The sequence below is a fragment of the Drosophila albomicans genome, chromosome 3 (genome assembly GCF_009650485.2).
Source record: "Drosophila albomicans strain 15112-1751.03 chromosome 3, ASM965048v2, whole genome shotgun sequence".
Classification (NCBI taxonomy): Eukaryota; Metazoa; Arthropoda; class Insecta; order Diptera; family Drosophilidae; genus Drosophila; species Drosophila albomicans.
In genome coordinates, this window is record NC_047629.2 from 52,368,147 (window position 1) to 52,897,080 (window position 528,934).

A 528,934-nucleotide genomic window follows, 5' to 3' on the forward strand; every position below is an offset into this window, starting at 1 on the left:
AAGCACACGCCTAGAATATGCAAGTGCCAAAAATAAACACAAACAAAGCTTAAGCTAGGGCAAGGTTAAGTAAGCTCAAACAGCGTGCGTAGCAATGAGCTTGCATATGAGTTGCACTTTCATAGCAGCCAGCTATGTATATTGATAATGAGACTTGAAATGAATTGCAAGAAATTTCATGCTTGTCACAGGACATGCAACTAAATAGCTGTTAAATTAACATAGCCATTAGTCAACAGCTTCCACGGCGCACAAAACACAAATAATAACAACGCCAAACAGCAGCAGAAAAAAAGAGAAAACAAAACAAACGCAGCCACAAATGAAACAGAATAAAAGTCGACACATTGAAGGCGAAGGATACGGCAGCCGCAGGATCAATAGGCAGTCTGACAAATGTCAACGGCAGAAGGCAAATGAACTGCTGTCAAAATAACCCCAGCCTATTAAAAGTATGAGGCAGGACAAAAGGACGCGTCGCGCTATTTGTAAAGCTGCCAAAGGATATCGATAAAAATGTGCAGCCGGCAATAGAGAGAGAGAGAGAGAAAGGAAGAGTGGAGAGAGTGTGTGGCAACCAGGTGAACAGATCAGATGCGATTAGGGATTATTATGCTATTACGCAGGATACGATTAACAATGGCAACAGCAACAGCAAGGATAACAACACAACTGCGCCGCACGCCGCGACATATGCTACAACATTTTCGTCCTTTTCGGTTGCTGTTGTTGTTGTCAGTCTGCTACTGGGACAAAAGCGGACAGCTGAAGGGGGAATGTTTTAGGCAAATGTGCGCAGCCGCCTCGATTCTCACTATAATTTTTGCTACCCTAATTGAGTGGGAAAACATCGCCAGCCAGCGAGTCCTGCCAGCGAGTCCTACCAGCGAGCATTGACATTGCATCTGCACTTTTGGCCGGCTGCCGTTATTTGTGTTATGCATTTTTACCGTTCGTTGCAGCCGCTTGCTTCACTTTGTGTCTCGAGTGCAATCGAATTGCGACCAGCGGACAAAGCGAGAAAGCGAGGAAACAAGAAAGCAACAAAGCGAGAATGCGCTAAGCGGCCACCGGGCTTTTTAATGCCCTCTAAATAAATATTGCAACTGGGTATATTAACAGCTTCACACGCTTGCAAGCACTCAAATAATATTTTGTTTCCCTGGGAATTTTAGCTTAATAAACACAACTGTTTTTATGGGGTGCCCATTATTTACACCCTTTCAAATTTGAATGTCGGAAATTTCAATTATTTAAAACAAATTATTTCATCATTAATCACAGATAACTTTTTAATTTTAAAAATGTCTTGAAACAAAAATGCAAGAAAATAAAATGTGATAAATTAAAATAGTTTTATAGGATTTTCAATACAAAAATCTTCATTTTGATAAATTTTCGATTTAAATTCCTTTTTAAATTCGAACTATTGAAATTTCAATTATTAAAAACAAATTACTCCACTATCAAACACAGAGAAAACAATTTTTTTTACAACTTTTCGACTTAAAAAATCTTCAAGCAAGAACTCCATAAGATAAAATGACACAAATTAATAAAGATTTTGAGGATTTTTAATGTAACAACCTTAATTTTGATAATTTTTAGAAATCCCTTGAAATTTGAACTTTCGAAATTTAAATTATAAAAACAAATTTTTTCCATATCACAGAAAAAATCTTTACTTTGAAAAAACCTTCAGACAAATATTTTAGAAAATAAAAAATGATACAATTGTTTTATAACTTTTGATAACTTTTGACTTAAAAAAAAACTTTAGAAAAATCTTTTCAGTTAAAAAATGTCACAAATTAAAATAGGAGTATATGATTTAAACAATCTTAAAACAAAAAATCAAGAAAATAAAATTGAAATTGAAATAAAATAAGATATATAATAAGAAAAGTAATTAAATTTGAATAACTTACATTAAATTTTAAACAGTTTAACAATGAATTAATATAATAAAAGTTTTTTAAATCTTTTCTTACTAATAATTTTATAGATTTAAATATACATATGTATGTGGAATAACTATTCGATAACTCTTCTTTTTTTAAAGATATTTTTTTTGCTCCTTATATATAGAGAATATTTGTAGTTGTTAACTTTTCATTTTGTTTGCTTTGCTAATATTGTATAACAATATACCAATAATTTAAGATTATATTTATATTTTCTATATTCAAAAATAAATTAAGGATTTTTTGTTTTTCACAATATTTATATTACAAGATATTCTTTATATGCCAGCAATAATTTTATTACAGTATATTTTCTAGTCAATATAAAATAAACAAAGTAAAATTAAATTAAAGATTTAATTCATATTTTCTATATACGCTATACATATATATAAAAATACGCAAGCAATATTTCTATTACAGGATATTTTGTAGTCGCTCATTCTACGCTTTTCGCTGCATTTTTTGTGCATTCCAAAACTGCTGGCGTATTAATTGGGAGCAGCTGAGTTGAGCTGCGATGAATGTGTCGGATGTGGTGCAACTGTTGGCCGACTAACAGCACACATTGCGGGGCATGCAACGTGGCAAAGTGGCTGGCAACGTGGGCTCGACAGTTGCCGCAGTTTAGAGATCAGCTTGAGCTCATTAGCCAGACGACGCCGTCTGCTGCGACTGTCTAGACAGCACTAACGATAAGAGTAGGAGAAAGATAGATCCAGAAATAGACGCAGATTTTGGCGAAAAATGCAACCGAATTGAGTCATTTCGCAGTTGCAAGTTCATTAGGCGAGGCGACACAGGACACAGGACAACAGGTAGAAGGTCCTTTTCTCTCTGACAGCCTTGCATAAATATTATTGCCACAATGCCAACCAATCCACAACAGCAACAACAACAACAACAACTTCTACTTCCACTTTTTTTTCGCACAAAACTCTCAGCAGGTGGTCAACAGGCTGAAGATCCTTGTTGTTGTCCTGTTGCTGTTGTTGTTGTCGCATTGTCCTGCTCGTCAATTTGTCGCCAGTTGCTAATTGCTGGCCAAAGATAAACACAACACAACACAACAGCACTTAGCCAACATCATCATAATATATCCCACTTCTTCTTCTGTCTGTCATATTTGGCTTGATGGATGAGCTGCTATTTTTCTGTTCTCTGTCTCTCTCTCTCTCTGCACCTTCTCTCTAAGCTGACATCTGATCTACGAATGCGATTGAAATGTAATCCGAGCTGTTCTTTACTTTGCCTACGAGTTAATCACATAATTTGTTCAACTTTTTCAGGTGATCAATCCAGCTGATACCTTTTAAAGGATGTGACTCAACTTATCTAATATTGCGATGAACTATTTTTGCTTCTATTTAGGGTAACAAATGCTAGCAGCTGATAAAATTACGAGAAAAATAGACTGGAAAATCGAATTGATAGATTAAATGAAAGAGAGAAAGATATAATAAAATGAGAAATATATAATTTGATTTTAGTATTTTTAGAGAATTAGAAAAATAAAAAAAACATATATAATAAAATGTGTAATATTGTTATTTTGCTGATACTTCGAGAAAATTATACTGAAAAATAGATTAAATGAAAGAGAGAAAGATATAATAAAATGAGAAATATATAATATGTTTTTCGTATTTTTAGAGAATTTTGTAAAATGAGAAAAAGAAATAATAAAATGTGTAATATTCTTATATTATTTTTAGTATTTTAAGAGAATTAAATTAATTTCAATATTATTTTGTAATATAGATTGAAATGCCAACATAACATATAACATATTATGAATCTTTCTTTAAAGTACATAGAAAGAAAAAATGTGCTAAAATCAAGACTAAAATCTTAAATTAAGATTGTTTGTATATTAAAATTGAACCAAGAAGGTTGAGTCTTAAATCAAGATCGAAAAATCTGCAAAAAATCTAAATTGCCAAATCTTGAAATTCTTGAATATATTCTTGTATACAACTATAGCATTTGGTATATTTTTGTACATTTACACTCTATGGAATATTTTAAATGTAATACTATATCAATATACCTAAAATAACCTTTGATATACATTCAGTATTTTTGCGGTATATTTTATTTTGGTATATTTAAATATAAATACTGAACTATTTTGCAGATTTATAATAAAATTTAATATTTCTTGTTTAAGTATTTGTATATTCAGTATTTTTGCGGTACATTTTATTTCGGTATATTTAAAAATAAATACTGAATTATTTTGCAGATTTATAGTTAAATTGCATATTTCTTGTTTAAGGTTTGATATTTCTTTAATGATTGAACAACAAAAACAGAGTTTAAAACATTATTATTTTAATTCAATTTTTTTTACGATTTTATACTTCAGATTTATACTAAATATAAAAAGTAGATTCGATTATAATAAAATAAGCCAAGTATTTCAAAGTCATTCGTTTAAGATAAACGTAAACTTTTTTGAATTAGAAATAACTTAAACATTAAAAATAAATTTCAATATTATAATTTAAAAATAAACAGAGTTAATCTGTATTATTAAAGTATAACATTTTTGTAAGAACATCCGTAATATAAAAATATAACTATAATTTTATTATATTTGTGTTCTTAAGGTAAAAACTTCCGCTGTTCGAATTCTTTACTTGAAAAAATGGTAAAAATATTATAATATTAATAAATTTTCTAGCGATTCATACAGCCAAACAATTTGAAATTACTTAAACAATAAAAAACTAAAGTTTCATAATTATAATTTTGTTTTTTAGGGTAACAACTTTCGGTATTTAAATGGTTTACTTAAAAAAATAATAAAATTATTAGAATATAATAATATGTCTATAATTTGATTATAATAGTGTTCTTAATTTCATTATATTTGTGTTTTTAAGATAAAAACTTTCGCAGTTCCAATTCTTTACTTGAAAAAATAACAAAAATATAATGTAACTAAAATTTCCTTGCGATTCATACAGTTAAACAATTATTAATTACTTAAACATTAAAAAACTCAAATTTCATAAATTCATTTGGGATAATTATTTATGTCAATTTCAAAGCAAATACTAAACTTAGTTGCGAACTGAAATTTGTAAGATATCATTTGAAATAGTTAATAAATTTATGAGCAAGGCAATAACTCAAGGGTAAATAAGAGGTGGAGAGGAGTCTGACAACTTTTCCCATAGTTATCGGATGGAAGGAAAGCATTTCTCAAACATCGTCAAGAAGCCCACATAAATCTGTCGAAGGCTCAACTCAGATCGAGATTGAGATGGGAGACTGAGACTGAGACTGAGTTGGGAGGATGCGGGCTATTGGAAATTTGTTTGCTTGTTGCGTGTTTATCAGCTGCAAAACTTGCAACTTGCAAAGAGTGACACATGAGGCAAGCAGCAGATAAGTCACAACAGCAGCAGCAACAGCAGCTGCTGGCGGCATTCCACGCATATGTCCGCCATATATTCAAAAGATTCAAGACTCTGCGTTTCCCATTTCCTCCAATACGGATTTCAGTTGCATATTTGGGGTTAAAAATATCAACACAGAGATGATGAGAGTCGAGAAGTTGAAGTTGGCCATGTGCGTTGCTCTTCCATAAAATTGCCTCAAACTGAACTGGTTGCCTGCTGCTGTCGATCGGGATCGACTTTTGCCGGCTGTGTGGCATGTGTGGCAGCAACAGCAACAGCAACAATGCTGAAACAAAAGGCCGCACTCAAGGGGGAAGCGAAAGCGGGCTGCAAGAGGCCGAAGGGTAGGCAGGCAAAAAAAAAAACCAAACGTCCTTGCCCAGAACACCGCAAGCTGCTGACAGCAATTGTTGTTGTTGTTGCTGCTGTTGCTGCTGTGGCAGGAACAAGCGCCGCCTGTGCCAATCATAAAAACTTGAAAGAGCCACGTGTGCTGAATTTCCGCGCAAAAAGGAAAAACGCAATGCGACGACGACGACGTCGGAAAACATTTCAATGATGTTCATAATGACGATCAGCAGCAGCAGCGTCGCATATGTCGCAGTTGCAAGCAATGTTGCCGCTTGTGGCAAGGCAGCTGCTGCTGCTGCTGCTTCCAAACGGTAGCTGGCTGGCAACTTTCTATGCCCATGCAATCAAATTGCAACGCACCAACAACAACAACAGTAACAGCAACAACAACAGCTGCCAATGGCTGAGATCGAGTCGGGATCTGGACGTCGCTTGACTTTCATTAGCATTTCTAACGGCCACGCAGCTGTTGGTTGCAACTTGCAACTTGCAACGCGCACTGCACTTGGCTGCTCTACTGCCACACACAGACAAACACACACACACTCATAAACACACAACACAGCCACTCACACAATCAATCAGTCGCTAACTGGATCGATGGACGAAGCACAGTGAGGCAAAGCTTATTAAATATTTTTAATTTGTATCCTCTTTTTTTATTTTATTCTTTATTGTTTCTTTATAATGACTTAGATTGAAAACAAAAGTATATCTAAGCATAATATTTCTATATGTAATAGAGACAATTATTGCTACATCTGTTTTTTTTTAACATTCCTACATAATATTATATTTGGTATACCATGAGTAGACAATAATGTATTATCTATAGATGGAAATATCCGTAAAAAGGCATGTCATATAATTCTAGACTATTTAGACGTCATTAAATTAAAAGTATACAAATCAAGGCTTATTATATAGGTTATCAGCAAATTATTTTACCTACACAATATTAAATTAAATAGAATTAATACTACAAATTCATTTTTTTAAGTATTATAATTATAGAAATTAGTTTCTTTACTTTCTATATCAAATTTGCGTAAATATGGTAGCAACATTAAATATTTAGATTTTTTGTTGTAATATTTGTAAAGAATTTGAATAAATTTAAAATCCAATTTTTTAATCATTAAAAATTAAATCATAATCTTGAATGTCTAAAAATTAAAATTTATTTTTAAATAGTCCATCAGTTCATAAATGACCATCGTAGCAAGTTAAAATAAAAATCAAGAGAATATACTTCTTTATCTAAGTCATATTTCATATATACATTTATACGTATAATACATTATATATGAGATATATTGCAAATATCATATTACTAAAATCATATTTCACTCGAAATCTTAAATAGTTTAAGTTTAACATTTAAAATACGAATACCCTATCATTATAATCATATTCTACTTCCCTCAAATGCAAATTTATCATAAATGTCTTGATTTAAGATTGCTTCAACCCAAAAATCTTATTTCAAGATTGTTCTTTGAAGATCGAAAAAATCTTAAATCAAGATTTTTTCAATTTAGATTTTTTCTCTCTGCGAAAAAGGAATGCGACATGAATTTCTTTTTCGATTTTTTAAAAATTAATTTTATTTAGTAAATATGTAAAAAATGATATTAAAGGAAAAGTTAAGTATTGCAAAAGTTGAAAATTTGAACATTTATCATAAAACAAAAAAAATAATGAAGTTAGGATTTATTAAAGAAAAAAGTACCGTAAAAAAATGAAAAATTTACCCAATTTGAATTAACGACTTTATGAGTTTTTAAAGCACTGTGCGTGCACTTTGGAGGTTGCTGCAGTTGCAGTTGCAATTGTTGTTGTTGCTGTTGCAGTTGCTGTTTGCTTTAGGTGAAATGCGCAATGTGTGAGCTGCAATCGAGACTGAGAAGCAGCTGCGACGATCTGTCGAATCCGTCGAAGCCGTCGAATATCCGTCGAACTGTCGATTGGCGTTGCTCCGTTGCATTTGCGTTGTAAATATTTTTAATTGCTATTGGAATCTCTTCTCGTGTGCGCTTCATGGACATCTTTCAATTGCAGTTGCACGTTGCCAGTTGCAGTTGCAGATTGCAATTAGAGTCGTGTGGGTCGGCAAACTGTAACAGCAGCAACATCATTGGTTGCCGATCGGTCCGGTTGATCGGCCTCAAAGCCAGCATTTGGCATTGGCTACATGTTGCTGTTGCTCCTCTTGTTGTTGCTGCTGCTCCCGTTGTTGGTGTTGTTGTTGTTGTTGCTGTTGCATGACAAGTCATTGGAAAATGTTGCTGCCTGACCGTTTGACATAATAACTGGCCACATTAGCAGCAATTGGCATTAGCCAATTAACTTTTTTTCTACTATGGTTGCTGCTTTCCTCAGTCACGCTTTTCCTTATTCGCAGCATTCATTGACACCTGCAATTGTTGTTGCTGTTGCTGTTGCTGGCCGCGTTGCTGTCGTGTTCATGTTGTTGATTGGCAATCAATTTGTTGTCAGTTTTTATGATTCGCAGTGCGTCAACGTCAACTGCAACTAACTGTTTTTCATCTCAACTCTTTCGATTTATTATGTTGTTGTTGTCACTGTTGTGGTTGCTGTTGTTGCTGTTGCTGTGGCTGACAATTAACAAATAGCAGTTGCTGCCTTTTGCATAGCTCAAGTTCGGTTTAAGAAGCAGCAACATGTGGGTGCCGCTGTCGATTGCTGGCGCGTGTTGCTAAGCCAACCGACAACAACTTGAACAACGGCAACAGCTGCTCACAATGTCAAAGTTGTCGCTTGGCTTTGCTGTCTGCCATTGGCTAGACATATGGCCAAGATAAGCGGCATAATTATGCAAATTTGTTATAACAATCAACAGCGGCAGCAACTGCGACAACAACAGCAACACCAGCAACAACAGCAACAACAACTGTGACGACAACAGCAACATTATATGGTCGACTTAAGTTGACGCTTATGGAGCGTTAGAATTACCGATTACTACAATAAGATAAACAATCATATTATATTTATTTATTTTATGCAAATCCAAAATACAAATTCCACATTTAACTTGAAATTGAGACTTAAAAATTAAACTGAAATTGATACTATAGCAATCTGTAAATGTAAATAGATTTGCCTGGATTTTTATGGGTTTACAGCTAGTCTTAAAAGATTATTGCACTGGTTCTCGCTGAGTTTTATGTTTCCATAAAGATTAATAATGATTAAACACGCTCAAGGCGTGTGAACATAACCTCGAAATGAAATCCAGGAAAACAGCAAAACATTAATTAAGCAACATTGTATTATGCACAAGTTATTACTACAACTTATTGAATAACATTTAGTTTAAAAGAACATTTTTACAGTATGTTTACATCAACGTATTGCTGTTACAGCAGCAACAGTTGCTGATTTTTACAGTGTACGTTAAGTCTTTGATAAAAACTTAAGTTATATGAAATTTAAATGGTTTTAAAATAATTAATTGCTGTGTCATTTTCATGTAATGATTTTGCAGTTAATGTGTGAGCAATTATTGCTACTGCAGCAGCAACAGTTGCTGACTTTTTAAGTGCACCTAAAGTTTTTTTTCAAAAAAATACATTAGCTAATTTTGATATAGTTTTAAATGAAATAAAAAATCAAACATTTTCACTTATAAAGACTTTACTCCTTTTATGTGGGCAAGTATTGCTGCTGCAACAACAACAGTTGCTGGTTTTTGAATTGAACTAAAAATTGTATTATATTTGAATGGTTTTAAAATAATTAATTGCTGAGTCGCTTTTACTTTTATTGATATTGCTACTTATGTGCTCACAATTATAGCTGTTGCAACAGCAACAGTTGCTGATTTTTAGAGTGCAAGTAAAGTTTTTGCCAAAAACTTAAATTACACTTTATTTAAATGGTTTTAAAATAAGTAATAACCGTGTCATTTTCACTTTTAATGAGTTTACAGCAAATGTGACGACAGGTATTGCTGATGCAGCTGCAACCGTTGCTGGTTTCAATAAAAATTTTGCATAAAATTAAATTAATTTATATTTAAATGGCTTTAAAATAATTAATTGCTATGTCGTTTTTACTTTTATTGATATTCCAACTTATGAGCGAGCAAGTATTGCTGCTGCAACAACAACAGTTGCTGGTATTTATCAGTTTAAATAAAGATTTTGCAAAATATTAAATAAACTAATATTTGCATAGGTTTAAATAAAATAATTGCAATGTCATTTATAGTTTTAATGATTTTACAGCTTATGTGAGGGCAAATATTGCTGCTGCAACAACAACAGTTGCTGGTATTTATCAGTTTAAATAAAAATTTTGCTAAAAATGAAATTAACTTATATTTGCATAGTTTAAAATAAAATAATTGCAATGTCATTTATAGTTTTAATGATTTTACAGCTCATGTGAGGGCAAATATTGCTGCTGCAACAGCAACCATTGCTGTTGTGCCAAGCAAATGCAAAGCAACTGCCAAGAATTATCTTTAATAATAATTATACAATTGAGATTAAGTAATTGACATGCCATTTACAATAAAATCACAACTCTATAGGGCAAAAAATTACATGTATTGCTGTTGTGCGAGCAACAATCGCAGCAACTGCAATGGGTTTAATTAATTAATAATGCTACAATTTTAGATAAAATTGTTGGCATGCTATACTTGGGTTTAAAACAAGATTGTTGACAACAAATTACTTTTAATTAAGTCTTTTTAATTTTAGATAACATTTGCAGCATGCCAACTAAAGTAAAAAACGACTTTACAGGGTATCTGCAACAGTTGGTGACTAAACAAAGCGATCATAAATAAGTGAAAACTTAGAGCTACAAGTTGACGCAACTGATTTGAATACAAACATTGACTAGAGTCGGATTTGGAATTTGTGGCAGCTACAAATCAATTGCGGCAGTCACAGTCAGAGTCAGTGTCCAAGGGGCAAGATCCACAAGATCGATGGTACGCATGCATAAATGCCTCCATAATCATTTCGTTGTACGAAATTTAGATGTCACTTTGCTGTCAGTCTCAAGTTCCTGACGAACTGACGGACGACAAACAACGATCAACAGAGAGAGAGAGAGAGAGACAGAGAGAGAAGACAACGACAACGCGAAGATCGCGAAAGACGTTGCCAGATCATGTCCATATTTGCATTTTTGAAATGACACATGGAAATTTTTGAAAGCGGAGCACAAAAACGGCCAACAGATTGACAGCAGCTGCAACCAAAAACAAAACAGAAGAAAAAAAACCGACAGAGTTCCACATACAAAAGACGTTGACGGAATGCTAAACGAAAGTCGTGCACATATGGATATGGATATATATTATATGCTAGATGTCTGTTTGCCAAAGATAATTGCTGTCGCATATTTTCCAGCTTGTCCACTTGTTGCAGCAGCAACCGGCAACTGGCAACCGGCTGCTTGCCAGCAACATGTGTTGCCAAGCTGCCGATTTTGGGCAACATTTTCGCAATCCGGCAATCGCAAACGATTTGCCAGCCACTGCAGCAAAATATTTGCAGTAAATGCGATTTTCAACTATCGCCCCACGTAATCGACAGTCGCAATCGTAATCGTAATCGTAATCGCTATCGAATTGGTAATTTGCATGTTTATGCAAGCTGCGAGACACTGTGCGCTTAGGCGTGATGACGTTGCCGGTGTGTGCGCCAAGTTCAATGTCTGGAACGAGACGAGAGCGTGAGCGAGAGCGAACGAGCATGAAAAAAACATTGGCAACGCCAACGTCAATGAACGGCAGCAAAGCGCATACAACAACAACAACACAGTGAGAGCGAGAACGAAAACCAAGAATGAAAACAAACAAACAGAGAAATAATAATAGAGATAACGGTACCACTTCAACGACACCCTGTACTTAATTTCAGTGCGAAATGGAAACGAGGTTGAAATACATACGCAATGCTAAATAGCAAAATTAAACACCACACCAAAGCAAAACAACGAAGCTGAAATACACTAACAAGCATTGAAGTAGATCTGGAAAACAATCGATGTTTGGGATCATGGATGTTTTTGAAAGTAAAAATCGATGAAAAATCAATGTTTTCAGTTAAAACATAAAAATAACAATTAGGAATTTGATTTTATTAGAGATCATAATCATAGAGGCCGAAGAACCATCGATGTTTAGATAATTTAAGAAACATCGATTGTATCTACAATGAAGACTCTCACAACTACTCCAAAACTAGTTGCAAATTGTAGACAACCTATTAATTGAATACTAAATAAAGAATTTAGTTGCGTGCCACTCACATTGTTAAACAAATTTAAAATTACTCTACGGATGCGCATCACGTCGCCAAACACATTACATATTCACACTATCCTTTCCAAATAAGCATAGACAAAAACAGAACAACAACAACACTGCCCACGTTTATTATTTTTGCCATCTTCGTAGAGAGAGAGTTTCACAGACAGTGAGCGCACGCGAGAGACGCCGGCGTTGCTGTTGTTGCTACGCTCTTTTTGTTGAGTTCTTACTCTCCGGTTTGGACAGAGTGCATTGTTGGTGTTGTTTACGTTTCGTTTGCGTTTTCAGTTTCGTGATAAAGTCGCAGGCAAATGGACATACGCAGGCTGATCAACGAGGTTAAGCAGCGTCCCGCTCTCTGGGATGCCAACCATTCGGAGCACGCTAACCGCGTGGAGACACAGCGTCAATGGCTCAGCGTAGCGGAGGCAATGGATGCCAATGGTGAGTCAGCCCTAAAAAATCAAGCTAACCTCAACTGAAACTCTTTCGTTTGTTCTCTCTCCTTCTCTCTCTTGCACAGTGGAACTGTGCCGCAGCAAATGGAAAAACTTGCGTTGCAGTTATCGCAGGCTACAGAATCGACAAAAGAGCAGTCAACAACAACAAGCGTCGCCAGCACCTCAATGGACCTATGCCGAAGCCATGAGCTTTTTGGACAACTGTTGGCATCGCGAAGACGACGACGATTGCGCGTCGAACGTCAACGACACAGCGATACAATTCAAAGCGGAACCCGATGAAATGGAGACGGACAACGATGCACTCATGCAAGAATTCCAAAGTGCGGTAACACCGCAAGCAATGCGTCGTCTCTCGCACAACATTTCACTGGCCAGCGCTGCAGCCGAGGAGCAGCAATCGGAGGCGCCCGTAATGAGTTCCTCTTGCCCCCTGCCAGCGGGCACGGCGATTGCGGCGGCAGCGGCGAGCAGTTGTCAGTGTGCCAAGCGTGTGGATGAGCAGGTTAATTTCCTCGAGGATTTAAAGCGGGAGGAGCAGCAGCTGATGCAGTCGACGAGCCAGGATTTGGCGCGTTGCAAGAACGTGTTGCACGTGGGCGACGCGGATTACAATTTCCTAGTGAGTATTCTGCCCATGATGAAGCAGATGTCGCCACTGCAAAACGTCAGCTTTCGCGCCAAGGTGGGCGAAGTGTTGTTGCATACGATGCAACAGCCTCCCATGCAACTGCAACAACAACAGCAGCAGCAACAAGCGGCACAGGAGTCGCCGCAGCCATCACAAATGTTGTTGAACCAACAGCAGATGGCCTTGGACCAGGCTGAACAAGTCGACTCCAGCTCGAGCTCCGCCACAAATTGGAATTGAGTCGCCGATTCCACGATTCCAATTCCAGCTGAGCCAGCTTCCCATTCAATTGAGAGAGCAACCTTCAGAGAGAACTAGAGAGAGAGAGAGAGAGATTGACACGAGTTATTAACCCAATAAATGCGCATGCTTACGACTGTACAGTGGTGTGAGGTCTATTGAAATCTGGACAATACTCATATGCTTATGTTTACATCGTATTAATTGTATTTGTAATGTACATTTAAATTTTTATTGAAACTGTCCAGTTTGGCGTTAATAAACTTTAGTTTAAAAATAATAATAAAAATAAAATTAATACTTTGAGTTGGTCAAAATAGTTCTTAGTATTTAAAGAGTTTTAATGCTTATAAAAAATGGAAAGATTGATTATTATATTTTCAAAAATAAAAAAAATCAAATTAAAAATCAGATTAAGTTCTTAATTTCGAAAGATGACAATTGTGTACTGGGGATATAATCTTTCTCTTTGCAGATTTTGAACCTTGTTTACAAGTTATTTTAAATTACTAAAACGAGGGTAATCAAGTTGTCCGAAGTAATCTGTTATGATTGGTTGAAACTATTTTTCCAAAGTAATTTACAATTACTAAAACTTTTCTAAAGTCAGATCGTATGACGAATGAGCTCCTTCTAAATTGATCTGATTCTCATTAAGTACTATGAACTTAGAAACAATTTATACTTTTTTAAATAAATGATTTCTGTACAGATGTAAAGATTAATTGTAACTTAGAAACTTTATTTCAAAATGCAAAGTAATTTTTACAATTATTGAAACTTTATTCCAAAATCAGATAAATTCCTAAAGGTAATCAAATGAGCACTCAGTGTCTTAAGGGCTGTTTACGAGCAGTTGATGTTTCACTTGCCTGTTGATCCGCAGTTTGACTCATCAACCCTTCAAGATAGAAATCAACTTACCTTTTGTAGTTGTAATCCCTTGACCCTAAAATGACTGAAGGGAATGGGTTAATTGTTAATTTGAACATCCGAAAACTTGTTTAACAAGTGTATGATCTAGATTTAAGAATATGTAGCATCTGTTAGAGATTCAGATGTAAAACTAGCAAATGTTTCACTTTTATCTCGAATCTTAGGAATTGATAATTATGTTAAGACAGGTTTAAAAAGATTTTTTATTTTGGGAACTTTTTTAAATTCAACTATGTATTTAAATTTATAGGAATTTAATTTAATTTAAAATTGGTGTCTTCATATTAATAGAATATAGTGATGGAGTTCTAGTAAAAGTTCATGTTAATAATAATTATTGATAAAATACACACATGTATGAAATAGTATTACTAAATACCCACGTTTATAGGGTAGAAAAGTATTATAACTTTGTGCCGGAAGGAAATGTATGTAACAGGTAGAAGGAGACATCTCCGACCCTATAAAGTATATATATTCTTGATCAGCAAATTTAAAAAATTTAATTTGTTTTTAAATGTCATACATTACAACAATATCAATATGGGAGATGAGATTACTCTTTCGTTGGTACATTCTAATGTAAATCTGTTTATCAAATATATAATACTTAGTACGATTTAAATCGTAAAAATGGATTCTGATTTCGAATTTTCTGTTGTTCACTTATTTTATTCATCTTTGGGACGAATAAGCATCTTAGCTTCTTTGAGATAATTTGCTGTTTCACTCCACCAAACTAGATCCTTGCCGTATAATCCATTTAAGTTACTGCATAGCAAAAAATTATTTAACATGTATACTAATACATAAAAAATAACAATTTTAAATACGAGTATTTACCATTTAAAACAGTTGTTGTACCACCAACCACTATTAAACCAAACTGCACAATTATCAGAAGAAGCGTCATTATCCCGATCGAATGTTGTGAATTTCATCTTATCGCTGTCTCTCATCGTATTCTCAATATTTCCCCTGAATGTACCCAAGCTTAGTGCATATCCATTGTCTTCATCAGATATTTTGAAGTCATCGTATCGAGCGTAGAAGATGCTGCCACTTAAGGTAACCAAATGTATGTAGAGTTCGTATTGCTGCAAGCTCGTTAGTCGATACATCTTTTCTAATCCTAGGAAAAAGTCACTATCCATTGAACCGAAACCTTTGCGATATGTGGCCCAATCCCTGGTAAAGTTTTCTTTTCCACCAATTCGCTGCTGTATTACTATCCAACCAGGCCCAGCTAACTGACTATCGCATAGAACATCAAAGGAACCAACACCAGAAACTTTAATTTCATGCACACCAGGATATTCTTCGAAAGGGAGACAACTTGAAGAATTCATTTTATTAAGATATGACCTATTTAATTTAATAATTTCTGCATGACATATTTCAATGTCTTTATCTTTTTTAAATAACATGGTTTGTCTTTCTTCTAATTTCAAACTAATTGTTTTCTGATGTTCTGTGATGTTTTGAATTGTTGCAGAGTATCCTGAAATTTTCTCATCTTTTTCAATAACACTAGAATTCAGCTTTTTTAATTGATCCTCACATATTTCCAATTTGTTAGATTTATCTGATAAATGTAAACAATGAAACCAATTAAGGTTTATAGTTGTTTGTTGTGAATTAATCTCAGATTCTAATTTATCAACTTTACTTTGACACAATTGCAAATCGTTTTCTTTTCTTATTATTTGGTTTTTATACTCATCTAATTGAAATGCCTCCTTCATGAGCTTTTCATGAATTCCTACAATTTCATGATACTTGATCATAAGATCAGCATTTATTTCACTTGTATGCTTTTCCTTAATTTCACTTTGGTCTAACTCATTCCGAACTTGCCTAAAGTAGTCTAGCAAAGGCTTCACACTTTTATAGGTATAACTGCTGCACAGTTCATCTATTTGTCGGTCGTTCTCGTACGTCTGATAGGAAGAAAATAACAAACATTAAGCACTTTCTTAACTGTATACACATATGTCAATATTCACCTCTTCTCCTGTTGTTGTGCCCACCAAGAATAGTTTGAGGATCATTAATAAAATTACGTTTATTTTTATTCTACCCATTTCGAATGTCTCGATCGGATTAAAACAAAGATGAAACTGAAATTAAATTTTTCGTTTGAATCGATGAAGAGCTCAGCTCTGAATTGCATTATGTATATATAAAACAAATACGTACTGCAAACTATTTAGATTAAGCTCCAACGTTCTTAACGTAAGAGAGGTCGAAAGATGAGATTGTGTAACAGTGATAAGGAACAATATTACATTATACGTTTATATTGTTCTTGATATTATTTAAGTCGACAGAATGAATACAAAATTAATAATAAATATACCAGATTATTGATCACCTAAAGATGAAACGACATACATACAATAGAATCTCACCTCTTTCCTTCAGGCATTCCAAATATATTCAAATCTCTCTTAAAAGTAGCTATTCATATATTTATTGGAAAAGCATATAGTGCACTATATCAATTATACCCAAATCTTATAATTACATTTTGGATTTGAGTTTCTCAGTTGATCACTAGATAATTTTTATACCCGCTACCCATAGGGTAGAAGGGTATTATAAATTTGTGCCAGCAGGAAATGTATGTATAAAGTATATATACATATACTTGATCCGCATCAACGTCGAGACAATCTAGCCATGTCCGTCTGTCCGTCTGCTGGTCTGCCTGTCTGTCCATCTGTCAGTCCGTATGAAACATTGGATCTCAGAGACTATAAGAGATAGAGCTATAATTTTTCGACAGCATTTGTTATGTTTGCACGCAGATCAAGTTTGTTTCAAATTTTTGCCACGCCCACTTCCGCCCCGCAAATCAAAAAAATCGAATAACAAGCGTAATTTTAAGGCTAGAGCTATATTGTATACAATAATAACTATAACATACTAATTATGAGTCATGAAAAATTGATTGCGATCAAATAAAATTGTGGAAGATATTAAAAGAAATACTTTTATATGGGCAAAAACGCCTACTTAGTAGGGGTCTCAGTTGCTTTGGCCAACAATCTGGTATATTGTGTCGTCTATGGTATATTTTGAATGTGGTACTATATCGATCTAACAAATGAACCGTTCGGTATGTTTTTAGAATTTTTGTAGTATTTTCGGTATATTTTGAAAAAAAAACCGCAATATTTTGCATTTATTCAAAATGGGTAGCGGGTATCTGTAGCTTTCTTACTTGTTGCTATTTTTATCCACAAATTTGTTAAACTTTTGCTTTCTAATTGTAACGAATGATATTGAACTATGTTAAAATGAAAAAGAATATGTTGATTTTTAAGATATTATTTTTTAATTAAAGAAAAGCATTTGAAGAATCGTTTTTTTTTTTTGATATTATTTGTACATTAAAGTAAAGAAATTGAAGAATGTCAGCACTTTTAAAGCCAACTTAAGATTTAAACTTTTGATATATTTTGAAGAATTATATGAAACAGAATAATTATAAAGCATTCTTATCTTCGACTTTAGTAAATAAAAAATTGGGAAATAAAAGTGATTTACTCTTTTTTAAGGTTAATTTGTAAAGCGAGAAATTTGTAAATTGCAACTCTGCCGAAAGTAAAGAGTAGAAGAGTATCAGAAGATGTAATGCTTACTTAACTACAATTGAAATTGTTTTGAAATGTCTTACATTACAACAATATCAATATAATCTTATCTCTTTTGTTAGTATATTCTAATGTAAATCTGTATATCAAATATATTTAGTGCGATTTAAATCGTAAAAAAAGGATTCCGATTTCCAATTTTCAGTTTTTCACTTATTTTTGTCTTCTTTGGGACGAATAAGCATCTTAGCTTCTTTGAGTAAATTGTTTGTTTCAGCATACCAATATAGATTCCTGCCGTATAATCCATTTAAGATACTGCATAGGAAAAAATTATTTAACATGTATACTAATACATCAAAAATAACAATTTGAAATATTTACCAATGACAACAATCCTTGTACCACCAGCCACTATTAAACCAAACAGCACAATTATCATAAGAAAGGTCATCATTATCCCGATCGAATGTTGTGAATTTCATGTTTTCGTGGATTCTCATCGCATCCCTGATATTTCCCTTGAATTTACCCAAGCTTAGTGCGTATCCATTGTCTTCATCAGATATTTTGAAGTCATCATATCGAGCGTAGAAGATGCTGCCATCTTCGACAACCAAATGTATGTAGAGTTCGTATTGCTGCTGACTCGTTAGTCGATACATCTTTTCTAATCCTAGGAAAAAGTCACTATCCAAAGAACCGAAACCTTTGCGATATGTGGCCCAATCCCTGCGAAAGTTCTCTTTTCCACCAATTCGTTGTTGTATTACTATCCAACCAGGCCCAGCTAACTGACTATCGCATAGAACATCAAAGGAACCAACACCAGAAACTTCAATTTCATGCACACCAGGATGTTCTCCGAAAGGGAGACAACTTGAAGGAATATTATTACAATCTGATGTCCTATTTAATTTAATAATTTCTGCATGGCATATTTCAATGTCTTTATCTTTCTTTTCTAATTTCAAACTAATTGTTTTCTGATTTTCTGTGATGTTTTGAATTGTTGCAGAGTATTCAGAAATTTTCTCATCTTTTTTAATAACACTAGAATTCAGTTTTTTTAATTGAACCTCACATATTTCCAAATTGTTAGATTTATCTAATAAATGTAGTGTTAATTGGTTTATAGTTGTTTGTTGTGAATTAATCTCAGATTCTAATTTATCAACTTTACTTTGACACAATTGCAGATTGTTTTCTTTTCTTATTATTTTGTTTTTATACTCATCTAATTGAAATGCCTCCTTCATGAGCTTTTCATGAATTGCTACAATTTCATGATACTTGATCATAAGATCAACATTTATTTCACTTATATGCTTTTCCTTACTTTCACTTTGGTCTAACTCATTACGAACTTGCTTAAAGTAGTCTAGCAAAGGCTTCACACTTTTATAGGTATGACCGCCGCACAGTTTTTCCATTTCTCGGTCGTTCTCGCATGTCTGATAGGAAGAAAATACAAAACATTAAACACTTTTTTAACTGTATACACATATGTAAATATTCACCTCTTCTCCTGTTGTTGTGCCCACCAAGAATAGTTTGAGGATTATTAATAAAACTACGTTTATTTTTATTCTACCCATTTCGAATGTCTCGATCGGATTAAAACAAAGATGAATCTGAAACTAAATATTTCGTTTGAGTCGATGAAGAGCTTAGCTCTGAAATTCGGATCTATGTATGCAAGCAATTTAGATTACGCTCCAACGTTCTTAACGGAAGAGAGGTCGAAAGATGAAATTATGAAATAGTGATAAAGAACAATACTACATTATATGTTTATATTGTTGTTGATATTATTTAAGTCGCCAGAATGAATAATAAATTAATTATAAATATACCAAATTGTTGACAATCTCTTGTTGATACAATCTCACCTCTTTCCTTCAGGCATTCCAAATATAATACGAGTATATTCAAATCTCTCTTAAAAGTAGCTTTACATATATTTATTGGAAAAGCATATATGCTTTTAGAGCTCTAATTTTTTTTCGACAGCATTTATGTTTGCACGCAGATCAAGTTTGTTTCAAATTTTTGCCACGCCCACTTCCGCCCCGTAATTTTAGAGCTGGCTAGAACTGTATATTGTTTACAATAATAACTATAACATACTTTTTATGAGTCCTGAAAATTTGATTGCGATCAGAAGAAATTGTGGAAGGTATTAAATAAATACTTTTATATGGGCAAAAACGCCTACTTACTGGGGGTCTGAGTTGCTTTGGCAGACAATCCGGTATATTCTGTCGTCTATGGTTTAGTATATTTTTAGAATTTTTGTAGTATTTTCGGTATATTTTGAATATAATACCGGAATATTTTGCTTTTATTCAAAATGGGTAGCGGGTATCTCACAGTCGAGCACACTCGACTGTAGCTTTCTTACTTGTTTTTTATGATAATCTAGTATATTTTGCACTCTATCGTATATTTTGAATGTAGTACTGTACTGTAAAATAACATTTGGTGTATTTTTAGTAATTTTGTGGTATATTTATTTGGTATTCCGAATAATACCGTTTTGCTTTTATTTAAAATGAATAGCAGCCATTTCACGCTTCGCGTTTTCTTACTTGTTTTGTTATGTATTTATAAATATTCTTATAATAACCATAAAAGCAATGATGAATGTTATAATGATTTTAAATTAGTATATTAATTAAATTTAAAGAAATTTCGGTACCAAATTTGAAGCATTTAAACCCAAATTTGAAAGTGTTAATCGTAAATTGTAAATTTCTGTTGTTTTACATAAACTGAAAATAAAATTAAGTTTACAACCCGTAACAGGTGTTTGGTAAACCTACTCGAAATGTTTTTTATACTCTAACCATATGCTACACACACAATAGTTAGTGCAACAGGTGTGTTAACTAACTGTTCTACAAGCTTAGCTATTTGCATACGTCTCCGCCCCAGGCGGAATATCAGCTGCAAGTTGTGGCAAGAATAAACCTGGAAGATTACTCTCAGTGGTGAGTCTTTATGGCGTGTGTGGGCGTTCAATGATGCCATTGCCAGACGCAATCGCAGTCGCTGTCGCAGCAGCAGCTGCACAGTGGAGCTAGGCGGCCCACACACTCACACTCACACACACACACAGACAGACATTGGAGCATATCAATAAATTACAGTAGAATGAACTCAGATGCAGGCAGAGTCAGGGGCGGGACGGTGAGCAAGGGGAGATCAAGGCAATGGTCAACGACGGTGGTCCTGTGTTAAAAGCCAAGTCCAAAGTTAACATGACCATAAAAGCGGCTACAAAGAAAACAAAAAACAACAAAAAAACGTACAGAAAAAAAAATGGACAACAACAAAACAAACAAGAAGCAGAGAGTGGAACTCGAGCTGGGGATTGGAGAGGTCGCTTGAGAAATCAACGCAGCTGCGGATGACGAATCGAAATTGACATTGAACTGGAAGCAAAGGCGACAACTGGATGCTGGGACATTATGAGCTGAACTTGTTGCTGCCAGCTTGCCAGCTTGCCAGTTGGCCTGGCTTTTAGAAATCCAATTACAATAACAACAACAACCACAACAACAATGACAGCAACCACAACAACAACGACAACTCCAATCAGCAGCCAACTTAAAAGGTAAACAATACACAAAAGCGGGCCAAAAAAGTTTAAGGTGTGTTCTTGAGCTTGAACGTAGATCTAGCTGTTTGCTAGCTGTTTGCAGTGATTGTAGCCAGGCCAAGTGGAGGTTCCAGCTCCAGAGCTGAAGCCAAAGCCAAAGCAATTGCAATTAACAAGCAGCCAAATTGAAAGAACCAAATCGCTGCCAATCGAAACCAATCGAAATGAATGCAAATTGACATTTTGTCACTCGAACGTGCCCCCTTCCAATCTAGACTGGAAGCAAATTCCAGCGCAGGCACTGGAACATTCCACATTCCATTAGCATTTCCAGGCGGCATGTTTCCATGGCCACTTTCAACTGTTGCCGCAGTTGATGTTGATGTTGATGGATTTCCTTTTTCGCATCATTTTGCCAATCCTCCGTCTGGAAGATGGCCAAAAACCGCCGATAATAAATGTTTTAATCTATTAATTGCAATTAACAATCAGCCAAATTGAAAGAAACAAATTAAAACCAATCGAATCGAATGCAAATTGACATTTTGTCCGCTTCCAATCTAGACTGGAAGCAAATTCCAGCGGAGGCACTGGAACATTCCACATTCCATTAGCATTTCCAGGCAGCATTTTTCCATGACCACTTTCAATTCTTTGATGAATTTTCTTTTTCACGCCACTTTGCTAATCCTCCGTCTGGAAGATGGCCAAAAACCGCCGATAATAAATGTTTTAATCTATTAATTGCAATTAACAATCAGCCAAATTGAAAGAACCAAATTAAAACCAATCGAATCGAATGCAAATTGACATTTTGTCCGCTTCCAATCTAGACTGGAAGCAAATTCCAGTGCAAGCACTGGAACATTCCACATTCCATTAGCATTTCCAAGAGTCATTTTTCCATGGCCACTTTCAACTCTTTGATGAATTTTCTTTTTCCCGCCATTTTGCTAATCTTCCGACTAGAAGATGGCCAAAAACCGCCGATAAAAAATGTTTTAATCTATTAATTGCAATTAACAAACAGCCAAGTTGAAAGAAACCAATCGAATCGAATGCAAATTGACATTTTGTCCCCTTCCAATCTAGACTGGAAGCAAATTCCAGAGCAAGCACTGGAACATTCCACATTCCATTAGCATTTCCAGGCGGCATTTTTCCATGGCCACTTTCAACTGTTGCCGCACATTTTTGTTGCTGTTGATGTTGATGGATTTTCTTTTTCGCACCATTTTGCTAATCCGTCGTCTAGAAGATGGCCAAAAACCGCCGAGCATAAATGTGTTAATGATCTTGCCGCTGCAACAACAACAACTGCATTTACCTGTTCTGTTGTTTTGTTCTTTTGCCGACACAAAATGCAAATTTCGTTCTATTCACCTCACGTCAAATATTTGTATAGATTTTTACCTCATCCTCCTGGGTGCAAGTGCATTCTGGCACACAGGTGTTAAAACTCGCAGCTCATTGTTAATGCGTTTCGGTTGTTGTTATTGTTGCTGCATTGTTTTGAGTACCTGTTGCACTTGCGTCTCATCTGCTTCTGAGACGTTTTGCATATTGCGGAATTTCCAGAATCTGCTTAATTCATCGAAAGGGTTTTCTCTTGACGCCTCGCCTAACACCTCAAACAATTTTGCATATGCCCAACAACAGGTGCTATCCACATGTTTCCCACCCAAAAAATAAGAAGAATAAAGAAAATTACACATTCACATCTGGTTGTCGTAATACCCTAAATTAGCTACGCTGCAGCTTCAATTGCTACCGACATTGCAAAAAGCGACGACTGGAACGTGAGATCATACAAGAACATTTATTTATTTAAATCGATTCTAATGCTGACAGCTATTCAAGTCATGCATTGGGTATTCCCAATTGTTTTACGGCGCACATTTCGAAGAAATGATCGTATAAAAATGTACGAGAAAAGCATAACAAATATTCCAGCAGTTAGCGTTCCAGCACTTCCAAGATTATATTCGATTTCCATTAGATCAGAAATTTTAGATTGTTGTCTTTTACTTGACATTCAATTTTAATTGCGATTAGATTTTCGAATATTTCTAAAAGTGCTCATATCAGAAACAGAGATTAGTAAAAAATTAATGCACTTCCAGCGAATTATGGAGCATTCCAGGATATTCCAGTATATGCAAGGAATGTTTTACCATAAAATATATAGGAAATGTATGTATATGTTTCTTTAATTAATATCTTTAATTAGCATTCAATTTCAAGCAGACGTTTGGAAAGTTGATTTCCATTAACATGGTGAAATTATTTTTTACTTTCCAGCCCAATCCCTATCAAATATTTCCAGTAGGTTTGTCAATACTTCTAACACTTTCTTGACATATTTTAGTAGATCAAAGTTATTGTATATTTACTTCTCTAAATAATTTTAGGCAACATTCAGCTGGAACACAATGTTTGGGGAATAGAATTATTCTATTTCCAGTACATTGTTGTTCCATTGGAACTAACGTATTATATCAACACATTTTTATTTAACTCTTTTCAGTAGCACATTACGTAGTATTCCAGTCTATTCCAGTAAATCCAACCCAAGCCTATTCCAGAAAAAATGAAAAATTATACTTTGAGCAATCATTTTATTCAGTAGAAAAGTTAGTGATAAACTTTTGAAAGTCTCAATTGGTTATTAAGTAAATTCTTTATTAAACTCAATGCAACTTCTGCAATTATTGCGTGTTACTTTTAACGGTTTAAGCCCTTTTTCAGAAATCGTGCTTAATAATATTTAATCAGCTGCATATTTAGCATACACTTAAGCAACATTCAATACACAATGCAGACACCTATCAAAAGACAGAAGTAAAGAAATTCTCAGCAGCAGACAGCAGCAGCAGCAGCAATAATGATCAGTTTCTCTTTAGAGTCATTTGCTAATGTTGTGGCCCCTCAATCATTGACCATAATCTCGGCCCAAAAACCAATCAAAACAGGCACTTAACATTTGGCTATAGACCCGAAAATCAAGCAGTCGACGTCGAAGCAGAACACAAAACGTTACTCTGACTCTCTCAGGCATCGTTAACAGTCAAAGGATGGGGTAAGAATAGCGCTGAGTCATGCAGAGTTGGCCCAAACACAGTCTCGTTATTGTGAGTGTGTGTGTTTGTGTGTGTGTGTGTACCGCCCTCGCCATTGCACCGCCCTTGCTCTTGGGCACACACAACAAGCAATCAACCCAACACATTCCACATGCTGCTTGCCCCCTTCCCCCTTGCCCCTCTTGGCAATCAATGCTGTATGACAGCTAGGTTAACAGTCGGATCCTACGCGCTTCCTCTTGATTTCGTTAAGTAAATCTCCACACAACGTTCGTTCGTTCGTTGGTTCATTCGTTGTTTGTGGCAACCTTCACGTAGCGCGTCTGTCTGTCCCATTTTCATGGCTTGCCACGGCAAAACTGTCGAGATCATGATCATGGCTTTAACTGGCTCTTGGCAAAAGGCAAAGTTAAAGGCAAAAAGTATGAAAGCTACTGTCGAGTGTGCTCGACTTTGAAATACCTGCTACACATTTTGATTAAAAGCAAAATAGTGCGGTATTTCTTTTAAAATATACCAAATTAATATACCGCAAAAATATATAAATGGTTAATTTTTGTAATATTTATGTACTATATTGTGAATAAATGCAAAATAGTACGGTATTCATTTTAAAATATACCAAATTAATATACCACAAAAATATATAAATGGTTATAATTGTAATATTTATATACATTGTGAATAAAGGCAAAATAGTGCGGTATTAATTTTAAAATATACCAAAATATTATACCGCAAAAATACTAAAAATATACCAACTTGTATATAAATACAACATGAATATACTAGATATATAAAAATAAACTAAATTAATATAGTGCCAAAATACCGAAAATATACCAAATATTACATTTTGTATATTTGTATAGTATTACATTCAAAATATGACATAGAGGGCAAAATATACTATATTGTCAGCCAAAGCTACTAAGACCCGTAGAAAGTAAGCGTTTTCTCCATACAAAATAATTTCTCAAATAACTTCTACATTTTTTATGTGATCGCAACCAAATTTTCAAGAATCTTAAACAGTATAGTTTTTATTATGTGTACCAAAATTCGCAACTCCAGCTTCAAAATTACGCTTGTTATTCGATTTTTGTCGATTTGCGGAGGCGGAAGTGGGCGTGGCAAAAATTTAAAACAAACTTGAACTGCGTGAAAACATAAGAAATGCTGTCATAAAAAAAGTATATCGTTAGCTATTATAGTATCTAAGATAAAGAGGTTTATACAGACGGACAGACAGACAGACGGACAGACAGACAGACGGACATGGCAAGATCGTCTCGTCTGTTGACGCTGATCAAAAATATATATACTTTATACCTTCTGCCTATTACATGCATGCCAGCACAAAGTTATAATACCCTTTCTACCCTATAAGTAACGGGTATAAAAAGTACGTGTATTTTTAACTTGGCTGCGACGCCAACTGCGTTTATTGTTGTGTTGCGACTGCGTCGGTTTTCTTTTTAAACGCTTTTAAACACCTGAGAAACTTGCTTTTTAATGTCTGTCTGTCTGTGTGTGTGTGAGTTTGAAATGATCATTTCGATCAGCATGATCATGATGATAATGATGATCTTGTGGCTTGTAGTCTAGGCTGCGACTGCGACTTCGACTGTGGCTCGTTTGTGGCATGATGAAGCAAATATAACAAATCTCAAAGTTATCAACCCGACACGTTGCATGCGTCTCGGTTGCCTGCGCCACGGTTGCCACGCAGCTGAGTAAATCAATTGACGCGCACAATTCTAGGAATTTTTCAGCTCTTCAGCGAGCTTAGGCTCCTCTCTCTCTTCCTCTTCTTTTCCTCTCTCTCAGAGGAGGAGATGCTGCAAAGCGGCAGCTCATTTGAATGCGATCGCGTTGGGCTCGTTAATGTGTTTGGTTGCCCCCACGGGGCATTTGTCGGAGGCAGCAGCAGTTGAGATTTATACCTAAATGATTAACCATTTCTTTTCTCTAGGCTTCTACCTAGACTCCAGACTGCAGACTTCAGACTGTGGGTGCCACTTGGTGTGAATTTGTAATGCGGCTGCTTTACTTGCCATTGACTTTGGATATGGTTTTTTTTTTCTTCTTCTTTACTTCTCTCTCAGTTTGGATTTGGGTTTGTCTTGGTCTTGTTGTTGTTGTTGTTGGTATGCTGCGAGCTGTTTCCTCTACTTCTGCTGACCATTCTTCGACTGCCTGGCGATTGACACCTGCATGCATTTCTTGTTTCTCAGGTGTGCGACGGTCTCAACTCAAACTCAGCTCAGGTGTCTTTTGCCTCTCCCCGCATCGTTTCTTTATTTCATTTCTTCATTTTTTTTTACCTCTCCGCTTTTCAGTTTTTTTTTTCTTTCAAGTTGAGTCATCGACCATTAACAATATTGTTGTTGCTGCTATTCGAAAGGATTTCATTGCTCATCTGTTTCCCCATATTGTTGTTGTTGTTGTTTTGCCTCTCAGGTAGTTTGTTTGCCGTTTATTGTAGTCATGTTGTGATTGTGCCACAGTCGCAGTCACAATCACATTCACAATTTACGCATTTCTGTGACCTCAACGAAACTCGCTTAATGCATTTGCCCTGCGTTTTTAATTAGTCGAAAGTGCAAGCGCTGCCCCTCTTCTATATTGTCCTATATACCCTGTAAACAAACAATAGAATTCATGTTTGTTCTAGCCGCCCAAATAGCCCAAAATATTGCCAACGGAAACAATGGCTTAACGTTGGGTTTGTTATTCTCAGATTATTAAATACAATAAAATTCACTTGAAAGTGAAATTGCAACGAAATAAGAATGAAAACTCCAAGAGGTTTTACTTAAGGGCTCGAAACTTGAGAACATGTTATTTTATAATTGGAAAATCATTATGAAATTTCTGCTATTTTTTAATGTGATTTTTTTGTTTTTTTTTCTTTCCTTGGCAGGAAAATTAAGAACATATTGTTTTGCATTATGTAGTATATTATTTTGTTAAGTTTGTGCTCGATTTTTTCTTTGCTTTGCAGAAAACTTTCTAAAACCAAAATACATACATAGATAGAACCACATTTTTCATAAATATCGTAAGCACTAATCAAATTTAACAATAAAATGCTTTTAATAGTTAAACGTTAATTGCCGATAATACGCAATATTAAATGTTACTGGAATTATAAAAAATTTCTGGTATAGATGCTATTAATAATTATCAAGATAATGTAACGCTATTTTAATAGAAAGGGTTTAGTGTAATATATAATTTTCGAAAAAGGATTACAAAAATATCACATAAATGAAGACTGAGTAAGAATGGAATCAAAAAGTATTTTTTATGAACTGATAATCATGTTGTTGCCTGTTACAATTCGCTTTAAGATTTGAAGTATTCCTTCAAAAAGTTAATATTTCTTATATGTTGTTTAGACAAAATAAAATGTACTTTAATGTAGGTTTAATTTAAAATGTAAAAAAAAACACTACAATTAAATATAATCATAAATTTTGCTTATTAAATATTACTCTTCTTTAAGGATAAATTAACAAAACAAAATAATATAACCTTTTTGCTTATTTATTTCATCAACTTCGCTTATGAACAACACAGAATAATTAGAGATTGATTTATTTATTCAGTTGAAAAAAATAACAATTAAATATTACCCCAATTTTGATTTCAAGAATAACTAACAAAAAAATGTTAGCCTTTAATTCATCATTCTTTTAAGAACAACTCAGCATAGTTAGAGATTGAGTGATTGTAATATAATATTATAATTAATACTAAAATATACTGAAGTCTGTGTTCGATAAATTTACATACTATTATATTCAAAATATACCATAGGTTATGTCAAATCTAAAACATTCTCAAAATATATCAAATTAATATACCAAAAAAATTATAAAAATATACTGAATGATATATTAATATATCATTATATCGAACATTACCAAATTAATATACCAAAATATAAATTTCAACAGTTTTTTGGTATATTAATATACTATAATATATATAACTGAACCAAAGACTATATTTGGTATATTCATTAATACATCGAATTAATATACCGAAAAAAACTAAGAGAAGAATACATTTAGAATATTGATAAACTATTATCGTCAAAATATACCTAAGAGTATATATATATATATATAAAATCTAAGACAAACATTATCTGCTTGCTGAACTATATGTTTTTATACCCTCTACCCATAGGTTAGAACGGTATCTCCGACCCTATAAAGTATATATATTCTTGATCAGCGTCAACAGCCGAGACGATCTAGCTATGTCCGTCTGTGTGTCTGTCCGTATGAACACCTAGATCTCAGAGACTATAAGAGACAGCATTTGTTATGTTTGCACGCAGATCAAGTTTGTTTCAAATTTTTGCCACGCCCACTTCCGCCCCGCAAATCAAAAAAATCGAATTACAAGCGTAAGTTGCGTAGAGTTGCGAGTTTTGGTATATACAATAATAACTATTGTAGTTATGATTCCTGAAAACTTGGTTGCGATCAGATAAAAATTGTGGAAGTTATTAAAGAAATACTTTTGTATGGGCAAAATCGCCCACTTACAAGGGGTCTTAGTTGCTTTGGCTGACAATCTGGTATATTGTGCCGTCTATGGTATATTTTGAATGCGGTACTATATCGTACTATATATATACCAAATAGTAGATTTTTAGTATTTTTGTAGTATTTTGGCATATTTTGAAAAAAAAATACCGCAATATTTTGCTATTATTCAAAATGGGTAGCGGGTATCTCACAGTCGAGCACACTCGACTGTAGCTTTCTTATTTGTTTTTATTTTGAATTTTTAATAATGCAAAAATCAGCTGTATTTCAAAAAAAAATAAAATGTCATGAAATTGTTGAAACATTCAAGAAAAAAATTGAATATAATAAATACTATAGAATTTTTTGATTAAATTAATAAACGTTGTTATTTTTATCCACAATTTTATTAACAGAAATAGAATAATTGTAAATCATTCTTATCTTCGACTTCAGTAAGTAAAAAATTAGAAAATAAAGGGTATTTACTCTTTTTTAAGGTTAACTTGTAAAGCGAGAACAAGAATCAAATTAATAATGACATTAAATTAGTAAACTGTAGCTTTAGCAGCTCTGCCGAAAGTTAAGAATAGGACAGTATCTGAAGATGTAAAGCTTACTTAACTAAAATTGAATTTGTTTCTAAATGTCATACATTACAACAATATCAATATAATCTCATCTCTTTTGTTAGTATATTCTAATGTAAATCTGTTCATCAAATATATTTAGTGCGATTTAAATCGTAAAAAAAGGATAACGATTTCCAATTTTCAGTTTTTCACTTATTTTTGTCTTCTTTGGGGCGAATAAGCATCTTAGTTTCTTTGAGATAATTTGCTGATTCAGAACAATATAGTCCCTCGTCGTATAATCCATTTAAGTTACTGCATAGGAAAAAATTATTTAACATGTATACTAATACATAAAAAATAACAATTTGAAATATTTACCATGCAAAACAATCGTTATACCACCAGCCACTATTATTCCAAACTGCACAATTATCATAAAAAAGATCATTATCCCGATCGAATGTTGTGAATTTCATGTTTTCGTGGATTCTCATCGCATCCCAAACATTTCCCTTGAATTTACCCAAGCTTAGTGCGTATCCATGGTCCTCATCGGATATTTTGAAATCATCATATCGAGCGTAGAAGATGTTGCCATCTTCGGCAAGCAAATGTATGTAGAGTTCGTATTGCTGCTGACTCGTTAGTCGATACATCTTTTCTAATCCTAGGAAAAAGTCACTATCCAATGAACCGAAACCTTTGCGATATGTGGCCCAATCCCTGGTAAAGTTCTCTTCTCCACCAATTCGCTGCTGTATTACTATCCAACCAGGCCCAGCTAACTGACTATCGCATAGAACATCGAAGGAACCAACACCAGAAACTTCAATTTCATGCACACCAGGATGTTCTCCGAAAGGGAGACAATTTGAAGGAATATTATTATGTGATGTCCTATTTAATTTAATAATTTCTGCATGGCATATTTCAATGTCTTTATCTTTCTTAAATAACATGGTTAGCCTTTCTTCTAATTTCAAACTAATTGTTTTCTGATATTCTGTGATGTTTTGAATTGTTGCAGAGTATCCAGAAATTTTCTCATCTTTTTCAATAACACTAGAATTCAGTTTTTTTAATTGATTCTCACATATTTCCAATTTGTTAGATTTATCTGATAAATGTAGTGTTAATTGGTTTATAGTTGTTTGTTGTGAATTAATCTCAGATTCTAATTTATCAACTTTACTTTGACACAATTGCAAATTGTTTTCTTTTCTTATTATTTTGTTTTTATACTCATCTAATTGAAATGCCTCCTTCATGAGCTTTTCATGAATTCCTACAATTTCATGATACTTGATCATAAGATCAGCATTTATTTCACTTATATGCTTTTCTTTAATTTCACTTTGGTCTAACTCATTACGAACTTGCTTAAAGTAGTCTAGCAAAGGCTTCACACTTTTATAGGTATGACCCCCGCACAGTTTGTCCATTTCTCGGTCGTTCTCGCATGTCTGATAGGAAGAAAATAACAAATATTAAGCACTTTCTTAACTGTATACATATATGTCAATATTCACCTCTTCTCCTGTTGTTGTGTCCACTAAGAATAGTTTGAGGATTATTAATAAAATTACGTTTATTTTTGTTCTACCCATTTCGAATGTCTCGATCGGATTAAAACAAAGATGAATCTGAAACTAAATATTTCGTTTGAGTCGATGAAGAGCTTAGCTCTGAATTGCTGATTTATATATATATAAAACAAATACGTATTGCAAACAATTTAGATTAAGCTCCAACGTTCTTAACGTAAGAGAGGTCGAAAGATGAGATTGTGTAATGGTGATAAAGAACAATATTACATTATACGTTTATATTGTTATTGATATTATTTAAATCGACAGAATGAATACAAAATTAAAAATAAATATATCAGATTGTTGACCACCTAAAGAAGAAACGACATACATACAATACAATCTAATCTCTTTCCTTCAGGCATTCCAAATATAATACGAGTATATTCAAATCTCTCTTAAAAGTTGATTTTCATATATTTAATTGGGAAAGAATATAGTGCACTATTACAGTTATACCCAAATCTTTTAATTACATTTTGAATTTGAGTTTTTCACTAGATAATTTTGTTCTTTGGGGCGAAGATGCTCATCTTCATCAGAATACTAATTTAAATGCCACCCGTTAATGCATTCAAGTTACTTCACACGAAGAAAAATATTTTATATATGTTATATAGTACTAACACATCAAAAATAAGAATTTGAAATATTTACAAACTATGACAATTTGTATTAGCGGCGGAAGTGGGTGTTGCAAAAATTTGAAACAAACTTGATCTGCGTGCAAACATAACAAATGCTGTCTCTTATAGTCTCTGAGATCTAGGTGTTCATACGGACATACGGACAGACACACAGACGGACAGACGGACATAGCTAGATCGTCTCGGCTGTTGACGCTGATCAAGAATATATATACTTTATAGGATCGGAGATGCCTCCTTCTACCTGTTACATACATTTCCTGCCGGCACAAAGTTATAATACCCTTCTACCCTATGGGTAGCGGGTATAAAAATCGAATAACAAGCGTAAATTTAAAGCTAGAGTTGCGAATTTTGGTATATACTATAACTACTATAGTAGTTATGGTTGCGATCAGATAACAATTTTGGAAGTTATTAAAGAAATATTTTTGTATTGGCAAAAACCTTCTTACTGGGGGTTTGAGTTGCTTTATCCGCCAATGTGGTATATTGTGCCGTCTATGGTATATTTTCAATGTGGTACCATATCGATATACCAAATATACCGCTCGGTATATTTAAAAAATAATACCGCAATATTTTGCTTTTATTCAAAATGGGTAGCGGGTATCTCTCAGTCGAGCACACTCGACTGTAACTTTCTTACTTGTTTTTTTTTTTTATTCAAAAATGCATTAGCTAACAAAATCAACTGTGAAATACCCGGTAACAAGCTTTTCAGATTTTCAGATAAATATATTGTGACGCCGATTGTTAGAATAAAGTATGATTATTTAAACGAATTAATAAAAATATTAATATTAATTACTGTTATTAGTATTAATTATTTTCATTTCAAAGTAAGAAGTAAGGACGGGTATTCGGCACACGAAAATGCTTTGAAATTCAAAATTTGTGAGAAATATATATATTGACCTGACCTTTGATGACCCTTAAATTTGTAGCGACTTTAGCATTGTTTCAGTTTCGCTTTATTTGCTTGTGGTGACAGTTCTCTTGTTAAGTATTAAGAGTCAAATATAAATAATAATTGCGTGCGATGCAGTTTCCCCAGTTGCTGGTCACACTGCTAATCTTCATAGAGACCAGTCAATCAACTGCGATCCAAGACCCGAATGATATTGACTTGGAGTTTATATAGTACATGCAGCTAAAGAATTGGTTTCATTTGTGCGCTTGGACATTAGGAGATTGAACATTATTATGCTATTACAGGGTATCGTTGCATCACCCAACCTTTCCCGCATTGCTGAATGTCATTATTGTTTTCGTTTGTTAGTTGCACTTTTATCTGTTGTTTTCCAGCCTTTTTCTGTTTCGCTGATTATGTGACAAGAGGGCAAAAGAAAGAGAGAAAGAAAGGGAGAGAGAGAAGAGCATTACATAAAAATCAACTCCAATTAGTCGCAGACTGCGTATTTATGTGAGTGTAAACGTTGTCTGTTTGTGTTCGTTTGTGTTTGTTGTTGTGTGTTGTTGTTGGTGTGTTTATGTGTCAACATTTCGCCAGCGCGAGAGCAGAAAGCTTGAACGAAAAACTTTTTAGTTGTCAGCCCAAAAACGAGGGTACTTTACCGTTTTACCGTTGTGTGTGCAGGTGTGCGAAAGCATTAAAATTCCACTCGAAAAAAAGAGCTGGAAATTTCACAAAAGCGGCGGCAACGACAAGCTCAAGCACGTTAAAATGCTTTTGCCAATGGCGCTGGATGGCGTCTTCCAGCAACAACAACAACAAGCTTACAGTTAACAGCTGAAAGCCAAAATTAAATGACTGCACAAAGTTCAGGCGTAAGTACGAGTGCAACAACAACAACAACAGGAACGGGAGTGGATAAAAAAAAGTCGCACGACACTCAAATCACGACTAGAAACTTGAAAAAGGTTTTGGAGCAGCAAGCAAAATCGAATAAGGAGGCGAAAAAAAAACACAACGCTAAACTTCCAAGTTGCAAGTTCAGTGAAGTTCAACGCGAAAAACGTGCGGGAGCAAAAGCATCACAAGATGTTTCCACCAACAACAGCAACAACAACTGCAGCTGCAATAACAATTTTAAAACCTCCCCGCACTCAAATTTCCACTTCCAGTCGGCAATCATAATCACAAGCAGGCAATCAAATTTGAAGTTTCTGCTGCCTCTCAGTCGCAGTCGCAGTCGAAGTCGCAGTCGCTGCGCGCTTAATGAGCGCCTCAATGAGCTTTATCTTGCGGAAGCTTCGCCTTCAGTTTCGTCCAGGGCCAGCTGCGCAGTCGCTGTCGCTGCCGCAGTCGCAGTCGCAGTCGCAATGTTCGCAGGTGTTCGGGCATCAAAAAGCTGCGTCATTGATTAGCACGCAGAACAACAAAAGCTAAAACTAGACTGAAGTTCCAACTTGAAGTTGAGATTGTGGCTGAGCCTGCGCCTGAAATTGCGCGTATGTGTGAGAGCGAGAGAGATAGAGTGCACACAACACAATGGAAATCTACATTTGTGTTTACAACAACAACAAATGGAAGTGGAATATTCCCATGCTCTGCACAGTGCGTGAAAAGATTAAATGCATACAAATGAAGCTCATTAAGAAAGAGCATTTCATCAAAAGTAAAAGTCATTTAATGAATATTGAACAAAGTAAAACTAATAATGTGATAACAAGATTGAAAGTGAGAACTCCAATATTATAAATAAGTGTAAATAGTATTTATTTTTTTATTCAATTCAACTAATAATCTGATAACAAGATTGGAAATAATAATTGCAATATAATATTATCGAATATACAATTTCAAATAATATTTCGCAAATTTATTTTGCCTCTAAGAATTTAATTTTTATTTCAATTTTATATAATAAATGTTAACAATCAGTTTGTATCAAATATTTCACTTATATTGGAAATACAATTTAAAATAATATTTCGCAACTTAAATCTTTATTTTGCCTTTGAGTATTTTATTTTTATTTCAATTTAATATGATAAAAGTTAAAAAATTAATTGTTTCAAATATTTCACTTTATTCGTATACGTTACTAAAAAATAATTCGACATTTGAATAAAAATTGTAGTTAAAATTTACTCTTGTATTAAAACTTGAATATTTATTATACCATATTGTTGTTATTAAAGCTCGAATTTTAAAATTTTCACAATTAAAATGAATTTCAAAATTATTACAGAGTGTTTTTAATCTCTTATATTGCAATATTATTGGGATTGTAAAAAAAAAAATTATTAATTTTATTAAAACTTAAATATTTATATTTACACAATTTCAAAAATACTATAAAGAATTATTAATCTCATGCTTACTATCAACAAAATAAGAACAATTTCATAGAATGATAGTTTCAAAAGTAATAATTTTTGTAGACTTTGTTAATTTAAAGGGGGATTCAATTTAAATCAATAATTCATTTCACCAAATTAATAAACAGTTTGAACAGTTTTCAGTATATATAGTATAAAATATCGTATAAAATAGCTTACATAAAACAGTATTCAGTATATACAGTAAAATACCTTTTTTAAAATTCCTTACAGAATTTTTTCAGTATATACAGTATAAAATATCGTATAAAATACTTTACATACGACAGTATTCAGTATATACAGTAAAAAATACCTTTATTAAAATTCCTTACAGAATTTTTTCAGTATATACAGTATAAAATATCGTATAAAATATACGACAGTATTCAGTATATACAGTAAAAAATACCTTTATTAAAATTCCTTACAGAATACAGTAGGCAGAAAGATAACACCTAATTGATTGTAGAATTAATTTTGTAAGATAAAAAATATAAAAAAATTTGCAGAATATTATTTGTACTTATTATATTTTCTTATTCATTACGATTTTGTTAGGCAAAAAAAGTCTAACAAATTCCAATTTCATATAATTTTCAATATTTTAGACAAATGCATTGCATTGAAAGCAGACTTTTCATTCCAATTTTATATTATTGTCAACATTTTAGGCAAACGATTTTTGAAACTAGATTTTTTATGCTTTTGATTTGTATTTTCAATTGATTAAATTATGATTTAAGTAATATTTTCCTGTAAAAAGGCAAGCAAGAGCATGTTCGTAATTAGTTGCAATAGGTTAAAGTTGTCTACCAATTTAAATTGACCGAATTTGTCATAAATCACACGCTTCAATAACACCTTCTTGACAATGTATTTTCACTTCCGCTTTTGAGTGCAACATACCCAACTGTCTCTGTTGCAACATTGGGTATTGCAGTCGTAACAATTGCAGTGGACAATCTGTGGTTCGTTTGCTGACTGTTGGTTGCTGGTTGTTGGTTGCTGACTGTTGGTTGTTGGTTGCTGCTTGCGTCGCGTTGCGACAGGCAGCTGCCAAAAACATAAGTCACGATTTTCGCTTTTGTTAATTCATCAGCGAACAATTTGCATTTTTTGTGGTTCGCCGCTGTTCATTTCTTTACGATTTCTTTGGCTCGTTAATCTTTCTGGTGCGACCCTTTTTTTTGTTGTTGTTGTGTGCAATGGCCGCCGCCTGTTGCTGTTGCAGTTGCAGTTGCAAATGGACAACGGACAAACCGACAACAAGCAACTTTAATTAGCATTTTTACGCCAACAACAACAACAACGACAAGCTGCAGAGAGCTGCAATTATCGAGCAGAGAGCTTTGAAGGTGCTGTGGCTGTTGCTGTTGCTGTGGTTGTTGCTGTGGTTGCGGGTGGCTTTTAACTTGCCAATTGCCAGCTGCAACTCGAAGCCAAGCCAAGCTCCATTTCCATTTCCCATTCTCATTCCCAGGCCGCCTTCTTTTACTTTTTCAATTAAATGCGAAGACGCGGCAGCGAAGTGGCAGCAACAGTTGCAACTTGCAACTTGCAGTGACAGCAATGTGTTAACAATTTTCGCGCCACAGCTGCTGAGATCGAGAGTCAGAGAAGTAGCCTAATTACGGCTCAGACTCACATAGATGCCAGACGGTAGCCAACTTGTGGCAGCTTCTGCTTCTGCAACTAGAAGAGAACTTCGTCCAGCTGTTGTTGTTGTTGCCACTTTGGCAGTTACAGTTACACAGTTGAGATTGCTGCCGTGTTTTGTGCTTAATCCTCATCAGCACAAATCAAATTAAACGCTTGTTACCGCAGTCGCAGTGGCAAGCAGCCGCCTTCTCAGCTTGCCACCTTGCCGCAAGCATTAAAAATTTCACCAGCACACATTGTGGCACCCTTTAAAAGGAGGCGTTGCATGCCCCTTCCATCATTCCGTTGCCAATTTCGCGCTACGTTTTATGTCCTGAAGAAAGCAATGCGCATATCGATGACCACTTGGGCTGTGTTGTTGCAACAACATGCTGCATGCTGCATGCCGCATGCCTCTTCAGCTGCTCTCCCATCAAAGTTCACATTGCAACGAGGTCGAGGCCTGGCGACGCGTCGTGGCATCGCGTAATTACACTTAAGTACCGGACAACGTGCCCCAAACCAACTGACAACCCACTGTGGCAACAACAACGGCAACGGCAACAACATGAACCTGCAAATTAAATGCCGCAGCCTGTGGCAGACAAAAGGCGCTTGAGTCCTGTTGAATCTCAACGTTTGCAACGTTCGCGCAAAGTGAATTGTAATTGGAAACACGGAGTCGCAGCCAAGTTGCAACAGCAACAGCAGCGGCAGCTGTGGCGGCAAACACTCGAAGCGCGACTAAATGCGCAAAAATGTTGCAAAGACGGTAATTTACAATTGCAACAAAAGGCTCGAAAACAAAACAAAAAAAAAACAACCACGCAAAGGTTTCTTCATGCAACAACGACAACTTGCCCCGACTTGCTTCGCTACCCTGCCTCAAGGGCAGTGATTTCGGTTGTTGCACGCTCGTCGTTCAATGCGCCATCGTCGCCCCATTGGCGCTACATTTGCCGCACTTGCAAGCTGCAACATTTGCCTCGCAGCCAATTCGAAATTGGTTGTAAGTGTCCACAAATGATTCGACCAAGAATCGATCTAAAGTGCTATTGACTGATCATCAAATTATGCACCAAGTTGCAAGTGCCACAAAACCAGAAGAAGAAGAAGAAGTATGGCTAATGCGGCACGTTAAGCGGCAATATTGTTTAAGTGCAACATAATGGGGCAGCAGCTGCAACTGTCCTCAAGTAAAAGAGTTTAATTTCAAATTAACTTGGAAGAATAAGACGGAAGCGAAGAATAGATAAGCTTAATTATTGCAATCACAGAGAAATTAGCAACTTGATTTTCTATTGTTAGTAAATAATACCTTAAAAGAACATTAAGATAATTATACACTAACTTAGTTTAACTTATAAGTAACTTATAACAATTGGAGTTCAAGTGGCAAAAATGTAGTGCAAAAAAAACACTAAAATAACATGAATGATTACATTTTTTATTTTTGAAAAAAACTTAAAGCAATGTTTTTTGAAATGCAAAAATTGAATGAAGAATTACATTTTTCATAAGTATTTTTTGTTTTAAATATTATAATATATTTTTCATAAGGAGTTTAATTTCAAATTAACTTGAGAGAATAAGACGGAAGCGAAGAATAGATAAGCCTAATTATTGCAATCAAAGAGAAATAAGCAACTTGATTTTTCATTGTCAGTAAAGAATACCAATTTACAACAATTACAATTTAAGTGGCAAAAATGAAAATAAATGATTACATTTTTCAAAAGGTTTTAAATTTTTTTTAAACATCTTAAAACAATTATATTTGTCTATCTCCTATTTATATAAGAAATTTATTATGAAATTCTAGATTAAGAGAACCTTTAATGAAGATATTATATTAATTGTTTCAGGAAACGAAAAAAATTCAGATTTTGATACACGATTATTTTGAAATAAACACTCATCGTTATCTACAAAAATGAATATCTATACTACACAGATAAAGCTCTAAAATCAAGATTTTAGTCTTAACACTAAGATTCTTGGTCTATAAAGAGCGCGATGAATCTTATTATAAGATCAATCAAAAAATATTATATTATATTTATTATTTTTTTTTTTTTGACTACTTATTTGTTATTAAACTATTTTATGATTTAATTAGTGTATTCAGTTGACGATCAAGAATTTTTGGTCCTATTATGAAATTAAACTACAAATTAGAGTAATTGTGAACATTTATGTTATGTATGTAAATTTATGTTACCCATAGATGAATTTAATGTATTTAAATTTGTCTGAATTGCATTTTTATTTTTATTTATATCAAGTCAATTATAGCTGTAGAGGCAAAAGTATGAAATTCATATTTCAAAATATATGTTTATTCTCATTATTTAACACCATCTTTGTTGCTTTAGTATTAAGAGTATTCGTCTTTTATTCTTATGAATTTCAAATTAATGTATCAACGTATTATAAAAATAGTAGAAAATTGTCTGTGACAAGAAAGAAAGCTACAGTCGACTGTATCCATTATCCATTTTCACAAAATAAACATTTTCTAAAAATATACCGAGCGCTATATGGTATTTGGTATATCGATGTAGTACAACATTCAACATTCTACGGATGGCGTATATAAAAAGTATCTAGTAAATAAGAGTAGTCGATTAGTAAGTAGTTCATTTAATAGTCGTCATGACCCATTTTGCCATTTGATGCGTTAGTGTAAAAAATATTATACTTATATTCTTATCAATGTAAACAAATTATAAAAATAGTAGAAAATAGTCTTTACCAAGTTAAGAGAGCTACAGTCAATTGTGAGATACCCGCTACACATTTTCAATAAAACCATATTCTAAAAATATACCGAAGTCTATATTTGGTATATCGATATAATACTATGTGTACATACGGATAACTGGTATAAAAAGTAAGTAGTAGTAAATAAGAGTAGTCGATCAGTAAGTAGTTCATTTAATAGTCGTCATGGCCCAAATTGCCATTTGATGCGTTAGTGTAAAAATTATTATTCTTATATTCTTATCAATGTAAAACAAACGTATTATAAAAATAGTAGAAAACAGTCTTTAACAAGTTAAGAGAGTTACAGTCAAAATAACTGCCTATTTTCAATAGAATCATATTCTATTTGGTATATCGATAAGTACTACATTCAACATTCTGCAGATAGCTGGTATAAAAAGTAAGTAGTAGTAAATAAGAGTAGTCGATCAGTAAGTAGTTCATTTAATAGTCGTCATGGCCCAAATTGCCCTTCGTCTAAGCAATTTTCAATTCGTAAAAGGTTAACAAAGCGCAGTCGCAACTCAGCGAATCGCATTGAATCACATTCATTTGCCCCAATGGACAATGTGGCTACTGTGAAGAGATGTTGCTGCTGTTGATGTTGCTGCTGTGTGTTGCATGGTGAAATCGAAAAGTGTTCTGGACAGGAAATGTGGCTGCCACCAGCGACACCAAAAGCAAAGACAAAGCCAAATACAAAAAGGACAGTGAGATAGTGAGAGGAGAGGAGGAGCAACAGAAGCCGCAAACGAGAAGCTGCTGCTGGAAGAAAGAATGCAAACATGAAACACGATAATTGAGCAGCGTGGAAAAATTGCCAAAGACGCGAAATGGACAAATACGAATTACAGTATCCAAATCAGTGTCTGTCCCCCAGTTGTTGCTGCTACTTCTGCTGCTTTTGTTGCTGCCCCCAAGGCAGATCGCAGCAATTTTGTATGCGCGGCAGCTGCAAAATTCATTTGACAAAAGCAACAGCGCCAAAAGTGAAACAAAAACAGAAAGAAGCAGAGAGCAGAGAGAGAGGAGGCAAGGAGAACGCTCATTCTCTCATCCTGAACAGGAATTCAAATAACTTGGCGTTTAATTTATGAGAATGCGCGGTAGCTGCCGCATGTTGCAAGCACTCCTGCTGCTACAGATGCTGCTGCACATGCGCAAAAGCGGCGATAAAAATATTTTGGCCCAAATTGAAGTCTACCTTCTTCTCTGCTGCTGCTCGCTTCGACGTCTTGGCGGCATCGTCTGCTCTTGCATTTTATTAATCATGTGCGTAATTTATTTGGGCAGCCGCGCACAATTTCACCCAAATGGAAATTGCCACGGTTGATTATTTAGCAGGTTCTCGAGAGATGCCCAAAGATTGCTTCGCTTCTCGATTTTGCGCTTTTTATATCCGCTATCTATTTGGTAGAAGGGTATTATAAGTTTGTGCCGGCAGGAAATGTATGTAACAGGTAGAAGGAGGCATCTTCACCCCATAAAGTATAATATATATATTATTGATCAGCATCATTAGCCGAGACGGACAGACAGACAGACGGACATTTAGCCATGTCCGTCTGCCTGTCTGTCCGTCTGTCCGTATGAACACCTAGATCTCAGAGACTATAATAGATAGAGCTTTAAGTTATTTTCGACAGCATTTCTTATGTTTGCACGCAGATCTAGTTTGTTTTAAATGTTTGACACGCCCACTTCCGCCCTCGCAAATTGACAAAAATCGAATAATAAGCTTAATTTTAAAGCTAGAGCTCCGATGTGTGCTACATACAATAATAACAATAGTATTTAAGATTCCTGAAAATTTGATTGCAATTAGATAAAAAGTTTAGAAGTTATTTCAGAAAATCCTTTGGTGGAGGAAAAAACATCTACTTACTAGGAGTATTAATTGCTTCAATCTGGTATATTTTGAATAGTAGTGCATTCGAAATATACTAGATTGCCAGCCAAATTTACTTAGACGCGTAGAAAGTATGTGTTTCCCCCAATATATCAATATACCAAATGCAACATTTGGTATATTTTTGTATTTTTGTGGCATATTAATTTGGTATATTTTAAAATGTATATATAATATGCAGTATATTTTGCTCTCTATAATATATTTTGAATGTAGTTATAAATGAACATCAAAAATAGCATTTGGTATATTTCTAGTATTTTTGTGGTATATTAATTTGGTATATTTTAAAATGTATATATCTAGTATATTTTGCTCTCTATGATATATTTTGAATGTAGTTCTAAATGAACATATCAAAAATAGCATTTGGTATATTGTTAGTATTTTTTAGTAGAGTATTTCGGTATATTTTAAATTAAGTACCCCACTTTTTTGCTTTTATTCAAAATGGATATCGGGTATCTCACAGTCGAGCACACTCGGCTGTAGCTTTCTCACTCGCTTTATTTTGGGGGCTCTTCTTCTCCTGGGGCGGTCATCAGGCTGCACATAATTTACATATTTTTACTGCGCAGCAGTGCAAAAATTGTCACAGGTGAAAGATGCGCGCAATCATCGCAGCAGCCACGCCCCTCTATTTCCGCCTTCTCTTTCTCTTTCTCGTTTCTTTGTGGTTCGTTGTCATTACTCGTTTATCATCTCATGATTTCTCGTTAACCAAACTGGCGTGTAATTTGTCTGGCATCTTGTCTTATCAGTCGCTCGTCTCGCAATCAAATGCCATGCAAACAAACATTTGTCTTTCGCCCGATCGGCAGCAGGAGCAACAGAGTTCTACTCTTTATAGAGGGAAAGAGAGAGGGAGCTACATCAGGACCACCATTGCGTTGCTATCTTATCGCCTACACTCGCTGATGAGTCGACAATTTACTATAATTCTTTCGGGCACTTGTTCCCAGGCCCACGTTCAAGACGTGACACAGCGCTAGGCTGCCGTTGGTTAATTATCTAACACCCCTAGCGAGGGCAACTCGAGCAAATAGGGGAAGAACAGCACAGCAAGGAAATCAGTAATTTTCAAATCCATTTAAATTCTTAACACAATTTGTAACGCTCCAAATGTAATGTCATTTGATTATGTGTAACTAAGCCACAGACTGTTGCTATAAAATATTGTAAATATATCAAGAAGATTAAAAGTTATACAAGTGAGCAACCTCAAAATAAATAAGGTAATATATATATATATATGATAAAAAAGAAAAAATAATAATAATCTGTAATACGGCCTACAAGTAAGCCTAATGAAAATAAAAATTCAATAAATCCCAAATGACTATGAAACTTAAGCTTCAAGTTCCAAAATAAAAGAGAACGAGTAAGAAAGTCGAGTGTGTTCGACCATGAGATACCCCATAAATACTCAAATATACCAAAGGTCAAATTTAGTATCAATGAATCATTACATTTGAAATATACTATAGAGGTCCAAATATACCAGATTGTTAGCCAAAGTAGATAGAATTCGATTTCAGTAGGCGTTTATACATATATTTCCTACCGGCACAAAGTTATAATACTCTTCTACCCTATGGTTTGTGGGTATAAACATGAAACATAAAATTAATACAAAAAGTAATAGAAAAGTAGGAGTAACGAAAATATTCATATATTCTCGCTTAGCTAAAAAAAATAAAGACAGTTCTATTAGATTCAAATATATACATATATAGATAACAATATGTAAAAAGTAATAAAATTATGTAAACAAAATAAAAATAATTAGCTTATATATTATATAAAATGAAAATAAACCAATATCAATAATTATGATTATAATCAATAGAAATCAATAATCAATAGAATGTTGAAAGTATATTATGATTACAATTTGAAATTTCTATAGCTTTAGATTTATGATAGCAATAAAAATTATTTACAAGTGAATGAGTTAGCCTCTATTGCACTTGAATAAATAATGAAATAAATTCAAGACTATATTCTTAATAATTTTACTGCTATATATAAAATTTTAACAAAAATACTCCTACTTGAAAATATCATTATTTTTAGTATACTAATCCTAAATCTAGTCTGTGTGGATTTTGAAATTCAGACTTATTTTTCAGTTTCAGCTGATACGTTTACAAATAACTTAATCTAGTAAGTAAACTTCTGAAGCTGCCCTCGCTGTCTCTATCGCTCGCCTTGTGTGTTTCTAACGCACACACACACACACACAAACACGCACGTTTCCCACTCCGCGTTGTCCTGTTTGTTTTGGTGTGAAAGAACCGCCTGAGACAAGCGCAGGTACCCGATGTTGACAACTGCGACGACTCCAGTAAGGGGTCTGCTTACTATATGCTTACTATATAGTCAGTCAGCTATCTGTGAGCCTCTGTTTGTGCCTTTGTCTCCCTTTTGTGTGACTCCCTTTTTCGGTTGCTATCTCTGCTCAAGGTCTGTCTATGTGTGTGTGTGTGTGTTTGTCTCTGTGTTGTTTGAGGCCTCCACTTGAGCAATGCGCGTTGCACGTGTGCATCGTGTGGTAATCTCTGTTGACATTCCTGGAACTCTGACCTTTTGATATTGGCCGCCAAAGGGAATTCAACTTGGTTTCACATTACGCACGTACAGCAGCAGCTCCATGTGGCAACTATCTTTCTTCTCCTCTCCCGCTCTCTCTCTCTCTCTCTCTCTCTCTCTCTCTCTCTCTCTCTCTCTCTTGATGTCTCTGTGTTGTTGTTTTGGCTTTAATAAGCGTTAAGTTGCCAGGATTCAGCGACAAATTGTTAAGGAAAAGGACTCAATTTGTGACTCACTCAAAAGCAAAGGGAAAGGCAAGTGTTCAAATTAGAGGTGGGCACGGGCCGGGCTTTTTTTCGTGGCCCGCGGGCTTACACAGGCCCGGAGCGGGTTCGGGCGGGCCCGGGCCTTAAAATTAAGATTCGTACGGGCTTCGTGCGGGCCCGGGCTTTAGAAAAAAGGCCCGGCCCGTAAAAAACCCGAAATAGGCCCGTAAAAGCCCGAAATAGGCCCGAAAAAAATTTTGATTTGATCGAATTAGAACCGTCATTTAACGCATTTTAATTGCTTATCGATGCTACTATCGATTTGCTAATACAATATTTTACTTGTTTGCACACCACTAATTAAAAAATTGGCGGTGAAATTACAATTGTGGTGAAATTACAAAATCTGTGAAAATTAAAATATGTCGCGACAAACAATTCAGGACGCTGTAAATAAAAAAAGTGAATGTGTAAAGCTTATTCAAAATGAAAAGGGCAGGAGTGAAGTGTGGAAGCTTTTCTATTGCATTAATTATAATGGCAATTATAACACATTTTGTGTTATAGATATAAATTACATGTCTTTTGAATTTCCTTATATGTGTAAATAAGTTTCGTGCCGGGCCGGGCCGGGCCGGGCCTTAGTGAAAAAGTTTCGTGTTCGGCCGGGCCGGGCCTCTCAAAAAAGAGTTTGTTTTCGTGCGGGCCCGGGCCTCAAAATACAGGCCCGCGCCCACCTCTAGTTCAAATTAATGAGCCACAGATTTGTTAAATTTCGTGGTTCATTTGTGTAAAATATATATGCGGTGTATTATGGGCGTGGCATGCACGCAGTCAAACGATTAATCGTCGATCGAAATGGAACCAAACCCAAAAACAAGAAAACCAGAAAACCTGCCACCGCAGATCACTAAAGTCTCTGTTCGCCTCTGGGCATATTAATGAGTTAAGAGAGCTGAGGAATTTTGTTCATCAACAAACTGAAGAAAAAGGGCATAAAATATTTTATTTCGTAGAATGCCAGAGAACAAGTGCAGCTGAGACATTTGTCGGGGTCGTTGCCTGCTGAGGTTAAGAATGAGGTTGCAACTGAGATTGAAGTCTCTCCCTCCCTCTCACTCTCGCTCTCTCTCTCGTTTGTCGCACAGGATGGGGTCGATTATCTCGCTGGCCACGCATTTAATTATTCCAATTTCCCCAATCCAAGCACTTGCACGATTCACGCGTTTCCTGGAATTTCCAGTTCGTCTTCTCTCTTAACTTCTGTATGTGTGTGGGCGTGCTTATAGAATAATTCTATTGGGACTGCACTGAAAGAAATCAGGCATAAATTGAACGAATTTCATTCTAAACGACTTTTCTTAATTGACGTTTAAAAAATTGTTGAAATAGACAAGAAGGTTTATTATTGGAGGTCAACTATGTTAAAACTCGGAATAAAACATTTCTTAATTCTAGTATGAAATACTTAAATTTTTCTAACCCGATATTCTTAAATTTTGAATTGAAGTGTATTATCAAGTTGTTTCTTTCTTTCTTATTTTGCTAATTTAATATTATATTATAATTTCTTCAATTTTAAATTGAATTGTATTACTAAGTTGTTTCTTTCATTCTTATTTTGCTAATTTATTCTTATGAGTTTGCTTTTAATAACTAACGTAAGTAAGTAAACAAACTACAGTCGAGTATGCTCGACTGCGAGATACCTGCTAATCATTCTCAATAAAAGTAAAGATAAGCGGTATTATTCTTAAAATATACCAAATGAAATATATACAAATATCAAATAAGAATATTAAATATACCATATACTGAATATAATACTAAAGTATTACGAAGATTATATTTGAAATATCAATATACTATCACGTTCAAAATATACCGTAGACCAAAGACACAATATACCAGATTGTCAACAAAAGCAGCAAAGAATCTTTTTCGATATAAACTTATTTCTTAAGCATCTTATAAATTTTGTATATTTCGATTATATCTTTCTTACTTATTTTTAGTGAAGGAATAAAGGTTGAAGCATTTGTTGTTTAAGCTATGCGTTGCTGTTTAATCAGTGAATAAAATAAATTTGTATGATGAATTTAAATTTATTTTTTCTAATACTGTAATTTCTTTCATTTTATTGAAGTTTATCGAAGCAAGAACTTTGAGCATTTACATTAATTGTTCATTTTATTTTATAGAATGAGTTTGCAGCTTACTGCTGATATCCAAATGACATGTGATCTACACAAGAATTGTCACCGATTAGGTCTTCTCTACCTTCTAGCCTCTTAGTAGTAGTTAATACGGACGGATCACCTCTACTTTCAATTAATTCAATCCCTTCAAAAACACTTGTTTGGCCTCGCTTCTCAAAAGTTTTCCATTTGTGTTCATTGGCAATGTGTCCACGAACTTTACGCCCGAATGTAATTGCTTGTACTCGACCACCAGACGATTGGCCACATGATCAATTATGTGCTGCTCGGTGATCGCAGTTCCAGGTTTCTTGATAACCAATGCGCCAGCAGCATCTCCGTATCTGGGATCGTCAATTCCCACAACGCAGGCATTTAATACCTCTGGCAATTCGGCAATGATCAGCTCGATCTCAGTCGGCCAATAATGATTTGATTTGTATTTGAGCAAATCCTTCTTACGATCAACAAGTATAAGATTATTGTCATCGTTGATGTAGCCCAGATCTCCGAGATTAATCCAACCATCTTTCAATGTCTCTTCAGTATCGGCAGCAAGGCCAACGTATCCCTTCCATTTCGAACCGATGTCTATGAGAACTTCACCGACTTTATTGTGGGGTAGAGCGTTGCCTTCATCATCGATAATCTTAAGGCGCATGCCAGGAAAGATGCGACCCACATTATTAACGGTATCATTGTGGCTGTGATCAATGTTTGCGGTAATTGCTCCAGTCTCTGTGGTTCCATATGAAGAAACAATCAAGCATTGCTTCATTAAACTCTGACCGTATTGCAGAATTTTAGTGGAGATCCATCCACCGGTTATGAAGATCACCCTGAGCTTGGCGAAAGCTTCTTCGGTGGCCAAGGGATGATTGAAAAGCTCATAAGTCTGCCACGGTGACAACACAAGAATTGTAGCATTATATTGTTTGATCATACTTATAAATTCTTCCGCATTAAATGGACCGTCGAATATAACTTTTTGTACGCCATAAATTAAGCTGATTGCAATAGTAATGAACCCAGTTGCCCAAGCAAGCGTAGCGCTGGTCAAAATCACATCTGAGCTATTGCAAAATCTAAAAGGAATAACTTTTGAATGAAGTAAAATTATAATACTTAAATCTTAGTTCTTACGGAGCTATTCTAGTCACATGTTTGTGGGATAAAGCGACAGCTTTGGGCGGACCTGAGGTGCCCGAAGAGCACAATATCAAAGCTGTCTGATCTCCATTCACGGCCAAGGGTAAGGGTCTAAGCAGGGAGAATGATGAATTGTAAGAATTTACTATTCTCTTCACTCACTGATAGAAATGCTCCTCAACTGTGGGCTTCAGCAGATCCTCAATGCTTGTCACTCCTTCGACACGTCCTGTGAGGATAACAAATTTGGGTGTCCATTCTTTGGTCACTTCCTTGATGAATTCATAGTCAGCAGCATCACAAAACATAATCTTCGGTTTGGTCAGCGTGTAGAGTGCTTTAATAGTGCTCGCTTCTTTATTTAATGCCACCGAATGAAATGGTGTCGTATTGAAGAAACAAGCTGTTATTAGAGGTGCTAAATATGTGCTTGTAACTCCAATAATGCCAACGACATCATTGTGTGTCAATTTCTCCTTCTTCAAATACAAAGCCAAACGTGTGGCCAATTGTCGCATTTCAGCATTCGTCACTTTTCGCCCATCGTTGTGATTGATCTAAGCCAAAGCACTTCTTAATGGCTTTCAACAAAGTTGAGACTTTATATTTACCAAAACTGTTTGACTTGGCCAATTCTTCATGGCATTGAAGAAGACTGCACCAACGGAACAATCAGGATCGTAGAAGGGAGCTTTGCTCATGCCACTCCAAATTCTCGACTCCTCGTCGTAGGATGTGGGATACAAAGCTCTCGTTGCCATTATGATTACTCGAATGCAAATCATATATTGATTTTTGCGCGAACCGTTTTGCTGCTTTATATATCTAAAGCAAAATTTCGTTATCGAGTTTCGTGACAAACATTATTCTACGTATCTTTTGATAGTAGAAAAATCCCCTCTGACCATAATGTATTTTAAGGTTGTATCAATCTTAAATTAAGATTTCTGAGATTTTAGATTAAACATCTTATTTTAAGATTAAAATCTTGATTCAAGTATATTTGATTCATATAAGATTAAGTAAATACAATATTTACTATTAACATTTAATACTTAAAGAACTGAAAGTCTTACCTATAGAACTAACATATGTTTTGCGCCACAAGCTTCCTCCGGAAACGGATAAGAATTATAATAAAAAGGTTGTGGAATATTTTTGTTTACCTCTTTAGCGGATATTGCTTATATTAGTCATGAATATTACTGCAGTGTCTGGAATAAAGTGTGATTAGATTACATTAAATTGATTCTAAAAATCTTGAATCTATAATTATGTTAATTTCCTTTAACTTCTTATTATATTTAAGATTACAATCGTAATCGGTCGTACGTTAGACTTTCTAAAATGTTGTATTATTGATGTTACAGGATATAAACAATATAGTCAAAATTCTTTGTAGTCTTTTTATACAATATATGTATGCATAAACTCTCCAGCTTTTTGGCATCTTTCCTGGAGATGAAGATGTTGGTAATCTTCATGCCAAGTCTTCATAAAAAGTCTTTAGTTACTTTTATCATAACGATATTTCTGATAATAAGACTTTAATTGCTGTTATCGACATGGGTCAGAGACGTGAGAACGTTTAGTAAATTATCTATTTTGAGTAAATATCTATAGATGACGTACTATGATTTCTTGGATTGACTGTCTGGCTTTTCAAACATTCCACTAATAAGAACTGCGATTGCATTTCATTATCACCTGATTTTAACAACACAAATAAAAGTTGGTTAGAATGGGAATTTTAGCGTCACAGTCTAAAATTTCCGAATAGACCTTATTGGACGTATTTGCCCGCCTTGTCTTTTGATATAACATATTTACGTAAATATGTGTATAAATATTTCATTCTTAAGCCTTTTACAATTTCTTAAAATTAAAAAAATATAAAAAATGCATAATAATTTAATAATAATAATTTTGTGCGTCTTTAATAAGCGTTAATTGTTATGTGAAAGTTTAATTTTCATTTAACAACTAAATTGTAAATGCTTACTACCAATTTTACCAATACCAATTTTTTAATAAAAGCAAATTAGTGCATTATTAATTTAAAAATATATGAAATAATAATCATACCAAAGGCTATTTATAGCATATTTATATATGCAAATCAGTGCTTTATTGTAAAACAAGTAAGAAAGTTACAGTCGAGTGTGCTCGACTGTGAGATACCCGCTACCCATTTTTAATAAGGGCAAAATATTGGTATTATTTTCAAAATATACCGAAAATACTAAAAAACACTAAAAATATACCAAATGGTATGTTTGGTATATCGATACAGCACACCATTCAAAATATACCATAGACGGCACAATATACCAGATTGTCGGCCAAAGCAACTCAGACCCCTAGTAAGTAGGCGTTTTGCCCATACAAAAGTATTTCTTTAATATCTTCCACAATTTTTATCTGATCGCAACCAAATTTTCAGGAATCATAACTACTATAGTAATTATAGTATATACCAAAATTCGCAAGCTTTAAATTTACGCTTGTTATTCGTTTTTTTTGATTTAGGGGGGCGGATGTGGGCGTGGCAAAAATTTGAAACAAACTTGAACTGCGTGCAAACATAACAAATGCTGTCGAAAAAAAATTATAGCTCTATCTCTTATAGTCTCTGAGATCTAGGTGTTCATACGGACAGACACACAGACGGACAGACGGACATGGCTATATCGTCTCGGCTGTTGACGCTGATCAAGAATATATATACTTTATAGGGTCGGAGATGCCTCGTTCTACCTGTTACATACATTTCCTGCCGGCACAAAGTTATAATACCCTTCTACCCTATGGGTAGCGAGTATAAAAATCGCGTAAAAATGGTTAGATTTCCAGCATGCGTTTAACGTATGTTGACTTATTTCAGAAATTGCTTTTGACGCGTATAAGATGCAATCCTTGATAGAATAACTTTTCCAAGCATCGGTGAAGTCCAATTCAGGATTTTTCTCCAGTTTTTCCATAATGCACTGATAAGCAATCGCGTTAAAGTGCAAAATCCGCGTAAAAAAAGGAATTTGCGCTGCAAAAATAACCGCGTTAAAGTGAAATCGCGTAAAAAAAGGACTGGGTGTATATGTAATACATATTATGTATATATTAGAAATTATTTTTAAATCTATCAATAGCAGCTACAAAATAGAAAATGGTAAAATAGCGAAGCTTGTATTATAAAAAAATATTATATTGATCCTCAATTCGTGATATTATCAAGGATGCTATAAGCTATGTAATATTGTAAATAATGTTTATTTTTAATTTTGAATAATGCAAAAAATCGGCTGTATTTCAAAAAAGAAGAAAATGTCATGAAATTGTTGAAACATTCAAGAAAAAAATTGAATTTAATAAATACTATAGATTTTTTTGATGAAATTGATAAACGTTGCTATTTTTATTGACAATTTTATTAACAGAAAGATTCTTATCTTCAACTTCATTAAGTAAAAAATTTGGAAATAAAAGTGATTTACTCTTTTTTAAGGTTAACTTGTAAAGCGAGAACAACAATCAAAATAATAATGACATTAAATTAGTAAACTGTAGCTTTAGCAGCTCTGCCGAAAGTTAAGAATAGGACAGTATCTGAAGATGTAAAGCTTACTTAACTAAAATTGAATTTGTTTCTAAATGTCATACATTACAACAATATCAATATAATCTCATCTCTTTCGTTGGTACATTCTAATGTCAATCTGTTAACCACATATATTTAGTGCGATTTAAATCGTAAAAAAAGGATTCCGATTTCGAATTTTCAGTTTTTCACTTATTTTTGTCTTCTTTGGGACGAATAAGCATCTTAGCTTCTTTGAGTAAATATTCTGTTTCAGTATTCCAATATAGATTATTGCCGTATAATCCATTTAAGTCACTGCATAGGAAAAAATTATTTAACATGTATACTAATACATCAAAAATAACAATTTGAAATATTTACCAATGAGAACATTGTTTGTACCACCAGCCACTTTTATACAAAACTGCACAGTTAGCATCATCAAGGTCATTATCCCGATCGAATGTTGTGAATTTCATGTTTTCGTGGTTACTCATCGCATCCCAAACATTTCCCTTGAATTTACCCAAACTTAGTGCGTATCCATGGTCTTCATCAGATATTTTGAAGTCATCATATCGAGCGTAGAAGATGCTGCCACTTAAGGCAACCAAATGTATGTAGAGTTCGTATTGCTGCTGACTCGTTAGTCGATACATCTTTTCTAATCCTAGGAAAAAGTCACTATCCAATGAACCGAAACCTTTGCGATATGTGGCCCAATCCCTGGTAAAGTTTTCTTTTCCACCAATTCGCTGCTGTATTACTATCCAACCAGGCCCAGCTAACTGACTATCGCATAGAACATCAAAGGAACCAACACCACAAACTTCAATTTCATGCACACCACGATGTTCTCCGAAAGGGAGACAACTCGAAGGATTATTATTATTATGTGATGTCCTATTTAATTTAATAATTTCTGCATGGCATATTTCAATGTCTTTATCTTTTATCTCTTCTAATGTCTTCATCTCTTCTAATTTCAAACTAATTGTTTTCTGATGTTCTGTGATGTTTTGAATTGTTGCAGAGTATCCAGAAATTTTCTCATCTTTTTCAATAACACTAGAATTCAGCTTTTTTAATTGATCCTCACATACTTCCAAATTGTTGGATTTATCTGATAAATGTATTGTTAATTTGTTTATAGTTGTTTGTTGTGAATTAATCTCAGATTCTAATTTATCAACTTTACTTTGACACAATTGCAAATCGTTTTCTTTTCTTATTATTTTGTTTTTATACTCATCTAATTGAAATGCCTCCTTCATGAGCTTTTCATGAATTCCTACAATTTCATGATACTTTATCATAAGATCAGCATTTATTTCACTTATATGCTTTTCCTTAATTTCACTTTGGTCTAACTCATTACGAACTTGTTTAAAGTAGTCTAGCAAAGGCTTCACACTTTTATAGGTATGACCCCCGCACAGTTTGTCCATTTCTCGGTCGTTCTCGCATGTCTGATAGGAAGAAAATAACAAATATTAAGCACTTTCTTAACTGTATACACATATGTCAATATTCACCTCTTCTCCTGTTGTTGTGCCCACCAAGAATAGTTTGAGGATTATTAATAAAACTACGTTTATTTTTGTTCTACCCATTTCGAATGCCTCGATCGGATTAAAACAAAGATGAATCTGAAATTAAATATTTCGTTTGAGTCGGTGAAGAGCTTAGCTCTGAATTTCGGATGTATGCAAGCAATTGAGATTAAGCTCCAACATTCTTAACGGAAGAGAGGTCGAAAGATGAAATTGTGAAATAGTGATAAAGTACAATACTACATAATACGTTTATATTCTTGTTGATATTATATATATTATAATGCACTATAGCAGCTATACCCAAATGTTTTAATTACATTTTGGATTTGAGATTCTCAGTTGATCACTAGATCATTTTTTCTTTGGGGCGAATGAGCATCTTCATCAGAATACTAATTTAAATGCCGGCCGTTAATGCAGTCAATTTACTACACACGAAGAAAAATATTTTATATGTATAGTACTAACACAAAAACAAAAAATAAGAATTTGAAATATTTACCAACTATGACATTTCTTCTCTCATACACAACTGCACAATTTGTATTAGCTGATGGTCATTATCCCAATCGAATGATGTGAATTTTTAATCAAGTTGTTATGATGTCAAAATTGAACCAAAAGGTTTAATTCTTAAATCAAGATCGAAATTCTACAAAGAAATGTAGAATGAAATTCAAGATTAAACTTTTGATTCGAGTATGTTTTATTCTAGATTAATAAGATTATAATTATTATATTATTTCAAGATTGATGATGATGAATTTTGATGATTTTTTTAAGATCGGAAAAGTCATTATTCAAGTCTTGTAATCAATCAAGATTTTTTATACCCGCTACCCATAGGGTAGAAGGGTATTATAACTTTGTGCCAACAGGAAATGTATGTAACAGGTAGAAGGAGGCATCTCCGACCCTATAAAGTATAAAATATATTCTTGATCAGCGTCAACAGCCGAGACGATATAGACATGTCCATCTGTCCGTCCGTCCGTCAGTGTGTCTGTCCGTCTGTGTGTCTGTCCGTCTGTCCGTATGAAACACTGGATCTCAGAGACTATAAGATATAGAGCTATATTTTTTTTTCGACAGCATTTGTTATGTTTGCACGAAGATAAAGTTTGTTTCAAATTTTTTCCACGCCCACTTCAGCCCCCGCAAATCAAAAAAATCGAAAAATACTTGTTTATGGTGCACTCCTTTAAAGTAACTTTGATTTTTCATGGAACTCTTTCGAATGATGTTACGTAACGCGATTCCCATTAAACCTTATCAGAGAGCAGCTCCCTTTTTATTTATGTTTTCTTTGGGTTCACTTGAGGGCAGTTTATGGGCGGCTTATCAGGCTGAGAAGAGAAGTTGAAGAAGTTTTGGGCTCATTAATCAGAGCAAATATTGGCGCTGCATTAGGTCAACGGCGTGCGATAGAGAGAAAGGTCTTTAAACAGGAAATGCATTCACATTTTTGTGGGCACAGCACAACATCATATTTCACTTGATAAGAAACTGTGTGTGCTCGTAATTCATTGCGTTGCGACGCGTCGCAAGTGCAACACGGGCAACAAGTGCCCCAAAGCGACGATGCAAGACGCACGACGCACTCTGGACGTTGTTGCATATACGTATATATAAACATATACAGCGCATATTTGGAGTGTCATGTTTGTCCATAACCAAAAGCAAATATCGTGTTACCAACCGAGGCTTGAGGATTGCTTTTCCCAGGCGCAGAACTTTCAAAAGAAAAAGAAAGAGAGAGAGAGTAAACGAAAGAGTGCGAGAATATTCTTTCTTGTTGAGTGAATTGTGACCCCGGTCCACAAAAATCGAATCCATGACCATTATGTTTTATGATCTGGTTGCCTCTTTTATACTCTCTCACTCTCTCTCTCTGTTTCATTTCTTTTGCTGGATTTTTGTGACAGTTTTATGGTGCATTTGGTTGCATTGATTTGGGTTCCATTTTTAACACTTTTTTTCTCGTTTCGTTCTTGCTCGAAATTTAATACAAGCCGCAAAGCAACGCATTCATATGCATAATGTAATACGAGATTTATTATAAGTATTATCGAAGTCGGGGGAATTTGAAGCCCACATCATTTTCGATGCGATTAACGCTCGCTCCCATAAATATGGGAATTGTTCGAGTTCGAGCTCGAGTTTGAGAATCTAACAGAGAAAATTGCCTACAACAGAGCTTAATTGGATCCGCATTGTATAATAGAGAATGAGTGCGAGTGTGGATAATAGGCTGGAAATTATGTTTTTATTGAAATAAATTAAGTGCACGTGCGCTCATGTGGGCCAAACTATAATCAACAGTCCACAGTCTCTCTCCATCATCATGAACCACAAATTCCAACCTCGAGAGTCTCGAGAGACAATTGTTTGTCGACCGTAGGTTGAGGGCAGCCCCTATGACAATGCGAAATACGTTAATCTAATCTAATTCTAATAATACAACTCATTAGGGGCAAACGAATCGAAACGAATCGAGTTTATGCAGACCACACAAAATTCTAATTATAAACACGAGAACCTTGGAGGCCAAAGAACATATGTCCAAAAACGGGGCTTGATCTGCATTAAATGCTGTCGACTTGTATTAACTGCAATTTGTGGCAAGTCAGCCTGAGGCTTAAGAAATCATATTTAATCAGCACAATTAAGCTAGAATTCCTAAAAGCAAAAAGGTTCTAAATTCCATTCTAAGTGGAAATAAAACTGAACTCAACAAATAATTAAGAATGCTACAATTCATCGGAATTAAGAATTAAGACTAAAATCATTTTTTAAAAAAGATCTAAAGCGATGTCACAAATCTTTAATAATAATATAATGTCATTCACTAAATGTGCCAGAAATTTATCTTATTATCAAATGTAGGAATTCTGAAAGTAAACTTATATTATTATTGAAAAAATAAGGAAAATACTATAGTAATAATAGTTAAATATTAAAATATGATCATTCCCTTATTATGCCAGAAGTTTGTCATACTAACAAATAAAGGAATTCCGTTCAGTAAAATATATTGTATATTAGAGGTGGAGAACTATCGATAGTCTGCGCCATCGATAGTGATTGTGATAGTGACAGGTTTCATAAACTATCGACTATCTGCGATAGCAAGGAAAATCTTTCGTCGATAGTTCTCGATAGTACAGTAAAAGAAAATAATTTTATTTGTTTTTAAAATAATCCATATTTGTTTAATGTATGAGAGTACGAAAGTATGAATTTGTGAAAATGCTAAGACCTCACAAATTAAATTCTTAAATTAAGATCATCATTTTTCAATATTTCCAGATTTAAATTCTATTAAAAGAAAATTGTTCTTAGGATCAGAAACAATCTCAATTAAAACTCTATGCATGTTAGATTCATAATCCATCAGAAAACTGCCTAACGATAAAGCCTGCACCAATGATAGATATTGAAAAATGGTCAAACATATGTTATTTTAACGCTTTAATTGCCTAAAGTTAGAAAATACTAAGTCACGTTTCAGTAACTAACAAGTAAGAAAGTTACAGTCGAGTGTGCTCGACTGTGAGATACCCGCTACCCATTTTTAATAAAGGCAAAATATTGCGGTATCATTTTCAAAATATACCAAAAATACTATAAAAAATACTAAAAATATACCAAATGGCATGTTTGGTATATCGATACAGTACACCATTCAAAATATACCATAGACGGCACAATGTGCCAGATTGTCGGCCAAAGCAACTCAGACCCCTAGTAAGTAGGCGTTTTTGCCCATACAAAAGTATTTCTTTAATAACTTCCACAATTTTTATCTGATCGCAACCAAATCAGGAATCATAACTACTACAGTAATTATTGTATATACCAAAATTCGTAGCTCTAGCTTTAAAATTACACTTGTTATTCGATTTTTTTGATTTGCGGGGGCGGAAGTGGGCGTGGCAAAAATTTGAAACAAACTTGATCTGCGTGCAAACATAACAAATGCTGTCGAAAAAAAAATATAGCTCTATCTCTTATAGTCTCTGAGATCTAGGTGTTCATACGGACGGACGGACGGACGGACGGACAGACGGACAAACGCACATGGCTAGATTGTCTCGGCGTTGATGCTGATCAAGTATATATATACTTCTTAGTGTCGGAGATGCCTCCTTCTACCTGTTACATACATTTCCTGCCGGCACAAAGTTATAATACCCTTCTACCCTATGGGTGCGGGTATAAAATTGACAAACTCATCTTATATAAAATTGTGTATCAATTTACTAAATCTAACAAATGTTATCCCAGAAAATCCTCTACTGATTTGCTATAATATCTAACTCCTCCACAAAATACGACATAATGAATTTCTCAACTCATCGGTCTTCCCACAACTTGAACAATAAAACTCTTTAACCATATTGAAAGAGAAGCTTTTTCGCACAAAAAGAGGCTGTAACTAGCAAAATGGATCATTAAATCAAATATGAATCGCATAATTTGGCAAACTGAAAAGCTGTTAAAACGAATCGTTTGGAGTTGTTGTCTATTTTTGGGCACAACCAAGCAAAAAAAAAAAAAAAAACGAAAAAACAAAAATACAAAATAAAATGACTGGACAACAATTTATTTAGCACAGTGGCTGCTGCCGGCAGCGTCACAACACACACAACACACACACACACTCGGTAAATGTATGAGGCCATAAACATAACATGAAATTTATTTAATAATATAAACAAAATGTGCGCCAAATTGCGTATCAACAGCGGCAAAAAACAGACACGAGTCGCACGAGTCGTGGCAACCAAAACACAAATGGCCAAAAAAAAAAATCTATCCGGCTGTCCAGCTGTCCGTCCGTCTGTCTGTCTGTCCGTTTGTCCGTCTGTTTGCCTAGCTGGGACATTAACAGGTCGTAAACCTTTTGGCGCGGCCAAACAAAAGACAAGACGCTGAAACGAATCTCTGACTGGGCAATGGGCAACTGCCAACTGCCACTGGGCACTGCCTGCATCCAATCTGCATATATGTTTGTATGTACATATATAGCCAGCTCTTTCTTTGCTCACTTGCCCTCTTCACACTCGTCCCTCCTCATCCCTCTGTGGAAATCTGAGCCAGCTACAAAACGGCGCTCTGTCAAATAAGTCCCAAAATAGCGGCGCAAATTTGACCAGAGACATAAATAAGTTTTATTGTTGTTAGCCCAAAGTGTATGTGTGATTGTTGTTGCTGTGTTTGTTGTGGTTGTTGTTGTTAGCAGTTGGGTGCGGGTGGCTGCCACACACATGGCCAGCGGGGGCGGACTGAGCTGAACTGAGCTGAGCTGAGACGGAGCGCATGCGCAGCCAGCCAAATGGACAAAGCGCATTTTGTTGCCCAGTCTTCATTGTTGTTTTTGCTCTTACAGAGGGCATAACGCTTACGTTAAGAATTTTGTAATGCAATAAGAGAGGAACAAAGATACAAAGCATAGTAGGACAATTATATTAGTTTTATATACTACTACTACATATTTTCCATCTCGATGAAATTTGGTATATTATTTGGTATTTTATTTACCGTAATTATAAACGAGTGTTTTTTTTTTGCTAACTTTAACATACTGTGAACATGCGATTAGTCTAGCATCATCGATGAAATGTTGTATAATTTTTGGTATTTTATTTATACTACTTATACTATATACGAGTGTTTACGCTAAGCTTTACATACTACTCTAACCGTCTAACCAAAAAATTAGTATGATAGACTAATAAAATGTTATATTATTTTTTAGTATTTTATTATGCTGCTTATATACGAATGTTTTATGTTAAGTTTAATATGCTACCACTTCTACTATTTTCTGTCTTTTCAAGCCATTAGTCTATCAACTCGATGAAATTAGGTATAATTTTATTTTAATAATTTGTGGTATTTTATTTATACTGCTTAAATACATGCGAGTGTTTTATAGTAAGTTTAACATTTTATGACCAGGAGATTAGTCTAGCATCATCGATTAAATTTGGTATATTTTTTTTGGTATATCTTTATGGCATATTTTTTGATATTTTATCACATATTGTTTATTTATTTTTTATATTATATAATTTTTCAAAGAAAATCGAAAACTTCCCTATCTTAGCGACTTTAAATAATTCATTAGGCAAAAAATATGTTCTTTCTTTCTAAAAATTCAAACTTCTAGAGTTTTGATAATTAACCACTAACATTTTAGAATTACTTACTTATTTTTTTTTAATTTAGTCAAATATTCGTTAGTCAATTTTACATAGTAGTTATTTATTTATTTTCATATTATTTTGAGCTTCATATATTTTCTATTTATTCACGTAAAATTGCAAGAGTATTTCAGCTTCCATTTGCTGCACTTACCATTTCTTACTTATTTATTTTTTGTTCGTATTATTGCTGTTATTGTTGTTGTTGTCTGAGTGTGGCTTTATTATTAAATATTACGTACGTTTGTTGTCCGTACATTTGTTTATTGCCTCGCAGCGGCATTCAGCGCGGCTCGGCGCCCAGTCGTCGTCATAATTGAATTCCAGCAGCGGGCGTTACGTTTGCCCAGTTACCGCTGCAATCGCTGATAGACAAACCCCACCTCCTTACCCCTCCCCTCCCCCCACCCACTCCCTCATAGCTGCTGCACTTGCGTGCTCCGCTGAGAATTTGATCGATTCGTTCGATTAGTTTGCGGCACATGCAATCGACACGCAGCATTCTCTTTCAATTGCTTTGCATCTGCAGCATTCGTGCCACGCCACAAAGTAGCATAGAGAGAGAGAGGGGGGGAGGGAAGCTGTTGATTCAATTTAGTCGCCGTTTGCCGCCAAAACGCTGCTGGGCACCGTCCGACACTCCTGCAATTGGCAATTGGGAAATTGTCTCATTGCAATGCCAGACAGCTGACTTTGGCTCAAATGACAACTCGTAATACGTGCTATTAATATCGTTCCAACATATGTCCATGTTGTGTTTTTCTCTCTTTTTTTCTTCGTTTTTGGGGTCGAGGTGCAGAGGCGTATTACCACCATACTATACATACTCGTACAATATTTATCCATGTAGGTGTGGCCTATCTAACCATTGGGGTTCACCTCGCTATCGACCCAGGAAACGTGTGGAAAAACTAGTGCTTGGCATGTTTAATGCTGACTCCGCTCGATTCATATTCAAATTACATTCAACTGCTTTCCACACCAGCGTCTATCACATAATTCAGCACACTAATGTATTCCAAGCAAATTAACAACTTTTGGGGGTTCTCCAATAAACTATAGAAATGGCAAAAAGCATTTAGAAGCTGATTTTTAACAAATGTGGAACTTTGCATAATTCAATAAGGTGTGTCTTAAGATATACTACTAGGCATAAGATTTCATGTTGTGACTAATAATAAAAGGTAGAAATGTAAACTATTCTTATATATTCTTGAATATACCAAAGGCTATATTTAGTATATCGATATACCACCACATTTAAAAAATACCATAGAGTAAAAAATACACTGAAGGCTATTTTTGGTATATCGATATACTACTACATTCAAAATATACTCAAGGCAATACTTGGTATATCGATATACTACATAGAGTACAAAATATACCGAAGGCTATATTTATTATATAGATATACTACTACATTTAAAAAATACTATAGAGAAAAACATGTACTACTACTACATTTAAAATATACCATAGAGTAAAAAAATACTGAAGATTATATTAGGTATACCAATATACTACTACATTCAAAATATACCATACAGTTCAAAATATAACATCGATATGCTACCACATTTAAAATAAACCATTGATTAAAAACTATACTGATGGCTATTTTTGGTATATCGACATACTACAACATCCAAAATATACCATAGAGGTCAAAATATAACATCGATATACTACTACATTTAAAATATACCATTGAGTAAAAAATATACTAATGGCTATATTTGGTATATCGACGTACTACAACATTAAAATATACCATAGAGCACAAAATATACTGAAGGTTATATTTGGTATACCAATATATTAATACATTCAAAATATACCATAGAGTGTACAATATACCAAATTGATAGGCAAAGCAACTTAAACCAGATAGCCATTATTTAACATACAATTATTTATTTAATGACTTCTACAACTTCTTTTAAAAGCTAAACAAACCATCAAAAAAATAGTTAAAAATTATTTTTCAGATCAACCTGTTTTTTAAAATAAGCCTAAACTTAACTAAAAGCGTTAAGCTGAAGATGGTATATATTATATTAAAAAGAGAATATCGTACTTTTTATAATAAATGTATTGTAGTTAGTATATGATTTGTTTTAGTGTTAACTATCTAAAATTTCAAATAAAAAAGTTCGAGTTGCAAAATAAAACATTTTAAACATGTAAATCCTTGAATCTCCTTTATTTGATGCTGCAAATTGCTCAATGCAATTATGCCAAATAACTTAAGCATAATTACAGCTGACTACAAGATTTAACAACCAAAATGATGCACTTAATAAGTAGATGCCACCGATTTGACTGAGAGTTGTTACTCAACCTGTTCGCTGCCTTGCAACATGAGACTCGCGTCTCTTGCATTCCCACAGCCCATTTACGAAGTAGAGCTCAAATTATAAACGACTCTTTGTCAAAAGACGGTCCGTTGGCTCAATTGTTTGGGCCAAAAGCTAAGCTGAAATTACGAGCCCACACAGACAGGCAGACAGAGAGAGAGAGAGAGAGAGGGAGACAAGCAGTCAGTGAATGGGATACACAAAAAGGGAAATGAATGTGAGCGCTGCCCAAAACGGGCAGCAGCCCAGCTGACAACTGGAGCAAGTGCAGCACAGCAGCAGAGCAGATGGCAGCATGCGGCATGCGGCAACATGCTGAGGTAGCTGACTGACCAAAAGAGACGCACTGGGGGTCAGTGCTTCGTTTACAAGATATTCAAAGAGCTTTGCATATTTTAGGCGCGCTCCAAAGACATTTGAATGGGGCAAGTGCTTGTTGCACGCAGCCACAGCCAAAGCCAAATCCAAAGACGAAGCCAGCAGCGACGACAAATGTTTGCCAGTCGATGTCTCCATGGTCCACTCTATACCATAGATCGGCTTTTTTTTTTCTTCTACTTCTTCTTCTGGGAGATCTGCAGGTGGTCGTCGTACAACTCTATTTTTTATTTTGTCGCGTTCGTTGAAGTCTTTGGCAACGGTGGTCGCAACTTTGTCGGTGTTTGCCCGCTTTTCCAGCGCACACACAAAATGTTTCCATGCGGCGAGTGAAAAGCCCGGCAGGCAAAAGCAGGTCTCCCATAAGAGTGTAGAATGAATGCATTCGCATACTTGCAGATAGCACTGTTGTTTTGCCATTGTATCTGCATCTGCATCTGCATCTCGATCGTCGCTGTTGTTGTCGTGGGGCGTGTGGCATGCGTCGTTTAAAAGGAGGGCGGGGGGAAGCGAGTCTCTTTTGCATTTTATGCGGCTTTTTGGTATGTTCATTGTGAATTTATTGAAGGTGATTTTATCGCTCAAACAAATGTTGCATTTTACAAGTGCTTCAAGTGCTTGTTGCCAACGTTTGCTAAAGACGGCGCTTATTAATGAGCTGCAGCCACAGAGCTCAACTCCAACTCCAACTCCAGCTTAGATCTGGATCTCTCTCTCTCTCTCTCTTCAGTTGCTGGCGCTTGCAGCACGCAGCGGGAGCTTGGCAACTGCCAACTGGGACGTTCGTTGCACGTTGCAAGCTGAACGTTGCAAGCTTGCAAGCTGCTTTGAATGTTGGGGGTGCGCCCCAGCTAATCGCTATGCATTCGAGTGGGTTGGCTTGTCGATAAGCCAGCTGGCGCTATTGGCCAATTTCAGCTCTCTAATTTTTTCGTTCGATTTTTTGGCCAAACAAATTGGAGTAATCATTCGTTTGCACTCATTGCAGTCAAGACACAGACTTTGACTATCCGTCAACCCAAAAACAAAACAAAACCAAAACCAAAACCGACTTTGAATACATTTTCGGCACAATTAATTTCAAATTAAGCCTCAAGCTCTTTTGGTGTCGAAATTTATGAAAATTGCCTCAGCAAATTACGATCACGTGGCGTTCAACAGGAAATTGTACTAAAGGCAAATGTCTTTAACGGTCTTGAGAACGCAAAGAAAATCAATTAATGGCATTAAAAAGTAGTTGCAGGAAATGGCTAACAATAAGCCTAGATATCGCGGTATCAAACTAATTTCAGTCGAGGGAATTGAGCAGACTTTAAAAAAAATTAATTTGAAATTTTCAAATACTTCTTTGCATAGAAAATTCGTTTATATTTCCTATTATAAACGTGATTACATTAAAATTTTTTACGCAGTCTTTTTATACCCGCTACCCATAGGGTAGAAGGGTATTATAACTTTGTGCCGGCAGGAAATGTATGTAACAGGTAGAAGAAGGCATCTCCGACCCTATAAAGTATATATATTCTTGATCAGCGTCAACAGCCGAGACGATATAGCCATGTCCGTCTGTCCGTCCGTCCGTCTGTCCGTCTGTCCGTATGAACACCTAGATCTCAGAGACTATAAGAGATAGAGCTATAATTTTTTTTCGACAGCATTTGTTATGTTTGCACGCAGATCAAGTTTGTTTCAAATTTTTGCCACGCCCACTTCCGCCCATGCAAATCAAAAAAATCGAATAACAAGCGTAATTTTAAAGCTAGAGTTACGAATTTTGGTATATACAGGAATACCTATAGTAGTTATGATCCCTGAAAATTTGGTTGCGATCAGAAGGAAATTGTGGAAGTAATTAAAGAAATACTTTTGTATGGGCAAAAACGCCCACTTACAAGGGGTCTTAGTTGCTTTGGCTGACAATCTGGTATATTGTGCCGTCTATGGTATATTTTGAATGCGGTACTATATCGATATACCACATATACCATTTGGTATATTTTTAGTATTTTTGCAGTATATTTGGTATATTTTGAGAATAATACCGCAAAATATATTGTTTTTATTCAAAATGGGTAGCGGGTATCTCACAGTCGAGTACACTCGACTGTAGCTTTCTTACTTGTTTAGTATAAAATTTGTACTTTCCAAAGATATTTAAATATCACAAGCATTTGGCAATAATGTACTCCATTTTTTTCAAACTTATTATAAACTTCAGATTTCATTTATCGAAAGAACAATATTGTATGTTTAAAATAAAGTAATTGCACTATTATAAATACATCATAAAATTTACATTACTGTGTCATTGATAAAAAGAGCAGATAAATATGCTTAAAATGAAGTAGTCTTTAAATTTTAATACTTATTAAGCATAGACTTATTTCATAAAAAGAAAAAAAGAAAAAAATATTATAGTTTACTTATCAATTAAAAAGCTACAGTCGAGATACAAATTGTAAAAGCAAAACAACGTGAGTATGCTGTAATCATTTAAAATCGAAATAAGCATAATATACTGACCTATACAAAAGATATATTTGGTATAATGATATACTATTAGATTCAAAATATACCAGATTAACTAAAGCATAAAACACACGACAGCTTCAACAGAGTTTTGTTAAAAAAATGATTTCTACAATAATTTAAAAGTTTTGTAGCTAATCATAACCAAATATCTTTTGCTATAGATATTTGAATTTATTGTAAATTCAAGATTTCATTGATGAAAATAGCAGCAAAGTCTGCTTAAAGTATCATCGCTCATCTCCCTCAAATTTTGTTATAAGACAAAGATTTCATTCATCAAAGATATCCAGTATTTTCTGCAAACCTTTCCTTTCATTTTGAAAAAATAGTTTATTAATTTATTTGATTAGATACGTTTTTCATTCAACTAACAATTATTAATGGACTTTTTCTTGACCTCCATGGTCACTGAATGCTTTTTCAAGTCTACTAAATTTTTGGAAAGCAACACTCACTTGGCTCACTCTTGGCTTCAATTGCTGTTGCTGTTGTTGTGGCTGTGGCTGTTGAACTCTTGACCTCGCCGTGCACTCATATACAATATTCCGATTGCTTTCCAATTACGATCCATCAATCACTTTGGACACGAATCAATAGCAAATGTTAAAGGCAAAGGGCCAAAGGACTCCGCCTAGCGTCAGGATAACAAACACACACCTGTGTCCAACTTCAATTTTCCATTGTCTATTGAGGCTAATCAATGTTTAACACGAGGGGGTAAACATCAATCAGTCAATCGATTGGCCAGCAATGGGTCAAATAACAATTGCGGTGATTATAGACGATCCCCAAAATGAACTCTGTCCGTGTCGAAGGGAGGTGTGTGCAACATCGAGTGTGGGGCATGGGAAGTTCGTTTTGGGGGACGGCAAATTGCTGTCACAAGCGCCAAATTATGCGCTCGCCTCGAATGGTTGGAGACTTAATCGAAGACAAACATCTAATTGACATAAAGCCGACATGCTAAACGATGCAACGTTGCAGACACAAACGCAGACATCGAGTTTGGCCACCTAATGACGTCTCTGTCTGTCGCTGTGGCATGCAACAGCAACAACAGCAACAGCAGAAAAGTCGCCTCGACTTTGGCCAACTCCCGACGCGTATCTCACATCTTTTGCCGATATTTATGGGCAACAGTTCAAAAGTTCAATGCACAACGGCTGCCAGTTGCAAGTTGCCAGTTGCAAGTTGCAAGTTGCAAGTTTGCAGTTGCAGCTTTAATCAAGGCTTAGGCGATGCCCATTAATTAGCGGCTTACAAGTCTCTGCTTTCCTGGCGTCTTCATCTAAACAGCGAGACGTTTAAGCAGGCTCTTGTGTGCGGGAGTGTGCGTGTTTGTGCTTGTCTGTGCGTGTTTGTGCGTGTGTGAACCTGTTGCAACTGGCTTCTAAGTGCAATTGCTGCACTTGTGGCCAGCTGCTGAATTCTTCGCCTTAGTGAAAGGTGCTGCGGCCTTTGAACTCGCTCAGTTCTTGTCAAAATGATAAACAGCGAGCTAGGCTAACGATCTCAACGACTTTGTTGTACTCTAACTTTAAGAGCTTCTTTCTTTCGTATTATTTAAGGATTCGTATAGAATTTTTTGACACAAAGGTTTCTTTTGTTACAACTTGAAAGAAAGGTATTTATAATATTTTTAAATACAAACACGAAAAATATCAAATATATTTATAATACCTGTTCTAGTAATAGCAATAACTATACGTAAACTAAAATCTATTGTTGCGGAACGAATGATCCTTAATTTATGGCTTGACTCTTGCCTAGAATATGGTGCAAACCTTCAACTGTTTAATAATTACTGTGCTCTCTTATAAAGAACAAGTAAGAAAGTTACTGTCGAGTCTGCTTGACTGTGAGATACCCGCTACCCATTTAAAATAATACAAAATAGACCATATTAATATACCTAAACATACTAAAAATATACTAAAAGGTATTTTAGTTATATTAATACAGTCCTACATTCAAAATTTACCAAAATTTAAAAGCTATCTGACTAAAATCGGTTTAATCTACGGAAAGATTAATTCTCCGATGATTGTGAAAATACTTATTTCATTTTCTTAAGTGAATGGCTGTTTGATGATCTATGGAAAGCATAGCCGACATTCACTCAGAAATGAGATAAGAATGAATAAAACACTAATCATATAGCGACTGAATGACCTAAGACGAGTAAGAAATCTACAGTCGAGTGTGCACCACAGCGAGATTGCTATGATTCATTTTTAACAAAAGCTAAACAATGCGGTATTATACTTAAAATATACCTAATTATAATACTGAAAAAATACTTAAATATACCGAGGGCTGTATTTGGTATACATATAAATATACTATTACATCGAAAATATATCATGGAGTATTAAATATATCAGATAAATAAACGTAAAAAAGGGTGGTAGTATTCTTTAATTATACCAATTTATTAATATTACAAATTACTGAATTAGCCTTCGCTATATTTAGTATAATATGCTATCATTACTGAAAAAATGTTGTATAGCAATATACTATTACACAGAAAATATATACCATAGGTGTATAAAAAATACTAGATTGTTATTGTTAATATATACTTAATTATGATACTATTACTTTAAAAATATATCATATCAACTTAAAAATACTTAAATATACTGACTGCTACATTTTGTATAACAATATAACACAGAAAATATATACATACCATAGGCGTATAAATAATACAAGATTGTTATTCTTAAGATATACTTAATTATGATACTATTCCTTAAAAAATATATCTTATAAACCATTCACAAGAAGAATGTTATCAAGATTGGTTTAGTTAGTTGAGATCACAATTCTGTAATGCAAATGTTAGATGACTTGCCCGACAAAGTTACCGAACCCTGATCTAAATAGCGTATAAACTACAAGCCACCTGACGTGGCTGGCAAATAAGAAAGAGCAACAACAATAAACGCTTGAAAGAGGTCGACATTTGCCAACACTCGCGGTCATAAAGCAAGCAATTTAAGGTGAAAGGTGCTCAGCTGGAGGAGTCTTCAAGACTTTTTGAAGACTTTGAAGATATTTTGAAGACACGCAGACAGCAACAGCAGCAGAAGAAGTCAAAAGAAAAATGTCTGAAAATGGCTTTGGCTATAATTAATTTAGTGTTGTTGTTGTTGTTGTTGTCGCTGTCGTTGCTGCTGGCAGTCGAAAAAATCGAAAAGTCACTTATGACTGACACTTTGCATATGAGGCGGCAACACTGCTGCCAGCTGACCAGCTGCCACCACGGCAGTTGCAAAGTTGCAACTTGCAACTCGCAACTTGCCAAGATGAAGATGACGACCCAGACATGCAGTGACTTATGATTTACCTTCTTAACTCAACTTCTCAACTTCAACTGCAGCTCACGTTGATTTCGCGTGATTTGAGCAACAGAAAAAGTTATGAGCATTTGATTTACGATGTGCTGCCGCCGCCTGGCCATGGTGCCACATGCTGCTGCATGTGGCATGCCTCTAGAGGAGCACACTGGGCGTGCGCTGATGGATTTGTCAAGTTTGTGGGTCAAGCAGCGCAATAGAGGCGCTCAGCTTGCCATTCTCCTCTCAGTCCCCGCTCAGTCACTCTCTCTCTCTCTCTTTTTCTTTCACTCTTTCTCCATCTCCCTCGCTCGCTCGCTGTTGTTCTGTTGAGTTTCCGCCAGGCGATGATTACTCAAAATCACAGCTATAGCTTTGTTCACTCGCATGTCCGCATTGCAAGTTGACTCGTGTGAACGTTGCACAGCCGGCGACTAATTGCGGCAACTAAGCAACAGCAGCAACATACCAACAACAACAACAACCACAGCAACAACAACAACAATTGTTAGACGCATACATTGTATACCTGTTAGCAAAAGTCTAAGAAGGTTATTATAGCTTCAGGCTGAGGTAAAGCTAGCAAAACTCTAAAAAGCTTAGTTGAAGTAAAGTCGAAATAAAATGCATCCGTCTGTCTGTCTGTCCGTTACTCTAAACCCTTAGATCTCGAAGACTATAAGAGCTATATATACCAAATTTACTGTCAGTGTTCCTTTGGGATTTAGGTATGTATATTACTCTTAGCTCAGAACTTGACCACGCCCTTTTTTCCAAAATATAAATCAATTTAAGATAAAGTTAATTGCCAGCATTTTCTCATATTTTCAATTCATAACTCACATTAATATTATAAAAACAAATAAAACTCAGCGAAAATCAAATTATTTGTCTCAAATATAATATTTATCATCTTCTCTTCATTATTTTTCAACAAATTTTCAAAGCATATCAAACTCCAAGGTTACCAAAACAAATTTTATTCAGCGATAATCAAATTATTTGCCTCAAGTATAATAATATTATCCACACAAAGATTACTACAAATTTTCAAATCTAACTTCAATGTTATCAAAACAAATTTTATTCAATGAAACCCAAATATTATATTATTCATCTTCAGAAAATTTACTGTACATTTTAAATGAATAAAATTTCCGAGAAATCGTAATAATAATAATATATACATATATTTTAATATTTATATCGTATATATTATATATGTATAATCTTCTTAACGATTACTGCAAATTTTAAATGAATAATTTACTTCCAAGTTTTTAAAACCAAAATCTGACATCGGTAATCAGCATTAGTTATCTCAAATAGAATACTTTTCAACTTTAGAAAAGATTTCAGCTAATTTTAAAGGAATAATGACTTTCTTTAAAGTTAGCACAAATTAATTATATTCAGCACAAATCCAATTTAATTTAAACTTCTAGTTCGATGGGAATCTCAGAATGGATCTCACTTATTCAATTTATTCGAAACTTTTAGTTTGTTGGGTATCTCAGCGTCGATCTCACTAAGCAATTGCTTCCTTAGATGTTTATTATTTATTTAGTTTTCTTTTCATTGCTGGGGTTACATTGTTGGTTGCTGCCAGTTTACGACGCTCTTCTACTCGCTGAAACCAGTTGCCACAACTCAGCCATGACAGGGCAATGTGGCAAGTTGAGGGGGCAACCGAGGGGGGGTTCAGAGGGGTCACTCACAGTGTGGGAGCGGAGCTCAAGTGTAGCATTTACTCCGCGAGCAACGCGACTTTAGAATTTATTACTTAAAACTTATTAGAAAATATAAAAACTAGTCTGGATTCCATGGCAGCGACAACTCTTTCTGTCTCTGCGGAGCTTTGACATTCTTTAGTAAACATTTGTTGACTAATCTAGAGACTAATTCAAAGATTCCACTTAAGAATGCTCTTCTTGAATTAATCATAATTAAGCTGAGATTTCTAGCGGGTTTTTGTGTAAAATTTCTCTTGGAGATTTCTTACAAATTTCGCACTTTGATTACAAATCACTTAAGCTAGCTTTTATATATTTAAGAGACAGTTAAATCGGTTTGTATTTTACAAATTTACATGATCTCATAAAAAAATCGAATAATTAAATTGATTTCCATTTTAAAAGATTTCTTTACGAAATCTTTTCATTTAAAAACAAATTTTAAAAATATGAATACTTCAAAATAATAATTAAATCAATTTCTGTTTTATAAAAATTCTTATAAATTTAAAAAATCTGAATACTCGAGTAATTCCTTACTTTTAAAAAGATTTCAGAACAGATTATCATTTAATAAAATGTCTTAAAAAATTGTTTATCAAATTGAAGAAATCGGAATATATAAATAATTCCAAACTTTTAGAAAATTCTTATCAATTCCACAAATTTATTTTACGTAATTGTTAAAATTTGAATAGCCAATTAAATCACTTTACAAACATAAGTTCTTTTTGAAATCGAAATACTTTAAAGATTAAGATTTTAAAGACGATTAAATTGATTTCCATTTTTTTAAATTCCTATAAAATCAATAATTTTATAAAGTAGCTGTTAAGATTTAAAAATCAATAACAGTTTTGAATATAATTCTTCTTTAATACAAAGAACCAGCTGCAAAAAAAATATTTTTGTACTTAAAAAATATTATATAGTAATTTTTATGACTCCTTTGATTTTTATGTCTGTAATTAAGTTTGACCAAGTTAATTTAATTGTTTTTTAAATGTGCCATATGCTTGTGAATATTTCATAAACACTCGACAGTTGATTAGCATTTGTTTTGAAGTTCCAAAGCATGTTAACAGTGCCTTACAAAGTTGTTTTGTCAAGGCATCTTTATATTCAAATTCAAAATTTTTGTTTTTTGGCCAAGCAGCAATTAATTTATATTAACTTGAACAGCTTTGAGCAGCACTTGAACTTTTCGCAAATAACCAGTTTTTAGACAGAGATTCTAATGAATCTTAATTACGCAAAATAAATGTAATTGAAAGTCAGTTCTTTAAGTTGACACGATGATAAATCGCTTTAATTTTACATCGTTACTAACTGTAATAATACCCTGCGATACCCAAAAAAAAAAAAAAACAAAACATTTATCAATCTATAATCACAGAAATGCGGGACAAACAATTCGAGGCGTGGCAACGGCGATCAAAAAGTCTTTTGTGGCTAGTCAAGAAAAGGCGTTGAGTTGTTGCCCTCATCATCATCATCATCATCATCGAAAGCAATGCAAATATTTGTGAATGACGTCACAATGTCGCAGCGTGTCATCGATGCAGCCAGCAAAACACTCAACCCCTAATTGTGGCAACCCCCGGCGCCAAGGACGCAAAAACAAAAAAAAACTGCGCGAAAAACTGCAGCTGATTTTTTTTTTTTTTGAGTTGAGTTTCATCGTGGGAAAAGGCGAGGCGACAACCCTTCGCAACTCGCGACTTGGCCACAGCTGCACATCCACATCCAAATCCAAGTCCAAGTCTCTGGTCAACAGCTGCCAAACAAAAACGAAGTAAAACCAAACCGAAGCAAAGCAAAGCGAAGTGAAGCAAAGTTGCAGTACAGTCGAACTGGGATTGATGATGGCCTAGGATGATTGGCTGGACAGGCTGCATATGTCACTCTCTAGCCAAGAGACAAAGAGAGAGAGATACAAATGTATCTTTAGCGGGAAATCAGTCCAATTAAAAACAAGTAGGAAAGCTACAGTCGAGTGTGCTCGACTTTGAGATACCCGCTACCCATTTTGAAGAAAAGCAAAATAATGCGGTATTATTTTCAAAATATACCAAAATACTACAAATATACTAAAAATATACTAAGTGATATATTTGGTATATCGATATAGTACCACATACAAAATATAGCATAGACGCAAATATACTGAAAATATACTGAGCGGTATATTTGGTATATCGATATAGTACCGCATTCAAAATATACCATATACGGCACAATATACCAGATTGTCAGCCAAAGCAACTAAGATCACTAGTAAGTAGGCGTTTTTGCCCATACAAAAGTATTTCCTTAATAACTTGGACAATTTTTGTTCTGATCGCAACCAAATTTCAGGAATCACAATTACTATAGTTATTATTGTATATACCAAAATTCGCGACTCTAGCTTTAAAATTACACTTCTTATTCGATTTTTGTTGATTTGTAGGGGCGGAAGTGGGCGTGGCAAAAATTTAAAACAAACTTGATCTGCGTGCAAACATAAAAAATGCTGTGGAAAATAAATTCTAGCTCTTTTTCTTATAGTCTCTGAGATTTAGGTCTTCATACGGATGGACGGACAGACAGACAGACGGACATGGCTAGATCGTCTCGGCCTTGACGCTGATCATGAAGATACTTACTTTATATGCCTGTTACGTACATTTCCTATCGGCACAAAGTTATAAATACCCTTCTACCTTATGGGTAGCGGGTATAATAATAAAGGTGAACGCAACAAGCGAAGTTGCAGTTGCAGTCGCAGCTTGTTAGCCAAGCAAAGATGGCAGATTGCACCCAAAACAATAGGACTCCACACTCTCTAAAGCGCGTGGGAAACCTATCGCATCTTCCACTCCATTTTGGGTCAGTTTTTTGGGGGAGTGAAAGAGGAGAAGGAGAAGTGAAGGAGGCAAATACTGGCACCTGCCGCGCCCCAGAATCGTGATCAGAAATCAATGCGCAGCCATATAAAAATTGTGGAATTGGAATTCCAAACGACAGCAATTTGAGTGGAACACGAACACATGCAATCTATGCCACACAACTGACTTTGTAGCAACAACAGCAGCAGCAGCAGCAGCAGCCACTGTTGCACTGACAATTCTATTTGGCACGAGCTCATTAAGCACCATTTATATGCAACATGAGCCATGACTGGACCAAAAACTCAACTTCTCAACTCAACTATCGACTACCGTCCAAGCAACCAAGCAAGCAAGCAAGCAACCAAGACACTCTCCATCGTCTCTCGATGCCTGTTGACAAGTTGTTGACGCTGGCAAATGATTTACTGGCCTCCAGTTTCCCCCAAGCTTCCACCAACAACAAACTCAAACTACAGTTACTCGCTTTGGGTCGCAAGCCAAAATCGAAATCAGTTAACAACGCACAACAAGTGGCAACACGTGGGCAAAGCACCTCGTTATTAAGTATGAGAGTGTGTGTGTTGTGATTATTGGATTAGTTCGATTAGAATATCACACGCTGTTTGTGCTAACACCACACCACTGGGAATTAGAATAACTCAAATGCCTGCTATGAGATCATATTCTCCGATTACCGATTCGGTTTCTTCTCTCTATCTGCTAATGATTTATTTCACGCTGAAGCTTTCAACTATTAAATTTCATTGGAATATCAAACGGGAATATATTAATAGACGAACAAATTTCATATTATAGATTAAGTCATTTCTTCAAATTACATCATTTTTGAAAAGCTAAATAAAATGTTATTTTTGTCAGAATCAAAAAATTAATCCTTTAAATTGACAGCTTTAAATTAATACAAGTCTTAAATTTCAATTAGTTTATCAGAGCATATAATCTGAGTATTTGTATGTAGTAAGTATTTGTGTAAAAATAAAAAATCTATTTAGAATATATGAAACGATTTTATATTATTAATTTAAATATTTATATTTAAAACTAAACCAATATTTATTATGGTTAATTATGGCAAGCTCTGAAAAATTTGATAGATGTTTTTTGTTGTCCATATTTTTTGTCTACTCAAAGTTTATATATAGAAAAAAATCTTGATTGATTACAAAACTTGATTAAAGACTTTTCCGATCTTAAAAAAAATCATCAAAAATCATCATCATCAATCTTGAAATAATATAATAATTATAATCTTATTAATCTAGAATAAAACATACTCGAATCAAAAGTTTAATCTTGAATTTCAAAATTGTGCACACTTCATTTTTTTTGTAGAATTTCGATCTTGTTTTAAGAATTAAACCTTTTGGTTCAATTTTGACATCATAAAAACTTGATTATAGATTCACAACATTCGATTGGGATAACGACCATCATGCTAATACAAATTGTGCAGTTGTGTATGAAAGAAGAAATGTCATAGTTGGTAAATATTTCAAATTCTTATTTTTTATATGTTAGTACTATACATATAAAATATTTTTCTTCGTGTGTAGTAACTTGAATGCATTAACGGGCGGCATCTAAATTAGTATTCTGATGAAGATGCTCATTCGCCCCAAAGAACAAATTATCTAGTGAAAAACTCAAATTCAAAATGTAATTAAGAGATTTGGGTATAACTTTTATAGTGTATACGTTTTCCCAATATATATATAAATCAACTTTTAAGAGAGATTTGAATATATAATATTTGGAATGCCTGAAGAAAAGAGGTGAGATTGTATTGTATGTATGTCGTTTCTTCTTTAGGTGGTCAACAATCTGGTTATTTATTATTAATGTTTTATTTATTCTGTCGACTTAAATAATCAACAACAATATAAACACATAATGTAGTATTGTTCTTTATCACTATTTCACAATTTCATCTTTTGACCTCTCTTCCGTTAAGAATGTTGGAGCTTAATCTCAATTGCTTGCATACATAGAACCGAAATTCAGAGCTAAGCTCTTCATCGATTCAAACGAAATATTTAGTTTCAGTTTCATCTTTGTTTTAATCCGATCGAGACATTCGAAATGGGTAGAACAAAAATAAACGTAATTTTATTAATAATCCTCAAACTATTCTTAGTGGGCACAACAACAGGAGAAGAGGTGAATATTGACATATGTGTATACAGTTAAGAAAGTGCTTAATGTTTGTTATTTTCTTCCTATCAGACGAACGAGAACAACCGAAAAATAGATGAACTGTGCAGCAGTTATACCTATAAAAGTGTGAAGCCTTTGCTAAACTACTTTAAGCAAGTTCGTAATGAGTTAGACCAAAGTGACATTAAGGAAAAGCATATAAGTGAAATAAATGCTGATCTTATGATAAAGTATCATGAAATTGTAGCAATTCATGAAAAGCTCATGAAGGAGGCATTTCAATTAGATGAGTATAAAAACCAAATAATAAGAAAAGAAAACGATTTGCAATTGTGTCAAAGTAAAGTTGATAAATTAGAATCTGAGATTAATTCACAACAAACAACTATAAACCAATTAACACTACATTTATTAGATAAATCTAACAAATTGGAAATATGTGAGGATCAATTAAAAAAGCTTAATTCTAGTGTTATTGAAAAAGATGAGAAAATTTCTGAATACTCTGCAACAATTCAAAACATTACAGAAAATCAGAAAACAATTAGTTTGAAATTAGAAGGGAGTCAAGCCATGTTATTAAAGAAAGATAAAGACATTGAAATATGCCATGCAGAAATTATTAAATTAAATAGGACATCACATAATAATAATAATCCTTCAAGTTGTCTCCCTTTCGGAGATCATCCTGGTGTGCATGAAATTGAAGTTTCTGGTGTTGGTTCCTTCGATGTTCTATGCGATAGTCAGTTAGCTGGGCCTGGTTGGATAGTAATACAACAGCGAATTGGTGGAGAAGAGAACTTTACCAGGGATTGGGCCACATATCGAGAAGGTTTCGGTTCATTGGATAGTGACTTTTTCCTTGGATTAGAAAAGATGTATCGACTAACGAGTCTGCAGCAATACGAACTCTACATACATTTGGTTACCTTAAATGGCAGCATCTTCTACGCTCGATACGATGACTTCAAAATATCTGATGAAGACCATGGATACGCACTAAGCTTGGGTAAATTCAAGGGAAATATTAGGGATTCGATGAGAGACCACGAAAACATGGAATTCACAACATTCGATCGGGATAATGACGCTTCTTATGATAATTGTGCAGCTCGGCATAAATGTGGCTGGTGGTACAAGGATTGTTGTCATTGGTAAATATTTCAAATTGTTATTTTTGATGTAAAAGTATACATGTTAAATAATTTTTTCCTATGCAGTAACTTAAATGGATTATACGGCAATAATCTATATTGGTATTCTGGAACAGTAAATATACTCAAAGAAGCTAAGATGCTTATTCGTCCCAAAGAAGACAAAAATAAGTGACAAACTGAAAATTCGAAATCGTTATCCTTTTTTTACGATTTAAATCGCACAAAATATATTTGATATACAGATTTACATTAGAATATACTAACGAAAGAGATGAGATTATATTGATATTGTTGTAATGTAAGACATTTCAAAACAAATTCAATTTTAGTTAAGTAAGCATTGCATCTTCTGATACTCTTCTACTCTTTACTTTCGGCAGAGTTGCAATTTACAAATTTAATATCATTATTATTTTGATTCGTGTTCTCGCTTTACAAGTTAACCTTAAAAAAAAGTAAATCACTTTTATTTCCCAATTTTTTATTTACTAAAGTCGAAGATAAGAATGTTTTATTATTATTCTGTTTCATATAATTCTTCAAAATGTACCAAAAGTATAAATCTTAAGTTGGCTATAAAAGTGCTGACATTCTTCAAATTCTTTTCTTTAATGTACAAATAATATCTAAAAAAAAAGACGATTTTTCAAATGCTCTTTTTTAATTAAAAAATAATATCTTAAAATACAAAATATTCTTTTTCATTTTAACATAGTTCAATATCATTCGTTACAATTAGAAAGCAAAGTTTAACAAAATTGTGGATAAAAATATTTTTGAATGTCATCAAAACATGTAAGAAAGCTACAGATACCCGCTACCCATTTTGAATAAAAGCAAAATATTGCGGTTTTTTTTTCAAAATTTACCGAAATTACTTCAAAAATACTAAAAATGTGCCAAATGATATATTTGGTATATAGGCATAGTACCACATTTAAAATATACCATAGACGGCACAATATACCAGATTGTCAGCCAAAGCAACTAAGATTCCTAGTAAGTAGGCGTTTTTGCCCATACAAAAGTATTTCCTTAATAACTTCCACAATTTTTATCTGATCGCAATCAAATTTTCAGAAATCATAAATACTATAGTTATTATTGTATACATCAAAATTACGCTTGTTATTCGATTTTATTGATTTTTGCTGTCGAAAAAAAAAAATATAGCTCTTTCTCTTATAGTCTCTGAGATCCAGATCCAGTGTTTCATACGGACAGACAGACATGGCTAGATCGTCTCGGCTATTGAAGCTGATCAAGAATATATATCGGAGATGCCTCCGTCTACCCTTTAGGTAGCGGGTATAAAAAATCTTAATTGAAAAGTTGATTAGAAATCATGATTAAACACTTTTCCGATCTTAACAAAAAAAAAAACAAATACAATAATATTTTTAGCTTGGGAAAATCTTAAATCAATAATTTTATGCTACATTTGCATTTTAAGATTCAAAAGTTCTTAAATCAATATTTTTAATATAAAATATTTTTTTCATGTGCAGTAACTTGAATGCATTATATGGGCGGCATCTAAATTAGTACTCTGATGAAGATGCTCATTCGCCTTAAAGAAAAAATGATCTAGTGATCAACTGAGAAACTCAAATCCAAAATGTAATTAAAAGATTTGGGTATAACAGTAATAGTGCACTATATGCTTTTCCAATAAATGTATGAAAATCAACTTTTAAGAGAGATTTGAATATACATATTTGGAATGCCTCTTCAGGCATTTCATTCTTTCCTTCGAAAGAGGCGAGATTGTATTAAACTGGTATATTTATTATTAATTTTTTATTCATTCTGTCGACTTAAATAATATCAACAACAATATAAACATATAATGTAGTATTGTACTTTATCACTATTTCACAATTTCATCTTTCGACCTCTCTTCCGTTAAGAACGTTGGAGCTTAATCTCAATTGCTTGCATACATAGAACCGAAATTCAGAGCTAAGCTCTTCACCGACTCAAACGAAATATTTAATTTCAGTTTCATCTTTGTTTTAATCCGATCGAGACATTCGAAATGGGTAGAATAAAAATAAACGTAATTTTATTAATAATCCTCAAACTATTCTTGGTGGGCACAACAACAGGAGAAGAGGTGAATATTGACATATGTGTATACAGTTAAAAAAGTGTTTAATGTTTAGTATTTTCTTTCTATCAGACATGCGAGAACGACCGAGAAATGGACAAACTGTGCGGGGGTCATACCTATAAAAGTGTGAAGCCTTTGCTAGACTACTTTAAGCAAGTTCGTAATGAGTTAGACCAAAGTGAAATTAAAGAAAAGCATATAAGTGAAATAAATGCTGATCTTATGATAAAGTATCATGAAATTGTAGCAATTCATGAAAAGCTCATGAAGGAGGCATTTCAATTAGATGAGTATAAAAACCAAATAATAAGAAAAGAAAACGATTTGCAATTGTGTCAAAGTAAAGTTGATAAATTAGAATCTGAGATTAATTCACAACAAACAACTATAAACAAATTAACCCTACATGCAAATTTTCTTGCGAGTTATGATGAGTGTAAAAAAGAATTATCAGATAAATCGAACAATTTAGAAATATGTGAGGTTCAATTAAAAAAACTGAATTCTAGTGTTATTGAAAAAGATGAGAAAATTTCTGAATACTCTGCAACAATTCAAAACATCACAGAAAATCAGAAAACAATTAGTTTGAAATTAGAAGAGAAGCAAACCGTGTTATTTAAGAAAGATAAAGACATTGAAATATGCCATGAAGAAATTGTTAAATTAAATAGGACATTACATAATAATAATATTCCTTCGAGTTGTCTCCCTTTCGGAGAACATCCTAGTGTGCATGAAATTGAAGTTTGTAGTTCCTTTGATGTTCTATGCGATAGTCAGTTAGCTGGGCTTGATTGGATAGTAATACAGCAGCGAATTAATGGAAAAGAAAACTTTACCAGGGATTGGGCCACTTATAGAAAAGGTTTCGGTTCATTGGATGGTGACTTTTTCCTTGGATTAGAAAAGATGTCTGAACTAACGAGCTTACAGCAATACGAACTCTACATACATTTGGTTGCCAAAAATGGCAGCATCTTCTACGCTCGATACGATGACTTCAAAATATCTGATGAAGACCATGGATACGCACTAAGCTTGGGTAAATTCAAGGGAAATATTAAGGATGCGATGAGAAACCACGAAAACATGAAATTCACAACATTCGATCGGGATAATGACCCTTCTTATGATAATTGTGCAGTTTGGTATAATGGTGGTTGGTGGTACAAATCTTGTAGTCATTGGTAAATATTTCAAATTGTTATTTTTGATGTATTAGTATACATGTTAAATAATTTTTTCCTATGCAGTAACTTAAATGGATTATACGGTCAGTATCTATATTGGTATGCTGAAAAAGCAAATACACTCAAAGAAGCTAAGATGCTTATTCGTCCCAAAGAAGACAAAAATAAGTGAAAAACTGAAAATTCGAAATCGGAATCCTTTTTTTACGATTTAAATCGCACTAAATATATGTGGTTAACAGATTGACATTAGAATGTACCAACGAAAGAGATGAGATTATATTGATATTGTTGTAATGTATGACATTTAGAAATAAATTCAATTTTAGTTAAGTAAGCTTTACATCTTCAGATACTGTCCTATTCTTAACTTTCGGCAGAGCTGCTAAAGCTACAGTTTACTAATTTAATGTCATTATTATTTTGATTCTTGTTCTCGCTTTACAAGTTAACCTTAAAAAAGAGTAAATCACTTTTATTTCCTAATTTTTTACTTACTGAAGTTGAAGATAAGAATGTTTTATTATTACTCCGTTTCTGTTAATAAAATTGTCAATAAAAATAACAACGTTTGTTAAATTCATCAAAAAAATCTATAGTATTTATTAAATTCAATTTTTTTCTTTCTTTTGAAATACAGCCGATTTTTGCATTATTCAAAATTAAAAATAAACATTATTTACAATATTACATAGCTTATAGCATCCTTGATAATATCACGTATTATGAAAAATTTTTAAATTGAGGATCAATATAATATTTTTTATACAAGCTTCGCTATTTTACCATTTTCTATTTTGTAGCTGCTATTGATAGATTTAAAAATAATTTCTTTTCTAATATATAAATAATATGTCTTACATATATGTGCATATATCATTCTAAAGAATTCTTCAAATAAATATTGTTAAATTTTAGAATTGGATTGAACTGTATACTTTGTTAGCTTTTTTCTATCTATTATTTTTTTTTGTTAAATTCAAGTTAAGCTCGATTGGTGACGACTTTCGTGTATTCTCCGCTACTTTTTCATGGCAATTAATGGATTTAAAAAGACTTTCTTCTAGCCAAAATCGATTAAATAGATTCATTAAATGCTAATCAAGTGATTTATACGCCTAGCCATGTTTGTACATGGAATTAATGCATTTTTCTTGGCTTTCAAAATGTCAACTGATAAGTTTTCACAACGCTGCCAGAGCAGAGCGCATTTTGCGATTAGCAAAACTCATCGACGAGCGGTTGACAAAACTGTCAACGACTTTAATCAGCTGGCAAGCAGAGTTGTTGTAAGCCAAAGTGTGCCAACCATTTGGCAATTGAAGTTTCGTTCTCGTCTCAAGGATTTGTGACAGCTAAGCTGACATGGCACAAAAACAAAGAGACAAAAAACAAAAAACAGCGAAATGAAGTCAGAAATGGATACATGACATATGTATGTCTAATGTCTAAGTATGGATGGATGGAGGCAAAGCTCAAATGCAATGAAACAATCAATCAAAAAAGAGGGAGCGAGAAGGGAGAACTGAGAGCTAGGAGCGCGTAACGGTAACTCACAAAGGCACAAAATCAAATTACCAGCAATGATTAATCAATCAACACGGCGTTGCAACTTGGCAACACGATCGTGCCGTTGGCCTCGTCTCAAACTTGTTGTGGGTGTGTGTGTGTGTGTGTGTGAGTATGGGATCGGATCGTAGTATGTGTGTGTGTTGGCCAAGTGGGTGCGTTCTCACAGCTGGATGCCGCGATATACTGACAATCACGATCGAACCGAACCGAGCCAAGCAAAAACACACTAACACACCTGCAAATATTTGCACAGGCAAAGAGTCCACGTGTGCGTTCCATTGACTTGGCCAATTTGAAATCAATGCGCCTTGGCCAAAAGCTGTGCACAGCTCCTCTTCCCTAAATGGCGTGGCCTGCTGTCTGCTGTGTGTTGTGTGTTGACTAGGCCTGCTCTTCTGGTCTTCTGGTCTCCTGCTCTGAGATCGTGCCAAAAATGGGTTTGCAACTGGAATTCGCTTTTAGTTGCGCTACAACCAAAAGCGGCAAACTCGCGTCTCCATCTCTCAAGCTCAAGCTCTGTTGCCATCTGCGTCTTTGATTGTGGCGCAGGTGGCAATTGCCAATTGCTGTAGTTGTTGTTGTTGTTGCTGTGGCAGCTGCACGCGCTGGTGTGAACAACTAGAAAGTTTTAATGCCACTAAAAACAGAAAACTTGAAGCGCTTTTTTTTTGCCCATTTTCCAGCTGGTCGTGAGAATCAGTGCGACGGCTGGCAAATTTATTAGTTTGCAATATATTTATTTATGGCCACGTAATGAAAATTTGACAAATAGCAAATGGGCTTAAACCATTTCGTTTTGTGCCCATCAGTTTTTGGCCTAAACATTTCCTAGATCTCAGTTGATTGACAAGTCGCTTTGACTTTACTTTAGTTCTCTATCTCCCTCTCTCTCTTTCTATCTCTCTCAGTACGTCAAGTTCAGGCCAACTTCAGATCTACAACAACTACTTGTTAGCTACCAAAGTCGTGACCCGCGTGCATTGAACTCCGTCTTGTCGATCTTTGTCTGCAGCCGATTGGCGATTGTGTCTCTCTATCTCTCTCACTCTATCTCTCTCTCTCTCTGTTGTCTGCTGCCATCACGAATTGCAATTTCCGACCTCGATTGTGGGAGCTGAATTGGCCAACGAATAATGAAGCTGTTTGAGGCCCACTAAACACTGTTGGCCCAAAGGGTTTTCAGCGCTGTCAATCATAAATTGTACACAGTGAGAAAAGATCAATCGCTTACAATGTAAACTATTGATAGTCTGCGCCATCGATAGTGATTGATAGTTTCCATAAACTATCGACTATCGATGTTAGCAAGGAAATGTAAACTTTACATATTTAACTGAACTAACTAACGCGGGTAAAATCGTACCTTACATCTTCAGAAATGGCTAAAAACATCGGAAACATCGATGTCACCAAAATTAGCAAATTTTTTTTGTTTTTAAAGATCTGTTATAGCATACTTCTTTCCGATGATTGGATTATTTCGATCTAAGCTTTGCTGGGATACAGATTTAAGCGACTCGATTTGATATCTAAAACTGTGGTGCGCAATATTATATTGAATATGAAAATGTTAATTATAGCATAGAGCCTTGACACACATTTAAGTTTCTGTACACTTTTTGAAGCGTTCACTGAAAAAAGTATTATTTAATAGTGTAAATATTGTAAATACTAGATTTAAATATAGCATAAGGTAACATTAAGAATTAATTGATTAAATATCTATCGAGTTAGAAGCTCGATCGATAGATGTATCGGTCGAGCACGAGACGAAAGTGCGATCACTATGTAGAGAACGATGAGAAAAAGAACAAGTTGTGAAATAAAACCGAAATAAAAAATATAAAAAATCTAATAATTACAATAGATTAATTTTTGGTTACTTATTATATTCAAAAATTACTAGGCGCAACTGAAATTTGGTTGCGATCAGATCAAAATTATAGAAGTTATTTTATATTTTCGCAATCTATATTTTGAATGCGGTACTATATCAATATACCAAATATAACTGTCGGTATATTTTTAATATATTTGTGGTATATTGAAAAAACTAAACGCAACTGAAATTTGGTTGCGTTCAGATAAAATTTGTAGAAGTTATATAGTATGAATATTATGAATGTACATAGTACTGTATCAATCTACCAAATATAATTTTAGGTATATTTTTAGTATGTTTGTCGTATTTGGTATATTTTAAAATTTAATTAATTAGCCCTTGGTATGAATATTATGAATGTAGTACTGTATCAATATACCAAATATAATTTTAGGTATATTTTTAGTATGTTTGTGATATTGGGTATATTATAAAATTTAATTAATTAATTAGCCCTTGATATGTTTTTTTTTAGTATTTTTGTAATTTTAATACCGCACTCTTTTTTATTATTTATACAAATGTAGAAATTTAAAAAAAATATTGTTTTTTATGTCTATTGTTTTTTTTTTTTTGTAATTTCATGAAATAGGTTTGCATAATTTTTATAGTATTCTATCTTTACTTATTTCCATTTATTATTTAGTAATATCAAAAATGTAAAAAAAAATTAAGTTGCATTTCTAATTAATTTTATATTTTCGTTTATCTTTAATTACTTATATTTTTTCTAATTAATTGTCAAGTCAAATAAGTTCTTTCTGTTGGTATTTTATACTCTTTATTTATCTTTCCGCCTTGTAATTTCTAACATTGTTATTTGTGTTGCAATTACTTGTTTGTGGTTGAAGAACACTAACCGAAATCTCTACTTGTAAAATAAAGTAATTTTAATTGTCTTGAATTTGTATCTCTTCTTTTCTTGCTGTGTGTGTGTGTGTGTGTGTGCTGCTCTCATTTTCCCACATTTTATGCCTCGCTGACCCGCTCCCTTTCCCGCCCCTCTTCTCACCATCCCTCGTTGGTCATCTATGGGAAAATCACTGGCGTAACTGGAGGTGACTCTCTCAGTAGCTTGTTGCGCAACAATTATTCGCTTTTGGTTTTCCCTTTTTAATATTCGGTCTGTCAACATCCGCACGACATTTATTGCTAGTTGTTGTTGCAACGTTGCAACTCTGCAAGTTGCAACCCCCACGCATCGGCAACACCTTCATTCATCAACATCGCTGCGCTCTGCTGCACTTGCGCCTTTCCTCCCTCGCTCCCTTTTTCGGTCTGGTTAAAGGGTGTGCGGTCTTTGTTTGGATGTTTCACGCTTGTTTTCGAGACTCGAGACTTTGCAGCGGAACTGCGCAAGATTGGCCAAAAGAGTTCGCTTCTTCTTTTTGACCAATTTTCACACATTGTTTACGCAGGTGCTTAATATATTCATGCATTTTTCCGGCAATATGTTAATTTTTATTTCCGCAAAACGGAAATTAAATTTCATAGCCAAAGTCAATGCTGACACGCTTCATTGCACTGAGGGTATCGATAGTGCACATTGTTGTAACAAAAATAAATTATTCCTAAAGTTATTTTTCCCAAAAATTTTATTATTCAATCACAAAATTTAAAAGTTTTTTAAATTAAATTACGATTTAAATCGTAAATAGCAATTGGCTATGAGACCGAAGTTTTTCTCAGCTATTGCTTTTAGTTCTCAGTTAATTGCGCTAGGTGGCTCCAAAAGCGACATGCAGTGCGTTAACAGCGTTGAAATTCGTAACTAACTTATCGAAATAACGAATTTAACGAAAGTGATTCGTATTCACTCATTACAACTACATTCATAGCATACTTTTTGTTGCTTCAGAAATTCTAATACTTCAAAGACAAGCATTCTTAACATTTTAAGAAACGTTATTTTTATAAAAATGTGATACACAATTGTTTCCTTTCAAAAAAAAGCGTTATTAATTTTTATAATAGTACGTACTTGATACGACTATATAGCAAACACTTTTGTAATATGTAATACAACCACGGTTTTGTACCAAAATTTTGAAAAAATTTACCAATTTTAGCAAAAAAGTACCACCAATTTTTTTACGAAAGATATTTTGTATTTCACAAATTGTGATTCACAATATATAACTGTTTACGTAGTGATAGACCTTAGATTGGCGCATACATATTTTCTCAATTAACACAATACGTCGCAAATCGACTGTATGCGATATTTTTCAGTGTTAGCCATGGTTCAATTGCTAACTGATACAAAATTTGTGTCTGGTGGAACAGAGCCATTTGTTAAAATAATATGTGTGAACATAAAATTTGATGAAAAATTTAAATTCTAGACCAGGCGTATTGAAAATGTACCAAAATGAAATAAAGTGATCCAATGTACCAACGCATAAAAAATGTACCAGTTTTGGTACATTTGTACCAAAAGTGGCAACCGTGAATAAAACATAATACAATAATAAAATAGATACACCTCAAAATTGAAATTTTGTAATGTAAATTAAATTCACCTAATAACTTTATCGATAAATATTCTCTTAAAAAATGATTACAATCTGTATAGAAATGTGTTACTGTATTATTATTTTTAAAAGTTCTTATGCAAAATGTTTATAAAATTGATCATTTCGACAAGCGCAAAATCAGTATCCTTATTGCCAGTAGTTTAAGTTTAAGTTTTGTATTGGGAATAAATTATAATCAATTAACAACTCAGTAATTGATTTTATCGATAAGTTTATGACCGATGTAATCGTGATTGTATCGTTGCAAACATTTCATTGTTTGTTTATGTCACATCTAGCAAGATTTAATCGCAAGATATAATATGATTTTTATTGACAATAACAACTCCGTTTGACATTGCTCCAAGCAACTCAGTAAACGACCTTATCGTTAAATAATTGTAATCGATTTGCGATTTCAGTGCAACGATTTCATTACCACGATAATTTGTCTGTACGGCAACGTCAAATATAGACATCGATAACACTATCGTTTAGTCAGTCTGGTAGCACCAATATAATCGAAGTCACTTAATATCGACAATTGACAAAGATACATAAAAAACAGGAAACAATCAAATTGCATTCAATAAAGTAAAAAGCTTATTGATCAAATGTCTTCGCCGGATCTGAAATTGATGTTACAATCGCATCAAGGCGGCGATTTGAGTCAATTAAGAAATACTGTTGCACTGCTCGCTAAGCACTTGAAGTCGCTAAATGAAAGACTTGCAACTTTACGACATTCCATTAGAATTGTATCGAGTAGCAAGATAAAGGAAAGATACTTAAAGAGGACACATTCATTGGTTTGGGAACAACAGACAATACAACGAATTGTAGACGAGTACAGAAAAAAGTTAAATGATTTGCTAGCACACGAAGAAGCAAAGGCAAGTTAAATAATAAGATAATAATAAATCCCTTTATATGTATTAACTTTATAAGTGCTATTCAAATGTTAGAGAGCGGCTGAGGAGAAACAACGACAAATACCACCGAAAAATCTTAAACTCTTTGAACTGCTTGATGTGGACACAAAGGTGATCGAATTGTGTAGCAATATTTTAAATACAAAACCCTTATTATTATTATTATTTTTAATTTCAGACATTTACTACAGAGGATAAATTATCTACTATAACAGAAACAGTATGTTCGATCATTTTTTGACAAAGCTTTGCACTACAGCAATTTAATTTTATTGTATTACAGAAACAAAATGATTTGACGAAAGTTGGTGAAAATAAAACGACCTCAAACAATGAGACAATAAAGCGCAAAATAGTGGGAGAGCATGCAAAAGGCGTAACTCCAACTCAGGTTATTATACACACAAATGCATATTAATTTTTTATAACTAAGGTTTTCTACATTCTTAAGCTAAATATTGCAAAAACACTACTAATAGAGTTTAAACCTCTTTCACAGCAGGATGTCATAAAAAAGCGGAGGACGTCAGAGGAGGAGAAGCAATGCACAGATGATATTGTGATAAATAGTCAAGATGAGGCATTAAAATATGTGACAGCGTTGCAGGAATATGCTTTAATGAATGAAAACTTTCGAGCAACGGGACTTTTGGTAGAAGTTGAAAAGTCATTAAAAAATCCAGCCATTAGTTCCGACTTCGAGGTATAGAATAAGTTATTTGAATAAATATTATTTTCATTGAAAACTGTAAATCTAAATGCAGATAATAGCTTTGTTTTTGTTTACATGCACTCTCAGTGTGCGCAAGAGAGACAACTATATGATGGTTTGTTTTGTTGTGAGGCGGCATCGCTGCCAGCTGATTGCACACGAGACAGCAGCTGTAACGCCTTTCGGTATTTTTTGGTACATTTTTGAAAACGACGAAATGGCCACCGGGAAGCAACTGTAAACAACCAAAAATTATACGGAACCTTGAGCTTGCCGCAAAGAAATGCCAAAAATGTGCACACTGCATAAAAACGTTTAGTGCGAAAGTGAAAAAGTAAGTTTTCAATTGCAAATAATGCGCAAACTAAAATAATTTATACTTTTAGATTAACTTGCGAGTGCACGTAGTGTAATTACGAATTTGCGAGCTATGGAGAATTTCATAGCCGATGCGGCTGAAAAAATGGAGGCGCCGCGCAAACGACTCGGAAGACCACCGAAAAACAATAGCAGCAATCAATTAGCTGGAGCTGAGACACCAAGCAATGATGAAATCGATGCCGCTGCCACGGCAGCAGACACATCATGCAGACGCAGCACACGAAAGAAAATTGCCAAATTCGATGTGCTCGATGTGCTGAACAAAAGCCGCAAAACGCACAAAATACAAATCGAGGCACGCATCGATTCCAATACGCCAACCACCAGCCAGAATGTGGCAACTCCAACCTCCACACAAGGCCTCAGCTCGCCAATCAATCGCTTCATTGCCGCTCGAGCTGCACCGCAACCAACGCCAACGCCTTCTGTGCCCGCCCTGGAGCTGTTCACGAAGCCTAAGCCAACGCCCAGCTTGATTGTGTTGCAGGTGAGCAGCGATAAGTCGCAAGATTTGCCACAACGCAAACGTGGTCGTCCACGCAAGCAGCTGTCCATGGACAACACTTCTAACAGCAGCAGTCCACAAGTGGAAATAAATGCGGAAATTGTGACCAGTTTAAGTGGTGAATCTTCCGACTCGGATCTGGGAGTTGTAACATCGAATGTGCCCGCAAATCTGGAGTTGCAAGATGACAATGCCTTGGAGTCGTCTCAAGCCTCCAACGACGATGCGGAGACAGAGATCATAACTGTGCTGCAGTCCGATGAAGAAGATTCCGATTCGCAGATTATTTTTGTGGAGATTGAAACGGCAACTTCAGCGACTGGCGAGGAGCAAGAAGATAGCAACAATCCAGCTGAACAGCACAGCTTCAAATTGATATTCCCCAAGGGCGAGAATGCGGAGGAGGAAGTGGAGGCAACACCTAACGATTCAAATCCCTCAGATCAAGAGTTTATTGCGGCTGTTGAGGAACAGCTAGCCAAGGATGAAGAAGAGGAACAGCCAGCCACTGAGCTGGAACTGATAACTGAAGAGCTTAGCGAACAGGCAAGTGTCTGCGAGATTGATGAGGAAGTGCTGCTGTTGGAGCAAGCAGAACAGCTGATAGAGGAGACGCAGGGTGAGGAGGACGTAAATATGGACACAGTAGAGGATGCTAAACTGAAGAGCGTTGAAGATGTAAGGATGGAGACGGAAGACGAAACAAAACAGGAGATTGTGGAAGAAGAAAAGAAGGAGAAAGTTAATGAGGATATGGAGACTGCAGATGAAGCAAAGCAGGAGACAGTAAATGTGAAACTGGAGAAAGTAGATGAAGCAAAGCAGGAGACAGCAGATGAAAAACAGGAGACTGTAGATGATGTAAATCAGAAGGCCACAGATAAAACAAAGCCGGAGACTACGTTTTATGTAGATGAACCAAAACAAGACTTAATAGTTGCTGCCAAGTTGGAGACTGTAGATGATGTAAAGTTGATTGCTGATGTTATCAACGAAACAACAAAAGATTGCCCTAAGGAAGAAGTTGAAGAAAAGCAGCAGCCACAGGAGAAGAAGACACAGCCGTCAACAGCAGAAAAAGTAATCCCGATAGAATTGGGGACCAAGATCTCAGAAGAAATCCTAGAGCAGCCTGAACAAAAGCCAACGACTGAGACCAGCAAACTAATAGCTGCCGAACAACCAAAGAAAGATCACGTTAAAGTCACTTCAGAATCTGCGCAAACTGAGGTGGCAGCTGAGTTGCCTGCCACAGCAATTGAAATGAAACTGTCAACTGAAGTGACAGACAAAGAAATCAAAATGAAAGCTACAACAAAAGAGCCTGAAGTCAAGCAGGCTAAGAAGGAGCCGCCTGCAAGTGAAGATGCTGCAATTGAGACGCCTCCAATGAGGACAGAGCCAAGCAGCGGCAGCAAAGTCGAAGTCATGGAAAGTCGCACCACCGACAAGAAGAAACCAACTGAAAGCCCAGGGCCAAGTCCGAAACGGGAGAAATCTTCCACGCCTGCCAAGCTGCCGATTGTGGAATGCGATGCGCTGTTCAAGGTGCTGGACGAGGCCAACGCACAGATGCGTCAGGAGGAGAAGACTAAAAAGAAGCTCAAGCAATCGGCCAAGAAGCAGAAGCAGGAGACCATCAAGCAGAGTTCACCCACACCGCCAACGGCAGCCACATCGCGTGGCAAGAAGTCGCAGAGCAAGAAGGCTTCGCGACGCAATACAATCAGCAGCGAGGAACAGCAACAGCAGCAGGAGAAGGAAACCCCTTCAGTGGCCACCAATAAACGTCGCAATTCGCTGCATCCCTTCAAGGCGTCGCCAAGTCCCGAGCGTCGCCCCGAGTCGAGCGGCAAGAAAGCCAAGGAAAAGAAGCCGACACGCAAGTCAGCGACAGCGAAGGAAACAACAGAGACAACGGTTACAAAGGCAGAGCCAAGTCGTCGCATTTCCACGCCCACCTCTGAGGCGGAGGAATCCTTTTTGCTGGGCGACATAGCCAAGTTCATTGAGGATGGCGTCAAGCTGCTCGAACGGGATTACAGAGTAGAGGATGAGCAACAGCAGCAACAACAACAACAACCGGAAGAGCCGGAGCAACAAAAGCAGGAAGAGCAGCAAGAAGATGAGTTTGCCACGCGCGTGGCAAATCTAGAGACGCCAGCCACCACACCGACACCCTCGCCCGCTGTAAGCACAGAGGATTTGTCATCGGGCGTGCGACGTTCGCATCGCATCAAGCAGAAGCCACAGAGCAGCAAATCGTCGCAGGGACGCGGGAGCAGCGCGCACACGCCGTCGATTAGCATGGAGCAGCAGCTGTCGGAGTTGGCGCACATCGAGGCCATCAACGAGCAGTTTCTACGCCACGAGGGACTGAACACATTCCAAACGCTCCGGGACAATTACTATCGCTGTGCTCGCCAGGTGAGCAAGGAGAACGCGGAGATGCAATGCGATTGCTTTGTCACCGGCGATGAGGAGGGCTTGGGACAGTTGCCTTGTGGCGATGGCTGCATCAATCGCATGCTGATGATAGAGTGCGGTCCGCTGTGCACGAATGCGGATCGCTGCACCAACAAGCGCTTCCAGCAGCATCAGGGCTGGCCTTGTCGTGTCTTTCGCACCGAGAAGAAGGGTTGCGGCATCACCGCCGAGTTGCAAATACCGCCCGGGGAGTTCATCATGGAGTACGTGGGCGAAGTGATTGACAGCGAGGAGTTTGAGCGACGTCAGCACTTGTATTCCGAGGATCGCAATCGTCACTATTACTTCATGGCGTTGCGCGGCGAAGCCATTATCGATGCCACATCCAAGGGCAACATTTCGCGCTACATTAATCACAGCTGTGATCCGAATGCCGAGACCCAAAAGTGGACAGTCAACGGCGAATTGCGCATCGGTTTCTTCAGTGTGAAGACCATTTTGCCAGGTGAGGAGATTACATTCGATTATCAATATCAACGCTATGGACGCGATGCTCAGCGCTGCTATTGCGAGTCGGCGAATTGTCGTGGCTGGATTGGCAACGAACCAGAGTCGGATGAGGGCGAGCAACTGGACACGGATAGCGAAAGCGAACAGGAGTCACTCAACGAGGAGCCACGCCTCGAGCAGGAACAAAACAAAACCAAACCCAGCAAGGGAGCGAAGACCAAGGCACAATCCAAGTTGCCCGCAGCAGCGCGCAAGAAGCGCAAGGAGCAGCCCAAGGCCAAGGATCGCGAGTACAAAGCCGGACGTTGGCTCCGTCCATCGGGCGGCAGCAGTGAGAAGTCTGCAAGCGGTAAACACGATCACGTCGAAGATCCGGATGTGCTGGAGCAGCTCACGTTGCTCACACGCAGCGGGCTCAAGAATCAGCTGGACACATTGCGTTTCTCGCGTTGCATGGTGCGCGCCAAGCTGCTAGAGAGTCGCCTCCAATTGCTGGGTGTGCTCACACGCGGCGAGTTGCCCTGTCGCCGTCTCTTCCTCGACTACCATGGTTTGCGGTTGCTGCAGGCGTGGATTAGCGAGAGCGGCAGCGATCAGCAGCTGCGTTTGGCGCTGCTTGATGCCCTCGAATCGCTGCCCATACCCAACAAGACCATGTTGAACGACAGTCGCGTGTACCAGAGCGTGCAGCTCTGGAGCAACCAGTCTGGAGAGCCGGCCCAACCGGACATGGAACGCATCTTGGCGCTGCTACAAAAATGGAATGGTCTGCCGGAGATCTTTCGCATACCGAAACGTGAGCGCATCGAGCAGATGAAGGAGCACGAACGTGAAGCGGATCGTCAGCAACAAGACAAACCGGCACTGGAGGAGAGCAACAGCGCCTCGTCGGTGCTAAGCAGCGATCGTTATCGTCAGGATCGCTTCAGGCGCGACACGAGCAGTCGCTACGAGAAGTCAAAGCCGCCATCGCGTATGAGCGGCAACAATACCATCTGCACCATCACCAGTACTGCCAACTCCGAGGGCGCCAACGGCGGAGGCGGCGGCAAGTCCGAAAGTCGTCGACGCTCCGAGTTTGATCCACGTCGCGCCATCACCAAGGAAATGCGTCGATCGCTATTTGAGCGCAAGGTAAGTTGGGTTTCATTCTTGTCCATTCTTGTGATCCGGTTCTTTTGTTTACTCAGTAGATTGTTCAATGAATTTTGAATTCCTTTTACAGGTCGCCCAGGACGAAGCAGAGAAGCGTGTAGGAAGCGAGGACTTCCGTGAGCACGAGCTACGCTGCGAATACTTTGGCGCCGATCTCAACACTGATCCTAAACAGCTGCCCTTCTATCAGAACACCGAGACCAACGAGTGGTTCAACAGCGATGATCAGCCGGTAGCAGCTCCATTGCGTTGTGGCGACATTACTGAGCCACCCTCGCCTGAAAGTCCCGCCGATGTGGAGTACAAGTTGCCGCCCAACATCGAACCGCTGCCGCTCTCTTGGACCTGGGCACGTACCCCAGAGGGTGACATCTACTATTATCATTTGCGTGATCGCGAGCCACAGTGGGAGCCACCAACCGCCGAGCAGCGTCTGCAGAAGCTGGTGGAGGATGAGCCGGAGCCGGTGCCAGCAACGGAAACGGACGACGAAGCTAACGCTGATCATCTTATCAAAGTGGACATTGATTTTGGAGCACAACTCAGTGCAGCGGCCATGGATCACTTGGTGGAGATCAAGGTACGCGAACGACGCGAGAAGCGACGCAATCGTCTGGTCTCAGTGCGTGTTATAAGTCCACGACGTGAGGAGGATCGTCTCTACAATCAGCAGGAGTCCCGCAAGTACAAGGAGAACAAGGAGAAGATACGACGCCGCAAGGAAGTCTATCGTCGCACACGTATCGAGACTAGTGCCACAGAGGCCGACGATGAGGATCAGCCTGCTGATGCGTTGCCCATACATCGCTATCTCTATTCATCGGACGAGGAGGCCACCACCGATGGCGATTGTCTGCCCGAAGCCGAGGCGGAGCAAGAGCCGGGACGTTCTAGCGAAACTGAATCGATGGGCAGCTCTAAGCGCAAGCTACCCATTCCGGAGGGTCTAAAGAAGCACCGCAGCGAACGCGACAAGAAGCGCAAGACGTAAGCTACACAAATTTTCATTATATAGAACGCATCTTCTAAAAAACTTACTTTACATTTTCAGCGCTAGCATTGCCCGCGAGGCCAGCGATAAATTCCACTTTGAGATCAGCGCTCATGTGGCCGAATTTTTGCGTCCTTATCGCCAAGAGACTTGCCAGTTGGGTCGCATCACAAGCGACGAGGACTACAAGTTCCTCATAAAGCGGGTAAGTAATGCAACGTTTTCAGTTTTCTAAATCTAAGTAATCATCCATCTAACTTAACTACAGCTGAGCCATCACATTACCACCAAGGAGACGCGCTATTGTGAGGCGACCAGCAACCCTTTGGCTTGCACCGAGTCAGTAAAGCACAAGTCCTATGACTTTATCAAGCAATACATGCGCAAGAAGGGACCCATCTATAAGAAACCTTCGGATAAAATGGACTAAACTCAACTTCCAGTTAATTTCCTTCAAGGGAAAATACGTACTATTAACGAAATATCGAAATATTGAAAATTGTTTCTTTATCATTTATTTTAAGTTATTTTTAAGATCTATACCCTAAGGAAGGGTAAAATGTGAAGTACTCTCTTTTTGTTATAACCATAATAAATAATCAAACTAGACAACAAATAATTGCTTATAATTAATATATCTTAGTGTGTTCATTAAAATATGTGTACTTACGATAGTAAGTGAAGTTGGAAATGAAGGATTATCCTGAAATTATAAAAAAGAGAAAAAAATAAGAGATGGTAATATTCATTGACTTGAATAAGATAAAAATACAAACAAAACATTTTAAAAAATAAATTTAAAAACAATATGTACTGAAAATATCATAAATCACTTTTATCACATAAAATTCTGAGTAATACAAAGTTCGGGTGAAACTCTAAAAACTATTTTAACTACTTTTAACTTCTCTTGAGGTATAATTTGAATGGTGTGATAGAAAACGTAGAAGCTATACCAGATATTTCAAGATTTGTTTACAAATTGTAAACTATTCCAGATCTTATTTCTCAATTACATACATTCATACATATGCGAATTAACTAAACCTCTTTAGCACGTGAAAGCAGCTAAATGACGCCGTCAAACCCCTATAGACTAACTTATTGACCTACTTACGTGCTTAATCAAATGTAATCAGAATCATTATATGTACATTATCTAGCGGGTCTGAAAGTAATTAAAATCCATTTCCCATTTAAGTAAATTTGTACCTTCCCCCCACGACACACGCCCACAGAGAACGTAGTGCAGCTCTCACGATATTCGCTTTGCTCTCCCACAGCACTAAAAATAGCAACAGCGCACACACACACACACACAGACGCAAACGCACGGCATATGATCGTAAGCAAGAGAATGAGAGAACGCGAATGGAGAGCGCAAACTCTCGCGCTCAGTAAACAAGTTTGAACAACTCGCCAAACCTGATTTTCCACCCGTCTCAGAGAGATTGGGAGGTCGAGTCAGTTTCACCAAATGACTGCAACGCTCCACACGTTCCGTGCGCAACGATCGATTTTTTGTTGTCGACGCTTTTTAGGTGTTTGTGTGCCTAAAAACCTGCTGCATATTTGTCAAAAATACAAGGTAATATGTCGGTTAGCTTTATCTAAGTTTATTATCTGCATTGCAATGCAATTGCATTATTTATACAATTATTTTGTTCGACTTTTTTCTTTAGGCATTGCCATATCAACGAACAGCAGAGCGCAAGCTGGAGAGCGGTTAAAAAAGAGTGAGAGAACGTGCGAGCGTCGAAGAGAGAGACGCGTTTAAAAAGAGAGAACAAAAGTGAGAGCGACCGTTAGCTGTTGTTGTGCTCTATTGCTTTTTGGATGTGTTGCTCGTGTTGTTGTTGTTGTTTGCTGTGCTGATTGTGGGGTATGTGCGAGCGCCTGGAAATAAGCCTGCCAATGTCTGACGTAAGTAAATCAGTTCATCAACTTGTCGCGATACTGTCGAAAAAAAGAGAGCTTTGCAGAGTTATTTCGATTATCTGATCTGGTCTAACTGGAACACTAAGCGCTAGAGCCATTAACTATGTACTGTTCGATGCATAAAATGTAACACATTCCGGAACCAGTTTCTGTTTCGGTGCTAAGTCACGCATACTACAATTTAGATATGAACTCGTAAATCTATCATATCGATTAATTTAGTTGTAGTTGCATAGTATGTTTATGAGTACGGATATGATATTTAAAGAAGAACTTGCTAATTTATTTATCTCATCTGATCAAATTCTCCTAACACTGGAACTATTATGTGACATTTATCTTAAATTTGAAATGCAAATTCAAACTTAGACAAATAATTTGAAATTTTTGCAAATCAAAGAAGTAGAAAGTAAGATGCAGAATTGATTTCAGTATAGAAAAATATATTCAAAACTATTATTAAAAAATTAACAATACCATCTAATTTATACTATATATATTTTATTATTTTTAGTTCCTTAAAAAATCTGTTATACGTTTTTCTTTTAAAAATTTTGTCTTCATGGTCAGCTTGTAAATAATTTGTTGGCTCAAAAATATCATCAATTCGTTAGGTAATTGTTTGTTGAGGTTTTGTATTTAATGTACAGAAACAAGTTTTTTTTTTTAAATATGTATTTATCTAAATTGAGCGTTGACCTTATGGAGCATAAAAAATTAAAAAAAAATAATTGCATTACCAATTACCAAAATTCCAAAATAAAATGATTACTTTAAATAAGCTTCTCAAATAATAAATATTCATAAAACTATGTTATCTTTGAGATGTCAACTTGTAGCTAACCAATAGGGTAACAAATATTTATACACCATTTATTTATGCAAGGAAAAGTAAATAAAGTTCCATTACAAAAGCAACTAATCAAAGTATTTTAATGTGTTCATTTGATGATCGTAAAGTGCAATTTTTGTTGGATTTGCTAATATTTCATTTTTGTATATTAATATGTATTTTTTTATATTCTTTCAGGATGATGGCAGCCAATATGGCGGCAGTGGAAGTGGCTCACTGCGTATACGTAATGTGCTCACGCTAGAGGAGCGTGTGGAGGCCATCAGGCAATACGATATTGTGCCCATGTACAGCAAAATTGCGAAGAATTTCAACTGCAGCTGGGAGCAGATCAAGAGCATTGTGTCCAATCGCGAACCCATTTTAGAGTTCTACGAGGCAACACGGCACAACAGCAAGCAACCAAATTCCAAATTCGAGGAGCTGCGACGCCGCAAACTTAACTTTCTGGGTCATTGCTTGTACGAATATATACAGCGTGCGCAGTATTATTTGCATTCCGATATCAATGAGGAGCTGATACGCACCAAGGCGCTGGAGTTTCAATCCCTCATGGGCATTGACAACTTTACGCCCAACAAGGTGAGAGATTAAATAAGCTGCATTTTTATTCCCGTTGCCTGAAGGGTAGAAGGTTATAGAAGGAGGCATCTCTGACCCCATAAATCCATATATGTATGTGCGTATATATATATGTGACTATATGTACATATATATTCTTGATCAGCTTATATCCGATTGTTTGTCCGAACACGTAAATCTCAGAAACTATAAGAGCCATGTCAATATACCAATTATACATTTCGGCATATTTCAGTATTTTGTCGGTATATCATTTCGGTATATTTTGTCGGTATATTGCACTCCTTAGATGTAGCTTTCTTACTTATTTCAATTTTACTTGTTTTACCAATATGCCAAATATACATTTTGGCATGTTTTAGTATTATGTCGGTATATTTAAATGATAATAACCTCCTGTTAACGTTTAAATCTCAGCGATAATAAGAGATAGAGATATAATTTTGTTTATCAATACTCCATTCCATGAAATATATGTACATCTTGGTACATTTCAGTACTTTGTCGATATATTTATTTGATGTAGTTAAATAAAAATACCCCACTGTTTAGCTTTTACTGATAATGTGTAAAGGGTAGATATAGCTTTCTTACTTATTTGAACTTTACTTGTTTTAGCAATATACTAAATATGCATTTCAGTATATTTCAGTATTTTTTATGATAATACCGCATTGATTAACTTTTTTTTTAAGAACCGGTAAAGGGTAAATGCAGCTTTTTTCCTTATTTGAACTTTAATTGAAATTGAAATTGTTTTTTACAGTCGTGGATCAATCACTTCAAAGCTGCCTACAACATAACGCTGTCGAATCGCCAGATTATGATGACACGCAAGCCGCCACGTTCGCTGGATCTGCGTGACATAATGTCCTACTGTGGTCGCAACACATCCGCCACATCGGAGGCAAGTTCACAGGCAGCGAGGCAACAGCAACCGCAGCAGACAGCTGCCACAAGACCAACAGCGGCAACAAGTCCGAGTGCCGGGCTAGTCAAGCCAGCGAATGCGACGACACGGGCAACGACGCTGTTGTCGCCACGCAAACCCGTCGATATACGCTCTTTGTATCGCACCAAGACGCTGGTGGCTGCCTCCAGTCAGAATCAGGCCACATTGGATGAGGTGCAACTGCGACGCAAGCGGAAGATTACGTTCTTGGAGAAGGCGCTGTACGAATACATTTCACGCTCGCAATTCCATCACAAGAACAAGGGACGACTCGATGTGGATCATTTGCGTGAGGTGGCCATCAATTTGCGTGACATACTCAAGATCGAGAACTTCTTTCCGGATCGCACCTGGTTCAATCATTTCAAGAGTCACTACAACTTTAGCTTCTCCCAGGGCGTCCCTTTAACCGGACGTCGTGTGCCGTTGTCCTTGGATCTGCGTGACATTGTCAGCTACTGTGGACGACACGAGCAGCGAGAGCAACCCTTGGGCAGCATTACGCTGACGCCCAAGGAGACGGAACCAGCGCGTTTTGTGCATCTGCCCATGGTGGAGTCGAAGTCAGAGACAGAAGCTGTCTCTGTTGTCGATGATGATGATGATTGCGTTGCCATTGAAGTGCCCACAGAACTCATAGAGATTAAAGACGAGGATGACGAAGAGGAGGAGGAGACGATAGCGGAGTCAACTGAAGTACATAAGCACAGAGAACGCAAACGTGAGTTGACCACAACAGAACCGCCCGCATCGCCACTCAAGATCAAAAAGATTGAATCACTCAATGCGAGAGCACAACAGAGAGAACAGAGTCCGGGACACTTTTCGGAGACCAGCAACGATGCAGAGTTGCCGCGATATGTGCAGAGCTATGCGGATGCACTTCGTCTGCTGAAGCCAATCGAGGATTTCGCTTTGCTTGAGGAGAATTATCGTGCCATCGGGTTGCTCACACAGCTGGAGAAGATCTTTGAAAGCAGCGCCAGGTCAGCGGAGAATGGCAATGCAGCCAACTAATGCGAGAGCAGAGAACAAAGCTAACAATATACGCCAAAAATTAATTCAGCTATTGGTCAGCAGCTTAGTCTGGACTGGATCGATAAGCACAAACAGTGTACATATAGCATCAATATGTTTTTAAGCGGTTACAACGAAGTTGCGAGAATTGCTCGATGTAAATCTGGCATGAAGCAAACATATCCTTTAATTAGATAGATGTTGTTATAAACTTGGAGAGGACTAACTGAATATAACTATAGAATATAAATGTGAATAAAAATGTTTTTTTTTTTTACTTTATGTGTATTACAAGTTTCGGTGAAATACTTTAGCTGCAACAACTATGAATTGTGTATATGCTTTTTATACCCGCAACCCTTAAAGTAGAAAGGAATTATAACTTTATGCCTGCAGGAAATGTGGCCAGGAAGAGGAAGAAGCCATCTCCGACCCCATAAATATATACTATATTGTTGATCAACGTCAACAGACGAGCCATATAGCCATTTCTGTCCGTCTATGGGTTCATGAACACCTACATCTCAGAGAGTATAAAAGATAAAGCTATAATTTTTTTCGACAGCACTTCTAACTTTTACACGCAGATCAAATTTGTTTTAGATAAGATTTACATTGAGTAAAACCTTATTGAGATAATCGTGATAAAAAATATTGGTTCAAATATTACTGACTCCAAATTTAAATTGAAATTGGAAAGAAACTTTAATGCTACACATTAGTTTTTCGTGATGGAAAAGTTTTGAAAATTCATTAATGAAAACAGATAAATATAAAAGATACCATATCCATCTACATATAGTAGTCTACAAAGAGACTTAAAGTTATTCCTTTTTTCCACATCATTAATTTAGCAAACTGCACATCCCCGATGATCAAGCTGAATACAAAATAATTTCTCATTATTTTCACGCTTCTATTCCTTTTGATTGTGGGGTATGTGCGAGCGCCTGGAAATAAGCCTGCCAATGTCTGACGTAAGTAAATCAGTTCATCAACTTGTCGTACTGTAAAAAAAAAGAGAGCTTTGCAGAGTTATTTCGTTTATCTGATCTGGTCTAACTGGAACACAGAGCGCTAGAGCCATTAACTATGTACTGTTCGATGCATAAAATGTAACACATTCCGGAACCAGTTTCTGTTTCGGTGCTAAATCACGCATACTACAATTTAGATATGAACTCGTAAATCTATCATATCGATTAATTTAGTTGTAGTTGCATAGTATTTTTATGAGTACGGATTTGATATTTAAAGAAGAACTTGCTAATTTATTTATCTCATCTGATCAAATTCCCCTAATACTGGAACTATTATGTGACATTTATCTTAAATTTGAAATGCAAATTCAAACTTAGACAAATAATTTGAAATTTTTGCAAATTAAAGTAGTAGAAAGTAAGATGCAGAAAAGTGATTTCAGTATAGAAAAAATATATTCAAAACTATTATTAAAAAATTAACGATTCAATCTAATTTATATATTTTTTATTATTTTTAGTTCCTTAAATCTATTATACGTTTTTCTTTTAAAAATGTTGTCTTCATGGTCAGCTTGTAAATAATTTGTTGGCTCAAAAATATCATCAATTCGTAATTGTTTGTTGAGGTTTTGTATTTAATGTACAGAAAACTAGTTTTTTTTTATATGTATTTATCTAAATTTAGCGCGTTGGCCTTATGGACCATAAAAAATTAAAAAAATAATTGCATTACCAATTACCGAAACTCCAAAATAAAATGATTACTTTAAATAAGCTTTTCAAATAATTAATATTATCTTTGAGAAGTCAACTTGTAGATAACCAATAGGGTAACAAATATTTATACACCATTTATTTATGCAAGGAAAAGTAAATAAAATTCCATTACAAAAGCAACTAATCAAAATATTTTAATGTGTTTATTTGATGACCGTAAAGTGCAATTTGTAATTTCCTAATATTTCATTTGTATATATTAATATGTATTTTTTATATTCTTTCAGGATGACGGCAGCCAATATGGCGGCAGTGGAAGTAGCTCACTGCGTATACGTAATGTGCTCACGCTAGAGGAGCGTGTGGAGGCCATCAGGCAATACGATATTGTGCCCATGTACAGCAAGATTGCGAAGAATTTCAACTGCAGCTGGGAGCAGATCAAGAGTATTGTGTCCAATCGCGAACCCATTTTAGAGTTCTACGAGGCAACACGGCACAACAGCAAGCAACCAAATTCCAAATTCGAGGAGCTGCGACGCCGCAAACTTAACTTTCTGGGTCATTGCTTGTACGAATATATACAGCGTGCGCAGTATTATTTGCATTCCGATATCAATGAGGAGCTGATACGCACCAAGGCGCTGGAGTTTCAATCCCTCATGGGCATTGACAACTTTACGCCCAACAAGGTGAGACATTAAATAAGCTCGTTGCCCGAGGGGTTATAGCTTTCCATGTAGAAGGAGGCATCTCTGACCCCATAAATCTATATATGTATGTGATTATATGTACATATATATTCTTGATCAGCTTATATCCGATTGTTCGTATGAACACGTAAATCTCAGAGACTATAAGAGCCATGTCAATATACCAATTATACATTTCGGCATTTTTCAGTATTTTGTCGGTATATCATTTCGGTATATTTTGTCGGTATTCATTTGGTATAATTAAATTTTACACTCCTTAGATGTAGCTTTCTTACTTATATGAATTTTACTTGTTTTACCAATATACCAAATATACATTCCGGTATACTTACATATATACATACATTAGAATCCGGTTATAACGACTCCGCTTATAGTGTCCGTCCGGTTATTGTGACGAAAAGTCGATGGTTTGGTTGGTCCCCATACAAACTTACATATATGAAAGGGCCTCCGCTTAGTATGTCTCCGCTTTTAGCGACAAACCGCTTATACCGACGAAATTTTTCACAATACAACTGGATATTGCGACGAACAAAAAAAAAATACATCGAAATAATGCCAACAAATTGAAGTATCAAACGACGCTGTCATAAATGTATGCATTTATCAATGATTGGCACTCTTGCTTGTGTGCGTAGGAGCGACACGAAGGTTCTAATATTCTCACTACTCTCTGTTAGTTTTAGCTGACGCCTTAGCTTATACTAAGGAACATGCAGGTATACGATTTATTATGGAAAAACCATGCTATTAAATTAAATTTATAAATTTTTTGTTATGTTCAAAAATTAATTTGTTTTATCTTAAAAACCTATTACGAACATGGCAACCATAAAAAAAAAACAAAACAAAAATTAATTTTGCTCCTTTCGGTTAGTGCGTCTTCCGGGTATAACGACGTCGGTCCCTTGAAAGTCGCTATAATCGGAATCTACTGTATTATTATAATAGAATTTTATACAAAGTTATGGCATATGCTAATTAGTTCTACTTTATAGAATCTCGTATCTATGTCAAAGTCTAATGGAAGCAGTTGTTAACAAATTTTTTACTTAAGCGAGGGCCAACAGAAACTTACGCTAGTTACTCTTTCTTCTCATTACCACTCTAATATAAGGATCATCTCTTTCGCATTGATCAGATTTCTCGATATAAAAAGAGCATTGCTAGAAAAAGAGTAATTAAACAATCATAGAAATAACTGTCAAAGTCTAACGGAACAAGTTGCTAGTAAAAATAGTACCTTAGCAAAGTCTAACACAAGCAATCAAAAGTTTTTTTTCGATAAAACCGTACGGATTGACTTTTTTAAGAACCGGTAAAGGGTCAACGTACCTTTCTTCCTTATTTGAACTTTAATTTAAATTGGAATCGTTTTTTACAGTCGTGAATCAATCACTTTAAAGCTGCCTACAACATAACGCTCTCGAATCGGGAAATTAAGATGGCATACCAGACACTATGGTTGCTTCTCGACGGTCAGTTCGAGTTAATCTACACGCCACTTGGAACGATACACTTGATGTCCTTGGATCTGCGATGCGAACAGCGTGAGCAACCTTTGGGCAGCATTACGCCGACGTTCAAAGAGACGGAACCGACGCGTTTTGTGCATGCGCCCATGGGGAGTCGAACCCAGAGACAGAAGTGGTCACTGTTGGGGATGATGATGATGATGATGATGATTGCGTTATCATTGAAGAAAAAATAGAAATCATAGAAATTAAAGACGAGGATGACTAGGAGGTGGACCCCCTCGCTATATGATATAGAAGGGTTCGAATCCCGATCGGTGGTGCTCGAGTTAAAATCCCAATCGACAATACATGCATATTTTTGTTTTTTTTTAATATTTTGAGATTATTTCCGCAATATTTTGCTTTTATTCAAAATGGGTAGCGGATATCTCACAGTCGAGCACACTCGACTGTAGCTTTTTAACTTGTTTATTACTGTTCCATTACTTTATAATTGTTATTCATTTATTTTATGTTTACATCTGAAATACATTTCTGTTTTTATATTATAATTCAAAATCTTAGGAATAACATTGTATGTTATATAGTTTATTCTGAACAGAATAAATGTACATTGAGCAAAACCTTATTGAGATAATCGTGATAAAAAAATCTTGGTTCAAACATTACTGACTCCAAATTTAAATTGAAATTGGAAAGAAACTTTTATGTTACACATTAGTTTTTCGTGAAGGAAAAGTGTTGAAAATCCTTTAATGAAAACATATAAATATAAAAGATACTATATCCATCTTCATATACCATATAATATAGTCTACAAAGAGACTACAAGTTATCCCTTTTTTCCACAGCATTAATTTAGCAAACTGCGCATCCCCGAAGATCAAGCTGAATACAAAATAATTTCTCATTATTTTCACGCTTCATTTATTGAGTATCTGAGGGTTAACGGTTCTAAAAATATATTTCCAATATTAATGGACATGCTCTGTTGCACATGTGTCTAATGAACATTTTCTTACCATAATTAAAGCTTGTACTCCAATGCTGGCCATTTATATACACACTTAAATCAGATTATTATGGCCAACTCAATCCTAGTTACCCTTGAAATGTCTTTTAATAGAATTGCCACACCTTACACCGTATTAATATCTCTCTCCACCCCAGTTGTGGATAAAAGCTTCCATGCATATTGTGTTAGAAACCAAATGAAGAGTTAAAAACACAAAACAAGTAAAGGAAATAATCAAAGAGAACTGTCATTAGCCGTTAGATATAGCCAAAAGCGGATTATAACTGCCATGTCACGTGACCATGTGTGGCACATATGAGTTGATGTCGATGTCGATGTCGATGTGGATGGTGATGGGTTTGAAGTACGAGTGCAAGGATACGCGGTATATGAAGGTGTAGTGCAGTGTATATGCTCAGCTTATATAATCCTCAGCTGACTGTCCCCGCTCCCCAAAAACATAGCGTACAATCAGCGCTTAAACTTTACGTTCGCCCTGTAAAACTTTACGCGTTCGTCCTGATGTCCTAGAAGTTGGGAGAAGAGATGAAATGACCTGCAGCAATGATGAGGCAAAAGGAGAAACAAATGTGAGCGAGAGATGTGGGGGGAGCAGGGGGGAGAAAGTCGAATCGAAGGGCGAACGCGAGTCGAAGCACTGGAAGCTGAGAGCGCTGCGAGCTGGGAGCTGCAAGCTGGGCAGCTTCCTATTGAACGTGCGTGGAGCTGAGCGCTGTAGGTGCTACATCAATTTCAGATGGCCAGAATCACCCGGCAGGCAAGCGGTGCGGGTATAAGCGGGAATAGCAGCAGCAGCATCCCAGCGAGGGACCTTGCCACACACACACACACACACACACACACTTGGACACAGTCGTTCAGTCACCTAGTACACATTTAGATGGAGCTACGATTACACAACGTCCATATAGCTGGGAGCATTGCACAGACATCGTCAGCGTCAGCTTCAGCGTTGAGGCAAAGTTTCGTTTTACGCTTTTGCCACCATCAACCATTCCCCTTACTTCCCTCTTGCTCCCGTTGCTGTTGCTAGGTGGCAGGACTTTCATTTCAAGGATTTCCGACCGACGTCAGACGTCGCACAAAAGCCCAACGTCCGACATCCGACTGACGACCTCAACTATATTCGTCGTTGTCGACGTCTACGTCGGTGGTTATAGAATACCTACGAGTGTTTTAGGGCTTAAGCCTAATGGAGAAAAGGAACCCAAAGGAACTGCAGGAACAACTCGGGAGGGAACTCGAACAGAACCAAAACTAAACGAAACTGGAAAACGGAGCCGAGTTGAAGAAGCAACATCAGTGCACACCAAAGCGGCGACAACATTCAAGTTTGGTCTCTTGAGTTTGCCACGACTCAGGTTACTGTTCCAAGCACGCACACACATACACACACACACAGACACACACACACAGACACACACACACACGCACAAACACACACACACATATCCACATAAAACGGAAGCCTCAGCACATTTCAGAGTTCTGAAATAAAAAACCCCGAGTGCCAAAAAAAATGAAAAGGACTTGAAGGACTTGAAGTACAGACAAGTATTTATGTAACTCGAGCTACCTGAGTGAGCATATATATATAGCAGCCACTGTATGTGTGTGTTTCCGAGTGGAAGCCCAACTTTTAATGTGAAGCTATAGCAACGGACAAACAGCTAAATGATCAACTCGTATAGTAAGCTACATACCAATCTTTTGTGTAAGAAAGGTACACTGCAATTTTTTTGGGGCAAGTGATCTCACAGAACAATGACATATTTTATTTATTTAGGAGAACGCAATATTCATTATACATAAAGTACGTTATTTACGGACAAAAACTATAGTTACTATCATGTAAATCAACAGCAACTAACGTATTTATACAAAAACAACTACGAAAGCTCCAGTCGAGTGTGCTCAACTGTGAGACACTCGCTACCCATTTTGAATAAAAGCTAAATAGGTCGGTATTATTCTTAAAATATATCAAATCAATATACCGAAAAGATATCATAATATATCAAACGCTGTATTTGGTATATTGTAGTTCAATATGATACTATAAGTCTTTGGAATGTTGCAGTATTTTTTATACCGTATACCATAGAGTACAAAATATTTATACAAAAACAACTATGAAAGCTCCAGTCGAGTGTGCTCGACTGTGCGATACTCGCCACTCATTTTGAATAAAAGCTAAATAGGTCGGTATTATTCTTAAAATATATCAAATCAATATACCAAAAAAATAACAAAAACTGTATTTGGTATATTGATATAGTACTTCAATGTGATACTGTAGTCTTTGGAATGTTTCAGTATTTTTTATACCGTATACCATAAAGTACACAATATACCAATTGACAGCCAAAGCTACTATAACCCGCAGTAAGTAGAAGTTTTTTCTCATACAAAAGAAATTCATAAATAAATTCTACATTTTTTATCTGATCGCAACCATATTTTAAGGAATTATAAAGAATCATAAGTCTTTACTGTTATTATTATATCTATCTTCGCGACTCTAGCTTAAAATTTGCTTCTGTTTTTCTATTTTAGTCGACTTGCGGGAATGTATCTAAAATAATACTAAAATAGTAATTATTGAAATATAAAATAGTTGTAATATACCGAAAATATATTATATTTGGTATATCAATATATTTTACATATATTTTATTTTATTTTATTTTAATTATTTTAAGAATACATTGTTAATTTAAAAATATATGAATCCCATAAAAAATGATCATACATATTTTGTATATCTATTTTCTTTTATATTAATAACATTTATTTAATAAGTTCAAAGATATACTTCTTTTTTGTGAGGGCAAGTGATCGTAAAGAACTATGACATAATAAAAATGCCAATTGTTAATTAATCACTCAAAAAAAAAAAATTGTGAACTCGTTTCGAGCGATTTCAAGTTCTTATCTGATTTACTTGTTCAATAGATACTTGTCTATAGTATTTATTCTCTATATTTAGTTCAGTTCAATTGTGTGTGTGTGTGTGTATGTGTACTCGACTGTCTATAGCAAATTGATTCTTTCAAAGGCCATCCATCCATAAACATAAATCTCGTCACGCTGCGAACCGAGCGACCCCTGGCCCCGAAAAAGAAAAATCAAATACTACGAATAATATCAGCATGCCATAATCGATGCCATTGTATACCAAAAATGAATGGATTGCTCTCGCATAGAGCCAAAAACAGTAAAACCCGATTGCGACTACGACTACGACTGTGAATCAGAGAATCCGAAAAACGAACCTGAACCCGAACCCGAACCCGACCCGAAACTCAAATCGATTTCCCCCGCAACCAAAGACTGAGCGATGGCATTGAGGTTATCGTGGGCAAAGACGACTATACGAACTACTTGAAGCGTATAGTAGATATAGATGCGATTGACGATGCTCTCAGATACATACAGCACAGTTTCTGGCCTGTCTCTGTCTCTGCTTCCAGCTGAAACGAGTCTGAGACTGTCTCAGAGAATCTCTCTATACCTTCGACACCAACATCGACATCGACAGCTGCCTCACTCAAGTATTTGGGTTGTCGGGCCCAGCATAAGCCTCTTGGGTTTTGAGTAAAGCAACTACAGCAGCAGCAACAACAACAACAGCAACAAGCAATTCCTCTGTGTGCTGTGAACACGACTTGGCATTGCTTCAATTCCATAGGCAACCCAGACGATGATGGCCACTTGAGCAGCCAGTTTGCCAGCTCTTAACTGGCTTAGACGCTCTAGGGAGGCGAAGGGTCGCTCCTCTCCTACCTACATAACATGCAACTATACTATATATATATATATGTTATATTTGATACCTTCCCTCAACCAACCTCGTCTCCTGTGGCATCATAATGATGATGCTTTCAGCATCAGCATCAGCATCGGCATCAGCTTCACCATCAGCATTCAACTTTCAGTCATGCGCTGGTCTCTTCATCGATGACGAGCAAAGCGAACCCGCACATTCGGATTCAGATTCAGATTCGGATTCGTTCGGTTTGTGTGCTCTGTGTGTTTTCTGCTGGCACAGCTTTCGATAGATGCTAATCTATCTTTATTGTACAGAAAGATGTCGAGAGGATGTGCATGCGAACTGGGTTTGGGATTGGGATTGGGTTTTGGGTTTGGCTATGGAACCGTTTTGCAGAACGTGCAGGAGAATGTGGCTGGCCGCAAAAGACGGTAAGTATCACCGTCGTCGTCGTCGTCGTCATCGTTGTCGTTGTTCTTAAGGGGCGGGAGAGATGAAAGCACTGCTATAAATATAAATGGTCTTTGGGCATTCGTATGTATTGGATTTCATTTGGTTTCGATTTGGGTTTGAGTCTAGGAAAAGCCCACATACAAGTACATGAATATACTAAATACGTTATATATATAGATACACATACACACCTTTCCAAAGGTATTATTACGTGCATATGTTATGCATGCATGTTTTGATTTCATTTTTTGCCCAAGGTACAGTTGTGTTGCTGTTGAATTAGTTAACGATTTTTGTGCAGGCAGCATAGAATTATATTATTTTATTAGCCGTATTATTCATCAATTCGAGCGCTCATTTCCCTAGTTTAATTTCCGTTATTCCCCCTAAAAACCTCAATTCTGTACAAATTTCCCATTCAGGGAATTATTATAGATAATAAGCTACATTGTATTGTCATTTAATCAGCAACTATAATGAACTCATGACCACAAGACTTTCATTCGAATCAACTCATTTAGTATTGTTTTGATCACTTACAACTGACATCACTGACACTAAGAGAACCCCAAAGATTGTACTGCTGCTATATAAGAGATCATGTTACACTGTAAAAAACTTGTTTTTATAATAATAAATGGACTCATTTTATAGCAAATTGTCGTTGTTTTATATTTAGTTGGGATGTACTCGTATGTATTTAAAGTTTTCCACTTTGCACCTTTCAAAAGCTGCAAACCCTCAAAAATAATAATATAAATAAATTGAACTTAGAAATTTTGAACTATAGTTTCTATTTTAATATTTTCTACCCCAAAGGATAGAAGGGTATAATGAATTTGTGAGGAAATGTGTGTAACAGGCAAAAGGTAGCATCTCCAATCCTATAAAGTATATATAATATATTCTTGATCAGCGTCAACAGCCGAGACGATCTAGTCATGTCCGTCTGTGTGTCTGTGTGTCTGTCCGTCTGTCCGTATGAAACACTGGATCTCAGAGACTATAAGAGATAGAGCTATAATTTTTTTTTCGGCAGAACTTGGTTTGTTTGCACGCAGATCAAGTTTGTTTCAAATTTTAGCCACGCCCACTTCCGCTCCCACAAATCGTCAAAAATTGAATAAGAGGCATAATTTTTAAGCTAGAGTTGTGAATTTTGGTACATACAATTTTATTGATTCCTGAAAATTTTGTTGATATCAGATAAAAAATGTAAAATTTATTTAAGATATTCTTACTGCGAGCCTTACTACTTTCAGCTATGTACTTTATGGTATATTTTGAATGTAGTACTATATAAATATATCAATTATATATTTTGGTATTTTTGTGGTATATTAATTTGGGATGATCAAAGCATACTACCAAACTATTCTACTTTTATTCAAAATGACTTGTTAATTTAATAAAACAAATGCAAACTATTATAAATAAATATATTTAATTAAGCCCATAGGCTATTTTAATGATTTTATTCCATCTATTTTCGTCCCCATTCAATGTATTATTCTGAAATGTCTTAAGATTGTAGCTATTTTAAATCTTTGTACGTAGTATAGAAAATTTGATATAAATGGAGGTATCCTCGAAGTTTCGATATTGAACTTCAAAATCGTAACAGGACAGTAATGTCGTTATACTAAATAAACTTATTGCTTATATAAACCATTTCTGAAAATAGCGACTATACTTTTAAGGTTAAGTTTCCACTTAATACGACGCAAATTACAGATACTACGAATACAATATGTATATCTTTCATATATAAAGATTCCAAGCAATTGCCGAGTCCAAGTTAATCTCTAAATTCATCTCTATTATTATTCACAATACAAATTGCTTTGTCATGAAGGTTGATCAACATTCGCTGAGTATTATGGAAGAAAAGAAGTGTACATAATCAAAGAATCGATAGGATCGACAGCAATTACAAAAGACTTCAACCGAAATCCCATAATTGCTACGTCATAAGGTGATCAACCCTTATTCCAGGAATATGATTGAAGAGTGTTCGGTAGTCAACATTAGCACCAAACGAAGGATCAACAGCAATTACGAAAAGACTACAACTCAAAGTCTATAATCTGTCGATCGGGTTTTCCAACGATCTGCTGTCACTTATACAGAATTCGTGTCTGCAGTTCCAGTTCCAGTTTCCAGTTCCAGCTTTCCAACATAGTCAGAACTGTGTGAGTATTTTGGAATTGAAACTGCGCACACGACCCGACAAGATGGGCAACAAAATCGAATGGCAAAAGACAGCCCAGAATACTGAATACAGAATACAGTTTAACTAGCAACAGCTAGCTACGGAGCACGAGAGAGAGATATAAAGCCCAGATATGGAAATGGCAATAAACTCGTAGCAGCATTGAACATACATAGGAGACGAGGGAATTGGGATTACGAACCCGACGCCGACAGCGACGCCGACGGCGCAGTTAGCTGTGCAGTCAACGAGGGCATCGCCACCATCGTCGTCGTCATCGTCGTCATCGACCATAGATGAGGATGAGAATGAGGTTGAGTTAGAGGTTGAGGCGCAAAAAGCAAAAAGCGGAGCACAAAGGAAATTACGAGGAAAAATTCAGGTCCCTATGGTGCTTTTGGGTGCGACAGTCAGCGCATAGAAATATCAACACACACCTAGATATAGAAATATATATATATATATTCTATACAAACATACAGATAGAGAAAAGTATGCGTGTGTGTGTGTGAGCTGCAGGCATAACATATAGATTATAGGGACGCACAAAAGCGAGAGCAAAGATGCCGAGAGAGATACGAGAGTCGAGATACCTTCAACTTCAACCGTAGTGGAGGGACTCTATGGGACCGGGGCAAGGAATCCGGAACATAATCACAAAAAAAAAACAGGAAAAAAGAAAAGGTAATGGAAAAATACTATCGTCTCTGAGTTTGCCGTTGGCTCCTCGCTCGCTGTCAGGGATATGGCATCATGAAAAGGGACAACGTCGAGGACATTCACAACTTTTAGTTGATGCAAAGTGCGAGGCGGAGGCGGGTGGGTGAGAGGGTGGATATGCGGGATTTGTTCAACAGGGTTTTCTGTTCAATATAATACATGACCATAATAAATTCTATGGCTAAATCCCCGCTCTGTAGAAAAAGGTCATAATAGATGAGCTTTTATCAAGGAGTCTCACTTGTCAGTGTGTGTGTGTGTGTGTGTGTGAGTGTACAATCATTTATAAATGTATGTGTGTGTGTGTGTGTGTGAGTGCGATTGTGTTTCATGCTCTCGTCGTAATCATTCGGTTTTTCGTGTAAAACGCAAAGGGAAAGGTCATTTTCTTCGCTCGTTTGCCTCAGCTCGTTTTCCAAAGGTTGCCAAAGGGCTTAAAGCTTCCCCCACCTCCCTTCCACCCACACACATCTCCCTCGAAAAAACCGGACAACCGAAAAGCATTTGAAAACTTTTGCTGGTCAGTCGATAGCACAGCACACAAAATATAATATAATGTATATTAATGTCGAGTCATCGTCATCGTCATCTTGAAGCGGAGGAAACTGAAAACACCTCACCACCCACACAGCTCTGGGATGCTGTGTGCGTGTGTGGTTTTTCCTACCTTTGTTTATAATGCGTGTTATACGAGTATATATACAATTCATATCGCATACTTTTTGCAACCACCAAAACCAATAACATAACATAAAGCATACACAAAAACACAACAAACCCATCCATCCAATTCCAATTCCAATTTCAAACCCAATCTCAATTTCATCGAATCCGAATCCGAAAAACCCGAAACGAACCGAACCGAATTCAACCGAAGCGAACACCCAAAAAATGGGTGAGCGTTACCCATTTCTATGATGTTGTTTTGCTACAGCTACAGTTCAGCTTCAGCTCAGAGCTCTTGAGAGTCTCGCATTAAAACTAATCCATCAAATTGCTTCGAGGCGACCCACAACTACAACTATAATGGGTTTAACTACAACACGTTTATAGTTTACTTTGTGCTCTGCTGGCTGCTGTTGGCGTTCTTGTTATTCGTGCGAACGAAACCCAAACCCAAACTCAAACTCAAACCCAAAAGCCGAACTGCTGGCAACTCAAACCCAGCAATACTTCAACTTACAGATATACACACATCGCAATGCTATCAACTTCCCAGCATCTTTTAGATAGCTCCAAGTATATAGCTAGCTGTATAAGTGTGTGTGTGTGTGTGTGTGTTTGCTTGTGTATTAAGAAAAGATGTTGGCGTAGAATGGATTGAAATTGTGTTGTGTGCTCTGTTTATACACATATCTTGAAGTATTCCGCATTGGCATTTCGCTCAACGGATATGTACAAAATATAATAATGACCTGGGAACTGAGCAAAAGATAATAACGTGGGCCGAAAAATGAACAAAAAAACTCGTTTTGTTTGCCATATATAATGTAGTTGTAGTTGCTCTGATATTTGTACAATATGAGAGACGGTGCTAATTATCTGAGATCTAAGATCGTAAAGTATTACGCAAAACCGTCAGCTGGCAATCGAATTCTATAGCCTAAGGTGCAGATCGTTTTTCATTTTCATCTAGTTCAACGGCGAGTCGAGTTACCTGAGTCGAGTCGAGAAAGGTAAGGATGAGTTTTCAACGGCCCAGTGCAAAATCAATAAGGGTTCAATCCACACATATGACGCATGGCGATAAAAAAGTGTAAATAATACCCTAAAATGGTATGAGAGTGTGTGTGTCGGTTTATGTACACGGCTATAAAGCCGTATATAAAATATATTTACGATATATAAGCAGTATTATCACACACACACACATACAGATTTATACGCTCACACACAGGCATGTAGCATTAAAATAGAGAAAAGTACTTTTTGTCTGGCGGGCGTTACGTCTCCCTAGTCCTCAAATCAGAGCAACACACGCTACTACGCTATACGATATATATATTATATATATATACACGAACCCGAAGCACAACGAGCAGAGAATGAAAGGCAGTAGCGCTGCCTGGAATTTGGTTTGGGGGCCACAACAGCTGAAGGGCCCCCAAAACACGACGACGACGATGACGATGTCGATGTGAAAAACACCCCAAACATCGGTTGAACTTCGGGTTTTTTGTTCGTGCCTCGTGAAGCTGACTGACTGACTGTCGAAGTGACTGCCTGACTGCCTGACAGTCTGTTCAGTTCCGTTCAGTTCAGTTCAGTTGAGTTCGGTTCGGTTTTTTGTGCGCTTTGTTATTGTCTCAGTAGCGTATTTACTTTACACGTCTGACGCTGGCGGCGACGCTCGCTGCGACGTTGACGTTGACGTCGACGTCAAGAGGTATTCTGCCCGTCCTTGCCGCATGCCTTGCCTGCCTGCTTGCCACACATCCATCCGCATTCACATTCACATTCGCCTTGGCTGGTCTCTTGTGCTGCTTGCTCGGTTGGTTTTAGGTTTTGGTTTGGTTTGGCTTGGCTTGTTTGGGATTAAATATTTCCTATAGATGGGAAAAACGAGTCGGTCGGGTCGGTTGGTTGGTCGCGTCGGTCGCTCGATGCTTGCTTGGCTCTACGCTGTTGTCGCTGTTGTCGCTAGTTTCGTATATTTCACTTTGTGCTGAACGTTCGTTCGAAGCGGTTCTCGCAGCGCAGACTTCTCTTTTTTTCCATATCTCTAATCGCATTCGATTCGTGCATTTTGGTGAACAGCAAACATTTCGATACGTTTCGATTTGATTTCAATCAAGACAACTTATATAGACATTTAAATATAATAACAACAACAACAACAAAGAGTGCTGGATACGGCTTACACTCTGCCAAAAAAAATAAAAATAAAACAAAGTGAGTACCACGCTGCGTATGTGTGATGTAAACAAAACGGGGTCTTGAGACGTTAGTTGTTGTGTTTGTTTTGCTTGCAATTAAAAAAGCGCCGCTTCGTTGTCGCCTTCGCAGCTTCGGCTTCGGCTTCATTATTTGCATGCGCCACACGCGGTGGCAAGCAGCAAGTGTTTGTTTGTTTGTTTGTTTGTTGGTTTCTTGGTGTGTCTCTCTTCGGTCTGTCCGCTATTTAAAAAATGTTTGCAGGCACCGCGTGCTTTTGTTTTTGTTTTGAATGTGCCAGACAGCACGTCGACTGCGACTGAGACAGCGACTGAGACTGAGGCAGCGAACGTCGACGTCGACTGCCTTTTTGTTTTGGCTGCGGCCTTTGTGTATTGTTTTTATTTTGCTTTTTCTGGTCCCCCCATTTTCTGTGACTGTGTTACTGTGTTTTTGGGCTGAATGCCTGACTGCCTGTGACAACAGGACATTGACATTGTCCCGAGTGCAAAACTGTTTTCCAATATACTACACAATCGAAGGAGAACTAAACAAGTGGCAAGAGTGTCAAGTGAATCCTTGGGGAATTCAAATTGTTGGGATGAACAACAAAGATGCATTATTCAGCAGAATTACAGATTGATAAATGACTATAACATTCTACAGCATTGATTGACTAGGGTGGTTTGATAACTTCATTAAATTAAGTAAGCAATCTCTAGAGAGCTTAACTTCTGGAGTTCTGAGTTCTGGATAAACATTTCGGGTAAAAATTATTAGAACTTTAATTTGAATTATTTTACCGAAACACATTCATTAATAAATATACAAACTCATTCATTTTAAATGCTTAAACTTGTTTGCAAAATTTTCCTAGGTTTAATGCCAAAATGTCAAGCTCATTCATTAATAATTTAGCCATTTTTTATAGCTTTTTGATATACAATACAATCGTATAAATAAAACTGTAGACAAAGTTGCTTTTAGAGCAGAAAAAGCAATATATTGAATATTAAATAATGTACGTTAAAAAAAGTATTTGTTTTTTAGACCCTTTCTTAAAAAAAAAGGAAAAAATAGTTTATTAAGTTTATCGAAATCAAAATGTACTTCACAGAAACCATAATTTAGCTAGTTTTTAGCACTTTGATATACAATACAATCGCATAATCTTTCAATAAATAAAATTTTAGAAAAAGTGAGTCTTTTAGATGTAAGAAAGCTAAATATATTGAATATTAAATAATATTATGAGTATAAACTTTTTAAGACCCTTTCTTCAAATGTAAAAAAGGGTCTATTAAATATGTATAAATTAAAAAGTACTTAACAGGAAACATATCAGACTACTTAAAGTGTATTTATTCTGAATTAGCAACATTATTCATAGAACAACAACCTGAAAAAAAATTATTTTAAATATTTGATATATTTGTCACAATTCCAAAATATCCGCCAAGTTCTAAAAATGGCAAAGAACACTCAAATATTCAGGGACACAGAATTTTTATTTCATAGGTATTAAAATTAAAACTTTTAAAAAATACAATAAACATTTTAAGACTTAAAGACAAAGGGTCTATTACAGTCAAGAAGACTGCAGCTTGCTTGTTAAAATTTAAAATTTGAAAGAAAATAAAAAAACGATTTTAGACAGCTATTTGATCATCCCTTAGTTAAATAATAATATAAACATCAAAGAATAAGGTAAATTTTAAATTTATGGATAACTAAACGCATCTAAAGCAACCCCCAAAAGAATGTCTAAGAACCAATCAATTATGTCTGTTCATCATAAATCATACAGAAATATATCTTAAGCCACCCTCGTCTCCATAGACATAAAGATAAATAGCTGTCGTCAATCCACCACCGCAAATTGCAGAAAAGACTAACGTTTGATTAGTGTATTAAAAAAAATAGAAATGCCAAGAAAATCCTATTTACTGCACGATTCACCCTCGTTTAATAATAGAAAATTCAACGAAAATCCAACTGGATGTCCAAACAAACCTAAAACATGGACGGCAAAGGTCAAAACGAATACACGATTAACGGATGCGACATAAATAACTTGAGCTATAGAGGAAAATCAATCTTGAAAGATAATAAAGACTGCCTGAGAATCGCGAAAGATGCCAGAAGAGTGGAAGAGGCACACAGCAGATAAAATAGAGAGGAAACTGGAACTGGAATTGAAATTGGAACAGAAATTGAAACTGGGGAATGTTAATGCATGTCATACTTGAATTCGAATCGAGACAAAGTTGTACGAATTGTAGGTAAAAAACCAGAAACAAGAACTAGTTAAACAATAGGCATAGACACATGGAAGATATATGTGCCGAGATAGGGAGATATCAAGATACTATACACAAATAAAAAGGGGGAACCTCAACGACAAAGACTAAGGCGCCTAAGACTGTGGTTGGGACTGAGACTGAGGCTGAGGCTGAGACTGAGACTGGAGGCAAGATGAAGATAACGATGATGATGATGATGATGATGACGATGCACGAAAATTTCACGAAGTCGCAATCCCAAGGCAACCAAAAGCAGCAGCAGCCGCCAAGTAGGGTGACTCTATATAAATATCTATATATATATATATGGTATATGTTTATTGGAGGGAAGGGCAGACTTCGAGGGAGACGCCTGACGACTGACGACGACTCGAGGCGATTAAGATAAAGTGCCAATCGATATTAGGGAAAGAAAGGCAATGGCAAAAGAAGGCAAAAGCAAAAATAAAGCAGAGCAGAGCAGAGCAGAGCAAGACAGAGCATAGCCAGCGTAAACGCTCAACTGTGAGCTGAACTGAGATGAACTGAACTCAACTGAACTGAGCTGTGCTGAGCTGAGCTGAACTGAACTGAAAGATGTGTATATTCCTCATACTAAAATACAACCCAACAACATTTCCGAGACAGAGACCGAGATGGAGACCGAGACTCGGGAGCCCGAGCTACGATTGCCATCCCAATGTATATAGAGATAGAGCTGAGCGACGACATAAAAGGAAATATAAAACCATTTATAAAGCAAGTCAGTCAGGGGAGATTTGAATTGGAATTGATGGTGTAGTGCACTCGACTACAAGTTTCTCCGTCTGTCTGTCTGTCCGTCCCTCTAAATGTCTCTGTGTGTGTGTGTGTGCGTGTGGATGAACACGAAGCATAGACGAAGTTGAAATGCTTCGTTTCGTTTTATGTCAAGGTGCGCGCTGGGCTGCGAGTATCTTCAAGATGCGTTGTGTGTTGGAAGGGTTTTTTGGGCTATGAAACTTTTGCTGCCAAGCAAGTTTCCGACACACACACACACACACACACAGAGAGAGAAAGACAAAGTTTTATGCCAAAAGTAAAATGAAACAGCTGGGAGGAGAAGCAACCCCTAAGCTCGGCTGACATGCCAAACTGAAAGATAAAACCCAATTCCGTAAATCCATGCCAACACACAGCCAAGAGATAGCAGCTAATGACCTACTGTGTAAAACGGAGGAAGCGGGGGCAGAAGGGATTGGTAACACGACTCGATTCGATTCCAGTTTGTACGTAAAGTCGCAATCTTGCAACCGATTTTTCAAGAGAAAACGGACATTGCTTTAGGTATTAAGTCATCTTACACCGCGTTTTTATTTTATTTGATTTTGTTTCTGTATTTTTGCTAAATTAATCCAAAAGACCGGCTGGCGCTCTCTGAGGTGAGTCAGTCAAGTTAGTCAGTCAGGTGGGTTGCTCGATACCATCCATCGGCCAGACTCCGAGCAATGACTCAGCAGAGTATTACCCTCAATCTGGAGGAGGCAAAGGCGGAGGCGGAGGCGGCGAAGGCATGGCCAAGTCGTTCACTTTAGTCAAGTGCTGATGCTGCTGCTAGCAACAACCGAAGCAGCATCGGAGCTATCTGTATATAACATATTTGTATCTTTAGCTGTATCGCTCTGTCGCTCTTGCTCTCGCTGTCTCCTATCTCTTTTGCTCTTTCGATTTCTTTATTGTCTGTGTATGTGTGCGTCACAGATATGGGTATGGGAGCTTGGGTGCTCCCATAATGGAGCGTTCGACATCCGACTGGTTCTGGTTTTGGGGGGCTGTGGACTGGGACTGGAAAACGTATCGATTTCTGAAGGCGTACGCATCGTTGGCTCAGCTCGAGCGCTTCGAAATTTATCAACAGTTTTATAAGTATATAATTGTGTGAGTCTTCGCTGTATGTGTATGTGTGTGTGTGTTTGATTCATTTGTAGCTCTGTATCTTATAGCGAGCATATGACGCTCGCTCGCTATAATTCCAACTTTCTGAAGTACCCATCATATAAATGTGTATCTCTTCCGTGCGTGCGTGTGTGTGTATGTGTATGTGTGTGATGGTATTTTTCCAAAGACCGAGGTCAAAGCTATTATAAACACAGATGCAATACATTGAGGTATATAATCTATAATCGAAATACTCGTTCAATATTATGCGTCATTTATTTGGTCGGGGCCCTAAAAAAACGCTGACTCTCGAAATGCTTGCTCATAGATTTCTATATAATTTCATCATTGATTTTTGTCCTGATGGGGAAGTTTGATCTTAGTCATCTAGATATTGAAAAACAAGATTTTTAATTACACGTGTTTCTCGTGAGTCCCCCGTATAAGTATAGAACTTGTAATTTATACCTTGTATGGTTTATAATTATTAAAGTTGTTTGTTACTCATAGCTTGACTTATTTGTTACTTTCGAACAGTTTTGCATAGTTTGATTTCGATGCACGAAAAGTTTTTGAAACAAACAAGTTTCTTTTTTTTTCTTTATATTCAAAACTTTTACATTTTCGCAAAGAGATTATTGAAATTCTTAAACTTAAAGTTCACTCTAAAATTCTTAAATAGTCTTATGCTTGCGTTCTCTCTTACACACAACCTTTCAAGTGGCGGCAGCTTTAAAGCATCAATTAGATTTACAAATTACGCCTTTAAAGCAATACTTATTTATGCTCATACATATTTGATTAAAACCCCCATTTTTTTCGTTCAAGTCGCGCATTGCATTTTGATTAAATTTGTGCGTTTGAGAAAAATCTTCAGCGAAATTGTAAACACTTGTTGCCAATAGCAAAGGCAGCGGCAAAGTTCAAAGCAAAAGACGAAAGACAGAATATTAAAGATCGTTATCGATAGACGCCATTTTGAATGCGCTGCCTAAAGGCTGCTTTGCACTTCAAATTAATATATGTACACATTGCGATAGGCAATTTTGTTCAATTTTTTAAATGTACACACTGATCTATGTATTACCTACATACTTACATACATGTAGATATGTACATGTATATGTGTAAATCACAGGGTGTTTATGGAACGACAAATGGAAAAATGTCCTTTCAACACGACACGTAATTAACAAATTAATAGTAAATCTTAACTTAAAACATAGGGTAATACTGCAAATCGTACATATATATTATAAATTTAGATCCAAGTGCCGGCAATTTATTAACCTAATTGGTGTTCTGAGCAAAACACTTGTTGCTATTAGCATGAGAGTTGCCGGACTGCAGAAAATTGTAATGCAACTAAATTCACAAGTAACGGACAATGAACAAATTTTAAAACTTATCTACATTTGACTAGCTCTATAACTTAACCTTTTATAAACATTAACGACATTAATCAATTAGCAACTTACCTTTTACTATTGGACATAGACTTCTTTGCATTCCAAATAAGGAATACTCATTTACATATATGAAGCGCCACTTTTTACACACACACTAACACACACAAAGAATTGGAGTACCAAGCACTAATTTTTGCTATATTCAATAGCTTAACAATTTTGAACACAAATCACATCACAAATATAACACATTTGTGCCAACATAAATAAACTTAAAAAAAAAAACAACAAAAAACATGCACAGGACGACGCGTTCATTTAAAAATGGAGCATTACATTTTACACACACAAGCTATAAAAAAATAGAGCAACACGCACTAATTTTTGCTATATTCAATAGCTTAGCAATTTTGAGCACAAATCACAGCACAAACACAGGCTATATATGCCAATATAAATTAACTAAAACAAAACCAAAAAAAAAAGACGCGCGGGACACGTTAATTTTAATTCGAAATTGCAAGTGAAAATTGCAACGCAACCGCCAAAATTGTACTGAGCACTTGTTGCGCTAGCCTGAGTTGCCAGACATTAGGCTGAAAAATGCGGCGGAATTCGAAGGAAAGCCAAGGACAACGACAGTGAAAGCAAACATAAAAAGAAGAAGACTATTTTGTATACATATGTACATATATAAAATAGTGTTCTCTCCACCACGTTAATTAAACTTTTCTAATAATTGTTATTAATTTAAACAACAATAAATACGCACAAATCACTTTTATTTAAATTATGCATTTATCTATGCATTCGTTAGAATGACACTCATCACTTGTTGCGTAAAGCGTTGCCAGATGGCCACCTGTTAAACGTAGCGAAATTCAAAGCAAAAACAAACAAAGAAGAAACAGTCAATTCGGCAACTTGGCCAAGCATGATACGCAAATACAAGTATTGGGCTCCTTTTTTAAATTTAAATTTTAAATTTGTCCAATAACTCTAACTAATAATCCATTTTTTATGTTCTCTACTTGCAGTTGTCTTTATTTTATTGTTTATGTTCTAAACGGTTTTGGCGTTCGCTTTGCAACGCCAACAGGACTTGAGCTACAATTCGGGGCGTTAATAATTCAGTTGTGATGCCGACCATACGGCGCTGCTGCATCATTGGATGCCTCTCAAACTCGCGGCAACACCCCAGCATGCAGTTCTTCGCCTTCCCTCGCCCCGACAATCCGTTTCACAAACTCTGGAAGGAGGCGTGCCACGCCTCGCTGCGTCGCATCATTCCCTTCAAGAAGCCAGTCGTCTGTGCGTTGCACTTTGATCCCAGTGTGCTGGGAGGCCGCCGTCTACAGTCGAATGCGTTGCCCACGTTGCGTCTGGAAGTGCCCTCGAATCTGGAGGCTGTGGAGCAACAGGCAATGGTGGAGGAGATCGAACGGAGTCGCAAATGTGCGTACATCAATGCCGTCGTCTATGAGTGGCTGGTGCGTGCCAACATCAATCCTCAGCTGCGTGGAAGCATCACGCACGGCATGATCAAGGATAAGGCGGAGAATACACGCCAAGTGATCGGCAGCACATCGTTTATAGCGGACAATCGTTGGCTGAATCGCTTTCGGGAGACGCATCTGCAGGGATTCGCTCAGAAGCTGGCCACCAATCAGTTGAAGCCGATGGGCACATCGCTCTGGATACCGGATATTGTGCAGGACTTGCAGCATTTATTCCCACCAGCGAGCGCAGAGCGTGTGGCAAAGCTGGAGGAGATGCCGGAGCAATACATGAACTATATGCAGCAGTATGGCGAATACGAGGAGGATGACGACAGCATGGACATTAAAGAGCAGAGCTATCAGGAGCAGCAGCAGCAGCAACATTACGCGTTGCAGCAGCAACACTTGCAACAGCAGCAGCAACAACAACAGCATCCAATGAATGCCGCCTGGCCGCCTTTTCCAGGACATGGGCTGCCTCATCCACATCCTCATCCGCATCCTCACGCTGGCTTCAGCAGCCTCAACGATTTCTACTTCGAGCGTCAGCTGCAGCAGCAGATGCAACAACAGCAGCAACAGTTGCAGGCGCAATTCCCGGTGCCCGGTTCACAACCCCGCGAACCCTTCCAACCTCAGCTGCCGCCCAATGCGTTGCAACAGCCCGTCAGTCCCTTCCGACCTGTGCAGCTGGCCAAGCGACCCAAGCTAGAATCACCAGCAGCTGCCGTCGACGATGAAGTGCAGGAAATCAACAATGTGCGCGAATCGCCGCCGCCGTTGGCCGAATCCACGCAACTGGAACATCAGCAACAACAACGCACGCCGAGTCCCAAGGAGCAGAATAATAATAGCAATGGAGGTGTGAGTGGACGTGACAGCGCCAGCAGCAAGGAGAATGCTCCCAAGACAACAATCGATTGCACCAGCAGCGGCAAATCAACGCCAGTGCTCTCCATTAAAGCCATAAGTCCGCCCGCAACAGTCACATCGCCAGCATCTGTGCCAGCATCGCCCAAGAAGATTAGCAGTCAAACAAATGGACACACATCGTCACCGGAACCAGATGCAGGAGGAGCAAATGCATTGGCCCATGTTCTCAAAGAGCTGGACAGCTACACTCAGGCTTTGGAGTACTTGAAGCCACTGGAGGATTTTGTGCTCTTCAAGGAGAACTTCCGTGCCATTGGCTTGCTGTCGCAGCTGGAGTGGTGCTGCGCAAGGGCGACAAGTCCACGCTTATTGAGGGTTAAATTTAAATAATATATCTACAAAATAAAACAAAACACAAATGTGATGAACAGTGTACATATGAAATTAGCCAATTACTGAACTAGTATTATTAATTTGTCTTTCCATTAATTTAAGTAACTGTGGCCATTTCGTTTTCAACTATGAGATTAAAATAAAAATTATAATTTATTTGAAAATAACGGTTTTTTACTTGGGAAGGGAAACAACGGAAATGGGAATTATTCTTTGTTCTCCATAATCCCAGCTCTTAAAACTGTTGCCTTATTAACTATATTTGTTAAGCAGTTAAGTATTCATTTAAAAGGCAGTGAACTAATAAACTTATTTCATATATTTTAATGGACAACGAAAATAAGTAACGTATTTTCAGTAAAAAAAAACAGAACCACAACGGTAACTATTTAATGCATGCGCCAATCTGGCAACGCCATTGCTGCGCTTATTACACAACACTGTTGCTGTGGGCTGTGAATGGCAAATTGCTGACTGTGAAAAGATAAACAAAACAGCTGCAACCAAAAACTAAGCACAAATTACACAAAAGAAATAAAAGTATTTATAGTAAAATAAATAAATAAATAATGTCGCTGCTAGAGCAATACGAACAGCAGTATGCAGCGCTGATTGCTGAAATAACGGCACACATTGGTCGACTGCAACAACAAAGTGCAAGTGAGTTAACTGAAAATTTTTGCAAATTAAGTTTGAGTTGAAATTAATCCAGGTGAACGCAATGAGCTGTGTAACAAAATCGATGGCAGTCTATCGGAGGCGCAGGAGCTGCTGGAGCAAATGGGTCTGGAGGTGCGGGAACTGAATCCCGCTCAACGCAGCAGCTTCAATGGCAAACTGCAAGTGGCCCAAGCCGAATTGAAGCGCCTGCAAACGGAATACAAGCAAACCAAGGACAAGGCGCGCTCTCAGCAGTCGAATGCCGCCTACACTACATTGGATTTAGGTGGCAGTGACTATTATGAGGATGTGTCCATTAGCAACGATCAGCGACAACGGCTGCTCGACAATTCCGAGCGCATTGAGCGCACCGGCAATCGGCTCACTGAAGGATATCGCGTCGCACTGGAAACTGAGGCTTTGGGTGCCCAGGTGCTCAATGGTAAGACTTACGAGTGATTCTTAGACACGCTAGATAAGTGGTAAAGCCAAGGGAAAGCAGCTGTGAAGCTGTAAAGCTCTTTTATTTCATTGACGAGTTAAGTTTGGCGCATCCGTCCGTCTGTCTGTCCGCTTGTGTTACTGAATCTAAATCTCTGAGACTTGTGATTAGAGTCACGACTTTTAGTGACAATACTTCTACTTAGAGACTCATTTACAACAAAAATCTGACTTCAAATATTGAAGTAATATAATAGCTAGTTTACTTAATATTCCATAACATTGTTCAGAATGTTTTGAGTTTGTAAAAAAAGCTACATGAAGTTTTTTTTACTAAGAAAATGTTTTGCTCAATTTTGTGGGTTCAAAAATTCTCTGTACTGACAGAATCATTAACTCACAGCTGAAAGCTATGCTTTAATTTGGAGAAGATTTAATGCAGTACTGCTCAAAATCCTTAAATTATAATTACTATTTAAAACAAGTATGTAAAGCCTTTACAAAACAGTTCAGTTCTTTTGCTCTTAGGCCCTAATTTAAAAGTCTTAACTCCTCATAAATGGCTAGCGGGTGTTTTCCAGTCGAGTACACTCACTTGCAGCTTTTCTGGCCTACGTTTTATTATAATAATTTTATTGCTTCTGCACTTGTCAGATTTGCATCATCAACGCGAGACGCTGCAAGGCGCACGCGCTCGTCTGAGGGAAACGAATGCGGAACTGGGACGCGCCTCCCGCACCCTCAACACAATGATGCTGCGCGCACTGCGCGAAAAGGTCGTCCTCTATGGCGTGGGCGTTTGCTTTGTGGTTGCTGTCGGAGTCAGCCTCTACTTAACATTTGCACCCAGCACATCGGCGGCCACGTCATAGTCTGGATTAGATTACATTATATAAGTTGTAAATTTTGCAAATGTCGCGTTGCCCACATTCCTGGATTTAGCAAATTGTTTATTTATTTTTCGTTTTAGCATTTAGTTTTGTCCATTTGCGAGTTGTCTAAACATTATTATGTATGTATGTACTTGTATATTGAAAATGTTTGTAGCATCCTACATATAAAGTAACTACTATACTTAAATTTAAACTATGACTTACGCCCTATTCGATTAATATTATAAATGTTGATGTTAATGAATGTTTATATCAAATCATTGTTCGTTGGCGCATAAATATTAACAATATCAATAATGACGTATTTTGGACGTATTTTAGTTATAAATTCGACAGAAAAATCATATTATACAATATAATAAATACAACTTAAAGCAAAACAAAATATACAAATTTGTGAAAGTACATTGAGTTCAGCTGGGGATGAAAAACGCCAGTTTAGCCAAACTCAATGTTCCCCAACTGCTAGCAACTGCAAGAGCCGGCTTCCTCATGGTGCTCCGCTTCCAGGGCCTTATCAATTTGGAAGCTTTGCTGCTCCAGAGCTTGCAATTCCATTTTGGAGCGATTCGCAGTGACCAGCTGGCGTGCAATGTCCTGGAACATGTCCTCGATACCCTCGCCACTTCGACACGATGTCTTGTATGTGGCACTGATTAACGAATGACACTGCTCACAAAATGCTTCCATATCCTCGTCGCTGACTTCGGGTTCCCTTCCCTCCAGATCGCTCTTATTGCCACAGATAAATATCTTGGCATTCTCGGCGAATGTGACAATGTCCAGCAAGTGCTGCGACAGCGAGTGAAAGGAAGCAGCATTGTCCAGGGCAAAGACCAGTATGGCAGCCTCGGCAAATTTATAATACGACGAAGTCACAGATGCCACACGCTCCATGCCGCCAGTGTCCCACAATTGCAGCTGTCAAATGTATATATATAAATTATGTTTCTACTTCTAATAATCACCATAATACACACCTTCAGTTGCTTGTCGCCCACGTTGTATTCGCGATCAATGTGATCCAATCCCAGCGTGGATTTGCGGTCGGTTTCAGTCACAAAAGTGTTGTTCGTAAAGCGGCGGAACAAGGAGCTCTTGCCCACACCATAGTCACCGCAGAGAATGACTTTTTGCTTGGGTGTTCGCACCGTTGCCATGGCTGTGATTTGTTCTAATAATGTAATTAAATTAATTCGCAACTACGCAGCTGCTGCTGCTCCAGACACAAAGAAATAACACCACAACACTCAATATGCAAAACAGCTGTTTGCCGCGAGGTTGCCACTGCTAAGGTTTCGATAACACGATTAGCGATAACACGGCGCTGTCAAGTGCGTGCTATCGATTTTGAACACTATCAACAGCTGATAAGCTTTGCCGTTAAATTAGAGTTGAACATTGCGTCAGCAGCCAAAGCACAATCGACTGTTGGCTTAGACGGAAGATGGCAGCTGCAATTCGTTCGTTGGCCATAATTCTAACGCTATGTGCGGCCTTAACACAAGGCAAGTGAAAAGTGGAAATTGTTGGTTAACCAGTGTAATTTCAAATTATTATCGATAATAGGCAAACCGGGCTATGGACCAGGTGAACAGGATTGGGGCTACATAGATGTGCGTCCAGGTGCTCACATGTTCTATTGGCTATACTACACCACAGCGAATGTGACCAACTACGTTGAACGTCCTCTTGCCATTTGGCTTCAAGGTGGACCTGGAGCCTCCTCCATCCGCTATGGAAACTTTGATGAGTTTGGTCCCGTTGATTTGTACGGCAACTATCGCAACTGGACTTGGGTCAAGGACATGAACGTGCTGTTCATTGACAATCCCGTGGGCGCTGGCTACAGCTATGTGGATAACAATGCTTATTTGACGGCTACCAATCAGGAAATCGCCAGTGATTTGGTGGAACTAATGAAGGGTTTCTATGCTAAGCATCCGGAATTCGAAACAGTTCCGCTGCACATCTTTAGCGAAAGCTATGGTGGCAAAATGGCACCCGAATTTGCTCTGGAACTCTACTATGCCATACAACGCAAGGAGATCAAGAGCAATTTGACCTCCGTATCTTTGGGTGATCCTTGGACGTCGCCCATTGATTCGGTGCTGTCGTGGGCACCATTCCTGCTGCAATTGGGCATAATCGATCACGATGGCCATGATCAAATAATGAAGGCAGCCAATTTTACAGCCGAACTGGTGGAAAACGAACGCTGGGCTCAGGCTACAACTCAGTGGGGCAACACCCAATGGGAGGTGCTGAAGGCCAGCAAAGGTGTGGATTTCTACAATGTGCTGAAATTGACCAGGGGAGATGCTTACCAGAGGCGCTCGCTTTATCCTGCTGCGGGTAAGTCTATTTATCTATAAGCAATTCATCAAACATTATAATTATTTAACCGACTTAATGTTATATTTAGAAAAAGAGATAAATTTTAGCAGATTTTATAATAGTTTATTTCTTCCATTTTGACCAAATCAAAAAAAATATCATTCGAAAACAGTAAATATTCTTGAGGTTTCAAAAGTTATTTATTTCAAATTACATATTTTTTGCGTAAAAATAATAATTAGATCTATGAAATTACAAAAACATCGTAATTTTATTTAAAAATTCAAAATTTAAATCACTAAGATTTAATAATGTTATTAAAATATCTAAATTTTAACTTTCCTTTATTCCAAAATTGTAAAGATTTCTAATTTATAGTGTCTGATTTAATCATGTTATAAACATTTCACAGATCGCATGTATCGCACCTTGGTGAAGTTGGACTTTGATGAGGATCTCGATCAGATTGCCGAGGATCTATTGCGTGGTCCAGTGGCCGAAACCTTGGGCATTCCCGATCACGTCAAGTGGGATTCGCAGAGCGGAGCTGTCTTTGATATTCATCGCACTGACTTTATGAAGCCCGTGATCCACATTGGTATGTTAATTATTCAACGGTATTTTTCTTTATTGCTTTGTGTAATAAACTGAATAATTTGATTGTAGTTAACGAGCTGCTGGACAAGACACCGTTGCAAGTGGCCGTCTTCTCGGGTGGCTTGGATCTGATCTGTTCCACTCCCGGCACCGTCAACTGGATAGACAAGCTCAACTGGACCAGAAGAAACGAGTACTTGGCTGCCCCGCGTACAGGAATCAATGTGGATCGTGTGCTGGAAGGTTATGAGAAGACCGGAGGCAACTTTACCATGTTCTGGATCAATAGATCCGGTCACATGGCTCCAGCTGATAATCCAGCTGGTATGAGCCATGTTTTGCGCAGTCTAACCAACTTTGGTTAAAGCGACCAGTAATAAAGCCAATAAAATCTGAACAATTACATCGAATTTCTCGTTTTACAACTGAAAGCAAAATGAAGGTCGTCGTGATAAGAAGCAAACGTAACCGCATAAAGTTAATTATCAAGTGTCTTAGTTGAAATTTATGAAAGTGATAAGTATTGGTGGAAAGTGACAGAAATAAATACTAAACAAACTTATCATCTCAACTCTGTCACGCGTCGAATTCGAAATCGAAGGATCGTAAATAATTATGTGGATTAACAGAGAGTCTTTTCATTTTCTAGACACACAGTTTGACAACTGATAGTTGAGGAATATTTCCCATTACGAATTTGCACAATCATTGCCATAAAATAATTTAAGACTGTCTAAGAAAAGACTTCTAAAGCTATAGCGAAACTTAAAATACAATGTCTTAAATACATAATTATACTTTTAATGGCAAGTGGGAGCTTAACACTATCTATATTTTAACACAAGTTCGTAAATGTGGTTTTAATGTATTCGCAATTTTAGTTTCCGGCATATGCTGTAATAATAAATAAACTGTATAGTTCCATAATGAACAAAATAAAGAAAACATAGAACATAGAATAACCTTTTTAAGACACTTAAATTTTGAGGCAGGGGCTTGCTAAAAACTCAGCTAATACTTCATAAATTTGTATTAGAAATTTAAAACATCAATTATGAAAAAATACAAATAATTGTATAAGCAAGAATTTGCATTATATTCAGCCGAACCCGATAAGAAATATTTTAAAAATATTGATATTATGAAGTTAGTTTTTAAATTTGAATTTTTCTATTTTTGTTTTATATGAATAATCCCATATAGTTAAAGTAAATTTTGGCTTTTAATCATATTAAATTTAATATAATATTATTATATTTAGAAGTGTGTAATATTTTTGTTTATCATAACAAAGAAATCAATGCCAATTATAACTGACAAATTAAACCAAACTATTATCGAATCATTATGAAAATACTTTCTGTGACGAAAGTATTAAGTAATATTAAATGATAAGTACTAATCGAAAATCGAAAATGACATCGAACTTATGACTTAAGATTGTCACGCGTCGACGCCATCAAAGATTGTAAACACCCGAAGACAAGAGCGATCAATGGGGATCGTCCCACATCATAAGCACTTACTTACTTACTATATTATTAGATTAGAAATTCTTTGTCGAGCAACCACTTTGCTTACCTCTTCAATAGTAACTCGATCACTGCTCAGACGTTCGCCAAACTCGAAGGTGTGCAGACGACCTGGGTGAACACACAAATAGTGCAAAATGAGTCGTCTTTTAACCGTGTTTCTGGCGCTCTTCGCGATCGCGATCGCTGGCGGCTTTGGTGCTGTGAATGGTGAGTGAAGTGTTTGAAGCTGACCTCAATTTGACAGCCAGACAACATGCTGGGCTTGAGCGAAGAAAGAAGAACCACTTGAGTATGCCAAACAGGTGTTAATGAACGTAAAGTCTAAATTGAAATCATTTCCAAGTAAAGCAAAGTTACATTAGCCGCTGAGATTGTTATCTTATCGGCACTATTGATAGCCCTTCTGCTTCTGAATTCATCAGAAAGCGAATCTATTAATTAGATCTGAAGAGGCTCATTATACCTGTTAGTCGTAGGGCATTATAAATTAGTGGTAAACTTAAATGTATAAGCAATCTAAAGTGAAGGAAATATCTCCTTATGAAGAGTAACATATTGTATTGTTATTGGGTTATTAGTTCCTCTTGCTATCCGACTATGTAAACATCTATATATCAGAGGCGAGTGATATCAAACTTTGTAACTTTACTAATAAACGAATTTAGAATTCCATTTTAACTACGCTCTTTAAGAAGACCAACAATTTATACACAAATCCAACGCTCAATATAATTTTTAAGTTATGAATATGAGGGTAACCTCATTTTAAACTGTTTCTGAAAATTTCATGACGATCGTAAGTTGTTCTAGAAGTAATTCCTTATCTTAAAATGAGTATCAGCGAGTTGACTGAACTGCAGCTTTTCAAATTGTTCCCATTTCTTCCAACGATTTGTTCTAAATCTCTTTCTCCCTCACAGCTCGTGAAGGTTACGGTCCTGGTGATCAGGATTGGGGCTTTGTGGATGTGCGCACCGGAGCTCACATGTTCTATTGGCTGTACTACACCACCGCCAATGTGACCAGCTACACACAACGTCCACTTGCCATTTGGCTGCAGGGAGGACCAGGAGCTTCGTCCACCGGCTATGGCAACTTTGAGGAATTGGGTCCCTTGACACTGGAGGGCGTTCCTCGGGAATGGACCTGGGTGAAGGACATGAATGTCCTTTTTATTGACAATCCCGTTGGTTCAGGCTTCAGCTATGTGGATAGCTCTGCCTATTATACGACAACAAACAAGGAAATCGCCTTGGACTTGGTTGAGTTCATGAAGGGTTTCTATGCTCTGCATCCGGAATTCAAAACCGTTCCTCTGCACATCTTTTGCGAAAGCTATGGCGGAAAAATGTCTCCAGAATTTGCTCTAGAGCTTTACTATGCCATAGAACGCAAGGAGATTGAGAGCAATCTGAAATCTGTGGCTTTGGGTGATCCCTGGACATCTCCCATTGATTCGGTGCTCGCCTGGGCACCTTTCCTGCTGCAGATGGGCATTGTGGATCAAAATGGACACGATAGCATCGAGTCGGCTGCCTTGAGGACCAAGAATTACGTGGACAGGGGCCTTTGGACTTTGGCGACGATGCAATGGAGTTTGACGCAATCGGTTGTGTTGCGTGAATCGAAGGGTGTGGATTTCTACAATGTGGAGACTCCTACACGCGGCGATGCCTACTCGAGGCAGATGGCTTTGTTGACGCCCGAAGGTAAGTCTGTGTGCTGATCGATTAATGACATATCGATAACTGTGAATTATGTTTTGTAGAACGCATGATTCGCACTTTGGTGCACTTCGACATCGATGAGAATCGCGATCAGATGCTGTCGGATCTGATGACGGGTCCAGTCACCGCAGCCTTGAACATCACCACTGGCGTTGGTTGGGGAGCGCAGAGTGGCGCCACCTTCTCAGCGCAGATGGGCGACTTCATGAAGCCAGTTGTGCACATTGGTAAGGTTATCGAAAATGTTATCGAAATCGAATATGCAAATTAACTGTGCTTTGGCTGTTTAGTTGAGGAACTTTTGAACAACACTACACTGAAAGTGGGCGTATTTTCGGGTGGCTTGGATCTGATTTGCGCCACGCCCGGCACCGTCAATTTTATTGCTGACATGCAGTGGATCAATAGGACCGAATATTTGGCTACTCCACGTGTGGGCATCAATGTGGATGGTGTGCTCGAGGGATACGAGAAGACTGCAGGCAACTTCAGCATGTTCTGGATTAATCGCTCTGGTCACATGGTTCCAGCTGATAATCCTCAAGCCATGTCCCACATTCTGCGCTATTACACCAACTACGGCTAAATAATATTTATGTACACATAAATATGTAATGCAAATAAATATATGTATGTACATACATATGTAAATATACTCAACAGTTGTACGTTGCAATTTCATCTTTTGACTTTTCCAAAAATGGCGATCGAACGAAAGCAAATCGCAGTTTCGTTCCAATAACTGTAAAGTTCTCGCATGCGCAGTGGGGTGGAGAGAGCGAGAGAGCGCAAGTGAGACCACACAACGAAATCGAACTACCCTGTCTCCGTGTAACGGCCTTGCAAAATGTTCAACTTTGTTTGTGTTTGTGTGTGTGTGTGTCGCCGTCATCTGCTATTATCTGCTAAAGCAGCACAAGCACTCACTCACATACACACACACACACACACTCAGAGTCATAGACTGAGACACACACATGTTAAAGTTGCGCGCTGCTTGCGCTTATCACAAGCTCTCCGCCGGCGCAGAAAAGTGCTCTCAGTGCGCATTCGCGCTCACAGAAAACTGAAAACAAAAAAAGCAACGAAAAAAAAAACAGAATGAAAACAGCAGCCGCTGGCAGCGGGTGGGACAGCTATTTTTATATTGTACGTCGTTCGGTGCGCTAGTCGGTGGAATCAAAAACATTTTGAAAAAATCGCACACGTGTATGTACGTGTGAATGCGTGTCTAATTGTGCAGTGTAATTATTATAAATATGCATTAACAAATCAGCAACAGCCATAACAACAACAAGGTAAAGTGCATGCAAAAGCGAATGAAAAATAAAAACAGAATAGAAAAAAGTCAGCAACTGGGCGACGTTTAGTTGCTGTCAACGCGCATAATCGTAGCACATCGCACACGGACACACACACACACACACGCATACATACGTAGGCAGGCCAAAAATACATGTGTATGCACGCGACTATGCGGTGTGTGTGAGAGCGAGCGAGAGAGAACGAGTGCAGCAGCAACAAGAACACAGGGTGAGTGAGCGCAACAGAAAAACAACAATAAGAACAATGCATGAATTTGATGTTGATGTATTTTTTTAAACTTTCAGGTGCATTTTTTAAACACACACACAAACAGTTATTAAAAAGCAATGCGTGTGCGCGACAAACGCAAGCAACAGAAGGAGCAAAAGGCTCAAAAGGCGAACGATAAGCAAAAGGTAAATAAGAGAATTGTATTTAAATAGCTCTCGTATTTAATCAACACTTAATCACAGCAGCAGCAGCAGCAGCAACAGACAGAAGCAGAGGCGAAAGCAGCAAGCAAAGCAGCGACGCCAACTGCGACGACGACTGCGACGCCAACGTTGCCAGCGACAGAGAAAGTGGCATTTGATAATCGCATCAAACGCAAGAATGTCTTGGCCTTGAATGAAAAAGTGGCCGCATTGCGTGAATACGATCGTCAACCCGTCTACAAACATGTGGGACGCATGTTCAACTGCAGTCCGGATCAGATCAAACGGATTGTGCAGCAAAAGGAGGAGATCCTGAGGGCGTGGGAGCAACGCACACGACGCAGTCAGGATGCCAAGACGCAGGAGTTGAAAGTGGTCCGAGTATCGATGCTGGGTAAAGCTGTCTACGATTGGATACGTCGCATGATGTACTACAAGGATTTCATCATCTCTGACGGTCTCATTCAGAAGATGGCGCTGCAATTTAAGAGCTTTATGGGTCTGAACAACTTCTTTCCGCATCAGGAATGGTGCGACAAGTTTCGTGCCACATACAACATACAGCACAATGACACCAAGCTCCTCAAGATTGGCTACACGCAATCGCATTCGGTGCAGATCAATGACATAGCCAAGGATGTGATGTCCGAGTGCACGCCGGCTGCAGCGCAGCAGGAGCACGAGGATCAGGATGACGAGGAGGAAGATGGCGACTTGAGTCTGGCCACCATAAGTGGCAGCAGTCACAACGACGACGACGATGATGATGAGCAGGATGTGGATGTGGATGGGGGCGGTGATCTGACCGATGAGGAAGAACAAGATGTTAAACCCACGATCAGTGAACTGCAACAGACGCGTGTGCTCCAACCGCTGCCGCAGCTGATGCGGTTGCCACAAGTTCCCCCCGGCACATCGCAGAAGGTGCTGCTGGCCACGCCCATTCTGCCACCGGGAGCAGCCGCCGCTGCTGGCGGAGCACAGACCATGACCATCATACCGCTGGCAACTTTGGCCCAGAGCATCACACAACGTCCGTTGACGGCGCCGACAACATCGACGACGGCGACGCCCAAGGCGGGAATGCCGCCGCCCATGCTGGACATTAAGCAGGAGATCAAAACGGAGCCCAAGGATGAAGAGGAGCAACCACAACAACAACCACAACAGCAACAGCAGGAGGAGAAGCCAGTCGAGGAGGAAGCGGAGCAGGAACCTTTGGTGCGCATCAAGCAGGAGCTGGACAGCGATGGTGAGCTGCTCGATGGGGAGGAGGATGAGGAGGGCGACAACGGGGGGCGATCGAGTGTCAATTCATTGGTCGAAATTCTCGCTGGCAATGCGGATGTGGAACAGCAATACATTGAGCAAACGCGTGCATTGCGCAGCTTGGAATATGCCACGCCCCCGATGACAATACTTCCGCCCATGCCGACGCTAACCAAAGCCCCAAGGCAATCGCCACTTCCGACAGCAACAGCGACGCCGCCAGCGAAGCGGCAACGACACGATGACAACAACAACGGAGAGCAATCATCATCGACAATCATCAGCTGTTCAGAGGCACGCAAGTACCTGAAGCGACTGGAGGAGTTCGCACTCTCCAGGGAGAACTATCGCCTCATTGGGCTCATCACGCGAGCCGATGAAGTCATGCGAGAGCTGGCAGATGAATAGAAAGAGTCAAAGATACAAAAGTATCTGACGGATACGGAAAGTATCTAGAATGAGATACTTATCCATTGAAAGCAGATAGTATCTTGAGATAAACAGGACATGGAGAAAGAGTTGAAGACACAAAAGTAGCTGGTGGATATAGTAAGAATCTGCAATGAATAGAAAGAGTTGAAGATACAAAAGTATCTGTTGGATGTAGAAAGTATCTAGAATGAGATACTTATCTATTGAAAGCAGATAGTATCTTAAGAAAAACAATATGTAAAAAGAGTTGAAGATACACAGGACATGGAGAAAGAGTTGAAGATACAAAAGTATCTGACGGATATGGAAAGTATCTAGAATGAGATACTTTTCTATTAAAAGCAGATAGTATCTTAGAACATGTAAAAAGAGTCGAAGATACAAAAATATCTGGTGGATATAGAAATAATCTGCAATGAATAGAAAGAGTTGAAGATACAAAAGAATCTGCATCTTAAGATAATCACAAGATGGAGAAGAGTTGAAGATACAAAAGTAACATAACTGTGGGATATAGAAAGTATCTAGAATGAGATACTTATGCAAATAGTATCTTAATTTAAACAGAGAAACAATTGAACATAGAAATGTATCTATTAGATACAAAAACATATTTTATATATATAAATTAGCAACTAAACTATCTAAGCACATCTTGAAGATGAAATCAATCATTAGCAATAACGTGAATATTTTAATTGTTTTTTGTTTTTACTTTGTACACGTACCAAATACATTTAAACCAAAAATATAGCAACTAAATCACATAAAAACATACACACACACACACACGTGTCATTCAATTGCTAATGTATGCGGAAAGTGTTGTCATTGTTGTTGTTGTTGTTGTTATTACAATTGTGGCGAGATAACCGGAGTCAGCTACTCATATGCATATGTGTACCTTGGCCCAACAACAATTACACACACACACACTCACATACTCTACATGCGATGTTGGCGTCGTCGTCGCAGTGCGCATGTCTGCCCTTAGCTGGTGGCCGTTTTGTCGACAACGCCGCCGCCGCCTCTCTTTTTCTCTCTCACTCTCGGAAAGTACTTTTTGTGCTCTCACATGTTCTTGCGCTCTCTGTGCTCACCAACACTGGCAAAGGTCGCTAAACTCATGGCATGTGTCTGTGTGTGTGCGGTGGGTGGTGATGCACGTAACTGGCGCACAGGGTGACTGCAGCGAATTATTCAAAACAAATGTTAGATTACAGAGCTGTGCATGCCATTAACAGAATTACAAGAATGCTGCTCAAGCAATTAACAGAGTTGTATAAAAGTGAACTTTGTATGCACACTTCTTATGATACAAATACTTCTTATGATAGAAATATAAGCTTGTACGCTCAATTACACGCATGATGGATTGTGACATAATTAGGCAAGGCATAATTTGACTTTATATAGTCATGTAAATCAGTCGGTTTGTTGGTTGTTTTGATGCGCATGTCTGCCCTTAGCGCAAAACTTAGCCTGTTCGCTCTCCGCATCGCATATAAACAGCTGTTCACCAACACATGATTCACTTGCAGTGTGTGTTTGTATGTGTGTGCGTATATAAAAACGCGACTGTCATTAAGCAGGCGACTGACCAAACGTCCACAGGGTGGCTATGCAGCAAAGGCATGGTTAAGTCCTCCCAGTTGTCATAAAAAATGTGTTTATAAAAAAAAAACAATTTTAAAATTTGCATTAAATTTTTTATTTGCTATAATAATTAGGTTCTTCTATAAGTGCGAACAAAAGCATATGTACATATATACACAGGCACACACACACACACACTTACTCTTGTTCACGCACGCAATTAAAGAATGAGCGCATGTTGATTGATGGCAAGAATTTACCCAAAACGCAAACAAAAACTATATACATACACAAACACACATACATAGAAGTAAACTCGAAAGTATGCCTGTACATACACACACATACAGCTAAGCGCATCGACATGAGCTAATCAATCAATCAATCGACAACAAGCAACGCTCTCAGCGTCGCACATCCAACGTCACCGTCAGTCTGTGATTGGCGCTGCCCCGGGAAGGTCGTTCAAGCATACGTACGTATGTACGCGTTATTTCAAGGAAAACATCGTTATCTGTAAGCCATTAACATTACCAATCAAATATTTAAATATTGCATGAAAGAGACTTTGTTTATTCCCAAAATAAAAGAGCTTTCCTAAAGCTGTTTTATTTAACACACAAGTGGTCACAAATGTCATTTCTGAAATATACGTGAAATATACTAATATAGAGAATGCCAAAAGTCGTCAGCTGGTCACACTTCTATGATATTCCAAAACATGAGTAAAATGGCGCGATATTTTAAACATCTTCTCATTCCTGTTTTTTCACAAGTCTAAAAACACATTTTTGGTTACATTGGAAATATGATTTATGTATTAAATTTGTTTATACTTTGTATGTAATATTAAAATCATCTTTTTGTTTATAGTTTGGGCACAGTCTGAGTGAATTGGAAGCTAACAGAGCACTGTTATTTTCAACAGATTTTCTGGCTGTGGGTGAAATGGCGGCGTTGCCGGATCGCTTCAATGCCGGTAAGCGGTTATTTTGGTGCGAATTTTTGAAACTCTACGAACAGATGCCCGAGCTGTGGAATGTGCACAATTTGGACTATAGAAACAAGGAATTAAGGAATGAATCATATGAGATTCTTCAGACAAAGCTCAAAGAAATTGAACCAAATGCCACAAAAGCCGATGTCGGTCGACGGATCAACATTTTTCGCACAAATTACAGACGAGAACAGATGCGGATTTGGAAACAGCAAGAACTGGGATTGCATCCGAATCTGTGCAAGCCCACATTGTGGTTCTACGAGAACATGAGTTTCCTGCAGACCCAAGAGTCTTTTCAGCACAGATCTAAAAGGTCGAGACTGTGGAATAAGCAGGATACACCTCACGATTTAAAGGCAGACGTTGGTTCACATTCATCTTCAGAGGTTCCCGAGTCGAGCTTATCCTTCCTCCAGCACCTGCAGAGTAATTTGGATCCACTGGACACAACGCCAACGGCATTCTTAGCACCTGCCACCACCAATCGCGACACAATGCCAACAGCTTTCGATGAGAGCATGCTAATCAGCCCAAAGATTGAAATATTTGATAGTGATCCGTCGATGGAAGTGAATAGGCAAGGTCACAACGATGATGTTAAGATGGATAACGTCAATTCGAGTATCCCAGATATTGGCGAGCCAAATGGCTCAACTACACCGGCAACGACTGCAATGAAGGGTCTTCAAACAGACGGGACGTCTCCCATTCTCAGTGAAGCCTCCGAAGCATTAGCGAAGTCCTGGGCCATTCAATATGAGGAGATGGCGCCGACGCAACGAATTCTGGCGAGGAAAGCTATTGCCGATATTCTCTTTGAAGGCTGTATGGGCAACTTGCGGGTTAATCGTGGCGATCGCACTACTGTGGTTAATAATGTTTAAGACTTGTTGTACTCTATGAACTACAAATGTAAATAACTAATAAATATAACGACAAATTAAATACAAGACTGACAGTGTGACCAAAACTATGGATATGGATGGCCATTGAAAAATATACCGAAATATGCTAACATAACTGCCAACTGGTTACACTTTCTGTTCATTGGCTGTGTGGCGGTCGGTCGATTAATTGTGTACTCTCACAGCTGATATCGCAATTTGAATTTGTTGTACGTTACTAAATAATTCAAAATTCAATTTGTATTTTGCTGCAGTGGCAATTTTAGTACTTACACTCCAAGAAAATTGCTTGAATGAAAATAAAAGTAGACTCAAATTTAGATTTTATTTTAAAAATAAGTGCATGAAAATAAATCCACTCTAAAAATTGAAATTTATTTCAAAAATAAGTGCACAATGTGAATGTTTGCTGTAAATATGAGTCGAATTATAATGTGCTTAATCATAAGAAGGCTTTACATGAAAATTTCGATTTTCCAAATAAATTTTTAATTCATTAATTAGTTTGCTTTCTTTCTTCCATACACTTATTAATTATTTATTTTAGTTTATTTTATTTGCCATCGCTCGCTTAACACAAATCTAAACAGCTTGTTTAATAACTAGTATTTAGCAGCGACAATTACTTTCAAATTTGTTTCACCTCTTGAAAGCAGCGAAAAACTTTACGCCAACATCTAATAAAAAGCGAAATGAAAAATCTTAATTAGCGACATGTGCATGTGATTTGTGCTATGTATAATGCTCTGGCAACGACAACGGAGCAGCAGCAGCAGCAGCTGTGTTTGACCACCGCCCATCCGGTGATGCACTTAACGCGTTTGCAAATGATTTGAGCAGCTGTTGCCACTGCACCTGTGAAGCTATAGTTAAAACTTGAAGCTTGGGGCCGGGACAACGCCTGTCTTAATGCCGCTGCTGAGTCGCGCCGCCTGTTTTGCCATTTTACGTGTAATTTTTGCCTAGCCCAACCGCATGGAAAAATTCAAATCACTGTGAATGGGGAGACGAAGCGATGCTGACTGTTGTTGCTGTTGCTGTGGTTGCTGCTGACTGGCCTAAGTCGCTGTAGCATTTTGCACCTGTCGTCCTACGCATGTGAAAATCAAGCGCAACTTTAATTGATACAACAACACGGCCAGGCTGAAGAAGGGGCCTAAAACAGGGCTGAGTTGTTGCACGTGTTGCAACTGCAACCTCAGAGTGCTTGCAAATAGTCGCGGCAAAAATGTTGTAAAAAATGCGTGGAGCCTGCACACAGCTGCTGCTGAGGTTGAGGCTGAGACTATGCTTGGGGGAAAAGTGAGCCCTTGACACAACAACAGCAACAACAACAACAGCTACGATTCGAACAACAACAATTCGAGGCACAACTGATCACTGCAAAGTTTTGCAGCCTTAAATGGGCATTGAAATTAAATGCAGCTGCTTTAATGACGCTGCTGCTTGCACTTGGAGAGGAGAGAGGGGAGTGAAGAGAGAAGAGGAGTGAGGAAAGGGGAGCGGAAAGAGGCGTTCAGCGGTGGGATGCGTATCAAAATGGCCTAAACAAATCTGTGAATATGGCACACAAAAGGCTGTGTGGCAGTTGTTCGCTTTGGTGGGCGTTGCATGTGGCAGTTGTTCGCCTGGGCGTGGCGCCACAAAAAAAAAAATGAAATGCAAGCGACTGCGCCGGTGGCCGATGTTGCGATGCCTCGCTGCTTCGATGCCGCCTCGCACACTCAACGTGGTGGGCGCCAGTTAACAAAGAAAACAACAGCAAACAGCAACTGCAACAACAACAACTGCAACAACAACAGCAGCAACAACAACAACAACATCGACAGCAATGTTTTGCCTTTTTGGGCCGTTTAATGGGAGTTGCCGTTGCCTTTTTTGGTTCAACGAAATCAAGAAACAAAAATCAGTTTATCGCAAGTTGTTGCCGTTGGAGTTGTTCTTTGTTGTTGTTGTTGTTGCTGTGGTTGCTGATGTTGCACTGATGATGATGTTGTTTGCTCAAGTTTAACGTATACATATAAAAATAAATTCGTTTTGTGCGCAATTTGAAATGCAATTCAAGTCCTAAAACGAAAGACTTAGGCAACAAACTCGCCGGAACTACAACTACGTCGCATCGCCTCCTTTTTTTTTTCTTTTTTGTTTTTTGATTGCAATTCGAAGCGGCGCATAACCCTTGTGGCACGACTCGCCCGCTGCCGTTCATAAGGTGCTCATCAAGCGCCATAAAGCTGACCAATCGAGGTCTACATTTTCCACTCCCAATGACCAAAGTACAGAGAACAAAATTTCACTTTTTTGTAATATCAAAAATTTGAAATTTTATCTTAGTGTAATAACTTTTGACCTAATTTATATTAGAATTAAAAAATTTTGTTTTTCTTTGTTTTTTTTATTTTATTCCTTATATGTAAGGATGTGCATTTTACTTATAGCTGTGCTCGTTGAAATAGCAGTGCGTTCTACGCGCTTAAATTAAAAAAAATACTAATATAAACGCAACTTCGGGATAAAATTTAGTTATATACGCTTAAAGTGCTTATTTTAAAATAATATGTTTAAGCAGTTTTTCATTTTGGGTAACTTAATATTTCAGTATTTAGCATTCAAGTATTTTTGAATACAAAAAATAAAATTTGCGTAATACATATTTTTTTTATTGTTTACTTATTTTATTTATTTATGTAATAATTTTCAATATAGGTACATTGAAAATTTACTATGTAGTTGGCTTTTTTATGTACTATATAATTTTTAAGTTACTGTCATAAAGTTAAGGTCGTATTATATGTAAATTATGTCAGCTTTGTAAATTATTAATTCATCTTTGGTATATTGTTCATCTCTTAGAGTACTATAGACTAAATATAAAATTTGTGTATCTTACTTACTATTTATTTAAATTTCTCATTAGAACTAGTTATCAAAAAAAATTAGTATTGTTTAGAATACTTAGCTTTGCATAAATCAGATTTTATTTGATGTATCTCAAATGAAAGAATTGTTATACTCGCTACCCATAGGTTAAAGAGTATTATAACTTTGTGAATTGTACTTCATTGATTTACCAAATATGGCATCAAGTATATTTTTGGTATTTTGTGGTATATTTTACGAATAATATCGCATTGTTTTGCATTTATTGAAAATAGATACCTGGAATCGCACAGCCGAGCACACTCGACTGAATCTTTCTTAATATACTTTGAAATGAGTATTATTTTTAACTTAGAAATTTTAAAAATGAGCTCTTCAAAATAAAATTTCCTTAATATTATAGTTCATAAATTAGAAATAAAATTAGTATAACTCTTTTTAATTTTAATAGCTTTGCAATTTGATCTTATATCATTGCATTTCTCTCAGTGCATTAAGTTGCCCGTTGCTGACCATCCTCGGTCGAGGTCAATTGCTGAAGAGTTGTACAAGCTTTGCTTGGCTGCAATTGATTGCAAACTTAATGAGAAATTTCCAATTTGTATTGGCCGATAAAATAGCTCATCGTCAGCTGCAGTTCAGTTGTTGTAGCTGTTGTTGTTGTTTGCTGTGCTGCGTTGTTTGTGCACGCTGTGTAAACATGCGAGAAATAAACAGTAACCAATTGCATTTCTCAAACGCTGCTGCGGGGCACGCGACAACAGCGGAAAAAGCAACCCTCAAAAATTGAAGATTCAGGTGCAGACCACGCGTCTGTTTAGTTTTTTTTCTACTTATTTTAGGGGTGGGTTTCGGTGGAAAAGCTGTTGCTTCACAAAAATCACACGAGAACTCAAGCAGTTGCTGCCAAATGCGCCTGGGAACGAGAAATCCAAAAATCGGAATGAGAATCAGAATAGGGATTCGGATATGGGAATGGTCAGGGTGAGAGAGTGAGAGCGTGAGCGTGAGCGTATCATGTGAACTGTCCCTTTGCTGCTCGTCCGCTAATGAGACTGCGATGGGAAGCGAGTGCTTGAAATGTGGAATGTGGGCGCGCAGACGCAACAGCAAAAGCAACAGCAAACAACAACAACAACAGCAAAAGCAACAACGGCGTGACGAATAATGTGAGAGTGAGAACTTTATTAAAACGTTCTTTGGCCTGGCTTGGATTTGTTTGGCTGCCCTCGAAGTGTGGGCAACAAAGGGTGTATTAGACTGAGAGAAGCGCAAGTGACTTTTGAATAGAATAGCTGAAGGAGAAGATTGAGTTGAATAGCGACAGATCATGGAGATAAAACTCAAGCGAGGGTTTTTTAATTTGGCGTGTGCATTGTGCGAATATTAAGTACTATATGAACGAACTGATATTCTTTCAATAATTGTGTATAAATATGGAAATTGTATACTAGAAATTATAATGTTAAACTATATATTGGCATTTATTGACTCAGACAGTATATATTGTATATAAATTTGATATACTGTAACAATTTATACTGCAAAATTGATAAACAAAATATAGGCTTGGTATATTTCAGTATTTCTTTGGTACCACATTAATTTGATATATTTAAAGTAAAATTATATCTATATAACATAAAATCTATATAAGTAAGAATTTTATTAAGACGCTCAACTTTTTCTTTTACTTAAGATACTATAATTTTACATTGATCTGCTTATTGTTTGTTTTATGACATATTTTAAAAACAAAGAATATTTGCAATAGAAAAATAATATTATAATATAAATAAATTTGTGTAATTTCTTATGACAAATTTTAAATAAAGAAAAAACATAAATGGTCTGTTTTCTTATGAAGGTATTGCACACTTATCCTTTAGATTTAGCTCAGCTGAAGTTTTACTATATGTATCTGTAATGTAGTTATCTTAAAAATGTGACTATTGTCTTCAGACAAATTGTAATTAAAATAAAATTAATAAGAATTTCAGCTTTGCTTCAATATTTAGCTTTTTTCTTACATTTTTATCACACCTAAAATTAATCCGATTATTGTCTTAAAGCAGATAAAAAATTTTATTTAGTTACAATGCAATTGTAACATTTCTTAGTTTAGAACCTTACTTTGGATTTACTATTCTATTCTTCTAACATATAAAAATTTTGGGAAAAAATTTGTTTGATTGTCTTAAGACAACTGACAAATAGGCTAATGTTACACATTATATAATCATATAAAATAATGTGATTTTAGTAAATGAATTACCCTATTTTAGAGACTCTTTATTAAGACGCTGAAGTTTTAGTTTTACTTAAGATTTACATCGATCTGCTTATTGTCTTAGGACAGATTTTAAAACAATAATATATCATAATATCTCTTTGTATTTATAGCTATAACTTTACTACTATGTATGTACTTCTAAACTACTTTTGTTCACTTACCTTTAATGTGATTACAGGGTATGTTGAAAGTGTGTGCGGTCAAGCAAACAAATTGAGTTAGTTGTGGGCACATTACATTGTCGAAAAATATTCTCTTTGAGTTTGTTGCACATTTGGAGTATTCTGAAATTGTTGAAATGCTTTTCACACGGACTCAGACACGGAGGCGGTGAGAAAGCGAAAGAAACGTGGGACTGTGAAAATTGTGAATTGTGAAGCGAAGATTTCAGACGAAGAACAGAGAACAGAGAAAACAGAGCAGAAAAGTGAGAACGGAAACTTTTTTCGTTTCGCACACACACACCTGTAAATGGGTCAAGCTGTGTGTGTTAATGAATTGGCAGCTCATTTTGATTCGGGATCAGGCGTTGTGGCTAAATGCGGGCATTACAATTAAAATTAAAGCATAAGCCGCATAAAAAATTGACATGCTGATCGCTGCTGCACAATTTGGCAGCAGCTGAAAAAAAAACTTTCGTTTGTGGATATGGAAACTTGTGCGTTAATTAACCAAAAAGGATACGGCGCCTTTTGATTTCCGAAACTTTTATGGTCAATTCATTTAGGTAACCCAAAAAATACAAAAAAAAAGCATAAGGAAAGAACGTCAAAAAATTGAAACCGAAAATGTTGGGCTCATTTTATGGGCCGGCGACACCTTTTAAGAGCGCCAATCGAATCAATGTTTTAACACGAGAATACCATTTCCAAAACGGGCTCATTAAGCACTCCCGAATAACCCGAAAAAAAAAACACAAAAAACACAAAATTAAAAGCCATAAAAAATTATCAAAAAAAACCTAAAATATATATAAAGGATGCGAATTCTACGAATGCGCAGCAGCTGCAAAAAGTAGAAGGAGAATCGTTCGTGAATTCGAATTGGAATTGGAATTCATATTCATTTGATTTCACAATGCTGCGAAAGTGAAACTGACTCTGAAACTGAAGGCAGGTGAATGGAGCAAAAGCAGCAAACAAAATGCGCCATTGCCCAAAACTGACACACATCTTTTTCTTGTTTGTTTATACCCGCTATCTATAGGTTAGAAGGGTATTATAACATTCAACGTAATAGTATAAATATATACTATCTTAAGTGTTTCTTAAGTATGTTCATTTGATATACTGTAAGAATAATATCGCAATATCCATATACCAAATATAGTCTACGGTCAATTATAGTATTTCTTTGGTATATTAATGTGGTATATTTTTAAAGTGATAGTATATCTGTATATCAAATGCAGCTTTTGGTAACCTGTAGTATTTCTTTGATCTATTAATTTGGTATATTGTAAGAATAATACTGCAATATTTATAAATAATAGTCTTTTAAGTATTTCTGCGGTATATAAATACGCTAAGTAATAGTATCATTGTACCATATATAGCCTTTGGTAAATGTTAGTATTTATTTGGTATATTTTAAGTAATAGTATATACCAACAATAATCTTTGGTAAATTTATTAATTTCTTCGGTATATTAGTTTAGTATATTTTTAGAAATAGTAAATCAATATACCAAATAATTGCTTCTGGTGCATTAAGTTATTCTCGGGTATATGAATGTATGGTATGTTTTAAGTAATAGTATATCGATGTACCAAATATAGCCTTTGGTAAATGTTAGTATTTCTTCGGCAGTATCAGCAACAGCTTGTGGCAATTTTAAGTATTTGTGCGTCATTAATTTGGCATATTTTAAGTTATAGTATATTGATATACCAAATATAATCCATGGTAAATTTTAGTATTTCTTTGTATATCGATGAACAAAATATAGACTTTGGAAAGTTTTAGTATTTCTTTAGTATATTTGTATTTATATTAAATAATGTTATATCGATAAACCAAATATAGCCTTGGCATATTTTAGTATGTTTTAGGTATAATAATTTTGTATATTTTGGGTAATAGCTTATTGAATTAAAAAACATAATCTGTATAGCATTATATTGTACTCCGATACCAAAAATAGTATATCCATATACCAAATATAGACTTTGCTAACGTTTAGTATTTCTCGGTATAGTATATTTTTAGAAAAAGTGTAACGGATATCTCAGAGTGAAGCACTGTTTTATAAGTGAGCTTAATAGAATATCGTCATACTAAAAACAGTATATTCATATACGAATTATAAGCTTTAGTATTTTATCGGTCTATTAATTTGGTATATTTTAAGAAAAAGCGGAGCGGCTATCAGTCAGTCGAGCACTGTTTTATAATTGAGCGAAATAGTATATCGTTATACCAAATATAGTATTTTCGTATACCAAATAAAGGCTTTGGTATTTCTTTGGTATATTAATTGGGTATATTTTAAGAAAACGCGGATCGGATATCTATCAGTCGAGCACTGTCACTTTCTTACTTGAGCTTTTTTGAGAGTTTGACAAGATCGCGCTCAACAAGTTTTGGCAATTTGAAAATCTCTGCGCTAATTACTGCAGAGAAGAGCAACAACAGCAGCAGAAGAAGAAGAAGCAGCAGCTGCTGCTGTCTTCAGCTTGGTCTTTGGTCTTGGCTAATTGAACTCATCAATTTGGTAGCTAATGAAGTGGCAGTCGGAGTCGCAGTCGCCAGCAGACGCAGTGGACCAGTTACCATTTTACCAAAAACTGTCGCCTTGCATTTTCAGCTCCAGCGAAATTGCAATGCATGAGACCAAACAGAAAGAGATTGACGGGAAGAGAGAGAGAGGCTTGCTTCTGCCTTGATTGTCGTGGTCCGATAACGGCGAATAAAACACAAAATGCCAAGTGCTTCCTGCTGAAGCTACCGCTGGCTGCTGGCTGCTGACTGCTTTCTGGCCATTTAATTAGCAGGTTAATTGCCCATGAGGCAGGCGGCAAGCAGCCAAAAAAAAAAAAAGTTTGCATCTTGCCAAACGCCGCCACTCAGCAACTTCATTAATAATTTTGTGTGTGTGTTTGTTGTCTGAAGACAACTGCATCTTCGACTACGATTGCGACTTCGACTGCATCGCTGTCTGCATCTCTGGCTGCATTTGTCATAGACAAGCGACAAGCGACTCGTTTGGTTAGTTTTGCCTGCTATCGACGTGGCCAATGACAAATGATATGTTGACAGCAACGCAACGTCAGCAGTTGCTAAATTTTGACACTGTCTTATCGAAGCTCAACTCCGATTGCCCAGACTTCGACTTCGACGCATCTGCGCAAATATTGTGAAACTCCAACACAAACTGCATTTGCAGGGGGAGGAGGGAAGGAGATGGAGAATTGAATGGCAGTCAGAGAAGAGAGACAGTCGAGACAAGTCAGAAATCAGTAGCCATAATTCATTGTTATCTGCAAAACGGATTGAAGGTCTTTAAGTGCCCCCAAGTTAGCTGCTGACTCTTAAGACTGCTCCACATCGATCATCATTTCATTGGCATTTCTCTTATCGCAAGAGATGCGCATTTCGCATTTAAGCGCAACAGTTGTCCAGTTAAATCCCTTTTGCAGTTAAATAACTGACTGTCACTTGCTGATAAGTCACTTTTGCATTGTGGAACTCTGAGTAGCAATCAGAAATATATGAGAAAGTAACTACAATAAAATTACTAAATTATTTTTGTACAACTTAATAAATAAATCCAACCAACTAAAAAGAAGTTGTAAAATATGTCTCATTGGAAAATTGGAATTATACAATTTACTTATAGTTTAAACCGACAGATTGTAAATAAAAGAAGAAAGAAACAAAAATATTAAATCTAGAATTAAATACTAAATTTAATTTAAAGAAAAGAGAATGCTGGCTGCTGGGATTTCGACTTAAAGTATTAAATATTTTATATATAATATAATGTAATATACAATAATATATAAATATATTTATTCACTTGATTCTCTACGAAAGTAAAGAAAGTCTTAAAAGGACTAAAAATGGTTTATGAACTAAATTATATATTATTTATTTATTTACGTGTTAAATTATTATACAAAAATAATAATTTAGTATTATTTATATTAAATTACTAGTATCCGCCCGAGCAGGGACTTGAACCCTGGACCCTTGGATTAAAAGTCCAATGCTCTACCGACTGAGCTACCCGGGCACTTGACAAAATTATATAGAACTGGAAAAATATTAAAAAATTCAAACTAATTAGAAATTTTGTTTTTGCATTGTTTATTGTGTAAACAATAATTTAATAAATTAGAAGGTAATAAGGCGCAATAACTTTTCTAAATCTCTCATTGATATTTCATTTTCTTTGCTGTACAAATATTGTTACAAAACATACAAAATATCAACTCTAATTATGTTAAGCAGACAGTTTTTTATATGGTTTTCATCCTATTTATCAATTAACATTTTCAATTTGTCTTTTATAAGACCATAACAAAAAAACTTAAAAGCAATTTAAATCTGTATTCTTTTAAATCTGTCTTGAGATAACAATCATAGATACTTATTTAAACAATGTTGTTTTGCACCCATCATTTGACTTAAGTGGTTGTTAATAATGACAGTATAACAAAGAGTGTGAACCAATCATGAGAAAAATCAATTGAAAGCGTTTGAGGTAAATTTCTTTACTGAGCACAAATATAAGCCAACACTTTTTAGTTCTAACTGCTTTTAAAATGTGTTTGCTTCCCTCTCCTGAATATTGTATTTCACCTCCTGTTTTCATGCCATGATTGCTTAATCCACTTAAGAGTTTAGCATTCAAATAGAATTGAAAATTCAAATTGAATTAAAGAGTCCAATAAATTCTTTAATGAAATCAAAGTTGAGCCAAGTTTTTTTGCTCTGACTGTTCGAAAATCTCTTTCTTCTGTCTCCTGAATTTTGTATTTTGACTGCCACAATTTCACACCTCCTTAATAGCAAGGAAACTCTTCAGTGATCGTAATTTATATTAAGAATTTAGTGCTAGTATATAATTTAATATAGGTAATAATTTAAATTTTCAATCAATCAATCAATTTTCTTCCAGATCTCAAAGTGAAGCCAAAACTTGGCGATCAAACTTTTCGTAATTTTCTTCCTTCCCTTTCCAGAATTTTATTTTTTAAATTGCGTCAATTTCACTTCCTGTTTTAACTCCTTCACTAAAATATAATTGAAAATTCCAATAAAATTACAAATTTCAATACCTTTTTGTTAATGAAGTCAAAGTTAAGCCAAGATTTTGTACTCTAACTATTCGGAATTCTCCTGCTTCTCTCTCCTGAATTTTATAATTTAACTTCCACAAATTCTCCTCCCCCATCTCCTGCTTAAACTTCTCCTCATCAATCGTAGGGGTATTATATGGTAATCACCCCTCTGTAGAGTTGGCTTTAACCCCTCTGCAACTAATCCACCACCACATGCGCTCTCCTCAATAGCTTCCACACGCAAAGTCTACCATAAAACACCCCTCAATTCTCCTGCATTTCCCCTTCGACACCCCTGCGGATTGCCCCTCAAAACGCAGCTATTGCCCCTGCTCAGAAATCGTGTGGAGAGTTGCTCAAGAGAGCGAGAACGAGAGCGAGAACGAGAGCGAGCGCAAGTGAGCGCCAAAGAAACGAAAGACTTAAGACACAAACGCGAAGCTTCGGCTGGCAAAGAACGAAACGAAGCGCGGCGTTGACTTGACTCTTTGCTTGGGTGACTCAAGTGGCATGCCTAGCTGCAATACGTTGTGGCCGCGCAACGCGAGCTGCGAACATTGCCACAAGCAACGAATTGCATTTGTAATCATGCGGAAATGATCGCGTTGACCTTTCAGCAAGTTGCAAACAGACTTTGCCTGCATTCTCGGTCTGTCTGTCTGTCTGTTTGTGTCTGCGCATTCCGCGGTTGCAATCTGCGCCAAAGTTATGATGGCTGCAACTTCATCTCGTTGCTCATCTTCAGCATCTGAGCGCTCTGGTCGCGTTATTTGCATGTTGTTGGCGACCTTTTGATCTGCTTTCGGCTTTCAAGTCAATACAATTATTGATTTGCTCGCTGCCTTTCTCCCTTTTCTGTTGACTGTTCTGATCCGCAATTTGCGATCTCTGACGTCTCGGCAATTTCGACGTTGCAATCAACTTGAACTGCGCTGAAAGATTGGCCTTCCAGCTACGTGCCAGGTGTCAGGATCAGCATTCAGCATTCAGCATTGCGTGTCTCCTCAAGCTCAAGTTCCAAGACCCATCTCGATCACAATTAGTCACTCATCCAAGGGATTAACACACACACACACACACACACATTCAGAGCTCAGCACAGATCACTTTATTAAGGAGAAAAAGAGTTGAGGCTGCTTTTATAAATGGCATTTTAATCAAAATTGTCGCCTGCGGTTGTGTATTAATATTGGGCATTATGAAAACAAATTGCATGGACAGCCGCGTTGATGGCCAACAACAGCGCACACAGCGCCAGCCACAGCCACAGCAAACGACCAACAACAAATTAAAGCTGCCTAAATGTTAAACAATTTACACCGGGCGCAGACATCATCACGTTGCGTTTTTATACCCGCTATCCATAGGGTAGAAGGGTATTACTACTTTGTGCCGGAAGGAGATGTGTATAGCATATAGAAGAAGGAGTCTTTGATCCTATCAAGAATATTCCTGTCCGTCCGTCCATATGAACACCCAGATCTCAGAGATTATAAAAGATAGAGATATAAACCTTTTTCGACAGTTCTTGTCATGTTTGCACGCAGATCAAGTTTGTTTCAATTTTGTGCCATGCCCACTTCCACCCCGAAAATCAATAAAAATCGAATAACAAGCGTAATACATATACAATAATAACTATAGTATTTTAGATTCCTGAAATATAGGTTGCGATCAGATAAAAGTTGTAGAAGCTATTTAGGGAATTCTTTTGTATGGAAAATCTGGTATATTTTGTATTCTATGGTGTAGTTTAACTGTAGTACTATATTAATATACCAAATAAAGCATTCGGTATATTTTAAGTATTTTTATTGTATAATAATTTGGTATACTCTAAATATATGTATATATGATTTTTTGTGTACTCTATGGTATATTTGGTATGTAGTACTATATAATTATACCAAATATAAAAGTTGGTATATTTGTAGTATTTTTGCGGTATATTATTAGGTATATTTTAAAATTATATATGCTATATTGTGTACTATATGTTATAATTTGCATGTATTGTTATACCAATAACCGAAGTTTTGGTATATTTGTAGTATTTTATCGATATATTAATTTGGCATATTTTAAAATTATATATGACAGCATATAGTACTATATATAAATACCGAATATAGTTATTGATATATTTTAGTATTTTTACAGTATACTTTTTAGTATATTTTTGTTCGCAATGGGTAGCGAGTATCTGACAGTCGAGCACACTCGATTCATTGCTCTTTTGCGTTGTTGTGCATTAGTCAGCCAGGGTTAACTCCAAGCTCAAGCTCGGGCTCAAACTCGTCTCCATTTTGGTCAAGTGGTCTGGCTAACTGGCCAACTAGCTGCCTGACTACCTGGTCTGTGCTGTGCTGTTATGTTCTGTTCTGGCCTGGTCATCGTCTCGTCTGATCAGGTCTGGTCTGGGCCGGCTCTTCTCTAGTCTAGTTGATTTAATTTCAACGTCACGTCGTCAGCGTCTGATTTGAATGCATTTTTCTTTTGGAGAACGTCTGAAATTACATGAGCTGCCTACCCAAAAACCAGACTCTGACTCTCGACTCTTCAACTGGGATTTGCCTTTCGAGGTCATGGGAAAATCACTTTTCAGTTGCCGCAGCATATTATTTATTTTCATTTTGCATGTAAGTTTAAGACTGAAATTGTACTAAAAGAGCTTTAAAAATATATAAATTAAAATATTGCTAAATTCATGCATTTATTAACGAAGTATTTCTATAATTTTTTTAGAGTATTTAATTATGCAATAAAATAATTCCAGAACCAAAATAAAATAAAATGTTTTGGGTGGTAAAATTACGTTGAACTTTTATATATTTTATATCTAACAGTGAAACTTCTTTTATGAAAAATTTTTAAACTCCATCAAAAATGAAGTTTTCGATTCAATATTTTAACGCAATATTTCCAAGACTTTTGCTTAATTCCTTCTTGCACAATATTTTAAAATCATTTGCAAATATTTTTCTTGTACTTTTATCTAATCTCAAAAACCACAAAATCAATTAACCTTTCGCACTCATCAATTTTGAAACCTTATTCAAAAAGAAGCTAAATTTAATTTGAAAATAATTTCAACAATTTTTCTACTCTCTATGGAATTTTTTTGCATTATTATTATTTCAAGCGAAACTTTTGCCAAAGTCTAAGACAATTTGTTGCTGGCATGCAAAAAAAAAAAAACCAATTGCTCAAACTCTAATCGCTGGCAATTGAAGGCAAATTGAAATGCATTGAACCTTTCGAAAGCGATTGGCGAAGCGCCCACAGCGAAAACACAAGACAAATTTGGAGCTGTTAGTCGCAATTAGGAGGACTTGAGTCTATGTTAACAGACTGAGATCCAGTTGTGTGCGACGAAGCTGTCGCCAACGCCATTGAATTGGCCATCGAGAGTTCCCACACAATTATCTTGGAGCTTGGACAACAATGCGTTTCCTGTATTCAAAAGAATTCCCAAATGAACAACAATTTTTGAAAATTAGCTAAACAAATGCGCAAACGAACGTGAGAACAAATGAAAAAAAAAGAGCTTTGCTTCGAAGTGTTAGCTAGATCACATCCACATCGATCGAAGGATAAGACAGCTAGGATAACATAGCCGTGATAGGAACAATAGATAATAAACCAGCGACCATCTGCGCCATCAAGAGTTTGTTCTCTTTGTCTGCTCGACAGCAGCTGTCTTTTGATTTTCTTGTGTGGAGCTTTAATAATATTTTTATGTTCAGCTTTGAATGCGTGGTTGATCGTTAAATTGGCATTAAAATTATTCGATACGGTTTTAAATATTTGCTGTAAAGGTTTGTAAAACTGTGCTAAAAGTCAAATTAATAAATGCGGGCAATATTTGCAGCTGCGTAAGTTGAAATTGAGTTAAAAATCAATAAAAAATAAACTAGTTGGCGGAGATCTAGAGATTGAGTGAAAAAGCGATACCCTATACATAAATTAATTAAGTAATGTTAAGTAATATTCAACATTAAAAGCTAATGAATTAATAACATGAACTCTTTGCGAAGAATTAAATAAATTTTACTGCACAGAGAGAAAGAACCAGCTAAGATGAAAAAATAAATGTTGAGTACAGATTTTATGATGTCACACTTGAACCAAGACGGTTTAATCTTAAGTTAAGATCATATATACGAACCTATTTAAGTATGAATCTAAGACCAACGACCACAAGGCATCTTTACTTACTGAGCTAACATCAAGAATAGTAGAAATTAGGTTCTAATTTTAAAGGAAGGGAATTCCAACATTTTAAGAAAAAGGAATACAATTCTTTAAGTTCTTAAATCAAGACTAAAATATTCTTGAACCAAGATTTTATTTTAAGATTAAAGATGTTCTTAATATGCAATTGTTCTTAAATGCAAATTAGGCATAACATTTATTTTATAATCTATCTTTCAGTCTACATTATTTTCTCTTTGTGTATATAATTCTTTTGTTTCAAATAATTTTTTATTTATTAATTTAATTTTTATAATTTATAAAAATTACCATTTTTAGTTAGTTTTTGATTTAATATTTTAATACAATTATCTTATCTTTTGTCCTTCTACATATTATTCGGTTTAGATTGAATCAGCTTTGTTTTATTTATAAGTATTAATATATAATCTTTTATTTAAAAACTTTTGTAACATTTATTGCAACTTCTTCATTGTTTTCAAAGCTTGCACAACTTAATCAAACCCTTTTTGTAGCACTCAATAATTATAGAGTGCGGTGAGCAAGCGAAATATGCATATGCATATGCATATGCATGCTCATAAATATATTCCGAAACACTTGGCGTTATGGAACTACATCAAGAATTATTGCCAGCTACGCATGTCTGTGTGTGTGTTGTGTGTGCCACGGCTGCAATTAAATATCAATTAAAAAATTGCAATGCAAATGCGCACGCACCCCAAAAGAGTAGGAAAAAAAAACGAATGACTTAAGACACAAACTTGGTTGCTCGACTGCGTGCTGTTTACCTTCAGAGACCCCTCGCGGCGTGTCTGTGTGTATGCAAATGTGTATGTGTGTGTGTTTGCAAATTGTACACACATGAGTGTGCACATACAAGCACATACTTAAGTGCAGAATTTACGAGTTGGCCCACAGACAAAACGACAAACTTTATTAAAAAATTGCGATTTCATTTCAGCATTTTTTCCATTTTTTTATTTCGGGGCCCGACAGTCGCAAGTTCAAGTCGTTTGTCATTTGCACACCCCGCTGAACGCTGACTTCGACTTCGACTGCAACAGCGACTCCGATTTGTTGTGGCATTTGCATAAATGAATGCACCTTTAAATGGCTTCTGGCACAGATCAACTGCACTCGCTGCTGCAATGAAGTGCAGCGCAGCTTGTGCGGTAATTAGAATCTATCGGATCGCATAGACGCTTAATTATGTTGGCCAAGTCAAGGAGTTGCCGGACTACGGACTGCGGTCTGCGGGGCACATTAAATGTGCTAAATGGCTTATGTAATTACCAGTTTAATGTTTAATTAAATGAAATTGAGTCATTAAAAGCATTCTCCATCTATCTCTCTATTTGTGTGAGTATGTTGTAGCACTCAGCATTACTCAACAATCAATCAGCAAATTTTTGTAGTTGCCTCTAAAAACAACAGTTCAAGAAACAAGGTCACGAATTAGGCAATTAATAGGAAATATATTTGTTTGAGAATAAATATTTTAATAACATTTTTGTAAGCTGAATAGCTAATAAATATTTTAATCTATTATTTTTGTAGTACTTTTTTTTTAAATATGTTATATCTACTATATTTATTAATAATAAATTTGTATTAAAGTAGGTCAACAGTAGGCATTTAATATTAAAGATTTTACTATGAATATGTTGTTAAAATCGCTAACAAATATAAATGTGGTAAATATGAAATATTATATAAATTCATAAGTGTGATTCACACAGTATATTTTTGAGTATTCAATTTTTTACTATACTATTTTTAGCTGCCACTTAATACAACACTTAAGAAACAAGGTCAGGAATTATGCAATTAATAGACAATATATTTGTTAGCTAATAAATATTTATTTATTAACATTTGTGTATGGTTCAATGCTAATAAATATTTTATGGGTTATATTCATTCTATTATATTCATAGTTTTTTTTATGAAAAAATATATTTTTGTTAATTCATTTTGTTGTACAATAAAATTGCCTTAATGTAGGTCAATAGTATATTTTTAATTAAATATTCTACAATAAATATTTAGCTGAAACTGTTAATAAATACAAGATAATAATATGACAACAATAAATAAATTAAATTAATTAAGTGTGTGACACTTAATACTTAATACACAGAGAAGGTCAGTATATTTTAAAGTATACAATATTTTACTTTAGCATGTTTATGAAATAAATTAATACATGTATAAATTGGTCGCTAGTATTAAATATCAATTCTTAATTGAGACCCACTTAACACTCCGACAAAGTCAGTATATTTTTCAGTATTCAGTATATAGCATGAAATGTCAATTTTAAATTGTGTAGAGATATGAATTTTATATAGTAACTAAGAAAAGTACGTATAAAAATTATGACTGTTACTTAATAATGGTAACCTATATTTGCTTCCTTCACATATTTGTATTTAATTTAAGTTAGTTATAAATAAAAGAAATAAAATGAAATCATAGCTTCTCTAAGCTCTAATGATAGGAAAATAATTATTTTAAAATATTTTATTTTCATTTAATTTTACAAATGTTAAACATTGTTTTTATACAATGGTAAAGGTACCTTTTGTACCTTTTTCTAAACCTGTTGTAAAATAGTATTTTCAAGGCAAGGCCAATGGTAGTGTTTATTTATGGTGAGTAAAATATTATTATTTGCAAACATAACTACATATTTCGTTTATTTATATTTCGCTGCACACTTTATCGCAGTATCTCTGGACAACATTTCCACTTCCTTCAACAGCAACTCGCAGATCGCGAACGTTGAACAAAGCCTGGAGTCAGAAGTCAAGTCACGGCTGCGCATGGCCAAATGGTAGTCGAACTATTTTGCTTATCTGGTTGTCTATAACTCGTATCTGGGGCTGCCAGCCTGTGGCCTAAATGGCTGGCAACATTTTCAACAAGCAAAGCCAAGGATATTGTCTACAAGCTGCAACAGAGCAACTCAGCAAACTGCGTCTGCGTTTGCGTCTGTGTCTCAGTCTCAGTCTGAGTCTGCAACTTGCGTCCCACGGCAAAGATTTGGCGCCATTGAAATTGAACAGTATGCAAAAACAGAATTGGAGCTGCAACTGCAACAACACGAGGCAACAACAACAAAGTTGCTTGTAGTTTTGTCTTACACGATCCACGCAACTGAGAGCTGAGATCTGTTTTGTCGACGATTTCGTTTTGCTTTTGTGTTTGGGGTTTGGAGTCTCTCTCTCTCTATTTGGTAGTGAAAACGATTTGCCAGTTTGGTGCCAAGTTATGCGTCGCCTGTGGTGCTGTGCAGGCGCCACACAGCTGCAACCAAAACGTGGCCAAAAAGAAATGTCAGCAGCATGCAACCACAGCTAACAGCCAAGAGGGGCAGACTCATCAGCAGCTATGTAAATGTTGCAATGTTCCAATGTTATTGCAGCTGGCTTCACTGTCAATGCCAATGCGTTTGTCATGCCCCAGACATTGGCAGCAACTAACAGCAACAACAGCAACAACAACGTCAACATTTTGGACAAGCAACAGCAACAGGCAACAGGACACATTATCAAAAGGCGCCGCATTTGCTTCCGCCATCATTAATAATATGTATAGTTGCTGCTGCTTGGGATGTGGATGTTGCTGTTGCTGCTGCTGCAATTGCTGATGTTGCTCTTGTTCTGAATTGACATTGGCTGCAGCACATCTGCAGCAGCAACAGCAACAGCATCGCATCGGCAGCAACATGTTGCCCAACTGCTCTCTCAGTTGCTGCTGTTGCTGTCATTTTGCAGTGGACTTTTAATTTATTTATGGCCGCACGACAACAACGATGACTTGCATTGAAATGCCGACAATCTGACTGCAAGTCTCTCACTGTCTGTGCTCCTCTTCTCTATCTATCTCACTCTTGCGTGTCCTGGCAGGAACTGCAGTGGCCTAAATGGCAATTAAGCAAACAATTTATAGCTTAAATGTTGAATTTAATTAATGTTCGAATTGCACGCAGAAATTAGCAAACACATGTGCAACTTACAAAAACCGAAAACTTTACACTGCACTGCAGTACAATTAAATACTGTTGGTAAGTGTGCCCGTTTCAAGATGCATCAAAGTTACCAAAGTGACCTCATTCTAGCATGCAATCGAGAATAATTTCGATCGTGTTGTGTGGTCACACTTTTTTTTTCTATTTACATTTTCGCTAGGTGCGCAGCATAAAACGTAAAGTAAATATGTATTTGCAATTGTGATAATACTAATAGTAAGAATATATTAATTAAAATAAATAAATACACTACACTACATTTTACAACATTGCAGCACACTTTCCACTCCCTTCTTTTGCCTGCCATTAAAAGCAAAGGCAAAGGCAGGCAGCGCCAGCAATTTAAATAAAACTTTTGCTTAATTGCATTGCATCTGGAGCTGAAAACGGTTGCATGTTGCATGCGGCAGCATGTTGCTGCCGCTGCTGCTGCTCTCTCAATCACGTTGCCCAATCCCAGCAATCCCCCAAAAGCCGTGCCGAAACTCTCGACTGCCGTTTGTGATTTTGCGCTGATCGTTAATTTAAATTGAACACATTTCGGACATGGAATCGGCCTCAGCCTCTTGGCGCTTTAATTGCAACAACACACACACACTAACACACACACAGACAGACACACATCGAGTTGTCTGCCCCTTTTGTACATGCCACATGAGTTTAGCTGCAGCTAAACGATTTCGTTTAATGCAAGTGCCCATCATTTTTGGCCTTTGCACGTGCTCTCCTCGCAAGTTGTTGATCCAACTTGGCCGTGCATACCCCACGGACATTTTGGTCATGGCGAACCGGCAATTAAATCCAGCCAGCATCTGAATATGCTCCTTCCTCCCTTCTCCCCTTTCCTTTCCCTTTTCCTTGCCTGACTTGCCGCCTAATGAGTTTTTAATTGGCATTCATCCTGCGCTTTTGCTAATTTGTCGATCGTAGCTAAAGACTCTGTTTTTTTTTTATTCACTTCTCTTGTTGTTTTCTTGATATCAACGCTGACTTTCTTTCCTTAACGATTTTACGAGTTTGAAGGCAAAGACAAAGATTGGCTGTGTGTAATTGGAGCTGATTGAGCCATCAAGCAGCTGCCATTGGCTCGTAATTTGAGCTACTCCTTTCTAAGCTTCAATTCGCACCTTGTGTGCACCTGTACTTTACTGCTTTCCTGCTTTCCTTTCCTTTCCTTTCCTCTACCTGTGGCAGCTGGATTTATGCTAAAGAGCTGCCACGTAAAGCACAACGGTAGCTCTTTTAATTGCAGCCACTCGAATTACTAAAAAACGTTCTCAATTAACATTCGCAATTGAATTGCTTTTTTTTTTTTAGACTTCATTGAACACATGATCGTTTTTTTTTTTTTGTGTGTTTAAATGAGGAATGTGAATGAGGCTATTTTATAGTGCAAGTAATTTATTGCGAATTAATTGATTGACAATATCGTAATTTATTTTGTGATTACTTTTTGTGATTCGCATTTAAATAACTAGGAATCACTTTACAATTACATCTTTTATAGCTAAGCAAAATGTTCTACTATTATTAAAATTGTGAATAAGTGCAGAATTCTTTTAGCACTTGATCGTTTTTTATACCCACTTCCCTTTGGGTAGAAGACTATTAGTGAGTGAAGGCAGGAAATATATAATATATATGTGAAAGGCAGAAGAAGGCATTTCCGATCCTATTAAGTATAAATATTCTTGATAAGAATGGAATCTTAGATGTTTTGGCTGACAATTTTTATATGTTTGTATATAAAATTGCATATTTTGACCTCTATGGTATATTACGAATGTAGTACTTCACTGATATACCAAATGTGGTCTTCGGTATATTTTCGCGGTATATATTTTAGGAATAATAAAGCACTTTTTTGCTTTTATTTAAATTGGGTAGCGCAGGAATCTCACAGTCGAGCTCACTCGAGTTCTTACTTTTATTTTTTTGGCTTCGATAAAATCTGTGTATAACAGCAATTAATTTAACGGTTTTTTTTACCAATTAAATTAGGCTTAAATGAGCGTTAGGTGAGTTAAGAGTGCTAAATTATTCGACAACTTGAATATAGTTTATCGTTTAATTTCTAGTCAATCAATTCAATTGAAATTATTCTTAGTAATTATATGTTACATTATTATTACACAGTTATTTTTATTAAGCACCTTTTACAATTACTATTATTTCTTTAAAATTACATTGTAATATTTATTTTTCTGAAAACAGTAAACTACTAAACTACATAATAATAATTCATAAATAATAACTTTAGCTCTCCACTATTTTCCTAAAAATAGTTTTCTACATAATTCATAAAGCATAATTTCATTGCTGTACTTTTATGATCAATTTTAGAACTAGAAAATAAGCTTATGATTTTATATTTTATTTTATTATATTTATTTTATAATTACATAAACTATTTTAATGTATTTGTAATATTTATATTATAAATTTGGTTATAAATAAATTTGTAATCTATGCTTTTATAAAAGTATATAAATAAGTTAGTTTATCCTATCAGGAAAAATATAATTTATTTAAAACTTTTTTACTTGTGGCTTAAGCTCAGTTCATACACATCCAGTTTATTTATTGCAACTTGTAATTCGAATATTTAATTTAACGATTATATTATTTCCAAGCCGTTACGATCTGTAGCGCATTTGTACCTTAACAAGCAATTTCCACTTGTAATATAAATTTTAATTACACCCAACTTAATTAAAGTGATAATGTTCTAGCTACTCTATAAGTAAGTTTTTTTTTATTACTCGTTTACTTTAATGTATAAATATTAAATAATAATAAACATGTATATTTGCTTATGCAGTTCTTTAGCCTTCCATTTAAGTAGAAGCTACTTCAGTTTTTAAGCTGTTCCCTTTCGCAATTTGAGCTCATAAAATGAATTTCGTTTTCCACCTAAAAATCAGCCATAATTTTTGCTAAATTTTTTATTTTACTGGCAATTTAATGTTGTGTCGTTCTCCGTTGTCTGTCGTTTGTCGACTGTCGATCGCCCTGTGGCTTTATACAACTTATTGTGATTTCAATTTCAACCCAAGCTCTTCTGTCTGTCCGTCCGTCTGTCCGTCCGTCCGTTTGGCAGCCTACAGATTGCCTGTGTCTGAGTGCGTTTGCGTGTTCCTCATCATTTGTTTGCAATGAAAATAACACCAACATAAACAACGATCGACAGGCTGCGCCAGTTGCTGGGTCTCAAGAGGTCTCCACTTCGGATCCAGGGTCCAGGGCAACACCAAAATGTCGATGGCGATGTCGAAGCGGCATTAAAATGCATAAAACCCGCTGCGCATGCGCTTGACCACTTGCGTCTTGGTCAATGGCAAAATGGTAAATGGCAAACTGCAAACTGAAAACAGCAAACAGCAAACGGCCCATGGTCATGTCCTGCTCTGTTCCAGGCGCCACACCCTGCTGTGGTCCAGACTCAGTCATTGACTGCCATCACAGCCGAAAGTCCAAGCTCAAGCCTGCGTCTGAATCTGAATCTGATTCCGATGCCAGCTCGTAGGCGGCAGCCGCGTTGATTTGTTGCGACCCCAAAGGTAAATGGCCTCAAAGTTATGTCAAATGCTGAGACAGTTCTTTAATTGAATTTCTTTCGGAAGGGAAAAGCTTTACTGAAGTGTAAACTTAAAAGCCAAGTTTATGGTGAGGAGCTTTCAGCAGCTTTATTAGGGAAGTGAAGAATGAACGCTTTTGAGTCATTTTAGTAACATGAATGTAAATGGTTTCAAAGTTTTGTCAAATGCAGAGACAGTTCTTTAATTGAATATCTTTCAGAAGGCAAAAGCTCCACTGAAGTGTAAACTTAAAAGTCAAGTTTATGACGAGGAGCTTTCAGCAGCTTTATTAGGGAAGTGAAATATGCAAGCTTCTATGTCATTTTAGTAACTTGAAACAGTTACTTAAGATATTTGAAGTTTGATATTTCAGTAAGAAATCACCTTATAATAAATACAGATTTATGTTCACTTTATTTTAATTCAAATAAAGAATTTACGTAATCTGTTCTAAGGTTTTGACATAATTAATATATAGATATTTTATAATAAGATTTGATCACCAACTTTTGATAAACTTAAAAGTCAAGTTTATCGAGATGAGCTTTCAGCAGCTTTATTAGGTGAATGAAGAATGAAAGATAATGTGTCATTTTAGTAACATGATGAAGTATGCTGCCTACTTAGGTAGAAAATACCTTATAATACCGACTATTAAAGGGAACTTTTTATGCATCTTAAGGTTAAAATAAGTTAAGACTAAATGAAATTTTCAAAACAAAACAAATCAAAAAAACAATTTTATACAACATTTTTATTTTATTCATTCACAAATAACTATTAAAATCTATAAAAAAGCTAATATGTTTAGCTTGTTGGCTTATGAGGCTTTAACTACATTAATGCATTAACATTTTATAAAATGATTTCCTCAGCAAATTTTTATGAGGCAGGTGGCATGATTGTAATGCTGTATTATAAATATATTAAATTTCTAAAACATAAAAAACATACCTATGTAGAATATAACATTAGTTTAAGTAGAAATAAAATAAACGTACATCAAGACTAATCCAATTTGAATTAATAGACATTTCAAGTATGAAATTGCCACTAACTTTGCTTAAAGCTTCAATCAACTTAATGTGCACTCAAAGTCACTTTGGAATCACATTAAAATGCTGCTGCTAACTAACTTAACCATAACTCTGTTAGTAGTCTGAGCTCTGCTACTAACAGTTAAATTTTATGTTAACTTTCAGAACATTCTCTTATGATTTACATCAATTATACGTTGCATTCATTTTAAACGCTTGCTTAAAATTCTTAAAATATGCAGCTCGAAAAGATTATAAATCGTAAATTAAAATATCTCATTTCATGCTTCACTTTAATCCTTCAACTTTTTGTACACTCAAGTCACTTTGGAATCACATTAAAATGCTGCTGTTAACTAACTTAACCATAACTCTGTTAATTGTCTGAGCTCTGCTACTAACAGTTAAATTTTATGTTAACTTTCAGAACATTCTCTTATGATTTACATCAATTATACGTTGCATTCATTTTAAACGCTTGCTTAAAATTATTAAAATATGCAGCTTGAAAAGATTATAAATCGTATTTAAAATTTCTCATTTAATCCTTCACCTAAAAAAAAATCGAAGCACTTTTCGAAGTGTTCCCCCTCGCGATATTGGCCAAAAAACACTTTACAGTTTATTACGGCTGATTGAAATTTGTGGAGCCCCGTCGTGCCCCAAAAAAAAACAAAAAGATACAGAACAGAAAAATTCATGAAGAGTGCAAATGTGTGTTTGATGCGGTTCGCAGGTGTTGAAGCAACTGCATTTTTATGATAAGATAACGCCCCAAATAAGGCGAAACTTTAATGAGCAAAGGGCAGCAACCTGTGGCCGCTGCATCAACAGCAGCAGCAGCATGTGGCAAGAGTCGTTGCAACAGCAGGGGGCAGACAGTCAGCAGAATTTTTTGGAGTTCGACTGCAGCCCGTGGCGAGGCCATAAAGCTTAAAACATAAAACATAAAACGTAAAACATAAAACGTGAAACGTTTAAGTGCCGTTGGAAGAGCAGAAGAATTATATAATCCAAGAAACTCTCAGACTTGAGATTAAAGAGAAATGCAGTTGCGCCTGTGGTATTGCAATTTGAGTTGTGGGCAACCAACTGGGAGCAATGCAACGCCCACACAGCCAACATTGTTGCAGCAGCCAGTATTGGTTGCCGATTGTCTGTGTGTGTTTGTGTGTTGCCAATGCCTAGACAAGTGCGTGGGCCAAGTTCCTGCCACATACAAGGGTCGCCAGACAGTTGCCCGGCGACATCTGCGCCAGCAATCTCTCCACGAGTCCACGACACAAGCAACAAGCAACCACAACGTCAACAACGTTGTTGTCTCTCGCTTTATAAGGCAAACGAGCCGACAGCAACTCTTTGTGTCTAGAGTTGCAGCTGCGCTTACTCTTGTTCGAATGTTCTATACAAAATCTGGAGAGGATCAGACCGAGCAGGGCAGGGCGTTGGCTGCGTGGGCAAACCTATGCAGGTGTTCCATAGACTGATGAGCGCCATTAGCAATTGCAATTGTCCATAGATATTGCTGCAGTTCTTGGCTGGCTGGCCACGCCTCGTGAAGTTAATTTAAAGGCGCCAACTGACAACAAATTCAAATTAAATGCGTGGCGCGTCACATAAATGTCGCCTTGTGTTTAGCATGTATGCAAATTATGCACAGCCAGCACAACAACAATCACGACAACAACAACCAGCAGCAGCAGCAGCCAACAACAATGGTGACACATAAAATGCAAGCAAAGGTTGCTGCTGGTCAGCAACAGCTTCAGCTTCAGCTTCGACTAGTTGACCACGTTGTCATCGCAGTCGTTGTTGTTGCTGTGGTTGCTGCTGCTGGAGTTACTGTTGCCGTTGCTGCTGGCCGTTTATAAAGTCAAAGGGGGCAACATGGCGAGTCTTAACTGACAGACAATTACGCTAATGGGACACAAATGGCAAATTAATTAGCTGCGGGGCCACAACCAGCAGGCATTGTGCTGCTGCTGCTGCTGCTGTTGCTGCTGTTGCATGCCACCACTCGTTGCAGTTGCAACGTTTGTTTGAGCACATAAATCACCGATGATGGCTGCAGACCCAACACAGCGATAATAGCCAAAAGACTCCTTTCCGCTTTTTGGCCAAAGTCAAGTCGAGTCAACTCGAAGTCAAGTCAAGGATCTGCCCATAAACAATATTTCATTCAGGCCTCGTCGCACTTGCCACAACTATTTGAAGAATGTTGGCAAAGTTTGCACACAGTACGAGTAACTCAGCTGCAAAGCTTATCTATATTAAATCTCAGTCGCTAATTATAAACAATTTGTATAATTCCTGTTTATAATTGTTACACGATTGCAATGAAACTAACTAAATTGCTAGATAATCAACTGCTTGTTATGCAAACTGGAATTTTGCAAGTAAATCAATTACATGAAAACTGTAACAAATGAATGAACATAGCTTTTTAAACAATGATATGTTTATTTGAAAATTGTTGTCTATTTTTAACATATTTATTTGGCGACGCATTGTCAAAGACAATAATCATAAATAATAAAACAATAACAATATAAAATAATTTTTAAAAAGAAAACTTCATATCTGAGAGCTCAATCTCTACTCTTTGTTAAGTTGATATAAATAATTTAAAATAATAATAAACAAGTAAGAAAGCTACAACCAACTATGCTCAACTATGAAATACTCGCTACCTATTTTTAATGAAACTAGATTCTACAAATTTACCAAAAATATACTAAAATATACTAAATGCTATATTTGGTATAACTATAGTACTACAGTAGTACTACATTCAAAATATACTAAAAAGTACAAAATATACCAAATTGTCAGCTAGTATATTTTATAGTCGCTTTTTGCCATGTAAAAATATTTCTTAAATAACTTCGGCAATTATTATCGGATCACAATTTACTATTAAGGATTCTTATGGTAAATACTATAATTCTTATTAAATGTACTAAAACTTCAAGAATATATATACTTTATGTGGTCGAAGATAGTAGAACTGTAAGAGCTAATAATTGAATTTCACAATTTCTTTTAATGTAATGTATTCATAAATATTAATAAGAATTTTTTCCTAGAATTAAAATTATGCACCCAACCTTTTGTCTATTAAAATGAAAAGCCTATAATTATAACAATCCTGATCACAATGTTTGGTTTACTTAATAGCAAAAGTCTCATGTAATTACTTCTTTAGTTAGGTACAAACTCTCACCTTACATTAGTTTATATAGTATGACAAACCAAACCTCATGATACTTGTAGCGTGAACTCATTTTCATCCTTCACTAAACTACTTTAAAAATATTACAAAATCATTGCAATATATTATGAAAATAACAGCAAAAGTAAGCAGTTTATTATATGGAAATCTTACTTAATAAAAGTAATACACCAAAGAAATCTTTCCCACCAAAAAGTGAAAACAGTTTCTGTACAAAAATATGAAGAAATAAAATCTCATTACTTTATTACTACTTTCGGTAACCACAACGTATTAAAAGCCACTTAAAAATATGATAAATTTAAATGCGAAAATAATGCTGTAATGAAGTCAGCTCATTATAGACTAAATATAGTTGCTGCTGCTGCTGTTGCTGGTGGTATGATTACCATCGGCAACCAGAGTAATGACAGAGTCTGCAATTGCGGCAACATTAAAAGTGATGTCCTTTGGCGAAATGACTTTCAAATCATGTTGACAATTGCAATCGCCACAATGATGGCCAACAAGCTGAGATGATGATGAACCAGTTAGCCATTGCCAATTGTCTGTAATTTCAGCTGTGGTTGCTGTTGTTGCTGATGTGGTTGCTGCTGCTGTTGTTGCACAGGTGTCGAACTGACGAACTGTTGAGATCAGGTAATCAATGCACTCAGCTGCACACGTAAAATGTAATACATCTTGTTTATTATTGTTGCCAGTTGTTGCAGCAGCAGCCACAGCAGGTTGTTGCTAATTTTTTTGTGGTTGCAGGTTGCTGCTTGCTGTTTTCGGTAGCTGTGTGTGAATATGGTGCCGCCTCTTTGATTATTAAGCGAGCTGCAGGCGCAACAGCATGTAAATTGTATGCAACAGCAACAACAATAACAGCAACAACAACAATAATCTCCATAATTATAAAGCGCAGCGACGACAACAATGCTAACAACAGCAGCAGCAACTATAGCAACAACAACAGCAATGTGAACAATGGCAACGTTCTTATCGCTTACAACTTGTTTCGATTCCATTGACCAACTATGGACAGGCGGCGATTCAATGCTTAATTTGGCCAAAAGGCGCATTGTTGCTGACTGGTTGCTGGCTGGTCAAGCGAATTGTTTAATTGTCGGCGTATGCGGCGCCATAAATGCGCCACAATGCCCAGACATGGCCAACAAAACGCGACAACGCGACGTCGCAGACAGACAGACAGCAGAGAACCTTCCATAATTGCCCAGCCAGAGACAGAGACTAAAAGTCAAAGACTTATTGATGCACTGCCTCGCCAAAGTCTAATGATAGGTGCTGCCACATAAAAGTGAAAAGCAACCACAGCGAGCAAAGCAATTGGTGTGAAATTGGCCTTCGTGGAACAAAAGAGAACGAAACAAGTAAGAAAGTCAAGTGTGCTCGACTATGAGATACCCGCTACCCATTTTTAATAAAGGCAAAATATTGCGGTATTATTTTCAAAATATATCGAAAATACTAAAAATATACCAAATGGTATGTTTGGTATATCGATATAGTACACCATTCAAAATATACCATAGTCGGCACAATATACCAGATTGTCAGCCAAAGCAACTCAGACCCCTAGTAAGTAGGCGTTTTTACCCATACAAAAGTATTTCTTTAATAACTTCCACAATTATTATCTGATCGCAACCAAAGTCTCAGAAATCATAACCACTAAAGTTGTTATTGTATATACCAAAATTCGCAACTCTAGCTTTAAAATTAGGCTTGTTATTCGATTTTTTGATTTGCGGGAGCGGAAGTGGGCGTGGCAAAAATTTGAAACAAACTTGATCTGCATGCAAACACATAACAAATGCTGTCGAAAAGAAATTATAGCTCTATTTCTTATAGTCTCTGAGATCTAGGTGTTCATACGGACAGACGGACAGACAGACAGACGGACATGGCTAGATCGTCTTTATAGGGTCGGAGATGCCTCCTTCTATCTGTTACATACATTTCCTGCCGGCACAAAGTTATAATACCCTTCTACCCTATGGGTAGCAGGTATAAACACAACTTTTGGCCGTGCATTGCAATTAGATGCGAGAGGTTCAAAAGGTGTTGCCACAGCGCTGAGCATTTATCAGTGCAAACAAGCGTTAAGCGCTAAGCGAAATCCTGGCTAAAAGCGAAAAAAGCGAAAAAGCGAAACCCTTTGGCGGCCAACGGGCAACATGTTCAGCGAGCTAATAAGGATAATTGCATCGCCCCAAACTGGGGCGTTAAGTGAGCTTCGGAAAATTTGACAAATTGCCATCAGACTGAACTGGAGTCGACGTGTAAACGGTTGCAGGTGTTTTGAATGGGCGTGGCACAACACCGAACACAGCGAAAGAGCGACCCAAAGGCCAGTCAAGAGTCTGAGTCTGAGTCCTAAATCCAGCGCCCAGCGCGATTTGTATCGCTGTCCAATTAAGGCAGCAACATGCGGTGGCAGCAACATGTTGCCAACCAAAAAGTATGAAACTTTTTTAAAGCGATATTGCTAACGAAGCACTGACAATGAGCGCATATTGCCGTCACTTTGACACTCCCGCGAAAAGCGTGTAAACTCAGAGAATGAAACGAAATGTGAACAAAATTCATTACGATTTCGATTTAAGTTGAATAATTATTTATCTAGATAATGCTCTCCCTCTCTTCACCTCCTCCTCCTCCTCCTCCTGCTCTCATTCATTCATTTGCTGCAGCTTTTGCTGTGATTCATATCAGCGCAATTGCAGGCGTGTCAACGACAACCAGCAACGATTGCTGCCGTGGCTGCAGTTGTTGTTGCTACCACTAAGCTGTTGGCTGTTGGCTGTTGGCTGCTTGGCTGGCCATATGCATTCGGCTGAGCCCCAAACTGAAGCTCAGGCTTGACATAAAACAAATAGACTGTCAGTTTATGTAGCATTTGGAATGACTAAATGTTTCCCCTGATTGCCTTTTTTCTTGTTGCTTGTTGCTGCCACGAGTTGTATTCGATAGGAAATTAACCAAGCAACGCCAACCAGCAACAGTTGCTGCCAGTGAAAAGTGACAGCCAGCTGGATTTACTTATTACGCTTAATAATATCGCTTATCTTTGCCATCGATTATATGAGCAATTTATTGCCGCCAGCTCATATCCTGTACTGATACATTTTTATTTGATTAAATGCTTAATATTTCACTTTATCTTGTTATCATTTGGTTATTAAATATAATAAATAGATTTATCAACTCAATTGTGGTTAAATCTTAAATTTATTGTTATTACATTATTATACAATTCTTCTTACTAAATTTTGTTTCTTTATTTTCACTGAACTTAGAATTAAGAAATTTACTCTTTTGCTTAAAAAATTTTCTTTTTTATTTATGTTTGTAAACTATCTCTTTAGAATAATAATTTGTATATTCTAAAGTGTTATTTATAATTAACACTCGTAAAAGGCGATAAACAAACTTTAACAAAAAAAGCAAGTGAGAAAGCTTCAATCGAGTGAGCTCGACTGTGAGATACCCTCTTCACATTTTAAAGGAAAGCAAAACAGTGTGACAAAAAATATACCAAACAATTATACCAACAATTACTAAAACATACAAAAGAATTTATTTAGTATATTGGCATACTATAATTTTCTTCAAATATACCTAGCCAATACACCAAAAATATGAAAATGTAGTGCGACATTATTCTTAGTATATACCAGAATAGTATACTAAAAATACTAAAGTATACCAAAACTTTTATTTGGCATATTTGTATCCTATAATGTGACATATCATAGTGCGACATTATTTTTAAAATGTACCATGGTAATATACTGAAAATACTAAAATATACCGAAATCTTTATTTAGTATAATGATACACTGTATATACATACATACATACATACACATGTATTATTATTCATTTAAGTGGCGAATGGAATATAATACTATTCAATATAAAAGCTAAACTAAACACTTCAAGAAGTTCACAATATACCATAGAATTTAATATTCAAACAATAAATAAATAGATTTCAATTTGTGATAAATTTTGAATTTTTTTTGATTATATTAATTATATTTAAATGTGTTTCAGAGAAATAGAAGATATCTGTGCCACCTTTTCCTCTATAATTTTTCATATGATATTTTGCTTGTGCGATTTTTAGTATTTGCAGTCTTTTATGTCATTTATCCCTTAATAACTTTTTGGTTTATTTTGTTCTAATTATTTCAATAATAGTTTCAAATGGATTTTTAAATACTTCAAAGTAAAAATATGCTCTTCTTACATTATAAAAATTTCATTTCTAAATCTACCGATTGCGCTTACTTTCACTTACTCCCCATCTATATACTTATTTACTTATCTGTATATGGCTAATTCCATGACGGAATTTGTCCCGTGCGAGACTTTTTACAGCCAAAATAACATAAGATAACATAAACTGAAACCATTTTAATAATAAGTGACTGTTATTCTTAAAGATTTAGATAAGCACTATAATTAGGGCTCAGATTGATTTTAGGAACTTATTCCGTTTTCCGATAAAATATATAAATTCGTTAATTTTTTTGGTTTGCGTACGAATTTGTTCATTTTTTAACTTATCTTAAAGCAGAAATGAATTCGAAAACCATTTTTAGCTCTAATTAAAGTACTGATTTAGATCTAAAAGAATAACCTTTTCTTATTTTTAAAATTGTTTCAGTTTATGTTATTTTCACTGCAAAGAGCGTCGTTCGTGACAAATACGTCATGAAATTACCCATATTATATTTCTAACTCAACACTTCCTCATTTGAAAATTTCACACTAGACTAGATTTATATGTTCTCTTTATATTTAAATTTGCTAATCAATTTGCATAGCCATTTTAGCTCAAAGAATGCGAATAACTCCTCCAAGTTCAATTACATTTTGAATTATGTGCATCGCTGCTTTCCTGCCTCATCTGGTCCACCATCTGTCCTCCTCACTTCTCTCTCCCCCTCTCGCCTTGGCCAACATTCTTGTTGCTGTAATGAGCCTTAATAAATTGCCGCGGCTGATGTAATGGCAATGTGTGTGTATGTCATTATATCTTGATCTGATTAACATAACTCTGCGCTGACTAATCAAAGTAACTCCCCTGCACCTGTTGTCAGCTGTCAGCCGCCGCCCACTGCGACAATTGTGGGCGTGTCTCTGCTGCGGTTGCATACTTAGCATATTTCATGCGATCAATTCAATTACAAGACCCCAAGACAGAGAAAGAGATACTTCTCGTATCTGCTGTTGATTGTACTCGATACCAATTTTGCTTAGCTCCGCAGCGGAAGCAACGAGGCGATGGGGGCGGGGGAATTAAAAATGCGTGAAAGCGTCGATGCTATGTTATCGCCCAGACTTGTTGGTTGGTTGGAGAGCAGCAGCGGCAGCTCCATAAATAAATCAAAGCCTGGGGAGCATTTCAACTGTGGACCAGTTTCACTTTAAGAGCGGCTCAATTGATAAAAATGCAAAAGCTGCAAGCAACAAAATCAACTCAGCAGCAACAACAACAACAACAGCAACAACAAGTGGCGGCAACGACAACTTTGTTAGGCAACGGCAAATTTTAGCCAAGATTTATGTGGCCATAAATGCGATTACAGAGTTCCAGCGAAACGTCAAAAAAAGGAAAAAAAATAGAAAGAGAAAAAAATAATAAAAATAAAAAAGGAGAAACAAAACTGCGAGTCCAGTTTGCACTTTACATGGTTTTGTAATTTATTTCTGACGCTTCGATTGCATTCTAATGACAAGTGCAGCAACGTCGACGCCGCTGTCGACGCCAACGTCAACGCCAACGCAGCAGCTAATGCCAATTCTTTGGCATAATTCACAGAAAGTTGCCGTTGCCTTTGCAGTTACGGTTGCTGTTGTTGTTGCTGTTGTCGTGTCTGCTGCTGCTGTTGTTGGTTGTTGCTGGTTATTGCTTGTTTGCTTGTTGCTGTTTGCTTTTGGCTGCTTGCTGTTTGCTGCTTGCCACTGGCGGCGTTCACACTTCAAATTGCCAATTTGCATATTTTTGGCATACGTAATGCAACAGCAAACAGCTAAACTAAATACAAGACTAAGACATACCCTCGAAATGTGTGCAATAACAAGTACTCAACTTTAACTGTGAAATTGATGAAGTTAAATACTAAAAATTCAGTCTGAAGGCCTAAGGTGCTGAGGCTTGACTTTAAACTTATTCCTAAGCTGATCATTTTTTATAATTGTCCTTTGTTCATTTCTAATAAACTGAGATTGAAAGAGTATTTAATTTTAAATTTAAGTTATAATAAATTGAAATTAAATACTCATTCAATCTTAGTTTACTAGAAATGAACAAACAAGGACAATTAAAGTTGAGATTAATACAAGATATGGTAATTCCACTCTAATGAAAGTTAAGGTTTTTCAACATCATATTATTAAGTTGTCAAAATTATAATATTTCATTCACGATATTATTTAGTGCCAAAAACTGATTGCATTAAATATAAGTGCTATGATCGATATTTAATTTGTATAGTATATACGCTTTACTACAACGAATTTTAAATATTTAGGCAACAGAATTCCTGACTTATATTGTACATAGTAAAATATATAGTCATATACAGTAGAATCCGGTTATAGCGACTTTCAAGGGACCGTCGTTATATCCTGAGCACCTACAAACCAAAAGTTGAAAAATAAAATTTTGTTTATTTTATGGTTGCCATTGGTTTTTAAAATGCAACTAATTAGTGTTTTAATCAATTTAATTTGTATGGGGACCCTCCAAGTCATCGAATTTTCGTCTCAAAAACCGGACGGACGCTATAAGCGGCGTCGTTATAGCCGGATTCTACTGTATTTAGAAAGTCAGTTTTAGTTTCTAGAAACTTTTTTTTTAGTTTTAGTAGTACGTAGTCTGTTTTATTTTACCATTTAATTATTTTATTTAAAAGTATGATATATAAAATGTAATGATACATCAAATTGTTGCTTACTCGTTTTGCTAAGCAGCTAAAAAAAAGTGTGTTACTTGTGTGACTGATTTAAAAATTGACAATTCGCTTTAAATTCATTTAGTTTAACTAAGAATTCAATTTAAATAACAATACAATTTCTTACAAATATTGCAAAGCATGAAAAGTGAAAATATATTTTAATCCCTACCTAATACAATAATAATATACGTAGCTTTTACTTTTTTTGTTGAACAGCAATAATTTTGTCTGAAAATTGTGTTTATAATAGTATTTTTCAATTTCAAACGCGCAGATCGCTAGCACTGCTATTTCAAAGTTTACAGCTGTAGATATATACGTATACTTTTTTTTTTTAAACAGCTATAAGAATAATTTGCTGTGATTGATTTTTAGATAGACAATTCGCTACAAAGAATAAACTTCAAGTTGAAGTAAACAATTAAACACATAATAAGCAGCAATTAATTATTACTAAGCTAAGTAAATGAAGTGTTTGTAAGCAATCTAAAGCTGATGTAGAACCTATTAACTTTATGATTTAAATAGCAATCATGCCGCATCGAGACTGCACTACAGAGTATGTGCCACAAAACGTTTGTTGCATAAATCAAGTGTCTGCGCGTTTTCGGCGCGTTTATTATCGCTCGCCTGCATCTTTTGCTGGCAATTCATCTCATTCTCATGCACACACTCAGATTTCGGATGTGGATTTCGATTTGGTTATAAAAAAAAAACAAATATAAATGCATTTGCCATAATTAATTCCATTTGCACATGCAAACGTTGCGCATACGCCTCGTAGACCAAACCAACAAAAAAAAGAAAAAAAAACAAAAAAGCTGTTAAAATTGAAGTGTGCAGCTGACTTATCGTTTGGGGCGCATTAGACACGCCCACTGGCAAGTGTTGTTGTTGTTGCTGTTGTCTAGCCTGGGAAGCTGTTGATGGCTTTGCTTTCGATGTTGCTGCGACTTCGACTTCGAGTTCGACTTTGGCTGCTGCTGTCGATGCTGATGTTGATGTGTTTTGACTTGTGCGCTGATTTACGGCCCAGCGCCTGCCGCGCAGCAATTTGTTTGACTGCCACAAAGCAAGCAGCAAGCAAGCAGAGGAGATGTTGCCAAGGCCAACAGTTGCTGGCTGCAACAGGCTCAAATTAACGCGCCAGTCGCCACATAACTTGCCGTACGCATAAAACATGTTAAGTAATCAATTGCTGGACGGTACAATGCAATGGAAGCCAAGTGTTCATTGCCAATGCCAAAGGCAATGTGCGGCCACAGTTGCCACATTTTTAAGGGCTACCAAACACGTGCAACAACTGCTGTTGCTGTTGCCTGCCTTTGTTGCTGCTGCTGCTGCAACTTCAAAGTATCCTGCGGCATAATGCGCTTAATAAACCATGAATCACTGTCCAAGAGCCTGTCAGGCTGTCTCGACTGCGCCGTCTGTTGCCTGCTTGCCTGCCTGCCTGCTTGTTGCTGTTGTGTCTGGGGGCAGCAACATTGATTTTGTCACGACGCAAACACTTTAAAGCAACAGCCAACAATTGCTAAAGTGCGCGCGCTGCGTCCACGTCCAAGTAAATGATGTGCGCATGTGATAAAGGGCTCCGCAAACGAGCTGAGCGCAGACTCCAAACTCGACTTTGACTTTAACCCTAGTTGCTGTTGTCGTCGTCGTCGTTGTTGTCGCTTGAGTGGCATAAAAAACGACTTGCACTTGGACTTCAGAGAGAGAGCGAGAGAGTGAGCTCCATGGGGGCTATCAACATTCTCAGGTGCGCCAGGTCTCTTTTGTTTCTTTGCCCATGGCCAATGGCTCTGCTTTGCACACACACACAGCTTCTTCTTCTTCTTCAGCTGCAGCCAAAAATTGTTGTTGCCAGTTGCGACCTAAAGCCCACCATCCGTGCCTAGTTAAGTTGTTAGCTGCCCTCGGGGAGCAAAGCCAGCGAAATACTCCCAATTGCAGTTGCAATCCCAGTTGCTGCTGCTGTTGCATGCAACTTATGCAAGTTCCCTTTCGGATCCAAGCCATCCGCCATCCAGGCATCATTAATCAGCTCGGGTTCATCAGCGGCAACATGGTTCATTAGCTTTGGTTAGTTGTTGTTGCTGTTGTGGCTGTTGTTGCTGGCGTGCCCATTTGGCGGCCTGCTGTCGACGATTCTAATCATAAGGCACCAGCAGCGACAACAACAGCAGCAGCAGCAACAGTTGTTGCGGTTTTCCTACAGCAGCAACAGCAGCAACCACAACCGCATTGCTCTCTCGTCTGCCGCAAGTTAATTGGCTAGAAGTTTTACATACATACTAGATGCAACTCCCCAAAAACTTTGGCGGCAAAGCAGCGTCTGTTGTTGTCGTTGCTGCTGTTGTTGTTGTTGCTGCTTCGGCTTATTTGGTAGCAACGTCAGCGAGGCATTATCAAATCCCGCTGCTCATTGTTGTTGTTGTTGCTGCTTGTGGTTGTCGCTGTGCCTTATGCATATTTACTCGTTCGTATGTTGCCCAAGCCCAAAGACTTTGGCAGTGATCTTGTCGTCGCGAGTGCCACGTCTGATTACGCTGACAGTTTCCCGCAGCTTTAAGCAGCTACTGTTAGTTGCAACAGCGTGGGAAACTTTGCCAACTTGGCCCAAAAACTCAACATGTAAGAACGCTACTGTTCTGTGTCTGATTCACTGAGAGATACTGGGTGGACAATTTAAGGGGAATACACAAACAATTGCTTATCATTCATACTTAAAATATAAATACATATATATGAATACTTTTTCCCCATCAAAACTTATATTCTTCTTTAATTTAACGTTTAAAAAAAAACAACATTGACCAACAATATTTTCTTTAAACACATTCACTTGTAAATGTTTTTGTTTTATTATTTGAATAAAATGTTATAATTATCAATATTGAAATGATCTCTATGTTTTAGATTACATTTAACTTTTTATGGAGCGGTTAGAGACTGTGATTTTATTCATAATAAAGAAATTAAGTTACATTGAACAAAAAAAAGTATTGTCAACAAATTTGTTGTCTTAAGCTCTTTTAGTCGCTGAAATCTTGGAGTTTTATGCGGCGGACAGACAGGCAGACGGATAAAGCGAAATCCCTTTGACTGATGCTGATTCTAATAAAGTATTCTATTAATTTCACTATCAATTAGATCAATTTAGTTGGAATTCATAAAAAGAAGTATTCTCGCTCTAGTATGGTGGCTCTAGTTTTTATAATCTCTGAGAAATTAGATTTTAAATGGGCGGACAGACAGACAGACGAATAAAGCCAAATCGATTTAACTAATGATGATTCTAGTAAAGTATCCTGATTATCAATATCAAAATGATGGTATTTGGCGTTAACATTACATTAACCATTTTATCGAGCCGCCAAAATAAATTTAGTAGCTTTTGATACAAAGAATTGTCAACAAATTTGGAGTCCTTATGAATTTTTTGTCCCTAAGATCTAGAAGTTTAAATGGGCGGAGAGACACAGACTGATAACACAAAATCACCTGAACTTATGCTGATTCTAATAAAATATTTTGATTATCTATACCAATTAGATTAATTTGGTTGCATTTAATACAAAATAGTATTCTCCACATATTTGGGGTCCTTAACTTCCTATAATCTCCGAGATTTAGGGTGGCGGTCATACAGACAGACGGATAGAGTAAAATTATGGTGATTATAAGTATGCTAATTATATACTATTAATTGAGTTGCATTTAATATAAATAAGTATACTCCAACCAAAGGCAGTCTTCAACTTCTTATAATCTCTGAGATATGGGTTTTAACTAGGCGGACAGACAGACAGACCAGATATACCCTACCGGGTATAGAAAAATGTTATCAATGTCATGGCAAAATGCTTAAGGGAGTGCTAAGCTAAAAGACTAATTAAAAGAGCTCGCATCAGTGGAGCATGCAACACTCAGCAGCAAGCATCGCGACCAGCGTTGACAAATCATGCCAACAAGTCTATCAAAACCTGACAACAATTTGCATCTTGCCGGTCGAGTTCATCATATACTCGTATGTTATTTATGTTAAACCAGACAGACGACTAGCAGCAACAACTGCTCCTGTTTTCATAAAAGTTGAAGCTACTGTGCGCAACAAACAACAGGATGCATAAAATTTATGAAACAACGACGCCTTTTGCTCACATAATTAAATCAGACAAAGCGCAGCTCATGTAAATCCAAAAAGTGAGGAGGAAAAAAGGCAGAGCTGCAAAGTTGAGAGCTGAGATTCGAGACTAGTCTCGAATAGTTGACCGGATGCGGCAGACCAGAAATGCAGCTTGACTATTTTTAATTACCATTGCGAGCTAAAAGCTAAAGCTAAAGGCAACAGCTGCTGTGTCTGGCACTGTAATTGTTATAGTTTGTCAAGTGGGGAGTGGGGAGGGATGAGAAGCTGCAACTTGCGAGGCATGCGAATCAATTACACACAGAGACTCTGCTTCAAGCCCGGCAATCGACGTCGCCGGCGATTAACTGCAGTGACTTTACCTGTTCTCTCTTTCTCTCAAGTCTCACAGTCTCAGACTCGCAGTCTCAATCTGTGTGTGAGCGCTTTCATTAAAGTGCAAATTATGACTTGCCAGTTCCGCCAGGTGTTGGCCTGTCCTATTTGTCTTTAGTCGCCGCCGCTGTTCACTGTTCACTGTTCTCCATCCATCGCCGCCCTTTTCTTCTCTCGATATAAAGTTATCAACGCCGATCGTCGTCATCCGCTGCAACATTAATTAGCGCTCTTTGCACAATTTATAAATAAATTTATGGCGCCAAGCGCTGAGCTTCGATTGCCACAACAACTTCGTTGTATTTCAAATCAAACATAAACACAAAAACTAAAAACATGCAAAACTTAAATAAAAACATTTGTACCATCGTTCCGTAATGATTACAACTAATCTCCAATTAACTGCTCTGCAGTTTCTTCCTTTTAAGAGCACTTGCAACAGCCGATGACCTCCGTGAAGTAGATGTGATAATCGAGTACCTCGTAAACCTTTTCCTGCACATTCGACTCGATCTCATTGTAGGCCATGTGCCAGCGACAGTTGTTGCCACGTTTCGATTTAATCAAACGACACAGAAACTTCATCAGCTCGTAGACTTCGTCTATTTTGTTGTCATCCACCAAATAGCAGAAGCTCATAAACATCAAGTTCACATCCGCTGGCTGCGGCGTATCCTCCGTCTTCACCCAGGTGATTATCATTTTCTTGAATTCAGGATCAACTCCGTCGTTCTGCCCCACCAATTGTGTTGGTGATGCTACTTTGGCTACTTCCTTGGCAGCCGGCTCAGCTGGCTCTATTATCCCTTCTGGAATTGTTTTGGTATTCTTCAAATACTGCAGGATTTGGGGATGCATGTGATTTGGCAATTTCTTCACATAATCCACCACAATTTGATCGGAGCGACAAGCGGCGCGTTTCAGCTGCCGCTCAAGCGCCACTTTCGAAGTCGATGGCTGCAGATCGCTCACACTCAAAGGACTTGTGCTGGGGGACAACGAACGTCGCCATCCTGGCAACGGTGGCGAATTTGGAGGCGTCGATGGGAGGAACTCCTGAGGCGAAGGCGATCGACTGATCGATCGCATTCGTCGCGTCTTTAAAGGTGATTTTCGACGGCTTACGTGACTGCTCAGTTCAGTATTAACTTTGGCTGATGGCAAATACTCATCCGGAAAGCTGAGAATTTCGCGACGTAAATCCTCGGGCAGTTGAGCCAACACTTCCGGATCGAACTGCTCAATTTTTGCTTGCATTGACGTCCTTGCGGGTTTAAACTGCAAGTCGATTGCCTTCTTTGGACTGTCGTCAAGTTGTTGTTTCTTCTCCTCCTCGATATTTTCCTCAAACAAATCATTGCGCATGGATATGCGTGTGTTTCCCGTTGGTAGTTGCTCAAAGCCTTTGCGCTGTCGATTTGCTGCCGCAGTCATTAACATGGTAAGCACATTGACCTTTCCTGAATTCTTAGGTATCTCAACTTCCGGCTCCTTTACCTTGGCTATGGACACATCTACTGGTTTAGCTACAAATTGAAATCAAGAAAGTAAAAAATTGAAGTTTCAACGTAAAATTTTGAATTTGTACTTACTCTTTTGTTTTTCTGACATTTTCACAAACATATTCTTGATGACATTCTCCTTCTTCGACTCGACAACATCGTCCAACTTGCTTAGATGTATGCCAATGCCGCGCAGCTCATGCGGCGGATATCCCGACTCCTTCATCATGCGTAGCACATTCGATGTAATGACCTGAACATCATTGGTGCTCTGCTTTAGCAGCACAGACTTTGTCTGATTGTCGCAGACGCCGTGACCCATAAACTTGGAGGTTTCCACGGGCGCCTCGGCAGCGCGCACCATCAGCTTCAGTGTAATCGATTTGGCTTTGCGCTTAATCTCAGTGAGTCGAGTATGAACCTCTACGCTCAGCTGCTGTAGAAATGTCTCCAGATCTTCGTTTTTCGTAAAGCGTATGCCATAATTCACCTCAGCTGAGACAGATTTGCGTTGCTACAAGTGAACATACATTAATTTTATACAACTTCAATGATAATTGAGCGAGTGACTCACCTGCTCATAGATCAAGGGACGCGGATCGAGGCCACGACAATTTTGATACAGTGTTTGCGCCATCTTCTTGCCCAGCAGCATCTCTAGACTCACCAGCGAAGCTTGCTGCACATCGCCACATGTCTTCATGCCCGCTTGGTTGAGTCTATAGGTCGTGCTGCTGCCCACACCGGGCAGCACGTCAATGTCCAGAGAGGCCATATAATTGGCTGCATCTTCAGTCTCCAGCAAATGCTGGCCATTTGGTTTGGCCACCTTGGTGGCCAGACGAGCCATTAATCTTGGAAAAAATAAACGTTACTTGATGTTTACTATTTAAATACAATTAAAGTACTCACTTGTTGTCGCCAACTCCGGCGGAGCAGGGACATTTGGTAGCTTCGCGCACTTCTTGACGCAAGAGGGATACAAAGGTCATGGCATCCACCTGCAAGTCCTGTAGCAGATCTGTGAGATCAACAAACATTTCGTCACAGCTAACAGCCTCAATGTTGAGTGTATAACTTGCCACAATATCGTACAAAGCGAACGCGACCTGCAATTCATTAATGTTGTAGTGATTTCTAAATCCTTACAATTGAATTGATTCATTTTGTAAAATATGAATTATTTATATTTACAAATTTTTATGTATTTAATTAGCGTTTTATTTTGCATTTGCATCCAGCCTTATTGCACTATTTAACTCTGAATAAGTCTGTCATACAATAAGGCTGGATTTTGATTCATTAAATTAGCGTTTCATTATTGCATTTGCATTTAAAGATTGTCAGAATAGACACATTATCCAGCCTTATTATACGACAAACTCTGCATAAGTTAATCGTGCAATAAGGCTGGATTTTTCTCTCCTTCTCTTTTCGTTTCCGTCTGTCAATTATTAGTAAGAGCAACTGGATTTAGATACATCGATTAAAAGCACTCACCTGACGATAGTGCTCAAAGTCGTATGGAATAGTCTTGAGATCGGGACACAGTTTCAGAGCTTGGCCCACAAACATGCCATTGCGAATGCCTTTAGCTCGAGCCTCATAACTGCAGGATGCAATCTCTGAGAGCGACATCTTCTTATCAAAACCGCCGCGTACTTTGTCCGCCAGCACATTGTTGTGCAAATGCTGCTCAAAGCGTTGGGCGAACAGTTCCTGCTCCACCTGACGATTGGCTTGCGGATGGACTGGCACATCGCTGGCTCCGCTGCCGCCCTTGGAGTGTGTCACCGCGACGGGCAGGCCACGCAACTCTGGGTGATTGACCAAACCCACCGATACGAAGAAACAATCCATATCAATGTGCATCACACGACGTTTGACAGTTGTGGGCATCAGCGGCTTGGGCTTTTTCATCAGGAACGAACGCATCGCTTCACGCTTCTCAAAGGATTTGTTAGCATGTGACTGACGCAAGTCGCAGACATATTGTTTGAAGCCAGCACCAAGTGTGGCAATGTGATGTAGTCGCGAATTCTTATAGAACTCACCAAGGAATGCCGGATCGACAGCAGTGAGAGCACGTCCTGGATTTGTGGTAGCAGATATATTGGTGATGCTGTTGTTGTTGCTGATGTTGGTAGTGTTCTTGTCGGGCGATGTGGCTACAGCCTGCTGCAGCTCCTTGAGTACGCCACCCAATTCCTTAGACAACCTTTCAGTCTCATCCATATCCATATCCGTGGCAGTGGAATTGTTGTTCTTGCCTTTGGAAAAGTTAATTCGCGGCTGTGTCGTCTTTTGATTGGTATACAGTAGATATGGCTTATAGTCGAGCACACGTGACTCACTCACACAGTCCACAACCCATTGGGCACTTATAATCTTACTGGTGTCCATTTTACGCACCTTCACATCCGGCAAATTGGATGCAATGATGAAATTCGTGTGCGAACGTTCATAGTGATGAAAGATGCCGCCGTGCACCATCATAATGCGCTTCAGCTCGTCAGCTGATGGATTTGTGCGTCCGTTGACAAATATGGAAATTCCATCAAATATATTCGACTTGCGAAACGGATCGCTGGCGGCGGCAAATTGTTCCTCGAGCTTGGATTTCTTGGCTTCAAAGTAACCGCCCTGTAGAATACACACCAATTGAATAACTACGTTGCTCTTGAAGAGTTAGATATAGGGTCCACTTACCCAATCGCCAAATCCATTGTCATCGTCGCGACCCATCGCTTTTATTCTTAATCTTCACTTATTCCGCCAACTATTTATTTGACGTTTCTTAAAAGAGCTTGATTTATTTGTGGAGGTGTGACCATAGCAGTGCTTCGAAAATAAACGTTTTGGCGCCGATGGAATAGACCAACCAAAATTCAAATATGCTGAGAACTCCCCCTGGTTATACTTCTATAGAGATTTCACAAATTTATCAAAACTTCTTTTTAATCAAGCAAGAGTATACAACATTTATTATCGCACTATATGAGTAACTTCATTAATTAATCCTTAAATTTTTATATAAAAATAAAAATAGCAAGAACATCGATCGTTTCTTCCACAATAGTCGATGTTTTCAAGAGTGGCTGAAACATCGAATTGTCGGTATATTTATAATGTATATTTCTAAATGTTGCATGCGGTCACGCTGTACTGCTTGTGCAGTGTTGGTAAATCTCATTTGTAATATTGTTTTGGTGCTTGCGGCATTTCATAAATATTTGTAGTTTGTAAAATGTGGAAATATGGACAAAATCAAATGAACCAAGGCCCACAGGGAGGCCAAGGCGGAGGCGGTGGCCCCAACATGATGCCAATGAGCGGCTTCATGCAAGGTGGAGCCGGCATGCATATGTCACCACAACAACAACAGCAGCAACACCAAATGAATATGATGGGCCCCGGCGGAGGACCAGGAGGTGGCCCGGGCGGTATGCAAATGAATCCCAATGTGGGAGGTGGACCACCAGGTCTCATGCAAGGCATGGGCATGTCGCCGCAGCATCAAATGCAACAACAGCAGCAAATGATGCAAGGTGGAGTTGGGATGCCAATGTCGAATATGCCGCAACAACAAATGATGGGACCACAAGGAGTAGGCGTCGGCGGCGTAGGCATGGTGCAACAGCAACAGTCCAACTTAGTTCAGCAACAACAACAACAACAGCAGCAGCAGCAACAACACAATCCAGTCACAGGTGCAGCCGGCGTCGGCGGTGGTGGAAATAATATTATGGCAATTTCGCAGCCCAATCCACACAAGGAGATTAACATTGTCCAGTTGTCGCGCTTGGGCCAGGAGACAGTGCAGGACATTGCTTCGCGCTTCCAAGAGGTCTTCTCGGCCCTCAAGAACATACAACCAACCTCACATCGGGACAATAACACGGAGAAAAAGGTGCAGGAATACTTTCGCACTATTCGATTGCTGTTCAAGCGTGTGCGTATCATCTATGAGAAGTGCAATGATGCTGGCATGGACTATATGAATGCCGAAACCTTGATACCCTATCGTGATGAGCCCGATCCACGCATTGAGCCTTCGCAATGCGACGAATATCGCAAAGTGCTGCAAGAGAATCAGGAACTCATCGAAACGGTTAAGCTGAAAAACCGACAATTGCGTGAAATAATTGATAGAACACGCATTATTATATGGGAAATTAATACGATGCTCGCAATGCGACGCTCTTAGATTTATAAGCTTATCGATTCCAATTAATTCCAAACTCTTGTTTATTTATGTAAATTGTAATAAAAGAGCAAAACACTCGAAATACACTGGTTTTTCTGCGCTGTACAACACTGCTCGCATTTGTGATGCAGTAAGAGAGCGAGAGTGAGAGAGCAGAAGCAAGCCAGCAGTTTGTGTTTGTAAGCGGACGGCAGCAAAAGCATCTTTCTCATTTCTTCGTCTAGTGAAAAACTGATTTGTATTTTCTAATTGAAAAGAGATTTGAATAAAAAAATAAAACAGCAACATCATGGCGAAAATGGCATTTCAGCATCAGGCCGGCACGGCAATGGAATGTTTAAGCGTAAGTTGTAAATTTCACAAACACACACGCACACAAACACAGGTGCAACAGCTAGCGTTCTTCCTGTTGGCTGCCTATATGTAGGTGTGTATGCTTAAATGTATGTGTGTGAATGAGTCGTGTTTGTGAAAATGGGTCGACGACAGTCATAGAAATTGGGCATAAACAAAACTTTCACGCTACCATTTTTTGTTACTCATATTCTTATTGCTCTCTCTCTCTCTGTCTATCGCTCTTTAGATTCCCATTACGCTGCACAAGGAGCAGGATTATGATCAGGAGGGCAGAGAGATACTCAAGTGTGGCTTTAAAATTGGCGGTGGCATCGATCAGGATTATAAGAAAAGTCCGCAGGGTTACACCGATTACGTGAGTAGTTCGTTGGTATTAGGGTGTCATTATCTTGGATCGATTGATTAGGAATGATTACACTCGAAATATGCTTAAATTAATGAAATTAATTAAGGTGGTATCAATATTATTAAGATTCAAAATTTCATAGCAGTTTATATCGATTTTAAATGATATGGATCATAACCTAATGTTTATATTCTCTGCTCTAGGGCATCTATGTGACGGAGGTGCATGAGGGCAGTCCAGCTGCTCGTGCTGGACTTCGCATCCACGACAAGATACTCCAATGCAATGGCTATGATTTTACAATGGTCACCCACAAAAAGGCTGTGAGCTACATCAGGAAAAACCCCATACTCAATATGCTTGTGGCACGCAAGGGTGTCACATCCACATAATTCATAATTCGAATCTGGAGCATTCATGCGGTATAGAACTCAACTATCTATAAACTGTATCCACACATAACTAAGGATCTCTTTCGCTCTATCGATCTATCTCCTACCAGCGCTTTTGGCAACTCTGCGAATATATATATATACTGATTATTTACTTACTATATAAGCATTTACACCTAATACTTTTTACCCTAAAACATTATGCATATCGCGCACTCATAAGATAAAAGAAACCGAAATATTAGATATGTGAATGTAGTATGTAGTGAAAGCTTCTTGTTAGATTGAATAATTTACTTTGAAATTGGTTCAAGTTCTAGGTTGTTATACAAAAAAAAATTACAAATACTCTTCAAATTGCCAAACCGAACAAAAACCACAAAAAAGTGAAGCATTTCAAAGTGTATAAATAAGATTTCTCATTGTACATTCTCAAAAATCAATTAAATATAGAGACTACAAATCAGTGTATTCAGCTCCCCATGACTTTTGTAAACAATTTTGTACTTTTATACACTTGTCAGATACAAACACACAGATACAGATGCAGATACATGCCCTATATACAATCTACAATCAGCAGCATTCCAAAAACAAAACGCAAAGTTGTTGAAAACTAAATAGTACATAATTGTGATAAAATGCCGTTAATTGTGCAGATGTGTTTATTTTTTTTTATAAATATGTATAAATACACTTTTTTAAGTAATTTTAAAATCAGTTTTTAAATGTTAAATTGCATTGAATAAATGTTTGCCTCTAGAAAAGCAGAGAATTGTTTTCAAATAATATATAATTTACAATTGACAATTCAGAAGTGATTCCGACAAAGTTTTACGTTTGCCTCTTTGTTGTTTAAGGTGAAAAAATCTATATAAAATTGTTCGTGACTATAATTTATAAGTCAACAAACTTGCATTATAATTTATGAATACGAATGTGTCTCGAATATTTTATTGCAATTGCATAATAAATGAGGAAGTTCATCTATTTACCGAGTATCTCGTAGTCGACTACATCTGATCATTTGTAGGTTGTTGATCGACTCGATTCGACCTTGACCTTGTGACCGCATTCCAATTGAAGACACAACTCGATGACGAGTGCAGCTTGTTGTTGCATTTTAATTACAAAGTACTTTTTGGGTTTTGACATACACATACAGTTATCAATAACATACATACATATATATCGACAATACATTAATTAATTTTGTAACACTTTGCACTTTCAAATTGACACAAAAAATCAAAGAGCTGAGAAATTTACATAACTAGTTACATACGCAAGCATTTAGCTAATTAGAATAATTAAATACATAATATGATATTTCGGAGTTTGGTAGAGGAACTTGCAGAAAGTTTTTGCAGGAATAAAGTTGTGGGGGGAGGTGGAGACGAAGACGGAGTTTGGGGTGGGCAAGATGACACCAAAGAGTGGAGAAAGAGGCGACTATTATTTGTTGGCATATCCGTTGGGATTTTGACTCTGCCAGCGCCACGTGTCCTCACACATCTTGTCAATGCCACGCGTTGCCTTCCAGCCCAAGGCACGTTCTGCCAGTTGGGCGTCCGCAAAGCAGGTGGCCACATCACCAGCACGTCGATCGACCAGCTGATAGTTGACCTTCTTGCCAGAGGCACGCTCAAAGGCATGCACCAGTTCCAACACGGAGCAGCCGGAGCCACTGCCCAAGTTGTAGGCAAAGAAACCAGTCTCTGCAATGTTGCGCAACTTGTCCAAGGCCTTCACATGACCCTCGGCCAAGTCCACGATATGAATGTAGTCTCGCACTCCAGTTCCGTCCTTTGTGGGGAAATCACTGCCATAAACACTGAGGCATGGACGACGTCCGACCGCCACCTGGGCAATGTAGGGCATCAGATTGTTTGGCTCGCCGTTGGGATCCTCGCCAATGCGTCCGCTGATGTGTGCGCCAACTGGATTGAAGTAACGCAGCGAGACAACAGCCCAACGCTAAGAAAAGAGAAGTGATTAGTGGTTTTAGTCTTTGCTTTTCATTTCACATTCAATGTGAAGGGTCTAACACTCACCTTGTCCGACTTGCACAGATCCTTGAGAATCTCCTCTGTGAAATATTTGGTCTTGCCGTACGGCGATGTGCAATTGCCCGTGGGATGCTCTTCGGTGACGGGCAGAAACTTGGGCTCACCATAGACGGTGGCACTGGAGCTGTAGACAAACTTGAAGACATTATTGTCGGCCATGGCCTCCAGCAGGACATTGGTGCCCGTCATGTTGTTGTGATAGTATTGCAAGGGAATGCGACACGATTCTCCGACAGCCTTCAAGGCGGCAAAGTGAGCGACCATGTCGATTTTGTGCTGCAGCAAATGACAAAAGTGCAAGGGCACATTCAAGATTAGTAAACAATCATAAAAATAAAAATAAAAAAAAACGGTAGAGATTATTGTGAGTGCAACGTTGTCGATGTGTTTGTCGCATTGCCAGCACAACAAGTTATGTGACTGAGGTCACGTTGAACAGTTGAGTAAACAATCGAGTTGCTGCTGTTGGTTGCTGTTTGCTGCTGATAGCGCCAACAATGCCGATAAGCAAGATGTGACAAATGTGCCACGCAGTGGAAAATATATATCCAATTGGGCCACGACACTTGATTGATTTGATTACCTCCTGGAAGACGGAGCGCACTTGCTCGCGATCCGTGATGTCCACGCGATAGAAGTTGACCTTCTTGCCGGTTATCTCCTGGACTCGGCTCAGCGCCTCCGGTAACTTGGCAGCGCCACCGCTGTAAGCATTGCATAGATTGTCCACACAGATGACATTGTAGCCAGCGTTTAACATTTCCAGCACGGTGTGTGAGCCAATGTAGCCGGCGCCGCCAGTGACCAAGACAGTGGGTGGTGCCATCGTTAAAAGAATTGTGTTCTGCTCAAGCTTCGACTTGATACTGTTTTGGAAACGGTCTGGAAAGTGAAAATTGGGTTAACTCGAGCGAAATTCTAATTGACGTCACCAAAAATTCGCTTCACACACACACGCCACACTTGTGCAAGCGGGAAGAATTCTTGTTAACGGTGCTTGCCAACGTGTGTGTAAATTTACGAATGTGTGTGTGTGTTTATGTGTTGTGTACTCACCTCAGTAACCAATAATTACTTGGCTATCTAGCTGACTGTCTGTCCAACTGCGCGTATCTGCTGAATGAGCCGTTGTTGGTGTCGTCGTCTACCCTTGAAATTGAATTGTTTTTAATACACACGCTTTTTTTAGCTGGTGTCTCGTCATTAGCTTAAAAAGATCGCTGACCTCTCTCTCTCGCTCTCTCTCTATCGGTCTGTCTTTCTCTTACTGCGGGCGCTTCTTCAGTTAAGTGTGTTATTAACGTAACTCGTTTCTTGCACTTTGTGTGTTTGTTCATTCATTCATTTGCCGATTTTTTGTTGTTATTTTCTACGTCTGTTTGGCTGGGCAGTTTGCTCGCAACTGATTGCTGTCGTTGTGCTCAACGCTTTTAACTTGTGTTTCCGCTCCGCTCCACGCAATCAAGCATACATACATGCAGCATGTAAGTATGCGAGGCTCTTATCAATTTGTGTTTAAGTGCTATGTTTTATCACTGCTCGCTAGCTGATGCTGCTGCACTCACTTTGCCTTGTTGCATGCTTATCAACTGTTCTCATTTCTGCCACCAAAGCAAAGTTAGGCAAGTTCTTCTGCGCTCTTCCGCTGTCTTCGCTACTCTCTTCCAGCTTGCTATTATCAGCAAAAAAGTAAACAATTATGATGTTGGTGTTGCCAGACCGTCGCACTTGCAACAATCGATGCATAATGGGTGTCTGCTATCGATATCGTATATGCGATAGTGCGATAGACAGCTACGCAAGCAGCAAGCAAAGAAAATATGTGTTAAAATTAATATTTATTTTTCAATTCGAGCAACTTGTACATTAGTGAAATAGTTAGTCACAGCCAGCACATAAATCATGGCGTCCGCAACGGTAAGAAATGTATGTATGCCACACGTATTACTAAAAACAACGCACAGCAAGCTGCCGTCACCAAATATCAAAACAACGTTGCAAGTTTAACACAAATAGTTTGCATGCAATGAATTGACGTCAAGTCTGCCACATTATTAATATGCTTAAATGGTTTGAAACAGGTGCCATTATTGGACGATGATACGATACCCTTTGGCGAGGAGGATGACATGCGTGATCCCAGCCAAGCTGGTCAGAAATACACGTAAGCAAACCCTGTGAGATAGTATAAAGTGTCTTTAACTCAAGTATTTTCTATTGCTAGGCACCCTTATGTCACCTTCTTTCATTTATTCTTTCGCGGTGCATCCATTGTGATTTACATGTTCTGCGGCTGGTTCAGCGATTCCTTCATTACCAGTTTTGTTTTCGTTGTGCTCTTTTTATCCGCCGATTTCTGGACTGTGAAGAATATCTCTGGCCGACTTTTAGTTGGATTACGGTGGTGGAATTACGTCGATGACGATGGCAAATCACATTGGGTGTTCGAGTCGAAGAACGTGAGTCACTCGAATGTTTACATATGATTTAAACTATATGATAAATGTTACAAATGTAGTCTTCTCATCAGGGTCGTGTCAACAAACATGAACAGCGTATTTTCTGGCTTGGACTCATACTATGCCCACTGTTCTGGGGTCTCTTCTTTCTGATGGCACTCTTTGGACTCAAGTTCAAATGGCTGCTGCTAGTCATGATTGCCATAGCCCTGAATGCGGCCAATCTCTACGGTTATATCAAGTGCAACTATGGCGCAGGCAAGGACTTGAATAGCGCCGCCACAGATTTTGTGAAGACGCAACTCTTCAAGAATGCCGTTGACATGATGACCAAACCCAGTGCAGGCGCCCCACCGACCAATGTCCGGCCAACGGGAGTTGTGTGAATATTGAATGCCCAGCCAACTTGCCAACACTATTTCTGCATCAGCGGCGCATTCCAAAGAGTATTTAGTCCTTATGCTAATAATGTAACTGTGGCCGATGTCTCTGTGTATCTGTATCATATGTAATTCTTAATTTAGCATTAACTTTTCTTACATTTACGCAGCTTTGTATTGATTTAAAATATACATATGTACTGGTAAACTGTAGTTTCAATTGTCATAAATTAAGATAGATGAAATTTCATCAACTTTAGTATACAACAAAAATGTTTTAATTGAAAATCGCTTTGTTAAAGTTGCATAAATTTATTTGCATTATTTTCGTATTAATAACTTTGCTTAATATCTCTTGCTCTTCAAGTGTTGTCGTATGCCATTTTCGTATTGCATTTATTGTTAAAATTACGTTTGTTTTCCACTGGGTTTCTTTTTTCTATACACTATTTAAAAGTGCGGGATATTAAATCGATAGCTGTATACCAAAATACAATAATCTGAACAGAGTTGGTATTTTTCATTCCAAACCAGTATATTTCGAGAAGGAGAGTGTCGGTCACACTGTTGGTACACAACCATTGTCAAAAATTTTCTTCAGAGGCGGCAGTCGGTTTTAGAACTTGTGAGATAAAATAAGAACGTTATTCAACGATAGCATAAAATAAACTTAAAAACTTTATTGTGGAACGTATAGTGAATATAATAAAATAGATAAAAGGTTTGTGCTGTGCAAATAAACTGTGATTTTTGAAACAGACTACGTTGGCAAAACTGTATTGATTTTTGGCCTCTTCGTCGCCGGCACCTTGCGGCCTAACCGAACACAGGGTGTTCCGTGCAAACCCCCCGTGATGAAAATATAATAGCTAATTTGTGTTTACGTGACTTATTTTTCTTAGCAAAATGCGAGGACGCGGCGGATATATTCCACGTGGAGGTGGCTACGGAACTATGCGTGGCGGTGGCGGAGGCGGTAACTACTACAACAATCGCAACTCTAGCAATTACGTGAATACGCGTACTCAGGGCAATTATCGTCCCAACAATGGACGCTACGAGAACAACTATAACAACAATCGGTACAGTGGAGGTGGTGGTGGAGGAGGAGGCAGCGGTAACTCCAATAATGAACACTATGATAATCGCAATCGCGACAAGTTCAATCATCATAATTCAAGCACTGGTGGACGTTATGACTCCGGCTCTAGCCACAAGCGTAGCTATGTGAGTGTAAACTGTTATTTATATATATATTTATTGTTTGAACTCTTTAATAATATTCACCATGCCCCTTATAGGATACATCTAGGGATCGCAATGATGACCGCAAACGGCCTCGTCAAGACGTAAGTTCTGTTTTAGAGTGATTTATGTGTATATTATTCGCTTTTTATACGATTTAAAGGATCGCGGTCAATGTCTGTGTGATTTTAATGAGTTTCCAAATATTTATAGCACTATTTTGTGAAGGTTTAACGCCGGATTCTAAAAATTAATATGGAATTTGCCCTCAAAGTTGCCAGATAAGAGCAATTTGAGAATCTTTATATATATATATATAAAGCACATATTATATATAACAGCAATAACGCATATAGCAAAGATTTTGCCTCTGCGATCGATTTTGATATTCCAAAAGAGACAGGGAGATTAATCCCAGACAGAGAGAAAGAGAAATTGAAGAGCGGCCTCATGAGGGCTGCGATCAATCTTGAATCTTGAAATGGTGAACACCATTAATGTTATATCGCTCATAAATGCATATATGTGACAACAGACACAGTTTCTTCCTTCCGACAACAGCAGATATCGCATCAGATATCGCTATATATAAGCCCATGAATAAACGTCTAGATGCGTAGAGAATATGTCAATTTATATCAAATCTAATCTATCTAAATAGCTCAAAAGTCGTAAGGTTTGTTCATCATGCTATAACTACTACTACTACACACACTTGCTGCAGGATAACGATTGTATTGCATTTGAGATAACCCCATACAAATATATATATAAACATTTATAAAGCAATTCTTTATCATCCAACAAAATAATGCAAATTGTATACACCATATATCCATGGTGTGTATCTTTATGTATATCTAACTACCTATGTATATTCGAATATGAAATCAAAATCCAAAAATTTCAAAACAAAAACAACAAAAACAATGCTCCTCTACACTCCTTCCTACTCATCAATCGTCATAGGATTATCGTCGCACGTCCTCGTCAAATGATCATAACGATCGCCCATCGTCATCATCGCAGAATATGGGCTCATCATCGTCCAGTTACCATCCACGCAGCAGCACTGGTGGCGGCGGTGGTGGCAGTGGCAGCGGCGGTGGCGGCAGCTCAAGTTCGTATAGGCCACGTGAAGAATCGGGCAGTCAGCGACATCAACGCGACTCCTCGATGGGTCCGCCAAAGCGCCCGCTGTTGCGAAGCGTTGCTGGCAGCAATTATATATCGAGACCGCGAGGCTCAATGACCATACGCGGCGGCATAATACGCAACAACATGCGGGGCATGGGCACCATGAGGATTGTGCGTCCACGCATCAATGAATCCAACGATTTGCGCACCATGCGCCGCCAGCTGCTCTATGCCCAGCAAAAAGATCGGGCACGCTTGCTCAAGATACAACAGCTGAAAAGGTAAATAGACAAACAAGTAAAAGTAAACCAAACAATCTTAAAACAAACATTCCTTAAACAAAAGTATAAAATCCAAATTCAATCAGATCAAATCAGAATAAGAGTAAAGTCAAATTCTGTGTACTGTAAAATGATCAGCAGAAAATGAAAAGGTGCTGCGATAGATCGTCAGATACTAGACACTATAATACAACTATGTGTGCGTGATATGAACACTATAAATATTTATATTATATGCCATCGAGTGCTATGAACAATTATTGGCTAAATTCACAAACTGGTGTGAGATGTTTTTTGTAAAACCCAATAGATTGAGAGAGAAACTTCGATATATAATTATTATGTATAATGTAATCTAATAGATCATGTCAATCAAAGAAAACGAAACCACGACACTAAGACAAAAACAAATATTTATTAGCTTCCATCTTAATATTATACACTGTGTACTTATCACAAACTCCCTCCTTTCAACTCAATTCACACAATTCAAAAACAAATCGAAATCGAAAACTATAACGGTAACGATAACGATATCGATAACGTTACCGATTATTAGCTCGTTGCGACGTCAACGCCAGGGAGGGAACAGCAGCGGTCGCTCTAGCGATGACAACGATGACTCTGATAACAAGGATGGCGATACTGAGAAAAGCAAGAAGAAGAAAGCTAATGACGATGATGAAGGCGAGGATGACAATGAGGATGAGGATGACGACAATGATGTCAACGACGAGAAAGATGCAGCCGATGGAGATGGAGAGAAGAAGAGCGAGACGACTAAAAAGTCGTCGCCAAGCAAGAAACGCAGCACCAAAACATCGTCCCATGATGATGCCGAGGGAAAGTCCAATGAGGCCAAGATCAAGAAAGAAGAGGTCGATGACGATGAGCACGATGCTGGCAATGAGACGGAGAAAAAGAAGTCCGACGATGAGGAAGATGATGAGGGAGGCAAGACCGATGATGCTGGCGATGCTGCTGATAAGCCCAAAGAGAAGAGCAAATCGTCGAGTACAGCCGAAAAGTCGTCAAGTAAAAAGAAGAGGGACAAAGATGGCGATGACAAAGAGTCCAAGTCAAAGAAGTCCAGCAAAAAGGATCGTTCATCGCGCAAGGAGAAGGACGACAGCGATGAGGAGCGCAAAGAGCGTCGCACTAGTTCTCGTCATCGCGACGAGGATCACAACAATCTGCGCAAGCGCACGTTCATCAAGCTCACCTGCGTCCACTGCCGCATCAAGTGTGTGACCTTTAAGGTAAGTTGTATAAGTTAATCAATAGTTTCTTCAGGATACTAATTATATTATTCTATTACAACAGGAATATCATTATCATCTCAACTCGCGCACACACAAGAATTCGATGCGCACAGTGGCGTTGAGGCAACGTGCCGACTTGCAACGGATGCGCGCCCGTCAACGGACCACACAGCGTGAGATTGAGGAGAACAGCAAGGAGGAGTACGAGTCGCGCTATTGCCGCCTTTGTCGTTTGGCCTATCGCCAACCTAAGAATCTGCATCAGGCATCGGAGCACCACAAGACCATTAAGAAGTTCTTGATGCCCTACTGTGGCTCCTGTCATTTGGCCTTTAAGAATGCCATGCTGTACGAGAACCATCGCTGCTCATTGGAGCACATTCGAGTAAGTCTCTCTTAGGAAAGAAACTAGCTTTGTCAAAAAATTGATATTTACGATTTGTCTTTCACAGAATAAGGCACGCAATGATGAGTCTGGATCAGAGGATAGCGTGGATGAGCGTGAGATAGATTTGAACAAATTCCTCACCGTTGATTCGGTGGGTGAGATCGATGATGACATCATGGATGCCGACGTGGATGCCATGCTGCTGGAGGCTGAAACTGCTCAAAAGAGCGAGGATGAGGAGACACGCAAACGCGGCCTCATTGGCATGGACTTTATTAAGTCTGTGGAAACATTTTTCTGTGAATTGTGCAATCATTACTCCCAAAAGCAGGGCGATGCGACCTTGGAGGAGTACATCAAGAAGCATTCTCTGCAACACTCGCACGTTAAGAACTATTTGCGACACAAAGAAGAGACTGAGAAAAAGAGTAAATCCGAAGCGGGCGATGATGAAATGGAAGGCGATGAAGATTTGCATGAACCGAAAGATATAGACGAGGCTGAGGCCGATGAAGATATTGAAATGGACATGAAGGAAGATGATGAAGATTACGAGGCTGAAGAGGATGTAGACGAAACTCATAATGATGCGCTTTGGGAGGATGTGGATAAAGATCTCGGTGACCTCTTGGCAGAAGTGGAACCACTAGGTCAGGAACACGAGGAGGATGAAGATGAGTCCGTCCTGAATATTGACATTGAGAGGTCAGTAGTAAACATTTAATCATTTAATGAGCTATACCTTAACTAATTGTGATATTGGGACTATTTGCAGTGAGAAGAACAAGGCTAACAAGGATGAAGCCAATGGCAATGCTGATGAGGGAAAAATAGAGACTAAGGCATCAGCCAACAAATCAAGCGAGAAGAAAGCCAGCTCAACAACTGCTACACCAACCAAGGCAGCCAGCAAACAAGAGTCGCCAGTGGCCGCCAAGAAAGCAACTCCCAAGGCAACCAGCAATGCGGCCAAGGCCACTCGACCCGGACCAGCATCAACAAAACGCACCGTACTGAAACGTACTTCGGCGGCGGCGATCAAGGGGGCCACCAAGTCGGCAGCTGAGACAAAATGATTTTGATCAGTAGCAGGAGCTAACAGCAACAGTCTAGAGAAGCATACATACATCGTAAACATAGAGTTAACCAAGGATTTGGTTGCGATAAACCAACGAAAATAACATATTTGAAATTCAACTTTTACATTGTAATATGTATATCTAAAAAATGCATAATACATGCAAGACTACTAAAACAAAAATTCTACAAAATTCTCCGACTCGACTTATTCAATTATTCAATTGCACGTCTTTACTAAGCATTAAATATAAGTCGTAGCTCCAAGTTTTACCTTAGGGTAATAGAATAATGGGATCGCGAAGTTCGCAGACTAAATCTTTTGCTGACATAACCCAAATTTTAATTTTTTATTTAGAAATAAATTATCAAGGAAAAATAAATATATTCAATAATACAATTTGAAGGAAAAGGTACGTATGCCTACATATATGTGTATATGAAAATATGATATGAGACTTCGAAATAAGCTGCAACTTTCACGCAACAATTTGTATGACAAAAGGAAATACAGTTTTAAAACAATTCGAAAAAAAAAAAATTCCATTAAAATGGGTGCAAGCAATTTTGAAAATTGAAAATTATGCTGAACATAATATATCGCACGTTTTTTAGTATTTTCGGTATATTAATGGGCACACAACTAGATTTACATTTGCAAAGTTTCGGTCACTCTCTCCCTCCCAGCCTTTGTTACAAATTTTCATTTGTCGACGGGAACAGCAGTCAGTTCCGAAAGTTGTGTGATAAAATAAGCAGATAATCCCGACAACAAGACAAAGTAAACCTAAAAACTTTATTGTGAAACGTTTAGTGATTGTAATAAAATAGATAAAAGGTATTTGCAGTGTAGATACGGTGTGATTTTTTCAACAGACTACGGTGGCAAAACAGTATTGATTTTTGCCACTTCGTCGCCGGCACCTTGCGGCCTAACGAACACAGGGTGCTTCGGGCAAACTACCCGCTGTATGTATACATATGTAATAGGTTGTCTATATTTGTGTTTTGTTTTGCTTAGCAAAATGCGAGGACGCGGCGGATATGTTCCACGTGGAGGTGGCTACGGAACTATGCGTGGCGGTGGTGGTAACTACTACAACAATCGCAACTCCAGCAATTACGTGAATACGCGTACTCAGGGCAATTACCGTCCCAACAATGGACGCTACGAGAACAACTATAACAACAATCGGTACAGTGGAGGTGGTGGTGGAGGAGGAGGCAGCGGTAACTCCAATAATGAACACTATGATAATCGGAATCGCGACAAGTTCAATCATCATAATTCAAGCACTGGTGGACGTTATGACTCCGGCTCTAGCCACAAGCGTAGCTATGTGAGTGTATAATGCTTTTTATATATATTTATCGTTTGAACTCTTTGATAATGTTCACCATGCCCCTTATAGGATACATCTAGGGATCGCAATGATGACCGCAAACGGCCTCGTCAAGACGTAAGTTCTGTTTTAGAGTGATTTATGTGTATATTATTCGCTTTTTATACGATTTAAAGGATCGCGGTCAATGTCTGTGTGATTTTAATGAGTTTCCAAATATTTATAGCACTATTTTGTGAAGGTTTAACGCCGGATTCTAAAAATTAATATGGAATTTGCCCTCAAAGTTGCCAGATAAGAGCAATTTGAGAATCTTTATATATATATATATAAAGCACATATTATATATAACAGCAATAACGCATATAGCAAAGATTTTGCCTCTGCGATCGATTTTGATATTCCAAAAGAGACAGGGAGATTAATCCCAGACAGAGAGAAAGAGAAATTGAAGAGCGGCCTCATGAGGGCTGCGATCAATCTTGAATCTTGAAATGGTGAACACCATTAATGTTATATCGCTCATAAATGCATATATGTGACAACAGACAGACAGTTTCTTCCTTCCGACAACAGCAGATATCGCATCAGATATCGCTATATATAAGCCCATGAATAAACGTCTAGATGCGTAGAGAATATGTCAATTTATATCAAATCTAATCTATCTAAATAGCTCAAAAGTCGTAAGGTTTGTTCATCATGCTATAACTACTACAACTACACACACTTGCTGCAGGATAACGATTGTATTGCATTTGAGATAACCCCATACAAATATATATATAAACATTTATAAAGCAATTCTTTATCATCCAACAAAATAATGCAAATTGTATACACCATATATCCATGGTGTGTATGTTTATGTATATCTAACGACCTATGTATATTCGAATATGAAATCAAAATCCAAAAATTTCAAAACAAAAACAACAAAAACAATGCTCCTCTACACTCCTTCCTACTCATCAATCGTCATAGGATTATCGTCGCACGTCCTCGTCAAATGATCACAACGATCGCCCATCGTCATCATCGCAGAATATGGGCTCATCATCGTCCAGTTACCATCCACGCAGCAGCACTGGTGGCGGCGGTGGTGGCAGTGGCAGCGGCGGTGGCGGCAGCTCAAGTTCGTATAGGCCACGTGAAGAATCGGGCAGTCAGCGACATCAACGCGACTCCTCGATGGGTCCGCCAAAGCGCCCGCTGTTGCGAAGCGTTGCTGGCAGCAATTATATATCGAGACCGCGAGGCTCAATGACCATACGCGGCGGCATAATACGCAACAACATGCGGGGCATGGGCACCATGAGGATTGTGCGTCCACGCATCAATGAATCCAACGATTTGCGCACCATGCGCCGCCAGCTGCTCTATGCCCAGCAAAAAGATCGGGCACGCTTGCTCAAGATACAACAGCTGAAAAGGTAAATAGACAAACAAGTAAAAGTAAACCAAACAATCTTAAAACAAACATTCCTTAAACAAAAGTATAAAATCCAAATTCAATCAGATCAAATCAGAATAAGAGTAAAGTCAAATTCTGTGTACTGTAAAATGATCAGCAGAAAATGAAAAAGTGCTGCGATAGATCGTCAGATACTAGACACTATAATACAACTATGTGTGCGTGATATGAACACTATAAATATTTATATTATATGCCATCGAGTGTTATGAACAATTATTGGCTAAATTCACAAACTGATGTGAGATGTTTTTTGTAAAACCCAATAGATTGAAAAAGAAACTTCGATATATAATTATTATGTATAATGTAATCTAATAGATCATGTCAATCAAAGAAAACGAAACCACGACACTAAGACAAAAACAAATATTTATTAGCTTCCATCTTAATATTATACAATGTGTACTTATCACAAACTCCCTCCTTTCAACTCAATTCACACAATTCAAAAACAAATCGAAAACTATAACGGTAACGACATCGATATCGATATCGATAACGTTGCCGATTGTTAGCTCGTTGCGTCGTCAACGCCAGGGAGGGAACAGCAGCGGTCGCTCTAGCGATGACAACGATGACTCTGATAACAAGGATGGCGATACTGAGAAAAGCAAGAAGAAGAAAGCTAATGACGATGATGAAGGCGAGGATGACAATGAGGATGAGGATGACGACAATGATGGTAACGACGAGAAAGATGCAGCCGATGGAGATGGAGAGAAGAAGAGCGAGACGACTAAAAAGTCGTCGCCAAGCAAGAAACGCAGCACCAAAACATCGTCCCATGATGATGCCGAGGGAAAGTCCAATGAGGCCAAGATCAAGAAAGAAGAGGTCGATGACGATGAGCACGATGCTGGCAATGAGACGGAGAAAAAGAAGTCCGACGATGAGGAAGATGATGAGGGAGGCAAGACCGATGATGCTGGCGATGCTGCTGATAAGCCCAAAGAGAAGAGCAAATCGTCGAGTACAGCCGAAAAGTCGTCAAGTAAAAAGAAGAGGGACAAAGATGGCGATGACAAAGAGTCCAAGTCAAAGAAGTCCAGCAAAAAGGATCGTTCATCGCGCAAGGAGAAGGACGACAGCGATGAGGAGCGTAAAGAGCGTCGCACTAGTTCTCGTCATCGCGACGAGGATCACAACAATCTGCGCAAGCGCACGTTCATCAAGCTCACCTGCGTCCACTGCCGCATCAAGTGTGTGACCTTTAAGGTGAGTTGTATAAGTTAATAATTGGTTCAGGATACTAATTATATTATTTTATTACATCAGGAATATCATTATCATCTCAACTCGCGCACACACAAGAACTCGATGCGCACAGTGGCGTTGAGGCAACGTGCCGACTTGCAACGCATGCGCGCCCGTCAACGGACCACACAGCGTGAGATTGAGGAGAACAGCAAGGAGGAGTACGAGTCGCGCTATTGCCGCCTTTGTCGTTTGGCCTATCGCCAACCTAAGAATCTGCATCAGGCATCGGAGCACCACAAGACCATTAAGAAGTTCTTGATGCCCTACTGTGGCTCCTGTCATTTGGCCTTTAAGAATGCCATGCTGTACGAGAACCATCGCTGCTCATTGGAGCACATTCGAGTAAGTCTCTCTTAGGAAAGAAACTAGCTTTGTCAAAAAATTGATATTTACGATTTGTCTTTCACAGAATAAGGCACGCAATGATGAGTCTGGATCAGAGGATAGCGTGGATGAGCGTGAGATAGATTTGAACAAATTCCTCACCGTTGATTCGGTGGGTGAGATCGATGATGACATCATGGATGCCGACGTGGATGCCATGCTGCTGGAGGCTGAAACTGCTCAAAAGAGCGAGGATGAGGAGACACGCAAACGCGGCCTCATTGGCATGGACTTTATTAAGTCTGTGGAAACATTCTTCTGTGAATTGTGCAATCATTACTCCCAAAAGCAGGGCGATGTGACCTTGGAGGAGTACATCAAGAAGCATTCTCTGCAACACTCGCATGTTAAGAACTATTTGCGGCATAAGGAAGAGACTGAGAAAAAGAGTAAATCCGAAGCGGGCGATGATGAAATGGAGGGCGATGAAGATTTGCATGAACCGAAAGATATAGACGAGGCTGAGGCCGATGAAGATATTGAAATGGACATGAAGGAAGATGATGAAGATTACGAGGCTGAAGAGGATGTAGACGAAACTCATAATGATGCACTTTGGGAGGATGTGGATAAGGATCTCGGTGACCTCTTGGCAGAAGTGGAACCACTAGGTCAGGAACACGAGGAGGATGAAGATGAGTCCGTCCTGAATATTGACATTGAAAGGTCAGTAGTAAACATTTAATCGTTTAATGAGCAATACCTTAACTAATTGTGACTATTTGCAGTGAGAAGAACAAGGCTAACAAGGATGAAGCCAATGGCAATGCTGATGAGGGAAAAATAGAGACTAAGGCATCAGCCAACAAATCAAGCGAGAAGAAAGCCAGCTCAACAACTGCTACACCAACCAAGGCAGCCAGCAAACAAGAGTCGCCAGTGGCCGCCAAGAAAGCAACTCCCAAGGCAACCAGCAATGCGGCCAAGGCCACTCGACCCGGACCAGCATCAACAAAACGCAACGTTATGGTCAGCTTGAAACGCACCTCGGCGGCGGCGATCAAGGGGGCCACCAAGTCGGCAGCTGAGACAAAATGATCCCGAGCAACAGCAGAAATAGCAAGTCTTTAGTCCATACACATGTAGTTAACTGCAACCAATGATTTGGTTGCAATAAACAAACAAAAAAAATGAACAATTGAAATTCAACTTTTACATCGTAATATGTATGGCTGAAAGCTGCACAATGTGTGCGAGTCATGTTTAATAAATTTAAACTTAAATCAACTAAACAAACCGAAGCAAAGCAACCAGCCAGCCACCTGTGCGGCATGTGGCACACTCGGAGCTAGAGATGGGCGCGTGTCTAAAATTTTCAACACGACACAACACGAACACGAAAAATTTTTTTTTGTGTAACACGAACACGCACGGTCGATTTTGGTCCAACACGAACACGCACGAAACACGCACGAACAACACGAAATTTTTTTTTCATATTTATTTCAATTTTGTATCATATTACATTACAATGTAATGATTATTTTGAGTCAGTGAGCTTTTATTAACAATAACCTTTGTTGGAGCCCGGATAAATAAAAAGACGCGCTAAATTTCTTATTAAAAGTAATGGTACTTTATTCACTTTTTATTACATTAAAGGTAAATGCGCATGGCGAAAGTTAACATAAAAAACATTAAAATTAATTCATATTTTTGTATAAAAATACCAGTTTATCCAAATTGCTGCTGAGCAATCTTGTTCTGCGCTCGCACAGAACCATGCCAGACGTTGAGAACACTCTTTCGCTCGTAGCTGAGCTGATTGGTATATTTAAAATTTGCTTTGCCAGTTTTTGAAGACACTTAAGGTTATTAGCGTTTCTCCAAAACTCTAAAACATTGTTTTCATTTTCTTTGCCGCATTTGTAATAGTTATCTATTTCAATGTCGACAGCGCTGCGCACTAATTTAACCTTTTTAGCATTGGTTTCATCTCTAAATTCAAAAAAAATCCTGGCTTCATTAGCCGATGTGCTTTTCTCAGGACTGGTATTTTCAATTGAATATTCAGATAATTTGCCTTTGATCGTAGCAAAAGTGTCATTTCTTTCCGTTTCTGTTAAAAAATTAAGCTGCCTAAACGGCGGGTTTAAAAAAAGACCGACGTAATGCAGGTTGGTTGGCTTAAGACGCTTATCAAGTTGTAAGAGAGTATTAGTTTTAAGTTGAGATATAACAAATGAATCTAACATTTTTTGATTACAGTGTGATTTTAATTTGTTGTACCAAAGAACATAAATATGTATGGTGGGTTCTTTTTCGGAACTAAATTTTTCAGAACATTCTTTAAAAGGTTTTAAGAATTCTAGAACTTGATTTATAATTTCAAAGTCAATATCAGCAATTCGATTCGATTGATTTTTTTTCACTTAAAAGATATTTTATTTCATCCTTAACGTCAAATATACTTTGAAGCATAATATACACCGAGTTCCATCTAGTTTGTACATCTTGTTTTAGTGACTTGCTTAATTTATTGTTCAACTCTGAATGCTTGAAATATTTAACCAATTTCTTCGACGCATCAATAAGCTGCCTAATTTCATAAATTGGATCCTTTTCGAGGACATCGGTCATTAAAAGATTCAAATTGTGGCATGCGCACGATAGTCTCTTAAAATTATTAAAAGCCGAAACAACATTTGCTCCGTTGTCGGTGACAATTACAGAGTTTATCAACTTATTATCGATGTTAAATTGTTTTAAAATGTCGGTTACATGCAATAAAATATTAGCTCCGGTTTTTTTCTCTGCCTCGAATTCTTTAACACCCAATATTTTAACATTTAACTTAAATTCAGCACATATATAATGAGCGCTTAAGCTTACAAAACTCCGCTGCGTGTACGAGTCGGTCCACATATCCGTTGTGAAGGCTAATTGTTGTTCTATAAGCGCTGTGCTTAGCTCCTTATGTATACGCTCGTATTCCTTTATCATGACGGAGTAAGTAAGAGTTTTTCTCGATACGGATACATCCTTATATTTTTGAACGCCATATGCAGCTCCTAGATTTATAAGGGCTTGAGCATACTCCTGGAATCCTTCGCCTAAACAAAATAAAAAGTAATTACATATATATACATATTAATTAATATTTAATCCACAGGTGCCCAAGCTCAGTAGCTCTTTTCCACAATACACACAAATAAAAAAACATTGATCCGATGATACAAAAACAGCGAGTTATGAGCTTGGGTACCACTAATTTAACACTCATATTCACACAAATAAACTCGGCACTGTACATATGAATGTGTGTAAATGTATATGTGTACATATATTGCATATATTTTAACTCACCTTCGGTGACGCTGAGAGGCTGTAAATCCTTAGCCACGAAAGCCAACTGTTTGATGGCCAGGTTATTTATGACATTTTGCGGAACTTTTTTATGCACAAAAGACGGCAAAGTAGGTTGGCGTGCGTCCGCTTGAACGGCACATTTGTGACGATTTAATACGCCGGTTCCGGTCTTCGGCGTGTATGCGAATACAACTTTGCACTTTTTGCAGCACACAAAGTTTAGGATCTCACCACAGCATTCAATTAAATTAAACGTCTGCCAAATAAGACTTTTGGCTTTCGAATTGTTAATTAATTTGTATTTTTCGTCCCCTTGGCAATCGCTTCTTGAATTTGAATGCGCCTCTCCATTTTTATCTTTCTAGCATCCAGCTCAAAGAAACAATGTGATCGTATGTGGTCTACAGTGTGGCCAATTCTTGCTGAGGAAATATACTAAAAAATAGTGCAGTCGAGCAATATTGCCAATAAGGCAAAAAAAATCAAATTTTTTGCTTCGTGTTGTCGTGTTGTTTCGTGTTGTCGTGTTGGAGTGCGCAGCACGAGCACGCACGAACACGCGAAATTTGATTGCGTGCAACACGAACACGCGTGTTGAGTCGTGTCACGATGTGACACGAGAATTAACACGACACGCGCGCAACTCTACTCGGAGCGTTGTCGCGTGGCCTTTCTAAACTAGACGATAACAATGGGAATTGCTGGGCCAGACAGGGCATGGACAGTCAACTGGAGATAGAGATAGAGAGGGAGAAAGAAATGGCAGTTGTTTAATTTGATTAAGTGGATTTTTCTGGTGCGCCACCATCTTATCGGATGTATTTATTAACCTTGGACAAAACTATGTTGCTGTTGCTACTGTTACCGCAATTGGGAGTTGGAGCCACAGTTGGCATTGCCTGTTTATTTCCGCTCCAAGAAGACAATGTGCTGGCAACTGGCAGCTGAAAGGAAAACATTTCATTTGGATTTCATAATTTTTCGCCAAATTAACTTTCACTGGCATGTCACGTAGGATTGTGGATTTTTAAATGAATGAGCCGCCAATGTGGCGAGATGTGTTGGATCTTTTGTAGTTGTTGTCGATGGTGTTGGAGTTGTTGTTGTTTATGTTGTAGTTGCTTTGCATGTGCCACAGCATTGCACAATATGCCACTTAATATGCGTTAATATATAGGGGCGCCTTTCTCACCAGCAGCAACAGCAGCAGCAACATTGCCACCTCGATTGCTGTTGCAGTTGCTTCCTTTTTTTGTTGTATCGAATGACTGAGAGACAATCACAATGTCAAGTTTTGATTTGGTTATTTGCAGACTGTCTGTCCGTCTGTCTGTCTACCTGGTTTTTATGATATGCCAAGTCTGTCTGTCCACTTGGTTGTTGGGTGCTGGTTGCCAGCAACAAAAGTTAATCCCTGGCAATCGCTCATTCGGCGCTTTGGTTAAATTGCATTCAAGCTGCCTCAAGATTTATGCGCGCATTGTTCTGTGCCTCAAAAAATCCGGTTTCCAGCTTGCCGCTTGCCGGCTTCAACTTTGACTTGAGGGGCCTCCGTTACCATTAGCATTTAATCTGCGGTTTGTGTGTTTACTTTGTTGTAAAGTTTTATTTTTTGTTTACTGGTTGCTGCTTTTGGCGCTTCTATTAAGAAATTTTCAACGGGTGTTTTGTTTTATACATATTTATTTTTGTCATCTTCCTGTTGTGCAGCTTTTTTTCTGTTGTGCACTTTGCCACATTTTCAAATGCCAAGGTGGGAGCTGGTGTTGTGCTTTTTGCTGGCCAAAATCAAGTTTTTTAGACGAAAAATAGTTGGTGTCTCGATGTGTTTTTAATGCCAGGCAACAGGCAACGCACTTTAAAGTGTATTGAATGGCTGCCTAGTTACGCATTTACCGCTCTGGGCATTGACATTTCTCATCTTGTATCTTAAATAGTTGTTAAATTAAATCATTTGGCCACTTCATTGAAATGCCAGTGAATGGATGGATGGATGGATGGATTGTTCCATGTGTGTTGCCAGAGATGTCGTGATTATTTCTTTTGTGTGTGTGTGTGTTTTGTGCGGGTGCGTGCCTAATTGCTGGTATTTAAAAATAAGCTTTTGTTTAACTCACACACACATTTTCACATCGTTAAGTTGAGTTTTATTTTTATTTCCATTTGTGGGTAATTCTTGTAAAAAGCCTTGACACTCAAAAGATGTGGAATTTGCATACATTTTGTATCTATACAAAATGCTTTTGATAATCAACGGTTTTGTAACGCAAGGTCTCTCTTTTAACTTTTTCTCTCATTGTTTTCATTTCTAAGCAAAAATTCAAATTTAGACATTGCAAAAGCACGCTGTTAACACAATGTTAAGAGCTTATGTTAAAAGCTTAATCGATGATGATCAATACACTAATCCTTCTTCATTGACAATACTTATCAGTGCGAAAAGTAAAATTTATGTAATTGCGCTTTTTCTCTCATTGTTTTCATTTCTTAGAGGTTGCAAAAGTGATCTGTTAACACATTGTAAAAAGCTGAACAGAGATCGATGATGATCGGCTACTTCACTAATCCTTGTTCATTCCCAATAGATTTGTCAATGCGAATGCGAAAAATAAAATTTATGTAATTGATTTTTTTTCTCTCATTGTTTTCATTTCTAAGCAAAATTTGACATAATGTTAAAAGCCTAAGATAGATCGATGACGATCGGCTAAAATACTAATCCTTGATCATTCACAATAGCCAAGACTTATAAATTCGAATAGCGAAATGTAAAATTTTAGTATATGCGCTTTTTTCTCTCATTGTTTTCATTTCTTAGAGGTTGCAAAAGTGATCTGGTAACACATTGTAAAAAGCTTAACAGTGATCGATGATGCTCGGCTACTTCACTAATCCTTGTTCATTCACAATAACCAAGATTTGTCAATGCGAATGCGAAAAATAAAATTTATGTAATTGCTTATTGTTTTCATTTCTAAACAAAAATTTAAAATTGGACACAATGTTAAAAGCTTAAGATAGATCGATGATGATCGGCTAATGCATTCATCCTTCTCCATTCACAATAGCCAAGACTTATCAAGAGATAAAATTTATGTAATTGCGCATTTTTAGCTGGCCATTCTTCTTTTTATTTTTTTTGCAATGCTCAATGCTTAAGTGTAATGTGTGAATATTTCACACGCGACTCTTTGGCAGCCTTGTGGCTTTGCCTGATCACCGGGCATTTAAGCCATCTTAATGGAGGAGAGAATTTAATTGTTGTGCTGCTGCCACAGAGACCACAGAGAAACAAACCATGGCCAGGCAAATAGCTGTCTTTTGGGAAAACTCCGCATGCTAATTGATACGTAGTTCATACAGCAAAAAAATTCCTCAACAAAGTTCCGCGAAAACCCCGAAGAAATAAAAACAAAAAAAAAAACTATTACATCAGCTGGCAATTTTTAGCATGCAATTGAAAATGAGACATGGATGTGTGTTGATCTTTGCATAGATACAGCAAGGGCGGTGCTCGGTGCGCTAAATAAACGTATGCAGATCTAATTAAAGCAGACCAGGTGTATCTAGCTGCATCTGGGAAAGATGCACATAGCGTCTATTTTGGCCTGTCATATATATTATATTTTTTTGGTTTGTTTTTGCAAGCTTCATTCATTCTTCTCACGCCCAATATGTAAATGAAGGCACTTTGGGGACAGCTAAGTGAAGAGGGGAGAAAGGGAACAAGACAGCTTATTGCTAATGCTAAGCCAAAGACGAGTTTACATGCTTCGCTAGCGACTCGCTGTTTGTAGTGTGAAAATCTTTTTATACCCGCTAACCATAGATTAGGAGGGTATTATAACTTTGGATATGTATGTAAGAGGCAGAGAACATGCTACCTCCGACCTCATAAAGTAAATATAAATATTGTTGATCAGCATTAACAGCTGAGATAATCTAGCCATCTGTCCGTATGAACTATATGAGATGAAGGTATAATTTTTTTGACAACACTTGTTATTTTCTGGTTAATACTCTATAAGGTATGTTTAAAGGAATACTTAATTGATATACCAATTACGGCTTTTGGTATATTTTAACATTTTTCGGTACATTATATACCAAATACACACTATTTTAGTATTTTCGATATACCGTGTTGAACTAATATACCGAAAAAATATTAAAAGTTTTATTTGACATTTGACTAATATTTCAAATACAGCTTTCGGTATATTTTAGTATTTTTCGGTATATTATTTTGGTTTAATACCAAATCTATATACCAAATGCAGCTTTCGGTATATTTCAATATTATTTTATCATAATACCATGAAAACTACTAGAATAGTATATACGATTTCGATATAATATACCAAAAATACTAATATACCATAATTATTCTGGTATTATTATAAAAACTACTAGAAAACTATACTGAAAATGTAGCTTTCTGCACGCTTTGGTATTTTTCGGTATAATATACCAAAAATACTAACATACCATACATTATTCTGGTATATTATACCGAAAAATACTAAAGTGTGCAGAAAGCTAAATTGTCAATATACTATTTTGGTAAAAATTTACAACAAATACCAATAAATACCCAAATCTGTATTTGGTATATCGATTTAGTATTTTAAGAATATTACCGCACTGTTGTGCTTTTATTAAAAATGTGTAGCGGGTATTTCACAGTTGAGCACACTTTCTTACTTATTTTTTTCGATTTCTTATTTTTTGTGTCTTTGCTGTGTTGTTTATCTTCTATGATTATGATATTTTATTTTTTCTTTTCGAGCTGGAGTTGGAGTTGGAGTCGTGGTCGTCGTCATTCATAACTGCCATTGTGCATGTGCATTGTTTTGTGTGCCCTGATGATGGCGTTTTTGGGTCTATATTGGAATTTGGGTATTTGGGTGTTGAGGTGCCTGGTGCAACGCTTTTCTTGATTTCTTTCATCAAGTCAGCAAGAGTTGCATTGTGCAATGCGGCGTATGCGTAATAGTCATAACTCTCTTCGCAATGCGATCTATTCAACCTGTGCTTTTCCTTTTTGCCCTCTTGACATTTAACGAGCTTGATGCTTGATGCCTGATGCCGTTTGCCAGCGGCAATAAATTTTCACAAGGTCGCACATTGGCCACATGCTGAGCTGTGCATCAAGCATTGAGCATCGATATCAATTGTCTGGCAGCGGCTCATTATCGAACGCATTAGTTTGTTTGAATCGTGGCGTGAATAAAAAGCATTAACTCGGTAAGCTGATTGTCTCAGCGTTTTGTTTTTCTATGCTACGGGTTATGGGTTACGGATTACGTCGACCGACCGACCGGCGAGCAGGTGAAAATTCAAGCTGCCACCAAGCGTGCAGCACTTAAACGGATCATTAAATCGACGCTCCACTCGCACCAGCCTCTGTGATTATGCGTCGAAGAAATGGCGAGAAGCCAAATAAAGCAATACCAGGAAAACGCAAATCATATAACCACTCACGAACTGAGTCAAAGAAGTCAGACCCAAAAAAAATGATCATGCCCCCGACCCACACAGCACACAAAACATAACACAACACAAACATAGCACACATTCATGTAATGCCAATCGAAATTGTCTACAGTTGACTGGACGCGAGGCTCATTAGCAAATTATGCACATACTCGTACTCTGGCACAGACATGCTTCAAAAAACCCGGATCCCCGGACAAAGTTATAGATACATATTAGAGCTAAAGATTTGTGTGATTGTGATTGCAAAGAGGAGATAAACTTGTGTACTAAGCAAATTGCGAACTCCTCTTTTGGGTGTCTGTTGCTTTGTCTTCAACTTGCCCGCAGGCTGCAATTGTATGAATCACGAGTTAAAGTTAATGTTTATGGCGGTTTTACGCCCGACTGGTTCTCATGGGGTCCAATAAAAGACAAACAAACAAATCGTTTATGTTTAAGCCATATTAATTGTATTTGCGACCCAATGAGGCAAGCAACTAACTTCCACATAAATTAGAATGCGCCTTTTTGTTTTATGTTTCGCTGCTTCGCTTCATTTTTAATTAATGCAAACTGATATTTTGACAGTTTTGATTTATGGCGGCAGATAGGCAAAATAGGGAAGCGAACAAACGAAATCGGAACGTGGAAGTGAAACAGTGGGAAACAGAACAATTCTTTTACAGCTGCGCTCGAAAGTATGCAATGAAATTTTGTGCTGTAGAATGCAATGTCCGCATTGCAATTGCTTTGAAGTATTTATAGCATTTTAATAGTTTATTTACTTGCGCAAGCAGTTTGAGCTTCTTTTGCAAGCAAAGTGCTAAAGTGCGTTTCAGTTAACTACGTCAATATTCCAACTGGCAATCGCCGTAAATTAGCCTAAAATTGTACGTCATTTAATAAGCCGCTTGTCGCACTTAAATTATAGTCTCGCATGAGCCATAATTATTAGCAGCAGAGAGCGATCCAAATAACAACTACAATTTACGAGACACATTTGACATATGCACACTGCCATTATGCAATCCCCATTGTCCAGTACATTTCATTAACAAGAGCAGCAACAACACAAGCAACAACAACTTTGAAATAGTTTCGCTTAGCGTTTGGCCAATTAAGATCTCATGTAAGTTCGTTTTTCGTTTCGATGATTGTTGTTGTTGTTGTTGGTGTATCAGATGGTATAGTGTGTATATCAAAAAGCATCAACTAAATGCTAAGGTTGACTACTGTCCAACAGAGCCTGAGCCTGACTGTCGCGATATAAAAAATGCATACACATAAAATTTAGAGCATTAAACTGTCGAGTGCAAAATGCATCAGCAGACAGCAACCAGCCGGCAGTTGGAAGTTGGAAGACATCGCCAGACAACATTCTACCAATAAAACTGAATGCAAATGCCAAACAGCGAAGTGCAATTGTCGTCTCTCGAGCATCAACATCATTATTGTTATGATCATTATGAGCATGATTATCATTGATTTAAGTGAAGTCAAACTGCAAAAGTATTGCAGCAAAACAACATGAAAAAAGTGTTTAAGAAAAACGAGAAGGAAAAATGCGGCAAGAAAAAAAACAAAACTATAATACAATAACAATAATAATAAATAACAGTAAAAGAAAAGAAGATGTTGCCACTGTTGTTGTTGTTGTCGTAGCTAGTTGCAGCAGCAGCAGCTGTTGCAGCACTTGTGGTTGTTGTTGTTGTTGTTGTTGTTGCTGCTGTCGTCTTCGTCTCGCATGCAATGCAACAATTTCACAAGCAGCACGCAGACAACTAAATGACAATGTGAGCAAACTAACAGCAACAACAACAGCAACAACAAGGTGAATTTATAATAAGCTTGGCTGCAATTGATCGATGTCTAAATGTTGCGCAAATGCTGCTCTCTGGCTGCCATGAACAAATCTTCAGCCATAATTATCAACTTATTTATTTGGACTGTCTTAATCAATTTGTTAAGGATGAGGAAATGCAGCACCAAAAAGAGTAAAAGAGACAGCAAGAAGGAGACTGGAGTTGACTCTATAATTTGTCAAGCCACTTTAAGCGGATTTCCTCAGCGCCAGATTTCACAGCTACCGTGTTAACTTTGACACCACCAACAACAGCCGTCAACTGCCAACTAACCAAAATCCCAAAGAAACGAAAACGAAGACGAAGACAGGCAATTAACGTTGGGTAAGAGACTTTTTTTTGTTGTTGTTGTTGTTGGAATTAAATCGCATTTGCAATTGGGCAAATTGGAGCTGGAATCGAAGTTGCAGTCGCAGTTTGCCCCACGCATGCGATGAAAAAACGTTTTGCCCGGTGGCAGTTGCAAATGTCAAACGAAACGAAAGACTTAGGCAGCGAACTTGCGAAGGCGGAGTGTTATTAAATATGCAATGTAAATGCAAATTTGTACGCTTGTTAAATATAATGCACACCATTTGCCAAAGCCAACTAAAACAGCAACTCTGCCCTTTAGCCTCGACCAGGCCCAAGCCCAAGCAGCAACTGTTGCTCGTTGTTTTTGGCTGGTGGCTTGAACTGGGCAATTTAGCGTCACGTTAGCATTTTGTGGAGCAGACAGGCGATGCTGCTGCTGAGGCTGCTGCTGTCAGGCGGCGGGTGGCCATTAAACGAGCGCCTAACTAGCGGTTTCGCTTTTCTTGGACGTCAACGTTGAATTAACCAAAGTAGCCCCCTGGAAGACAACCAATAGAGAAGCTTTAGCTGTAACTGTTGCTGCTTCAGTAGATGTTGTTGCTGCTGAAGCGGCTGCTGCCTCGAACCTTTCTCTTTGTTGCCCGCCGCAAAGGTCGGCAACGGTTCGTGGCTTTAGCTCTCGGTCTCTAGTCTCGGTCTCTCGGCTCCGTCTCTGTGTGTGTGTCTCTGGGCCACAGCTTTTTATAAATACAAGTGTTGGCCGCACAATGGCAAAGATTCGTTTGTCGAACGTGCAACGCGCGCGATCAAAACTAACCAAGCTGCCTAGCTTGGAGATATACAAAACTTAAATCGGTATAACGTCGTCGCTAAACTCAACTCTTGATCATCATCTATTTTCGCAAATTTAAAGCGTTACAAATTTTCAACTGAAATTTGAGACGCGTGCGCAACGAAAAGGATTAAAAAATAATAATAAGAGATAATATAAGAAATGCAAATGCGTTGCACAAATCTTGTGTCGAATCTTGAACAATATTATATAACTAAGACGAGTTGATTTTGTGTGAGATCCTCAAAAATGTTTCTGTGTCTTCTTCCGCAGAAAGCAGCAATGCGCCATGCTGTTGTAATCCGATTTGCGAGCAGTTTTTGAAGCCAAGGCAGGCGAATTACAAAAGAGGAAACACATCCAAAGTGACTGTGAAAGTAATACAACAACAACAACACCAACAGCAACAACAACAACAACAATCGAACGAACGAGCAACGAACTGAAGAAAGATATTCAATTACTAGTCTCCGTTGTCTTTTGCATCCCATTCAACACATCACAATGAGAATTCAAATATTGGCCTTAACACTTTTGCTGGGTGAGTTCGAGAGACTTCAACAGAGACTTCGTGCATGCATATTTGTCTGCTGTTTATTTATTTTTATTTACCATACTCCTATGTACATATTTTCCACTTTAATTGCCTGATTGAGATCTGACTTAAACAATGAGCCATAGTAAACATCTTATTTTTGCCTGGCCAACAATAAGTTGACCCAAGTCAACTGCAGTCAATTCATAATATTTCGCTTCTTATTTAAAAGAAATATCTCTTCATTAACTGTTTTTCTCAGTGCAGCTGAATAAACATTGTTTTTATGGCAACACCAAGTCGTAAATTTGGTTTAAACGTATTTAAAGTCAGCTTTACTTTGATTGGTAATAACATAAAGTAATAAATGCAGATTGTAATTACTGCTTGTTTTTTGCTTTAATTGAGTTTCATTTACAATTTAATTAAAACCAAGCTAATATTTTGAGATTTATTTTCGCTGAATGTTGAATTGATTAAGCTTGTTACGATAAAGAAAATAATGATATTAATAATGAATAGATTTAACGAATTTTAATTGATTGATTTTAAATACCTAATATTTGTTATCGATGAATTTTGTATTGCAAATTGTTTGTGAAAACATAAACTAAAAAGATTTAACAAATTTGAATTGAAATTTATTTAATTTTAAAGGCTTAATCTCGTTGATTCTTTATTTGTATCTTACTTGATACCACAATATTACGAACTCTATTGTTTATTATTATATCAGCTAATGACTAATAGCAATAAAAGCAAAGCATAAAAACTTTATTGGGCCAAACAAAATATCCATTTAGAAATTGCTTCAACAATTTGGAATAAAAATGAACTAGTCCTTTAATTCATTTAATTATTACTTAAATATTTTATTAATGCATTCAATATATTTATATATTAATAAAATATAAAATACGAGATTTTAGAGTTATCAAACAGCCAAAAAGTGTTTCGACATAAATTTAGTTCTTTTAGAGCTATGAACAGATGAAGATATAATTATGTATCATGACAATTTACATTAATTGGAATATTTATTTAGATTCCAGACTTTATAATGTCCAGCAATAATATTATTATTACTATTTTATTGTAATAATCAATACAAGTCATTATGACAATGAAATGAGCCAGTTCGACTAAGGCCTTCTAATGGCTGCTATTTTTTTGTGCAACGCTATATATTATTTGAAAATATGAAAATATACCAATATCATAAAATGAATATTAAGATTTTATTATTAAAATTCATGAGTAAATATTATCAGCTTAATTAGTCTTCAGACTAAACTTTCTATACATGTTACTTGTTTGCTAATTTTTTAACAAACATTTCTTTAATAAAACAAAATTATAAATTTTATATATATAAGTTTCTAAATGTGTTTTCACATTTGTAATTGTATTTTTCATATAATATTTTATTACAAATCTCATGACAGTCAATTCAAATTAAATTTAAAGTGCTTAAGAAGGAAACTTTATTTTTACATTTTTGATAAAACTAATTTTTTGCAAATGTTAACAATTTTTGCTAAAAAGAAACGTTAATTATTTATTAAATCATTAATTTTTAACAAACTAATGATGCTTTAATGTAGATGAGTATTAAATTACATTTAAAACAAGTAAGAAAGTTACAGTCGAGTGTGCTCGACTGTGAGATACCCGCTACCCATTTTTAATAAAGGCAAAATATTGCGGTATCATTTTGAAAATATACCGAAAATACTTAAAAAATACTAAAATATGGTATGTTTGGTATATCAATATAGTACTGCATTCAAAATATACCATAGACGGCTCAATATACCAGATTGTCAGCCAAAGTAACTAAGACCCTTATAAGTAGGCGTTTTTGCCCATACAAAAGTATTTATTTTATAACTTCGACAATTTTCATCTGATCGCAACCAAATTTTCAGGAATCATAACTACTATAGTTATTATTATATATACCAAAATTTGCAACTCTAGCTTTAAAATTACGCTTGTTATTCGATTTTTTTGATTTGCGGGGGCGGAAGTGGGCGTGGCAAAAATTTGAAACAAACTTGATCTGCGTGCAAACATAACAAATGCTGTCGAAAAAAAGTTATAGCTCTATCTCTCGTAGTCTCTGAGATCTAGGTGTTCATACGGACAGACGGACGGACACACAGACACACAGACACACAGACGGACAGACGGACATGGCTAGGTCGTCTCGGCTGTTGACGCTGATCATGAATATATATACTTTATAGGGTCGGAGATGCCTCCTTTTACCTGTTACATACATTTCCTGTCGGCACAAAGTTATAATACCCTTCTACCCTATGGGTAGCGGGTATAAACAATCATTTTGGCAAGAAATATGAAAAAGTGTTTAATTTAAATTTAAAGTTATTTTTGCATCTCATTTAATATCTCATTTTTCATGCAGTCGTCACATCAATAAAAGTCTTTATTGATGGTTTATTGCAAGAGTTGGACCTGAAATTAGAATGAACTCTTGGATTATGCAATGTTTGCTTTCCTTTCCAATTTGCCAATGTTATGTGTTGTCGATTTTATTGTCATTGTCCCTGCTGTGTTGCTCCTTTCTATTTAACGCCAATCCTCTTAAGCTGCCTTAAACTGTCACTGCTACGTTTTGTTGTCATTTCTTTTACTTACTTTCGACACTCAGGCCACCTCGGTGTTCAAGCGCTGGAAGCCAAAGCCAAGAGCGAAAGCGAGAGCAGCGACAGCAGCGTTGCCGCCTCCGCTTCCGCCTCCGTCTCTGGATCGGAGGGAACGAAAGACAAGCGACAGGTGGGCAGCAAGGAGACATCGCTGTATCCCAATCATAGGAGCAGCGAGGCAGCAGCTCCATTGGAACGCTCTGATGATCCCGAGGATGGACAGGAGACGATCTATGGCACGAAACCGAATCAATTCATCATACGCCCCATTGCACCGCATCAGCATGCGCAGCATGAATCGCATCAGGAGCCGCAACTGCGCAACTTTGCCGCAGCCAATTCGCGTCCACATGCCGCACAATTGCTGGAGCAAAGTCAGGAGGTAAGTCAGAAGGGAGGAGAAGGAAGGAGAAGGGTCAATTTTTGTGGCCTGCGGTCACAGAAGCGTTGCATAAACGTGACTCAACTGAATTACACGACTATTTGCGAAAAAAATACAGTACAGGATGTCAAGCTATGACAGCAACATCAACAACAACAAAACAACAACTTGAACAACAACAACTGAACTCTAAATAATCCCAATCACAATTGAAATATTGTCAAATTGCGCCTTTCGCTGGCCCCCAGCGTAGAAACCTTGACCAATATTTTAGCTCGAAGTTGATTTCAGATTTGTGTGCACAATTTTGGGAACAAATTGCTACTAAAACAATTGCAATTACCCGCAATCAACAACACACACAATGTTTATAAATATTACAAAATATAAAATAATAGAAATAGGCAAAAGAAAAACAAAAAAAATTAAGATTGCTTTATAACAAAATTAAAAGCGACAAGCGAATAAAATAAATGCCATTTGCAAGCACTCGAAATGTAAGTCACGAGCACCCACAACAACAACAACAACTACTGCATAATTGCAAAATTATTGTTGTTGTTGACGCGTTAGACCACAGCAGCAACAATAACAACAACAACAACATGCTACATGCCACATCCAAGTCAATTTGCAGCAAGCGGCAACTTCTTCTTGCCTGCCTGCAACAATGGGCGTGTGTTGTTGTCGCTGCTGTTGTTGCTGTTGTCGCTGTTGTTGCTGTTATTGTCGTTGCTTGTCTCGTGGGAAGAAAGTTGACATAATCGTTATAATCACTAGACTTCTGTCTGCCTGTCCGTCTGTTTTGCCGCTGGGAGCCGCCACCGTTGCTGATGGCGCCTTGACTTGACAGCGTCTCATTTCTTATAATAATGTGAATATTGCGAAGGCAACACTGTGCAACAGGGTTAAGCTAATGTTTTGACTCGAACGCAACCATTCAAATTGCATGGGAAACAAAGAGCAAGCTTGCATAAATTGCTGACCAAACGGAATCTCTTTTAAATGGAGCAGATCGTAGATAGACAACTTCAAAGCTGTTTTTAATTCTACAATAATAGCACAAATATATTAACAATATATGCAATCTACTATTTTAAATACCACAAAGGCTTTCAGTAAAGGAAATGAAAAATTGTAAAGAATGAAAACAAAAAAATTAAAAATCAATTTAAATGAATAGTGTAAAAAGAAGGAATATATTACATATAATACAAAAGGGCTTTAGACTTCTTGACATTATTAGAATTTTTACAAAATTTAAAGAATATATAACTAATTATTTCAAATTACCTATAGTAATTTTGAAAGGTAATTTCGGCTTTCCAATTACAATTTTATGACAGTGAGCTGTAAACATTTTTTTAATTATTTAAAATTAAATGAAGAGTAGAAAGATATACAAAAGTGTTTTTTGAAAATATATGTATGTAAAATTAGAAAAGCCATAAACTATACCTGTAGATAATATAATCTTTAAAAGGTGCGTTCCATTTACACTTAACTTATTTGGTTTATAACTAATATTTGAATAATTGTTCTATTGAACTATGTTGTTTCTAATAATTAGAAAAAAGATTAGTTGAGGTTAGTAAAAAGAAGTTTTTTTTGATATTATACGAATTAAATAGTTCAATACAACACAGAAAGGAAAAACGAGCTAAAATCTAGAATATAATCTTGAATCAAGATTTTTGTGATGTCAAAATAAGAAGAACAAGGTTTATTATGCCCAATCTTGAAATACAAGATTATAATCTTGTTTCAAGAAGAAAATCTCAAAATTGAACCAAGGAGGCAAAATCTTAAATCACGATGTGCAATCTACTTTTTAATCTACAATAAGAGATTCTTAAAACAAGATTTTATTATTGATTTTAGCATATAGTATTGAATTTTATTGTAGATTATGTCAACGTTTTGGGAAGATCGCTTATATTTCTGTAATATGCAGATTTTGTTTTTGATATTCATAGTTTTTGTTCAAATTTTTGCATTCAAATATCAAACTTGAGATTGTCATTAAAAACAGCCTTTAAAAATAGTATTTAAAATGCATGGCAGCAAATAAAGTCCATGGAAGATTTTATCTACAGCTTGCGCCACATTTTGATGGACAGTGTAGCCGTAATATAAATAATTTTGTTTGCTGCCAACGCCGATGTTGTTGCTGTTGCTGTTGTTGTGGTTGTTGCCACCGACATGCGCATCGATTGCAACATTAGAGCAAGTGAAGTGAAGTGAAGTCAGGCCAGGCCTAGCTTAGGGCGAGGGAGGTGATCTGCGGTTGTTTGCCACAGCCACAGCCAAAAGACAACGTCAACGTCAGCTGTGTGGCTGCCACACACACACACACAGACACACACACGCAAGTGTTATATAAAGAGTGCTCGTAGATGCCACGCGATTCTCACAGCAGACACCTGACACGGTTTTTTTGGGTCTTCTTAGATGCTGGTTGCTGAGGTAGTTACGGTTGATGTTGTTGGTGTGATTAATGTTGTTGTTCAAATTGTTGCCGTTTGAGAAGTGGGCTCCACTTTTAACAGCTGCCATTTGTTGTGCTGGCATTGGCCGTTGATCTTTGCTGTGCTTTGCCACTTAGTAACCACGCCCCCACACTGAAACACTTGATCTCGCCCCCTTCTTTTTTTTTTCTTATGCGCAGTTGCAACACTATGTTTATCTGCAAGATATACAGCGGCATCAGCCCAAGGCTTTGACAGCAGCCAGCAGCAGCAGCCAAGGCAAAGCAGCAGCCGTCAATCGCGAAGCACAGACAAAGAAATCGACACCCGTGGCGGAGGAGGAGCAGGAACAGGAGGCCGAGCAACGCTACGCTGTGACCATTCAGCAACCACAGCCACAGCAGCTTGGACTACGCGGTGGTCCCTATGCGCCTTATCAGCTGCCACTGCCATTGTCTGCGCCACAGCATCAACATCAACATCAGCAACAGTCGCAACCACCTCCAAATGCACAGCAGCAACCACAAGCAGCGGCTCAGCAACCTTATCAAATCATACCCGAGGAACAGTTTCTGAAGCTGCTCGAAGAGGAGTTGCAAGTGCGCGCCTATCACGAGCAGCTGCGTCAACAGCAACAGCAGCAGCAACCACAGCAACAGCACCAACCATCGCCACGCGGACAACCTCAACCTTTGGCCAAACCTATTGCCATACACAGCACAGCAGCCACGCACAAAGTTCTGCAACAGGCGGATCCTTCCTTGGGTCTAGGTGGCTACAGGGAACGCGAACGTTATGTGGCCGAGCAGCAGCTGGTGCAGCCAACTTACTCCAGAGGTGGACCCAAGTATTTGCCACACACGCAGCAGCAACCACAGCAACAAGAAGAGGATGAAGCACCTGCTCTCGCTCCTCAACATCAGCGTCAACTCATCGCTGGCTTGCCACCGCAGATTGCTTATTATCAGCCGCAGATTAGCTACAAGACGTTGCCCAATCATCCGCTGGCCAAATCCTCGCTCGAGAGTGAAATCGAAAAGCTACTGGCTGCCAATAAACCTGGACCCGGACAAACCTTGAGCTACGTGGACAGCAGCAATGAACCGACGCTGGTCAATCATCAGCATCAGCATGTGACACGTCTGCCACCGTCACCGCCACAGCATCCAGCAGCACCCACGTCGCATCCAGCGCTGCGTCAACCCAAAGCCTATTTGGCCAGCACGCCCAACTCTCTCTTGGATGCCAACAATCAACCTTTTGTGCCGTCGCTCTTCAAGTTCAGCAACTTTCAGCAGCCGACGCCGATTTATCCCCAACAGCAACCGCAGCAGCAACAATTGGAGGGTGGCAAGCGACTAGGACCCGTTGTTTATCCAACGGCACCACCTGCTCAGCCGCAGCCCTCGCAGTACTACTACCAGGAGACGGCACCCACGGTGGCCACCAAGCCAGCCAAACACTATCGCACCAAGCACTACAAACTGCCCACGCCAAGTTCGACGAAATCCTACGAGAAGGCTTTGCTCTATGCTGACTATGCGGAACGTGCTCAACCACCAGCTCCAGCGCCCACTGCCGCTCACTTCTATCCCAGTCCACCGGATCCCATCAAGCATCGTCCCGTGGTTGCTCCCACTTCGCTGCCCATTGATTATCCTGCCCAGCCAGCTCCCTCGCAGTCCAGCATCTATATCTCGCAGGGCACAGGCATTGCCACGCCCTCTCGTGTTACGCCCACTGCGGCTGCAGGGCATCACAAGCTGCGCACCCTGGACGAGGTCAAGCAATTGAATCTCCCCCCACCCAATGGCAAACCCTTGACCCAAGCCGAGTTCCAAGCCCTCGTCGAAGCGGGTTATCCCGTCAAAGCGGTCCCTGTTCCCGTGCCCGTGCCCTATGAGCAGTACGTCAAGGAGCATCCCGAGTATCGCAATCATCCTCCAGTAGATTATGCTCACATCATGCGTCTGGCTTCGCGTCAACTGGCCGCCCATCAGCATCAACATCAGCACCAACATCAGCTGCCGCATCAACGTTCGCTCGCCTCGCCCTCGGAGCCATCGGTGAAGATCATCTCGTCGCCCACAGCTGCGGAGGCACAACAGACCGCTGTTGGCATTGGCGGCGGCAGCGTCACCTACTTGCAACGCCGCCCGAGGGACGAGCAAGACACGGCTGTCGCTGGCAGCGAGACGAAGGGAACGGAACCGAAGCCCACGAAAGCGCAATGAGTTGCATTCCTTTAGTTAATCTCACTCTTTGCCCTTTGCCTAGTTATTGTATAACATAAGTATTGTAAAAATGTTTCTGTATGTTCAGCACTTGTCTAACGTTAAATTATAAACTAAATAAAACTATTAAAAAACACACATACTCATAACTCATAAAACTATGCGACGGACAAGGTAAGTAGGAAGTATGTATAGAAAATAATTCGCTTACTCATAGGGAAATTTAAGAAGGCATCTCCGATCCCATTAAGCATATATATATTCTTGATCAGCTTAAACAACCGAGACGCTATGTCCGTCTGTCTGTCCGTCCATCTGTATAAACACCTACATCTCAGGGATCTCAGTAAGAGATAAAGACCATCACTTGTTGTGTGGACAAGCAAATTAAGATTTATGATTCCTGAAAAGTTCATTGCGATCTGATAACAATTCGATATCTTTTTTAAGAAATTGTTTTGTATGGACAAAAATGTCTTCTTCCTACGGATCTTGGTTGCTTTGGGTGACATTCTGGTAGATTTTGCACTCCTTGGTATATTAACCAATGTATACCAATATACTTAGTATAGCATTTGGTATACCGCACTGTTTAGCTTTCATTATAAATACATACGTAGCGCGTGTCTCACAGTAGAGCACACTCGAGAGTACTTTTCTTTTTTACAATGACAAATAATTGAAGTTGTGATCTTTGTATTCTAAAATTCATGACTGAATAAGAATTATCCAAGAATTATAAGCAAGTTGACTTTAAAACTATTTAACTTTAAAGGATATCCGGATTTTCTTAGAGAATAAAGCTATCTCAAAGTCTGCGAGAAAAAAAACTAACATATGAAGCATGCCGCAAGACAACCTAAATAAGAAATTACAAACTTAGGAATTAATTAGAAATTCGACTGCTTTGCTTTTTAGGCTTTAGCATACATAAAATTATGTTATTTGTTGTAAAATAAATTAATATGAATACTTAGAAAATCTCATTTTTCTGCCAACTTTTTTCGATACCAAGTTTCTTAAATCAATCTAAATATTGAAGAGACTTCTGCCATCATAAAACTCCTTTTAGTACAGATTTTATACGTGTGTATATATTTTAAGGTTTTCTTTGAAATCTTTTTCATTGACACGAGACACTTAAGGCTTCTATGTAGAACGAACTTTTCATGGAACTCATTTCCACTGCGACTTTCGTTCACTTTGCTTAAATCTAGTTTTGCAAGATTTTACAATTATTAACTGACATTCGCTTAGTTTAAGCCAAGTGGCGGATTGCTGTTGCTATTGCTGCTGTCAGCTGAACTGAGCGTTTCGGGCGTGGCCGCCTCTCTTGCCTGCAATCGCGATATCTGCGGATCCTTGCGGTCTTTATCCTTGCGCTCGCGATCCTTCTCCTTGTCTTTGTCCTTGTTGTGTTTATGCTTGTGCTTGTGTTTATGCTTCTTTTTGTCCTTCTTTTTCTTCTTCTTCACACTGCCATCCGCCTTAAACTTGGCCTCATCGTAGCTACTCTCATAGCGCGTCGATTCGCCCACATCCAACGCCATCGTTGTGTTATCATCTTCGGCATAAAGCTCGGTTTTCACACGCTTCGACATGTGTTGCGATTCGCCGGGAATGTCATCCATCGTGTTGATTCTCGTTTCACTGTCGTAGGACTGCACATTGATGGGTTCATCCATCACTTGGATCTCCTCGCTGCGCTCTAGCTGAATGATTTCATCGCCCACCTCAAAGGCTTCTGTGGCTGTGCGTTTAATGGTAACCATGGCAGGCTTATGCCGCTCCTTTGACTCGCTGCCCGCTCTGTCCAGCTTGTCGATCTTCTTGAAACTGTTGCTCGAATTGCTGTTCTCCTTCATGAGATCCTGGTAGAAGTGTTGATTCTCATGCGCCTGCATGCAACTTGGTCGCTTCTTGCCATACAATGCGTAGTACAAATCGACAATGTCGCAACGCAACTTTGTGTCGCCGGACAACGTGTTGATGGTCTTCCACAGGCGTTCCACCAGATTCGGTTTGTCCAACACAAAGCGTCGCGACTCACGCGTAAATGGCGGATTATCAATGAGCAGCTGAGCCAGTCCGTGTCTGGCCGCTGGATCCGGATCGGTTTCCAGCAATGTTATCAGATGTTCCAAGTCCTCGCTGCGGCCATCAACCTTGACGAAATCCACCAGACACTCCATGGCAGCTAAGCGCAAATCGAGAAATATGCCATACTCCGCATAGCTGCGATAAATGTGTGGCAACGAGGGCAGATGACCGAACTTCTGCAGTTTGCGTATAACTTTCAGGCAGGAGACAGAGACCATGCATCTGTAGGAGGGCAAATGCTTCTCCATGTTCAGCAGTCGCGTCACTTCATCCAGCACGAGTCTGTAAAGCAAGATTGATAGTTAGTTAAGCGCATAATGAAGTAAAGTACATTAGAGTGTCGACTATGTGCTAATTGCGTTGAATAGGAAAGCTTATAAGAAGTTACATACACACTGATTAATAAGATATTATAATGAATACAATAGAATTGCATTCGTAATTAAAAAATATATGCATATGTTATTGAACAATTGAAAGACATATAGCAAACTTAACAGCAGTATTAAGTAGCTTGATTAATTCAAAATTATTTAAAACAACGTCTTTTTGATTAATTGGTTGACTGCAATGATATGCAATAAATTGCACACAATTTGTTCATCATTCGTATTGCCTATTCGAAAATATTTGCTGTACATAAAAGTATTTAAGTTCTATCACTCATTGCATATTTTTCTATATTTTCTATACATAAAAGTATTTCAGTTCTGTCACTCTTTGCACATAATCACCACATTTGTTGGTCCCTAAACTCACTTGGCATCCGTGGAAAGGCTGTCCGTAGTGATCTGAGTACCGTGCATAGCTACCGAGACCACAGGCGTGAGTGTTTCTCCTAGCGCTTCCACCAATGCAGCTCTATAATAAGCATCCGTGTAATGATTGCGCGAGTTCTCGTTGTACTTGAAGAGATCGAAAAGGAAACGCATCACCTCCGGCGGACAAATGCCATGCGAAGTGCGCAAACCTAACAAACAAATTAATATTAAGTTTAACAACAAACAAAACTTTACACAATCATTAACAACTCACCGGCCATGGCCACTGGAATGGCTTTCTGCAGAAAGTACAATTGAAAGTTGGAAAAGTTGTTTAGCTTGATGATGTGCGGCGCACTGAACGAGCCAAAGAACTTGCGAAAGATGTTGAGCATGGCTGGCGGACCACTCCAAGAGGCGACCATTTGATTGGCCACCTTGGTGAGACTGTGCGCCGCCTGGCAGCGCACCTTGTAGAAGCACGATTCGCTTTCGATGGTGTCGGTTAGCGCCAAGCGTGTGGCGTTCGTTGGATACTTTTGTAGCGCTTGAATTGCCTGAAACTGGGCGGTGACATCGCGCTCATGGCGCAGCTGATATTGCCACTGAAAATCGGGTTGCTCAATGATCAGATCGCGCAGTAATATCATCTCGGGATCGAGACGAATCCACAACACAGGCGAGTCACTAGAAATAAGTAAGGCAAGCATGAGTAAAAGAAACTTTTAAAAATTCCAGAAAACTTACTCCATAGCAGACAAATCCATGTCGACTTCTTCGCCCGTGCAGAGTGGAATCTTTTTCTTCTTGTTGCGTCTGCTCTTCGAGTGGCAAGTGATGTCCGACTTGACCAACGTGTTCTCGATCTGCAGCGTATGCTTAAACGTGCCATCCAACTCCTGCAACTGCACCAACAACGGTCCATTATATTTGCGCACACCGAGCTGATTGACAAAGTCCTGGCGTATCTCCAACTCGATGGTGTTGCGCTTGCGATTGAACACCGAGGTAAGCGAGAACTTGGCATGGCCTCCGGTGCGCACCCATTGATCCATGAACACAGACATATTCTTGCCCGTCACCGTAAAGATGGCCTTGATAAATATATTCGTCGAGATGAGTAGCTGTGACCACAGGCCAGCGCCAATCTTAGTGCCCGCTGCATTCGTAGCCAGCGCCAGCTGCTTGTTAAACACTTGTATGAGCAGCTCCTGGCCAATTCGATGCTCCAGCATGCGTATCACCAGATGCGCCTTGCGACGCATCGCCTCCACATACTTGGGCGACAGTGTGTGCAAACTTTTGATGGGAAAATAGTGCACAATCTCCTCCTGCTTGCTGGCCGCAGCAGCTGGATTGGTGCTGGACACGGGCAGCGGAGCTGGCGGCTGACTGCAATCCAATATGATGCCACCATACTGCTCCTCGTATTTCACCACGCGCGCTAACTCGGATTGCACCCATTCGCGATACTCGTTGTTGCCAAAGCATTTGCGCGAATAAAGACCACACAGGTACTCAGCTATGCCCTTGGCCAGCCAGGTGTCCGACCAGTGATGCGATGTGATGAAGCAGCCAAAGAACTGTTCGGCTACAGCGCGTGACATAAAAGTGCGAGAGACATAAGTCTGATCGATGATCGCGATGGAGTGCAACAGGTTCACAGAGGCTATTGTCATTGTGGCATAGGCGCTGATGTCCGTGTCCAGTTCGTCTACAAACACCTGTTTGTAGCACGAGAACGGATAGCGTGTGGACAGCGTCTCCTCGAAGAACTCGAAAGCCTCGTGCAAATATCGCACTGTATTCTTCAAGAGCGGCAGCATTCCGGGCAGACAGAAGTGCGTCACCTCGTGCATATGCGGATCCACGTAGATCTCAAAGGGTCCCACGGCGAGCGCAATGTTGGGTGCACAAACCGGCGTCGAGACCGTGTAATGAAAAGTTTTCCTTCGCAGATCGGGTGTCATTATAACTTCAACCAACTCTCCGCACGAAACTGCGGTGAGATTTTTGTCCACGGTGAATTCCAGACGCCAGGTGCAAGGATCCGCAAAGCTGTCGACACAGGGAAACCACAATCGCGACGAATTCTCATAGCAATTGGTGTACATATGAGCAGAACTAACTTGACCATTCTCATCATCCGGTGACGTGGCCGGGATGACAAAGTGCATGCCACTCTTCGGGTTTTCTGCAGAGAATTCAATGCGTATGCGTAGGCCGCGTCCCTCTTGTATCAAGGAGTAACCATCGGGCGGCACCTCGATGACCAATTCACCGTTGTTCTCATCCGGATCGGTAATAGTTGCCGCATTCAAATGACATTTTGAAAAAACATCCATGGATCGACTATAAAGAGTTTGCTTTAAATGTGATGAAAAGGAGACAGCTCATATGGCACTCACCTGTGTGGCTCACTGTTGCAAATGTTCTGGAAGGGATCGAAGTAATGAAATTCCGCCTGGCAAACATCGTTGAGTACGACGCTGTAAATGCGAAGTTGTTTCGCATTGAGGCGAATCAAACGTAAATTCTCATTGTTTGGCACTATCGTCAGCTCCACCATGCCCTGTCAAACATTAAATACAGATTAAATATCGCACTGCTCAACATAAATAAAGCGATTTGCTTACAATTACGGTACGACGATCAAAACTTATGCCGGTCAAACTCACAACCTGATGCGCCGTGCTGTCAAATAAATAGAGAACATTAACTTAAGACCTTAGCACACACATTGTTAAATACTTATAATTTAAATGGACGCAACGGTGCCTCGGGCACCTCGGGTAGTGTTTCCATCGTTTTATTTGCACAGTTTTCAATTAATTTCAATGCTGTTATCAAAAATTTCACCGCATTGTTTATTTTTTCTCATCTACTCTGCTTCTTCTTTTTAGATGTGACACTATCGATGCAAAATTATCTTAAAAATGCCAGCAACACAAAATACTTAAACATTGACGATGTGGCAACGCTTTCACTAGCAGCCCATCCCTGAAAACGACATTTAACCTTAAGCATGCCACCTGTAGCATAATTTAACACGGAAAAACAAAATAAATAAAATAGGCTACGTCTTGAAAAATATTTAAAATGATAAAATTATTCAATAATACAACAAAATCAATCACATTACAGTTTATATGCAAAATTTATGAGAGGCTGTCATGGAAAATGTGTAATTAATTTACATAGATAGATCTATGTACAGACACACTCAAGGGTTAAAGTAGTGATTCATCTGGTGCCAAGAAAAGTTAAATTTGGATATTTCTCCCATTTAAAACGTAAATTCTCTCAGCCGAGTCAGCAGTTTTCACACAACTGCGTCTGGTTGCGTTTCGTAAAATATTTGTTTATACTTTCAAGTGCTATACAAATCGATAAAGCGGAAATAAAATAGAAAACAACAAGAAAATAAGAAAAGTTTTAATTTAATCTAAGAAATACGTAGCAATAGCAGTGAAAGCGATGTACGGCATTGATAATTATCCAAAAAATTATCATGCCAGCGGCATTGGCCTTGTCAATTTGGCAGCCCTGGGCTACAGCAAAAATGAAGTCAGCGATAACTCTGCGCATAACAACAAAGCGCCGCCGCAATCGGGTCTGTATCCCTCGTTGCCATATCCTTCATCAGAGTCTGCGGGCGGAATGCCGTATGTGGTGAAGCAAACAGCACAGGCACAAAACGCCTCGTATCCGGGTGCAAGTTTCGGCATGCCTCCACCGCCTTCGTCCGGGGGAGCGCCCTATCCAGGTGCAGGTGGCGGACTCTATCCGCATTTGCCGTCAGGTGGCGGCATGCCTTTGCCGTATCCGTCGACACCGTTGGCGCCCATGCCAAGTGCTTATCCGAGTGCTACGCCATATCCAAGCTCTACACCGTATCCAAGTGCAACACCTTATCCGAGTTCTACACCATATCCAAGTGCGACACCTTATCCAAGTGCAACACCCTATCCGAGTGCAACACCTTACCCTAGTGCTGGTTATCCATCGTTGCCATATCCCGGTGGTGCCATGGGAATGCCCAGCATGCCCATGCCATATGCACCCTTGCCCAACACGCCAACAACGCCATCCATTTATCCATCTATTCCGTCACCTTCGGCACCGCCCACACAGGAGGAGGAGCCATCGGTGGGCATCACCGAGCTGCAGTTCACCAGTGTCAAGGTGCCAGAGAATCAGAACATGTTCTGGATGGGACGTAAAGCGACAAGCGCTCGCCAGAAGAGCGTTCAAGGCGATGACTTTGCATCGTTGCGTGATTCATGCGTGGGCAACGGAACATTGTTTGAGGATCCCGACTTCCCGGCCGACAATTCGTCGTTGATGTATTCGCGTCGTCCGGATCGTTACATCGAGTGGCTGCGTCCCAGCGACATTGTCGATGATCCGCAGTTCTTTGTCGAGGGTTATTCCCGTTTCGATGTGCAACAAGGCGAGCTGGGTGATTGTTGGTTGCTGGCTGCAGCTGCGAATCTGACGCAGGACTCGAAGCTGTTCTTCCGCGTGATACCGCCGGATCAGGACTTCCAGGAGAACTATGCGGGCATCTTTCATTTCCGCTTCTGGCAGTACGGCAAGTGGGTGGAGGTCGTCATCGATGATCGTCTGCCCACCTACAATGGTGAACTCATCTACATGCACTCGACGGAGAAGAACGAGTTCTGGAGCGCGCTGCTGGAGAAGGCGTACGCTAAGCTACATGGCTCCTATGAAGCTCTCAAAGGTAAGAATAGAAAGGCTGTAAATTTAAGAGTGTTCAAGCTCTTTGTGTGACCGGATTTCTGTCTGTCCGCTTGTTTACAGAGCTATAACTCGAAGACTATAAAAGTTAGAGCTATGAAATTTGGGGACAATAATCTTGTAAGAGCTACGTACAAAAGTGCTCTTTCTTTATATTAAAATTCTTAATGATTTCTGAGAAATTTATTTATTACTCAGCTGCATCATTTTACTTCCTTTGGTCACAATATGTTCTTTGGCATTCATCCAAAATGAAATGTGCATTTTCATAACCTATGGCTAATCTTTATTGCTTGCTACTTTTTTAGGTGGCACCACCTGCGAGGCCATGGAGGACTTCACTGGCGGCGTTACCGAGTGGTACGACATCAAGGATGCACCTCCGAATCTCTTCAGCATCATGACCAAGGCAGCAGAACGCGGCTCCATGATGGGCTGCTCCCTGGAACCCGATCCACATGTGCTTGAGGCTGAAACACGCGAGGGTTTGATTCGTGGACATGCTTACTCCATAACCAAGGTGTGTCTGCTGGATATTTCCACACCTAATCGTCAGGGCAAGTTGCCCATGATACGCATGCGGAATCCCTGGGGTAACGATGCCGAATGGAGCGGACCCTGGAGCGACAGTTCGCCTGAATGGCGTTTTATACCTGAGCATCAGAAGGAGGAGATTGGCTTGAACTTTGATCGCGATGGCGAGTTCTGGATGTCCTTCCAGGACTTCCTTAATCATTTCGATCGCGTGGAGATTTGCAATCTTTCGCCCGATTCCCTGACCGAGGAACAAGAGCACAATTCACGTCGCAAGTGGGAAATGTCCATGTTTGAGGGTGAATGGACATCGGGCGTCACTGCCGGCGGTTGCCGTAACTTCTTGGAGACCTTCTGGCACAATCCACAGTACATCATCTCGCTGGAGGATCCCGACGAGGAGGATGACGATGGCAAGTGCACCGTGATTGTGGCGCTGATGCAAAAGAATCGTCGTAGCAAACGCAACGTGGGCATCGATTGCTTGACCATTGGCTTTGCCATTTACCATCTCACGGATCGCGATATGCAGGTGAAGCCGCAAGGATTGAACTTCTTTAAGTACCGTGCATCGGTGGCACGTTCACCGCACTTTATCAACACGCGTGAGGTTTGTGCTCGCTTCAAGTTGCCGCCCGGCAATTATTTGATTGTGCCATCGACCTTTGATCCCAATGAGGAGGGCGAGTTCATCATACGCGTCTTCTCCGAGACAATGAACAACATGGAGGAGAACGACGATGAGGTGGGCTTCGGTGACACAGACGATCGCATTGCACCCGCCTTGCCACCGCCCACACCCAAGGAGGAGGACGATCCACAGCGCATTGCCCTCCAGCGTCTGTTCGACAGCGTTGCTGGTGACGATCAGGAGGTGGATTGGCAGGAGCTGAAGCGCATTTTGGATCACTCGATGCGCGATGTTATGATTGGTACCGATGGCTTCTCCAAGGATGCAGTGCGTTCGATGGTCGCCATGCTGGACAAGGATCGCTCGGGACGCTTGGGCTTCGAGGAGTTCGAGGCGCTGTTGACGGACATCGCCAAGTGGCGTGCGGTGTTCAAATTGTATGACACTCGTCGCTCGGGCAGCATTGATGGCTTCCATTTGCGTGGCGCCCTCAACTCGGCTGGTTATCATCTGAACAATCGCCTGCTCAATGCGTTGGCACATCGCTATGGTTCGAGGGAGGGCAAGGTGCCCTTCGATGATTTCCTGATGTGCGCCATCAAGGTGAAGACATTCATTGAGATGTTCCGCGAGCGGGACACTGATAATTCCGATACGGCATTCTTCAATCTGGACGATTGGCTGGAGCGAACCATTTACTCCTAAATTGGATGAGCAACTGTTTCATCTTTAATCGAACATTTTAAACTAATCTTATACTAAGTGCCACATTTACTTACGATGCAGTCAGCAGAGTCAACACGGCGTTATCAACTATATACCACGATACGGAACGGAAATACAAATTCATGTGCACAATAATTGAATCAACCTTGGAGCACGCTCTACGATAAACGATAAAAGCGATGAGCGAATGGCAAAGAGAGAAGAGCGAGCGTGAATAAAAACCAGAAAATCAACAACAGAATTTGCCGGCAAGCGCCAGACAGTTGTATATATCTTATATACTATTACTATATATACTGACTGTCAAAATGACTAATGGCTAAATTGCTTTGAGCCCATTATAAACACACAGACACACACATTCTAACATTCTATGCTTTTGACAATAGCCAAAAAGCCCGCAAGTACAAAACGAAATGAAACTGAAATGTGCATTATAAAATAAAGAAATAAACTATACGAAACTCAGTGCTATATATATACAGCAACCATATGGAGATCATAATATAGTCATATACACATTTACATATATATTTATTGGCAATCTCTCTATTCATATATCGAACAATTTGCGGCTATTATGAAATATTTTACAACTAAATCAGTTGGGGAAACAAAGCACGTCATAAGCAAGTTCTCTACACCGTAATAACTAGTATATCTATAAATAATATTTATCGTTAAACTCTATCGAAGTAAGGTGCGTTTCGTATTTATATGACACAAAGTTTATTGATCTGTTAACAAATATCAGAGCTTTTTAAAGAAGTAACAATCTTAAGAAATAAGTGACTAAAATCAACGAACATTTCATATTTAATATGAATCAACAAATACTTAAAAAAGATATATTAAACAAAATTCTAAAGAAATTCAAGAATCTCAAGAAATATTTATATACCTCCTATTTTCATATAATAAGAATGATAAATCAAAAATATTTCTAAAGAAATTCCTGCTTACTATATTTATAAGAATTATTATTGCTTTCCTTAATAACTTCTTGTTTTTTCCCCCAGTGTCGTATAAATAAGAAATGCACCTTTATAGCAACTGATTTAATATGGGGAAAAATCACATCACAAGCGGGTTTTGTTTAGTTTATAGTTTTACTTTATGCTAATACTCATTAGTCACTGCGAAACCTGCTCTAGAAGTGAAACTATGTTGTGTGATATTTCCCCGCTCTTAACTCGAATCTTTTTTCTTTACGTCTTTGTTATAATTGTTATAAACTTTGTAAACTAAACTTTTTTGTAATTTGTATTATGTATTTGTTAATTAAATGGCAAGAGTACAACACAACACATTAACAACGTATAAAGATTACTTGACAACGACGATATCGGTGCCTCCGGTTGGGGGACCAGCTGCAACCATGGTCTCTTTGAACTCGTCATAGTTGAGATCGGTATCGCTGCACAGCTGCTGCAGCACCTCGAGAAAATCTTCATATTCCAGTCGCCACTTTCTGAGAGAGAAATGTTGACTCACAAGTTCTAATAAAATCTAAATGATGTGGTTGCTGATGACTTACTTGTAACGCATGTAGATAAGTCCAGTTTGGGTTCGCGTGATCGGATGTGGCATTAACTTGGCTTGCTGCAACCAGCTGTCCAGCTGTGAGAGCAGTATGCTGTTGAACTCCTCGTTCTCCAGTTCAGCGGCATTGAGTACCTAGGAGAACATAATACTCTTCTATATATATATATAGTTTTATTTATTTGGATATGCGCTCACCTTGTGATTGCAATAAACGTGAAAGAGCGAATCGAGCGTATGCCTCTTGGGTTTATCATCATCGTCAGCCATTGCCTAGAACTATGTGTGTGTGGGTGGTGAGTATATATATATATAATTCAGCGATAAATAATCAAAACAAAAAAGCAAAGGTAAAGTGTGTTTGTATTTGTATTTATCGTAATGTTTTTGTTGACAAACAAAGCGCCAGGCAACAGTTGTGAACGTGTGTGGGCTGTGAATCAAGTACTATATAGTATATATAGCATTATGCAGTCGCTAGTTGCTGTTCGCCTGCTTATCCAGCTGCTCGATGAGACGTTGCACGTAGTGCAACAGCTTCGAGTTGCGCTTGGCCCCGAGTATGTGGCACATACGATATGGTGGCACGATGGTCAACTGTTGCAACACCACAATCTTGCTCTGCCTCCAAACCAGCTCGTTGGGTCCAAATTGTTGTGAGAGCAGCCTGAAGAGTTGCCTGCCACGTGGTGTGGCATATTCATTGCGTGTCTGCAACATTAGTTTACGCTGCTCCATTGTCTCCTCCAGGCGATGATCCAACTGAAGTGACAACAAAATAAAGAATTCATAAATATGAAATAAGTAAATAATCAAAAATAACCCACTCGCTGTAAATTGAGTCGAGCTGGTGGCTCCGCCTCTATCTTTGCCTCCTGTAGGATGGTCAAGTCCTTGCAGAAATCCAAATTGATTAAGCACTGATTGTAGCTTGCAACTGCGTCGTCGTCATCTTTGCTGCGGCAGCGCAGCATCAGCATTTTCACGCTGTGCTCGTAGGTGACGACTTCACCTGTGAAGTGATCTCCAAAGCAGGTCACCACATGCAAGTGCATGCCAATGGGAAAAGGATTAAACGACATTTTCAATATTCCTTTTCAATTTAAACTGCAGCAAATTTTCTTTTCGTACTCAGCTTTTTGACACATGCTCAAAAACTACGTTAGTGTTGCGATCCTGCTCTAACGCTATTCGCATTTCAACAAAAGTCCCTTTTGACAGTTACATTTCTGGCAGGTCATTTTGAAATTTTCAAATGTCCCTTTGCTGCTGGAAGGAACTTTTTTGCCATTCTGCTGTTTAAATACAAATTGAAGTGTGGTGTTTAAAATATAAGATTTTTAAATACTGCAAATAAATTATTTGTAAGTAAACAAATTATAAATTTCCAAATACCAAATCTCTTAGAATTGCATTTCAAAAGCAAACTTTGGCAGAAGCGCTGTACATAAATTACCCTTTCCAATTGGGAAATTCTTGTAGGTCAAATCTCCCTCTAATTTCCTTTTCAAAAAGAAATCCAGTTAGATCTTAACTATTGAAAGAAAAATGCATTTGGTTTTTTTTTATTTCATTTTATTTACAGTGTATGTGTATGTATGCTAAATATATAACTAAATATAAATGTTTGTTGTATATATATATATATTTCAAAAGTAAACCTTTCCTTTTTTGTTTATATAATTTATACGATGTTTTTGACCGCTTGTTTTGTTGTTGTTAATTTTTGTTGTTTGCTGTCTAAATTGCATGAGCGTTACTTCTTTTAGTTGTTTATTTTGTTCAATATTTAGTTAATCGTATTTATGTATATGTGTGTATATATATGCAAGTATGTGTACCTTCATTAGCACTATTAGAATTCGCTTTTCGATTATAACTAACGCGTCCCAATTACGAACGAACGAACAAACAAATATTTGTTCCACTTTTGATCTGGTTTTTTGTTGTTTTCTTGTTAATTGAGAGAAACGTGCAAAATATTAAATTCTTAGTACAAATATTGTTTAAAAAAGGCGAAAAAATATATGTTTAAACGATCAAATCGATGCGCATTCTTTCACAGAATAAATACCGAAAAACAATGAGGGACAAGCACAAACAGAAAACAGATTATTTCTTTTTTTTACATATCATTTAAGAACACAAACGTATAAAAAACGAGAAGTGTATGAAAAAATAGCGCTTATTTATTTATAAAAAATTTGCTTTATATATATTATATATGCTATATAGAAGATGTTATCCGCCTGTCTGTTGTGTCTGTCGGTCAATTAATTGGTCTAATCACTGACTACAGTTTTTAGTTTCCATTTTAGCACTTTTTTTTACTTTTTAATGTAATCCCTTTTTTTGTTTTTGTTTTGTTGTAAGCATTTGCTATTTTATACTCAATTTTCTGTTATTCTGCATTTGCTTCTTAAAGAGTTAATTCTTTTTTTTTGCTTGTAATTAGGTTTTAATGCGCTTGGCTTAAAGTCTTAATTATGCTTTTCAAAAATGTTGCTTTTGGGATGGGACGATTTAGCTAAAGTTTACTGTGATTTTAAACTACATTTTTAAATTGTTTGCATTAATATTTGTTGAGAAAAGGAGCTGAGGGCTCTGCAGATGATGTAGAATGAGAATGGTGAATGGCTTTCAAAAATGTTTCGTTTTTTTTGTGTGTTCTCTTTGCTATTTTTTCATGGTTTTTTCGATTTGCTTTTGCTTTATGATTTACGGTTTTCGTTTAATATCAAAAGGAATGATATATATGAATAATATATATATGCATATATATATATATATTTATAAAAATAAAACAATGCCTTTGCATATTAATCGACACACCGCGAATCTTACATGGGCCCATCGATGGCGCTCACTTTAAGCCGGAAATAATAAACGGAACGCGCCAACATGCTAGCCGCAATGATGAAGAGTGCAATATAGAGAATATACATGCCGCCATGATCCTATAAAGAGGAAGGTAGAATCAGTAATTGATTGTAATAGTTGTATATGGGTAATTCTTTGACTGCTACAGTGAAAAAAAATATAAACTAAAACAATTTTTAAAAATAAGTGAGGATTATTCTTAAAGCTATGGTTCAGCACTATCTTTAGAGGTAAGATTGATTTTAGGAACTTGTTCTGTTTTACGATAAAATGTATAAATTCGTTCATTTTTCGGTTTTGCGTACGTATTTGTTAATTTTTGCAATTATCAGAACAGAAAACAAAACATTCTTAGCTCTAATTAAAGTACTAATCTAGAGCTATAAGAAAAACCTTTTCTTATTTTTAAAATTGTTTCAGTTTATGTTTTTTTTTTTTTCACTGTAAAGATGGACGCACGCGACATCTGTCAGAGAATTAGCCATATGCTATATTCAAATACTCACCGATGCGTATGAGATGGTGCCAACGGTCAGGCCAATGCTGCCAAGAAGGAAGAGAAATGCGACAATAGCAAACAGAATGCCGCGACTGTTGGCGAAACGTGCGCCCACCGAGGACACTCTCCTGCAGTGTGGACAGCGAGCCAGGGCATTGTGATAGGTGTTAAACTAAGTAAAGTAAAGTACTGATTAATATCTTATACATTTGGAAAGTATTCTCAGGTGTGTTTCATACCAAAAACGTGTCGGAACAGTGGCCACAGGTGACGCGACACATGCCCGGCATGGTGGGCACTGGCGGTGTCACTGGACTGGGAGCCAGATTGATGATGCGCTTGCAATTGGGTCGGGGACAAGCGATGCGCTGCGACGAGCTCTTGCAGATTAAGAGACAATTGCAAGGACAACGCACATACTTCTTGCCAGGAGGCGCATTCCGAATGGGCTGCCATAAAGAAGAGATTTTAAATAACAATTCCTTTTTGAATATCGTTAATTCATAATACTTACAGTTGCCTCGTTGCAGTGGGTGCATTTGACCACATGCTGCTCACGCTTGCTGGTGATGTCAATCATGTTCTGACACACCCGACAGGTAACCATGGGCACTCCGCTGGTGCTGCTGCTCTGATAAGGCGGTGGCACCTCATCGGGTCCAATGAACGGCACCTGTGCATTGCTGCCTGCAATTATGAAGGAGGAATATCTTTAAATTTTGGAACTTTTCTCTGACGTTTCGATGCAACCTTTGGTGTAGAATAAATACATCTGGCTGCAGTTGCAACTGCTGTGGCACTAAGATGCAATTGTTGCTGCAGCACATCGCTGCAGATGATACCGTGTGGGCGGGGTAACAGGCAACGCGACATTCAACAACGATGCAGATAAGTGGCAAGTGGGTCAAAAACTAAATAAACGCAGCAAACCGGCATTTGTCGGCCACACTTTGTGGTCTGCAAACAAGTTAACGCTTTGTGCGCATTGACTGAGAACCAAGACTTAAACGACCAATTCACTATAAATAACTTGGATGCTCGATGGCTGCAAATCCGAAGTGATCAGGTTCTGGACAAAAGCAAAAACAAAGACCCTAAAGCGGTGTATGTGTGTGTGTGTGTGGAAGGGAAGGCCACGGCTGTTGTCAGCCTGACGATAATGGAAAGTATTCCGATGACTCATATGACGCCTTTCGACTGCTGCCAACCATCGCATCGCTGCTGCTGATTAAACACGACGACGACGCTGCTGTTGCTGTTGACTGCGCAACTCTGCGGTGATATGGAAGCATAAACAAAACAATAAGGGAATCACAAAACTCTGCGTAACTGTCGAAGTTTGCATACTCTTTGATTGTTTAAAAAATATATTTCTAATCGCATTGCTTGGCAGATTTCTAGGAAATTGCAAAAGTTGTCGAAGTATTTGGAGAAATGCAATTAATCATAAGTACTTCTAATCAAAGCAATTGAAATATTGATTGCATTATAATAATATTATAAAGGGAATTGCCAAATTCAAATCAGAACAAGTTTATAAACATTTCTAAGCGTAAGACTGTAGAAAGTGTATAGAAAAATAAAAAAATTGATAGAAAATAGAAAACATATATAGTTACTACCTTTCATTGTTCAATTACTTTGCTAATTTGTACTTGTAGAAAGCGAGCATGCTCTTGAAAAACAGTTACTTTAGTATTCTATAATATACCAAAATTATGGGAAATTTGGGAAATTAAAAAATACTTTGCGTCATCAGATCAATCAGATTTACCAATTTTGAAAGGAATATTATAAAAATTTAACATAACTGGTAAAATTTCAAAGCGGCAACAATTCGTTTGAGTTAATTTAAATCTAAAATATACTCTATTAATGAATTTTAAATTTACTAGATTTGTTGAAGTTCAAAGAACTTACAAAAAACTTTACACAATTCTCAAAATTGCGTTCTTTTCTAAGCAGCAACAATTATTTACGAAGAATTCTAATCGCAATACTAGATAAGTTTGTTTGAAATTACAGAAAAAATGAAATAAACTTGGACGCTGATAATGAAAAAGATGCACAGCAAAAAAACGTAAATAATCGATTGTTATACAAAAATGTAATATGCATAAAATTGGCAAATCGGAATTTAATCGTTACGCGTTGATCCAATTGGAGTTCCAACTAGATAAACAACTTTATCACATACATAGCTGCAGTTGTTGCCATATGAAAACTGATTGGCTCGGCGAGTATGATTGCGATTCGGCATCAAGTTACGAACTTTCTGCGAATGTCGCGCTACAGTCCAAAACCCAACCCACTCCCCCTAAAATACCACCTACCCTCCCGTACTCTGCACGAACGAAGTGTATTATGAGTCAGTTTAATGCGGGGGAAGTGTGAAAATCTAGGCATGAAATGCAAGACTACTTAGGCTAGTTGGAAATCACAACAAACTAGAGCGAGCCGCACACTTGTTGGGTTTCCAAGCGGCAGCGGCAGCGGAGACAATGAATGGTTTTGGACCCGCATAAGATCCCAAAGTCCGGGCGGGGGTGACGCACTATTGGGGCGGGGATAGGGGCAGGGACAGAGTGCAGAGCGTAGAGTTGAACGCACTTAACGATTATTATTTAACGAGTGGGGGAGTTGGATCAACACATACCATCCTCGTTGTTGGCCACTGCACTGCTTACGGGATTTTCGGCGCCATCGTCTTGATAGGATGAGTAGGAGGTCGGTGCGCGGGGCTGATCCGCAGGTATCAAGCTTTGCCTCTCGGGATCGGCCATATTGTTGTTGTTGTTGTTTTTGTTGCTGCTGCTTGTTCTTCTCTTTGCACACTAAAGCAACTCCCGTTAGTAATGCAGCCAAATTGCAATTAGCTTTGTTGTTGTTGTTGTCTCTCTTTCTGCACCGCAACGCAAATGCTTCAACTGCAAATAAACGAAAAGCAAAAAGCACACCGTTTATTACTAGCTTGCTTATTGTGCATATTTATAGTAGAGAGCCCCTAAACAGCAGCAGCAATTTCTTTCTTTGTTTGATGTGTTTTTTCCTACAATGATGTTTTTTCTTATTCGTTTTACACTTTTCTTTTATTGTGCTGCCTTGTTGAATCCTCCCTTTTCGGCATGCGCCGCAATAATCAATTTTATGGCCGCTGCAGCTTCAGCACCTTTAACGGGTCACCACACAAATTCCATTTTACTCACGGATGCAGTTTTTGCAAACAACTTTGCTAATTGTTTAATGTTTGTATGTCTTTTTTGTGCTATATTTTACCTTATTTTGTTGAAATTGCACTGCTGCTGCCGTCGACGCACATTTGAGTCAATTGGTCACACTATGGTCGTGTTTGCCTTGCACAGCTGCTGGTCACACTCTGTTGGTCCAACTGCATTGCAATAGTCTGCAGCTGTTTATGTAGCCCTGTGACAGAGTTGTAGCTGAGCGCAACAGCTGATTTGTGTGTGTTATTGTTTAACATGTTTTGCGGGACAAAAGTGAAATGTCTCAAAATAATACATCCATTGTAAGCAACTCGGATAATCAAAATACCAGCGACAGTGATGCTGAGACACAACAGATAAATCTGAGTCTATGTCGCAAAACACGATTGCGAAAATTCACACAAAGCTTCGCTTATGCTGCGCTGCCAATTCGAATTGTTGGTGGCGAGGAAAACAACGATCTAATTATGGGAACAAGTTCAAGTTCAACGCGTGAAGTAACATTGAACGCTACACAAATTATTGACAACAGCTCCGATGACGATGTGGACACGGATTTTTATATCTCCAATGAAAGCAGCAACGATGGCGAGATCCTAAAACAACAAGTCTCATTCCCAGCGAGGTCATTACAAAAATCAGATTTAAGTGTCAAACGAAAAATAAGTAGACGCAAAACGCCACGTAAATTAATGCCATATAAAACAATGTAGGCTTAATAAGTAGAAATAAGATTAGTTTAAGAAAATATAAATAAATTAAGAATTCTGACTTTAAATTGAATTGCAACGAATATATTATCAGCGAATTGCATACAGGGCTGGCGACGTTGCAATACTTTACAACACTACACCAGGGCTACAGGTTGGCTTGTGTATTTTGGAGTAGTGGTAAATTTTTACAAGCACAACTATTTTTATGCGGTTTTTAATGTAAATAAACCAAAGTAAATTTAGTCAAAGAATTTGTAAAGTGTAAGTAATGCATGACAGTGTTAAATGCAAATGTTGCAATGAAAATTACATATTGCAAGATGCTTAAAAGAGGCGTGTGAAAATGTGCGATGATTTCATTTTGCTGTGCTTGCGCTGCGCGTTGTTGTATTGGAAACTTCGTCGTATCTTTGCATGACGCTGATGTTGTTGTTCGCGTAGTAGTTGTTGTTGTTGTTAGCTTAGGTAAGGGAAACGCAGAGTCAGCGACGCGCAGCTGAAATGTTTACTTAGTTGGCACCGCACGCTGTGGTGATGTAGGGCGGCAACAACAACAATAATAAAAATCGGTGACGACAACGAAAACAAAAACAAGAAGCAAGAACACCTGTTCCTAATTGATTTTTCACATTTTCACCATTCACCATTTTCAGATCACTCGACGTTTTTTCAAACTGCACTAAACAACTGTGTTTGGGAAAATCGGAAAATCGGAAAATACATTAACAAACAGGCCAATCAAACGAATTTCAATTTTTAGTATAGAGTAGGAAAGTTACACAAAATTGAATTAGCAACGAACGAACGAACATTTTATTTATCAAACCCAGTTTGACCACCGACAAATAAAGAACACATACATATATTTAAAAAAAAAATATGGAGGCCCCACCAATGTTCAACAGCGTCGAGGATGAGTGCAGATATTGGAAAGAGCGTTCCAAACAGTATCACAAAGAGTAAGTTGCTCAAATAAAGCAAAGAAGTTTATCTATCATCTGTTATCTCTGACGATTCTTTACAGATGGACAGATGTGAAACAGGAATACGATGAATATGTTGAACAGTCTAGGGAAATGGAAGCCGAAATGGACGCAACTCTGGAGCAAAAACAGAGTCTAATCAAAGATCTCAGAGCCAAGCTTAATATGTTAGAACAAGAAAATGATTCACTCAAGGTTGAGCAAAGATTTATATTCAGAAAAGTCTAGTCAACTAATTTGTCTTCTTTATTAGCTCAAGTTGGATACACAAGGCATCGAAATGTCCAATCTGGATAAACAGCTGGAGACGGTGAAGAAAGAGCGCGACTCCATGAAAGATTATCTGCGACAATTGGAGCAGAAGAACGATGATCTGGAGCGTGCACATCGCATACTCAACGAGAGCATAGTAGACTTTGAGAAGATGTTGGACAAAGCCTATGAAAAGAATGCGCTCCTTGAGATGGAGGTGGACGAAAAGGAAATGCTGCAGGAGAAGCTGCAGCGATTAATGGACGAGACCCGCGGTAAGTTATGAGAGGTATATACCAGGTCTATATAAATTATATTTCCAATTAATTACAGATCTAAAGCAGGAACTCAATGTCAAGTCACGCTATACGCCAGCGAATGGTACAAACACAACAACAGCATCGGCTGGCAATAGCTCAATGAACTCCTCGACATCGCTGCCCAATGGGATTGTGGCCAATGGTGATATAATGCTGCAACATGACAACAATGTCACAAATGCCACAGCGAAGGCGACAAGCATTAGCGTCAGTGCGCTGAATGGCAGTTTAGCAAATCGAAACGAATATAATCAACAGCAGCATTCGCTTAAAAGTAAGCTAATGCGTGTCCTTAAACTAACGAAAGCATGTCGCCATTCCAAGAAACACATTCCCACCGATTGCTATTAGTATTAATATTTTTAAGCTATGCGATAACGAGAACACAACACACTTCGTGCTCACACAAATCATTGCAAAATTCACATCGTTGTAGATTTTAAGTTGTACCTTTTTTTATTGTCTCATCTTTTTTTTATTTGTATATTTGTTAAGACAAAATTATTAAATGTAAGCGAAATTCTCAAAAGTTTGCAACCATTCTTCGTAGGCAGCAATATTTGTGTGTGTTCGTAATTTGTGTGTTTTGTACTTGTTGTTAATTTGTTAAATGTAATTAACCATCATCCATTCACTAACTGTGAGCTAGTCTCTGAGTAACTAACTAACCAGACTGTGTTGTGTTGCTTCCTTTTGCAGATCCCGAGAACCTTATCAATGGCAATGCCATGAATGCCAGCTCCCGCACCACGGCGCTCAACATTGTGGCCGACATGTTAAGAAAACTGAACGTAAGTCCCCCTCCAGCCTCAGCTTCAGCTCCAGCAGCTAAAAGCAGTCCCCAGCATGTTCTTACCTTCTACTGTATGTTACTTGGTGTGTTGTATTTGATATATCTGCAATCCTGAGATTAGAAAATATGCTTAGTTGTCTTTCTGTTTGTATAAATAACTACGTATCATATATTCTGATAACTAGACCCACCAAAATGGTCATAATCCTTGTCTAAGTTGTACGTAATTATAGTTTGTCTCAGATATTGGGTATAAAGCTTTTTAAGTTCTCAAATTAACCTTAAATTAAATTGTCAAGGTTAGAGACTAGAATTTTGGTGGTCTTTATAATTATCACATCAAGCTCCTAAAAGCTAAAAATCAAATTTGATAAGACAATCTTTTTAAGAGTACTTCAGCAGTATTGATTACTTGCAGTTAGGCCGATAAATCAGTTATTATGCTGAATAGAGATTTTGGTTCTAGTTACGTTCGGTAATTTGATAGCAAAAGCAAAGCGAAGAATAATAATAGTTAACAATTCATGACCTTCGAAATACAAACTGAATTTTCTTGATAATACTATTTTAAGCTTTTGGCATTGACATTCATTTCTTAATTTTTCAGAACTATTCAGTATATTTTTATTTTGTTAATTAATTAAAATTTAGTGTATTATATTTGTAGACTACTGTTACTGTTAGGCACCAAATTATATTGAAGCAATTTACTTTAAATGGAAATCGACTAAAAAATAGACTGCCAAGGTTAGAGACTAATGTTGGTGTCTTCTATAAAAGCCAAAAATTACATTTATAAGAAAATGTTTTTAATAGTTGGTCATCAATATTGTTAGGCCGATCAATCAGAAACTTTAAATTCAAACTGAATTGCCTTGATGATACTTTTCTAAACGTTAGATAGTAATTTATACTTTATTTTTCATTTCTGTTTAGTATATATTTATTATATAGTATTTAGTATATGTTATCTTGTAAAGTAAAATGTTTCAGTATAGTTCTTAACGTTAGTAAAAGGAGTCTAACGTATAGTATTATTATTTTATTTAGTATTCAGTATAATGTGATAAGTATAGTATTTTTATATTATTTAGTATAACATCTTATTTATGGTATTATTATTTTATTTGGTATTTCGTATATGTTAATTATACTTAATGCTAAATAATAAATAAAATAATACTAGAATTAACATATACTAAATACTATATAAAATATTCATACTATACGTTAAACTCCTTATCCTTTAAATGGATTGCGGATATATCAAACAGTCGTAATCATGATCGACTGTAGCTTTCTTTTTTTTTTTGGTTTAATTTTGGTTTTGTTGTTTGTTGTACAAAATTGTTTTGTTCGTATTGTTTTAGTGGGACAAGGCCTTGTTATGTCCTGAGTGTCAAAAGTTTCGTTGCATTTGCGAGCGTCCCGCGTTGTTGCCGGGCAGCAGCGAGTCAAGTTTGTTTCGTCGCGCCTTTGGTGGCAGTGTCACTAGCTCCACTTGCAACACTAGCAGCACTTGCAACACAGAGGCAACAACGCCAAGCGGCGAAGGCAGCTGGACACCAGACTGCAATAATGCTGCGGCACAATCGCGTCGCATCAGCTTGACTAGCACAAATATTTTCAAGCGCTTTGCGGAACGCATGCGCAGCATTCACGACATTTCCGAGCCTCAGCCTGAGCCGCCGGCGCTGTGACACCCTGTGACACACACCCTGTGACACCCACACACACACATTTCCACCCACACACACACAAATATGTTTAACGATATTTGTAATTTGCTTTTGGCTTTTGTTTTAAATTTGACGCTTGCATTTCAAACAAATTGCTTTCGTTAATAAAAAAATTATAATTTTTTAACTCCATGTTTGTTTTGTTTTGTTATCTGTATTGTATATTTTTAATTGTTCTTAAATAGTTGCTAATTAAGTTGTCTCGTTGTTTTGCAGGCGATGGAGACGAAACTGAAGACTTATCGGGAACACGCGCCTCCGATGCAGCCACGTCAATGACCCGACGCAACAACAGCTCTTCGACTATCGTTGGAGGCGGAGTAGTAACAACAATAACAACAACAACAACAGCTTGCCACATGTGGCACAAACACAACACAACACAACAAAACACATACCACATACAGTTTGCTGTGGCAATTTGTTCAAGTTTTATGTTTAAAAGTAGTTACCAAGTTCTCTGCTCTTCTTCTGCCCTTCGTTTATTTATTTCAATTTATTCATTTAAATGTCTCGTGTATAAATTAACGATATTACGATAATATTACTTATAAATAACACTGCAATTATTTATAAAAGTATGTTTGACGTCTGAAGCCGCCCCGCCCAGCATGTAACGCCTTATTAAGTACTTGTATGTTAACTTCTAAGCATAAGAGTCGAGTTTTTTTTTTCTCTCTTCTTGATTTTCCTGTTAAGAATGGCATGCGAAAAATTTGTTCTCGAAGTAAGTTTTGGACTTCAGCCACTCATTGAAAATCGTTTTGTATATTTAGCTTCAGTCATGTCCCTGGTTATTGTTCCGTTACTCACACATACACACACACATAGCACACACGGACACAGACGCTTGGTAAGCTCAAAGCACAAGCGTAGTGTAAAGTATAGTCGAGCTTTTGAATAAATTGAAAGTGCACTAATACATGTACATTGCCACCCACACACACACACACACATTTAGGACATGACTGAATTAGAGCGTAAGTTGAAAGGCCACACAGCTTGTGTAGTAGTAATAATAATGATATGATGATGATGTTTTGATGGATAGATAAGTGCAGCTGAGTCGAAAGTATTACAGCCCCCTTAAGAACAGCTTAACAAGCAAACAAATACTCGTAGTGTTAGAAAGAGAAAGATCTATATATAGTAGTCGTGTGTGACAATTAACACTTATCACTACAATAACAATTACAATTACAATTACTGTTTAAGCAAAAGACAATTTCTGACTAGAGACGACGATGACAGTCGTTGCCCCATTGCCCCCATTTTAGTTAAATTTACACCGTTCTACAAAATAATGATCTATAGCAAAACACAATTTATTCAATTATATATTTTAAATGCGAATACAAATTATGTAAAAAGTGCAACAAAATTATAATTATATTAAATGATTAATTGTACATGTATAAACCAACAGAATGAAGATGAATATAAAGAGAAGGAGACAAAACACACGCTATATCTATATTATATACATAAAATTAAAACGTTTGTTTAATTTTGTTATGGAAAGGGAGGAAAGAGAGGTATTTATCAGCCACTCACAAAGTGGATTCTATTCTTGATAACAGCAACTCAACTTGACTCACATCCAGTGTTGCCAGGTTTTGAGCACCCGTATAAGCTAGATTTTTGAAAAAACAAGCTAGAATAAGCCAAATTTAAAAAAAAATAATGCAGAAAAAATAAGCTACACCCAAATGAGAGAAAACATGAAACCTTATAATGTTTTTATGTGGGTGGAAAAAATCTATATTTATGATTAGGTCTTTAAATTTCCATTGCGACAGTTTCCAAAAGAAAAAAAAAACACCAATTCAAAGGTAATGAATTTATAATAGTTTTTTGTATGATTGAACAATCTTATTAAATGTCTTATTACTGCCTATTGCTAACATATGCTTCTTCGATGGCATTTTAACAAACGCTTTATTTAATTTCACAACTTCAAACGATTAGTGGTAACACTTCAGAAGATCGTTATTCGATGTTACTATTAATTAGAAATAAATTCACGATCATACGAAATGCACATAACCATCGGCAACAAAAAAAGAAAAAAAAACCGTTTATGTCGCAAATACATTTAAAACTAGAATATGTTAGATGAATTTTAAAATAAGCTATATTTCAAGCTAGATGCATATTTTACAAGCTTTTCCATTTTCAAATATGCTAGAACTAGCTTATAATAAGCTAAACTGGCAACACTGTTCACATCATACATTCCACAGTAGCAAGTGCCTTGTGGATTCTAAGTGTATCAAGCTTTCATTATGGATTCTAATTGGACTCAGCTTGCGCATTAGCTTTAGCACCCGCCTTGTGAACTCAGACTGAGTTTACTAAGTAATATCGTTGCCTAATTCAGCGTACTATAAATAAATAATTTATTTTAAATAGCATTTGCACATTCATTGTCAACTTTAACCTCAATTGCAGAGACAAATCTCAACGTCAGTGTCGCAAATCCACTTCAAAGTAGCAAGCACACAAGCGTCAAAAAGTTCTTTGTAACTCTCATGTGCAATAAATAATTAATTAGCAAAATATTTGTGTTAATTTATCTAAGGCAGACGCGCGCTGCGTCAGTGGCTATGCCAAGGACAAAGCTGTCACACACATTCGTACATAAACACATACATACTCAAACAGTTGCTTGCATTTGTAACTCCTCCAAAAGCTTTTGTTGAGTGCAGCTTTCGTTGCGGTGCGGCTTTCCCCTGTGGTACTTTTTACTTTGGTACTTTATTTAGTACATTTTTGGTGCGGGCTTTCCCTTTGGAAATTATGCTGTCTTTGCGGTCAGGCTGAAGGTAACAAAAACTGAAGCTGAAGCTGTTGCGCTGACCTTGCGACACGCTGGGATTTCAGGGAGTTTTATGTGGGAGAGTTGGGAGAGCGAGAGAGAGAGAGAGAGAGAGAGAAAGAGAGAGCTGCTGGCGACCGTGAGCGGCTAAGCTAATGAAAGTGCTCAAGCTCAAGGGTTAGCGGCGTGGAGTGTTTGGCATTGAGTGGGTATATTTTTCATATGCAGTGACAGCAGCAGCAGCAGCAACAACAACAATAACCGCAGCACAAAAAGCGCAACAACAACAAATGGTACAAGCTTTTATCATACACACAGCACTTACGAAGTGCAGCCCTGGTAACCACTTCAACGCTGCGGCTGCTGTTGCCTGTTGCATTGTTTGTTTTTGTCGCACAGAAATGATGTGATGATGCTGCTGCTGCATGCACCATGCCACATCATGCCACATGCAGCGTGCAGCGGCTATAAGCGGATTGGGAATCGCACAATGCAATTGCCGTTTGAAATGAAAATGCGAAAGCACAAAAGCCAGCACAATGTGTGGGTGTGTGTGTATAAAATGCGTGTGTGTGAGTTTGAGTATTTTTAAAAGCAATTTGAAGAATTTTGCGTTGCTCCTTAATGAACTCCCACGGGCAAGGCGAGAAATCCGCCTGAGCTAATTAACTGAGCAAAGCGCAAAACTACAGCAACAATTGCTCAACAGGCTGTGTGTGCGTGTGTTAGTGTGTATGTGTGGGATTTAACAGGGCGACAATCTGCTTGAGGTGAAATAACAACGGCAGCAGAAGTCTCCACATAACAATAAGCGCAGCAAGCCACAAAAAAGAGAGCTCACTAAAAGCCAGCAACAGTAATAACAACAACAACAACAACAACAACAACAACAGTAAGATGAACTTTTGGCCAAACATTTGGCAGCTCAAGTATAATTGTTTTCGCATAAAAATGTAGCCAAGCAGCTCGTAAAAATAAAAGTGTAGCAAAAAAGCCGCCACCACCACAAAGCGAAACTTTTCATGTTTGCAGGTCTTTAATACAGGGTGTTTCTGTTAGACAACTAGATTAAAGTAAGCTTCGCATGGGCTTTATTAAAGCAACAGAGGAAGTTCTTCCCACTCCACAGCTTTGACATAGGTTAAATGAGCGAGGCAAAATCACAAACTGAAAAGGGTTTGCACTACGGGTAAGATTGCTGACAGTTTTCTATTCAATTTAGCCCACGAAATGTGTGAAAAAAGTGTGTATTTCGTGGAACAACTAAATTAGAGTAAAAGAAAGTTTTTAAGAACGCTTTAGTGTTGCTAATGCGTAAAGAAAATTCTGAAAATAGATAAATTACATTTTTATACCGAAGTTCTTAGACTCAGTTAAAAAAGGGAAAAAGTACCAATCAACTTATTCTTGGTTAAATTAGATGGAAACAGAACTTCAACCCAGCTTCTATGAATGGTGTCTGGTTCCAGATATTTAACTTGTGGAAAGTTTTGAAGTATGAATCGATTGGTACTTTGTTTAATAGTTTGGTTTCTTAAACTTGGGTACTTATTATTTTTACCCATAGGGTAGAAGGGTATTATAACTTTGTGCTTGTCCGTCTGTCTGTCTGTCCGTCAGTATAAACACCTAGATCTTAGAGACTATAAGAGATAGAGCGCTAATTTTTTTTCGACAGCATTTGTCATGTTTGCAAGTTTTAAAATTTTGCCACGCTTACATCCGGAGTTATTAAAGAAATACTTTTGTATGGGCAAAAACTTACTAGGGGTCTTAGTTGCTTTGGCTGACAATCTAGTATATTGTGTCGTCTATGGTATATTTTGAATGTGGTATATTGTGCCGCCTATGGTATATTTTGAATGTGGTATTATATCGACATACCAATTATACCACTCGGTATATTTTTAGTATTTTATAGTACATTTTTTGTATATTTTGAGAATATTATCGCAATATTTTGCTTTCATTCAAAATGGGTAGCGGGTATCTCACAGTCGGGCACACTCGACTGTAGCTTCCCAACTTGTTTTGTAATATTTTAAAGGACACCCTGTAAATGCATTTATAGTATGTATATTTGGCATTTACACACTTTAAATATTTAAAATACGCGACGGCGTAATGTAAGGCGGCAAAGTAAATGCTAACGGAAGTATTCAGCAGACTGATGATGATGTTAATGTGGAGGATGATGATTGCGATGATGATGATGATGGGAGAGAGAGACTGTTGCGCCTTGGGGGTGGCGATCCTTGGCTGGATGGATGGATGGATGGTTGGCTGGTGTCCTGTGCCGTTATGCGCTGGCCTAAACATCAAACAAAATCGATATTGTGGGTGGTGCGATGGTGTTGCTGGTGTTACTCCACTTGACTCGCTCTGCCTCTCTTTCTCTCTCTGTGTCTCTGTCTCTTGCTCACTCAGAGACTTTATGTTGCTTCCTTCCTTCCTTCCGTTCGTGCTGTGTCTCTCTCTCTCTTTTTTCGGGTGTATATGTGATTTTCGGCATAAACAAGCAATGTAGACATATACACATAAACATGATTACACACAGAGAGAAGGTAAAGAGAGAGGAAGCGAGGAAGAGAGAGGAGAGAGGTGACAGGTAAAGCATGTGGCAAGGGGGACTGTTGCTTTGTTTGAACGCCGCAGGACGCTCATTTTTCGTAATGAGTTTGCCTATGTGCAGGTGGAAGCCGAATAGCATACACAGACACACACAAACACACATATAGAGCAGGTCCTGTCAGCAGGACTTTTTTTTTGGGAGTAAAAAGCAAAGCAAGGCAAGGCAAACAACAACTACGACACACACAGAAAAAAAAAGAGGAAACGTTGTGCAGCTGCTTTGGGATATTTTCGTTGTTGCGAAGCCTGCAATAATAAAAAGGCATAATTTGCTTTAATACACAGCAAAGAGAGAAACCTTTTCCACACACACACACGCACACACACTCACACGTGAGCACACACACACAAAGGAAGCCCGGAGGTCATGTCTTCGCTTGTTAACACAGGCAGCAAAGCAATCACAGCAGTGGCAACAGCAGTGGCAATAGAAAATGGCGTCGCCTTCATCGTCTTCATCGTCGCCATCTTTCAGCTGACTTCCGGCTGGCATTACATCCGGGGCTGGCAGCTATAAATAATCGACAGCGATTTCCAAAGTGTAAATTCGCAATGAATGAATTTGATTAGTCTCTGAATGTGGCATTGAAGTGCTAAACTTGCAACCTGATCAATCAATGGAGATGGAGACGGAGACACGAGTTGTGTGCTGCACTTGACATTGCAATCAATTGCATGTGCTGTTAATTGTACCACCCGGGGGAAGGGGGGGAAAGGAGGAAGCTCTGTGCTCAAGTGCACATCATTAGCACCAAGAGAGAAAGAGAGAGTGTGTGAGAGATTTAATTAAATGGCTTTGGCCATTGGCATTAGGACAATCTGTTGATGCCTTTTGAATCGTTTTCATTTTCATTTTCATTTTCATTCTCGCTTTGGCTTTACCTTTTGCATTTGATTTGCAACGTGCTTCAATTAGTTGCCACAATGAGTGCAACGTGCTTTTGTCGGTTTCTCTCTCTCTCTGTGGTGTGTTTGCCTAGCACTTTTACTAATTGAAGCCACATTCAAGTGAAAGTTGAAAGTTGCTTTTTGCCACTGATATTGCTGCCGATGGCCTTATAAATTGCCCACTGAAACGAAACGAAACGAGACTTTTTTTATGGCCCCATCGAGGCGCACAAATGCTAAAAAACATCGCACCTTTGTGTCATACTTATGTTTGCCCTTTCTCTGCTTTCGCTTTCGCTTTAATGCGTGCGTATGTGTGTGTGTGTGTCATGTGTGTGGGCAGACAACATGCCAATGACAGGCCATTGTCTGGGGCCACTCTCTGATTTATGCCCCACAAAAGAAAACACACAGACACACACACATACATAAAAACTTACTCAGACATTGCCACATTTTTGAGTGCTGTCGTTCATTTTGCAGCAAAACGATGCAAGTTCAACTGGTAAATAGCCTCTGTGCACTCAACTCTCTCTCGACATTCGACACTTCTGACCTGACCTGAGCATTCGAATTTACAATCGGCCCAAAAGTATGCTATGAAATTTTGACAGCACATTTTCAACGCATCAACATTTCCATTTACCAGCATTTATTGCACTGCCATTTTGAGGCATTAATTAACACTGTCTAACAGTATGTGTGTCCTTTTATACGTACGAGTATGGCAAAAGTTTAAATTGATTTTCTAGTTGCTTTTGAGCATTTAAAGGGTTCAAGTGAGCAAAGGATTTTGGGTGATATGAGCAGTTGACTTGTTAGTTTTGAATAGACTTAAAATACAGGCAAAGATTCAAGTGGATTATGTTCCTTTTGTTGTTGACTGTGTTGACAGGAAAATGGATCATAGGCAGTTACATTTTTGGGCTATTTTGGGGCAAATAATCAAATATTAAGAATTGGTAGGATTAGCAAGTATTTCATGCAGATTTATAATTACTTATATTGGTTTGCTTTTTCATATTTCCCATTTACTAAGTTTGATTTAAATGATTGATAAGATAATAATCAACTATTTTAAAAGGTAAAAAACCCAATTTTGATTCGTTTAAATTGATTTTCTAGTTGCTTTTGAGCATTTAAAGGGTTCAAGTGAGCAAAGGATTTTAGGTGATTTAAGCAGTTGACTTGTTAGTTTTGAATAGACTTAAAATATAGGGATTATTAAATTTTTGGGCTATTTTGGGGCAAATAATAAAATATTAATAACTGGTAGGAATAGGAAGTATTTCATGCAGATTTATAATTACATATATTGGTTTGCTTTTTCATATTTCCCATTTACTAAGTTTGATTTAAATGATTGATAAGATAATAATCAACTATTTTAAAAGGTAAAAAACCCAATTTTGATTCGTTTAAATTGATTTTCTAGTTGCTTTTGAGCATTTAAAGGGTTCAAGTGAGCAAAGGATTTTAGGTGATATGAGCAGTTGACTTGTTAGTTTTGAATAGAACTAAAATACAGGGAAAGATTCAAGTGGATTATGTTCCTTTTGTTGTTGACTGTGTTGACAGGAAAATGGATCATAGGCAGTTACATTTTTGGGCTATTTTGGGGCAAATAATCAAATATTAATAATTGGTGGGATTAGCAAGTATTTCATGCAGATTTAAAAATACTTATCCCTAATTTGTTGCTTTATACAACTTATTTTAAAAGTTGGGCAATTTAGCTTGCAATATTGGTTTGCTTTTCCATATTTCTCATTTTCTTAGATCGATTTAAATACGCACTAATTATAGGTGAGAGAATAATCAACTATTTCAAACAAATTATTAATTACATACCACTGTTTTTTTTGCAAATTAGGTATTCAAATTTATTAATAATTGTCAGGAATTTTTGTTATACATACAACTCTAGTTTATTTGCATTTAGTAATTACAATACAACGCTTTTTGTTGTGGTCAATTTAGCTAATTATAGTAGGGTGAAAACAAACAAATTTAAACTTTGAGCTATTGTGCATTAAGTATATATACAAATATACAAATAATTTCATGGTATTTATAAATAAATATTTCAAAGGCTAAAACTCAAAAGAAGTAGAAAAAAATTCATAAAATGGTGTACATCAAATGATATATATATATATCAACAAGTGTAAGATGAATTTTTGAATTATTGAGAGTATCTGAAGATGTAAAGCTTACTTAACTAAAAATGAATTTGTTTTTAAATGTCATACATAACAACAATATCAATATAATCTCATCTCTTTCATTGCTACATTCTTATGTAAATCTGTTTATCAAATACATTTAGTACGATTTAAATCGTATAAAAAAGGATTCTGATTTCGAATTTTCAGTTGTTCACCTATTTTTGTCTTCTTTGGAACGAATAAGCATCTTAGCTTCTTTGAGTTTTATTGCTTCAGTACCAGTCCACCATTCTAGAGACGCGCCGTATAATCCATTTAAGTTACTGCATAAGAAAAAATTATTAAACATGTATACTAATACATAAAAAATAACAAATTGGAAATATTTACATTGAAGAACATTTGTTGTACCACCAGCCACTATTATCTGAAAAAACTGCACAATTCCGAGAATAAAGGTCATTATCCCGATCGAATGTTGTGAATTTCATGTTTTCGTTGTATCTCATCACATCCCTGATATTTCCCTTGTATTCACCCAAGCTTAGTGAGTATCCATGGTCTTCATCAGATATTTTGAAGTCATCATATCGAGCGTAGAAGCTGTTGCCATTTTCGGCAACCAAATGTATGTAGAGTTCGTATTGCTGCTGACTCGTTAGTCGATACATCTTTTCTAATCCTAGGAAAAAGTCACTATCCAATGAACCGAAACCTTTGCGATATGAGGCCCAATCCCTGGTAAAGTTCTCTTTTCCATCAATTCGCTGTTGGATTACTATCCAACCAGGCCCAGCTAACTGACTATCGCATAGAACATCGAAGGAACCAACACCAGAAACTTCAATTTCATGCACACCAGGATGATCTCCGAAAGGGAGACAACTTGAAGGAATATTAAGATGTGATGTCCTATTTAATTCAATAATTTCTGCATGGCATATTTCAATGTCTTTATCTTTTATCTCTTCTAATGTCTTCATCTCTTCTAATTTCAAACTAATTGTTTTCTGATGTTCTGTGATGTTTTGAATTGTTGCAGAGTATTCAGAAATTTTCTCATCTTTTTCAATAACACTAGAATTCAGTTTTTTTAATTGATCCTCACATACTTCCAAATTGTTGGATTTATCTGATAAATGTATTGTTAATTTGTTTATAGTTCTTTGTTGTGAATTAATCTCAGATTCTAATTTATCAACTTTACTTTGACACAATTGCAAATTGTTTTCTCTTCTTATTATTTCGTTTTTATACTCATCTAATTGAAATGCCTCCTTCATGAGCTTTTCATGAATTCCTACAATTTCATGATACTTCTTCATAAGATCAGCATTTATTTCACTTATATGCTTTTCCTTAATTTCACTTTGGTCTAACTCATTACGAACTTGCTTAAAGTAGTCTAGCAAAGGCTTCACACTTTTATAGGTATGACCTCCGCACAGTTTGTCCATTTCTCGGTCGTTCTCGCAAGTCTGATAGGAAGAAAATAACAAACATTAAGCACTTTCTTAACTGTATACACATATAGTATGTCACTATTCACCTCTTCTCCTGTTGTTGTGCCCACCAAGAATAGTTTGAGGATTATTAATAAAATTACGTTTATTTTTATTCTACCCATTTCGAATGTCTCGATCGGACTAAAACAAAGATGAATCTGAAACAAAATATTTCGTTTGAATCAATGAAGAGCTTAGCTTTGAATTTCTTATCTACATATGTATGCAAACAATTTAGATTAAGCTTCAACGTTCTTAACGGAAGAGAGGTCGAAAGATTAAATAGTGAAATAGTGATAAAGAACAATAATACATTATACGTTTATATTGTTGTTGGTATTATTTAAGTCGACAGAATGATTAAAAAATTAATAATAATGATTCGTCCAACAAAATCCCAACTTAACAATAATACAATTTTTAGGTAGTATTTGATATTATTCTTAATAGGTAAATAATCCCATTTTGAATTGTCTAAAAAAAATCCCTTCTAGAAATAATATTATTTTTAGGCAGCACTTAATAAAAAGCTAATAATAATATTTATATTTATTTGTTGCTACTGTATTTAATAGCCATATAATTATATTTCTGCTTAATTTGTTTACCAATTCAATCGATTAGGCATGCTCGCTTCGACTTGCCTTGGTTGCTGGGTATTTGTTCTATATGGCAGCATTGAAATTTATGTTGAAAACTTTTTCGGGCGGTTGCGACTTGTAAGCGTAGCCCAATTAGGCGTAAACAAATTTGTAGCTGCCGTCGATGTTGTTGTTGTTCCTGTTGTTGTTGCTGTAATGTGAGCCACTGAGCGACCACTAGTTGCTGTGTATACGCTGCCCCCCCTGACCCCGGCCACAACTGCCTATCAGTGACATTGACAAAGTTGTTTCATGCGCGCGTCGTTGTTGCTGTTGTCGCTGTTGCTGTTTGGTTTTCTTGTGAAAATATTTTGAACTATTGATACGCAAAAAGCAGTTAATGATGTTGTTACTCCATGACGATGATGAAGTTCTTCTTGGTGGTGGCTAACTGCTTTGACCCTGATGCCAACAAACTGTTGCGTTTTTTTTGGTTGGGGGTTGTCCATGGCAAGCGGAGTTTAGCACCTGCGAGGGAAATTTGTCGCCCCTTTAGGGGTAATTTTTTGTACCCCTGCGACGCAACAGTTTCTGAGTGTGTGTGTGTGTAACTTCGTGTGCCGAACTCCGCATTTTGGTGTGCGTGTGTGTTTATAGCGTTAGCTAAACAAAAAAAAAAAAAAACGAAATAATAAGAAAACAGTAGAGCACAGGCTCCAAAATCGAGCAACAGTTACCGAATCCGAATCCCACTGCGTCCGTTTCGTGTCCAGAGTCAGTCTTCTTGGGGACTTGACAGCGTGTGCACGTGTCTGGCGCAAGGTTAATCGTTATCGTTATCGTTATCGTTACAGCCTATATATATATATACAGTAGATTCTAGATAACGCGTCGCGAGTGCCGTTACAGTCCGTTCCAACTGGAGTACTACAAAATATTGGATTGTGTTCGGTGTGTTTTGTGTGTGGAGAAATCGTGAGTAAATAGATTAGTGGGGCACACAACACAATAAAATGCCGCTTCATGTTATTTACACCAAGGTGGGAGGGTAAAGGAGGAGGGGAGGTGGATTGGAGTGGCACTTAACTTGCTTGTAAATCTGCCTGTTAAGAGGATTACAATGTTGCAAGTAATTATTATCGGTAGCACTTTGGTGTGAGCTTTTGTTGTAAGTGCTGACAGGAATTAACTTTGTTTCGATCTAGCCACGTTTTGACAACATTTTGTGGCAGCAACAGCCAGCAGCTTAAAGTATTTTTGCCATTTAGTTTTTAGTGTCGCACACACGTCCCCCCCAACACACACACACATGCTCACGCTGTGCTGCGTGTGTGTGTGTGCGTGTGCTTGTGATACACTTAATCCGACATTTACAATTTTTGCTTAAGGATTTATTTATGGATTCAATATGTGTACAACGTTTACATTGCTCAGCAACAGGACGCGCCTCGTACGTATGTGAGTGTGTGTGTGTGTGTGAGTACTGGTGTGTGTGTGTGTGGTACCTTTGCGCATATTATAAAATGCTTCAATGCTTTCACGTAGTCACCCACATCCAAGTCTTGGCCAACAACCATTTCTAGCTGCTCTCACACACACACACAACATACACACACACACATTTCGCACATTTGCATGCGCACACAAGAAGCATTCTGAATACACGCATTTCAAATTTTGTAATTCATTTTATAATGCATAGTAGATATATACGCAGATGCTTTGTGCTCAACTCAACTCAACCAGACAGACAGACAGACGGACGGACAGACGGATAGGACAACTCTCTATGCTTACATGCGAGTTATGTGAGTCTTTTGGACTGGGTTTTAGAGCACTTGCTGAGCGCATCTCGAATGCACATTTGGCCCCAGCTCAGCCGACTCAAGTGTCCTTCAGCATGAGCTGAGAGGAAGGCAGAGTCAATCAGATTGGGCCCTGCCAAGTGAACAATTTTTCTTTCTAAAATACCCTGTAACTATTGAAACAAGTAAGAAAGTTACAGTCCGAGTGTGATCAACTGTGCAAAATAGTGCGGGATTATTATCAAAATTAACAAAATTATTACTAAAATATACCAAAAGTACAAAAATATAACAAAGGTCATACTTGGTATATTGATATTTGAATAAAAATAAAACAGTGGGGTACTATGCTTAAAGTATACCAAATTAATACTAAAATATACCAAAGGTTATTTTCGGTATATTTATATTTCAATAAAAGTAAAACAGTGCGATAACATTCTTGAAATATACCAAATTAGTACTAAAATATACCAAAGTTTATATTTGGTATATTGGTATTTGAATAAAAGCAAAACAGTGGGGTACTATTCAATATACCAAATGAATACTAAAATATACCAAAGGTTATTTTTGGTGATACTATTCTTAAAATCTACCAAATTAGTACTAAAATATACCAAGGGTTATACTTGGTATATGGATATTCAAATATAACCAAAACAATGAGGTATTATTCTTAAAATATACCATATTAAACTACTTAAAAATACTAAAATATACAAAATGAATACTGAAATATACCAAAAAATTATACTTGGTACATGAATATTCGAATATAGCCAAAACAATGAGGTATTATTCTTAAAATATACCATATCAATATACTTAAAAAATACTAAAATATACCAAAAAATATACTTGGTACATGAATATTCGAATATAACCAAAACAAGGAGGTATTATTCTTAAAATGTACCATATTCATATACTTAAAAATACTAAAATATACCAAATTAGTACTAAAATATACCAAAAATTATACTTGGTACATGAATGTTCGAATATAACCAAAACAATGGGGTATTATTCTTAAAATATACCATATTAATATACTTAAAAAATACTAAAATACACCAAATTAGTACTAAAATATACCAAAGGTTATATTTGGTATATGGATATTCGAATATAACCAAAACAATGTATTATTCTTAAGATATACCAAAGACTATATTTTGATATAGTACTGCATTCAAAATATACCAAATAGTACAAAATATACCAGACTGTCAGCCAAAGCAATGAAGATATGTAGTTTTTCGTTCAGCACTTTCAATTAAATATTGCTTTTATCAAATAAATTGTTATAATAAAATTAAGAATTTTCTTCTATTAATATTTTTGTAGTATTTGTCTTTAATTTATTATAAATTTATGTATTACAAAATTGAATTGAGTGATAAATTAAAGGAACTTCTAAAAAGCTATATTATTGTACATTATTATTAAACTATTACAAAGAAAATGTTTTTTAGAGGGTATCTGCTAGTCGAGCACATCACACGGCTAAACTTCTTGCATTTACTGCCTTCAAATTGAATTCTCAGATTTATTTGAAATACTTTTCCATTTGTTTTTCAACAAAGTTGCTGTCATTTTTGTTTAGCTGCATGTCTGCATTTTATTTATGGATTATTTTATGCATTGTAACAGAAAATAGAAAATGCGCCATGCTGATTTGTGAATGTATTTCATTCAACTTTCCAAGTTTATTTTAAAAGCGACAATTAATTGTCGATAGAAAAAGTGTCGTGTTGATTTCAAATGTATTTAGTTATTTCCAAAGTTTATTTTACAAGAATAACAAATACAAAAAGAAAATGTGTTGCGCAGGTTTAAAATAATTTCGTGCATTAAATATGACACATAATAGTAAATAAATAAATAGTAAATTTCTACAGTAATAACAAACAAATAAAGAAAATATCTTGTGGGGGCTTAAATTATATTTCGTGAGTTAAATATGCCCTAATTCCTTTAAAAAAAAAATCAAATATAATTAGAAAATTTACAATTTCTTTCATATGTTATATTCAATACGTATCAATTAAATTTACTATAATAACGTACAAAAATATATAGAAAATATCTTGAGTTGATTTCAAATATTTTTAATATAATAAACATTTCACAATAAATTCCACAATAATTTAAAATAAATATAGAAATTGTCTATTATTGAATATGTCTCAATTTTTTCATAAAATATAACGTGTGAATATAGAAATTGTCTCGTGCTGATTTACAATATATTTCGTATATGTATTAAATTTACAATAATATAAAAAATTTTTAGCGCTGCTTTAAAATATATTTACCGCAATTAATTCTGCATCAATGACAAATAAATATAGAAATGCCTATTATTAAATAATTCTCAATTTCTTCTTCAATAATAACGTGTAAATATAGAAAATTTCTTGTGCTGATTTAAAATATATTTTCTGCATTAACCATACCTCAATAAATTTCACAATAATTACAAATAAATATAGAATTGATTATTATTAAACATGTTTCAATTTAATCTACAATAATAACGAGTAAATATAGAAAATGTCTCCTGTTGATTTTCAATGTATTCCAAATATTAAATAAGTGTCAATGAAACTTACAATAATAACAAAAATTAAATATAGAGAATGTCTAGTGCTGTTTTAAAATATAATTACTGTAATAAACATGCTTCACTAAATTCAATTTATCCTAAAATAATAACGTGTAAATATAGAAAATGTCTTGTGCTGAAAATATATTTACTGCATTAACCATACTTCAATAAATTTTACGATAATTGCAAATAAATATAGAAACGCCAATTATTAAATATGTCTCAAATTATTCTACAATAAAGAAAATGTCTCTTGCTTATTCAAAATATATTTATTGTATTAATGCTTCAATTAATTCAGCATCTGTAACAAATATTAATAGAAATAGTCTATTATTGAATATGTCTCAATTTATTCAATAATAATAACGTATATAGAAAATAAATTTCGCTCCAATTATGTGACTCAATTAAATTTACAACAATAATGCACATGATTAATTTCTTGGCCCAAACACAAAAGGCAAAGGCTGTCAAAATCTGTGTATATCACTTGTGTTGAGCTCTCTTCAAATTGAACTCAAATTGCTGCAAATGAAGTGTTAGTTTTGTTGCCTCGAGCTGTGCTTTATTATTTTGTGGATTATTGTTAATTTCGAGGTCGATACATGATGTGTTTAAGAAGTGTTTAAATGCAACTTGCGAGAACAATGCGAAATTCCATTCAACTGTGGCGTCAACTTTTAATGTGAAGCTGATGAAACCATAAAACATTGTACTACTTGTTGCATGCCACATTTAATGCAGTGCTGCTGCTGCTGCTGATGTTGCGGCTGCCTTGTGGCTGATTTATAAAATTTATTGTTGCCACAATTTGATTTGTTGGTAATTTCGTTTCTATTTTCCTTCGATTCTTCGCTGTTTTTTTTTGTTATTGATTTCGTTTGCGTGTGACGGGAAAAGTCAGCTCGCAAACCGCGCACAGTGAGGGCGAAAAGTTGTCGCCCCTTCGCACACTGTTCGCGTGCATTTTTTTTCCTCCCTCCTCCCACTATGCTTTTCCGCTTTCCCGCTTTTCACGCTGCGCCCACACTCTGCGAGCGAGTTGTCCAGCTTGTCTATTTATAGATGAGTTCAACTCCCACATCCTGCGGAGCTCGCTTGAATATGACGACAGCGTTTGCTCCTGTTGCTCCTTCTTCTACTGTTTGTTGTTCTTGTTGTTGTTGTGGTTAATGTAGTTGTTGCCCACACACACACAAACACAAACACACACACTTAGTTGTTATTGTTGCTGTTTAGTTGGAGCTCTGTGTAGGTGCGGCCGTCGCATAGCGTCAGAGTGAAGAGCAAACATTAACAAGTGTGTGCAAAATGACTAACAAGTGAAAAAGCTAAAGCTCATCTTAAACTGTGACTAGTACATACCCTGGAAATGTTAAAAAAGAAATTAAGAATGGACGAAAAGAGTTGTGATTGAAGTTTAGATGTTGCCAGGTCTTAAAATTGATTGTAGTTTAGACTGCTAAGACTAGTGCATATCCTGAAAAAGTTAAACAAAGAATTAGTAATGAAAGAAAAGAGTTTTGATTGCAGTTTAGCTATTGCTGAAGGTTTCAAGGTTGATTTTAATGTGGACTGCAAAGACATTTTGATAATTTGCCAGTTTAAAGTAAAATAAGAAACTTTCATTATGATAACTCAAATATTATTTCCTTAAAAGTGTAAAAAAAATGCTGTTGACATGTACTAAAGAAAACCTCTATAATGTTTAGTTATCTTGCCACTTTTATTTGGAAAAGTACTAAAGAGGGCATAAATCTACTTTGATGTTAATTGAAACAATATTTTCGCTTGGTTCTGACGTTCTAATATTGAAAGCAACGCTGATCCACGTTATCATGCTGAAAAGTGATGAGCAGTCAAAGAACAAGTGGATATATTTTATAATTTTATGAATCAATAACATAAAATAAACAGATCAATATATGAAAAAAATAGCAGCAAACAATTTCTTCATTGTCTAAACAGACAGATTGAAAATAAAGAAGAAAACAAAATTTCTACTCGTATATTATATAATATATCTAAAATCAATAAAGAAACCGGTATGTTATTACCAAACAACCTAATATTAAAGTTGAAACTAAAGAAAATAAACAATAATGGAAGTAATATTTAAATAGATCTTTAGAAAGAAAAGGTATTCTTCTTTATGTGCCCTAATATTCCCATCCATTCCATATTCTCTCTCTTTCTATAGTCGTCAGCACCTTTTTTGTCTCTCACTACAGCAGCAAAGTTTGCATAGGGTATAAAGCCAACAAAACAGAAATTTTTGGACAACAACATGACAAAAATCGATAAGGAAATCTACAGTCTGTATAAGGTTGTTGTTACCAAAATATCAAATATGCAAATATTTGTTCGGCTGCTACCTGAAAATAACGTTAAACTCGCTTAACCAAGCCTATCTGCGAGAGTGTGTATGTGTGTGTGTGTGTATATGTGAGGGAGAGAACGTTGCGAATACTCAAGTGAAACGTTAGAAAATGTTCAGGGGAAAACGAGTCGCAAAAAAACAGTCAAAATGATTTCCAAGGCAATATGCGAAAATTGTCAGAAGGCGTTGCTAACTGAGGAGAGAGGAGAGAGGGGAGGAGACAGGGAAGCGGAGGCTGTCACCTTGACGCTGCCACTCAAATACAAATATACATATATACACTTATACATATACATATGTGATAGCGTTAATAACAACGCAAACAAGAGTGCAGAAAAATAAAGATCAAAAGCCTTCTTCAACAGGCTACAGAGTAAACATGTGCAAATATTTTACTTGATTTTATTAGAATTTCATTTGATTTGCCTACTGCTGTAAAGATAAAATAATAAAGAAGAAAAACAACAACAAGATGATTTCGTATTTCGGCCTTAAATGTCCTTAAAGAAAAAAAAGAATTGAGAAATTGCAAAGTGAAAGTGACGCTGTTGAAGACTTTTCGGCACAGTTGGTCAGTTTTTTCCTTTTCCTTCTTTCGATTTTCCTTTTCGGGGTCCCTTTACCTGCAGCTGTTTATCATAATTTTGTTGATTTGCTGTCTGCCAACAGTAACAACAATAATAACAATAACAATAACAAGACCAACAATCGCGCCAGCCACCAAAATCAAAAAAAGGGGCGCACCGGAACTGCCCAAAAAAACACAGAAAAAAGAAAGAGAAACGAAATGAAAGCAGAGAGAAGAAAGTTTGGCAAGCCAACAAAAACTTTGGCAAGTAAATTTAAATGCCCCCACCGAACAACGAACTTGCAACAGGGGAAAAACAACAGAGCAGAACAGCAGGATGAAATGTTATTAAGTATTTTTGGCTAGCGCCAAAGACTTTAATACCCTTGAAAACCGTGTTCGCCACAACACGAAGGGTTTACAGCAAGTTTCCTAAATATCAAAATGCTAATTTTCGGAACCTAAAGAAATTAGTAGCATATTAGTTTCGACTAATATGGGAATGCATATTTAAAATGTAACATCAATTTGGGGGATTAACAACATATTTCAAATTTCAGTAGAGCAAATAATTTAAGCTGCACAATTCATTAAAATTGAAATAGAAAAAAAGCTACAATAAAAATAGATAAATAAAATATAGATACAGATTGAGGGTATGAAGCGAACAGAGATATTCAGAAAGGAAAATAATTAACATAAAAACGGAAAATTCATTTAAATTAAAATGGAATTTTAATTCGAAATTTCAAATCTGAAATTAAAATAAATAAATAAAATATTAAATACGGTTAATTCCAGGTTAGATATAGATTATATACAAATAATTTCCTAGTATTTATAAATAAATATTTCTAAGCCTAAAACTCAAATGAAATCGAAAACAAGTAAGAAAGCTACAGTCGAGTGTGCTCGACTGTGAGATACCCGCTACCTATTTTTAATAAAGGCAAAATATTGTGGTATCATTTTCAAAATATACCGAATATACTGCAAAAATACTAAAAATATACCAAATGGTATATTTGGTATATCGATATAGTACACCATTCAAAATATACCATAGACGGCACAGTGTACCAGATTGTCGGCCAAAGCAACTCAGACCCTAGTAAGTCGGCGCTTTTGCCCATACAAAAGTATTTCTTTAATAACTTCCACAATTTTTATCTGATCGTAACCAATCATAACTACTATAGAAATTCAGGAATCATAACTACTATAGAAATTATTGTATACACCAAAACTCGCAACTCTAGTTTTAAAATTAGGCATGTTATTCGATTTTTTTGATTTGCGGGGGCCGAAGTGGGCGTGGCAAAAAATTGAAACAAACTTGATCTGCGTGCAAACATAACAAATGCTGTCAAAAAAAATTATAGCTCTATCTTTAATAGTCTCTGAGATCCAGTGTTTCATACGGACAGACACACAGACACACAGACGGACAGACGGACATGGCTATATCGTCTCGGCTGTTGACGCTGATCAAGAATATATATACTTTATAGGGTCGGAGATGACTCATTCTGCCTGTTACATACATTTCCTGTCGGCACAAAGTTATAATACCCTTCTACCCTATGGGTAGCGGGTATAAAAACTCATAAAATGGTGTACATCTGTTGAACCGAGTTGGTTCGTCAGGAAAGTATTGGCTGAAGCGTAAAATAAAACACGTCGTACTGCTTTGAGTATTTATTCGCAACTGTGTATATTAAATGTTAGTTTACATAATTATGTGCAGTGCAGATGTTAATGTTAATGCACTGCTAAGTTTAGTTATCGATACTTATCAATATCATATGCGTACATTGATATTTTTAACAGATTTAAATCGTATAAAAAAGGATTCTGATTTCGAATTTTCAGTTGTTCACTTATTTTATTCTTCTTTCGGACGAATAAGCATCTTAGCTTCTTTGAGTTTATTTATTGTTCCAGTTTCAGTATACCATTCTAGATCCCTGCCGTATAATCCATTTAAGTGACTGCATAGGAAAAAATTATTAAACATGTATACTAATACATAAAAAATAACAAATTGGAAATATTTACCCTTTAAAACAATCGTTGTACCACCAGCCACTTCCATGCCAAACTGCACAATTCCCAGAATAATGTTGATAACCCTCATCGAACGTTCTGAATTTCCTGTTTTCGCTCTCTCTCATCGCATTCTCAATATTTCCCCTGAATTTACCCAAACTTAGTGCGTATCCATGGTCTTCATCAGATATTTTGAAATCATCATATCGAGCGTAGAAGATGCTGCCATTTTCGGCAACCAAATGTATGTAGAGTTCGTATTGCTGCTGACTCGTTAGTCGATACATCTTTTCTAATCCTAGGAAAAAGTCACTATCCAATGAACCGAAACCTTTTCTATATGTGGCCCAATCCCTGGTAAAATTTTCTTTTCCACCAATTCGCTGCTGTATTACTATCCAACCAGGCCCAGCTAACTGACTATCGCATAGAACCTCGAAGAAACCAACACCAGAAACTTTAATTTCATGCACACCAGGATGTTCTCCGAAAGGGAGACAACTTGAAGGATTATTATGATATATACTTCTTAAGTTAGCAATTGCTTCTCGAAAATCGCTCGTAACTAGCATGGGTGGCGTTTCTTCTAATTTCAAATTAATTGTTTTCTGATGTTCTGTGATGTTTTGAATTGTTGGAGAGTATTCAGAAATTTTCTCATCTTTTTCAATAACACTAGAATTCAGTTTTTTTAATTGAACTTCACATATTTCTAATTTGTTAGATTTATCTGATAATTCTTTTTTACACTCATCATAACTCGCAAGAAAATTTGCATTAAGTGTTAATTGGTTTATAGTTGTTTGTTGTGAATTAATCTCAGATTCTAATTTATCAACTTTACTTTGACACAATTGCAAATCGTTTTCTTTTCTTATTATTTCGTTTTTATACTCATCTAATTGAAATGCCTCCTTCATGAGCTTTTCATGAATTCCTACAATTTCATGATACTTCTTCATAAGATCAGCATTTATTTCACTTATATGCTTTTCCTTAATTTCACTTTGGTCTAACTCACTACGACCTCGCAAAAAGTTCAAATGCAAATGGTTCACATTTTTATAGGTATGACTGCTGCTAAGTTCTTTTATATGTCGGTCGTTCTCGTACGTCTGATAGGAAGAAAATAACAAACATTAAGCACTTAACTGTATACATATATGTTAATATTCACCTCTTCTCCTGTTGTTGTGCCCACCAAGAATAGTTTGAGGATCATTAATAAAACTACGTTTATTTTTGTTCTACCCATTTCGAATGCTTCGATCGGACTAAAATAAAGATGAATCTGAAAGTCAGAGCTTAGCTCTGAATTGCTGATCTATGTACATATACATATATAAAACAAATACGTATTGCAACGTTCTTAACGTAAGAGAGGTCGAAAGATGAAATTGTGAAACAGTGATAAAGAACAATACTACATTATACGTTTACATTGTTGTTGATATTATTTAAGTCGACAGAACAAATAACAAATTAATAATAAATATACCAGATTGTTGATCACGTAAAGATGAAACGACATACATACAATACAATCTCACCTCTTTCTTTCAGGCATTCCAAATATATTCAAATCTCTCTTAAAAGCAGTTTTACATATATTTATTGGAAAAGTGCACTATATATATAACAAATCTTCTAATTACATTTTGGATTTGAGTTTCTCAGTTGATCACTAGATAATTTTTTCTTTGGGGCGAATGAGCATCTTTATCAAAATACTAATTTAGATGCCGCCCGTATAATGCATTCAATTTACTGCATACGAAGAAAAATATTTTATATTAAAAATCTTGATTTAAGAACTTTTGAATCTTAAAATGCAAATGTAGCATAAAATTGTTGATTTAAGATTTTTCCAAGCTAAAAATATTATTTCATGAATGTTAAGATGGGAAAAGTCTTTAATCATGATTTGTAATCAACTTTTCAATCAAAATTTTGTATACCCGCTATCCAAAGGGTAGAAGGAGGCATGTCCGACCCTATAATACATATATTGTTGATCAGCACCAATAGCTGAGACGATCTAGCCATGTCCGTCTGTCTGTCTGTCCGTCTGTCCGTATGAACACCTGGATCTCATAGACTATAAGAGATAGAGCTGCAAATTATATACAATAATAACTATAGTATTTATGATTGCTGAAAATTTGATTGCGATCACGCATCGATTGTTACTTTGTTAAATAGTTTGCTTTCTTAAACTTGGGTACTTATTATTTTTATACCCGCTACCGATAAGGTAGAAGGGTATTAAAACTTTGTGCTTGTCCGTCTGTCTGTCTGTCCTTTAGTATGAACATCTAGATCTCAGAGACTATAAGAGATAGAGCTCTAATTTTTTTTGCCAAGCTAACATCCGAAGTTATTAAAGAAATACTTTCGTATGGGCAAAAACTTACTAGGGGTCTTAGTTGCTTTGGCTGACAATCTGGTATATTGTGCCGTCTATGGTATATTTTGAATGTGGTACTATATTGATATAACAAATATACCATTTGGTATATTTTTAGTATTTTGGTAGTATTTTCAGTATATTTTGAAAATAATACCAGAATATTTGGCTTTTATTCAAAATGGGTAGCGGGTATCTCACAGTCGATCACACTCGACTGTAGCTTTCTTACTTGTTCTTTTTGTTGATGTAATTCCCAAAGCGAAGTTGACGCCAAGCGGCTGTTAAGCGCCGTTGTGTGTGTGTTTATGTGTGTGTGTGGTGCTCTTCAGTTATTATACGCTCACGGCCTACGCTCTAGTGCTCAGTGAGAATGCCCACACAGGAGCAGAGTATGCGAATGGAGTGGAATGGAAGCGTGGCAACGTGGCGTATGCGTCATGTCAAACGGTTTTGCAATGCTTTTCATAACTTTTTGGTAGCATTTTGTGTAATGAATTGTTGTGACACAATAATGTGCCCATCGTTGCTCTTGTCCCTGCTCTTTTACGCTTTCACTTTTGTGCGCCTTTTTGGCTGTTTGGGGGCAATTTAATAAAATATGCAATCGCCTCGTTTGCCGCGTGGTGGCTTCAACTGAGTCCTCAAGGGTCCGGCCGGCCGGCTTTTGGGGCAGTTGCCAAGCCAAACAGCAGCGTTGGTCAATTAAAAATATGGCGTCATGGTAACGTGGCTAACTAAAATGCCAAGCTACAAGCGGCAAATGGCACACAAATGTTTATTAGCCGCAAAACGTTGCTCATTAAAAACTTCGTCACGGCCAAGCAACAGTCCCACCTGATCTGGATGGTAACTGGGCAACAAGCAAACTGGGCAACTGGGCAACTGGCAATTGGGAACAGGCAACAAACAAACTGGGCAACTGGCAACTGGCAACTCGTGGGGATTGTCCTGGACACTTACACTGGACTTATGCGGCGCGGCCTGATTAAAACTTTTTTGCTCGACCGGCTTTAACTTGCTTAGTTAACTGTCTGGTCTAAGCTCTCCCCCTTTCACCTTCATCATCTTCCCTTTCCTTCTGCACGTGTCTCTGATAACCCCGCTGACAGCCAGCCTAATTATGGACTTTGCTTTGCTTTACCCAATCATCATCATCGTCATCATCGTTATCGTCATCGCAATCTTTGGCTTTCATGTACAAAGCGAAAAACAAAAACACACAAAAACTAACAGTTACCCTAGAGACAACAATTGATACTGAGCAATTTGTTTAGGCATCGCTGCACAGATGAGTTGAGTTCTATTTTAGGTAAATAAATATGACTTTATTTATGTAGTTTATTAGGTTTATAAATAGCCAAACTAAATTGGAATTTAGTTATAATTCAAACTTTACATTTAGCTTAGATCTGTATTCTTATAAAATCGACTTAAAATTTGTGTGTTTGATGATTAATTGAGTTCTACATTGAATTACACAATTATATAAATTTACATATAAATAGCTATTCCATTAGAATAGATTTCAGGGTTTTCCAATGATTTGATTTGTTTGATGATGAGTTGAGTTATATTTTAGGTAAATAAATATGACTTTATTTATGTAGTTTATTAGGTTTATAAATAGCTAAACTGAATTGGAATTCAGCTATAATAAAATAAACTTTACATTTAGCTGAAATCTGTATTCTTATAAAATCGACTTAAAATTTGTATGTTTGATGATTAATTGAGTTCTACATTGAATTACACAATTATATAAATTTACATATAAATAGCTATTCCATTAGAATAGATTTCAGGTTTTCCCAATGATTTGATTTGTTTGATGATGAGTTGAGTTCTAATTTAGGTAAATAAATATGAATTTATTTACGTTGTTTATTAGGTCTACAAACAGCAAAACTAAATTTGAATTTAGCTATAATTCAAACTTTACATTTAACTGAAATCTGTATTCTTATAAAATCGACTTACAATTTGTGTGTTTGATGATAAATTTAGTACTACATTGAATTACATAATAAGAACAGATTGCAGGTTTTTCCAATTATGTTATTTGATTTGTTTTATGATTAGTTGAGTTCTATTTTGAACAAAAAACATGACTTTATTTACGTTGTTTATTAGGTTTACTAATAGCAATAGCAATACTAAATATAAATTTAGGTATAATTCAAACTTTACATTTAGCTGAGTTTTACATTAAATCAAATAATTATATGTACATATAAATATATATTCCAGTAGAATAGATCTGAGATTTTGATGATGAGTTGAGTTCTATTTTAGGTAAATAAATATGACTTTATTTACGTTGTTTATTAGGTCTACAAATAGCTAAACTAACTTGGAATTCGGACTTCAAATTTAATTCAGCTGAAATATAAATAATCATTTCAAGAAAATCAACTTCACATCTTACTACAAATTTCCTGTTTATATTGCTGCAATAATTTTTAATATGAATTGATAAATTGTGTTCTTTTTATATCCATATTTTATAAAGTATAGAAATAGCAAAACTAAATACAAATTTTACATCTCTTCACATTTTAATCCGGTTTATTTAATTACTAACAAATATTTATTCTAATCGAAAAAGCTTAATTTTGAAGAGCGGCGCTTTTCTGACATACAATTAGTTATGATTCCTTAAAATTTGTAAGGGCAAAACGTCTACTTACTACGGATGTCAGATGTTTTGGCTACAATTTGGTATATTTAGCATTCTGTGGTATATTTTGAATATTGTACTATATCAATACACCAAATATAGTATTCAGTGTATTTTAGATTTACCTGACAATGCGGTATATTGAACTCTATAGTATATTTTGGTACTAAATTAATACACCAAATACAACATTCGGTATATTTTACTCTACCTGTCAATCTGGTATATTTTGCACTCTATGGTATACTATATTGTGAATGTGATACTTTATCAACATACAAAATATAATATTCAGTATATTTAGTATGTTTGCGGTATATTAATTTAGTATCGTTTTGGTTTATTCTCACAGTCGAGCACTCTCGAATGTAGCTTTCTTACTGGTTTGTATATATATTTTTATGCCAAGAAACAGCTAAACAAAATATGAAATTAACTATTCATGGAATTTTTTTAAATATGCACAAATTTAAGTCAGCTGAATTCAATTTAATATAAATACATAAATATAAATGTGCATTTCTTTAAACTTCAGCTCAGACTTTGCCAATACTTTGCTTATTTGCAACCCGATTTACTTTTATATTACACACATAACTTTTAAAGTCTATTATAAATATCGTAGATTATAGAAAATGAATATTGCAAAAAGTTGCACTAAAACTTTTAAAACACCTGTCTAAAATGTAAGCTGTTAAGTTTCATGCGCTGCCCCAACTAAGTTGATCCCTTTCTTTCTCCCAAGAAAAACTTTAATAATTCATTTTTAATTTAAAAAATCTAGCGTGAATTCTATTTAAACCCTTTTGGCAGGCCATTGTACTAATAATCCCCAAAAAAACTCGTTGACTTGTTGGATGTGGGCTTTAATGACCTGGCTGAAAGTGTCCCCAAAAATTGAGGTCCTTTTACTCTAATATTTTTTTGTATTTTTCAGGTTTTTCTTGCCTGCAGCCTTTTTTGCAGCTGCTTTGATCTTCTTGTCGTAGCCTGATTGTTTGGCGTAGTGTGTCCTTTTTTCGTGTGTCCTATTATTGTTGTTGTTGTTATTGCTGTTGTTGCTAGACGGCGTCGAGTGGGTCGTTAGTTTTTGTTTGTGTTGTTCTTCTGTATTATTTTTTGTTCTACTTTTGTTTTTCTGTTTTGCTGTTTGTGTGCGGCACTTTGCACGGCTCAATGCGTTTTATGGCATTTTATGGCGTTTTATGGCACTTTATGGCTTCATCTTAAGGCTGCCAAGCACGCACACGCACACGCATACGCTCAAGAAACGAGCGAATTCAAATCGTAATCCAAATCAAAATCAATGACCATATTAATATAGAAACGTGAGCACAAAAATTGCGTATACGTACGAGTGGACAGCTCAAGATAAGCGTATTGTCGCTTGGTCTCTAATCAATGCATGAGTCAAGTGCGTGTCCTTCCGACTGACCGAGACTGTCTGTCTGTCAGTCTGTCTGTCTGCGTAGCAACAGCTGAAACTGTAATCATTGTATAGTTGACACTTCCTAACAACAACACGAACAACAACAACAACAACAGCTTAACAAACGTATATATTTACACAAGAGAGAGAGATCTGGATGTCTGACGCCTGGTTGCAGTGTTCCATTTAAATAATATATGGTTGACAGGCAGCAAGCACACGGTTGCACACACACACACATCTGTGGCACGCATTCGTTGTTGGTGGATGGGGGGCAAAAGTTAAGCATTGCTGACACACGTTTCATTTATTATAAAATATGCAAACGCCAAGATGGCAGACGGCAGACAGCAGACGATGGCATGGTTACGGCATGGCATTGAATGATCAACACATTCTCAATTTAATCATAATAATGGCAGCGTCATCGTTATGCTCATTGTCATTGTCAATGCCATTAACCATCCACGGTTGCAGTTGCACTTGCACTTGCCACACGCGTTGCACCATCAATTTTAAGTTCGATTTTGCATAATTAAAGCCAGCACATGGACATCTCGTTGGCATCCTTTCTTTTTTTTGTATTTAAATGCGCCACACTCACACTTGCATAAATCTGGCTAATGGAAATCGAATGTAATCGATTCACTTCGATTTGTATTTGCTGCAGGGCTCAGCAACGAGGCGCATTCATAGAATATTTTGCTTGTCATTCGCTCCTCTTACATTGCTCTCACATTTCCCCAGCTAAACGACAACTAGTTAGTTGTGCTCTGTTCTGTGTGGCAGCTGTCGATTCTCATAGTTACGAGTATTGTTGGTCTACCATTTTCTGTAGTTGATGAAAAGGATTTCGATGGGTGAGTTACAAGTTTGAGAAGTAAACATAAATATATTTAATTTTGCGAGTCATTCTTGCATGCTTTTGCGACTGCTTAAAGTTCATTGTATGTATGAAGAAAATTTGTGAAAAGAATATGGATGTAAGAATCGAAAAATTTGTTGAATTTTGTTAGCTTTAATTAGGCAAGTTGTAGAAATTATTGACTAACAAAAGTGCGAACTTTCTGAATACTGAATATTTAAAGAAATGATGACATGACGAATTAATTTTCAAAGTGCTGTTCGTCTTTTTAGTTTGCTAAATTCATTAAATATAAGATTGGTTTTATGTATATCTATTTGTCTTACAATTTTATACGGATTCGTCTGTTTATTTTGCTAAATTCGATAAATATAAGATAGCTTTTATGTATATCTATCTGTCTTACAATCTTATACGGATTATACTTGTTTTAATAGTATAAAATTTATATGTGCTAATGACGAAATAATAAAAAAACATCGCAATAAATTTGAAGAATGTGTGGCCTGGGGTTAATTCTCTTTGAGAACTGATATAGCTTACACAAGCTTCTTATTTCTAACAACTTTCCCTAACTTACTCGTAGAGGATCCCTTTTCTTTGTTATATTAATGCGATGCAACAATTAAGCACTTAAAATACTTTAAGTGCATTTTCGTGGCACAAGGCAGTGTGGGCGGGATACATCTTAAGGACCTTATCTTGGTATATTTTGCAGTGTATGGTATATTTTGCACTCTATGGTATATTGTGGTACGCTAGGGTATATTTTAAGTGTGGTATTATATAAATATAGCAAATATAGTATTTGGCATAATTTAAGTAATTATTCGGTATATTATTTTGGTATATTTTAAAATTTACTATAGGTAGCGTTCATCTCACAGTCGAACTCACCCGACCGCACCTTTCTTACTTGTTTTTATCGATGCTTAATACAAATTAAATTAATTAATACAAATTAAAGTTTCGACCACTTTCTGAACTTGCTGTATCAAAAGTGTTATATAAAATGTAATTGATCAACAATAGAGAATACGACACCAAATTTACTTGCAGCAGCTTATTAAAACTATTAATTAACCACTCGCTTAATTAATAATAACTTGTTTTTATGCGCTCAGTATTATAGTGATTTGTGTACTAATAAATAAATGAATTCGTTATGCTCGTTATATTTTATTAATTACTACTTGCAATCGTTTCAAAACATCCGCTTCAGGTTGCGCCGTCAACTGATTTCACTAATTATTCATCAAACTGTTGAAAATCAAGCAAATGCAATATGAGAGGGGAGTGTGTGTGAGTGTTGTTGTGTGTATGTGTATGTGTGTGAGTGTTGTTGTATGTTTATTAGTGCGGGTGTGTGTATACTATAAATATGCATTACCATAATCATGTGCTTATGAATGTAAAATAGTCGTTAGCATGTGGAAAGCAAACAGTTCAAACTACACTCAAATGCAAAAGCTCTTGCAACTGCCACAGAGCAGTGCTAAAATGGCATTAGTCCCACACAGAGCTGCAGCTACAAGTTGACAAGCAGACAGACAGACAGACAGACAGACGTATAGAGAGACAGACAGACGGACAGACAGACGGACAGACATATAGAGAGACAGAGAGATAGAGTGACTGAGAGACAGGTTGCTGATGGACTCTGATGGCGACGCTTGGCGCGTTGACAAATCATTTCAATGCGACTGTCGACAGCTGGCGCAGCAGTGACAAAGCCATAGAATGAAGTGCAGAGCGGGGAAAGCGAGAAGCTAAAAGATGATTGACGCATGCACATGATGTCTCTGTACACACAGCTCGCTTCTCGTTTCGCTTTTTTTATACCCGCTAACCATAGGATAGAAGGGTATTATAACTTTGTGCTTGTCCTTCTGTCTGTCTGTCCGTCTGTTCGCATGAACACGGTGAGCTCAGCGAATATAAGTGATGAAGTTATAATTGTTTTTCGATAGCAATTGGTGAGTTTGTACGTAGATCAAGTCTTTTGTTAAGGTAAGCCATACTTTCTTCAACCCCTGCAAATCGAAAAATATCGAATAGCAATATGGTATGTATAGCATATTGAAAATGTCTATCTATAGCAATATACCAAGTATACCTTTTAGTATATTTTAGTGGTTTATTAATTTGATATGTATTAAGACATTGTTTTAAATGTAATTGTGTATCGATATACCAAATATAGCCTTTAGTATATTTGTGTATTTTGCGGTATATTCATTTGATATATTTAAAGAATAATACCATTTGTTTTCAATTTAATTGAGTATCGAATATATCAAATATAGCTTTCGGTATATTGGTAGGTTTTTAGTATTTTTGAGGTATATTAATTCAGTATATTTTTAAGACTAAGATTGCATTGTTGTGAATCTAATTGTGTATCGATACACCAAATATAGTCTTCGGCATATTTTTAGTATTCTTGCGGTATATTAATTTGGTATATTTTAAGACTAATACCGCATTGTTTTGAATGCAATTGTGTTTCAATATACAAAGCATAGTCTTAGGTATATTTTAGTATTTTTGTGGTATATTAATTTAGTATATTTGAAGACATGCAACATTGCTTTGAATATATTTGTGTATCAATATACCAAATAAACAATTTAGTATATTTTTAGTCTTTTTGGGTGTATTAATTCGCTATATTTCAAAATGAATTCAGCAAGTTTTTGCTTCTATTCAAATTGAGTAGCGGGTATTTCACAGTCGAGTCCACTTGACTGTTGCTTTTCAACTTGTTTTTTTTCCTTTGAGCTGGCTGCTTGCAAATTAGAAACATCGGAACGCGAATGACAGTCAACATTTGTATTCTGATTATGATCATCATCATCAGTTTTTTTTATGTTCATAGAATTTGCCAACCATTTGCCATCCAATTTGGTTATGAATTTTTTAGTTTGCTTTTCACTTTTCGTCGGCTGCCTGCTGACAACTATGCAAATTGCCAGCGCCCAACACCAGCAGCAACCAGTAACCAGTAACCAGCAACCAGCAACCAAAAACTAAACACCAAGGACAACAAACAACAGCAGAAACTGAGCGAGTCGCAAGTGCAAGCAAAAGTTTTGCTTATTGAAAAAGTTTCAACATTTGTCGTAATATTATGCAGGTCGTTGGCGTCGCTTGAACCCTTTTTTTTTACTCCTTTGGCAGGGAATCCAGGCGGGGATCGTTGCGGTGCCGCAACACCCAATAAATAAAATAAAGCAGAAAGCAAAAAAAAAGAAAAAAGTAAAATAAAAATAAATAATGCGAAAGCTGTAAAAAAATAAGAATTGGGTTCTCTCTCTGGCAGTGTGAACTTTGCTTTTGTCTTGCTGCCACTCAACGCCGCTTCGAGTACCTTTATTTTGCATTTATTGTGCGCCAAGAGAACAAAGCAAATGCTCGAATGCCCGGACCCGGCGTCGCACCCAAAAACGGACCCTCAATGGGATGCCTTGTCCCAATGCCCATGCCAATCTAAAGGGGGCTCAACAGAAGTTCAACGCGTTGATTGATTGTGTCAGAAGGTGGGCAACATCAGCAGCAATAGCAATAGAATGTCGAAAGGTAAGGTAAGGTGCTGCCAAGGGTGCCAAGGGTGAGTTGCATTCAAATCGGGGGCAATGGCAATGTAAATTGTTTGGCTCCTGCTCGAGAGACGTGGCAGACGATTCTCGTTGTTGGCTGTTTGCATAAGCCAAGCAAATGAAATGAATCGAAAGCTGTTCCAAGTGCTTTAAAAATTTAAATGCCTGTTGACACAGGAGTGTGTGTAGTTGTGTATGTGTGTGTACTCTCTCTCTGTCTATGTGAGTGTGACTGGGCAAACAGATGGCTCTGCAACGTGATGGGCATGTTAAAGCTTTTGGTCTGGCGTATTAAATTACAGCCACAAAATTGGTCGATTAGTCGCTCACTGGCTGCTCTACGCTTTTGCCACACACATTTTGTGGCATAGACGACGGACAAATTGTTGCGCATACGCAGCGTTTGCCGAACCGAAACGAACGAAGACAATGGCGAACGCGTTTTATTTTTGTGGCTCATAAACCTAAAATATAAAATATATATCTTTATAGTGAATGACGCTTTGAGGTTAAAAATAAATCAGCGGCCCACGTGTCGTATGCGTAATTTTATATGCTGCCATCAAATGAAATATGTGTGTGTGTGTGTGTGCATTGTTGTTTGTGTTGTGCTTTTTAGTCATTTGTGAAAAAATTGCCCAACAAAGCGTTATTAAATGAGACATTTAATTAATTGCCGTGGCCCGGCTGCAAATTAATTATGTAATCTTAGCACCTCAGGCAAAATGAGTGCTTTAATCAAATTTAAAAAGCCCAAAGTGCCAGCGAGAAACAGTTTGACTGAGAGCGGGAAAAGCAACAGTGCCTACAGCTGTATACACACATGTGCTGAAATAAATTGAATTGCATACATTCAGGCGCCGGCACGCACTTGACAGCTGGCCACAAAAGCCAAGCAGCCAGCCAAGCAGCCAAACAGCCAGTCAAAGTGAAAGCCAAGCAACAGCAATAGCAATCGCATGTAGAGCACGAGGGTAGCTCAATTAATAAAGTAGCGAAACCAAATTAAGTACGAAATATGAAATATATTAAATTGGGTAAAATTTAAAGGCAACACAAAAAGAATTTTCATTTATCAACGCTCATAAATTCGATGACCTTAGCCAAAGGCCAAAGCAGCCAGCGCTAGTAAATTTACGGTAGGTTATAAATTAATTTAGAATCTATAAATATAAATAAATAAATTCGATGACTTTCTTATCTAGCTTTCATTAGCTTTCATTTGAATATAGTATGTATTAAAGCAGCTTAAAAATTGCTTAATAATGTCTACTTTGTTTTTTGTTTATACCATACTCTTTTCTTGTTTATACTTTATAATGTTTATTTGACTTGGAGCGACGATATCTGAATCCATAGAAGAAGTGGCGATATTTGTTGATCATATTTACAAACTATTTTAATATATACCAATGAGATAAGCCTACAATACATTTACTTAGTTGCTAAGCTTGTTTTGATTGTCTTTGATTTGAAGAAGAATAAAATAATATTATTTATATTATATTTTTAAAGCTCAATCACAATTCTATCAACGTTAGTTCAGTTGGCAGATTATTTTGATACAATTCGTGGTTTGAACTCAAGCCATATTTTAACAAAAATGTCATTAAACTAGGTTAGCTTCTTGGAATAACATTTTAATTTAATTTCACTCATTTCAATCAACTAAATGCTCTAAGTCGAAAAACGTAAATTCAAATCAATTCCACAGTTTATTAATGGGCTTGCTTAGTTGCATTTGATATGACAAAGTTAAATAAATATTCAAATTATAATATTGTTCTTAGTTTTTAAAAAATCTTAGCTATTTTCAATACTATTAAATTGAGAATATTTATGCTATGATTCTTATTAATTAGAAAACAAATGAAATGGAATAATACCTTTCTAATTTTATTTTAAGATGCTAGTTAAGTTCTTTATTAAGAGATGTATTTAATGCAAGTCCAGATTTTTGCTTGGTCATTTCTATTTAAACCATCATTTAATGATGTTTGAATAAGAAAAGATGATTCTACATTGTGCTTTATTGCTTTTGTTATAGCCAAATATTTTTAATTAAATTTGCGTTCCTTTAAGGTTGACCTCGCTTAAGTGCAGATGTCAATGAACGATCTACATATATGTGTCTATATATATTATGTAGATGTGTGTGTGTGTGTGTTTAGTATGTGTTTATGGCAGATAGAGAATATGCTTGCTGGCATATAATAAGTAACAAAGGCAACCAAAAAGCAATGTTTATTTTGATTTACAAACTGAGGCGGCAATTGGAGAGGAGTGTTAGGGGGCAAAGGGAAGGCAAAGCGTCGACAGAAGCTCAACTTTTCACTTGACTACAAATAAAAAGCAAAAAGGGAAGAGAAAAGAAAGTATATTTTTGCAAAAGTATTGTGGCAACGCAAGTCTAAATACAAATACAAATATCAACAGAAGGCAGCGAAAACACAAACACAAAGCAAGTCGCTAGCTCAAAGCGAGAGTGAGAGGTGGAGAAATAGGAGAGACAGAGAGAGAGAGAGAAGGGAATACCCACTCACACACACACAGTCACATGTGTATCGATGGACAGATGGACACGGGGCAAAGCAGAGCAGAGCATAATGGCAACGTGTAGCACCGCAGCAGCAACAGGAGCAGAAAGTCCTGGGCTTAGAGCTTAAGCCTGCTGCGACAGGACATTTAATCTTCTTGTATTAAGTTTGGTGTGAAGGGGGAGAGAGAGAGAGAGAGAGGACAACGCACTGCAGCCAAGAAGCGAGAAGCGAGCTGGCAAAGATTTTCCCAGAACGCGCAACAGACCGAGACGAGAGTTCAGAGTGCGAGAAACCAGCAAAACAGATTCAACTGGCAGAGGAAGGCGGCGGGGGGCAAGGGGCGTGGTCTAAAGGGTAATGCCAAAAGCTGTTGCTGTGATTTTTATTGTAATTCTAGGAATTGTTATTTTACTTTAACAAGCCCAAACCGAATCTCAGCGGCAACGCTTTCTGTATGTGTGTGTAGCTGTGTGTGGTCTATGTATGTGTGTGCTCCATTTATGTATGTGTGTGTGTGTGTGTCAAGTTAACTTGAGAAATGTCATGGGGCCAATATCAAATGTGTCTCTTTGGCGAAGTGTCGTCTATTTGAGGTCTGACGCAAATTGGCATCTCACAATAGGCAAAAGGATGCGGGCTCATGAATACGAATACGAATAGAATACACTCGAATATACACTCGAATACATTCGTATATACACCTCACACACACTCTCAAGCGTCTTGGGTTGCATGCAACAAAAATACTTGAAGTGGTAAACCCAATTCATTAGGCATGTGTAAAAGTAAACCAAATCAAATTGAGCTAATTTCCTGCGGTTCTTAAAAGCGAGACACACCAACAACAACAACAGCAACACATTCATTTTGCTTTTTCTACTGATAGATTGATTTTACCATAAGAAATTGATATGCAGACAAAAGCACAACTTGTGGCTCACATATCGTAAATGCTTTTGTCTGCCGAAAAATACAACAAAACAACAAAAATATAATATATTCTGTCTGCTTCAGTTTTGCATTCGATATGCACAAATAAAAAACAATGAAAATTGTGAGAGAAAACATTTTATTGCATGAAATGAATAAATAAAGACGACGAGTATTTAAATGACCTTTATATTTTGATTGCAGCAGCAAAAGATAATAAACAGCTTAGCTTTTAAGATCACAATGCAAGGTTCAATTATTTCAAAAGAATTATTTTTTGTTTAAATGTAAAGTTTGTGAATGAAGGTAAGTTGAATGGGAATTTAGAGGTAAAGATGAGATTATATATTTGTATAAAATCGAATAAAATGTTTGTCAAATATTAGTTGATACATTTTTTGTTCATAAATTTCATTAAAGATTGAAAAGGAATGCATTTTTATACCTTTGTCCAGGAAATATATGTAGCAGGCAGAAGGACGCATTTTGGCTGACAATCTGGTATATTATGAACAATATGGTATATTTTGAACGTACGGTATAGTTTTCGCTTTATAGTATATTTTGATTCAATATCAATTTGTATCAATATACCAAATATATCTTTATATGCAGTATTTCGTGGTTGATTTGGTATATTTCAATATGAATACCGCACTGTTTTGATTTTATTTAATATGGACAACAGGTATCTCCTAGTCGTGCACACTCAATTATAGATTTCTTACTTGTTATTTTCTCACAGAATATTGGGTAACTAATATGAGTTTAAGTAAAATAAATTCTTATACGTAAGAGCTCAATATTTTAATTTTTTTAAATTAAATAAATTTGTGAAGCTTCAGGTAAAACTTCGTTTATCTTTGTATTGATTGCCTTAAGACTGCAAACATTTATTAAAGTGTCTATAAAGAAATTATATTTAATAGACTTTGGTATGCTTTCGAGTCCAACAAAATTATAAAATAAACTAGCTTTACCTTTGTAAATATTTGATTAAACCTGCAAAGGTTGATTAAGCTTTAAAATGTGTGGAAATAAGTTATTTTTAATTGACTTCTAAATGCATTTGAGCTCATCAAATGTGAAAAAGTTCATCAAATACATTGTATTGATTTCCATAAATCTTCACAAATTTGTTTAGCTTTAAAAGGTTAAGAACAAGATTTAACTAATTGACTTCTGAATGCATTTAAGTGTATCAAAGTGGTAAAGAAAACTGCTTTAATCTTTGTATTGATTTCCTTAAGGCTTTACAAACTTATGAAGCTTTAAATTGTATAGAAAAAGATTTAACTAATTGAGTACTGAATGCATTCAACTGCATCAAAGTGATCTTAGAAATTTATTGCACTGTTAAGTTGACTCAGGAAGTCTGTCTACTTTTTCATTAACTGAGTGCTTAAATATTAAATGTTGCCCTGCAAAGACAACAAAAAATATTGCATATTTGGCATAGTTTGCAGTATGCACATTTCGTGTTGCAAGTAAGAAAAGTGCACACATGTCCGTTGCACACACGAACACAAGATTTTTATGGCATCTCCTGGTTTTATTTTTGTTGTTGCTGCTAGTGCAAATTGATTGCCGAGTCGACAAACAAAAGTGCCTGTTCGGAGTCAATATGCATTCGTAAAATGTGCTGCCAAGCAAATATTGAAGTTGCAAGGCAGCTGCAATTGAGATGCACATAAAGATAGAGAGATAGAGAGAAAGAGAGAACTACTTTGTGCTTTAATAACAGAGATAACAAATGAGTGGGAGATTGCCTAAAAATATGCAATGAAAGAAGTAAGTAGGAGGCAGCCTAAAAGTATGCACTAAAAAGTACTCAAAGAGGGTTCTAGAGGAGAGATAAGCAAAGAACGCCTTTAGCTTCGTCTGGTGGAAATGGCAGCTAACCGAAAGTGTGAACAATAAAGCATAGCATAAACGAAACTAATTTCCGGCTATCGAGCAAAAGCGCGAGGGCATCAAACCGGAAATCGAATTAAGAGCGAACAAAAACAAAAAGAAAAGGCAAAGGATAATAAAAAAGGGTTTGCGTGACTCTAATTAGTGAAGTGTTTGTTGTTGTTGTTGGCTGCCAACTCTAGCTCGAACATTATGTGGCTTAAATATGTTTTACAACCGTTCATTTACGATGTGGCACAGTTCAGTTGAGTACAGCGAGAGCAGGTAGTTGCAGGTAGTCTGTAAATAATGCAGTTGGTCTCAGGTCTCTCGCTTGTGTTATGTGCGCGCTGCATGTGCCACGTGCCACAGACAAAATGACAGCAGCAAAGTGCGAAGCTAACGACCTGGCCGAAACATTTCAAAAAGCTATGACACGCAGACAGCGAGGAGGGAGAGAGTGGAAAAAGGAAAATGGCAACAGCAGCAAAAAGAAGCAGAGTGCGAAATAGAGTTGCTGATGCAAGCGAGGGGAGGGAAAGCAGAGTGCGGGTAGTCAAAGCAGAGGCAACTTCAGAGCAGCAGAGATAAACAGTGGAAGCAACAGGAAACAAGCAAGAAAGCTACGGATGAGTATGCTCCACTGTGAATTACCCGTTTTATTAACGCAAAGCAAACTATTGCGGTGGTATAATAAAAATATACCAAGTAAATATACTAAAAGAATACTTAATTATATCAAATGCTATAATGGGTATATTTATATACTTTATTTATTTGATTCAAAAGAAATACTGAATACTTAAATGTATCAAAGACTATAATTTGTATATCGATATACTATTCGATTCAAAATACACCTTAGAAATACTAAATACTCAAATATACTGTAATAGGCATATCGATATACCATTATTTACGTTCAAAACGTACAATAGAGTAAAAAATATACCAGATTGTAAAATATACTAAAGACTATTATTGGTTTATTGATATACTGCAACATTCAAAATATATCATAGACACTTAATGCTAAAATATACCAAAGACTTTAATTAGTATATCGATTAACTGCCACAATTAAAAATATACAGTAGAGTAAAAAGTATACCAGATTGTAAAATATACTAAAGATTATTATTGGTATATCCGTATACTGCAACATTAAAAATATATCATACATATACTCAATGCTAAAATATAATATATCGAAGACTTTTATTGGTATATCGATAAATTACCACTATCAAAAATATACAGTAGAGTACAAAATATACCAGATTGTCGACCAAAAAAGAATGTACCGAAAAATAGTAAAATATACTGAAAACTATTATTGGTATTGCTATTATCGATATACTACTACATTAAAAAATACCATAGAGTCTAAAATATATCACATTGTAAACCAAGATCCGACTGCAGCAACCATATTTTTCAATATAATATCATATTTTGAATAACTTTCACAATTTGTATCTGATCTAAACTATATTATCTCAGATGTTTATGCTGATCAGGAATATATACTTCATGTAGGTTAGAAATGCCTTCTTCTATCCTATGACAGCGGGTATAAATAGGAGTGAGAGCAGAAAAAGCTGGCAAATGGAAGCTAGAAGCAGCAAGAGTGCAAAATGCAGCTATAGTCGAGGGTATTGGGGTCTGTTGTCCAGAGAATACATATATACATATATATATATATATAGTATATAGTATAGCTTGTTGCAGATGCTGGTAATATGCAATATGCATGTTGTTGCCACAAAAGTTGTTGTTGGTGTTGCTTAAGTGCAGTTGCTGCTGCCGCTGTTTGGAGCAATTGCGATTGCTGCCCGCATTTGCATGCGCACATCGCATTTTTACGCATTTTCCGTGGGATAAACGAGGGAAGCGAGTGTTGTACATCAAAATGCAGCAGCCAGCCAACTGCTGGCCATGAAAAATGCATTTCAATATTTTTTACTCAGCGCAACAAAAAGAAAAAAAGAGAAAAAACTCCGGAGCGCTAATTAATGGCCAACTTTTATGCGCGTGCATTGCATTGAACTGGACGGGAGAATAAAAAAGGGAAGCCAAATGGACGAAGGTTGTTGCCAGGACGACAACAAGGAATCAGAGCAAAAACATGTTTTACTCCCCTCTTGATTTTCCCCTCTTGCGCTTAACATAATTACGCTTTTATTCGAGTGAAAGCTAGGCGCAAAAAACATCGCACGAACTGCAAAAGCCAAATAAGTATGTGTGTGTTTGTGTGTGGGCTGCCAAAAGAAAATACTTTTCCACTCACACACACTTACACACACATACATACGTTCGCAGCGAGTTCACTCGCTTAATTTCCGGAGTGTTGTTCAGTCAGCGAACTAATTAAAAGTTCAGTATACGTAAAATAGAAAAGGGCAAAACGACTCTCAAAATCCTAGCTACAAAATGCTTTGACCTTGTGTCTGCATTTTCCATTTTCCTCTGTCTGCCCTTGGACCTTGGCATCCACACACACACACACACACACACTCACACACATATATACACGCGCAGAGAGTCACAATTTCTGAATGCCAAAATCAATGCCAAACCCAATGTTGAAGCTCAGTTAACAGCTAAAATTTCCACTTGGCATCTCCCTTTGGAATCCCCTTTGGGCTTGTTCGACAGTTCGCCATCAACTAAAGCAGAGCTTTTAAATACACTAACAGTGGGTATTAAATGTTTTTCAAGTGATATGATATTGCACAACACAGATATTGACTCAAGTGATGGCTTCGTTGCATTGGCTTTAGCTAAACTTTGCACTGACAGTTTTACAATGAATAGTCAAGAGAATGGTGCGATTTCAATACTCTAAATGAAGATAATCACATTCTATATTATATATTTTTGTTTAAGGAAACTGTGAAATGCATAAGCTTATTTTATTTAATTATTAAAGGTCAATTTGTGGTTGAGCTTTTAACTAAAATTAGGCACATTAAATGGGTCTTTAAAGAGTATTATTATTACATTTATAGCGATATCATAGTTAGTTATTAGCAATTTCTAGGGGAAACTTTGGTTTATATATAAATATTTTGGTTTAGTTATGTAAAATGTTCTCTATTGACTTTATTTAATATATTAAAGCTTCAGTTTCTGGCTGCTTTTGTAACTACAATAAGTCAAATTCAATTAGACCTAATAGAATATTGTGGAGAGCAGTTTTATGTGATTATTTGTTCATAGCGAAATAATATTTATTTATATTACAAAATACTTATATTTTATATTTGAACAATATGTGTTAATAGGAAATAAACAATTTGTGTCTATTTACTTTACTAATATATTCCAACTCAGTTTGAGGCTAAGTTTGAAACTTAAATGAAAGGACTTAAATAAGACTTTACACAGTATTATAGAGAGCAGAAGAATATATAATTTGTATGTATATCAAATATGCATATGGCTAAAGCTATGTCACATTTATATATTAAAAAAATTGGAGGGGTAAATTGGAGTTTATATTTTATTTTTGAGCACTGATTTTAAATAATAAAGCTAAATTTCGCCACTGTTCACTTTACTTAAGTATTTCAGCTTATTTGTGGCTGAGTAAAATTAAGCAAAATTAAGCAAATTACATTATACTTATATTATACATTTTACATTATATTACCCTATATAATACTTATTTTTACATTGTACATTATATTATCATACTTATATATTAATGTCCAAGAGAAACTTAAATTTATATTTTACTTTTTTTATCTACTTTATCAATATAAATATATAGTAAAGCAAAATAATGTAAATTCCCCAGCTAAGTTTGTGGCTGAGTTTGCCACTAAAATTAAGCAAATTAAATTATGATGAGTGCAAGGAGCAGAGTTAATTTATGTATGTAGACATAGACATAACTTCTCTATAAGAAACTTTAATATATGTTTTACTTTTAGTCACAAGTTTTAAATAGTAATGTCATATTCTGTCTCTTTTCCCCTTAATATTCCAACTCATTTTGTGGCTGAGTTTGTCACTACAATTAACCCAATTAAATTAGACTTTAAAGTGTATTATAATCAGTAAAAGTATACTATGTGGGCGTATAACTATATCATACTTATTTACTAACATTCCCCAGGAGAAACTTTAATTTGTATTTGACTTTTTTATGACTAGTTTCAACTAATAAAGCAAAACTTTGTCTCTGTTCATTTGAAGTGAAATCCCTGGAGTATTCTTCACTTTTATGTAGGGTATGCACAAATAAAGAGAATATGCAGTGTTTGTGGTAGCACCTGAACACACACACACACACACATACACAGACACACTCACCTGCCTTTAGGCAGTTGGCGTATTTTGACAGCGTGTTGCTGCGGTATCAAAATATTTTGCTGCAGCTGCAACCTCAAAAATCTCGCCAGAAAACACACGCAGAGGCATGAATACAAACACAACACACTCACGTATCTCTCTCTCTCACTCTCCTGTCTCTCTCTCTATCTGTCGAATATATGGAATATGAAAAATATTTATTCACATATGCAGTGCGAATGTGCGGTTGGGCGTTTGTGTGTGCCAGTGGGCGTGTGGGCGTGGCATGCCGTGAGGTTAGCCAAAGCCGATTAACGAAAATTGAATTTTCAATTTGCAACTGATTGCACTTGAGCGCGGGGCAATGACGACTTCAAGGTCAGCCACCAAAATACATGAAAAGAAAACTACGCAGAGAAGAGAGTAAGAGGAAGACAGAAAGAGGAAGAGCAAGAAAAAGGGACTAATTTATGCAGGTTGAGTGAATTTATTAGTAAATATCTTTTGGCTTGGAATTAAATCGTATAACGACAGAGAGAAAGAGAGCACACTAAACAATGTGTATTGGGATTTCAAGCATGTGATAATCTGAAATCGAATCAGCCTCAAGCCAATTTACGACTCACTTGAAATCATTTTGATGAGCATGCTATAGAAATAAAGGCAGTCCGTTCTCTTTTTCTTTCTTTCTTTTTTTTTGGCATTTCAATCAGCATATTTTGACTAACAACTAAATTTAAATTTTTAATTTAACTGAAGAGCAGCAAAAGTTAATTCCTTAAGCGGGTAACAAACTTACAATACTTTTTTGGAATTTCCTATGCAATTCATTGCTGTGAAAGGTTTTCTTCATATTTATATTTAGTAAACTAAGTTTAATCAAAAAATTGTAGCTGAAAAGCTTAACATTTAATTCAGCTCAATTCTTAAGCAAAAATGTAATCTATTATTTTACTTGTACTAAAAGTTTTATTTTTCTACTCGCTTTCCAAAGTTCCAACCATTACAAATTAAAAGTTCATTTTTGAAGCTGCAACTTAAATTTAAGTGCAACAAAAAATACAAGTTTTATTTTTGTACTTCCTCAATAAAAGTGAAATTCCTATTTAGTTCACAAAGTTTCGACAATTAGCTAAATAATTTGTTCCACGAAATTATTAGTTATTTTTATACGGAATTATTTGGAATTTCCTGCGCTGTTATTTATTGTGAAAGTTTCTGCAATTGCTGTTCATGATTCTTCGACTTTTATGCGGAATTGCGCAGTTATTATGATATTTTTCTACAGTTCTGAGAAATGCGTGGTCGATAGAGAGAAATTGTGGAGCATAAATAAATATATTTATTTGTGTGCTGGTCATAAAATAACATATATAAGCTCGATTTGCAACAAGTTAATGCTTAAGAAATGTTTTTCCAAACAATTCAAAGTTATTTGTGCAATATTTAAATTCTTGGAATTTTTAGTAATTTGATATTTGCCTCGAGTCGAGGTTAAGCTGGGTTAAAAAAGCCAAAGTCAAGCTGAGAGCATAAAAAATCAACTATAAATCCTTTTGCAATAAGTTCGTAAGAAGTGAGGGAGGAAGGGGAAGGGAATAGAGGGGAGGGGAAGGCATAGTTCCCTAGTGGCATTGTGAGGTTTCCATGATGCCAAACGTTCACTAAGTCAAATTGCGTTGCAGTTGTCACATTTCTCACTGTGTTTGGTTTTTGGCTTTTAGTTTTCTAAAACTTTTGTGGCAAATACTTCGTGACTTCGTCTTCGTCTTCGCCTTGGACTTCGCTTTGGACTTGGACTTGGACTTGGGCAAGTTTCACACTGTTGTCTACCTGAGAAAGTTGCCCAAGAAATTTGTCAATTTGTGTTATCCTCTTAGCGTCCTTTTGTCTCTTCTACTCTCTCTCTCTTTCTCCTTCTTTTTATGCCTCCCTCTCTCCTTCTCTATTTGTGTGTGTGGGTGTATTTGTTACGTCCGTTTGTCTTATTGTATGACGGCTGTTAAACAGACTTAAATCGGTATAAAAATCAGAATGAATGCAAACGAGCATAAAAAAGCTTTTTAAAAATCACCCACGCACACCAACACACCGACACACACACACACACATAAACACACAGATTTGATGTGCTTTGCCGTCTTTGCTCTTCGTGTCCCTCGACTTCAACAAATATTTCCTGCATGCGTTCACAAAAATTATTTATCTTTGGCACATTTTCATATGCTTCTTAGAAATCAAATTATAGCTGCCCATGTATGCGTGTCAACGTGCGTGTGTATGTGTGTGTCGGTGTATGTGTGTGTGTGTTGAGAATTGGGTGCGGAGGGTTTATTATAAAAATGCCACGAATTACTCGCGTATAAAAGTCATCATTAATTTCTCTCTCAGACGCTTTTGCCTGACAATCATTTTGGAATTTATTCGCTCATTCATGCAGGGCTAACAACGCGCCCACATGCCACGCCCACACACTCCTCCTTTCTCTGGTCCACTCCTCAGTATTAAGGACAGTTTTTTCTTCAGTTTCGTGTTTTGCTTGAGATTTTTACGTTTTTTTACGACTTCATCAAAGTTGTGGCCGATTTTTAAAGACGCACCCCACGCTTCATGTGACAAGGATAAACAAGGTCATAAACGAGTGCCACACATAAAACTGTGTGGCACAGATTCAAATTGATCGTTGTGGCAGCAACTGCAGTTCAGTTCAGTTCAGTTCAGTGTTACACGACAATGGCAGCTGGCAGCGCATTTATTATGCATACGCCGCGTAGTGCAAGCATATTTGTTGCGTGATAAAATCAGTTAATAGTCGCATGAATAAAACATGGCCAAAACCACCGCCAGGTGCGAATCCCGTCGGAAGCTCTGAATACGCGGATATCCTCTTCGCTAAAGTCTTGTAGCAAATAAAAGAACAACAAATAAGAAAGCTAGATAGTCTAGTGTGCTCGACTGTGAGATACCCGCTATTCTAAAAATATACCTAATTAATATACCAACAAAATACTAAAATATACCAAAGGCTTTATTTGGTCAAGTGTGCGCGTTTTCAAGATTAGCGTATTCTAAAAATATACCAAATTAATATACTAAAAATATACGGAAGGCTATATTTGGGGTGTCGAGTGTGATCGACAGTGATAAACCCATTACCTATTTTCAATAAAACCGTGTTCTAAAAATATACCAAACTAATATACTGGAAAAATACTAAAATATTTCGAAGGATTTATTGAGTATATATGTACATATGTAGATATTGTGTGGTTGACTTTGGACATCTAAATAAATATATACTGGAAAAATACTTAAATATACCTAACGCTATAGTTGGTATATCGGTAGAGAGTGCTCAACTATGAGATACCCTCTGCCCATTTTCATTAAAATCATATTTTAAAAGTCTAGCAAATCATTGTTCCGAAAAAATACTAAAATATACTGTACCCGACTGAGAGATACCAGCTATCCATGTTTAACAAAACTATATTCTAAAAATTTCCCAAAAATATACCAAAAATATAAAATGTACATATCTACTTTATGGGGTAGGACAAATCTCCTTCTCCTTATACGAATATAACGAAAAATATACTAAAAATATACTACACTCAAAATATACTTTAAAGTCCAAAGTACTATATGTAAAATATACATTCTTTATAGCTTCGGAAAATTCTCCTTCTCCTTATAATACCCTTCTACCTACTCTTCTACAAGTAGCGGGTATACCGACGTTAATAAAAATTAAACTAAACGTCTTTAGCTCGTTTTTGGTTTTGGTTTTGCTCTTGTACTCGCTGTTCGACGCGGCGCCAAACTAATTTTCTTGTCAGTTTTAATTATGTTGCGCTATTAAGCGAAGCGTAAGGCACATGTCCATGTACCCAACACACACACACACATATATACACACAAATACACACACACAGCGAGTGTGTTAGCCAGTGGCATATTATTAGTCCATATAAATTCATGTCAGTCGGGTTTCGCTTTAATTAACTTTCATGTTTGTATTAGCCATTTTGTCTATCCGAGTCAAAAATGACCTCTCCCAAACTCCTCTCTTATTTGTGGTCATCGCTGCTGTTGTTGTTTGCTGTGTTTTTGGCCATTATGCCACATGTGGTCCATTGTCATAGTGAAGTCATTGTAGTTATGCTTGTACACATGAAAATGTTCCCCCCCAAAAGCTAATTGGCCATCCCAAAAACACAGTACACAACACACTTGGCCAATTTAGTTTGCATCCTCCCACTCTCTCTATCTCTCTCTCTCTTTGGTAGTCGAAATTAATGCGAAATTTGAGCTTGGCCAACTGACAAATCTGTGGATTTTACCAAGTGCCAAGATTATTGCAAAACAAGCGTCTGCCAGATAGAGAGAGAGAGTTACCGAGTACTTCAATCATTTGCATTTGCATTGAGGCGGAAAGCAATTTGAGCCATTAATTAAGACAAATAATTACGGCTGCTATTTGAGTTTCTCTTCATCTGCTGCTGATGCTCCTGATGCCGAATAACCCATTATATTTGTGGTCTATATGTCAATTTCATGATAAGCAAAGCTTGTTAGCAGTGTGACAATTTTCACTTGACTCCAACAGCAAATTGTTGGTGACTGAATTCTGATGATTTTATGAAGCTCACTGGCATTTTAGTTAATTCTCTGCTGTGAGAGATAATCTCTGTATTTGCGATTGATTACCATACAATTTTGTTTTATTTTAGCATTTAAAGTCAATATTGTTAGTGAACAGTTTACGTTTAATTAAATAAATAAATAAAAACAAAGCTTGCGATTTTGACTTTTAATTAAACAAATAAATGAAATTAAGTGTAGTGGTGGCTGGTTTTAATTTCTTTTCATTATAACATTTAATTCAATGTATTTTCATCATTTTTTAGACACACAAATATATAAAATGAAGTGTAGCAGCTGCAATTTTTAACACCATAAATATTCTTTGGCTCTAACATTATTTTGGAAGAAAAATTGTTAGTGAACTGTTATGCTAGCATATAAAACCAGACCGATCGATAGATTTATAGAACAAGTACAATTCTCTCTCTTTTATGCTAATTAATTATAGCAATAAAATACTTTATTAGCTTTGCATTATGTTCGACATAAATTTCATGCCAACAAAAAATGACTAAATTAAACGAATTAGCTAATTGATAGGTGAACAACAACAGTAAAAAGAATCGTAAATGAATAGCATTACATGTTGTCGCTGATAGTTTTCATTTTTCTGTTATTCTCATTATTAATTCATTTAAATTTCTTGAAGTGTTGAAATTTTAATTTTGATGTTACTATTTATAAGTTCTTTGATATGCTACGATTTAGTACCATAATTTACTCATTCTTAAAGAACATATTCGAATATTCTCAGTCAAGTTTTGTACAAAAGAATAACTTGAACTGTTTAAGCTCAAGTTTTAAATTTTGTGTACAAAATTTACAAAGAGGAAACTAGTTTTAGTATCTCCAAAAATAAATGTTTTGCCATTTACAAATTCAGACATTTGTTAGGCATTAAAAGTGAGTATTTGTGTGCAAGATTCTTTTAATTTACGACCACTTTTAAAGTACAAGTATCATGGCAAAAGCTGCTTTTAATCCTTCGAGTCCATCTCTTTGATATCAAGGCTCGTATCATTTGCACAATTTTTGCAATATTCAAGGCACATTTAAGCCAAAAATCTCGGTTTGTGCCTCAAAAGTGTTGAATTCAATCAAGTGCACTTTGCTATAGCTACATTTGAGAGGATTACTAATGTTGGTTTATTCAAACTGAAATCAAGAAACAAAGTTTTTCCCATCTTCTTGTCTCTTGTCGCTCTTGGTTTTTATTTTCTGTTATTGATGGCAAAAACTTTGTGCTGGAAAGCGTTTCGGCTTAGTTTCTTGCTGCTCCACCAAGTGCTGGTGACTCGATTTGCAATTAAATTGTGGCAGCAGAGCGAAGATGGAGGCACATAAAATTGTTGTAAAATTTCAAGCATGACTGACTTGTTTCTGTAGGCACAACGGAAACGGAAATGATTTATATTTGTTTTTGTTGTTGTTGTTTTCGTTGCCCGAAATGCGCATAAACTTTACTCAATTTACGGTTTCGGTTTTGATTTTCATTTCGCTTTAAAATTCATCAAAAATTCATAACAATCCGCTGCACTAAAATACCCCAAAGAGGCCACTTAAAGGTCTAAACAAAATATTATTTTGCTTTCATTTTCATGCTCGATAACATTGAAATGGCACTGCAAATGTTCTGTGTTGTTTATTTGTTTGTTTGACTCTCGTCTGTCGTCTGTCGTTTTGTCCCCTGCTGTTTTTGTTGCCATTTCGAGTTTGTCAGCACATTTATTAACAATTTCACAATTGAAACGTGCGTGTGTGTGTTTACACAATATGTGAACTTATTTTCAATTGCAAATTGCCAGTCGCTTTTGAAAATTGATGTGAATAAACAAGTGCAGCTATTGTGCTCTGATGCAGAAGAGAGAGAGAGAGAGAGAGAAGAGAAGAGGTTCACTTTACCACCTGTAAACACTAGAATGCATTTTAGTTTTAGTTCAAAAAGTTATGATTGACTCTGGCATACCTTTTGGTCTGTTGTGGTAGCAGAAGTGGGGTAAAATTGATTTCAACATTTGTTTTTCACTTGTTCAACTTTTTTTTTGTTTGACTTTTTATAGTTGTGATAGCTCACTTGTGATATGGAAATGAATACTAAATAAAATAATATGTATAATAACAACAATATATGTAATACTTGATATCACTTTGAGCATCAAATTATTTATTTGCTTTGACTGTGGTAATTTATTAAATTTATTTATAGTTGAAGAGGTTATGACGAAGTATGCAAAAGTTGGCTGCTTAAATGTATTTTATATAGTATACAGCATATACCACATATACCACACATATATATACAAAATATACTACAAATATACCATTCGTAAAAAATATACCATATGTGCCACATACATATGCCATTTATACCACATATACCAGATATACCAGAAATACCATATATACCATATATGTCATATATTCCATACATACCAAATATACCACATTTACCAAATATGCTATATATACCACATATACCATATATACCAAATATACCATACATACAATATACATATACCACATGTATCAAATATACCATATATGTCATATATACCACACATACCATATATACTGTATATACCATACATACCATATATACCAAATATACCACATATACCAAATATACCACATATATCAAATATACTTTATATATTACATATACCATATATACTTTATATACTACATATATTTTATATACCATAAATACTTCCAAATAAACCACACATACCATATATACCATATGTACCAAATATACCATATACTAAATATATCATATATACCATATATGCATACCATAAAGCATTTCATTTTTAAATTTTTCTGCTAGTCTTTTCCTGAATAATATTAAATTATACTCACCATAAATAAATCCCTGTTCAGCTAACACCCTTCAAGAATATTTATAATCTTCAGATTTCCAAGATTTATGCATAAATACAATCAGACCCTACTGTAAATAAATGTTGCATACTTCGGGGCGCTGCGTTTATCTGCTTGCTCAACGTATTTCCTCTCCCGCATAGTCAACTCTCACTTCAACATTTTACTTTCACCGTATTGCGTTCTCTGCTTTCCTTTGCCGGAGGCGCCACACGAATCGTTTTATGCCACATGATTGCTGGCGTTATTTATAAAGAAAGAAAATATGCTGCAACATGGACGTCGCTCTCCAGTTGCCGTTGCCGTTGACGTTATCGTTGCAGCTGCTAGTTGGAAGTTCTTGCTGACGCTTGAGATATGACTCCGTGTTTAGCCTTCAGAATATTTTTAGCTCGACCTTGGCAACTTTGGCTATTAGAAGTCAATGTAGATAGTATTTATTAGCAGTCCCCTGATTGCTGTAATTATTTAAAATGATAATCGCAGAGGCATTACTGCTTAATGTAAATTTAATTGACGCCTCTCGGAGTCTATAATTTATATTTACGATAAGTGCATAAATTCTTTTTACTGTTGTTGTTCACCTATCAATTAGCTAATTCGTTTAATTTAGTGATTTTTTGTTGGCATGAAATTTATGTCGAACATAATGCAAAGCTAATAAAGTATTTTATTGCTATAATTAATTAGCATAAAAGAGAGAGAATTGTACTTGTTCTATAAATCTATCGATCGGTCTGGTTTTATCTGCTAGCATAAAAATGGGCAAACTAATTAAATACGAATTGATGCATGAGCGTCACGTTGGGTCAGGTCTCAGGTCTCAGGTCTCAGGTCACAGGTCACCTGTGCTCACTACTCGCTGCTTAATGTGCAAATAAAATGGCGTTAATGTTGTTGCTGTGCATACTAATTGCAACAGACGGCGACAAGGACAAACAGACAAGCAGACAACAACAGACACAAAAAGAAGAAGAAGACTACACAGACACGACTCCTTGGGCGCACAATTGCCCGTTTTGGAAAAATGCGAAGGCACTTTTCAGTCAGGCTAATCGAAAGTGGGCGGCAGCAAGGAGGCAAGTCAGCGAGGCAGCGAAGCAACAAGCGTAAAAGTCAAATCAGCTGCCAACGGCCTCGTACGCATTCTTCGGTATCCTCCCCAGCTCCCCTTTTCCTTTTCCTTGCCCTCTTCCCTTTCCCATTTCCCGTTTCCATCTGCAGTAAGTTGGCTGGCTGCCCCTTCCTTCCGTTTGGACGACTTGTGTTAAGTGCGAGCTGCAAAGCGCGACACAACTGTGACATTGACTGAGAGACCCACTTCTGGCTAACCGGCTGGCGACTGCCGACTGTCCTTGCACCACCAGCACTCCCCCCCGTCTCGACCCACCAAACAACAAACTGTTGCTTCTCAGCTGTTTAACATTTCAATTTCCCCCGCACACACAAAGAATTTCCCCTGCTTAGCGACTGCGCATTCAACAATTTTAGCACAGCCGCAAACCGGGCCTGGGAATTTGTTTTTTACCCCTGCGCGCAACAGTTTGGGGAAATTCTTATGCTGTATATATGTGCTAGGGACATTTGCTAGCTGTTGCTTCGCGGCATCGGCATCGGAATCGGCATTGTGCCGAGACCGAAACCGAGACGAAGACTGCGAACGCATCCCGAGCGAATGTCTCAGTTTCAGTTTCAGTCTGTTTGGGGACTTCATTCGGTGCGAACGTGCGAGAGAATTTAAAAAACGCGTCTGTTCGCTTTATTGAAATTGAAATCCACGTCGGCGACGTTGCGTACAACAACCATACACACATACAGGTATATACCTATAAACAGGTATAACATACACACACATACGTGATGTATACACCTGATACATAAGACACACACACACACGCATAAACTGTGCACTTGCCTTCAGTGTGTGTGTTGCAAATAAAAACGCGTTTAATTAATGTAAAAGTGTCGCTGATGTTACCTTCTTGTGAGGCCGCTTTAATGACTTGCAATGGATACTTAGGCACCAGGAGCTCTCCTCCTGATAACCTCTGCTGCTGCAGCAGCAAAAAACTCATAAGCGTTAATGTGTGCCATTCAATTTTTCATGTGTCTCGCGATTATTAAGTGCTAAAAGTGTGAATTGATTTACAATAAACGAACATGCTATAATAACATATCTGGCTCAAGCGTTAATTGCGAATTTGTTTGTTTTTTTTCCATTGTTTATTTATTCACAGCAATTAATCAAGTTATCGCATATTACGTATACGTCGAGTATTGCTTCAGGTGGGATATTAAAATAATAAACGCATAACATAATAAAAACAATGGCGTTAACATAAATCATTTGCAATTTGATTTTAATTGCAAAATTTGGCAAATTTTCTGTTCAGTTCTGAGTTAGCAAACAATTATTGTTTTTGGCCTATTCAATTGACTGCCTCAAGCCAATTGCACAAAACTGGCTTAAATGAAATTTTAATTGAATTTCTAAACAGAGCAATTTCGTTTAATTGGCATATTTATTAAATGTGGTTAAAGCTCAAATTACTTTAATCAAACAATCAAAATTTTGGCATTGTGTTTTGCTGTGGCTGCAAAGTGAATATTTTATATTAATATTGCAGAGAAATTTCATCAATAAAGTAGCAAATTTTGTGTTTAATAATTTATTTATTTTTACGGAGAAATTTTTATCATTTCTAACCTAAAAGTAAATGTCAACAGTGAAAAATTTGGTATTTAATTAGTAAACAATTTTGAAAATATGTATTAGGGTATTTAAACAAACATTTTGGAAAATCAAGTGTGTTAAATTTTGTGTCAAATAGATTTCACATATAAATATGAAATATTTTTAAAGAGTATCAAAAGTATGTGTTTTAGAATATGTTTTAACTTATTTGCTGAAAATTTAATTGGCATATTTATTAAAGTTAAAAGTTCAAGATAAAGCTCATATTACTTTAGTCAAACAAACAACATTTTGTGTGGAAATTTCTTGTAAATTTAATATTTATTAGCATATTAAAAAAAAATATAATGGAAAATCAAGTGTGGCAAATTTTGCGCCTTATAAGTTTCTCATATTGATATGAAATACTTTCTAAGATGTATTTAAAGTTTGCGTCAGAGAAATTGGCATATTTATTAAACAAATTACTTTAGTCAAACTACCAAAATTTGGTGTAGGAATTTCTTAAATATTTATTAGCATATTTCAACAAAAAAATATTTAAAATAAATTGATAAATTTTGTGTTTAATCAGATTATATTTTTGCTTTGAAACTTGCTTTATTTTAACAAAAAGTGAAGGAAAGTCGAAGTCAAATTTTGTATATAATAACTTCTCATTTTTGCGAAAAAATATCATAAATATTTATTAGCATATTTAAACAAAATATAATGGAAAATCAAGTGTAAGAAATTGCATCTTTATTATTAAAATGCGTAATAAGCTTTTGTGAGTTTTTGATTTTGCTACTGAATTATTTTTATATTTATGCAAATGAATTTAGCTGAATATTAAATATAATTTTTTCATTCTTTGCACTTGAAATAATTTGGTAATTATTAAACTGAATTCGATTTAAAGCTAAATTTAGTAAAGTCCTTTCGTGTTCACTCTTTTTGATCCTTTTACAAATACATTGAACCGAAAACAATTTCCTTTTGTTGCAAATTTAATCGTTTTTAAATTGCAGACAATGCAAAACTCGTTGAAATTGAAAATATGCAGAGTTAAGTACGGAAATGTTGAAGTTGCTTTCACAAATTGAAAGCATTACTCGAGATAAAATAAAAAAAAATAGATAGAAAATTATATTGATAATGGAAAACAAATTGTTGGGCAAATTGCTTTGCTGGCTGCAAACAGTTATCTTGTTTTGACCGAAAAAAAAATTGTGAAGAAGATGAAATATGAAATGTCAGAGAATTTTTTCATTTCTATGCAATTTTTTATGCATCAACTTAAGCGTTTCGCAACTCTCGCTTCCCATAGCTGTTGCATAAGTTGGCAGTTGTTGTTGTTGCGCAAAAGTCTGGGAAAACTTATGCAAATTTGTGCCTGGCACTCGGTGGAATCAAAAGTTGCGCAGCGCCAAAGAGACGAAGCAGCAGAGAAACTTGAACATGTTGCCAATTTTAAGCGATTTTAAATAACTGTGCTTGCTGTTGTTGCTGTTGTTGTTGCTGTGCTCAGTGTCGCTAAATTATGTTTTATTTTTAGTCGAACAAAAAGTGAACTGTGCCATGGCATAATTTATAATTCCCTTTGCCCAAGCAACAAAGGCTGCAAGGCGAAAGGGGTTGAGTGGCAGGAAGAGAGGTGAATGAGAGGAGGGAGGGAGGAGAAGGAAGGGGCGCTGCAATTTAAAATAATTTCCATTGCTGCCCTAAATGGCATTAAGCATTAAGTCATTTCGAGGGCAGGAAAAACTTCTCAGCCAACTGAGCGTGTTGCCTCTTTGTTGTCGAAGCTCTTGCTCTCTGTGTGTGTGTGTGTTTGTGTGAATGACTTTGCTGTTATTGCGGTTTCTCTCTGCGTTAGTGTGTGTGCGTGTGTGTGTGCACTGCACATTTATGCATATAATTGAGTTCCAACAAAAATGCCATAACTACAAAAGCCGTTTGCCTTGCGGTTTACACTGAATTCTCTCGAGTACATTTTTTTGTTGTTGCTTATACGTTAAGGCATGTTGAGACATGCATGATTAAGTGACGTTCCCCTGTTGACACATCAACAAAAAACAAAAACAAAAACATCAACTCAATTGCCCATTTTAAGACGCATTTATAAAATTTACGCTGCAAACTTAATTTGACATTTTTGTCCTTCTTTTTATACCCTTTACTGCGGGTGATAGTTACTTTGTCTGACATTTTGGTATATTTTAGTACTCTATGGTAAATTTTCAGTGAAAAACTATATCAATATACTAAATATAGATCGTTGAATATTTAACATTTTATTGTATATTTTGAATGCATTACTATATAAATATACCAAATAGAGGCTTTGTTATATTTTATACTATATGGTATATTTTGAATATAGTAGTATTTTAATATACCAAATATAGGCTGTGGCATATTTTATACTCGATGGTATATTTTGAGTTTAGTACTATATAAATATAATTTTTTGGTATTTTGTGGTAGTATTTATTTGGTATATTTTACGGATCAATCTTTAGCGGGTAGCTCACAGTTGAATGCACTCGACTGTGGCTTTCTAACTTGTTTGAATGTTCTACTATATCAATATACCAAATATATAATTCGGTATATATTTTTAGTATTTTTGTGGTATATTAATTTGGAATATTTTAAGTATAATATCGCTAATTAATTTAGCATTTATTGAAAATGGGTTGCGGGTATTTTACAGTCGAGCACACTCGACTGTAGCTTCACAATTTATTTAAGCTAATTTGGTGAGGCATTTGCAAATGTTGCAAGTTCACGCAAAGGTCGCACCCTGTATTCACATGTCAATGCGTTTCACGTGCCAATTTTGGCCAATTGTCTATTTTTGTCTATTTTTGCGGCCATCGAATTTAGTTTTGGACTCCAGCAGAAAAGTGTAGCATACAATTTGGCGCAATTAGTTGGCGCGTTGCGTTGGTGGAAATGCATTTGCCACATTTGGTGGCATGTCCCATTAAGCACTGCAACTATTTGCATTCGTTCATCATATAAAATTCAATTTGATGGAGTGCCCGCATGTGTGTGTGTCTGATGAGCTATAAATATTGTATGCCGTGACATGCTTCGCTGTATCGCGATTGTGTCACACAGAGAGAAATTTACTCACCACGCACACACTCTCACACACACACACACTCTAACCACACGCCCACACACACAGACAGAATTGCTAATTTAAAAATTCCATAAAGTTGCAAATGTGATGGAATTAGCAATTTTCGCAGCGAGTTTTCAGCATAAATTCACTCTGCAAAAATTAAGATGGATGTATAACAAAATTTCTGATTTACTTTTGCATAATCTCGCACTATTGTGTGTGCGCATAGTTAATTTAATAGTCTGCGGGTTGTGCAAAACTGCTTAAAATTGAGAATACTAAAATGTGGAATATGCTAAATAAATTCATAGAGATTTTCACAACAATTTGAACTTTTGCATTAAAAGAATTTAAAAGCGTTGCAGATGTTAAAAAAGTCAATGAAAGTGTGAAAAGATATTCCTAATAAATTCGCAGAGATTTAAACAGAATTTTATATTTTGCTGGATTCAAAAAAGTGCCTAAGATAAGTATCGAAGCTTAGAATAATATTCTCAATAAATTCTTAGCCATATGTACACAATTTTATATTCTGTTGCTTGCAAAAAAGTGCTTAAAATAAGACCATCAAAATTTAAAATATTGTGTTAAATAAATTCATAGAGATTTTTAGTATAATTTAAACTTCTGCTTAGAAGGAATTTGATTGCTTTGTAGGTGTCAAAAAATTATTAACTTAAGTCTATGAAAGTTTTGAATGATATTCTTAATAAATTCCTAGGGATTTGAACAGAACTTTCTATTCTGCTGGTTGCAAAAAAAGTGTCTGAAATAGGAATATCAACATTAAAAATAATGTGTCAAATAAATTCGTTGAGATTTCTCAAATAATTTCAAACTCTATGTGTTGCTAAAATGTGACTATAAATTTGTAATAATTTGTAAAATAAATTTTAAAGGATTGGAATACTTTGAAAATCTACTTAACTCCTCAACTTTGCAATATAATTTAAAAACCAAGTAGCTGGTAAAATATGCCTTTAAATCGACTATCAAAATTTTGATTCTGGAGAATAATTTGAGTTTCTACTTAAAATGTACCACTTTTTAGTTGCTTTAGAAAATGCAGTCAATAATTTTTGTTAGCTTACCTAAACATCTTGCAAATTTTTTAAATTGCTTCAGAAAAACTATTTTCCCCTTTTTTCTAATCAATGTTGTATTTATAAAACAAAGCTGAATGTTCTGTAGCATAAAGTTCGGAACTAAAGCGACACCTATTACGAATTTATTAATTTCTCAAACCAGTTTGCCTGTTAATTGGATTCACGTTTTTACTTGAATTAAATTTCCAATAATCGTTTGAAAAATGCTCAAATTAATTAAATGAAGTGCTGAAAAGATTCATGGCATATTCAAATTAATTTTGTTGCCGACCAGATTCTCAATTTTTTATTTGTTTAAAGTGATTCCAGGAATATGAAACTAAGCTTTAAACTTTTTTTTTAACACATTCTAAACATTTCCAACACATTTTAAGGACTTGACCTACAAAATGGGAGTGAAAGAAGCATAAATTAAGCGACGAGTGCAAAGCGCTTTAATGAATGCCGTGAAATGTTTGCATGCTGAGTGCTGAGTGCTGATTGCCGCGGGGAGCTTACGAAAAGTTAAGATGTGTTTAGTGCCCATTTGATTTGGCTGTTTGTAATTAATGTAATTTGCAGCATATGTTTATGCAAATTGAAACTCATTTGGCGTGTGCACTAATAAGCAGTTAAATGAAAATTTTACTCAACGCAACGACTCGTAAAATCAGCGACTTGAGCATGAGCATGAGCATGACACACACCTTTTTGCCCTAAAGCATGACCTCGAGATGCGTCATCATTGCTGTTGGTGTCTTAAGCTCGAGTGAGTTAAAGAGCGAGCTAAAACGCTTATTGAAAACTGATTACGAGTCCGAGGATAAATAAACATCTAAACGACATTGAGCCAGTGAAGCGAACGTGGCATATTGCCAGGCAATTAAGCGGGCTACATGAAGGCGAAGCAACACGCGCGGAAGTTGGTCAAGAGATGAGAACTCGGGACGGAGTTTTGTGCATGATTGAATGCTGTATGTGGCAGCATAATTAGCTTTGCTTCAAGCTAAAACATCGCGCTGCCTAATTTCATTTATTCAGCGCATAACAACAACAGTTTTCGATGACATGAGAAGAACAGAAGAGAACAGAACAGAACAGCACAGAACATTAACATCGACAACAACAATTTAGAGCCCTTGGCGGCCTATAATTATGGCACGATTGTTGCTGCTTGCCTTCAGTTCAGTTTTGTGCCGAGCCGTTGCAGTTAGCAGCAATTCAATTACCGCAGCTCGTCTGCAACACTTGAGCAGCTTTTGTTTAGCCCACACACACACATACACCCAGATACAAAGGCAACATCCATTCAATTTTCAAGTGCATACTACGGGGGATAACTAAACAAATTACGCAAAAGATTTAATTAAGCAGCCGTAACGCAACAGTGCCAACAACAGACAACAACAGACAACAAGCCACAGGCACAAGCCCCGATTCGAAACCCAACCGAAGCGAAGCGAAACGAGCTGAAAGCCCAGTGCGAATTGTGTGGCACGTTTCACATGGCGTATGCGTAATATGCAAATGTACGCGAACAGCGTCCGCGCCCAAACACGTTCGCCTTCTACTAATCTTGCTGTCAGCTTTAAGTTTGCCTCGCCTGAGCGTCTTAACTATCCGAGAGTGGCGAGCAAATGTCTAAATGGATGACTGACTGGACAGCAGCTGTCTGTCATTCACTCTCTCTCTCTCTCTCTCTGATCTCAGAGCTTGGCCCAGGCTGAACTGGTGAACTGCATGCTTGACATGCGCTCAAAGTGGAAACCCTTATCAATTGTATTAGAATTGCCGGAACGACAATGCGATGAGCCAGAATTGACAATCAGCAATTCAAGCGAATTCGCTTTGAGCACATAATTAACAATGCAGCAACAGCCAAAGCACAGCAAAGGCAACAGCAGACCACACGAGGCACATAGGAGCAGGCACATGCTGCGTATACGTAATGCTCGATGACAGGCTGTGAGTATAAAATCAAAGTCTGCCCACAACTATTTGCTCTCTGTGTGCATTTGTTATGCTTATGACTGCTTATTGTGGTCGTTAGGCGTACATGAAAGTCATGAATGTGTACAGTTGCTCCAGCGGGAGTAGCTTAAAGAGTTGCGAAAATATTACTAATACTTTTCTTTGACTGACTTTAAGAACGATCATCTTAAGTAAAGGTGAAGAAGTGTTCACTAACTTATTAATTTTATAAATCTATAACTTTCATTTAACAAAAGATTAAGAAGTGTTAACTTGTTTTATTTTATTCATTTGAATACATAAACAACATTAATTTATTAATTGCAATATTAAGCAAGTACGAAATACATAGACGAGGGGCGTGAAGTGCAAAATTTACAAATCGAAAATACAATTTAAACGTGATTTTTAAAGTCAGATACTTAAAAAATTTGTTATAATGCTGGTCATCTAGTTCGTTAACTTTTATATTAACAATGATTTAAATCTGTTGGCTTAGGAATATATATTAAATGGTCATGTTGATCAGTATATTACACAATATTCAATGGAATATTAAAAAATTGAAACTGGTAATTAGAACGTGATTTATTAAGTCAGACGATTAAAGAATGATCAATTACATGGATTTGCTGCTCTGTTGTATTAATGTAAGTTAAAGAATTATGTTATTCTTATGTACATTTATAAGAAGGAAAAGTATGTTGAAGCGTGATTATTTAAGTTGGTTTCTTGACACTGATGCTTCAAGAATGTTTCTATAATCGCTGCTGAGCAACCCTCGTTGTTGTGCACCTGTAAGTGTGTGTGTGTGCGTGTGTGTGTGTATGCGTGTGTGTGTAGAGGAGACAGAGACTGTAGAGCTGACAGCCTCGACCGTTTATCAGTTGCTGCTTTTGTCCTTTTTTGCCAGGCGAACAATAAATGAGGCAAAAGCAAACAAAACATGTGCCAGACTGACTCTTACCACTGCATCATTTGTGCTCCGCCTCTTCTGTGTGTGTGTGGCATATGTGTAGCTGTCTCTCAGTGTGTGTGTGGCTAAAAGGACCATCACGTTTTTTTTTAATTGAGACATCGTTGTGTTTGTGTTTGTCTGTCTCAGCGTCAGCCAACGTTTATTTTGGCCTCTGTCAAAGCGGCTAACGTTGTGTGTATCTGTGTGTGTGTGTATTGTCTATGCTTGTATGTGTGTGTGTGTTGGTGTGTTTGTCTTCAGTTAGCGCTAAGCAACATTTTGGTTGTGCTCGCTGTTGTTGTCATTGCGCTGTTGCTTATCCTTGGGCCTAGCTGCTTTTGGCTTTGGGCTAAAAATATTAAACGCACAAAGCTTGTTGCCTTAGACACACAGCAGCAACAATGTTTACCATACGAGTGTGAGTGTGTGTGTTTTTCTATATATGCCAAATTGTCAAATATGAGAGACAACAACAACAACACGTAATGATATCGCACATGATAACAACGAAAATAATTTTCGCGCTTTGTTCCATTTCACGCTCATTCGTTTTTGTTCGCTTTTCTCTCTTCTCTTTTTGGTTTTTTTCCACCTCCATCATTTAATTTTGGCAAATCAATAAAAGTGACCCATGGCCTACTCACCAACTCGTCTCATCTCGTCTTTTCCCCCTCCTGAGTGAGGGAGTCGCTATGGCTACGTGCTTCGCAGCTGTTGGAGAAGTTCTTCGATTTGTTACGTGGTCGCATTTGTAAAATTCAAATTCTGATTTTTATACCCGCTACCAAAGTGGATAGAAGGGTATTATAACTTAGTGCTTGTCCATCTGTTGAATATGAAGCGTAATTTTGAAGTAAGATTATATACAATAAAATAATAACTATGGTTTTTAGGATTCCTGAAAATTTAAGAAATACTTGCATATGTATGACAAAAAAACCTACTTCATTTGGGTCTTAGTTAATTTGCCTGAAATTTCGAATGTAGTACATTATCAAAATACCAAGTATGGGTTTTGGTATGTTTTGGTATATTTTAGTATTTTTGCGGATTATTATGGAAATATGATTTTATTAATAATGGGTAGCGAGTAACTCACAGACGAGCACACTTGAGCAAACTTTGGTATATTTCAATAATTTTTCGGTATATTTTTAGAAATAGATTTTTTTGATAATGGGTAGCATGTGTTTCACAGTCAGGCACTCTCCACCGATATACCAAATATACCCTTGGAATGCATTTTAGTATTTTTTGGTATATTTTTGGTATATTACAAAACATGGTGTTTTGATAATGGGAAGCGGGTAACTCACAGTTGAGTACACTTAGTCCATATACCAAATGTATTCTTCGGTATATTATGGTGCTTTCGGTATATTTTTGGTATATTTTAGAAGTATTGTTTTAACTTAAATTGGCTAGCGGGTAACTGACAGTCGAATATACTTGATCGATTTACTAAATATAAACTTTCGTACATTTTAGTAGTTTTTCTATATATATACCAAATTTAGATTTTGCTATATTTTGGTATTTCTTCAGTTTGTTTTCGTTATATTTTAGAAATATGGTTTTATTCATAATGGATATCGGGTAACTCTTAGTCGAGCCTTCTCGACTGTTCTCAAATTCACGCTAATTTTGGCATTGATATTTATTAGCAGTTCATCATGATGATGTTGCTTATAATGAGGTTCAACTGCTGCTGTGTGGGCTGTGTAAATATTTTTGCACTGATTAAAGAGCACAGCTCTCCAATGGCTGAGCGTGATAAATTTTTTGTGCTGCTGCTTCAAAGCGCTCTCGCATTACTTGGCTGATATCAGCTTGCCTTTAAGGTCATCGTTTTAATTAGATCTCATTCTACATTAACTGAACTTTAAATCTAGTTTCAATTTACAGTAGCTACATTATTTTGTCATATATTTATATTTTAATTGCATTGACCTTTCAAAAACAAAATTCGTTATTCGCTGGCAAATAAGATAAATGACAACTCGAGAAACAAATGTGAAATTTGGTACTACAAAAATTGCTATAATCAATTTCGATTTGGCAATTTAATCAACTTTAAGCATGTCAATCGACACGGAGTATAAAATGTAGCAATTTGTTTATGTAACTGTCATTTGGGCAAAGAAGCAAAGAAGTAATAAATCAATCATCTGATAAATTTCAATTCTAAATATAAATATCAAATAAAATTTGTGTGCAACAACTTGAAGGATTCAAGGATGATTCACGCTGCTTTCACGCTGCAAAATCCAATTGATTTTGAGGCTTACCAATTGGAAGTCGAGTTTTGTTTGTTGTTCGCTGTTGTTGTTGTTGTTGTTCTTCGTTTGTTGCTTGTTCGTAATCTTGTGCTCGTGTGTTTCAACGTTTGAAGTCGACGCACACACAAATAAATATTTAAGCCATTTTCTGTTTTCTGTTTATTTTGGCATTTGGTCTGGCTTAAAGCTCAACAAAATGCTGACCCAGTAACTTGCTCTCATTTCCTTCCCCTCCAGCGGTGAGTTCTTGGGTTTATATATTATTTATGTTGCCATGAACGAAAAATTAGACGCAATCGAAAGAAAGAGAGAGACAGAGAGCGAAGGAAGCGGCAAATATTTGTATTAAATAGTTTTACGTTTGCCCTCAAATTGCCGTTGGCCTCGACTCGTCTAGAACTGACGTTGCCAAAAGTTGTCTCAAGTCAATTTGTGGCCATCAGTTTTGCCAAGGAAAAGCTCCGACTGTCAGACACCGAGCTGTGCTCAACTACTCTTGCTCTCTCTCTCTCTGTCTGTCTGTCTGTGTGTGTGCTTAAAATGTTTGCCATTTCGTTGGCACCTGAATAATTCAGCTGCAAGCAGCAGCTTCTGAGAACCACTTGAATTTTGTTGGTGCATTAAGTAAACTATCGCATCGCTTGCAAAAATACTTTTGACACTCTTTTGACACAGCTCAAAATTTGCATTGGCATTTCATTACATTTCGATTGAGCCAATTGTCAGATTGCAAACATATTTTCGTACTTTTAAAGCAATTAATAAAGAGATTATGCTCTTAAGCGTCATTTTCATTTTCATACAATTATGAATTGCTCTTGCACCCGAACACAACTTTACAAGCTTACACACACAGAACACAGCAACTGTCCAAATTGAATGAAGCTCTCCCTCTCTCTCGCTGTCTCTCGCTCTCTTTCACTCGCTGAGCTCATTTAACTTTTTAATTGTGCAGTTTTGTGTGAAGCGGGCGAAAGAACGCCATGAAAACGAAAATAAATTTAACATAAAAGTCAGACCGGCAATAAGCGCATTAATTGCCAGTGCAAAATAAGTGCCACAGCCATTATAGACGACATTTAACGCGACTATAAAACACCCAGCTCGAAGCTTCAAGCAGCAAACGCACATTACACGTGGCTTCAGCTATGTCAACGAGTAATTTGTGGAGCTTGAGGTGCGAAAAGAGTTTCAAATGTTTCAACTGGAGCCGCTGAAAAGAGGAAATTGTTTGGCAATTACATTTTAATGTACTTTGTATTATATATTTTTTTAATAGGATTTTATATGGCAGAAAAATATTATTATACAATTTTCGATTTAAAAAATTTAAACTGAAATAAATTATCATGAATGTCAAGCAAATATAACTTCATGTGTTTTAATGTTAATTTTAGTTAGTAAATAAGAAATTGCAGGTTATTTAAAAAATTTTATTATAATAAAATCATATTAAAAAAAAAATAAAAAATTTGATTTTGAATAGTTAATGTAAAATGACGAAAAATTAAGTTTTTGAAACAAGATTCTACACTGTTGTTTGAAGTGAAATAAAATTTATAAATTAAAAGTATTTATTGGTTAATTTCATGGGTTTATTTAGAACGTTCACGCAAATCAAAATCAAATAATAAGCGTAATATTGAAGACTCACGAATTTTGGTAGAGACAATAATAACTATAGTTTTTATGATTCCTGGTTGCGATAGGATAAATATTGGACAAGTTATAAAATAAATAGTTTTGTATGGGCAAGAATGTCTACTTCAATCGAGTTTTAATTGCTTTGGCTGACAATCTGGTATATTTTGCACTCTATGGTATATTTTAAATGTGGTACAACGTCAATATACCAATATACCATTCGGTATATTTAAGCATTAGCTGACAATTTGGTATATTTTGCACTCTATATTATATTTTAAATGTGGTATACCAATATACCATTCGGTATATTTTAGCATTAGCTGACAATTCGGTATATTTTGTACTCTATGGTATATTTTGCATGTAGTACCAGTAGTATCTTACTTACTTATTTTTGTTGAAAAGAAATAAGGAATGCTACAAATCTTAGGAAAACGTTTTTATTGCATCCCCAAAAAAATATACGATTCAATATTAAGAGACATAATAATAGTTTATTTCGTATAAATGTACATTTAAGACTACATAAAGTTAAAAAAATATTACTATAAAAGTTTCCTATCTTGAACAATATATGGAATATATTTTCACGAATATAAGCAATATATCTTGAAATGCATTAAAATTAATTAAAACACAAACAATTTTGCTTGACACATATTAAAAATGCACAAAATGTGAAGAACTTTTTTTGGCATGCATTCAAAATTCTAAAAATATTCAGAATATTACTTAGGTATGCATTCTTGAGAATATTCTTTATGTATTATATTTTATCTATCAAATGAAAATTCAATATCAATAACAATACAAGTTTGCAACCTCTAACAATGTATTAAAGAATATATCATAAAATGCATTAAACATGCTAAAAATGCAAACAATATTTTAGTTTAGCATTTATTAAAAATTCAAAAAATGTTAAGAATATTTTGTAGAAGGCCTTAAAAATGCTTAAAATATTCAAAATATTTCTTAGGCTTGCATTTTTGAGAACTCTCTTAATGTATTTTATCTACCAAATGAAAATTCAATAACAATAACAATAACAATACAAGTTTGCAACCTCTAACAATGTTTTTAAGAATATATTATAAGATGCATTAAACATGCTAAAAAATAGAAAACAATATTTTAGTTTAGCATTTATTAAAAATTCAAAAAATGTTAATTTGTTTTTAAAATATTCAAAATATTTTTTAGGCATGCATTTTTGAGAACTTTCTTAATGAGTTTTGTCTACCAAATGAGAATTCAATATCTGCATGTCAATTGGAATAGTTTATTCAAATTGAACAGCAGTCTTCAATTGGCATAGAAATATATTGAATAAATCGATTTTGGTGAGTAACAAATTGAGAGCAGTTCTAATAAACCCCAACAGCAATTGGGGATGCCACAGGGTGTGTGTGTGTGTGAAGTGGGTGTTGCGTGTTGAGTGGCAGCAATAGCAGCCAAAGCAGCAGCAACGTTGCTGTGGGGATGCGGCTCAACGGTGCGTATGAGAGATGTGAAGTGACCGCAATTAAAACGAAATTTGTTTTCTCTCTTGCAGCTCCAACAAAAGCAGCGAGTGAGAGTGTTAAATATATAACAAGAACAGCAACAATAACTGGTGTCTGAGATAGCACTAGAAACGGCAGCGGAAGCGGAAGCAACACGGAAAGCGGAAGCAACGGATTGAGCGGCAGACAAGACACACAACGGCAACAACGGCGGCCAGAATTTTTTCACGTTTGGATAGCGTCGAGGAGGTGCAACGCAGTCGCAGTGGCAGCGCTGTTGGCATAACGCAAGGCACACCTGGTGGCAGTGGTGCAGTGGCAGTGGCAGCGGCAACGGTGGCAGCGGGTTCTCCAGCCAGAGCTGGTGGCCAACAGCAACAGTTGGCTTCAGTTACATCATCTGCAGCGGCAGCAGGCGGAGTGGCAGTGTACGGTGCTGTGGGCGTTGGCGTCGGCGTTGGCGTTGGACTCGGCGGTGGTGGGGGCAATGTTGCTGGCGGAGCACGTAATCGCAGCGCCAGCACAATACTCGAGCTAAGTCACAACACACTCCATCACACTCGCAAATTCTCTAGCGGCAGCGGTGTCGGCGGTGTCGGCGGTGTTGGAATTGCCAACATTCAAGCACTTGGCGTTGGTGATGTGAATGGCTATGGTGACAACACAGCAGCTGCGAAATGCGATACGTATAACGGAGGAGTCGGAGTTGGAGTCGGAGTTGGAGTGGGCAGAGCGGGAGGAAGCTTAGCGCAGGATAGAAACACTGGATCGATTAATGCACCAGCCACAGCAGCAGCAGCGACAGCAACGAGTGCGAATAGCTTGGGAATAACATTGCGCGAACGTTTGTCCATCAGTGGCGCATCTGGCGAAGCAGGAGGAGGAGCAGGAGCAACAACTGGTGGCTCAGCACCAACGATAGGAAGTGGAAGCGTGCCGCATTGCAAGCGCCAGGGCAGCTTCTCGAATGTATTCTCAAAGCTAATCGATGGTATGCCCGCTGGCACAATGTTCGCCAAGTTCAAAAGCGCCAATGTGGCGGCGTCCACGTCCATGCAGAATGTCGCCGAGGGCAATCCCATTACGCAGTACTTTGAGATTGGCAAACCGGTCGCCTGTGCCGGGCCAGAGCTCGTCTGGCGCATACACGATGGCTATCGCAAGAGTGACAACAAGGTGAGCAAAACAGTAACAGCCACAACTGTAATCGAGTGTGAGATGATGATGGAGACGCCAGAGATGCCAGAGATGTTGAAACTAACAAGCCGTGTTGCCCCCAAGTGAAATGCATATTTCCAGCCACTCACTATGACTACTTTTTATACCCGCTACCCATAGGCTAGAAGGGTATTATAACTTTGTGCCGGCAGGAAATGTATGTAACAGGTAGACGGAGGCATCTCCGACCCTATAAAGTATACATATTCTTGATCAGCGTCAACAACAGATGATCTAACCATGTCCGTCTGTCCGTCCGTCCGTATGAAACACTGGATCTCAGAGACTATAAGAGATAGAGCTATAATTTATTTTCAACAGCATTTGTTATGTTTGTACGCAGATCAAGTTTGTTTCAAATTTTTGCCACTCCCACTTCCGCCCCCGCAAATCAAATCAAATCGAATAACAAGCGTAATTGTAAAGCTAGAGTTACGAATTGGTATATACAATAATAACTGTAGTAGCTGTGATACCTGAAAATTTGGTTGCGATCAGATAAAAATTGTCGAAGTTACTAAAAAATACTTTTGTATGGGCAAAAACGCCGACTTACTAGGGCTCTTAGTTACTTTGGCTGACAATCTGGTGCTGTCTATGGTATATTTTGAATGGAGTACTATATCGATATACCAAATATACCACTTGGTATATTTTTAGTATATTTGGTATATTTTGAGAAAAATACCGCAAAATATATTTCTTTTATTTAAAATGGGTAGCGGGTATCTCACAGTCGAGTACACTCGACTGTAACTATCTTACTAGTTTTTGTCCTACTCTTCTCCCTTAGGAATGCTCCGTGTTTATATTCGAGAAGAAAGTGGCTGAGAAACTGCACAAGCCGCGTCGCAAGGAGACCATTACGGAGCTGCTAAAGAGCTCGGTGAAGACATTGGAACGCTTTCGTCATCCACGGGTGAGTGAGCTCAGTTGAATGCCAAAAAGACAACTCCAGAGATAACATTCTAATGCCAGTTCATTTTTCTTTTATTGTGGCACTTTTTCTGCTATTCTTTTTTATTCTCTACTTAAAATTTTGTTACTTGTTATTTATTGTCTCGCTAATCTTACTGCATAGCTATAAACATTTTAAAAGCTGATACACATGCGTAATTAAATTTATAGACTAAACAATAAACTTGTCACTTGACTAATAAATCTCAGTAAATGCTCTATAAAAATCCATACTTTTTTATTATCTTATTAAATTTGTATTAAATGCTTTACGCTATGTTCCACCTTTAAATAGTAATTTCATAAGTTATTTTTTTAAAGATTTTAAATAATAAATATACTTAAAATTCTTTTGATTTTGTACTTATTGTCTTTTTTTTAATAATTGGGATATTTAAGAAATATTAATTTTTGGAGAGCAGAGAATTCCAGAATCTTCTTTCTATATTTCTTATTGTACACATGGATTATTTTTTGCTATATTCGAGAAATGTTGCTTATTGAGCAGAATTTTTCTAGAATTTTTCTTAATTTTTGTATAAGCATACTCAAAATACAACTTTCCCATTTTGGAAATGTTTTTTTGAGTAATTTTTTATGATTCACTAATTCTTAAATCGTTCTATAATTCAATAAACAATTTTTGATTTTATATTTCATTCATTTATTTTATTAAAAATTTGTTTGTAAGAAAAATACTCTTTTAATAAATTAAATTAAAATATTAAATTAAAATATTAATATTTAATGTGAAGAAATTGCTCAAGAAGTTGCAACTTGAATTCTTTGCTTGATTCGTTTTATGGTGATTTCTTAAAGCGCACTTTTGAAATACTAAAAGATTAGTTTTCTATACTTATATATTTGATCCACTTTACCATTGAATGTCCTTGCAGATACTACAAATCTATCACACGGTCGAGGAGAGCGCGGAAACTTTGGCTTTTGCCGCCGAGCCCATTTTCGCCAGTCTTTCAAATGTTCTGGCTTTTCATGTGAGTTTCATTCACTATTTTTTTTTTTCAGCCTTGTTCCCAACGGTTTCTTACGCTTCGATTCAGTTGGGTTCGTCCTTTTGGTGCTTTTGGTTCACTATAGTTTGCCATTTGCTTTGCTTCTGCTTCTGCTTCTGTTGGGGACATGGCCAAAGGGCACATGCAATTTTCGTTGCCGCCTGCTGCTCCATTGTGAGTTTTGTGCTGTCGTTGTGCAGCGGGAAGCGAGAGAGCGAAAGAGAGAGGAAGTTAGACCATATGCCTTTATCTGGCACAGTCAATTGTTGTGCTATTGTTGTTGTTGCTGTTACGATTCGTGTTGCTGTTGTTGTTGTGTTGCCTGTTGCTGTTGTGCTTTTTGCGTCCTGTTAAAGTTTCGCATAACACGGCAGCCAGTCAACTGCATAGTTTGGCTTTTGGTTCAAGTGGCACAGCGACGCAAATGTGAGGGTATGCATAACACACACGCACACCCCCAACACACACACACACAAACACACCTCTACACTCGCACACACACACACTAACGCACAACTAAATCGAATTACAGTGCGTGCTGGCAAAAGTTTGCGCTGTGGAGATTGAGTCAATAAAGTGCTTCGGTTTACTTGCACAGCTCAGAAATTGATACACACACTCCGACACACACACACACTCCCACACACACACACTCAAAATGTCTATGGTGTAACTGTAGTTTCTTTTATTCCCTTTGTTTTTGGCTCGCCTGTCAGGCAATATTTTAGTTTATTGAGCTGCACACAACAGCAACAAAAGGCAACATCAACAGCCACAACAACAACAATAATGCGAACAACAAGAACAACAACAATGAAAATAAAGGCAGCATAAAAAGGAAAACTAACGCAGCTCCCAACAAAAAGTCCAATCGAGCTAAATTACATTGAAAATTGCATAGGTAAAATCGAAATTGTTTTACAAAACAAACAACAAAATTGAGAGCAGGATGAAAAGATAACTGCAGAAAGTGGGTCAAACGAAAGCTTAGATACTCTATCTAATTACAAGAAAATTGCCATAACAACAAAGCTGCAATTAAACTGACCTAAAGATGCTTGACATTACATCAGCTTAAGGCCCGAAAAAGCAAACTGAGATTCTATCTCTCATCTAACACCTCATTTTGGCGCATTGTTAGCCAAGTTTATGGCAACAAACAAACATGACATTCTTATTTAACACACGCTGTGTGTACTCTGTTGTTGTGTGTGTGTGTGTGCCTGGGAAAGCGAAGAGCAAAATGCCAGAAAAATTGAAAAAGCAATTGCCATAAAATGCAAACTGTGCGACTTTTTATACCCGCTACGCGGCATCTGTTAAGGGGTATGAACAAACATCTAGGCCATGGCTGTCTGTCTGTCCGTGAGTTTAAATAACTATATTTTAGAGACTAAGTAAGCTGGAAGATAGAAATTTAGAGACAGTGCTAGTGTAAGTAGGAAATTCATATAAAGTTATTTTTATAAATCGAAAATTTCAATGGAAAAATCAATAGGATAACTGTTATTCGATGTGGTAAATAATTTACAGAACAACATTAAGTCTCGAATCTACAAATGGTTAAGGGGTATGAACTAACATCTAGGCCATGGCAGTCTGTCTGTCCGTGAGTTTAAATAACTATATTTTAGAGACTAAGTAAGCTGGAAGATAGAAATTTAGAGACAGTGCTAGTGTAAGTAGGAAATTCATATAAAGTTATTTTTATAAATCGAAAATTTCAATGGAAAAATCAATAGGATAACTGTTATTCGATGTGGTAAATAATTTACAGAACAACATTAAGTCTCGAATCTACAAATGGTTAAGGGGTATGAACTAACATCTAGGCCATGGCAGTCTGTCTGTCCGTGAGTTTAAATAACTATATTTTAGAGACTAAGTAAGCTAACAGCAGCAAATTTAGTGGCAATGCTTGTATAAGTTTGAAATTGGTTTAAAATTGTGTTTAAGCATTGAACTAATTCTCTTACTTAAAATTAAAATAAAAGAATCTATGGGATAAATGTAGGAACCGAATCTAGAAATGTTGTACTAAATTTTTTTGTTTATCCTTACATAAAAATGGTAAAGTTAACAAAAAATGCACATACACAAAAAATTAGTTTAGTAACAATAAATACAAAAATAAAATAAAACAAAATTAAAGATATTTATTCTACAATCTTCCTTATACCCATTTTTGGTTTCGAAAAAGTCAAAGCTTGGGTCAAGAAATGTTGAATTTCATTCTATGCTTATTCGAATAATAGTTTAGAGGTCAAATTTGTACTACAATTTTTTATTATTCTTTAAAAAAACTACATTTTCTAACCAATAAACACACAAAAAGTAATTTAGAAGGGAAATTTAAATTGTTGGTCTACAAATTTTGTATTCAATTTATTTATTCGGTAACTATTTTGGAGATCAATAAAGCTCGAATCTAAAAATTGTGTACTACAAAAAAAACCATAAAATAAATAATATTTTAGAGAACACCAATTAAAGTCTTTGGGCTAGTTGTGTTCTACATTCTTATAATCTGCAGGGTAACAAATCTGAAAACTAATGGCATTTTGAAAATACAAAATTTAAAAACAAAACAGATAATTTAATATATTTTAAGCAACTAAGGTTAATATAAGTTCTATACTTTAAATATAAGTTTATTAATTAAGACAACTTAAACGATTTATCGGAGTTAGCAAACAACAAGTACAAATTTGATAAAGAAAGTTTACTGTAAAAAGCGTTTTTGTAGGAGAAAATATTGTGGTCATTCTGGAAGATTTAAGTTTCTCTAAAAAAAAGCCATAACAGGTATTTCTGAGACGAACACCGTCATGTTTACCTTTGACTTGCTTTTTTATATGTTTCGGAAGAGGGAAGAGGGGGAAGGAAGATGGGACGTGTCAAAGAATAGCAAGTGCTTATGTGCCGCATTGTGTTTGTGTTTGTGTTCGCAGGAGTCGAAAACGTATGAGAATGCCAATGTGGCAGCCGCAGCGGGCGTCGGTGGCGGCAGCGGTGGCAGCGGAGGAGGTGCTGGTGTCGGTGCTGGAGGCGGGGGAGGGACGCCACAGGGGCAAGCGGCACAGGCGGGAGGACAGCCACAACGACCGGCCCATGCAAAGGAATACAACTTCTTGGATATGGAGCTAAAATATGGATTCTTGCAGGTAAAATAAACAACTTGAAAGCGTGCCCAGAAGAAAAGTGAGTGAGAGAGAAGTGGGGATTTTATTGTGTGTGTGTTCGGATTGTTTCCATTTTGCAGCTAACGGAGGCATTGTCCTATTTGCACTATTCCGGTCACGTAATTCATCGAAATGTGTGTCCATCCTCTATACTAATAACCAAGCGAGGCATTTGGAAACTCGCCGGCATGGAATATGTGGGTAAGTCTGTGAAGGAGAAATTGAAACGAATTGTTGCGAGAGAGACTTTTCGATTTGTATTCATATGCTCTATGCTTTATGCTTTGCAGAAAGAATGAATGAGACTGATTTGAATAGCTCAATTCCGTGTCCACCATGGAGCAACAGGGTATCAAAAATGGCGCAGCCCAATCTCGATTTTATGGGTAAGCAAAACAAATAGCAACAAAATACAATTGCAACAACTCACACACAATATTCCCCCATTGAAAACACAGCACCCGAAACACAGACGAGCTCCAAGTGCAGCCTGCTGAGCGATATGTTCTCATTGGGCATGGTCATCTGTGCGGTGTACAACAATGGACGACCTCTCATCCAAGCGGGAAATTCCACCTCCAACTATGCCAAGCAACTGGAAACGGTAAGAGCTGGTTATTCTCTCTCTCTCTCTTCTGGTCTGGCTAAATTAATTTGCTACTGCTGCTGCTGCTGCTGTGTTTGCCCGCGGCCAGATAGCTGAAGAGACCAAGTGGCAAGTGGCAAGTGGCGTGTAGCAAGTGGCAAGTGGCAAATTGGTTGGGTAAAAGTTTTGTGCCGGCTTGTTTGCCAGCTGTAATTAGATTCGCTGCTTTGTCAAATGCAAATGTAATCAAAAGTCCACTTCAAAACTCTAATTATTCAGTCCAGGTGCTGAAGCTGAAGCTCAAGTCCGTTGAGTTTCAATCTTCAATCGCTTCAGCTTTGGGCGCAACGTCATTAAAACTTTTTCCCCCGAAAATGTTGTTCAAGCACTTGCTGTGGCTCAAGTGCTGTGGCCAATTTCTTGTACAATCATTCATAGCTATCTCGCTTTTATCCTCCACTTACCTTCATCTTTTCTCTTCTCTCCTCTTCCTCTATAGCTGGATGACCATGTGCACAAGTTGATGCCGAGGCTGCCCATCGCACTGCAGGAGGCGACATCGCGCATGGCCAGCCGAGATGCAACAGCACGACCCACCGCACAGTTGCTGCAGTTGATTAAGTACTTTATGTGAGTAGCAACAACAACAAATCTATGACCCATGACCTCTGCTGTAAATTAATTAACTTTCAACTAAAACGCAAAGCAAGCAAAAAGAAACAGCCAAACGGCAACGGCAAAAGTTTTTTGTTTGAGTTTCAAATGAAATTGACACCTGTTAAAAACATACACACCCACACACGCACACACCTCTAAACACACACCAACTCACACACACACACACATTTAAGCACACACACTCACTCATTCATTCATGGAGCGCACAAGACACGCAATCTCTAAGCCAATTTGTACATGTAGCTAAAATTCAATTGAAGCATTCACTTTTCCACGCCACGGACAAAACACACACACACATACACACGTTTGCTCCCGCACACACACACACACGCACACCTTAATTACGTCTGTTTGGTAAATGAAAACGGTAATCAGGCTTGAAAGACACAATGCCAGGCTCTTGAGCTGATTGTGAGTAGTGGAAAGCGACCCCAGCGACTTTGCTGCCTTGCTTCCTTCCTTCTCTTTTCCTTTCCTTTCCTTTTCACTTCAACCTCAGTTGGCATAGAAGGGACATAGGGAAAGGGACTGAGCAAGGGGATTTATGACGACAGCACAGCTGCTAGGTAAACTGACAGACTGCGACTGCGACCGAGATGAAAAAGCGAAGAAAAACAGCTTACAGACTGCTAGGCAAGCACAGTGTGCTGCACACTGATGCTACAGCATGCGAAAAACTCAATTAAAAGTGCCCAAACAAGCAAGAAAGATACAGTCGAGTCTGATCGACTGTGAGATACCCGCTATTCCGATTTAATAAGAGCAGAATCATGGAGTATTAAACTTAAAATATACCACATTAATCAAATAAATACTAAAATATACCAAAATATACCTCAGCCTCTATTCGGTATATCGATATATTTATCACATTCAAAACAAAGCGACATTATTCTAAAAACATATCGCAATTATTAAACAAAATACTAAAAAATACCAAAAATATACTGAAACTTATAGTTAGTATGGCGATACACTTATTACATTCTTAAAATATTCCACATTACTCAAATAAAATACTAAAAAATACCAAAAATATGGCATAGCCTATTTTTTAAATATTGTTTCACTATTACATTGAAAACAGTTTAGTAGCATTCTTAGAAAATACCGAATTAATATACTGAAAAAATACTATACTACACCGATGACTATTTTTGGTATATCGAAACACTATTACATTGAAAACAGTGCTGTTTTAATATTAAAATATACAAATTAATATACTGCAAAAATACTATAATATACCAACTTCTATATTTGGTACATAGAAACACTATTACAATGAAAAGAGTGCTGGCTTAATATTAAAATATACAAATTAATATACTTAAGAAAAAAAAATATACCGAATGTTAAATTTGGTATATTTATGGTATACACTATTACATATACTTAAGAAAAAAAATATATCGAATGTTAAATTTGGTATATTTATGGTATACACTATTACATGTTAAACACTCCATAAAATTTGTCAGATCGCCAACCAAAACAGTACACGAAAAAAATTCCAAAATATACTGCAAACTATATATATATGGTATATCGATAGACACCGTACAAAATATGCCAGATTATCAGCCAAAGCAGCTAGGTCCCGGCATCATTCTTTTTCCCCAATAAAATGATTTTCTTTTCTGAAAAATGCCCAAAAAAAAATTAATTAAAAAATAACAAAAATGCAATTTAAAAAATATTAAAAATGAACATTGCTTTTTATTAATTAATTTGCATAATGCATGCCAAATATATGAGCAACTAATTAGGTTTGCAGCTTGCAACCAGTGTGCCTTCAGTTGTTCAGCCGTGTTTAGACACAAACTCCAAGGTTGTGTTTGGTGCCTGGCGGTTGCTTAGCAAAAAGACGCTGACAGCAGCACGACGCCTCCAGGATACGCCCAGGCAGCCAGTCAGGTAGTCATTTAGTCAGTTAGTCAGGCTGGCAGCACTTTGAAGTTCATTTAAATGTTATCAACATTTTCAGCGTTCAGAGTTTTTAGCTGCGTATGCAAATAGCTCAAGTACGATTGTTGAGCTCTTCAGCCTGTTGCTCGGGTTCGGGTGTTTTGTGCGCTACTTATGCTGATTATGCTGTTGCCCACGGCTAATCGTCTGGGCGGATAGCGATAGGAGATAACAGATAGCAGTTGCCAACTGCAATCAGTTCGCCACTTTGGTGTGCAACGTGGCGCATACGCAATGTGATTTAATGGCCACACTTATTGTTTAACCAAGCGCAACTCTTTTTTTTTTTTTTTTTCTTCTTTTATATTACATTTCAATGCCACCGTCGATGCACATAATTTAACTGGTTTTCCACTTTTGCTTTCGCTTTTATGGCAATCTTTCAATTTACCCGCAATGCCAACGCTTCACTTCAGAATTCAGAATTCAGTTGAGTTCAGTTCAAACGAATTGTGTTGTGGCTTCAGGGGTTGGTTGGTTGCCGGTTGCTGTCGGTTTTGGGCTGTCCGAAATAAATGAAATAAATGTGCACCACTGAAAAGTAAACACTTTTTGGCAATTAAATTTCAACCAATTACATTTGCATAACAATAAAAACACATTTGCAAACAAACTTTTCACACTTGGCAACGCTCAAAAGTTTTACTTTGCTGTCTGGCGACTGAAAATTTGCATGCATAATCCTAGCTTAATTATTTTTAATTCATAACTATATAAATACATTTTTGTTTGGTATGCGCGACTCAACGCGATTATAAAGCGCAATTGTTTTAGGATTATTTTGCAGTTATATACATATTTTGTGGATAAATTGCGTTAATTAAAGCAGACTTAGCGGAGTATTCAATTTGATATAAAGTTTAACGTATTTACAAAATTTAAAAAGTGAAAAATATGTTAGTTTAATCATAAAGAATAAATACTAATTTAAATTTAAATTGTGAAATTAGTTTAGTTATTTGATTTAAATGTTTAAAACTAGTCCGACTTTAGTAATAAATAATTTACCTAAAATTATTTACATTAAAGTTTTGTATTTAAATTTAAGGAATATTTCAATATTTTGATTTTAATTTTCATAACATAATTTCATTCCAAAATTTCATGGTAACAAATATTTTAAATTTCATTTAGAATAATGTTTCATAGTATAAAATATTTTAATTTTTATTTAGTATTATACGTAATTTAAAATTAGTTTCTTTGCTATAAAAGTATAGCCAAAGACGAGCCACATCCTTCAAGCTAATTTTCATTAAAATATCAAGCTAATTTTCATATTAAATAAATTGAAATTAATATTAATAAATATTTGAATAATATTGCATGATATCAAGCAAACACTTAATAAACATTTTTAATAACACACGTAACTAGATAAATTCATAAATATTATTTAAAATAAATATATGTTTTATTTACTCTCTGAATGTTCTTCCGTCGAAGGCATTTATTGATTTGCAAATTATTTTCAGTTCACTAAATGCAAACAAAGCATTTGGTAGACAAAAAAACAAAACAAACAAATACAAAAAAGTTTTAAATGCTGCATAAAATGGTTTTATGTTATTTGTTTTAAATAGTCGCGAGTTTTTTTTTTATTGATTTTCGAATCATTTTCGGGAGAATAAACAGCCAATAAAAGATAAATAAATCAACTGCGTAATAAAACAAATATTCAGCTAAATTTAAAGTGCCGTAAATATTTTTTTATTTACTTTTAACCCTTTTTTTTATCCGTTTGTAATTACCAGTGATCCGGCTATAAATGCGTTGAAATTCCTGGACGTGGTCAACATGAAGGACACGCAGCAGAAATCGCAGTTCTACAAGACAACCTTGATTGAGGCCATGCCGCTGATACCGCGTGTAAGTAGCGAACTCTAGCGATAAGTCGAAAAAGAAATAATCATCGCCACCGGAAACGGATGAAGCCCGTCGTCGGCCATTTTGGGTGATTTTGGCAGTTGTCAAGGCATTCATCATTTACGGCACACAGTTTGCTTTATGGCCCAAACAATTTGTAAATTACGAGCGCTGTTTTATGACTGTTGCAGCAGCCTTTTGTCTTCAGTTCGACAGGCAACAGGATGTAACGACTTTGCTTTGCTTGAGGATTGAAAGAGGCGTTGAAGCATTACAAGTTCTAAACTATTGTTGTGTGTGTGTTTTTCTGCTCTTCTCTTTTCTTTGCTTTCTGTAGAAACTTTGGTGGCAAAACCTCTGGCCCATGCTCAAATCGGAAATCAACAATGGCGAAGTACTCGCCGCTGTGCTGCAGCCCGTCATGCTCTTCGTCCAGGAGGCGACGCACTCCGAATACGATGCCCTCATGTCGGCCACAATGAAGTGAGTGAAGCGCGCTCATTATGCGCCCATTTATACAGCGATAGAGAGTGAACTACTTGAGTGAAGAACGCTATCTAGCAGCGCCTGACCTTTTGTTATTGTTGTGGCTGTGGCTAGAGCAAAGTGTGGTTACAGTTTACGGTCGGGTTACGGATTGCGGGGTTGCGAGGGTTACGGGGTTGCAGCCAGCCACAAAGCAAACAATGGTCAGCTGGCTGGCTGGGCTGACTTCAACTTTTCTGTTCAACAATTGAAAAACTTTTGTGACACTTTTTATTTAATTTTCATGGCGTTTTATTGTACACACGCAGAGACAGAGACACAGAGACAGAGACAGAGAGACAGAGACTGAGGCGACAGCTCATATTGTAATTTATAGACCACAAGTTAAAGTGAAAGTTGGCGGCGAACGCAAAGTTTTGTGAGTAGTCTAGAGTATCGGGTTGGCAACTATGCACCTCGCTACCTTGCTGCCAGGCAGAGGCATACATAAATTAGTGAACCACAGGCAAATACACTCACACACTCACACACACACACTCACACACACATATAGAAAGGACACAAGGACTTCAGCTGGTGTTTGGTTGATGCTTGCGAGTGTCGCTCATAAAATATGCAAAGCGTCGACTGCAAAAACTCAATTATTTAAAACTAGTTGAAGCCCTTTTTGGCAACTTAAATAGAGAGCGATGCTAGCGAAAATGTTTAAAATAAGCACTCTAAACTTTTATTTCCAGCTGTTGACAACTTTTGTTAATAACATTTAACATTTAGTTAAGAATTACGGGAGAATTACTAACGCAATTATTTAGAATCTAATTTGGCAATAGTGAATATAAATATATTAAACTAATATTCAACATTTGTTTAAGATTTATGGTAGAAATAAAATAATTTTAAACAAAAAAGTCTTATTTGGAAATAGGTCAAATAATTGTATTTATTTCTTTGTAACAAAGAATATGCCATAAGATTTAAATAACATTCAATATTTAATTATGAATTATGTCAGTTGTAGTAAATTGATTTATTTTTATACATTTACTGCTTTTGCTGAAATTAAGAGTTTTAACTGCAATAATAATGAAATTATTTAAAATAAATCTAGATTGCCCATAGTCTATAGTTTTGCTTATTATTTTAGTTTTGCTTCATTTAATATCTGCAAAAAAATACAATTTGGCAGCAACAATAAAGCAATTATTTAAAATAAATCTAACTTGGAGATTATCTACAAATTATTTCGATTGTCATATTAATCAATTATGTAAAAACAAATCAATCTAGTTATCTATTGTTTTAGATATCCGTCAACAGTACTAAAGCAATTATTTTCCAATAGTCCTCAAATAAGTATAATACATATTTTTTTATTAAATAACTGCCTTACATAGGAATAAAATTCGACATTTAATTGGAAATTACGACAACTTTGATACATTATTTATTTAAAGTAAATAAATCTATTCAAAGATATTTATTGAATTAAATACCTGTCATAATAAATAAACTGCAATAAAATTTTGAACTGCCCTCTTTCTTTTGGGCTTGAAAAAAAAAAATGGAAACTTTTCGGACTGTTGTAAGACGCTTATTGACACTGCCATAAAAGTTGCAAATAACAACTTTTCACAAACACACAGAGAGACGCAGAGAAATAATCACATAAAACTCAGATTGAGACCTGTGCAGCAACAATAATGACAAACGCAATTCTTTTTCTATTTCTGTTTGTGTTTGTGTTGGGTCATCTATTATATTAAGATTAAATTAAAGCGACGGCAAAGTTTTGCTATTTCCCATTGTTAGCACAATAAATTTACTTTCGTGTTCTGTTTGTTTGTCTCTCTCGAATATATATATAGAATCGTCTACAATACACCAAAATCCATACAGGCAAGCGTTACGATACTCGAGAACTTGCATTTGATAATTGAGAAAACGAAACCCGAAGATGTCACCACAGACATAATGCCGATGCTCTTCTTCTCCTTCGATGGATCCACAATTCAAGTGCAGGTAAGTTTAGAAGGCAAGTTTTTGCCTGACGTTGGCATTGATATGCAAATTAGTTAAGAGAGAAAGAGACAAGAGTGGAAAGCAAAGAAAGTGGCAAGGGGAAACGGGTTGACAAGTCAAATGAGTTGAGTTGGCATTCGCCTTGCGCCTTGTGTAATTACAGCAGCAATTTCTTAATTAACTGCGGCACAAAGATGCCTCTTAAGTAGCTTCGGTTGCCACTTCAAATTTATTACCAACCAACGAAGCACTCAAATTGTATTTGTAATTGTACCCACCATGGAGAACCTAGTCCTTAATCAGGAAACAGTTTTTCCCCCCTCTTCGACTTTTTCGGCAGTCTAAAATTCATTTTGCCAGCAAATGTTTTTGTGCTGAGGGTGACTAGACACTCATTTGATGGATTTTTAGGTGGCTGTATCAAATTTACTTTATGTGAATTTAATGTGATAAATAGATATTGTTGATGACTTCAGCAAGTGGGCAATTTTCTTTGTCATTGCACAAATAATAAATCGTTGTTTTTAAACAGAGTTTGCTAAAGTTTACTTGTCAAATAAGTTTGAAAATATTTTTGTTTCTATAAATTTAACGATGTACCATAAATAACATAGATTTTATTGAAGTTTCAGTGCGTGACTGCGTATTTGAAAAATATATTAATGTCAACATTTAATGAATTTCTTCAAAACATGATAAGGGTTAGGCTTTTAAGGTAATGGATCACATTGTAGATTTTTTGTGACAGCCCTAAGACAATCTATTAACTTTTGTGCCAAATGGTCAAAACATTAATAATTTGGTTTTTATGAACTGACTTGAAATTAACGCAATATGTATTAGAATATAATTGTTACTATTTATTTCCAATAATTTCCTTGCTTAAATTAAATTCAAAATTTATTAGAAAAATATTAGGTTTTTACAGTAGGGTGTTTTTCCAAAGATAAAAAAACATTCTATTAAAAAAAAAGGTCAGTATCTTGAATACATATTTAATAACACAAATAATTTTTGTTTGCTAACCGTATCGATAGCTCCCGACATAAGATTTAGAACATGATGCTTGTTTAACCTTTCACTCTTTATTTTCAATGATTGACTTGATTGAATTAAATTAAAATTTGAAAAATATTTATATTAGCATAAGGTTCCTGATATATAGCTTCAAAAGTTTTCTATCAAAGTTCGAAGCATTGAACATAAATTTGATAAAATAAATCCATCTTATTTGCCCTTAACTTTAAAGTTAAAAATTGATACTAGCATAATTTTTTGCTTATTATTTTTAATACAAACACTTTTATAATAAGTTTGACGTTTTTCTAAGAAAAGCTTACTTAAAAGACTTTATTTCAAGATCGCAGGTTTTGATATTAATTAGATTGTATCTTAAATATGCAATATTAATGAATAGATACAGCGACTAAGGTGAATTCTGTTAGAGAACTGACGTTTATTTTGGAAAATGATATAGCAAACAACTTTACTTAGCTCTAAGGGATCTTACCAGTATATAGGAAACCTTTTCTGTTTTTATCTTTATGTGATGCAACACATGAGCAGTTGACATACTGAAATATATTTTCATGTAGTTGAAATAATGAAGACATTCCATTTTTGAGTATTTACAATTATCACTTCTCAGGGCAGTGTGATCTTATATTTTTTTTGTCCTGTGTTTATATGAGATATAACTAATACCATATGATGATATATTTGCTTAGTCTTATCTAACTTAGACTTATCTAACACTGAGGCATATTCATGTTCATGTTTGAACAAATAATAAATATGATAATTTTCTTTCTGACCTTTGGAGATTTGTATTTAAAAGGTGCAAGTTATGCTATTAGAATATGTCTTAAGTGTGTAACAAAGTGTTAATTAATTTGATATTTCTCTCTTCTGACCTTACTTTAACCTCTCAAATTTAAAAGTACGTTAATAACTCTTTTTTGTAATTTTTCTCAATTTATTCCAAATTATTACCCTCTTTGCAAATTTTTAAAATAAATGATTTAATCGTTGCGTCGACAGAGCGCCGCAGTTGTGGCTGTGGCAAATGTGTTTGACAGCATCGACGAGTTGTCCATTCGACGCATGGTCCTGCCAAAGGTCAAGCTGGTGTTTGAGAAGAACATTACGGATCCGAAGATAGTGCAGAATGTGCTGATGTGCATTGAGCGTGTCATGGACCGCATGGAGCGTGCCCAGGTGCGTTTAATTAACACACACATTTATTAGATTCGCCTCGTTATATCCGTTTACTCAACCATCCCATCCACACACACAATCTGCAGGTTATGGAGGAGGTGCTGCCATTGCTGGCGAATGTGCGAATACCGGATCCAGATATTATCATGCGTACTGTGCGTAAGTAGAACAAATGAAATGCACTCACTACTGTGTAAATGTGTCTGCATAAAACTAATTGAATGTAATAGAAAGCACAGAAGAACAACCAGCAGAGAAAAGCTAATTAAGCTGCTGCCGCACACACACAAAAACGTCGCTTGACTAAAGAGATCTGCTTAACTGTTATTAATTATATGCTCATACAATTCGCATTCCACATCTCGACCAGGCATCTACCACAAACTGTTTGCGGACAAATCCTATGGCTTAACCGTCGAAACGATGGCCACCAATGTCCTCCCGCTCCTCATTCCGCACACCGTCAATCCGGCTCTCAATTTCGAGCAATATTGCTATCTGCTGGAGGTGAGTTCGTTGTATGGTTGTTGCCTTTTTCGAAATGCCAGCTAATTTGTCGATTGTGGCATATTGCAGGTGCTGCAACAAATGCTGGAGGCCATCGATCGGCAGCAGCGCAACAAATTGAAGCTGGACAATCTGTCGATGGCATCGCCAGAGCGACATCGCACGCTGCGCCATCAATTCTCGACGGACAACATGAATGCCCCGCCATTCAATATACCCAATTTGCGTATCGATCAGCGCAAGACATCCAGTGCTGAGGACATGGCTCGCAAGAACTCCGGCGGTGAGTATTGTGCTTCTTTTTTGGTAGAAGGGTATTATAAATTGGTGCCTGCAAGAATTTTATGCAACAGGCAGAACGTTGCATATCCGACCCTTTTAAATTACATATATTTTTGACAATCTAGATTTTGCATATTTTAAATGCAGTTTTGTATTGATATACCAAATTCAGCCTTCGGTATATTTTTATACCCGCTACCCATAAAAGGGTGACAAAACTTTGTGCCTAGATGAATTGAACAGGCAGATCGTAGCATATACGATCCCATAATGTATTAACATACGTATGTATATTCTTGACGATATGGTATATTTGGTATATTTTGAATGCAGTTTTATACCAATATACGAAATATAGCCTTTGGTATATTAACTTTGTATATTTTTATAACCGTCTTAGAGACTATAATAGATACACATATGTATGTATGTATGTATATTTTTGTCATTGCCGCACTCAGATCAAATACATTCTTGAGTTTTGCCACTGCCGCCCGCAAATTAGGATATATGTAGAAACGATATACCTTTGGTATAGTTTAGTATTTCATGGTATGTTGTAGTATCTTTTGGTACATCGATTAGGTTTAAAATCATCGAATAATGAAGCTAGAGTATCGATATACCAAACAAAGCCTTCAGCTAATTTCACTATTTTTTGGTATATTTTATAGTTTTTGGTATATTGATTGAATTATCGAATAATGCAGCTTAAGAAGCGATATACAAAAAGAACTTTGGTATGTTATAGTATTTGTTAGTATTTTAGTATTATAAGGTATGTTGATTAGTTATAATTCATCGAATAATGAAGCTGAAGAAGCCATATAACAAACAATGACTTTAGTATATTTTATTATGCGTAGATATATTTCAATATTTTTTCTGTATATTAATTAGGTATTTAAGCATCGAAGTATAAAGATAGAGTAGTGGGATACCAAACAAAGCCTTTGACATATTTTAGATATATTCAGTATATTTGATGTGGTATATTTGTATAATACTACCGCAATGTTTGGTTTTTATTGACAATGGGTAGCGGTTATCTCACAATCTTGTTTGTAGCAGCTTTCCCTCCTGCGGCTGTTGTTCCTCCTCCTCGCTAACTCTTCCTCCTCTTAGCTCCACAAAATGAATAATGAGCTTAGCTGCTGCGCCCGCAAGTGGTGCGTAATTGCAGCAAGTCTCTACTTGATTTTCCATTTGATATCCATCGAACGTGACAATTTCAGCGAGCGAACTAATCAGCAGCTAAATAATTTATGAAAACCCCAAAATTGTTGCCACAAGCGGCCGCAGCATTTAATTGCGTTATGCTAATTTTTAATACACATTTAAACGACAATTATAATGCAAATTAAAATCAAAGCCAGGCTCGTCACGACTGCCCGATTGCCCTAAGCTACAATTATGCCTCTGCGGTGTGCAGCATTTAATGAGCTTTCAATCTTCAAACGATGATTTATTGCGATGCCCTTAATAGCTTGTAGTCTATATTATATAGTACATTTAAGTACGTTCTTATTGCAGTTTTAATGCCACGCAAACGCAAGTCAAAGGTCGCTTGGGCCATGTTGTTGCCTCATTTGGCACGCCTTCTCACATGTTTTCCATCGCAATGTCAACTAGCCAAATGTGTGTGCATATGTGGCAAGTCTCTCTCCCTCTTTTCCCCTCTTCACCTCTCTTTATCTATGTGGTAAATTAACAGAGCCAACTGCATATTGCAAATTGAAATGTTGTTGCCACGTTTCGCAGTCACAGTCAACTAAAAGGTCAAAGCAGGAGGGAGAGAATTGCAGGAAGCCATGGCGGCATTACTGTGGTTTTTGTGGCTTTCAGTAAACAAACACAAGCCTAGCTATATGTCTGCCTCTCTCCCTCACTCTCTCTCCCTCTTTCTCTATACATGTGTGCCTCCCTTTGTCTGAGGCTTGTGTGTGTGTTTATAGACTGTAGTTCAACAGCTATCATAACACATTCAATATTTGCATTCCTCTGCATACGACTTACAATATTGCGTATACGTCATGTGAGACAGCTCTCGCAAGCATTGCTTTACATTAAGACCATTTCCGTGCACTTGCAGAGCGTTTATTTAAAGCCTAAATCAATAAATAAAGTTGAATTTAGAGATATATACTAAAGTCAGTTGAAGCACCCAAAAAGGTTGTATTAAAGAAAAGAAATAAAGTTGTAAACTTGTGAAGCATTTATTTGAAAAAAGGAAAACATAATATTAATTAGAAATATATAGAATTATAGTCAAGTTAAAGAACATAATATTTTTCAATGCTTAATTTAACATTTAAATTGTTGAATTTATAATAGTTGAATGGATATATGGAATAAACAGCAACACTTTCTTTATTAAAAAAAAAATTAAGTAGTACATTTGTAATGGAGAACACAATATTACTAAGAAATATAAAGAAATAAAGTTTATAAAAATATAGAGATTAGAAAGTCAAGTTATAGAATAAAATATTATTTAGTGCGTAATTTAAAATTGTTGAATATAAAGAGATATGCAAGAAACAAACCGTTTGATAAACGAGAAAATAAATTAAGTATTAAACTTGTAATGCATACATTTGAAAAAAAGTAAAACACAATATTTATAAGAGATATAATTACAATTTATTAAATTATAAATAATCCAAAATCAAGTTACAGATAAAAAGCATCAGTTTCTGCCAAAGTTTTTCTTGTTCATACAAAAAACTGTGAAAAAGCAAGTCGCAAAAAATGACTTTAAGCTTAAAGAAAAGCTTGGCAAATGCGTAGGATTTATTTAATATTTTTTTAATAACATATACGCAATATAATATTATATATTTTTTTGCGCATTTGATTGATCCATCAATCGTGTAATGAAGCGAATTGCAATTGTATTTAATTAAATTTTATACGAAATGGTTATAAAATAAAGGTTAAACCCCCAGCTCGAATATCGATGCAATGCATTGCGTTGAAGTGAGTTGGAGTTCAGTGTGCATATGTTCAAGTTAATAACTTTCGACGCAAATTGCCACAAAATGCATCTGTTGCTGCATATCGCAGCTGCGCAAGGCTTCAGGTAGAGGCACAAAATGGGAAGAAGGGGAGCAGGAGAGGAGGGGAGTCAAAGAGTCATATGCAGCAGCCGCAGTTGCAACCGCAGATTGTGCGAAATACGTGCGTGTCCTTGACAGTGACAGCATGCAAGCAACACGCAACACACAAGGCAGGCAACGTGCGGCATGAGGTTAAGGTTGCAAGGTTGCAAGGATGGCAAAATGAGCTGTTTTTGGGGTTTTAGGTTTCGCAACGTTGCACATTATTAGACCTAATTAGCTGGCCACAGAGACCATGTTTCGTGTCAATTGTAATTGTAATTGTATTTTCTATGTGGAGGTGTGTGCTTTAAATTGATGTGCATTTTGTGTGATTTTAGGTTCGGGCATGCTGGGTGGCTGGTGGTTTGGCTGCTCGCCATCGTCGCCGGATAGCAATTTCCTGCGCGTCGGCAATGTGTTTCCCAATCGACGGCTCTCGGACAACACGCTGATGACACCAAAGATACGCATCGCACCCTCGTGCGCCTCCTCGCCGGGCGGCACGCCGGGCAGCGGTCTCCCCACCCGTCGACACTCGAGCATTGGACCCCAAGAGCGACGCGGCTCCACCATCAATTTGTCACCACCAACTGTAAGTTGTTTTGTGCCTGTTTTTCTTTTTCGTTCTTTTGTCAAGTTTTTTACATTCTCTTCATTTGCTTCAATATTTCATTTGTGTTTGCTTTTGGTTTATTATTTATGTATTTGGCCAACGCCATTCTGTTTGTGGTTGCTTCATTAACCATTCAGTTGAGTTTTTTGCTGTGCCTCTTATCCCTTTTTTTCCGGTTGACTCTTCGCAGTCACAAAGGCTTTTTAATTTATATATTTCATAATTTTTTTGTGTGACAAAAGAATTCAATTGCATTTGGTTCGCAGTTCTCAGTTCTCAGTTATTTATTACATTTTTTCACATGTGTAATAGAGTTTTACTTTCAACAAATTGCATTTAACCATAGCGCCTAGTGAGTAGCATTTAGCGTATCAACAGTTAACAACAAATACAGCTACAGCTACAGCTACTCCTACTTAATATACAATATAATATATATATAACCAAAACAAAGCTGCTAAAACATTGCGTACAACATGAACAATAAACATGCAGTTCAATGTTTAATTATTGTTTCGATTTAAAGCTATCTTTTTACTTTCAATTTATGATCAGCTCATTTCCCGCAAATGATCAAAACAATAAAAAAAAGAATACGAAATGAAACGAAAATTATCAAAACGCTCTAACACAACACTCTTTTATCTTATCTTCACTTTCCCGCCCGTCCATTCGCTCGTCTCAACACAAAATAAAACAAATAATAAAATTTGATATATAAACAAAAACAATATGTTATCGCCATCGCCTTCGTCGTCGCCTTCGTTGTGTCTCTACAAAAATTTGCATTCGCTTTCTTAATAAAAATCACACACATTAATCACAAAACTTTAGTACGGCGCTCGCGGTAGCTCTGGATCGAGTCTATCGGTGCCCTCCACCTCAGCCTATGTTGTAAGTGTAAAAAATAAAACAAAAAAATAAAAATATATAAATCAAAAAAAGCGAATTTGCAATATAGAAATTGATTTTGAACAACAACAACAAGAACACGCTGTGTGCTTAGGTCAAAAAAAATAAATATATTCAGCATCCATCTCATGAGCAGAGAGAGCAACGATATTGAACTTGTCTTGTGGTGTTTGTTATAACTGTTGTTATCTTATCATTGATGTTGTTGTTCATTTTTGTCGTTCTCGTTGGAGCAGACAACTTTTGCACAACACCAACTCAAATTCGAAACTCAAAAACTAAACTAACATCCACCCACGCACACAATGTGAAACTATCAAATACACACACACACACACACACATTTGCACACTGACATACACCCACGTGTATACTAGAGAGAAACATGCGTGTTCTGCTGCTACCAAAAAGTATTTAGTCAGCTCTGAAATGTATGCTACGGTTTTTGCGTGTGGCCTCCAAATATGGCGGCGGCCGGAAGTCATGCTCGCTCTCTCTCTCTCGTTGGAACTTGTTATCTCTATCTTTATGCTCTCTCTCTCTCTTTCTGTCTTACTCTATCCCTCTCTCTCTCTGTCTCACAGTATCTATGTGTATCTCGCTGTTTGAGAATGTGCAACCGCAACTTGCAACTCGGTTTTGAATATGAATTTGAATTTAAAGTTGAACTTTACTTGTTGCCTAACTAAATATTGAGTCTTACTTGTACTTGTACTTGAATTCTGTGCTGCCTGCATTGGAAACTTGCCACAAAGTATATTCTGTTTTTTTTCGTTCCATATTCTTTTTACTGTATGAAACTTTAACTCATTTGCAACTGTCTTTATTTTACATTTTTGTACAGTATTCAAGAAGCTGTTCCCAAGGTATTGCCCCAGGCCCATTTACCCATCTCTCTCTCTCTGAAAAAGAAAACTGGCAGCTTATGCTAATGCCGTGTACATTGAAACCGTTGAATTCTATTGTTCGATTGATGTAAAAAAAGAACTAAAATTACGTCTGTTATTTCGATTTTACTTTGTTTTTGTATGTGTTGTTGTGTATATTCTAAGAAGTAATGCCTGTTGCGACTTGTGTCTGACACATTTTCATTTTGCCAAGAAGCTGTAAGTAAAGGTCAATAAATAAATTTGAATGCGTATTTCCATTTGCTGAAGATTGTGCCCCAGGACAACAACAAACAAAAACAAAAAACAACATCGCTGGCTTTAATTCTATCAATGTGTAATTTAAAACCGAAATTAATTACCAATTGCTGTAAAAAAACTTATCGAATTTCTTCTGTATTTTAATGGTGTTGCTGACTGCAGTTTATACAACGAATAAAATCGAATGCATTTGTTTCTTTAATAACTATTAAATGGAATTTTGTTAAAATATAATCAACTCGGTGTCAAATTGCGAAGGCTGCTCGATTCAAGAAGAGACATAAATGTGCATATTGATATACTATAAAAACACTTACACTAAAGAAAATAACTATCAAAAACTGTTTCATTAAATGTCCCGATCGTACTCAGTTGTTGTTATGATTTTGTGTTTGTTTTCTGTACTTTTAGTCCTGTTGCGTTGTCATTCTGACCAATAAAATACTTGTAAGACAATCTACACACACATACTCGTATACACACATCGACACAGCGACTAAGTTAAACACATAAACGTTGAGTGTATTTTCTAATGTGATGTGCTTCTTTTATTCTTGTTACTGACAAACTCTCTCTCTTTCGATAAGCGCGCATCTCACGCTGTGGATTCCTCCCCATACAACAACTACAAATCTCACACTAAACACATCAACATTTCTATGCATATATGCTGTATTTATCATCATGTGTGTGTTTTTTTTTTCGTTTTTCCATTTCATGTACCAAAATAAACAAACAAATATACTTAAAAAAAAAAAAAAACACCGAATAAATTAATACAAATTTGCAGCTTGCACGGAGCATGATCGTGAGTACACGTTTCATTATTTCGAATTTTTCAATTGAATTTTATTTGACTTTTCGCTCTGCCCTCTGCTATCAACTATTCACATATTCACACACACACACACTCGCAGTCACGCACACTCACACACACACACACACGCATTCGTTCAGACAGTCAAGTGTATGTGATGATGTTAAATTTTTATGTTAATGTAATTTGTATTCATTTCGAGCCCGAGAAATTCTGTTCGTTGCGCGTTGCAATTGGTTTTCATGCGAGTACTCGATTAAATCATATCCTATATACCTGTATACTATTCACTTGTTATTCATATATTTATCTTTATACTCGTTTACTTGTATATTTGTATTACAATGTTTGTGCTTCGACAAAAAAGAGCATTTACTTAAATAAACAAGTTTGATTGGGTTTCGATTTAAGCTCGATTTTCTTTCGATTTTTGTTTGTTGGTTTGTCAGTTCGTTTGTTTGTTTGTTGGTTTGTCAGTTGGTCAGTTTGTTGCATAATCACATATCCTGTACTATAATATATATATCATTCAACAAAGAAAATAAAGCTCCAGCTGCTTCCTAGGCACACTCAACACGTCAACACATTTTGTACATAGTACTCGTATGTATTTTGAAGCACAAATAACTACTAAACTACTCTTAATTACTATTAATCTGATTGCACAGCTCGCAGATAACTTAAGCGCCCATGGTGACAAGCCTTGACTAATCTTCCAAAGAAATCTCCTCTATTATACTCCCAAAAACAGGGTGGCTCCATGCCCAACACATCGAGCAGCGTTCCATTTCTACTGTCGTCGAGCATGCAGTCGATAAGGTCGCGAAGGACATCGACGGTGCTGTCATCGGGTCCGCTCGGCTCCGGTTCGGGAATATTGCAACAGTTGGGATCCGGCATGGTAAGACAATTAACTTCCGTATCCGGCACGGTTAGTCCGGTGCCGCTATTGCGGGTCAATGGTACGCGCAACAACAACAACGTCCGAAAGTGTCCGTCACTCAATATCACATTCAGTCAATAATATAATCTGAACGAAATCGGCGAGGCGCAAGCTCCAGCTGATTACGGCCATGAAAATTACAATTACACCGGTTACAACTACAACTACAACAATGTGCGCTACAAGGCGCTGCAACGCAACATGAATCTCAATCTCAATGCGCCAAAATTTTAGAAATCCGAAAGGAACAATTCGAAAATTGGTTGTAAAACTTAAATGCGAAAATGACAAACTAATGAGCAAAACAATGAGAGAACAAAATTACAATGAATTGAATTGAAAATGAAATTTGAATGAAAGAAAGTTGTATGCAAAAGGGGCAGAGGGTAAAATGATGCAAATAATAATACTATCTATATATATGTTATATATACGATATATACAATACATGTACTTATAACCTAAACTATAATTTAGACATACGTACGTACTACAAATTAACAAAACTAACCAAAACACATTCGAGAAATGTGCAATACAAATATTGTTTTACAATTTTCTTAATTAATTATAATACGCATTCGTAAATGTGCAATAAATGTAAATGTCGCATTGGATACATATCTGATAAATCTTAATGAAAGTTATTTATTATACTATATATACATAGATACTTAGATTTATCGAACCTATTATACTTACTCTTATGATTGTTATATTATGTACTTGGTAGAATATTGATTGTTATTAAATATTATAATTCGCATTAGCATCCATTTTGTCATTGTCATTGTCATTGTCATTGTCATTGTCATTGTCATTGTCATTGTCATTGTCATTGTCATTGTCATTGTCATTGTCATTGTCATTGTCATTGTCATTGTCATTGTCATTGTCATTGTCATTGTCATTGTCATTGTCATTGTCATTGTCATTGTCATTGTCATTGTCATTGTCATTGTCATTGTCATTGTCATTGTCATTGTCATTGTCATTGTCATTGTCATTGTCATTGTCATTGTCATTGTCATTGTCATTGTCATTGTCATTGTCATTGTCATTGTCATTGTCATTGTCATTGTCATTGTCATTGTCATTGTCATTGTCATTGTCATTGTCATTGTCATTGTCATTGTCATTGTCATTGTCATTGTCATTGTCATTGTCATTGTCATTGTCATTGTCATTGTCATTGTCATTGTCATTGTCATTGTCATTGTCATTGTCATTGTCATTGTCATTGTCATTGTCATTGTCATTGTCATTGTCATTGTCATTGTCATTGTCATTGTCATTGTCATTGTCATTGTCATTGTCATTGTCATTGTCATTGTCATTGTCATTGTCATTGTCATTGTCATTGTCATTGTCATTGTCATTGTCATTGTCATTGTCATTGTCATTGTCATTGTCATTGTCATTGTCATTGTCATTGTCATTGTCATTGTCATTGTCATTGTCATTGTCATTGTCATTGTCATTGTCATTGTCATTGTCATTGTCATTGTCATTGTCATTGTCATTGTCATTGTCATTGTCATTGTCATTGTCATTGTCATTGTCATTGTCATTGTCATTGTCATTGTCATTGTCATTGTCATTGTCATTGTCATTGTCATTGTCATTGTCATTGTCATTGTCATTGTCATTGTCATTGTCATTGTCATTGTCATTGTCATTGTCATTGTCATTGTCATTGTCATTGTCATTGTCATTGTCATTGTCATTGTCATTGTCATTGTCATTGTCATTGTCATGTCATTGTCATTGTCATTGTCATTGTCATTGTCATTGTCATTGTCATTGTCATTGTCATTGTCATTGTCATTGTCATTGTCATTGTCATTGTCATTGTCATTGTCATTGTCATTGTCATTGTCATTGTCATTGTCATTGTCATTGTCATTGTCATTGTCATTGTCATTGTCATTGTCATTGTCATTGTCATTGTCATTGTCATTGTCATTGTCATGTCATTGTCATTGTCATTGTCATTGTCATTGTCATTGTCATTGTCATTGTCATTGTCATTGTCATTGTCATTGTCATTGTCATTGTCATTATTCGCTGCATCTCATTATCATTTTCATTACCGTTTTCATTATCATTATCAATAGTATTATTATTGTACCTACTTATGAGTTGTTGCTGCGTAAAATCCATTTGTGTTTTACCACTCGTAACCGTAAAATTAATATGCAAATTGCAAAAAACAATGCCAAACTCGTTAAAAATTCAAAAATTGCAACAGCAAAAAAAAGATAAAATACACACACACACCTCCACTCAAATACACACGTAATCACACATTGAAATTTGAATAAACATTATTCTGGAGAAGTGAATGAAAATGAATGTCAATTCGTTCGGGGCCCTCTAATTAAAATTGTGCGCGTGTATTGTTGATTTCAATTAGGCATTACAATTGAGAGTCCCCCCACCCTCTCCCTTTCAGCACACTCACACAAACGTAGAGAGAGACACACACACACACAGGCATATGCTGTGTGTGGATTATAATGAATATATATTTAAATTGAAAATCCCCGCGTACCTTATGCTAGTTAATGTAGTCCATGCAAACGTGATGTTAGTTTTATTTAAACTCCTTATCATTGTCGCATCAAAATGAATTGATATTATCAGTTAAGCAGTATGTAAGCCGAAATCGACAATTAATTAATTAATTAATTAGTTAATTAGTTAAGCACATACAGTAGACTCTTTTTGATTTTGATTGTTGATTGATTTAACAAATACACTTTAGCCGTAATTTACTAAGCTGACCGTTGTGACAATCGATGCATTTTTGTTCCCAGCAAGCGATAATATGTAAGATGTGGATTGGTACATAATCAACATGTAAATATGTATAATAATTTCAATTTGAATTATCATAACAAAATTGTTGCGTTAAGTTTCAGCTTTCAATTGTGTTTGCATGAATTTCGCTTGCTTTCAACTACACGCTATGTATTTTATTCCCTATTCGAAATGAATTCTTAATCTACAAACTTATTTCAATTTACTTTGAGAAGAGTTTTAAATACATATCGAAATTTTATATATATGAAAACAATCAGTTTTGTCAGTGATCGTATTTGGAATAGAGAAAGTGATATGCTTCGAGAAATGTTAAGATATTATTATAGGGCTGTACCAAGTGCTCAAGCGGAGTACTGTGATAACTGTGAACAAATTACAATTAAAATTATGAGAGATTTTTGATTCGATTCCAAATTGCGATTGCTTGATAAACCGACACACTAAATGCATGCTCACAGATTCTTTTGTATATATTCGATTATATCTCTCTCAGTTGTCATGTCATGCATCTTTTGTGATTGTCCATGAATACAAAAAGAAGAAAGAAGAAAAACAAGAGATGCTTCATAACACACATAAATGTAATTTGTCTGTATTGAGAACTTACTTGACTTGCCATTTTACTTTCTGCCCATCTGATTGCACAAGAATATAAATATATGATAAATACATATATCTGGAAATACAACTACTGCAGCGATAATAAATGAGATATAAAAAAAACAATTTCGAAGCGCCGAAGAACGGGAAATATCGAAATGAGATCATAAACTATTCATGTACATAATCATATGTAGTACACGGAACTCTCTATATACTCGTATTTTGAATGACTGACACTGAAGGCGTAATGCCTTAATGCTAAGGCGCTACTAAACTATAACTAACTAAAAAAAAAAAGAAATACTTAAACTAAACATAAAACCCTAACTAAACTTATATAAACTGACTACCGATGTTGATATGCATTTGTATTTCTACTCAACTCAATTTACAATTAAGTCATTGCGAATTTATTGTACGTCGTAATTGCTTTTTATGTATCGTACTCGTATTAACTATTTACATATACTCGTATACTTAATGTTAGTTCTACGTATTTAATGATAATAATGCGGATAATGAAGTTGCTTTTGGCTGCCTTTGTGCTTGATTTTTCTTTTCTATTTTTCCTTTATTTTTCGACTTCTTTTATTTTTTGCGTGTTGTGAAGCCCCTTAAACATTTCAATAGTCCTCCACTCGTATGGCCCCCGCTCTCTCCCTATCATTAAGTGTGTGTGTTTGCTTAGCTATTTCATTTGTTATTCTTTTCCATTTCTATTGATATTTCCATTTATTTTGCCGTACTTACACATCTACCATTGTTATTGTAAGTTATACATATATTTAAACTTCGAAATGTGCCTTAAGAGTTCAAAAAAGATACATATATAGTATATAAAGATGCGTTGATTATACATTGAAACGAGAAGAGTAAAGTATCTACTTTTACCTATACATACACATACATATGTATATTTATGAATAAATTATAAGATTGCTGTAAGTCAAGGATTACAAAGATACATACACAACACCACCCAAAACTTACATTCACTCCCCCCCTTAAAACAGTTGTACCTTAGTAGTAGTTTTGTAGACATGCTACACACACACGCACACGCACACTCACACAAGTCCCTCCCATAATAATAACCGTAAATAACTTAATTATCGATGTGTAGTTTCCGCCAGCAGATCCCGTATCCAAGGAACCTCGAGATTTGTAGTCGTACAATAAAATGTGTGCATGACTTTGTACCTAGTAAAACATAAAAAAAAACCAAACCCATTAATTTCCTCAATAAAAATATGCAAACCATGTAACAAGTATGTAAACATCCCGAATATCGTTGGTTGTTGTCCTTTTATTATGCTATATTAGTACTTTAATCATGTGTATATCCCTCAGTTTCCTCTCTAATTATATTCGTAAATCTGGCTCCTTCGTTGTGATCCATATTAATTGTATATGTTTTATATAATCGGTGTGCGAGCATACTTAAGTACAATATTATTCTCGACAGTAATAGTAAAAATCAAAATACAAATATATTCCCCCCCGTAAACGTAGTTAAAATTTAACATTCTCTATAGATTATTATTGAAGATCGTAAGAAATATCCAAAATTGATGGCCTAATTATTTTGCAACAACTCTATTACAGTATCAACTATTCTCCGGACGTAATTAAAAGAACAATTTCTATATAAAAGAAAGCAAGAATGAATGAATGAAAGAAAGCATATAACAAAAATATATATTTTTAAATGCAATTTCGGTCCATTAATGAAACACCAGTAATCAAATTATATTAGCGCTATATGTATACAGATAATTATATATACACACGGAACAACAAAAACATTGTAAACTCACAGACAAAACATATACGATATTTCAATGAACTCTGAATGTTATTAGGCAACAAATTTGATGTCATCTGAGCAACAATTAATCGCAGCAAAAAACATACATATTAAAACTATTTAAATGTAATTAGAAAACAAAAACAAAAGAAAAGAAAAGAAGAAAATTGTGTCAAACACAGACCACGAACGACAACAGCATACACTCACTTATGCCATTAGACGGATCACCTCAATCATTCAGATGCAAAATGCAATCAGTTATACAACACGTATTTAAATATAGTACACATAGAATAAAATTATATAATCCTAATGATGACAGTAATATTTTTCGAATTATTTAAACAGCGAAACACACACATACATGCATACTACATACATATCTACTCGTAGCTTACACATAGAACACCGGAATACCGTTGCAATGCACCTTCCATGAGTCCAGTTTGGTTAAATAAAGGGCGACCCTAAAAGTATGCAACACTTTTTGCGCAAATTTATCGCCTTGACTAGCAAATATGCAATCATCCTAAAAGTAGGCTCCTAAAATTTAATTCTTGTCTGTTGCAAAACATTTGGAAGCAAGCATTAAGAATTCGATATTTATATTCCTTACATGCATACATACATACATATATACGAATGAAATCATGTACCTAGAGCGTACCTAGAACAGAGCATAATACAAATAATTTGGCCCAAGGAAGCAATCAAATATAAATATAATAATATATCATATACTATTAAAATATTCTTGTTATCGGAATCATAGTAAACACAATATTTTTGATGTCATAATAGAACACATAGCTAACTACTCGTATATACAACAACAACTATGCCCCAATTAAAGTCTCACAACAAATACAAAATGGTTTAGAAAACTACTACTAAGGTGAATACACACACAGTTATAAACGATTCACAATCTCCGAGTCCTTAAATGGCCAAAAACAACTTCCAACTGGAATGAGAGTTCGTCGAGTCTAAAGTCAATTTGCATAGTTTGAATAATACTTATGAGAAAGAAAATGAATATATTTGATATATTGAGAAATATCATGATTAATCTGAAGCAAATCGTTAAATACTTATGTATGTGGAAAACCCAAAACTCTTAAAAAGATTAAAAAAAGAAAAACAAATGAATATACTATTGACAGCAATTTAAACAATTATTATTGTTGTAGTAGTTTTAGCTTAGTCAACTCTAATTATGAATTTATATAAAAATATATATATGTATACACAAAAGAGAACTTCTCCTATACCTCCTAACTGAAACCTAAGATACAGTTACATACTCGTATGATCTGTGCTCTGTGTAATATCCAGCAGAACAATACGAACGGGACAATCAAAATTCTACTGACGCTCTTACTTTATGTATTGAGTTTTATAATCTAATGACGAATTTACGTTGTTGTTGTTGTCATTGTTATTTTCACATCATGTCTGTTAATTATGTTTTTCCTAATGAATAAGATTAATCCAGCAAACAATCAAACTGCATCATGTCTGAGTTCCAGCTTTGAATTGAGTTCGATATTAGTACTTAAATGGTATGGTTTGTGTTTTGTTGTATTTGGGGTCAATGATGAGGCATATCGCTATTATTTATAATTATTAAATATCTAGAGTTTAAACATATAAATATTAGATTAAATTAATTTTAATTAATGTTTATGTAAAACACATGAAAACATAACAAAAAGGGGAAAACCAAAAGCTCAAACTGGACTGAACATTTAAGAAGAATTAAATAATGATTATTAATTATTATGATTATTACTATTATAATCAAGCAAAACGATAATATTAAATGGGTATTTATATATGTATGTAAATCTGATTGTATGTATGTATGATCATTCCCAAATTTTTGTATGTGTGACACCTTAAAAAAACAAAAAACCAAAAATATTATACAAGTATATTAACAAAAGGCGTATCAAATCAACTCTGTCTCTTGTGATCTATTGTGATGCTATGAGAGTCCAAGCAGCACGCAAAACTCTTTTAATGCCTGTTAAAGTTTTAAACATAATTCTATACTCTATATTCTAATACTGTACTCTACTCTTAACTCTAGTCTATGCTATATGCAATACAATTTGGCGGAACCTGCTTGGGTAACGAGAAATCTTGAAAACAATCATGCACAATAAAAAGATAAAAAAGAAACAAAGAAAATAATATGAGAAAGCCAAATTAAATTAAAATAATTCATAGATATATACATAGATACTAAACTATATATACTTATATACTCTTTCATATACACTAACTACTTCAAGTAACAAAAGAATTGTGTGCCCCGCCCTTTGTTTTTAGATTTTGAATGTGCTAACAAAATGTTTATACCACACTTAAAGTATAAAGTACAATACTTAAACTTACGATTATGATTATGTATGTAATTATATCTAAACAAATACGTACAACGGACAAGACATTCAAGATGCAGCAGGCAGTCTCATTACCATCTAAGTAGCACTCAGATTGAGCAACTTTCAACAGTTTACAGTTTAAGGATACTGACAATGTACGCGTACAATTTAACTCGATAAACAAAACCAATTGAATTTAAATGTTTAATAAATATGTGTGGAAATGAAGTCAAGTTTTAATTCATTTATTAATTAAAAGCTATTTATGCTTGGGTCTTAACTATTTTATTTTACTACTATGGCTCTTTGTCATTCAAAAACAATGGATCTAAACTGCATCGATGTGGTTCCGCCTCATAGTTATAATCCTGGCGAGTGGACAATTGTTGTCCAATATCTCGTGCCAAAGAGTCCGACTCCTCGGTATTAGCCTCGGCAATAAGCAACTACAAAGTGGCAGTTAACAAGAGTCTTTATACACAAATTGGAAATGTTCAAACTCACCTCAATTTCGCGTGCCATAAACTTTTCGGTTGCCTCGCTTAACGTCTTTTGGGGCTGTCCAGTTAAAGCATTCTCCAGAAATGTATAAGCCTCACTGCAATGTATAGAAATATTAGTACAGTTTCATGAAGTATTCAATTTACTTGCCTCATATCGATGCCTTCCAGTTGTTCCGGCTCCGGTTGCGGCTCATTACGCCGAATGGCATTCAAGACTGCGGCGGATTCGTATTCACAGAGATTTGACAATTCCGATTTGTTCAACAACTCCAGCCAATGATTGATGTTGTTGAGACTCACTGAGTTATAGTCTTGATTCACAGCCTGCTCGGCATTCGCGTAGCTCTTGCAAAAGAAATCTGCTTTATATTAATTAAAAATCCTTATTTTGAAAGTTGTCTCACATACCAAGTATTTTTTGCGTATTACCACGACGTGCACGTGTCACCGTCTCCAGGTTGGCGTGAGTGCAGCCATTTTGCTGGAGAAACTCGAGCACTGTTCTCTTTGTATAAGCTGATATATCGGATTTCTTTTTTGCAGCAGCATCAGCTTTGCCGCTTTTAATGTTTATTTCTTCAGCCATTCTCGCTTGTTGATTGTTGACGAACAGCTGTTTGGCGGCAGTGCACTGCAGAGCTGCCAACTTTTTGCAAAGTGGCTACTGCAGCCCTGGTTTGAATTTCACCTCAACTGACTGCCAATTTAAATATAAAATATGAATATATCTATAATACTTATAAAATGGATATTTATATTAGATATTAATATGTATACATACATATATGTTTGCACGAATGCTTTGTTTGCACTGACTTAAGGCTGTTCTTTGTTGCGCAGTGTAGCAGACAACAGACACAACAAGCTGCTGTCAGTGTTAGAAGACGAACGAGAGTGAACGGACGCGCCACCGCACTGTGCACTGTGGAAATTTGCTCCACTGCCAGCGAACTGATTAGAGAAATCCTTTTGTTTCAAAAGAAATGTTATCAAGAAGCAAATTATTAGTTTAGTTACCCAATTAGTGCAATCATTTAATTTGCTTTTGAAAAAATAAGGATAAACACCAAAAAGAGTGTCGCTTTAAAGTGCTGCCAACGAATCCAAAACAAAGGAAAGCGAGCGAGAACAGTTAAAGTGACTCACACTCCCCATTGCCATTTAGCATTATTTCCAATACCAATTGCCATTGTCACTGCCTGTTGCGCTATATCCGCATTGCGTTCCACAAACAACAACAACAACAAGAACGAATATAAAAACGAAACGAGCTTTCTATATAATATATATCCTCGTCTTCATATATGGCTATGGAGGTGGAGCCAGAACGAGAACTTGGCATGCTGCAAAAGCATCGCAAACACATTGAATCGAACATCACGAAGCTGATCAATTGCACAGACTACAAGGCGCTGATGACTGAATCTGTCAACATTGGCCTCCTCACTTTAACCATGCGTCACAACATCGAGGAGCTCAATACAGGCGAGGCATACAACAAGTCCGCTGTGGATTTGCAGCACGAACAGCATCGCAAGTACTTCGAGAAGATCACGAAACGTGGTCCACATGCCTACGAAGCACTGAAGACAGTCTTTAAGCGGCTGAGACTCATGGATGCGTTGCGCATACTCGAGTCGGTGGATGACTCCAATGGTGGTGACTTCATCTCGCTAAGTAATAACAACCAGCAGCGTAACTCCCACTTAAGTCAGATCGTTAACAACAATAACAACAGCAACAGTTTGGACGCGGACATTGTGGACAATCGACTGGTAAGTGGCTGTGGCTTCTACCTTGATGAATTACTAAAACCAATCCTTTGCAGAAACCCACGGATCCCAGTTGGATCTTGCAGCCGTATACGCAACCGTTGCCGGATGAAACTCGCGTCGTACAAAAATCGGATTGCATTCACACAGATAAGCTGCCCGTCTACAAAATGCAATCGCAACACAATCGCGGTGTCCTGCTCATTGTGAACATCATTGATTTTCCGAATATCGACAGAAAGCGGAAAGGTGCTGAGGGCGATGGCAAGTCATTGATACATGTGTTCCGTGAGTTTGGCTTCACCGTCTTCAACTATGACAACCTCAATCAGGAGGAGTTCTTCAGCACACTGCAGAAACTCACCAAATCCGAGTATGTGCAACGTACCGAGTGTTTTGTCCTTGTGCTCATGACCCACGGCATGCGGGTGAATGAAAAGGATCGCGTAGAGTTCAAGGATGGATCCATCTGTGATGTGACCAAGATCACCGAGCATTTCCAGGCGGACAAGTGCCCACACCTACACGACAAACCCAAGGTGCTAATATTTCCCTTTTGTCGCGGCGAACAACCCGATGCGGGTCGCCATGTGCAGCTGATGCCGCAGCCACAGCCACAAATAGATACTGACAGCATCAGCAGCACAAACATCAATGTTCCCACTCTCAACAATCTGCTCGTTGCCTACGCTAGCATCCCGGGTTATGAGACGCATCGGGATGAAGAAACCGGCAGTTGGTATATACAGAAGTTGTGTGATATTTTTGCTCGAAATGCGCACAACACTTGCTTGGAGGATATGCTGAAGTTGATCCAAGATGCGGTGGGCAACATGCGGACCAGAGAAGGCAATCTGCAGACGGCGCAATACGAGAACAACGGCTTCAGCAAGAAGCTGTACTTCAATCCCGGTTTCTACCTCGGAAAAAACAACACTGCCAACTGAGATTATGTTGAGCACAATCCTCACATTCCTCAACTCTCCACAGTCTGATTTGATACATTTGCATTTAAACTCGTTCTTGTTCGCGTTCGCTCGACGTTCTATATCTATATCTATATCTTCTAGCCTCCTTTTATACACATGTTTGTATTATTATGAAAGCTACTCAAAAGAGTAGAAGGGAAATACTTAAAGTGCAAGGAAAGCATTTGCATTTATATATATCGATCAGAGATTATAAGAACTGAACTTGATTTATAATTCAAGAACTCTTATTAGAGAGAAGCTTTTTGCTGCTCTGAATATTAAAGTTATTCAAGAATAGAATCAGAGTCATATCGTATTATTTGCATTGCTTTGATTGCACTTCATTTTTCCCTTAGCTTTCTTCTTTGATCTACATATTTCTATTTTTATTTTCTATATATATATATGTGATTGTTCTATTGCTCAAATCCCAAGCGTGGGAAGAAAAACATTTGCAATATCTTAAAGTAAATATTTTCTCCCCGCCTCTTTTGTTTAAACAGCAATATCTCAGAGATTATTAAAGCAAATTTTGTGTGCTCTAAGCAAATTAAATTTGCTTTTACAATACAAATATTTAGCTACCCTTACTTAAAAGTAATTCAATAACTCTTGATCTTCGTATATATCTTCCATTTCTGTATTTTATATTGTATATGTGATTGTTCAAGTCCCGCGTCTGCCAATGTGAAATACTCACGTATTATGATTATACATACATATATATTTTATACATACAAACTATGCTTTGTACAATAAACTTTTTTAAAATATGAACTACGATTAGTGACTTAAATTAGCTGCTTAACTAAACTGTCGTTTACTCATCATCTTCATCAATCTCTTCTAGATGCGATAATTGCAATTTGCCCGCTGCGCGATTTTGGCTGCTGCTCTGTGGTTTTTTGGACTTTTTGCTAGTCTTTTGTCCAATTACATACTCGGGCATCAGCACCTTGGAGCCGCGCAGTTGTGGCTTGTCCATCTCCACATCTTCCACTTCAGTTTCTTTCAACTGCTTGAGGTTGCGATTCAACTTGCTCTTCTTCTTGAACTCAATTTTGTGACCCTTTCCCGCCTCGTTGTCTCTGTCATCTTCCTCCGCTGCTTCGCGATCACGCTGTGCATCCATTTCCCGCAGAAAGGATAAAGCTGCTGCCGAGTTGGTTTGATCCGAGATGTCGACATCAGAGAGCGAGTATTTCTTCCACTTGTGCGGATTCACCTGGTAGTCGGGTGTCTTGCGCGGCTTCAAGCAACGTGCCAGCGGCATCTCGGGCTTCTTGAAAATGCTCTCCTTGCCGACGAGGCGACGCAAACTCTCATCATCATCACTGCCGTCGTTGCCCTGTTCAATGCTGCGTCCCTGACGATAGTGCATCACCTGTTTACTGCCTTTTATAGTGTATGGCTTGGCTCGACTCTGGTCGAGAGCTGTGCCCTTCAGTTCCTTGCTTGCATCATCTAGGCAGGCAAAGAGTGCATCACGTTTTGCACTAAATTCTTGCATTTTATTGTTTATGTTTTGCAGTTTGTTCAATTTACGATGTTAGTGCTGCCAACTTGATTCACAAAACACAGCTCACAGCTGTTTGCTGTGTGCACTGAAATTGCGGGCGTTTACAACACTTAACAGTGCCGGTGTGTAGTCGAGTGACCAAAAGTGTGCGTGCTCAGCGAAAAAACCTAAATTTAACACAATTCAGGTGCATATATTACAAATTTAAGAACTTATCGTAAAATTGGTGTCTGATTGCGTAAATACATCTGCGTAAATTGAGTGTAAAGAATTATGCATGCTAAAAAGGAAAACTAACCCATCACTAAAGTTCCCATGTGCCAGGCGGCAACTGCAGCTTGCCACTGCTATAAACAATCATTCATCTATTAGAGTGCAATGGTTTTAAACGTACTTTTGCAGCAATAACATTATTATTATAATACTTGTACACAGTATGCGTTAGTTTGTACATTATTAATGTTTTATTTGTCGCTGAGCTGTTTATCAGGTACATAGCAACCCTGTCGTTGCGCAGTGTTGCACAGTTCAAAACTGACAGCTGTTTTGTATTTGTCTGTTCAGTGTTTAACAACACAGCTACTTGTCAGCTGTTTTGTATTTGGAAGCAAGTCATAAAAAAATAGCAACGTGAACAAACGCTGTCAACTATTCGTTCAATGCGTGCAAATTCTTTTAATTTTGTATAAACTGTTTTTAACTGTGATAACGAGAATGTCCTTGCAAACAGCCCTGACATTTATATTCACTATACTCACTTCCGTTAGCATTGTAGCTGCGATTATTTTGTTGGGTAAGCACAGCAGGTGCAACAGACTCATGGGACACGACTCCTCAAATGAAATAACAAAGAAATAATAATGATGTTATCATAATCATTATGTTTTCTGTTCGCAGGCTGGTTTCTCATTTGGAAGGCATTTCTGTCGAAATTTCGTCTGGTTCGTGAGCTGCTGGGTCAAGAGGAGCTGGAGGATCAACCACTACACGTTGGCGAACAAAATCAAAACGTTCGAGCACGCAAAGCAAGACGCGACTAAACTATCAACTCAAACTATCATATATCTACTATAATATACTATACTATACACGATGAACATACGCTGCGCCAAACCCGAGGACCTTATGACAATGCAGCACTGCAATCTGCTGTGTTTGCCTGAGAACTATCAAATGAAATACTACTTTTATCACGGCTTGACTTGGCCCCAATTGAGCTATGTGGCCGAGGACGATAAGGGTGGCATTGTCGGTTATGTGCTGGCCAAAATGGAGGAACCCGAGCCCGGTGAGGAGAGCAAACATGGACACATTACATCACTGGCGGTCAAGCGTTCCTATCGTCGTCTCGGTCTCGCCCAGAAACTGATGAATCAGGCCTCCCAAGCCATGGTCGAGTGCTTTAATGCCCAGTACGTCTCGTTGCACGTACGCAAAAGCAATCGCGCTGCCCTCAATCTTTACACCAACTCGCTGAAGTTCAAGATCATCGAGGTGGAGCCCAAGTACTATGCGGATGGTGAAGATGCTTATGCCATGCGTCGCGATCTGCGGGAGTTTGCTGACGATGACAACAAGGGGCAGAACAAGGATGGCGAGGAGGGCGAGAAGCACACACACAGAGGCACCTCTGGCACTCACAATCACAGTGGTCATGATGGTCATTGCTGCTGAACAGCAGCTTTGGAAACACAAAACAAAACTAAATACTTACAAAAGGGCAATGGAAGTAATACAAAAATGGAATGCATGCTGCATTGTAGTCTTGCATTTTTATGCGTTAGGTTTTGTATTTATGTAACACATAAAACATAAAATAATAATTAAACGATAATGACAAAAAACAAGATTAATGTTGTACAGCTGAGAGTCGATAATTGCACTTAAATGATTTATATATAAAAGTCAAAATTTAATAGTAAATAATTTCCCTTAACTGTTAAATTTTTTAACATGAAATCAGTTTTCGTTTAACTGCAACTTTTCCATATACATAAATCTAGTTGCAATTATCGACATTAAGCTGCGCATACATTCTTATTTATGTCCTTTGATGCATTTATTTTAAGGGGGTTCCCCTGCAATATTCATTTCGGTTGCGCAGCCACGTGGAACTGTTATTAATTTTCCCGCCAAAATATTTTCACAGAGCTTAATTAAGCTTGCAAACTTGAGCTGGGTTTATTTACTTGCTAAATTTGCAACCCAGTTGCCAACCAAAAACTGTTCCCAGCATAGTTTTCCAGTGCCATAAAGCAGACAAAAGCTGCGCTTTCTTTGCAAATTTCCCCATGTTGTGGGATATTTGCCAAAAGAGCGAGCACAGCGTCTGCGCAAAGCTGCTGTGCGGCAACAGCTGTTTCAGTTTGGCACGTGCACTCAGTTGGCGCCAAAGCCAAAACAATTGAGCACAAAATCCTTGGAGAGAATTGTGCCCCGCAAAATCACAGCTGTGTGTTGTCAAACGTCAAACTGATGCTGCTGCTGCTTCTGCTGCTGCTGGCTGCCGCTATATTGGGTTTGGCTGCCAAATAAACGACGTTAGTTCGTGAGGCGCTGGCTGAGCAGTAACGTCACGGTCACGGGTAATTTTGCAAGCGTACGTACATAATTCCGTACTTTTTGCCAAAGAGTACAACGTGGAGAAAAATCATCGAAATGGATTTTTAGTGCAATTCTGTGCGCGAAGCTTAAACAAATTTAATGTTGGCAGCACTGCCAAAATATAAAAAAGAATTCAACACTGCAGCCCTGAATATCACAAAAGTGCGAATTTTATGCGTGCGTGTGTGTGTGAGAGAGAACGCGCGCGTTAAAAGTGAAAGCGTAATGAAAACAAACAGCGCCGCAGCCTTTAAAAATTGCGACTTAAATCAATAAACGTCGTGAGACAAAGCCGCCAAAAAAACGAAAAACGAGAAACGAAAAAAAAAAACGCCGTGTGGATGCAGAAGACGCGAGACAAAAGGACTCGAAAGCAGCTGTTATTGTTGTGCCTCAAACGGGGTCAAAAGTTCGTGTGACGTTCCGCAACACCCGTCTGTCTAATTTCGCCGCATACAACTAACTAACTGTAGTAATACTTGTTAAAAGCACTCAAGTGCAGCTACTGTCCTGTCTAGTGAGTGCGAGGAGTGCAGCTGCAGCACAGTAGAAGAAGAAGAAGACGCTGGCCAGACAAAAGCGTTAGACAAGTGTGCCCAAATAGCCTGCGGATATAAATACACAAGTGTAAGTGTATGTGTATGAGTGTGTGTGTGTGTGCACATGCACTCATGTGTGCGCTTATGAGTGTGCTAGTGTGAGTGTAAAGTGTAAATATACAAACGCAAAGACAAACTAGGCCAATTCGCGAGGGTGAAAGAGAGAGCGAAGAAGAAATAACTAAAAAGTTCTGTGCTGGCACATTTGTCAATGACTGAGGCCAACGACTCGCGTGACTGGGAACAGCTATAACAATAACTGTACCCACTCTACTCCTCCACCTTTTGTTTGTCTTCTAGGTAAGTCAACTTCAAAGCAAACTTTCGCAGCGGGTGTAATGACATTTGTCAAGCCAAAAAAAAGCACAGAAGCCGCCTCCCTCATTATGATCATTACAATACACACACACATCATTATGATCTTTGTCACTGTCAACGGCAACTCGAGTTGCGTCTGTCAACAGCAGCAACGTCATCTCTTTTTCTTTCGGCAATGTTCTTGTTGTTCTTGTTGTTGTAGTACGTGTTGGCTCTGAAGATGTCAACAACTTTTGCGGAGATTCTGATTCTGCTGCCAACTTCACATGTTTCGTGCTTGTTTACGTCACGTTTGTGAGAAGCGCTGAGAAGGGCGACGGGCAACTGTCAAAACTCTTTCACTTCAAAATGGCCGCTTCCGTTTCCGTTCCGTTTCCGCCGTTTGCTTGATTGATGCCCACCGCACGCGCACCACTAATTAAACTTATTTAGCTCTGTCTGTGTATGTATGTGTGTGTGTGTTTGTAGTCGCCATCGGTCGCCGCAAATGATGACGATGACGCCTTCGATCCCCTTTCCCCTCCCGCTTCACATTTCTGTCGTCGTCCTGGCGCAGCAATTTTTCATTCTCGACTGTCTCGGTCTCGCTTTGAGTGTTTATGGCTTCAATTCAATTAAACAACTGGGTCAGCTGTGGCCGCATTGCCAACTGGCTTCCAGCCTCAGCTTCAGCTTCCAGCTTCGTGTAGTCTAGATGTGGGCAAAAATCAAGTTGCAGCGTAATTAATTTTCAGCATAGGCCGCATCAGACATCAGCGTTGAGTGCAGTAGAATAGTAGTAGAAGAGAATCCCTCTCTCTCTCTCTCTCTATCTCTCTCTCTTCTCACATCTCTTTCAACTTTTTGTGTGAAAATTGAATAATCCAAATACGCCACGAGCTAAAATCAAATTGATGAAATGCCAGCGATAGCAAAAAGGAAAATCCAAAGAGCGAAAAGCAAAATATTTCCACCATCGATGCACTTCGATCTTAAAGCGTCATTAATAGCCTCATTAAATGCGATTTTATGGTCGCTATCGAGTTATCGAGCAACTGCAAAGGGCAGTTGATTTAAGTCAAGTATAAGTTGATTACGTAGCAAGCGAAGTGAATAAAAGGACATATGCAAGATGACAGAGTTCAAAGGATTCAAAGGAAAAACTCTGTGTGTGTGTGTTATTACAGGGGAAATTTAATATGTTGTCGATGGGGGAAAACTGACCACGAATGATGAATAATAATAGCATAAAGTTATATAAATAAATTGCAGCGGAAATATTTATGAAGTTGTTTAAAAGGAATTGCCAATGAACAACATTAAATGAATGAATTTCACAGAAATATGTCATTTCACTTCAAGAGAATATTTGAGTATTGTAGTTCTCAGAAATGATTGTCGATTGATGTGTGATTCGTAATGATAAAACATTTAAGGCTATTAGTAGAACAAGTTCAAATATGTAGTTCAAATTGATTTACAAATTTAAGAAACTAACCAACGACAATTTCAAAACAATTGGAAACATTTTAAGGAAGAAAATTAAAGGCAAAATAATATAATAATAAATACAATTTTAGCTATCAGATTACTTGATTGATGTGGACAAAATACTTTCATTAGAGGAAGATTGTAGTATAATAACTTTAAAGTTATGAAAGTAAATACAGTTAGGAATTAAAATCATATAAATTAGATTGCAGAGAAAAAGGTTCAACAAAATTATTAAAAGTTGACAGTAAATAAAAGGAAAATAAAGCTATCTGGTCAATGGAATATATTATTAAATTGTGCATTTTAGTTTATTGAATTCTTCATTTTTATGTAATTCAAAAAGAGAAATTGTGATGATAAAGTAGAGATGTTGAAGACATTCGAACTTATTTGAATAACTTTAAAATTGTGAAAGTAAATACAATAAAGAATTTGGGAGCATACAATTTAGTTTACAAAGTTAAAAACCCAATCATCTTTCAATAAATTGAAGGAAAATAAAGCAGTCAAAAGAAATATGTTATTAAATTGAGTAGCTAAACTTCAGCTTTTGCAATTTATAAGAAGAAAAATTAAATGCGGAGTAATGTGTTAAAGGCATTCGAACTTATTAAGTTTATAAAAGTAAATAAGGAAATTCTATGTATAGAAATGAATGTGAAGAGTTTAAAAATAAAACATCAATAAGTTCAAAAATAGTAAGAAATTAGCAGAAATAAAACATTTGAAAGAAATTTGAACTTAAATCGTTAACTTGAATTTTTGAAAGTTATAATTATCTATCCGGCCAGCAGAGAAATTTAAGAGAATATATAATATTTAAAAGGCATTAAGACTTTGTTAAATCGGTTTAAATTTATACTTATAAAAGTTGAAAGTAAATTCAAATTGTATAAAAAACAATTGGGTAGAGAATAGAATTTGGCAAGTTAAAAAATCAAACATCAATAAGTTTTAAAAGTAGAAAGAAATGAACAAATATAGAACAGTTGAAAGGAATTTGATATGGAATTATCTATTTCAATTTAAAGTCATAATATATGTACATAAGAGGAAGTATCTTTAAGGCATGCTAACATTAAAAAATTTGTTTAAATTGATGTTGACAAAATTTGGAAGTAAATACAAATTGCATAAAAAACAATTGTGTAAAATGAGCAATGAACTTAAAAATCATGCAAAAGTAGTGAGAACTGAACAAAAAAAGAAATTGTCTATTTGCATTTTAAAAAGTCATATTTATCTATTCAATAGACATGAATAAATATGTGTGTTAGAGGAAGTATCTTCAGGGCATTTTAACGTTGTAAAATAAGTTTACATTTATGCTGACAAAATTCGAAAGTAAATACATATGTTACAATAAGTAGAGAAAAGAATTCGACAAGTTTAAAAATCAAACATCAATAAATACAAACGAGAATAAGAAATGCCAAGGACAGCAAATTGAAGCAAATACAATAAACTAAAAGTCATTCAAGCTTAATTTAGCTTCGCTTGTTCGAACTTTGCCTCTACTACTCTCAAACTACGAGACTATTTATTTGTTTATCCAAGGTCATAAATTAATAAAATTTGGGAATTTCCGCATGTTTCTTTTGGCAACAACAATAAAAACATGAAATGTCCATTAAGCATGCTCTTTTTTATTGTATCGTTTTGATGTTTATGAGGCGATTAGTTTCGCTTTCGTCCCAAAAAAAGCAACTGCCTCATTCATTAAAAAAAAGAAAGAAAAGTGGAAGAAGTTTTCGATAAGTTTGCAATGATTTGGACTTTTTAGAGGTACAATATGCGAGGTATTTATCGCTCATCGATTTAAATGTCAGTCGGAAAATTTGTCCTGCGGGAGTCAAGAGTGAAACTTTGTGCCCCAAAAAACTTGCAGCTAAAGTTGATCAATGAAATTAAAAAGATTTATGATTTTCGAGTTGTGCAACTTTTGAAATGAATGAATCCGAAAATGTGCCAGCAAATATCCTAAACACATACACTTATATATACATATATATATATATGAACAATCAACGGGGGAGATGAAAGTTTTTCAAGTTTCAAGTGTCATCCCCATTACTTTGAATTGCAGCCATTTCGGTTAATGCGCGAGGACACGGATTCGAATTCGGTTGCGGACCCTGGTTAGCAGCAGGTTGCCAGCCAGAAGCAGAATTCACATTTGGGGCCAATGAAAAGGGCAACCAAAATAAAAATAAAACTTATAATAATCAGCAAACAAAAGCGCGTTACTTTCTATTAAAATCGAAAGAGGTTCGGGTTCAAATTTTCGCTTGACCCAACAGAAAAAATCGAGAGCCAACGAAAAAAAAACAAGTAAGAAAGCTACAGCTGAGTGTGCTCGACTGTGAGATACTCGCTACCTATTGTACGGTATTAATATTAAAATATTAAATACAAAATTAATATACCGCAAAAATACTAAAAATATACTAACTGCTATTTTGGGTATATTGATAAAGCAATACATTCAAAATATACCATAGAGTGATAAATATACTGTATTCAAAATATACCGTAGAAGTCAATATATACCATATTGTTAACGAAAGCGGTATTAATGTTAGAATATACCAAATTAATATACCGCAAAAGTACTAAAACATGCCAAAGGTTATATTTGGTATATTGATATACCACTACATGTAAAATATACCGGATTGCTAGTCAAATCTAAAACATACCATAGAGTGATAAATATACTGTATTCAAAATATACCGTAGAAGTCAAAATATACCATATTGTTAACGAAAGCGGTATTAATGTTAGAATATACCAAATTAATATACCGCAAAAGTACTAAAATATGCCAAAGGTTATATTTGGTATATTGATATACCACTGGAAATATAGCGAATTGGTATATTGAGATTGCACTCTATTTCTTATAGTCTCTGAGATCTATTTGTTCATACAAACGGACGGACAGACGGACGGATATGACTTTATCGTCTTGGCTGTTAACGCTGATCAAGTATATACATACATATATACATACTTTATAGGGTCAGAGATGCAGTCACAAATTAAAATACTCTTCTACCATATGGATAGCGGGTATAAAAATCGAGCCAAAGCAAAAATAGAAAAATTCGAGTGAAATACAAATTATGTTAATTTAAAGTGAAGGCGGCCCCGAGTGAATGAATGAAAGAAAAATACGTCGCAAAGTGTTTAAACGCATTTGGAATAGAACGCAATGCATACAGAAGCGACAGGACGAACAGGACTTTTGGACAGGAGGCTAAACAAAAGGCTTGCTGGATTGTGGCTTTGCCCATTCGCAAGCTGGATGCTTCCTCCCTACTCCTTTCTCTCCAACTCTCTCCCTCTGTCTTTCCCTTCTTCCTCTTTTCTCTTCCTATCTCCCCCATTCTCTCCTCTATCGTTCCCTCTCTCCCACTCTCATTTCCTTCTCTCCCCCTTTTCAACAAAAGGCCGCATTCGCCAAACGCAAGTTAACCGAATTTTCAAGTAGTCTGGACTGGACTATTCTCCCTCTCCCTCTCCCTGAATGTCCTTCCGGTCTGTGCTTTGTGGCTGTGACTTACGGTTTGTTTGAACAAAGACTCGCCGGGTTCAAGTGGCCAACTTGAGGAACACTGGAAAGGGAGAACTCAGAGAGTAACAATGGCTGAAGTTCTGCTGCCATTCGTTTGACACAATTAAGGCTTAGGCACGCTAATTTTTGATGCTGTGTCAATGCAGCAGCAGCCTCCTCCTTCTTCTTCTTATGACACGCCCATAAATAATGACCTGGTTTTTGGGCGAAATTTGTTTGCATTTGTCTCACTGACGAAATTAAATATGAGCCAAGACTTTTCGAGAGCGAAAGACGCCCAATTGTTGTCATAATGAAGCGAAGGCGAAAGGTGTTGCCGAGGGCGTGGGTCAGAAAACTGCTGTTGCCAGATGTTTCTTCAATAGACCTTCCATTCACACCCATGTGCCCCAAAGGCACACACACATACACCCATACACGGTGACAAACACACACTTACAGCGAAGTCGAAAGTGTGACAGAAAAAACAAAAAAAAAAAAAATAGCAAGAAAAAAAGAGCTAAAGAAAAGAGAAAAAAGTGAGCGCAAAAAATAAACAAGTCGCTTGTCGGTTGCTGAGCGCTAAACAAGCAACGGCTTGCTTATCGTTTGCCGTTACAGTTACCGTTATCCAGGCGCACACTGAGCGAAACCAGAGATGCCTATCGACTTACAGTAGTTTTATGCGATTTACTGAGGCAAGAGACTTTGCTTTAAACGTATTTGAACAAGTTTGTTTTTGAGATATTAACAATATCGGAAAAGCTCCAATTTCTGGGCAATTTGTTTATTTGAAGCGTCAACAATATTAATGAAAATTAATATTCACTTATTGAGAATAATAAATCAGGCTTCTTTATTTATTAACTTGACATTATAAGTAAAAATAAATAAGCTAGCTACAGTGGAGTGCGCTCGACTCTAAGATACTCGCTATCCATTTTTAATGAAAGCAAAACAGTGTGGTATTAATTTTAAAATATACCAAATTAATGTACCGAAAAGTAAAAAATATACCAAAGAAAGAAATATACCATGAGAGGTCAAAATATACCAGATTATCAGGGGTATAAAAATACAATTCTATTCCTTTTCAAGATTATTTAAAAAATAAATTTTCGAATCAAATGTTTGAATACAATATGACCGACAAAAGAAATTGGAAGTGGAAGTAAACAAATCAGTGAAATTCAGTATTTTTATTTTTTTTTTTTGTATATTACGTTTTTAAATGTACACTGACGAGCAAAACTGTAACACGAGTTCGTTGTTGCAACTTCAAAGGTCTGTAACTTTTTTTCTAATGGACGGATTTTAAAAATCTTAGTCTTGTTTTATTGGTTATATCATTTACTATTATTAAGCAAAATTTAAAGCCATTTGTTATCAGTTAAAGAAAATGACACGCCAAACTGTAAAAAAAGTCAAATGTTACAGTTTTGCACTCACAATGGCAAAACTTTGGTTTTTAACTCTAAAGCTAAGTTAACCGTTAATGTTTATTTGTTTACATTTTACTCGCTGAGTTTTGATATTTTAAAGCCTAATGGTAATTGAATTTGTAATGGCTAGTGAAAAAAATAAGATCATTCTTGATTTACTAGAAGCTGGTGAATCTGTTCGAAAAGTGGCTAAAAAAATTCGGTGTTAGCCATATGACTGTGCAGCGACTAAAAAAATACGGTCTAGGAAACTTTCCAATAAATCCAGGAGGCCGACCCAGAGTTTTGAGTGAACGTGACACACGCCACGTCGCTAACTTGCTAACGGGCAATCCTGATCTCACACCAATAAAAGCGGCGTCAATGCTTAATTTGAGTGCCAGTGCTTGGACAGTTAGCCGTAGCCTCAACAAATTGGGTCTAAAAGCTAAAGAAATGAAAAAAAAAATCAATTCTTACAAAAAGACACATAATGCTGCGTCAGAACTTTGCCGCAACATACACAAATTGCACATTAGCGGATTGGGATACTGTAAGTCATTGCTACCAGTGTCTAAAAAAGCAAAAAATTCCAAAATATTTTTGTTTCCAAGTTTATATGGTCGGATGAAACCAAAATTAATCGGTTCGAGTCAGATGGACGCTCCTGGTATTGGACTAGAGATCATACGATCCAGTCACCAAGGAATGTGCGACAAACCGGCAAGCACGGTGGCGGTTCCATCATGGTTTGGGGGTGCATTCACTCAAATGGAGTTGGTCTCTTGGTGCTAATCGATGGAATTATGCGAAAGGAGCAATATCTAGCAATATTGCAAGAAAATCTTCCGAAAGTTATTGGGAATATGGGTCTTTCTGTCGAAAAATGCGTCTTTCACCAAGACAACGATCCGAAGCACACGTCCATATAAGTTAAAAATTGGATTTCAAAACAGAAATTTCAATTTATGAAGTGGCCACCACAATCTCCCGATATGAATCCGATTGAAAACTTGTGGAGTCACGTAAAATCGCAGCTGGCGAAATATGCAGTTCCTCCAAGTGGAATGAAGGAGTTGTGGGAACGGACACAGGATGTATGGTATGCTATTCCCCCGGAAATGGTGCAACGGTATACCCAAAGTATGCCCGATCGCTTAGAAGAGTTGGAAAAGTCCAAGGGGATGTGGACTCATTATTAAAAAATCATTAATAAAAATATTTGTTAAAAAAAAATAACCAGAGTGCAAAACTGTAACATTTGACTTTTTTTTACAGTTTGGCGTGTCATTTTCTTTAACTGATAACAAATGGCTTTAAATTTTGCTTAATAATAGTAAATGATATAACCAATAAAACAAGACTAAGATTTTTAAAATCCGTCCATTAGAAAAAAAGTTACAGACCTTTGAAGTTGCAACAACGAACTCGTGTTACAGTTTTGCTCGTCAGTGTATATATTTATTTCACGACTTTCCTATTATAAATATTCCCAAGGCTTAATACTTATACTTATTAATTTCTCCAATCAAAAGATTAGTTGGACTTCATACAAAAATTTCAATAATATTTTTTCTGCAAGTTTAGAAATTCAAAGATATTTAACTCTTAAGTCCCTTCTGTATCGTAAATACAGTTGTAGTAAATGTATTAGTCTACAATTTGTGGGTCATTAAACTCTTTACATCATCCATTTGTTGCCGTAGACATGTTAAACAACAATCATGAACTCTCAGACAGACACTTTGGGCTGTCAAATCCGCACACAAGCGAGCACTTAAATATCGACATCTCTGTGGTTGCACTCGACAGCTTTAGACACTTGTACAGACGCCACTGTACACAGTGGTGGCTCGGCTCGCTTAAGTAGGCTACTTAATTTGACAGTATGAGAAGCGAAGACTTTTGCGTGTTTTTCATCTTTTTCTTGCTCTTAAAGAACTTTCTTTACTGACTTTGCTTTTATTAAAGCAAATATGATATTATTTAATTTGTTATATAGGATAGATTTCAGTCTGTTTTATTATTACTTACTTTTTGCTGTAGTTTGCTCTTGATGTCTTTATAAAATTTCACTTTTTAGCCGCTTGTATAAAAAACTATATCTTTGTATGAATGTACATCTTTGTCTTTATGCGACGATGTTTGCTAAAAGTAGACTTTCGGTTACTTAACTCTATCTGATGTAGCTTATATTGAACAATCTTCAGATTTCAGTCTTATTTTGATTCAATTCTTTATCTAACTAAAACAAATTTGTTTTAGAACTTACTTTACATCTACAGTATTATTAATAATTGTGAACACTTATTTCAAAAATACAATTCTGTTCATATTCAGATTGTCAGTTGTCAGTCTGCCAAAACAGTGAGCAAACAATAAACTTCAATATTTATTTCCCTCTTTTTAAAGTGAACTTTATTTAATTGCTTGTACTAAAGTAAATATTAAAATGGCTTCTTAATTTGAAACTTAGCGAAGCAAAAACTTTAGTCCTATTTAGCTGCGATTTTTTGACGGTGTTGTTTGATATTTGTATATTTTTTAAATAGTATTTGCTTGTATTCACTACAGACTCCACAGTTCTTAAGTAGGAGATTTAATTTGAAGAGAATTTCACGCTCTCTACCTATTATATGTCTTTTATTATGAATTCTCTTTAGTTGTTATAATATCCTATTGATTTCTTTTATAATGAATTCTCTTATGTCACTAACAATATCGGAAATATTAAATTGACTTCAGTCTGTTTTTCGTTTCCTTCTATTCTTTCTACTGTTCGCTTTTGATGTTTTCTAAAATGAAACCTTATTATTTGCTGCTATTTAAAATAAATATTCTTAAGTATCAACATCTGCTACACTTACAACAGACGTAGAGTAGGAAACTTACTTTGAGAGTGTAAAAATAAGAACAGTCTTCAAGATTCCTTTCTCTGTCTCCACATTATTTCCCATAGATGCCTTTTAAAATAACCTCTGTTTAGTTTCTTGTGTTTAAAGTAAACATGTATAAATTGTATTATCTATTCACCCACATTTCAACTTCTTACTCAGTCTGACAATCAATTTGACATTCCTTTCTCTCTCTTTCTCCACATTATTTCCCATTGACGTGTTTCAAAACAAGTTCGCTTGTGCTGCTTGTATTTAAAGTAAATATTTGTAAATATTTCAGCAAAAATAACAAGCGCAAATATTGCAAACCTTAACTAAACACACTTAACTCTAGAGTAGATGGCAAATTTCTCGCAGTGTACCGTGCAGACTGTCTATAACCCGGGGGCCAATGCATATGGTGGGCCATCCACATGACCCGCATATCATCAACCGGCTGCCGTTTGCCTTTTGGCAGCCCTCTCAAACAACAACAACAGCAGTAACAACAACAGCAGCAAAGCGCCTTGGCAAATTTAAACAACGTAAATGGAAATGGCGTTGGAAATGTAAAAGAAACGAAGGGAACAGAAAAAAATGTCACGCATACGCAGCGTTGAACCTTTTTTTCTATTTTTTTGCTTGGTTGCTAGACTGAACGCGCTTCAAAAAAGAATCTAAGAGGGGGTAAAAGTGAAGGCAAGCAAGCAAAGCGAGCGAATCAACGAACCAACCGAAGGAACCACTTTTGGCATTTCCTTGGCTGCAAACTATTTGCGAGGCTGCTGCTGACTGTCAAAGGCAAACGGCGTCGTCGTCAGGCGCAGCGCCAAATCAAATGCCCAATTTGCTGTATATTGCGCATACGCCACATACGCTGTTGGTAAAAAATAGAAGTGAACGCAGCAAGAAAAGTGGCAAATTATGAAGCGAAGAAGCCTGTGAGAAATTTCGTGGCAAATTGAAACGTAATTCCATATAAATGATATTTCTACGTTATCAATGGCTCAATTTGCCAGGACTCCCCTCTTCACCCCTCGCCGTTTAGCAGGTCAGTAAATTTCAATTAGATCTTTGTTGCGTTTAGCGTGTTGAAGCAGTTAATTAAAATTTAGTTTTCGTTTTCGTTTTTGGGTTTTATGGTTGCGAGAGAGCGTAAACTTTTTGCCATGTGGATTATTTGTGTGCACACACAGTGAGTGTGTGTGTGTGTAGTATGTGTGTACTGTGTGTGTGTGTTTGTTTAAAGCCCTCCGTATCATTGGCAATGCGCTGTCAATGCGGCTTATGTGCTGCCAACTATTGACGGCTATTTGATTATGGTTAAACAGTTTGGCCAAAGTGCATTAGTGTGCAACTCCCCTCTCTCCCCCTCTCTCTTTGGTTGGTTTACTCTCCGCAATTGGCAAAATATTTTCATTAATTAAAAGAAGGCATCGAGGCTGGCCCCCCAAGGGAGACAGCGAGCCAAAGTCAAATGTCAACAGGACCGCAATTATATATATATCACTTCATACTATATACAATATATGGTATATACTGTTTGGTATATGCTCTCGTTCTTTCATTATTTTTATATCATTTCTCTGGCCTTTTGTGTGTGTGTGTGTGTGTGCTTTATGCTAATGTGGCTGGTGCCATAAAATGTGCTAATACACAGGAAAAAGCGGGCGGCGCATTTGTAACTTTGCATTTAAAAAAGCATTATGTTAAAATCTGCCTACGGTCATAGTCAGCAGGGGGGAGGAAGAGGGAGAGTGTGTCAGAGAGAGAGAGAGAGAGACAGAAAGAAACGAGGACCATAGACGCCACGATGCGCAATTAGATTTCCGCTAAAGCGGATTTCGTGATATCGCGTGACTTGGCGGCCCACAATTCAACAGCAACAGCAAGAGCAGCAGCTACGTTGGATTATATTTAAAAATCAGAGCGCAAAATTGTACAAAATGACAACGGCAAGAATAGCGAGCAACAGCAGCAACAGCGAGTTGGTTGTGAAAAGCGTCAGGGAAGCGTAAAATGAAAACAAGTTGCTGGGCGAAGCGCGCATGTAGGGCGATGAGGCTAAAACCAGAATGGCAACAACAATTACAGCGACGAGCGACAATAGGAAATGACGACATGAATAACAAGAGCAGCAAACAGCAGCGACAGCTGGCTGAAGTAGAGGGGAGGAGCAGGAGGAAGAGGAGGAGGGGGGAGTAGGCACCGCACCGCATCGAATGATAACAGGCGCAAATATCAAGGATATTAAAAAAGTCAAGCTGGGTGCAAATGCTAGCTGGCGACGACGCTTCATGAATGTGCCACACACAACTCGAGGGAGTTTCAGTTGTGGGATGGAAAGAGGGGAAAGTGTGAGGGGGAGTGTGTTTTGTAGTACTCGCCTTTGTCTTAGTCCAAGTGGCAGACGTGGCAGCCGCCTTGTTGATGCGCGATAGCATCGACAAGAGGCTCTGCAACACTCTTTGGGCGACCAAAGGAAAATGTCGCCTCGTGAAGCTTTCGAAGCAGTCGCACAATGAGCGTGAATTAATGGGCTGATTTCAGATGTATCTCAAAATAAGTTGACTCCATCCACAAACAACAACAAGGACCTGTGTTTGTGTCCTTTAAATGGGTCAAGCGTCTCTCTTCGAGAGTATGCATAAAGTATGCCTAATCTGCTTTCTAGCTGATGAATCTTAGATGCAGCAAACAGCAACATCAACAGCCAGCAGCAAAGTCGACTTAATTACACCAATTGCCTTAATTATTCCCATATCAGCAGCCATTGCCACATTTCAAACGGGGCCCCAATAATTAAATGAAGCTGTAGCAGCAACTTTAGGAGCCTCTCTCTCTCTCCCCTCTCGCATTATCTCAAACTACCTGTAGTTATAGATTGTACTTGTATTGCCCTCAGCAAATTGTCTACACTATTGAAAATTTGCATGCTTGCGCTACATAAAAGATAAACTTGCTTGCTCGAATCGAGTTGTTAAACTATAGATATAGAGTCAACGATTAAATGGCTTTGATAGTTATTAGACATGCCATCGTTCGCATGAAAATATTATGGCCAAGCAAAAACTGTGGGGTGTATTTAAAGACGAGTTCTGTATAAATAGATTTTTTGGATTTAAGTGTTGACTTGATTTTCGTCTCAATAATAAAGTTTACCATATGATATGATGACAGATATACGCAACAGTTTTAGTAGTTGGGAATGAGAGATGTCTGCTACCCCTTTTCAAATAGAGTAAATTAGTGCGATATTATTCTAAAATGATACTAAATGAATATACTATTGTATATGTGGTGTATCGAAATACTATATTGCCACTATATTCAAAGTTATCAAATAGCACACAGTACGAAATAACCCAGATTGTATTTTTAAAAACGATGACAATGTTTAAGAAAGAAGGTTATGCCCATTCTTTTATTTTCTTCTATATAAAAGTAAACCAATGTGGTATTATTCTAAAGTTATACAAAAAAATAACAAGTAAAACAATGCGGTAGTATTCTAAAATTATACCAAAAAATACTAAATTACAGCGAATGCTGTATAATTCTAAAAATATGCCAAAAAAATCTTGAAATATACCGAAGGTTATGTTAGGTATATCGATGTACAGTGCGGTATTATTATAAAATCCAAAATATACCGAGTTCTAGTTTTGGTATATCGATATATTGTTACATTTAAAATATACCATAGAACACAAATGCTATATGAATGCTATATGTGGTATACTGATATACTATTACATTCAAAATATACCATATATTGCACAAAATACGAAATATACCAGATTGTTAACCAAAACAAAGATTTGACAGCAACAGCCGATTTTTGCATATTAAATTATTTCTTTCATATTTTATATAACTTTTATCTGATCGTAAAACAAATAATAATTGTTATATGCATTAATTTATTGGCTGCTTCGAGATTTAAAATATCTTGTTTAATAAAATTTACTATTAATTTATTAGCTGACAATTCGAAATTGAAGCTGACATTTAATTAAAAATTGCTTTTAATGATTTTTAAGATTGATTTGATTTAGTTAGAATTTTATTTGATAGTCTTGTAACAAGAATTATATATTTTTTCATATTTTAGCTAATATTTGAAACAGTAAAGAGTAAATTAATAAGACGGCAGTAATATGAACTTAAATTTGAATTAAATCCACAAAAGACTGTTGAATCATTAACTGCAAAAAGCAGCCGCTTAGCCAATAATGATTATAAATTCCGTTAAGGTAGATAGGCAGGACTAAGTCGCGTCTAGCCAGCAGAAGGACGACAATGACTTGCAAAATATGCTGAGAATTGATGTTTGCCAAATGGGAAAATCCATTGGCAAATGCAGGCGCGAATTTCGTGGTAGTTGCTTTGGATTTCGGTTGGTCGAAGAGACGTCGTGGGGGCGTGGCTGGAATGTTAATTTATGCAGCCACGGTCATCTGTGTATAGCTGTGAGTGTGAGAATGAGTTTGTATGTGTGTAAGTGTGGTTGTGTGTAGTATAAATAACCCGTTACCTGGCTGTCTTTTGATGTCACAACGGCCTGTGGAATATTATTTTGTGTTGTTCGCGTTTTTTTCGGTTTTCTGTTTTGGTTTCCATTGGGAAAAGTTGTAACTGCATTTTATTAGCACAAATTTCATTTGCATTTTATTTGCGCTCTCGTTACCCGAAAAAGTTGACACACTCAACTGTAATAAATTGACATTACATACGACAGCGTGTGTGTGTGTGTTTTTGGACTGTTGTAAAAAAATAAACACCTAAAACTAAAGACAAACATAACAGACGCAGCCCCAAAAAAACAGAAATTAATGCAATTTCAGTTGCCTCCGTTTTGTTTTTTGTTTATTTTTTTATAACTTTTTTAATGCAGTTGGCTGTGGTTGTGATTTAATCATACACTCACAAACACACACACACACACACACATTGAGTGCTATACAGTGAGTGACAGAAGTTGACATCGTTGTCACTTGTAAACTGCGCAGTTTTCAAAAACTTTTGACGGACAAAACGTCGAAAGTTGCTTTCGCTTCTCTCGTTGCTTTGCTGCCTTGAGAGGAGGCGGGGCCAGGGGGTGTGTTTTTGGCCGCGAAGGGCGCCCGCAGCAAATTGGCCATGTTGAGCATTGTAGTGACCAACGCAGAGGGAGCTGCGTTGGTGGGCGTGGCAAGCCGGGGGAGGCGTGCAACACAAATTCGTTTAGTGTAACTTTTTGTGCATGCTCCTTAAAATGCCGTAAATTGTGGCAAATGTTTGCACAAAATTAAACAGCAAACTCTCCTCTATTGCTCTTGTTGTTGTTGTTGCTGTTTTTGCTGGCAGTTAAGTAGTTTTTTAAGCCATTTATAATTGAACAGTTAATTGAACTCATTGCGGCACTTGTCAGCTACAAAATGAGCTAGAAAGTTCAGCCTGACAAGTGTCCCTAAATGACTCGGCACTTGAAACTTATTCCAAAAACTGTCATCAGAGTAAAGCTGTGTTCATAGCACGCTATGCGATCTGTTTGCTAATCAAGCTGTGCAGCTGTTAGGTTAATCCAATTAAATGAGATCTCCACAAAATTAAAACATGTGTCAAATAAAACTTGAGAACGGTCTTATTTTACAATATTAAGTAAAATACAATTCATAGATTTTAAAAATAAACAATACTACAATACAAAACAAAAATGTAATTAAATAGAACACAAATTTTTATTACAAAAGTTTATTTGAAACGATTTAAGGCTTTGCCAAAAAATGTAGCATACTTTTTTGCGTATATTAAAAATAATTCATTAGCTTCATTGGATGTCTATTTCTTTAACATTTTAATGCTATTATAGAAGAGCCATAAAGAAACGTAAAGTATTTGTACAAAATAAAAGGAAGTATACTAGCAAATTAGATAAGAATAGAGAAAGAAAATTATAGCAGAAGACTATAAAGTATATCAAAGAATCGTTCTTCATTTTATGTAAATCAAAAAACATATTCATTTTAATAGCAAATTATGTATCTATAACTAAAATACAAAAAAAGAAAAAAAGAAAAGATAATATTTTAGTTTTAAGAAGAGAAATACAAAGGAATATTTGAGACCAAGATGAGAATAAAATATAGTTTATGATATAGTTGGGAGTAAGAACACCAAGAATTAATTTAAATTATGAGATTGAGATGGCTGCTACCCCTTTTCAAATAGAGTAAATTAGTTCAATATCATTCTAAAAGAAAGAAAGTTTTTAGGACAGAAATATAAAGGAATATTTGAGACCAAGATGAGAATAAAATATAGTTTATGAGTTATATTGTCAGATACCACACTCTACTTTATTTCTTTTGAAATTCAAAACACTCTACAACATTCTATTTCAATTACTCATTGAAAAGTCTACGACTTTCTACTTCGATTCATTAGTCATTGGAAATATGTTTTTTTTGGCGCACTCAAGTATTAAATGCCTGCTTCTTGTAGGCGTGTCAAAAAGCACTTTGTGTGTGTGTTCTAATAAATTGCAAATTGCACTTTCGAACAGCTTTCGATTGTTGTCATTTGGCTGCAGTTGGCATTAACAGAACTTTATGATGCCACAAAATCCGTAGCATACTTTTTGGGGCAACATGAAAAAGTGAAATTGGAGAGAAGAGTTTGTTCGATGATTTGCGTTTGTGTATTTATAGTAGGGTACATTTGATTGGAGTCGCCATTAAAGGCATTCGAGATGACTTTCCACTTAACATCTGACCATATCAACAATTTACGGCCGTGCTGAGAGTTAAAAGTCGAAGCAGCAAGGAAGCAAGCATTTTATGCCCTGGGTCATTAATTTGAGCGCTTAAATTAGCAGCTGGTGTGAAATATATGCCAAAAGTTTGCTCGATAAAATGCCAGCCATCTAGCGAACCTCCCTCCTTTCACCCTTCTCCTCTCTTCCCTTCTTTTCTTCTCCCTCACATGGCTGTAAAAGCAATTCCGTGAGCTAAATAAGAGTATGTGAATCGTTCTCGTCTCTTTTTTGTCGTGTACCTTTTTTTATTGACGTAATTTTATGCGAAAACTAGCCGAGTGGCGGTGAGGGGGCGTGGCAGTAGTCGCATTGGATGTCCCCTTGGTTTGGCCTTATCAAAATTCTATGCAAAATTTGAATTGACTTTTAACGACGTCTTTTGTACATATTTACATTTAATTTGTATACAATTTCTGACGTTTTGTTTTTTTTTGTTTTTTTTTCTGTTTTCTGTTTTTTTATTGCGACTCTTTCGAGGGTCGTCGAGGGGCACTGCATTGGGGTTTGTGATTTTTGGTTTTTATGCTCAAGATTGTGACTTAATTTGGGTTCAGTTCACTCGTTGTTTGCTGTGTTTTTTTTTTAGCGTTCGAGACGCGAGCAAACGAGCGAGCGAGTTGCCAGCATAAAGTCATTAAAACTTTTGACTATTTTAAGCGTTCAACGAACGCAGCTCAGCGCAGCAGAGAAATGACATTTTATTTTATTTCATTTTGTTTGAGTTTATGAGTGCAGAGGATGGATGGATGGATGGATGGATGGATGCAAGTCTGTCCCTCTTGATGCCCCACTTGAGCTTAAGCTTCACTTGATAATCCACTGCATAGTCTCTTTAATTGCGTGGACAGTTTGTTGCGTGGATGGCTTTCAAAACTTTCGACTTGCAGTTCAAATTAATTGGGTCAAGGGGCAACTCTGGTTTTTCGGGCACTGTCCTGGCCTTCGGCAACTAGTGGCAACTCTAGTCGCAACGCTTTGCTTTTGACACATAATGAGTTATTTTTTGGCCCGATAAACTTGTATGCTTGTTGCAACTTTACCCCAAACGCAGAGAGAGAGAGAGAGAGAGAGAGTGAGTGAGAAAGGTAAATGAATTACGTAATCAAAAGGCGTAGAATCCCGAGTTCGCGCACCAAGATCAAAGGCTTGGCCGAGCTTTGGGGCCCAAATTATGGCCGCAGGACGTGGTCAACAAAAAAACAAGCCAACAAAAAAAGAGGAGAAACGAAACGAGTTCTCTTTCCCTCTGTCTCTGTCTCTCGACGAAAATGAAACACGCTTAAGACAGGACAACAACCCAACTAATTACGCGCTAATTAATAATTCAAATAATGTGCCGTTGTCCCAAGCACGCCTTCGCCATTGCCTTTGCCTTTACCTACTCCTTCTCCTTCTCTGTCTCTAACTCAATCCGCAGGCGTATACGTAATATTTCTGCGGCCTTTCGTTGTTTATCTTGATTAGTTGCCCTCTTTCCATTGCTTGTTGGGTTAATATTTTTTCATTTTAAAGCCAAATGAATATCTACGAGCATTAGTCAAAAATAAAGATGATGAAGCAGAAGAAGAAGAAGAAGCTGAGAACTTTGATTTCCATCGCAGACAAGTTCTTAAATATGCAATTTATCATCGCTGGCAAAAGTTTTGCTCTTACTTCGTTCGGATTGTGCTAATGAATGTGAATGCAAAATGTTAATGACAGCGCGCACCAAAGTGAACAGCAAACTTTTCACTTTTTGTAATTAATTGAAGTTGTATGCGAGCTCAAGTAACATTTTGAACTTTGCAGTTAACATTTACATTCTTACAATTCGCAAGTTAACAGTGCAACAGATACAGATACACTCTTAAGCGAAGAGTGCAACGCACTCACTTCATCAATCAGTTTCAGTTACAGTTTCGAGTTGCGAGTTGTGAATTGCAGCTGCGTTCATTAGCTATAGAATTTAATATGCAGAGAGAGTGCACGTTTTTGATATAGTGCACATTCATATTCACATCGAGTGTGCAACAGAGAAATAACAGAGACAGAAACAACAACTGCAATGATGATGTGCAGCGCGGCGTACGCTGCGTATGAGTTATATATTAATTATTTAAGCGCTCGTTATGCTCCGCATTGCGCTGCTCACTTGGCGTTGGTGTTGCCCATTGCCAGTTGCAAGTTGCAAGTTGCCAGTTGGCTCTGACTTTTGCCTTCTCTCTTTTCTGCTGCCTGTCTGTTTGTGGCAATGCAGTGCATTTGTCTGGCGTCTGTGTTGGACTGGATTGAGGCCATTTGCTTGTTATAATACCCTGTAGCCAGACACTTGTTAAGCGTTTTAAGTGCTGCTCTCAACTGCTACTCAGCAGTGAGTGAGAATCTAAAGTCTGAGCTGACAGAGTTGCACTTAGTAGAGACAGGCTTGATTATGATTTTTTAATCCCATCTCGAGGGTATCGTTGAGTCAATCCATTTGCCAAGCCAAGCTCTATCTAGCTAGCTGACCAGTGGCCTGCTTTTTAGTCAAGTCTTCTCATCAACGAAAAAAAAGAGAAGAAAAAAATAAAGCCATATATGTGAGTGAGTCTCGCGGCGGCGTGAAATTGTTTACATTTTTGCTGTGGCCAGTGCGCATAAATGGCAACACACATAGTTATGATGTTTTATATATATGATGGCCACAAATGTAACGCTGCTGCTTTTTGCTTTGCTTTCTATACCCGCTATCCTCAGGGTAGAAGGGTATTATAACTTTATGCTGGCACTAAATGTATGTAAAAAGGAGAAGAAGGTATCTCCGTATCCACAAAGTATGTGTATTCTTGATTACCGTCAACAGCCACGATGATATAGCTATGTCTGTCTGTCCGTCCGTATGAACACCTAAATCTCAGAGACCATAATAAATAGGAATATAATTTTCTTTCGACGCCCACTTTTCAGCACATTTATAGAAATCGAGTAACAATCGGAGTTTTTGTAACTATTGTATTTATGATTCCAGATTACGATTAGATTAAAATTGTAGAAGTTATTAAAAAAATACGTCTGACAAATTTCGCCTACTGCATTCGGGTCTTAGCGGGTCTTGGCTGACAAGCTGGTATATTTTGCACTCTATGCTATATTTTCCATGTAGTGCTATATTAATATACCGAATATAGCATTCAGTATATTTTCGCTTTGGGTGAAAATTTGGTATATTTTGCACTCTATGGCATATTTTGAGTATAGTACTACATATTCTGGTATATTTTAGTATTTTTGGTATATTTTGCACTCTGTGCAATATTTTGCATGTAATGCTATATTAATATACCAAATATAGCAGTCGGTATATTGTTGCTTTGGGTGAAAATCTGGTATATTTTGCACTCTATGGCATATTTTGAGTGTAGTACTACAAATTTATTATACCAAATATAGCCTCTGGTATATTTTAGTATTTTTGTAGTATATTTTTGGCATATATGTGGAATATGGTTTTATTGGCAGACATTCGGCTCTAGTTATGTTTCTTGTTAGTATTTTTGCAGTATATTAATTTGGTATATTTTGAAATTAATACCGCACTGTTTACTTTTTATTCTAAATGTGTATCGGGTATCTCACAGTCGACCACACTCGACTGTACTATATCTTTCATACTTATTTTTCTTTGCTTTCCAGCTGGTCAGTTGGGGGCAACAACTGCAAAGAATCGTGTGAGAAGAAACGACTCGACGACTGTTGTGTGGTCAGCGGCCTTTTGGGCCCCGCTTCGAGCTCACATCATTCTCTCTCGCAGCGAAAAGAAAAACGAATTAAAAGCTGGTTTTCGTCAACGTTTTCGAATGGCTCCCACATTGTCTTTGTCTGTTAATATTATTCTTGTCCTTGTTATTGCTACTGCTTTACTTCTTGTTCAACTTGCTTCTGCTGCTGCTGTTGCTGTTGCTACAAATGCTCCCCAGTGCATCGTTAAGAGCATAAAGAGCACTAAACTGCTGCCGGCCATGAATTATGCTTTAATTGTGCGCGCATTTTAAATAACTCGCAAGAATATCACCGAAACTTTTTGCACCCTAAGTTCAACTATTTATCAAAAGCTAAAAAGCAAAATTAATTCCATTATGTGTTAATAGCATTTATTAAAGATTAAATTTGCTAAAAAAGTTTTTTTGCTTTTTTGGATTTTACTTTCTGCATGCCATAAATTTTGTCTCTGTGTTAATTAAATGCAGTTAAGTGCAGCTTAATTATTATTATAAATTATCGCACGTGACTGCATGTTTTATATAATTCTATTTTAAAGTTTGCCATGCATAAAAAAGTTGCTAAGCTATTATTTAATAAAACGTTTTTTCTTAAAGCAAAAACGTGGCATAAAGAAGTTGCTAAATTATTTTTCCTAAAATGTTTTTTCTTAAAGCATTTAAGAGTCGCTAAATTATTTTTCATTAAAAAGGTTTTTCTTATAACAAAATATTCAATTTAATTAGAATTTAAACTAATTTTGTGTTGCCGTAATCTTTTGTTATAATGAAGCACCTTTTGTGTTCAGTGTATAACAAATAAACGCACCTCAAATCGGCAAAGAAAATGCGCATTACTTTCTCCGCTTCGTACATAAATTTAACGAGTGAGTGTGCAAACATTTGCGTTTAGTTTTCATCGTGAGAATTAAAATTTGCAGCGCCCCTAAACCGACTATTGTATTTAGCTTGCTCCCCTTGAGGCATCGAGTGGTCTTTTGCTCTCTGTTTAAATGCCAAGACGCGAATAAAAAGAACTTAATGCAAAACGTGTTTGTGGACGGCAAAGGAAAACGCGGCGAAGGAAACGTGTCAGGTGGCAAAACTCAAGTCATTCGCCTAATGAATGCGCCAAAGTGAAGTGCGCAAAATTGAAAAAGCACAACGATGAAGCTGAAGACGAAGACGAAGACGAACAGCAACAGGCGTAAAATCTGAATAAATAATACAGGCAAAGAAAAAGTTACACAGCGAGAATGAGAGAAAAAGAGAAAAGTATTGAAATGCTGATGAAGTTTGCTTTACGCTGATTTGGATACGGATTTGGATTCAGTTTTGCGTTTGAGTTTAATTTCAACGCCTTGTTGCCGCAATCAACAAAATCAGATGCTTAATTGTTGCGCCAGCCAGACACGAATAACAAATGATATATGCAATTCATATTTATTTTTTGTATACATATATATTTATTCTATAAATATGCGTCTGCTTGGCAAATAAGCAAATTTAATGACTGAATCAATTCAATGATGGGCAATGGCATTTAGACTGCGACTTTGCCATTTTGGCAACAGCTTGAGCTCATTAACTTTTTGCCTCCCCATATGTGAGTGTGTGTGTGTAAGTGTGTGAGTGTGAGTGTGCGTGTGAGCTTTTCTTTGATGGTTTCGGCGAGAGGCGCCCCTCTAGACGTTGCTTGTTTGCTTCGCAGTGGCAACAAATCAAGCAGAGATCGGAACACGTGTTGCTTTGATATTTGATGAGCAAAACTTTGAGATGTCCCCCTCGCCCTTGCCCTCCCCCCTCTCCCTTGCAACTGTCGCCCATTCCATACATAAGTCAAACAAGAACAAAGTTTTCTTGCTTTCAACGAATGAATATTGAGATATGTGCGAGTTTTCCTCTGTCTCTGTGTGTGTGTGTGTGTGTAGCAATTATAGTAATTGCTTAAAGAGGCGCTGAGAGGGAAACGGGGACTGGGGCGATAGAGAGCATCCTGGGCAGGATTTATGGCCTGCTCGCCGCCGCTTCATTAGCATAAAAATCCGCTTACTTTAGTCATAATGTGCATACATTTAAAATATATGTGAAAGTCTTTTGCTTTTGCGTTTTTTTTTTATCCTCGTGTTTTGACTGCTTTTTTTGTTGTTAACTTGGCTTGTTGATTCAAATGAAATATATTGTTATGGCAAACACGCAGAGCAGGACGCAGGACACTAGCAGTAGCATCAGCAGTAGCATCAGCAGTCGCAGCAGTCACAGCCAGGACAGTGAACAAGGACCCTGGGGGCGTCTTTCTGCCTTGGCAGCTTTATTAATTTATATTGTTGACTTTTATCAGGAGCCGAGCGCCACAGCGCGGGCATGTCAATGTCAATGGCTCTCCGCCACCATCTTCCATTCAGCTCCTCCGCTGCCTAATCCCTCTGCACCCAGTGTTCTTTCCCCTCTCCTTCTCCGCCTCCATCTCCTTCACCTGGCATCTTATCAGCAACACGTGTAATGAATGCCTAAACTGTCATTATCACCTTCTGGCGCGTGTTATGTTTTTCGGTTGTCATGTCAGCAAATATTGTGAAAAGATATCCACGCCTACGTTCTACATGTTCTTCCTCCCTCTCCTCCATCTTGCCACGTTAAGATTTACGAGGGGAATGCAGACCTAAGGGCAGTGGAGAGTTCTTCTCGGTGCCTCATGATGCCAAAATGTGACACATATCAACGTTTATATTGCATACATAGTGTTTATTTGTGTGCCTATATGTCTGTGTGTGTGTGTGTGTGAGTGTGTGTATGTGTTTGGGTGTATATTTGTGTGTTTGTGATTGTTAGTAATGACAACGATGTCTGCTTTATCCCGGATGCAGCGGCGAGGCACAGTTTATACAACACTTTTTACTTCCTTTTATATGCGTATACTTAATAATCTAACTGTAGAGCATGGAGTATAGCAAACAAGATTTAAATGGCTTGCACGAGTATTAAAAGAGAACGGAATTAGCAAAATGGGAAAGGCTTAAAATGGAAGTAAGGCAGCTACATTCGAGTGTACTCGATTGTGAGATACTTGCTAACCATTTACAATTAAAGCATTATCAAATAATTTAAAAGAAAAAAAATACTATAATAAAAGAAGGATTTGGTATACCGATATACTATTTCGTGAGATACACTATCCTTCTATGAAAGCTTAACAGTGCGTTACAAAATATACTAAACAATATACCGAATAAATACCACAAAAATACTAAAGTTACCACATGTAACTCTCTGTATACTATTACGTGAGAATGGATAAAAAATGTAAAACAGTGTAGTGTTAAAATATACCAAATTAATATACGAATGAAATTCTGACAAAATACTAAAAGCTACATTTGGTATTTGTTATAGTCTGGTATTATTTTTAAAATATATCAAATAAGTATACAATAAAAATACTGAAAAATTGCATATGTTATATTTGACATACGGATATACTATTACGTACGGTATTATTCTTAAAGTATACCAAATTAATATACCAAAGAAATACCTAAAATACTATTCTGAAAATATACAAAATTAATATTCGGCAGAAATGCTACAAATACGGAAAAGGTAGTTATGGTATGCTGATATACTATAACAAAAGATACTAAAAGTATATATTCGGTATTTCGATAATCCATATTGTCTAGAATATACTAAATATTTTATGGTGTCAGAGATGCCTCCCTTCTACTGAATAGACAGAGGGTAGAAAATAGAATACCATATTTTTTTATAAGCAACGAGAAAAATGAAAAATAGTTAGAGAGTAGCTTAAAAAAGTATAATGGAAATTTAATAAAATACAATACAATAGCAAACAATGCAACAAATAAAAATATCTCGAGCAATAGAAACTTTGCCAATTAACTGCTAAACAATCAACATTATTTATTTGATAGTTAAGCGAAACAGAAACTGCATTTGGTATTGTGGATTAGAACAGATTATTTTTTTTGCATACAATGCCGAACTCAATGCAAATAATTAAAACCGAGACATATAAATGAAAAGTGCAATTGCATTATTTGCTCATACAATATGATACAAAGAATATCGTAGTGGCAAACAATTGAATAATTAATTAACAAAATTGTAAAAGTCCACAAACAAAAGCAGAGAAAATTATTGATTAACTTTCTGTTTAAAGTTTAAAAACGAGAGCTGTCCATTTGTGTTAAGCAAATAATTGAAATGCCAAATGTCATGCATCACTTTCAACTTTTTTGTTGTCCCCCAGAGCACGTCGTAATTTGAGCCCAACCGAAATTTCTGGGAATAGACGAAAAAATGCAATAAAATTTCCATTTCTTTTGCTTTTGCTTTTGTTGCTGACAATATCAGTGGCTGTTGTTGCTAGCGTCCCATATCCGTGTCTGCATTTCAGAGACAATTATTTGTGGCAATGTGGCAGGTGTTGTGCTTTGCCTAGCGCCTGCTGTTGTCTTCAGTTACGCGCATTACTCATACGCCCCGTGGCGCGGTGAAAAAGACGCACGCTCGCAAGATGCCGCTTGCAAATTTGCGCGCTCTGTTGTTTATATTTATGCGCAGGCACAACAACGAAACAAGGAACAACGAGCATAGAGAGCACAGAATAGAGAGTAACAATAACACTAAGGAGAAGGCAAACACCTCACACACACACACACACACACACAGAGTGAGAGAGTGTTGTTGGCCTGTCGTCTACGACAGCGCAATAAGTCATAAAAAGAAAAAGTTGTAAAGGGCTCTTAACTTTCACTTTCATCTTTGCTGTGTGCTCAGTGTGCTACACTGTAGTCGACTTGACTCATTGACTCACCGACTGCATGAATGAAACACTGACTGAGTGACGGAGTGACTGACTGACTGACTGCTTGAGTGACGAGCTGTCCTCATTCTGCACTTGGACGACGCTTAACTTTTATGATGGGCAGCCCAAGAACAAGAACAAGACCGAAAACGAGACCAGTTTGAAGCTAGCAAGTTTTTGAGGCAGCCGCATGAATAGCCAAGTGCGATTACAATGCTCAGGCATGGGGCAGAATGCAAAGGAGAGAAAGAACGGGCAATGGGCAGTAAGGAGCAGGCAGCGGGTGGTCGGGCATAAATAAGAAAGCAAATGTAAGTGATGGACTTTATTTTAATATTGGCCACGGACGCGGTCGCGATGCTGATGTCGACGCCATTGGCATTCACATTTTCTTGAATATTACGAATTTTCCTTTTCTTCTTTCGCTTTTTTTTTCGCTGTTTAACATTTATAAGCATACACATATACATATTCCTTTTTGGTTTTTGTTTGCCAAGGCTTTTCCGCTTAAGTGAAATGAAATGACTGGACGCTTTATGAGATATCTGCTCAGCGCTAATGAAAATATGTTTCGAATGTAAATTGGGACATTCTGATGGGGCTTTCGGGACGACGACGAGTTTTTACGACCGCGCTTGGACTTGAGCCTTGAGCCTTGAGCCTGGGACCGCAACGATTTCCGGGCGCCTAATGAATTTGTCAAATGCGCTGACCCACATCCCATTTGGTTTTGGTCTAGACAACTTGAGGGGGAACTGAAGGGGTGTCACAAGGGGTCGCCTTATCAGCGTCAGAGGCGCTGAGTGAGGCCAACTGTGTGCACTGGACATTCGGGGCTACCCTTTTCAATTTGCTGATATGTACAATTAAATGCGTCCCACTGTGATAATCACAAGGAAAGTGAATGTGTTTTTTCTTTCTACTATTCCCTTGTTAACGTTTCCTACTTTTTTTTCTTGTTCGTGTGTGTGTCATCCCAGAGCTGTCTTTAGTTTTTTCCGGGAAACGTCGGGTATATTACAAGTCGTTGTCGCTGTCATTGCTCTCTGACTGCAACAGCAGCTTTGACCTCCGCATTTCTGGGACACCATGTGAAAGTCGAAAAGTCCTGAACTGTATTTCTCTTTTCGTTTTTGCGTTTTTTGTGTGTGGAGAGCGTAGAGCATACACTTCTTATCGCCGCCAAGTTGCGCGATTCGCTATAAATCTTTTGCCTGATTTATGTCGTTGCTCGACATTGGCCTCAAATTTATCGCAGCAGCGCGACGAAAGCTGAACACCCTTCGCCTCCGCCATGGTCAGGGCAACTGCTGCTGTCCTGGCTGTCGTCCTATATCGTCCTGGCTGCTGCTGTTGTTGCTGCTGTGCAGCGCATGCCAACGCCTGGCATCCTTTTTCAACGTGTCGGCCGAGTGCCGTCTTCAAGGCAAACGGCCTCTGGCAGCGGCAGGATATGTAAGTTTGTGTGTGGCCAGCTAGCATGAGTGTCCTGCGAATGTCCACACAGCCCCGGCTCAATGTCTCTCTCCTGTCGCCATTTGCTTCCCTCACTGTGTGTGTGTGAGCTTAATTATCATTGCCGCGAGTTGGCGCCTCGGTTGCGCCTCGATGGCATTTTGTATGACTTCTGTCGGAAATTAATTTCCTCGCTCCACCCACCTTCACGCAGAACGCAAAAACGAGGACACGAGGACACCATTCGAATGTATGTATGTATGTACCATATGTATATATGTAGCAAGGATAAATGCGTGTGCATTTTGCTCAAAATACACACTGTTGACTCAGTGTGAGTGGAAAAGCTTTTGCTCAGCCTCCGCAGCCGCGTGTATTTGCGTTTAATTTTGTATGAATAACGGAAATTTGCGGCTTTCCGGCATTTTAAATGGCCATTAAAGCGTTGCCATGTACTCTCTCTACAAACACACATATATGTGTATTTTGCATTTACATACTCCGAGAGCAAGAGTGAGTGATAGTTACTCAAAGCGTAAGTGCAACAAAGGCGGCTGCAAAAATGCAGCGCTGTGGTTAACAGCCATTTGCGAATTGTTAAAATTTAATAACAGGCATTGATTTCATGCAATATCTTTTGCATTTGTAATTAAAAGCGTGTATTTAATAGCGAGCCCACAAAAGTACGCAACACAAAATGATGAAACGCGTATTAATCAAGCAGCGCCGAAAAGTAGGCAACATATTTTCGCAAGCAAGTTGAGACAGGCTGAAAATATAATATGAAAAATGAGTTAAGCAAGTGGAAGAGAAGAATGGTAATTCATCACAATCTGATATTTAAACGAGGGTTTGCTTCAAGCGCTCGTCTTACCACCGAGAGAGAATATGAAACGGCGCAACTCAGACACAATAAATTATTACACGCTGTCCAATTGGAAATGTAATTTAAATTTGCTGGCGACAATAAATACAGCTTAGACTCGAGGCAGATTTCAAAAGTTGCGAGCAGATAAGCAGCTCAGCTTCAGCTCCTCCCCCCTAATGTTGCACAGCCTCACACTTTTTGCCCTCATTTTGCAGTGATGATATGACTCCGAAGCAGCTTAATTCAAGCCACTTATCCCGCAAATTAAATCCAAGTCTGCAAATATACAAATAGATGTCTGTCTGTCTGTATGTATGTGTGTGTCCTCTAAGGAGCAGTCTATTTGATCATGCTTGGCTGTGCAAATGTGCCAGAGCATTTCGTCGACAGCTGTGTGGCGCTTATTGCCAATTATTGTCCATAAATTGCGCATTTATGACTCGACTCCAGCGGTAGATGTATGTGTGTGTTGGTGTGTTTACCTTTTTGTGTGCCTCACAAATGCTCTCGTATTTTGCGTCTAATGTGGTCCATTAAGAGACTACTCTAAATGTAGCAAAGCCAAAGCTCGCTGTAGCAAATCTCGCAATTGTTGCACTGACTTCTGCTGCTGATTGCCTTTAGAGCGTTCGGCAAATATTTGACTATAGGTTAGCCACTAGGCACTAAACTTGACTTTGTGGTTGCTCAGCAACAGCAACAATATACAAGTAGTGAATTGCAAGTGATGGCACGCAAGTTATCTTATAAAGAATCGAAAGCGAAACAGTACTAAAATGAAAGTTAAGAAATGAGTTTAAGAAGTGATTTAAATCTTAAATAAATTGGAAAAATTTTGGGGAGAAAACAAATTGTTACTTCTAAATTTTAACGAATATTTTCTATAGTTTTCGATGTTTAAAACATATATTTATCTTAGCTATACTAATACTAATACGTTGATATTGAATTGAATGAATAAAATTGTAGTAAGCGACACTTAATGCTCTTTCGGCTATTCTCACAACTCTTTTTTGATGCTAGTTATTACTTATTGCTTTTCCATCTCTTTTAAGATTTGTTTGAATAATCTAATCTATGCAGTACCACAAAATTAAATAAATAATCATCTGCATAAATTGGCATTTAATATATTCAAATGTTTTGGCAATGTTTGTTAGTTGCATTAAAATTGACCTCGAATTTGTATAAAAGGAAGATAAACTCATAGATAAAACTATTTTCAGAAAAGTATTCTAATGATACTTGGCTTAGCCAAACTATTTCCTATAAATTTTCTTTAATTTCTGCAACTAATTGCTGCTTTTAGACTCCCGTTTTTGACTACACGTCACTCAATAGGGTATCACATTCTAGAGGCGTTGGCTTAATTGCATTGCTGAGCCGCTTTGTGTCGGCTTACAGTCAGTCCAGCGCCTGTGTTGATTTGTTTTGTTAGTGCCGCCGCCTTCACTCGCTGCCTCTGGTCTCTGGCTCGCTAGAGACACGCCCATTGGTGTGATGGGGGAACTAAATCAATTGGGGGCATATGCGATTGGCTGCACAACAAATCCGCATAGCAGAGCGTAGAGCGCAGAGAAGAGTGGCAAGTAAATCTATGCATGAAAGTTACGTCGCATTTTTCACATTAACTGGCCGCTTCGTGGAGTAATTTTGTATGCACAGTCAGTTGGCAGGACAACAAATCACTATCTGCACAGCGCAGCAGGAGCCAGTCAGTCAGAGTCAACGAGTGAAGCGGGCAAACAATCAAGCAACGATGTATCGAAGCAACGAGCCAGTTTTGCAGATAAATAAACAGCGTCGCTTTGACTCGATGATAGATCGACAGACGATTGCAGTTTGCTGACGCGAAATTGCCACGACACTCGAGTGTTGAGTGGAATATGGCTCTGCAGAACAAGAACAACAACACAACAACACGAAAAAAAAAGTGGACATGATAATGCGATTGACAGACCAACTGTCGACGCTGAATTGTTGGGGAGTTGTGTATGAGAAAAAGTTGCTGATTGACAGCACATGATTCGACACATGTTAGAGAGTTGCAACTAGCCTTGCTGCAACCAACTTTAACAAGAAGAAATCTACGGTCAAGTGTGTTCGACTGAAATATACCAAATTACATTACATCAGTACATTTCAAGTATATACCATAAAGGAACTATTATCTATTATCTGTTATAAATTATATAGTATCTATTATCTATATTATCTATATTATCTATTATCTATTATTTATTACCTATTATCTATTATCTATTATCTATTACCTATTATCTATTATCTATTATCTATTATCTATTATCTATTATCTATTATCTATTATCTATTATCTATTATCTATTATCTATTATCTATTATCTATTATCTATTATCTATTATCTATTATCTATTATCTATTATCTATTATCTATTATCTATTATCTATTATCTATTATCTATTATCTATTATCTATTATCTATTATCTATTATCTATTATCTATTATCTATTATCTATTATCTATTATCTATTATCTATTATCTATTATCTATTATCTATTATCTATTATCTATTATCTATTATCTATTATCTATTATCTATTATCTATTACCTATTACCTATTACCTATTACCTATTACCTATTACCTATTACCTATTACCTATTACCTATTACCTATTACCTATTATCTATTATCTATTATCTATTATCTATTATCTTATTATTCATTATCTATTATCTATTATATTATCTGTTATCTATTATCTATTATATACTGTCAATTATCTATTAGTGTCGGAGATGCATCCTTCTACCTTTCACATACTTTTACAATACCCTTTTACCCTATGGCTAGCGGGTATAATAAGCTTCAACTTAAAGACTCTCCGGTTCTCCATCAGTGTGCAAAATGATCTTGAATGTATAGGCACTTCCTGTTGTGTGTGTGTGTTTGTCAGTTGATTTCCGTCTTAGAAAAAGCAGTCGAAACTTTCGATTTTAGTTCTGTGGCAAGGTGCAAGAGGAAGTGCAACGCAGCTGAAGCATGCCACAGCAAATAGATAGGGGAGGAGGACATGCAAATACTCGGTGTGGCAGAAGTAAAGCATTCTTTTCGTTTCTTGCATTTTTCAACGTTCGACTTGCGTCTTGTTCAGAGTTTTATGCAGACTTTTCTTTTCTCTTATTCTGTTTTTTTGCTTTATCATTTTCTCTGATTTATGAAACTGTTTTTATTATTTTCATATTGTTCGTGGCGGCGGCTGTCAGTCGGTCGGTCGGTTGTTGGGTTGGTTTGAGCGGTCTCCTAAGCAACACAAGACTTTTTCCATATCTCTCTTTCGCTCTTCACTTTTGGCCATTTCATCCCACATTCTGTGCACATTCAGTTGCCACATCGTTTCTTGTGTTCTGTGTTTTTTTTTGTGCGTTGCACCAGAAATTCGTATTCCATTCTGGCTGTAAACTTTTGCACAGATTGAGAAGGGGCTGGCAGGGGGGAGTTGAGTTTTTGCAAGAGTTAGTGCAGTGCATGGCGTGTGTACGATATTTCTTACAACTTCTCAAATTTGATTTTTGCTGTTTGTTGTGGAATTCGAAATGATTATGAGCGAGGAAGAGAACGATTCGCCTTGGCCAAAAAGTTTTGTATTATGCGCTTTGTTGGTCAACAAGAATTTGTGCCTGCTGCTTTGCCAAAAACTTGACACACCCATCGAAATAATGCAGCAGCCATGCAAGAATGCTTGACATTTCTGCAATTAGACAAATCGAGTGTGAAATCTTTTAACTCATGAGCTTCAGTGTTGAGCCATTAATGCATTTTGCATTTATGAACTATGATTGTGAATTTCGTAATCTTTATTACATTCATTATGAGACAGATGCCAAGAGTTAATAGTTCAAGTAATTCAATGATATTTAACAATTTACTTGCCGGTTTATCGATTGTAATTTAATTATACTCAAATGGCTTGCATTTACTTGGAATTTCAATGGAAATTCTGTGGCGCTGGCAAGTAAATATTATATTATAAGTCAATTGCTTAGCCTCTAATTGATTTGAGGCAGGGATAAAAGTTTAATGAAATTTCAATTCACTGCCTCCAATCGAATTTTGATCGAAATTGAGACAAAAGTGACTGGTCAGAGCGAAGCCTTAGAAGTAATGTTGATGCCATTGGCAATTGCTCACATTCCATCTGGCCGCAACCACAAATTCACTTGTCGCATGCTCTCTCTTTCTTTCTTAAAGTTCTCCCCGTCCCGCTCTATTTTGCCGCCCTGCCGCGACCCATTTTCGCACACAATGAAATATTAATAAATTCCATTACCAAAGAAAACACACTCGAGTGCACAACAAAACATCAATGGCAACAAGCGTTGGGGATTGCCATTCGAATGCTGCTTTTGCTTTTGCTGCTTTTGCTTTTGCTGAAGATGTTGAGGCATCCTCGTCATCTAACAATCACTAAAAATGCCGCTTCGATTGCGATTTCTATTCCTATTCGTATACGTATACGTACGTATATTCCTTATACCGATTCAAAGTCTCAGTCTCCACCGTTTGAATTTGATTTTGATGCTCAGTAGAAGCATTTTTTTCCTTATTTTTTTTATTCTTTTTGCCACGCAGACGATTTTCAATTGTGAAGTGGTTGTGTAGGGAGAGCAAAGCAGGGAGCCTTGAATTCAATTCAATCGCTAAAATACTCCTACATATAGTTTAAATGGATGTTCGCACATATATAAAGACATTTGCGAGGGTTGTCTAAGGAGTTAGAGTGCAGTAAAGAAGAGTTTTTTATCGATGGAAATATCTATAATTATGTTTAAACTATTATCTTTGGTGGAAATTAATTTAGTTATGTATTGAAAATTACAAAAATGTATAAAAATTCTGTCGTTATTCAATTCAATCATATTTTATTATAAGAATTTGCCAATATTGGAGAGGCAAATGTGATTTATTCTTGACGCTGAAAAGTATGCTACACTTTTGAGTAGGACAAAGTTCGCTTTTAAATCTTACTTCTACCTATTTAAGTAACATATGTTAAAACTGTTAAATTCAGTAGAACTTATTATATTGACAGGTTTAAAAAATAGATTAAATCGTTTGTTATACAGTTCTGCACATTTTATTATAAAAATATATCTTCTTTAAGGAAGGAATATATTTATTTATGAGTTTCAAATGTGTGCTATACTTTTATATGTAAATTTCTCTGTCTTACATTTTTAATTTAGTTATCTGTATATATCCATGCAAACTACTAAAATTATAACTTGCACATATTAAATATATAGTTATTTAATCATTATAGTTAAATACCTTTTGTAAATAATTGTAATTATACTTGTTCCTAGCCAAAGGCCAAAGCAGCCAGCGCTAGTAAATTTACGCTAGATTATAAATTAATTTATAGTCTATGCCTTTAATAAATAAATATATTTTATAGCTTGCAGCATAAATATATTTAATGAAAAGCACATCACAATCGAAAAATGTAATTTACTTTTCCTGCTGAAAAGTATTGCACATTTTTGTTTGGAAATTGATTGAAGCAGTTTGTTATCAATTAAATGTTTAGGGAAATAAATTTAGATTTAAGAATATTAAGAATATTTTCGCTATTTTCCTTTATTTCACTTACTTCTCAATCGACCCTCTTGGCTGTCATTGAATGTGGAATCTTATGCGTATTATTTGTGTCGCCCCCGAAAAAGTTTGTTGACGTGTGGGCGAACAAATACTTTAACTCGTTTATATGCAGATGTTGAGCTTATTTTCGGGGCGCTGAACTTGCATTTGGGTATTTGTGCACGAAATGCACCCACCATCAAAAGCTGAGCGCAAATTAAATTGGTAATTCTAGTTAAATTGCCGCTTATCGGCCATGGTTCGAATGGCACGCGCCAAGAACTCAGCTCTCGTAAATGGTTGGCAATAAGAATAATATTTGATTTCGCAAATGACAATGCTTCTGTTGGTGCTCTGTTCAATGCCTTTTGTTCAATTGGCGTTGTGTACGCAGTTTTAGGCAAATGCTCTTGTTAACACGGCCAGAGGCAGATAGAAAGAGGGAGGAATGGGAAGCAAAGAGTAGGCGGCGCAACCAGCCGTGTCAATGGCTAGCTACAGCCTGGCTGCAACAGACGGCAATGAGTGTGGCAGTGGCAGTGGCAGTGGCAATGGCACAGTTGCAATTAAATGCTAATGGCGTGTGAAAGCCAATTTTGAAAAGTATACAGACAGAAAACGAAGTGTACTAAGTGCAAGGCAATCGCACAGCTAATTTGTGGAGTGCCCGAAGCAGTAATAGAAGCAGCAGCAGCAGCTGGGTGAAGACATTGCGCGGAGGGGGGGAGGCAACGACAATATCATTGAAGTTTTGCTTGAGTGGCTTTTAGAGCTGGTAAAAAGTCATAGCATACTTTTCAGCGCAACTGCAAAGAGTTCACTTCTCGACTATTGTGTGTGCAGCAAATGTCAGACAAAGAGAGACAGACTTTAAGTTCCTTTCTCCCTCCTCTAATATAGCAATTGATTGTGGGTCAGACTTTTTGTCTACCCATTGGCATTCATTTAATTGCTCAAAGCAAAGGCAAAGCAAAGTTGCGCGCATATTTGGACTGGACTCGCAAATGAAACCTTTTATTATAATTTAGGCAAGGCACGAGCCAACTACAAGCAAGAGGGTGGAATGAAGTCAGATGACGTCGCTCGAGCGGAAACCACTAAATGAAAGAGAAAACCCAGCGTGTGCTGTGCGTGCCAGCGTTCATTGATGTTGACCCAAACTAAAACCACAAATAACACAAGCCAAAAACAACTAAAACAACAACAAGTCTCAGTTACGATTGTGATACACGCAAAAGCAAAAGCTGAATCACTGAGGCGCTGATTTGGCAAGGGCGTGGCCTGGTTATAACAAACAGCAGCAACAACAACAACAACGACAATTGCGAGCATTCAAATTATGTCAAAATCCAAAGCCACAAACAATTAAACAAAATTGCAAATTAGACGTTATTTAGACCAACAAAACCAACTCTCAGTTGACAACAAGAAATCGACCAACCGGCCAACCAAAACAGTCAACTGCCTGACTCTTTGGCCACGCCCCATTTGCGGTTGCTGTTGCTGCTGTTGTTGCTGTTGCTGCACAGTGAAATGTCAAAAGGAAGGAAGTGTAGGAAATTGCCTATTTGCAATTGTAATTTATTCATTCGGTTTAATATGCCGTGAAGCGCCAGGCTCCAAACAAACCAGCACCAAATTGTGCTAAACAATAATTCTCCCCACTCTTCGCCTTCCCATTTCTATATAATTTTTGTTTTATTTGTCATTTGGTTGCAATGGTTTGACTAATGATTCGATGTCAAGGTCAGGCAGATCATCGTCATCGTCATGGTTATTGTACTAGCTTGGATTTCAATTACGAGTTGCGCCTAATTTGACCAAATTAACATAAACTTTGACGAAGGATGCCACAAAACTTTTGCGGCCACATGCAAAACGGAAAACAGAAAACGAAAACCGAAAAGGGAAATCGCCAAAGGCCAAAACTCACACCCCCCCACCGAAAAATGTTTCTAGTTTGATGAATGCCAAGTAAACGAGCAGATCAAGGTTAAGACTAGATAATACAATTTGCATTTGCAGCTAAGCCAAGAGTTTTGCCTGCTAAATAGTGTCAGCTTTGGCACTTTCATTTGAGCAGAAACAAAAGCGGAAATGGCATGGCCAAGAATTGGATTTCATTGTAAGCAAATCAATCAATTTGCTTGCCGAATCAATCACAAGTTCAGTTGGCCTTTTAAAGTTTTGAGTTGTAATAGCTTGAACAAACTTTTATCTTCACTGCAATGTTCCAAGTGTAGACCATTCATTCTCATAATACCAGCTCACCTTGTGCTTGCTTCTCTTTTCTCTTGCTCTCTTTTCGAGTCGAAGTCTGCTTGCTAATCCTGTGCCCACTAAATGGACTATAGATTGCACTTTTATGTCACGGCATTCACGCAAATCGTTGGCCATTTAAAAGGGCTTAAAGCAAGCACCACATCCACACACTCGATTTGATTACAAAAGGCAACTTGACTTGATTGGCAAAGGCCAAGCTGTGGCTGTCCTATTGAAACAAATAAATGAGAGTCCATTTTGCGTATGCGGAAGATCGGCGCAGAAAATAGAGTACGAAAATTGTTTTGGCTGTCAAATTACGTAAACATTGTCATAAATGAAAAATTCATTCAGCCTCCATCTCGGTTGTTGTGGTTGTTGTTGTTGTCGCTGTTGTTGCCACAGCATTTCATTTGGCTGCCGTTGTGGCAAATTTGTCAATCTTGTCGTCGCGTCGTGCCTTTTTTTTGTTGTTGTGTTGTGTTGTCTCTGGACTTCTGAATCTGACGCTGACTCTTGTGGTTTTGCTTTGGCTAAGTCGCCGTTGGGCCTCACATGAGGCATTGTTTTTGCTTGTTTCGGTCTGCGTTTTTTCTCGTCTTCTGTTTTTTTTTTTTGGCTGCGGGGCGGCGCTGTTTTGTTTACATTACTGAAAACCCAGCAAATTGCCAGTTCTTTGCAACATTTTCTTATGATTTTTTCCGTGCATGTGGAGCCTGTGTCTGCGTCTGTCTTTTTTCGGGGCGTCTGCAGGCGCGACATATTAATTATTCATTTCGATTTTTGGTTTGCCAACAGCGTGTTTGTCAAAGGGAGCAAACAGAGAACAGAGAAGAGGGAGCTCTGATATAGAGACTGCTGCGAATCCGCACGAGTTGGGAATAGCCGAGCTGCTTTGTGATTTATAAACACGCGCGCCCGCTTTCAGTGATTTACTGCAAATTGCTTTATAATGTTATATAAAATTTGTTGCTTTTCCTCTCCACTCCACTCCACTCTACTCTACTCGTTGCTGTTGTTTGCTCGCCTGCTTTTGAGTAATTACCAAAGAGCAATAACAACAAAGCCAGCAGCACAACACAAAAACCAAAAAAAATGGCAGACAACAAAGCAGTTAAATGCTAAACGCCAACGCCGTAGAGCAAATGCACTTTAAACTCCTGATGGATTAAGTATACGCAACGTATATTGGCAACAACAACGACAACAACGACAGCGACCTTTGGCATGCCTCGGTATCAACAGCTGTCGAGTGCTGTCACTTGTGATTAAACAACGCGTTAATCTGTTAATTTCCATGTCATGAGCTCGCTGCTCGCTCTGCCATCCATTATATTTATTAATTCTTTGCAAAATCAATTGTTGCCATGTAATTTTTATTGTAATATGTATTTTGCTTAATGATCCTTGGCTTGCAGTTGGGGATTTGCACTCGACTTACAATTTATAATTTACTTTACAATGCTGTTAATCAAATAATTGAAAGGCTTCCATGCTCACACAATTATGAGCCAGCACTTTAGCTAATTGTAAAAATTAATTATACTTGTGTGAAATAAAAAGCGAGTGCACATTTTTATGGTCGCACAGTTGACTAGTTGCAAATAAAAATCAATTTATGATGGTGCAAAGTATTTTTTGATTATTAAAGAGCGCTCATAAAGTGAACAACAAAGGCGACACAATGCAAAAGTAAAAGCAAATCTTTTTCTGCTACAAATTACATGCATACGAGTTGAGTTTTATGTAAATTTTTTTTTCGCTGGCTCTGTTTTTTTTTGTGCGATTTGTGCCTCGGGTGGATGCCGCTTTTTATTGTATAAATTTTTCGTAGCCGAAAATTAGAAATGTTCCAGCGCGTTCAACTTCACTGGCAGTGCGTGGCAAATTGCTTTCCGAAGTCTGAAGTCTGGCCCACAGAAATAGAAATAGGCGAGCACACATGTGCACACATACACAGACACTCCCCCTCTCACACACACACACTCACACAAAAACCAATTGCTAACAATAATAAAATGCCGTTTTTTTTGGGGGCCGTTTCCGTTTCCTAACAATAAGTACAGCGCATGGCAAGGAACATTGTGTAGGGGGGAAGAGGAGCTGTGTAATTTGCATGAACAGACGCCAGCACATAATATCTATGCATTAGAATTATGCCCACACCCAAAGCGGGAAATAATGGCAGTTCAGTGGCAGCGAGAAATTCACTAGATAAATGCGAATGTATAAAATAAAATCGAAATATGTATTTTCGAGCGTGTGTGTGTGCACATGGCGTATGCGCAATGACGCCTCATTATTATGACATTAATGCCGCAGCATCGATCATCCCACATTGCACATTGCAAGCATAAAATGCGCTTTGCGGGCGCTGCCAATTTCATTAATTACGCCCTCTTAGAGAGCAGCGTGAGTAGGTAGAACTTCAAATTCAATTGACGAAAATTGTGTAATAGAAAAATAAATAGCAAGCTTTAGTATTTTTGGACATCATTATGCAGGCGGCGTGCGCCGTTATCGTTTTGCTCTCATTTCCGCTTCTATCCGCACTCGCTGTCGAATCGCTTTTATACCCGGCTACCCAGAAGGTAGAAGGGTATTCTAACTTTGTGTCTCCATTAAAAGTATGTAACAGGCAAAAGGAGGGTAACAATTTAGTATGTGGCATGGTATATTTTGAATGCAGTACTATATTGATATACCAAATATAACAGTCGGTATATTTGTATATTTTTATGATTCTAGAATACGTATGTAGCAGGCAGAAAGAGGATGACAATCTGGTATATGGTATGGTATATTTTAAATTTAGTGCTATATCAATATACCAAATACAACAGTCGGTATATTTTAGCATTTTCATGCTTCCAGAAAATGTATGTGGCAGGCAGAAAGAGGATGACAGTCTGGTATATGGTATGGTATATTTTAAATTTAGTACTATATTGATATACCAAATGTAGCATTCGGTATACTAACTATTTTTGTGTATCCAGCAAATGTATGTAAGAGGCAGAAGGAGGTTGACAATCTGGTATACAGGATATCGTATCGTATATTTTGAGTGTGGTACTACATCAATATACCAAATATAGCATTCGGTATATCTTAGTATTTTTGGTATAATTTAGGAATAGTACCGCACAGTTTTGGTTTTGCTTAAGATCGATATATTAATATAATAAAGCATTCGGTATTTTGTAGTATTTTTAGTATATTATTTTATGGGTATAGCATAGCCGAGCATACTCTATGATATACTTTGACTGTAGTACTTCATTTATGTATTAATATTTAATTTGGTATATTTAATATCTTAAATATATTATATTATATTAATTTGGTATATTTTAAGAACTGTTTTGCTTCTATTTCATATGAGTAACGAGTATATCACAGTCGAGCACACTCTACGATATACTTTGAATGTAGTACTTCATCTTTATATTAATATTGCGTTCGGTATATTTTAATAATTTTTCATTATATTAATTTGGTATATTTTAAGAACTGCTTTGCTTTCATCTCAAATGTGTAGCGAGTATATCACAGTCGAGCACACTTTTGCGAAGCTTTTATACTTGTCCGTTTCACAAATTTCACAGGAAGCTTGGCCGAGGCGTGCCAATGAGTGCAGTTGACTTTGCTGCTGGCTGCTTCCATTTTACTGGGCTGCTTTGTCACTGCAATAACTTTCGTGTCAGTCCACTAACAGAACTCAACTGTTTTACTTTCCTCTCCTTCTCTGTCTCTGTGTCTCATCAGACTTTGTTTCTGCTCTATTTCTTTGCAGCCACGTAGCGTGTACAAGCGTCGCGCATAAAACATACAACAGCAGCAGGCTTCCAAGCAAAGCGGGCAATAGAAAAGGCAAACAGTGAACGAAGTTGCCCCTGGGCCAAAACAGAGTTGTGCCCCCTTGCCATTGGGCATCTGGCAATTGGCCAAGTTAATAGACAACGCCGATAATGACGTTGTTGCAGCTGCTGCTGCTGATGTTGATGATGACGCTGCTAACTTGGTTATTGCTGCCAGCGACGAAATAGTCAAACAAACCAGCCGAAAGACAGACAGACAGACAGGCAGACAGAGAGACAAAGGAACTCGCTTCGAACTCGCCTTCAACGTGCGCGCGTTCGTCCTCGTCCAGGTCCAGGACCAAGGCTTACTGCATTTCCGGTTGTTGTTCCTGTCGACGCGATGCCACTTCATCTGGCCACCACCAGCAGCTGCGTGGCGTGGCTGCTGCTCCTCGTTGCGTTTGTGATGAGCGGTAAGTACTCATTCCTCCTATTCACTTTGTATTCATACTTATTTATGGACTGCGCTCGGCCTTCGCTGAGTTTCGCTTTTATTGTTGCCACAGTTAATTGTTGGCATTTGTTTGCCGGCAAATGCTTTTGCCTTTCAACCGAGTCCTGCCCCCTTTCATTTTTTTTTGTTTTCGTTTTGTTCCTTCTTTTTGTCCTTCAATTGCAGCGTGACGAGAATGGGCGGCGTTTTTGTTTCAATTAACAATTAGTTTGCACACACAAAACTTTTGCTGTGGTCGCCGTCGAATGGGGACGCACAAAAGTTACCGCAAAACTTCTGCTCTGCCATATTCCATTAAATGAAATAATATACCGTATACGCCCCATGGGCCAACAACTGAAACTCTCAGTGAACAGTAGCACGAAACATACGTACGTCATATCAAATTGCAACTTGCATAGTCCAAAACATACAGCAGCAGACAGTTAGCAAAGCGAAACTGATGAACTTGCACTTTAAACTTGCTGCAGAGTTTTCTCTTGTCTACATTATTTATGAGCCAATTGCGCAGCAACCCGACAAAGCTAAAGTTGCAGTTGCAAATTTGGCTACGAACAGAACAGAATGATTTTTAATAAAAAAATAAATTTTAATTCTCTTAGTTTAATATGCTTTAAGGTGATTTTACCATATCGATTTAGGAAAACTTTATTGCGAATTTAAAAATGAATTTTTCTTTACTTATTCAAACGACAAAAGCAATTAAAAACTTTGTGTAAATTTGGCAAAATCTTTTACTAGCAATTTCATTCACAGTAACATAAATTGAAACGAAATTGAGTATATGACTAATTGGCCCTAGGCTGAATGGGAATGTGCATGTGAAATGCTCAGAATTTGAATCCTATTTGACATGTGTCGAAAGAAAAACGGGTTACAAAAAAGTTCTGCAATGCCCTGCGAGCATATCAATAAAAATGTTTACTTTAATGTCGCATTTGTCACTTGCAAAATTGTACAAGGATTAAGGATTAAAAGTAAATACAGATTAATAATGAACTCGACACAATTAAGGCGGTTGCTTGGCTAAATCTTCTCACGACACGAACTGAAATGTAAATGTAGCAAACACGAAACGAAAGAGAGAGAGAGAAAGATTTAATTAACAATAAACTATTTGTGACTCGTTCTTAATGTATTTGATTTATGTTTCAAGTGCTGTGAATTTATAGCAGCTATAGCAGAGTGAAATACAAAAGGAGAGAGAGAAACAGAGTGTGTGTGTGGGTCAATGGAACAATTCAAAAAATGCTTGAATTAATTGCATTTACAGCGTTGCGAACTGTGAAAAAATGTGCAGCGCATATTTCAAAATTCAATTAAAATAAAACGAGCCAAAGCAAAAATGATACCCAAACGAATCGAAACGAAACGAAAAGGGACTGCCGAATGTGACACTACACAATTTCCTGTTCGTTGTCGTGGGAGTGTCAGGTGGGCGTGAAAAATAATTAAAGCGCTACAACAACAACAGCAGCAATGAAAATAATACGAGGAAAATCAAAAAAGTAAACAGAACAGAAACATTGACAACATTGCCAGCAACTTCCGTTCAGTGTCGACAATTTTATTTATTTACTTCAGTTATTTTTTAGTTGTTTTCTCGGTCGACTGCGACTGCGACGTCCGACAGGCAACACTCGCAATTCAATTACAAACAATACACTAAATATATTTGGCACAAATTGTTTACAAGTGCAAAGGTGTGTCAGTGTGCCCTCTGGGTCTGCTCAGCCAGCCTGCTATTTGTTCAGGCCAGGTGTGTGTTTTTGGTCGGGTCCACAGTCCACAGTCCGCAGCTGAGCTCATTCAATACAACAAACACAATTGGCCACAGGCAGGACGAATGCCAATTTAATTAGCGCGTCCATCACTTTTAATGCAAACGCAACTAATCACGGTCCCAATCGCGGTCCCAATGCAACCAACCCCGATTCAATCATCCATCAATCAATCAAACCGCCGGTCAATATATCAACGATTCACTGAGTGAATTTATGTGTTTTATGGCAACACAAAAGGAAAAACACAACTTAAAAATCGAAAAATTTACTAAAGCGGGAATCGTAGTTATTCTAAAATAATTGACACTCGAATGCTCTGCACTTAGCTGAAGTTCGATAAGAAAGAGCTGAGCTTAATCAATTAGGAGTTTAGATCTAATCTTTATCGTTTTTTATTTTCATTCTTATTTAAGAATTTAAGTTATTTCGAAAATACTTTTCTCTGACAAACTGGTCTTAGTTGCCTTGATTAACATTCTGGTATATATTGTTACTCTATATTTTTAATGATATACTATATCGATTTATCTTATAAGGCTTTCCATATATAATATTTTAGTAGTTTTTGGTATACCAATTTGGTATATTTTTTATAATAATACCGAATTGTCTGAATGTATTATTTTATACATATACCAAATAATGACTTTGGTATATTTCAGTATTATTTAGTATATTTTTATATATAAGAAATACTGTCCTGCGGTAAACAAGACTTATTTGCTTTGGCTGACATTTTGGTATATTTTTTACTCTATGGTATATTTTGAATTATATACTATATCGATTTACCTTGTAAGGCTTTCCATATATAATATTTTAGTAGTTTTTGATATACCAATTTGGTATATTTTTAGAATAATACCGCATTGTCTGAATGTAAAATTTTATAAATATACCAAGTAAAGACTCTGGTATATTTTAATATTATTTAGTATATTTACTTATATGCTTTATAGTATATTTAAATATATACTTTTCTGTGGTAAACAAGTCTTATTTGCTTTGGCTGACATTTTGATATATTTTGATATACCAAATTTGTCCTTCGATACATTTTAGTATATTTTTAATATGGTATGGTTTAAGAATATAGTTTTAATAAAAATGGGTGGCTGTAGCTTTTTTACTAATAATTTTATATTTTTGTTTAATTTATATTATGTTAAGAAAATAATTTTAAATTACCCCAGGGGGTTTTGCATTCTATTAGATACGTTTTTATAATTAATTGGAAACAAAATAATTTTCCCAACTGTTAATTCTACATTATTATATTTTTCTTATCTAAAAATAAATGTAATTTTCAATAATGATGAATGCCAATTTCAAATTATAATTACGTTCAACAAAAACAAATTCTTATTTGCAATGAATTATATTAGTGTTTATGCACTTGTATTTATTGTTGAAATAATAGTTTCATTGTTAACTTTAATCGATTGGATACGCATTCTGTCTGACGCTGATGCTGCTGGGCAGTGAAAATGTGAATATGCCACGTTCGCGTGTCATAAACAATCAATTGTTGGCTTTAATCAATTGAAAAAGGCTATTAGCGGTCTTTTTGCAATGTATTTTTGCAATTTTTTCGCCATTTAAATTGCAATATTGATTATGATTGATTTAGTGAACTGGCAAAACTAAATATTATTTATTGACTTTGGCAATCGGCAAATAGACGAAAAATTCGTCGATTCTTTTTCGGACGTTTGCAAATTATACAAAGTTGAATTTACGAGTTTGTTTCCACGCTCAATAAAAGCAATTTTAATATTAATATTTTGAAGTTGGACACACACATCGCAGCATAGAAATCATGCATATTTGTACAGCAAACAGAGAGAGATAGAGAGAGAGGGGAGAAGAGAATGATAGTTTGCAAAAAGAAGTCAAATAAATAAATGCATTGGAATGAAATTCGGCGAATAGCGAAAAGTAAACGTGCCAACGCGTTCGGCAACAAGCCAACACCAGAAAGAGAGGGAAGATACAGAGAGTGAGAGAGAGAGAGAGAGGTGAAGTTGAGTGCTTGCCTGCGCGTGGTCGATGGTCAAATATTTGCAACAAACTTTTTGGCCTGGCCCAAGTCATTGAACGTTGGCTGGCAAAACTCAAACAGAAACAGAAACAGAAGCGCGCACAAAACAAAAATTGCACAATTTGCTTCGAGTGCAAAGCAAATGAACTACGCGATACCCTGTACAACACGATTGTTAAGTCAATAAACAAATAGTGGCAGAAAGGAGAAAGAAAACTCGAGTGATATTTTCAATCATAATCGACACAGCTGAATGATACGACCTGAAATAATACTTGGTACCGTCGAGAGAATGTTGCCAAAAAGACGTACGTCTTCGCTGCTGGCCACGTGGCATGCCCCGGCATCCGGTGTGGCAAGTGAAGCAAGCGAAGCATTGCCACGTAGGTAATTGAGTATGAATGTGGAATGTGTCGAAAGCGCTTTTTCTTTTTTTTTTTTGTGTTTTTCTTTTTCCTTGCTCGCTCTCTCTTTTTCCAGTTTCTTCATTTTGTGCGATATTTGCCAAACAAAACGTTGACTGAAAGAATTTGAACGAAATGCGCAGACAAGTTGCCCAAGTCGAGACTTGAACTCTGGCCCCAGGTACAAGAGATAGATGGCCATGAAGGGGACGAAGCGAGGAGGTGCCGAGTGGGTGCTGGCAAGCAAAACAAGTGGAAAATGAATTCGATACATTATCATGACGTCAAGTCGTGCGTGGTGACTCTGCCTGGACTGTCGATTGCGGGGTCAAAGTGGCTGCCAAAAAGTATAAATTACATGTAATGCGGCGCAGCTATCGATGGCAGCCATTTCTTATGCCAAACACCTGCAGCAAGGAGCAGCAGCAGACCAACTGCCAACAGCTGTGATGACGGCACCGAAGAGAAGGGAAGGGATGAGGAGCAGAGGGAAGCGGAGGCAAACATTTGCCGTAGCAAATGTGCGCATAAATGAATTACCAATGAACCGCATGCGATGCTTTGCTCCACTCCACTTGCCACTTCCCCACTTCCCCACTTGCCACTTGCCACATGCCACGTTTCATTTTCAATTTGGAATCGTCTGCTCAACTGGGGCGCTAATTTGTGGGCGTTGCCTGCCGACTTTCGAGATGGTCGAGAACAGTGAGGCGAGTGTTTAACCATTTGACAGATGCGCTCCACACGAGAGTACTTAATAGTGCCCGCAGCCCAAAGGCGAAAGGGGGAGGGGATAGGGGGAAAGAAGAAACAGTTGGCAGGTGGCATGTGGCAGGGCGCAATTCGACAGCCTACATAAAAGCGCAATTTGTGCTATTATGCGTCAAGTTCCATTTGATTACGACACGATGACAGCGTACAACACAAACACACACACACGCATTCTTGTCAGAAGTTGTGGGCGTGGCAGTGTGGCAAGAGAGGCGGCAGTATGGGTAAAAGCAATTTCACTAAATCTGCAATTGTTATGTTGCCTGCTAAACAACTCACTTTCCCTCAATAGCTTTCTCTCGCTTTTCCTATATATCTCTCTCTTTCTTCCTATATGTATTCCTCTCTCTTTTCCTTCACATCTGCCCCTCTCTTTCTAGGCATGCCTTCGAGCTGCTTCATCCATTTGGACAGCCATAAAAGCCAAACGTTCTCACACGTCAAATATTTATATTGCATTGCTCTGTTGCTCCCCATTGTTGTCCCGCTTCCCTGTTGCCTTCTGCAATATGATTTGGGTATTGATTAAGCGTCACAGGGGAGTCCAATGCTGAGCAAAAGCCTCTGAGGCAGTCGACAGTCAGTCAACTCAACATGTCCTGCCTCAATTACTGCAACGCTTTATGTCTCCATGCGGGACGAGCATGTTTTCTTCTCGGTCTCCCTTTCATTTTACTACATTTTTATGCTACATGGTAAAAAAATACATAAGTAGAAAGCAGAGAGTAGAAAGTAGAAAGTAGAAAGGGGAGTTGCAGCTATAAATCATGAAATCGATTTGATGGCGTCTATTAGACACAGTTTATGGGCCTAGTTAAAATGTTTATAGAGCAAACTTTACGGTGAGCGTCAATTAAACATAATGCCTCCTGTTGATCAGAGCTTTGCCCAAAGGACCTGTCGACGACGAGACGAGCATTAAAAACGCTTCAAAAGTGCGTCCTTAAAATGAAAGCAAAGTCACAAAGTGAAAATTTGTTGCGCAATTTGTACGAGCACAAAATACTAAAATTCATTTTCGCAAATTATGCATACAATTAGCCAAATTTACGCATAACCATATAAATATCCAAATTTTGTAATTAACTAATTAAATTTTGCGTCATAAATGAAGTGTTGCAAATATTTATTGAAGTGCAGTAATTGAAGCGAACTTTAGTTTGTTTATTTAAGAGATATTTGAATATAAGTATTGTTGATCTGTTTTCTACTCTTATAAAAAATGTGATCTACTTGTTATTATAATATACTCGTTGCTTTCTTAAACTCATTTCAATTATATTTTAATGATTTTGTAATACCTGTTTGCTTTAGAAGCTGTATACTAGTTTATTTCAAGAAATATTATGTATATTGATTTGTTCGTTAAGTTATTATTTAAACAAAGCAATTCTAAGTTATTTAGTTCTCTTCTAAACTTCTCGTTATTATTTGCTTTATATCGCTTCTTTTAATACATTTTAAATACTCGGTATGTTTGTAGACTCGTTATTTTAATGCAATCGGTTTGTATTATTTATTTTGCTAGATACTCGTTAATTAACTAATTTTTACTCAATTTTTTATGATATAGTCATTGTGTTTGCATACTTCTTATTCTTAGATTTATTAAAATAAAAATAATCTGGAATTGCTGTTTTCTGATCTTCTCGTTGGTGAGTTTGCTTGCTTTGTTGCACTCGCTTCTTTAATAAATTCGATACTTTGAAATGTTTCGTTACTTACGTATACTTGATATTGATACGTTATATATTTGCACCCTTATCTTTACTTTTAACAATTTTTTAAACGTTTTATTTTTGTATACTCGTCACTTTACTAAAGTATTGACATTGTCTTTGATTGATTATTAGTTGCTTTGGCTGACAATCTGGGAAATTTCGCTCTTTATATGGTATATGATATGTTATACATATGTAGTATTGTATATGCATATCTTAAATAGTCTTTGGTATATTTTTAGTATCTCGCACAATCGACTGTAGCTATTTTACTTGTTTATTCCACTAACACAGAACAAATCTATAATTATTTATGCTGATTATTAATAAACCTGCTATGCCGCTCATTAAACACATGTCTATATTAATTACCAATTTTCCTACAATCTGCCTAGTAAATATTTCTTACTTGCTTCACTCGCTTTGTTATTCAATGCTCGCATTCCCTTTTTTCGTTCGACGCCTTTTAACAATTTCCTGTTTTGTATCCACATTTTTTGTTGCAGTGTGTTCGCTTGCCACCAATTGATGAGCAGTGATTACACATTTTTTGCGTTTATTGCTGCGGCGTTTAATGCCAGGCTACGTGAGGCAAATACACCTATAGACCAGGCAAACACACGTACAAATTTGGTTAGGGATTTGGTGTCTACAGTTTGCCTGTTTGCTGTTGTTCCTGTTGTAGTTGCTGTTGCTGTTTGTTGTTGCTGCTGTTGTTGCCGATGCTTGGCTGGCGGCGTATTCCCACGAGTGCACTTTACGCGCTGCCTCATGAGTCGCACTTGTGCTGCTTTGCTGCCTTCGATACAGAATACAGAATACAAACAGAATACAAACACACACACACACAGATACACAATACAAATATACAAGAAGAGCGAAAGCAAAAGCTGTTGAGCGCACATTCATTGAACTTTTAGCAACAGCAACGTGAATTTGAGCGATTGCCGATTGTGAATTGTATCTGAAAAGAGCCACGACGAAGTTCGGCTTCTCCTGCTTCGTCAACTGGCCTGCTGTGAGATGTCTGATACAACATATAGTATAACATACAGCATTACAGTAGACTCGTATTAAACAAGGCATTTCCGCTGCAATGTTTACTTTATACAAACAATTTCCGCAGCTAAATCCACCCAATGAGCGAAAGCAGCAGCAACAGCAACAGCAGCAGCTGCGTCTACTCGAAGTTGGGCTATTTATGGCATCGACTTCGCATTGATCCTGCGGAAATTTATTGATGAATTTCATTTCATTTCATTCCATTTCGCAGAGCTGGGCAACGCATCGTATCGAATCGCGCGTCTACCTCTCGAAATTGCTTTATTTTGAGGCTCTTTTACGCAATTGCTGCGCTGAAAACAAACACAACTTTACCCCAACCATGTTCTGTGTTCGGTGTGTTGTGTTTGTTTTTCCATTCATCAGTGCCCCGCCCCCCCTCGTCTGCAGTGCAGTGGCCCAGACATTTATATTGCCCCACGTCGCCATTCTCCTGCGCACAGAATGAAAGAAAGAAAAACGTTGCTGGCATCTAAAGTGGTTGCGATTAGTTTGCTAATGTTGTAATTTCATCATTGGGAGCTCGCTGCCTTCGTCGCTAAAGCTTAGCTAAACATCATCAGGTACTTGACAGCCTGGCTACCGCAATTTGCTATCGCTGTTGGTATTGGTATTGGTATTTGTATTGGTATTGGTTCTGCTGCTGGCCAAAGCTTTTCAACTGACCAAAACTCATCGACTCATCGACTTAGCAGCTCTCAACTTTTGTTGTTCTCAGTTACGGATTCGTTCTCCAACTTTTGTCGATTCATTGATGTGAGTGGCTTTTTATTTGCGAGAAAATGGCGCATATTTTTTGCCGCTTCGTTTTTCTTATATACACACTTTTGTATACCCGCTAGCTATAGGGTAAAAGGGTATATGTACTTTGTGCCTGCAGGAAATGTGCTTAACAGGCAGAAGAAGGCATTTCCAACCCAATAAATGCTATAAATTCTTGACAAGCTGATGTATTTTGTGGTATATTATAAATGCAGCAGTATTTCCGTAATTAAATTATAGCCTCGGAATATTTAGTATTTTTCGGTATATGAAAGTATATTCTTGACAATCTGGCATATTTATGGAATATTTTAATTATATACCAGAAATAGCCTTTTGTAATCTTCTGTCTTATTTGGTACATATTTTAAGAATAATACCGAATATTTTTTTCGGTATATTTAAGTATATATTCTTTATAATCTGGTATAATTTCTAACTATGGAATATTTTGAATATGACAGTATATTGATATACCGAACATGGGCGTTAATTTTTTGGTATTTTTTCGGTATACATTTTTAAGAATAATACCGCATAACTTTTTTGGTATATTAAATTATATATTCTTGGTAATCTGGTATATTTTCCATCTATGATTTTTTTAATATATATATTAGTATATTAGCAGTACATTTATATACCAAATATATGCGTTGAATTTTTTGGTATTTTTTCGGTATACATTTTTAAGAATAATACCCCATACCTTTTTGGTATATTAAAGTATATATTCTTGTAAATTCGGTATATTTTTTAGTATGACAAATTTTATATATTAATATACCAAATATGGCTTTTGCGGGTATATCACAGTAGAGTACACTCGAGTTGTTTTTTTGTTTCTTGGCCGTTTTGTTTCTGTTTTGCTCTCCTGGCGTATTGAAAAAGGAAATGAACTCATAAAAAGTAATTTGGCCATAATGCTTTTGACCGAGTTAGTTACTTGATTTGCAGTTGCGAATAAAGTTTCGCTTTATTAATTTTGATGTTGTATACACTTGTTGTTGTTCGTCTCGAGCCGTTGTTGTTGTTGCGTTGGCCACTTAAAAACTTGCCTGACTTCGAGCTGGCAATAAAGCTGCAAAAGTTGAGCAAAAATACAAAATGAAATAGCATTTATACATTGCGGTTTGTTGTATTGCCATTTCGTGATACCCTCGTTGCCTCGTTGCTTTAATGGGGTATGATTAGTTAATCTCATTTTTCATAAATGGCTTTTTAAATTAATGTTTTTCGTTAAACTCGAAACTCAATTTGAATTGGTTATTGAAATGGAATTGCTTTTGGCTTTGATCTGAGTTTGCTTTTCATAAATACAATTTCGCGTTGACACTTGCTAGTGGATCTGGCTATAAGCCGCGATTCAGTTAGCCGAAAGCGGAATAAACACACACACACATACGCACACACGCACATTCGATTGCCTGTGGCGCCTTCAATTGAGTTTCTCAATTTTTGTGTGTTTTTTTCACAAAATTCAATTAGCTGGCAGCGTTTGCACATGCGACTTTTGCCTGAGAGATACGATCACATTTCACATTTCATTTTATTGGTAGTTTCTCATTTCTGACTCTCAAACACACACACTCGCACACACAGAAACAACGCTCAAAGGCTGGAGGAGGAAAACTTGGAAGAAAAGTTGATTGTTTTTCTTTGCTGACTTTTGCTTTGGCTCTGTTGCTGAGGCTCGTCAGTAAATTGTAAAAATAATTAAATTTATTTACGTTTGCCTTATTTAATTGCCGCAGCAGCTGTGACAGCTCCAACTCCAACTCCAGTTCCCAGTTTTTGCCTTTCCCCTTCCACATTTTCTGGCACAACCTGAGGCGTCGCTTTCAAAATGGCTGCCAAAGAAATAGAAAGAGAGAGAGAGAGAGGAAGAAGAGAAGCCCACGCAATGAGTGCGCAAAGTGAAAGCAAATAAATGAATAACAAATACTACAATAAATAAATAAATAAATAAACAAATGCTGAGCTGAAATAGAGTTGCTTCCACTCCCCCTCACAAAAACTGAAAAGCATTTTAGCTCAAAATTGACAACTGCTTCTTCTTCTTCTGCTTCTGCTTCTGCCAGCTGTTAGCTTCCAGCTTCCATCTTCCATTTTGGCAACTGACAACTGGACATTTTGCTGTCCTTGGATGTTGTTTTTGTTGCCGGTTCGTTAGCGTCATTTATTCATATCGAAAGAGATCACAAAATATATATTTAGTTGGCTGCACTTTGCAGCGACTTCTAGTCTTTTGCCTTATGAAGCACAACAAAAAGGGTTGAAATCGATGCAGCTGCTTCATAAGCTCATTGCCTGCCTTTAAGTGTTTTCTTTTTCCTGCTCAGCAAATCACAAATAACAAATTCAAGCGCAATTTGACTGCAATGTCTTAAATTTGCCTTCGTTTCTTGTTTTAAATGAAATTTATCAAGCATATTTATTCATTCAAGGCACGATAAATGTCTCCATATAATGTTCTGTGTTCTACTGACACTTTTCCCAGTTTTCTCTGTTTTCCGTTTGTCTTATTGCTGTTTATTGCAATCGCTTTTTTATACCTGCTAACCATAGGATAGAAGGGTATTATAAGTTTGTGACTGCAGGAAAGGTATATAACAGGCAGAAGGAGGAAACTCCGACCCCATAAAGTATATATATTCTTGATCAAAGTTAACGGACGAGATGGTATAGCCATATCCGACTGTCTGTCTGTCCGTCCGTCTGTATTAAGACCTAGATCTCAGAGACTATAAGAGATAGCGATATAGTTTTGTTCAAAGCCACTTGCTATGTTTTCATGTAGATAAAGTTTGATTCAAATTTTGACCATGCCCACTTCCGCTTTTGAAGCTTTTGATTTAAGATTTTTGATACATACCTTAAGAGCTGCAGCATTTATGATTTCTTTAAATTTGGTTGCGATTAGATAAAAATCATTATCATCAGATAAATATGAGAACAAACACCTGCTTACACGGGTCTTAGTATTTTTTGTACTCTATGGTATATTTTCAAAATACTATGGTATATTTCTTCAATGCAGTATTATATAAATATACCAAACACAACTTTCGGTATATTTTGCAGTATTTCGGTATATTTTAAATATACCAAACATAACTTTTGGTATTTTGCAGTATTTCAGTATATTTTAAATATACCAAACATAACTTTCGGTATATTTTTCAGTATTTTTGGTATAATAATTCGGTATATTTTAAAATTAATACCGAACTGTTTCGATTTCATTCACAAACGGTATCTCGCAGTCGAGCACACTCGTCCGTAGCTTTCTTACTTGTTTTTTGGTGGACAGAACTTTTTGTGTTCACCTTGTGCAATATGCGCCAAGTGGCAGTGAAATTATTTCTGTTTATGCAACGTCAGCGCATTTCCTATTCGTATTATTTTTTGTTGCTCTTGTTATTTCAGTTTCATTTGCTGTTTCGGTTAAGTTAAGAAATTCTTCGAAAAATGTCACTGCCACTTGGAAATAAACTCGATTCTTTTGTTTTTACCATTTTGGGGAAAAGTTCCCCCTCCGGTCCAGTTCTCCTTCTCCTTCGGCGATGTCTGCGAGGCATGTCTGACTGTTTTTCATGCGCATTCAATGAACCATAAATTTCAAAGTGCCGTGCTGCCAGACACGACGGCGTCGCCACGAACCAAGCTACAACAGCAACAACTGCGATAACAACAGAAAGCAGCGCGAACGAATATTTAAAGTTATGTAAAACTGAAATAGAACTTGATTTCATGGCCAAAACTGTTCGCTCACCTCTTGGCCAATCGTCTGTGGATTGGCCTGCAAAATACTGCCTCTAATTGTGCCACTGTTTGTTGCAGCCACACATGACAAATATGCATGTAGTAAGCCGGCTCATAGGCAACACTTTACAGTTGCAATAAAAAGAAATGCCACACAACAACAGAAACAAAAAAAAGAAGAAAAAACAAAACAAACTATCAAGGAATATTCATTGTTTTTCCAACTAGCAAACGAGTTGGATGCCTAAGCGAGGGGAGAGCGGGAAAGCGGGAAAGGGAAAGGCATGTGATGGGACAGGAAAAGCATTTTAGTCGATGATATGTCTCTCTCTTATCTAGCAAACAATTTTATGCTTCCGCCTGAGCGACAAACAATGGAGCGTAAATATCCGAAAAGCGACGCAACAGCAACAATACGAAAAATAAACTTATAAAATGTTGGGTTAGCAGACTGTAAAATACACTATCTAAATTTATTATTATATTGTAATTGAAAATGGAAAAAGAGAAGAAATTTAAGCAATGAATTTAATAGAATTTTATACATAGAATTTATGCGAATAAATATTTTCTTTTCTGCTTTTATTAAACGGCATTTTTAAAGTATACAAATATACATACTATCTCAAAATGAAAGCAAAAATTTAAGCAGTGACTTTGGACAAAAATTTGTAGATAGAGTTTATGTAAACTTAAAGGAAGACATTTAGCTATAAATGTTGTTTAATCTGTAAAACATTTTCTTAAACTTGCCTTGCTTTAATTAAATGGTAATTGAAATGCAAGTAAAAAGGTAATTTTGTGAATAGAAAGAAATCTAGAACTAAAAGTAAACTATAAATTTTGTTTAGACTTCTTTTATTCAACTGCAAGTTGTAAGTAAAATAGTTACTTAAATTATTTGTTTTATTAAATGTTAATTAAAATGAAAAGGAATCATTAAATTTCAATGAATTTTAGACATATGTTAGAAGTTATGTCGATTTCATGAAAGGAGAAATGAATGAAAGGAGAAATTGAAAATGTTGAGTTTTATCTTTTTAAACTATATTTTTAAAGTTATATAGTTGCTTAAAGAATTTATTTTGTTAAGCATTAAACTCAGTTCAATATTTACTCGTTACATCTTGGCCAAATAAATAATGCAGCGTTAAATTTGGGCAGCGTATAGCTGAAGCACTACAGACGATGAGGCGCACATAAATGTGCAAATGAATGCATGAGCAAATGAGTGAATGACTGAATCACTGAATGACTGAGTGAGTGAGTGAGTGTGTGCGAGTGAATGAGTGAATAACTGAGCCCTGATGCATGTCCGGTGCAAACAAGCAGCAGGCAAAGAGCCTACAGCTAAGGGCATTGTTATATGGAGAGAGAGACAGGAGAGGCGAAATTATAAAGGGACCAGTAACAAAGAGGATAATGCCAACAGCAACAAGATAGAGAAAAAGCAAGAGAGAGAGAGAGAGAGAGGGAGCGAATGATAGAGACAGAGAAAGAGAGTAAACGAGTAGTTGATAAGATTTGTCTACAACATTTATTGTGCTTTGGTTTTCCACTTTGCTTGGCTCGTTTTCTGTTTGGTAAAATGCTTTTTGCGCAATTGTCATCATGACCCTTACACAAATACACACATAGAAACACACTCGTGTGTGTGTGTGTGTGTGCGTGTGAAGGTGTTAGTCGGATCCGTTTTGCATACTTTGCGGCGCTGTGGCATTGGCCAAATATTTGTCCTTTTTTCCTGCTGCTGCTGGCCAAAGCAACGAAATAAGCGATAAATAAATACAATTTGCTCTTTTTTTTTTGGTGTGTGTGTGTGTTGGAGTCTTGTATTTGCATTCGAGATTAAGCAGATAGAACACGCAACCGCAGAACCCCCTGACCCCCCTTCACTAATCCTCCTAAGAAAATCCGTTACGAAACTAGTGAAAAATTATGCGAACGAAACGTTTCTATGGTCGATGTCGAATTTTAAAGCCACATAAATTCGAATTCTAGTTTAAGGGAAGGAAAAGAGGGAAGAGGGAGAAATGGGAAGCTGCGTCCTTAAGCGCTCTCTAATTTGCTTTGACGGCAGACATGTGTTCAGGGCTTTGTCTTTGTGCGTGCCAACTGGAAAACAAAATCCAGCTAAGCGCGATGAGAACGCAGCCTGAAAAGTACGAAGACAGGGCAGGGAAATAGGGCATAGCAAACGATGAGGATGAGGTCCTGATGAGTGCGGCGCAGGACTGAAGCAGGCAGACTTTTAATTAATTTCAATGCAATTGCTTTGTGACTGACGACAAGTCGTTGCGTTCCCCTCTTCGTGCCTCGCAACTGTTGCGAACTTTTTTTCTTTGGTGTGTGTGGCACATAATTTGATTTGGCATGTGCAGCTGCGATCAACAATGCAACAGCAGCAGCAGCAGCAGCTGCCACACATCGTGTGTTGTAGGTGATGCAACACTGTTGCAGCAAGTGCAAACAAGACAAAATGTTGCAGTTGCCAGTTGCCGTCAACTTTTAGTACGTTTACTGCACACGAAGCATGTCGAGCATATTGTTAACTTTTTGCCATCATCTCTCTGCTTTCGTCTCACACTGCATCATTTACTACCGGCAACTTTGCTGCTTATTTACATATTTATAACTTGCACCAACGGCAGCGGTATATGTGTGTGTGTGTGCGGCATTTACCTTTTGTTTATGCCAGTTTTGGCTGCCATAATATTCAACCGATTTCTCCTCCTCCTCCTCGTCTTCTTCGAGTTGCGGCCAAGTGTAATGTAAATCGTATGCATTGTGCAAATTTTGAGTATGCTACAACTTGAACTTTGCCCTTCGGTTGACTCGACACACTGCAGCGTGTGTTTGACTTGTGAGCACTGGCATATTGTCTTACCCGTCGTATACTTATTGCGCCGAAAGATTTTATTCCGTTTTATTACTTGCATTTAGTTGTGTTTGGCTTCCAGTTGAACTATTCGCTGCGAAACTTTACCTGGCAAATCAATTGCCTTGGGAGAAAGAGCAAGTGAGGTGGGTCATCATTTTAAATGCTGGCCCATCGATGCGAGGGCTCATGTGGCGTATGCGCAATATGTTGCAATGCTTTCGCCTTGATGGTGGCAATTCATTTTCACTTTACCTACTGCTGGGTGTGTGTCTGTGTGAGTGTGTGTGGCACCACCAACAATAGCCAAGGGCCAACCCTTCTTGCCACGCCCCCTACCTCCCCTCCCACCCTGCGCCCATCTCATGCATATAGAAAGGCTGCATTAAAGGCGAGCGTGGAACACAGCCGAAAGGAACATCGAATGTTGCAAGCTTGTAGAGCGAAGAAGAAGGGAGAAGGAGGAAGGCGCAGGCAGAGAGAGGGGGTGTGGCGCGTTGACAATGCCAATACAGGTGCGCACAATGCAAACGAGTGACATGCAAATGCTTTCAACAACAATTGCAATTCATGCAACCAACACACACACAGAAGCACAGAAGCGTGCACAGACACGCACAGACATGCACATACATGCTCATCATGACAGGCAGACAGAGCACTCTCTCTCTCTCACATTTCGTTTCATTTTTGAACGTCGATTTTCGAGCGTTCGTTTCTTCCAATTGCGTTTTCGTTTCCCCCTCTCCTCTTCTCTCCTCCACTTACCACAAGCATTTCTCTTTTTATTTTCCCCTGTTGCGTTGCGTTGCGGTTTGCCTTACTTGCTTATGTGTGTGTGTGTAGATGTGGGTGTGTAGCATTTAGCATACTCACCTGAACACACACACATTCGCACACACACTCGCATAGCAGACACAAACTCACGTGTGAGTGACCAAAGATGCCTTTAAATGTGACGACAGCTTTTGCTTCTGTTTTTGGTAATCTGCGCATACCCTGCTTTAATTAGACGGAAGGAGGATCAGCTCAGAGATAAGACTGAAAAAGAGCATGATTGCATTCCTAACAAGGATTTTCGAGGAACAGTTATTCACATTTATATAAGCTTCACAATTGTAGGAAAAGGAATGGAATTGAATTTTATTTTGATTGTCATTCGAAAGCTGACAAATATTATATTTAAAGTTTATTAATAGACTATGTAACCAAATAATCATAGAATTCAAAAATGTTTAATTTTTTTTTTATTAAAATTAAGGGAAACTAACACTCAATCGTTATGATTTAAGCAATTTATTTGTAATATCCTTGAGGATATTCTTCTGAGAAATTTTAAAAGTATTATTTAGTAGAAATCATTATCTACTTTAATTAATTCTCTAATTCTACTGGAGAAGAGCTATGCTATTCAAGATCTTTAATTGCTAGCGGAAAAAAGTTTTCAAATCAAGATTTTGGTGTTAGTTGTAAAAATTTTGCTCTCAAAAGTACATACGTGATGAACATGAAAATCTTAAAATAAGATAACACATCTTGATTTCATTAACATTTCATATAAGAGCCAAGTTCTTATTAATAAGAACAAAAAAATCTTATAGTTTTGATACCAAAAATTTTGTATAAAAAAATTATTATATTATACTGCAGTAAAAAATTGGATTTTATACATATTATATATATAATAAGTTTTTTGATGTTAATTGGCAATTTAAGAGCTACCGAAAAGATATTTTAAAATTGAGTCGAAGATTCCAGCAGTTAATATGCTTCATATTACAATTTAGTTTAGTTTTTAAGTCTTGCTTGTATATGATAATTAAATAAATAAAACTGGGATTTCATACAAATATTCTAAATTAAATTTTGTTACTTCTAAATTCGATATTTTTATGTTATAGAATCTATACCAATTTATTTCAAATAAAACAGACCGAAGGCCTCAAATGTTAAAGCTCTACTCGTATACAATTGCAATAAATAAATATTTATTGAAAATCAAGAAAGTAACGTTCAATGAACTTACATTTCTCTAATTTCAAACTATTTGGTAGTTATTAAACAAAGCTACCTTACGCATTGTCTAGTGCGTGGTATCTTTTTGCTAAAGAGATCTACTTTTACGTTCTGGATTGTGGCTGGTTGGTAACTTGTTTTTGTTTACGCCAGCTAACGTTGGCCATCGCAATGGCAGCTCATGTTGATGCTGATGCAGCATTTTGTTGATGTTGCCGCTGTAGCTGTTGTCGATTATGCTGCTGTTGCTGTTGCTGTTGTAGCTGCAACTGTTTGTTGCCGTTGATGCGGCGACTGTTGCTGTTGCTGCTATTTCTCTGCTCTTCACTCACTTATGTATTCACACTCAAATATGCAATGCGCCACAAAATTGCAATTTCCACTAAGATTGATGAAAAACGCCAACGTTGACTACAACGCTTCGTCACCCACACACACATACACTCTAACACACACACGCATATGGAAAATAAAGGAAAGAGCGCAGTTACCACAGGCATCAGGCATCAGTTGCTTGCAAATCATGTCATCAATTGAATTTCAAGCGATTATTTTTGCACGTTTCACAAATCGCAGCACAAATATCTTTGCGTGTGTGTGAGTACGTGTATGTGGTGTGTATGAGGGTGTGTGTGTGTGTGTTCAGGGAGTGTGTTGCTGTGCATATCAAACGGCAACAACGATATGACGACGCTCTCACAATACGTTTCGATTACGCATTGAAATCAAATTGATGACGCGCCTGTTGTTGCCGCAGAGCTTCAGTAAAAATATGAAGATATATCCCACTGATCCGCCCCCCTCTCCTTCTCCCTCTCGCCCACCAATGAGGCTGCAATCCCGCAGAGTGCATTCATGCAAAAGCATCCATAGCAGTCAGGTAATGCTGAGAAATCAACACACAGGTTCAAATGGAGAGAGAGGCATCAAAAGGTGGCGCGACGCAGAGTCAAATTGTTGCCTCTGGGAGGCAGCTGCATATTTCATAACTTAATTTAATGCAATGGCGCTGAGAGGGGGTGAAGAAGTGGGGAAGGAGAGCAAAGGGTCTGTGGCAATGGCATGCCTTATGCATATTTTTGGCCAGCCTCCTGCTGCTGTTGCTTATAAACGAAATGCCAGAATACGAAATACGTCGAGTTTGCGGCAAACTATGGTATATACTTTATACTATACTATATACTGTATATAATGTGTATACTGTTTTTCGGCACAAGTATTTTATAAGCCGCTTGCAATTTGCTGATATTAATCTACGAAATAAATTTTACTTGGCTTGGCGCACTCAAACGTGAAATGTTTGCCCATCCGCTGTGCAAATATTTAATGAATATTAGTTCTCTCTCCCTCTCCCTCTGTATATATACAATATTTATAAGAAAAGCCTCTACAAATGCACTTGTATTTGAGTATTTGAGGTTCGCTTTTGAGTGCCGTGAAATGAGCATAGTTTAATGCTGAAATGTTTCTTGGCAATTAAATTGCCTTTAGCGGCCACTTGCCCAACAAATTTTTGCAACGCATTGTGTTGGGTTTATATTTCAGTTGCTGCCAATTTGTTTGGTTTGCTTGGCTTAAATGCAATTCAAGTAATTGGAAATTCGAATTGGCCCCCAGCTAGGCTATAAATTCCTGCAGCTTGGGCTTGCAGTGTGGCCAGGCTTTATGTTACCACTTTGGCTATACATAATTACCGTATTCAATTACAACTTCATAATTCACCGGCAACGCCTTTGTCCAAACATTCAAACACTGCACTGTGTCTGTGTGTGTGTATAGTGTTTAACTATTCAGTTGTGTGTGCGTGTGTGTATTTGTGTAATCCTTGTAATTATCTGGGCGTTGGTGATGCAATCAGCGCAACAGCATCGACTCAGCGGCCCCAAGTGCCCAGTTCATGTGTCTTGATTAAACGATCATTATGTAAAGCAGCGCCTCGAAACACGAAACACGATACACGAAACTCAAGAACACGTGTATTCAGACCGAGAACACATTGTTCATTTGTTGACCCAGCTAGTTAGCTAATTGAAGACTCCACCAAATTGACTCAGTTCAATTTGAATTGCATGAGCTTATGATGTTGATGGCGACTGTAAACTGGGAATGTAAATTAAATAATACTTATGTATGCAGAGTATGAAGTATAAAAGTTTGACATATTCTAATATTGAAAACAATTCGGTTTTAGGCTCAGAATGCATATTCAATAATGTATTTGTTATTTTATTATGAGAAAGAGTTTTAAAGGAATTTAAAATCTTATATTATAAATCTATTATCCACTTCATCTTTAATTAATTATTAAATTTTGGTTTACTTATCTTCTTATATTCAAAATATATGAAGAATATGTTACTTTAATACGTGAAAGAATTTTAAAAAGATTTTAAACCTTATATTAAAAACTAATATATTCTATATATATAAATATATTATCCACTGCAACTTTAAAGTCTGCTTTAATCTATTATTAAATTTTAGTTAACTTAACTTCTTATATTCAAAAAATATATGCATAGCAATATAAAAATTTCTTAAACTCAAATATTAAAAACATGTTTGTCTCTAAAAGCAGTTTTGTTTTAATGAAGTTCTATTTCAAAAGCATAGAATGTAAATTAAATATTACTTACTTATGCAGAGTATAATTAAAATCTGATGAATTCTAATATTGAAAACAATGTAATCAATAAAAAAAAGTTGGGTTTTTAGGCGTAAAATGGAAATTAGATAATAATATTTTATTTGAATATGCGAAAGAATTTTAAAGTGATTTAAAATCTTGTATTAAACTCTAATATATTCCAAATATATAAATATATTATCCACTGCAACTTTAAAGTCTGCTTTAATTTATTATTACATTTTAATTATTTTATCTTCATATATTCAAAATATATATGCATAATACATAATATAAAAGTCTCTTAAACTCCAATATTAAAAACATTTTTGTCTCTAAAAGCAGTTTTGTTTTAATCAAGTTCTTTTTCGAGATTGTAATCAAAAGCTTAGAGTGTATATTAAATAATAATTATGTATTTTCAAGGCTCTTATATTGCACAATAATTAAAATATATAGTAAGCAGTTTAAAAGTTTGATAAATTTGAATATTGAAAATAACTTTAGTTTTTAGTAACATTCGCAACAAATTATGGAGCCTGGTTAATTCATATATATATTCAAGAATTATATAAATAATATGCATAGCATTTTTGAAGTCCTTTAAATTCTTAGATTTCAATATATCCACAGTATTTTGCAAGGCTATTAATTTCTAATATTGATAACAATTTAGTCTCTTAAATTATTTAAGCTTCAATTGACAATAATCAAAATCTTAAAGTGACAGCTTGCTCACATGAAATAATTTAAATTACTGTATGCAAAGCAGTTTAAGAAGACCAATTAATATTTTAAAATTGTTTAAAGCTATTTTAAAGTCTGTTGAATTTTAATTTTAAAACGTAATAAATAGCAATTTTCTAGTCTGTTTCATTATTTTATTACGAAATAACTATGCTTAAAAATATTAAAGTTTATTGATGTTTTATAGCAAAAACAATTAAATTACAACTTAATTACTCGATACAGACTTTGCTCTGCTTAAAGTCAATGAGTTTTGGTTAGTTTACCAAACAACTTTAAAGTATGAATAAGCATAATTCATAAGCAGATAATAATGGAAAAGTTGAAGCAACTTTCGAGTATATTTAATGGCTTATTTAACTCAATATTTATTGCAACAAAAATGCATATTTGCTTTAAAACTTTTAAGCTGATATTAGACAGATTATAAATACTTATTTCAAACGTATGAAATACTCAATTAAGTTTAAGTGATTGGAAGCCTTTGAAATAGTTTTAAAATGAAATTGCAACAGAAGCTGACTAAAGCAATTTAATACGAAAAAAAAGGAAAATGGAATTCGTATTTTCTGCAACTTGTCTGAATGTCTAAACATATTGTGCACAGAAAGCAGGTGTTCAATGAGAAGAATTTGCAATAGTTTAGAACAATTTCTGACAAAAAAAAAGAGAAAAAACAACAGCTAAATAACAAAGAAGTCTAGAGCTCAGCTCATTCTAGCCAAAAAATAAATGATTTGATCGGTTTAAAACAATTTGGAAAATAGAATTCGACAGGCTGGAAAAACGGATATTTATTTTGTATTTGATTTTATTGACAGAATACGGATTAAATGAATGCATTGACGAATATTCATTTCATTTGAATTGCCATCGACAGCTTAAACAAATGTTTGGCAGTTACAAACAGCAAATGATTTTTACACATATTGAAGGAAAACTCAGCTCAGCTCAGCTCAGGTTTTGCTTTCGATTATTTATTTAGTTAGAGAGTGCGTTTACTGAAATCCACAACTAGTTTAGCTCTTAGCTCTTAACGTTGGCTAATACCAAGACCATTTCCATAAAGTGTGCAACTAATTACGTGCAAGTTGCTTAAGCTGCTGTCTGGCAAATGCCACACGCAACTTGACAGGCAACAAACCCAACGTGAACGGGAACGGGGAAGAGAAGAAAAAGGAGAACAACAACGGCAACGACAGAGCCATAATACAATATAATTACTGTAAAAATCAGAACTGACAAGCGCAAAATGCCATAAGGGTGTTCGCTCTCTAACAACCAGAGACAACTAGAGCGAGCATAGCGGAGAGGGGGGGGGGGAGAGGTGGAAGAGGGGCTGTTAAAGGGGGTTGTGAACCCGGCAATAGTGCGTAAATCTTGACGCCTTTAAGCAGGCCCCAAGCCCAATTGACAATGACATTTTGTCGTCATTATTGCCTTCCTCTTGGCAATGTAAGGCAAACCAAGTAAACAGTTTGTAACAGACAATGCATGACTACAAAGATATCCTAAGTAAAAATAAAGTCAGCATTTCCGTAAACAAATGAGTAAACTGCTTAATTTTACTTAGAACTGAACGATAAATAAATAAATTGTTGTTTCAGCCAAGGTGACAAAATAACAATCTTAGCTACATTAATAACTTATTTTGTGGCTTCAATTTCTTAAAAGTATACATATTAAAGAAAATATATTTATTAAGTTATATATTCAGTTTACTATTTTTAATACATTTTAAATAAATTTATCATACTATGATAAAATGTAGTTTCAAATGGTTTAAATTTATATTAATAAAGATATTTCGTATTTAAAAAGTAAAAACTTATATTTATAAACAAATAAAACTATGCTTAGAAGGCAAAACAGCTTATCTGCTATTGCTGCATTGATAATCTATTTTTTGATTTACAAATTTTGCTATCTTCTTTATTTATTTAGTCAACCAAAGGAAGAACAGGATAGCCACAGCTGCATAATTAATATATTTTGTGGCTAGAATATACTCGCAAGAGAATAAAAATATATTAATAGTTATTATTGTTTTCTATTGGAATATACTAACGTAAATTTATACATTGTAAAGCATATTTAATATTATTTAGTAAAAGTGTGAAGTGAAGTGTTTTGCCGACTCGAGTGATTTGACTTGTGAAATTATTCAATCCACAGAATATATTATTATTTTAACACAGTTTAATCACAAATTGAACACTCTTAATGAATCAATGAAATCTTTAACATAAAAATAAAGTTTCTTTACTCTTTTATAAAAAACACTGGAAATATAATCGGTGTATTTGAAACCACTAAAAATAAACTCTGTGGCACCTAAAAAGTGAATTTATACTTGAATTTGAGTGGAAGGGTTTACTGAAGAATTATTCTATACTTAATATATACATATGTATTTATTGGACTTTAAGTACTACAATTTTTTTTTAAATATATTTTTAAGGAATATATATACTATTTTCACAAATATTTATTTTATTATATTTGTTTTAATTTTTAATATTTTTGGTTATATGTAATATAAATTTATAGGATTTTATATACAACATTCTAGTTACTTATCTTTTAGCTTAAGTGAATATCTATTTATCAATTAATATCTAGATATATTGATTTGTTTTTATTTTATTTATTATATTTAATAAACATGTTAGTAAGTTGTCTTGTACTTTAAATATATAAGTATATGTTTATTGATAAACTCTCTTCATAATATACATTTATTCGATTTTATATACTACATTTTATTTAATTGTTTTGTAGCTTAGTCTGGTAAGAGCACAATTTGATAAGACTGCTATCTAGCATTTAAAATGTTTGCAGCTCAGCATGCTTCATCAATCCTCCTTAATTTCCAGGGTATAATGTGGAAAAGAAAAGACAAGAAGGGTGAGAAAATGGAGATGGGCGGAGCAAGAAGAAAGTAGCTTGATGCGCACCGTGCAGGCAATTACAGAAATTAGCTTTCGTTTTTAATTTATTAGCGCCATTGTGCGTGCTTCTAATGGCGACAAGCGAAAGGCGAGAAAGGCGACTCACGACAGTCGACAGTCGACACACGACAGACGACAGTCGAGAGTTGAGTGTGAGTGTGAGAGCAATAGCAAATGGTAAAATGGCGAGTTTAGAATCGCATTGCCAGTTGTTGCCATTGCCAAGACAAATGCCTTGGCTGCTGTCGCCTCAAATTAATGTGCATATAACTTACGCTTTAAGTGAGCGAAGCTCTATGCCACTTTCGGGTTTTTCGGGTTTCGATTTGGAGGAGACTAAGCGAAAGAGGAAGAGGAAGACTGGCCATTAAGATTGCAGCGCTTTTGTTTGAGAAGGCTCCATGCATTTTAAAGTTTTATTGCCCCATGTGGCATCCGTGTGTGTGTGTTGAATGTGTGTGCAATGAAGTGTGCACAAGCTAAAACATTCATGATGATTTAACACACACACACACACACATGGAGAGCATGAGTGCATATGCATAAAAGAGTGAAAAGAACCTGGCTAAGAAATATTTACTCAGCATGCAAAAAGGCAAAACATAATTGAAGCAGAAATTTGTGTGTAAAACAAAAGAGAGTCCATCAATAGTTGGGCTAGCAAATTAAACCATTTGTTTTGGATCTTTAAAATGTTGTTTGGTTATTTGTTAATCGTTCATCGCGATGCTGGCTGCCAAAGAAAACAATTAATAAAAAGCGTGCTTAGTCGAGTTGATGGCGAAATGTCGTTCAAAGCTGTTTTTTGGGGCATGCCACAGTTGATGATGTTGCTGTTGTTGCTGCTGCTGCTGTTGCTGTTGCTGCTGATGCTGTGGCAACCATTTATAAAAGGCGATTTTGCAAGGTGTTGTTTTTTCGTAGCTGTGGCTGTGGCTGTTGCATTTGCAGCTAACCATAAACTGCGCATTAGTGTGATTGCATAACATTTGCACACACACTAACACACCCACACACTAACACATACACCCACACACACTCACTGCCACGCATATAGACAAACAGCTCGTAAGGCAAGCGAAAAACCCCGTAAACCAAAAGCGAACCAAAAACCGAAATCCTTATGTATGTGCAGCTGCTGCGGCTACGTGCTATATCCTGCATCCTGCATCCTGCCGCCTTCTATTCCCTAAAAGTTTGCACAACAGCAGCCGCAGCGGGTGCAAGCTTCAGCAGCAGCACCCACAAATTTTCAGCTCAAGAGCCGAAGAGAGAAAGCGAGAGAGAGTTGTTGATAATTTAAGTCGGAAATTTCAAGGAAGCAGCTCTCGCACGTAATGCTTAGAACAAGACGTATTTACACACACACACACACACACATACATACACGCACGTAAATTGCAATTACAACAAGTGCAACGACAGCAGCAACAGCAACAACAAGAACAACAACAACAATTCCAGTCACATCAACAAAAACAGCAACTGTAATCAAAGCCAAAGAACACTACGCAAAAATGTTGAACAAAACTATGAGAATGCAATTATGGCAAAGACAATGCCAACAGCTGTGAGAAAGAGAGAGGGAAGTAAGTGTGCAAAAGAGAGAGGGAGAGCAAATAAAAATACACAATTGCATGGCACAGTCAGTCGTAGAAGTTTACAGACTGCAAACTTTTGGCTTGGCTGTCAAACAAACCGAAAATGAAATCATTGTCAATTCATAAAACTGATGCAAAAATTTCTACAAATTGCATTTACATATGGTGCAACAACACCCCAAGGCACATACACACAGAGAGCGATAGAGAGAGAAAGAAAGAGAGAGAGAGGCAGACTGTTAGTAATAGCTGCAGTGGGCCATTACTTTGGCCATTATGTTTCATTTGTAGCGGCGCCGCTTGACACACATGCAGCAGCAGTTTGTTGTCAGCTGAAGAGAGAGAGAGAGAGAGGGGGTCGAAAAAGAGGGGGAAGGTAAAGGGGTTGCAGCTTAAGGGAAGCCCAGACAAATGGGGGCCGGAGGCTAAGCCACCCAAATGCAGCCATGTCGTTTATTTAAGATGACAGTAGCAGGACAGGAACAGCAAGCGAGAGCCGGCCAGTGGCACAATCCTGTTGCGGTCAAGTGTGCAAACATATTGCAGGCACTGTGTGACTCGACTACACTGAAAATAAGAACAATTTCTAAAATGAAATGTACGAAATGTACAATTTATAAGAATGAAAGAAGCCCGCTACACATTTTCAATAAAAGGCATTATTTTAAAATATGCCAAAATATATTCCAAATACTATATTTTATTATATCGATATCTATCAAAATATACCAGATTGGCTATAAAAGTAACTAAGGCTCGAGAGAGCGGCATAAAATAATGTTGAAATTCCTCAAGACGATTAATTAGACTCCTCTGAACAGGAATATGATCATTGCAGAGCGAGTTTCAAAATAATTAAAATCAATTAATGAATAACAAATACAATGTATATAAACATATACTTATAGAATGCTCTCAGTGCCGTATAATTTATTAAATTTGGCATTTTCGTTTGAGTTGCTTTTATTGCCTTTAATATTTCTCTTATTCCTTACATTTAAACCCCTAAACAGAAAGATGAAAGCAGATGTACTTGGTCTAAATAGGGTAGTAAGAACATTAGTCTAAATATTGTCAAATTCTAAAAAAAAAACCAAAAAGAAAAGATTTTTTGAATAATTAATAAGGAAAAAACCTCAAGTATAAAACAATAATATCTTTTCTTATGTTACAAAAAGATTCTTGGTCTTAAAACTTGGTTCTTATATTAAATGCTCTTCCAATCAAGATATGGGTAATTCCAAAACGGAATTTGTCCCGTGCGAGACTCTTTACATTGAAAATAACATAAGCTGAAACAATTTTGAAAATAAGAAAAGTTTATTTTTATAGCTCTAGATAAGGACTTTAATTAGAGCTAAGAATGGGAAAGTAAAAAGTCTCGCACGGGACAAATTTCGCCATGGAATTACCCATATGTTTTCCATCTTTAGGATTCTCATGTTCTTGATGGACTTTTTAGACCAAAATTCTTTGCTGCAGTTGCTGCTGTTGAATCTTATACGGAGATGCAGCCAAGTGCTGGACAACACGACAAAATCTTGATTTTAGAACTTGGTTTTCTTTCAGTGCACTGCGAACGCAATTGTCGCATGTTGACCTTGTTTTTACGCTTTGCGAAACGTAATTGACATTTATTAATTGGAAAACAATAATTTCTCGCTCTCTCTCTGGCTGCCTCTGTATCACCCACGCATTTACCCTCTCTCTCTTTCTCTTACTGGGTTGTAACCAGTTTTTGGCTGATTGCCAAGTGGCATGCGCCTTGTTTGCCATGATGATTTATGAGTCGAGGCTTGAGTGGCGATCAAGTTTGTTGTTGGTCGCTGCAAGTGCTGCTCTTTTCTTATGCAGACAACGATTAAAAGCCGTCATCAGCACACACACACACATAGAAGAAAATACCGCACATCACAAGCGAGAGTGAAGCGCTGAAAAGTTGCGCCAGCTGCGCTTTTGCTTCGGCTGCCCATTAAAAGCTGTCAAATTTTAATGTTTTACATGGCAGGCTCAAAGTGCCAGTACCGAGCCTTTAAACCCGAAAATGTGGGAGAGCGGGGAGGGCGAAGGAATGCGCGCGGCAACAATGTTGTAACAACATAATCAGCTTGGGCCGCCTGTTCATGGCACCTGTCAGTTTTGTGTTCGGGACAGACAGCACTCTATCTCTAGCTGTGCGGCCCATAAACATTAAAAGCACATAGTTTGCATGGGTAGAGGAAGAAGAATTTTAAAATAGTAGTGGCCGCCGCGTGTCCTTTTGCCCAAGTCAGTGGCAGTGCCGGATACGGGGCGTATGTGTAACGGAATCCCAACACGCGATAAATTCATTAAAGAGCTGCTGCTCGCATAGTAACTGAAATCTGGCTGACGTGTCTCGCGGGCAACGTAAAATACCAGAGTGCTTGCACGCACACACACATGCAAAGAGTGAGAGGGAGAGACGACAGCGAAAAAGCATTGCATACTTTCGGGCACGTTTATAGATTAACACATTTTTACTGCTGAATGTACTAATAAGGCAAGCATTTCCACTTTGAGTTACCCCCAGGAGATAAACCCACACAGTGTGTCAGCACCAGCAGCAGCCAAAGCAACAGCAGCAGCCAGTTGCTATCTCACTGTATGGTTGTGTGTATTTTCAAAATTTATAACGCCAGCAACAATAAAGACGAAGGCGCACAACTGTGAGCCAGGTGTAGGAATAATGTTAACAAGAGCAAACAACAATGCGAAAATATTTCATACACTCTTCCTCTGCTTTAGTGAGGCAGCCAGCCAGCCAGCCAGTTAAATGGCAAACCTTGAGGGAATTCTGGCACTCGTGTCTGCTTCCAGCTGCTCTGGTTGCTCTGGCTGCTGTTGCTTCTGATTTCGAGTCTGGCAATCGAGCGTTGGGAATGTGCACACTCTTCAACACACACACTCTCCAACACACATACATAGAGAGACAAGTACGTGCCTGGCACACGTTGCGAGATCGCGCCAGCTGGCTGCTTCGCTTGCTGCAGCTGTTGCCCTTCATCGCGTTGTGTTGTGTTGTGTCGTGTTGTCCAGCACTTGGCTGCGTCTCCGTATCAGATTCGACAGCAGCAGCAAATTGTATATATACTTATATATCGCGTTGAGTTGTAATTGTAATTACCACTGCAATGTGGACTTTTGTTTTGTATGCTTTACCTTCGACTTCGACTTTAACTTCGACTTCAACTTCCTTCCGTTTCATTCGTTGCTCCTTCACTTCGCTTGATTAAATTACTGTTTAAATATTATCTGAGCTTGTTTGTTTTTTGCCTCCCTCCTTTCTCGTCGAATTAAGTTTAGAGAACGGGAGAGTTATCGCTGCCGAAAACTTTTGCAGTATGTGCATGCGGCAAATAGTTTGAGTGCAACCAGACACGTATTCAACCCCAGCTCTGAATCTAAAGCTGGCTTGGCTTTTGCGGCCACATTCAAACTTCAATGAACTACAAATGTGTGCATGGGAACAAGAATTTATCGCAGCCTGAAATTAACGTGCAAAGTTTGCCCCGAAATAACGTGTGTCGAAACAATGTTATATTTCATATCAAGTATACGCGATGCGGGACATCGAGGTGTTTACGAAATAATGAGGGAAAGCACTGCATTTATTTCGATACTTTGCGACTAACTATGAAATAAATAATACTTCTCTACTATGAAAAAAATAAATACAACATTTATTTCTCTACTTTGTGATTAAATATGAAATAAATAACGAAAACTAAAAGTGCATCTTTTATTTCTATATTTTGTAACTAAGCATGAAAAAAATGAGAAAATTTCATTATTTATTTAACTAGTTTTTCATCTATTTGAAATGTAATTATTTAGTCAAATATTTTGCTATTAATTTACAAGTAATTCTTGTGCATTTGTTTTCTCAATCAAACCCTGGAAACAATTACAAAAACGTACGCAACATATTTGATTTCTTCTATTGACTAAATAATTGTAAAAATGTCTCATAAATAATTTGCTTCGATTTTACGAAAAAAGCACAAATCATTTGCGCCATTTTCGCAATACAATACAGAACGGAAAAAAGGCAAATAAATAAATGAAAAGGAGAACTATAAATTGAATTTGAAGGCAATAAAACATTACGGTTGAGAGTTTGTAGCTTCGGCAGAGTGTTTATTAATGCAATCATGCACGCATAAAAATCTCAATTTAATTCAATCGATTTAGTATTCGTAGAGTTGGTTGGCGTTGTGTTGGAATACAAATAGCAAATTGCAATACTAAAGATAGAGAGAGAGAGAGAATGTCCTGTGCATCTTGGGTTGCTGCGAGTGCTTGCTTTCGTCTTGATGAATTTGTTCAATGCTCGAACGTGACTGACGCAATGATTGTACACGTCGCAACATCATCAAGCTCGCTACTTCAAGTAGCAGCCGTAACTAAGTGCCACTATGTAAGTGAAATAAGAGGCAGCTGATGGAGATAGTAAAGTCACACAGTTGCCTCTCTCTCTCTGTCTCTCTTCCTCTCTCTCTTGGTTTACTTGAACAAACAGTTGAGCTAAGCACGAGAGCAGTTGGCACTTTTAAGTCATTTGCTCCATTCGAACTCAATTCAAAATGTGGCCATCAAGTCGAATGGGCACTCAATCAAAGCAGAAAAGCAGCTGGCGATGTATTCTCTCTCCTCTCTTCTCCACCTCCCTAATTTTAAGTGAAACGAGTATCAACGAGGGGTCAACTTTTGGCAGGCAAAGCGCGTACGGCAAACAGTTTTGTCTGTGTAGTCAGACGACAGTCTTTAAAAACAGGAAAAAGTCACCGCACATCCAGAGAGGAGAGGAGAGGAGAGAGGAGAACTTTCGGCGTGCTATTAAAGTGCAAGCCAGAGGCACATCAGCGGCTGGGCTGGATGTACGTTTCAAGGATCTGCCCGACGAATTCGTGACAGCCAAAGTGAGGCTTTGGCTAAGCCATTACACGCCTCGTTCTGCGACAACAGCAGCAAAAGCAACAAAAAAAAATCACGTAAGAAAACTAGAGACGAGTGTGCTCGACTGTGAGATACCTGCGACTAACTGAATGATATATTTAGTATAATTATATGTATATCATTCAAAATAAACCATAGAGTGCGAAACATTTCAGAATGTTATAGCAAGTAAATATACCACAAAAATACTAAAAATATACCGAATGATATATTTAGTATTATTATATAGTACTACATTCAAAATAAGCGATATGGTAATATTCCAGATTGTTATAGAAAATAAACATACCACAAAAGGTTATATTTTGTATATTGCTATAGTACTACATTCAAAATATACCATAAAGCGCAACAATAATATTTCGTAAAATACTTAATGCTATATTTGGTGTATTGGTATATACTACATGCCAAATTAATATACCGAAAAATACTAAAAATATACTAAAAAATTTATTTAGTATATTTATATAGTACTACATTCAAAATAAACGATGTAGTTAGTAATATTCCAGATTGTTATAGAAATTAAACATACCACAAAAATATTAAAAAATATACGAAAGGTTATATTTGGTATATTGGTATAGTACTACATTCAAATTATACCATATAGCGCAACAATAATATTTTGTAAAATACTAAATGCTATATTTGGTATATTGATATATACTACATGCAAAATATACCATATATTGCAAAATATGTATTAGATTGCCAGTCAAAGCAACAATGACCCCATAGTAAATAGGCGCTTTTTTTATCCCATCACAACTAAATTCTTGGTAGACATAAAGAATGAAGTTATTATTGTGTGTACAAAAAACCGAGATAAATCTAGTCAATCAAACATAACAGAGGCTCCCGAATTATGTCTCTATCTCTTATAGTCTCCGATATATAGGTGTTCATACAGACGGACGGACAGACAGACGGTCAGACGGACAAGACTATATCATTTCGAATAATGTCTCTGATCAAGATAGTTATACTCTGGTCGAGGATGCCACTTTCTCCCACTTACACACATTTCCTGCAGGCTCAAAATTATCACACCCTTCTACCTCAATTGCTAGCGAGTATAACAACAGCATGCAAAAAACAACAATTTCGGTTTTTTCCGTCGGTTTTTTCGTTTTTGCAAAGTGTTTGGCGCTCCATTTGGAGCAGCCGTCAAATTGTTGACGCGTAAAGCGCGACATGTGCAAAATGTTGTGCTCAGTTCTCAGTGCGAAACGAAAACTGAACTTTGGCATTGGCTGCACATCGATTTTTATGTATTTTTTTCTTTTTTATGTTTTTTTAGGAGGCGGCTTAGTGCGGTACGGTGCGGGGGGCGGGGCAGGAAACAGGCCATTTGCCATTGTAAATTATTTAAAAATGATTTATTGTAAGTTTGTTTACACTTTGCCATGCGGTTGCATTGCCAGCAGCTGCTTCGCTCTGCTTTGCTCTGTGCTGTTGTAAATATTTCATTGCTTTCGCTCACTTACTCACACAGAGTGTGTCAGAGAGCAAAAAACCAGAGCACAAATCTATTGTGTTTTCATTTGAATTTAATATTTTATATTGCCGAGTTCGGCCGCAGCAGCTGCTGCAGTTGTGCAGCAACACCAACAGCAAAACAATCCATAAAGGAAGTTAGATATCCTGTAAGTTAAATTGATATGTCTTCAACAAAGTTGCCACAGAAAAGTTTAAATCGATATGCATGATTTAATTTAAGTTGAATGATATTAAAAAACGTTTTGCAGGGCAGCAGCAAAACAAGAAAGTTGAAGGAAGTTAATATATCCTGTAACTAAAGTTGAAGTTTCTTAAAGAATAGTCTTAAGATAAAAAGTTGTATTCATATGAAATGAATGTGTATATGAAAGCCTATGTGTATAATCACTTTTTGGGCTATAAAACAATTAAAAAAAAAAGATTTATTAAATATATATAATATGTACATATATATATATAATATAAAATATAGTATATTAAATTTATTTAATAGTATCAATAGTTCAATTGATATACAGAGTTACTTTGTAATGTAAATGTATGGCGGAACACATGTTAAGAGCTACTACAGCAGCAACAAAACAATTTTTAATATATGTTAAAATATCTTGTAACCCACGTTTACATACTTTACTTTCATTAATATACGACATTTCTTTCAAATTTAATAATACTGAGAATCCTTTTGTGATTGTGATTTTGCAAAAGCACAATTTAAAAGCTATTGCACCAGCAGCAAAATAATCTATAAGTGAAGTTAGATTTGTTGTAACTTGAGTTGCAATTTTTTCAAGAAAATGTCAAAGAAAAGTTCAACAGATGTACAAAGACCTCTTTAAAATGTCATCTTAGAAAGAAAACTTTTTGTTTAGACATTTTTTTGTGCTCTTACCCTCTAGCACCAGAGTTTTCAATGTTTTTTTGAGGCGCTCATCATATAATTTGCATTATCTAAAAATTGAAATGATTTTCAATTGAACTACATCTTGTCCATAATATGATATTCGATATTTGATTCTTAGATTTGACAACTATAATTATAATACATATTTATAATACAAAGTACATCAAGGCACTTTTTGTTATCAGAAGGCTAAGTTAACTTCGAATTCTTTATAGGAGATGCCGACTAAAGTGTCAATCAATACACAAAATTTCTTTAAAATATTATGTGCATAGCCTTTCTGGGTCTACACTTTGCAGGGTATGAGTCAAACGATTGGAAAAGCTATTGCAGATATTGCAATCGCAATCGCAATTGAGTTTGCCTTTTGTGGTTTGGCAGCAACTGTGAATGTGCGTGTTACCAGATGGTTGTGTGTGTGTGTGTGTGTGTGTATTTTTGTGCTATGTTTTGCGAGTGTGTTGTGACATGTCACTTGCATGGGCTGCAATTAAAAGTTTAACTATAAATACCGAGATTGCGGTTTGTCCACTGTTTGCCAAAACATTCAACATTCAATTGAGCAACAGTCAAGATGCTTGTTATTGCAGTGATTGATTAGCCTGATTGAATATTTCCGTTGACCACAAGACACCTGGACAAATGTAGAACAAATGTCAGACGACAACGACACCGAAAACTAGTTCAATGGCAAAATTCATTGGGCCATACAAAACGATAAACATCAATTGTCGGCCTCCGCCCTCTAAAACCTGAATTTATTGTCGCATGCGCTGTAAATTGTATATCGGAGGGCCACAACTATAAATCCCGAATCGGCATCGACATCGGCAGAACCCAAATATTAACACACGCAATTAAAATTCGACAGCATTTTGTGCTGGCATCGACAAAAATCCAGTGCCAAAAGGGAACCGACGAGAGTTTTCTGACCCTTTTTTCCAAGCCATTGAATAGAAATTCTGGCACCCCAAAAACTTTGGGCACAAACAAAAGCGTGTAAAGTGTAAAGTGTAAAGAGAGAAATGGAAAATGGGAAATGGCAACAGGGAAATGGTCGCCTGTCTGATTGGGCAATGGATTACACTGGGTGATTGGAAAATCTATGATGATCATTAATAAAAACAAGACGACAATGTCGAAACTCGACCAACAACAACAATAACAAACGACAGCTCTAATCAGGCACTCGACACGAAAACGTTGCCAAAATTCAAATGCAGAAGCCGCTTATTATCCTGTTGCTCCTGCTCCTGCTCTGGTTGCTTCTCTAAATTTGATTCTGTATATGGTTTTCGGTTTTGGTTGTTGCTTTATTGCCCGGCATCTCATGCATTATGCGCACCACTTTAGTCCTTGTAAATATTATTTTAATATCTTGTCGAGCACCAACAGCAGCAGCCAGGCAGCTAACATCTTCATCTTTCCCTCTTCAGAGGAGACAAGGTGACATACACACATTCTGAGAGCTGGAGCTTGCTCTTGTTGGCTCGTGGCTGTTTTCTTACTGTTTTCATTCCAGGCTAAACTTTGTGCAACAAACAATGCTTCATTATAAGCTTGAGCGCAGAGGCCAGAGGTGATAAGCCTGGCTGCCACAGTCAGGCAGGCAGCAAGGCAACGAGGCAAGCAACCATTCAGAATCAGGCAACAGCCTTCTTCCAACTTCTTGTATAAACTTCACTTTATGCTTTTGGCTTACACACACACACACACATATACACTTGGCATTTGCTTGTACTTTGTATGAAATTTTACGAATATTTCATAATATGAGTTATGTAAGTAAGAGTGTGTGTAGCCTAATACCCTTCTCTGTCTTTCTGGCTGTCGTATCGCTTCGTATCGCATGTTTTGTCAGACGAAGTGGCTATGCAAAGACAAACAAACAAAAGCAGCATGGAGAACGACAACAACAACAACAACGACAACGACAGCACTAACATTGCACAAAAATGTTGTCAATCAACGTTGAAGAAGATAACAAGTTACACAAAGACTAAGACAAAGAAAAGGCCTCGAACACTTGAATGCCATTCGAAACTCAACCTTCTCCTTTTCACACAGATGCCAAGCATCAATTTAAATGCTTATGCTTAATTTACCAAACAATTTTCTTAAATCACTAAATTGCATGCATTATAATAATGAGAATTTTCCACAGTTTTAAGTCAATTTTCACTTATTTGCGGCTTTAGGCAACTGAAAATTTCTGTGCTCCTAAAGAGCATTCAATTTGATATTGAGAATTAAGTGAATTTGGTTAACGAATTTTACTTGATTTCTAGAATAAAGTAAACAAATTACACATATTGTTTTTCGCTTTAAATTAAAGATTTAGTTTAACAATTAATTTCATTCGCAATTAGTTACATTCGCAATTAGCAACAGTTTGTTTTTGGGCTTAATTTCCACTTATTTTTGAGTTCTTTAATAACATTAAATTCGATTCTAACAAATAAATTTGCTCACTAATTTTAATGTTCTTTAAGAACATACTCGTATTATTTTTATTTTACAAGTTAAGTTCATTTTGCAATCTAATCAATGAACATAGAATATTTTTGTACTCTTTGATAACATTTCATTTGAGGCATCATCGAGCCCATAAGCTATATTATTTCTTGATCAGCATCTACAGTCCTTGTCCTTTTGTCCTAGATCTCTGAGACTACTAGAGATGGAGCTATACATTTTTTCGACAGCACTTGTTATGTTTGCAGACAGATCCACTTCCGCCCCACAATTCGATATAAATCGAATAACAACCTTAAACGTGAATATAGAGCTAGAGAATTTTTAGTACATATGTACAATATAATACAGTACAGTATTATATCAATATTTTTAATTTTGTATATTTTGAAATCAATTCTAATGGGTGGTGAATATCTAACAGTCTTTAGTATATTATTATTATTATTATTATTTTACGGTATATTAGTTTGGAATATATGTTTAGCTATTATTCAAAATACCTACCAGGTATCTCACAGTCGAGCACAATCAACGGCAGCTTTCATTCCTGTTAAGCAATTTTAAGAATTAAGTCAATTCGGCTTACTTATTGTATAAGTTGCAACTTTTGAGGTTCGATTTAAATAAAAAATGTAATGCAGCAAATAATTTGATAGTTTGTGTCGCGCAGTTGGCAACAATTTGGCATGTGCGTGTGGTTGTGCGTGTGTGTGTGTCATGGGTTAATCAGGCAAGCAATTAAAGCACTTTCCGATTGTAGCAAATTAATGAAGAGCATTAAAAATAATCAGCTCGCAACGAAGCGACGAGGAAGAAAACAAATATGACAGCCGTAACCCCGAGCCACAAAAACAGAGAGGAGTGATGGAGAGAGAAGAGGAAGGGGTGAGAAGAGAAGAGAGTCTCATATGCTGGCATACACAGTAGCCACATTTCAATTTTCAGCATGTGCCATGTAATTTGCCTGGATAATTTATATGCATGCTGTGCTGTGCGTTGTATAGAAGATGCTCCCACACAGCGAAGTGGAAGAGCAACAGCTCTGCTGCCACGGGTTGAGTTTCAGTTTCAGTTTTGCGAGGCTCGAGTGCGAAATGAAATAAATTTTGCAGCATCATTTAAGCTTAATTAAGACGGCAGCCGCAAGCGGCAACAGCAGCAGCGATGGCAGCAACAGCAGCAACAACATCGAGACCACAATAAGGACGACAGAACACAAAAGCCTCGGCGCAATGCACTGCGCAGCACATAAATAAATGAGTAACTGAGTGGTTGAGTGGTTAAGTGGTTGCCAGTCGGAGCAGTCGAAGCTGTGTGTGAATGGAGCAAGCGGCATTAAGGTGGCGCATGCATATTCGAGTGCCTGCCTGTCAACATAAGCGTCCAGTTTAGGAATGAAATCTCACACTCTCCTTCTGCGTCCTGACAGCTCATCGAGCCATCGAGCAACTCACTTGGCTCGGAGTTCATTTGATTTCCAGCGGAGTCACGGTGCCACGCATAAAACAGCTTAGACAATGTCAAAAGGCATCATTATTCATGCTGGCGTGCACAGCAGCTCCAGCATCCAGAAGAGAAGCATCCCAGGCACATGTCCAATGTCCAACCCAGACTCCTCCACGTGCAATCAGAATTGTGCTCGTCATGTTGCATTAGCAGGAAATTAATGGCAATGGGGCGATGAAGGTATAGCACTACCCACTAAAATAGCTTCAAGCTTCCAGGCAGCTCAATTTCTGGCGCCGCATGTTGATTTTTAATTACGCCCCAAACTTCCACACACACACACACATCAAAAGGGCAATGAAGTGTGCGGAAATTTACTACAAATACAAATTCAATGCCATAAAACACAATTAAATGCGTCTCGAACATGAGCCTTTGCCTTTGCTCTCGATTGCTCCCTCTCCACAAGCAGGCAATTAGCAGCTAGGCATGAAAATTCATTGAGCTACGGGTTCAAAATGTTGCACATTACGCATCATTTCCAAGGCACAGCATCAAATTCCACCCACCCAACAAGCAGAGAATAAAAAGTTAACCAATTTCCAAGACTACACGACTGCTGATTGACCGCCAGATACTCAGTTCAAATCGAATCGAAGTAAAATAATGAAAATGTTAAGCATTGTGCTAATAATTCAGTATTCTATATTCTTACTTATTTGAAATTTCAGCATTTTACATTTATCAACAAATTAATTTTTCATTTCAAAATGTATTCCTACCAAGTTTAGCTCTCTTTTTTAACTGGTTGCAAATAATATTTTGAACAGAACATTTTTGCATTGCCATAAAATAATTTTAATTAAAATTTTATTCTCTATTTTTGCATTTGCTATATTTAACAAATTTTATTTCCTGCATTTTGTAATTAATTACCAATTTAGTCAAACAATTATAAAATAATGAACATTAAATTTAGTTTCCTGCATTCAATTAATCGTTTATTTTCTTGTACGTGTAAATTACTTTTTTTGTTCCGATAATATTATATTACAATATTTTATATTTCTACCCTTTGAAGTTCTTGACAATTTCATATTAGTTTATGTATTATATTTAATGCTAGTTTTCATTTAGTTTTTAATTTAATATTTTTTGGTTTTGTTATAATTTTAATTATTATTGAATTAAATCGTTTATTTTTTTAATTACAATTTTGTTCCTTTTTTAGTTTTCATTTAGTTTTTTATATAAGTTAAATAGCTAATATTACAATTTCTACTTTTACTAAAATTAATAAATTGAGTTTCCTGCATTTTGTAACTAACATTCAAATTAATTGATTTTTTCTAATTTAAAATATGCCTATTTTTTAAGAAATTAAGTTTCCTGCATTTTATAATAAACAATTAATGCTATTATTTTGCTTTAATGTTATCTTAATTTCGCTCTTTCCTTAACTGTTCGTATAAAGAAATTCATTTATTTTAGTTTAGTTATTTGCAGTTATCTTTTATGTCTATTCTGACAATGCTACTTCATTTTTTTAACCCCACTTTAAGTTGTGTCTTGTTTTTTATGTATATTTCTTGTATGTATATTTTTTGTTAATTTTAATTTATTTTTTTTAACCCCACTTTAAATTGTCTCTTGCTTCCAGGGTATATGCGAAATATGCCAAAACAAAAGCGTGAAAATTACAAAAGTTTTCTTAATTGCTGCGTCGTATCTGCCTCCATCTCCTTGGCTCTGTCTCCGCCTCTTTCTTCTCTGTTGTCTCCTCTCCTGCAACTGCCTCTGTCTCTGCCCCTCTTCAGCTTTCGTGTCCCGCCCTCTGCAGCAGCAGCGTCGTCATCACAAATTAAACGCAAGTATGCAAAGTCATTGTGTGAGCCCAGTCTGTAAATGGGCGTGCCCAGGCTGTGTAATGATTAAGCAAACACTCAATCACCCAAGCTCACTCAAACACACATATACTTATATACACAGACAGAGTCGCCTACACATGCGACTAAAATGAAGCGTATTCAGCTGTGGCAATTGAATATTTTTTTTGTGAATGTTTCTCTTAAATGCTCCCATTCAGATTTGGCTTGACTTTAAGACTGGTCTCAGATTGCAGCCACAAGAAAGAGAAGGGAGAAATACGTATACGTAACATTTATTTGGCAAATTCATAGCATACTTTTGTGGGCAGCTGCTGTATTAAAAGTGCATGCCATATTTACTCGCACAGACATTAAGCATATTAAGCTTAAGCATCTATCATCTGTATGCCAGAGCCCTTCCCCCCTTCCCCTTCCACTTCCCCTTGCCCTACGCCCACTTTCCTCTGGCTGCTTCAATGCCGTCGTAGCCTCAATTCATGCATGCAAATGCGCGTCATATGCTGGCAACCTTTTGTTTAATGAAGCCGAAGTTGTTGGGTGCCTTCATCCTCTCTCTGTTCCTCTATCTCTTTCTATGTGTGTGTGTGTGAGTGAAGGCGTGCATGTGGAAAAACAGTTTTCGAATGAATGCAAGTTTTAATCCTTGAAATATGATTTGAGTGCAAATATTTTGCATAACCATGAGCTCAACTCTCCCACAAGCTGGCGAAGCGAGGTGCAGCCGCTTGTGGTTGCCCTTTGTGGGTGTGTAAAAGATAGAAAGAGAGAGCCAGAGTATGTGATGTAAGCAGTGACACAATTTCGTTCTTTCTTGTGCGTGTGTCAGTCCACATACGTGTGTGTATGTGTGTGTGTGTGCACTTGTACTTGCCAACCGCAAACACTTCACTCGCTTGAAGGCTGTGCTCACCGTGCCTAGCCCAGGCCAGGCAGCAGTCCAAACTCTCCCTCTCTCTCTGTCTCTCTCTGCCCATTCCCTATCACATTCCCTATGCGTTCATTTTGCAGCTGTCTGCGGTTTTCAAATGCTTTTGCCCTGCGAGCTGAACGCTCCTCAACGCTCAACGCTGCAAAACCTTTGGCATTTGATGCGCTCACACTTTTCACTGGTTCATTTCTAAATTGAAACTAAAGAGTTGCCAGTGGCTACCACTGCGACTCGCCTCTTCTCGACTCAACTCGACAGCCACTTGGCCACCTTTTGACCAAACCTCAGGTTTTTCGAGTATTTAATGAACAAAGTTTTTTGTGTCACACAAAATTCGAGCGACAAGTGCATTTTTAAATTGTTAACTATTTTTGATTTCTATTCCTTTTTTTTCTTTGCCGTTCGCGCTCCAAAATATTTCCTCGTTCTGCAATAAACTTTTTTGTTACGCGCTTCACTTTAGGCAAAAGAGTTTTTTAATATTTCTTTTTTTTCTCTGGCGCTGTCAGAGGAAGCGCAAAGATAAAACTAGACTTAATACAGAGGAGCTTTCAAAGGGATTCATATGATGGACAGACTGACAGACAGACGGACAGACAGTTAGACTGACATATGCCGAATTGTGTCTATTTGCTGGATTTGACTTCTTTTTTGCGCTGTTCTCGTTTAGATAAAATGAAAACTCTCTCTCTCTCTCTCTCTTTGGGTGGCAGTGAAAGTTTCGCTGTGGTAAACTTTAAAGTAAATTTACTTCAATTTAATGGTTGCTTGTGGCAAAGTATGACATGACATTTAAAATAATTAAAATACTTGCGAAACTAAAACGAAACGAAACGATTTAATAAATATTTGATAACACTTGCTCGAAAATTAAGCGCAATTACAAAGTTTCTTCTCTCTTGGCTTTTTTGGCAACTCGTTGCAGATATGACAAATGGCGGGATGCACGGACCCATCGAGGGCTACAACTCGTTAGATGAGATGACAACAACGCCAGTTGTGGCACCCACAATACCCACCGCTGCGTACACGCATCCCAAATGGATGGAGCCGTATTTTGATCCCTCAACGCCGCGCAATGTGACCGCCCTCATGGGCAAATCCGCGTATCTCAGTTGCCGTGTGCGCAATTTGGCCAACAAAACGGTGAGTGCTGGATACGTCAGTCAGTCCAAAAGTTTCTCGTTCGCCTCGTTCGTGACGATCCGCGTTTAGTCTTTAAAGTTTTTGACATTACCAAGTTCGTTGATTTGCCAACCTGGTCGACAGCGTCGCCTTGCCAAAAACCTAATTCCCTTAGCATGACTGCAAAATTTTTAATTAGTTACACGCCCACCCCTCCAGTTTTTTTTTTTTTTGTTCTTAGCTTCTTTCTCTTTACTTTTGCTTTTGTCTGCTCTGTGGATTGTGCTTGGGGGGGAAACCTAGACAAGAAGCAACAGCAGAACAACAAAAAAAAACCTTTTCTTGCTGCCAACTTTTGGCCGAAATGGCGACCGCCGAGCTGCGCCCTCTGAACTCTCTCAGTCTGATTCTGAGTCCTAAGTCGGCATTAAGTTGTTTTCCTTTCTCAAATTTAGCAATTTTTGTATTCAGCACCGTAAGCGCGACTGTTATTGCAATTGTTTTTCTTTGTTTATCTGCTTTAATTGCGTTCCTCCTCCCTGCGGTGTCATCTAGCCCGGAAAACCGGTTTGCCACTGCTATTGATGTGATACCCTGTAGAAAGTGGAGTTGAAGTATGTAACACAAGTATGTAACTCCACTTTCTATAGGGTATCACATCAAAAGCAGTGCCAAACCGGTTGAAGAATCAAACTCTCATTTTTATTTCTAATAGAATTTGCTACTTTTCATTTTAATCATTTTTTCAAGCAGTTAATTTCTTCACTTTCATTTCCTCCAGCATTGTGATACCCTGTAAAATTCACGCTTAAGTGTGTCGCGAATTCAATCGCAGATTTTTGTTGCTAATTAAATTTGCTACTTTTCATTTTAATTATTTCTTCAAGAGGCTTAATTCTTTTATATAATATGGCACAGGGTATGAGCAGCTCGACTTGTTACTCTGCAAAGCATGTACATGTCTTTATACGCGTGCGGAAAACACTTGGCAACATTTTTAATTTGACATATTTTTAGACATTTAATTAGCACAGAGGGTGCCATTCCTTTTAAGTCGCTCTTTCTGTGGGTACTTCAATTATTTGATAAAAGATGTGACGCATTTATTTGGGTAATTTTGCAGATAAGCGGAAATAGTTAAGAGCCAAATTTCACCAAATTTTTTTTTGTATATCTTTAACATGGTTCTTCTAATAAATATTTTAAAAACTTATTTTTTGTATATAATTTAGTTATTTTTTTAATATAAGAAAAGTGAAATTTTGATATAATTTTAAGCCTTTTTTTAAAAGATATTTTTTTAGCGAAAGAGCTTTAAAATTTTTAATTGTAAATGGCATTAGTTTACGTTTGTTGAATGTATCCTTAAAGAACAAGTAAGAAATATAAATTGAAGTGTGCTCGACTGTAAGATTTTATATAATAACAAATCAGTGCGGTATATATTTTAAAATATACAAAATTGGTAAAATACAAGAACTATAAAAATATACCAGAAGCTATATTTGGTATATTGATACAGTACTACATCACTACTACTTAATATAGTACAGAGTGGTAATTATACCAGATTGTTACAGTAAATTATTATACCGCAAAATATTTAAAATATACCAAAGTTTATAATTGGTATATTGATATAGTACTATACGCAATATATTGGCAACCAAAGCAACTAAGACCCTTAATAAATAGGCGTTTTTCCCCAAGTAGTTCCCTAACAAGTTCTTACTTAAATAACTTATTATTTTAATCTGAAAAACTTTAGTTATTATTGTAGCTACCAATCCTTCAACCCTATAAATACATAAACCCTAGAACATAAATCAAAACTATGCAGGAGCATTTACAATGCTTTCATTGCTTTCATTATTTTGTTTATATTACTTGGCAGCGATATCATATCTTTGATCTGTAGTTAAACTTGCTGGACTTGTAAAATATGCGCTACAAATCCACCGAGTTGCGATAAGCAACAATTTAATTACTCTAACTGCCAGAGAGTATTTAATCTTTAGGCTTTCGTGCCAATTGTTTCGTTGTTTTTTATATTTTATTTTGGCAACAATTTAAATGAAATGTTGAACTGTCAAGAACGAAGAACTGTGTGTAGGTCGTCTGGGCGTGACAATTTTTATCGGCGTGTGGCAACAATTTTAATATGCGTGACAGACAAGTTTATGAATAATTAGGCAACGCGAAAGTGTTGCACAGCACGATTAATCACAGTGGCGCCACGCAAAGACTAAACAGCACGTGCTAGCTGCAAAGAGGAGGGAAAAGGGTGAAGGGAGAAGGTGGCAACGCAGTGGCAAATGAGCACTTTGGGTGGGAAAAGATTCGAACGCTCATTAACAAACAATGCGAAGCATGCGGCGCAAAAGGCACAAGCAAACAAAACAAACAAACAAACAGGACTCCAAATGCCAAAAACCAACAAACTTTCAGCACGCGCCGAGCTACCAAAGCACTTGACACAAATGCGCGAACAGCAGCAGCAGCAGCAGGGAACAGTTTGTGGGAGAAGCGGGAAGAGGAGAGAAGAGAAAGGACGTGGCGTGGAGTTGAAGGATTTGCAGCTTGCAGTTGCAGCAACTTTTAATTTCTTGCCAACACACAAAAGCAACGCAAACTGGCAACGCTGCCTGCCACACGTCAGCGAACGACGCAGTCAAGTGGGCGGAGCCCTTTTACAGCCATGCCAGAGGGAGGAGGGAGTAGGGGGAGCGAGAGGGAGCTTGCACACTTTCAATTGCATTTAAGCGCGAAATTATTTAAACAATTTCAGGAAAATTGCACTTGCCGCACCCGTCAACAGCACTTGGGGCAGAGTCCGAGGCGAGAGCAAAACCAAACAGCAAACCGAAGCGAACTCAGCAGGACATGCTGTGTGCAAGTGTGTATGTGTGTGTAGATGAGTGTGTATATGTGTTGCTGTCTCTGTTGTAGTGGGAGAAGAAGCAGCTACTAATATGCCCGGGGCTTGCAGGCGACGAAGATCTCCACAGGGATACCGCTGAACGATAGTACTTTGTTGTTGTTGCTGTCGTTGCTGCTGATGTTGCTGCTGCTGCTGCACAGCGTGCACTTGTTAATTACACTTTAATTTGTTGCGTAAAATGTTTGTTTAATGGCAGCCCCTGTCGACATGTTTTTCACACTTTTATACACTCATTGCGGTCCACATGCGGTGCACAAAAACTGCCAAACTAAGTCTTGTTCCCTTCTCCTCTCTCTCTCTCTCTGTCCTTCTCTCTGTTGATGGTGATGAGTGCATAACTATAAGAGTGTGTACTGATGTTGAGGCCATTGTTTAGTATGGCAACAACATTTCGTATAATTAAACGCACGCACCCGAAATGTGCCACGCCCAGCCATGGAAGTTTGCTAGTTTTGCTGCACTTGTTGTGACTGCCAAGTGCGATAATTTTGCATTTACATTTGACTTAATAACTTGTGCATATCAAGTGCCCGACAGAGACAGCTTCCATAGAATGAAAGAGAGAGACAGGAGCTTACAAAGTTCCAACGCAGCGGGGCAACTACTTAAAAAGTTTGTTCTAATTAAGCAAAAACTAAACTCGAAACTCAAAATTCACCACTGATCCCAGCCGTAAGTGCATTGCACTTCTCTGCTGCTGTCTCGACTATAAACTTGTCAAAAAATCCCAAGCAGCTCATGCGTATGTTACTCATACGTCACGTACGCCAAACGCCAAAACTAGAGAAAGAAAAGCGAAACGCGTTGCCATTAACAATGCGACGAGCAGCTGAAGTTGTAGTTGTAGTAGGAGAATAGTCCCCGTTGGGTCGCAGCCTGATTAATCGCTGTAAGCCACCGAAAAGGCAAACCAGTCTGAGTCTCATTCGATTTTGATGGCACTGCGACGGCAATTCGTTTTTCAATTGCTGCATTTTTAATGCCAAACTCTTTGCCCACGGCAATAAACATCGCTGTGAGCGAGATTTTGGGGCAGCCATACCCTGGCTTAGTAACATACGAATGGGGTAGCATATGTGAGTGAGGACTTACGAAATAATTTATGGGGTTAGAAACGAGAGCAGAGAATACTAAAGTACAGCTATAACTCGTTTAAGGGCCACAAATGGAAGCAAAGGAACATTAAGTAACAAAGTTTTAAATGTTGCAACAGCTTTGTTTAGTATTTTCAGTACAATTTCGGTAATTTAAATTGAGACTAAGTCAAAAATATTCTGCTGAGGTTGAACTAAGTGAAAAGTGGCCGATAAGTGCAATTAGCTTTATTAATGTTAAGTAGAACAGCTTTAAATTATACCAAAACATTTGACTTTGACTTAAGTTTTCTTAGATATAATTTCAAAATGACTAACATATGCTGTTAACTTAATTCAAAATGACGAACATTTGTTTAATACTAAAAATAAAGTAGCCGATAAGTGCAAAAAGCTTTATTAATGTTAAGTAGAGTAACTTTAAATTAGACCCCAACATCGTTTAGTACTTTTGTTTAAGTTTTCTTAGATATAATTGCAAAATGACGAACATATACTGTTAACTTATTGCTAAAATCAAAGTGGCCACTAAGTGCAATTTGCTTAGCATGTGCCTTTTATGTTATATCCTTTGCAATTGCTTGTAGTGCATAAAATTGCTTAAATTAAGTGATGGAAATGTGCTACTAAGTAAAAATTAAAGTGGCCACTAAGTGCAATACACATAGTTTACTGTACAACTACATCTTTTTTACTTGCCTGCAGGGTAGTGAAATACTATATCAACATTTCATTCTCGTTTTCTGCTTTGCCAACGTTTTTGATTGACATTTTGTGCAATTTGTTTGTTTCGTTTCGTTTGTTGCAGGTATCCTGGATACGGCATCGGGACATCCACATACTCACTGTCGGCGCGTACACATACACGTCCGATCAGCGGTTTCAGGCCACACATCATCAGGACACCGATGACTGGACGCTGCAGATAAAGTGGGCCCAAAAGCGAGATGCGGGCATGTATGAATGCCAGATATCAACGCAGCCCGTTCGCAGTTATTTCGTTCGCCTCAATGTTGTCGGTGAGTGCACAACTACACCGTATATCGAGTGTATCTCAGTTTGAGTTACAGCCATATAACATACAATCGCATTGCCAACGACAACGACAACGGCATCGACATCGAAGTCGATGTCGTCTTTGGCTTCTTTGGCTGCAGCTTCATAAAAAATCAACCATTTGTCGCAAATAACAAAGGCAAAGGACGACGCTGGCAAGCAACAACAAACGAAAAAAAAAACCAAACCAAAGTTGTTGAGCAAATAAATTACATACAGCAAACGAGTGAGCAACACGCACCAATGAAGAAGAGGCGACACAGAGCGAACTTGGTTTTTATACGACAATAATTTCATTTTATCTCGTAGTTTATTATTCTACAGTGTCAGCCCGAAGGAGGAGGAGGAGGCGAAGAGGCTGTAGACACTCCAGCTATAGCTTCGAGCATCCAACAGCCAACAGCCTCTTCTTCCTACCTAGGCACACACACACACTCAGCTTTTCAGTGTCGTTTCAACAACGTTTTTCACGTTCTTCTTCCTTCTCCCCGTTTTTCTCTATCTCTCTTTTTTTCGGTGACTTGTCTGCTCGTCGCTTCGTCTGCGTTTTGCGTTCTTCTTTTTTCTTGTATTTTGGATGCTGGATGGCTGGATTCTGTTGACAGTGCCAACGGCGACCATACTTGGCGGACCTGACCTTCACGTTGATAAAGGCAGCACCATAAATCTCACTTGCACTGTAAAGTTCAGCCCCGAACCGCCGGCCTACATCTTCTGGTATCATCACGAGGAGGTAATTAAACTTTATTGTTACATTTCTGCGGCAATTCTATTTTTTCCAGCACTTTTTTTCTTCTATTTTTATGCGAGTGCTTTCGTGACTATTTTGCGAGTTAGCCTAACTAATTTAACTAATACTTTAAAGCCTCAGGAGCAAGAAGTTAAGACTTTAAGTTTATAGTTTGGCAGTGAAAGTCGTAAATTTAAAGAGGTAGAAAGTGATGGTTATGATAGGGGACTTGTGAGTTTTATTGAAAAAACTAGAGTAATAGAGCAAAGAAAATCCTAAATCGGTCAGAGGAGTTTCAACTACGATTTATTATATTAACAACTAATAAAAACATATTATACATAATTCATATTATCACTGAATACTACCGGTAAATGTTAAGTGATTTGTGACTTGTGACTAATATTGAAAAAAGTAGAGTTGGGAAATTCTGAATTGGTCGAATCAGTTTGAAAATGTTTGAAATTTCTAAAATTGCGAAATACTATCGTTACTATAAATGTTTTTTTTTTAATTCAGGCTAACTTTGATTTATAATAGCTAATAAGTATATACCATAGATTGACTAGTTGCTGAAACTATTAATGTAGAAGACCACTGAATTATTTAGATTTATCAATTGTAAGGAAAGAAACGTTTTGCATCAAATTTATTATGAATATTTTTTCTAATCTATTACAATAGATATCGATTAGGTTTAGTCAAAACCATTTAGTTCTAAGTAATGAAAATTTTTGCATTAATTTTGATTTCACTTTAGAAGTTTATATTAATTCGTTAAGAGTATCAATACAATTGCAGATAACTACTTAGTATATCGAAATACTATCGTTGAATATTTGAAAAACCGTATTCAGTCAATATATTGAATTCCCGTCCAATACATACTCAATGGTATGCAATCATCTGTAGTTAATGTAAATAATTCCTTCACACAATAATTGATGAAGTCATATCACACACTTGAAGAGCAAAATCTACATGCTAAAAGTTCGCAATCGATGAACGAGCGACATGGCCTATCGTTAAGAATAATCGCTGCTCGTAAATACATCAATTTACGGCCAAGTGACTGCTGATGACAATGGCTTTCGTCGTCAACTTCTGCGATTGCAATCACATCCGCTGCTTAATTCGAACTGACGTCGTTTGGGGTCTCCGCCTCTTTCAGTTCACTTCAGTTCAGTTCTTCGTTTGTTCGTTCGCTCGCTTCGTGCCGAGCTGCGTGTGCAGCTTATTGAGCAAGCCGCCGTAGACGTTATTTAAACTGTCAGCTGTTGGTATTTCAATGAGTAAATCAACGCAGTCGCATGACACAGAGTACCTCAGGTGAACTGGGTCAAAGGTGCTCTTGGGGGCAGCGCACGCAACATGAATTCAGCTGACAAACAATGCGAGCACACGAAAGTAGTTGAGCAAATGAAGTAGGAGCAGGTATTTGGTCATCCTTGAGTTGGACTCATTATCGCTTAGCTGCTCTACATGTTGTTGGTCGTCAATTAGTTGTGTGCGAGCTGTTGCTGGCGCTTTAAGCCGGGCTAATTGCGAGGCGCTTAAAAGCGCTTAAATCGCAGTTGAGCAGAGAGAGCAAGAGAGATAGTTACTAGGATATTACAGTTACAGGCTAATTGTAATGCAAATGCCAAACAAAACAAAAAAAAAACCAAAAGAAGAGCTAAGAGAGATGGGCAAAAAGAAGGTAAACTTGCTGGCAACGTGTTAAAAGCGCACAAATCCTGCTGCCAACTGCTGTTGCAGTCAACTCGTCGTGCAACTCGCTGTGCAACTGCTGCTGCTGCTCACTTCTTTTGCTGCCACTTGTATTCCAGGAATTTTCTAATTAAAATCCTTGCTGCAACGACGCCACGCGCCACACAATTGTGTGCCTTTGGGCAGGTGGCATCCATCCATGTACGTTCCTTTTGCCGCCTCCGTGTGTGTGTGTGTGTGTGTGTGTGTGTGACTGTGTGAGTGTGTGTGGCCGCAACCTTAGCACAAGTTGCGCAGGTCCTTGCACAGGTCCATGCTGCACACGGATTATTTACGATCCATGCAAATTTGCTGTTAATTAGTTTAATGGATGGATAAACTTAGTTGATGCACTGCCTCGCACTGCCAGAGCGCTAAAATGTATGCTACACTCTTTTTTTCACTCGCGCACTTCCGCTCGCTAATTGTAATTAACGTGTTACATATTTCCTCTTATACGCTCACTCGACTTACCTCTACTCTGCCCTTCTCAACTCTTCCACTCTTTGCTGCTTACTCACTTTTGCGGGCATTTCCGCTTTGGCTGGCGGCATATGCTGCTCGCTTTCGGCGAGCGTTGCTCCTGAACTTGCAGCTTAATTTAGTTGTAAAATTAAAACGACGAGCATTAAAAACAAGTAGGAAAGCTACAGTAAAGTGAGCTAGACTGTGAGATACCAGCTAACTATATTCAGTACACGCAAAGCAGTGTGGTATTATTTTTAACATATACTAAATAATATACCTAAAAATACTAAATGTTATGTTGGTATACCGATTAATTACAATTCGCAATAAAAGCTAATAGTAAGGTATTATCGTTGAAATATACCATATGAATATACCGATGAAATACCTAAATATACTAAATGATATATTTGGTATATCCATTAAATACTATTTTCAATAAAAAGAAACATTTCGGTATTCACGTTAATATATACCCAATTAATATACCTATATGCTATATTCAGTACACGCAGAGCAGTGTGGTATTATTTTCAAAATATACTAAATAATATACCTAAAAATACTAAATGTTATGTTGCTATACCGATTAATTACTATTCGCCATAAAAGCAAATAGTAGTGTACTAATGAATATACCGAAAAAATACTCAAATATACTAAACGCTATATTTGGTATAAACATCAAATACTATTTTCAATAAAAAGAAATTAGTTCAGTATTATACTATTATACAATTATAATATATACTAAATTAATACACCAAAAAATTACCCAAATATACTAAATGTTATATTTGGTATACCAATTATTTGCTATTTTCAATAAAAGCTAAATATTGCAGTATTATCCTTAAAATAACCAATAAATATACTGAAAAATACACAAATAGCTTAATAGCGTTTACTGTATGCTATATTTTGTATACCGATTAATTACTACATTCAATATTATATACCATAGAGCAGAAAACATACCAGATTGTCGACTATATCAATTAGAAGACGTCAGTTGCCATATGATAGGCAAACAAACTGATAGACAGACGAACAAAAAAACTAGGTAGGAGATGGGTTCTTCTTCCTGGTATAAACATTTTCTGTCCACTTAAAGTTGTAATATAATGGATATAAAAATCTTTCGGAAAGAAAGGTCACTTGGTAAATAAAAATGCATTAATATTAGAAACAGTATTTGTCTATGTTTTCTATAATTTTTTCTTTAGTTTCTGTTGTTGCCGACAGTTGATATAAAAGAATATGCCATAAAGCGAAATTTGGTTGCTAAGTTTAAATGTTGTAAAGCAGAGCTGCAGTTAAACAAAATAAACAACTATTTCGAGTATTCATTTTCATTTCAGTTAAAGCAATTTTACATACGACCCTCGTAAAATCCTTGTATAAATGTTGCAATGCAAAAAGTTTCGTGAGTTGCGCTGAGTGGACTTAGCCAACTATTAGCTGGCTGTCAAAGCTGGCTTAAGCCCAAAGTCCACGCCTCTCTCACTGGCAACAGGCAACTGGCATCAAGTGGATAGTAGCATACGTGTTGTATTGTTGACTCAATGACAGACTACACAGACTTTTATGTGCAATTTTATGAATCGTTTTAAAGCACACACACACTTCACATACATAAATCGAAGCAATGTCCAATGGCTGTGCTTTAGCTTCTGTTCTGTTCTTTTTGTGGCCATTGTCAGACAATAAAAGAGCAGGAATTGTTAAATGCGGGAATGTTGCATGGAGATGGTAAATTTTTGATGCAACGCTGTCGGAAAATGCTTTTCCAATTTACGTAAGCGAAACTGCAGATTCACAGGATGTCAGTTTGGCATTTGCCAGTTGCCAGTTGCCATTCGGGCTGTCACAGTAAGGCATCGCTTTCATTAACCAATTTGCCAGCAACATCCAAGCAAAGGCAGCAACAGCAACACAACGACGACGACAACAACTACAAAATTATAATACAAATACGAAATTTATGCTGATAGCGACTACAGAATAGGCTATAATAGCAACCAGACTTTCGTTAGTTCGCTGCCCTCTGCCCCCGTCGCCCCGCCCCCTTCGACTCCCTCCCACTGCAGTTGATAGGCAAACTTTTTACTTGCCGCAGCCAAAGTTGTTATGCCAAAGTTTGGGCATTGTCATTGTTTTTTATACTCGTATCCACATTTCCATACCTCTGTCCTGCTCTTTCCTCTGTCCTCCTCCCGCTCACGCTTTGTTGTCTCTATTCGGCATTCACATTTCGCTATCGTCATCATTATCAGAGACGCCAACTTTTCTTTCATTTTTCATATTATTGCAAATGCCGTCGATTAGTTGAGATTAGACAGCAAATTATGCGCCAGCTTCCCCCTTCTCTCTCTCTCTCTCTCTGTCTAGTTCTACAAAAGGGGGTTAAGCTAAGCTCTTCTTCTGCTTCTTGCTGCTCATTTCCGCTTTAGCTGTTTGCCTGTTGTTTCTTCATTTTTGTCGTCGTCTGTCGTCGCTGTCAGCGGCATGATGTGTTAATGTCAGCAACTTGCCCGTTGCCCTTTGCTCTGAACTTCCTCTGACTCTGTGTATTGGCAAATTATTCTGATATTTGTTTTTGTCAGCGCTTTAGGGGCATCTGCTCTCCATTTCGTGTGCGACTCAATATGCATTTGGATTTAGCCCATCTCGCTGCTGTTAGCAGCAGTCATCGCAGTTTCGCTTTAGCCCTCTACTGATTACCCCCTTACACACACAGTAATCGATAATGAAGTTGGCCAAGTTAGGGGGACAGCTGCCATCATCGTCATCATCATCAACGTAATGAGTAGAGCACAAGCTGAAGCCCAGGCTCATTTGATTAACATAATTTTTGTGACTAACTAACTATCTAGCTAGCTATCTATCGATAGCTCAATCTGTCTCCTAAATATATAGCTCTAGTCAAACCTTTGATGTCAGCAATGTTAAGTCAACTTTAATCATGCGCCCAGCCATCAAATTCCAATTAAAATCGCAATTTGTAACGCATTTTTGGCTATTCCATGGTAGGGAGAGGGACAGAGAGGGGGTGGCCTATAAAGTAAACAAGACGCGCTGACATGTCGCTGATTTGTAATGTCAGTCAAGCGCAGCTGTTGCTGCTGTGCCTACCTCCCTCCCTCGCTCTTTTCCCTCTGCTGTCACACGCATTTGAAAATTACGAAAAAATAATGGCAAAAATACGAGACAACAAATACGAAAGCGAGAGAAAAGCGAGTGTTCGTTTATTATTCTTATTTGCCAGCAGCGGCAGTTCCATCAAGTATCAAACAGCAACAACGAACAAAATAAAAAAAATGCGAAAGAAAGAATGGAAACGTTCAGGGCTTCCCTCATTGTTCTTACATTATAAAAGCGAGCGAGAAGAATGAGAGAGAGGTAGAGAGGTGTTTTACTTTCCCCGCCAGTTACTTATACCAGTATTTTGCATAATGCTCTTCCATTTGCAGGTCATTAATTATGATTCATCAAGAGGCGGCGTGTCGGTAATTACCGAAAAGGGCGATGTGACAACCTCATTTCTGCTCATACAGAATGCAGATCTGGCCGATTCTGGCAAATATTCGTGCGCCCCCTCCAATGCAGATGTTGCCAGCGTGCGTGTGCATGTCCTAAATGGTAAGTACCCAACAGCAACACTCCTTCCTACTCCCACTCACACACACACACATGCGTGAACATATGCACAGTGTACACTCGAACACCAGACAGATACACAGCAGCATACAGCACAGCACACACTAATGGAGGTGCTGCGACTGTCTGCGTGCTGGCTGTGCAAAAAGTGTTGCCTGCTTCTAGGCGCCGCTTCGCATGCACTGCGCTGCGTTGCACCATGTTCAAAATCAGTGCACACAAACTGCAAAGATGTGTCGCCAACTGTGATAGACAAGAAAATACTCTTTAATTCTTTTACTCTTTTATTCACACTACAATATATTAAACTTTTTTTTGTAATTCGATATATGTAAGCCTAAAAAATTCAGCTCCAAATTGCTTTAAAATAATCGAGCAGTGTTTTATAATTTAACAATAAGTTTGATTTAAAACTATATTCTACAAATCATTCTATGAAGTCGACAATGAATTGAATTTGAATAATTGCACAAATCGGTGATTCCAAAATCACTGAAAAAAGGTGTCTGCACTTAAAAGTACACTTCAAGTAAAATTCGAGTGGCAGTATTTTCTGTGGCACCTCCGATTATTTATGATTTCAAATGGTTCAGCAGTATTTTGTGAATTGGCAATACAGCATATGCCAGTATTTCTTGTTGTTCCATAAGTGTAATAAGAAATACATATAATATTTTAAGGCAAGTTCTAAATAGTAAACTGCGAATTGAATGTTTTAATTCATACGTTTTTTTGTAAACTGACAACAATATTTTAATATTTACTGCATTTTATGTTACTATGCTTTTTATCCTAATAAAAGACTTAAAAAATTGATTATAAATTGATTCAATATACTTTACAAATTTGATTCTTTATATCTTTTAATGTAATAAATAAGCCAAAAGTTAAGAAAGCTTTCTGCTATAAGATATTAAAAGTACTATTATATTTTTTAGTTTTAGTCAAAGCTCTTTCTAAATAATTGTAATAAAATTAAATAGGAATTGCATTTTTCTATCAAATATGCACTGCATAAAGTGCATAAGTTGTTTTTCATTTCACTATCAAATTTTTACTAAACCTGACCCACATTATTCCCAATTTACTTTCATACATATTGTTGTGCAACATTCTACAATTGCTATATATTTAATTAGCTATTTTTAAATGAAACTTTCTCTCGTATTTTGAATTCGAATGTTTTACAATCTTGTGCTTCTTATGTCTATCATTTATTTGTCTCTTGCTTTGAACTCCCTCACTGAATTTGCAGGGTATTAATGTGGGATAAAATGACAATTGTGAAAGCGTTACATTAACTGGCAAAGTGGCAGCCGGGGAAACAGTACGAGTAGTGAACAACAGTCGTGCTCATGTTGCGTGGGGTCTGCTGCTGATGTTTTTGGCATTTTAGCAAATTTGTGTGCGTTTTCTAATGGGGCAGCCCGGTGCTGTTGCATGGGGGGGGAGGTGACCCCAAGGCGATAGGCGCCATGTATTCGGCTCCAGCAGCGCATTTGCAATTTTGAAAATATCCGTGACAGCAACAAAGAGATGGAGAGGAGAAGAGAGGCAGAGGGAAATGGAGATGGAGATGAAGAGAGTTTGTGTGTTTTTGGTGCCTTGGGGCAGTTTATGAAGTCAAATATGTGTAGTGCGACGGTGTTGCATGTTCTTGTCATGTGATTTACGCTGTTGCCCCCGCTTAGCAACTGGCAACTGACAACTGTCCACTGCGGACCGATTGGCAAAGACAAAGGTGACAAATCAGCTTAAGGCCAACGACACGGAATACCTGCTGGCTCTCTCTCTTGGTCTCCAATTGATATTGGGCTGTTGTCCACTTTGCCATAAAACAGCGTATCCGCATCCGCCTTCAATTTGCCACAGTTCCGGAGCATGGCGAGTTAAAGGACATTGCTGGCTGTCTGCTTTGGGTATGAATAAATTGCACAGGATGCTTGTTCAATTCGCATGATTTCCTCACGGACTGCCACAAAGAAGAGCTGCAGCACGTAAATGGGGCCAATACAACAGCAGTGCAACAACAACAACAACAACAACGAGGAGGAGAACAAACAATGCCAACTGATACGTTAGGTTGTCAAGGCTTTGGCCCAAATGTTTGCAATGCCAACTCTCTCTTGATGTTGCCCCAGACGGCAGTCGGCAGTCGTTGTTGTTGCTCTCGTGTTTTGCCACAAATGAAACACATAATCGCATCAATTATGAGCAAATTAATTAGCACACTGCGGTTAATTGCAGCCAAACGAGCGACTGTCATGTGAAGGGATAAGCGAAGAGAGAAGAATGTGAGACAGAGAGAGAGAAAAAAAGGGGGAAACAAAGACATACGGTTGTATACGGATGCTGGCGACGTTAACAAATTGCAATCAAGAGAACGAGAGAGAGCTGGAAGCTCAGCAAAAGGAATTGTTGCAATTTGCCAGCATAATCGCTGTCGATCGGCGTGGATTTGACACAGTTAAAATAAATTACGTAATTGTGAAAGGGAAACACGAACAGCAGCGACAACAACAAGAACAACAACAACAACAAACCGCACAACAATACAATGGCAAGTGACAGCAGAGAGAATGGAGAATGGCATGCAATTTAAGCCCCTGGTCCACACAGTGAGTTGGCAATGGATTGGGCTGAGGCTGAGGTTAGAGCTTGGTTGGCACGTTTTTCAATCATGCTAACGGCACCATGATGACCAACCGACCAGCCTCACTCACTTCCTCTTCTTCTCTTCTCCACTCTTTCATCCTGTGACCTTCCGCATCCCTTTTTGGCTTGGCTTGCCTTGCCGCAAATGGACCGCAAATGGCAGCGTACGGAAATCCATTGCTGTTGCTATTGTAAACGTTTGCCAGCCCATTATGCATGAATGCATAGAAAATACACATACACAGACATATAGTGTCACACACACATACTTACACTCGAATGCAGGTGGCCGACAACAAAATAATGAAGTGGCCCGCAATGCAAACGAGCTTCAGGCCACGCGTTTACAATCCAAATAGCACATAAAAACACAATTGGCCCACCTTGATTCAATATATCGAAGCCATTATACTCTCTGCTCTGCTCTCGAGTGGCGAGTGGCGGCAACCAACTACAGATTGTTTCACTATTTCCCTCTTTCTGTTTCTGTTTGTGTTATTTGCATTTCGCAATTTCCATTTGCTCTTCAGAAAATTACAAATATTAAGTATACGCAATTGCAAAAGGGAACTCTGAACAAATAGAATGCTATTTACCCACAACGAACAATAGAATACAAATGAAATACATTAAATTTCAAATTGTAATATTAATTAAAATTACATTTTCTATAAAAATTGCAATAATTATGAATTGCGTGTTCAACAAAATTGTGTATTAAATAATTAAATAAAATACTACAGGGGATAAAAAGTAAGAAGTAAAGTTATAATTAAACTTCGTGGGCCTAACATTTCAGACTAGTTCTCTATTTTCGTGATTTTACTATTAATGATATCTCGGCGAATTTTCACAGTTGTACTTTCGGCCATAAATATCAGATTATATTAAATTTACTTGCTTGAAATCAATTAAATATTTGAATGCATGGTTTTTATTAATGATAATGATAAACTTTAAAATATAATTATGTTTTTCTAATTCTAATTTTCTAATTTCAAACATTCTTTGTCATAACAACACTTTTATATTTTTACGAAATTCCATTTATGCCTTATATTATTTGTGAATTTCATAAATTTAAAGCAATACTTAATTTTCAACATTTATTATTTTTCTGCTTAGTTGTTTCTAATTGCTTTCTAATATCTGTTTTTTTTTTTTTTTGCTATTAAAATCATGAATATTCCGATTGATTTCACATTTATAATATGCATTTATGCCTAGTTATTTAAACGACCCAGCTGTGTAAACAAAGCAATATGCTAAAATAGTTGTCAGCTATGTAGCTAAAATTGTTGCTTTGTGTGTGTGAGAGACGTGCGAAATAGTTGATCGAAATTGTTGTTTTTTGATGCTGCTGCTTGTGTAACGCTGTGATTGACACTAGCGGACATTCCATGGATAATTCGATGACTAACAACAGCAAAATCAGGTTAACCCTCAAAGCAGAGCCCTCTCTCATTCTGTATTTGTAGGCTTTGGGGCAACAATGTGGCTGCGATTGCTGACAGCCACTAGAATTCACGCGTTAATGGCATGAACGACAACAACAGGGGCGATGGCAGGGGGAAAGGCAGCCCACAAGTTGTGACAGGCAAACAAAACACAGACCAGGGAGAGGGAGAGAGAGCTAACTTGTTGGCATGACTGACATACACAATGCCGGTCATGTCACTACACAGTTGGCATAACAAAGTGCAACATCAGAGCAGCAGGAGAGCGGTCAGTTTCGATGCCTCGTTTTTCTGAGAGAAACATGCTTCGCATATACGCTTATTGACCCAAAGTTATGTGTAATACTCGCACTTCCAACGAGCAGCTTCTACCTACAACAAAAGCCAAACATCAATTGTCTGAAAGAGGCAGCAAGCAGACTGACAAACTGATGGACAGACAGGCAGGCAGACAGATAGAAAGGCAGCTCCTACTTTTCCTACATCTGCAGTTTTCTGCTCATTTCATTTGCAGTCAATATGCGCATGGATGGCGCAGTGGAACCCAAATCAAACAGCCTTGAATGTAAACTCAAATGTTGTGCAATGAACAACCGAAGAACATGAGAATTGGCTTTTATTCCTCACAAGAATTTCTCGAAATACCGAAATTCGTTTTCAGAAATGTAATTTCAATCTTTGCACTAATTAATGTTCTAACTCCAACTCGGTTTTAATATCAGTTTAATAGTTGTAGAGTCTGTAAACTTATTGACACGATTAAGCTAAATAAAATGCCATCTGCCAATTTGACTGAGTCTGCAAATTAAAAATGATTTACGTTACAACTTTTTTGTAGCTAGATTTGCATATTAAAATAGCATGTAAAATGCCAAATATAATTGATAACATTTTAATAGCCAACAACAAACAGAGAGGAATGCTCTGGCAACCACTGTAAAGCGTGTCTTTCTGCTGAAAGCAACTCTGTGATGTCTTTGCAATTTGGCTTAAAATTGAGCATAATGAAAATTTGCAGGCAATACTCCTCCTCTCTCTCCCTCTCTCCATCTGCCTTTGTCTCTCTCTGTCGCGATGCGTGCTCCATTCAATTAATGTCGTTTGCTATTTTAGTGCCTCGACGCATGTGGCAGCTGCTGCTGCGGTTATTTGTGACCCCAGCGAGTGAATGGAATTGAAGAGGCACAGAGGACAACTTGCAGCTGGCATCGCTTTCATATTAATATTTGTGTGACAGGGCACAAAGCCTGCGTTTGGAGGGGGGTAGTTTACACTTGAGAAATCAAACGAAATCCCCCTGACCGAGCGTATAACATAGTACATATCAGAGCAATCAGAGTCCTGGATAAATGTCCTGGCAGCTACAGCTGCTACAGCTTCAACTTTTCAACTGTGTTGCTACAAAGTTCAACTTTCGATTTATTTTTCGCCCAGTTGGAAATTCCTTGATGCTTTTCTTGCTGTTGTTGTTGTCTCCCTCCCTCTAGTATGTCCTGTGTATGCTATGTCCTGGCTGCAGCCACCTGCAATAATGCCAAAGGCTCGCTACGCTTTCCGGACGCTCATCAAATGCCAAATGCCAAGGAGCACTCGGCGACGCAAAGCCTTGACCCAACAAAGTCCAACTGAATCCGAATCTCACCCAAGCGAATCCCAACTTGAAGCGGCCTACTAAGAAACAGGACACTTCTCTTGCTCCTACGGCTCCTGCTCCTGCTGCTGCTGCTTTTTGAGGCAGTCAGTTGTCCACTTGGCATGGTTCGCTGCACGTATCGAAGTCAAGCTCGCCATCTTAACCCCGCACAGACACACACACACACAAATCCTTTGGCCAACTTTGGCTTACACTGCAGTGGTCTGCCTTTCCTCTCTCTCTATCTATCTCTCTCTTAGTTGCTTGCCTTCTCTTTCTAGGAGTGTGTAGGGATTAGCTTTGTATTTTGTCACAGGAAATTACATTTCGCCTTAAGGATGCCAGAGCGCAAAAATTTCGTTTCATTGTTTGCACGTGAGTTCTTGTGTGTGTGAGTGTGTATGTGTGTGTGTGTTGGTGTGTGTGTGTGAGTTTGTATGTGTGTGTTGGTGTGCAATGACTGTAATGGCATCATTCTGGTTCTGGCCAAAATGAGGTGCATGTCCTGGGCGACGCTTAAGGATTGCGACTACAACTATGTTGTTGTCCTGTGTCGTGTTGTGTTGCCTTGCGATGTGTTGTTGTCCCTCTATCTAATCGTGTGTACGTGTACAAATGTCGTCGTGTGAGCTCAGCTTCCCTTTCATCTCAGACTCCATCTCAGTCTCATTCGAGTCCTTGCTTCTTGCTTGGCGAAATTTCTATCGTTTCACCTGCAGCAGCAGCAAACGTAACTTTGGCTCCATTAGTATTTACACTACAACTTGCTCTACACACACATACCTCACTTTCTCACACACACCTAACAACACCTTCGCATCTCCAGGGCTAAATAACGTCTTGTTTCGTTTCGTTTCATTTCGTTGTGCAACCAAAATTCGTTCTCTGTCAGACCAAGGCTTCCGGCGTGTGTGTTTGTATTTAAATGACAATGATGCCTATGTGATGATAGGCAACAAAACTAATACACTGCCCGAAAATCAGAGGAATTTACAGTTTAATTTCATACTGATAGCTCAGAGAATTGAGCCAGCTAATCGAAAACAAGGCAAATCCATTTTAATTATTATGCTCGAGTGGAATTTCCAATTGAAATGCGAATATCCGAACAGGAAAAGTGACAACTCGAAATTCCTTTGAGATGTGCATTAATTAATTATATCCAACGAGTGTAGTTTCTAATTCCAAAAGGGAAACTCGCCAGGGAGCTGCCAGAGATTTTAAATTAAAGTTGTATAAACTTGAGCAGAAGTTTACTCTGCGTATACGCAATGTGAGCTTGCTTTTAGTTGTAAGTTTTTTTAGTTTTACTTTCATTTTTAATGTTTTATTTAGTGCATTTAATAATTCGAAGCAGCTATTTAATTAAAATGAATAAATTCTAAATAACAGTGCAAACCAGGCGTATACGTTATGTGAGCTTAATTGTAACCAGCTCTTGGCTAAAAATATCGTATAGATTGTAATTGTAATTGTAATTGAAAATTAAAAAGACTATAATATAAATATAGAATATGTTAGTTTAATATTGATGGCAGGGTGCGCTACACTGCGTATGCGCAATGTGAGCTAACTTTAAATAATTGTTTGCAAACCTCTCTTTTCACTATATTTGTTATTATTTAAAATGCTTTAAAATATAACTTATTCTCTGATTCGTTTTAAAGCCATACTTTAATGCAGCACCTCAAGTTGCAGTTATTATACTAAAGCATATTCAATATTACGTATACAAGATGTGAGCTTAATTGATTTCAGTTCTTGGAAAAAGTATTGTATTGGATTGTATGAAATGAAATTTGAATAGACTATAGAATAAAGAACACATTAAATTTAATTTAATTTGATATTGACAAAAAGTTTATTATTGTGAGCTCACTTTAATACATCTATTTTTACTTTAATCGTTATTATTTGATATGCTTTAAACTTAAACTTAATAGTGTTTTATTCGATTTAAACCCATTCTTTAATGAAACAACTCAAGTTGCACTTATTATATTAAAGCACACATATTATTGCGTATACGAGATGTGAGCTTAATTGAATTCAGTTTTTTTCAAAAAGATATTGCTTAAGACTGTAAATGGCAATTGAATAAACTATAGAATATATAACAAAACTGATATAGTTTGTTATTGACAACAAGCGTACTCTGCATATGCGTAATGTGAAGTCAGTGACTTTTAGTTGTTTAAAAAAATAATATACAGAGAATGTGAATTATAAATTTAATTGACTATAGTATGTATAGAATACAGAACGCAACTAATTTAGTTTCATATTGACAGCAAACACATTCTGCGTATACGTAATGTGAGCTTACTTAGATTTTTTATACCAAACTTCACTTTTCACTTTGTTATTATTCGATAAAACATTTCAAACAAACTTAAGTATTCACTTATTTCGTTTAAAGCAACTTTCCCCACCTCAGTTATTATATTAAAGCACAATATTGCGTATTCGAAATGTGAGCTTCAACTCCTAAAGTTATTTATATATATATATTTAGAATATTTTCTCTCTCTTTTTTCATTTTAAATCCCATTTTAATTTAGTTGCAATTCAATTAATACGAGACTCATTGCTTTCCTATGCAATTTGATATTTGATTTCCCAGCAGGCTACAAAATTGAGAGCTGAAGATTGAAAGTCAACTTCATTTTGCTTAGTGTATTAGCCGCAAAACTGTATAAGAGAGAGAGGGGGGCTAAAAACTTTAGCCATAACTTATGATAACATTTCCGTGCGCGTCTAGCTCTCACACTTGTATCGCCATCGCCATTGGCAGCCCTTTCCTTTCGCTTTCGCATTCCCTTCACTTCACTTCACGTGTCTCGTTTGTTAGTTCACGCAGAGTCAATCCTCAGAGATTGCCGTCTAACATAATTTGTGCCATGTTCAGCGAGAGCCCTCTGAAAGCCCCTGGAAGTCTAACCAACTCATTCACAACACAACACAACACACACAGAGGAACATATGGATACACTCACAAATCCGCAGCTAATAATATACGGCTTTTGTTTATTAGATTCATACATTTTCTAGGCAAGTTGCGACATGCGTGTGTGTGCGTGGAACGTGAGTGTATTGGTGTGCTACTCATTATGTTTGCTTTTATGGTCGCACTGTGCTTCGCTTTGCTGTGCTCTAAGAAGCAATTCCCGCTCTCTTTCCTCTCTCTCTCTCCTCTGTCTTAATGCAGGCCCAAAAATGTTGGCTGCCCTCTTGTTGTTGTTGTTGTTGCTTCTGCCTGAAGTGATTTTAATAAAATTGGCAAAGCGTGTAGGTAAAAACAACTTGGCTTATAAACCAGCGTAGAGGGAGTCGAGGTTGTCATGTAAATCCTGACCAGAAATCGCTGCCGTTGGCACATTTTTTCTGTGTTGCTGTTGTTGTTGCTGCTATGTGTTGGTCTATGACGAAATCGAGCACAAATTGCATGATTTACGTAATGGAATAAATAAAATAAATTGCTTAATTTACTGATAAATTACTTGTGCACACAAAGGCAAAACTTGCACACAGCATTGACGACACATCTGTCGTGCGTGTGTCGAGCGTAAGAGTGAGAGAGAGACAGAGAGGGGGAGAGACTGAGAGTGAAAGAGAGGCCAGCTTAAGGCTGCTGACTAGGGAGCTTTGGGCGAACTTCAGCCTACTTATTAAACACATACAGTGTGTGTGTGTGTGTGTGTGTGTGTGTGTGTGTGTGTGTGTGTGTGTGTGTGTGTATTTGTGTTGTGGTTAGTTCTTTTACTTTGGCACTTTTTGCCAGATTAATTTCGTATACGTAGCGTGGGCCAAGTGAAGGTTTTTCGGACAATGCTCATTGCAGCTGGTCAGCAGCAGCCACAACCGCAGCAGAGGGGGGACATTACAACATACATACGTGCTTGTAGAAATGTGTAAACTATGGCTACTTAAACTGGAAATATACATGGCAACACATAGCAGGGACATGAACGCACCTGGCCGAAACGACTCGTAACCTCATCGTGCGACTCAACTGGATCCAACTCGACTCGACTCGCCTCTCCGCACCTCACCTCGACTTTTATTTGTAGCTGTGGCTATGCTCGACCTGCCTCATTTTTGCCCCCCTTAAACTATGCGGCCTGCTGCTAACTTGCATATTTACGAAAGATTTATGCCAAAAGCTAATTTCATGGAAAAACGTATTGTTCTTGCCTCAGTGACTGACTCTCTCTCTGTGTGTGTGTGTGTGTAAATATGTATTTCACTGGCTGTGTTTTGAGGTCAAACCAAAGCTGCTTGGCTATTAAACTGAAAATGGCAGCTTTTGCTGCTGGTAGCCTAATTATTTATGTTAATCGCTCTCTAAAGACGCTCGATATATCAAATTTGCACAGATTTATTATGTGCAATCCACTGTACACATTTACTCATTTACTGATTTCTACCTATTTAAGCATTTATGCATGCTACATGCTGTATACTTTATTTATATGTATTTACACTCGATTGCCTAATTATTGTAATCCCAGTACGTATGATGGAAATGCTTCATTATGCATTATGTCGTTGGGTTTGCTAGCTTTTGATTAGACACGTTTCCAGCTCCAGCTGACTTGGCCAAGCGAGCAAGAATGGCAAACAAACTAATCGAAGTCATTCGACTGCTGCACAGGTCACTACACAAAGTTCACTTGCAATTTGCCCTAGCTAATCTCAAAGGATGCGCTCTCTCTCTCTCTCTTCGTTTCTCCCTCTCTCTGTCAATGTCGCCGCTTAGTTAGAAATTTCCCAATTGAAATTTACTTTTAATATGCCCCCAACTGTCTGTGTGAGTGTTTGACTGTGCTTCTGTGTATGATTGAAGCAGATAAGTGAGCACAACACGATGCCAATGCCAAAAATGTGCAGCTGCAAAGCAACAGAAACGGCAAAAGCAAAAGCGGATATCAAAATTTAATTAAAATTTCATTTTGCAATTTTAGCATACTCTACTCTCAGCTGCTGCTGTTGCTGCTGTTGCTTGCCACTTGCCAATTGCATATATGAGAATTGGCAGCATTAAGCACAATGCTCTTCAGCCATTGGCAAACGGTACGGTCCAAACTCAATTATGAGCAACTCAAAGCATCCACCGTCACATACTGTAAAATGGCGCAAAAAATTCGATTATCTTCGTTCGGTTTGTTGGCCCAATACGATGGACACACTTCCCCTTCCCCTTCCCCATTCCCTCTCCACCAACATTCGCGCATTTTTCAACAAGCATTTTGTCATTTCCAAATTTGTCACTTGACATGCGGCAGCAACAGCCAACGAATACGACAAAAAAAAAAAAGGAAAATTGTGGCAAGTTGACTGCCATGGGGAATGCGACGAGTGTATTCGAAATGGGATTGTGATTGGAAATAGAGTGTGGTTGTTGTTATTGCTGTTGTTGTTGGTGTTGTTGTTGGTGTGGGTTACACGGCACATTCAGTGGCATAATGTTGGCTTTAGCATTAATGTCAGTCAATGCCACACAGCAGTCGCCGTCGCAGTCAGACTCAGAGTCAGAGTCGTTGTCCTCATCCTCGTGGGGATTTTCACGAATGTGATTTGAAAATCAAGTTTTTTCTTTTTTATACCCACTAGCCATAGGGTAAAAGGGTATTATAATTTAGTGCTGGCAGAATATCTGACCCTATGAAATATTCTCGATTATCGTCAACCGTCAAGGCGTTATAGCTATGCCCATCAGCTCATCTATCCGTATGAGACATTAAACCTAAGGTGCTATAAGTCCCGATTTTGATTGAGATCAGAGAAAAATTGAAGAAGTTATTTAAAAAATAGTTTATATTGCAATAAAAGCCTTCAGTTGGGTATTAGTTATCTTGGTTGGTAAACTGGTATATTTTATACTCGATGTTATATTTTTTATGTAATATACGTTTCGGTATATTTTAGTATATTTTCAAAATTTATTGCTTCGATGGAGAATCTGGAATATTTAACTCTACGGTATATTTTAAATGTATATAGAAAAACCAAATATATATTTTGGTATATTTCCGTAGTTTTTAGAATGCCTTTTCTGGAATATTTTAAACTCTACGGTATATTTTAAATGCATGTAGATATACCAAATATATATTTTGGTATATATTAGTATTTTTCAGAATGAAGTTTGGTAGGCAATCTGGTATTTTTTGTGTTCTATTGTATATTTATATATATGTTATATATAGATATACCAAATATAGCATATACATAGTATGTTACATTATATTATTTTCAGTACATTAATCACATAGCCTTCCGTATTATAGTATTTTTTGCCCACTATACTGATCTAGTATAATTAAAGCATAATGCCATAGTTTTTTGTATTTAAGTATTTTCCAGTACAATTATTTCGTACATTTTAAGAATAATACCGCAGTGATTTTCTCTCATTGAAAATAATAAGCGGATAGCTCATAGTCGAACCCACTCCACTGTAGAATTTTTACTTGATTTTTTTTTACCCTCACTCTTATTGCTATTCGCTTCGAATAAAGCGCATCAATCATTCAGTCGAGCATCAAGTGAGCTGAAGTGTATAGTAAATGTCACTGGCATGGCCAGCAGGGTCAACATGCCACATGCTGAGCCAGAAAGAGAGTAAGAGAGAGAGAAATTCTGTCTGTTGAATGCCTTGTCTGGCTCTTTGACTTCCGCTTTGCCCAGGAATTTCCGACAGCTTCGACTTGAAACCTGTTTATGCGTTTGCCCTTTTTGTGAATTACAAATTTAAGGACATTACGTAAACGGCATAAATAGATTCACTTCATGAAAATGCAGCACACACACACACACATCATAATAAAGACACTCTATATGGCATGCTATATATATTTAATATTTGTATATCTCAATTTGTGCTCTCATCGTCATCGTCGTTGCAATTACCTTTGGCCCAAGGCTAAAGCCAGCTGTGCTCCTGTTCGTCCTTTCGCCCATTTGATGCCTCTTGCAGACCTGCTGCTTCTGATCCGTCTGTGTGTTTGTGTGTTGGGCTTTTGTGCACCTGACTTACCCCAGGTGACATATTCATTTGTTTTCGGGGGCATTTTGATTATTTCAAACGAAGCGAAAATCCGTTAGTAACTTTGGCATTTTGACAGCTTGCGTCGCCCTCTGTCGATCTCTTCCTGTTTTGCTCCTGTTTCTGTTTCTGTCCGTGTTTGTGTGTTGCTGCTAAATGGTAATTTACTTGCCAGACATCGTTTCTCTCTGTCTGTGTCTGTGTGTGTGTGTGAGAGTTTGACTCTGTTGGCGCTGCCAAAAATTACATTTCGTTTTATTAATTAAACACCAATTTGCCTCGCAATTCAATTAGGCATCGGGCTCCCGTCTCTTTGCCCATTATTAATTCGCTGCAATTTGTGGCGCATTTATTAAAAACAAATATACCGCATAAGTGCGTTATTTAATATTCCCGCCACATGAACTCTTCCGTTTGAAATGTGCTCGCTAAATGAAATTTATTGAAATGCCAAATTTGAAAATCATTTGAAAATTTTAAATACTTGACGGCCTATTACACATTTCAAATATATAAAAAATTAGCGAGAAATTAAATTATAAAAGTAACAAAATATTTGTATGGCTAAAATTTCAATTTAGTTATCATTTATTTTGCCGAGTAATAGTATATTAGGATGCATTCTATACAAATGTGGAATATTTTGGAGAATTTAACTCAGTCCCTGTTTTATAATATATCTGAAAATAAAGTAGAATGCATTCTAAATAACTGTGAAATATTTTAAGGCATTTTTCAAAATTATTAAATTAAAAAATGAAAGAACAAAGCTTGCTTTTGGTCTGATTAATAGAAGAGATAACTTTGACAATTTAATATGTCTTTAAACAAAGTATTCTATATGAACAAATTTTATTTATAATTTAAAATTCTAAATTTTTAATAAAATGTTTGTCATATCTCAAATGTGTCAAACCTGCTTCCAACATTTTGTTGCTGATGGAATACAATGATTATTATTTATGCTGCTGTTTATTAACTTTTTTGTGCATATTCTTCAACAGTTTCATGCTCTTTTCTCTTCATAATTCTATTTCGTTTTTTGTTTTTTTTTTTTTCGACAAACTTTGCTCGGAAAAAACTCTTACTTTGTTTTTTTCTATACCAATTAAGTTGTCATTGTTATCACAGTTGCTGCTGCGCTCTGTTGCCTTTCTTTCTCTTAATTGCACTGTTATCAATAAATTTCTGATTGAATAAATTGCGCATCGTATATTATAATCATGACAGACCACAGACGAACAACACAAAAAGAAAACGAAGCTCGTAAATAATTTATATACAAATCATGTTTACATTTCACGTATAAATTCTCCCGCGTTTTTTTTTGTGTATTTAAACAATTTGTTTTTCCTTTTTTTTCTCGCTGTTGTTGTCGTGTATTTACTGTTAACTTTACGTTCTTGTTTCGCTTTAATCAATTTTGACGCCAATTTGTTGGTTTATTTACAAAATAACAAAACGGATGGAAAAAAAACGACGAAGTGAAAAGCTCATCCATTTGGCTGGAAACCTTAGTTGTTCGTTGTTTCTTTCACATTGTCTATTATGTGCCCCCGGGGGCAAAACCTGCTCCACTCCCTTTTCACCTCTGCTCCTGCGCCGCTTCATCCAAAACAGTTTTCAGCAATTTTCTCTATCGCTGTGCAGTCACATTTTCCCCCCAGAAGAGTCAGAGAAAAATAGATAAAAACGTGCAGCATATTCAAAATTGAAACATGGAGAATCGTGCAACGGTTTTATACCTGCTACGCTTAGCGTAAAAGGGTATTATGAATTTTTCTTCTTCTGTCTGTCTCTCTGTCTGTCCATTCATATGAAACACAAAATTTCAGAGACTATAAGAGATAGAAATATCATTGTTTTTACAGTACTTGTTAAGCTTCAACGCAGATCAAAAGATACTTTTGTATAAGAAAAAACTCATAGTGCGACAATATACTAAATATATGGTATATTTTTATTATTTGTTGCAATATATTATATTAGTTTTGTGTATGGTATATTTTGCACTCAATGGTATATTTTGATTTTACTACTATACAAATATACCAAATATAATTTATAATTTATAAGATATAATTTGGTCTATGGCATATTTTGACATTAATATACCAAATATATCCTTTAGTATATTTTTAGCTGTATTGGAATATATTGATTTGGTATGTCGTATAATATATTTTGGACTCTATGGTATATTTTGATATATACCAATATACCAAATTTGATATATTTTAGTATTTTTGTGGTATAATATTAGGTATATATCATTAAAAATATGGAGCGAGTATCTCAAAGTCAAGCACACTCGACTGTAGCTTTCTTACTTGTTTTTCGTTGATTTTTCCCATTTCATTTAGTATTTTTTTTTTGCTTATTTCTTTGTGGCATTGAAGTGTATGATGAAGCAGGTAGAGAAAGGCGGGAGTAGGCGGGTTATAGTTCATTGTTTTACGTGACGTATTGTTGGATAAACAAATGTTTATGTTTTCGCTTACTAAGCTGAGTATTTGTTAACGCCAGCGGGGCGAGGTGAAGGCTGCGGGGCAACGCTAAGCGCGTGTTGCAATCTTGTTTTGATTGGGCAGCGAAAAAAAATCGCAGTTGCTGAGAGTTGCCAAAATGTTGAAATACTATAGATACAAAAAATTTCGCATATTGCAGCAGTTGCTAGAATAGAGGATTAGCAAGAGAAGAGGAAGCGGGGGAGGGAGACGAAAGCTGTCCAGCTGAAAAGTGAAAGCAACTTTTGGCGGTCAGTTGGCTAATTGAAGGCTGCCCCACAAAACCGTAGATAAAAGTGTTGCATGCCATCGGACCAAGCTGCGCTCTTATGAACAATTTAAAGCTGCACCTCCCTTGCCCCTCCCCCTCGCCCTAGCTCAACTGTGGCGCGCCGTTGCGTGCCACACGAAAAATTTACTTAAACTTAAAAGCATTTGCTTTTAATTAAAAATTTCCACTTGCCGCACTTTGGCGCCGCTTTGGGTATTACTTGCAAAAACTAACACACACACTAAGAGAGAGAGATACACACATAATCAATTTTGCTATGCAATTTTAATTACAAATTGTGGGCGTGGCGGTCAGCAAGGGCAGCAGAGACACACACACACGGGTCCCATTGGGGCATGCCGAGGCGTGTGTAAATAGCTGCATAATGAAAATGCTGTTGGGATCCCAAGGCGTTGCCACGCCTCGTTTGCGTAGCACATCAAGTGCAGAAGAGAAAGAGAAGGAGGAAGAGGATGAGGAGGCGAGACAGTGCCTGTATAAAGTTAATACACATGACGTGCAACAAATTATATTTATCGCGCATCGGCAAGCATCAAATTATCAGGACGCACCGCCAAACCGCAGCAAGGACCTCGCTTCTCCCTTGTCGCGTCGTTGCTGCAAATTGATGCTTAAGGACAATTTTCACTTCATTACACGCTGCTGCTGCTGTTGCTGTTGCTGCCACAGCGACTGCTGCTACCTATTTTGTTGCCACTTTTTTCCACCCTGCGCTTAAACTATTTTTCATGCAATTTCTTTTTTTTTTTTTTTTTTTTGTTGACTGCCTTTTTTGCCTTCTCGTTGGACGGCGATTAATTCTCAAGTGTTGCTTAAGCAGCAAAACATGCGACAACAACGGCAACAGCAGAAAAAGGGGAGCGTGAAATTACAAATTGCGCCCCCTGGCCATAGATGGCGCCACTCGCCGCTGCCCGTTGTGTCGCACACCTTTGGCATGCCTAATTTAATAAGAAAAAGTGCCCCAGCTGTAGATCATTTAAAAGCGACACCAACACATACATACTTAGATGTATATATAAAGAGTTTCGCATACATACATACAGACACACACACGTGCATAATTAATTGTGATTGATAGAAGAAATTACTTGGCGGGTTTCGACTCGACTTTGGGGCTAAAACAGATGGCAACAGCATCAGCACAGCAGCAGCAAAAGGCAAGATGAAAAATCATTTCACAAACTGTCCCAAAAGCCAAGCACACCTACACACACACACACCCGCACACACACACACACCTTGGGTGGCAGGAGCAAATGGGACATCATAAAGAAACTCAATTTGTTGCCGCTTGGGCGATTTGTTTGCCACGCAAATGAACAAAACGTAGAAACAAGCAAAATGGCCAACTTGTAGGTGTAACTGTAACTGTATCTACAACTGTGTATGTGTGTGTGTGAGTGTGGATTAGTATTAGTGTGCGACTGCATATGCAGCAAAAAAGCGCTGGCCATTTTAATTTATGTCGCTTGGCAGCGCTTTGCTAAGCTGCTTACGTTGGGCGCCAAAAACGCCCGAAAGGGACACAAGCAGCTGCCAGCTCACTCTCTCCTCACCTCATCTCACCTCTCTCCTCTGCTTTTTGCCACCTTCTTTACTCCGACTCCAAAATAACCTTAAAATATAGCCAAAGACTAAAAACAATGGCTTAGGGCCATGCACTGGCTAAAGCTATGCTTTCTTTTTTTCCTACACACACGACTGCGAATACTTTTGTGTTAGTGTTAGTAAATACTATATATGTGTATGTGTATGTGTGTGTGTATAATTCTCGCACAAATTGAAAATAAACGCCAAGCGCTGACGGAGAAAAAAACGCTGCTACTTTTTCTACTACTTTTCGCGTTGCTTTGTCCAAATATATCTGTAAATATGTATGTGTTTTTTTGTGTGGGAGTTAGTGTGATTACGAGTGTATGTATGAGAGTGTGTGTGTATGTGTGTGTGTGCTAGGATAGCTAGAATATATGTTGATGTCGCCGAGCTCTCTTATGTAGCCAGACAATTGGCATTCGCAATGTTCCAGCCATTTTGTGCTAATTTTACAAAAACCAGAGCAAAAGATGAAATAAAGAACTAAGCCAATGCCATGGAAAGCAAAGAACATAGAGAAATCTTAACTAAATTAAATTCAAACATTAATAAAGATTTGTTGCTGATTTAAAGCTAGTATGCATGTTAAAAGATTTTAATAAACTAATCACACATTTTGTAAAGAACTTTCAAAACAAAAAAAAACTTTAATTTTTATTTATTTATATTTATGCTTATTAATTCCTTTTTTTCTGCTAGATGTGTAAAAATAATGAAATTTATTTATCAACCTATATATCCAAGGTTGTTTTGTTAATATTATATTATCCAAAAATGTTATTTATTAAAATAGATTTAGTTAATATATTATTTACTCCAACAAAAGCTCTTAGACAACTCTGTTTATCATTATCTCGAAACCATTTTAACTATAAATGCCTTGGCATCTTCAAATTGAACTTTGCCACGTAAGAAGCGTATTAAATAATCTAAAGTCATTCATTGGCAGTATTTGACTTGACATTCGTTATGTCATCCAGCAGCAGGAGCACACAAAAGCGGCGGCTGCGGCAGCATTCAAAGGCCAAGTTTGTTGCGTTCCCAATGCCCTTTGGCCTGTGGTCCAAACACACACACAGTTTGCTGCTGACTCACCGGAATATTGCAGTCACGATAGAGCTCTTCTCTGCTATGCTCTGCGACAAAGGCAACGTAATCCTGATGGCAACCTTTAAAAAAAATAACTTCATTCTAAGCAGAGCATAAAAAGTTCAAACTGACCTTTGCTCCTCGATCCAAGTTCGACTTTTGCTATGAAATTCACTGTGAAAAATCGCTTCGTGTTTGCCGGTGAATTACAAGCACAATTCAGTATTAAGTCGTGAAGTGTTCTACGCTAAGACTGCTTTCTATTTCTATACCCGGTGCCCATAGGATAGAAGGGTATTATGACTTTGTGCCTAAAGAAAATGTATGTAATAGACTGAAGGAGGCTTCTCCGACTCCATGCTTTGTCTGACAATATGTTGACCTCTTTCGAATATAGTACGATATACCAAATATATTCCTCATATTAATTTTGAATTTATTCGATATATTATTTGGTATATTTTATGATTTTATTCTATATAAGTATATATTCATCGATATACCAAATATGACTTTCGGCATATTCAAGTATTTTTGTGGTGAGAATAATACTGCACTGTTTTGCATTTATTCAAAATGGGTATCGACTCTATTACAGTATATTTCGAATGTAGTACTATATCAATATACCACATATACTCAATGATATATTTCTTCGTATTTTTGCGGTACATTAATTGGTATATTATAATCATAACACCACACGGGTATTACACAGTCTATGGTGTATTAATCAATATACTAAATATGACTTTTGGTATATTTAAGTATTTTTGTGGTATATTATGTGGTATATTTTGAGAATAATACTGCACTGTTTCGCTTGTATCGACTCTATCACAGTATATTTCATTCTTTATGGTATATTTCGAATGTAGTACTTTTATCAATATACCACATATACTCATTGATATATTTTTTCGTATTTTTGCGGTACATTAATTGGTATATTTTAATCATAATACCGCACGGGTATCACACAGTTGAGCACACTCGTCTGTAGCTTCCTTTCTTTATTTTGGTTTAAATCCGAGTTTACACTCAGTCTCTCTCTCTCTCTATCTCTCCCTCTCTTTCTCTCTCCCTCTCGAACACTTCCGTTTGCTGTTTGCTTATGCTCTTATTCGATTGTCGCTTGAGTTTATCGATATATCTGTTGTGTTGCCTTGGAAGTTAAGATAACTTTGATAATTAAACGCTTAGCCATGTCGCATAAAAAACACACGAAAATACTATACAAAATACTGAATACAAATACTCGTAATGATACGAAACGCGTGCGTGTTTTTTGTACTTTACGCTGCTCCGTTCGCAGTTCATGGAATTTCTAATTTAAAGTTGTAAAAAAATCGCACGAACGGGCGAAAACTTGAGTAAACAAACAAATGCACAAACATGACCACGCCCCCGCTCCCGTTCCACTCCCCCTCTGCTGCTGCCCCCTTCGAAGTTGCCCTAAGCACGCTTCTTGCCCAAGGCGAACAACAGCAGCTGCCATTTGGCCAAGCCAAGCCAAGCGCTTAGTTTACGCTCATTACACACCACCAATAACTACACACACACACACGCACACAGTCTAAGTCTCTCACACATACTAATGCGCTCGGTGTTTCACACAGACAGCGGGTGCAGCACTTAATTACAAAATGGTTTTTTGGGCTGCTGCAGCAGCTGCAGCTGCTTCAGGGCGAATGCTTTATAATAGGTGTGTGTAGGAGTGTGTTAGTGTGTGTGTGCGTGTGTGTGTCTTGTACAATATCTGCGTTGTTGCGCTTGTCTTGGCTGCTTGGCTGTGCGGCTTTTAGCCATCGCTGCAGCTGCGTCTTGCCGCTGTCAATTGCAACATGCAATGCTGCGTCTCGTTTTTCTTTTTTTTGTGCCAATCCTGATGACTTTAGTTCCCCTCCTTCCCCTCCGTCCCCCCTTCGCTGCTTTCTTTGAAACTGTCACAAGCAGCTTAATAGGTTTTTGTTCCTTTGCAGACATTTATGCAACCCCCTCACAATAAGTCAGCCGTCTGCCTCGTTCCCCCCTTCCCAAAAAAAAAAGTCGCTGTGGAAAATTATTACATCTTATTTACAATGTGCTAGCTGGGTGACTGGCTCATTTCGGGGCGTGGCTGCGACATGTTGCCTACTTGTAACAAAAGAAATGTTGCAAATTAAGCGCTCGACTGAGCCGTGCATGCGTTGCACAACTTTCAAGTGCGCCAACGTTGGCTCGCTACAAACGCGAACAAAGCAGCAACAACAACAACAACGACAACTTCAGTTAAATTAAATAAAAATTCTCATGTTTCTTTATATGCCATACTCAAACGCACACACACACACAGTCTCTCACACACACGTGCTCATTGTTGGCTTGTTCGTAATTGTATTTCAGCAATTTGTGCACTGCATGCGGCGTATACGTAATATTTTATTATGTTGCTGCATTTTTAATGCCACAACAAGCACTGTGCAAAAATATGTCATCGTTTTGCAAGCACTTTAACCAAACAGCCAAGCCTCCCTTCTCCATTCTTCTCCTCCTCCTCCTCCTGCAACGTTCCTCAAGTGCGGCAAACTCATTTTCGAGTCGCTTACTTGAAATTGGATTAAAGTTGCTGCAGCTGCAGCATCTCTCGCTCAGATTTTTATTTGCTGCTGCGGCAAACTTTTTTAACAACATTTCTCTGCGAGTTGCCTTTAATACATGTCCAGTTAAGCAGCGGGGGAGGAGGGAGTGCAGAGAGGGGAGCAGAAGAGCTGTGTCGAGTCTCATTTAAGCCACACGACAATATCAGTAAAAATGCTGGTAATAATATTTGAGGTGCTCCGCAATGGCGTCTGCTTATAGCATATGTACAGACTGTCAGATAGTCGCCTCTACCCCTCCACCCTCCCTCTGGCAACCCCTCGACTGTCTGTCTGCCACTTACACGCTGACTTGCAATGGCCACGCTCCCCAGCGGCCAAGCGGCAGAAGCTGACCCAGAATGCAACTTGTGCTGGTTTGTTGGCCAAGTTTTCGTCTCTGTCTGTGTGTTGGCTTGGCCTGGGCTGGTAAGCTGAGCTGAAGCTGCAATGTTTTACTAACCACAAAATGCTGTAACTAAACGCGCACTCATACACACACACACACATGCAGTTAGATGGTGGGATAGGAGCACTACTTATAGAGCACTTGAGGCTGCACGCAGAGCGAGAGCAAAGAGAGGCAGGTAAACTGCAGCTAGAGGAAACCAAGCGGACTTTCCATGCTCGTTTAGTTGCCAACTTTGGAGGACATGAACACAACATCCTCCCACACACACACACACACAACATGACACAACAGAACACAACATATTGTTATGGCCACGACAAAGTTCTTGGCCCCAAAAAATAGAAGAAGATATTGTCACCATCTCTGGTTGCAATGTTTAGCTCATTGACAGCTTTAGTAAACTTTAACTACAATTTAAAATGGGAAGCAGCCAGACTCTAAGTGCAAAAGGACTTACATACATATTAAATTGTTACAAATTGTTATAAATAAATAATATAATTAGTTTTTGTAGAATTTACCCAAAAACGTATTCACAGTGATGTTTGATATTGCGCAACTATGAATGATAAATTCCTTGAGCTCGTTTTTCTGTGTTGCTCACAGACAATATTAGATTTCCCTTTGAAGAGAAGTTGCAACAGCAGCTGCAGTCTTAAGGTTATTTATTTTAATTTAAATTGAAATTGTGCACTTGTTGCATTTGGGTCAAATCAAAGCAACAATTTAATATTCTGCTCGTAATTTAAATAGCACAAAGTACAAATGGAAATGTATGCCAAATGTCAACTTATCATTGCATAATTTATGAACTTTTGCTACAAATAAGTTCTGATTACATAATGACTAATAACTAATGTTTTGTCAACTGATTTACGTAGTTTTTGAAAGTACTTCTCGGAAGTTGAACGCCAAGTGCACTCTTGCCTAATTTGGCATCATTTAAGCACTTTGGAGATCGAGTCGAGTCGAGTGAGTGAGTGAGTCAATCAATCAGCTTGTCGTAGGCCAGAAAGAGAATTCTAATTCGATTGCCTGCTTTGCTGGCCACACAGAATAAACTCAATTGCCGAATTACGAGTTACATCTCGAGTCTCTGTTGTTGGTAGTTAATAACTGGCAGCTAGATGGCTGGTTGCTGGTAATTCAATGTTGCCGTTTGTCAAAGACTCTATGGCAGCTGCTTAATCAGGCGTCAAACATCAAAAAAGTAATTCAAAATGCTGTTGGCGGCACACAGTGCGTATGAGTGTTATGCGACGTGTAAAGTAAAAGGATTTTGCCAAGCGATTCAACGATTTGGAAGTGAGTGAGTCCGTGTGTCTGCAGTGCTTTGATAAAACCCGATAGATAAATCAGACTGCCAGCTAGAAGCCTGTGTTCAGTGTGGAAGTGTGAACACGAAAACCTTTTGAACTGAATGAACACTTGGCTGTCAGCACAACTAATTGAAATCTGTACGAAACTCATTTATTTGCTAGCCAAATTGGAAATCTCTGCAACAGCAGCAGCAGCTGTCAGCTGAGTTAATTTAAATAATAAAATATAATATTTGAGCTGTGTAAATCGATAGTTATGAATTATGCGCAGACGTCTTTCACTCCGCTCATATTTTTAATTGGAATCTATAGCTCAGTGCTGTACAGAGTGAACTCGACAAATCCTTGATGAGAGCTCTTCGCTCGTTCCATTGTTATAGATATGTGTATATGTTTGAATACACTACTCTCGGACTCTCAACTCTCGACTCTCGTATTCCCATGATTCGATAACAATATAAATTGCTTTCAACGAATGCTTAGTGCTTTGATTAATGGCAGGGAATTCGAACACATACACACACAAACACACACACACAGACAAGCAACTGGTTCTTCAAGCTCCTTATTCCTTGCTGATGAGCGCACATTTACTTCTCAGTGTCTGTGTGTGTCTACTCTATGTCTGTGTGTGTGTGTGTTTTGACCTATCAGTTTACGTGCCATTTAGCACTCAATTAAATTCGTACAGCACACACACATACACGCTTGGGAGATGGACAAAGTTTCGCAGGCGAAGGCGTTGCCAAGGACATGCGCTTACAAGGCGAAAGAAGCCAGAGCTAACGAAGTGCATCGCAGTTTCACATACGTCAGCATCGTCGAGTATTGTACAACATTCGCTTCTCTAATTGCGGGGGCGTCAATTAACTTCCCAAAGAATGGAAACTTTACGTTTTTGTGCACTAATATGCAAGCTGCTTTCTCTTCTTGTATTCTTGCTTTACTTTGCTAAGTATCAATGTAATACACAACGAAAACTTGCTGCTAGAGTGCGCCACATTAGCAGCACAATTTGTTGGGTAATCCCCATTTGGAGTCAAGTCCACGCTGTCATTTTGCTTTTGTGCTTCGCTGAGCATCAAGGACCTTTGGGCCTGCTAATCCCCAGTGCGTATACGTAATGTGAATGGAGAAAAGGGAGATAACAGTGAAGCGGAGGCAAGACGTCAACACGTGCAAATAAAGTATTAAAATAGCCAAGCACACACACACACACACACACACACACACACAGACCATCTCACTCACTCTGGAGGCACGTCAAAGGCGCCTTGACCGCAATGACTCAAATGACGAGCGTTCCAAAGTCAGGGGGAGAAGCTCACACTCAATCTCAGTCTGGCTTTGACTTATATAAACACAGTAAACCACACACACTTGCCACACACACCCACACACACACACACACACACATACGTACACCCACACGGTGGCCGCACGTCTCAAGTTTATCAAAGGACGACAAACAAAAAAGAAAGACACGAAATGAAACGCGCGCAAAAAAGCAAGAAGCAGCAGCAGCGCATTGCAAAAGAGATAGCAAATATAACTGGCCAACGAACACAGCAATAATATCAGCACACACACACACAACACTACAACAACAACAACAACAACAACAACAAGAAAACTAAAGCACACAAACCACACTTAATTCATTCGTGATTTATATGAGTCGCTTTCAGAGACTTTAAATGCGATCGTTGCTTGTCTTTTTGAGGGTTTGAGGCCAGCAAACGAACAAAACTATTTTTGCGGTCTGTCTTTCAGTCTGTCTGTCTGTCCGTCCGTCTGTGAGAAGAGGCCAGAAAACCGAAGCCAGAAATCCCAAAGCCAGCAAAGCCCTGCAAAGTGCTAAGATTTGCAGTGTGCATTAGTTTTGGCCATGGCTCTCAATTAAAAATTCCTCTTGAACTGCTCAAAATTCAATTCAAATTTTCGGCCCAGATTCCTTGTAAGCCAGCAAAGTCGAAAGCCAACAAAACCGCTGATAAAATGTGGTAACACATACACACACACATACACAATAAATATATTATACAAAGAGAGACATACATGAAAAGAGAGACATACTATTCGAGTGTGTCGTAATGCGATAGAAACTTGGCTAAGCCTGCAAGAAAGCAGCAAAGCAGCAAGTTTCTAGTTTTTGGCTCGAAACGCCATTTTGTCACTTTGACAAAATTGTTGTTACTTTCGAAGAGCGGAGAGAGGGAGGGAGTAAGTTAAAGGGGTATTCGGCTGTCGTTCAAGTGACATTCAATTATTATTTCAGCCCAGTGCAAAAAGTTTTTTGCAACGAAAAACGAAAAACGGAGAAATGCGACAAACGACAATATTGTTAGAACGTATTACGGGAGATAGCAGCAAAAGACACGGATACACGAACGGACAGACAGCTCAGACAAGCAAACAGACAGCCAAGAACAGCAGCACTATCTATCTATCTCTGATAGATAGTTGGCTAACAAGAGACAAACAAACACAGGCCAGAGAAACACTAAGAAAGAGAGAGAGAGAGAGAGAAAAACATAATGCGTATTTGCGCATTTAATGTAAAACTTTGCAAATAGTTTCCGTGCCAAAAATAAAATCAAAACAAAATCCAAACAGAAATAAGAATAAGAATAAAAATTAAATGAAAATCAAAACTTTTCAATTGGATTTTAAGGAAGAGAGACAGACAGTTAGACAGTCAGACAGCCCAGACAAAATTGTCAGCTAGGTCCAAAGGCTAAAAGCCTGTAACTTGAGCTCACTTCCTCGAAGATAAGTTGAAAGCCTCAAGTTAAACCAAATAATTACAACTATGAAAACCATATTGAAATGGTTGGAAGTCGTAAAGTGTAAGAATTGTTTTAGATTTAAATAGGCAGATCTTAAATACTTTAGCTATTTAATATTTAAATGAATTGCAAAATGATTAAAAGAAAATTTAAGTAAAGAATATAAAAAAGATTGCTCAAAATTATATTTTCTATAAAAACAAAACAATGCAATAGCTGTATCTTTATAATTCTACATATACAAAAAAAATTGTGATTATCGAATATGCCTTCTTCTGCCTATTATATACAAATAATTTCAAGAAATGCAAAACAATGCGGTATTATGATTAAAATATACCACATAAAAATACCAAAAAATCCTAAAATGTAAAAATCATATACCGAACAAATATCAAGATCTATCAAACACTATATTATATGTATTTCTCAATATTCTGAATACATTTAAATTGTACTAGAAAAAGAGAGAGACACGGAAATATCTTCTTATAGCTATTAAATATATTTATGTTAATGTTATTAAACATAAATATATTTAATAAATGTAAAACAATGCAGTATGTTCATACCATACAAACAAAAAATAAATAAGTAAATAAAATATGTTAATATTCAATATTAATATACTGAAAAAATACATAAATATACAAAATTAATATCATATTCAAATTATTCAACATTTTCGAAAGTCATATTATAATACCCTTCTACCTTATTAGTAGCAGGTATAAAAGCTCCAACTTACCATTCTTTTTGCTTTTAAATTCAAATTTCTCTTTTTAAACATAAGTGTAGTTCGGGTCTCATAGAAGTAATAATTAATAACTTTATTGTCTGCTGCTCATAATCCTTATTTAATTTTAACAATGCTGTAAATGAAAACGGCTTAAGCAAAACCCCCAAAAAAAAACACCAGATAATAATGTAATTTCCTTAATTGCTGTTAAATTTAAAGACATCGGTAATCGACAAACGAATCTCTTTAAGTCAGACAAAGAAAATTAAATAAAGGCGAAGCATAGCTGAACCTTCATAAGAACCTCTTCTCTAAAGAGTTCTGTAGATGTGTTATTGATTGAAAAGCGGCTTAAAAATTCAGTGGCATCGAGAATACGCTTACAATAACTATCCGCTTAATGCACATTCAAAATAAATTCGAGGGAGAGCTGAAAGCTTTTTTGGCAATTGATGGGCCGAGATGAGGTTCACGAATGGTTGCATTGCATGCAAGTTTTGCCAGTGGCAAATGGCGAGTGGCAAGTGGCGAGTTGCAAGTGGCAAGGTGCAAGCATGAGTACGCGCTGTTTGGCCACAGAGCCAGAGGCATGCAGCTTAAAATTAATGACAGCGAAGTAAATGTCAGCGCCGAATGAAAAACAAGCCCCCGAAATGCCAGGCACAACTTTTACCAACCGCGCGACGTGTGGCAAAAACAATAACAGGACGACAAGCAGGACGACAACAAGTCGACGTCGCAAAAGGGGGAAAAGACGGTGACGGTGACGGTGACTACGATACATGGCTTCCGGTTTTTGTTCGCGCGCTGGTATTTTTGCCCCAAAGTGCCTCGCTCTTCACTTCCCCTCCCCTTCCCGTTGTCGTTGTCACGGCGAGAATTGCGTGTGCGAGTGTCGCATATGCACATTTTATTTATAAACTCACTGAAAAGTAGAAAATAAAAAGGCGGCCAGGAAGAGAGCTGCCATTGCCGCTGGTCGCTGCTTGCTGCTCGCTGCTTGCTTCTGGTTGCTGGTTGCTGGTCTGATATTGCATGTATAGCGATAAAAGTAGGGGAAAATGCTTATCAAGCTCAAACCGGATGTGCACAGTGTCAAACAGCGGGATCAGAGCAGAGCAACTGTGTGTGTGTGGAGTGGGACAGCTGCAAATAGTTTTTATAGCAAACTGTAATAAAAGCGATAGTTTAATGCATAATTGAAAAGCACGCAAAGTTAAACAATAGTGCACACGGCAACAGCAACAACAACGGCGACTCAACGCTTAACCCATGTGTGGCCAAACATTTTCAGCGCATTCTAGTGCATAAATTGCAAGAACTTTGTTTGGGCTATAAATTGAAGTGCTTAAACAAAAAAATGTGTCTCTTATCAAGAGCAAAAAGTGTAGCATACTTTGCACCTGAAGCTTAAGAGATTTGTTAATTTATGTGGACTGAAAAGATGGTAGCCAACAGGATCTGATTGTTAGACACTTTTTTTTATATAATTCATGCATCAATATTGTAATGAGTTTATTTTTATTTCAATCTTTGCACATATTTTTTCAATTTGTAATAAGTTTGAATCAAGAAGAAAGTCTATATACATACTTAAAATAAATTGAAAAAAAATCATAGCATACTTTGCAGCTGAAGCTTAAGAGATTTGTTAATTTATGTTAACTGAAAAGATGGTAGCCAACAGGATCTGATTGCTGGACACTTTCTTTTATATAATTCATGCATCAAAATTGTAATGAGTTTGTTTTATTATTATCCTTTAGGTTTAATTGAATCAAGAAGAACTTTTATATATGTATTTAAAATAAATTGGAAAAAATCATAGCATTTTTTTGTAATCAGTAATCAGAAGCTTCAGAATTTTGTTAATTTATGTGGAAGCAAGAATATTGAGTGTGGAATTTCGAAACGCTTGATGGGGTCGTTTAATCAATTCGTTTGCTGATTAGTGTTAAACAAAGCAAAGGCCATGGCCTTCACTTGACTGACCACTTGACATTTTATTTGACTTTGTTTACGAGCTAAGCTGTCGCAAGAACAACAACAACGACAACAACACGATGTCACAGAATATTTTTGTGTCAAATCACACAATCACAATTTAAATGGCAATCAACATTTTTGCTACGAGTATTTCGCACTTGCGTGCACTTGATAATGGTAATTATGTAACAATAAATGTGCGATGGAGCACGAAACAAGCGTCTTTAATGAACTGTGTAATGTTTTCCTTTTCTTCTCTGTTCTCTCTACTCTCTACTCTGTTCTCTGTTTTGTTTTCAATTATGTGAAATGTAAAGAAAGTGAAAATCACGGCAGCAAAAAAAAAAGAGAAGAAGAGTAAGAATGTGGTTTTAAATCGAAATGTAAATGCAAAATGTGTGTGAGTTAAATGATAATTGAATGGCCGCTTAGCCAAATCGGGCTACTTTAGAGATGCACTTAAGGAGCATTTCTCTCGCTCTCAGCTCTCAACTCTCAGCTGTCAAACATTAGTCCTCCAGGCAAGAGCAACACAGTCAACTCATCCGGCGACTGCACAAACAAAACGCGCTGTAAAATGTAAAAATACTGCCAAAGTATGCAAAGCTGCTCATAAAAACACTCGAAAAACTAACGTGCAATGCAGCTTGCTTGCTTGTCTGTCTGTCCGTCCTTCACTCTCTGCCTCTCTTTGGCTCCCACATCCTTACATCCTCACATCCCGATTCCTGCCTCTTTTGTGTGTGTCTCGAGTCTGGAACTTGCTACTTGCTTAGCTGCTTCCTCTCTCTTCTCTCTCTCTCTCTCTCTCTTTCTCGCTCTGTGCATGCCCAGTTTCCTTCCTGAAAATCCATCAGCGCTAATTTTGCATATTTTACTTGAATGTTATTTTATTTTTCTCCATTTTTTTTGTTGCTTTGCTTTTGTTATTTTCTAGAGTTTTTTGTGCGCATTTTATTTGGCTTAGCCGGCTTGTGACTTGTGTTTTCACAGCCGTAGCCCAAAGACATTTAAGCTATGCACAGCCGAAGGCATCTCCCGGCTTTGGTTGGCCTTGTGTCAGATCTGCTCTTCAGCTGCCCAGCTCAGCTCAGCTTCAGCTCTATTTCTGCTCTGCTCTGCTCTGCTCTGATGATGAATTATGTGCGCCACGTACGTTATTAATAATTCCTGTCCTGTCAACAAATACATTGTGCGTTACAGCGTTGCCGGCGTTACATTTGCCACTGCCCACACCTATGTGGGAGTGTGTGTCTGTGGGAGTAAGTTATCTCCTCCCCTCTCCCTGTCCCACATTGCGTATGCGTAATATGTTTATTTTCAACACTGCGGTCTCAAATTTATTAAGCAGCTGCTGCAAACCGCAACAGAAAAAGCCCATGTTCGCATTCAAGTTACTCTCTCTCTGCGTTGTCTGTGTTTCTGTTTCGCTTTTTTTCTTGATGATGGGAAACAGGACGCTGAGATGTGCCACGCACATGACGCAAATCACGTTAGAGCACGCACGCACACAGCAGACACAATTTTGAGACTTCCGATGTTCTTTAATGAGGTTTCTTTCAAACGCTTTTCCAATCGTTTAAAGCAAAGTTTACAATTTTGCAGCATTTCATTTGCATACTTGCAATAATAATAACAATCTTAATTTGAAGCTAGAGTGGGTTTTTTGGTGCATACAATAAAAATTATAGTATTTAAGATTCCAGAAAATTATATAATCATTTAATAAGTTTTAAAAGAAACTCTTTTATATGGGCAAAAACGACAATATGGTATATTTTGCACTTTATGGTATATTTTGAATGCAGTGTCACATAAATATACCAAATGTAGTCTGTGGTATATTTTTTGTATATTAATCTTGTGGTATATTAATTTAGTATATAGTATATTTTGCACTTTATGGTATACTTTGAATATAGTACTACATCAATATACCAAATATATTCTTTGGTATATTTATAGTATTTTTTGGTATATTATAAAATTAATACTGCACTGCAAAGTGGTATATTTTGCACTCTATTTTATATTTTGAATGCAGTGCCACATAAATATACCAAACATAGTCTGTGGTATATTTTTAGTTTTTTTGCGGTATAATCTTAATCTTGTCTATAGTATATTGTACACTTTTTGGTATACTTTGAATATAGCACTACGCCAATATACCAAATATATTATTTGGTATATTTATAGTATTTTTTGGTAAATTAATTTGGTATATTTTATTCAAAATGAGTAACGGGTATCTCACAGTCGAGTACACTCGCCTGTAGCTTTCCTACTTGTTTTTAATATGAGGCAATATTTACATGAATGTCGTTTGCTATTATCAAGATCGCTGCAAACATTGCGCCAAGAGCGCGGCGCTCTTTTGTTTTTGTTTGCGCATTGTATTGAGTTTCAAGTGCACAAGTTAATTGCTTGAAAAATTGAACTCAATCAATTTACAAGAACGCACACGAGTCAGAGTCAAGCAAAGGCATTGACTTCGCAGTCGCAGAGACACAGCTCGCGTGCACACGCATCGAGTGGCCATCAAGGTGTGTGCGTGTGTGTGCGTGTGCACTTCAGTTAACACCGTGAACCTGGAGAGTAGTCGAAGCATGGCAACGCAGCAGTCCACTTAATATCGGCAATTAAACTTATTGTGCTGCATACTTTCGAACGCACCAAATAAACTTATTATGCTGCATACTTTCGAGCGCGCTTTAAAATTCAATTTCAGACAGGTTTTTTTGGGTGCTTTAAATACAATTATGTTAAATATGGAAATGCAATTGAATTGCACTAATTGTTTAGTACTCGGGTTTATTGCAATAATATGGCATAGATTTTATGCATTGTTAAATTAACTAATTATTGTGGTGTGTGTTGCGTACAATTTGCATTCGAAATTTTGAACTGACAGCAGCAAAAGCAACTGCAGTTGGTAGAACATCAAATGTCGGCACTCTTAGGGCATCTGGGGCAGCTGGGTAAACAGAAGCTGCACATTAATTAAATATTTATGTGTTATGCACACAAAACACGAACACACACACACACACACACAGACACAGACAGTAGGAGCAACAAAAACAAGTACATCAGGCAAACAAACACTTATATGTGCAAAAGCCAAACAGAGCGCAACAAATAAAGACACATAGCAACAACAAGAACAACTTGACTTGCAAGCAAACTTCTCATGCACACACAGACACTCACACTCACACACATTTATTTAGTGCTTATTGTTCAAGTACAAATTTAACATCTAAGCTCAAGACAATGCAATAAAGTTGAAATTAGTTCGGGCCATAATTTCAGGTGAACATCCGGAGGCAATGCAAACTGGCTCATCCGGTTGCCAGTACAATTGGCTGACAATTGTTATGCTGGTTGGCCTGGTGCTCAGCTTTAGTCAGCGTGCCACATGGGGCACGTGCAACGGCAGGCCAAAAACTGGAGCCATGGCCACCGCACTTGCGGCCAGTGAAAGTGACACGAGAACAGCAACAACGACAACAGCTGCAACAGCGAAACCTTCAACTGGCAACGTTAAACTGTCGCCTGCGGTTAGCGGCAGCTGCCAGCAGGCGTGCCACGCCCACTGTTGCCACAGATGATCGCATGGCAGCAGCATCCGTGTAATCTAAGCAGACACATCAAATGTGCGCGAGTGTATCTACATAAATATATCTAACCGACTAACCATACTACTATATATTTATCTTGACATATTTATATATATATCTATTGTATGTGTGTGTAAGTGTGTATAAGTATAAGTAAGTGGCTAACAACATCCTTAGATACATCCGTTAGATACTAAGTGCAGTTCTGATGGTTTTAAACCACATTCGAATGACGCTGCAGGTTTTCCGAGTTATCCTCTCACACTCTCCCACGCATATAAGATTATATGGCAACCTTGGATTAACGATTTCATGTGTGTATTATACATATATTATATATATAGTTTTATTAAGCTCCGTGTAAATAGCAAGCATCAACTGACGCGTATTAACGTAATTACCACATCAAATGTATCACATTGCAAACCAAAAAAAAAACCAAAGAAAAAACAGAATTAAAATCATAAAAAAAATCAAAAGAGATTTCACATTGGATCTTTAAATAAACACATAAATAATCAAATAATGTGCATTGTACAGCGAGGTATATTTAATAATTAGATAAAAAACCAAACATACAACAACCAAAAAAAATAATACGTATTGAGTGGCCATAAAATATTTAAATTAATTGCCATATCATGCAAATATTTGCGCTGCGCATTTTCTCCACACCAATTGCCAAGTTATACTTTATTTGGTTTGCATCACTTTTTTCGCTAATTAAATCAATAAATAGCAATTAATTTGCGATCAACTTGAACCACATGACAAGCAAATGCGATTTATATTTAAGTATTTAGTTCAATACAATTCGGTCTGAAGACGAAGTAATTTAACTCTCAATTAAATCAGAATTAGTTCCAGGCAAATCGCTAAATTGAAAATATATTTAGGTTAAGCATTTAGTTCATTTAAATATCAGTCTGATGTCTTTCATTGCGTGACCAAGAAGAAATAATTTTAATAAATAGCAAAATTATCAGATCTTCCAACAGTCTGTCTTTCTTGACCAAGAAGATATAACTTTATTATGAAATAATCCAACTGACTTTAAGTTAAGCCACATGACAAATAAATTCGATTTGTATTTAATGCATTTAGTTCAATAGAATTCAGCCTGAAGACGAAGTAATTTAATTCTCAATTAAGACAGAATTTATTTATTTAAAGGTTAGCTATCATTAAAATTAATACTAACGCTATTGGTAAAGCAATGGCAGCGAAGGCCTTCAGCTTAAACACAGAATTAGTTTCATTCAATTCGATAAATTGGAAATTGATGTCAGTTGAATCACAAACAAAACAAATTAATTTTTTATATAAGAATTTAGTTCATTAAAATTTCAGAAGACTAAGAAAAATTAATTTAGCTCTCAATAAACCTTAAATTATTTTAAGCCTATTTGATAAACTTTATTTAAATATTTATTTCTATAAAAAAATCTTCTTGGTGTGTGATAAATTGCTTTTCTGAATAAGAAAAGTATTTAAACTCTGACTAAGCCTGAAAGAACTCGAATTAAAGAAGTAATTTAACTCCCAATAAACCTAAAATTAGTTCAATCCATTTAATTTAATAAATGTGTTCTATATTTAAGTAGTTCATTTAATTAAACAATATCTTTCAATAGTCTAATGAATTATTTTCGTGACCAAAAATAAGTATTTCAATTCTGAGGAAACCTGAAATAACTCGATTCCAAGAAGTAATTTAACTTAAATTAGTTCGATTTCGATTCGATAAATAGAATCTTTATTTAAGAATTCAGTTTATCAAAAATATAAGAGTCTAAGCAATTTATTTTCTAACCAAGAATAAGTAATTTGACCCTCAATAGACCTAAAATTAGTTCAATCCATTTAATTATATAAATGCGTTCTATATTTAAATAGTTCATTTAATTAAACAGAATATCTTTTACCAAGAAGAAGTATTTCAACTCTAAAGGAAAACTGAAATAACTCAAATCGAAGAAGTAATTTAACTTAAATTAGTTGGATTTTGATTGAATAAAAAATAACTGCGACTTGTACTTCAGCATTTAGTTTTATAAAAAGAAGATCTTCTAAGAGTCCGATTCTTAATAAGAAGTATTTCAATTCTCAAAATGTCTGAAATAACCCGAAGTCAATAAATAATTATACTCTCTATGAACCCCAAAATTAGTTCAATTCCGATTTAATAAATAATAAATGGCTTCAAGTTGTTTTGTGATTCATCGTTTACACGCATCCAAAATTACTAATTACATTTTTTAATTATATTTGCGCAGATATTTTGATATGCAATCAATAGGCATTTGCAATTTGATTTGCGTATTCGCATGGAAATTATATAAATTAATTAAAAGTGGAAAAGAGGAAAATGTGACATGCGAATGGCTAACTCAATAAAATTCATGTTGACACGCCACATAAATGCCGCATAAATTTTTATCAATTGCTCCAGTAAAAATAACAATTTTCTGCTGTTGCTGTTGTATTTCTCTTTGCTTTTTTTTCTTTTTGAATTTCATACTCGTTTTTTGTATTTTAATTTTATTGGCATAACACAAACACAAACAAACAGAGGGAATAACGGTAATGCGAACGGCAACGCACAAATTGTATTTGAAAATAGCTCAATTATTGGCGACAAAAGTTATTTAAATTGGTAATGTACTTAAAATTTGTGGCCCAGGCTTCTATCGTTGTGATTCCAAATATGACTACAATTAAATTATAATTAAATTTAAGCTAAGGCCACATTATAATTTTCGCAATCAATGTTATTGCTGCATTGCAGACTATTATCATAAAAATGATTATTAGAACGCTCATCGAAAGCTGAAATAAATTGTAAAATTTAATGTTAATCACAGCCAGAAAAAAAGTATCATTGAATGTTATAACAATCGTTGCAAATGAAGACTCAGAATGTTAAATTGTAATATTCGAAATTCCATAACTTACTCAGAATGTTAAATTGTAATACTCACAATTCCACAACTTCCCCTTCCATTAGTACAAAATAAATCAAAAGCATTGCAATAATAATTTTAATTAAATTGTTTCAGATCAATCAAAGTTGTTACCATTGAAATTCAGTTTAGTAATACAACTGAAATGTACATTAATTAATTTCGACATCCCTCAGCGTCTTCCCATTGTCATCCAGCTCAACAACAGAATCAACCAATCAATATGTGCATAGGTATAAAAGTATCTCTAAGATAAGCTAATTTTATAGACTTAATATAAGAGGAGAGCCAGACAATTTGCCAGCTCTGAATTTGAATATTACATTTACCATGTATTAAAGCGAACTATATTAATTTCCGATTTATGGTAGGTCAACATACAAACAACAACAACAATTCCTGTTTATGCAAGTTAATTAGTCCAACTTTAGACAAGAATGAATGTGAGAATGTTTGAATGTGTGTGTATGTGTGTGAGTATGGAATGTGTAATTAGGAGTTAGTTATTAAGTTAAGCCACATACAGCATAAATACTCAATGTATAGCTATTAGTTATTATGTTAGTTTAAATAAAGCAATTGAACTGTAAAAGAGAACGCAATGCGTATACTTTTAAACGTTGAATTGAACGAGATAAAACAAAAAGTAAATTACAAATTAGTCAAAATATATATAACTAACTATAATGCATACTAAATATATTTCTAACTGGGAGGAAATCAACCACAAATTAAAAAAAAAGCATAAACATAAACAGAAACCATAAACCAATAGCAAAAAAAAACACATGCCATAATATAGAAATAAAAGCAAATTCATAGCAAAAAAAAGGGAAAGGAAACAAAAGACATATGCAAATGTCACTAGAAAAAAAGTAAGAAAAAAATGAAAACAAATACTGAATTGTTGTTCTTAACCACGTACTACAACAACAAAGATCAAACACACAAAACTATGTACATTAAAATGAAGAACGATTAAACTTTTTTATTTAACACAAAAAAAAAAAAAAAAGACAAATTGCATTTTGTGTTTTGATGCATTTCCATTTTATACAGCTGGAAATTGAGGGCTCAACTCGTGCGATTTGGGCAAAGCTTCATTTCTTTGATATGAGCTGCTCAATTATTTATGCAAACTACAATGCAATACAGCAGCTGCCAACAGACGAGACATCCACACACCTCCTTCCCATCGTGCTCAGCACTCTATGAAATACGCAACGACAGTCGAAGAAATGAAAAATAAGCTGCAACGTATGCGTGTGTCACATGTAATCTCTGGATTATAGACAGCAGCAAGCAGGCAAACTCTCATTCTCATTCTCTCATTCCAAGACCAAGCCCAAGCCCAAGCACAAGCCCAGGAGCAGCATCCAAACTCAGTCTCAATCCCAGCACAGATGGGGCATCGAATGAAAACTGGGTCAGCAAATAAATCGAATGGGGCTTATACAGGAAACTGAAGACGCAACTTTGGCAAACCGAAATGCTGCATGCCCTTTGCTTACGCACATCAATCGATTAAGGACTATTATTGCCAGTCATAAATAACATTATAATTTTTTTTGCTCTATTCTCGCACACACACACTTACATATAGTTTATATCGAAAATAAATAGTCAGTTTATTAAAGTGCATATTTCTTATTGCTTGGGTTCAAAGGCAGCAGACAGTTTATATTGAAAATTGATTCAATTTGTATTAGCTGGGATAAGTTTCGCATACAGCTGGTAAGTAAAGCGATAAGTGTGTGTGACAGACTTTAAAAAATAGTTTTAAAAAATGCCACAAAATATAAGCGAAATTTAGTCTACTTATTTTTCAAAAAGTAGTATAAATATACCCAAATTTAACAGCGAAATGGATACTTAAAAAAATAGTTTTAAAAAATGCCATAAAATATAAGCGAAATTTAGTCTACTTATTTTGCACTGTTACTTCAAAATTTTATTTAAAATGTTGTTTAAATATACCCAAATTTAACAGTAAAATGAATACGAGTAAGTAAGCCAATAAATAAGTGTGAAATACTTTAAAAAATGCTCTAAAATATATAATGCAAATTTCGCCTACTTTTTTGGGAAACATTTAAAATTTAATTTAAAAAGCTTAGAAAAATTATACAAAATATAAACGAAATTTAGACTACTTATTTTTGCGTCACTAACTCCACATTTGATTTCAAAAGAAGTATCAAAATTTCCAAATATATTCATTATTCTAAATTTTATTTAAAAATTTCAAAATTTCCTAAAATATATTCCTTATTCTAAATTTTATTTACAAAATGATTTCAAAATTCCTTATTGTAAACATTTTATATTTTTTTGCAAAAGGAGCTCAAAATTTTATTTGAAATGTAGCTTAAAAATTCCCTAAAATATAATAATTTTGTTGTCTGCTTATTTTTATTACAAAAAAGGGTTCCTTAAAATAAAAGTCAATATTTAGTCATCTTCTTATTATTTATTTATTTACGTGTTAATAATTATACAAAATAATATAATAACTAAAAGAAGGAAGTGCTAGCAACTAAGACCAATCGACTCTTCTTTATACCCCCTAATTCAAAATGTAATTTAAAATGTTCTAAAATGCCAAAAATATATAATCAACATTTAGTTAACGTATTTTATTACTTATAAATCAAAATTGTACTTGCCAAGCTGCCTCAAGTGTCACTTAAATATTGAAAACCACAAAAATTTGTGCAGCATGCCACTGCAAAATTAAAGATTAAAGCATTAAATGTGAAGCATGCTCATGCTATGAAAAAAATGTTATAAACGAAATAAATACTTTGCAGAGAGCTTAATAATACGTAAATAACACTTTCGCTTTAAGAGCTGCAATAAATACAAAATTCTTAAGTTCTTAAACGGATTAAATTTGTTGTTCGCCTTCAATTGTCGTTTTAAACTGAAAGTCCACAAAAATGCAAACTGAATTCTCACTATTAAAAAAATTAAAGCATACTTTTCAGAGCAATGCAAAACCGTGAAGCATTCTCAGTTCATTGCTGCTGCATTCATGCAAATTGAATTGCCCAAAGAATGCTTCAGTCGTTTTATTTGTAGGCAGTTACCTTTAGTTACCTACAAATTTGTAGAGTATTTAAAATAAAATAACCGCGCTCATGTAATTCCATCAGTTGCCAGCTGCGAACTTTGACAGTGCAACAAAACCGAATGCCAAATACACGCCTCATTAATTAACATACACACACACATGTTGAGTGGTTAAAGGATGAGAAACGAGGCTGCAGGATTTGGTCGTTTGCAGCTGGAAAATGCAACTGTAATTCTATTAAAATTCACCACAAAGCAGCGCTAATCCTCATGCATGTCCGCATCCACAATAATAATGGAGGCCGCAAAATGTCCGCAAGCTAGCCCAGTTGGCAGCTGGGATCCCAAAAATGAAGCTGAAGCAATGGGGAGTGGGGAGTGGAGTGTTGGCATTTTGCGATTGCGTTGGCATAAAAATATTTATACGCTCGCTTGAGTTCAAATTGATGCGCGCTGCTTATGCAAATTTTTGTGGTTGCCTAAGCAACCGCAGCGACATCCTGTCGCTTGTTGTACTTGCCGTGTTTGGACATCCACATCGACATTCACATCGACTGTCGTTTTAGGACCGATAGATTTTATTTAATGACATCGCATTAGGCACATTTGTTGCCCAGCAGCAGCAGCAACAGCAGCAGTAACAGCATATTTCGATATTGATTTGACAGAATCGTGACAACAAAACCGAACGAGACGCAACAATTTTGTCAACTTTAACTTTTAAAGTGGACAGCAGCAGAAGGAGAGTCCACAAACAACAACGAGATTAGATAACTAGAGTTGATAGACGACTGCACAATTTGCCAATCTTAATGCAATGAACATCAAGAGTCTTTCAAATTTTCTAATTTGAAACCAGAACTCTGAACTCTGATTGGCAAAATTACATTTATTTTGGCAAATGCGAAAGTGATAACCAATGAGAATAAAACAGAACAAGAATGTCAAAATTATATCACACACCAAGAAGGTAAATTCTCCAATCGAGTTCAAAATTCTACAAAATTTGCACATCCTTGAAATTCAAGATTATATTCTTGAATTATATTATATTGTATTTAACGTTTATTTATTACGGATTTTATTTGTTTGGCTGACAATCTGGAATATTTCTATGGTATATTTTGAGTGAAATTCTATATCATTTTTTTTTTATTATTTATTCTATTTGATATATATTATTTTGTTTTGCTTTTACGTAAAATCTTTTTTCAAATACTTTTTTAATCTCAATACTATGATTAATTTAAAGACCTAAAATTCTTAGTTCAAGATTTATTATTTAAACTGAAAAGTTCTCGAATCAAGATGTGCAATGTGAACTTTTCAATCTAGATGTTTTTCACTGTAAAAATGGCAACAATGCGAAAGTTAATAAAAAGTGAGAGATGCCATTAATTTTATTTATATGCGTTGTTAATTTTATTGTGGCACATTTTGAAGAGCATAATAAGTAATTGATTATATGAAGTATTTAATTTCCGTTTTTTTTTAATTTTTCACAATGATTCAGCAATTTAAACTACCAAAAAAAAAGCAAAAATTTCCCCCTAGAATGATTGATAGATTGCAATAGCCATCAATTATCAGCATAGATTTATAAATTAACTGATGATATTTGGTGAACCTGTGTGTCTATAAGCCCAGAGCAAACAGCGGCCTCGATTGCCACATTGCGTTGCACCGCCGAACGCCGAATGAATGATAAGAATGTTGCATGCGATAATACATGAATTTGTGGCTAATAGTTTCTATGCGTTTTTACAACATATTTATGGTTAGCATGTGCTATGCTAGTATATGTGTGTGTGTGTCTACTGTCAAGGACTGTGGGCAAAGTGAAGTGCGGCAGCTGCAGCGCCGCATGAAATGCCAGTTGAATTATAGACCATTTGAATGAAATTATTTTAATTGCGTAAATCACTTTGCAGCCAACCAAAATTCAACAATGCTGCGGCATTTAGAGCAACGCGAATGGCTCGGAGTAGGTATGTGTGTGTGTGTCGCTATGTGTGTGTGTGTGTGTGTGTGTGGTTCACTTATTGGCCCAATCTAATTTTATGCGCACTACTTTTGGGAGCTTAAATTTGCCAAAATGGGGCAAAAACAGGCAACGCACGCCATGGACGAAAAAAAAACTAGTAAGAAAGTAAGTGTGCTTGACTGTGAGATATCCGGTACACATTGTGAATCAAATTTAAACAGTGCAGTATTAATTTAAAAATATAATATATAAAATATATATTAATATTCATACCAAATATAGTATTTGGTAATTAGGTATATTTTAAAATTAATAATAATTAATTTCATAGTGATAAAGTACTGCATTCAAAACATACCATATGGTGCAAGATTAATATACCGAAAAATACTAATTAATTTCATAGTGATAATAATATAATAATAATAATATAATATTAATTAAAAATACCATAACGTACAAATTGAATATATCGAAAAATACTAGAAAAATATACCAACGGATATATATGGTATATTGTTGTTGTTTAAACATTACCATAGAGTGCTAAATATACCAGATTGACAGCCAAAGCAATTAAGACCCGTAGCAAGGACAAGAATTTCTGAAAAAAACAAGTAAGAAAGTTACAGTCTTGTGTGCTCGACTGTGAGATACCCGCTACCCATTTTTAATAAAGGCAAAATATTGCGGTATTATTTTCAAAATATACCGAAAATACTAAAAAAATACTAAAAATATACCAAATGGTATGTTTGGTATATCGATACAGCACACCATTCAAAATATACCATAGACGGCACAATGTACCATACAAAAGTATTTCTTTAATAACTTCCACAATTTTTATCTGATCGCAACCAAATTTTCAGGAATCATAACTACTACAGTAATTATAGTATATACCAAAATTCGCAGCACTAGCTTTAAATTTACGCTTGTTATTCGATTTTTTTGATTTGCGGGGGCGGAAGTGGGCGTGGCAAAAATTTGAAACAAACTTGATCTGCGTGCAAACATAACAAATGCTGTCGAAAAAAAATTATATCTCTATCTCTTATAGTCTCTGAGATCTAGGTGTTCATACGGACAGACGGACAGACGGACAGACACACAGACGGACAGACGGACATGGCTATATCGTCTCGGCTGTTGACGCTGATCAAGAATATATATACTTTATAGGGTCGGAGATGCCTCCTTCTACCTGTTACATACATTTCCTGCCGGCACAAAGTTATAATACCCTTCTACCCTATGGGTAGCGGGTATAAAAACTTCTACAAGTCTTATCTGATCGTAACAAAATTTTCAGGAATCTTAAACACTGTAATTATTAGTGTATGTCCCAAAAAAACGACTATAGCTTTAAATTTACGCTTGTTATTTAATTTATATCGATTTACGGGAGCGGAAGTAGGAGTGGCAAAAATTAAAAATAACCTTGATCTGCGTGCAAACATAAAAAATGCTTATTTATATCTCTATCTCTTATGTCTCTGAGATCCAGGGATTCATAAGGACAGACGGACGGACAGACAGACAGATATACTGTAAGACAGACAGTCAGACGAACAAACGGATTGCTATATCGTTAGTTGACATTGATCAGGAAATTATATACTTTCTGCCTGTAACATACATTCTTTGCAAGCACAAAGTTATAATACCCTACTACGCTATGGGTAGCGGGTATAAAAAGTAGAAGCAAGGTAAAAAGGGGGAGACAGTGGGCAACACACCAACAAGAATTGGGGAAACTAACGAAGAAGCGCACTCGCAAAATTTAAACAAATATTTCTGCTGGCATATTTGCACTCCATTCCAGAGTAATTGTTTTCCCTAGGTCGACAATACAAATAAATTCTGGCAACAATTGCAAAAGGGGGGCAACAGCAGTAAAATCAAATAGGAAAAACTCAACTGCAAGTTACCCTGCACACAGAGAGAAAAGTAGATCTTGAATTAAGAATTTTTCGATCTTAAAAAAGAATTTTGAAAAAAGATTTTTAGATTGAAACAATATTAAAAAATGATGTATATGCTAAGATTAAAAGCACCCTGCTTCAAGAATGTTTTATTCTATATCGAAAAGTAGATTGAAAATCTTGAATTATAATTTGTTGGATCTTAAAAAAAAAATTAAACTTTATTTTTGTTTCTTAAAATATTGGAATTCCCTTCCTTTAAAAGAAGAACCTAATTTCTAGCGTTGTTTTGCTTTCTGTGTAAAAACAGCAACAAAGAACTTTATAAATTACAAAAGTGCAAACTCTCTTTTAAAATCACTTTGTTCCAGGGTATTTGAAATGTTGCAACAACTCTACTGGGAACATATTTTGTTGGATTATTGCAATTGCAACCATAATTTGTCCAAATTATCGGTATTATTATAAATTAATTTCGATTTAGTATTCGAAGCGACACACGGTTGCCGTTTGCTCAGAGGGGACATTTAATTGTGCGCACGGTGCGTATGTGTGATATCGTTCTCGTTCGTCCGTTTGTTGCAGAACACAAAGAAGTGATAAATGCAATGCCCAGTCATAATTTATTAATGCAATGCATTAATAAAACATCTAAAAACAACATGCAAACAAAACTATGTTCGACAAACTTTTTGGGCCCAAAAAAGAACTTTAAACTTCATTTGCACAATATCGCATTTGCTTTTTCTCCAACTCGAAGTTGAAGTCGAACTCTCTAATCCTGCTCTGCTCATGATTTGCTGCCGAGTTGCTTAGCCCTTTGAGGCGTGACCCTGGACAAAACTTGTGCTGTGCTGTGTGTGAATGCGAAAAAGATTTATAAAAATCACATACAAAATATGCGTACTACAAGCACAGCTCAAGTTGAACTCACCCCAAACACACGCCACAGGCATCATTCGATTGTTGTGCTCGGTATTTGACTTGGCCTGGCTCTCTCGAGTGGTTATTGTTGTCACTGAAGCATAATACATGGTCGAGCGATATAAAGATATGAGATGCGATGCGATGGCAGCGATGATAAATGATATGGCTTAGCCGCGTTTCGTGCGCCTCTAAATAAGGCTCAAAGCCTCATCTGGCATATGAACTACTCTTCGCTTGTAGTATGTGAAATCTGAACTAGGTACTTCGAGCGTATTTGCTCGCAGACAGCGGCAATCAACTGCACTTAGCGTTAAGTATGCTTACAATGAAAATGATTTCAATTTAGCACTCGCTACTTGTCTTCTTAGGCAGACTTGTTTTCACTTAATACAAATTTCATGTAGCATTGGTTTAGTTTTTAGTTATTAGCTATTATTGTTATTTATAAGTAGTTTAAGGCTAAGGAAATTTGTTTTTATTCTGTAATACAACTTATACTACACAATTCCTTTTCCCTTTTCGACCTAATACAATTTGTACCAGGACATTCTGGCATACTCCCTTGGCTTAGCGAGCAGACGAACATATGAGGTTTCGAACTCTGCTAAGCTAACAGCGGCATTTAACGAAACCAGCGGGCGCTTAACGAATTTAGTTCACTCCGAGAAATTAACGAAACCAATTTCGCTGCCACAAAAAGCGTAGCATTCTTTTGGGCTGTTTGTTATATTACATGTTCAAATTAACATTTGGAAAAGTCGGTTACTTTTCTAGCAAAATTGTTATAACAAATGTCTTAATAAGCATGAAATATTGTTGTTTGATACTCTACTACAATTTCTTCGCTACAAGTAATTTCAAACATTAAACTTCGAAAAGGATATTTAAGCATAACAAATTGCATGTCTTTTAAAACCCTTCGTTTCCCTTCATTTTAATAATTTCTCTCCAAACTACTTTCAAATCTGAACTGAACCTGAACTGATGGCTACGCCCTTTGACAGCGGCACAGATGAAAGCCAATGGACATACAATAGTTAAAAGTGTCCTCGTAGATCACCGTGCTGTTGTCTAGCAACAAACGATCTCTTATCGAAGAAAGACACGCTTCACTATGGTTTAATTGCCTTACAATAAGCCACACCCAATGCCCGAAAAAATTCATCTTGCACGCACATTAACGATGACAACGTTGTCGGATGATCGCGCGGGCGGTGCGGCGACTTTGATCTGCAGGATCACAGCGGCACCGGCAAAAGGGGGCGCGCTGTCAATTGCGGTTGCCTCTGAAAGCGGCTTAGTTACGCTGTTGACGTGTACCCCTCAGTCTTCACTTCACTTCTCTTTGCTTCGCTTCGTTTGGCTTCGTCTTCGAACCTTACTTATCCTAGACGAATGAAGTGTGTAATTTGAAATTAGCCGAGCTCAGCGGCAACTTTGTGTGCACCTGCACCTGCTGACACCGTGTCCTTGTTCTTCGCTACTCAGTTACGCACCAGCTACAAAGGACCCGCAAATGTATCTGACAGATACAGATACAGATATCGAAATTTTTGATTTGTGTGGTTCGCTGTGATTTCGTTTTCTTTGCGATTTCATTCATGTGAATTTGCATCTTTCAAATTAATTCGTTATCGATTCAAACAGAAGGCAAAAAAAAAAACGATTCGTAAAATCAAAAGCAGAATTTATGACCGCACATATGTGTATGTACATTTATAATCTGACTAATTTTAGGACCCATTCCGAATAGAAACAATAACAACAAAACTAAATACAAATATCAAGCAAATCAACAGCAGCAGAAATCCGCCTGCATAGATTGTGATTGCTGCTAATCAGGTTTTCTTTGGCCAAATTGATTTCATTTTCATATTTCAATTTCGAAAGACGGCAGGCGGCAGCCAGTCGAACAACCAAAAAACAGTCAAGCAGTCGGACAAAATGCAAAATCAGTAAGACCAGTAGTCGCGACATGATATAAATTAACTGTTTTGACTTTGTGAAATGAAATGCGGCCTCTTTGAAATTCCAATTCAAATCGATCTCTTACAGCAGCCGCGCTCAACCAGTGGGTGACCCAACGCAGACTCCGATACAGACACAGATACAAATACAGACACAGATACAGACGCAAATAACACTGACAAGAATGCCGACTTTGGTAGAGGATTATTTGACTACTAGATACCCTAAGATTCTAAGAGTGTTGCCTACTTTATACCATTTTACCTTTGAAGAATAGATTGTTTATATATGTATGAATATATATGTATATTAATTGAATTCAAAATAGAACAAGTATGAATGACGAGCACACTCGACTGTGAGATACCCGCAACCCAATGTGAATGATAGGTAAACAGTGCAGTATTAATATACCGAAAAAATACTTACCAAAGGATATATTTGGTATATTGATTTAGTACATTCAAAATATGCCATAGAGTGAAAAATTAATATACCAAAAAATACTGAAAATATACCGAAGTCTGTATTTAGTATATTGATATAGTACTATATTTAAAAAACACCCTAGTGTGCAAGATAAATATAGCGCAGAAATACTAAAAATATACCAAAAGGTACCTTTCGTATATTGATATAGTACTGCATTCAAAATATACCATATTGTCAGCCAAAGTATCTAATACCCGTAGTAAAAAGGCGTTTTTGCCCATACAAAAGTATTTCTTAAATAACTTTTAAAATTTTGGACTGATCGCAAATTTTTAAAAATCATAAATACTATAGTTAATATTGCCTATACCAAAATTTGAGACTCTAGCTTTGAAATTACGATTTTTATTCGATTTTTTTCGATTTGAGGAGGCGGAAGTGGGCGTGGAAAAATTTGAAACAAACTTGATGTGCGTGCAAACATAACAAACATTATAGTATCTCTATCTCTAATAGTCTCTGAGATCTATGTATGTAGGCTTTTATACGGACAGATGGACATTAAGGCTCTTGCCTGTATTAAATATAAATATATTGCTCGTTTCCAATTTAATTTTACTCTTATATGTATCTATTAAGTAACATAAGATGGCTTCAACTAAAATTCAGATAAGGTTATACTTTGCTTATTATATATAGCTTCTAAAAGTTAACTCTACTGAAAGGAGGGAACCTCTAGCATTGTAAGCCGTAAGCTGACTTATTCCTGAATATCATTTATTAGTACTTAATGTTATTCAATTAGAATTGAATTATAAATTTTACAATTTTATAACACATACAAAATGAAAATAGTCTTACATATAAGATTTAATATTCGTAACACAATTAGTTATTAAAGTATTAAGTCTTCAATACGTTATATTGTATCGAATAATTTGGCTTATTTTTGAAATGCAAAACGGTGTTGTCAAAGTAAGACTTTGAATAGTTAATCTATATATAATTAAGAAATTTAAAACAGATTATAATTATTATATTGAACCCTCTCGATTATAAATTGATTAATATAGGTCGTTTGCTAATTTTAAAACTTTAATAAATACATCTATTTAAATTTCAATCTTCGCTGTTGCCCTCATATGTGCAACAATAGGTATACCCTGCCTAAGTGCTGTGTTTATAGGGTATGTAGGCGCATACGCTGATATACAAAATATCATTGAAAGCAGCATTTTGGCTTTTTGGGCGCTTGGCCATATCTTTGTATCTTTAGAGTTGCCAGCCAGCGCAGCGATTTCTTTTCGGCTTAAATGGTTTATGTGCGTTTGCAACCAGTTTAGGCCGAAGCTCGCGTTGTTGTTGTTGTCGTTGTTGCTCTTTTCGTATTCAATTTATACTTTTAGGTGGGCCGTGGCCGGCGCCTTTGAAGCGTGCATCTCGTTTACCACGTGCCGTGCCACACAGCCTCCGACTCCGCTTCCGACGTCGACGCTTTGGGCTTTTGCGTCAGCAAACCAGACAGTCTCAGTCTCAGACTCAGCCTCAGGAAGGTGCTCAATGGGTGATGGGTGATTGAAGGGGGGAGGGGAGTGCCTAGAGCCAAGGTGGAGACTGGGGAGGATTGCCGTTACAAAATATGCCGATGTCGATGTCGATGTCGTTGACGCTGATGATGATGATGATGATGCCTTAGTGGTCGAGATGCCGCCAATGCTGATCCAATGATCCAATCAAATCAGCGACAAAGCGCCATTTGAATTAATAAACAAAAATCTTTATAAATATACAAAACAAATGTTGCTGTTGTTGTTGTTGTTGCTGCTGTCGGTCTTTTATTATTATTAAATATGCATTTTGAATATTAAGACAGAAAAATCGAATCGAATTCACGGCATGCGTTTTGTTGTTGTCGCCTCTCAAGTCGAGTAGCAATTTCAACGATTTTAATGATGTGCTCAACGTTTTATGATTTAATTATGCCTTCATTTAGTAGCTACTGCTAAATGCTGCCTGCTACTGTTGTTTTTCGATATATCTATCTCTCTATCTCTCTATATATATTTGTGCCCCATATCAAAGTTGTTGACGCTGTTGTTGCCAGAGCTATTTGTTGTGCCTTAATTATGTGTGTATTTTAAATTCTTAATGAAGCCAATTCTCTCCCCCCTTCTCCCCCTTTCGCCGTTCATCGGCGCGGGGGAGTCTCTGCAATGATTTAAATGATAACGAACCCATCTCCATAATATAGTAGGAGGCCACTATTTTTGGCATTACTCCAGCTAGTCAACGAAATGTGAAACAGATTTAAAAGCCTCTGTTTTACGTGCCTTTAATAAGGCCCCATTCATGGATCAATTAGCCAGCTTATAATGCAAATATTGAGCTCGTAAAGCGATCAACTCTGAAACAAACACGAGTGAATAGTGTAACATATTTATTTGTGACATATTTAAGCCTACCTATTGAGGAGAAATCTTTAGGGAATTGATAGGAATATCGGTTAGCAAAAGCTTTTTAAATAATCTATAATATTAAATAAGTTCAGCATTATCAAAACTAGGAGAAATCCTAACATCACTTCTGTAGGAAATTTACTTAGTTAGCGATTAGCAAATATTTATTTAATAATCTATAATATTGCATAATTTCAGCACGGTTTCAACTATGTGAAAATTCAATAACTTACTGAATAACAAATGTCTATTTAACAAACTATAACACTCCATAAAATCAGCATACTCCAAACTATGCTGAGCCATTACCTATTGAAAATTGACTGAACTATCGATGAAAATAATCTTTAATAATGAATTATATTCAGCTTGCTTTAAACTATGATGACTCTTCACTTACACTTTCAGCCATACTTAAAACTTCTTCAGTATGCTCAAAGTTTTGCGCAGATACAGTTTTTTTTGTACTAATTTTACTCAGTTGTCATCTCATTTTGTACTAAATTATTTATAATATTGCCTAAAATCGGCTCTTAACTGTGAGGAATGATTTTCTATTTTATTTAACATTCATTCCTATATGAAATTCACTGAATCGATTAACAAATCTTTATTAAATAAATTCCATACATGCCTTACAATCACTGACTGAGATAACGATTGACAAATGTATATAAAATAATTTAAAATATTGCATAAATTTATCATGCTTTTAACTGTGATAAACAGTTGGTTATAGCTTTAACATTGCTGTATGTAATTTACTGTGCTATCGACTAAGAAATGTTTATGAAATAAATACTTATAATATTTCAGAAAGTTCTAAACATTCAGCATTCAACATTGCTTTCAAAAATGAACTGAGTTGTAAATTAACCATTAGAATTTTTGTAGGAAATTCACCTACTATTTATTATGTGATCTATACTGTGCCGATTCACTTAGTATCGATTAAGAAATGTTTATTATATAATCCAATAATATCCCATACTCTCTAGAATGTTGTTCCATTAGTTACACTTACCGCACTCCCGTTGCTTCAAGAGAGCATTAGAAGATTGTTAGTTCTATTTCTATCCAAAGCATCAATACCATTCACTAAGCCATTTAAACTCATTAAACTCAACCTGATATGCTTCGGCTGTCTTGCGATTCAGTTTCCAGTTTTCATTCGCATTTCCGTTAATCCTTCTCAGCTGGTTTCATATTTATTTCCGCATGCGTAAAAGAAGAAAAAAGCAACCCAAACGTTCGCCTAGCTGTGGCAGGAATGGGCATGTGGCATGGACATGCATGAGAGGCACGCCTGGAGGGTTCGCTCTTCGCTCTTGGATTGGATTGAGACTGAGGCTGAGGTGAGACTGGCGACATATGTAGGTTGCGTTTCGTAGCTTAGAATCAAAGTCGGATCAGCGCAAATCTCTGTGATCTCTAGCTCCGTTTCTGCTGCCACTGATGTTGCTGCCACTGCTGCTGCTGCTGCTGTTGCTGCCTCTGCTGCTGCCTCTGCTGCTGTCGGTTGAACACTTTGATGTCCTAATTGGTTTATTACTTTGTCGGCATCTCGAGTCTTCTTTGTGTTTTTGTGTTTTTTATTCTTTTTTATGCTGTTGCCTGTTTTATTTATTTCTTTATTTCTTTGGGTTTTCATGCGGCCGCTGCGCTGCATTGTGTAAAAAAAAAAAAAAAAAGTAAAGAACCAAACGAAACGAAACGAAACCCGCGCTCGCAAGTCGAGCTCCAGCCTCGAGCCTCAAGCCTCAAACGAATGAGCACGCGCACAGAACAAGAATGGGAACGAGGCACTGGGAATGGGCACTGGGAATGGGTAACAGGCAAAGCGAAGGGTATGTGGAATGGAGGTACGTGTATGGTTATGGGTATGAGAATGCTTCCCAAAAGCGCAACAACCAACTCCTCTCCTCTTCCTCCTCACTCTCTCACTGCTTACAATGTTTCCGCGTGTGCGTTCAATCAACATGTTGCGATATCAGCGCAATTTGTCATCCCATAAACAACAATGCAACCTGGCTAAATGGGCACCCTATATCATATGGCTGCTATCGAAATAATCGCTGCCCTGAAAGACTATACTTACCTTGATGCTGATGCTGATGCTCAAGCGCAGCATTTAACGTTCAACAGCAGCAGCAAAAGTCCTACCTCAACTGAGAACTAAACGCGTACGAGACGACTTCGAGACCAGAACAGAACCTATACAACAGGTACATATATAAAAGAAACATAAAAAAAATGTTATTTAAATACAACTTTTTATATTTATTAAAAACAAAAGTAGTTTTTTAGTAATATAAATTTAAAAACTAATGTTTTTATATGTATGATAAATGTCATTTGAATGGGACACACTGGATTTTCTAAAGTAAATTGCTGCTAAACGAAACCATATAAGAAAACATATAGAGCGAAAAATATAAAAGTTACTTAAATATCACAAATTAGACTTTTTAAAACTAGACTAGTATTTATAGTCAAGGAATTTTTACAAATTAGTGCTAATAATGACAATCGCAAATTAAATAAGCATCAGCAACACCAAACCCAAAAACAAAAGCAAAAGAACTGAGACTTCTAGAGAGGATGGATCTTTATAGGCGCGACTTCGTTTGTTTTGGGGCTTAGCAACTGGAGTCCTCAGAAAATTTAAGAGATTTCCAGTAATCGTACCAAATAAAAATCTAGAAGTTATAGTGTGTAGTCTTTTCAGGAGAGGCTGAGTATTTAAATTTCGTTTTCGAAAGATGTCGAAAAAACAATGTCATATTTTGAATTTTACCTACGGATGCATTCGAAGCTGCGGTTTTTAAATTATTAATCTCTACAGTTGTTAAATGAATCGAACAATTAAGAAAAGGAAATTAATGACCATAATTATATTTTCAACAGGTAAGAAGAAGTAAGAAGAAGCCCGGTAACATAAAACAGTGCTACCGAATAATACACCGAAAAAATGCTGAAATATACTGGAAGTGTTATTTGGTATATTGTTGAAGTACTACATTCGGAATATACCACATACGTCAACAAATACCAGATTGTCAGCCAAAGCAGCTGAAACCTGATTGGAGTAGTCAAAATTTGTCATACATTCTTAATAACCTCTAAAATTTTAGGAAATTTAAATACTATAAATATAAGTACATATATTGTTGGTATCTGCTGGGAAAAAGTTATGATACCCTTCTACACTATTGATAGCGTGTATAAATAGAAGGCCACTATAACTTTATGGCTCCAGTAAATGTTTGTCACAGGAAAAAGGATTCATCGCCGACCCTATAATGTATATACATATATTCTATACATATGTACATATATTGTATACGTTATTGAAGATATGATTTTATATGGCTACAATTCTAATGCTGTCGAGTTGCTTTGCTTAACAATCTGTTATATTTTGCATTCTAGAGTTTATTTAAAGAGTAATAGTAATCTATATACCACATTTAGTTTTTTTTTATATTTTAGTATATTTTTGGTATACTAATTTAGTATAGAAAAAGGCCTTTCATTAAAAGTGGTTAGCGGAGTTTTAACAGTCGAGCACTCTCGACTATAGCTTGCCGACTTGTTAATTGGAGAACTTTTTAAAATAAATATATTAAAAAATGCAAATAATTGGTATTAAAAAAGATAAAAGGAAACCATTTTAATTGATGTCAAGTGTAGTTTATTTTATTAAGATCAATGGCATATTACGTTTCAATAATAATATACATTTCAGTTATGACGACAATGGAATAAATAGTCTGTGTGTGTGTTTTCATTCAGTTATCCTCGATTTTGCTTATTAAGCTTGCGCAGACGCCTTCTCAAAAGTTTAATAATTCTCTTCAGTCTTTTATTTTCCTTTCTCAAGGACTTAATCAATCGACGATAGCGTTTAAGCGTAGTGCTGCTGCCTGAATCTGAAGTAGATGAAGTTATTGTTGCTGCGGTTGTTGTCGTAGTTGCAGATGATGTGGTAGGACTAGTAGGACTAGTGGGACTAGTTCCTGTAGCCAGAGATTGAGCCTGTTGCACAAGCAACACACAGCCAAGAAGACCAAAAAGTATTATTAAACGCATCTTGTTATGCACTGACTCTTTACCTCTGACAACTGCGCTTATATAATATGACTTTTGTTTGTCTTTGGCAACTTTGTGCAGCTGTTGCAAGTTTTCTTCACTGTACTCAGCTGTTTCGAGTAACTTTCCACGAAAATATTATCAATGAGAAGTGGGGTACACGTATTGTTTACAACTAAATAGGTTAACAAATACACAGTTTTATTATTTTAGTAAGCATTTGCGGTTTGTGAATGGATGTTGTAAATGTTGAGTTCAATGAATGTTGATCTCAAAACATTTTAAGCTGCACTTTGTGAATCCTTCTAAGGTTTCAATTATTTTAGTTTTCGATATTAATAAAGAGAACCTAACTAAAAACGGTGAATAAATAATATCTTCTGATTGGGAATCCTCAATATCGTAATAGATTTGGAAACATAAAAGATTGTTGCAGAAAGAGAAAACTTAGCTGAAAAGAAGATTGAGTCCTAATGAAATTGTTGTCTATGGCGCCAACACTCAACACATCAGATAATTTAAAAATCGGAGCGGATGTTGTTGCTTCCATTTTCGAAGTTGCTTTTGTCGTGGTAGTTGTAGGTAGCATCGTCATCGTCCTGGACCTTATCATAACGCAGCCTAAGACAGCCCGAGTAATGTCATAGACATATTTAAAACTCTTTTTGCAGAACTTAGTTCTAACTTAGTTTTCAGCTGATTACGTTCTTAACAACAGGCGATGAATTATATAATGCTTTTTGCTATGTTGTCGTGTAAATTATTTTCTTTATACGCAAGTAGAAAAATGGAATATACAATTAAATAAATCATTTCTAATCAATAGAGTAATCAGTTGATTAGAAATATTCTATGTTAATGTAAATGTATGCCGAATGCTATAATCAAATTGTTTGATAATCTTTGTGGTGAATTAATCCTACATCTATTTTAGTTGAACTTAATATCATTTATGGACTATTTAAATTCTTATTAACTATACATATAAATGGGATATTTAATTAACCTCCATATTAAGTTGTCAATTTTAGTATCAAATATATCATTGACTTATTTCTTCTTAGCCTTAATACATTAATATTTTAATGTACATATGTTACATATTAAACATACATTTCATAACATTTGATATTAATTATGCCATGTCACACTTATTTCAACATTTTTTCATACTTGAAAAGACAAAGTCAAAAGAGTTTTGACTCAAAAAAATTCCTGAAAATTGCAACATGTATGTAAGTTATTAGTATTATTTTAATTTAAGTATCTTATTAAAAAACCAATATCTCTTTTTAATTCCAGATTTCTTAGCCATTTAATCCTAGATTGATGCGTAATCTTCATTTAGCTGCAATATTCTAAAACTACCACAATGTTTTCTTCGACTGTGACTCCGACTGCGGCATGTAGCAGCACTCAATCAAGATGTTGCAAATATCCGAGGACAATTTGTCATCTTATAAGGAAGAACGCGTGTTGCCACAGAGCTGAGACAGCGAGTTGAGCAACTTCAACTTCAACTGTGGCTGTGGCTGTTGCTGGCAGACAATGTTAACCAAAATGTTGGATCCATGGTGGCGATATCTTCGATCAGAGATCTCTTTCTTTCTGCTGTGTGCGGAGTGCAGTGTGTGCTGTGGTGTGGTCCTGTCTGAAGTTTGCCGTACTCGTATTCAAAGCACAAGAAAACTCAATCAAGGGGCTCGTAAATCTTGGCACAATTTGATGAGCGCTCAGTGGGAGATTGCTTCTCAGTCAGAGTCAGAGTCTGAGTCTCAGTGACTGTCTCTGAGTCTCAGTTTTTGGGCTCGTGTAAGAGTTCTTACATTTCTCGGCTTATTGATTATCGATGCTGTTGTGGAACCATTTCCGATTCGTCATCATGCGACGAGCGAGTGAAGTTTCAATCTGCTCCGAAAAATCATACGAAAAAAAAACAACAATGCTAAAGTGAAATAAAATATAAAAACACACTCTGATGTTCGCCGTGTGTGGCGCATTCTGAGTGTTTTGACAGCATGGCACACTAACACACACACACATACACACACACACACATACATGCGCAGTTCCACCTAAATTTGATGCAGCACAAGCCCAGAGCGACGACTTACAGTCAACTTCAAAAGTATGCGGCCGAGCGTTATTGATCGTCCATGTCCCGCTGTTGTGATCCGCTCCCAGCGTGAGACATTACAAAAGGCCCACACTGATGATAACAATGCCGCTCGTTGTCGCTGTCGCTGCTGCTGCTGTTGCTGTTGCTGTTGCTGCAGTTGTCCATAATCTACGCACACTCACACACACTCACACTCACTTTTACAGTCGGTCCTTTTGAAGGTCCTTTTGGCCAAAGTTACAATGCATCGATGCGCTGCATATGCAAAACACAATGAAGTTCTTTGAAGCGCGACGCGTCAGGTAAGCGACAATTATTTATCTTACAAATTTACCTGAAATTAAATACTTGCGCTGCAGCTACAAGCTGCCTCACTCTACTCTACGCTAGTCAATGATCAACAGGAGCATACCCTGCAAATAATACAAATACGTGATGACATGAAAAATGGATCATTCTTGATTATAACATAATAAAAACTGTAACTAAAAAATAGATGTTTAAAATTTGATCCAACTCTACTCTACATATTCAGAATATATTGAGAGAAGAGTTGGTTCAAATTTTAGGTATCCTCTATATTACATAATCTTAATATATTCTCAATATACAGAGAAGAGTTGGAATTAATTTTTATATGTTCATTTTTCAGTCACAGTTTTAATTAAAATATAATGAAGATTGATCTATTTATTAATTGAGTATGTTAGGCCCAAATAAATCTCCTTAAGGAGATACTTATGAAGACATCATAATATATAATTCGCAATTGAAATATGTATTTATTTTTGCTACAACTTATTATTTATTATATAACTTATATAACTTAAAATGGGCCAAAACCGTAAGAGATAAACAAAATAAAATTTCCCAACATCTTTGAAAATAACATACTATATAAAACTTGCCTTTGTGGTTGCTATAATATTATATAATATTTTAAATTTAATTATAAATTCAACTAAATATATAATACATAATTTACAAGATTTAACTATTGCATTTTGTCGAAATTTTTATTGAATTTAAAAGTTTATATATAGTCCGTCTGTCTTTCTGTGTTTCAGAGACTATAAGATATGGAGATGTTTTCGGCAGCAGATTAAGTTTGTTAAAAAATGCTTACTTTCGGGACGGAAAATTGACCAAAATTGACAAATGTAATTTTGAAGCTAGAGCGACATTCAATAATAACTATAGTATTTATATTTTTTTTTGAAAATTGTAGAAGTTATTAAAGAAATACTTTTTTATGGGCAAAAGTGCCTACTGCACTCTTAGTTGCTGTGGCTAACAATCTGGAATATCTTGTACTCTGTGGTATATTTTGAATGAAATACTATGTTAATATACCAAATAATGATTTTAGTATATTAGTAGTATTTTTGTAGTATATTAATTTGGGATATAATTTAATTAATAACGCACTTTTTATCGTTTTGTGTCGAACACACTTGATTGCATCTGTCTTATTTGTTTGATTGATTTTGTTCTAATATTTTATTTATATTGTTTAATTCATTGATTTTAATTATTTTATTTATTGAATTTATTTTTTTTATATTTATTGATATGATCTTGATCTTATTTCATTCCTTTCTTATGGCTGTTTATTTTATTACCTTTCTCATGTTTCACTCACCCATCAACAGCAGCTCACTACAGGGTATAAAAGGGCGACAAATTCCCCCTTTTTAATCAGCGGCACGCACTTTGATCACCTGACACTCACACTTACACACACACACACACATACTTGCAAGGCCACAGCTTGTTGCAACTGCTGCTGCTGTTGGTTGCTGCTGCTCTTGGTTGCAGTTGTCGCTGTGTGAACTTACCTGGCCACAAGGTGTGACAAGTCAGCGGATTTTGCGTGTTTTCCAGCGAAATATTTAAATGCAAGATTATCGCTTTGAGCCGCAACAGTGTTGAGGCAGCCAAAGCAGGCAAGGAAAAGGCTCGCTGGTTGCTGTTTGTTGCTTTAATCCTGCGGCCTGCCCTTTTGATCTGCTTCTACTGCTGATGTTGCCTGCTATTCTTGGTGTTTCATTCTTCATTGGTTTACTGTAGTTCAGAGAGAGAGAGAGCGCGTCAACTAATTAGCAGCTGGCCTGGCATTTGCCTCATTTCCGCCACAAAACAATTTCGATTAAGACGAAAACTTCAAGCAAAAAGCTACCGACAATCCGACTAATCCAATCATAATCGCGCAATCATAATTACAACAATCTCCGAGGAGGGGATCGAGAGACAAAGACCGATGATGATCGAAACGTTTGCCAAGCTAACGGGCACACACACACACACAAAATGAAACGAATCGAAACGAAAACTCAGCAGCAACATTGACTTCTATTGCTGCCAGCGGCAACTGCAAGCAGCAACCGACAACAACAAACAACTGGCAACTGGCAACCTGTTGCCTGAAGTGCTTCGTGGCCGGCCAGACAAACGTTAAGATTGTAATAACCATGTTAAAAGCAATTTACGTTTAAAGTGCTACTGTGATACGCCGCCGATGCGTTTCTTGATTAAGAACCAGAGAGAGACGCAAGAGATGCAAGGAGACAGACGCAACGACAACAGACTGGACTGTGGACAGTGGTTGCTGGTTGCTGGTTGCTGGCAGGAGCTGCCTTGTCTGCATTTATTTGGCGGCAAAAGTTGGTTTTTTTTTACTTCTTACTTCGAACTTTCCTTTCATATTCACAGTCCACTTAACACGCGCGTCGCACAATGCGCCTCAAAACACAAATGAGCAGCAGCAACTGTTGTTGTTGTTGTTCCTCTGGCTGCTGCTGCTGCTGCCCCAACGGTGGCGGCAGCCTCAGAAATCTGTGCCTCGGTCGGCGCACTTTGATGTTGGGAATGGCGTGTGCCCAATGCAGAGATTCCACTTTGTTGTTTTGCCGACGCCAGCGACGTCGTCGTCGTCGTCGTCGATGGCCATGCAACAGCAATTTGCCGCCAAGTGAGCCGCAGCGAGCGTGGAGCGTGGAGAGCAGACTCAAAACTCAACAACAACCCAAACTGAGAGAGAGAGAGAACGGAACGAGAGCAAGAGAGAGGCAACGCAATCAAGCTAACTCCCAAATGCCCCAAAACTCAACACAACAACACAACAGCGTGCCCCTTCTGACTGCCTCTTAGCCGCATGCCTCTTGCTTAGCTGCAGACTCTACAAGTTGTTGCCGTTGCTAATTTTGCGTTTGACCAATGCACAGAGCTGCCGACTTGCTCAAAGTTTAGCTGTATTCAATTTTAAAATAGTATATATAAAATATATAAATATAAAATATATAAATAGTTCTAAATTTCAAAATAATAATATGAATCATACAAATAATTCGAAATATCATTCAATTAAAAGCAGTTTAACCCAACTTACGCTTTGATTTAATTCCATTCACTTTACCTTAATTTAACAAAACGTATTTCACATATATTTCAACAACAACAACAATTTTTAATTAATCTATTTCCATCTCATATGAATAAAAACTTATAAATAATAAATATACTAAGAAACAAGAAGGAAAGATACAGTTGAGTGTGCTCGAAACAGTGTGGTATTATTATTAAAATAGACCGAATAATATACGGCAAAAAATACTAAAATATACTGAATGTCCGATTTGGTATATCGATGAAGTACTACATTCTTACTGCACATGAAAATATACTTAAAAATGTCCTTAAAACTTAATTTCCTTCTTAAATTAAACATAAACCTATTTTCATTTATTTCTCAAAAAAAATTAATAATTTAATGTACACTAAATATTCATCTATTACTTGAAATCATTGGCATACATAGTATGAAGATGTGAACTAATTACGATTATTGCTATTATTTTAATACAGGTTATATTGGAAACTAAGTAATGCTAAAAGTTGTATGTTTCTAACCATTTATTTTTAATCTATTATTTATTTCATCAAAGTTTCTAGAACAAATTACATAAATTAAGACTAATAATTTAGCTGGATTAAAGTTGATAATAGTGTTATAATTTTCTACAATTCTTCGATAAGATAATTAAAATTGTAAGTGCACTTTTTTTGAATGATTATAAACGCTACCAACAGGGTAGAAGGGAATTATAACACAGCACCTCAATGAGATAAATGTAGCCGACAGAAAGAGGCTTATCCGTTTTAGTTGGTATGATTCCTGAAAATTTGGTTACAATCGAAAAAAAAAAAGTTGAAGATATATAAGAAATACGTGTGCATGAGCAAAATCGAATAATTACTACGGGTTTTGGTAGATTTGGGTCAATATCTGGTATGTTATACTCTATGTTATTTTGTGAATGTAGTACTATATCTATATTTTTAATATAATAATTTGACCTTTTCTACTTAAACAGAGTAAACATACTAAAAAAAAACATTTTAAAAAATGTAATATACAATTATAAGACAACAAAATATTTATAGAACTGTTTCCAAAATCCGTTTAGTAAGCACATTACCATTAAATCGTCGTAACTTTTGTTAAGCCTAGTTAAATGCGATTTTATAAATATTCACATTCAGGAACTCTGACTAAAATTAACATATAATAAATTGTGATTAAAATTAAATTCAATTTAAAGAAATCAACTCATTTCTATAAATAATAATTGCCACACAAAGTTGCGCATAAGCGTATTTTAAAATCGAATTAGACACATTAATTATGCATAAATAATATTCTTAGCGAAATTGCAATAAATTGTGGATTTTTCAACCTTTTTGAATTGGCCGCAATGGCAACAACAGCCAGCGAGAAACTGCGTTCAAGAGCAATGCAATTATGATGATAATCTGCTGAAATTAGAGCTGCACAAAAGAGTGAGCGAGAAGAGGGAGAAACGAGACAGCGATAGAGATGTGAAGCTGGAGGGACGCTTGACAGAATGTTGATCTGTAGCACCTGTTGCTTTTCCCACCAGACATTGTAGCTGTTGTTGCAAAACGAGCAACCACTGGCAGCTGCAACAGCAACATCGACGGCAACATTTAATGCTGCGGGATTGCCGCATCAAAGGATCAAAGGCCGTTACCGTAACTCTCTTTGGCTCTCTCTCTGTCTCTCTGGTGACCCGTTAATAAAGTTGTGCTCAACAAATTTTAATTGCTTATCGAGCGCGACTTGTGCACATCTGTTGAGAGATTAGAGAGAGTGAGAGAGAAATGCTGCACGATTGATGTCAAGCGCAGCGACTGCGACGGCGACTTTGAAGATTATGCTGAAAGTTATGATGCCAACAGCAGCAGCAGCAACATCTACAACAGCAACAACTATGCGATGGCTCCAGGTGTTCTGGCCTAGCATGCGAAATTATATAGCTCAGTGGAAGCAACAGCAACTACGCAGTGGCCACCGCTGCTTCATCAACATCATGAGCAACATCAGCAGCAGCATCATCATCATCAACATCATCATCATCAGTTGTTGCTGCTGCCGCTGCTGCTGGCGTCGCTGGGCAATGCGGCAAAAGATGAAAGGTGGCGGCAACACTTTGATGCGGCCAAGATCAAAGCTGCCGATTGTTTACATAATAGTGGCCTTTGAAACGGAACAATAGAATGCCAGGATCAAAGACACCGACCGGTTAGTGCGCTTAAGCGAAATAAATGTCCATGTCCCCGCTCAGCAGCAGCAGCAGCAACTTTACCGGCAGCAGCAGCAGCACTTACGATGGGGGCAACCTCAACCTCAACGATCATCTGTTTCGTCTTGTTGTTATGTTCGGCAAAAGTAGCACTCGCTCTTCATCATGATGATGATGATGATCACAACGATGATCGTGTCTTGTAATTGTTGCAACCAAGAGAGTTGCAGCCCTAGTTGCAGTTGCAGCTCCCTGCTGATTGCGCGTTAAATGTTTATGGGCATTCATCGCGTGCTGTCCAGCGGCGTTTTAATTGCCCCCAATGCAGCAGCCATCCACACAGCACACGTTGCGTATGAGCAATGCTGCGATTGCGATTGCAAGAGCAAGAGCATCCAATAATCTCCAGAGATGTCGCCGCATAATAATTGCGTACACTCGCAACTCGAGTGCGCGAGACTTGTACTTAATGCAAAATTATTGCAGCGCCTTTCCAATTCTCACTTTCAACTTTGCCGCCGCACAACTTGTTGTTGCTGTTGTTGTTGTTTTTCTTGTTTCTTGTTTGTCTTTAGGCCTACAAATTTCTCTATCAACTGGGGACGAGCGCTGAAATCCATTTAGTCGCCTTTTGCGAAATACATTTTTATTGCCCAGCCTATTCGCTCTCTCCCTCCCTCTCCCTATCTCTCTCTCTCTCTCTCTCTCTCTCTCTCTCTCTCTCTCGCTCTCTTTGTGGGCAGTTAAATCAAGTATGCGGCGTTGAAAGATCGTAAAAGATTGAAATAATTCGATTTCGGCAACGTCACCAACAGCAGCAAACGGCAACGGCGAAATATCAAAGCTACATTTGTTGTTGTTGTTGCTTTTAATGATCGGTCATTAATTGAATTTCGTATAGAAATGGTAATGAAAATGCCTACCACCAAAAAGGGCCAAAGTCCCTGCCGACGACTGCTGTCGATAAATCGAACGAAAAATAAAAAATTAAAATTAAAATTAAAATCAAAAGAGGCAAACACACAAAATAAAATACCTTTAAGCTGCTGCTGATGATTTCTCTTGGCAATTTCGTGTATGGGAATTAAAAGTATTTTCGTATTTTCGTATTTTATTCATTTTTTCGGTTTTGTTTTTTTTTTAGATTTACAATTAGATAAAAGTCGCTGCTGACTACTTTATTGAGATTTTATGTGTTTAAGCCGCCATCCCACATATGTATAAAAGAAGACACTTCCATGATTATTGTATGCGTATGATTCCAGGGCCACTCGCGAATGGACCGCGGCTCATTCCAAGAAATGCGCGCTTGCGATCATAAAACACAAAAATGCGGCGCATTAAAAGAAATCAAAAACAAAAAAATATATATTTATGTGATGAGAGAGTTGAGAAGACGAACGGGGGATTTAAAAACGAAGCATAAGTGCATTAAAAAATTGCAATTACATTAAATTAGCATTAAATGTGAGTTAAAGTGCGAGCAAAACAAAAGACTTAGGCAACGAACGCGCATGCAAAAGCAAAGCAAGGAAAAAATGGCGAAGCCGAAAAAGTCGAAGTCGAAACGAAAACCAGAAGCCATTTCGGCTTTCGATTAAGCAGATCAAAGGCGCTGATAAAAGCGGCCATAATCGTAAGACGATTATTAACAAGTAGCTGTCGCGCAGTCGGCGTCGCAGTCGCCGTCAGCAGAGGGAGCAACAGAGAGAGAGAGAGAGAGCAATCGCATAATTCTTTCAAATTGCATTGCCTTGCAGTTTATTATTAGTTTTGTTATTATTTTGCGTATTCTAAACAAAAACGGAGACCAAGAAAAGAGCGCGCCAAGCAAACATAAATACATAGAGAGAGAGAGAGAGAGAGAGCGACAGAGCGTAAAAGAGAGCGAGTGAGAACGAGTGCACGTGAGCAAAGCGACGTCAGCAGCGACTGCGACAGCGACGGCGACTGCGACGTCGACGACGCTCGGCAAAGAGCGAGGCGAAGGCAAGGTAAAAATTTCATTCCGTTTCGAGCATTCGACGTGTGCGGACGTGTGTCTTCTCCTCTCTGTCTTTTGTATCGCAGTCGTGTGAAACGGGCCAAGTGAAGCAAAACACAAATAATCGAAGAAAAATATATATAAATATCATAAAGAAAATATATATCGAAAGCAAGAATATAGCAAAAATATATGAAAGTGTTTAAAGTGCTGACAATGTGCAGAAACAAACATGAAGTGTTACATATTGAAATGCATTGATATCAAACAGTGCTAAAAACAAAGATTAAAGCCAAGTCAAAGGCAAGCAAAAGTATCAACAACAATTGCAATTGCAATTCTAATATTAAACAACACAATCGAAGCTAAAGCAAAGGCGAACGCCATGGCAGCACTCGCTTATAAATGGATTAAAAACAACAACAACAACAACAGCAGACAGGTGAGTTCGAAACACAAACACACACAAATTAAAAGGGACTACTGTATTTCACATCGAAACAAAATATCAAAAGTTGCCGCTGAGGCACAAAAGAAAAAACAGTAGCACGTCAATTAAAATTAATAGCTTCCGACTTAAGTTCGAGACCGAAAAACAAAAAAAAACACGTTGAAGATGGAGACAGAAACAAAAAAAAAGAAGAGAAACCCTACAGCTTTATTTACGACATTAGCATATCGCAGAAATCGAAATCAATTTGAAAATCCTTTGCAAGGGCATTAAAAAATGAGATTAAATTTGCCTGCGTGCGCAAAAAGCCAGAAAAAAAAAACAGAAAACAGAGTTCCGAAAATACACGAAACACGAAACACGAACAAAACAAAGGCCAAAAGAGACCGACAGAGAACGAGACTCATTTTAAGTATAGCTAACCGAAAAAAACCCTCATCAGCAACAACAACAATAACAACAACAAAGTGCAGGCCGCTTTCGTGTGCGCTCCACTTGGCTTTTGAGTCCCAATCCGCAGCTGGAGGAGAACTCTTAGCTCGTAGTAAGTTTTGCTACTGTTTTCAAAGTTAAGATCAATGAGTGCGACGAGTGCCTTTGGCTTTTAATACTTTATACTACTACGAAGCCAAGCGTCGGGAACTGGTTGCTGCTGCCTCAACTGCTTCGGCTGCCTCGGTTGCGATCTGCTTTGCAACATGCCGCAAAGGCAACGGTCCAACCAAAACCCCAGGCGGCAAAGTACAAAGCCAAAAACGGCACGGGTTTAGCGCGCTCAGAGTAAAAAGCGATCAGCGTCGTCGTCGTCGCCAGACGTGCGCACATCCCACAGATACAAAGATACACACACAGACAGATGCAGATACACAGATACAAAGCGAGTCGGGGTCCGGTCTAATAACGCTGCCTGCCTGCTTGCCTGCTGGCACTTGGCTTCATCTTTTGGGCCGCGGCATTGGCTTTTGTTGTTGTTTTTCCCCGCTTCTTCCCGCTGCCTGTTGCCAGTTTGCTTGCGGCTTCATTTGAGGCTGCTTCCGAATTACCTGCGTGGCATTGCAGTAGCCAACAACAACAACAACAGCAACAGCGCAACAGCATCGCGTTATTTCCCTGCCATACAAAGTATTAAATTGCTGCAAACAGGTGTATTTTATGTATGCCTCGAAGGCAGCAACAAACAACAACACAACGATGGCGGGATATCAGCTCTGGCTGCATTTCGTAGGGTAATACAGTTGGGCAGAGTTTGGGCAGGGTTAAACGCTCAACATCAACGCTGCAATTAGCTAAAGACCACAATTCAATAACCAATCTAAGAGTCCAACTACAAACTGAGCTTTAAATGCAGTTTTGAAGATAAACTAAGTTTGGATTCGAAATGTTTATAGATTTGAAACTTGGCATTTAAATGAATGTACAATTTATACATAACATTTAAAAATATGAATTTTTGGAGTCATCAAAAGGCATCTTCATGTATTAATCACTGAAAAATGTAAATAAAATAAGTTTTGGAACAAAAAACCTTCATCTACATTAATTCTTACAAAATTTAATGTAATTTGAAAATAAATTTAATAGTGAATCCATTTATTAAATGTAAATATTTATGTCAATTTAACGAACTTTAAAGTGATCTAACTTCATTTATATTAATCCTTAAAATATATAATTTAATTTTGCATTAAATTCTATAGTGAATGAATTTATTATATGTGAATATTTAACTCAATGAAACGAATTTTAAAATTATAAAACTTCATCTATATTACTTTTGACATATGTAATTTAATTTTAAATAAATTTCGACGATTAAATCTTAAATTATTTAACTCAATGGAACAAATTTTAGAGTCAGCAAAAGTTCATCAATATTAATCCTTCAAAACTTCTTATAATTAAGATACATTTCTACAACTTAGTAATACATTAACTCAACTTAGTTTGTTTTCAGTAATGATTCACTTAGTTCTAAGATCAGCTTATTAAATTTCACTTCCTTTTTAAAATTAAATTGCTTAAAAGACACATGCAAATAAAAAAACAACAAAAAAAACTGCCAACAATAATACAACAAACATTAACAACAAAAGCCACGAAAAAAAAACAACGGCAACGGAAGTTTATTTATGCCTGGCCCGATATTTATTTAAACGTAAGCGATAAGCCGCCAAAGGGAGGATAGAAAGAGAGGGAGAGCCAGATAGAGAGAAAGAGAGAAAGAGCGAGAATAAGTGGGGGAGAGAGCAACACTTGTTGCAATGAGCGGGAAAAAGCAAAGCACGTTGTGTTCGGTTTCTTTGATTTGACAAGGTCGTTATTGATTATGTTGCGATTTTTATTAAAGTGTAGTGAATGAGTAAAGAAATAAATGAACATGTGTGAGATAATTTGAGACAAACTCCTTTAATAATTACAATAAGGAAACTTAATAATTTCTTTTTTAGAATTTACTAACTGAAGTGTATAAAGCTAAGAGTTGAGGTCATAAAATGTAAAGCAAATGATTGATGAATAACTTAAAATAACTTTAAATTATTGCTAAGCGATGAAAATTATTGTTAAATTCCTTAAAAGAGTACTTGGAACTAAATTACATATATTTATTAATAAAAAGAAAGAAAGCTATAGTACATTTAAATAAGAGCAATACAATTCGGTATTGTTCTTTAAGTATACCAAATTAATATACCGCAAAAATACTAAACATATACCGAATATTATTTTTAGTATAAAGATATAATACTGATTTTAAAAAATACCATATAATACAAAAATAAATACCACAAAAATACTGCTAGATGCTATTTTTAGTATATTGATATAGTAATACGTTGAAATAATTGAAGATACCGAAGAGCTCAGAAATATATCAATTTAATAAACCGCAAAAATACTAAAAATATACTTAATGATATCTTTGGTATATTGATATATCCAAAGTAACTAATATCCTGAATAGGTAAATGTTTTTCCCATATAAAATTATTTCTTAAATAACTTCTATTTCAAATCTATGATTACATAAAAAATTCACTTTAGTAAGAGACAACTAACGAAGCTAAATAGAAATACTTATAAAACCAAAAACCAAGCAGTTTTTTCTTAGAAATTCAAAGGTTGTGATTTATTTTAATGAATTTATAACCAGTTAAAAATACAGATTTATCTATAATCAAAACTGCAAATCAAACATCAATTGCAAAGCCCGCACATTTCTTAAATCGCACTTCAATTTATTGCCAATCAATTAATTTTGTTTTCTCATAAACTATTTTTAATAAACTCGCTCGTCAATCGCGTTTATCGCTAGGTAAATCAAAAGGCTCATAAATTAGTTTCCATATTTTTAAATCAATTAACTCAAAAATCATATTTTAAAATCAATTAATTCATTCGGTTCTCTTATAGAAAATAATTAGCAGCCATAAATTGGCGGGCAAATATTTATAGTGACAAAATATTTATGCACTTTTAATCGAGTGCAGCTAGAATGAAATGTGAAATGCATATGTCGAATGGCATTATAATTAACAAAGACACAAACACACTCGCACACACAGCTGCAATCAAATCAAATCAATTCAAGTCACCACGGGGCGTATGCTTAATTTTAATATAAAAAATGAATGGGAAAAATGAGAGGAAAAAAAACGTGGTAAACGCCAAGCGCCACAGCCACAACGACAGCAACAACGACAGCAACAGCGACAGCGGCACTTGACTATTTGCAGCAATTAATAAAAACTGACAATTTAATCGTCGCGACAAGTAGTTGGCTGCCAGCCAGCCCCCAGACAGAGCAGAGACTAAAGAGAGAAGGGGAGAGAGAGGGAGAGCGAAAGAGATAGAGCGGAATGGAGATTGGTAAGGCGCCTTTGTCGGCGTTTGCTTGGCCGCAAGAAATCGGAAAATACAACAGCAATAGCAACAACAACAACAGCAACAACAACAAGCCAAAAGCAAAATATTAATAAGCAGTGCCCGCAATTAATAGCGCAACTTAAGACGCTATATAGGGTAATTAAGCGGCGCTTGTGAACATTTTTTCCTTTGGCGGAGCCGACGACAACAACAGCAACAACAACAACAACAACGATAGCAGCTGCTGTTGCTGTTGTTGTTGATGTTGTCGGCGCTGCCGTTTTTTCTCTTAACAGGTAAACAACAAGTGCAACGTACGCTTGAATCTAAGTATCTCTATCTTTGTATCTGTATCTGTGTATCTATGAGTTTCATTCACTCTATTCAAGTGTGTGTTAGTTTCTCTATGTGTGCGTGTGTGTGTGTGTGTACTCTGTGTCAATGTGGGCACGCGTTTTGTTTACTCAAGCGTAAATCCGCGCACACACGTAATTTTGTTTTTTGTTTTTTTTTTTTTTGTATTTTGGTGGGTCGTGGTTAACATCAGAAGATCGTAGGCGCAGCCCAAAATAAATCGTCAAGCATGTCAATAAACGAGGGCAGCTACAAAACTATGCAAAAATAAAGTTCAAAAAATACTACACAAAGAGTATTAATCAAGTAATATAAGAAAATACTCAAAAATTGTAAGACTTTTTTAATAATAGACTTTTCTTAGAGATTTTTAGGTAAGAGGCTAAATCAGTGGAAATCAAATCACATAACATTAGAAGAAAATAACAACTTAGAAATAATATGAACATTTTAAGATTTTTTTAAAACCAGGATTATATATTCTAAATATGCCAAGAACACAAACAATCAGAAAGCTACAGTCGTGTGTGATCGACTGGGAGATATTCGCTACGCATATCCAATGACAGCAAAACATACCAAATAATATACCACAAAAATACTAAAAATATTCGGAATCCTTTTTTTATAATGCTATAGTAGTAATGATATAGTACTACATAGAAAAATACCATAGAGTACAAAAATACCAAATAATATACCGCAAAATACTAAAAATATCGATGATGTATTTCTTTAATATGTACATATCTGCAATATATACTATATACTTTATAGGAAAAATACCATACAGTACAAAAATACGTATTTCTTTAATATTTACATATCTACAATATGCCTTTTTCAAATAACACAAAGTTAATGAACAATAATAATGGGCAACTTAAGATATGATCATATACATCAAAAAATAGTTTTAAATTAGTAACATGAATTTATAAATTAACATTTAATAATAATCATCGCTTAATTGTATAATTATTTTTGGAAAACTCATTAATTATTTCCATTACATTAAAAATTCTATTAAATGCACATTTCAAAACTAAGTTGTTGATTATTTTTAATGGTATAAATAATCTACAATTTGCTAGTAAAATAATTAAAACAATTTTACTATTCATTATAATACTGTATTTATTTGTAATACAAATTCATCTCAGCTTCTTAGTTGCTTTTTTTTTGGGCAAACTGCTTGAGTTGCCCTCGGAGACTTCAATTCTAGCGCTAGAACTCTTGTCAATTTGTAAAGCGGCAAACATCAGAGAGTTGTGTTTTCTCATTGTTGCTGTTGTTGTTCTTGTTGTTGTTGTTGTGTTTTTGGTTTTGGTTGCTTGAGTTTCGTTTGGCAGTCTTTGGCTAGAGGGAAAGACCCCGCAAACCCGCAACACACGCTCTTTGCTCCGCTTCCTTCTGCTTCAGCTGACAGGCAGCAATCAAAAAACGAAAAACGGCAGCGATAGCAAAACTCAAATTGAAAATTGAAGCAACTGCGACAACAGCAACAACATTGAGAGCAGCCACAGCTTGCGGCTGCAACTTAAGTTAAAGCAAAGACTTAAAGCAAGCTTATAGCTCATTGAGCTACCGTTACTTTGGCCGCTGGTCAAGTTCAAAACTGGCTCAGCACAAAACTTGCCATAATTGTGCTCTCTCTCTCTCTTTCTCTCTCTCGCTCTCTCTTTGTCTCTCTCTGTTCTTTTTGTAGGCCTCGCAACTCGTGAAATTGTTCGTGTCATTTGCATTTTGTCTGCAAATTGTCGTTGCCAGCGGCGACTGCGTCTGCGACGTCAACAGCGACTGCGACTGCGACTGCGACGCAGGCAGCGGCACAACTTCAAAGCCAAAATAAACATTGATTGAAGATTTCTTTACGATTTCTGAATGGTTATTTATGCAGAGACAGAGACAGAGACAGCAACAACGACAACGTCAGAGGCAGAGACAGACAACGGAGACACAATTGACAGACTGACACACTGAGACACTAAAATCGTTGCCTTTGACTCGAGTTGTTGTTGTTCTCGCTGTGTCGGCACGCGTTTTATTCTTGTTGTTGTTGTCAGTTGTTGGCTGTTGCTTGTATCATTTACAAATTGCTGGAAAATAGCGTAAGAATCGAGGCAAGCAAATCGCCGCTGCTCATTTTGATTGATGTGCACAGCCGACCTTAAGTTCAAAGCCAAGAACAACAACAACAACAACAATGAGAACAACAAGCTGAGAGTTGTCGCTGATTACCACGCGTCAACGGCCATGACAATGTGAAATTTGAAATTTGTTGTTTGGTCGCAAACCACGCGGCGTATGATTAATATCAAATTTGTGAGCCCAAAATGCGAGTGAATTGTCTTTATCCCGCTCTCTGTATCTCTCTCTCTCTCTCGCTCACTCTTCCCACCTCTCTCTCTCTCTCTCGCTCACTCTGTGAACAACAACAGAAACGTAACGAAATGCGCGGCAAAAATTTCTTTGATCTTATCGCAAAGCTTCTTGCTCGCATTTTGATCAAAGCAAGTTTTTCCGCCAAAATACAAAGGCAACAACAACAACAGCAACAACAGCACCAAGAGCAACAATAACAGAAAACCACAAGAGCAACTGACAAACAGACAGCGCAAGAGAGTGAGAGAGAGAGAGAGGGAGACAGAGGAGGGAAGAAGCACGTTGTTATTGCGTTGACAACAACACAAAGTTGTGAATGAGTTAAGAAAGCTAGCAAAGTTGAAGGTGATTACAGGAGGGAGGTGAGAAGTGGAAGTGGATGTGGATGTGGAAGAAGAAGCAGCAACTGAGTGAGCACACTTGAAGTTTAAGCAAACAATTGCCGGCTCTCTCTCTCTCTCTGTCTCTCTCTATCTTGCTCTCTTTTAGTTACTCTCTGTTTATCGCTCTCTTTCCCAAGTGTCTTTCAATTTGTAGCTTATGCGAGTACTCATTGTTATTATTTGTGTTCTTGATCATATCTTATCAAAGGTTAAACTTACGCTTTGCTTTCTCTCTCTCTCTCTCTTCCGTTCACTGTGACCTTCTCTATTTCTCCCTCTCTCTCTCTCATTTTCAGTCACTTTACCTCTTATTACTACTTCTTCTTTTTAACTTAACTTTACTCTTAGCTTAAGCTTTATCGCCAATAACAAATTGTTATAGCTTTTATCGTTCTTATATCTAATCAAAGGTTAAACTGACTTTACTGTCTGTCTCTCTCTCTCTCTCTCTCTCTCTCTCTCTCTCTCTCTCTCTCTGTCTCTTATTCCCTATTCTATGACCTTCTCTTATTAACTTTATATCTTTATATACATCATACTTCTTCTGTTTATGTATTTTTCTCTCTTAAATATTATTCCTAGCTATATTTTATATATTTTATCAATTTGATGCTTTACCAATTCCTATTTCTCTCTACTACAAACTTCTCTTCCTATCTCTCTTTTGCTCTGTATATCTATCTTAATATCTCTTTCCTATCTTAATATATCTTTCTCTTTATTTAAGACATAGCTTTTAGCTTACTATAATATATAATATTTTATCAAGTGCTTAACTTACACCTTTCTCTTATTCTCTCACTATATATACACAAATGTATCTATCGTTGTCGCCCTTTCAAGTCCAATTATATATCTCAGTCTCGGTCTATAACTTTCGTCTCTCTCTCTCTTAAGCATAGCTTAAGCTTGATTGCTAACAAGTTCGTATAATTATAATAATCATATTTTCTATCTTTCACCTTTTCTCGATTACTATTTCCTGTTGTTGTCCTTTCTTTCTCTGTCCTTCTTGCTGTAGCTTTCCTTTACTCTGATAGCTTATATTTGCTTATAAACTTTTAATAGGTTTATGTAAAGGAATCCTCTACAAATTCTTAAAATATGTTTGCAATGCAAAGAAGATTTTTGAAATTAATCTGTTCAAGATGAAAAGAACAAATTTACACTAACTAAAACACATTCAATTGATAACTTTCTTATTCAAAGAATTAAGTATTATAATTATCAATATTTCCAATATATAAATAAGTGTCTTTTAAGAATAAAGTATTATAAATATCAATATATATACTATATAAAAAAGTAAGTTTATTTCATTAACTTTACTAACTTGCAATATTTCTGTTCTCTTTTGCAGTCAACGACACAGCTGCAATGGTTGCTGTCACGCTCAGCAATATTGCTGCTGGTTGTGCTCAGCGTTTTGCCGCTGCCCGCCAGCAGCAACAGCATCAACAGCAGCAATAGCAACAGCAGTAGCGACAACTTGGAGGAGTTGGGCGTGGCGACAAGACCGCTGAAACTCGAGATGGAGCAACAGCAAGCAAACTCTTTGCCCGCCGACAGCAGCAGCAGCAATAATTTAATACAGCGCAAGTATTTGGTGATGCATGCTGCTCTCAATGGCGCCACTGGCAGCAACAGCAACAACAACAACCAAAACAACAACGATCACAGTCGCTCGTTGAAACGCGTTTCGTTGACCAACTCGAGCATCACGTGCAACGATGGAACTCACGCTGGATTCTATCTGAGAAAGCAACCAAACTCCAAGAAGTGGATCGTCTTCCTCGAAGGCGGTTGGCATTGCTTTGACAATCGCTCGTGTCGCGCTCGCTGGATGCGTCTGCGTCACTTGATGACCAGCTCCCAGTGGCCAGAGACCAGAGATGGTAAGTCAAAGATTCAATCTTAAACCCACTTCAACTTCAACTAATCTCTACTTTTCTCTTTCCTTTAGTTGGTGGCATTTTATCGCCTCATGCCGAGGAGAATCCTTATTGGCACAATGCCAATCATGTCCTAGTTCCTTACTGTAGCAGCGATTCCTGGTCAGGAACTCGCACTGAACCCGATTCACGTGATCTGGAGAACAATTGGCGCTTCATGGGAGCCTTGATCTTACGGCAAGTGATTGCTGATCTCATTCCCTTGGGTTTGGGTCGCGTTGCTGGCGGAGAACTCTTGCTCGTTGGCTCCTCTGCTGGTGGTTTAGGTGTCATGCTCAATCTGGATCGTGTTCGCGATTTCCTCGTCAACGAACGCAAACTTCAGGTCACAGTTCGCGGTGTCAGCGACTCGGGTTGGTTCCTGGATCGTGAGCCCTACACTCCAGCTGCTGTCGCCTCCAGCGAGGCTGTTCGTCTTGGCTGGAAACTGTGGCAAGGACTCCTGCCCGAGGACTGCACCAAGGCGCATCCCACCGAGCACTGGCGCTGCTACTTCGGCTATCGATTGTACCCCACGCTAAAGAGTAAGTATCTAACAATAATTCTGCTCCCTCTTAATCCGTCTGTCTGTCCGTCCATCGGTACTATTATTCTGTTACGAGTGATGAAATAAATCATTAAGAGGTGTCGTATAATTTTGGGCAGAAGTGTATTCAACACTTAAATTCTACTTCAGCAACTTCATTTTACTTGCGAGCATCGGCAATAATTGTCACATTTAACTAAGTTAATCTTGATAACTTAGAATTTCGATTCAAAATCCTCATGATTTCAACCATAATAGATCGAAATTACATCATTAATTGGACGAAAGATTTATCAAACCATTTATTACAAATGTATTATTTATTTAGTAAATATCAATTTACAAATTAAATTCAACTTGACAAATTTTACAAGCATTTTAAAAATGTTTTCTTATTCACACTTGAGTGAAAAGATATTTCCTTGAAACCGCAATGGTGCATATCAAAAGCTAATGAAGTTAGGCATCCTTTATCCGAAATCCTTTTCTATTCCTCTCATATTTTACAGTCGAGTACACTCAGCTGTATTTTTCTTACCTTTAGAAGCTTTCATTAAATTAACTGTCAAGCTATTAAAAGCATATTAACGATAGTTTCCAACAACTTTTTTCAACAATAATTCTTGATGCTTTACTTAAAGCCACTGTACGATTCAATAAGAATAATAATTATAATAAGTAACATAAAAGAACACAATTGTGTAGCTCAATTCTAAATCAAATCTTTTGCTACTATCAAGTGAAGCTATAAGCTAAAGAAGTTAGGCATCCATCAACGGAAACTCTTTTGTATTCCCCTAAAATAGTAAGCATGTATTTCACAGTCTACTCTATTTATCTTACTTCTTTTAGAAGCTGTCATTAAATTATAACTGAAATGCTATTCAAAGCAACAACTTTTTTTCAACAATAATTCTTGGTGCTTTACTTAATTAAAGCAACTGTGCGATTCAATAGTAAATCATACCTTAATACACAATTTATTAGATCAATTATAAAGCAAGCTTTTTAGTGAAACTATAAGATAACGTAGCAAGACTTCCATCACTCTTCTTCCCATCAAATTCGTAGCACGTATTTCACAATTGAACATACTTCGTAATTCCTTACTAATCACTTCCTTTCCTCCACTCTTGCAGCTCCTCTGTTCGTGTTCCAGTGGCTCTTCGACGAGGCGCAGATGCGAGCGGACAACGTTGGCGCTCCCGTGACTCCTCAGCAATGGAACTACATCCACGACATGGGCGGAGCTCTGCGCTCCTCGCTGGACAATGTGAGCGCTGTGTTTGCTCCCAGTTGCATTGGCCACGCGGTGCTCTCGAAACGGGATTGGGTGAACATCAAGATCGATGACATTTCGCTGCCTGCTGCACTGCGTTGCTGGGAGCATTCAACACGCCAGCGACGCAAGCGACACGACAAACTCAAGCGATCCACGGAGGCAACCACAACAGCATTGCAGCAGCAACAGCAACAGCAGGAGCAACATCCGAACCAAAGACATCAGCATCAGCAGCGACATCGTCAGCATCGCCTGCAGAAGCTCAACAATGTGGAAGAGTCAGTGAATCAATCGAATCCACAACGAAAACGGAATCATCTGAGCAAAGAACAACGCGAGGAGCGAAAACGCAGGCGGCAGCAACGTCAAGAGCGACAGCGACGCAAGCAGCGACGTCGCCAGCAGCAGCAGCAACGCAAACGTGAAAACGAAGCCAACAACCAAAAGTTGCATCGCCAACCGCTGACAGCAGAGCAGCAACTGGAGAGAAAGCAACAGCGACAACAGCAACGAAGACGCAAGTTGCAACAGCAGCAGCAGCAACAGCAGCAGCAGCAACAGTTGCAGCAGAAACAGTTGCTGCAGCAGGAGCAACCAAGCAGCGAACCGCAAAAGCGACGCGCTTCGAACAGCGCCTCGAAGCCGGCAACAAAATCGAAGCAGCGACAACGTTTGCCACGAGTGCCAGAGAAATGCGGACTGCGGTTGCTCGAACGTTGCAGCTGGCCACAGTGCAACCATTCGTGCCCCACGCTCACGAATCCGTTGACAGGCGAAGAGATGCGCTTCCTAGAGCTGCTCACTTCCTTTGGCCTGGACATCGAAGCAGTGGCTGCTGCTTTGGGCGTTGATATGCACACGCTGAACAATATGGAACGCACCGAACTCGTGAATCTGCTGACGCAACAAGTCAGCTGAAAGAGAGAAAGAGTCTCTCTCTCTCTCTCTGAAATCTGTAAATAGTTGGCCTGTATATAGATATAGCCATAGACTCTCCCTGTAAATAGTTTAGCGAGAAACGAGAAAAGACATGCGACAAGTAACCCAGTAATTAAGCACAATCTAAACATACATTTATTTATAACACACTCATTTAGCCACTCGTACGTATTCGTAATTTATTCGCATTCGCATCCCACACACATAACTAACACAAATGCAACCACAAGACTGTTTTTTATAGTTTTTTTTTTTTGAGAGTTTGAGTTTGAGTTTGAATTTGAGCAAACAATGAAGACAACTTAGCTTAGGATTAAGTGTATTTTTGTAATTTATTTAGCATTAAGTGTAGCCAAGACAGGAGCTGTATTTGTTTTTGTTTCAGACTGTTTTTTTTTTTTTTCAAATTTACAAATTACAAATTACAAATTGCGAATGACCTACCTCAACAACAAAATTATAAATATATAAACAGCTGCCTAGAACACCAATTGCGTACCTGTTGCAAATCAAAAATCAAATAACCAACTAAATCTATTTATTTATTTTTTGTTTAATCGTTAATCATAATGATAAAGATAAAGATGATGCCCGCATTCCGTTCAAAATATTCATACATATCTATTAATTAATTGTAGTACTTATATATTAATTAATCAACACACACGGCGAACGAACAACTCGAATACTTATTATTTTACAACTTTAGTACTTAAAACGTATTTCTAATTCTATATTTTAAGTCTAATTCTAATCACACAACAAATACAAATACTATTACATTTAATTCATTCACTTGTAATTAGCCTGTACAGAAATCGGTTCAAGCATTAGCCTAAGTATTGTTGTGCTTAAATTATTCCTAAGCTAGAAAACAACAAAAAGATGAGCACGAAGATAATCCGAGCTCTATTGTCATTGTTAACTTTCAAACTGAGAACGAGAAAATACCAAGAAAAACAACAAAAAAAATACAAAAACAGAAACAAACCCAACTGCAAAACAGACAGCAAATAAAAACACACAAAATATTTGTATTTGAAAATTAAACATTCGCTTTTTTATTTACTTAATTGCTTTCAAACTTCTTTACAGTCAAAAGGAAATTCGCATAAATCATTCAACTCTAAGGATTTTTGATAAATATGTACCAAAGTTTTTAATTCAGACAGAATAATATCTATACACAGAGAGAAAAATCTTAATTTATTTTGTCGATCTTAAAAAAGTAATCTTGAGCTAATCTTAAATCAAAATTTATATGCTAAATTTGCATTTTAATATTAGAAACATTTTATTTTAAGATTGAAATCTTGATTCAAGAATGTTTTATTCTAGATTGAAAAGTAGATTGCAAATCTTAATTAAACATTTTTTCGATATAAGAATAAAAAAATGTTTTTCTTGTTTCTTAAAATGTGGAAATTCCCTTCATTGAAAAATTATAAACTAATTTCTGATGTTGTTGCAGTTAGCTCAGTAAATAGAATCGTTGATCCTGGGTTCAAAGCTGGTTCGTATATAAAAAAGTAAGTGTTATAATAAAAAAAACATTAAATAATAATATAACAAATATTTAAAACACGCAGTTTATTTACTGTTTTAGAACAATCTTAATTTAAGATTTTGGCTTCTTTGTTTAAGATTTTTCCATTCTTAAAACAAGATTATAATCTTGTATTTCACGATTGGGTTATCTAGATTTTTCTAAATTTTCAATCTTGATTTAAGAATAAACCTGCTTGGTTCAATTTTGACAACAATCTTGAATCAAGATTTGATTCTTGATTTTAGCACTTTCTTCTTTCTGTGAATTGTTTCTTATATTGATAGAATCTGATTAATTTTAATTTTTTACCTAGTTATAAAATCCTACCTTTAATTATTAAAGTCAATTTATATTAGGTAGGTAAGGAGATCTTCGAACAATACTCACTAATTCGAACCGTGATTGTATGATCATCTCTAAGTGAAGAGAGTGTTTTCTCTGGGTCTGGTTCTGTAGTTAATTTTTAACGCTCTCACGTCGCACATTCATTGAACTTAATTGAATGAGGCAAGTGTCGTCGACTAAGCTCAGCGAGATTGAGATTCCGCTCAATTTCGTTAGCTCAATGATGACAGCGGGTATGAAGTGAGGAAAGAAGAGGCATAGAATGAGCCACAAAGGTTACGAATTTCTCGCTCACTTTTCATTTTAATTCACCGTCAGAAGTCAAGCAATCAACACGCGAAACGCAAAACGCAAAAGTGGAAAAAATGAATAAAATTCTGTTGTTGCTGATGTTGCAACTGCAACTGCTGGTGGCGCCACTCTCAGGTAAATGTGGCACAACTTCAAAGTTGAATTCAAAAATGCTTTAATCAACTATTTAGCCAATTGCCCCATCTACTTGACCATTTCACTCACGGGCAAATCGCTGCACGACACTTGCCTCGAGATCAATTGGGGACCCGATTGCTTTGCTCCACCCGAATGGATCGGCATCTATCGCGAGGATCCCTCGGTGTCCAGTTTGGCACCCGAAGTGCATCTTGCTGGCATTCAGAATCGCACTGGGAAACGTCTGACACCATTCAAGCTGGGAAAACTGCATTTCCCAGGCGGTTGGCAGCGAGAGGAGGCGGAGCACTCTTCGAGTGTCACCAGCTACTCGAAGGGCAAGTGCTTGAACTATTATGTGGCCAGCTACAATGGCACCGAGCTGCTCACCATCGACTGCCTGAAGATTCAGCCCAATTGGATGGCTCATCTTAAGGAGGCGGCTCAGCTGCCGCTCAAGCAACTCTTCTTGCCTGGCACACATGCCTCGGGGACTTATGTCGACACCTACAGCAAGACAAAGTCATCCGATGTCCAGAACTATCTGGTGGCTCAGCACTTTGATGTCTGGTCACAGCTCGTCTTTGGCATTCGCTATCTCGATCTCAGCGTGGGTGCAAAAGTGTGAGTAAAACCAATAATGAATCAACTCGAGTGATGCTTTCTTTTAAAACCTAGATCTCAGAGAATACAAGTGCTATGAGTAGAAAATTTAATTCCTATACTTGCCTAAGTAACTTCCATTCCCACGAAGATTTACTTAGAATTTAGCCGAGTCCAATCGTACAGAGAAAGATACTCCTTAACAATCTTCAATAAAAGCAAAACAGTGCAGTCTTATTCGACAAATATACCAAAAATAGATAGAAAAAAAACCAAAGTCTGCATTCGGTATATCGATTTACTATTACGTATACCAAATAAATAAACCTAAATCATTCTAATATATGACAAAAGTAACATGTGGTATACCGAAATACTAACACATTCAAAATATGCCATAAAATATACCAGATTCTCATTCCAACAGCAGCCAGTAGTAAATATTAGGATACACTTAAGTGGAAATGATTTAGTACTTATTTTAAGAGGAATAATTTAGTACTTAAACAAAATAAGCCTAGTATTAGTACTAAATATTGGGATGCACTTGAATGGAAATAATTTAGTACTTACTTCAAGGGAAACAATTTAGTACTTCAACAAAATAAGCATAACATTAGTTCTAAATATTGGGATGCACTTAAGTGGAAATAGTTTAGTACTTACATCAAGGGGAACAATTTAGTACTCGACCAAAATATGCATTGTATTGGTACTAAATAATAGGCTGCACTTGTGTGGAAATAATTGAGTACTTACTTCAAGGGGACTAATTTAGTACTTAAGCAAAATAAGCCTAGTATTAGTAGTAAATATTGGGATGCACTTAAGTGGAAATAATTTAGTACTTCCTTCAAGGGGACTAATTTAGTACTTAAACAAAATAAACCTAGTATTAGTACTAAATATTGAGATGCACTTGAATGGAAATAATTTAGTACTTACTTCAAGGGGAATAATTTAGTACTTAAACAAAATAAACCTAGTATTAGTACTAAATATTGAGATTCACTTAAGTGGAAATAATTTAGTACTTACTTCAATGGGAATAATTTAGTACTTGAACAAAATAAGCATAAAATTAGTACTAAATATTGGGATGCACTTAAGTGGAAATAATTTAGTACTTACTTCAAGGGGAACAATTTAGTACTTCACCAACATAACATTAGTACTAAATATTGGGATGCACTTAAGTGAAAACCTGCCGCTAAGAGAGATATGCATCTGATACTTCATTACCATCTTTAGTTACAGAAACAAGAATACAGATAAGCGCAAAAGTGATGCAGATCAGTTCTGGATAGTGAACGAACATCAGTTTGTTAATCCATTGATTGGAGTGCTGCGCGATGTTCGTCGCTTTGTCGAACTCTCAAAGGAAGTTGTTGTGCTGGACTTTAGCTCGTTTCCGCTTGGCTTCTACAAGCATCCCGATGTCTACAGCAGCCTCTTTCAACTCATACGCCAAGAGCTGGGCGACGTTGCCTACAAACGCAATGTGTCCAGCAACGAGCACTGCGCCGATCGCAGCTACGAGGATCTGCGTCTAGCTGGCGGCCACGTTTTGTTGCTGTTTCCCACGCAGGAGTTGCCGCATCCTGACAATGGTAAAATAACATACTAAATTCTAAATACTAAATACTAAATACTAAATATTGAATATTGAATACTAAATACAAAATGCCAAATACTAAATTCTAAATGCTAAATGCCAAATACTAAATACCAAATACTAAATACTAAATACTAAATACTAAATACTAAATACAAAATGCCAAATACTAAATTCTAAATGCTAAATGCCAAATACTAAATACCAAATACTAAATACTAAATACCAAATACCAAATACCAAATACCAAATACCAAATACTAAATACTAAATTCTAAATACAAAATGCCAAATACTAAATTCTAAATGCTAAATGCCAAATACTAAATACCAAATACCAAATACTAAATACTAAATTCTAAATACAAAATGCCAAATACTAAATTCTAAATGCTAAATGCCAAATACTAAATACCAAATACCAAATACTAAATACTAAATACTAAATACAAAATACTAAATATTAAATACTAAATGCTAAATACTAAATACTAAATACTAAATACTGCACGCTCTCTTTCTCTCTCTCTCTCTCTCTCTCTCTCTCTCTCTCTCTCTCTCTCTCACTCTCTCTCTCTCTCGCTCTTTCTTTGATTGTTACAGAATCTGCCCTCCTTTGCACTCCTTGGCAACGCTTCAGCACAAGCTACATGAACATATCGCAAACCCTTGACTACATGCGTTTGCTCTTCCGCAAGAAGAAGGATTCGCCTGTGCAGGACGATGGCTGGATATTTCTGGCCAGGATGAGCTTCGAGCATGCGTACAATACGCGACGCAAGTTCCAGCCGGCTAAGGAACGCGCTGAGTTGGTGAATCCAAAGGTTAATCTCTGGTTAACGGGACCTTGGGGATTCAATGCAAATGTTGTGGCCATGGATTTCTTCAGCAATACCAATCTCATTGATTTAGCCATTAATGTGAATGCACACAAGGCCTACTTGGCATCTACTAAAAACTTTACTAATATCGAAATTCCCGTTCGTTAAAATTCTAAACAAATTGAATTGTTATTAAGCTAAATTTTGACTGACGTTTACGATTGGCAGCCACTGTAAGCTCACACAATAACTATATCTTGTTACAATTGACACCCAAATAATATGGTCGTCATTAAAAGATTATAAACTGTACACAATTTGTTTTTGTTTGTTAATTAACAATTTCTATTATAGAATTCAAGTGCAAAATGCTGCCCATAAACTTTTTACGCAAACAGTTTGAAAATATTAATTTGGCAGCACTGTCGCAAGCAGTTGACACATAGCCAATACTTAAACCACAAGTAGTGTACACGCACTTGTTGAGTAAGCAGTGTCAACGTATTTCAACACATGTGGCAACATTGTGCGAAGCAGTAGATCTTTTTTGTCACATGTGGCAACCTGCGGTGGTCATATTCGTAATGGTACAAAAAAACTGCTTGATTTCAAATCCAAGTTTTTTTTTATACATTTTATTTATATATTCATTTCTTTCCATTTCTTACAAACTAAAAAAATTAAATATTCTTTTATAAAAATATATATGTACATATTGTCTTAATTTTCATTTCAATTTTTTATTGTAACTTTCCAGTATTTTTGCGGTTATTTTGGTATATTAAAAAAATATTACCGCTACATTTTGCCTCAGAGTCGAGCACACTTGATTGTAGCTTTCTTGATTTTTTACGTTCTTTGAATGATCAGCTTAAAAGTATGCAATAGCGTGAGCGTGAGATTTCTTGCGCGAAAAATCCGACACTCTGAATAAATGAATTTTATTATTCTGGTTTTGATTAAACAAAAATATATGTTCATAGTTGCGCAGCCTCAATCGACGGATGAATATCAACTGACCGCTCATCTTCCCCTTTGTGTAGGAATTAGTCGCTATATCTAGCCACAAAACTGCCAATGTAACATCACTGTTGATTTGTCGAAGCTCTGCAAAAACGCAAGCCCAAGATCAATCAACGTCACACCCACATTTGTCCACAACACTAACGACACAATCACAACTGTACTTGCAAGAGCAAAGCTCCAATGGCGACTGGACGTAAACAGCGATAATTTTCAGTTCACAGGAAGAAGCAATGGCAGGAACAAACAAGCTCCTTACACACTGCTTGCGGCGGATTGAAACCAACGCGTAGTAGCGAATTACAGCAGTCAATTTATGTATGTATACATATACATACACACATACATAATAATTTTACTCATACATACATACATATGTGTATGATTTTCGTCAGTTGAGCTGCATCTGAGCATCGTGTGATACTGGCGGTTAACAGTAGCAGCAACTAAACGAGCTAACAACAACAACACATACGCAAGTGCACATGCAAAAGGATTTTTTTTTTTTTAAATTCAGTACCCAGCCCTTAATGGTAAGTCAGACATGAACACATTTCTATATGCAGATATTGGACACGATCATGTGATGCTATTATATGTATTATATTTATTACGTGTATCAATCAAAACTTTTGATTAAAAAGAGAAGAGAAATTAAAAAGGAGAGAGCAAAACACTTAGTGTGGCCAGCTTACGGTTGGTCAAGAATCTTTTGCCTTGAGATTTACCAAATTGGTATTTTTCCATAAACAATAAGGTTGCTACGGACTGTTTGTCCTCCCTGGGGCCGCGCCGGCTGGCTCATCGGTACTCAGGTGGAGTTCCATCCCTGGCCGGCAGTCCGCACAATCGATAATTCCACTGATACAAAAAGCTGCATTAAAAACAGAAGAAACGCATCACTATCAAAACAAAACAGCTGCCACGCATTTTAAAATTGCGCCAAACAAAGGGAAATATGATAACAAACTATTGACGACGGTAAGTGCAAAGAAAACAACAATAAATACACCTACTGATCCATTTTTATGTTTGAATAGGGACCCAGTTGACCCCGGCGTACCCACCCTGCCTGAGATGGCCACATCGGCGCCATCTTCCTTGCGTTGGCTACTACATCAGTGGCTGCTTCTCATCCGGCGTAGCGCTGTGGAATTCCCCTCCCCTCCATGACGAGATATATTATATTAATTTAAGTTGCTTAATCATCTACCTTGACCTGCCTAAGAGCTCTTGGGATTGGTTAAGAGGTATATGGTTAGGTGAGATAATGCATATATGTAAATTCATAAAGGTAATCTTAGATATCTCGCCGCGAATAATTTGTAATTAATTTGTATGTATTATAATGTATTATAAATCTGTCATTTTTACAAGAAAATAAATGTTGATCTACTTTAATTTATTTTATTTTAATTTAATTTGGAATTTTCATTTACTTTGCAAAATTTATAAATTAATTAATAAATGAGCACATCGAAAAGGTCGGCAGAAAAATATAGACAACAAATCTCAAAAAATAAATTAATAGCTGTTTCCGTTTACGTAGCTTAGTACTATAGACGACAATTGCGACTTTGATCGAGCAATTCGCTCCCATAGATAATGGCGAGTATTTGACCGTGTCGCACTGGGGATCGGTACGAGAACGGGCCTGGCACTGATTCACCAGTCAGGCTCCTCCTCCTGCCTCAGCGTTGGCGGCGTCGTCTCGCCCGCTATCCCACGTCGTCGATGCTGCTCCACGTCGTTAAAGCGCTGATTGTAGCTGTTGGTGACGCGCGCCGTTACATGGGATTTGCGTCTGTTGTTGGTGCTGTGATTCTTCCTCCAGACTGCACTTGCCGGCACTTTGGGCACAGAACAGCAACGTAATGAGCAAGGAAACCGGATCGTCCAGCACGATCTTCCGGCCGACCGTCGCATACCTCGATCAAAATTCAACTCCTCGACTCAGAAAAGTCCACATGCTAACCTCCAGTGAAAAAAGTCATATTTAACAGGAGCTTTTTTTAAACTTCCCTCCCCTGGAGATGCCATTTCTTACCCTCTATTATCGCCTCGCGATATATCGATAAACCAGAAAAACATTGATGGTACAATCGATATCGAACAACGTAAGAAGTTTTTATACAATTACTTTAAATCAAATATGTGTCGCTTAATCCCCTCTTTCTAATTTTTTTTTTTTTTTTTTTTTGCTTGGTTGTGTTATAAGAATAAAAAAAGAGTGTACTATTAGTGTCAATATTCTAAGTGTGTATAGAGTACATGTTGTATTTTTGTAACAACTACATACATACTATATAGTATGTACATGTGAATCATTTTGTGTCTGCTTTTGGGCAACCGTTACAATTATGGATGAAGAGGGCAATGGGAAAAAAAGATGAATGGAATAAGTAGAAGACAAAAGAACTTAAAGAAATAAGAGTGAGAGCTTCCAAGAAATTTTAGTAACGACATACGACAAAATACTATTATAAATCGATACATCGATGTTGGCCTGAAAATTTCAACATCGATAGTGACATCGATACATTGACTGTTTTGACATCAAAGGCAAAACACGTAAATATTCTCCTATTTTTGAACAAAAATAAAGATTTAATTTAATTAATTTAATTTAATCTCAAAAGATCCTTAAATGAAAATTTAGTTTATAAGAAAACATGAATTGTTAGTTTATAAGAAACTGAAAACAGTGTTCTGTTATATTCATTTTAAGTTGTTTTTGAAATACATTTATTTACTTTTTTCGTTTAATTTTGATCGTTTTATAAATTCAAAAATTTTGTTCGATATATCGATGGATCGATGGATCGTAGTGTCTGGGAAACATCGAAAATATCGATATTGGGAAACTGTCAGAATGACAGTCTACATTTCCGATAGTTCGAACAAGTCAGAGCAAGTGACAGCTCGCAAGTTTAATATATTTCATTTTTGATACCCGTGTATTATAACTTTGTGCCGGCAGGAAATATATAGGTAATTCTCTGGTAAATGTCACGTGCGACCACCTTTAAAAAAACTAAACTACAACAATTTTAAAAATAAGTGAAAGTTATTCTTAAAGCTTTGGATTACCACTATTTTTAGAGCTAAAATTGATTTTATAAACTTGTACGAATTTGTTAATTTTTGCAATTATCAGAACAGAAAACAAAACAGAAAGAAAATTCAGTAACCATTCTTCGCTCTAATTAAAGTACCAATCTAGAGCTATAGGAGTAACCTTTTCTTATTTTTAAAATTGTTTCTGGTTGTTTTTTTTTTTTTGTTCACTGAAAACTAGACAAATTTTATATACAAAATTAATTATAGTATTTGTGATTCCTAAAAATTTGGATTTCAGAAGCTGTAATCAAATGGAAGCAATTGAGGACTCACTACATCGGGCAAAGGTGCAGCAGCTACGTGCTTGGGCTCCCTTTGTCGGGCAATTGATGACGATCTTCAGGCATAACATGAGCGAAGATCAGTGGACAAAATGGAAAAACCTGGAGAGCGAGTACTACTAAACTATGCAAATTTTCACAATTACAATGCTAATCAAATCTCTTTTATATATAGCATGTCGTCGGCGATGCTTGCAGGCTATTCCGAGTCCAGGCTGTCAAGACTGGAGACTCAGCTTAACGAAGCCAAGGCCAAATATGATAGTGTAAGTTGATAGTTTATAGTCGAAATATTTCGACTTTATATTATTTCATATCATTTACAGTTATATCATCATACCCAGTTGATCGTAATGGATGACGATCAGCCAACTAGTTCGCGTTGGCAGCCAACTAGAAAACTGCGTGTGCGTGTTGCACGTTGTGCGAAGTTGGAGAAAATGCTTAGTGACACCCTGGGCATGCCACCAACTCGGCCGGACGAGGAGGATTCAGAGTTATACGTAAAGCTCGATGTGGACACCACAACATCGCCACAGCAGGAAGTGTCAATTGCTATATCGTCGTCGCCAATTCCTGGGGAACTATTGACTAATGAAAGCGTTGCGGAAGAAGATGGATTATCAACAGCAAAGGAGTTAATACAGAACGTAGAGCATGAGGAATTACCGGAAATATATCAACAACCGGAGCCTGAAAAGGAAGTAGAGCAACTGCAGCAGGTGGAGATGCAAATAGAGCAACAATCGCAAGTCGCAATAGAACAGGCAGATAAGCAAATGTTAGAATCGCAAGCAGACGTAAATCAAAACTTAGTTCAACAACAGACATCAGGACAGAACATAGAACAACAGCTGAAGTCAGACGAGGACGTGGTCATGGTGCAGAAACCGCATTTGAAGGAACAGAAGGAAAATGAATTGGAAACAGATGCAGAGGAAGAACTGACGTCGAAACAAGGGCGAAAAGGTTTCTGCAGTGGCAACAAATCACTATTCCTCAACTTTAACAAGTTTTGTAATAAGTTGAAAAGTCGCAGAGGTCACTTCTCAATGTCGGGCAGCACCAATCGCATCGGAAGTGCTAGCCGAAAAAACGTCAAAGACAAAGCAACCCAAATCGAATCGAAATCTGTGCTCCAAGAAGCCGGTGTCGGAGAGTTGCTGTGCGTCAAGACACCGTTAACGACTCTGGATGTGCCCGGTGTTATAAATTGCAACTCGGAATTGGGTCAGCAAATCAATCAAATCAGTCTCGCCGATGCATCCATTCCTTTCATAACGAGCGAGACGGTGCCATTGCCTGTCGTTACTAATGATGACTACGTGATTACCCAGGGCATTACGAAATACTATGAGGGTCCCATTCCGGCGGAGATCAACTTATCTATTGAACCCCGACCGACAAGTTCACCACCAAAGGAAGATCGCACACAAAACGCTGGCAATCTCGAGCACAGCGTGGCCACTCGCGAGGAGCTGCAGGAATCGTATTTGCCCATCTCCGTGGCATTAAGTCAACGCATACGAGATGTGCTCAGAGAACAACCTGCTCCGAGCGACACCAATCAAACGACTAGTCTAACAACTCTAGAGGAAGCAACGATCAATGCGGCGGAAGCAAACAACAATACGTCGATCTGTACTATATTTGACGAACTACTTAAAGACACGGAATTTACCGGTAAGTTTCCTAGCTTCTCAGAACTTTTTATACCCGCTACCCATAGAGTAGAAGGGCATTATAACTTTGTGCCGGCAAGAAATGTTGTAACAGGTAGAAGGAGGTATCTTCGACCCTATAAAGTATATATATTCTTGATCAGTATCAACAGCCGAGACGATCTAGCTATGTCCGTCTGTCTGCGTGTCTGTCCGTATGAAACACTGGATCTCAGACTATAAGAGATAGAGCTATAATTTATTTTCCACAGCATTTGTTATGTTCGCACGCAGATTAGGTTTGTTTCAAATTTTTGCTACGCCCCCTTCCGCCCCCGAAAATCAAAAAAATCGAATAACAAGCGGAATTTTCAAGCTACATCTGCGAGTTTTGGTGCATACAATAATAGCTATAAGATTTATAATTACTGAAAATGTATGGGAGTTCTTAAAGAAATACTTTTGTATGGGAAAAACGCCTACTTTCTAGGGGTCTTAGTTGCTTTGGCCGACAATCTGGTATATTGTGCCGTCTATGGTATATTTTGAATGTGGCACTGTATCGATATAACAAATATACCGTTTGGTATATTTTTAGTATTTTTGTAGTTTTTCCGGTATATTTTAAAAATAATAATGCAATATTTTGCTTTTATTCAAAATGGGTAGCGGGTATCTCATAGTCGAGCACATTCAACTGTAGCTTTCTTACTTGTTATCCTCCATTTTATCAAATCACTGTTTATAATACAAAAATCTACAAATCTTTATTTCTCAAATTCACTCCAGCTAAGAACAACGAAAACACAGAGGCTAAACCTAAACCCGTCGAAGAAGTGACAGCGGATGCTCTGCAACCCAACCAACAGAAGCTCATCAACCTAGTCAAGGCATCGAAGTCAGCTCAAAGCGTGGCTCAGTTAAATGCAGACGAGATCGAGTTGCCTATTGCGCCGGCACAGTTGCCGGTAGCTGGAAAACAAATGGTGGTCTCTCCACATTGTCACTTTGTGCCTAAGGAGTTGCGCTACAAGTGCGGTGTACCCGACTGTGGCCAACATTTCGACTCAGAGTTGGGGTTCAGCCAGCATCTGAGTACTCAGCACAACCATCGAGATGTCTTTAAGTGTCCGCATTGTACTCGTGACTTTGCGATTCATTCACTAATACTGGAGAAGGTGCTGGAACATTTGGCGCATCATAAGCGATACGTTTATCAATGCGGTGCGTGCAGCTCGTTTGCGCCAAAACCTTCCATAATCTATCGCCATATTCCCAAAAAGCATACGTCAAAGTTGGGTGTTGATGTCGATGTAATTATCCATAAACGCGATGATTTGACAACGCACACCAAGCCAGCGGAAGTACGTTGGTTCAAGTCCGGTAAGTTTATCGAAAATACAATAGCTATATAACATTATAAGAATGATACAGTCGAGTTTTCTTGACTTGAGATACTCGCTTGTCTATAAGAAATATATAGTTGAGTACGCTCGACTGTAAGATACCCGCTCCCATTTTCAATGAAAAAGCAAAACACTGCGAATGTGGTATTATTCTTAAAATATACCAAATGCATATACCTAAAATGTAATAAGATGTTGTAAAAGTTTGATTTAATATACTAAAAGTTGTATTTGGTATAACAAGAGCATACCTTGTCATATTGTTAAAATATACGAAATACACATACCTAAAATATGCTAAAATTGATTGAATATACTACAAGCTGTATTTGGTATATTGAGAACAGTGTAAAAGATACAGACGAGTGACCTTTTTCTCATTCTATTCTCCATCCCCTGTTTAAATTAGTGAATGTGCTGCGCACTTCGACCGATGAATGGTTCTGCAATCTCTGCCCCACTGCGCTCGCCACCGAGCATCAGATGATTGGACACACGGAGTTGTCACACCAGCGTAAGCATCAGTATTGCTGTCCGTATTGCGATTACGGCTTCAAGGATCCCATAAAAATTGTCAACCACATACGTTGTAGCCATGCCGGCAAACGCATCCAACCGCTGCAATGCTATCGGCGCGTCAAGAGCAAAAATCGTTACACACTCGGTTTTATTTGCAATACATGTCATGAGGCAACCAACACCTTCTGCAAAATGGTCAATCACTGTCAGGTTGCGCATTCGAATCGCTTTCAGTACAAGTGTCGCCACTGTGACTTTGGACACAATAATCATCACCTTGTCGCCGCTCATATGACGCAGGAACATCCCGGAATGCCGGGCCTTCCCATTCAGCAGTTCGTTCGCTTGGACAACGACATGCTCGACGTTGACTTTTGGAACAAGGCCCACATATTTTTGCCAAAAAGCCGCATGGAGCCACCTAAGCCAGTCGCTCCCACCAACCATGCCCTGGCCATTCAAACCTTCAACCCCATCGAGGTATCGTCGGATGAAGAGGATGACCGAACTTATAACGCTGAGTGCGCACAGGTACGCTTTTATGCTTCTACATTTATATTACTACACGGGCTGTGATAGACAAAATGCCAACAGATTATTACTCATATTTTTATACCCGCTACCCATAGGGTAGAAGGGTATTATAACTTTGTGCCGGCAGGAAATGTATGTAACAGGTAGAAGGAGGCATCTCCGACCCTATAAAGTATATATATATTCTTGATCAGCGTCAACAGCCGAGACGATCTAGCCATGTCCGTCTGTCCGTCCGTCTGTCTGTCCTTTCGTCCGTCCGTCCGTATGAACACCTAGATCTCAGAAACTATAAGAGATAGAGCTATAATTTTTTTTCGACAGCATTTGTTATGTTTGCACGCAGATCAAGTTTGTTTCAAATTTTTGCCACGCCCACTTCCGCCCCTGAAAATAAAAAAATCGAATAACAAGCGTAATTTTAAAGCTAGAGTTTTGGCGTATACAATAATTACTATAGTAGTTATGATTTCTGAAAATTTGTTGCGATCAGATAGAAATTGTCGAAGTTATTAAAGAAATACTTTTGTATGGGCAAAAACGCCTACTTACTAGGCCTCTTGTGCCGTCAATGTTATATTTTGAATGCGGCACTATATCGATATACCAAATATATCATGTGGCATTTTTAGTATTTTTGCAGTATATTCGGCATATTTTGAGAAAAATACCGCAAAATATATTTATTTTATTCAAAATGGGTAGCGGGTATCTCACAGTCGAGTACACTCGACTGTAGCTTTCTTACTTGTTTACGTTAGAATGAACAACAATATTATCGTAATCAATGGTAACTAATAAGCATGCATGAGTAGAACTCTATATTAATCGGTATCGATAGTAGATAGCTTATTTGATTTGTAATCTATAAAGAAATTATAAATATCGGACTACTATCGTAATCGATAGTAACCGATAGCTGTTTAGTTGGACGCTAAACTTATAGCTTGCTTTATTGGTAATTTATAATGCAATTATAAATCAAAGACAATTGAAGAATATAATATAAAAATCAGGTGGCAGCCTAACAGATTTTAAAGCAATCGCCTAAATTTAACCGATATCGGACTATTGAAAATAAATTTTCAGTTGCATATTTGTACTGCATAAATACAACTCAATATATATCGGTAACAGTAGTAACTATTAATAATAGCTTTAACAAAAATCGATATTTATCGGTATCGATAGTAACTGTTACCGTCTTGTACGACACGAATTAAACTCAATATTTTCTGTATTAATAGTAACTGACAGTTGCAGACTTCATTTAAAGCTTGTTTCATTTATGATCTTTAATGAAGTTTACCTAATCGATATCTCGCTCTCTCTTGCAGAAGCAGTACGAGTTCGCGTGCTCGCATTGCACGGAGACGCGCCGCAACATTGACGAACTGAAATCGCAACACTGGGCGATCAAGCATCCCAAGCAACCCTTCTACTTCTGTGTCCAACCGCAGCTCTGCTGTCCGGTGTGCTTCGACTTCAAAGGCAGTGCCAAAGCACTGCTGGAGGAGCACTTGCTGAACGTGCATTATCTCCGCACGTTGGTGGCCTGCGATGTGCGTCAAATGCGCGAATGCGGCTACTGCGACAAGACGTACAAAGGGTGGCCAGAGCTGGTGGGACACATGACAAGCGAGCCGCATCTGGCCAACGATCTGAAGAATCTAACCGATAGCGAACTTAACGAACTGATCAAATTGGGAAGCACCGAGAACAAGTATTATCAGTGTCATCTGTGTCGAGTGCTGATGCCATCGAGTGTGGCAATTGCGCAACACGGACTCGTTGACCATTCGAGTGCAGAGAGATCATTTTGCTTTCGATTGGTGAAGAAGAACACGATCGTCTTTCACTGTTCGTTCTGCAAGTACGCCTCGGTGGATGAGCTGAGAACGTTGCGTCACATGCTCGATCATTGCAAACGCTTTAGCAAATGCCACTTGTGTCCCAAGCCCTTAAACAACGGCTTTGATGAGTACATAAAGCACTGCTATTCGAATCATCGCGATCAAGTGAATTACTTTGATGTCATGCATCCGTATAATGAACTCAAGAATTTCCTCATGCAGGTGCGTTATCAATTCCAAAACGGACTCATCATCAGCAAGAACAGCTTGCGAAAGACGCGCTTCGGTCACGAGCGTGTCATCCAGCAGCTGTACAAAGAGCTGCGCAGCAAGGCGGCGCAAATACCCTTCATTCAGCTGCAGTCACGCAATTTGACCGCTCCGCAGCAGCGGCAAATCCTGCCAACTTCCTCGACGGTCGCAGCTCCCCCTAAACCGCTGCCCATGCTCCAGCGCATCGCTAAGCGACACAACACTTATGTGGACCCCGGACAATTGAGTACCACATCCTTTTTAGCCAAACGTCCTTGTTTGTAATATACTTAACCGGAAACCGTCCCCACTCAATGTTGATCCATCACTATCAACATGTTGATAAAACACTATTTTCTTAATTTTCAACAGAACACACACACTTGTTAATACGTAATAGATTTACAATATCATATTGATAAGTAAAGTGATATATGCTTTATTATTATGTTAGAGTACATAAATAACATATCTATGTTTTATATAGACAAGACATACTAAAAGCGACAAAGTTAGGTCGTCATTATTATAATAATAACATATATGAATTATAGATTTGCTAGACAGTTAAGAACCTGATGGAACAAATCTATAATCTATATCATTCGTTGTGTAATTAGATAATGAAATTCATAATATGAATCACTCTATTAATTATCAAAATTTTGTTTTAACGTTACAACTTTTGGAATAAGCGTTTATATTCCACAATTTAAGAAAAAAACATAATATTAAAATGTGAAAATATCTTTATAATAATTATGAATCACTCCCTAATTATAAACACATTTTTGTTACACATTATCAGTTCACCAAATTATCCTTGATATTCTATATATTTTTGTGTTCTTACATTATCAATTCACAATCCATTGATTTTCTTTCAACTGTAACACTTGTAATTCAAACGTTGATATTCCACAAAAAAAGGCACACAAATGTTAATACTTTACTTATAGTATATATAAACTTAAATGTGAAAGCACAAGTAAGACTAAACTCGATTATATTTAAGCCAAAGAGGACTATGTTGTAAGCTCTCTTGAAGAAGAGATATTTGATAATTAAGAGGAGTGCGAGACTGGAGCTCCTCGCCTTCATCCTCTTCATCCTCTTCCTCATCATCATCATCATCATCATCGTCATCAACGCCATCGTAGCCAATAGATTCATCGAACTGCTCCTCGATGCTTCTGGGCTGAAAATAGATATCCTCGCTCCCCGCTGACGCATAGCTAAAAGTCTGCTCTTTTGCCTTGCCTGTCGCTGCCAACGCTAAGAATAATTTCTTGCTTCGAGTACACAATCTTAAATTGTATGAACACCAAATTAATTAACTTGTTCGCTGTGGCTGATCTCATTGCAAAAAGGAATTGAATTCGTTATTTCAATAAAATAATAATAAATAAGTTTAAATCGAAATACTAAAATATTCAACTCAATGAAATCAAATCACATTAAACGTACTTAGATAATACCTAAATATAGTCTGAAGAAAATAAGCAACTTTTTTAATATGTTTAACAAAAAAACATAATTTTTTTAGTATTTAATACTAGATTTAATATAACAAAGGCGGGCAGGATATCGGCATAGAGGCCGATCTCAGTGCTCGACTCACGGAACGACTTTTCGCCCTTCATGAACTTGACAAGAACGAGCTGCTTTCGAACTTCGAATTTCGAAATGAACCGAAGAGGCTGTGGGGTTAAAATCGCGGCTAATGTTTTTGCGAATTTTATTTTTATTCAAGAGTTGGTGTATCTACAGCTATGAACTTTGAAATAGCAGTGCTAGGACCAGTGCGTTTACTATTATGATTGCAACTTCCAAACAAAATTTAGTTATGTTATAAGAGCAACAACTAAGATTTACTTCATATATTTCAATATATTTGAATTTTTACCTCTAATCAAATATGAAAATATGGAGTCGAGGTGGAAACACGGTATTACATACAGTAGAATAGAATAGGACCAAAGATTTTACGTCGTTATACCCGGAAGAGGGACTAACCGAAAGGAGCAAAATAAATTTTTTTTGGTTTATTTTTTTATGGTTGCCATGCTCGAAAGAGGTTTTTAAGATAGTTTTATCTTGAATCTATGAATTTTTTAATCAAAACATTTAATAGCATGATTCTTCCATAATAAATCGTATACCTGCATGTTCCTTAGCATAAGCTAAGGCGTCAGCTAAAACTAACAGAGAGTAGTGAGAATGGAAGAACCTTCGTGTCGCTGCTAGTCACACAAGCAAGAGTGCCGATCACTGATTGATTCGAACATTTCTAACAGCGTCGTTTGATACTTAAATTTGTTCGCATTGTTTCGCTGTTTCTTATTTTACGTCGCATAGATCTGAGAAAGCTGCAGTCGAGTGTACTCGACTGTGAGATACCCGCTACCCAATTTGATTAAAAGCAATATATTTTGCGGTATTATTCTCAAAATATACCGAATATACTGCAAATATACTAAAAATATACCAAATGGTATATGTGGTATATCGATATAGTGCCGCATTCAAAATATACCGTAGACGGAACAATAGACCAGATTGTCAGCTAGTAGGCGTAGGTAAGTAGGCGTTTTTGCCCATACAAAAGTTTTTCTTTAATAACTTCGACTATTTTAATCTGATCGCAAACAAATTTTCAGGAATCATAACTACTATAGTTGTTATTGTATCTACCAAAATTCGCAACTCTAGCTTTAAAATTACGCTTGTTATTCGATTTTTTTGATTTTCAGGGCGGAAGTGGGCGTGGCAAAAAATTGAAACAAACTTGCAAACATGCAAAAAAATGCTGTCGAAAAAAAAAAATTATAGCTCTATCTCTTATAGTCTCTGAGATCTAGGTGTTCATACGGACAGACGGACAGACGAACATGGCTATATCGTCTCGGCTGTTGACGCTGATCAAGAATATATATACTTTATAGGGTCGGAGATGCCTCCTTCTACATGTTATATACATTTCCTGCCGGCACAAAATTATAATACCCTTCTACCCTATGGGTAACGGGTATAAAAATGTCGTCGGTATAAGCGGTTTGTCGCTATAAGCGGAGACGTACTAAGCGAAGGCTTTTTCATATAAGTTTATATTGGGACCAACCAAGCCATCGAGTTTTCGTCGCAATAACCGGGCGGACACTATAAGCAGAGACGTTATAACCGGATTCTACTGTATTTGAAATGGCGCCACATATTTTAATTTAAAACCAATGACTTAATTCATTTAAAATAAACACTTGTTATTAAGCTTTGTTTAATTCAAGTTCAAGTTTGGTCTTTATTGACGCATATTTGTGGTTTTGCGTTTTTGAACTTGGCGTTTGTCATCACATATATTTTAAGAGAACTAAGTAAGAGTAAAACAAGCAATATGATATTTATTATATATTTTATTATTTCACTTTTATTTAAAGCTTATGAAGTGGCTTTTGTTCATCATATATACTTATTTAAACTTACCTCATCTCTGATGACATTTCACTTGCGTTTTGCCATGAAAGTAACTAATAAATCTGTCAATAGCGATAAATAAATCATCAGACGAATGACGACCAAAATTGGGTTAGTATTATAAATGGAACAATATACTCGTAAAAAAGTTTCTATGAGATCATACACAGCTGTAGAATTTAAATAATCAATTCGTCATAGTCCGCTTATTTGGCTGTCGTTTCTCAAGCAATTAAAACAGTCGCTAAATATAGTCAACCCATTCGATATAATATATACTGTATATGTTTGTATTGGATTTGAAATGTTTCCAAGGCGACCTTGGGGAGGTGCTAGTTTTGCATTTGTCCAAGACACTTGTCTAATGGTTAATTAAAAGCCACACGCAATGTGTAAGGTCAGCATTGAGACAGAAATTACTAGACAAACTGGAGCATTGATTTACATACTAGAATCAAGGTATCGACTTGCTGAGAATTCTGAGTTCTCACACATTTCATTTGTTCTCTCACAATTGTTTAACCTATTGCGCAATAATGAATTTCATTGCAGCTGTCAATAAAAAGACTTTCATTCATATCGCAGATTGTAAAATTTGTCCACAATCACTTATCGATAACACTGTTGACGTGTTAAGTCGATAACGCCGATGACGAACTGCTGGCTCTACTTGATTGCAGTTGGCAACAGTCATTGAAACTATGACCACATTGGAATTAAGATATGCAACCCGATCTAGCATACTCAGAATTCAATGCTGCTTAAATATTAAAATCAAAGAGAATTCTAAGTTTTCATGCAATTCACTCTCAGAATAGTTTAACCTATTGCCCAATACTGAATTTCATTGCAGCTGTCAAAAAAAGTTTTTCATTCACATTGCCGATTGCAAAACTCGCTTACGATCACTTATCGATTACACCGCGGTGCACCGTTGACGTCGATGACGAACTGCTTGCACTGCTTGATTGCAGTTCATAACAGTCATAGAAACTATGACCACATTGGAGATTGGAGTTGAGATATGGAACCGGATCTAACGTAATCAGAATGCAATGCAAAAGTTGAGTTTAAAAGCTTTTGAGCAGACTGCATTCCAGTCAATCACAGCAGACTGATGATGATGATGATGCATTGCAGTTGCAATGTTGAGTTCAGCGGTTCACTGAACTTTCGTGTTTTTTTTTAAGGTTTGTGCAGTGAATAAGCCAACGCGATAACAGCACAAAACGAGCACAAGATAACAGCCAACAAAGAGTACTTGCTAATTAAGAAATACGTAAATACGTGATCATCGTCTTTGTTAAGCCAGTTATACCTTTAGCTTACAATCTTTGCATGGGTAAAATGAAACCACAAAGGTTATTAAAAGTTAATTTTAAATCGATAAATCGACCACTAATACTTTTATAACTTTGACTAATAGTGTGACGCAAATCAATTTTATAAACCCAAGTAGTTTATATTATATAATACTTGCAGTTTTAGAACTTACTCAGTATTTGTAATACTTCCGGACTTCAAGGAAAAAGTGTGTTTGTTATCTATCTTCGCTGAAATTGCTGACAATTCTTTACATTTTCATTAATCTAAAATGTGTACTTGATTTACTTGTTAAAACAATGCAGTATTCGTCAAGATAATTATCTTGCCATCTAGACACCATTTTTTTTTTATACATAAGACAACTCAACCTGTTTACTTTGTCGGCAATTGTTAACCCTTAAATGGAAACAAGTCTCCAGTTTTATATTGAATACTTGTTTTGCACATTAATTAAAAAAAAATCATCATTGAAATATTATCAATCATGAAAGCTCTATTACTGTGATTAAAATCTAATTACTATCCATAGAAAGAAAGGATATTATAATTGGATACAGCATTAAATATATGTGACAAGCAAAAATCGATATATATACGACTCTACAGTAGAGTTTATAACCATGTCCGTCTGTCCGTCCGTCCGTATGAACACCAAGATCTCTGAGACTATAAGAGACTGAGCTCGATATACCAAATATTGCGCTTAGTATTTGGTATATTTTAAGAATAATGGGAATATTGATTTTTATACCCGTTACCCATAGGGTAGAAGGGTATTATAACTTTGTGCCGACAGGAAATGTATGTAACAGGTAGAAGGAAGCATCTCCGACACTATAAAGTATATATATTCTTGATCAGCGTCAATAGTCGAGATGATCTAGCCATGTCCGTCTGTCCGTATGAACACCAAGATCTCAGAGACTATAAGAGATAGAGCTCTAATTTTTTTCGACAGCATTTGTTATGTTTGCACGCAGATTAGGTTTGTTTCAAATTTTTGCCACGCCCACTTCCGCCCCCGCAAATCAAAAAAATCGATTAACAAGCGTAATTTTAAAGCTAGACTTGCGAATTTTGGTGTATACAATAATTACTATAGTAGTTATGATTCCTTAAAATTTGGTTGCGATCAGA

At 36.9% G+C, this 528,934-nt stretch overlaps 40 protein-coding genes, 3 long non-coding RNA genes and 1 other non-coding gene across 81 annotated transcripts; 30 read left to right on the plus strand and 14 right to left on the minus strand.

Moving 5' to 3' along the window:
- The first annotated feature begins 12,281 nt into the window (after nucleotides 1-12,281).
- LOC117571089 (uncharacterized) lies at nucleotides 12,282-13,574 on the plus strand. The gene is made up of 2 exons (XM_034253073.2): nucleotides 12,282-12,467; nucleotides 12,547-13,574. Exons 1-2 carry the CDS (start codon nucleotides 12,335-12,337, stop codon nucleotides 13,353-13,355), a joined length of 942 nt encoding a protein of 313 aa, XP_034108964.1. The 5' UTR covers nucleotides 12,282-12,334; the 3' UTR covers nucleotides 13,356-13,574.
- Nucleotides 13,575-14,833: 1,259 nt separating this feature from the next.
- Nucleotides 14,834-52,902, minus strand: LOC117568590 (angiopoietin-related protein 1-like). 7 transcript variants are annotated; one of them, XM_052005890.1, is made up of 4 exons: nucleotides 31,226-31,333; nucleotides 30,397-31,159; nucleotides 15,135-15,456; nucleotides 14,834-15,062 (listed from the first exon to the last, which is right to left on the minus strand). In XM_052005890.1, the coding sequence occupies exons 1-4, from the start codon at nucleotides 31,301-31,303 to the stop codon at nucleotides 14,963-14,965; spliced, it is 1,263 nt and encodes a 420-aa protein (XP_051861850.1). In that variant the 5' UTR covers nucleotides 31,304-31,333; the 3' UTR covers nucleotides 14,834-14,962. The 7 variants fall into 7 exon arrangements, 6 of the variants coding, with proteins under 6 accessions (XP_051861850.1, XP_051861851.1, XP_034105218.1 ...); XM_052005891.1 differs by lacking the exons at nucleotides 30,397-31,159; nucleotides 31,226-31,333 and adding an exon at nucleotides 18,600-18,833; XM_034249327.2 differs by lacking the exons at nucleotides 30,397-31,159; nucleotides 31,226-31,333 and adding an exon at nucleotides 19,411-19,531 and having other exon boundaries at nucleotides 14,836-15,062; nucleotides 15,135-16,231.
- On the minus strand, nucleotides 36,223-227,380 carry LOC117569322 (uncharacterized). 2 transcript variants are annotated; one of them, XM_052005893.1, is made up of 3 exons: nucleotides 227,215-227,380; nucleotides 227,001-227,151; nucleotides 36,223-36,232 (listed from the first exon to the last, which is right to left on the minus strand). In XM_052005893.1, exons 1-2 carry the CDS (start codon nucleotides 227,284-227,286, stop codon nucleotides 227,008-227,010), a joined length of 216 nt encoding a protein of 71 aa, XP_051861853.1. In that variant the 5' UTR covers nucleotides 227,287-227,380; the 3' UTR covers nucleotides 36,223-36,232; nucleotides 227,001-227,007. The 2 variants fall into 2 exon arrangements, with proteins under 2 accessions (XP_051861853.1, XP_034106340.1); XM_034250449.2 differs by lacking the exon at nucleotides 36,223-36,232 and adding an exon at nucleotides 226,499-226,945 and having other exon boundaries at nucleotides 227,012-227,151.
- Nucleotides 46,418-48,462, minus strand: LOC117568587 (uncharacterized). Its single transcript, XM_034249323.2, has 4 exons — nucleotides 48,293-48,462; nucleotides 47,844-48,238; nucleotides 47,676-47,792; nucleotides 46,418-47,617 (listed from the first exon to the last, which is right to left on the minus strand). Exons 1-4 carry the CDS (start codon nucleotides 48,440-48,442, stop codon nucleotides 46,666-46,668), a joined length of 1,614 nt encoding a protein of 537 aa, XP_034105214.1. The 5' UTR covers nucleotides 48,443-48,462; the 3' UTR covers nucleotides 46,418-46,665.
- LOC117568589 (angiopoietin-related protein 7-like) lies at nucleotides 74,320-79,387 on the plus strand. 5 transcript variants are annotated; one of them, XR_007955100.1, is made up of 7 exons: nucleotides 74,320-74,421; nucleotides 74,488-75,575; nucleotides 75,642-76,124; nucleotides 76,294-76,373; nucleotides 77,581-77,694; nucleotides 77,761-78,881; nucleotides 78,948-79,384. XR_007955100.1 is itself a non-coding variant. In XM_052005885.1 (7 exons), exons 4-7 carry the CDS (start codon nucleotides 76,359-76,361, stop codon nucleotides 79,054-79,056), a joined length of 1,359 nt encoding a protein of 452 aa, XP_051861845.1. In that variant the 5' UTR covers nucleotides 74,320-74,421; nucleotides 74,488-75,575; nucleotides 75,642-76,124; nucleotides 76,294-76,358; the 3' UTR covers nucleotides 79,057-79,385. The 5 variants fall into 5 exon arrangements, 4 of the variants coding, with proteins under 4 accessions (XP_051861845.1, XP_051861847.1, XP_051861846.1 ...); XM_052005885.1 differs by having other exon boundaries at nucleotides 78,948-79,385; XM_052005887.1 differs by lacking the exons at nucleotides 75,642-76,124; nucleotides 76,294-76,373; nucleotides 77,581-77,694; nucleotides 77,761-78,881 and having other exon boundaries at nucleotides 78,948-79,387.
- LOC117568931 (uncharacterized) lies at nucleotides 85,797-86,544 on the plus strand. Of its 2 annotated transcripts, none has more exons than XR_007955104.1 (4): nucleotides 85,797-85,897; nucleotides 85,965-86,006; nucleotides 86,070-86,177; nucleotides 86,286-86,544. It is a non-coding gene; the product is annotated as an uncharacterized LOC117568931 (long non-coding RNA). The 2 variants fall into 2 exon arrangements; XR_007955105.1 differs by having other exon boundaries at nucleotides 86,289-86,544.
- On the plus strand, nucleotides 86,700-93,089 carry LOC117568417 (probable histone-lysine N-methyltransferase CG1716). Its single transcript, XM_034249062.2, has 5 exons — nucleotides 86,700-86,832; nucleotides 86,885-91,455; nucleotides 91,547-92,463; nucleotides 92,528-92,672; nucleotides 92,736-93,089. The coding sequence occupies exons 2-5, from the start codon at nucleotides 86,929-86,931 to the stop codon at nucleotides 92,895-92,897; spliced, it is 5,751 nt and encodes a 1,916-aa protein (XP_034104953.1). The 5' UTR covers nucleotides 86,700-86,832; nucleotides 86,885-86,928; the 3' UTR covers nucleotides 92,898-93,089.
- Nucleotides 93,942-98,070, plus strand: LOC117570716 (uncharacterized). The gene is made up of 4 exons (XM_034252526.2): nucleotides 93,942-94,055; nucleotides 94,150-94,390; nucleotides 95,436-95,840; nucleotides 96,607-98,070. The coding sequence occupies exons 2-4, from the start codon at nucleotides 94,352-94,354 to the stop codon at nucleotides 97,807-97,809; spliced, it is 1,647 nt and encodes a 548-aa protein (XP_034108417.1). The 5' UTR covers nucleotides 93,942-94,055; nucleotides 94,150-94,351; the 3' UTR covers nucleotides 97,810-98,070.
- Nucleotides 98,677-102,085, plus strand: LOC117570717 (uncharacterized). Of its 3 annotated transcripts, XM_034252528.2 has the most exons (3): nucleotides 98,677-98,786; nucleotides 99,797-100,201; nucleotides 101,613-102,054. In XM_034252528.2, the coding sequence occupies exons 1-3, from the start codon at nucleotides 98,748-98,750 to the stop codon at nucleotides 101,616-101,618; spliced, it is 450 nt and encodes a 149-aa protein (XP_034108419.1). In that variant the 5' UTR covers nucleotides 98,677-98,747; the 3' UTR covers nucleotides 101,619-102,054. The 3 variants fall into 3 exon arrangements, 1 of the variants encoding a protein (XP_034108419.1); XR_007955103.1 differs by lacking the exons at nucleotides 98,677-98,786; nucleotides 99,797-100,201 and adding an exon at nucleotides 100,233-100,286 and having other exon boundaries at nucleotides 101,613-102,085; XR_007955102.1 differs by lacking the exons at nucleotides 98,677-98,786; nucleotides 99,797-100,201 and adding an exon at nucleotides 100,561-101,546 and having other exon boundaries at nucleotides 101,613-102,085.
- LOC117571352 (mediator of RNA polymerase II transcription subunit 29) lies at nucleotides 112,305-121,147 on the plus strand. Its single transcript, XM_034253461.2, is given in 3 exon segments — nucleotides 112,305-112,791; nucleotides 119,419-121,087; nucleotides 121,090-121,147. Coding segments are annotated over 2 exon segments (1,611 nt in total). The 5' UTR covers nucleotides 112,305-112,791; nucleotides 119,419-119,520; the 3' UTR covers nucleotides 121,134-121,147.
- LOC117569538 (vesicle transport through interaction with t-SNAREs homolog 1A) lies at nucleotides 121,612-123,347 on the plus strand. The gene is made up of 3 exons (XM_034250741.2): nucleotides 121,612-121,806; nucleotides 121,859-122,248; nucleotides 122,902-123,347. Exons 1-3 carry the CDS (start codon nucleotides 121,716-121,718, stop codon nucleotides 123,117-123,119), a joined length of 699 nt encoding a protein of 232 aa, XP_034106632.1. The 5' UTR covers nucleotides 121,612-121,715; the 3' UTR covers nucleotides 123,120-123,347.
- LOC117569539 (ras-related protein Rab-11A) lies at nucleotides 123,443-124,407 on the minus strand. Its single transcript, XM_034250742.2, has 2 exons — nucleotides 124,121-124,407; nucleotides 123,443-124,061 (listed from the first exon to the last, which is right to left on the minus strand). The coding sequence occupies exons 1-2, from the start codon at nucleotides 124,298-124,300 to the stop codon at nucleotides 123,606-123,608; spliced, it is 636 nt and encodes a 211-aa protein (XP_034106633.1). The 5' UTR covers nucleotides 124,301-124,407; the 3' UTR covers nucleotides 123,443-123,605.
- Nucleotides 124,488-126,498, plus strand: LOC117569537 (retinoid-inducible serine carboxypeptidase). Its single transcript, XM_034250740.2, has 4 exons — nucleotides 124,488-124,648; nucleotides 124,710-125,495; nucleotides 125,890-126,075; nucleotides 126,144-126,498. The coding sequence occupies exons 1-4, from the start codon at nucleotides 124,588-124,590 to the stop codon at nucleotides 126,437-126,439; spliced, it is 1,329 nt and encodes a 442-aa protein (XP_034106631.1). The 5' UTR covers nucleotides 124,488-124,587; the 3' UTR covers nucleotides 126,440-126,498.
- On the plus strand, nucleotides 127,671-129,991 carry LOC117570957 (retinoid-inducible serine carboxypeptidase). The gene is made up of 4 exons (XM_034252892.2): nucleotides 127,671-127,816; nucleotides 128,530-129,318; nucleotides 129,378-129,563; nucleotides 129,627-129,991. Exons 1-4 carry the CDS (start codon nucleotides 127,744-127,746, stop codon nucleotides 129,920-129,922), a joined length of 1,344 nt encoding a protein of 447 aa, XP_034108783.1. The 5' UTR covers nucleotides 127,671-127,743; the 3' UTR covers nucleotides 129,923-129,991.
- Nucleotides 130,412-133,554, plus strand: LOC117570107 (uncharacterized). 6 transcript variants are annotated; one of them, XM_034251566.2, is made up of 3 exons: nucleotides 130,412-130,869; nucleotides 130,947-131,057; nucleotides 131,121-133,554. In XM_034251566.2, the coding sequence occupies exons 2-3, from the start codon at nucleotides 130,989-130,991 to the stop codon at nucleotides 132,750-132,752; spliced, it is 1,701 nt and encodes a 566-aa protein (XP_034107457.1). In that variant the 5' UTR covers nucleotides 130,412-130,869; nucleotides 130,947-130,988; the 3' UTR covers nucleotides 132,753-133,554. The 6 variants fall into 6 exon arrangements, with proteins under 6 accessions (XP_034107457.1, XP_051861844.1, XP_051861842.1 ...); XM_052005884.1 differs by having other exon boundaries at nucleotides 131,127-133,554; XM_052005882.1 differs by having other exon boundaries at nucleotides 130,413-130,873; nucleotides 131,115-133,554.
- On the plus strand, nucleotides 134,534-136,318 carry LOC117568300 (uncharacterized). Its single transcript, XM_034248833.2, has 2 exons — nucleotides 134,534-134,888; nucleotides 135,246-136,318. Exon 2 carries the CDS (start codon nucleotides 135,321-135,323, stop codon nucleotides 136,254-136,256), a length of 936 nt encoding a protein of 311 aa, XP_034104724.1. The 5' UTR covers nucleotides 134,534-134,888; nucleotides 135,246-135,320; the 3' UTR covers nucleotides 136,257-136,318.
- Nucleotides 145,612-145,684, minus strand: Trnak-uuu (transfer RNA lysine (anticodon UUU)). The gene has a single exon. It is a non-coding gene; the product is annotated as a tRNA-Lys (tRNA).
- Nucleotides 174,568-178,666, minus strand: LOC117568910 (DNA repair protein Rev1). Its single transcript, XM_034249815.2, has 6 exons — nucleotides 178,547-178,666; nucleotides 177,338-178,480; nucleotides 176,750-176,946; nucleotides 176,412-176,691; nucleotides 175,928-176,351; nucleotides 174,568-175,861 (listed from the first exon to the last, which is right to left on the minus strand). The coding sequence occupies exons 1-6, from the start codon at nucleotides 178,580-178,582 to the stop codon at nucleotides 174,759-174,761; spliced, it is 3,183 nt and encodes a 1,060-aa protein (XP_034105706.1). The 5' UTR covers nucleotides 178,583-178,666; the 3' UTR covers nucleotides 174,568-174,758.
- Nucleotides 179,019-180,135, plus strand: LOC117568915 (mediator of RNA polymerase II transcription subunit 30). The gene has a single exon (XM_034249821.2). The coding sequence runs from the start codon at nucleotides 179,085-179,087 to the stop codon at nucleotides 180,042-180,044; it is 960 nt and encodes a 319-aa protein (XP_034105712.1). The 5' UTR covers nucleotides 179,019-179,084; the 3' UTR covers nucleotides 180,045-180,135.
- On the plus strand, nucleotides 180,219-182,146 carry LOC117568917 (tax1-binding protein 3 homolog). The gene is made up of 3 exons (XM_034249827.2): nucleotides 180,219-180,387; nucleotides 180,628-180,756; nucleotides 180,951-182,146. Exons 1-3 carry the CDS (start codon nucleotides 180,334-180,336, stop codon nucleotides 181,137-181,139), a joined length of 372 nt encoding a protein of 123 aa, XP_034105718.1. The 5' UTR covers nucleotides 180,219-180,333; the 3' UTR covers nucleotides 181,140-182,146.
- On the minus strand, nucleotides 182,237-184,865 carry LOC117568913 (UDP-glucose 4-epimerase). Of its 2 annotated transcripts, none has more exons than XM_034249819.2 (5): nucleotides 184,434-184,865; nucleotides 184,265-184,352; nucleotides 183,792-184,090; nucleotides 183,194-183,484; nucleotides 182,237-183,116 (listed from the first exon to the last, which is right to left on the minus strand). In XM_034249819.2, the coding sequence occupies exons 3-5, from the start codon at nucleotides 184,032-184,034 to the stop codon at nucleotides 182,595-182,597; spliced, it is 1,056 nt and encodes a 351-aa protein (XP_034105710.1). In that variant the 5' UTR covers nucleotides 184,035-184,090; nucleotides 184,265-184,352; nucleotides 184,434-184,865; the 3' UTR covers nucleotides 182,237-182,594. The 2 variants fall into 2 exon arrangements, with proteins under 2 accessions (XP_034105710.1, XP_034105711.1); XM_034249820.2 differs by having other exon boundaries at nucleotides 184,265-184,357.
- Nucleotides 184,978-186,255, plus strand: LOC117568916 (uncharacterized Golgi apparatus membrane protein-like protein CG5021). Of its 2 annotated transcripts, none has more exons than XM_034249825.2 (4): nucleotides 184,978-185,134; nucleotides 185,290-185,372; nucleotides 185,433-185,667; nucleotides 185,739-186,255. In XM_034249825.2, the coding sequence occupies exons 1-4, from the start codon at nucleotides 185,111-185,113 to the stop codon at nucleotides 186,051-186,053; spliced, it is 657 nt and encodes a 218-aa protein (XP_034105716.1). In that variant the 5' UTR covers nucleotides 184,978-185,110; the 3' UTR covers nucleotides 186,054-186,255. The 2 variants fall into 2 exon arrangements, with proteins under 2 accessions (XP_034105716.1, XP_034105717.1); XM_034249826.2 differs by having other exon boundaries at nucleotides 184,981-185,125.
- LOC117568912 (glutamic acid-rich protein-like) lies at nucleotides 186,640-191,717 on the plus strand. The gene is made up of 8 exons (XM_034249818.2): nucleotides 186,640-186,768; nucleotides 186,950-187,274; nucleotides 187,349-187,396; nucleotides 188,262-188,710; nucleotides 189,270-189,969; nucleotides 190,034-190,357; nucleotides 190,425-191,065; nucleotides 191,136-191,717. The coding sequence occupies exons 2-8, from the start codon at nucleotides 186,954-186,956 to the stop codon at nucleotides 191,434-191,436; spliced, it is 2,784 nt and encodes a 927-aa protein (XP_034105709.1). The 5' UTR covers nucleotides 186,640-186,768; nucleotides 186,950-186,953; the 3' UTR covers nucleotides 191,437-191,717.
- On the plus strand, nucleotides 186,671-197,436 carry LOC117568911 (glutamic acid-rich protein). 2 transcript variants are annotated; one of them, XM_052005881.1, is made up of 8 exons: nucleotides 186,671-186,768; nucleotides 192,459-192,777; nucleotides 192,850-192,897; nucleotides 193,765-194,213; nucleotides 194,773-195,472; nucleotides 195,533-195,856; nucleotides 195,924-196,564; nucleotides 196,627-197,436. In XM_052005881.1, exons 2-8 carry the CDS (start codon nucleotides 192,463-192,465, stop codon nucleotides 196,934-196,936), a joined length of 2,787 nt encoding a protein of 928 aa, XP_051861841.1. In that variant the 5' UTR covers nucleotides 186,671-186,768; nucleotides 192,459-192,462; the 3' UTR covers nucleotides 196,937-197,436. The 2 variants fall into 2 exon arrangements, with proteins under 2 accessions (XP_051861841.1, XP_034105707.1); XM_034249816.2 differs by lacking the exon at nucleotides 186,671-186,768 and adding an exon at nucleotides 192,130-192,275.
- Nucleotides 207,606-216,090, plus strand: LOC117571864 (mediator of RNA polymerase II transcription subunit 15). The gene is made up of 4 exons (XM_034254259.2): nucleotides 207,606-207,696; nucleotides 207,947-208,214; nucleotides 210,883-211,259; nucleotides 213,928-216,090. Exons 2-4 carry the CDS (start codon nucleotides 208,178-208,180, stop codon nucleotides 215,959-215,961), a joined length of 2,448 nt encoding a protein of 815 aa, XP_034110150.1. The 5' UTR covers nucleotides 207,606-207,696; nucleotides 207,947-208,177; the 3' UTR covers nucleotides 215,962-216,090.
- Nucleotides 217,028-221,730, minus strand: LOC117569422 (transcription initiation factor TFIID subunit 2). Its single transcript, XM_034250581.2, has 7 exons — nucleotides 221,578-221,730; nucleotides 221,459-221,513; nucleotides 221,231-221,394; nucleotides 219,570-221,174; nucleotides 219,097-219,509; nucleotides 218,821-219,031; nucleotides 217,028-218,343 (listed from the first exon to the last, which is right to left on the minus strand). The coding sequence occupies exons 1-7, from the start codon at nucleotides 221,625-221,627 to the stop codon at nucleotides 217,215-217,217; spliced, it is 3,627 nt and encodes a 1,208-aa protein (XP_034106472.1). The 5' UTR covers nucleotides 221,628-221,730; the 3' UTR covers nucleotides 217,028-217,214.
- Nucleotides 221,868-226,781, plus strand: LOC117568412 (calpain-B). Its single transcript, XM_034249053.2, has 2 exons — nucleotides 221,868-223,566; nucleotides 223,892-226,781. Exons 1-2 carry the CDS (start codon nucleotides 222,300-222,302, stop codon nucleotides 225,451-225,453), a joined length of 2,829 nt encoding a protein of 942 aa, XP_034104944.1. The 5' UTR covers nucleotides 221,868-222,299; the 3' UTR covers nucleotides 225,454-226,781.
- Nucleotides 227,381-227,461: 81 nt separating the features above from the next.
- On the minus strand, nucleotides 227,462-228,183 carry LOC117569320 (LSM12 homolog A). The gene is made up of 2 exons (XM_034250448.2): nucleotides 227,844-228,183; nucleotides 227,462-227,778 (listed from the first exon to the last, which is right to left on the minus strand). The coding sequence occupies exons 1-2, from the start codon at nucleotides 228,096-228,098 to the stop codon at nucleotides 227,494-227,496; spliced, it is 540 nt and encodes a 179-aa protein (XP_034106339.1). The 5' UTR covers nucleotides 228,099-228,183; the 3' UTR covers nucleotides 227,462-227,493.
- An 894-nt stretch (nucleotides 228,184-229,077) lies between these two features.
- LOC117569319 (type 1 phosphatidylinositol 4,5-bisphosphate 4-phosphatase) lies at nucleotides 229,078-233,808 on the minus strand. 3 transcript variants are annotated; one of them, XM_034250443.2, is made up of 6 exons: nucleotides 233,672-233,808; nucleotides 233,052-233,322; nucleotides 230,910-231,082; nucleotides 230,635-230,844; nucleotides 230,403-230,567; nucleotides 229,078-229,973 (listed from the first exon to the last, which is right to left on the minus strand). In XM_034250443.2, the coding sequence occupies exons 2-6, from the start codon at nucleotides 233,176-233,178 to the stop codon at nucleotides 229,857-229,859; spliced, it is 792 nt and encodes a 263-aa protein (XP_034106334.1). In that variant the 5' UTR covers nucleotides 233,179-233,322; nucleotides 233,672-233,808; the 3' UTR covers nucleotides 229,078-229,856. The 3 variants fall into 3 exon arrangements, with proteins under 3 accessions (XP_034106334.1, XP_034106335.1, XP_051861852.1); XM_034250444.2 differs by having other exon boundaries at nucleotides 233,602-233,683; XM_052005892.1 differs by lacking the exons at nucleotides 233,052-233,322; nucleotides 233,672-233,808 and adding an exon at nucleotides 231,146-231,269.
- A 536-nt stretch (nucleotides 233,809-234,344) lies between these two features.
- Nucleotides 234,345-239,869, plus strand: LOC117569318 (nuclear distribution protein nudE homolog). Of its 4 annotated transcripts, none has more exons than XM_034250439.2 (7): nucleotides 234,345-234,593; nucleotides 234,986-235,291; nucleotides 235,357-235,510; nucleotides 235,569-235,842; nucleotides 235,901-236,161; nucleotides 236,587-236,678; nucleotides 238,051-238,433. In XM_034250439.2, the coding sequence occupies exons 2-7, from the start codon at nucleotides 235,212-235,214 to the stop codon at nucleotides 238,378-238,380; spliced, it is 1,191 nt and encodes a 396-aa protein (XP_034106330.1). In that variant the 5' UTR covers nucleotides 234,345-234,593; nucleotides 234,986-235,211; the 3' UTR covers nucleotides 238,381-238,433. The 4 variants fall into 4 exon arrangements, with proteins under 4 accessions (XP_034106330.1, XP_034106331.1, XP_034106333.1 ...); XM_034250440.2 differs by having other exon boundaries at nucleotides 234,345-234,509; XM_034250441.2 differs by lacking the exon at nucleotides 238,051-238,433 and adding an exon at nucleotides 238,636-239,869 and having other exon boundaries at nucleotides 234,354-234,593.
- Nucleotides 236,673-237,199, minus strand: LOC127565747 (uncharacterized). Its single transcript, XR_007955106.1, has 3 exons — nucleotides 237,093-237,199; nucleotides 236,872-237,034; nucleotides 236,673-236,791 (listed from the first exon to the last, which is right to left on the minus strand). It is a non-coding gene; the product is annotated as an uncharacterized LOC127565747 (long non-coding RNA).
- Nucleotides 239,870-246,633: 6,764 nt separating the features above from the next.
- Nucleotides 246,634-259,714, minus strand: LOC117569316 (fibrinogen-like protein 1). Of its 2 annotated transcripts, XM_052005888.1 has the most exons (4): nucleotides 259,607-259,714; nucleotides 259,131-259,544; nucleotides 247,315-248,027; nucleotides 246,634-247,247 (listed from the first exon to the last, which is right to left on the minus strand). In XM_052005888.1, exons 1-4 carry the CDS (start codon nucleotides 259,682-259,684, stop codon nucleotides 247,136-247,138), a joined length of 1,317 nt encoding a protein of 438 aa, XP_051861848.1. In that variant the 5' UTR covers nucleotides 259,685-259,714; the 3' UTR covers nucleotides 246,634-247,135. The 2 variants fall into 2 exon arrangements, with proteins under 2 accessions (XP_051861848.1, XP_034106327.1); XM_034250436.2 differs by lacking the exons at nucleotides 246,634-247,247; nucleotides 247,315-248,027 and adding an exon at nucleotides 258,100-258,371 and having other exon boundaries at nucleotides 258,439-259,544.
- A 35,727-nt stretch (nucleotides 259,715-295,441) lies between these two features.
- Nucleotides 295,442-302,775, plus strand: LOC117571749 (uncharacterized). Its single transcript, XM_052003618.1, has 3 exons — nucleotides 295,442-295,458; nucleotides 302,093-302,664; nucleotides 302,711-302,775. The coding sequence occupies exons 1-3, from the start codon at nucleotides 295,442-295,444 to the stop codon at nucleotides 302,773-302,775; spliced, it is 654 nt and encodes a 217-aa protein (XP_051859578.1).
- Nucleotides 301,994-331,897, plus strand: LOC117569315 (SCY1-like protein 2). Of its 7 annotated transcripts, XM_034250433.2 has the most exons (19): nucleotides 301,994-303,029; nucleotides 303,865-303,990; nucleotides 304,925-305,023; nucleotides 307,993-308,205; nucleotides 308,304-308,424; nucleotides 308,514-308,609; nucleotides 308,682-308,827; nucleotides 309,309-309,439; nucleotides 313,213-313,327; nucleotides 313,662-313,807; nucleotides 315,676-315,829; nucleotides 317,870-318,046; nucleotides 318,133-318,205; nucleotides 318,417-318,553; nucleotides 318,623-318,836; nucleotides 322,275-322,528; nucleotides 323,384-323,443; nucleotides 326,148-326,327; nucleotides 331,404-331,897. In XM_034250433.2, the coding sequence occupies exons 1-19, from the start codon at nucleotides 302,847-302,849 to the stop codon at nucleotides 331,428-331,430; spliced, it is 2,652 nt and encodes an 883-aa protein (XP_034106324.1). In that variant the 5' UTR covers nucleotides 301,994-302,846; the 3' UTR covers nucleotides 331,431-331,897. The 7 variants fall into 7 exon arrangements, with proteins under 7 accessions (XP_034106324.1, XP_034106325.1, XP_051862143.1 ...); XM_034250434.2 differs by lacking the exon at nucleotides 323,384-323,443 and having other exon boundaries at nucleotides 326,178-326,327; XM_052006183.1 differs by lacking the exon at nucleotides 331,404-331,897 and having other exon boundaries at nucleotides 326,148-327,060.
- Nucleotides 331,898-334,256: 2,359 nt separating this feature from the next.
- Nucleotides 334,257-335,137, minus strand: LOC117569311 (uncharacterized). The gene is made up of 4 exons (XM_034250424.2): nucleotides 334,910-335,137; nucleotides 334,650-334,860; nucleotides 334,503-334,596; nucleotides 334,257-334,444 (listed from the first exon to the last, which is right to left on the minus strand). Exons 1-4 carry the CDS (start codon nucleotides 335,085-335,087, stop codon nucleotides 334,295-334,297), a joined length of 633 nt encoding a protein of 210 aa, XP_034106315.1. The 5' UTR covers nucleotides 335,088-335,137; the 3' UTR covers nucleotides 334,257-334,294.
- A 273-nt stretch (nucleotides 335,138-335,410) lies between these two features.
- On the plus strand, nucleotides 335,411-338,015 carry LOC117569309 (caspase Dronc). Its single transcript, XM_034250422.2, has 2 exons — nucleotides 335,411-336,276; nucleotides 336,330-338,015. The coding sequence occupies exons 1-2, from the start codon at nucleotides 335,806-335,808 to the stop codon at nucleotides 337,218-337,220; spliced, it is 1,362 nt and encodes a 453-aa protein (XP_034106313.1). The 5' UTR covers nucleotides 335,411-335,805; the 3' UTR covers nucleotides 337,221-338,015.
- On the minus strand, nucleotides 337,960-338,843 carry LOC117569310 (uncharacterized). The gene has a single exon (XM_034250423.2). The coding sequence runs from the start codon at nucleotides 338,752-338,754 to the stop codon at nucleotides 338,065-338,067; it is 690 nt and encodes a 229-aa protein (XP_034106314.1). The 5' UTR covers nucleotides 338,755-338,843; the 3' UTR covers nucleotides 337,960-338,064.
- Nucleotides 338,844-339,339: 496 nt separating this feature from the next.
- Nucleotides 339,340-339,810, plus strand: LOC117569314 (small integral membrane protein 13). The gene is made up of 2 exons (XM_034250426.2): nucleotides 339,340-339,556; nucleotides 339,661-339,810. The coding sequence occupies exons 1-2, from the start codon at nucleotides 339,478-339,480 to the stop codon at nucleotides 339,801-339,803; spliced, it is 222 nt and encodes a 73-aa protein (XP_034106317.1). The 5' UTR covers nucleotides 339,340-339,477; the 3' UTR covers nucleotides 339,804-339,810.
- A 45-nt stretch (nucleotides 339,811-339,855) lies between these two features.
- Nucleotides 339,856-340,610, plus strand: LOC117569313 (N-alpha-acetyltransferase daf-31). The gene has a single exon (XM_034250425.2). It carries the CDS (start codon nucleotides 339,856-339,858, stop codon nucleotides 340,435-340,437), a length of 582 nt encoding a protein of 193 aa, XP_034106316.1. The 3' UTR covers nucleotides 340,438-340,610.
- Nucleotides 340,611-341,200: 590 nt separating this feature from the next.
- On the plus strand, nucleotides 341,201-466,693 carry LOC117568127 (uncharacterized). 3 transcript variants are annotated; one of them, XM_034248531.2, is made up of 7 exons: nucleotides 341,201-342,266; nucleotides 380,962-381,441; nucleotides 421,665-421,885; nucleotides 426,708-426,918; nucleotides 427,561-427,688; nucleotides 433,376-433,544; nucleotides 465,000-466,693. In XM_034248531.2, exons 2-7 carry the CDS (start codon nucleotides 381,369-381,371, stop codon nucleotides 465,314-465,316), a joined length of 1,119 nt encoding a protein of 372 aa, XP_034104422.1. In that variant the 5' UTR covers nucleotides 341,201-342,266; nucleotides 380,962-381,368; the 3' UTR covers nucleotides 465,317-466,693. The 3 variants fall into 3 exon arrangements, with proteins under 3 accessions (XP_034104422.1, XP_034104423.1, XP_051860184.1); XM_034248532.2 differs by having other exon boundaries at nucleotides 465,018-466,693; XM_052004224.1 differs by having other exon boundaries at nucleotides 341,201-341,994.
- Nucleotides 433,527-508,039, plus strand: LOC117571436 (palmitoleoyl-protein carboxylesterase NOTUM). Of its 2 annotated transcripts, none has more exons than XM_052004223.1 (4): nucleotides 433,527-433,544; nucleotides 503,651-504,185; nucleotides 504,254-504,766; nucleotides 505,908-508,039. In XM_052004223.1, the coding sequence occupies exons 1-4, from the start codon at nucleotides 433,542-433,544 to the stop codon at nucleotides 506,966-506,968; spliced, it is 2,112 nt and encodes a 703-aa protein (XP_051860183.1). In that variant the 5' UTR covers nucleotides 433,527-433,541; the 3' UTR covers nucleotides 506,969-508,039. The 2 variants fall into 2 exon arrangements, with proteins under 2 accessions (XP_051860183.1, XP_034109471.1); XM_034253580.2 differs by lacking the exon at nucleotides 433,527-433,544 and adding an exon at nucleotides 494,949-495,295.
- Nucleotides 508,040-509,206: 1,167 nt separating this feature from the next.
- Nucleotides 509,207-512,657, plus strand: LOC117571601 (uncharacterized). The gene is made up of 4 exons (XM_034253817.2): nucleotides 509,207-509,309; nucleotides 509,366-509,936; nucleotides 511,167-511,525; nucleotides 512,134-512,657. Exons 1-4 carry the CDS (start codon nucleotides 509,249-509,251, stop codon nucleotides 512,517-512,519), a joined length of 1,377 nt encoding a protein of 458 aa, XP_034109708.1. The 5' UTR covers nucleotides 509,207-509,248; the 3' UTR covers nucleotides 512,520-512,657.
- A 1,088-nt stretch (nucleotides 512,658-513,745) lies between these two features.
- Nucleotides 513,746-514,714, plus strand: LOC127565492 (uncharacterized). Its single transcript, XR_007954792.1, has 3 exons — nucleotides 513,746-513,907; nucleotides 514,019-514,355; nucleotides 514,415-514,714. It is a non-coding gene; the product is annotated as an uncharacterized LOC127565492 (long non-coding RNA).
- Nucleotides 514,715-516,667: 1,953 nt separating this feature from the next.
- LOC117571182 (uncharacterized) lies at nucleotides 516,668-523,589 on the plus strand. Its single transcript, XM_034253211.2, has 6 exons — nucleotides 516,668-516,888; nucleotides 516,951-517,041; nucleotides 517,102-518,458; nucleotides 519,226-519,819; nucleotides 520,252-520,892; nucleotides 522,233-523,589. The coding sequence occupies exons 1-6, from the start codon at nucleotides 516,746-516,748 to the stop codon at nucleotides 523,283-523,285; spliced, it is 3,879 nt and encodes a 1,292-aa protein (XP_034109102.1). The 5' UTR covers nucleotides 516,668-516,745; the 3' UTR covers nucleotides 523,286-523,589.
- The last annotated feature ends 5,345 nt before the right edge of the window (nucleotides 523,590-528,934 follow it).

Bases quoted from the DNA above. Each gene is read 5' to 3' on its own strand.
- LOC117571089 (XM_034253073.2), top strand. From the start codon at position 12,335: ATGGACATACGCAGGCTGATCAACGAGGTTAAGCAGCGTCCCGCTCTC. The intron at 12,468-12,546 runs GTGAGTCAGCCC...TCTCTTGCACAG, and splicing joins GGAGGCAATGGATGCCAATG to TGGAACTGTGCCGCAGCAAA.
- LOC117568590 (XM_034249327.2), bottom strand. From the start codon at position 19,488: ATGGGTAGAATAAAAATAAACGTAGTTTTATTAATAATCCTCAAACTA. The intron at 16,232-19,410 runs GTGAATATTTAC...TCTTCCTATCAG, and splicing joins GCACAACAACAGGAGAAGAG to ACGTACGAGAACGACCGACA. The intron at 15,063-15,134 runs GTAAATACTCGT...TTTGCTATGCAG, and splicing joins TACAACAACTGTTTTAAATG to TAACTTAAATGGATTATACG.
- LOC117568587 (XM_034249323.2), bottom strand. From the start codon at position 48,442: ATGGCAACGAGAGCTTTGTATCCCACATCCTACGACGAGGAGTCGAGA. The intron at 48,239-48,292 runs GTAAATATAAAG...GCTTTGGCTTAG, and splicing joins GGCCAAGTCAAACAGTTTTG to ATCAATCACAACGATGGGCG. The intron at 47,618-47,675 runs GTAAGAACTAAG...TATTCCTTTTAG, and splicing joins CATGTGACTAGAATAGCTCC to ATTTTGCAATAGCTCAGATG.
- LOC117568589 (XM_052005885.1), top strand. The intron at 77,695-77,760 runs GTGAATATTGAC...TCTTTCTATCAG, and splicing joins GCACAACAACAGGAGAAGAG to ACATGCGAGAACGACCGAGA. The intron at 78,882-78,947 runs GTAAATATTTCA...TTTCCTATGCAG, and splicing joins TACAAATCTTGTAGTCATTG to TAACTTAAATGGATTATACG.
- LOC117568417 (XM_034249062.2), top strand. From the start codon at position 86,929: ATGGAGAATTTCATAGCCGATGCGGCTGAAAAAATGGAGGCGCCGCGC. The intron at 91,456-91,546 runs GTAAGTTGGGTT...TTCCTTTTACAG, and splicing joins GATCGCTATTTGAGCGCAAG to GTCGCCCAGGACGAAGCAGA. The intron at 92,673-92,735 runs GTAAGTAATGCA...ACTTAACTACAG, and splicing joins ACAAGTTCCTCATAAAGCGG to CTGAGCCATCACATTACCAC.
- LOC117570716 (XM_034252526.2), top strand. From the start codon at position 94,352: ATGTGCGAGCGCCTGGAAATAAGCCTGCCAATGTCTGAC. The intron at 94,391-95,435 runs GTAAGTAAATCA...ATATTCTTTCAG, and splicing joins TAAGCCTGCCAATGTCTGAC to GATGATGGCAGCCAATATGG. The intron at 95,841-96,606 runs GTGAGAGATTAA...TGTTTTTTACAG, and splicing joins ACAACTTTACGCCCAACAAG to TCGTGGATCAATCACTTCAA.
- LOC117570717 (XM_034252528.2), top strand. From the start codon at position 98,748: ATGTGCGAGCGCCTGGAAATAAGCCTGCCAATGTCTGAC. The intron at 98,787-99,796 runs GTAAGTAAATCA...ATATTCTTTCAG, and splicing joins TAAGCCTGCCAATGTCTGAC to GATGACGGCAGCCAATATGG.
- LOC117569538 (XM_034250741.2), top strand. From the start codon at position 121,716: ATGTCGCTGCTAGAGCAATACGAACAGCAGTATGCAGCGCTGATTGCT. The intron at 121,807-121,858 runs GTGAGTTAACTG...AAATTAATCCAG, and splicing joins ACTGCAACAACAAAGTGCAA to GTGAACGCAATGAGCTGTGT. The intron at 122,249-122,901 runs GTAAGACTTACG...TGCACTTGTCAG, and splicing joins GGGTGCCCAGGTGCTCAATG to ATTTGCATCATCAACGCGAG.
- LOC117569539 (XM_034250742.2), bottom strand. From the start codon at position 124,300: ATGGCAACGGTGCGAACACCCAAGCAAAAAGTCATTCTCTGCGGTGAC. The intron at 124,062-124,120 runs GTGTGTATTATG...TACATTTGACAG, and splicing joins TGGGCGACAAGCAACTGAAG to CTGCAATTGTGGGACACTGG.
- LOC117569537 (XM_034250740.2), top strand. From the start codon at position 124,588: ATGGCAGCTGCAATTCGTTCGTTGGCCATAATTCTAACGCTATGTGCG. The intron at 124,649-124,709 runs GCAAGTGAAAAG...TATCGATAATAG, and splicing joins ATGTGCGGCCTTAACACAAG to GCAAACCGGGCTATGGACCA. The intron at 125,496-125,889 runs GTAAGTCTATTT...AACATTTCACAG, and splicing joins CTCGCTTTATCCTGCTGCGG to ATCGCATGTATCGCACCTTG.
- LOC117570957 (XM_034252892.2), top strand. From the start codon at position 127,744: ATGAGTCGTCTTTTAACCGTGTTTCTGGCGCTCTTCGCGATCGCGATC. The intron at 127,817-128,529 runs GTGAGTGAAGTG...TCTCCCTCACAG, and splicing joins CGGCTTTGGTGCTGTGAATG to CTCGTGAAGGTTACGGTCCT. The intron at 129,564-129,626 runs GTAAGGTTATCG...TTGGCTGTTTAG, and splicing joins GAAGCCAGTTGTGCACATTG to TTGAGGAACTTTTGAACAAC.
- LOC117570107 (XM_052005882.1), top strand. From the start codon at position 130,989: ATGCGTGTGCGCGACAAACGCAAGCAACAGAAGGAGCAAAAGGCTCAA. The intron at 131,058-131,114 runs GTAAATAAGAGA...ACTTAATCACAG, and splicing joins AGGCGAACGATAAGCAAAAG to CAGCAGCAGCAGCAGCAACA.
- LOC117568300 (XM_034248833.2), top strand. From the start codon at position 135,321: ATGGCGGCGTTGCCGGATCGCTTCAATGCCGGTAAGCGGTTATTTTGG.
- LOC117568910 (XM_034249815.2), bottom strand. From the start codon at position 178,582: ATGGGTCGCGACGATGACAATGGATTTGGCGATTGG. The intron at 176,947-177,337 runs GTGAGTGCTTTT...AATGAATTGCAG, and splicing joins ACTTTGAGCACTATCGTCAG to GTCGCGTTCGCTTTGTACGA. The intron at 175,862-175,927 runs GTAAGTACAAAT...TTCAATTTGTAG, and splicing joins AATGTCAGAAAAACAAAAGA to CTAAACCAGTAGATGTGTCC.
- LOC117568915 (XM_034249821.2), top strand. From the start codon at position 179,085: ATGTGGAAATATGGACAAAATCAAATGAACCAAGGCCCACAGGGAGGC.
- LOC117568917 (XM_034249827.2), top strand. From the start codon at position 180,334: ATGGCGAAAATGGCATTTCAGCATCAGGCCGGCACGGCAATGGAATGT. The intron at 180,388-180,627 runs GTAAGTTGTAAA...ATCGCTCTTTAG, and splicing joins CGGCAATGGAATGTTTAAGC to ATTCCCATTACGCTGCACAA. The intron at 180,757-180,950 runs GTGAGTAGTTCG...TCTCTGCTCTAG, and splicing joins CGCAGGGTTACACCGATTAC to GGCATCTATGTGACGGAGGT.
- LOC117568913 (XM_034249819.2), bottom strand. From the start codon at position 184,034: ATGGCACCACCCACTGTCTTGGTCACTGGCGGCGCCGGCTACATTGGC. The intron at 183,485-183,791 runs GTAATCAAATCA...CATTTGCTGCAG, and splicing joins TGCGCTCCGTCTTCCAGGAG to CACAAAATCGACATGGTCGC. The intron at 183,117-183,193 runs GTGAGTGTTAGA...CTCTTTTCTTAG, and splicing joins ATCTGTGCAAGTCGGACAAG to CGTTGGGCTGTTGTCTCGCT.
- LOC117568916 (XM_034249825.2), top strand. From the start codon at position 185,111: ATGGCGTCCGCAACGGTAAGAAAT. The intron at 185,135-185,289 runs GTATGTATGCCA...GGTTTGAAACAG, and splicing joins CGTCCGCAACGGTAAGAAAT to GTGCCATTATTGGACGATGA. The intron at 185,373-185,432 runs GTAAGCAAACCC...TTCTATTGCTAG, and splicing joins CAAGCTGGTCAGAAATACAC to GCACCCTTATGTCACCTTCT.
- LOC117568912 (XM_034249818.2), top strand. From the start codon at position 186,954: ATGCGAGGACGCGGCGGATATATTCCACGTGGAGGTGGCTACGGAACT. The intron at 187,275-187,348 runs GTGAGTGTAAAC...TGCCCCTTATAG, and splicing joins CTAGCCACAAGCGTAGCTAT to GATACATCTAGGGATCGCAA. The intron at 191,066-191,135 runs GTCAGTAGTAAA...GACTATTTGCAG, and splicing joins CTGAATATTGACATTGAGAG to TGAGAAGAACAAGGCTAACA.
- LOC117568911 (XM_052005881.1), top strand. From the start codon at position 192,463: ATGCGAGGACGCGGCGGATATGTTCCACGTGGAGGTGGCTACGGAACT. The intron at 194,214-194,772 runs GTAAATAGACAA...GCCGATTGTTAG, and splicing joins AAGATACAACAGCTGAAAAG to CTCGTTGCGTCGTCAACGCC. The intron at 195,473-195,532 runs GTGAGTTGTATA...TTATTACATCAG, and splicing joins TCAAGTGTGTGACCTTTAAG to GAATATCATTATCATCTCAA.
- LOC117571864 (XM_034254259.2), top strand. From the start codon at position 208,178: ATGAGAATTCAAATATTGGCCTTAACACTTTTGCTGG. The intron at 208,215-210,882 runs GTGAGTTCGAGA...TTCGACACTCAG, and splicing joins GGCCTTAACACTTTTGCTGG to GCCACCTCGGTGTTCAAGCG. The intron at 211,260-213,927 runs GTAAGTCAGAAG...TCTTATGCGCAG, and splicing joins TGCTGGAGCAAAGTCAGGAG to TTGCAACACTATGTTTATCT.
- LOC117569422 (XM_034250581.2), bottom strand. From the start codon at position 221,627: ATGGAAACACTACCCGAGGTGCCCGAGGCACCGTTGCGTCCATTTAAA. The intron at 221,395-221,458 runs GTAAGCAAATCG...AATGTTTGACAG, and splicing joins TTGATCGTCGTACCGTAATT to GGCATGGTGGAGCTGACGAT. The intron at 218,344-218,820 runs GTGAGTTTAGGG...CTTGCTTTACAG, and splicing joins AGCCTTTCCACGGATGCCAA to ACTCGTGCTGGATGAAGTGA.
- LOC117568412 (XM_034249053.2), top strand. From the start codon at position 222,300: ATGTACGGCATTGATAATTATCCAAAAAATTATCATGCCAGCGGCATT. The intron at 223,567-223,891 runs GTAAGAATAGAA...CTACTTTTTTAG, and splicing joins CTCCTATGAAGCTCTCAAAG to GTGGCACCACCTGCGAGGCC.
- LOC117569322 (XM_034250449.2), bottom strand. From the start codon at position 227,286: ATGGCTGACGATGATGATAAACCCAAGAGGCATACGCTCGATTCGCTC. The intron at 227,152-227,214 runs GTGAGCGCATAT...ATGTTCTCCTAG, and splicing joins ACGTTTATTGCAATCACAAG to GTACTCAATGCCGCTGAACT. The intron at 226,946-227,011 runs GTAAGTCATCAG...TTTCTCTCTCAG, and splicing joins CTTATCTACATGCGTTACAA to AAAGTGGCGACTGGAATATG.
- LOC117569320 (XM_034250448.2), bottom strand. From the start codon at position 228,098: ATGTCGTTTAATCCTTTTCCCATTGGCATGCACTTGCATGTGGTGACC. The intron at 227,779-227,843 runs GTGGGTTATTTT...TTGTCACTTCAG, and splicing joins CTCGACTCAATTTACAGCGA to TTGGATCATCGCCTGGAGGA.
- LOC117569319 (XM_034250443.2), bottom strand. From the start codon at position 233,178: ATGGCCGATCCCGAGAGGCAAAGCTTGATACCTGCGGATCAGCCCCGC. The intron at 230,568-230,634 runs GTATGAAACACA...TACTTTACTTAG, and splicing joins ACTGTTCCGACACGTTTTTG to TTTAACACCTATCACAATGC. The intron at 229,974-230,402 runs GTGAGTATTTGA...TCCTCTTTATAG, and splicing joins GCACCATCTCATACGCATCG to GATCATGGCGGCATGTATAT.
- LOC117569318 (XM_034250439.2), top strand. From the start codon at position 235,212: ATGGAGGCCCCACCAATGTTCAACAGCGTCGAGGATGAGTGCAGATAT. The intron at 235,843-235,900 runs GTAAGTTATGAG...AATTAATTACAG, and splicing joins ATTAATGGACGAGACCCGCG to ATCTAAAGCAGGAACTCAAT. The intron at 236,162-236,586 runs GTAAGCTAATGC...TTCCTTTTGCAG, and splicing joins ACAGCAGCATTCGCTTAAAA to ATCCCGAGAACCTTATCAAT.
- LOC117569316 (XM_052005888.1), bottom strand. From the start codon at position 259,684: ATGGGTAGAACAAAAATAAACGTAGTTTTATTAATGATCCTCAAACTA. The intron at 259,545-259,606 runs GTGAATATTAAC...TCTTCCTATCAG, and splicing joins GCACAACAACAGGAGAAGAG to ACGTACGAGAACGACCGACA. The intron at 248,028-259,130 runs GTTCAATTAAAA...GAAGTATGTGAG, and splicing joins ACAAATTAGAAATATGTGAA to GATCAATTAAAAAAACTGAA.
- LOC117571749 (XM_052003618.1), top strand. The intron at 302,665-302,710 runs GTGCGAATAGCT...TTTGTCCATCAG, and splicing joins AGCAGCAGCGACAGCAACGA to TGGCGCATCTGGCGAAGCAG.
- LOC117569315 (XM_052006183.1), top strand. From the start codon at position 302,847: ATGCCCGCTGGCACAATGTTCGCCAAGTTCAAAAGCGCCAATGTGGCG. The intron at 308,206-308,303 runs GTAAAATAAACA...TCCATTTTGCAG, and splicing joins TAAAATATGGATTCTTGCAG to CTAACGGAGGCATTGTCCTA. The intron at 318,554-318,622 runs GTGAGTTCGTTG...GGCATATTGCAG, and splicing joins AATATTGCTATCTGCTGGAG to GTGCTGCAACAAATGCTGGA.
- LOC117569311 (XM_034250424.2), bottom strand. From the start codon at position 335,087: ATGGCTGAAGAAATAAACATTAAAAGCGGCAAAGCTGATGCTGCTGCA. The intron at 334,597-334,649 runs GCAAGTAAATTG...TATACATTGCAG, and splicing joins CTGGAAGGCATCGATATGAG to TGAGGCTTATACATTTCTGG. The intron at 334,445-334,502 runs GTGAGTTTGAAC...GCCACTTTGTAG, and splicing joins TTATGGCACGCGAAATTGAG to TTGCTTATTGCCGAGGCTAA.
- LOC117569309 (XM_034250422.2), top strand. From the start codon at position 335,806: ATGGCTATGGAGGTGGAGCCAGAACGAGAACTTGGCATGCTGCAAAAG. The intron at 336,277-336,329 runs GTAAGTGGCTGT...AATCCTTTGCAG, and splicing joins ACATTGTGGACAATCGACTG to AAACCCACGGATCCCAGTTG.
- LOC117569310 (XM_034250423.2), bottom strand. From the start codon at position 338,754: ATGCAAGAATTTAGTGCAAAACGTGATGCACTCTTTGCCTGCCTAGAT.
- LOC117569314 (XM_034250426.2), top strand. From the start codon at position 339,478: ATGTCCTTGCAAACAGCCCTGACATTTATATTCACTATACTCACTTCC. The intron at 339,557-339,660 runs GTAAGCACAGCA...TTCTGTTCGCAG, and splicing joins AGCTGCGATTATTTTGTTGG to GCTGGTTTCTCATTTGGAAG.
- LOC117569313 (XM_034250425.2), top strand. From the start codon at position 339,856: ATGAACATACGCTGCGCCAAACCCGAGGACCTTATGACAATGCAGCAC.
- LOC117568127 (XM_034248531.2), top strand. From the start codon at position 381,369: ATGCCACTTCATCTGGCCACCACCAGCAGCTGCGTGGCGTGGCTGCTG. The intron at 421,886-426,707 runs GTGAGTGCTGGA...CGTTTGTTGCAG, and splicing joins GCAATTTGGCCAACAAAACG to GTATCCTGGATACGGCATCG. The intron at 426,919-427,560 runs GTGAGTGCACAA...TTCTGTTGACAG, and splicing joins CGTTCGCCTCAATGTTGTCG to TGCCAACGGCGACCATACTT.
- LOC117571436 (XM_034253580.2), top strand. From the start codon at position 495,239: ATGGCAGCACTCGCTTATAAATGGATTAAAAACAACAACAACAACAAC. The intron at 495,296-503,650 runs GTGAGTTCGAAA...TCTCTTTTGCAG, and splicing joins ACAACAACAACAGCAGACAG to TCAACGACACAGCTGCAATG. The intron at 504,186-504,253 runs GTAAGTCAAAGA...TCTTTCCTTTAG, and splicing joins GTGGCCAGAGACCAGAGATG to TTGGTGGCATTTTATCGCCT.
- LOC117571601 (XM_034253817.2), top strand. From the start codon at position 509,249: ATGAATAAAATTCTGTTGTTGCTGATGTTGCAACTGCAACTGCTGGTG. The intron at 509,310-509,365 runs GTAAATGTGGCA...TCAACTATTTAG, and splicing joins GCTGGTGGCGCCACTCTCAG to CCAATTGCCCCATCTACTTG. The intron at 511,526-512,133 runs GTAAAATAACAT...TGATTGTTACAG, and splicing joins GTTGCCGCATCCTGACAATG to AATCTGCCCTCCTTTGCACT.
- LOC117571182 (XM_034253211.2), top strand. From the start codon at position 516,746: ATGGAAGCAATTGAGGACTCACTACATCGGGCAAAGGTGCAGCAGCTA. The intron at 517,042-517,101 runs GTAAGTTGATAG...TATCATTTACAG, and splicing joins CCAAGGCCAAATATGATAGT to TTATATCATCATACCCAGTT. The intron at 520,893-522,232 runs GTACGCTTTTAT...TCTCTCTTGCAG, and splicing joins ATAACGCTGAGTGCGCACAG to AAGCAGTACGAGTTCGCGTG.